We start from the raw sequence: 512,404 nt of genomic DNA, 5'->3' as shown, positions 1-512,404 counted from the left end.
AATGTACACCCAGGCGTTAAACTGCCTTTGTATGTTTCTAGAATTCCTCTACTGTATGTGACATGTCAGCTTTCATCATGTGCTTTATTCAGATTTTAAATTCAAAGTTGAGCACTAATGCGAGGATGTTTGTTATCTGCCTTTGTTGCATGCTAATATAACCCCCATAACACTTAAACTAACCCAGTTACTGCTGAATCATGAATTGATATACCTCATTTTATGTTTTTGTTCAAATCTCCTTTTGAAAATGGGCTCGGCAATTTCTTTTTTACACTGGAGATTCCCTTTGGTCGACAATAGGTTTTGTGCTTTGGTTTATTTGAGCACATTTTGAGAGGTTATAATAAAGGCTCCAAAATCATATGCTTTTATCCTTACTTTTTGTAATAGTTAAATGTATTGCCAATTTGTGCATAAATAGCTTGATTTTTACCTTGTCACATCAAAGCAGTAGTACTGTTGTACATCTTGTTGTGAGCAGGGTTGCAGTCGCAGGACAGACTTCCTGTGTCGATGAATTCACACCAACTGCAAACACAGGTTTTTACCCAGGTTGCCTCTTGGTGTGCCAGGACAGCTTCACAGGTTCCAGCTATACAGCTTTATTAATAATGTCCCTGGTTACAGGATACAGACAGGAAGTAGACTAATTCCTCATAACATTAATTATTTACAACTGTTATGCAGTGCCAACATGTACTCGGAGGCATTCAGATGCAGATGGAGTTTGTTTGTGCCACATAATGTACCACTGCTCAGTGCAAAATCCAAATGCCTTGGGACATTTCTTCACAACACTCTGTATTTAAAATGTCAAATTAAAGCATACTGTCCAATTCAACTCTGACCGTTTTCAGAAATGTTCTAGACTATGCTTTGGCGGGTGCAATTACTGTGTTCTAAAGTGATAATTGACTGCTGCTGTCAGCAGATGAAGATAAACTCGAGCATAATGACTTCCCCAACTCACTCTACTCATGTGTTTGAGCCCAGAGCTCCCCATCCAGCACCTCAAAGGTCCCGCTCCCTGAACTTCCATTCTTAACTGGACACAGTGCATCTCCCCATATCAGACATTTACACTACATTGATGATTGTTCACTGCTTCACCACGTCAGAGATTCCCTTTTTCAATGCTCTCATTTTCAGTTCGGACCCGATGGATAGGATAATGCCGTCCGTGTGAATCTGGCTGCTAGCGTGACATGTTAATCAGCTCGAGTGTTTTGTCTTTTATAGATGCCTTGATTCCATCTGCTCAAAATTATCTACTTGTTCGTGACTAGCATAACTTTGGGGTCTGATACCATTTTGAATAGCCCTACAACTGCTTCAGTTGTATGTGGGATTTATTTCAAATATGTGTCAACGCCTCCTGAGAATGAACTTGACATAACTCAGATTTCACTTAAACGAAGTGCTAATTTAAGCAAATGTGGTGTTTATCATGTTAAATAGCACATCAGAAAGATTTCCTTTACACCACACAAGTGGAATTAACAATCATGTCTGAATGCTGGATAAGAAACCAGATTCATCATCGTATGCAATTTGCAATACTTACACTTCAATAAACCTTAATTTGTGTTCATGAGCGTTCCTATCTGCAGTCCATCTCCTGGTTCCAGTTATTCACAGTCATGAGCACAGTTGCATGCAAGTCATTCTGCTTGTGTAGTTGAGTTTTGGCAGGAAACTGGAATGTTCTCTAAATGAGTAGCTCTCCTTTCAAAAAGAACATAAGGCTGGGACAGATGACCTGGTGAAGAGTAGTTTCCACTGCAGATCTAACCAAACAATTTACTTCCACCATTTTTAATTCTGAAATGTTGGTTTTGCAATGAAAAGATTTTGGGCTGAGGGAAAGTTTGGGTTTTTGTGTAAGCGGTGAAACGTTCAGGAATGGCAGTAACTGAGACTATCTTTTTCCAGTAGCCCTTGCCAATCTAGTTTTTTCCCTCCTTGTTTCGTTTGCTTGTAGTAATTGAGTCTGATTAAACAGAGTGCAGAGGGGAATACAGCAGATGGAGCACAGTGCACTAATGTTATACCAAACAAGTGCACACTATATTATCAGAAATGGTTGCAAGCAACAGCTACCTCGAGTCAGCATAAGAAAGATGGCATTACACTTCATTTGACCTTGAATATACTATAACAATTCATTCTTAACGCTGTTTAAACAAGGAGGAAATAATAACACCAAACAAAGGAGAATATACGCACACCCTTTCTGAGTCAGACACATTACAGCGAGAAGTGCCTTGGCCCCTGGGCAGAGTAAAATATTTCTGGAAAAAGAGGCTTTTGAATTCCAAAAGCCAAGGTGAATTACTCAGTCCTACCCTGAGGATATGAGTTGGATGTGCATGGCAAAGTCCTCACTTTACCCAATACATAGCTGCTCTGCAGAGATGGGGTCGTTACTAAAAAAAAGTAATATATTACATATTACTTTAAAAAGAAAAAAAAAAGTCATATTACACTAATTCGTTACTCTCTACATAAAGTAACTTGTTACTTTACTCGTTACTTTACTCGCAGGGCCGGCCCGGCCCGGCCCGCCCTACAGGCAGATCACGCAGACTGCGGCGCACCTACAGTGTAAGCGCGCCACAGTTTTGCCTCTGCGAGACTCCACTTGCACCCCAATTACTATTGCATTAAGGAAGACATAACACAAGTCTTTCTTTTGATATGCTCTAAAATAGGCTACCAGCCTACCACAAGCTAACAGTCTGTGAAACGTCAAGACACTAATGAATGAAACCAGTTCAAGACGCATTATTCTTATCATTCTTTATGAGCGCAGTAACGGTAAGGTATCTAATTATTTAGTATTCCATAACAGAGATGGTCAAACTAAAGCGGTAGAGACATGGCAGAATTCCTACAATGAAGCGGGACATTGAACTGTTCACCCGTGAGAGGGCGATCAACAAAAGAGAGCGAGCGGCCGTTGAGGGAGTTTACAGATGAAAAGACTCAGCCATGTTAATGCAGCACTGCACGTGGAGATGTGCTCTCGCAAGTCGCGCAGATTACACAGGCCTACGTGACGTGTATATAAACCTGCGGCGGAAACCCCTCCTGTCTGTCAGTGAGTGTGATTATTTTATAAAAGTAACGAAGTAACGCGTGTCGGGGCAATGTTAGTAACTGTAGTGTGATTACTGAATTATAACGCGTTACACTACTCCGTTACCGACGCGTTGCACCCAACTCTGCTGCTCTGTGCAGGGACGATCACTACCGGAGAGTGCCTCATTCAAAGCAGTCCCAAGTTTTTAAGGGCACCAATCCATCACTTTTGTCGTATCTCTGAATTAAAAAGAGGCTCGACGGCATTTGAGAGCATTTTGTTTATCCTCCGCTCCCTCATTGACATTCAGTGTCCATGTCTCCTTCGTTGGGGTTCTACAGATAGAGACACTGAGGCACTTTCAGACCAGTGTGCTCATCCGCAAAGCTCTTTCATCTCCAAATGCCCGTCCGAGTGAGCATGCGTCCCCATGTTTCAAAGCTAAATTGGTCTTCATAGAGCTTTTGAACCCTGAAAGAGATGCGAGTCTCAGGTGTTTCTTTTGTATGGCTCCCATGCCGCGGGGAAGTCTTTCAAACGCACCTCTGTGTTTTAGACACATGGAGCGCGCAGACAAAGTGAGGCTGAAAGTTTTTATTGCAGGTTGATTCGACCCAGCTGGCCTTGAGATTTGACATTCAAGGCTACTTGTCCTGACACAAATATTATACAGATAATAGAAGCAAGCATCCTTCTGATATGGTTGTCCTTATGATCACCTTTTACCTCAAGTCCTCCTGTTTTCGTCACTAGATGATGACATCGTTACATATTGAATTGTGTGATTTAAGGGTGACAAAAAACACATTTTATTTTTGCAACTCTACGTGTAAATAAAATATGTCTGAAATGCATATTTTACTTTACTTGTGATGATGATGCAAAAACATATGGTGCAACTCTGAGGGTTTCATTGCATATTCTGCACTGAAAGACCACTGTGCCGCGGGCACAGATGGAGTGAAGAAACCAAAGTGCGAAGTGCTCAGTTGGTGAGCATGTTGGTTTCTTATGCTTCAGAGACCAACGTTATTTATGGATTTACTTTTTTGCACCATCTGAGCAGGTTTCCATAAGCTCCAATGGTATGATCGCAGCAGAGTGGAGCTCTAACTGATAGAGGCTCGCTGAAGGTGTGAGAGGTGACACCTCTCTCTGCTTCCTCTCAGTTCAAGTCCTATGCCCTGTCTTCCAGCCGACTGGATTTCACCTACAGAATGCTTCTTTATGCTGGTGGAAATAGAACAAATAACCACATTTCCGTTCCTCGTTTCCTTTCATTATGATAGATTCATTGATGTGTTTTCTTTAGTCACAAACTAATAACTTTAATTTAATCCTCACTCAGTGCCACTCAGAGATCTTAAGTAGAAACAAGGGGTTTTAAAAGGTTCAGCAGAGATGGCTGTTGCTTGCCAAGTATTCCTATGCATTGTGCACAACGACAGGGATGAAAAAGCTGTCAATGAATGGGGAAGCGTACATGTTTTCTTATCTGGAATAAAGATTGTTTGGGGAGCTGTAGGAGCCTGTTCAAGCCTGCTGGAACACAGCCTTTGTGTTGATGTGCAAGGGCATGATATGTGTGAGCAAGAGCGAAGTGTGAAGAAAGGAGAGTGTGATAAACAAGGGGGATGGAAAGCAGGAAAGGGAGGTTTCAATGAGCGATGCAGGAAACTTATAGAACCTCTGAAGGTGTTCATGAGTGTGAATGAGCATCCTGAACCTTCTGTATGTTCCCTGGTGAGGGTGTTTAGACCTCATCTCCACACCATCGGCACCGTCACACTCATTGGTTGCATGCTGTGGAGGTGTCGCTCAGGGTGGTGTGTGGGTGCATACATGATTTCACAGAGGCGTTTCTCTCACTGCGCTGAGTCCGATGAAGCTCGATTAATGATTACATACCTATAAAGACTTGCAGTATTCATGGGGGCTCCCCACTGTTAGTGTTGATGTGCGGGTTTGTGGAATTTCCTTTTGTATACCTGACTGCAGCCTCTCTCATAGAGCGGAGTACAACTTTAATGTCCCTGTGGTGCAATTTGGCTTGCGTGCAACAGTCGATAAAGCTAACTATGGAAATAATACAACAATGAATAAAACCAGCAATCGATGTAATTGGATGAAACATACAGGGAGATGGGAGCCAGCTTTGAACACGTCTGTTAAGCGTGTAAGGAAATAAACAAAAAATGAATGAAAGGGTTGTCTTGATACAATAAATATAAAACACTTATTACATTAAAACTAAGACATCCTTCAATATTTGGTTTACCTTTTTATAAATAAAATACAATGTTCATTGTCATCCTGGTAGGTTTTAATGTGTACTGCGGGACTGCTTTAATAATTGTCAGAGCAAGAATATTTTGTTAATGAGCTTTAAGTCTTAGACGCATTTAGTTGAGAACAATCTACCATGACTGTGATCCCAAGACAAGACGAATAAAGCGGGGAAAAAGGATGCTGCTGGGAGGTGAGGACAACCTGTGGAAGACGAAAGAGCAACAGACCGAGAACACTCTCGTGTGTGTGTGTGTGTGTGTGTGTGTGTGTGTGTGTGTGTGTGTGTGTGTGTGTGTGTGTGTGTGTGTGTGTGTGTGTGTGTGTGTGTGTGTGTGTGTGTGTGTGTGTGTGTGTGTGTGTGTGTGTGTGTGTGTGTGTGTGTGTGTGTGTGTGTGTGTGTGGTGTGTGTGTGTGTGTGTGTGTGTGTGTGTGTGTGTGTGTGTGTGTGTGTGTGTGTGTGTGTGTGTGTGTGTGTGTGTGTGTGTGTGTGTGTGTGTGTGTGTGTGTGTGTGTGTGTGTGTGTGTGTGTGTGTGTGTGTGTGTGTGTGTGTGTGGTTTCTCCAAGCTGTAGAGTTAGTTGGGCTCCAAGGTCAGTGATGAGTATCTCCCTTATTGTGTATTCACACACGCACACACACCCCCTCATACACACGGACAGTCAAGTCAAAGTAGCACTCCAACAGCATGTTTTTTTATTCTACACACTGTCAACAATTCTCCCTCTACCTCACCTTTCAGCTTCCCTGCACCTCAGCGCTGCGTTTTGACACTCAGGTCTCAGTTCATGGAACCCGGGAACACAAAGCAAGATCGGATTCAGCTATTGCATCGAAGCACATGTCTTTGATGTTGGCGATATACTGTATGTGTTAAATCTTTCCTGAGGCAAAGGGGATTGTGCTTCCAATTTGTGTCGGCTGAAATATGAATTACACAGGCACCACCGCACATCTCATCTTTGGGCGTTTGATGTTTAATTTCCATTTTGGAAACACAATATTTAGGCAAACAAATGCTAACATATACACAATTAAGACTCAACAGAGGTTGATTTTGTTCCGAGGCATTTGGCATAGCATCTGCTGCGTTTGAAGGCAATGCACTGCAGATGGACTTGAGTAATTGCTGATGCCACTCTGTCAGACAGTCCAGGTGTTCTACATATCTGTTGCATCCTTTTCATTAGGGTTGAGTGATTGCTTAGATTGCCTTCATCGTTGTTTGTCTTCCTCGCTATATTTGATATGATCATTTCAATACCTCTGCTTTGTATTCCTCTGCGATATTCGGAGAAAAGACACGATTTCCCTCAGTGAAAATACCCACTTCATAATTGCACATTTAATTAAATAAACAGTCTACCTGTTACTGTTGTGTGTAAATATTAGGCCGAAAGTACAAATGCTGCTGTATGATCCTAAATCCAATGCAAACACTGCCCCCTTGCAGTCTTTTTAATATGTACATGTCAGAGTATTTGATGTCTTTGTTTGATGCCATCATTGAATCTGTGTTATACATGCCATCTTTCCAGACGTGGCTAATGAACTTTGAAACTGTGTTGTGTTGAAAGAGTGTTCCTTCATCATGTCAGATCTCTTGTTGAAATGTATGAGCGGCTCGGCTTGTCCTGTTATCGAGGCTCACTGGAGCATCTCTGAAAGATGTTTACATGCATTTGGAAAAGAGGGAGAAAAAAACAACAGATTTCTGATCTTTTAGCTCTTGACAGGTACAGGGAAATGGAGGATTCAAATCAACTTGTTATCGTCCACAGCACAGCACACACAGGGAAATGTATACTTTGCATTTAACCCGATCCTATTATTAGGAGCAGTGAGCCAAATCCCTACAGACTGAGCTCGTGTATCTTCTACAGCCCCACACGTTATAAATGTACATTTTTACAGGAAGCCGTTTAATTATTCCAAATGATAACATGATACCAGGGTTGGGTTGTAACGGAATACATGTAGCGGCGTTACGTAATCAGAATACAACAATCAAGTAACTGTATTCAGCTCGCGTTACATTTGAAAAATGAGTAATCTGATTACAGTTACTTTCGTAAACCTGAAGTGAATACATTTTGGATTACTTATTGGAATTATTGGTGGAAAGATTTCCTCTCAACATTTAATATTCATTACTAAAGGTACAGCCGAATCATCACAGCGCACAAAACCTATTACCGCCGCAGATGGACCAAAAAAGCGTTTGAAAAATAATTGCGGGTCCGCTCGCTCAGTGAAACAATAACAACGAAATATGGAGGAACAAAAGTCTGCGTTTAAATCGCGTGTGTGTATATATAGGTGTGTGTGGTTAAAACACATCAGCCTGCGGTCGCTCTTTAGCCTTACTAATGATTATTTCTGAAGGTATACACAGTGAGGGCGGTGCGTGAAAGGCACTGCGCGGCGCGCTGGTCTTCTCAGAGGCGGAGTTAACCCTCCCGCTGCCTCCTGGTGCTGCAGAGATGTCATGAAGTGAAGGAGGTGTTCCTTCTATAAAACAGCTGTGGGCAGCAGATACTGTGAGAGTCACAGTCATGAATTCATAGATCAAGGCAGACTGGTGCACACTCTCCTGTTTTGCCAATCCGGTGCTTAAACAAAAATACACCCCTGGCCGAAATGTCCTTAAAATGAAGTCCGAGTTCGACATTTTAATTCATGTCCTGCCAACACTGGCAGGACAGAAGGCGACACGTCCGTTCTAAGCCCTGTCCCTCACTCCTCACATCCCAAGCTGCATCCCCAAAACGTGTATTATGTTGTTACATCGTTTCAGATGTGATGTTTCAGTTGTGCTCTTGATACGCCATTAAAACAGTAAAAACACGTTCAGTTTCCTTTTGCTTTTTGTGTCTCCTGTTCACCAAAACATACCCAGGAAAAAGAAAGTAATCCAAAAGTAATCTAAAAGTAATCTGATTATGTTTTTTAAGACACGTAACTGTAACTGTATTCGGATTACTTTCAGAGCCATGTAATCAGTAATCAGTAACTGATTACATTTACAAAGTAACCCTCCCAACCCTGCATGATACTGCATTTAATTAGATTTTTTGACTTTTTATTCGTCTTCAATTTCAGTTCCTCAGACTTGATGAAACTCCTCAATCCGTCACCAAGTTGTCAAAGTCTATTTTCTATTATCCTCATTAAACTTGAATCTGTCACCCTGATGTTGATACCACATTTAAACTGTCATCATTTGCACACAAAAAAAACAAGTAGTGCTTTCTTATTAGTATATTATAGGGGGATGCTATCGACATTCATTAGCCTCACCTCTACACCTCCCAACGAGGTAAATGATGGTGAATGCCCCCTGGCGCTGTGGAGTGACATCATCCCCCTGCATTAAATCTATGTCTTCAGAAACATCTGCTGCTCCCAAACTGCCAGTCCCACACTCATACACATGTATACATCCCCACACAAATACAGGCATAGTTCCTATTTGCTCTTCGAGTAAGATACACCCATCCATCTCAGGATAGACTGTCAGCAGCCCGCCTCTACGCTTTGACAGACAATTCCCTTCAAGTTCAGGAGTCAAGCTGCTGCTTTGTGTCGCTTGGTTGACTGCCTGTGCTCGCCTCATTGTGTCTGGAGCGTATTTCATTATCAACGACATCACAAAACCCACGCTGATATTTTCCAAATAGCAGCTGCAGATACTTCACAATGATATGCGTTACAAACCGTCTTCCCTAACGTGACTGTTTGTGCTAATGTGTGTGCACCAATCCTCTTTAACATGGCACACTTTTAATCTCACTGATGCAGGACAAAATGTGTTTTGTTCTACCTTAGCTTCGTCAGGGTATAATTTGAAGTACACACCCACACACTGTTTTTAAAGATAAGTACTAAATGATGGTGAACAATGCGTCTGCTCAGTGCTTCTATGTAGGGTTTGACACATTTAGCTCTCATACATCAATGCAAAAGTTCTGTGAAAAACAGGGTGCTGTTTCATTGTGCAATGATGAAATACCATTTATTGATATCCTTTTGAGGGTACAAGAATTCAAACTGAATGCCGGGGTCCTACATTCTCTCTGGACATTACATAGTCTTGGCCTTACTTGTCTTCATTGCCTTTCAAGAATCTCCCCTCCCTGCCCCTTCCTTCATCATTCCTTCCAAGAAAGATGCTCCATTTTCTTCTGGCTCCATCCATCCATCTCCCCAATCTCAGCCCTTGCAAGGCTTGAGGATAAACAGAGCAACAGGGCCGCCGATAGCATCTACAGATGTGCCGCCAATAGCCCCCAGATAAGAACCAGCAGCAGCATGCCCCTCTCTAGCGAACAATAGAGCTCCCCACTGAAGTGTGTGGTGGGGAGATGGTGATGGGAATGCAAACCGAATGAATGCGACTTGGAGAAACGAGGAAGAGAGAGCGGCTGATAAAAGGCTGAAGAAATGGGAAGGACTGGTGGATGGTGCTGTAGGGAGGGAGAGAAGGAGAGGGGGATATGGAGAGGTTATTCCTTCAGCTCGTATCCATGTGTCCATCGACAGCAGGACAGGGGTGTGTTCGGCTCCTTTATCTGGATGGCCTGTTGAGCTGGTCGAGGGTGGAGGGGCCCTTCATTCCAGAGGAGGGGGTCGTTTCTGGGGTCTTAAGGAAACGAGCACTTGATGAAAGATACGAGGACGACCCAGCTGCTCTTTGATTGACATCGCCCTCATAATTCCCCACGTGACTCCTCTGACATTAGAGGCGGCTCTGTTGAGCTTCTCTCTGCATCCTCTCTTACCTCTCACCTCCTCCCCTCGTTCTCTGATAAGGGAGCGAGGGGGAAAGAGGAAGGTGAGACAGAAAGAGCAAAGGGATGTACGGTCTGAGTTCCAATACATTTATCTGCGCTCGGGTAATGGGAGCAGCCTCAGTCTCCCGTGGCAACGACCTCTGCAGAAGGTTAGCTTCAAAATGGGCCAAGAATGAGCTAAATTCCCAGTGATAAAATAAGACACCTTAACATGATTAAAGGCCCTAATGCAATCAGTATTGTTTCAGCTACAACTCAATTACCTGTAATGAAAAAGGGCTCGTTTTCTCCCGGGTTCTGTGGGGAGTTAGCTTGGCTGGAGGTCTGAGTGTGAACAGGTGAAACACACAGGGGAAGCATGAGAGACATGTGATACCCTGAGAGGGGAGGTCAAACACTCACATCCTGACTCACAACATAAGGGTCAAGTAAAATACGGCCAACATGTACACAAACACTAACAGAAAATGAAGCAGCAATTACTTTGATAATTGATTTAATTTTCAAACAAACCACGAAACAAATAAACATCACCTGTTTCCATCTTCTCAAACGGGATGATATGTTGTTTTTCTTTGTCCTACTTTATAGTAAAGGACATCACCTTGAGCTTGAAACACAATTTTTAAAAATTGGACCCAAAAATAAATTGGTTCCTATAGCACCCTTATAACACAGTCACCTATTATTTGAAAACAATTTTTTTTGAAAGCACAGAAAAAATATATTATCTGCAGGGCCGTGCACAGCAATGTCTCAGAAGCTGACAAATGACCCCTGTTGCGGGGGGGGGGTATTGAGTTTTTTTCTGTGGAGAACAGAGGGAAAAAAATATCCTCCATTTTGCATTTCACGTTTTTATTTTTGTTTAGCTGTAGCATTATACATATACGTGATAGATGTAGCTCCATTAAGGTTTTTTTGTAAATACTAAGCAGTGTCTGCGATATGGACCTGTGGCACAGCTTTTATCAAGAAGATATTTCTTAACCGAATTAAAAAAAAAGATTTACCTGTAAGAATATATGAACAGTATATGTGTAACAGTATATGTGTGAGAGCTATAGAGCTGCAACATCACTCATCTGCTGTGAGATTTAAAAAGCAAAAAGCTGAGGAGAATTGAGCTTTTGACTCGTAAATGATGAAAATGCTATACTGAGTGTAGTTTTAACTTTCAGTTGTAGCTGCTGACACCAGAAATGACTGGAGAAAACTCTTTAGACAAGAGAAATTATTATGAAATCAGTCTATATATGGCTGCCTGCAGTCATGAAATGACCCTCATATACCTTATCAATGTGTTGTTTCCATTTTCAGTAATAAATTACAATTTATCTTTCAAGGTTTTGTATTTACTATCGTTTTTTGTCCATTATGGCCCAAACCTGTGTCCCCATCAATCTCAAGTATTCCTTGAATAAAAATCTAAAGTTTAATGTTTTCTGCCATAAAACAAATCGTCTTTAAACATTTATGATCTAACCGTGTGTATATAATTTGAAAATGTTGTGGATTTAGCAGCGCTATCATTAAAGACAGCTATCCACATTATACTGTAAAAATACTGTTTAATTGTGAAAAAAAAATAGAGTTTATCACACAAATTAAATAGTTTTCTATTGGAATCAACTACAGTGGAAATGCTTCAATACACGTTACTTGAACACATGATATAAGTGGTTGACATGATATAAATATGTCATATCATTTGTCCAAAGTCTCAGTTGTGAAATTATACGTTTTTGCAAGGGGAAATTCGATTTCCTTTCATTGATGTTTCCATGGTAACCACTGACCTAGCCCTGTCACATGTCCTTCTCCATTAATCAGCATCTATCCATCCGTCCTGTATCTCCTGTCTGTTCCCACAACAGGCAATCAGGAGCTGTCAGAATGCCAACTGTGCTTCATCCTGACGTGTCATTTCCCATCCAGACAATTGATTGTGTGTGATTTCATTGTTGGAGTTTTACTAACATATGCAGTAGACAAGAATTTTAAGAAACTTGTAACACTTGTTATGCAGGTTAGCTTTCTTTGATTGACTGTTCTCTAAGGTGCATGTTGCGTTGCCTGTCTTTCTGAGCGTTGCGATTAAAATAAAGCTTCTGTGGTGAGTGAGAAATGTAGTCATCAGGCGAAGGTGACGTCCCCTCGCCTCAGTTGTACTCTAAACGGCAGCTGCGCCCTGGGGCCCATCCTCTGATAGTCATAAATGTTTATAAGGGCGTTCTTTGTGCAACATCTGGCACCCAGAGTGGTTTAGCAGTTAAAAATATCCCAACCCAACTAAAAGCTATCAGAGATGTTAAGCCAGGCAGAGTTAGCACAACATACTTAAAGGTGTCTGTTGGGATCATTGAAGTAAATACACTGCTACTACTCCTACAGGATTCTCTTGGCATCTCTGTTGTCAACAAAGAAAGTACTTTGTATTTCCGACTGCCTCCTGCCACCTTCGTCTTGAGGTTGTCATGTGGGGAAGTTAACAATAGGCTGTTGTCATTCTGGGACAGCAGTGGTGTTCTAAGGGTTTTACTGTAGGCACTGACTGGTTACAAGGTCAGGAAATGCTCTTCCTGTCATTTCTTGCACCCGAGAGAAATTTGTACAGCCCAGTAGATAAAATAAGATCCCTGTTTGAGGCCGACTCCTGCGGAACGCCACCCATCCATCTTCTGTCTGTCCTTCTGATGTGTGCACAACAGCAGCAGTTTGTCAGTAGAAGTGTGTATGCTTTTGTGGTTGCCAATTGCCATTGTTCTGCACATGTATCATAGAGTTCAAAAGAACTGATGCCTTCTCACGTCATGTCTTCCCTCTGATGTTCATCACACGTTTCAGTGTGCCAAAGGATCATACAGTAGGAGTTATTTTTAGCTCAGTTGTAAACTACACCAATTGTTATAAATGTATGTTCACAGACAGCTGTTTGGATTACATGAAGACTGAACATATTTGATTAGTTAAGATTTAGAACCGTTTTATGGTCCAACATCATTTCTGTTATGGCACTCACTGCCTGTCTCCCCTCCCTGTTCAGGGTGTCCGCGGGGTCTTAAAAAGTATTAAAAGTTGATAAATCAATTTAGCGAAAATTAAGGCTATTAAAAAGTATTAAACAGCATTTTCCAAGGTATTAAGAAGGTCCACAGCAACGACAACATGAAACGCCGTTTAATTGACTGAAACAACATGTCGGGAAACCCCCTCAAGGTGTCCCCATGCATAGCGTGCCATAAAATGCTGCTTCTTATTTTAAGTTTCGTTGCCTTGCTCCGCTCTGTGGGGGGGGGGGGGGGGGAATCGAATGTGTGTGAACGGAAGACTTTTTTGCGTTTGCGTATGCTTTTTACTGTATGCGTCCTCGTGGGGCCTAAGCCAGTGAAGCCAAACTATATCCGGTCACAGAGATCTGCTATTTTAAAGTAAGGTCAACACATATCGACCCTAAATATAGTCTATATTAAGAACGAGAAAAGTCTTAACATATATATCGTTTTTTGTAAACATATGACAAATGTGAGGGTGATGACGTCAGAGCATCGTCCTCTGTGCCGGGCTGAGCCCCGGACAGCCCCAGCCCAATTTAACCCCTGGGTATTTGTGAGGGAGCTCCTATATGGCATTACCGCTGAAGCTCACCAAAGTTTAATATATTTTTTGTTTATTGGTCAAATAGTGGTTTCTAATGGTTTCTGAGGAGTTTTACTGGAATGAAAGAGCACAGAGTACAGAAGCAACAAAGCAGCATGCTGCATTAAACCTGACCTTCACAGAGAGGTTGAAGTTCATGTGGAGAGGAGGCTTCAGGAGTCTGTCTGCACTCTGTTTAGTTGTGCTATCTTACAATCAATATAGTAAATGTGAGGTAAAGTGTGTCGCCAAGGTAACCGGTTAGAACTCGAAGTTGCGATGAGGTCTTAAAATGTATGGAAAGGGTCTTGAAAAAGGTCTTAAATTTGACTTCAGGGTTCCTGCATATTGTTATGTTGTGATGACACTGCCAGACTCCGCATTTCATCATTTCCTCAGTATGTCAGGCTTGTCAGGCTTCATGCATGATGAAGTGCCTCAGTGACTTCTATATTAGATTCCAACACAGAGTCATTAATTCATCTTGTTTCCATTCTTGTCAATCCTGGAAGACCTCCCACCTGTCAGCCCCTGACAGGATGAAGGTTGCCGTTACCTTTTACCGTGGAGCGAGCAAACATGTGTTCACAAACTGAAAGGACCTTCAACGTTTACGTTTCCCTCACTTGTCTTGACTTTGTCGATTAAAAAAAGCCATCAAATGTTTTTCATATTCTCCTATTAGATTGCACAATTCAAACCTTTAAGCGTGTATATATATTTTTTTCTAGATCAACACCCACAGTCGCTCATAAACTTGCTATGTATCTTTGATATCTTCCATATAATGCCATGCAAATCCTGTTTTGAGGTGTTCATTGTGAGACACATCAATCAGTCTCGTTTATGATCACATTCCCCATTTTAACCCAATAAAAAAGCAAGCAAAAGATTTAAAGAATTCATGCTGTGGTTTTCATGCAACATGCACAGCCACTTAAAAACAAAACTGAAGCGGCAACCCTTATAGCTGCATTTCACAATGCTCTAGGCTGCATTAGAGAGATAGAATAATCTCCAATAACTCCTGAAGTGCCTTTTTATTAAGAGTGATATCGGGGGCTGAACAATGTTGTTTGGAGGGAATGTGATAAAGTGGGTCTTGCAATGCAATTCAATTGAAGTTTGATAACGGAGAGTGCAGATGAGCGGTATTTCATCTGTCTCTTATGTAACTAATTGTTGTTTACTGCCTGTGAGTTTCCATGGTGTTGCCTCCGCACATGAACTTGCCCGCACATAACCAATGCTATACCAGTGGGAGATGTTTTTCTTGTGCTAAATCCTCTGAACATTTTGGCCCAGCAGTGCTCCCCAGTACACCAGAAGGAAGCGCTCCACTGATTTTCTTTTTAATCCAATCTTAAAGTAAAAAATAAACCCTGAAATTGGATGCATAACACTCAAATAAATGAATGTCTAGTTTGTTAAAGCTTTAATCTAGCAAAAGAACATTTCTGAAGAAACATATCACATGCAATCCTTATAACTGGGTCTAACTAAGTCTTTATCTAAAAAATTCTATTTAAAATGATTTAGCTATTTAAAACATACACCTGTTAATACAATCAGTACAATAACCCCACGATGAATCATACAGTTTCAAACATGCAGTGTTTCTACATTTGAAATCATCTGAGAGGGGAAATATTTAAGTTCCGTGAATACTTTACGGTTTTAAATGTTAGAATATAACCTACTGTATAGTGTGTAGGCTGAACAGCAGTATTTATTTTAATGGAGGAAGCCCTTAGAAAATATCCTCCCTCGAAGCCCTGAAACCTTTAATTATGGAATTAAATACTACTTGCAGTGCAGCACGAACATAAAGAGGCTCTGAACTGAATAAAGCATCTATTGAAAATACTGTACAGGAGGATTTTACAGCAGGGAAATACATTTTAGACCTCGACCTAGCTCACACTTCTGAAGACAATATCTCTAATACACATTGTTGCCTTTTCTGGACTGCTTGATTACCCCAACACCTCTCCATTCACACGGAGTCTGAGATTATCATTGACATTGATTGGATGTCTTCACACTTTGTATAATGTACTCTTCTTCCCGGGCTGGATCTAACACCTCATTGCCTGATATTGGTCTTTTTTGACTCAGCAAATTAGATTTTTCTCTGTCTGATATTGAAATTCATAACAACACCAACAATATGGCTATGATTGTTCTGTCAATGGGTTCATGAGGGAAGACGATGTTGAAAGGGAAGGTGATTGGTATATACATGGTCATAAACTAGTGAATATACATGTGTAACTGTCAGTGCATTGATAGGAATTATTTGGACATGAAGTGGTTTGATTGACTTTTTTGTGTACCCAATTTATCTTGATTTGTGTACTTCAATTTCAAGTATTGATATCCGGCATTACCACGAATGACTTTCACCAATCCCCAGAGAATGTGTGTGAACTGTTTGAGTTCAGAGAGGCAGAAAGAAAGAGAAGTAGTGGAAATAATTGCTTGGTGAAATGAGAGTCCCAGTAGTGTCTGTGTTGCATTCTGGTCAACTGGTTCTGCCATCAGTGATCACTTCCTTCTTATTGTTCATGATTTGAAAATGAATGTCCAATCTGTAGAGAATACCCTCACCAAACATGTACTGCTAATCTCCCATTGTTCTGCTACCACGCTCTATTGGAGATGTGCCAGATACATCTCCAATAACTCCTGTTTATTGGTCTTTATGTTTTTCACTGTGGCTTTTCAAATGATTGTTTGATGTGCCAGCAGGGGGCATTATGCACAGCAGTCCAGAATAGTACAAGGAAAATAATTGGCTCTGTGTTGAGTAAGTTGCATCATACATGGTTTAGCCAGTTTCCCATAAATCCTGTATGCAGTACTCGTACAGTCGTTAGTCCTTAATGTTGTTAATGTCTTTTCAGGAGGGTTTGAAATTGTAGCTATTCTCTTTTTTTTGTCAAGGCAAAGATATGCATTTGAAGAATTTCCATATATACTGTCTTTACCATCAGGCCTTCAGCATTTAATTTGTTATCTTCTCTTTGTGATTACAGTCATCATTTCGGAGATAAACTGGTTTGGACCGTTGTGTTATGCATGGCTATTATTGTCATGCCTCTGAATCATAATCTACTGTTACAATACATATTTACATAAATAGTATTTATACTATTTATACATTAAACTATGACGATAACATTTTTTTTTGTAAAATAAATCAGTTTTATCAGTCCTGATTAGTCAATTAGGCTAATTCATATTATCTGTTGGTACAAACATATAAGATGTTATGGGGCAGAGGTGAACTAAATGTGGGGGGAAGCGGCTGTTGGATCAAATTGGGTGATGAAAGTGAAAATGTTATTTGTCCCTTTTCTCGTAACACCGTGGAGGATGGTTTAGTTTATGTTGCCAATCTAAACACATCACTTTTTCTGGCTAGAACCATATAAGGAGGTATAGCCCTCAGGGCAGCTCAAACATGTGTGCCAGTTTCAATGTTTTCTTTAATTACTAAAACTGACTGCTTGAAAATGTGTAACATAGAGCGCTGTTGTATTTCTGATCCAAGGTGAAGACAGCCATTCTGCAGTCAGTTACTAATTAAGAAGAATCTAGAGGGAGATCCTTAAAGCCCTCTGCATATTACATTAAGCTGCTCATTGTTATTCTATTCCTGATTTGAATTAAGAATAGTAGAAACCCAACTGTTTGATTTAAGGGCATGTGCATGTGAAGTCTGAGGCGTAGCAGACAGTCGTAACGCCTGTACCTAGCTCTCTGCGGCACAATTCCTTTCTGCTAATCTCCATCCAGTGATGGACACATTTATTCATTAGCATTCATACGATTATAAGCTCTGCTGGCAAAGCCATGCAGATGATGTAGGGTTTGGTGAATCTAATAAACCACTACTCACAAAGGAGGCATGGTGCCACAAATGTTAACCTCTTTATTTTTTAAGCAAAATGTTCTTTGTAGAGATGTCCCGATCCGATCACGTGATTTTCAAAAGATCGGAATCGGGAGAAAAAAATCGGGGATTTTTATTTTTATTATAAAATATTTGTATTTTATTTAATGTTACAAAACAAAAATGACCATGTTTTCACGTCTTAAAGTCATCCTGAGGCCTTAGTTTTGGTTTAAAATTACACAACATCATGTATGTGTTGCTTCTTTTGGGCTTGTTTTCATAGACCTGGTTGCTTACTTCTCTCAAATCTGGCAACAGAGTGGGCGCAGTGTCTAATAGTAGCAGTAAGCTAACGAGAGGCTACGTTCAGCTGGTGACTCGGGAAAATGTCAGGAGTTTGGAAGTATTATAAAATTGAAAGCGAAGGCAGTGTAACAGCCAGATGCAATGTTTGCAAAGCAGAGGATCCGCGAGGTGGAAAGAACAGAGCTACGTTCAACATCTAATACGCCACCTGAGAAACAAACACCAACAACAACAACATGACGAGTACACAGCGGCCACTCGGGTAACGGCTTTTAAAAGGAAAGAGAAACTGCCCCAGAACAGTGAAAAGGCCAACACAATAACAGCCAAGATAGCTGAATTCATCGCGTTGGATGACCAGCCGTTATCTGTTACCTTTTTTTCTCTTAATGCATTGCATAAAGATCGGATCGCGAAAAATCGGTATCGGCAGATTGTCAAAATCAAATGATCGGAATCGGATCGGGAGCAAAAAAAGGTGATCGGGACATCCCTAGTTCTTTGCATGCACAATACAATGAGTCACCCTTTCCTCATTTATGCCTTTTGAAATGAACAAAAAAACTGCTGCCGTTAGCCATTCTTGTGCGCTGACCACTGAGACATTATTGCTCTCCTGCAATCATTTGGCCTCTTCACACTCTGGTAATAAGTGTTGAGATTGGCAGAACAGCACTCCTGTTCAATACGTGGTGCTGAGCAAGGGTGTGGAAAATGAAGCTCCCATCAGGTCGATTTAAATGGAGAATTGTGATTAATTGGAATCGATAGTGTTTGCTTGGACACCCACCATTTCCCAATCTACAATGCACTTCCTTAACCCACGCTCAATGTGTATGTACACTTAACAAACACCCACACATATTCAAACATCATAACACGCATTCAATTAGGATCCACACACACACCTTCACACAAAACACACGCACACACATCCTTAAGACACCGCAAACTGATGAACTCAGCCTGATGGGATGTGAGGCGCCTGCAGGAACAAAGGAGTAGTCGATTGAGAGCGGGAGTCACTGCAAACTTAGACAGAAAGTGCTCGCAACACCTGAAGTTGTGAGGGCGAAGATGTTTCTCTCCTCTCTGCAAAGGATCACTTCATGTGGAACTAAATTGGCTTTTCATGTCTGCTGATTACTCCCAGTTTTTCCATTGTCCTCTTTGGGCAGAATGTGAAGTCACAAGATGTTACACAAACTCAGTTTTATCTCGCTATTGGATCAGGCGCATTAATTCATGGTCCTCAACCTTATCCTTTGCAATGTTATTGTTCCATGAGACGGAGCACCTCCTGAAGTTTTACGTTTCAGTTAAAGCTAGGTTAAATGTCAGTTTGTTTAGAGCTTACTCCTACAAAGTGTTCATTGTGTTTTGTGGACGCAGTGTAAGATAATCTATGTCTTTGTCTGTCAATGTTTGTTGGGTAGGACTGGACAAACATATCAGCTAGCACGCACAAATACCTCACAAAAGATCACAACAGTACAAACCTTAAAGACTTCAGCTAACCATCGTATACTCTGTCCTTTATTTAATATGAGCTACCAGCCACCCTGTAATGTCCACCTATTAATAAATGAAGTACATCAATACGTCCCTCCTTAACAACTGAGCACCCTTACTATCAAAGTTGAGGGAGACGTATACACAAAACTATATATGGTTTTGCACTCACAGAAGTTGTGAATATCATCAAGAAAATATAATTAATTTCTGTGAAAGATAAGGAATCTCCTTCTCGCACATAAAGACGATAAAGCATAAACTACAAAACGTGCATTTCATTTTTCTTTTTAACAGTGTTTTTCTTAATGAATTTCTATTGAAAGCCTGATATATATATATCCCAGAATTCCTCTTTAAATTGGCGAGACTGATTACTCACCCTGCACTGCAGCTGCTAATCATAATCATTTGATTCGCTGGGGAGCTCAGTAATCTAAATGATTCAGCTCAGGCTTTTTCATCCACCCTTGTATGATTTTACAGTCGGGGATTGGCAGCTCTGATACAAACATATCAGTACTGGAATCAGCTAAACCCATATAAGCCAAACTATTGTGTGGAGATATTCTCAGAAAAGATGTGTGCATTGGCCCGGGCCAGACGAGAGTCTATAGCTGTTGGGGCCTTATCTTAAAGTGTGATTTACCCTGGAGCCATTCTTGACAGGGGATTTAAAATGGCTGTCTGTAGGTGAGTGAGGGCAGAGATGACAAATAATCACTCATCACTTCCTGAGTAACAACACAGTTACAGCAGAAACACTTGCACTCATGAATAGATAAACAAACATTAAAAACCCTATTTTCCCCATCCTCCATAGTCTCACATTGGTACCCACTCATTTCTCTTTTATACACACCCATTACCAAGGAGACAACTTCAGTCTGCCCAAAAGCTCCAGAGGCCCTATATGGTAATAACACAACATGATACTCTTTTCATTGTGGACAGAGTGGCCTTCTTACTTTTTTTTAAACACAACTCTTCCTTCTTCACTATTAAAGCCACGAATACCATTTGCAGTTCACACATTGTAATTTGTTTTTAATTGAACCCATTGTTTGCGATTGTTTTGAACGTGGCCCGCGAGTGTTGGTTTCAGATCAATGGTTTCAAACGCAGGAAATAATTATTTTGCGTTGAGATGAAAGTCTGGGTACAGCAGCACAAACAGCCTGTGGATCCAGCCTTTTTTAATTAGTGCTCTGTGTCTCCTGCTCTGCGTGGCACATTAACATCGCGGATACTGTAAGTGTTTGTGCTGTGCAACTGTGTGTGTGTGTGTGTGTGTGTGTGTGTGTGTGTGTGTGTGTGTGTGTGTGTGTGTGTGTGTGTGTGTGTGTGTGTGTGTGTGTGTGTGTGTGTGTGTGTGTGTGTGTGTGTGTGTGTGTGTGTGTGTGTGTGTGTGTGTGTGTGTGTGTGTGTGTGTGTGTGTGTGTGTGTGTGTGTGTGTGTGTGTGTGTGTGTGTGTGTGTGTGTGTGTGTGTGTGTGTGTGTGTGTGTGTGTGTGTGTGTGTGTGTGTGTGTGTGTGTGTGTGTGTGTGTGTGTGTGTGTGTGTGTGTGTGTGTGTGTGTGTGTGTGTGTGTGTGTGTGTGTGTGTGAAGATACCAGAGGTCGGGGTTGGGTGTGGGTTGCATATTCTGGCCCCTGAGATCTATCCTGGAAATGGATTGCAACATGCTACTTCCAGTCCTCTGTTATGTTTCGCAGATCTGAAGATTAGATCTTGTCATAGTTTAAAACAGACACTCCAAGTTTGTCTAATTTCCCTCGCTGCTGTGTCAAAGGTCCCAGATCAGTCGGCTTAGTAAGGCTTTCTTTAAATGCCAAAATTCCTTTGCTCTTTAAGATGCTTATGCTGAGATACTGAAATCACCTTTTCAGGGCCTTTAAACACCTAAAACACCTCTGACATGTTTCAAAAAGATTTGCTATTCTCCCGACATTGGAAGTAAGTGCTGGTTTTACATCTGTGTCTCTTCGCTGTCTTGCAGGGATGCCGCGGTTCGCCAGCCAGCCAACCCCGACCACTGTGCATCTAGGGAACAACCAGGTGATGGCGTGTGAGGTCAACTCAGAACTGATACCCTTCACCAGGTGGGAGAAGGACCGCCTGCCACTGGAGATGAGCTCAAGGCTGGTCCAGCTGCCCAGCGGAGCCCTGGTGATCAGCAACGCCTCGGAGGCAGACGCCGGCCTGTACCGCTGCATGGTGGAAAATGTGGGGTCGTCGAAGTCCAGCGACGAGGCCCAGCTCCAAGTAGTGCCAGGTAATTTGACCTGCTACAGTTTAGAAATGTTGTCCTGTGACACTGGAGAGAAGTGAGTTTGTATTGCTAGGTGTAGAATAGCTTTAACACATCTACAGTAAATACCATTTTACATTCTGTTTTTAGCTCATCTTATTCTATTTTACATGTATATATTTACTTTTTACGCATTTACCTTGCTATGTCATTTTCATTTCCCTAACTACACCGTAGCTACTGTGCATCACCCCAGCAACAAACTGTTCAGTCTGCTGCCATCTGGCAGGCGGTACCTCAGCATCCGTACTAAAACCACCAGACTCAGGGACAGTTTCATCCCACAGGCCATAAGACTGTTCAACACCGGAACCGTTTAAAGAACATCCATAAACATTCATCTGTTTGCGTCTTGCAAATTATTTAGCTATCTATCGTATTCCATCTACTTTTCTTGCACTATTTCTATTTTCTTTGTATTTACTTGCACATCTCAAAACATTCTCTTGCACTATTTTATCTGTTTTATTTGTTTTATGTCCTATATATATTCATGTTGCACTATTGGAGGAGCGTGGGACTTAAGTTTTTCATTGACATATCTACACCGTAGCTAATGTGCACATGACAATAAAGCCTTTAATTTAATTGAAACATGACAATAAATCCATTGAAACCTTCAAACCTTGAATTGAAGTTGTAGAGCACTCGTTATTATTAAAATACAATTAGGCGCATCATTTACTCGTCAGCTTTGGGTTTCTCCCTACCTATAGCATGAATACATCTGCCCAGCTGTAATGAAAGAGGGGTACGGCTCCCAGTGGGGTTATCAGTAATGCCGCAGTAACTCAGTTGCAGCTCAAAAGGGGGCTGAATTCCATTGTGGCAGTGTCTCGTCTCTCGCCTCTACAAGTTTTATTTACTGAGTTGTTAAGCACCAGGCTCCTGGCAGCACACAGAAGATATTAGCGGTCATAAATCAGACTACAACAAGACCCCAGTGGGGGTCTTTATCTCTGGATGACTCCTGCATGGATGTGTTGTTGAGTGGCAAAAGGCTGGATACATTTCGACGGAAAACTCGTAAAGCTGTGTGAGGAAATTGAAAGATATTTTTGTTTGGATGCATGCTGGCAGATGTTAGAGCGACATAAATACATTTATGGTTATTTGGTTTTCTTTCAAGTCGCAACAAATCAGCTTGAGAATAAAGTAACTGGGGCGTTTGCGGGGGAGACGTTTAGAGTAGGAGATGGGCTTGGAGAAGAATATTTTATACATTTCTGTTTCTGAACTTAAATCTTGGTTTAGAGAATTATGATTTAAGATAATTTGATAGTGCTGAACTCATCTGTATGTGCTGTGGTCAAACATATACCACACATACCCTGTGGTTATTGCTGGATGCAGTTAGTTGCAGCTGCAATTATATGGGATCACTTTGAAGTCCTAAAGAGCTGCGAGCTCGGCTGTCTCACACGTCAACATGGACATTATTCATCTGACCGGTCCTGGTCTGGGTGTCAGGACTGACTGGAGATCCTCTGAAGTTTATAAGACAAATGACACCCGTCACGTAGAAGGTTTCTGCTCTGCTTCATTGACTCACCCCAACCTGATCCTCAGCCTTAACCCTGACATCTTTTTTCACCATTTTAGAAACTGGAGAAGAGAGGAAGCTGGAATTCCTGGTGCAGCCTGCAGCGGTCTCTAAGGTGGTGGGGGCCAGCGTGCTGCTGCCCTGCGTCGTCATGGGTTACCCTGCGCCACACATTCGCTGGATGTTTGGAGACAAGTTGCTGGAAGAAAGGTACGAGCATGAAATCCGTATTCAGGAATTAAAGAAGCCTTAAAGCTCCCATATTATACTGTTTTTCATCAATATATTATAGGTCTCAGATATATACAAAACATGTCTGAAGTTTTTGGCTCGAAATACCAAACAGATCATGCATTGCTGCATCCCATAAACCCCTCTGTTTCAGCCCTGTAGGAGGAGATTCAGGTGATAAGGTGGCCACAATCTGATCAGCTCATTTTCAGACAGGTTTTTATACAAATGAATCGGAACAAAAAGAGAGAATATTTTTTCCTGAAACTCTCAGAATGTCTTCACGCAGAGGGGACACATATTTATGTATAAAAGATACAAGAAAGTGGATTTTGCATAATAGGTGACGTTTAAAAATGCTACAGGTTTTTTGGGGGCATAACTCTTCAAACCAACCTTCAAAATCACATGTAGCTTTCACATTTAAATAGTTACTTAAAAAGATAGCCACAGCTGTGTTCCCTGGCTCTCACACATTCCTACCTTTTTTAAAAAGCAACACGGACCATAATGTGCTGCTCCTTTGTACCCGGGGCCCCTGGTCTCCACAAGCTAACCTGTTAGTGCTGGCGCCTGTCCCCAAGGTGTTAATGCTTTTCTGCCACTGCTACTCAGAAGCCTCAGAGGAGCCCGGATGTGCCAACAGAGCCCCTTCAGCTGGGAGAGCAGGCTGCAGGGTAGCCAGCTGGGGGGGAAGTTCACAAATTAAAAGCCAAGAGAGAGTGTCACAGCGCCTGTGCACTCACTTGTCTGGCTCTCATTAGCACGAGCAGAGCAGCTTAAATCCCCCAGAGAGAGTTGCAATGTGCTTGGGAAGTTTGATTCTCACCAATTAAGAAAGCACTTTGTTGACCTCAACTCTGTGTACCGGTCACGGAGAGTAATAACTTTGCAGCATGTGGGGTCGACGGAAAAGAGCTGAAATAAGGCTCGTTCATCTAAATCCAGCCACACTGTGGGATGTCTACCTTCAGTGAAATTAAATGTAAGGTCACCACATTGGCAACCACAATGGTCCTGTGGGGTGTGAGCTAGCATAACTTCTCCCAACCTTTAGTTACAAGCCCAGCACTACATCTCAAGTGAAATGTCTAGGCTAAAAGGTACTTACTAATCTTCCTTGTATTAATTGCAAAACGCTATTCACCGTGCATACACGCCCCTTCAGAGTACCTCTGCTGGCAATTAGCAAGCGTACTCTGAAAAGCTACGGAATTCTTTGAGATATTGAAGTGGACCTCCATGCTCCTGCCTCCAGAGCAGAAATGGATTGTGTGGCCAATACATTACCGCCGCTGTTCTTTTGATTTGAATACGACATTGACAATTAAAAAGAATAGCCGTGGAACTTTCTCTTTTCTCCTTGAGAGTCTCCTGTCCCTCTCAGGCATTACATGAGAGATGTAAGAGCTTCTGTCAATTAAAAATGTGTGTGGCATACAGTCTAGGGGAGAGAGAAAGGCAAATCTGCAAAGAGTGCCTAATTGGTCTTTGGTGCAGAGCACAAACGAGGCCTTGAAAGTGGCGACGCAAAGCTGTAGACGTAAGATGAAAGTTTATAAAGATGTGTCAAAGCTACCAATTGAAGGCAGGGTGTCTCACTGACAGCGGGGATTATCACATTGAGCTGCTGGTGCTTCAACTTGGTCATGTCTCTGCTTTTCTGCTGTCTCTCTCTCTCTGTGTTCATGATCGCAGGAAGCCTGTTTTATTTTTAGCTGCAGAAGAAGGGCAACATTTAACTGAGTACCATGGCTTTAGACCATGATGATTCCTCCTCTCTAATACCTTTACAGTCCTTCCTCTTTCTGACTGACTCATCAGAAGTACTTTAGGACACTTTTAAAGACACAGAGGAATCCTTCAAAAGCCCTTTCAAAATGTGCCTTATAAGATATTTCCTTTATGAGTCTTATAAGTCTTTGAAGAGTCTCATTAGTACATTTTTCATAACCTTCCAGAAGACAGGCATAGGTTCTTTTTTTGTATCACATGTCTATATTGCCATGTAAGACTTCAAACTCTTTGATGTCTGTGATGACAGATGGGGACAGAGCAATAACCTGAAATGGAAATTTAGAACAGGAGGTTGTCTAACAATCAATTGCGGAATAGTTGATTTATTTCTTATAAAGTGCTGTATATGTCTCTTTAAAGCCCGTCATGATGGGATTATACTACACACTGTTTTTGTCTTTTGCAATGGTAAGACTAGGCATCATCAGCTAGCAGTCCTTCTCATACATGTAGGTGATGGAGAAGGAGATGTAGGGATGACTTCCCTTTTCCATTTTACACCACTACAAACAATTGTTCATGTATGTAAACATATATGATTGAAAGTAAATCCAGAACCATCCATCGTCCCTAGAAAGGAGGGTGCATACATATGGTGATGGTTACAGGTTCAAAAACTAATTTCTTATTTTTCTTTGCACAAACAATTATTTGTGTGGATCTTCCTAAAAGAGGACATAACAACGCTGACATCCCAGTCTTTTCTGGGGGGAATCAAGATGCAGCCTATGCAATGTTTTCCTAGATTAAACGTCAATTACCTTACGTTTACACACAACAATTAAACTGGCAATAAGGATGCCCTGTGTTTGTCCAGTCAGACCATTAGCTGGTTGATATTGTGTAGTCTGATAACAGCAATGTTTTTGTCTCATTGTCAGTGCGACCAATTAGATGTTGCTTGTCTAATGACTGTTTACTGTAGGTAAGTATAGTTTTTAGTAGAGATGTAGGGGATGCTGCTCACACGATCCATTATGCTCTCTCGTGTGAAATTATTCAGCGGAGGTATCTCTCCACCGTATCTCGAATGAAAGATTGATATTGCGATATCAATTTACACTTTGGCTTATTCTGCTGTGACATGCTGTTTATGTATTCACCCGATCCTAGCCTCCTATTCATTTGGCCTCCGAGCAAGTCTACTGCCAAGGGCACCAAGCTCTCCATTCATTTTGATTAAGCTCAGCAGCACCGTGACAGTATATGCAACACTTGAAGCTCTTCAGTCAACATGTTGAAAACGCATTCTTAGCCAAATGCCCTGTGTGTCATCGATAGCAGGAGCCAGCGTGCACAGAGAAGCATTCCTTTGGACTCCTCACACATGGTCCTGATGACACTCATGAAAAGGGCAGTCATCTTTTGTTCTTGGGAGTATCGCTCCTAAGAACCGTCCCCTAATAGAATTCCCCAGCAGTCAATAAAATGGATGAATTATGCATGTCCGCCAGCAACAGCGAATTGACAGAGCATGTAAATCAACTTCCTTCCGAAGCCTCCAAGCCATCCGTCTCCTTGTCTTGGAGCCTTCATTTAAATATGATTGTGTATATTGCATTTACTTGTGTGTAGAGAGAGAGATGCACGGGGTAGAGAATTTGTTTGCAATTGGACTATTATTGAACTGCAGTGTAACCTTCTCTCACATATGTCTTCCATACAAACACACACACACACCAATCACCTTATGCAAAAGGAATACATATACACAGACACACACAATGGTAGATACACACACATAGACACACTTCTGGCCATGGGAAGTGTTTTTCTCAGTGGGCTACCATGGGAACCACATGAAGGTATGAAAATGGCTTTAACCCTATTGTACATGCTACTCTATATATGTTTCACAGTTAGAGCGCAAAATGTAGCAGGGTTTCAATTCTAAGCTCTTATAGTTTTACCTATTAGGAAAACTGTATATCAGCGAACTAGATTTACTGTTAAAAATATGTTGCTTATCCTTTGAGAAACTATTTATTTTCCATAACTCTACTTACAATTGGTCTTGGGCATATGTGTTAAGTTCCTACTTTAGTTTATATGAAGTTCATTTGTATTTTAGAGTACACAAGGTATGTTTTGTTACTGCTAATACAGTCTCAGAGTTGTTTTAAAATGTCTCGTGTATCACTGGTAGAGGCAAACACTGCCTTTCTGTACAAAACAAGGCAATACGTTATAGGCTTAAGGATTATAACTGTATTGTGCAATGATATTACCAATTTACAAACAACATTTTGCAGTAGAATTTCTTAATAGATCACAATACATTTAAAACCAATGGCACTTTAAAAGCGGTTTGAGGATTGTGTTAGCTGGCAATGCTGCATGGACACACAGAAAAAAGTGGTCTTCTAATCTTTAAAAGGCAGCATAGCCGACCAAATGCCTCAGTCATTTAAACATTTCTTCCAAAATAAGAGTCCTTCAGATGCAATCATCCATAATTGTCTGTACTTTTGAGTGAAGTCAGAAAGTGACACTTGAACTTTTAACCTGCATTGTTCTCCTCATCCTTTTGAGTGCAGTTCAGCATCAGCTGCTGGCTTTTAGTTTTTTAACTCTGTTTAGTTTTCAAATGAAGTTGAGGACATTTTGCACCCTTCTGCTCTTTACATGTGGATTTCAAATGGCCAGTGACATAAAAAGACATGGAGAGAGCATCTGAACCTTTCAGCCTGTCAGAGATACAACCTATCAACGTTAATGGCCTATGATTTCACTAGATCCTTTCTTCAGAGTGACTATTAGTGAGGTTGATGGCAAATGTCCGACACATGCTGAGCTGTAACTCATCTTTCAATAGCGAAATGATACAAAGTCCATAGTCGCTGTTGGGATGTCAGTAAAAAACACATACCATACCACAGAATACATCATTTTCTTCCAATCCTAATAATGTAGAGGGAAAAATGACAATAATATTTTCTTTTTAAGAATGTGAAAACAAAAGTAAGACTGCCTGCAATGCCTGGCCCTTCTATTAATTGAATCCTGTACAACATCTTGGCATATATATATATATATATATATATATATTTGTTTCTTCAATTGTGTTTATTTTTGGGGTTTTTCCCTTAGGGGTCTACTGGATCACATGATAATGAAATGTGTCTCTAATTTGTTATCCCCCCTGCATGCTAATGTTGTGGGTATACAATTAGAAACTCCTACTTATATAATACAATGCAGTACAAAATCTAGCTCCATCAATACTAGACTGTGTCAAACCGAACATTTTAATATTTTGTAAAGGTATAATTCGCGGCTGAGCTGTTGTATTGAATTGCATCCGATTTTACTTCTAAAGTCGATATGAAAAGAACCGTCCAAGGAAGGGTTAGGATCCATGTGAGTTTGATAGAAACTGGTCTGCTCCACATGTTTGCCACATTGAGTGAGGTGGGCATGCATGTGAGCACACTCAGGAGGCTGAATCTGCTTAGGAATGGACTTTTGTTCAACACTGCTTATGTAACAGATGGCAGCTGCAAAGTGGGTTAAGGAAATGGACATATTTCTCCTGGTGAGTAGGGCTGAGAAAACAAGACAAGCAACAAGTATTCTGGCAGAGGAGCTCTTCTTTACAGTGTCTCCCCGTCTCCGAAACATCACAAACACACACTGGCTCTCTTCAAAGCCTGTTTCCTGTCATACCATCTATTGTTGTTTGTTGGGTTCTTGTGAGAATTGAGGGTAAGAGGATTACACTGGATGTTGGCCATTGGGTAAATCTACTGTTTGCTGATTTATTTTTGATAATTCCAAAACACCACAATAGGTACCAAGACAAATCTTCTTTAGTCATACTGTAATTACTTGTAAAAGTTAAAACGGTGTGGCATCCTTTTTTGAAATAGACAATGAGTCTTTAATCACTGAAGCCTGCACCTGCACATTGTCTTTCACATAATAAAACAACTCTCCTGCCGCTGAGCCCTTCAGCAGACATTGAATCTGCTGAAGTTGTATAAACGTGAGCCAGCACGGGACACAGGGTTTACATGTGTGCAGGCGCCCCAAGGGCCCACCAGAGCCATCTCAAAGTATATTACGCAAGTTATGGGCGGCAGGCTTCATCCTGCTAATCAAGCGATTCTGATTACTTTTGGGAATTTGGTTAGGTAAAAGAAAAACAAACAATAAAGTCAGGTATGCAAGAGCTGATATTGTCTCAAGGGCCCTGCGGCTTTCCATTACAAGCCAGAGGAATACAAACATGTTTTCATGGTCAAGTTACTTGTGTCTGTGCTGTTTGCACCAGGTTGTTGATCACATCGATTTGCGCTTTTTTCTTCAGTCATTTATTTCCTTAGCTAGTCTAATTTATTCCTTCTATCCTTAGTCGCTCAAGTGTGTTCCCCATAGATCTTTTGAAATAGTACTAGTTTTTTGGAGTCCTCCTCGGTTGTAAAAACATCATTCAAGTTCATGGAGCTGTTATTAATATGTTGTTGTCAACAGGGAGAAGTTACATTTTAAACTCCACAACAGTGGAGGGGTTTATAGACAAAGAGAGAAGGGAGGAAAGGAATGAGCAACAAAACAGAGGAGGAAAGAGATGCCTTGCTATCCATTAAAAGTCGATCCCCTTTTTGTTGTGACAATTGTGCCTCCACCTGCCTTGCCCATGCGCTGCGCTGCAGATGGCATGACCCTTCAACCACTGTCACAGTACCACTGAATCTCAGTGATCACAGCATACTGCACTGCTTTCATCCACACACCCACACACCCACACACACACACACACACACACACACACACACACACACACACACACACACACACACACACACACACACACACACACACACACACACACACACACACACATCTCCATACTTCTTTAGTGATCTGATGCCACCACTCTTCTCTTGGTCCCAAAAGCCCTTCTCTGAAGTCTCTGTGGCTGCCGCTGCTTTCAGTGGCAGAACGGGGACACGATTGTGTCGGAGGCCTCGGCCTGCATGTTGACAGCAAACTCTCAACATCTATTCCTCACCAGCTAGGAAGGAGGATGCTGTCCTTTCCGACTATTTGAAACTGAGAGAATAGTTTTATGTAATAAGGAAAGTCGCTGTCTACATATTTAACCACATTTGACTGCATAAGTGTAACTGAACATTATATGTCAAGTTTGCACACCACGACAATGTGGAAAGTTGTAGCTGATAGAAATGGAATTAGTAACAACATTGGCACAAAACCTGAAAGAGCAAGGCCAATTGGGAACAATGCGCCTCTTGGCTTCACACATTCACACTGTCATTTTCACATTGCGTGTACGATTTGAGTGTACGTGTGTGCATCTGCCATTTTGTAACGAGATAAAAAGTGGCATTGGCATTGGTGAGCTAATTTAACAGGCTGTTGTAGGTGAATACGGATGTAATTAGAGCCTCACATCTCTCACCGAGGACCTGGAGCTAATGCAGGAGATATCCTTCATAGCCTTACAGCAGACACCTTGTCTTTGTTTAAATTACCACAAGTGCTCCTCAACAATAGCACAAGTTGTCTAGAGCCCGTTCAGCTCAAACCAATTTACTTTGCCTCCCTCCCTCATGGTCTATAAAGAGAGAATGCGTTCTTTGTTCAACCGAGCACTTTAGCTGCTGCTGTTAGATTGACTTTCTCTAAAGCAGAATGAGAAATTGCCTGGTGGTTTGATATTAACTGTGTGTGTTCCTCTTTCAAGTATAAGAGAAGCTGTCAATGTCCTTTATGGCGCATGCGGCACTATAGGCCAAGCGTCTGACTCTGAATAGTTGTCCTGGTAAAGCAAACTGCTCGAATGCTTGGCACTAGGAACTCAGAAATGTCTTTTATAAGAACATTCTCATTCAGCAAGGATTTGACATGCGGAGCCTTTCAGCCGAATCCGCTAGCTCTCTAACGTGCACAGGGAAATAGTCAATGTACAATGTTCTGTTATGTACCGCTGTAAAAGCTCAAGTAAAGGCAGCTGCTGACCTATGTACATCTTTTTCCCTCACCTTGAAGACCCAGGGCGTTTTCTGTCAGACTTCCTGCTGAGTGCAATATATTTTATGTGGGTTTTTCTTTATTATTCTATCTACTGCTGTCAGAATTGGCCCAGTGTGCTGTGTAATAGCTTTTTGAGACTCACTAAACTGAGTTTGACTTGTGTTTCCTGTCAGTCTTACTGGGTCAACGTGTCATTGTTGACCTGCTCATGGCCTGAATTAAACATACGGTCGTCCTCGACTCAGATTTCCAATAAATGGGTAAACTCTACTGTAATTACATGTTTGCCATGAATGATATAGAATCCATACAGTATTAATCTTACTTGACTGGAGTAGAAAGAGGTGACAACTTCCACAGCATTTGTGAAATATGACAACCAGGCATTAACCTTTCATAACCGCCTTCAGGGTCAAAAGCAGATTAAACCTTATGTTCTTGTAAGCTGCTGCAAACACAGGATTTTATGAAATAGTTGTGCTCGACACTACTGCTGCCTGTCAGTGAGAAAATGTACAAACGCTGTACAAAGCAGGGATCAGTAATTGCATGTAAATCTCCAACACATATCGTTTTTCAGAGCGTTTCTCCTTTTAAACCAAAAGTGTCACTTGTGTAAGACACTAAGTCTCTCTAACGGTGAACTGAAGTGCTATCCAACTATACTTTTATGTGATTACGGTTCATGCGGAGGTTAATAGTCTATTTTATCTCCACAATATGAGTGAAACAGAGATGCCATTTTTGTGACAGTAGGTCGAGGGCCACTACAACGCTCCACTCAGCACAGACAGACAGACAGACAGACAGATGGTCTCAAAGGCCAATGCTGCCAAACACAGCACCCGTCAGAGAGAGATGCAGGAGTTTATGTGAAATACATGGATAGCCAGCAGGTTGAGCAGCACTTACTCAACCTGCTGCTGAGTGGTGTTTTCCTCAATGCACTCGAGTCCAGAAAACACTGAACTTCCCTCCACGTTGCTACATCTTACCTTCCCTTTTTGAATTAGTGTCTTTCTCCACCTTTCTATTTGTCTCTTTCTGAATGCAGAGCTTTCTGTTGGCTATGTATTTGTTTTTTCTTTCCTCTCAGCCCCCTCCTACTCCCCTGCTTCAGTGGTTGTTGAGTCAAGCCTCAGTTCGGCCACAGACTGCTCCCCCTGGGCCTATTGGGGAAAATGAAAGTTGGGACTGTTTATGATGGAGGAGGGTCACTGGTTCAAAAAGAGGCTAAACAAACAAATATGCGGTTATATATTTGGTTTAGGCGTAAATAGTTTAGAATAAATATTTAGGAATTGAAATGCCTGATAGAAACATGGATTTGTTGTTACAGTGAAACACTTGATATTCAGTTTTCAGTGGGCTTTCACTTTGAGTTGCAAGATGTCAACACATCTTCTATAGACGAAAAGATGAATTTACATAATGATTTCACTGAGGGACAACACAGAGTGAAGATTTCCAGCCTGTATGAAGGAAAGGAAAACACAACATTTAGAGGTTGTGAACTTTTAATAAACGTATGATAATATTGCTGTGGATACGCATCAGTTTGAAAAGTCGAATCCCCTCGATATTAGATCTCTGTATTGTTATTTTATAGATGAGTGTCACCCCGGTTAATCAACAGCTGATGAAAGAGAAGGAAAACATTTGTTAAGGCGTTGTAAGAACTCTGTAGTGTGGCTGCAAAGCTGTATGATTGTGTGCTTGTATTCTTTAAAAGTAGTAATTTATGCAAGATTAAAGAATTCTTGAGCTGTCCATGAATCATACTGTAATTGTTAAGAAAGGTTGTAAATTGCCTTGGGCTGTTGACTCAACTTTTAGGATCTTTTATTCATAACCGGAGTTGGTAAAGTGTGACAGATGTGGAGTCAACCTCAGGCCTGTAGGTTAACAAGGAGCTCCAGAGAATGCAACCTTTCTCTCTCAGTGATCTAAATGAGCAGGGAGGGAATATGCTTCATGGAAATGTAATGGCTTTTTACATAATTCACAAGTCTGGTTAAGAAAAACAAATGTTGAGGCCTGAGGTCTCCTGCATGTGATGCTGACAGTGGCACAGCCCCAAAGGTCCTTCGTGCTATTTATATAAAGGAATCAGGAGGAACATTTTGTTCACAGTCACATTTGGCTGATTTTCTTTCTCACATCTTTGTTTTTGTGTCTGTCCGCAGTGAGGGTCGTGTGGAGCTGCTGGGAGGAGGCAGTATTCAGATCTTCAATCTCACAGAGGAGGATGCCGGCATTTACACCTGCATGGCGGACAATGCCAACGCAACCATTGAAGCCCAGGCCCAACTCACCATACAAGGTACCGTCAGCATTGTCTGCCTTCTGGCTTCAAATTGTAACAGAAAAAAAACAAATGCTCTATTTATCTGAAAAAGCTCAGCCAATCTTCCTGTGGCTCTATTAGTTTAAGAAAATGTGAAACAAGGAGACCGTACTGACTCTTATTAAGATGGAGATTGGACTTTATACGCCTGCCAAGAGAGGATGTATTAACTTATAAGAAGAGTGCCGTGCTTGAGAGATGAAAACAAACTCATTCCATCTGATTAAGTTTGCAAATCAACTTATTAGACGACTAAAGGACACTTCCCAGACCTGAAACAAAACCACTTAGTTTTAAATGAAATGGACAAGGTGTGTTTCTTGCTCGCAAACTATGTAAATGTGAACAAGCAGGTGACTGTTGGGATATGCTGCACACTAAAAATATCAAGGCGTTGACTGTGAGTGAAATATTCAGCATACGTTTGCATATGTAGCATGTGTGGTGTGTTATTACCTATACCGTTGCCCATAACTTCACTACACAAAGCAACAACAAAAAGATTTGAGCTGCACATATTGCTGGCAGGAGAAAGACAAGTATAAGATTTTAGAAGAGACAAAAAAGAACGTGAGAAGCTTGAGATACCAGACAACATGGTGAACAGAAATAGTTCACCTCTGCAAAATAGGTTATATTGTGTTTTAGTAAATGTGTGTCTGACGCTTAGTATTAAATATAAAGTAAATAGTACACATAAGTAGCATTACAATATGAGCTGGGTTTTCTCCCTGTTACATTACTACACATCTGTTGTTGATGTAAGATGTTTCCTCTTTGTAATTGGAAAACATGAATAACTTGCCGTTTATGGTCTTCAGGTCAAACATATCTCAGTTCTGCATTTCAATTTCGGCCAATCCTTTGAAGATACTAGACTGCTGAAGCTGTAGTATGTATCACTCGAAATTCAGTGTAGATGAGCAAATAAAAATTCGAGACATATTCGTTTTGAGACATATTTTTTTATGAGCATTAATTATCACACTTACACAAGCAGCAGCTGCCATTTCCCAAGTGAACGCTGACTAATCTTTCTCTTTAAAGTCCAACTTCGATAGCAAAGACTTCATTTTTCCATGACTGGTCTAAAATTCCCATATAAGCTCGGTACTTGTGTCATGGTGTGAAATACAAAATGAATAAATAATACATGTAAAATCTCAAGAAAAGCAACTAGAATCAATGTTTGGTCCAGTGATACCATGCGATATCCTGCTCTGTAAATGGCAATGCAACTGACCAGCACTGGAAATAATCATAATGTAAATCTAAAGAACTCATTTTCACTCCGCAACCAATCTCCTCTGAAAAAAATAGTTCTCCCCTTCCCAAGTGTTGAAATCCATCCATGCCTCATATGGTAACAATGAGTGAACAATGTTAAAATTCAGCTTTGACAACACAATGACTCGAGCGCGCCACATTCTCAATCTGTATGAGAGTGACAGAAAGGAGAACCATCTGTGGAGAAATCCGTGGATGAATGTAAAACCACTCTCTCACATACAGTAGGAGACACACCCACAGTAATTGCCTTATAATTACTGTTGTCAGACTTTGCGTTGTTGAGAGAAATAGACATGAACACAAACATGTCATGTGTGCTTTTCCCAGGTGAGGCAAGACAACAGGATTTGCTGTGAAATAACTTGAGACTGGGGGAAACACCCGGAGGCTCATTCCTGGGTTCATTGCATTTCACACGCAGCCACATCGTGCTATGACTCCATCTCTTTTCCCCCCCCAAATCCCTTCATCCCACCATCACCCCTCCACTACCCTTTCATCATTTCCCGTTGCTCCCTGTGATTACAGGAGACAGTAATGGGAAATGGGATTAGGTCACAGGAGGACATCGGACTTCACTCGTTTTCAGATTTCAAGTCTGTCCATCGAATTCTCGCTGAAATCCCTCATGTCTCTGACCCGACCCTGCCAGCCTCCACCTCCAATGTGACAAGACTGTAGAGGATTGATCAGCACTCTTTGAATATTGTTGAAAGACATCAGTCATTGTAATGCAATACACCGGTTTGATTAAATCCTATGCTGTAGACTCTACGGCCTAATTACATTTGCTCCATCCAGATTCATGAAGAAACCAGATTGTGGCATTGATTTGCTCCCTTGACAACAGAAATGACACTTGAAAGGTCAATTGATTCCTTGAGGAAACAGTTCCGCTCATAAAATTCCCTCATACAAATCATCGTGGTATGAATCTATAGTAACATCAACACTATTTCCCCATCATTGACGGCTATAAAAACACTGCAGGGGCCTCTTCTGCAGCAGGAACAAGGAGCAAGTGTGTGTTTGGCCACTTGTCATAGACACTGGACAGTTTGTGCTTGGGGAAAGATGCAGAGAGGTGGCCGGGGATTTGATATGGTAAAACATTGTTAGGCTTCGCCTGGAGATAGCTTGGGGGTTTGTGATGCAGCTGGTGCTCATCTGTGGAGAGAGCTCTGAACAGGGCTGCAGCAGGTGTGTGTGTGTGCACACACACTATCGCACAACTAGCATACATAATGAAGCCACACAAGGTCAATCACTCTATACACCTGTACAGTATGCATTCACTACACGTGCATGGTTTCCAGATTCAACCATTCTTCAACCAATGCCTTAGTGGCTTTTCAGTTAAGTGTCCTTGGTTGCTATTTCCCCTCGAGAATATGTTGGTTCTTTTTATTTTCAATCAATAAGCTTTGGAATCTTGTACAATGTGTACTATCTGTGAGAAAGAGACAATACATTCCATGGTGTTAAAGTTACAGGGACACAAAGCCCAACCAAAGACACACAGTTACAGTAGTACATTTCTGAACTAATAGTAAAATACTAGTAAAAAATATATAATTAGTATTTTTTTATGAAAGTCTCTACCTGCACAAGGTGGAAACTTTTTAAATGACCAAGGCATTAACGCTTCAGGAGAATCAGTTTGATGGTCCTTTAATGGTGAACCCTACTTATAAGAATCTCATACACCTAATTAATGCAGTTTGTTTTACTTCACATGAGCAGAGCTTGCCGGCAGAAAATTGTAGATGTGTTGAATAGCTGTCCGTCTTTATGCTACAAAAACAGTAAATGTTCAGCTGCAAATCTTTTATTAAAAAAACAACTGAACAAACATGAATATGTTGCAATGTGAAAGGATGTATAAACAGCTCTCGGAGAGATAGTCAGCGTCTGTCAAGACGTCTGTCAAGACGTCTGTCAAGAGGTATGCCAGAGCAGCGTGTTCCATATCAGTTTTATTAAATGTAATCACAGTGCCAGTGAGATAAAGAGGATTAGAGGCTGTACACAAGCACAATCTGGCATTACCATTGAAGCTAAACCTTTTCTCAGACTGCAGGAAAATTCCCGGCAGGTAGATTTGAAGACTGTCAGACTTTAATCTAAAGTGTTGACAGTTACAGTTAACTCCATCAACATCGTATCCAGCATTGTGTGATTACTGTATGTTTGTGAGAGTGTTTTCTGTTCAGTGTGACTTCGCTGTGACTTCGCACCCTCTGGAAAAGGATACATGAGGGAAAAGAGGTGTGTGTGTGTGTGTGTGTGTGTGTGTGTGTGTGTGTGTGTGTGTGTGTGTGTGTGTGTGTGTGTGTGTGTGTGTGTGTGTGTGTGTGTGTGTGTGTGTGTGTGTGTGTGTGTGTGTGTGTGTGTGTGTGTGTGTGTGTGTGTGTGTGTGTGTGTGTGTGTGTGTGTGTGTGTGTGTGTGTGTGTGTGTGTGTGTGTGTGTGTGTGTGTGTGTGTGTGTGTGTGTGTGTGTGTGTGTGTGTGTGTGTGTGTGTGTGTGTGTGTGTGTGTGTGTGTGTGTGTGTGTGTGTGTGTGTCAGAAATAGCATAACAAAATGTGTGTTTTTATAGGGCGCCAAGCCAGTGGCCCTCATCAATCACAGCCTCATGCTATCGTGTCATCAACTTAATTGTTCTTTCCATATGCGGCGCTCAGGAAGTCCCTGCCCCCTGTTAAAGTTAGGATTTATAACCACACACAGGAGGAGTCGTTTTGCCTTGTTATAGCAATGAGTAAAAATAGACGGTACCAAAAAGAAATTTCAACTCCAAGTTCTACTTTCTTCTTCACTGTTCTGTAGCAAGAGACGTAAGACATTGCACATCTATACAGATAAGGCAGCTCACATTGATCCACGGAGACTAGTGACAGAAATAGTTGTTGAGAAAATAATGCCTGGAAGGATTAGAAATCTGATAAGATGTGTTGGATATTTTCGTCTGTTTTTAGTTGGGAACACCATGTTGCTGCACCCCACTGTGCCGTCACAGAGCCGATATATTCTGGCGGAAACAAAAAGGAAATGTTCCATTTAGCTATTATAAGAAAACTAATCTGATAAGGATCAACACCCACAGGCGCACACACACACACATTTTCCCTCTTTCATAGAGGGTGTTAGCTCAACCACTGGGCTGAGAAGTGTGTGGAGGGGTCGCTGTCAGATCCTGTGTACGCTCCTGTATCCTGTGTATCCTGTGACACATGGTACATTTGGCATGTACTGTTATGAGAACGATATCACAAACAGTACATGCGAAATGTACCGTGTGTGTTCGACTTCAGCTATGTGATTGTCTGTCCCATGTGTCTGTATCTGTTGAAGCAGCTCCTGACAGGCATTGCTCTGCTGGTCAAATTGTTAGATGTATTCGTTAACTGATAGTCTAGTGTTACTTCTCAGGAAAGTGAGAGCAATTGGTTTGGGACTTCCTGTTAGGTTGAAACCCCTTTGTGGGTCACTAAGATAACTTTTCCATTGACCTATTTCTAAATCCTTAACTGTTGTATCAACATACTTGCTTCTTCTTATGCAATACTGAAGTTAGTCCTCCAAAAACTTCTCATATTTAATTAAAAACGTTTTTACGGCATGAGTATGATGTTATTTTTATCCGATTGCAATAAATAAGTTTACACAAAACAACACATCCAGTATTTAATCCTCCAAATTGCTAGGTAGACTCTTATAATAAATTACATTAATACCACATTTTAAAGTAAAATATTCAGTATGCAATACAAGTGAATGGACATTTGTGTTGTGTTTTTTGGTTTGCCAGGTTTTCAATATACTTCCAAAAGCATGTTGAGTAGTAAACGTCTGTTTTATAGCTCAACTCTACTGAGATTGATCTGAAAAGAAAGCACTGCACAAAGGAAGTGCCATGAACTCCTCTTAGCTGTAACCAAACCATCAACAAGCTGTTTCAGCATTTCAGGGAGAATGTAGGGCGTCTGCTTTCCCTCAGTTCCAGTCATTTCAAAACCATCCGACTGAGTTGACAAAATTGTCCAAAGATTGAACTCCCTCTCTATGACTCCGACTCTAACAGGACATTATGCTCTGAACAATAACTAGAGAAGCCAACACAAAGCATATTTCTTGCCTTTCTGCTGAAGCTGTTTGTTTTGGCCAGGATTAAGAGTAAGGCTGTTATCTTTGGAGGAACAGGACGGGTAATTAGCACAGTCCGAGATCTGCTTGCCCTCAGAGTAAACCCGGGCTGCCTCAGAGCTTTTATTTGACTTTATAAAGCTCACTGGACAACAGCCAAGCTAACACAGTTGGAACATGTATTTTGTATTGTTGATTGTTCAGCTTCAACAGTCTTACATTAGGCCTTATTAGATCACTGCTGTAGCATAAGTGTGGGACCATTTATGTCTAACATTTTAACGGCTGCTTTATTCTGCTCTCTGAATTTGACATTTCACATTGTATCTGGATGTAGTATGAGATGAAGGCTGGGCTTTGTTCCCCTCAGCGTATCTCTATTCAATGTGTTCCTGGCTACCAGTGCAGATCTGAGTAAAGTATCTCGCCAGAATCCCTTCAGGAATCCTATGGGGTTTTGTTTTAACAAGCTCACAGTGAGACACCCATGTGACCTTTATGTGGCCGTCTTTTAACAGTTCACTGGGGTCGGTGTAAGTCTGTATTAAAGCTTCTCTTATTAAGCTACAGGCTAAAGAGATAATACCATCCCCAAAGAGCTGGGATTGTAGTTCTTTCAGCCGTTCTCCCTTCTCTCACAATGTTCTTGATGTTTTATCCCATGTTTTAGACATTTCGTTGTTTTGTTTTCTGTGTCTGTACAATTTATTTCATTAGAGATCAATAGTTATTGGACACGTTCCAACTTTTGAGAATGTGTGTCTGTGTGTCTTTGAACTGGAAGACGTGCACTTCGAATTCCAGATGTTAAAAAATAAACAATAACTTCTTAATTAGAAGAGATTCATTTCCTGTGCAGGTACACATAGAACAATCGTCAAACTCTAAAAAGATGAATATATATGAAAACCTTTGCATGGTTTCATGCACACTAAGAATTATTGAGAGACATTTACAAGAACACATTCATTTAGTGTTGTAACAATTCTTTATAATTATAAACATGATGACCATCATCAACTCTCTGCCTTTTAAAAGCTCAGCTGGAAGTGTTTTCCAATGCTCTGTCTTTAAATTGAAATTATCTTTAAATACTATCTGCCAAAAACCCTCTTTACCCCCTTTCAGAGGCAACAAGTATTATTATGCAAACACAATTTCCTTACATTTTAAGTCAAGCCTTTTCTGTTGAAACCTGAATTTGTGTTCAACATTTTGTTGAGCATAACTTTACTTCGCCTTTGTTGTCATGTTTATGTCAACTCCCATGCTGATGGTAGTCATGCACGTCGTAGTTCTTTATCTCCAATTAATACAGGAGCCTGTTAATCAAAAACACCACCGCTGTTCTGATTAACCAACTGCTGGCCTTGGTAGCACTCTTCTTCATCTTGTTGTGACTGTGACTAACTCCACATTTACATATGCATGTTTTATGCTTTAAAACGCCAATTAAGGAAGGTCATTGGGCGGGTTGCAATGAGCGTCTCCCCTCTAAACACACACCACACACACACACATACTTTCACACACGTCATGGTCCGCTGAGTCCTGAAAGATCCCCCACCCCCACTGTTTAAGCCTTATTGGTATATTTAGGCATTCCTACTCATTGCTCAGTCCAATAGGTTCCAAATGTCTGAACACCATTTAGAGAAAATGGTGCCCGTCTGCTCAAATGGAGAGAAGGGGGAGGCTAAAGATGGAGAGATAAACGGGGAGTTAAAGGAAGATTACCAGTAGGGGCTGTGGTGAAACGGAAAGAGAGAGGAGGAGAGATAAAGAGAACCGCGGGGTACAAGCCACCATCAGAACCCGTCACCAGCAAAACCCACTAGAGGTCTCTCCCCACACACACACACTTACAAAAACACACTGACATGCACACACACTATAATATACCTATATCCTTGAACAGATTGTAACAGCATGGAGGTAAGGAAACATATGCTCTCATACATAAGCAGGCATTTACTCACTTGTAATACAAACTGCCATACATAACTAAATCCATCCATGTACACATTGCCGGCAGGGAAGGAAGCAAAGACATGTACAGCATATAGCTCCAGTAATAATGTTACGATCCAGACAATACTCAAATTATTCATACTCACACATGGCTCAACAAACACACACACACACACACACACACACACACACACACACACACACACACACACACACACAGACGCTGACTTACTGATACCTTAAAGCCGTGTTCCTGACACAAAAGTTAACCAAGGAATCCACCGGCACAGCAACTAGAGGCGAATATCCAGGGGACACCACACTGTGAAACACATTATTAACAGCTCCACTTCCCGCTGCAGGGAACTTTGGTAAATACACACACACAATGACCCAGGGGGGTGGCTATCCTGACAGTCATACAGGGATCCAGTCCGCAAGCATCACCATCCTCATTTCCATCCCTGTCTCAGTTGTCAATATTTGCCACAGTGGCTCAGAGAAAAGTCTAGACGCTCATTAAATAAGGAGATGGGCCGTTTGGATATTCTGTGGACTAGCCAGTGTCTTTGAAACATGTTGTGGTTCGAAAACTGGCATCTGGAAAATGTGCAGATAAGAGAATGATACCATACGGCACTTTCGTTTTAATACTGTAACTTTGTATTGTTTTTTGAAGCACCAAACCTGAAGATAAGCTTAGCCCTTTGATACCCCTACACGGTTTTATGTGATTCCTAGTGAAGTAAAGTGAATTGCATTTCCTATTGAAATTCTTTTGTTGAACTTGTATTTCAATAATGCATTGTGAAATCTAAGTGACATGCAAGCTCTACTTAAAAAAGCATATGGAAATCTAGTATAATATCACAAAGTCACTTGTTGCAAATAGTTAATACTATATCCATGAAGTTAAAGTATGCAATACCACCGATTTCAATTTGTCGTAATTTATTTCTAAATACGAAGACACAGAAAATAGAAAATTGAATACAAAAAACACCAAAAGTGAGGACACTGGCAGATGCTGCCCCCACTTTTCATATGAGGATACAAAAAAAACATGTCGTGACATTGTGCCGACTTCTGCGAGTTGTGCCTCTCCTCCCGCTGTTGCTCTCTGTTGGGCAAGAAAACAGAAAACAGAAAACAGATGGGCAAAGTGCATTTTGAGATCAGGAAAACACACACATTCTCTCTGTCCTGTCGCTACACTGTTTATGGATGTATTGAAAATGTAAGCATATCTATTATTTGAGTCTTCATTTTCTTTTTGTTGGCAACAGTGTGTCCCAACAGAATACACGTTCATCTTTTAACGAGCAATTTCATGTCAGTGTAAATTAGCCACAGCGACATCAAGCATATGAGGGCAACTTGACCTCAATACCTGCTTCTCCGCTAAATAGAGCCAGAAAAGGACCCTATCCACCTGACACTACTAATATCCAATAAGCCCATACACATGGCCACAAAATAGATGCTAATAACTAGCTATCACAGGGCCCAGGAGGCTGTTGGCAACGCTCGACACACCAACATTGCAGTCACTTAACTGTGGTCAGCGAGGTTGCTGCTTATCTGAGAATGCACAGAGGCAGCAAAGGCAAAACATTCTCACTCTCACACACACACACACACACACACACACACACACACACACACACACACACACACACACACACACACACACACACACACACACACACATACAGCACAGTCTGTCTTACTCTGTCTCTCCTCACATACACATGCAGTCCAATTATAGAGAGAGGAAGAGGCCTGGGCCCTGCGCTCCCAGTGACCTTGTTCCAGGACAGATTGATGAGGCGCTGTATCACCCCAGCAGATCAAATAACTCCTTTGTGGCCCTCATTACCAGGACTAGGGGAGATCTGCAAGTGCCCGGCTTAGTCAGTGTAGCATGCTATCACACAGTGCTGTTCCCCAAGTAGCTGTTTTTATTGAATATATAAAATCAGAGGTTTTTGATCCTTTTCAAACAAATATTCCAAGTGCTGCCATCTGGCGAACAAGGTTGCAGTTCAGTTGTGAAGGGTACAGAATATAATTTGATACGTTGTTTTTTAGATGATACTATGATTCTTGAATGGCAATTTGGCAGTTGAAGGGGGAGGCATGGCGTCACTTGGTTTTTCTTCATTTACTGGCAGAGACCAGAGTGACGGAGTTGCATGTGTCTGGTTGCTTTTAACCACATACAGTCTATGGTTTTAACAAATTGGTTTCTGATTTTCATAAAAAAAGAGGACTGTTACAAATGTTCTGCGGTCCCTCTTAATCTCTCCGTTCCTTATACTGCTAATTCCATCCAAATGAATGCAATGTTATTTAATGTTTGCAACTTCCCTGACTTCCCTCTCTCATCTGGATTCCACAGTTCCTCCCCAGTTTCTCAAGCGGCCAGACAACGTTTACGCCTACGAGTCCATGGACATCGTCTTTGACTGTGAGGTTTCAGGCTCCCCCGCTCCCACCGTCAAATGGGTCAAGAATGGAGATGCTGTCATCCCCAGCGACTACTTCAAAATAATTGTAAGTACATTTGGCACTAGAGATGCAGCTTTCTCCCTTTCCTGCAGGGTGTGCACGATGTAGCATCATCACAGTGTTATGACGAAGATTTAAAAATGCTAGTTGTAACTAACCAACTTTAATCTTCTTATCTTTTTCTCTATTTCTTCTCTTCATGTTCTGCAGAAGGAGCACAACCTGCAGGTCCTGGGTCTGGTGAAGTCAGACGAGGGTTTCTATCAGTGCCTTGCAGAAAACGATGCAGGAAACATCCAGTCCAGCGCTCAGCTCATCATCTTGGATCACGGTACGCCACACACTCACTAGTTAGCATATCATTTAATCAGTCGACAAAAGAAAATTCATTTCTAATTGAAAAAAATTACAAAACACACAATTAACAAGCTCATACATGCCACAATGATGTCTCATTATTTCTTAGCTTTTGATAACCTCACCTCCTATGAGTCATTGTTATGGGAGCTGCTGTTGTTTAATGCTAACAAAGTGAGCATTGTGTTAGTCTTGTTAAATTGCCAAGATTCTAGATGCGTCTATCTATGTCAGCAATAATACTCTTTCAACTCAGACTTGTAGAGTTGCTCTTCTGTACAGTTTGCCTTATTTATAAACACCTAGCTGGAGGCTAGAGGCAGTGCACATCTGCGAAGGTGTGAGAGTGTGTAGTGAACAGTGAAATGAACCACTGGGACCTTGTTAAGCCAGAGGTGACTTACAGGGAACCACATTATATCTCGGGCAAACGTTCTAGTCCATTCCACGTCTAGTGCTACAGAACGGTTGTGAGTAAGGCTTTAGGAAGCCTCACACAACGTGCATGCTTTGATGCAACATTGGTCGAGCTGTGTCCAAACATGAACTAGTGCGAAGTGAGAGTGCCTGGATAGCTGCAGCCTTTTCTCTCTTGCTGTACTTTTCCCGTCAAAGCCAAAATAACAGGTTGAACGCTAATTCCCAGAGTGGAGCTGCTGAGTGCAGACTGAGAACAACGCAAGCCGACACCAAGGACAGTGGCTAGAGGTGCCGACATAATAGCAAGTGTTGAAAATAAATATAACATCCTCATTTATGAGGTCATTTTCTCTCATTGCGGCGGATCATTGGGGGAAATGAACTTAAATTAGAGATCATTTGCACAGTCATAATGATCACAGGGAAAACCTCTCTCCACATACAAGGAAAGCAACAAGAAATGTAAGATGATGACTTAGACACATTTTCACTAAAAAGCATAATCTCATAAAACAAGTGGGAACATAATAACACGGCGGGGAATACAGGAAAAACATCCCGACGCAGCACATCTTTCTTCATAAACACAATTTAACTGTTGACTCAGACTCTCCCATTTTGTTGAGGAAGACAAAATGGGATCAAGCGTGAACTCCGCCTCACTTGAAGCAGGTGGCTAATGGATTAGCATAGCAGTGTCCAACCGGTGGCCCCCCAGCTGTGTCACCCCCTCTGATTGGAGGACAGTAAGTCAGTAATAATGATGACCTGCAGCTCATTGTGTGTTTGCGTTTGACACCATTGATCAGGTTCTGCCACTTTACATGGCCCTGAGTCTTTTCCTTTTTTTTCCTTTTTCTTTGACCTGAAGATGAACGGGAGGAATTGCTGCGGCAGCTGGCCTTGCACACGGGTTCTGCCCAGAGTGGGGCTTTGCAATAATGAATCCCTGTTTAATACTTAAATATCACAGGGAACCATTTCAGAGTGTGCACCTCTTTCTGTGGCACAGTAGCACTAATAGAAACACATTTAGCAGCAGAAGGTTTTCCAGTCTCCTGTTTATTCATCAGTTTATTATCTAGTCATCATCTGCGTCTCGGATGATAGATCCACAAAGTAACAGGAGTCGCAGAGCTGCTGTTTATTCTTCCTGTAAATTATTGACGTTTTGAGCTTGTACAGACACATCCACTGCTGCACTCTCCACCAATGCACGCGCCACTGTGTCAAAGTAATTTCCTCTCTCAGAGGTGCAACGGTGAATCAATGAGAACACGTTTGAAGTCTTCTTGTTTTCTACAGCTCTTAGTGTTTTGTGGATATGTCTTTGTGATGTGAGGTTGAAAGGAATCTCTTTAAGATCTAGCAGAGTTGTGTCTCTCTGCTTAGAGTCGCTCCTCTGTATTCTTCTCTATTTCTTCTTTGTACACATCCAATTCTACAGCCATCTGCCACCTTTCTCCACACTTCCTCTCACTTTATCTCTCCTTGTCTCTCACAGCCACCTGCTCTCTGTGATAGTCTGGGCTTTGTTGGGCTTTGTGTTTATTGGGCCATCTTGAATATTCCCCCTATATGGTTCCCCTCCTCACAGCTGGACATCTTTGTCCACTTCTTAACCCACGGACATACTGCTCCTGCCCCTTGCTGCCCCTGTGTGTTACACCTCAGGTATCCCGCTCACACCTGCCAGACTCAAATCCTCCTGAAGCATGGCCAGAAATCACCCCGTGAAATCACCCCGTGCAAGGCAGCCGGCAGACAGAGTCCATAAGTCCATAAGCCAGGGACTTGCCACAGGGATAAAGTTGTCTTCACCCAACAGGGACATCAATGGGGGTGAACTGCATCGAAACACCCAGCGGCTGCATGTTGGCTAATATTCATTAGTGGGCCTAATCTTTGCATCTTGACACCGCCAGCTGCAGTTACATGTGGCTCCGCTGATGATTCCCACTTGTGGATGTTTGGAATGGGAAAAGGTCAGCTGTCGGCATGTGTACACTTTCTTCAGTTATTTATAGTGATACAGTATTTGCTTTGTATCAATAACTGTGGCTTTGGACTCCAGTACTGTAGAAGCCAATTTCATATTCCATTGTCAGAAAAGAAAAGAAAGCTTTATTTGAATTTTGCTTCAGCAATCTTAAAATCTTAAATAAACGGATTGTTGGAGCGAGTGGAGGTCAGGAGTAGGAATACAGATTGCAGCCGAGAACCATTTTCCTGGACATTCCACAGCCATGTGCTCTAAGGGTCAACTAGTTGCAACCAGATGTGGGTAAATAGGAGCACAATTCCACAAGTGGACATAATTATGCAGGACAAGAAAGCGCCTCCTAAGGGGAAACTGCCACATGCAGACGCCATATTTTAGATGTGCTGGAAGTTTGCGTAGTTATTCTAGTTTCTGTTCAGGCTTTGCCCAAGACAAAGAACACCATGCAGCAATGTGGTATGACTTCCCACACTGACAAACGCTTAATCATTTCTCAAATCTGATTTTATATATAAATATATATATATATAGACATTTTGATTTTATCTTAGTTTATTGTATCACATCAAACCCATATAAGCAGGAGTTGGAATCAATAAAGACGATCAGGAAATGATCTCACTAACAACTTTTATTGTAAAATACATTGTCTACACAAATGTGTATACAATGATTGTATCCCAGCACATTGGCCCTTGATTTCTTAACTAAACTATTAATACATCCACTAATGGCTATCATGATGATTCCTAGCTGGCAGTTTAATTTGCTGTCAACATGTAGACCTTATTGTCTCAAAGATCATGAGGAAGGTTAGTCGGCTGCGGAGGATATGCTATTTAAGGGATTATCGGCATGTGTCATCTGCAGGATAGACAGCGTGCATCAACAATTTGCAGCCTTTTCCAGGCACATGATTATGTGAAGCGTTTATGCGTGATACGGTAGTAGGCGGCAATTACAGCTTGGAGAGGAAATGGGTCACGCTTTAAAACGTTGAAGTTGAGCACGCCTAGACAAAGCACTTGTTTATATGATTGTCATCGTTTCACATGCAGTACAAAGAGTAAGGCTGTGTTTGAAGTTTGATAAGACGGCAAACTCAAATGTATGCCAAATATTTGCAGTGAGGTTTCTTTCTCTGTGTAGTTCTTTAAGATCCAGAGCTAAGGCACATATTTACTTTTAGGATAGTTGGCGTTATTGATTGTGGAGATCTGCATTTAGCATTTACATTTGAGGCTTTTCATTCAGAAGCAGAAAGCAAAGCTTGTGTTTCAGCATTATGTTTTTTTCATTTTGAACAATAACAAACCCAAGGCTACACATGAACCTGGGAACTCCATCCCCTACATACCCACTCTACAACATCGGCCTTTTTAACATGCAAGCACCTACAGTGAAAGCTTAATATGACAAATGTAGATCTGCATTTAACATTGGCAAACAAAAGAGAAGTGGATGCACTCACTTTTCACGTTGCCCTTAAGTGCATGTGTTTTGCTTTTTTATGTTTGCATAAATGCAGGAGATGCACTTCCATTTACATCTGAATGCTTACTTCTTCTCCTTTCATACACTGTGCTGGCTTTAATATGGAAACCCTCCTTTGTCTGAGTTTGTCCCACCATCTCTTCTCCTCATCGTTCCCACAGCAGACATGAATAATGTTTTGACATTTGCCTCCTCGAGCCCAAGCCAAATACTTCACTGGAGAGCTTGAAAGCTTGTTTGGATGTACAAGCTCTGCACCCTCATGCTGCTTTAGCCACCACTGTGGAGAGTCAATGTCATTGAGATGGATGAGAGGGAGGCATTATACTCAGTACTTCGAGGTAAAACATAACACAATTCAAATAAACATCATTGGATGCTTAATGCTGTGCAATGCTACGACATCATGTCAGCTGCTTTATTCCATAGGCTTGTATCTCCAGCTTTAATTCAGGTGGAGATGACAGTATTTCAGATGCCAATGCATTTATCTAAGTTTTTTGCTGAATCCACAGCTTGAACAGGAAAACTATGCTCCTCAATCTCTCCTTGTCTTTCATCTCTTTTGTTCCCTTCGGTTTCCCACTGCTTTTGAATGTCTACCTTTCTCCTCTCCCTTTATGCAGCTATGGTACCATTAGTCCCACCCCTCTCAGACCTGTGGCAGCTAACAGAAGAGCCCTGTCCTCCCCTCCCATTAGAGCTACTAGACCCCCACTGAGAGATGGAGATGCCTCATCACTGCCCGAGTCTCCCTCCATCACTCTGTGTATTTATGAGTTCAGGCATCAGGAGGGCTGGCATGATAAACCACTGACATGTGTGCTGTCCCCAACGCTGCAGCTTGACAAAGTGACAGGCACAGGCAGATACTGGAAGGGTTATTTAGAGCATCGAACATACCGTAACTTCATTAGTGAATCAATGAATTACAGCAGGCACTAGACCTCCCAGTGAAATGGCACGAAGACCAAGAGACTCTGACAGCATGTTCAGATAACTTGGCGCTGCCATTAGCAACCAAAAAGGGAGACACGCTGTGACTCGCATTCCCTTTGATCTGGGCTGAGAAAGTGAACACCTTTTTAAAAAGATTATACTTCCAGAAAGGATCCAAGAGTCAAGAAAACCCACTCAAGCTTAATTTAGATTTACAAAGTATAAAAAAAACAAATGAAGTGGAAGTTTACCTTGCCTGTAAAGAGAAACTAATTAAATAAACATTAAGTCATCTTTGTCAGTCTAATAACTATATTACGAAAATCTACATAAACGATGCTTCTCAACTCGGTTTTGAAAAACATTAAATAGACCACAGACACTGAACACACCCCAGCCAACGATGTTGTAGGCCTGGTTGCGAGAAGCATTTCTGCTGACACCAAACCCCTCCAAAATGTTTTTTTAAACCTTAAGAGAGATGCGTTTCTTAACAGAACTGAGATCTGGAGCAAATTAGCAAAACAAACAGGCGCTGAAATATTGGAACTGTTTCAACACAAGCAGTAATTATTTCCTCATGGACCACTGGTACACATGAAAGACAAGAACACAGCCACATGAATCTATTGTTGTCGCTGCGTGCAGACTCGCAAGAAGAAGGGTTTTATGTAGAAATACATGTTGATGTTTTTCCCATCTAATATCAAAAGTAAAAATAGAGAAAGTTACTTTAAAGGAGGCCTCTTCTGCCCCCGTACTGCTGTCAGAGGGCTTTACTGTGGCAGCGCCCCTTGCTGGTTTCGGGAAAAGGATTCCATTTTATTATTATTCCATATAATATAATATGTAACTAGATCAGGATTGAAAGACAAAGAAACAGTTTGGGATGGCAGAGCAGCAAAAAAACAAACATCCCCTGAACACATTTTGAGACAGACACGCCACCGAAAGGGAATGGTCCCGCTAAATCTGAGCGCCACTGCTATTCCCGGTTCAAATCAAGAAGTGAGAATAGGCTGCTGAAAGACCCCTTCCCTCCAGCCAGACTCTACCCACACTGAATAAAAGCTCAGGCCCACTTCGGGGAATATGGTGTGCTCCATCATCTGCTCGCAGGGTTATGGCGGGGCCAGCAGGAGTGAATGTGTAATGTTGAGAGCATGGGAATGTGTCAGCGCAGGGCGACGCTCCATCTCTGCTGCGTCATAAGGTTACAGACAGCAGGCACCAGTACCACAAAGGGACATGTGCTACTGGGATACACATCATTGCACACACGTATGTTTACTTTTCTTTTACGGTATTGTGATTCCCTTGGTGATGACGTCACAGCGGCACAAATTAATCATATTCAATTAATGATTTTATTAAATAGTTTTCCATTGTTTGTTCAAACCGTCAATCATTATGTCAAGGCTGCTCTCACCAGCCTGACTGGCTTGGTTCCGTACTGCATCTAGGTCATATACCAGGGACCGCATACACACAGTTTGGGGGTGGATACTATGACTGACAGGAATACGTGGCTGCATCCTGCGGTGTTAATTTAGCTTTATGGGCATTTTTTCGAGCTGCAGTTTGGATTTATTTTCAAAATTGCAATTTCCAACAGTCAACATTTATATTATAATGAACATCCCTTTAAGCGTGATGCAGCAGAAACAGAGATAAGGAGTCTAAAAGCGAAAGGCTTTTGTAAACTAATAAAGTGCGACTGGGGGATAAAATTGCATCTAATAAAAACTCGCTCCACTAATCCTTTTCCATAAAAAAAAAACCCTCAATTAACGCAAAAATTTCATTTTCTTTAACAGCAACATTTTAGCTGCGGGTGCTCTAAGCATCTTAGTGACATGTCTTAACTGACAGTCTTGAGTATTATTTACTATTGGTGCGATAAGGTTGATTTGGAACAAATATGATAATGTTGTTTTATTTAGAAGATTGTAGTTATATTTACAAAAACTTGTGGTAATCAAAGAGGAATACAACAAACTAATCAGTAGCAGTTGGTGGAGAATATTAATTATATGTAAATGTGAATAAATTCCACTAAATGGAATTTGCCTCATAGCAAAATATATTGAAATTCAAATTAGGGGATAAAGTCCTGAAATGTGCATGCAGTGTCTTAACTGAAATACAAACACAGAATCTCTTTAGTGTGCATGGATAGTGATTAGTGAGTGTGTTCCCCACTGGGGGCTGGAGGGCGCTGATCAGAGGGATTGTAGCCTTAATTGATTGGGAAGAGCTGAATTGCAAACCAAATTGCTGTGTGTGTGTGTGTGTGTGTGTGTGTGTGTGTGTGTGTGTGTGTGTGTGTGTGTGTGTGTGTGTGTGTGTGTGTGTGTGTGTGTGTGTGTGTGTGTGTGTGTGTGTGTGTGTGTGTGTGTGTGTGTGTGTGTGTGTGTGTGTGTGTGTGTGTGTGTGTGTGTGTGTGTGTGTGTGTGTGTGTGTGTGTGTGTGTGTGTGTGTGTGTGTGTGTGTGTGTGTGTGTGTGTGTGTGTGTGTGTGTGTGTGTGTGTGTGTGTGTGTGTGTGTGTGTGTGTGTGTGTGTGTGTGTGTGTGTGTGTGTGTGTGTGTGTCCAGACTCACAGCTCTGGCTGAACTTTTCTATGGGTTGTATTTACTCGACCGTGGTGAAAGGCTTAGCCTTATTTAGTAATGGTCTGTCGCCTAAGTGCTAACTGCAAATGTTATGGGTGCCTATGTTGCTGTTGTTTTGCAAAGGAAAGTAAAAAAAGGTTCAAACGTACCTTTAGTGCCTGCGTCAGTGCTGTTTTTGTGAAGGTCACACTTGTTATCAACACCAGTTTTATACTGCGTACTGCGTACGTATGTGAGAGGGATCTGCCTTTCCCTGACAGTCTGTTTTACACACCCCACTAATAACACATGCCCTTTCTACAATATAACAGCAACCACCTCCAACACACACTCATCCAGGATGCCGTTGTGATGTTTTTGGACGTGGACACTCCTCTGGGTGCAGTCATTGGAAGTACCGCATGGCACACAAACATCACTTTCCCTTCACACCCTTCCCTTAGCTGCAGGCAGCTGACCCCTGTGAGTGGCACCACCAAAGCTGGAGCTTTTATCTTTCATGTTAGCAGCCGCCCCCCCCTTGTCTCCATGAGCCTCCTAGTTTCCATAAGCTAAAAGTAGACTAGTGAGTAACATCACTGCGGGACGTGGGCATCCCACTGCTTGCTCGCGCCGTGTGATAGCCGCTCCTCAGTGGGTCGAACCCAGGGAGGCTGCTTTATTGGTCGGAGTCTGATTAGCTGGCCTGTTTGTTATCAAGTCTCCCATGGGTGGTGCCGCTGCCCCCACTTCTGCAAACATACTATTTGACCTTTTCAGCCCTTTTGCTGCTTGTTCAGCTCCACTCACTTTATACACAAAATGTGGCAAGTGCATGTATACACACAATCACAGGGCTTTCACTGAAATCAATTACTTCATTCCAAGCTTGCTGTGTTCCCCTGGCAAAGGTTGAAGTGTGTGTGTGTTCCTCCAAGGTAATAAGACACAAAGGCAGGAGGTGCAGAAGAAAAACATCTTGTTTCCAGTCCTGGGCATTGGTGGCCCAGTCCTCAGGAGACGTGCAGCATCACTGGCTGTTTTGATCTGCTTGAAAGGAGAGCCCAAGACGCCAGCATTTGGAGCATGTGATGCAGAATCGTCAAAGTGGAAAGGAAAGGGGGGGGGGGGTTACATTGTATACCATAGTCGCACATCCTCATTTGCATACAGAGTCCTGGCAAGCAGCTGTTGTCCTCATGATGGTGCATGTTTCTGCGAGTGTGTGTGCGTGTTAAAGCAAGGCCTTCAGGGAAACAGAGCAATCACACCCAAATTAACTCACCAGTGGCCCACGGATCAAGTGTGTACATGTGTTTGATCGCGAAGGGACGCTGGATGTAAACACAGCGGATGATTAATTATTCATCTTCCGACCCCATTCAATTACTGCCGTCATTTCCAAATAGGGACGCTCGTTGTCCCCTACGAGATCTGTGGATCCTCTAAGGTGTTTTTCGTTGATTTGACACATTCCCACACATTTAAAACCCCTCTGCTCTGTGTTCATTTTGAGAACCCAGAGCAGGAATTGTCTCTTTTTTTTATTAAAACGAAGTTACCAGAAAGTAAATTGCTAGAGGGCCAAGAGTGAATGCAAACACAGCCATACCATCATCCCGTCCAAAAATATAGCCCATACAAATGCCTTTTTCTTGTTTCTGTCGGCCCACAGGGAATTAGAGAATGTTGATTTTGGATATGAAGAGCAAGATATATGTAACATTGAACAGACTCTGGCATTTAAGAGGAAATCACTTCAGGGTTTCAAAGAAGCAGCTTTCCGAGTCGATAAAGGAGAACACACACAGGCTTTCAGAGGTTGTAGCCGCCTGATAGATGGATGGACCATCCTTGGAAGTACAAACAACCCCCTCCATCCTACTAAAGCATTTGCTGCGTCACCACATGGCATCCAGGAGGCCCAGATCTATCAGATGGGTCCTCTCTCTCTCCACACTTTGTCTCTGCCACCACAGGAGTGTTTAGGGAGTGTGGAGACGTAAACACATCTGTGACCCACTCCAAACCTTTTCTAACCGCGCTCATGGCGTGTGCTCATTCAGGCAGAGAAGCTGAGATAGTCTTTTTTTATAATCAGAATGTTGATTTCCACACTTTTGCAGCAGCATTAACTGGCGGTAACATCAAAAGCTTAATGTCCCATTTTTCAATATTCTGTACATGACCTCACCAGCGCCGATCCATCAAAGTAATTTCTCCTAATTTGTCTGACTTTGATGTGTCCCCTCTGGCCCCGCCACCAGCATCTTCATCACAGATAAGGTGTTCCAGAAAAATATTTCAACCACTCAAGACCTAATGAGGAGAACATTCATTTTTGGGATTGCCATGTAATTCTTTTAATTTATAAAAGCTTATTTCTCGCCTGGGGAACATTACAGATTTCAAACGTTTTTTTCGATGATGGTGAATGTGCCCTAGAAAGTGATACGGAGGAATGTGGAGGGATCCTGTTTCACTTCTTTGGAGACTGACTCAAAGATTTTCGTTTTCTTTCATTGTCAGTTTTAGCCTTTGTGAGGTTTGTGTTGGACTTTAATCCCGACTGCCTCTGATTATCTCAGCGAGAGAGCGTGTGCAGTAACTGATACGCTCCCCCTATCTGATACTCGATCTCAGCCCCCTCCAGCGATAAGGTGATGGAACGGTCCAACAGTCAAATCTCTCACCTGCTATGGTGAAATTAGCAGGGTGTTATCTCCCCTTGTGGATTCATGTATTGCTTTTTATTGTTTATATAAAGGTTTTTTTTATTGATTGTAGTATTGCTTGTTAAGTACTTTGTAAGTGTTGAAAATGGTGGCCAAAATGTAGCTTATTATTGTTTTCCGACAAGAAACTCAAGAGTAACAAAAACAACCTCCACCGTCTCTCTGTCTCCACTTGAAACATTTGTCTTCTTTTTCTGAATCAGTTTGTTTTGTCGGCGCGTTAAGGAGCCGCTCAAATGTCATGAGCTGTCAGGCTTGCTCATCTTTCCATTCTTATCTAGGAAGAGAGCGAGAATAACAAGATTGTAGAGGGAGTGCATCTATGGTTGTCAGCAGTCGTTCTGAGAAGGCAGCCGATTTCCACCACATTTACGTGAGCAGTGGCAATGCGTACATTACCTCTACATTTAAACAAAGAATGTCTCTGTTTCGTGTTTCTTCAGAAGAAATCACCTTTGATGTATTTCAACCGCAAGCCCAGAGATATGCTCCCCACATGTTCTCCTCGTGCGACCGTGGCACGTTCGGATGAAGCAGAAAGAGACTTAAGCGACAGCCAGCTTTTTTGTTGGTTTTCCGAGGGCTCTGTCCAGGCTTTTGGAGTACATTGTTCATTCTTCCTTTATTATTTTCTAAGGCAGATAAAAGTGGTGACTCAGTAATGGACCATTAGCATTGTGCAGGATCTGTCTCCTATGCAGTCATCATTACTGAACCACATTAGGCATGGAAACTAGTTCTGAGGAAATCCATTTAGCAAGAGCCTGGCATGGCCTGCTGAAAAAGGATATCTGTAGTTTCAGCGCTGTGGGTGCTTCTGGCAGATATCTGCATTCAATAGATGTCTGCTCTCTTAGTGGAGGTGTATAGTCTCAGCCACTGAGGTAGGCTCTCTTATCTTTACACTCAGACCAGATGTTAGAGCCATTTTTCCTTTTGTTATTGTCTGAATGTTAGGCTTAATAATAATAATATAAATTAGATTATACTGTAAATTATCGGCTATTTTTGTGAGTCACATTATGGTTTAAATTAATTTAAGGCTCACTTATTACTTGTTATATGTGCGTCAGTATCACGTGCATGGCTATGCCTATATATGGTAGATTGATAGGACACAGCTGGGGGTGATAGACGGGGAAACGGAAAAGTCTTTTGACCGTGTTCTTTTTGTTACTTTGGAATAGTGTTAATTTCGTCAGCTATTTTTTTATTTAGTTTTAGTCTTAGTCCTGTGTTAAATTTCCTTTTTAGTTTTAGTCATATTTAGTCACCTTCATCCTGTTTTTATTTAGTCAAGTTTTAGTCGACTAAAAGTCTGAGCATTTTAGTCAAAGAAAACTAATTATTTTAGTCTACTTTTTGTCAATGAAAACTGTTGAGTCTTTTTTAGTCATCAGATTATATAGAACATTTCAGTCAAACTAGTCTAGCCAAAACCAATAATTTGTCATTTTAGTATATAAATAAATAAGATTATCTTGTCCTTATCTGATGAAAAACACAGGTTGAATGATTAAGAAGCTTTGCAGAGAGTATCTGCTCAGGTTTGTGGTGTTTGTACCAGCTGTGTTATGGCCACATTGCTTCCCTTCTGATGAAACAATGCATTCGCTTTTTTTCTCCGCCTCATTGTAGCGAAAATGGGCCCAAATATCACATCGTTTCTTTCTCCCAAGCAGTGGGTGGCTTTAGACTTTTTCGTTGTCAGTCATTTTGACGGACAGGATTGTATCAATGAATAAAGCTCATCTGATTCAACTACGATCTCCGCTGAATTGTTTGGAAACAAAGAGAGGCGCGTCAAAACCCACAACCCCGATAGAGGTGGCTATTAACTTGTAGACAAGGATCAAGACGCCACCACACCAGATGATCAAAAAACTGCTTGGCGTAACTTTACAGCTAAACTCTGGGGAGCACAACAAAGGATTGCTGGAGTTAGCAGCACAAGATAAAAGTTATGAAGCTTTAATCAGAACTTTAGTGCTACTCCAATTATTTTAATTTCAGAAAGGGCTCTTGCTTCCGGTGAATATTAAGATGAATGCTTTGCTATGCATGTCTTTGTCTTGACTGTTTTGCGTATTGGTTTCCCAGATTTATTATGCAGATCTAGAGTAACCTTCCTCGTTAAGCCTTAATGCCAGCCATTCATTACCTCTGGCACAGAGACTAATGGCACTATTAATCAGCCATGAAAAGAGCTTGGCAGAGGCAGTGGGAGGCTGACGCCTTCTTACAGTAACAGTTTTAGGCATGCAAGTACAAGACAGATTGTCAGAAGGACACCGAAAACTGCCCCGCATGTCAATTACCTACAGCTGACAAGGTGTATAAAGATAGAAACTACATCTAATGACCCTTTGCCTATCCCACAATGCATTTCTCATCAGGCTATACTATATTTCTACATCTTCACTGATTTCAGGACCATTTTTAACTGAACTGCTGTATTCCTTATTGCTTTACCCAACTGTGAAAACTTTTTCTTCCACAGCCCCACTTTCTATTTGTGTTTCTCTAAAATGCCTCGTGTATTACAGTTTTGTACGCCTTTCGGAACAAAGCCAAAGTGGAGGTTTTCTTTCTAAATGTGTCTGCACATACATGTCTGAAAGCTTGGCTCCACTTCTGTCATGCCTTCATTCCTTTGTCTCAGTCAACAAGCGGTGGCTCTACTCCACGCTAAACTAAAATAAACTCTATTTGCACACATGGGATCCCGTCCTTCTTGTATAGTATTGTATTGTAGCAATTTCAAGGAACCTTAACTTTAGAGTTGCCAAGCTGATTTCCTGTGTGTTTTATCTCGTCTTTTTACGGACCACCAAGAAAATAAATGTTTTACATGGAGGTCTAAATGCATTATTCTGCAGCTGCAACTACAAACTATAATATCACATGCCTTTATTGTGTTATTAAGTCGGTAAGAAAGTCGGTCATTTCAACGTCTGTGTTTTGGTCTGCTATTCCTCAGTTTAGCAGCAAATGCAGTCAAATATTTTGACTGCATTTTTGAAACTGTATTTATTTTCTTGATCTTTCACCCTTATTTCCTTTCTGTGTAGACCATTCCCAACATTACATTTAGCGTTTGACTTTGTTTGTTTTGATAGTGTTTTAACGTGTTTTATGTGTTTATTTTGTCTGGAAATTAGTCTCCAATAGTAATTTGTGACAGTATCTGCTGTGTATTCTCGCCACCTATAATAGTGTGTGTGTGTGTGTGTGTGTGTGTGTGTGTGTGTGGGTGTGTGTGTGTGTGTGTGTGTGTGTGTGTGTGTGTGTGTGTGTGTGTGTGTGTGTGTGTGTGTGTGTGTGTGTGTGTGTGTGTGTGTGTGTGTGTGTGTGTGTGTGTGTGTGTGTGTGTGTGTTGTGTGTGTGTGTGTGTGTGTGTGTGTGTGTGTGTGTGTGTGTGTGTGTGTGTGTGTGTGTGTGTGTGTGTGTGTGTGTGTGTGTGTGTGTGTGTGTGTGGCTTTAAGGTTGTTTTAGGTTGTTGGGTGACTAGTCCTATCCCTTTATGAACATTAATCGCCCGACCTTTTCCTACAAAAAATACAGACAAGTGTTTGCCAACCTGTGGAATAATCTCGACTGGCCATCAGTCACCTGAATCCATCTGATTCCTGCTTGCCAAAAACCTGACTGAAGGCGGCCTGGAGATATTGAGTGTCTGCTCATATCTGCTGTAGCCTCTGCCAGACATCGACTTTGCAACCAAACCTCATAAAAGAGGAATTGATTTTGTTTTAGGTTTGTGTCAAATAATCTGAAATGAAATATTATAGTCAGCACCTTTACCTCATAAATCATTGTTTGATTTCAAATGCAAGGTGCTGAAGTACAGAGCCAACACAACTCAAAAGGTGTCATTTGCCAAAGACTGCACTTGAAAACAAACACACACACACACACACACACACACACACACACACACACACACACACACACACACACGTAAACTTATATAGAAAGGAACACTGTGACATTAATATAAAATTAACACTCCTTCAGAGGTTTGCGTTATTGATCACAGTGTGTGCGCAATGGCAAGGGAAAAGTGTACGTGGACCAAAATAGCAGCAATTGCTTCATATCATCCAATCACAGAAGTCAGTGAACTGGGAATTTGAAATGTAAACAAATATTGAGAGCTGGGTTAGTGGTTAGCTCACTTGCAACAACAGACAAATAGGCCAGCGGTCACTTTGTTTTCAAAACAATTTCACCAATAATAATACACCGTTTGCACACTGCACTTTTCCTGCTCCTTCTCTGTATTTTAGCCTTGCCCTCCTGTCAATTTCCTTGACCCGCAACAAATGGAAATGTCATCCAGACTGACATTCTTTCCGTATGCTTTCGTTTCGCCCACTTGCCAGGCAAATGGAAAGCAGATCTGGCTCAGTCTGACCGCAGATTGTTCCTCCAAAATAAAACAACCACCAAATGAAATCACAAACATTTCTGTGGCTAGCCTGTGGAATGTGGCGGAAAAAGTGTATAAAAAGTATCATCTGGGGTGTTAGTTGAGAGAATTTAGACTTCAGAATAAACTTTATTGTTAGACTTGAGTTGTTTTACTGTGTCTGAACAAATATGTTTAATTCCCTGAACATATGGTTTTCTTGTGTGCATTTGGAAGGTGTCTTTGTCCCATTCATACAAACTCTACCTGTGTATGCCAGTTTTTAGTTATAAACTTGCTAACCAATCATTTTTAATCACAAATGATTGGCGGAAAAGCCGTCTTTTTAGATGTTAAATGTTTAACGCTATGTTCTGCTCGCACTACCCTTACATTAGAGAGCTGTGTGTAGATCCGCATGTGTAGTCCCCCTTGTATTGTGCTTTATTTGTCAGCTGTGTGAGTGTAGTAGAAGTGTTTTATTTCTGTGGTTCCTTGTCACGCCAAAAGGCAGTTTTTGTTACGTTGTTGTTATTTTGTTTTTTCTTCTTTTTTTGTTTCCTTCCTTTCTTTCGTTTCACTGTCATTTCCATTTCAACCCCTTTCCTCTCCTCGACCCGATCCTTTTCGGGCGCCTCTGCGTGACTTTTCTCTCTCCCACACTGCCACTCCCTCCTGCCCCTCCCTGTCTCGCTGCACCCAAACCTCCCTCCACCCTCCTCCTCCAAACCCAAAGATGTAGCCCTGCCCTCTTTCCCCCCCCCCTCACTGACTCCTAACACTACTGACCATGTAACGCCAGGCTCCAGAGGTGTAGCCGGTCCAGCGGGGCCCTCCCCCTCCGCCCCTCGAGACGTCGTGGCTTCGCTGGTCTCCACTCGCTTCATCAAGCTGACCTGGCGCCCGCCAGCCGAACCTCACGGAGACGAGTTAACCTACTCTGTGTTCTACAGCCAGGAGGGCACCAGCAGGTAGTACACACACTAAACTGTAGTACTGCCAGGAGGGTACTAATACACACATTACTGCTGCAGACGGCAGGGCATCATGCATACCAGACCACTCTGGAAATGCCTAATTAAAGCACTTATCATAGCAGTAAATGTTAATTAATTAAAAACAAACTTCCTTCCTCAAAGGATTACCTTTTTTTACATTCAAGTATAAACAAAACAATTCAGTCCAAACACTCTTTTTAAGCGGCTCTGTGATTATTTCCCCCAGCGTGTTGTGGAGAGGATTTACTGGGTATGATTCAGGAGGAAATTAAAGAAGCTGAGAGGATTTTCCACAATTACTCTTCAGCATTTTGGCTACGTTTTATGTTGTCCCTATGCATGGCTGCAAGTCATTCTCAGAAGTGGCCTAATACATAAGAAGTGTTTACTCTGAGCTACAGTTACAGATGTAAATACATATATAAGTATCTATCCGGATACATGGATGGTACAAATAATGTTTACACTAACCACATGTGCCATTTGCCTCAAACAAACAAATGGTTTCTGCTGTAGAGACAGATGAGTGCTAATATGCTCATCATTATTCAATTACTTGATTGATTGATTAGTTAATAGACAGAATAATGAGTCATTTATCAAACATTAGCTGTTTTCTGCTTTCCAAGTCTAAGGATTTTCTTTTAAATACAATCAAAGATTATATCATTCATGTAGTACCCAACACTATTCATCTGTAAACTTAAAATGTGTTTTTACACTCTTAAATGTATGAATTCACAAGAGTTAAAATGTTCTGTGTGTGTGTGTGTGTGTGTGTGTGTGTGTGTGTGTGTGTGTGTGTGTGTGTGTGTGTGTGTGTGTGTGTGTGTGTGTGTGTGTGTGTGTGTGTGTGTGTGTGTGTGTGTGTGTGTGTGTGTGTGTGTGTGTGTGTGTGTGTGTGTGTGTGTGTGTGTGTGTGTGTGTGTGTGTGTGTGTGTGTGTGTGTGTGTGTGTGTGTGTGTGTGTGTGTGTGTGTGTGTGTGTGTGTGTGTGTGTGTGTGTGTGTGTCCATCAGGGAGCGGGTAGTGAATACCAGCCGCCCCGGGGAGATGCAGGTCACCATCCAGAACCTCATGCCAGACTCCAAATATCGCTTCAGGGTTGTGGCCCATAACAGCAACGGGCAGGGAGAGAGCTCTGCAGCGCTCAAAGTGGCCACCCAGGCTGAAGGTAAAGACACACACGGTCATTTATATGTGTTCAGTAAACAGGAAACATAAACATAAAGGCAGTTGGTTGGGAGCATGCTCACACTGGCACACTGATGCAAACAGGATGCACTCAAACGAAGCTCACAAATGTGCAAATAAACATTCACACAAACAAATATTCACTCACATACAGCAACAACACACACACACACACACGGGCAGTCTGGTGTTGTGTGTTAAGGCAGACCATCCACACCAGAGGAATACAGCGTTTTATAAGCCTCTTCATATTCATGCCCCAACATTTCCTATAATCCCTGTGTGTGTTGCTTTGAACCTGGCCTACCTGAGCAGGGAATGTTTGAAATTAGTATTCCAGTCTTTTATCTGAAACACTTTCCTCTGCCGGTCTGCACAGAGATGCTGTACAGAAGCTCATTAGGATGTTTAAAGTGGAGGACACACACAAGTTCTTGAGGAGAGAGGGGTTCTTCTTTTCTCTTTGTGTCTGGGCGTGTAATCCTTCCCATGGCTGCTGCCGTTTCACCCACATTTAAAAGTGCCGTAAAGGGGGTTTCCCAGCACACTGTCAGGGTGGACATCCCCCACCTCTGGGCTCAGCCGCAGCTCAGTCACTGTCACTTTGTAGGTCAGCTGCCGTTACTCTACCTGTGTCCTTGGTTGGAGGGCGGACGGATCGACACACAGATACACACACACACACTGCACGTTAATGCCTAGACACCCGTGGGGATAGCAGTGAGGGCGGGCTGTACCTGGGCAGTATATCTCTGTCGTGTGCGTTCACTTTTAGTGTGAGAACATGCTACGAATGGGAGCTTAAACTCTTGACCTGCACCTAAGTGCCAGGTGTGTGCACACATCTCTGCAGCTGCACCGTGTCACCTCTCCACAGAAACTTGACACACACACACACACACACACACACACACACACACACACACACACACACACAGACACACTCAAAGGGGAGCTTCTGTCTTCAATATCAGATATTTAAGGTACAGACACATATCTCTTTCTGTGTGACTTTAACCTTATAGTCAATGTTTAATTTAAAATCTAATTTGGGACAGTACAAAGACAACAGGAAATGACACCACTGTCCATATACTCTCCGAGTTTCTCTGCAGTACTGGAACCAGCTGCTTACGAGGTTGATTCCCATCCTCCTTACATTATTATTGAGTTTTTAAACTACCAAAAAACAAAGATGACTTTTTACCTTTTAAACTAGCCAAATTAACTCTTACATGTTTTATATCTTGTTTGATCATATCTGTATGTTTCTCACATTTGAGGTACTTCTTGGTGGTAGCAGCATGTCACAACCTTTTAGGGACGTGATGGATATTTGTTTTATGTTAGCTCTATCTGCCAGCAAACTGGAAATGAAATAAGATATTTGCTTGGATGTTAAAGTGCTAATTGTCTGCTATAATTTAAAAGTGTTTAGATTTGCCCCAGTGTAGGAATAATAGCCGAGTAGTTTAATTCACACTCCCCTAATCTAAGTGGAAGTAAAGAAATCTGAGACGTTAATGTTTGTGTTCTCATTAGTTTTTTTAAGATGTCAGATCCTTTCAAAAGTTTAAAAGATATAATCTTCGCTGCAAAATTAACACAGTGCCAAGTTTAAAGCCTCTACTTTAAGATGTTGAACCACATTCCTCAACAAGATTTACATATCTGCCCTTTTCTATTTATTTCACAAGACATATAACTGATACACAGACACTAATCCTTCCCCTTATTTTGAATAACTACACGTAGTTAGATAAACAGTCAAGCGTACTGAATATTAGCCTGAGGCAAATGTTGGTGTAATGCTTGATGCACATTGATGTTTTTGTTGAGGTGCACCTTCAGTTTGTTTGTCATGGCAATAACAAGAAAATCTACATGGCTGTCAGCCCAGTCCGGGGGGAATCGCTCTCCTCGGAGCCGTCTCAGCTCTAGCGCACACAGGGAATTGAGGCTTTAGAGGAGCCAACAATGTGTTTCTGGCAGCATAAAATGGACATGCTAAAGTGAGCTCCTGTTTTCCAGATGCATACAAATGCATAAGACAAATGGAGAGGGCTCAAGATAAAACAAAACACAATTGTCATGTTTGATTGTTTTCTAATCTCTGCTCTCCTGCTTCAGTTCAAGTGCCCGGTCCTGCTCCGAACCTGCAGGCAGTGTCCAACACGCCCACCTCCGTCTCTCTGAGCTGGGACAAACCCATCACTGGCAACGGAGAGATGCTCACCTACAAGGTGTTCTACACAGACAAAAGCTTTGACAACGAACAGGTAGGAAACTGTCTTCACTCACTCAGATATAATGTGTGATAGCAGAAAGGGATCTGAGACAAGTTTGTTTTACACTTTTCAAAGAGTAGTTACAAAGTGCTGCACACAGAACAACAGATGTAGAAACAAGACAATAAAAGGCTTGATGGAAAAAATATATAAATAAAAATAATCCAGAAATCAGATAAAACATGTAAAATCTAGATATCATTTCAGATATAATGTACTACTTTTTTAAAGGACTTTAAACGGGTGTAGTATTTCCTGCATTACATTTTTTCCTTGTGTTTTTCCTTCTTTTTATTGATTTCATATTGTTAAAAGTTGGATAGTTTCAGTGAACATCATTGTCTCATGTCTTGTACCTTGTAAGAGGAGAGGTACTTCCTGTAGCTGCTGCTTGCTTTTGCGGGGTTCAGTAGATAAAAGAATTTCACTTCCTTGCCTAATGTAAATTGTGATGAGGTAAGGCGTTCCTAATCATTAGCTTAAAGACTCTTTGTGCTGCTTTTTGGCTATATTCTTGATTATGCATCTCACACAAAATGCTTATTGTGCAAAAAAAAAGGAAATATGATTCACCGAGTTGTTCTCTGCAGGTCTAACTCCGTCACAGGAGTGGAATCCAGATGCTTAGATATTAAGTCAGCCCCAGCAGTAGCGGTGTGCAAGCCAGCGAGGCATTAAAAAGCCTTTAATATGATAATGGATGAAACGTCATCCAGCGTACTGAGTAATGACGCTTCAGTTCCCTCGAGAAGAGAGCCAGAGATGAGGTGAAAAAGGCAAGAGATTAAGAGAGGGGTGGAAAGAAAGAGGTGAAGGAATGAGATGGAGCACAGATGAAGATAGAAAGACACAGTGCTGAAAGGAGATGAAATATTAAAGGACAGGGGGTAGTCGGGGACAACCTGTGATGCCTCTTCCAAGGTGAAGTGCTCACAAGCGATCATATGCCTCGAGGTCAGAGGTTGGGATTGAAGCGATTCGGAAGCAAGATTTGATTTCCACCAAGTCTCCGCCTTTCTACTCCAAATGTCATAAGCGGAGAGACGAATGTAAATTGGCCTGAAGTAGAGTTTTGATCACACAGAGCATAAGTTGTTTCTCTGCCTTGGATGTTATTTATACACACAGAATCACAAACTGAGATATTGGTGTCATGAAAGGATGAACACAGGAGGCAACACATGTGTAGCTTTGCCACATCCTAGGCTGTTAGCCCTATTGGAACTGGTATTATTTACTCATGTGTGTGCCAATATCAAACTTGAAAGCTAAAATTACACAATTCTGAAAATGTTGTTGGTATAGAACTAGTCAAATTAATGTGTGGTTTTGTCTTTATTTCATATGTTCTATTTAGCACAGTCACCTAAGAAGATATATTTGTATTAATTCATATTTATAAATTGTTATATTTTTAGTATATTCAAACAAACTTTCTTCTCTTTCCTCCCTCCTTTTCTTTCAGGACGTTGACGTTGACATTCAGTCCTACACCATGACAGGCCTGAAGAAGAACACAGAGTACAGTTTCCGTGTGGTGGCCAACAACAAGCACGGGCCGGGGGTCTCCACCGACGATGTGGCCGTTCGCACGCTGTCTGATGGTCAGTATCTTAATGGAGAGAGCCTCTAACAAGACTGCCTTTGGTTTGCGACATGTCCTGATTGACGTTAACATCCTGGTCTGTGTGTCAAATGTCATGGATGGCTATAAATTAGAGTAATCTGCAGTATGCTAGATACATCTTTACAGTGAACTGTTCATTTTCAGTAGATTAGAGCTGTGATTAACCAATTAGTTTATAAGCAATTAACCTGAATAATGTTCTACATGAATCAATTAATCCGTTAGTCTGTCCATTTTGGAAAACATGATGAATCCAAGTTGATGCTTTCAAATGGAATCAGAGCAACACTCAACCTATCTGTTTTACTGTCACATAAGGCAAAGACAAGCAGCTTATTTAAAAATAGAATTTGTGTTAATCACCCGCTAATTAAAATACTCACCCTCAGTGTTTTCTTTTGTTTCACAGTACCCAGTGCTCCTCCTCAAAACCTCACCCTGGAGGTTCAGAACTCAAAAGTAAGACACAGTTTGCATGAAGTGTAACCAGTCTAGATTGTTCCCTTCTCTTATTGACGTCTTAAAAGCTTTCACGCATGTTGTACAGACTCCCTCAGATGCCAACATAAAAATGCACCTAAACTGCCTGCAGCTTGACTGAGCTTCGGTCCACGGTGTATGCAGCCGCATCACAAAATCCACACTCACGCGCACACACACACACACACACACACACACACACACACACACAGTTGAACAAATACAGAACGTAGCCTGAAGGCTAGCACACCGTTGTTCCTCTGTGTGATCAGCCGTGTCACTGGCCTGTTGCCCCAGCTGGTTAAGATGGAGTGTGAACCCTCATCGATCCTCTCATCGGCAGGAGAGCCGTCTGTCAGAAGGTTGTATCCTCTGGATCACTCTCCCTCTGTACAGTATCTGGCCTGCAGTCATTTCCCAGTTAAAATATATGTTTTGGTGGCTTTTGACCGACAAATCTATGCTAAATGTGATGCTATGTGCAAAGCTAACGTAGTGACAGCCATTTCAACCTGTTGGTTAGCATGTTTTTAGGTTAAATTCAATACATTCACAATAGATTCCTTGGGAGAGTAGTGTTCAGGCTTCACAGCTCTGGATTCAGACCGGAAACTGACCTCAGCTGGAGGTCTCTTCAACCATTTGATCTTCAGACAGAGAGCTGCAGGCATGTTGTGTATTTCCACTTGAATAATGGATTACATTTGATTTTTAAAGAGTTTCTCACTCATGACATGAGACAGCAAGTACAAACAGAAGTGAAGGAGATGCTGAAAACGGTGAGCTGCATGCATTGGCTACAAAAGCAGCAGCCAGCGCTTTTAGCCCTTCAATGCAGAACCAGAATTACAGAAAACTGTCGTTGAAACTAGAAAAGGAAACTGGTAGAGAATCCTATCGCACACTTCCAGCTTGAGCAAGAACCGGCCACCCATGCTGAGGGATACTCAGCTGAGATTAATTGGAGAGAAAACCCTCATGCTAATGTTAAGAGTAAAAATGAGAAAGAGCCGCTCTGTGGGAACGATAGGGATTGTATTTCTGAATGGCTAGTGTACGTCCAGCTGTCCCCTCCCAATTACACACAGACAAACCCCTTCAAAGCTGCAAAACAAACATCTGGCATCATTTATTCCCAAGCATTATTGAAATTAGTTCATCTAATATTTTCTCTTTGTTGTCATTGTGTTTAATTCTGAATGTAAACAGTCATTAAGTCAACAATCCTGGTGCGAGTGTATAGATGCAAATCATTTATGCAATTAGCTTTTTCGATACGCCCAGCCAAATGGAACCAATGAATTAACATGTATTATTTATTGAGCCTCCTCGTTGGCCCTTGTCAAGCTGAACGGCACATCTTCACCCCGCAAGGCAACCCGAGAACATTGTCTTGATGATCTTCTTCTGCACCTTTTCCCTGTGAATTTTCCACAAGTCAATTAAAAAGGTGTCCATGACTATGGAGAACAAGGGGGAGATGAGGAGTTGGGACTGAAAGTGTAAGAACAAAAGTGGAATAATTGAACACACTTAACACAAATGTAATTTGCTCAACTCCCTTGACTTGGCTGCGGAGGAACTCCTGTGTGTGTGCCCTCCACATGTATTCAGGCGTTTGTGCATCAGTGTGACAGTGAGAAAGCGTTAATTAACTCTTCTCCCACAGAGGGCTACCCCCCACCCATCTCTTTAAATACACACACAAAAGCTCAGATTCATGAATCCCTCGACAGCGTTTGCTCGCCAGCCTGCGTTCCTCTCTCTGCCTTCTCTGCAGGGTTAACCTGACGAATGTTACACATGCACACCCCACTCATCAGGACACCTCCCTCTATTATTCATGTGTGTATTCCTTCCTAATGCGTCAATCTGCGCTGCGTCACCCTTGCTCAGAGGGATGTTTGTTTTAACACGGCCCTCCCATTTCCACAGTCAGGGGGAGAGGCGGGAGGGACCTTGTGTTTCTGGCCAACAGAACAGTAAACCTGCAGAGTTACGTTTACACAAATGTCTGTGCCAAAGTGTGTGTGGGAAGGTGTGATGCTAAACAATGAGGTCACCTTCACAGCTGCAGGCTCAAAACCAGACATGTCCACATACGCAGGTTTAAGTTTAATCCACCTTTTTGTCCTCCTTCAGAGCATCATGCTTCGGTGGAACCCCCCACCCCTTAGTGACCAGAATGGGGAGATCACCGGCTACAAGATCAGATACCGGAAAGGTTCCCGTCGGAGTGAAGCAGCCGAGACCACCGGAGGCACCCAGCTGAACAAGATCATTGATGGTAATAGACACTGGCTTGGCTCAACTATAGTTGCTGACGTCAACATTACACTACCTGCTGTAGCATCGCCCTCACATGTTCACAACATTTTGGATTTGTTGTTTTAACTTTTTTTGATTGACTCAATTCTCGTTTAACAGCTTTGCAAGTTGCTGTGAATGTGTTGCATTTATAACTGTATTTTGTATTGAAGCTAGTTAGCTCCCGTTACAACGAGCACTTTACATGTTTGTTTAGAGATGGAGAGCAGTTCACACATATCATATAAATGCATTTTAAATGCATCCTAGTTAACAATGTTTCCTTTGCTGCTCATATCTGGGGTTATCTGGGTCCACACTTGGATTTAGAGCTGTCCACTGAGTGTGTGTTTGATGCTGGGTGTGATCAGGGCTGAGAGGGCGTCCACCCCGAGAGCGAGGGGGGGGTTATTTTGACTTGAGCCGTCCCTTATAGATACTGTCTTTTTACGTTAGTGAGCCGGATCATTTGGCTCGGCTCTCTTAAAGCGCCGGCTGTTTCGGCTCCCGAACGGCTCTTCGTGTTACCGCAGTTTACCAGGGAGCCTCAGTTTCGCCGCTGCGAGGCTCTGGTGCTCGCAGGCGCACAGTTCATGCGCGTGCTCCACTAAAACCCCCCCCGCTCATCGCGTCCAAATCGTGCACGTTCCGTGTTGTCCTGTAGCAGCCGGTGCCTTCGATGTCGGGGAAACGATCTTCAATACTCCGAAAATAATCCCACCAGACTCCTTTGCCCCTCCAACAGAGGGATGTCCTTTTCGTCATTTCAAGCAATAAAAACTCTCGATCTTCTCTCGAATTATTAATATTTTTTGGACGCCCTCGGCTCGCGTTCAGGGCGTCCCGAGCTGAATAACGGCGTCAAATGACGGCAAGACGGCCCCCTGGCGGAAACGCTGGTGTGTGCTCTTTACTAAGAACACAGCACATCCACCATTTCCCATTTGATCCTACATAAAAACCCTTATGCTATCACACTCCATTTGACCTCTGCTGCATGTGTCTGTCAATTAGTTCTGACATGCTACAATATTTAAACTCTTGATCTTCAGATTCAAGACATGTCTGAGTTGATGTTTGGAGTCGGTCTGTCTGTAATTGTGTTTGTTTATCTGCATTTCATCTGAACACTTTGAGAGGGTCTCATGTCTTACTGTACCGTAACGTTACCCGCTGCTACCACAAAAACATCACCAGAGACACGCTGCACTGGTGATTAATATTAGATGTTGTCTCAGCAACTTTCAAGTGGCCTGACGTCAAGCTGTGTGCTGCATCAAAGAGAATATACACTTAAAAGTAGATTTTGGGGAAGATTCTCGGGGGGGAACAGTGGGGTGTTTGTTGGTTCAAAAGCGTTTAGAAGAAGATGTGGTAGCCCCAAGGCATGGATAGTTAGGCAGTCTTCAGAAGCAACCCCCCGAGGGCGGCCCAGAATCGTGGGTACAAAAGAGAAAAGGCGGCAGGATTAGCATGTAGCGATGATGACAATTTTTCCAGCAAATTAAAAAAGCAACACCTCATTTGTCAGCTGGCTCTCCTCTCTTTTGTGCATTTTAAAGCTGGCACCCAGCAGTGAATCAACTCTGAAGGAGACATAGCTTTAAAATATTAACTAAACTCCAAACTCCAAAAGATTTCTGTGTTACTTTTCTGTGCTGGCTTCTTTTACACACTTTTTTCTTTTACTTTTCTTAATGGTAAATAAATCGTTATCCACCAAAGCATATAATCAAAGGTAAAACAAATAAATCTCAATCACTCCTGTGATATCGAGTTGAAAAGAAAATGAACTGCACAGAAACCCCTCACTTAATCCTTCCCCAGGCTAGCTTATAGATTCCTCCTTAAATTGTGCAGAGGAATAGGAAATCTGTTTAAAATATGTGTTTCTTTCTATGTATTGTGTCTGCAACTTGAAACCCCAAATTACCAGCCAAGTTGACAGCAGCTGTAAATGATGAAATAAAATCAGGTTTTAGAGGGAGAGAGAAGATTTAAAGAAAGAGTTTTGTTGCTGCTTGAAATTCAGATCAGCCACAGCTCAGTCTAAACATTCTGAATCTGACCGGCTTGTGTTTCCTGTCCAGGTTTGGAGCGTGGGACTGAGTACTCCTTTCGGGTGTCGGCCATTACTGTGAACGGCACAGGGCCGGCCACCGAGTGGACCACAACGGAGACGTTTGAGAGCGACCTGGATGGTAAAAATCATCTGCTTTACTCATTATGTACAGACTAAACTAGGTTTGGAATGTATGTTTCCAATCAGCATTTAATTACCCATTTTGTTATTATTTAATGTATTTCCTTTGCTAGAATCCTGTGTACCCGACCAGCCCAGCTCTCTCCACGTCCGGCCGCTGGTCAACAGCATCGTGGTGAGCTGGACGCCTCCAGAGAACCAGGACATTGTGGTGAGGGGCTACACCATCGGCTATGGCATCGGTAGTCCCCATTCCCAGACCATCAAAGTGGACTACAAGCAGCGCTACTACACTATCGAGAGCCTCTGTAAGAACATGTTGTGCATCTTCATTCAAACATTGCCGTAATGCTTGTGTTCTGTTTTTACTGAAATATTAATTTGTCACACAACATCATGACATTAAAGAATCTCAGCTGATTTGTCAAATAGCTCTGTTTCAGATAGTAATGAGAGCGTGGGGACAAATGCGTCATAAACTAAAATGTCAACATTTAGAAACATTACTGTGATTGTCCTACTTAGAAATAGAACTAACTAGTTACAGTATGTGACATTTTAATAACAAATGAGAAAACCCTCACAAGACACACAAACAATATGAAGCAGCTCATCTGTGCCTCATAGAGAGCATTTACAGAATTAATGAGATCTTCTCCACCACACGCCTCAGCCGTTAATTATACAGATTGGCCTAATGGGGACACCATAATTAAGGGTCAAAATTATTTAAATCAAACCAAATTGTTTTGGTGGTATTAATTATTGCTGTCATCAAAAGAAAAGGAAACATAAAATGAAAGGTCTACCTTAGTAAAAGATTCTGCTGGTTCCTACTGTTGCATAAGAGACATGTATCTGCATCTACATGTTACCAGTATGGAACTTTGGAGGAGTTGGAATACATTATCTACTAATAGAACTCAAGAGATCAATGTTTTGACATTTCTTATATCAGCTATAGGTAGTGATTTTGCTTCGTTGGACAGCAAAACACACATTGTGCTCCATAGTTATTTCTTTGTTTCTAGCATACCCATTATGTAGGTCAAACTCAATAATATACCATTAATACTCCAGTAATCTAAGCTTCAGAAAGGGTCAGAGTTCGATAATAATCATATTAAATGGATTTAGGAGGAAAAGTCTTGCAGAATATCTATGTATGCATAATTGAAGCCCTTATTACAATAAGAGGAGGATTGTGTCCAAACACTCATTCTGGCCAATATCGCAATTATCAGTGGAGGGTCTTGAGAGGTTGGGCTTGATTAGATGGCCGGACACATCATTTATCTCGCTCTTCCTGTGTCTCTCACCATGCTCTCTCTTAACCGCTCTCTATCACTCTCTCAGTCCCCAGCTCCCACTATGTCATCACCCTGAAGGCTTACAATAACGTGGGTGAGGGGATCCCGGTGTACGAGAGCGCCATCACCAGACCGCAGTCAGGTAGGACCACACACATCCACACGTCTCCATGCCGACCTTAAATCTCTTATCATTCGGTGCACTGCAAATGGTAGCATCCTAAATCCTGTGAAGTGTCCTCTTTTGCTCATACACAACAGATGTTACATTAAGTATTATGGGATATACTCGCACTGTATGGCTTGAGACTTGGTCTGACGGTTATCTCCGCTCTCTCTAATCTGAGATCATTATCAGGCTGAATTTGTCTCGACTCCAAGTTACCAAGGAGATAACGGGTCATCTGGCTGTCCCTGCTCTAATTAATTCTCTCCTTAATGACTCCCCGTTTACTTGAGTCTCTTTTTAATCAAAATGTCAAGGCCCTGAAATGTTGCCCTTACATTACCAGATGTCCTCGGTTGTCAGGGAATAATGTTCCAATATATTGAAGGAGCACATATCCAACATCAAAGAATGGAATAAAGAAATATTATTGGAGAACCTCTTCAGGTTTTACACAACTTTATTTTTCCCAAAAAGGATAATTCATTAGTAGCTTTAGCAAATGTATATACTCAACCTCAAAACTCCCAGGTAAGGTATATATGAGAGGCAACAGATCAACATACATTCACAAATATATAAGGAGTTATAATAAATAACCCACACTGGATTACAGCTCACCAACTGAATCAGTCTAAACAGGCATTTTACATAGAGCCAAAGAGATGTAGTGGTGTAAGTAACAAGCAATGGCAGAACTACTATTATGTTTAGAGTCACTATTAATGTCTACAAAAGAGCCTTTACAAGTTTATGTTTCAATCAGAAACAGTGTGGCTAAACACATCTTAATTACAAAATAGCTACAAAACTATTTGTCACTGTTTTAGATTTGCATGACAAATTAATATCAACCTAAATAAGGTAATTGGATTTATTGTTATAATGAAACAGCTTTGTCGCATCGTGCAAATAATATGGGGGATCGAGTTGCCTGCCAGCCCGAGAATCTGTAATTCTTTAAGCCTCAGCTCACAATTAGAAGAGGAAGTTAAGTCTCTCTGCAGAGTGCCTGACAAATGATCTTACAGCGAGAAAACACTGCCAGTTAGACTGCATGTTAGTGGAGTTCACAGAGTTTATGTGACACTGTCAGAAGACAACCAGCCCATGCTCCCTGGGGTGTCCCCCGAATGTGGGCTGCACCTGCCTCCTCTCCCATCCTGCCCACCCCCGCCCCCCCCATGAAGCCTTGATCACTGCAGTTCGTCTCTGCAGCAGCACCATTGCACCGCCGTGCGGGGAGGGGTGGGATGCTGGATGACATGAATCCCGTCAACGTGCTTCGAGGGGGGGTGCCAGTCTTAAGTGCGCGCACACCCACACACTGTCACACTGTACCCTTCTCTGTATGAAGCCCTCTCTTCCTCACACACACTCGCAGACCCCCTGTGGTGTTCTTGGCAACCCTTCGTCAGATCCAAACGTTTCCTCTCAAAGCAGAACCAAAGCCCACAACCATCGTCTGCTGAATCTTCTGGGGCGCGTTCACTTCCTGCCAGTTTGTTCAAGTCGGTATTCAAAAGACGAGCTGACCTACATAGCACTTTAACTTTTGAAAAAAAAAGGAGAAACCTGGTGAACTGAGGTTGAGAGTGCTGGGTTGAATATGTTATAATAACATGGCGCCTTAACTTAGGAGCAGGAAATTAGGAATTGCATCCGGACCTGTAACATAATGTTACCAGGGCAACTCTTTCCTGCACCCCGCTCTACTGGTTAACACTGGAGACTGTGGGAACACAAAGCTGGGTAAAGAAATGCAGCTTGCATGCCACTCCAAACACCGCAGTGTCTCTCCATAACCACACGAATGCTGGGTGTTCATCATGCACACACACTCTGACTCTGACTGGGGAATGTAATGAGGGCAGCTCTGTACAAAGAGGTGTCAAATGGAGCAAGGCAGAGAGGAGAGGGCCAACAGCTGGTCAAGGAGGAGAGTCATCATGGTTGACTGAGAAAGTATTGACATTTACCAGTTTCGATACAACTGGAATCAATACATGAGGATGATTATAAAACTATTCTGTGTCCTTGAATCCCCCGTAATATAATACAAAAAGCCTGTGGTATTCATTGAATTGATTGGCTTATTCAACATCAAACCGCACATTAATACATGTGTTGTAGTTGTGCCAGAGTTTGCCACAAGGCTCAGATCTGAAGCACAGACACACACTTGACCGTGACCCTCCTCTCTGCCTGCAGGCTTCCTCGCTTAAAGCCTCTGCATTCTTTCTACAGTTGTCAAGGACATAATGCAGCCTTTTAGATGTTACTCTGCAAAGAGGAACACTTCCCAGTAAATCCCGAGTCCGTTTGTTTATCCACTTTGCATTCAAATGTTGGGAACAGGTCCATGATGTAAACACGTCAAAACACATGCCAGTAGCTCCTTTCTCTGAAAAGAGTGCGTTAACACTTAAGTATGTGAGCTTGAAAATGTTGGCTGTAGGATTGTGGTTTCTGCCTAGTTTTCCATTTACTGCAATCTTTTCTTATGAATAGAGTTTTCCATTCTCTCTCTGTAGTATATAGTAGCTCTTGATAGAAAAATACTGTATAGTAGTTTCTTTAAAGCACCAGCTCTGTAGATGTGTCCTATTGTAGAGGTCTGTGTCTGTTTTTCTAATAGAATCTTCTCTCTCTTTCTCTTCATCCTTCCCAATCCCATCCTTGTTCCACTTATCTGTTTTCTCCCTCCCTCTTTATTTAAACTCATTAACCATATTTTCTTCTGTTTGTTCCTCCCTGCATCCTTTTTTGACTCCACTGTCCGATCCGCCACGCCTTTCCCTTTATGTTTTAATGTTGGTCATTTTAATTTGTGTGCATGCATGCGGATTTCCTGCCATAACATGCAGACCCCATAGACCCCGATGTTGACATGTCTATCAACTATCATGCTCCATACACCCCAGTACCAGACCCCTCTCCCATGATGCCGCCTGTGGGTGTTCAGTCCTCTGTGCTGAGCCACGACACCATCAAGGTGACCTGGGCCGACAACTCGCTGCCCAAGAACCAAAAGATCACAGATAACCGCTTCTACACCGTCCGCTGGAAGACCAACATCCCTGCCAACACTAAAGTGAAGGTAAGAGCTTCGTGTTCCTGGTGTAATGTGTTTAGATTACCTAAAATCATTGCACTAAAACAAACTTTTCTTCAAATTCTTATTGTCAATCTAATTGAGAAAGATTTTCTCAGAAATTGAAGCCCCAGTTTAATTTTCTCATTTGTTCTGGTTTAGCTCAGCACTTTAAAGCTCAAGTAACTTATTTACGACAGAGTCAAATTCATGGAAGTAAAACTTGAACCATCTCAGTCTGATCAAACTCTAAAAATGCGCCTTCATTTAATACAGTACGATTTCTGTGTATTTTAGTGCTGTGGGACTTTGTGCCTCCCGCTGCGCCTACACTTACCAGAGAGATGTATTGATGTGCTGAAAATGAAAAGCAATGTCATACAATGATGTATAATAAAGTATTCCCACAGCAGCTCCCAAGCACAGCGGCAGGATAATGCCGATGTTTCTAACAAAGCAATAATCTACTTTCATCCGGCTTTGGAAGCACCATAAAGAGAAGTCTGTTTCAACTGAGAAAATCTCCCTCAGAATTAAGTGTAAAGGCGTTTGTCTTCATAAAGTTGTAGGTTGAATAAAATTATCATTGCTCTCCATTCGCGTTAAATGTGGCTGACAACTCGGTTAACTCAATAGCTTATTATTATAGTTTATTATGTTTAAGTCTCTTTTTTGTGACTCTAGAGTTGTAGGGCTGCAATTGATAATGGATTGATTGTCAGTAATATCCTGTAAGATCACTGTCCTGGTTGATCTGGCATCATCCATATGAACCGTGGTTACAGCAAGTGCAGTAATATCGTTTATCACTGCAAAGGCTAAGCAGCTTCTTTGTTAGATATTCAACAGAAAATGTTGTGCATGTTGTTTTCTATACACCTCTTCCCTCCCAACTTTACAATAATGGCAAAAGTGTTTTTTATGGCTGCATGTATGTGCAAACATGTGGCCTTGCAGAGCTCTGATACAGGCCTACGTTGACTGATACATTATTCAACAAGGACAAGAGAATCTAAGAACTAGGAAAAGACTCTGTAGTTCTGAAAGTGCATTCTCCATCTAGCCAACTCAGAAACACATGCACATATACACCAGACGCACGCACACACACACACACACACACACACACACACACACACACACACACACACACACACACACACACACACACAGACAGACTCAGCAGTCAGGTTTTGCTGCCTTCTTGCTCAAATTGGTTTGATTCTCCGCCTGTGACAGTAATTAAAGAGTTTCACAGGCTCATTATGTTTCTGTCCCAATAACCAAATTCCATCTTCTAACGAGTCTATTCTGGTGTATTAAATTAATCAGAGGATTCCTATCTCCGAAATCTACATTGTATTTGTGCACGTAAACCTTGAGACCAGTCTAACCAACAGTGAAGCCGTAATGTTCATCATGTCCTCTACTCTGATGTGAGTCTAGCCAGACAAGCTTGTACATTATTGAAAAGACAACTGCTCTCAAATTAGCAGCATGTTTCTTAAGAACATTTCTCTTTTCCTATCCCACTGCCCTCTGTGTGACATCCCCCGCTGGAGAACTGCACTTTTGTGATAGCACGCAACGTTACAGATAGGGCTGGTAGCGAGCGACACACCACATGGCAAGCCTGCCAGCTCAGGACAACACACATCAAGATGACATAACCCACGTTTATTTTTTTTCCGACTTGCTGACTAATTTAAAGTCTGTGATGCCGTAGACATTTTAAATAGACCCCTTGTGTTTTGTAACTTGACGTTATGCTAATCTGCAGTGTAAAGCTTTTTCACAATGGCTACACTTGTCTTTCTGTGCCATCATGTTTCACACCAAACATGACTGAGCATTTCAGAATGTAAAAGCTTCTGGTTCCCCTCAGTGGTCAGTGAGTGTAATAAACTATGCACAACATCCAGAGTTATAGTAACAATGAATTCCTTAGTTAATTGAGAGAAGAATATATGTCAGCTGTTTTTATAGTGAAATATTAATTTAAAAAAAAATTTCAAGTAAAAGTGTTCTACTATTATTTTTCCTGTGCTGACAAAAATACTTCTGAATCCCTCATCTGTGTTTAGTGAATGTAATCTACAATCAAACAAACTGAATTATTGTTTATTGTGTGTGTTTGCCTGTGTGTTTCCAGATGGCCAACACCACCAGCCTGAGCCACATGGTGACGGGTCTGAAGCCAAACACACTGTACGAGTTCTCCGTCATGGTGACCAAAGGGCGCCGCACCAGCACGTGGAGCATGACTGCTCAGGGCACCACCTTTGAAACCAGTAGGAGCAAACAAAGACTCATGAATAATTGTGCACAAACACACCAAATGTACACATCCACAAAGACATGCTCCAATGTAACGAGCCCCTGGCTGGCTGGAAGTAATGTTTCACTTTTTACAGACCGAAGGGAAGGAGAGGACAGACCTGCGGAAAACCAAACGGTCACTGTACAGTATAGTTTAATCGCGTTAATATTGAAGGTATTTATCAATAGATTTCTTCTTTGACGCTTCTCTGTCAAAGCGTCTTTGAATTTCATGAAAAGCGCTATAAAAATCTCATGTATTATTATTATTATTTCACACTAACCACAAGTGAAATTGAGGAAACCTGCAGCAAATTGCTGGTTGACGAATATAATTTAAGTATTGCTCTTCTGTTCACTAAGAGCCCTTTGGACTAACCCTGCTTTCTCGCACAATACGCCAATGGACGAATCAGAAATTAATGATAATTATAACCATAAGAATACATATAAAATGTTGTGTTAACAAAACAAATTTATTTTTCATGTTTCTCTTGATTTGCAGCATCATGGTATATCAGTATATCAGCCTGAGGAGCCAACCAAGACCTGAGCTTGTAGCGCAAAAAGCATTTTGTTTTGGTTCATTATACTTTTCCTGATTCAATTAGCTTGAAACAACATCGGAGGGATGACAGTGAATGATCTCCCTTTAGTTCCTATATTACTGTTAAATTGGCTATTCTGTATTTACAATATACACACAGCAAATACTAAAGTGTCAGAGTCCATGCTTCATTGTGTAAATTGTTACTGCTGAGCTAATGGTGGCCTGAAAATAAACAGCACATTAAAAACAAAGGCTAATTTTCTTGGACTTTAAAAAACGAAGTGAAACATTATGTGTTGTTTTTCCGAAGAAGTGAGGAGAACAGCCAGGTCTTATTTCTGTCCAGCCAGGGGTTTGATTCACAATCGTGCAAATAAATATTATCTTCAAGGTCATTGTGCACTGACATGTGAAAACAACGTCATAACAATTAGGTTGTCACTTCAGCAGAGCCTCTTACACGATACGCACACAAACACAGAAATCACATAAACTCATAAAATGCACACACAGTATCCAAAAGATATTTGCCAAGCTAAACATTAGACATCCAATATACATACATATCATATATATGAGTTAATTTATGACGTATAGAAACATAATTAATGAGAGAAATATGTTGTTAAAGATGGAGCATTACAATATGTACTGTATGTCATGTTTTTTATCAGCAATAAATGTCTCAATCACTCCACCACTAAACAGTTCCCAGCTCCTCCCCGAAAGACGTTACCGTGGTGAGCAAGGAGAACAAACCTCGCACCATAATCGTCAACTGGCAGCCTCCCTCCGAGGCCAACGGGAAGATCACTGGTCAGTATCCAAGTCTCGTGCGTTACGTATTTTATGGTCTCAGATTGATATAGGCTCAAGTTTTATCATTAACGTGTACAAAGTCCCAAGGAATATTTGTTTTACTTGTTGTCATGCAAGAGAGGTCAGATCTCGTCAGTCTTAAACATATGTTATCAAAAAGAGATTCAGTGAGATAAATGAACCCAATACAGAGTGATAATATGACACAATACTTGGAGGAAATAGCACATAAGCATTGTAGTTGATCTTGCTTTGCTCAGCGTTAAAGCCTCGGTATCTTAATGGAATTGTCTTTCTTCCTGACTCTCCCTGTTGTAGGCTACATCATCTACTACAGTACAGATGTCAACGCTGAGGTCCATGACTGGGTTATCGAACCAGTGGTTGGCAACCGCCTGACCCACCAGATCCAGGAGCTGACGCTGGACACCACTTACTACTTCAAGATCCAGGCCCGAAACTCAAAGGGCATGGGCCCCATGTCAGAGGCTGTACAATTCCGAACTCCAAAGAGTAAGTTAGGAAAATATAGGAACACGTTAAGGACAAGTGAATGAAGTCCTGGAAGTTCAGTTTGAGAAACAGATACATGAGTTTGAAGGCTTATCAGACACCTAATCACTGCAGTTTTTAACACTCAAAGACAGAATCATACATTTTTGGTGGTATTTACTATTCTGTTCGTAGTTCATGATGTGAAGCGACATGATACAGGTTTCACATTACAAAGTATTCCACCGGGAATGTGTTTTGTTGGTATGTTAATGACCGGCAGTGCATTGTCAGATCAGGTCCTGGTTTAAAATGAGTTTCTAGTTAACACTTCTCCTCCTGATTAAGTTGTTTGTGAGAAAGTGTCTTGAGAGCGGGCACAGGGATGTTTCCCATGCCTTGTTGATTGCTTGGGGATGACTACATTACTGCCACTATCAGCAAATGCACACTAACCTCTGAGTACATTTCAGGTTTCATTTGGTGTTGCCGCATACACCTATTTTTTGGATGTTTGGTATTTTCTTTTTACTGAAAATCAGTATGTGTTATTGTACTGTGTGTGTAGGACAGTTTTTATAATCTTCTTCACTTAGATGCTTTGCTTTTAATATCTTCTTGGCTGTGTCATTAGTACACTCTTGCTGTTGGTTTAAATTATTCTATATTTGCCTCTTTCCTCCTCCTCACAACTCTAATCTCTTGCTCTATTCCTGTCTCCAAATCTGCTCTTTTTCACTAACCTATTTTTTGCTTTTTATTGTCTCTCCCTCCCTGCTCTCCTTTGGCCTGTTAAGCTGAGTCCTCTGACAAAATGGCTAATGACCAAGGTACATTCCCCCTTCACACTTTATCTTCCACTGCTGACTCTGCACCTTGTGTATCTCTCTTTCTGGAGATTACCTTCTTCTTGGCTGATGAAAATGTTGGCTGCATGACCAGCAACATCTATTTGTGCTTGTAAAACATTTCAGAATATAATGCATCTCAGGTATAAATATGACAGTATAAGAGGCCATGAAAACACTTGAGTGAGTTTCACTAAAACATATCTTTTCCATTTTGAATCAGCCTTAAATCTGCCACCCAAGCAGGGCCAACCAGGAAACCATCCAGATAGCGGTGGAAATCCAGTTGGTAAGGTTTTCTTCTCAGCTGCCTTCTTTAACAATCCTGTTCAGCTATGATGCTATTAGTCAGACACTAGTGGATGTACATTATTATTTTGGCATCCAATAGCTAGTCTAATCCGGTCTTTCTCCTCTTGAGGTAAATCAGGGGTTGGAGGCAACAGTGAAGGTCACATCCTGGTCATCGTCATCATCATCTCAGTGGGAGCCTTCACCATCATCGTGGTGGTGGTCGGGGCCTTCCTGTGCACACGGCGCACCACGTCCCACCAGAAAAAGTAAGAAACTCAGTAACACTTTTACTTTTTCTTGTCCTTTTTCATGTTCCACAGTTCTGAAATACATCTTCCAACTCTGGTTACTAATCTTCAGCTCCCCACATGTCCCTTTTTGCTTGTACTTCTCTCTATAACTGAGAGGAGTCTCTCACTGATACGTCTGTGTTTTCTTTCTGCAGAAAGCGGGCTGCCTCAAAATCCTCAAACGGCTCACACAAATACAAGGGAAACTCCAAAGACCTGAAGCCCCCTGATCTTTGGATTCACCACGAGAGGCTGGAACTCAAACCCATGGACAAGTCGCCGGATCCCAACCCAGTCATGACGGAAACGCCCATCCCCCGCACCTCGCAGGACATCACGCCGGCTGACAGCAGCCTAGAGAACAACCCCCACCTCCAGCAGCGGCGAAACTCTTACCGCGGTCAGTCTCGCCGAGGGGGGGAAGAATTTCACTTAAATGTTATGGGAAAGGATCGAATTGAAATGTCACCGTTGCTGCTTGAATTACATGCATAATAATCCTGAGCAAACGTCTTGAGTTTGGCGGGCAGACAGGAAAGTAGATTCTGGGGACTAAGAAAACAGTTTGGTTTTAAGGCAGGAAATGTGCTAACACCTCCAGGTTTTCTTGCAGGGGGATGACTGCAGGAGGATGGAGAAAGGGGGATGGTGTTTTTGTTTCACAAGTCAACACTTGTGCTTGCTGGTGTTTTTTTCTGTGGTTATCATGCAACACATTTCATGCTTTTCATACATAATGTCCATTGTTATGATCACAACTTCCACAGTACAGTGAATCCACTCAATGTAACTAGTTCATGTGCTGTGTGTGAGATTTAGAGATCAAAAACCCAATTATATAAAATGGATCCTAAGATCACAGATGGATCATTCACAAAAGAAAAATTGTTCTGAATGGCTGGTTTCCACCGTACCTTTTAGGCCACGAATCAGAGGACAGCATGTCTACACTAGCAGGCCGACGAGGGATGAGGCCTAAAATGATGATGCCTTTTGACTCACAGCCGCCTCAGCGTAAGTGTGTGTGAGTGTGTGAGAGAGTGATAAGTCATTCATAATGAACAGATAACAGTCGATCTGGAAAGTGTTAGCATAAAACGTGTTGATTAGAGCACAACGTAATACAGATCTCCAAATCTATCTATCTTTCCATGTCATGCTACCTAGAAAATAATCATTGTTATCATTTATTTTTCTGCTCGTCTTCCATCCTGAATTTTTTTGACAGAGAGAATATTCAAGTGTGTTTATTACAGCTGCATGTGTGTGTATCTCACCAGCATTATTTCCATGCCATTCATCAGCTTGTTAAACATCTTGTCTTGTTTGTGTTTGTATCCATGTCCATTTCCATTCACAGCTGTGATTAGTGCTCATCCCATCCATTCCCTTGATAACCATCACCACCATTATCACATGGGCAGCCTGGCGTCGCCGACACGCAGCTACATGTACCACCAGGGCGGCGGGCACCCTCGCCCGCACGCCTGTGCCACCCCCATCTCCCATCTAGAGAGGGTGGACTCCACAGGTGAGACACTGCCACCTGCTGGACAGTAGGAGACATACAGAGGGGGACACTGGTCATATTCATTCATTTAATAATCATTCATTCACATGCTGCTGCCATATGGCTGCGTTCATGTTGTAGTTTGCAAAGGTTTTGTTACTAACCTCTCTTTTCTGAACTTCCTGCCTGCTGAAAAAGTTTCTATATGCTCTCTTTTACTAACTTCTACTTTTTCTGAATTGACGCACGTCAGACTTTTTTGTCTGTTTTTCATTTACAGTGACAGCTGAGAGCGTTCGACTGTCTTGGCTGTTCCATTTACAAAACATATGGATTATTGTTGACTGTTTGCATTGCAGGGCTTCAACTGTCAACTATATAGTCTGTATAATGTCCAGAATAACTGAATAATAATCACAATTTCCCTAGTAAATAGTTAATATTCACATTGGAGAAGCTGAGATCAAGTTATTTTGGAATGTTTTGCTATAAAAAGACTTAATTGAGTAGCAGATTTATTAAGAATATTCTCATGAATGATTTGTTCAATTATGTAGAAAATAACAAAATAGAAAATACATTCAGTACAATGTTGATTTAAGACTTTTCCAAATACCAGGAAGATTATTATAATTGTCTCTAATGCAGTGCATTAGTTCTCTAGCTAGCTGGAAAGTGACAGTATGAAGTTGGTTATCGTTCCCTGTGAATGTAAAAAGTTGTGAGCCTGTGAACATCTGCTCATGATTTCTCTCCAAACCCCTCGGCCCCCCTCCAGAGTCGGTGAGGAACACCCCCAGTGCAGAGCCCCTCCCCCCAGCCACCGCCTCCTCCCAGGTCTCCTGCCCCTCGGAGATCATGGTGGACCCTGAGGGCAGTTACCACGGTTCCTCCACCACCGAGGAAGAGCCCAGCTACTCCAGCAACCTGCCCCCGCTCCGCTCGGCACACCCCCACGCCCACGCCCACCCCCTCAAGAGCTTCGCCGTGCCTGCCATCCCAGCCGGCAGCCATCCGTCGTACGAGTCGTCCGCCCTGCCCAGCCCACAGCTGCACGCTCAGGCCGGTGAGCAAACACACTCATATTTAACACACATACACACACCAGGGATCTAAAATAAATCCAAAAGTTGCAGCATGTGATTATTATTCATTAGATACAGATTATTGAATTAAATTAACAGATAATCAACAGTTCTTTATTTATATTTTCACCTGCATTACAACAATCGAGAACTTGCTTGACATGACATTTCTATTCTTAACTGTTATGTTTTGTCACATAAATGTTTCTCTTCAATTAAAGGTTATGTTAAAGGAGACCTATCATGCTATATTTGAATAATATATTGTAGGGCCATACCTATATAAGGTATATTTATACGTTTTCTTTTTCAAAATACCAAACAGATCATGCATTTTAGCCATGCCTCATTTCGCTCTATTTTGCTCTCCTCCACCCTGTCTTTGCATGCGCTGCAGCTGACCACGCCCCCCTGCAAAGGAGGGGGCCGAGTTACGAGCGTCATGTTACCATGCTGTTACCATGCCACGGCAACCTGTCATTCCCCTGATAGGTGGAGAGTTGGCCATATAGGCGGAGCTCCTCGTCACTGACGTCACACTATTTTCAAATCTGTATCAGTCTGTATCAGATCCGTTAAAGCCCCGTTTTTAGAGATTTGGGTATGGAGGAAAAGAGAGGGTTGTGTTTTCTGACACTTGGTGAGGTCCCTGACAGACCGGGGACACATATTCATGTATAAAAGACGTACAAAGGTGCATTTTGCATGATAGGTCCCCTTTAACTTATATTGTACTTTTAAAAAAAAAGTAAATAGTTGATATTTGGGAATCGCTACTTGCCTCAGTAACCGACTTCAGCCTTTTGAATATTTCCTGCATCAGGATTGTGTATGTGGTTCAACATTCAGTGTGTGTGTTCACCATAATGAAGAAATCCTCACCTATTGCAACATTTTTGTGTTATGGCATTTTTCACAACATTTTTTTCACAAAATTAATCTGCTCTATAAGACCTTGAAGACACATTCAAAACGTATTCACATAGCATGTTATTTTCACAGATACATGAAGAAAGTGACTCAAGGCTATCAGTTTTTTTACACTTCCAAGAGCACTTTTTTAGATGTTCTGTCATTTGTTGCCTTCACTGACTGTTGTGCACGTGTTTGTCACATTCAGGGATTCCTACTCACCCCCATGTTGTTAAAACAGCCTCTATTGGAACACTAGGAAGGACACGAACTCCGTTGATCGTCACCGTACCCAACGCCCCTGACGTACCAGAGACCAGCAAGATGCTGGAAGATGTCGACAGCGTGAGTATAGCGCCCCACTCTGGCAGCTTTTAGAAATGCAGACTGTCTTATTGCCAGGCCTAATAACTATTTAGTCTTGTCTTTTAAAAGTATACCTATCACACATTCCTTCCAAATCCATGTTTTTTCTTTGGGCACTGGATTATAAGGTTACTTCCACTGGACATTGGTTTTAACCACATTTTCTGTTTGTTCTTTCTCTCTTTTTTTTCTTTCCAACTTCAATCTCACCATTTTGTTATGCTGTTGTCGCCTGCCTTTTGATCAATTTATTTAAATTCTAACAACTAATCTTAACATGCCCCATAACTGGAATGACTTTATTTATTACCATTTATTTATTCCTCCGCCTCCTAATCCATGATTGGCTGTTGAACATCTACTGGCGTCTCTTTTGAATGTTTTGCTTTTGTCTGCTCCCTCTTTTTGTTTCTGCCATTTACGACGCTTCAGTCCCATTGACCCATCCCCCAGCTCGCCTCATCCCACCCATACAACCCCCCCATCCTCTGAAAGATCCCTGACTGACCCTCTCCTCCTCTCCTTTCCTCTCTTCTCCTCCCTTCCTCCCTTCCTGCCTCCAGGTGCTTGCCTCCCTCGCACCCTGCCCCTCCCCCGCCCCCCGCAGTAACCCTGTTCCTCTCCCTCAGAGCTACGAGCCTGACGAGCTAACCGAGGAGATGGCCCACCTCGAGGGTCTCATGAAGGACCTCAACGCCATCACCACAGCGCCATGAGCACGCACACACACCTACACACACACTTTCTCTGTCATCCACACGTACACACGGAAAGACACACACTCTAAAGTCAAACAAACACACCCAAACAGGAACCTTGGGAGCCAGATGCTGGTGGACACAAAATTGCTTATTGTGCCCAAAACAAACTCACGTCCCCTTGCAGAAAGAAACAAACTCCAGACTGAAACTTTTTTCGGCTTACCTTGCTCAGTCTCAGGAAGGAGATTGCCATGAGAGGGAAGACAAAGTGACGCGCTTCATCTTTTATGAAGAACCATTCTCAGAGACAATGAACTTTAAAACATTGGTCGCTTTCAACCGGAAGATTGTGAATTTTTTCCTCCGCAAAAATATGTACGTAAGGTTTTTTGTGGCCAACGTTTGCTCAAGATGAGACAATGGTTTCAATGTCAAGTCAAAAGGACAAAGTCCAAAAATATGCTGGTTTTGATGTTGGTGCTCATGCAGCACAGTCTACACAGTGTTTGTTTGATTAGTGTTTTCTTTGTGCATTTTGTATATCTATTGGGCCGTTTCAGTGAAGTGAACATTGGATATCAGCCCCCCCTCCCCCTTTACAAGCCTACATTCATAAACCTTGTCATTTTATTTCTGTTTTTATCCCCTTGTGTCATATATTGTGCCATGACTTTTTATTATTTTCTATGTTATTGTATTGTTTTTTTACACACATATCCTTATAAACATGTACATATGTTGTGTTTTTTTTAAACTGCCTCATTCTTCTGATGTTTCCCATTGTTTCATTATTATTATTATTTTGGATGAAAGGTGGGATTAAGAGTGAGTCCTGAAGCTCAGTTTTCATATCAAAAGGGGAGAGAAGCCGGATGTGTTTTACAGTACATTCTTCTCTGGCATAGTGTTGTCCCCTATGTACATTAAAAACCTTTTATTTCTCAGTCTTTTGTTTGATGTGGGAGCTCCGTTTTAAAAGCCTTACCAACCTGTTTGTATGTTGGAGACATCTTGGCTTTTGCAGATGTCGCTCGGAGGTGTGCTGCGTTTCTATGTAGTTCTGTGGGACAGTATCCCCTCTCAGGTCAGGGGTACCTACAGTAGGACTCAGGGCGCTGACCCCCACCCCTGCAAAAAGAACAAATCACCCATTAATCAATCAATCAATCACCTGCAACAGACCAGTTATCTTTTGTATGAGAAGTGATCAAAAGCGTGTGTCGTTCCCAAAAACCAATATTTGGTTTTAGGTGTCCGTACTGCTCAACCATGTGTGCGTTTTCCCACAGCAACGTGTGTTTGCTGTTTCTTTTCCTGCTGTTCTTCATCAAATGCCCTGGTTCTTTAACAAATCTTACAAGATGCAAAGATGTTGGCCTTTTAAATAGGACTCCCGGATTTTTTTTTTACATGGTAGTTTTTTGTATGAAAATAAAAAGAAGCTTGTTCTATACACAAATCTGATGTAAAAAGAAAAAAAAGTTCATCTAAGAAACTAGTTTTTCATTACCCTCTACCCAAAGAATTTGTCATTTGCAATCATAGTCATTTGCTCTACTTTTGTGAATACCATGTTTCTCATAAATGTACATCGTCATGAATGTCAATATATCTGTAAGAGATTTTAACTATGGATACAAACGAGGAACACGTTTTAGGAAAAAAATGATTGAAAACAAACGGGGAAGAAAAAGGACCGGACTCCATTTGGGAAATAATCTATTGAGTTGTAAACAGTTGAACCTGTATTGCACTTTTTCACAATTTTTGAAAAGTACATTTCTTATACATATCTTGTGTTTTAAATATCAAAAAGCTGTTTGTGTAACGTCGTGTCCTAGGTAAGCAGCAGGCAGCTGGTCTTGTTTTTTTTTAATGTTTTTTTTATTATTTTTGCTTCAGAGATGAAAATGAATTTGAGCAGCCGAGTTGTTTACTTTCCAGCTCATGATGAGGAATTATGTTGTTGCTTGTTCATGTACAGAGCTTTCTTTGCTTTCTGTAGAAAAAAAATCTGTGGCTTTTTAAAAAAACGTTGAAAAAAAGATTTGGAAAAAAATATGTTTTTTTATTGGTGCTCCTATACATTGTGTATACAAACTATTATGAATACTAACAAAGTAAATGTTTCTACTCGTCTTCTTTTCATCAAACATCATGGTAAATGCACTTATAATGTGCTTTTCTATTCTTAGCAACCACACAAAATGCTTTACCAAAAAAGCCAGCATTCACACACACATTATGTCTGGTTACCATTCAAGGTGCCATCTGGATAAATTCCCAGATTCTTCATAGGGTTATACTGTATGTACAGCCGCATTAAGGTCAAGTTTTGAGTATTTGTTTCATAAGTTTTCCAGCTTTGGTTTTCTCATCATGTGAGACTGGATAAAAAGTGGCTTTGTGCTGAGGGGCCGGTGTAACTGACTTATTTATCATTTGGCAAATAATTTGTAATGACAAGTTTGAAGTTGTTGCAGCTTTTTAATGAAGTGTTGCTTCATATGAAATGAAACTGCCATGGACAACTAAGTTTAAGTAAACAGTTTGCTGAAAGTGTTCCTGTAAGGGTGAAAATTAGTCTGTTCTGCTATTCATAGACTTGGCATATTGGTGTGTCATGTGAGAGTGTTTGAGGTTACAGAAGGACACTTTAGTGTTTTTATTGTTTATCAAGGATGGCTGAAAATAACCCTCAATTTGAGAAGAGTCCTTATTTATCTACCCTGATTGTAAGATTGATATAAAATCTGACATGACAGCAGTTTGCTGCTGTACAGAAATCATAGCAGACTACTGTCGTGAGAAGAAAAAGTTTAAGACTGTTATGACTTCACCTCACTACACTGTGACATCTATATCAATAAGGAAAATATGAAGGTTTTATCCACAGCTCATGCAGTTTCACCACCATCATGAACTCACAGTTGCAGATTAATCAACAACTGGCACCGCTGCATTTAATGGACCAACCTTTTAATTCTGCAGTGAGCCAGTCTGTGTAGCTACAGATAAATTCTCCCAACTGTCCCTGTCACTTAAAGGGGACCTATCATGCAAAATGCACCTTTGTACGTCTTTTATACATGAATATGTGTCCCCGGTGTTCCAGGGAACTCACCAAGTGTCAGAAAACACAACCCTCTCTATTTTCCTCCTTCGCCAAATCTCTAAAAAAGGGGCTGCAACGGATCTGAAAAAAAACGGATCCACATTCCAATACTTTTCTACGTCACAAAGAAGTGCTCCGCTTATTGGTCAACTCTCCACCTATCAGGGGAATGAGCCACGGCCACGTGCATTGCCAAACCTCTCATTCGCATCGGCAGGCTAAATAATCAACACCCCAGTCACATCTGTGTTTTTGCCTGCTCTTGCCAGGATGTCTAAGCCAGTTAAACGTTGTGCTGTTGTTGGCTGCAAGACTCGGGACAGGGGACTGCATGCAATGCCATCAGTGGAAAAAGAAATGAATCTGTGGCTAGACTTCATTTACAAGGGACATGTGCCAGAAGACCACGGAAGATTTCTGTTTGTGTGTTCCAAACATTTTACCACGGACATGTTTATTAACTTCTCTCAAGTCCAACACGGATATGCCTCCAAACTAATGCTAAACCCGGGATCAATACCAACCATCCGGGACCAGGCCAGTGAGGACACATCCAATTTTGAAGCTGTACGTTTTTATTTAGCGGTGTTTTTCCTGATAAAGCTATCTCTAGCTTGTAGCATGTAGCTTCGCCGCATCAATGTCGCCTCAAACCCAAATAGTAATCGGTTAGGTGTTTTATATATTTTTGTAGCATTTTATTTTGTACGCTCCGCAGTCTTTGCTTTGTCATTTGAATTATCAGGCATTTGCTAACATGTTCAGACATACTGCCGTAATGGCGATCTGTGTGAAGGCTGTACAGCCACGCCCTAGGCGATAACACAAGTATGTATTCTCCTATTTATTAGTATTTTGTATTCTCTACAATCATGTTGAGTAAGTTATAATAACAAACGTAATCTTCTGTAGGCAAGTGCCGTTTTTTCCAGCGTTATATGTAAACGCTTTTGTGATTGTAGTCTGTAAGAACGATCAGATATCATCGATCTGTAAGCTAAGCTACGCTAATGAGACATGCCGTGTTTTGCAGCGTTATATGTAAAAGCTTTTGTGTGTTTACTTGTTTGCGCACATGAATATAAATGGGGGTGTGTTAGGATACAACACTGTGTATGTATGCGAGGGGGGGGACACACCACGAGTAAAACTGAGCTAAAGCCCCGTCGGTCTGTTGTTGTTGACAAGGCCTTACCTCTAGCAACAGGCTAATTAGTGGCTAGCACTCATTACAGTGAGTCTACTGAGCTCAGCCCCTCTCCAACACATGACCTGCATTGAGTCAGAAACACAGCATGCACGTTACGGTTCAAAACTAACTCAGATTGGAAAAGGCTAAGCAAAGAGCTTTGCTAAATAGAGAGCTTTGCTAAGAAGTTTCAGTTTTTTACATGCATATACTAATCTAAACCACATTTTTTGTTGTGCTTTTTTTACCATTGCACAGCCCTACGTGGCCAACTTGATGGACCTCATCTTCGACCAAGTCTTTGTGGACCCTGCACCATTATGAGCGACCTGACAGGGAGGAGGTCATCGCCGGGTATGCTACACGGTTCAATTTGGCTGCTGTCTGAACCCAACATCGACATTTCACGGATCAGGAAACTCCCTGCGTATCCTGAGGACAACGCAGGCCGGAATCACCACTCTGATCCTGCGTCCAAGGAAGCCCCAGCACCAGCTCACAAAGCTTCTGTAAAAATATTTAGTGTCATTTATACAAAATACAAGTAGGCTACATTTAGTTTTTTTGTATGGGTTTTTTTAACCGTTGATTTTAACAATAAAGTTCCAAGTTGATATCAAAATGTGTCGTGATTATTCATGTTTGGATGGGTAAAGAATATTCTGATTTCAAAAGCATAAGGTTGTGTGTGTGGACCTTTTTGTCGTACACATGGGTGTGTTATGCCATTGCTGTGTAGTATATAATAGTACAATGACGTCGTGGCGCAATTTGCACAAAGAAGTCAATAACTGAGCTTTTAAAAACACATGAAACTACACACATTGCTGACAACTGAGGTGTTTTTCGAGTTATACTTTTTATCATCCCAAGTTATTCAACTTTCCAACGGTTGTTGCAGGATGTTGGAAGAAAAGGACTGTAAACTATTAAACGCAATGAGGCCATTGTATATATGCTGAAAATATGAATGTCTCCGTTTATAAATATATATATATATATATATCGCTGTTTTTGCGTTACAAACTGTACACATTGCATTCTTGCTAATTAGCCAAAATATGAACGGAATAAGGAGCAAGCATCGTAACAGAATAAAATAAATAGGGACAACAGCTTGTCAGCTAACCATTCAGAAACGTCCTGCTGCAACCGAGATTTTTGCACCTCCACCAAAACCTCCGCTGCTTCAGGGTCAGTTTCTGGATCAAATTGATAGTATGCTTGAACACATGAATTGCTCTGAGGTGACATGTTTATTCGACACTCGTAATCACAGCAAGCATGGTAACGTGACTCTCGCCGGCTCATGCCTGCTCTTCTGCAGGGGGGCGTGGTCAGCTGCTGCTCAGAATTTTCAAAGACGGGCTTGGAATAAAGCGAAAATGAGCGAAACGAGGCATGTCTAAAAAATGATCTGTTTGGTATTTTGAAAAATAAAATGTATAAATATACCTTATATAGTTATGGTCATACACTATATCATTTAAATATAGCATGATAGGTCTCCTTTAAGGTAAGTTGCAGATAAACTGACTGAAGTCTGTGAATGAAGGTCATGTCAATTAATGGAATAACTCACATAATATGCTGTATTCTCTTTGGTTTAAACATTTGGATTTTCCTCATTCTTACATTTACATTTGACTGTTTTGTATTTTATATAAATGCTGTGTTACAGTAAAACAGCAATCCTCTGGGCCCAACACTTTAAGAGGTAAACAAAGCAGCTTCCCTTTATTCATTTGAATCTCTGAACAAATCTGAGGTGTACAGGGTGAGTCAGAGGTATTTTCCTGGTCAGTTGTTATAAAATAAGGAAAAAGTGCACAATATATGAATCATAATTACATTTCTATAAATAGAGCCTGGAAGTTTGATTTCATATTATATGCCATGAAGTCAACAATAATTTTAATAATGGCAAACTTTTTGGCGTTTCTTTTAGGACAGTTTCTAAGGGATGTCATGTGCATGGTTGAGCAGGGTTAAAATGATTATATGATTGAAATTATGCAAACATTATCAGTCACATAATTATAAAATACATAATTATTGGGGGGGGGAAAACCTGCTTAGAAATGTGGGATGTTAAACTGCTAACTAACTAAAATAGTCCGCTGTTACTGTTTGAACTACGTAGCAACGGCAGGAACTGCTTCGATAGCGTTTTTGCGGACCTTTTTGATTACAGATTTGAAAACATCGTTGCTTGCTTTAAAAGTAGCACAATTCATTATGTCAAACCTTGGAAAATATCTAGATATCCCTGCCCTAATGCCAAAGTAACTGGCAACTGAATATGTTTTGCCGTTTGATGTCTATGTCTGGACCGTTGCGTAAAAAGGAGGGTTTCTGCCCCGTTACTTCTCCGCTGTTTTCTTGTCCCAGTTTGTTTAAGCCCAACTGTATACAGTTGAATTGGTGGTTTAAAATAAAATGTTTCTAGTCATCCCCATACAACCGTAGACAACAGCACTACAAAGTGCTGGAATTAACCCGGAACAGCGTCTTTGAGCTGCCGTGTTGCCTGGTAACCAACCGCCAGGTGTCGCCGCAGGAGTTTCATCTGCTTTCACTTCCGGTCACTCTCACAACACGGAATATGGCGGCCAGCTCAGATCGGATTCCTCCTCCTCTCCTCCCTGCCAAGGAGGAGCCGGGAGCCGCAACGCCCGACATGGCAGATGGGGACAGCGACGAGGGAGAAGACATATTTGTTAATAACGTGAGTTTACATCTCATTAGCTTTAAAGTGAACGAGGCAGGGACCCTGCCGCTTCACCTGATCTGACCTGCATTCACGGCAGACAACATAACTGAGAGCTAACTGTCAGAGGCGGGGAATTAGGTCAGACTCTGTTCACAAAACAGCTATTGGTTCATAAAGTTAACCGAAGTTAGTTTTAGCACACATTTAACACTTTTGATTCGTCATTCTCAATACTAAGTTAATGGTTGATTCTGGCCTTCTTTAAGCCTTTCCCACACAAGTGTTGATTTAAAAGATGCTCGTGTTTTGATGTGTTATTCATCGGCTCGTGTTCAAGTTTCCTTATCTGTCATGTGTATTATAATGATCCTCAGACAACTGACTGTTAACCCAGCTAGCGCTCTCATTATGCCACTTTTGTTTGTGTACTATTTACCAGGGCTGGTGTAAATACTCAGATCCGTTCGGTACTCCAATGAAAACAAAAGTTATGAATTTAAAATCTTACTCAGTAGCTTACTTAGTCAAAAGTATTACCACTTAAATGTACAGCTAATGTAGCTAGTACAATTAGGCCTCCTTAATAATGGCAATTGTAATAGTACGTGATATTATTTATTATATAATTGGATTATAAGCATTTATGTGTAGGATTTTAACTTTGTGGTTTAGGTGGACTTCATTTTAAACATGTTGTATTGGGCTGCAAGTAATAATCATTGTACTCAATTAATTTATGTATTGTTTGGTTTGTAAAAATAAAAATAGTGGGAATTGCATACAAATTCTCTTTGTATATTTTGTAAGCTAATTTATAAATTAACTATGTAATATAGCTATTGTAGTAGAGTTAAACCTAAAATATTTCCTTTGAAATGTAGTGGAGTTGAGGAATAAATTGACATAACAAAAAGACTAAAGTAAATTGCAACAACCTCTGCTTGAGTAGAGGTACTTAGTTTATTTCTGCCCACTGGTGTTTCTGATGCTCGTGGTGTCCTTCCTCCCTGCAGAGTGTCCCTGTAGCTGTGAGTCGAGGAGTTTCTCAGCCTGATAATGTCAATGAACAGACCCCAGATTTGTTCGGCGAGGAGGAGGCCGGTAGCACGACTGCCATATCCAATGGAGTTCACTCAGATGATGACAACGACCTGTTTGCTGGTTAGGAGACATTTTTTTAATGTACTCTGCTTTCAAGTTACGTTAACGTGTCACAAATCAAACTAATCTGATTTAATTATCTCAGTTTATGCTACAACTAAAGTCTAATGAAAGATGTTTTTGAGTTGAGAACATTTAGAATCTAGTGTTTTTTTAGCTTGACCCTTAACTTGGTTCTAATTTTCAGGTTTGTATTGCTTCTGCTGCATCTGTGTTACTATACTACAGGTCTAACTGTGTAGTACAAACACTCCCAAAACTCTTCTTAGACAACATTGAGAATTGATTTGGTCAAACTTAGCTATAATAATAGGCTCCAGTGAAAATAACTTTTCGATTCCCCTGACTGATCCATTCCCACACTCAAGACCCAGTTAGGAATAATACAAGCAGCTGCACGAAACACATTTCCAAAGCAAAACACAGTAAGTTTAAAGCTAAATAATCAGCTAAATTGAGATTTAAACAGAACTATCTGATGAAAGAATAGACGAGGCTAGTCAATTTAATTTGTTTACTAATTTTGCTCTACATCAAACTTGTACAGCAACAAAGGAAAACACAATACACAAAAAAATACACGCAAGATTAACACGAAGTAAAATGCACAAGAACTCACTCCCCAAAACACAGTGATACACCACCAACCCAGACACCAGAGTCACAAGAGAAAACCTATTAAGTATAAGTAAAGTTTAATATTAGACAGGATGTGGTCCCTTTGTTATCTGTCTTCTTTACTTGCTTGTAAAGCGCTTTTAGCACAATATAAATGACATGTATTATTATTATTATTATTATTATTATTATTAAAGTCAGAGTAAGGCAACCACTTGGTAAATGTTGGTAAAATATTTGAGTGAATATTGAATTTGCATCACTCACCAGCCGAAAAATCACTCTATTTATTGGCTTAAAAAATGTGTACATTCACTAGCCTTTTGTCCGATGTAGTGCTATTGTGTGACATAATGTTGTACTCTATCTGAAATGCACCTTAGTTATCTCTGTTCATTACTTTTTTGATTAAGAAAAGCATACATTGATTATTTACTTTCCTCAGAGGCGCATGTGGAGCTGAACACGCCCGGAGGCTCTGCCCCAAAGGAGCCCTCCTCTTCCTCTGGCCTTCGTCCAGCCTCCTCGTTCACTACGAGCCCTGCGGCCCTGCAGCCCACCTCCTTGGAGCAGGTAGGGGTCACGGGTGCAGGCATGCAATGGTGTGTAATAACTACTGTTACATCACCAAGTCACCTGTATGTTACAGCCAGTTGTGTTTTTCTAAATGCAGATGGAGGAGGACGAGGCAGAGGACAGTTTTGATGTGGATGTTGCGGTCACAAACCCTGAGAAAGTTGGTCAGTGTCTTTTTTGCCCCTACTACTACTTTCAACTATGATACAGCTATCTGCAACTTGTAGTTTATTCAGATGTTGATAATCCTGACACTTAATAGTTACATTTTTATGGTTAAAGCTCAGTTGAGCAACTTTAAAAAGCATATTAATTTCAGCCTGTATCAAAATTCTTTCTCATCTCCAATGTTTTCTTTCCCTCTAGGAGATGGAATGGGCGCTTATGTGGCCTACAAAGTATCCACCAGGGTCTGTAGTACAGCTTTTATTTGAACATGCTAATGTGAAAAAATCTACACTTGCGTTTCTACGTATTTCCTTTTGTGTCCCTATCTCTTTGTTCAGACGTCCTTGGCCATGTTCAGGAATAAAACCTTCTCCGTGAGAAGGCGCTTTAGTGACTTCCTGGGTCTTTACGAGAAGCTGTCCGTCAAACAGTCGCTCCATGGCTTCATTATTCCACCACCACCCGAGAAAAGTGTCGTAGGTGGGTCCCGTTTTTCTTTATTTTTTGTCTTTGTTTTGCGCACTTTGTTGTGCCTTTTGGTGACTGTGGTTTGACCAACAGGAATGACCAAAGTGAAGGTGGGAATGGACGACCCGTCATCTGTAGAGTTTGTGGAGAGAAGAAGAGGCGCTCTGGAGAGGCAAGGATCCACACGTTTCATACAGTGACGTTACAGTGATGCACCCATACTCACAGAGCTGGATCTGTTATCAGTGAAAATGATGCTGATGTATTCAATTACATTCTGTGTACATATACTACATATGTTAACTACTGGAGTTTTTTTAGGGTAATTCTCAAGAGCTTTCTCTTCAAATGTACGCTTTTCAGTGAATTTATGTTGATGTATTTTTTTGTTTAAAGCAAAAGTCAAGCATGATTGATGTTGCTTAATCAATCATAATCATATTAGGCATTTTTTTAAACATGTGTGTTTTATGTGTGAGTTTTAGGTCACCACTACTTCTTACTCACTTTATCTTCTACTGTCCTTTGTAGATATCTTCAGAGAGTAGTGTCTCACCCATCGTTACTACAGGACCCTGATGTCCGTGAGTTCTTGGAGAGAGAGGAGGTAGGTGCTTTAAGTTCTAAACAGATTTGATATTGAAATCATAGACTGTAGGGTTGCAATTAGCTGGATAATGACTTTGGAGTCCTGTCTGTGTTTGTTTTCAGTTACCCAGAGCAGTGAGCACCCAGGCTCTGAGTGGAGCTGGCTTCCTCAAAATGATCAATAAGGCATCGGATGCTGTCAACAAGATGACCATCAAGATGAATGAGTCTGACACTGTAAGGGGACCCTGGGCCGAGTGTTTTCAGGAGACTGTTGTCCAATGCATTTTATTGTTCTACCATTGGAATTGTACTCAATATTCACAAACTATTGTGCTGTTGCAATGGCTTAACTTGAAATTATAGCAGGGCAGACAAACCTGCCATTCTAGACATGATGAGGTTGTTTGATTGGGATATTTTGGCTGTGTTTCTCAGTGGTTTGAGGACAAGTTCCAGGAGATGGAAAACGAGGAGCAGCAGTTGAGGAAGCTGCAGGCCGTGGTCGACTCCCTGGTCAACCACAGGAAGGGTGAGCTACATCCGTCTTTCTTCATTTGTCTATTTTATCAAACAGTTTCAATTCAGGAAACAGAGTACAGTTCAGCTGTCAGGTCTTTAATGGTGAAACAGGCGGACTGAATATGTTTATTTTTCAAACCCAGAGCTGTGTGGGAGCACGGCAGTATTTGCCAAAAGTATGGCCATGCTGGGAAACTCTGAGGACAACACGGCCCTGTCCCGGGCCCTGTCCCAGCTGGCAGAGGTGGAGGACAAGATGGAGCAGCTGCATCAGGAGCAGGCAGCCAGCGACTTCTTCATCTTTGCTGAACTGCTGGCCGACTACATCCGCCTGATGGGTGCTATGCGCGTAAGCTCACAGCCGCAGAATAATAATTTTACAGGACTTGGAATATAAGATGGAGATTCTTCAGTAGCAGGAAAGCCTGAGTAGTATAGCTTGAGTAGTTCCTAATCCCAGGATTAAAATAGGAAAAAGTGTCAGTTTGTAATGCCTGATATGAAAATCATCTCTGAGTTTGAAGTATTTTCAACTTGGGTACTTGTGGGTTATCTGTCGCCACTTTTTTATAGCAGGTAGCTGGCTCCTCCACATTAACTTTTTCATTTCTCAAAATAACAAACATTAATCCTAGGGGTTAGGGTTTTAGAGAGTCTGAAAAAAACCCAAAAAGTGCGTATTTAGAGTCTAAAAAAAAAAAAAAAAACTTGCAACAGATAACGTAAAGTACCGCTACTTGTTGTCTGTTTGGTGAGTGTCATGATAAAGTGTTGGGTGTCCACAGGGGTGTTTTGACCAGCGTGTGCGGGCGTGGCAGCGATGGCAGGAGTCTCAGAGCACACTCCAGAAGAAGAGAGAGTCTGAGGCCAAGCTGCTGTGGGCCAACAAGCCAGACAAACTGCAGCAGGCCAAAGAAGAGATCACTGAGGTAACAGACAGTGCTGCTGGGGCACTGAACCCCACCTCAGGCTTTACACCAACACAGGCCCTCTGCATTGAGTCCTTTCACAATGATTTAAATGCTAAATCATAAGGCTAAAGATTAGGGATGTCCCGATCACCTTTTTTTGCTCCCGATCCGATTCCGATCATTTGATTTTGACAATCTGCCGATACCGATTTTTCCCGATCCGATCTTTATGCAATGCATTAAGAGAGAAAAAGGTAACAGATAACGGCTGGTCATCCAACGCGATGAATTCAGCTATCTTGGCTGTTATTGTGTTGGCCTTTTCACTGTTCTGGGGCAGTTTCTCTTTCCTTTTGAAAGTCTCTGAAAGTGTCGGTTGTTTCAGTGTCGTTACCTGAGTGGCCGATGTGTACTCGTCGTGTTGTTGTTGGTGTTTGTTTCTCAGGTGGCGTATTAGATTGGTCGTGTTGAACGTAGCTCTGTTCTTTCCACCACGCGGAACCTCTGCCTTGCAAACATTGCATCTGGCTGTTACACTGCCTTCGCTTTCAATTTTATAATACTTACAAACTCCTGACATTTTCTCTGTCCCGACTCCCGAGTCACCAGCTGAACGTAGCCTCTCGTTAGCTTACTGCTACTATTAGACACTGCGCCCACTCTGTTGCCAGATTTGAGAGAAATAAGCAACCAGGTCTGAAAACAAGCCCAAAAGAAGCAACACATACATGATGTTGTGTAACTAATTTTAAACCAAAACTAAGGCCTCAGGATGACTTTAAGACGTGAACATGGTCATTTTTGTTTTGTAACATGAAATAAAATAATAAAAATATTTTATAAAAAAAAAATCCCGATCCCCGATTTTTTTCTCCCGATTCCGATCTTTTGAAAATCACGTGATTGGCTCCGATCCCCGATCACGTGATCGGATCGGGACAACTCTACTAAAGATCATAGTATTTGACCTGAAAGGAATATGAGACCCTATCATAACTGTTAAGCTGATGTAATCATTATTTCTTGAGATTTTAAAGGCAGAAAATAATGATTAATTAATTGGTCAACCAAGAAAATGAATAGGAAAAATGTGTAAATTGTACGTATTTTAGTTTTTAAATAAAGACACCCTGTCTTATCGGCGTCTGTAGGCATTATAATTGTATGTATTTGTTTACTGTTTCAAAAGTGAATCATGTGTTATAATATCAGCGTTGTTGTAAATATTGCATACTTGAAAATATTAATATATTAATACTTGTTTTCTCCTTATGTTTGTTCTCAGTGGGAGTCGAGGGTTACTCAGTACGAGAGAGATTTTGACAGGATTGGCATGACTGTACGCAAGGAGGTTCTCAGGTTTGAGGTATGTTTGTTTTTATAATAGTTACAAAAAGTAAGTATTGGCCCTTAACGAACAGCTCTATCAGGAGACATGTTTCAGCTAGAGGCTTTTATCAGGGCTATCATTAAGCACATTATTAAAACTAGTGCCTCAACAATATAGTATAGTTGTAATAGTAATAGTAGTATAGTTCTGCCAGAAACTGGGTTTTCAATTGTCAAGGAGCTTAAGATATGAAACTTTTCTTTTCAGAAAGAAAAAGCCAAGGACTTCAAGAGCCAGATAATGAAATATCTGGATGCAATGCTGCAGTCTCAACAACGGGTAAACATTTCACTATATCATGTATTTTATTTATCACGTAAACATTACTCAGTGCTCTTTATTTTATTCATGTCTATTTAAGTTTTCCTTTAACTTAAACACATCAAAGTTGTCATCATTACAATTATCATTGTTATTACTACTTCTTTAAAATACTTGTTATAATTAGTATTATTGAAAGCTATTGAGTGTTCAATACACATTTTAACTGGCTTTTCATTCTTCTTTTCTATATTGTATTCCAGATTGTAATGTTTTGGGAGGCGTTCCTGCCTGAGGCGAAAGCAATAGCTTAACGAAGAGGGAGACCATTTAAAAGACCCCAACTGCCTTTTTTGAACACTTTACCTCTTGACCACAAACTGAGAGGACAATTTCGAACACAAGAATCTTCCATCCATTTCTTTTCTTTTCAACCATAGTGTATTCTCTTATCTTGTACAGGTCTTTTATATAATAAGCTGCCGCATTTACACAACTTTTGTCTGGCATAATTCCTTGTTTATGTTCTTGACTGAAAGATGGTATAAAGCAGGAGATTAACCTGGCCGTAGTATATATTTATGTTTCTTGCTTAATCCGGTGTTGACACTGAGGTACTGCCCTATAGTAACATTGTCTATAGTTTACATTAGAAGATAGACGTATTTAAGTCATTCCAGTCTATAACAGCTTATGTTTATGAATGCATGTTGGATAATGTTTTGATGCACTACAATGCATTGTACAGTTGGAAAAACAGTTTTTTAAATGAAATACCACTATTGATGACCGAGGTCATTTACCAAGAATATTGGCACATTGTTAGTGTATCACATAATATATATTAGAGCATAGAATTAAAAAAAATCTGAGTTGCTACAAAATGACAAAGAAGTAACAGTGGGTGAAGGTTGAGATAATGCAAAAATGCTTTGTTGGTATTTTCTACTATGATGTACAACTAGAATCATGTTGATTAATCAATGTCTTCCACACCAGTTTAAAGCACTCCAAAGTAACTCTTCTGGACCTGCTGCAGAGATTGTCTACTGCCTGTAAATGACTATTGACATCTATGTATACATGTACAGTACTTTAATTGAATCGTACACTTACTGTCAGATATTATTATTATTATCCATACATCTTTTTGATAAATTTGGTTTAACAATGACAGAAAAGCACAGAAATTCAAGTGATATTGTCCTTATTTTTCTTATTCAGCATTTGTAAGCGTAGTTTCTTTTTCATGTCATCTTTACGTAAGAATGTGCTTTATTTTTGTAACCACTTTGCATTAGAACACACATTTTCCTGGAAATATTAAACAGGTAGATGTACAAAATAAATCTGATTGGTTAAGCTTTGGGCAGTTGTTTCATGTTTTCGTGTTGTTGGTGGGATTTCCCTTTTCATAAGTAGCATGGAGGAATTATGAAACAGAAAAGACCCTCTTGCAAAAAAATAACATTTACAATTCCATTGACACCCATGTAGAAACTTTTTGGAGTGTACATTTCTTGATGGTGACAAAATACAGTAATTGCCAAAACGTATTGTGATTGTGCTAAAACAGGAAATATGTAATGTATTGGTATGCATGAATATATACATTTAACAAAAGGCCATTCATCATAAACACATATGTTAATTAATTTGTTCTACATTGTGTGTTGTTAAACATGAACTCCCATTTCCACAATTGAAATGGGAGAAATATCTGGTAAAACAATATAACAAGTAAAAGTGAATTTCTTCAGACTTTCATTCTTATAATTCCATCTTTATCTCTAAGTGGTCCATGTTATCAAGTATGAAGGAAAATTAAATTAAACTATTCCCCTGTTTTCTTTTTTTCCTTTTAAGCACTTGATCTTGTTGTCATGTGGCCTACTATTGCCAAAACAGACAGGTATGCAGTTAGCTAATATGAATCCTCTGGCTTCCAAAAGGAAAACAAAAACGGAAAAACAAAAGAAAATTAGTTTGACCTTTGAAGGAATATTAATTCAGAATGTGCTTTATAGACAAAGTTTCCCTATCAGGAACTTGTAGGTGAAATCCTGTAGGCAGGCTAATATCATAACTAAGCAGACTTGTATCAGTCCACTCCTGACCCGGACATGTGCGTGCTGAAGCGGGCGGTGCCGTTTTTGTACATCCGGTGTACTCGAACATTTCACGAGCAGCGAAGAATGGAGAGAGCCGCTAACGACAGTCCGCTGTTAGCCTGAAACATCAGTCACAACACCGAGAAACCTTTACATAAAGCTCCGGACAGCTGTGCACACTTCAGGCGTGACATATACAGAAGCCGTGTCCTCGTCTGGATTTATAACAGCGAAGGTGAGCCCGCTGTTTTTGTTTGGGGGGAGCTTCATTTGATATTAAGCTTTTGGTTGTTAGCTACTATTTTCGTTGCTAACTGAGCTAATTTCCTTGTTGCGTTCGGTCCAGCTGTCACCTAGCCGTCAGTACGTGGTAGCTAAGGCGTTCACAACAAGCATTTATTTGGTTTCCAATAACCCAATATTATTATTATAATGAGGATATTTCTTTAAAAATATGAAAATATTGTTTAACCAAAGCAGGCTATGTGATGTTTGGTTAACGCTAGCTTTGTGCAGGTTTTCTTTAGGCAAGCAGCTGGAGAGCTAACTGGGCAACGGTTAGTTAATCGATGTGACCATCACTAATGTCAGGCTTTGTCCATGAGACGTTAGCGTACAACTGCCAACTCGCATCCTTGTTTTGATTTGAGGGCCCACTTACAGGGGATCGATCATCTTTGTATTAGCCTCAGCTGCCTCTGCAAAACACTTCCTCACATACAAAGTGTTACCATTGCTTCTCAGTGCAAGGTAACAGATGTAAAGACAGGCTGGCACAGATTATACAGTTAATTAACCAAGGCCCCTCCTCAGCTTTGTAACCTATCAGTAAACTGTCTGGTGGATGGTATTTTGATGTGGTGCAGATGTTAAATTGTACCTCCCAATATTTTCGTGGTCAAACATGAGTGTATGTCTTATGGTCCTATGTTTCCCATCTAAAAGTCCTCCTAATTTGATATATTAAGGAAACCTTTCGAAGGGTTTTATATTCACAGCAATGTTTTTCATAGGAAAAATGTTCAGTGTGTTTTTCACTGGGTCAATATGTTGAAATGAACCACAGCTTATAGCATACTGATGTTTTACTTCTTAGCATCTACTACACCCTCAAACTAAAAACCCTAAAAACAATGTGTATTAAATGTCTTCTCTGTGGTTGAAGGTATTTCTAACGATTGTAATGCCTTTAAAATATCCATCTCTTTTTGCTCATTTGCAATTTGAACTGAGGGTATCCCTCATCAATCTCTTAAAACAAGGACCTGGGGATCATAGATACACTAACATGAATAGATACACTACCCTTCAATGTAAATGTTCCTTGCTTACCTGCATACGTGGCTAATTACTGAATCATTGGAGTATTCAGTTACCTTTCATGTGGTAAAATAAATGGTTTGAGTCGTATTCAGCTAAATAACACAGTGCAAACCCCTGTGTAAACCCCTTTGAAGTCATTATATTGAGATATATGTTACTAGCTGGGCGTTAGTCCAAAGTAGAGCTTTGTGGATCCATGATAAATGATTGTTGGCACACTTTAAAAGAGTCTGACTGAATAAAGGGCTGGTATAATAAAGACGTTTCTGTGTTGCATTTATTTAAAATGCCATGATGAAATATAACTTTTAAAATGAAAAAACATACTCTTCACAGGGTATAACTTAGGTATATCCGTATTGAAATAATAATAGTAGCAGTCAGTGAGTTAGTTTAAAAACATTTGTCTATTTTGAAGATGTTTAAATTATTTCAGATTTTGCGGGTAGATATTATTGCAGGTATTGATTTGACAAAGATGTAGACAATGGCTCGTCCTTCACAATGTGTGGAGTATATTAATACTAGTAAACTACCTCAGTGAAGCAAGCTATGAGTTGTCCTTACAAAATCGAAGATATAATCTGATAATATTTCATTTGTAAGATTCATAGACAAAATCTAAGGTAGTAAAATGCAATCATGTCACGGAGGTTACAACAGCGGAAATTGTATTTGTTTTCTATGAATTTATGGACAAGGAAAACCTTGGATAATCTAAATAACCACCAGCTATGGGTGATAAGAGCTGGCTGAAAGGGGAGAGAGGCATCTGTAAGCTGGCACTGCCACAGTAGGGGTCTTCAGTATTGGCAGCCCCCCTCTCAGGCTGATCTTTCCACTGAAGGTTAATCACTCTACTCGGTGCCTTTTTATATTATTGAAAAAAGAATGTCAACAGATTAGTCATTTCAATGGATGGTATTCAGCTAGAAGCATTGAGCTTTTCCAGATATTTTGGTAGGCTCATTCGTGTTCTATAATCAAGGTCTTTATAACACTTTCAATGCCACCATATTGTGTTACTGAATAAAATATACAAGTAAATATTGCTGAATTTGATAACAAGCTATTAACCAATTACACCAACTTCCCTGAACTCTAAATGTTTGGTTTCTGATTATCTGCATCATTAGAGAAACTATTTTGACACGTTTGGTCAGTCAGCCTTGCTGCTTCGGCTTCATGCCAGTGATCAGAAACTTAACATTTTGGTTTATGTGTATGCTTTGATACAGTATTTCGAAAAAAAAGAATAGCTAACACCTTCGTTACAGAATTTAATTTAAACATAAACAATTTGTTTAGAGTGCATGCAGGCCAAGCCAGAGTCAACTAAAATATCTTTATGAAAATGAGCACTATATCAAACACCAGGCTGTGCCATTGGAACTGTACAGTATACCACTAAACAGACCTATTTAACACTTATCTCTATTAAAGCAAAAACACAACTGAAGTTTCCAATTTGAAAATTGAATATGACGTTTAAAATACTGAGCAAAAAACAATGATCACTCCAACATGCTCTATTTTTTTCTGGATGAGTAGGGATGTGTTTATTGATAGGGATGTTATTAATGCCTGCACATTGCTAACAATGCTCTAATGAGAGACTTTAAACAGTTATAGGCATGTAGGTACCGGTACACATTTGTACTGTAACTGTATAATAGCAACATGCAGTATTTGCAGAACACATTTCAAGCAAGTCTGATAAAACCAATATATAATTGGATATGTGTCTGCTGCGCATGCTGTCTAAAAATAATTGTTGAACAAGAAGGGCAAACAAAGGGTTAATATTAGGATCACTCTGTTATAGGATTTGAATTTGTAAAATCGTTTCATGTGTTCCCCTTGTGAAGAACTAAATTCCCTTTTTTAAAGCATGCCAAAAGGTGTGTATTCTCAAACATATCCTCATGTATCATGAGACCCTGCTCCTCCGCGCGGATAAAGGCTGGGGGTTCCCCATGTTGCAAAACTGAAGAAGCCATTTGTAGAAAACACAGGACATTTAGTGGGTTGCCTGCATTTGTTAAATGTACAGACTTGCTCCATAGCAATGTCTTTTTTACTTACAAAGAGAAGAACATACAGGGACACTTTATTACAACAAATCTGATATATGTTAATAACAGAGGAAAGAATACACAAGTAAAACAAGAAATAACACCTAGAGCCTCGTAACAGCATAATGTGATATGCCTTTTATTGTTGTTTGTAATTAAAGGTTGGAATTGTTTTGCCTTATATCGTTTGAATGAAGTTCTTGTCCTCATGTTATCCCATCCTAATCCTCAGGTTAGGCATGTCTGAACATGTCTGAGAATACAATGTGGATGTGGTCCTACTCGTATTTCAAATGCATAAAACAGGCAGAAAAACTGTACCACCCGTTTAGTAATGTTGTTATAATGTCATAATTCTCATACTTTTTCCAATTTGACAAGGAAACACTTTTTAAAGGTAAGCTTGCTTTTAATTTGCCCCAAACGAACCAGAGTAAATCTGGCCTGATGTCAGCCTTGTGTGTTACATTAGCTGCTTCAAAACTACCCTCGTGTCCCAAAACAAGATTTAAGTAGATGGTAGATGTTAGTATGATTATAATGGAAATGAGGAAATCTCTCTTTATTTATACACAAAAGCACAGGAAATAACTAATGAGCAACAATGTGACTCTACAATGTCTGCTGAGCAGTTTGAATCAATCATGCCTCTCTTCTGAAAAACAAATACCCACACCCAAATAGAATGACACATTACACTCGTATTATTGTAATAACAACTTGGTATACATTGGAAGTTAAAAGCTGTGTTTAGCATCTCTACAAGGTGTGGGCTCCAAGCTGAACAGCAGTGTCAGTAAATGTGTGTTTATAATCCTGCTCCAACAGGGTTTGTGTGTAAAGTTGGTCTTCAATCAGGAGCTGAGCTAATCCAGACCAGCGTGGCCCACAAATGATTATTTGCACGATGGAAACTGTTACAGCTCACTTTTTGTCATAGCTGCAGACCTGTTTTATAGCCGTGTTGTTCTGTTCCTGGTTTTATGTAATAGCAACAGTGCTCGGTTGCCCTTGAGAGCAAACGGGCTGTCTTTGATGCTGAGATGTGTGCAGGCAATACTGAGCATGACTCATCCGGAAGCCCACACACAAATACTTCAGCAGCAGCCTTTCCATGCTCGGGAATTACAGCATTGTCATGAAATCATTAGTGGCTTTTTTTATTGAAAGAAGAAACAGGTTTTGTTTTTAATGGTAAACATTAGACTTTTAAATGCATTTCTTTGGGTAAATAATCAGTGAAACCGGAATTCCTCCTGATTTACGGACAGCATTGAGACCCCAAAGGCCTGCAGTTGATAAACATCATACATCTTTTTTCTTAGTGATTCCTAAATCATAAACGGCCTAATGTTTTATTGTCACATCATTTAATATCTGCAGGGTTCTTGTCAGCGGTAGAAAGGGGGTTGTTTTAACTCCAAATGATTTGAGCGCTTGGCGAAAGCCGACCAGTGTCCATCAAGTTAAGCTATGGTGTCCCTGCGAGCAGTCGTGGCTTTATATAATTGTTTACATAATAATCCCAGCTGACAGTGTCTGCCAGGCTCCAGCTGTGGGTGGTGAAGATGCCTTCACGATCCTCACAAACTATGACTTAAGGTTTGTGTTGATGTTCAGACTGTTTACTGGTGTTTTCTGTGACCACTGGGCCTTGATGACTATCTCTTTAGCTCAGCAGCAGTGTTACAGTAAGCCAGTGCTGTCCTCATTTAGACCTGTGTACTTGCAGTAAGAGATTATATGACTCATGACTAGGGATGCATACCGGTATCCGGTATTACCGAAATACCGGTTACTGGTGACTACGGTATACCGTACCGAAATCAGATCCGGTTTCGATACTTTTATAAAAACAATAATTATTTTTAAAATTAATTTTAAAAGTGAGTCCGTGGCCCGTGATGGCGGGTGTTATAAATTAGATTGCATAATCGTTTTTCTTCATATTTTATGTATTTTTCATTGTTTGTTCAATACTAGAAAGGTAAAAGTCCCACAAATGAACTGTGATGAGATTTGTTGTCTCTCACCAGTGAAGGTAAATGTTGATTTTAAAGATGTGATTTGTTGTGATCTCATGACCATTATTCTATTATGTATTTGTTCTCTAGTCGAATCTCAGGTTTAACATTAATTATAACGGTGCTATAACGGTCTGTTTGCATTGACAAGATGTGCTATTCACGCGACACACCTGATGGCGGGTGTTATAAAAGATATTCCATAATCGGTTTTCTTCATATTTTTAATGTATTTTTCATTGTTTGTTCAGCACTAAAAGGTCCAAGAAGTCCCACAATTGAATTTAATATTCATTTGACATGTTAACTATATCGTAAAGCGCTTCATGTGAGTAATTGTGGGATGATACATTTTCAAAGTATCACGATATGTATCGGTTGAGTATCGGTATCGTAAAAAAGTCAACGATATGCATCCCTAGACCTTCAAATATAAATTAAACTTGCAATGTTAGGGATAAGTTAAATAAAGGAAAACATTTCTAAATATGTCTTAGGAAAGCTTTAGTATTACTTGTCACTCCATTGTTGTTCCTTACCAATATAAACATTTTACACTGAAACCTTGTGTAAGAGTTCAGAAGAGCAACTGGAGCTTTTTCCCAATTTTTTAAATCTAACATCGTCTAGCCAGTGTTACATCCCTCCATGCCTCACTCGTCTGCACTGCACGATGTGCCCCCTGACTGAACTCTGCTGAGATGAGCACAGCTCTTTATTTCACTATCATTGAACATTGAAGCCGATTCAATTCCAGGTTTATTTAACTGTATTGTGTTTTCTCGCTGTGAGGCAGGGGTGATGCAGGTTTTCTGTTGACTCAAATTGGATCAAATGTGTCTGTGTGAAACTACTTTAAATTGATGTTTGCAATGCCAGTGTTTTCAATGTGCTGCTAGTTTTAGGAATGTCATTGTATGGTTACTATTGTTATGCTTATGATAGTTGTTCTGCTCACTAAAAGATCTGCCTAAATGATGTGTTCTTCAATCCAATTTTCTTTTTCAGGATTTTTTCAGATTAACATGGGAGACAACACTTAGATCCGCACTACCATGTTCCATGTGCGGTGTGTGGAGAGTTAATATCTTCTCTCTGTCCCATGTTGTGTCTTCCAGGTCTTTCACCTTCTCCTTCCTGTGACAGATGTTGAGGCCAGAGATCAGCCTGTCCTAACAACTGTGAGGTGACGGGGTGAGGACAGGAGGAGTGTCGGTCAGCTGTGCCAGGTTTTGTCTCATGAGAGTCACTGTGCCACCCAGGCACTGCCAGTGACCGGGCTGTGGAGGGCCCGGCCCAGGAGGCCTTTTTCTACATCACTCCGGGCTCCTGCTGACCTGTGCTGCTCACACCATGGATCAACAGAGAGATAAATATGGCGAGCGGCCCGCCAGGAGCACTAAAGTTTCCCAGGGAAGCCGCAGCGGACACTCGTCCCGACCATCTGGCTCCTCCAGCTCGTCCGGGGTTCTCATGGTGGGGCCAAACTTTCGTGTGGGCAAGAAGATCGGCTGTGGAAACTTTGGGGAATTGAAGCTTGGTAAGTTGAATCTATTTGTATTCAACAAACTCCATTTATATGAATCAGGGTAGACTAAATACATCTCTCACTACAATGCAAGACATTCCTAAAATGACCATATATTTAACCAAAACCGCTTAAAACAGTTGGATAAAAATGGAACTTTCAGATTTGTAAGTATAATTGCATGGAAAGTGAGTATATTCACACTTTTTTTTTTTTTTTTAAAAGGAACACAATTAGACAATTTTCTGTAATATAGACCTCACAAAAATCTTCAGTCACCCAGACACAATCACCTGCAGAGTTGCTTATTCCCTGCTGACGCAGTTGTAAAGTTGTAAGTGGTGTACTTTATTTTTTAAAGCCTTCTAAGCCATCCCTCCTTTTTATTTCAGGTAAGAATCTCTACACCAACGAGTATGTAGCTATTAAACTGGTAAGTGCACACTTTATTTCACTGCTTGATTCCCCACGTCTTCTGATTTCCTTTGCAAAATGATAGAGTAAATTCAGTTTCATAGATGCATAATGAAGCACTTGGTTAACCTATTGTTACTTTGGGTTGATTATCAGAAAATCTGAGGCTTTGCTCTGGTAGGTCAGTGGGCTTTTACTGGACTGTTTTGGTCTTTGATAGAAATGTGAATGAGATGTCGGTCTTCCTCATGGCTGCTGGACTAAAAACCATGACTCATGCATTTATTGTTCACCAGAGGGGGGTGAAAACAGTATCTCCACTAGTATTTAGTTTACTACGTCAAACAGTTTCCAGTTGCTCAAATAGCAGACACATATGCAGTGCTTTTATATATTGAAGAATGTTTTTTACAACATAAGTGAACTGGAGATACATTTTAGAATTGGATGGGGCAAGTTATTTTTCTAGGTGACTTTGAATGGTATATTTCAATAGATTATTATTAAAAAATATTGTATGTATTTAATATTATATTTACCAGACTAAATGGGATGTTTTGGTGGTGTTTAACTTTGGAGAAAGACTTGAGTTTGAGTTTAGAAGAAGCTTGGCCAAAACATGAGACTGACGGTAGTTTTTTAGGGTGATTCGCATAGTGGAGGAGTCCGCCATCTCCTTTTACACATTACTAGGGATGTAACGATATATCGAATATCGCGGTAAATAAATGTCTCAATACCTATTTTTTTTAACCTTTATTTAACCAGATGGTCGATCATCGATCTCTTTTTCAAGGGAGACCTGTCCAACATGGCAGCAAGTAGGTTACAACATGAACATAAAACAACACATAACACAAAAGGACATTGTATTTACAGGGCTACATGTACACACCTAGAGACATTGACAAGTACCCACAGTATATTTATATCTCGCCCTGTCAATAAACCTCACCTTCTTGGCAAAAACTGTATTGTTTTTGACGTGGTGGAGAGACAATGCACAGTTTTACCCACTGCTGTCACCCATGGCCAAAGCATATCTCTCTGTCCCAGCAACATCAGTACCAAGCAACAGAGTCCACAGCAGGGGATATTGTAAACGCCCGAACATCCCAGCTTCTACCTGGAAATGTGGACATCCTAAAAGATAACCTTGATGATGCTGAGTGAGTGAGTTAGAGTTGAGTTTCTTGAAAAACTAAAGTGAAACTTGATTTATTCTATTGCAGGGTCTGATTATTATATTGTTGACACTTTAAAATACTACTATCCTACTAAAATTCTGTACAAATCAGATTTAATCAGATTTCTTTATTTTTCAATATCGCGATATATATCGTACCGTGGACTTTTTATCGCGATATTATCGTACCGTGAGTTTTTGGTATCGTTACATCCCTACACATTACTGATTTGACGGTTTTAATCCCAGGTAACATCAGATTATTTACATATTTGAAGTTTTATTAGAAGAAAGAGTGGCTGGTGACCCTTGTGAAAAACTGACACCCAAATCAGCATTCATGACGATGTTTGTGCTGCTAGTGCCAGTTAGTTTGGCTGACCTGCTAGTGTTACATGGCGAGAGAGTTGTCCTGGTACATCCTAAATTCATGAGCCAGCATCAAGTGAAAGATGAGTCATCAAAACAATTTCACACCCTTCTTAAAGGAATTCTATGTTGTTTTCTGTTTCAGTTTTGTCATTGTTTTAATCCAGTTTAAAGGTTATTTTCATTAACCTGGTACTGGTTTGAATGTGTCACTGTGCAGGAACCAGTGAAGTCGAGGGCACCACAGTTGCATCTAGAGTACCGGTTCTACAAAACACTGGGAACTACAGGTAAGGTCACAGATATTCTTTCCAACCCCTCCTGGTGTTTTGGTGTGGCTGTATGGCAATGATTTGACTGTTTTGGAAGATCAGCCAAGAAGATTACATCTTTTCCAAAACATGTGCTTACTCCGCTCAGGTTACGTATTGATATTAAGCTGCGTCAGCAATTTATTTTAATCTCCAGGACTTTGTGTACATGAGTGCATCGATGCCAATGTGCCATGTGTCATTATGAAAGATGGTGACATAAAGAGTCTTATTCATAGACCAAACAGATGCAGCAGCTGATGATTCACTGAAACACTTCCTTATTGTTATAGAGGAAAGAATTGCACACTATTTGAGAAGGTAAATTATGTTCAGGGCTGTATGTCTGTATATTAGTGGTGTGCTGTCGACAGCAGACACATGTGTGCTGAAGATAACGTAAACATCTTTTGAATTATTTGCGGACTCAGCTTGGGTCTGCATGGGTTCAGTCTTCATGTGTTGGAATATGTTTATATGTACATAATGAACAACTACATTTAAAATATAGGCAAAACAATGTTTTTACACTGACATATTAATACTGTGTTAGGTTGACGATTGGCAAACTTGTGAGTAAACAGTTGCTTATTTACACATTCAGCAGTTACACAGCACTCTCCATGCGTCACTCTCCATGTAGCTCTTAATTTTTTCATCCCCAACTCTCGATGGATTTATCTAGCTAGGTGGTAACTTTGTCCATTTTGACAAAAGGTTCCATGAACTATGGAACCAGAGCGACTAATCTAAGACCTAGACGTCTCTATTGCACATTCCTATTTGCATTTCCATCATGTGCAGTTAGGTGCTGACATTGTTTGTCTACCAGCCAAATGGCAAGTGGATTTTTTTTATTATACCAGCTACTAGATCACAATGTTTTTTTAGCCTGGTAAGTGGTGGAAATCTAGAGCAACATGAATATTTAACCAGCATTTAATGATTCTCTGAAGTTTCATCACTAAGAATGAGCCCTTTCACATTACACACAGTCATTTGACCCATCTCAGTTTATTGATTTTAGTCTGAAGCAGGCCTATACAGTATGGTGTCACTTTGCTGCGTGTAGCAAAGGAATTCACTTAAAACATCCGGGAACTGATGACTTCAAACTGCTGTCATTGCATGAGGCTAAATGATGTGGTCAAAGGTTGACACTAATACACATCACCGTATTATATTTAATATGCATGCCATAAAACGTTGCAGATATCAGTTGCCTAATATCTTCATGGTCACTTAATATCAATGCCTGTTATTTCCATTTTAGTGCAATACCAGTCTGTATTCGGTGCTCTTTATTCCTTTTGGTTCGATTAGTCATGCCAAAACAACTTCAACCTGAATGTCTAAAATGTAAACATTTAGATCTTGAGGCTTTATCTGGAACGATAAATCCTGAAATCCATTACATATTTATTTTAATCATTGTTCTAAGGTTTTATGTTTTTATCAAACATAACGGTCATTGCAATAGTTGTTCCCCTGCACTGTCTGATGTTGAAATGGGGTCGAGTAGTGATGTCCACAATTACAGTACAAACACTGACATAACTGCTTGTCTTTTTTCAGATCCTCATATTGTTATTTAGTTGGAGCCGTGCCCTAAACGGTTTGTTATTCTGTGTTCAGAATGAAAAACAATACAATACAAGCTGCTCCATAGACTTTTCTTCCCATTGCTCCCCTGAGAGTTTATCAGTTTGTCATAAAAGATTAGTCAAGGTCTGATGATGCATCACTGTTACTGACAGGAATCTTGTGAGGATGAAATGAATACAACGGAGAAATAAATGAGGGGAAACTTTTTTCACATGGTACAAGAGGAAATGGGTGGGAACGCTTTTGCGTTGCTCTTCTGGTGAAGTGGTTAAACAATAATGTAAGCATTGCCCTCATTGTCACTTGGATACACCTAGAGTGGCGCTAGTGATTGATCATCATGGTGCTTGTGAATTTCCAAAGAAAATGGTTTAATCACAGTGATACAGTTTAGGGTGGTCAGTCACATTGTGGCATGGAAGATAAAAGGCACATTTTTGTGATTTATGGTCCTTGATGTTCTTTTTGTATCGCTACACACGCATATATGATAACCAGACTGGGAATATAATGGCTATTGTTCTGCAAAGGCAAGGGCTGGAAAAGGCCAACTGTGCGGAAACTCATTAAATATTTAGAGAGTGGGTCTGCCTCTCTGCGTACTAACCTGCCTCTGTCCTCGCCTCAAGATGGGATGATGTGACCTCATTTCTTCTTGGCTGTGTGTTGTGCCACATTCCTCCCAGCCAATGTGGTTGTCCCAGTGTCTGTGCGACAGGGGCTTTATGAATAAATGTGGTTCGAATCAGGTGTCGTATCCAGTGCATAGCCAACTGTCACTGGTTTTAATGAGGACGAGTCAATTAGGAATTAGGATTTTCCTTCCAGATATGATGGGAATATTTATCATTGCAGTCAATAACAGCTTCAAGCTGCTTTGGTTTTACAAGCCTGCTGACTGAGGCCTTATTTAGCTGAGGACACAAGATGGTTTTGAAGATCAAGAGGGTTTTGTTCAAGGGTGGGCGGCCACTATTGAGCTGTGAAAAGAATTGGCAGTCAGAGCTGGCCATGAAACACTACACCAGCTCTGTGACCATTGCAAACCCAAAGAGTCAACATTTCCCACAGTGACAAGGCGTACTACATGTATATTTTGCAGACATGTAAAGAAAAGGCCAGCAGCACATTAATAATTGTTAAGAATAGAACTTCTGTCATGGCACTGTTTTTCAGAAAATAAGCTAGAGCATTGTTTTTGTTGGCTTTTTAGATTCTTATCAGTTGTTAAGAAATGTATCTTAAAGGAATGGTCCACTCATTAGATAATTAATCAAAACTTCAGTATTTAGTGAAACATTATGTTTAAACCATACCCTGAAGAAATCAGCGATATTCCCCGGTAAATAATGATTTTATAGCTCTTTTTTATCAAGACCTGTATATTCCGTCTGGCCGCCGCCATTTTTGCCATTTTCAGTAGTCACGTGATGGTCGTGACGTCATCCATGCGTTCACTTTGTCAACACACGGAAACATGGCGGAGTATTTGAGTTCGGACTCGTCAGCAGAGGAAGAAGTTTTGACCAATGTGAAGAGATTGGATGGGGGAATTCAGCCATACATATCAGTATGACAATACGACACCCTCTGTCCTTAGACCCTCACATCGTACAAGGAAAAACTTCCGAAGAAAACCCACAGTTTAAAGGGAACATGGGAGAAACCTCAGGGAGAGCAACAGAGGAGGGATCCCTCTCCCAGGACGGACAGACGTGCAATAGATGCCGTGTGTAAATTGAAAAGATAATACATTTGCAACATAGGTAGTCCAAATGTTTGGAAATGCATGTGTGTATAATGGGAAGATGATATAAGATACTATATGTATGCATGTAGTACCACCCTTGCTAGCGATTCCCTCTCTAGTTTAGCATACTCAGCTTCGTTGTCCCTGGCCATAGAATCACGATTTTATGGGGCCGGAAAAACTGGGGGGAAATACACACTAGTCGGTACTACGCTATATGGAAAGGCCACCAAAAACTGTCCTGGCCTGGACGTTAAAACGGGGCTAGCCGCTGCAATGGAAATGCGCTATAACATACCTTATTCTTACTCCGAGCACTACTTCTGCTCCTCCGTCGCTTCACACTTGCAGAGGGCGATTTCTCTACTGGCCGAACTGGTGTCCTGGTCGGTGATGACACCAGAAAGACCGATGGTACTGCATCTCCATTAAGTAATGGTTGTTCCATGTTATGTTTTATCATACTCTCAGAGTAGTCGTCCGGGAAATTTGAAATGTTCGCTGCATACATGAGCCTGTGAATCTTTCGGTTCGGGCCGGCAACATTTCGCTAGCCACTGCCTCCGAATGTACTTCTTACGCTTACCTTTTGGCAACAGATGGAACCGAGCATTCCGTGGATTGTTCCTATCCGAATTGAGGCAATATTTCGCGATACAGTGAGGCATATTTGAAGAGAGAAACTACAGTAAATAACATGGAGATCAACGTGTCTTCGAAAACCAAACGCATGGTTTACGTCACGTCCGGAAAATGGCGGCGCCCACAGTGTTGATGTTATTTCGGTATATAATCAGTTTAAAATCACTGATAATGTCATCGGATTAAAAAAAAAAAAAAAGACTGGCAGAGACTGGTCTGTTTTATCGGATGATAATTATTTAAAAATGAGTGTCATGAGCATACCATTCCTTTAAAGATTATAACAACTGCAGCAACAAAGATGTAAATAAATACAGTATGAATTTGTTTTTAGCAATGTGACATTTAATAATTCAACTTTATCTAGGTGAATACTGTATAAGGTAATGTAATAATTCACCTTTGCAACACGGCCAGTGATTTATGAGCACTCAAGAAATGTATTCTGTATATCTTTAAAAAATCCGAGTGAGCATTTGAAAATCAAAGACAAACCAGCCCTTTAGTAGTCTTTCTACATGTTATAAAGGATTGCACATTAAAAATGTTGATTTATTTTTGTTTAAAGGCCTGACAGTTACTTGTGGTCGCAGTTAAGCAGCCACAAAATGTAAGCGTGCCAGCAAATACGCATGTCAGAAAGCCGGCTCAAATCCTCAAAAGTTGAAGCTTTCTGAAGAGCCAACTCAGAACCATGAAGATCTCGTCTGTCTCCTTATACTACTTCTTTAATACACACATGTATTCACATATCTGTCATAAATCTACATTGTGAAAATCCATCTATTCAGCTATCTCTAAACTATCGCTAGACTGACACACATACTAGTATGCACATTATTTATATATATATATATATATATATATATATATAGTAAGAACAACTAATTCACACCTACAGTTTTAATTTAGAGTCACGAATTCACCTAACCTGCATTTCTTTGGACTGTGGGAGGAAACCCACACAGGCACGAGGAGAACATGCAAACTCCACAAAGACAGGCTCTACAACGTAATCCCAGTATCATTTGTGTTGTTGTTTTAAAGGCATTTTGTGGTGCCTACTTGCATGAAGGAATCAAATATAAATACGTTTCTGCTTAAACTTAACTTTTCCTGCATCCCACAATGTCACATTGTTGGTAAATATTGATAACAGAACAACTACCACCAGACATTCACAATAAAACATTGAAGGTCAGGTCTGTTTTCGTGGAGTCTAGATGAAGTTATAGTCGTTGACAACAGCTGGGTGAAAAAAAGCACACCGTCATGGGAGGTTTGAGCTAGTAATAGTCACATTCATTCATCGCACATTCAACTTGTTCCCCTTTGTGTTGGAAAGGACTAAAGCCAGTGCCTCGGTCGGATTACAGTAATGCATTACAAATCTTTCTTCTATCCTACGAGATAGACTTTTTTTATTCAACAGCTGACAGAACTGATACATTTGTGAAAGCCCATGTACAACCTTTGTTGCAGGGATTTTCTGATGTTTTATTCTTTTCTGATCAGAGACCTGCTGCTGTGACTTATGAAATACTTTTATATTACACTGTAGAAATGTCTTAAAGACAAAGTCAGAACTACACTATACTAAATAGGAATTCCTCCCATTATTTATATTACTGTATATATGGTAAATAGATGAAAGACAAAAGTGGTAGCTCCAAGTCTTGTACATGTAGAGATGAGATGTATTTTCAGAACAGTTGTTGGGTGATCCCTGGATACCCTTTGCTAGTTAAAAGCTTGACCAACCTTGTTTTCAATTGAACCACCGTGTATCCACTTACTTACAGCACATCTCCAATCTGCCACATTTTCAGGCTTCCCACAGTCATCCGGGGTTTCAAGGCACTCATTCCTGTGGTACAATTAGCAACCCACAGAACTGCATAATGGTGTCCAGAAACACAAGATGGAGCACAGCATGCCTCCTACATGCCCATATGCTAGCTGACAGCATTCACGCCACTGTTTATACTGCAGTGTATTAACTATTACCCAGCTTGTGGGTGGAATGCCCTCAGGATATCTTAACGCATTCAAACGGGTTAAGAATTCGCTTTCTGAGTTTTATTCTTTGCTTCAACTACTCAACAAGATAACAAGGAAATTAAATGTCCCATTCATTGTGGCACACAATTTTTCCTTCATTGGGCACACAAAAGATGAATGAACTGATTATAAAACCAATATATCGTGAGATGGCAGGCTGTCCAAAAGTTGCAAAGGTATATCTGCAGAAGAAAAGTTTGAAGAAATAGAGACTGAGATAAAGTAAATGTGTTAGTTGGAAAACAAAATGTATTAAAAGCAGCGATCTCAGGGTTCAAGCCACCACAGACTGTTAGAAGTTGAAAGCTGCGAGGGGTCAAGACTTTTGGCCGGTTTCTGATGGTCATTTATTTTCGACCAAATGTGTTCAAGGACAGGCTCATCGACAATCGAGCAATTAAGGTCATGTTTCTTGAGCACTTCCTTTACACAATTTCCAACCGAAGGTGAATATTCAATTTGTGAAATGTGACATTTCTTAAGGGTAATATCAATGATACAAATCAGCACAAGAACAAACCCTAACTAAATGGCACCCAGATAGTGCAGATCTCAAGGTAGCACTAGCTTTATCTCTCAATTAGTTATTTTCATTTTGAAATCTGCTGATACTCAATATTAAAAGAATGGCTTGAGGAACAGGGACATGAAAAGCAATCAGGAAGTCCCTTCTTCTTCTAACTTTCATGCAATTATAATATGTTCAAGGACTGAGCTGAGTTTAAGCAGTTTGATAAAACAAGGTCTGTATGATTGAAGCGCCCACTTTAATGGGACTCGGCAATAAGCAGGGGCAAACTTTAAATCCTGCTTTGGAAACAAAGTTCAGGATGTGGTCATGAAAACGACAAAGAATACAGATATCACTAATTACAAATTATTATTATTAACGTTAAGGAATTGGATATGCATAATACATATAATCATTAGATTATAATACAAATAATTTCACACTGTGTGCTAGATGGCGAGCCTCTAAAAAGCAGAAAGATATAAAAACTGTAGGAATAAGAGAAAAGGTAAAACATCACCCTTTATATTATACTTGTAGGCTTAAAGCTCACTCACTTTATCTGGAAGTGTAACTGTACAGGGAGATTTAATTTCCAGATCACCAGTATTATAAACAACCAATACAAAGGAGTATAATAGGTCAGAGCCCAGGACCTATTATTATTATTATTATTATTATTATTATTATTTTAGCATTAGACTGACCACACAACCCCAAACTGCATTATAAAGATCTAAAATGAGAGCCAAGGTGACAGATGGAAGGGATTTAGAGCAATTGCAGTGAGAAGAACGGAGAGGATATAATTCAGTTGGGAGAATGTTCTATGAGGGAGTGAAAAGATGAGTTTTCAGCCTGCAGTAGAGGAGTGACACCGTTTTATTTGCAGTGCTGCATTTCACTTCTAAGGTTAATCTTTACCTAGCAGCTTTCTCTGCTCCCTATCCTCAGTAACCTTGTGGCGCCCCCCCCTCCTCTCTGACCCGTCTGAGGCCCCTTATGGTTCACCCTGGACTGAACTTAGAAATATCATTAGTTAAGAGAGACTGGAATAATAAACTCCCAACTAGTTTATACAACTGACATACAAAATGATTTGTTGTTATCATCTACTTAATGGTTTTGCTTTTCCTTCAACAGTGCATCACTTGCAAACTCATGATTGAACTATAAAAGCTTGTGAAGACAAATGTACAAGTACAGCTCTGTCCACTCTCTTTGAAGTCTAATGGCTTTCTCCTTGTGTTTCAGCTGAAGGCGTGCCCCAGGTGTTCTACTTTGGGCCCTGTGGGAAATACAACGCCATGGTTCTGGAGCTGCTGGGCCCCAGTCTAGAGGACCTGTTTGACCTTTGTGACCGGACCTTTTCACTGAAGACTGTTTTAATGATAGCTATTCAGCTGGTGAGTTCAAAGATGTTACACAGTAAGATGTTTTTAAATAGCTTACACTAACTTATTAAGACTATGAGACTCAACTCTTACACTTACTCGACTATCTTCTGAAAATGAACGCCCAAGATGGAGAACAAATTGTGTTTAATTTTAAAAGCAATTAGCAGTAGTGGGAAATAAAGAAAGGGCAGAAGAAAGCTACTAAATAAGATACATTTCTTTAAGGAAAATAAGACAATGTCTGTCTGACATAATGGCCGGATTCTGCCTTTTTGCGGGTTGAATCAAGGCCCCAAATACAATTTTCTTATAGCTGTTACATTGTTTTGGTGCCTACAGCTCAACAAATTATTCTTTATTTATACACAAAGTCCTTCCCCCAGAGACCCATTGAACAGGTGGGTTACCACTGCAAATTAGCAATCTGACAGTGTACACGTGGTCAGACTCACGATCACTGACTATCATTAGGTCTGATAGAGGCTGGCTTTCCTCAGTGTTTTAGGCGCCTTAGACATCTGAGATTTTCCAGCATTTCATTTTGTCAGCATAAAATCTGCAGTGCTCTTGTAATGAAGATATCCCCTGCAAATTCGTAAGGAAATCTACAAAACTGCACACAAAGCCTGCATCTCAGCCAATCTCTCCTCTGTATTTATCACGTTGGTCTTCCTCTTTATTTTTTGGCTGAAGTGAGTAATCCCTCAATAATGCCACGTTTACACGGAGACGAAACGGGTGTTATCCGCTACAGTTCTCTATCGTAAGGACGGTTCGTCCACACGAGGCCGTAACGGAACCGCGGAAACGAAGCCCTCAAACGATAACGGCTCCCATGGTGGGTAGATCTGCGGACGAAACGCTCTGGGGGGCCGTGTGTACGTCCTGTACGATAATTTCCTGATAACGATGAAGCCATAGCCCCGCCTCTCCCCACCTCTGCTGTTCACCCTTGCGTCACCCGCGTCATTGCTGATGTGTTTCTCCAACAACAACAACAACAACAACAACAACAATGGCGGATCACAGGGTTGCTTTCGTGCTCCAGACGCTACTGACCATTATACAGATGTTAGTGCAAAATCTACAGCTCCTCTACCACAACGATCAGCAACAAGTGGACATGGCGAACTACATGAACTACATGTTGCTAAATCCACCGCGGAGAATAAACAGAAGGGTAACCAGGCAACCAAGCTCGGGAAGTCTTATTCGCTGCTTTTGGTGTGTTTTGTGGCGGAAGTACAGCGCCACTTACAAGCCCGGCATATGTACTACAGCGTCTCCAGCGGGTAGAGTGGTCTCGTGTGGACGGACACGTTTCTTGAGCCGATTCCATGTGGATGGAAGACTTTTTTGATATCGACTAAGGTTTGTTTTTCGTCTCTGTGTAAACGTGGCCTAAGTGCTGTGTGCCCGTTCTCCTACACAATTTCCTTTTTTTATGGATGGTAACTGCTCTGAGCGCTTTGTTAAGATTTCATCTACAAACACGTTGTTTTGATCTTGATGCCCTGTGCTTTTGAAGTCCTAGCAGGAAGGTTTCACATCTCAGCTAGTGGCTTGAAATTCTGGCTCCACATCAAGAGAGGCTTTTGTTGTGGGATAGTAATTACCAGCCACGGCAGTGAGGCTGGTATTGTTTTCACCTTGGGAGTCTATGTGTGTATCACCAGGGCAAAATGTGCTCCTGGAGACACCTTCTGTCGTGGGAACTACCACATAAGCTTTTAGTACTTCGTAATGTGTATATATCTGTCTGTAGGAAGATGTTGTCATGGCGTCTCAACCCTGCAAGATGCAGTCATGAAACTTTACAGAACTATAGTTGAGATCAAAATGTATGCCGAGTATGAAGATGACCTTGATCTGAAGAAGGGTGGTGAAGTATGTACCGCCCTGGCCCGGCTCATGAGATCCTATTGCATAATGGTCTTTAATGGCTCACTGCTGGAGCTGTGCAGCAAAGTGCTCAAGCAGTGAGTAAATTAATCATTGGTGAATCAGCATAAATTAATTGACTACTTTGTAGATGATTTGTCACCTTTGAGACATTTAATGGACTAAAGCGTTCATTGATTAATTGTAAAACATTCATGATAAATTATCATTATTCGACCCAGCTCACAATTTAACGTCAGGGAATTCCTAAATATAATTTGTTCTGTGGTCGTTTTGTTTTTGGTAATAAGGTTTGTGTCTTTCAGCATGTCTTTCAAGGGCTGCTCTGGCATTACCATATACTGGCCATATTTATGGGTATGGGTAAAACACTGAATTCTGGATTTCCCATAATGCAACTCAATTGCATTTTTCATTAAACATTGCCTAATGAGAATACCCTCATGCCTTTTTAAAAGTTGATGTTTCTGTCATACATTGTTGGTCTCCCTGACAAAACCACAGAGGCATTTACTACAGGCTGCGTATAAAACAATGACTAATAAACTGATCTTCATGAGTGAATTGGTGGTATGCACCATTAATGTGTAATAATGCGGACATGGATTCGATAAGGAATACTATGTTCTTGATAGGACTGACAGTGGACTTTCATTGAAATGTCAGTTTTGAGTGATTGTGACCTGTTGACTCCCGCTCTGCTGACTTTGTGTTCTGGATTGTGATTATATCTGATTTTTGTCAATGTTGATTTTGCTGTATTCTCTCCCATCAGATTTCTCGAATGGAGTATGTGCACTCTAAAAACCTCATCTATAGAGATGTAAAACCTGAAAACTTTCTCATCGGACGGCAAGGGAATAAAAAGGAAAACATCATCCACATCATTGACTTTGGTCTGGCCAAGGAGTACATCGACCCCGAGACCAAAAAACACATTCCATACAGGGAGCATAAGAGCCTGACTGGCACTGCCCGTTATATGTCTATCAATACACATTTAGGCAAAGGTAAGACTAGCTTTGTTTTAATTCTGTAGTTGTCTAACATGTTTATTATGCAATGTGGTTTGTGGTTATTTCTTGAAGTTTCTCAGTGAAATGTTATCAAATCTATTGATATAGAGCAAAGCCGGCGAGATGACCTGGAGGCCTTAGGCCACATGTTCATGTATTTCCTTCGTGGGAGCCTACCATGGCAAGGACTGAAGGTATGCCAAGTACATGGAAGTGTTTCAAAATCAGTATTATCCTTTTTAGAAAAGCATGCCATGTACACATCTGAGAGCTGAAGTGATCTGGTCTGCAACCTTCAGAGCACCAATGTTGTTTTAATTGAAGTTGGTTATGAACAATTTTAGAATCAGATTTCAGGCAGTTTGTGTTAGTCCAAATCGAGTTTACAAGTGAGACAATGTAAATATAAAAATAAAATTAGTGTTTTTGCTGCAACTAAAGAGAAATAAGAAGTGATAGTATGAATTGGAAATAAAATCCACTAATCTGTACAGTAATGATTTAAGATGTATTTTAAGCAGTCTATATTAGGAATTGTCATATAATTCTGATTAATGCTCGTCAGACATCAGAATTTGTTCAAATTTCTTCTTGTTTTGATTGCGCTGCAGGCAGACACATTGAAAGAGCGATACCAGAAGATTGGAGACACCAAACGAAACACTCCCATCGAGGTCCTCTGTGAGAACTTCCCAGGTACACTGACGATGGATGTGATTTACTTATGGATCATGCTGAAAAGCTTGAAAATGATCGCATTGCCTCTGATTTAACCTTTTACTACTGGACATTTCCAGATCAAATGTTTTTAAATATCATCTCACTATTAGGATTTTAATATCCATATAAAAGGTGAAACCATTCTTCTATTTTTTAATTCAGAGGAGATGGCCACCTACCTGCGATATGTGAGACGGTTGGACTTCTTTGAAAAGCCAGACTATGATTATCTGCGGACTCTGTTCACCGAACTGTTTGAGAGGAAGGGATACACCTTTGACTACACCTACGACTGGGTTGGCAGGCACATAGTAAGTAACGCACATAAACAACAGACACGTTTTAATTTACCAAGCTAAAATGAACAGGATTTAACTGGTGATATTTCCCCTCAGCCCACACCAGTGGGGTCTACCCACATAGACTCGGCAGCCTCTGCTGTGACGAGAGAGACCCATCCTCACAGAGACCGGCCCACACAGCACCCACCCATTAGAAACCAGGTACACTCGCCTTTTGGTCTTTTTTTGGAGTGAAATCAAGGGTTCAATCACATCTTGTATCCATGTATGAATGACAACCATACATATCCCCCTATTGAAAAGATGTCAGGTTTTAGGGTGACCTTTAATCTAACCTGCGATTAAGGGAACTGTAACGCATAAGCTTATATACTCAGGATTCCGCCGTTATCAGGAAGTTATCGTTATCACTAAATAAAATTCAAGTATATGAGTTGTAAAGCACGTAAAGAATGTTATACTGTATGAGTGTAAAGCATTTCTTTTTTTAAATATATTTCATTGCAATAATTACAGCATTTCTAAGGGACTGCAGTTCCCCTTTGCACATGTGTAAACACCAATGTGTGTATTTGATTCCTACTGTTAATTGCTTGTACAAAGACAACTCGTCAAACAACTTTTCTCATAAAATAAATGATATTAATATAGGTTTATTTTATATTCAAAATAAAAGGACATAGGCTTAAGTTTAAGAACTTACCCTCGTTTGGCTTTGAGCTCATTAGTTTCTGGTTCAATTCTTTGGCTGAAGCGTTGCTTTGAGTTTTATTCACTTTTATTTTTGTTAAATTTTTTGTTCTCCATTTCTCATGCTGCTTTGCATGGTACCTGACCTCGCACACCCAAATATCCATCTTTCCTAACGCAATTATTCCATCACCACCCCCACCCTCTACCATCGCACCCCCAATGCCACTCCCCCTCACATCACCGACGCCCCTGAGCAGACAGCAGCCTCAGACCGACGTGGAGCATGGGAGGTGCAGCCCACACGCCAAGCAAACTCCTCCTACCTGACCTCCCACCTGGCAGCGGACAGGCACGGGGGCTCAGTGCAGGTATACACCCCTCACCTGATCAACCACACCCCCCACCCGATCTCTGTGGAGTCAGATCTGTCTCATAGAATCTAATCTAAAATAAATAAGTCAAAGTCCTAGCAACACTTGGCTGCATCACTTATATATGTGTTTAACCTTTTCAACGCTGAAGATGGATGGTGACTTGTTTAAAAAAAAAATGAATCCGTTACTATATCCTGAAACTGTTACTTTATCCTGATTGTAGTATATGAGAAGAATTATCTGGTAAATTAACCAATCGGAGCCGAGGAGTCGGTTACGCTGTGTCAATCATATTGAACCTCATTTGATTAAACAAAGCTCCAGTGGACGGTGATTAGTTTCGGCTCATTTGTTTATATCATGGCAGCCAGCTCAAAAAGTTCATTAAAAAAGTTATGAAAGCACTTCAGACAAGAAATGTAGTATCTTGTTCTGTATTTGATCAGCGCTGTTTAGGTTCATAGTGGTGTGCTACTTTGTCAGAGACTTTGGAGCTGTGGAATGGCAAATACCGTTCACATTAATGGGGGGAAAGAGAGAAATATAAAACATTTGCACACATTATCTCTCTAGCGCCATACTGTCAGGATATGAAACCCGCCGCTGCTGCGTCTGTAAAGCCGGTGGGTCCTTGGGCAAGACCCTTCACCTGAACTTGCTCCTGTGGGTATTGTCCACAGTTTCTGACCATTGCATGTATGATGTGCAATGTGTGTATATGTAAAGCGCTTTGAGTCATTGATAATGCGCTATAATAAATGTAACGAATTATTATTATTATTATATAGTGACAGTTTGAGAAAATATGAAAAAGTTATTTTTAAGTTTACCGAAACATTTACAAAAAGTGATTCTGCATTATTATAAATAGACTTGCCCTGTCGACTCGATTCCATAAGAGCGATTGAAATTAGGTATTTCTAATTACTTTGACCATATCTGATTAATAAGCAGATGTACAACAGTTAATAACGGGACACAATATTTATTTTGTATTTTAGCCTGGCATGTGAGACAGATCTACAACCATAAACTCCCCCCCTCCCCCCCCCCCTTTAGACCTGGCTGGGAAATGTTATTTTTTTCTGCTCCACCATATGCATGTCATCTGGTGCCACGCACCCCAGATGGTGAAAATGTGATGAAGCATTTTGAACAGCAGACCGGTAGTGGCATTTTGATCTCAGGTCATCGCGCTTGGACATTCCTTGCAGATCAAGAAGCCTTCTTTTGCATGGCAGGGCGACCCGGCTCAGCCCGCTTAGTGCATGCTCTTTAGTGGAAGAGGGTCATTGAACATTAAGGAACATTCTGGTGTTATTTTGCCTTATAGCCATTACCAAAGACTGTCTTCCATATGTTCTGTCTGCATAGGTGTGTACAGTGCAGGCTACAGTAGATGTCTGGCTTTTCTGCTAAATGAAATTCACTCTAATTTCATGTCCTTCCTTCAGCAGAAGATTTTTGTACATTTGTTGCATCATGAATGGAATTGAATGGTTTCAAATAGATGAGAATCACAAAGGCGTACACTGAGCACACCTATGCACAAAAGACACACATTTTTGAAATAATTATTATGCATTTCTTCTACAGGTGAAACCACCAATAGCTTTGCATACTGTAGTTTGTCCGCTGGTGGCAGTTTGGTGTCATATCTTTCATCCATGTATTTTTGATTTTGCAAAGGGTTTATACTTTTACAGTTTTCCTCTATACTGGCATACAAACTGGAAAGTGAATTTCAAAAACAGAATAATAAACAATAAAAGTAAAGTCATTTGGTAAAGTAACATTAAATGTAGTGTTTATCCAGAGGAAGTCTCCATCACAGCTGGACGAGTTCTTCGTTGGTTCTGGCCTGAACATCTCCTTTAGAGCTTTGAAGTAACACACGTCTGTGCCACAGGTAGTCAGCTCGACCAACGGGGAGCTGAATGCAGACGATCCCCTGACGGTTCATTCCAACGCTCCCATCACAGCTCAGGCAGAGGTGGAAGTGGTCGACGAGGCCAAGTATGTGTCATACGCTCGCCACATCTCTCCAATATGTCCATCTGCCTCTTCCTTTCTCTCCCGCTCTTCCTCTCTGTCTCTCACCACTCTCTGCTAAGCTGTTGAATTGTGACAGCCCCCTCCCCTCAGCTGTTATCCTTCTCCTCTCATCTTCTGTCTGCTTGTGCGAGTTTCTGATCTTGACTGCTGCCCGTTTCTTCGCTGTTTCCTTAATTAGATATTAAGACAGACAATGTTGATTATGTTTAACCTCTCATACCCGTCGCCTGAGCAGCCCAACACAGACTACACTGGCAGCCAGTCCCTTTTTAGCAGCATGACCTTCTCAAAGAAACACTCCACCCTTGATCATCATGTCTAACCGTGTCGGTGATGATCCATGCAAGCTGATTCTGTGAGCGTATTGTGGAAGCAGCCAGTTGATGTCACACCAGATCGTCCGTGTGGCAACTTAGTCACATGTACAAAGATGATGCTAATGATGTAATCGTGTCAGTCACTTTTGAGGCAAACATGGAGGGAAAGAAACTCAGAGTTGGAAGCTAAACGGCTATGGTTGCTAGTCTTCAGCATGGCTGGCTGCCAACTGTGCATGGGGTACAACTGTGAAGAGCTGATCCAAGAAAGTCATCTCTGAGACAAAAGTATATTTATAATAAAGGTGAAAAGCCACCGTTTGTATTAGAGGCTGCTTGATGATACAGTAAGGCAGATTTGTGTTTGTTAAAAGTACAAACAAACCGTGCAAGAGAGAAAATTCTACCATACAGAGATTTGACTATTAAAACTACGGAAATAGTCACAATTACACATGCTGAAAATGGTACTTTATCATATATTATCAGTGAGCCAGTTAACCATTTAAAATGAGAGAAATGTATTTCAAATGAAAAGGAAAATGTCAAGCTTTGTTGGAGTTATTATAATACATATTGTAAAGATCTTTGCCATCTGAGTCCATCAAAGCCACTGTTAAAAAGAAAAGAAAGAAAGTGTTGTCATGAATTTCCCTCGGGTTCATTCATTTAAATCTGCACTGGTTCTGTTTCTGCCCAGATGACGGGCCTTCCTCCTGTTGTCTCCATTCATGCGGTTGTTTGATATTATTAACAGCGCGTTTGTTGACGTCCGATACGAAAACATGAAGTCATTAATGCAAATCATGCAGGTTTTACAGCTTGTGGTGCTACAGTGACTTCCTGTTTACATAGTTGATTGCTGTTGATTAGACAGCAGATTGACAATACAGTGACTAAAGTCATGTACTAAAGACCAGCTAAGACTTTTAATTAACTTCATCAATAGTTATCAAACTATATTACTGATGGATTGATTATGAATGGTTGAAAGCACTTACTTTCATTGATGTGCACCAACCATTTGATATCTGACATTGAGAAACACTGGAAATAAATAGATAATTAAATCATAAGTGCAATTGATTTGTTTGTATTCAGGATGCAGACCAAGTAGTTTTAAAAGGTTGGTAAATACACATTATTTAGCAAATGTAGCATACACACTACACCACTTATCTTTATCTTCTAACATCCTCATAGGCAGGAGATCTGGGATAAGAAATCTGCAGAGCAGACGTTCTGTAACTTTCTCTGAGATCTTTTCTCCTTTAACCTCTCCAACGTCCCCTCTCTGTGTCCACTGGAGTCCCGTTGGTCTGTGTGTTTGTGTGGCATGTGCCCAGTCCATCATCTTGGTCTTGCTGTATTAATCTATCTTTCTTTTCTCTTTACACTCTTTCTTCTTCTGTAGCTGCGTGAAAATGCTCAACCTGTGGTGAGTCCCTCTGCTCGTCCACATCAGATTCATGGGACAGGGAGTGGACATCGTAGGCTGGGGTCCAGTGGAGTTGTTATTTTAACTATTGTAACCAGACTCTCTGGTACAATAATAATGCCACTCTCTACTCTATTACCAAGTCTGTGCTCTTTTCTGCCCAGTGACAGATAAGTGAAGAATACTGTAAACAGTGCTGTCATGTGAGCAAGATTATTCAAACTTGACCTCCCCTCAGTGCAGAAGGAATCAACAAGTGACTTTGATATAGGTTTACTAAATCACCTTTTTCATGAGCCCCTGCTATATTTGTAGGGGATCAGATATCGCTCTTTCACAGAACATTTGGCTCCAGATTTAAGGTCTTTAAACTCTTGTTGCATGGTGCATCATTATTTATTGTTAATGAATTAATCGAAGAGTTCCCAGTCACTGTATGTCTTGATCAACAGCTGGTTTGTCTTTGTATGTTCTAATTGGCCGTTGAGGCTCACCTTGTATTGTGCTCTTTGTGTGCACTGCTCCATTTTATTTTACATAGAAATGTTTTCTTCACTGCTGCAGCCTTTGATTTGTTCTAATCAAACTTTTTGCCAGCTGCAGTTCTCACTATTATGATCCCAAAAACACATCTGTCCAGATTTGAAAGACTCTATTTCAGTTCTTGTGATATTCAACACTGTAATTGAAGCAGCCCGCTCGTGTTTGTTCTTTCTTTGTGCTTCATCTGAAGCCCCCCTCATCTCCATATGGGTTTAATGTGTGTCTCTGTCCGCAGGTGCTGCTGCTTCTTCAAGCGAAAACGGAAGAAGAACACGCCGAGGCAGAAATGATCCTCCACCACCGACCTGAAACGCTCTGTGTCCCGCTCCGTTGATTATGATCTCAGAAATCAATAAGGTCCCATTCAGAATAATAAGGGGAGACAACCGAAAGGTCTTGATTGAATTGTCCTCTGGAGGGGCCCGGTAAAAATGGTTTGTTGAGATGGACAAGGCGCTTGTGTCTTCTTTTATTTTTTTTCCTCCTACATTTGTTGGAATGTTTTGCCGGCCACTCGTCCAAACGGGAAACCTTTTTTTTTTTTTCAGAAGAAATTATTATTATTTTCTCCCAAGAACCCAGCTTTTTTACTTTTTATTTTATTTTTGGATGATTTTTGCTCCCGTTTCTCTTCCATGGTATTGCAAAGGAAGAGACGGATCTTCCCGTGGAGTGTTGCCACCTTCAGCCTATCATTTCTTTGCTTGTCCCACACAATCATGTCTTAATTTTCCATCTGTCAAGTCCCAGTTCAAAGTGGTTTGCTCCTCATTAGTTTGCCAACTCATTTTGACTCGATGCCCTTTTCGGTCATTCCTGACGTGGGACTGAATGTAAACCTGAACACACAAGGAGCCAAGAGTGTAACTGCCTATCTTCAGGCAGAAAGAGCATCAGTCAGCCATTTGGCCCCTGCACTTTTTTCCTCCAAAGGGGTCAACCTTGGCACTGGGACCCGGGGCCTGAGAGGACAGAAGCCCAGAGACGCCTCCTGCACTGTGGTCTCTGAGAAGGACTTCTGCTCACCTTGCTTGGTTAAAGCACTTTCCTTAACCACGCCGCTAAAAACACACTACAGTCTCTTTCGACTCACATGCAGTCTTGCTCCTGTCGGCTTTGTGATAACGAGCAGCGACCTGACACTTGTTCACAGGCTTAAAAACAATGTGCTATTTACGCTATTTATCTCTTGGTTGCCACCTGTTTTCTTACTAAATCTAAAAACATACACACTGAATGTATGGACAGAAATGCAAATGGAGCATTTATACAATCTGTCATGCGCATGGGAAGGAAATTGCAATTTAGAAGTTAAGACCAATGTTTAAAAAAAAAAAGGAAAAAAGTTTGACCAAAACTAAGTGGATTAGAGGGGGAGGGTCTTAAATGTTGTTAATCTTAATAATGTGATGGTAAAAATTGACTCTTCACCGGAAGACACTGGGGGATGTTGCTTTGGAGTGACAAGAGAAACTGGCGTGATGTGCTTTGGAGATCGATTCACAGCCGCTCCACGCTACTGTCCAATGCCTTAACCCCTCCCACCTGTCGCATCGCCAGAGTACAGCATGATGGTTGTGTGACCTGGAGTGCATCTTTTTGGGGTCTCTTGTATAGTGAAGTTTGCCAACTAGTATTGGAGTGGTTCATTAATTCCCTTGCAACACGTAGGATGTATTCCCAAGAGAGAGCAATGCCAAATGGAAGGTTTGGTGTAATAATCTGTATTAAGTCGTCCCTGACCCCAGTCTGAAGACCCCTGTGCTGCAAAGCCATGTTTTAAGTTTGGGCGACTCTGCTGAACCCCCGGTCCCTCTCCACTGTCAGCGGGGGCTGTCCATACCATTTTTATTTTTTATTTAGTGTCATGGAGGACTGCCTTGAAACAATATCCTCGATATGTCACCTTGCCTATCCTCCTAACAGAGAGTGAATTACCGTACATAGGTGTTTTATTTTTTTTATTTGATATCTTGCTAATGTGAATTTGTTGAATGCAAATTTTTTTTTTTTATTCCAAATAGCCATGGTTTTATGGGGAAAAGAGGGTTAAAAAAAAAGTTTGAGACCATGACTGCACTACATTTGTTGACTCGGCTTTCCCTGACGAGACCCTGCCTTCTTAATACTGAACTTTAACGTGCTTATTACTTTAATTGTAGCCGCCTATGCGTGCTAGGCTTTCCTTATAGGGTGCAGGGAATACACTTTAAATTGACTTTTATCCCCACCCACTCCTTTGTTGTGCCATGACACCTTCCTACTTCCTCTCTGCACACACGCACACACACACACACACACACACACACACACACACACACACACACACACACACACACACAAACGTCCTATATGAATCTGTTCCTAGCAGAGTGCTAGATTTGGTGTTTTGTGGACCTGCTCCATCATCTTTGGAAATACAATGTTGTAGATGTTGCAGACTCAATGAATCAGTATGTAAACCTGCTTGTTGCGTGTATTTACACTGTATAGCTTTTGGTTTATTCTCAGCCCTGATATGTCAGTTACTCCGGGGTCTAAGTTATTGTGTTATTGAAAGTACTTGAATATGAAAATCTACGGGACCTTTTATGTTTGTTTTTTGCATTTTCTTGGTCATTTTCATAGTAAATCCATATTTTTTGGGGGATTTGATGGGAAAATGTGCTATTTGAATGACAGGTATTCATCTCCTTGAGATGTCTTGAGTGCCTCGTGAGTGTGTTGGACAGATGTCAGACTGTGGAGTCCTGTGCCAGTGTTGGGTTCATGGTTTACCCAGAGGAGTTGGATGGAGGTTAAAATCACACTTTTGTTTCTGTGAAATATTAACCATAATGTATTCCAATCCATTAAAATCCTTTATTTGTTCCTACACATGTAACATCTGCTGCCTGTGACTCTCCGCACACCCGGACTGTTTCACTCCAGCTACCTGTGAAAAGTTGGAAGTATTTCTGTGGAGTGAGATGGATATCAAGACTATAATAGCCTTCGACGTTCCCCCTGAATTCCCGAGTGCCATTCCTGAGACTACTACTGGCCCATGCCTTTTGCCCGTGCCAGGAACATTTGAAGTTGAATGTTTTTTTGACCATCGCAATCCACCTTGTGTCCTTGACATGTTCACAAATCCCAGAGCAACGTGGCTCAATTCAGTACCAGGAAGTGTTTTAAGGGTGTTTTATGATTAGCTTCGGTTGGTTTCTCTCTTAATGTTGAAACCAACACCATTTTGTCGACCAAGTTTATTATTTCAGAGTTGGATTTGTGACCGGTCGTCTTCGCAGCGTCTGATTCTTCCTTAAACTGTGGGTCCTGGCTGAAATGGTAGATATAGAAATATTACTCTGATGTATTTACTTTTTTCTCTCTGGGCCTCGTACAGAGCGATATAGGAGTACTCTGTGTGTTTTGTATCTGCATGGCTTACCTGGAGACGACAGTGAGCGTACTGTCTTGAGTTTCTCACCTGTCGGGCTCGTATACTGTTGGGTCAGTGAGACGTTATGGCTTCCAGTCCTCATGTAATATAAATAACATTCATGTCTTCTCACAGCACATTCCATTTCATTTCTCATTATTTCTGGTATTCACTTCAATCGGACTTGTGTTGATGGCTCTGGTTGTGGGTAAGTCGCATTACTGTGTCGAAGCTGTGTAAATCAACGCAATGGACAGACAACGTGTGAATGAATGGCTTCGGTCTTTATGGGTTCTCTGGCACTTTTTCCCTGTTGCTGTACTTTAGGATTGTCTTGGATTTACTGTATTCTTTTTTCTTTGAGGGAGAGGTTTAGGTTAACATTATTGCAATATTGTGATGATTATTTGTAAATTGTACAGAGTTCACAATTATACTCTTTGTTCTTTTTGTTGGGATTCCATATAAAATATGTATTCTTTGATTATGTTTTTCTCTCAGACTGTGGAAAATCAAATTGTACAGCTTCAAGAGTTTATCCTCCCCTCAGCATTTTGTTTGCAGAGCTATGATTAAGAGAAATCTTAAAACTGTAAATAAATATTATTGTGTTGAAATATGAATGTCACTTCAAAATGTATTTGAATGAGTTTGTTAAGGGCTTCAAGAATGAAGGACCCACATTTCTTCTTTTTATTGTTTCATACTTTTAATTTGCATAAAGGTAAAGGTCCTTTTTTTAAGATGCCTTTTGTTTTTTTGTTCTCTCCTTGGATTCATATAAAAGAATGTGTGTCACACATGAATTATATAAAATCACTTTTTATTCCCTCCACACCTAAAGGGAAACTCCAGTTTGCACCCTTTTTTTATGTAAAAATAAAAGATCTCTCCACCTTGTGGGAACGTTTTTTGTCAAATTATTTTGTATTAAATTGCTCCAAATATGGTAATCTGACTTTAATGAAATTGCAAATATACACATAATGAATTCAGTGGGTGGGTGCAGAAATATACATTTGGGAGGGGAGGTGACTTGCAGGGTTATTTTTAAATATGTTGAATTGATAACCTGATTATTGCCAGATTGTTTTCTCTTCCATATTTTCAGGAATTTTACAACATCACATATGACAGTTAACTTGAAGTGTACAACTGATGCTTATGTTTAGACTGTAAATGAAGCCAATTGCTTAATAGTTAGGTGTACAAGAAACAGGACAGGTTAGCAAAATAAGTTGTCAGTGTCAATGGTAAGATGTTGTACGGCTCTAAATTAAAAGTCACTATGACAAGATGATCTTAAGAGGAATGCTGGGATCGCAGCAGCAAAATAACATACATAATTAGATAAAATATGCAAACTAAAATGTCACTTTTTTTTTCTTCTCAAAAGCAATCAAACTCAAAATGACAAGGCTGTGCACATCCAGTAACCATGACCAGGATGTACTGAAACTGATAGCAGCACTTTCTCAAGTGATGTGACATAGAGGTGGGGTTAATAGAGGCAAAGTTGAGTTTATGAAAAGTCATAGGATACACACTATAACAGCATCCACCACCATAAATATGATATGATTATTGCATTGCATGTGTTTTTTATTTAAGTAAAATAAGAATTATGGCATTTTGACAAGAGATTTTCTTTTAATTCTGACATTTCTTCATATCTATTATCGACAAAGTAAGAAGGAAAAGTGTTAATATGTATTTGTTGTATGTTCGATGCTGACCCCCGCCGCTAGTGTTCGCTATTGGCCGCGCGGTGGTGCTGAGCGGCGGGCTGAAACTATAAACTTCCTGTATGAACATCCAGAGCCTCTCTTCCACCGGTCCGTCAACATGGTGGGTAACACAGAGAGCATTTCACCTCAGCAGCCCTCACAATCCTCTTCAATCCTCGCCGATGGTCCGCTCTTAGAGCTGTTACAAGCATTACTTTGCACACATACTGCACTATTATTTCTAAAAGCTTGATTTGGATGCACTTCTTAGGCATTAAATATGAAAACACGGGCTAAATGTTCTGAAGTTACTAGCTGACAGGCAGACAAGTGGTCGTAAACATGACCAGAATATTAGCGATGCTCAACTATTTATATGATGGTTACTATCACTGGTGCTGAAGTATTTAGAGTTAGTCAAAGTTCCGCTTTTGTTCAGATTATGTTATTCTCTGGGCTTTAAAAGCCACTTGACGTTGTTGCCACTAGTAACGGAGGAAAGCCGTTTCCTTCTAAGGAGAGTTTTACTGTCGTTAGAGAAATATATGTAATTATTGCTATAAAAACGGGTGTATTCAAAATGCAGGACAATTATTACAATAATTGAATATGTATGATGGAGATGATCCTGCTCTTATCTCTCTTTCAATATACCATTTATCTTGAAAATTGCGTTAGTTGGAGTCATGGTTTTCTGGTCAGAAAGCAGTGATGTAGATTTCTTTTTATATTGTCAACGTCAGCAAAGCGTTCTCAATTTCTTCATATTCACTGCTAATAATATGCTTTTAACGGATTTAAACTTACATTGTGAGTTTATTAAAAAGTGCACTGACACTCAGTCAGTAACTCTGAAGGGATGTAATGTGAGTAAACGATATGCCTATTGCCTATATGAGTCAATATATCCCTGCCAAAGGTGTTTTGGGAATAGTTTTGCTTTGTTGGGACATGACTTGAGTTGAGCTTTTTGATTTCTAAAATAGCTGAATAATATTCCCAGTGTGATCACTACACTGTATATATCCATCTGCTATGTTTTATTACTATATTTTTCAAATGTATGAACTCTAAACGTCTGTTTTCTCTTCAGGGGCGAGTCAGGACAAAGACAGTCAAGAAGGCTTCCAGGGTCATTATCGAGAAATACTACACACGCCTGGGCAATGACTTCCACACAAACAAGAGGGTGTGTGAGGAGATCGCCATCATCCCCAGCAAGCCTCTGCGCAACAAGATAGCAGGGTGAGTTAAATGTGCTGCTATTTATGAGTTTATGCTACAAACACATGCACTCCTGCTAGCTGCTGGTCCCTTTTTAGATTGTCTACAAGAGGGGTTTTCAAAGTGTGAGGCGTGCCTCCCGGGGGGGGGGGGGCACCAGAGAGCTTCAGGGGAGGCGCAGCGTGAGAACAAAATAACGAGAAACAGTGAAACCTAACTAGCTAACTTTATGCGCCATGAATGCCCGTCTCTTCTCCATCCTCTGCAATGAGATGGGCACTCACTTCCACCAGCTGCTGCTGCACTCCGAGGTCCGGTGGCTGTCCCGGGGCAAGGTCCTCACTAGCTTGTGTGATTTGCACGAGGAAGTTCTCCTCTTCCTCGCCGAAATCAACTCCCCACTGGTCAAGCACATGGAGGACATGAACTGGGTTGCAATGTTGGCCTATCTGTCCGATATCTTTGACCGGATAAATGTGTTTGTTCCTGTCTACATTGCATCATCCGCCTGTGCACATCAAAGACGCAGACTCATTGTTCCCACTAAAGTAGGGGTGAGTGTAATAAGGAGGCAAAGTTGACGTTCAGTGTGTTGCCGGGAGCATATAAGGATTTATCAACGATGTTGAAAATGTTTAAAACATAAAGATAAAAAGGTTTTAAAAAGTTGTTGTTTGTTTTAAGGAGGTGATGCTACTCAGCCAATCAAATCGGTGCAGTCAGTGAGTCAGCATGATAGATTCAAACAGAGACAAGAGAAGAAGAGAGAAACCGTCGGAGTAATTTAAAATGGCGTGCTCAAAAAAGAGAAAGGTAGACCGCGAAAACAGAGCATTTAATGACATTTGCTCTTACTGGACCTCTTTGAAATGCCATTGAATACCCGTGCATTGGGACCCCCTTGAAAACGAGATGGTGCATCTCAAGGGGTTTATCCCAATAAATAAAATTTCTATATATAGCAACAACAACAATAATAATAGAAATAATAATTGGGAGGGGGGGCGCGGCTGTTATGTTCTCTGAGGGGAGGCTCACCTTCACACACTTTGAAAACCCCTTGGTATCATGACGTTAAGTTGCATTAATTGTAGAAGTGAACACTGTAAAGTTTACGTCCATCACGTACCCATGCTGTTTCGTCCTGTGTCCACACCAGTGTGTTCGGACAAAAGGTCCTCGGGGGAAACAAACACTGGCCAAAGAAGGTTCCGGGACGAACCAAGTGGCGAGATGGGCGTAGGGGTTTCTGTTTTAGTTGGGAATGTATTTTTATTTATTATGGTCGGTTATAATGTGGGTTTTGGGTGAAATTAACAGATGGCTATAAACCACTAATCATGCCTGCACATAATATTATGTGTATTTATTATAAATTACCTTTGAATGGTTTCTCCCAATAAGATCCTCTATAAAAGAGCCAGGCTGCAGTCGAATAGTCCAAAGATCAGCTCCTAAGTTCTAACCCTATCGTCTATTCCTTGACCTCTGAGTGAAACGTTAAGGGATAGTGGACAGGAGAATTCAAAAGGACTTAGGAGAAGAGACTGCGGTACTTTAGAGAATCCGAATGCACTATCCGACGTGTTTATGATGCGCCAGTGGACGTCATGAATGTGCGTCTGCTGCTGTGGGGGAACTATGGAAACTACAGTTTTCTATACAGCGGACTACAACATGGATGTTTAATAAGAACAACGGACTCATCTAGAGACTCTGCACCATGCTCTGATGCTGTTGCTTTATGAACGTGGACAACAGAGAAACATATTCTTCATGACCAAAGTTGGAATTGAAATAAAAAAGGAAAGTGAAACTTATGCTCGCCACCCTCTCCCTCCGGTCCACATTAATACCAATGATCCCAATACGTATGATTGTATGAACTAAAGATCTTAAAATCAATACAAATGTATTTATTATAAACGTTAGTCCTTAACATCTATCACTGTGTATATCACCATTCAAACATCTTTTTAAAAGTTGAACAAACCCCACACAGCTCAGTAAAGACTGTGAAATGTTGACTTTATTTGATCATTTCAGTAAAAACTAACGTTCATATTTCTCTTTTTGAGTATAATACTGATGAACGTTCAAAACAAAGCACTTTGGCAACTTACCACCTATGTTTTAAAATGCTTAATAAGCACCGTAACTTTCATGATGTCATTTCTCCGTCATAATCGGTTGTTTCTGTGAACGGCCGGCTGCAAGGCATTGTGGGGCAGCATTTTCGCTTCTCCTGTCGGTTAGGGAGGTCCAGTGGTTCCTAAGCTAAAGGAGGTTATAAAGGAAGTTTGAAACCTCCTTTCCTATCATTCTCATCATTCTAGAGAATTCGAACGGCACTTATCATGGCTGCCACTGAGGAACTTCCGGGTCATTTCACTCCTTTAGGAAGGTTCCTAAGCTAAATGGACTATTCGACTTCAGCCCCAGTCTTCAGTCGGAGGGTAGGGGTGAACACAGCTGGCTGGCTGTTCTCTTGTGGTGTTTGCTAAATAAAGTCACGATGGTTTGCAACTATACCTTCTCACATTCTCGATTCTTTCCCTGGAAATCCAGCCGCTAAAGGGTCGCTGTCTCACATGCCCTATCGGATTATTGTATTGCAGTTGTTTATGTTTTGATTAAAAGTGTTTTTGTAGCTATACCATCTACAAACTGATGCTGACAGCCCCGCTCCTGTCGCCCGCTTGTGGCAGACCACACTTCCACGCTCACCGGCAGGCACCGACTGGCTATTGGGAGGACCGGGAGGGTGTGTGTATGTGTGGCCCGAGCGAGCGAGAGAGAGACCTTACGTGCATTGTTGTTGTTAGCATCTGGTGCTAGCTAGCTGCGCTAACGGATATAAGGAGCTGTTTAAATGAAAACAGAAGAGCGACATTTCGCCACAACTGCGCCGAGCAGTTGACTTTATGCAGGAAGCCAGACAGTGGAACATTGTACGAAAAGTCAGCACACTCAGCTCGGATAGTGCAACATGATTGCAGCGTCCAGGCAGCTCCGGTTCAAGCATATGCCTTGAGTTGCACATAGCTCCAACACGCGCGTGTGCGCACACACACACACACACACACTTTGTATTGTATTATTGTCTTCGTACGCTTTTAACACACCATCGTAGCGATGGCGATGTTTCAGGTGACTGATCAGGTTCGAAGTATTAGCGAGCGCTGGATTTGTGAAGAACTCCCCTCTTCCTAAACCACTAATACCACAGTACTGGCAAAACGGGAGGAGCCGAGTGAAAAACAAGCGCCCCTCATCCCAATCCACCCACACCGCAGTATTTTTTTATTTATTTTTACCCAAAAAATATATTTTATATTATCGGGGGCTATTAATACTGGACCGAAAGAACGAGATCGCGGATACAAGCGGCCGAGATGGGTTTCCTCCGCCGGGTGGCTGGTGTCTCCCTTAGGGATAAGGTGAGAAGTTCGGTCATCAGGGAGGGACTCGGAGTTGAGCCGCTCCTCCTTCGCGTCGAAAGGAGCCAGTTGAGGTGGTTCGGGCACCTAGTTAGGATGCCACCTGGGCGCCTCCCTAGGGAGGTGTTCCAGGCACGTCCAGCTGGGAAGAGACCAAGGGGTAGACCTAGGACCAGGTGGAGGGATTATATCGCTTCGCTGGCCTGGGAGCGCCTTGGGATCCCCCAGTCAGAGCTGGTTGATGTCGCCAGGGAAAAGAAAGTTTGGGGCTCTCTGCTGGAACTGCTACCCCCGCGACCCGACCACGGATAAGCGGAAGAAGATGGATGGATGGATTAATACTGGTATCGGGTTTATCGGGATGACGTCATAATTCCTAATATCGTGCATCCCTAGTTTTAACTAAGCAATTAATCAAGTAAAACTTACATGAAACAGTGGAAAGAATGGCATATTGTAATCTATAGCCAACTTATATTTAATATTTTAACTTGATAGGGTGAATTTTATGACATTAAGGCGAGACACCCCAGGTGAATAAGGTACTTTTTTTTACTTAAAGGTATCAGCTAGAAATTTCTCCAGTTAATTACTTACTATAAGGCAATTGTTTTTTGTATTACACGTTTTCTGAAATAGCTTTTTTTGCAAATTATCCATTATCTCATTAAATATGCACATATTTTTAACACATTTCAGGAATCGAAATCTGAACTTTGGATAAAGCCAGATTCAAAATTCTTGTTTCATTTTGTATTCATATTAGCATCTAAGGCTTTTACAGAAAGGATATTGGATATCTCTTTTTATCACCACATAAATCAGAAAATACTGTCAACAGCCCTAAAATATCCATTTCCGCCATGTTTTTAGGTGTATAATGTTGTATAATTCAGACTATGAATGATATATGAACAAACCCTTCTGTAAAAGCCTTCATAATATTGATAGGAATATAACTGGAAGGTTTGGTGTATCTAGGTGCTACTGAAGTTGAAATTTAGAACTCAGAGTAGGAGAAAAAACTAATTTTGAGAAAACGACCTTTAAAGATTGCAGTGAGGCGCTAGCTAAACCCTCCTGTTCTTTGGATGACAGTTTGCCCCTCGACGCACTCCGTGAAGGTATTTCATGTTCGGGGTCATTTGTTTTTTGTATAACCTTGCTTCGTGCAAGTGACAATTGTTGTCGTCTTCTCTGTGAACGTTTTTTTTCGCCGTTCTTTTGCCATTTTGAGATTTCAATTTCTAGCGGAAAGCTAACCAGGAAGTGTTTTAGCACACCACGTGACCCATCTGAACGAATCACGTTGTCAGAAATTGACACCAGCGAATGAGATTTCGTTTCTTGGTTTAAGACCCCTTTGTGCTTTCACGATTGGTTGCTGATACAAAGGAAATGACCATATTTGGATCCGATGAGATTGTGCAGGAGAGACGGAGCTTTCCAACGATATCTCTGTTGACATGGTGCACACAGCGGTCGCGGTACTTTATGTTACGTTAGAATGCTAACTTTTGGTGAATTTAGGAGAAATCTACAGACGCAAATAGACAAACTATAGTAAAATAAACACTTAAATGTGTATTTTGTACGTTTTCCTTCCAAAAGCCTGAAAGAAAACATGTTATAGAATCAAAATAGCACAAAATCTCAAAATTGACCAGTACTAGAAAAACGATGTTTTTGCCTGTCTTGCCTTAAATATGAATGTCTTCCGTTGTTTCTCCCATCAGTATAATAATAACCCCCTGTATATCTCTCAGGTATGTGACTCACCTGATGAAACGCATCCAGCGCGGTCCAGTCAGAGGAATCTCCATCAAGCTGCAGGAGGAGGAGAGAGAGAGGAGAGACAACTACGTCCCAGAGGTCTGTGACCCCGTCTCTTTTGGTTTCTGAGTGTTTCCTGCAGGGGTGGGAGATCCCCTGTAAACAAGCGAGTACATTCCAGTTAACGCCCACCCCTAGGCTCATAGGACATACAAATGTTTTTGGTTTGAAAACTCGCAAAAATCGTACAGGTTTTGTAAGTGGTTCGATTGATAATGATTGGTATTACTGACAGTCTAAACACTTTTTTTAACTTCATGTAAGTTGCAAAAACTTGACTTGAACCTGTTAAACAAGACACAATTTGGTGGCTAATTTGTTTTTTAATTCGGCCCTTTAGATTTCTGCTCTGGACCACGAGCTCATCGAGGTGGATCCTGACACAAAGGACATGCTCAAGATGCTGGTAAGTGTGAAACATATCGTTATGCTTTCTTCGTGACGGGTAGAACTTTTTGTTCTGCAGATTCTCGGTTAAAATTCCAGAGAAATTTTGACTTTTATAACCAAATCAAGTTATGTGTTGAGCTTGTAAATAAAGAAAGATGACTACATTCAGATAAAAACACATACACATTTGTAGAAATAAAAAAAGGGGCAAAACCCTCATGAAAGAATAGGCGACTAGAACAGGTGTAACTTATTACGTTACTGATAGGTGTTTAAGGTTGGGCATTAAGCCGCCATAAATACTACACATAAACAAAGAAATGAATCGCTAAAAGCTGCACCTGTGTTTAAAGAATTGAAGCTTTCCCTGCCAACTGAGAACATCACTGTGCTAAGAATCTTTTTAACAATATTGCAAAATTAAATCTGCACACGTGTCTTATGAAGGTCTTCACTCTGTGGATGCTGCAGACAGTTTTTAGATCAACTGTCTCAAGGTTTCTTTATCAACAGGATTTTTAATGTAAAATATGATATAAATAGCAGTTACTGAAGAAGTAACTGCACACTAATATAACCTTTTTAAAGGCAATTTATTAAGTGTCAGCCATTCAAATAGTCCGCATGAGTCATGCATTAATTAAGTATATGTTGTGTTCCCTTATTATAAAGTGTTTGTCATATAAATAACCCTGTGGTGATGTATATATATTTCCAAATCATAAATTTCTTTTTCTTCCTCTTGCAGGATTTCGGTGGCCTCTCCAACCTTCAAGTCACTCAGCCAACTATTGGAATGAACTTCAAAACTCCACGAGGAATGTAATCATGTTGAATAAACCTTGTGATAAATAGACTTAATTGTTAAAATGTGTCTTTTTATTTTCTTTGTTTTAAAGCAATGAGTGATTAATATCTCCTAAACGATGCATGAACTGCAAAATGAGAATGTGTTTCATGAGCCAGATAGTAGCTTACTGCAAAGCAGTGTCAAAATGATTAAAGTAATTGGATCGACACAGGGATATTATATTTGGGAAGAGACGGTGTGGATGAACTGTCTTGCTGGAATACCTTTGAGGGAAGTCAAATGTAATGTTGAGATACAATTGGTTATTTCCCTTTTAGCTTAACCAAGGTTTTAGTACTTAAGTTAGCATGTATAGAGTGTGTAAACATTAATCAAAGTAATTTGATTCGCCATAAAAGTAACATTTTATGTTTACAAGTTTCATAAACTGTTGTAGTTTGCTGAAAAAGTAAGTATAGTAGAGTCCTAGGATAGTGTCCAAATATATGAAAGAAAATATGGTACCGTATAGTATGTTGAAAATATAAAGAAAGTAATGGCATAGTAAGTTGGCAAAAATCAGTATAGTATGTCTAAAATGGCATGAAAAGTCGTATTACAGGATGTCGAAGAAGTCATACTAGTTGAAAAATATAAGATAATTCATACTATACGATATTGGAAAAAAACTGACATTGCGATTTCCCCCCCCCCCCCTGAGATATATATTGCGATATGAAAGCATACAGGAATTGAAGAAAAGACCGTTTTTTTCCCCGCAAACCATCCTTTCTTGAATTTTAATGCTATACAATTGGTGGATGAAGGATTTTAGTCACGGACGTCTGGAGCTTAAGTTATAATAATAATACATTTTATTTCGAGGCGCCTTTCACGACACCCAAGGTCGCCTTACAGTGCATTTAAAAGTTAAAAAACAGTTAAAACGGAACACAATTTAATCGAACCGACAAGGCAATACAGGAGCATAAAACAGGCAAGACAAGAGTGTGGTGTGACGGAGTGAGAGGGGGATCTGTAATAGCAGGTTGAATGTGTTTTAGAGTGAGAAGGCCAGTTTAAACAGGTGGGTTTTGAATGTCGTGATGGAGTCAGACTGTTTGATGTGTGGAGGCAGAGAGTTCCAGAGCCTGGGTGCGGTGCAACTAAAAGCCCTGGCTCCCATGGTGCTAAGGCGGGAGGTGGGGACAGTCAGGAGTCCGGCCGAGGATGAGCGCAGGGAGCGGGATGGGGTGTATTCCTGGAGGAGGTTTGAGAGATAGGTGGGGGTGAGGTTGTTGAGGGCTTTGTATGTAAGCAGAAGGTTTTTGTAGTCAATCCGGTGCTGAACAGGGAGCCAGTGAAGTTGGATGAGGATGGGGGTGATGTGGTCAGACGATTTGGTACAGGTAATGATCCGGGCAGCCGAGTTTTGAATGATTTGGAGTCTGTTGAGTAGTTTTGTGGGTAGGCCAGAGAGGATAGCATTACAGTGGTCAATCCGGGATGTGACAAATGCATTAACCAGGATTTCGGTGCTGGATTGTGAAAGGGATGGGCGGAGTCTGGAAATGTTGCGGATATGGAAGAAGGCAGTCCGGGTGATGTTTTTTATGTGGGGTGCAAACGAAAGGGTGCCGTCCAGGATGACGCCAAGGCTTTTGACTTGGCTGGTGAAGGATACAGGGAAGCCGTCGATCATGATGCTTGGGAGTGGGGTGGTTCGGATTTTGGAGAGGGTGTTTTTTGAGCCGATAAGCAGGGCCTCAGTTTTACTACCATTTAGCTTCTGGAAGTTCCTGCTCATCCAGCTCCTGATATCCTGGAGGCAGGTGGCGAGGGAGGTGGGCGGGAGGGCGGTGTTGGGTTTGGTTGAGATATAGACTTGCGTGTCGTCAGCATAGCAGTGAAAGTGGATGCCATGGTGACGGAGGATTGTGCCTAGTGGGAGGAGGTAAATGATGAATAGGAGTGGACCCAATACTGACCCCTGGGGACACCCAGTGAAACAGGAGAACACCCTGACCTGTGGTTCCCCAGCTGGACAAACTGTTGTCTGTTGGTAAGGTAGGAGGAGAACCAGGAGAGTGCAACACCAGTGATCCCAATGTCAGCCAAGCGTTCCAGGAGTAGTGGGTGGGAGATTGTGTCGAAGGCAGTGGTGAGGTCGAGGAGGATGAGGATGGTGAGCAGTCCAGAAACAGCTGCACGGAGGAGGTCGTTGGTGATTTTAACCAGAGCTGTTTCGGTACTGTGCATTGAGCGGAAACCAGATTGGAAGGGTTCATGGAGGTTGTTTGAGTCGAGGTGGGACTGGAGTTGAGCGGCAACCACCCTTTCAAGGGTGACCGATCGATCAGAGCATCCCTACCCATAACAATATGAGACCGTGTGAAAGCAAATTTCTGAGGAAACTCTGTCTGCCCGCCCTTTCTTGTATATAAGCTTTGCTATTTTGTGAATATTGCGCACACTCCTGCAGACTATCCTATACTCTGTGAGACCTGTGTCTTTGAAGCTTCAAATAAATAACCAGAAAGACAACTCTGCTCGTTTCACCATTTATTGTTTGATCACTCTGACTTGTGTATCTCCACAGTATTGACTGGTTCTAAGATTTCCATAACAGGAGACATGATGGAAATATTCACTACACTTTAAGCAGTGGGTGTTTTGGAGTTAGGAGTACAGAGTAGAACAGATTCTTCAATCTTTTCATCATGTGGACAAATTATTGTTATAGAATTTTTATTCATGTGGGAATTTGGTAGAGATTTAATTTGTTACAGTATTAATCTACAGTGTAAAGGGAGAGTTTTAGTAACCACTCTATAAAATCAGACAAATATTTATTGTTGAAGGGAAGAGACCAAGGGGTAGACCTAGGACCAGGTGGAGGGATTATATCTCTTCGCTGGCCTGGGAGCGCCTTGGGATCCCCCAGTCAGAGCTGGTTGATGTCGCCAGGGAAAAGAAAGTTTGGGGCTCTCTACTGGAACTGCTACCCCCGCGACCCGACCACGGATAAGCGGGAGAAGATGGATGGATGGATGTTGAAGGGAAAGCTAGTTCTAAGCACAAATAATAGTATTTCAATTTGAGGTATTGGTTTCACCATTGTGGCATATATTACATATATACTACAGGAGAACTTTTTATGGGAAATAACTGTTGTTTGTCGTCCAAAATGTAGAGTTTAAAATTAAAATTAAAATAAAAACAGCACATTTAATTTTGAAAAAGCAATTTCATTGTAAATAATGTGGGGCCTTCAATCACCCATTGTAATGGTGCATATTATTGACGGCCAATAGGGAGAAGGGGTCACTTGACCCACCCTGCAGTGGTTTTTAAAATCTTACTTGCAGCTTCACAGGGAGGGCACGGCACCAGATTATGAATTTAAAAGACAAGCGTCACCACCTCCTAATCGACATCCATTTAATTAGTAATGACCTGATATTTAGAGATGTTAAAAAGTAAACACATACCATAAGCGATAATTCCTAAATTCAACTACAAACCATTGATGAAATGACTTCTGTTTTTAAATCCTTGATAAAGGAAGGATGGTTACATATTCGGACACCCAAGGTTCCACGCACTGTTAAAGAGGTTAACATTGTTCTTTAAGTGGACCAGAATTGAAGATAAATGAATATGAGTTATGAAATACATGGCAGAGCTTTACAGATCCTAATAATGTTTTGACTCAAGAAAATAATTATATGCACAAGTTTCTGAAATAGATCTATTAAACATTTTAATATAGATTAGGTGTTAATAAACTGCAGTAGTGGTACTATAAGGAAGTGACATTTTTGGCTAACACATTTCAGGGAATGTGGGAAACAGCTGTCCCAATGAAAAGTTAGAGATGTCTGGAAAATTATAGTTGTAATCGTGAATTAATAAATGATGACGCTCCATATATGACAGATTTTTTTAGGTAAAGGATACTGGCCTATGCTGAAATATCAAAGTCTCTGCAGAGCACGACACATGGCCAAAAACACTGAGACCAAATGACCTTTTGACCCTGACTGACAGTGTTACTTGAGAAAAGTACTGTCAAAGACTGACTCTGGGGGGAATCTGACCAAACTTGACATTACAACCTGACAGTGAGTGAAGAGAGGCTTCTCAATACTCAAATTTCCCCTCCTCGACTCCTCGACTCCTCGGTCCTCCGGTAGTGACCCGGAAATGAATTTCAGCGCGCCATTTTGAAGGACGTCTCATTTCTCTAAATGCACACCGAGGACCGAGGATCGAGCGTCGAGGAGGCTCTCTGGAGGAGCTATAACCGAGGATACACTGATGGTTCCTCCACGGCTCCTCCGCGGATGCATTTCCGGGAACGGTGGAGGCGTGACACACGGCCGGACTTATCTCAGCCAATGACAGCTCTGCATGCATCCCCTGGATATTATTTTAGAAACTGCTCTCATCGCAACGCGATGTTTACAGTGAGAACAGCTGTGAGGTCCTGCAGAAAGCAGAGCAGTGTGTAAAATAAATATCACTCAGTATAACAGACCTACTCTCTTTATTTGCTTTAGTTTAGTAGATATATACAAACAAAGAGTCGATATTTTTCTAAGAACATTTAGTGCTTCACATACTAAAATACACAACGGCTGTAGCCTGATTATGCTTTAGGAGCTTAGGTGTGTATGGTACAGTGTGTGTGTGTGTGTGTGTGTGTGTGTGTGTGTGTGTGTGTGTGTGTGTGTGTGTGTGTGTGTGTGTGTGTGTGTGTGTGTGTGTGTGTGTGTGTGTGTGTGTGTGTGTGTGTGTGTGTGTGTGTGTGTGTGTGTGTGTGTGTGTGTGTGTGTGTGGTACAGTGTGTAGGTATGTCCTGTACAGTGTGTAGGTGTGTGTGTGGTACAGTGTGTGCACAGATGCGGCGGACAGACAGGTCTCAGTTGGTTTGGTGTCCTCTGCTTACTTTTAATACTTGCAAATACAACTTTTGGCCCGTAATTTCAATTCCCCATTTCAGCGACCAGAGAGAGAGGGGGGGGGGGGGGGGGGGATATATCCAGTCTCTGATTGTGTTACGTTATTATGAGAGTGCTCTCATACTTTAAATTGCATATATTTATATAAATATATTTGTGTGTGTGTGTCCGCATCTGTAGCCTGTTATTGTCTCATTATACCGCACTCTCAATGAATTCAAGGTAAATATGTGGGGGAACAATGTTCAGCTGATCTAACAGAGATTATAAAATATGACAAAACACTCGACAGCTGATGCAGCTGTTGCCACGTAATAATGAACGGACGTCGCTTTAATATGACCGCTCAGAGGAGAGGAGTTCTCATTTCTTTAAACGTCTGCTGCTTCCCCTCCTCTTTCCCCGGTTCCCCTCCTCGGTCCTCCGCTCGCATCTCCTGTGGGCGGGACTAAGTCTCGAGGAGGGGAGTCGAGGAGGGGAGTCGAGGAGGGGAAATTTGAGTATTGAGAAGCCTCTAAGGTCTGCATGTGATGAGTGCAACTGCATGATTTAAAACAATGACTAATCAAGCATGTTTTTGGACTAACACATTATTCTGGGGCTCTGTGGGAAATGAGAGGTTTCCTAAAATTCCACAAAATTGGAAAACCGCACATGTGACCCGTTTCTAATCTACTTGATGATATTTCACTCCCACAGGCAGCGGCGGTTTGCAAAATGTGAAGCTCAAACTAAAAAATGAAGATTCTGTTTATTTTAGGACTGACAGATGGAGATAAACACTTCATTTCACTGGAGTGTTTACTGTGGAAAATGATGGATGTACATTTGTGAATAGTGTTTGGTATTTTCTTATACTCAATTATTACCTGAAGGTTTTCTTCCCTTACAGGATTTTGTTACACATGAGTTCATGTGTAAAAAGGTGGAGTGTGTGTATAATGTATTATATCAACATGGCTGTCAAATTCACAATCTACATTTTTCATTTAGGGACCGAAAGAAACCTGCCGCCCCAACTTGGATGTTCAATCTGACCATTGATTGACAGTTTTAGAATTAACCTGCTCCATGTCTATAAGATACTGTTTGATGAATGTTGACGTGTTTCTAAATATTGATTGAATTATAACAGGGATATAACGAAGACGCAGACTCAGTGATCAAGTTCTTAGTCACGCATTACATTCCACTACATGGGTTTCCTAGGAAAGTGAGGTCAGACAATGGCAGCCATTTCAAGAACCATGACAGTAGAGTAGAACAGTCTTTAGGACTAAGACTATCACCCCCAATTACAGGGAAAGGTAGAAAGGATGAACCAGAAGATCAAACAGAAACTCAGCAAAGCATGTGAGGAGACAGGCATGAAATGGTTAGACGTCTTGCCTCTGGCCCTTATGTCAATCAGGAGCTCTATTAACCGAGGGACAGGTTTCTCCCCATTTGAAGCTGACCCATGACCATCAGTTCCCGGGCCCAGGAGCCCTGAGTGTAGGAAAGGAAGTAGAGGTAATGAGTTCGAAACCTTATTTGCAACTTGAGGGGTGGGTATTAGACTTCTCCACACAGGTTGCTGACGCCAAAGGGGGACCCGGGAAGCATGAGGCCAACACAGCAGAGTTCGTCTGGCTGAAGGTCATCAAGCCCAAGTGGCTCAACCCTAGGTTCTCCGGCGCCAACCGAGTGACCCAGAGGACCTCTCATGCCGTCCGCCTAGGAGGAAAGGGGGACAACTGGTACCACAGTGTGCGGTCGGGAAACCTCCGGCTAGGACCTTGGACGACATCAGGACGGACCTGGCTCTCGTCTAGGACTCGACCCGGAAGCGGCCATCAGCGGGTCGGAGGAGGAGGATCGGGAGGACATCTCTCCAGCAGTCGACCCGGAAGGCGCCATCAGCGGGCCGGAGGAGGAGGATCCAGAAGACATCTCTCTAGCAGGCAGCCCAGAAGCCGCCGTCAGCGGGCTGGGGGGACAAAGACACGGCAAGCCAAGACTGCACAGGGGACTCCACTTTCCGCTGAAACAGGTTGATATAGCCGGTGTGGAACTTTGTTTTAATAACCCATTTTTTGAGGAACTTTGTTTAATATCCCATTTTTTGAGGAACTTTGTTTTAATAACCCATTTTTGAGGAACTTTGTTTTAATAACCCATTTTTTGAGGGACTTTGTTTAATATCCCATTTTTTAAGGAACTTTGTTTTAATAACCCATTTTTTGAGGGGCTTTGTTTATCAACCCATTATTTGAGGGACTTGATTTATCCCATAATTTAAGGGATTGGTATATTTCAAAAAAGTCCTAAAAACGCATCTTTTTAGAATAGCCTTTCACTAGATTTTTAAATCCCCCACATTATGCCATGCGGGCATGAATGTCACAGCTTTTATTATGTTGTTTTAATTGTTTTTTATTGTTTTTATTGTTTTTGTTGTTTTGTTTCACCCTTTTTAATTTTTTAATTTTGTTGCACTTTGAGTTTTGGTTACGCAAATGAAAAGTGCGCTTATAAATAAAATATATTATTATTATTATTATTATTTTATTATTATTATTTTTGCCCATTATTTTGGGGACTTGATTTATCCCATAATTTAAGGGATTTGTATATTTTTAGCCCATTGTTTAAGGGATTTGTTTATTTTTATTCTACAGAACTATATGTTAAAGGTTTAATAATGTCTCTTCTAATTTTTGTGGCTACTTTTATTGCCATTTTAGTGACATGTGGTTGTTGTTGTGTGCCTTGTATCCGCTCATTGTGTGTTAGACTCATCAGTTCCACCATTGAGGGAAAAGCTGCCCCTTCCCCTTCGTACCAAATGCCCTTGTTGGCTTACGCGTCGGAGGGGGAAGTGCACGATGACTCAGCAGACGGACGGATTTTTTTAACATATTTTGGTCTCCCTCCACTGTCATATGAAGTTGTTATGGTGGACCGTTCCTAAAGGTTTAAAGTGCTCTAAATCCCAGCTTCTGATGGATTTATATAAATGTTGGGGGACAGACACAGTAGAAAATAATGACAGTGGTTATGTTTCAAATGCTGTGTATAAGTTGATCTCTTGAGTTGAGATCAAAAGGGGGATTAAAGTGAACAGATATTGTTCTAAACTGTATTAAAGTAAACATGTATTATTTTAATCTGTATTGAAGTGAACATGTATTATTTGGGACTGTTTTCAAGTAATCCTATATATATAACCTTCTCACTTACACTCACTGACCCAGATACCAGCACACACATATTCTTTTCAAGGTTCTTTCTAAGGCCAATATAATCTCAGGCACCAATATATCTGTGTAAAATGTTTGATTGTCTGGGAAAGAATAGTTTGTGTGAAATATTCCTTGGGAAAGTAAAGGAGTGAATTCAGGTGCAAGATAAAGATTGACTCTGTCCTTGTTTACTTCCGAAGCTGTCACGCTCTGTTCAGAAGTAAAATACTTTTCCCCAGAACTCTGATTCGCTGTATTGGGCCCGACCAGAAAAGTGAATCCAACCAGTAAGAACACTTAGGGGAGTGAGCAACCGACACAACTCCTCCCCACGGTCTCTCTGATTCGCTTAGGAGTGAAATCGACCAATTAGAGATTTGGGGGGGGGGGGGGGACCAATTAGAATCTCTAATTGGTCATTGATATCACGATTATTAAATACGATTATTCATTGAATTTAAAAACATCCATTTATTGAACTTTAAAACAAACAATAATTTGAACAGTATCTTTTTAACTATTGATTACCCGAACGTATAATTCAACTGAAAAACCAATACACAAATAAATTAAATAAATGACACATTTAAATAAATAATATCAAAATAATAAATACCAATAAACAAGATCAACAAATATTTTGGAGCGCACTTCCACAAGCTACTAAACATATATAAATATGATAAATAAAAATAAATTAGACTAAAATAAATTAGTTAGGCTCTTGGATGCCCTATAGTTCTGTATTGCTTTTTTGTAAATAGTATTGCTTTTCTATAAATAGTTGCTTTTTGGAAATAGTTGTTTGTAAATATTTGTAAAATGCCACTGTTCAGCCACTGTATTGGTAAGCAACAATTTTGTTTTGGCCAAAATGTGTTATTCACACTCTTGACTCCAGTTCTATTTCGTATAAGGCTTCGCCCTCTAAGGCTATCGCTATTGGGTAAACCCCACTGCACGTGTGCAGCACTAACAGACTTATTCCACGCCCACCTACGACGTGGGCCCCACCTCCGGGCTCACTTCCGTATAAATAGGAATTAGGCCCTACAATCCGCTCCTACTTTTCTTCAGCACTCCGTTGCAGAAGCATTGACAGGCAAAAACGGTTCTTTTGAGAGCTACCTCTGAAAAACAAAGATTCCTCCTAAAAAGCTTTGTTTTTCTAACACGGAGACTGGACAGGGAAGTCAAGGCTGTGTCAGGGATTGCCTCGTGTGCGGGTCGGGCTACATCATGAGCTTTGACAGGCACTCACAGTGTGAGTCCTGCCTGGGATTAGAGCATGCGAACGCTGCTCTCATTCCCGGGGTAGCATGCTCACATTGTGCCCGTCTCCCGCTGGCCCTCAGACAGCAGAGAGCGGACGCTCTCGCTGCTGCAGCTGCCGAGGACGATTGGCACGTCCGGGAGGAGTACTCCGGGGACAAAGCCATTGACTTTCTGGATCAGAGTGGAGGGCACGAGTCGGACGACTACGTCCCCTCCATACAGGGATCAACGGGTGATTCCCCCATTATCTCTCCCCTCCGGACGGAGGAGACAGATAGGGAAACCGGTGTAGGTCCGGTGTGTGATCCCGTGATCCCTATCTCCGCCAACACGGCATTGCCGTCGATTGGCGGGATTCTCCTGGAACTGCCAGAGATTATATCCAAGGCGGCCGCCTGGAGAAATCTCCCGTTCCCCTAGCTCAGGAGAGCTCGCCGCTGGATGATATGTCCGGGGTGTTCTCCTGGGTACACAGGGTCAGGAGGGACCCGGTCTGGCCACGCTTCCCGGCCATAAGGAAGTACCAGGAGGGGGCGGCAGCGGACCCTGGAGCCATGAGGTCTCCGATAGGGACATACGTGCCTCTCACGAGAGTGGAGGGACTCACGGACGTGGGTTTCCCGACAGTGCCTCCGCTAGAGCCGAACCTCACGGCATTCTTTGGGGCTAGACAGGCCAGCTCGGTTTCCGGACGGCAACCCATGCTGGCTGCCACCAAAGACAGGTTTGTCGCCAAACAGACGGACCGGATGCACCAGTGTGCTTTCCAGGCGTCAGCGGCGGCAAATAACATAGCGTTGCTGACAAACTCCATGGTGGAAATGTCGGAGCAGTCTAAGACTATGTCCTCAGGGGAGGCTGAGGAGATAGGCAAGGCGGCCAGTACTGCACTCACCCTGTGCGCAGCAGTCGCAGTCTCGCAGGCGCGGATTGCGGCATGGGCGAAACAGGTCCACCGGTATCTCTGCTACATCAGGGGAATATACCGGAGGGTGCAGGAAAAGATCTTCTGGAGGCTCCAATTAGTCCGGACGGACTATTTGGACCACAGTTCCATACCATGGTGGAAAGTATGAAGGCTGCTTCAGAGCAAGCAGACGACATAAGGCGTCATGCTAGCTGGCTACAGGACAAACGTCCGCAGCGACAGCAGCGTCAGCAACGACAGCATCCGCAGCCCCTGCTACAGTCTCAACGGGGGCAGAGCGGACAGCGGCGAGAGCAGCAACGGCGTCAGCACCGCCCTTCGGCAGCGGCAGGGGCTCCGTCCCAGGTCTCCGCTCCTCCGCCGCAGAGACAGGATCTGCAGGCGGCGAGAGAACCTCAGAGGAAGCAGAACAGAAGATGACTCTTTGGGGGGGTTATGTGGGAAGAGAGATTGGTCAATAAAAATGATTCAAATCTCAACAGTGTGTCTGTAGCATCTGTGTCTCACGTATCCCCCACACTAGTCAGGCCGGTTGCTATTAATCTATTGATTAAAAAGCAGCGGGACTTGTTGCATAATCCATCTGCTGTTAACCGGTCGGTTAATAGACAGAGGGACTCGCTGGTGGAGCCAGCTGTTTCTGATCGAACGGTTAGCAAACAGCTAGGCTCGCTGTATAAGCCTGCGGTATTTAACCAGTCGGTTATAAGACAGCAGTGCTTGACATTTAAATCGGCCGCTTCTATCCTTACGGGTAACAAGCAGCGCGATTTTTCCTCTGTCTCAGTTGTGCCTACACACAGTCGTATTAAGCCTAGCACGGCTGTTACGCAGGAGGTGAAAAGCACTGCACACACCTCCACAAGTTGGAGCATAAACCCGCCTCAGGGTCCTGTTTATGAGCCTTCTCATAAACAGAGACAGGATGAGAGTCGGGGTGTGATGCAGCGTGTGGAGACCCCTTCACAGCCCTTTAGGGTGGGGCCCCCCTTGGGTTGCGTCACGAGCAACGGCGGCAAGGGCTCTGGCATGGTTCGTTTCGGCCCCAAGACCTCTAATCATTCGCTTTACCAGATAAAACTGCGAGACTCTGAGCGCCAGCTATCCTGAGGGAAACTTCGGAGGGAACCAGCTACTAGATGGTTCGATTAGTCTTTCGCCCCTATAGTCTTTCACCATGACTACCACAGCACAACACAAACAGGTACGCCCGCTCTCAGAGCGATGCTCAGAGTGGAGTGGACGGATGGATGAGCAGGCTGATCAGCAGAGGGTACTCTCTGTAATTTGCCTCCCCCCCCCCCGCAGTTCAATGGGATTCAGGAAACACTTCTGTCATCCCAAGAACAGTGCCTGGCGCTCCAGACGGAGCTGCAGGAACTCCTGGTAAAAAGTGCGATTTCCAGGGTTCCTCAGGGGGAAGAAAATCGGGGGTTTTACTCCCGTTATTTTCTTATCCCGAAAAAGGCCGGGGGAATGAGACCCATCCTAGATCTGTCAGCATTCAACAGAGTGATACGGAAAAGACCGTTTCACATGCTGACAATCAAACAGGTAATGGAGTGTGTTCACCAGGTAGATTGGTGCACCTCTACAGACCTGAAGGATGCTTACTTCCATATAACCATCATCCCAAAACACAGGAAATTCCTGCGTTTTTCATTCCAGGGAATATCGTACCAGTTCAATCGACTGCCGTTCGGATATTCCCTGGCTCCACGCACTTTTTCAAAGTGTGTGGAGATGGCGCTGGAGCCGCTACACAGAGGAGGGATGAGAGTGTTATTTTATCTGGACGACCTGCTGTTGCTGGCTCGCTCCAGAGAGGAAGCTGCTTTACAGACGGTACAACTCGTATCTCACCTGTCAAGCCTGGGTTTCATAATCAATTGGGAGAAGAGCTGTCCTCTTCCATCCCAGATCATCATGTATCTGGGAATGGAATTCAACTCAGCCCGCATGAGAGCACGACTCTCACAGCGGAGAGTGGAGAATCTGACAGCTCTCCTCAGGCGCATCACACCCGGCTGGTCTCCGTGATGCAGCTGTTGGGCATGATGTCAGCTGGTCACGTGGTGATCCCCCTGGGTCTCCTTTACATGAGGAGACTTCAGAGGTGGTTCATTCGCCTGCGCATCGACCCTGTGCGTCAGAGGAGACGCATGGTGTGCGTTCCTCCATCCGTAGGGTTAGATCTGACCTACTGGAAAAATCCCCACATCCTGTCGGTGGGGGTTCCCCTCGGCAGAGTGACGTCACACACCTCGGTGTTTACAGACGCATCGCTCTCAGGGTGGGGAGGAACATGCATGTCGCAGGCAGTGGGGGGACAGTGGCCGCCGCACATGTCCCTTCATATAAACGCGCTGGAATTACTCGCCGTATGGAGAGTAATTCAGCACTTTTCCCCGTTGCTGTGGAATCATCATGTGATGATTCGGAGAGACAACAAAACGGCGGCAGCCTACATAAATCGTCAGGGAGGTGTACGATCAGCGCAGCTGCTGGACACAGCCAGACGGCTGTTGTGCTGGGCGCGCACACACATGCTCTCGATCAGAGCAGTGTATATTCCCGGCGAGCTGAACAGAGGGGCAGATCTCATGTCCAGAGGAGGTCCTCGACAAGGGGACTGGAGCCTCCACCCCGAGCTGGTCTCCCAAGTGTGGAGCAGGTTCGGGACAGCAGAGGTGGATCTGTTCGCTGCTCGCGGGAACGCGCAGTTTGCTCTCTGGTTCTCCCTGAGAAGGAAGGATCACCCCCCTCTGGGGGTGGACGCGTTCGCACACAGACCTTGGCCCAGGGTGTTACTGTACGCTTTCCCACCAGTCCCTCTGATCCCTCGGTTCCTGGACCGAGTGCAGGAGGAGCGACTGGTAGCGGTCTTAATAGCCCCGGAACGCACGGGAGCGTCCTGGTTTCCCTGCATGCAGCGGATGCTGTCAGGGAGACCGTGGGAAATTCTGTGGCGGAGGGATGCTCTCTCCCAGGTGGAGGGAGCAATCAGTGGTCACCCAGTGTTAGGCCAACGTTTGTGGGCATGGCCCCTGAACGGGAACACTTAGAGGGGCCTCGGCCTCGGCCTCTCTCAAGATGTTGTGAGGACTATTCAGGGATCCAGAGCCGCGTCCATCAGGGCGTTGTACACAACCAAATGGACGGCGTTCCAACGGTGGTGTGTAGGAAAAGGCGTGGACCCCGTGGCGTGTCCCCTGCCTCTCGTGCTGTCATTCCTCCAGCTGTTGCTGGACAGGAAATTGGCCCATAGCACGATAAAAACGTATGCAGCTGCCATCTCGTCATGCCATGTAGGGTTTGGGGTCAGCACGGTGTTTAGTCACCCGCTGACAAAACGTTTCCTACGAGGAGTACAGAGACTCAGACCGGTATCACGCGCTTTAGCGCCTCAATGGGATTTGGCTGTGCGCACTAGGTAAAGCCCCTTTTGAACCGCTGGATCAAGTTCCCCTGAAGTTTCTGTCAGCCAAGGTAGCGCTGCTCCTGGCTCTGACGTCAGCTAAAAGGGTGAGTGATTTGTCTGCTCTCTCTGTGGCTCCTTCATGTCTCCAGATCCAAGGAGACGGCAGCTCAACTGTGTTACGCCCGAACCCGGCGTTTATGCCGAAGGTGATCACAAGCTCGTTCAGATCGAGAGTGATAACTTTGGAGGGCTTCTTTCCTCCGCCTCACACATCAGAGGAAGAAGCCACATCTCATCTCCTCTGTCCCGTGTGCGCGCTGGCATGCTATGTTACACGCACGGCTGCGTTACGCAAATCCCAGCGTCTGTTTGTGCATTTCAGAGAGCGCTCAGTGGGGCAGCCTCTATCTGCACAGCGCCTGTCACACTGGCTGGGTGAGGCAGTGTCACAGGCGTATGTTTCCTCTGTGTTGGATCCCCCGGAAAACATTAAAGCGCACAGCACCAGGAGAATATCTACTTCTACGGCATTGTTCGGAGGAATGACAGTGGAAGACATTTGCACTGCTGCATCTTGGTCTTCCCCCTGTTCTTTTATTCGTTTTTATTTGAGGGATGTCTCCCATTCCTCTCTGACACACTCAGTACTGAATAGTCTGCCAGATTGAGGAATATCGGGGTTTCCAAATTGCAGGCCTCTCTCCTGCCTGTCGGCATGTAGAAAGCGGCCGTTGCTCCCCTCTCTTGATCGTTTTTAACAAGTAAGACTTAAAAACTCTACTTTTTAAACGACAGGTAGCCCGAGTAAGCCTACTTTCGTTCCTTGATGGGAAAATATTCATTTTGGAAATGCTATATTCCCTGGGAACGTGATGCTCCATTTACGCACAGCGAAATGGGCATGGGTTATTAACTGAGTAGGTGTGTTTTGTGCTTCTGGACGGAACCAGTGGGGCGTGGACTACATCCTGCTTCGCCCTTAACCCAATAGCGATAGCCTTAGAGGGCGAAGCCTTATACGAAATAGGACTAGGGTTACGTATGGTAACCCAGCTTCTATTAGTATAGGCGCAGCCCTCTAAGGTTCGGGCCCCACTGGTGCCGCGAATAGCTGAAGAAAAGCTGTGGGAGCGGATTGTAGGGCCTACTTCCTATTTATACGGAAGTGAGCCCGGAGGTGGGGCCCACGTCGTAGGTGGGCGTGGAATAAGTCTGTCAGTGCTGCACACGTGCAGTGGGGTTTACCCAATAGCGATAGCCTTAGAGGGCTGCGCCTATACTCATAGAAGCTGGGTTACCATACATAACCCTAGTTTGATGTGCTGCATTCTCCTCTGATTGGTCCTGGTTTCAGGCAGAAGTCATGGCTTGGAAGGTTTTATATCCTGTAGTGCCACAACAGAACATAATATGAATTGCTTTTTTCAGTTTCTCTTTTTTTTTATTGTCTCGTCGCTGGATCACCTCCCCCTGGCAAAGTGGCCTCGTCATTTTTATTTTTATTGTTGACAAACCTGTTCTTGTTGCTCTGTTGAACCATGGTTCAACAGGAGCTTCTGTAAATAGTTTTGTAAATAGTTTGAATATTTATCATAGTAATCATTTTCAGTCTCCCACTCTGTCTCAATTTATTTTATCGTTTATTTGCCCCACCATATGTTTTGTTGTCCATGGGCACTAATTTGGTCTGTGTTGAAGATTGTTTTACACTTTAGATTAATCAAATTGTGTTTTTTGGCTGAATTAATCTTTTTCTGTTTAACCCTAACGGCCCGTCTACACTACAGCGTCGACAGCGTCGAAAGCTCCAAGCTGCTCCAAGCTGCCCATTCACTTTCAATGGGGTGACGTCACGTAGCCGCGCTTTTTCGCCGAACTGAATTGTGGGTAGCAGAGCGAGGCGTCTCAGGCGACCCAGGCGACCAGAAGTTGAACATTGTTCAACTTCTGGTCGCCTGGACGCCGGAGTAGCCAGCGCCAGCCAATCAAATCCCGTTTCCCAAAATCTGACAGCTGAAGCGCTAGCCAATCAAACCGCGTCTAAGCTGGGAGAGATATCCCGCCGTTCATTTCTATATTTCAAAAAAAGTCGGAGGAGAAACTAAGTATCGCCGTAGCGAATCACCCGGTTTTGTATGACCAGACCCTCTTCACCTCCCGGGATACAAACCGGAGGAACCAGGCATGGAGGGAGGTGGCAGAGACAGTGGGGGAAACTGGTAGGTTTTCGCCTGTTTGGGGAGTTTATATATTTATTGCTCGCATAAAATCCCCGGGGGTTTTTGCTTTGTATGTCGGGGGCGGGAGATTCATGTGATTGGTTGTTGGCCGTGTTGCTTGAATAAAATCCCCAAGCTCCAGACACGCCCAGCTCCAAGCTATTTTTGGAACTGTAGTGTGGACGCTCCGTAACCCTCTTTGTTCTCCTTCTCATTCATTTTACTTTGTTTTGTTCTAACACACATCACTTTTTCCATACACTGTTCTTAATACTTGTTCACACATTTGTTCGTCCCTTTTACTTTGTTCTTCACAAGCGTTTCCCTCCAAAAATGTAAAACGTATTTAAGTAATAGGCTACCAAGCTTTCCGTTGTTACCCTGGCTCTCCAAATGCAAAACTGTCAATAAAAAGTATGCAATAATGCAATTATAGCTGAAAAAGTACTTGGGTGTGTGTGTTTTTTTAAATATATATTTACCATTCAATAACGCAATCGCTGCTGTCTGTCTGTCCCATAGAAGAACATGACAGCGCAGCGCAACTATACTACGGACGTGATTGCCCTGGCAGTGACATCAACATAGCCTGCTTGTGCTACCACACTTTCCCCTAAAAATATCGTTAAATAACGAAACTTGGAAATAGTGCCAATCCATACAAAGTGTAACCACATCATGTAAATATGAAAGCAATCTTTAAAAAATAAAAGCGTTGGTTTAATCTATGACTATTTTGACCATGTTCGTGCTGTTTTTGCCATAGAGAAGCATTGCCACGGAAGTGCGTTTGGAACTATCCCGGCATACATAAACCACGTGACCGGCTGGCGGCGACATCAAAGAGTGTCGTAACTCTTAGTATCTCTAGGGCTCTGGCCCCGACATGAGAGCCGCGCAAGTTTTCCTTTTGTAGCAAGCAGCAAAAATAATTGTAACATGACGTGTTTGAGTTAATTTGCCTTCTTAATATCGCAAGTCGTTAAAAAAAAAAAAGATTACATTTTTTTTTTATTAAAGGTCCCATGTCATGGCCATTTCCACTGATCATAATTCCATTGTTGAGGTCTACTAGAATAGATTTATACTGTGCAATTTTCCAAACTCACATTGGTTTCGCATACAGCATCTCTGTAAAGTATGTGTATTCAGCAGTATTCACTCTCTCCACTAAACGACTCGTTGCAGCTCTTGCCCCCCCCCCCTCCCTGTGAGCCCAGTGTGCTCCGATTGGTCGGGACCAGTCGGGACGTTGTGAATCGCGCTGAGCTCCGTGGAGGTGTGATTTCCTTGTTTAGCAATACACAGCGAAACACAGCCAAACTCACCCTGAGCACACACAAAGTCACAGCCGAAGTAAAAACAATAAGTGTGGCTTGATATAGAGTAAGAACAAGGTTGATAAATGCTGTGAGAATGGGTCTGCAGAGAGAATTTTGCCGTGATCTCAACTGTCTGTTATCAGCCTGCAGCCAGGGAGGAGAAATCAGCAGAGCTGCCTGCACTGAGTGTGTGAGGAAGTCCGTGGATTGGTCAATTTGGACCAATCAGCGGGGGCTTAATGTAACGGCTCCGCGGACGTAACGTAACGGCTCCACGGATTGGTCCATTTCGTTCCGGGGACGACATGACATCATGATGTACCCGGAAGAATCAAATGGACAGTGACGTATCTCCAACGAGGCGTTTTGGGGAGGTATGTTCTGTGTTAGAGTTTTACTCGCTACATGGTGTACTTTGAGGGTTTTGACTCTGCACACCATTTACATGCATAAAAACCTTCATAACACACAAGGGGACGGGTAATAACCGGAAAAGCATGACATGTCACCTTTAAAAAAAATTATCTTTTTTTGAATCGCACGTCCTGCGATGTGAATATCGTGCATGTGCATATCGCGATTATCGTCCAGTCATCATCTATACGATGTCAAAAACATGACAAAATTCATAGCATCCTATGCCAAATATATCACATAGTATTCTATTTTTAAAATATTAAAGGTCACCTCTCATGCTATTTTTAGGCAATAGCATAGGTCTCAGATATATAAAAAAACATGTCTATAAAGTGTTTTGGTCAAAAAAACAAACGGATCACCCACGCCTCATATCCCTCTATTTCTCTTCCTGTTCCAAAAGTGCTGATTCTGGTTATAAACAGGTGTCTTGAGAATGAGACCCTTGGTGTTTCACTATGTCGATCTTCCGAGTCAGGTCCTTCAGAGGCTAGGCAAGAATCCTTCCTGGCATTCGGAGAACGAATAATGGAACAGGCTAGCGGGTGTGCGTCATATGAGAGGCCCACCTTAAATTGAGCGCGATTTGTTTGAAGACTCATAACTGATTTGCGCAGATCGAAGATGTATTTGAGTAACTGTATGTTGTAAAATGATCATCTCTCCAGGACAGAACCACTAAACTAACGTAAAAAGTTCTCCTGTTTTCAGCCTTGAAAAAGTCCTGGAAGATAAGCAGCCATAAGAAAATCATAAAATTACCATCAATAATCCAATTTCTATTCAGATATCATACTTGATGTCTGCAAACTTTTACACATATTGGTGCACATTGTAGCATAAACCACAAATATCAACAAAAGAGGCAAAGTCAAAACAAGGCTCATTTAAATTATTTATTTAGGTGCAAAACGTTCTAAGGTCTCATTCAAACCTAATAGTTCGCTTCTCTGGTGCGCACCAGACGACAGTTTGTTACATTGTTTCATTGTTCAGAAGGTTCGGTTTGCGTTCACACGGGCAACACTCAAACGGACTATAAACTTTAAACACAAGTCATGTGCACATGTACTATGCCACTGAACATACTTACATTTAAATGTGTACTGCCTGGATTCAGCCATTTTCCGCCAAAGATTTGGGAAATTGGTCCGTGCGCAAAGCATTGTGGGGCATTTAAGACCGCCGAGGATACACATGTGCATCCTCGAAATTTCCCACAATGAAGGACTCAGTCCTTGGTAGAATTCCAAGGATCCTGTACATTGGAACAGTCCTTCGGCGGGATTCGATGACGTAGCATCCTTGAAATAGTGGCTCTGAAGGATCCTTCCTCGACATTGAGAAACGATATGGACAGTGGCGGCGCCAGAGTATTTTTGTTGGGTAATCTATGGTAGGGCTAACCCATACAGTGGTGGGGCTCAAGTCAGTATTTGTAATGTAATTACATACACGCTATATCGCACCCCTTGACAGTGAAACGCACGCGTGAGGCTTTTATTAGCTTTTAATAGTCTCCTTTTATCAACTAAATTACATCGAGAGCAACAGGTGTGAGTTAAACAATACAATAGCCTATTCTGCTAATTCCACGTTGTTACAACATGCTACGGAGAGAGAGAGAGAGAGAGAGAGAGAGAGAGAGAGAGAGAGAGAGAGAGAGAGAGAGAGAGAGAGAGCACACAACACACAACAGGTGGCCTGTATCTCTATTGTCATACAAAACACTTTTTTAAATGACCCATTATTACAAAATATATTCAAAACTCACTATTCACTCTTCAGGTGGGTCGTGTGACTCTGGCACCTGTTCGACTTGTACCTCAATGCGAGGGCGTTTAAGAACACATCTATCTATCCGAAATATACAATTAATCCTAGAAGTTCTGCTGTCTGTCTGCAATTTACTCGGCGCGAGTTTGGGGACTGTGAACGTGACGTATCGACATATCAGTAATGCATGACGCAGCAGACCCAACGTTTCGTTGCTCTGATTGGCTGTAGGTCTATTCAAATTGCATTCGGAGGCATTTTGATCTGACCGCGGCCGCGCTGATATTATAACGCCAGGGCATGTTCACACCTTTAGTGTATAAAACTACCCCACTACTTAGACTATTCCTGGCACCCCTCTAGCATAAGCCAGAATGGTCTCAACCATATTGCGTCAGTAACGTGCACTTGTTGTTACAGCAGGATCAGTTTGTGTGTTGTGGACACGACCGGTAGATTTTCGCAATCCGTGTTCTCAACATGCTTACTTTAACATAATTTTTCATGGTCGGGCTAAGGTAGGGCTAAGCCATTTCTTGGTATGGCTGTAGCCTACCCCAGCCATACCCTGGCGCCGCCACTGGATATGGATATGGATGTGGTGCTTTAGCACTGGATATGTCCATTGCGCGCATGCACAGCTCAAGTACCAATAACAACAAAGTAGGGCTGTGCAATTAATCGTATTTTAATCGCGATTACGATTATGGCTTGCGACGATTATGAAAACAGCATAATTGACCAAATACGATTATTTTGCTTGGTGCGCTTTCGCCCCTCCCTAAAGTGACATGTGTTGTGAGTGTTCAGCGCGAGCGAAGATGTCAGAACAAGAGCAACTCGTTAAAAAGAAGGGTAAAACTATTTCCACTATTTGCAAGTACTTTGCCATTACATTTCACATCGCTAAAGATATGTGCCCAGTTAGCACTGTTAGCAACCAGGGCTTTAAGCAACTTGTCAACACGTTGGACAAGCGTTACGCGATGCCGTCTCGGTATTATTTCAGCAGGTATGCGCTGCCTGCACTATATGACAAATGCCGTGGGGAAGTTGAGAGAGATGTGGCTTCAGCTGACTACTTTGCTACCACAACGGACCTATGGTGTAGCCCAGGGGTGCCCAACCAGTCGATCGCGAGATGTGTCTAAAAATAGAACAACAATATTCTGTTTTATCGTTAATGTCCTGTAACATAATCTTCCTGTGCCAGAATAATGCACTTGAACGCATCAAAGCTTTGTGATTGGCCGGCGTCACCCCATGTGTCGGCTGAGGGTGAGGGTCTTCAGTACAGGTGGCAATATTGTCACCTGTCTGCGCTCATCTCTGAAACCAGACCATGTAAACAGGCTGTTGTGTCTTGCAAAAAATCTTTAAGAGATGAGATGAGCAGCCCTACCAGCATTTGCCATGGTGGCCAAAACATTTTTATTTGGTCTTAAATTGTAGTTCAACATTTATTTCCTGTTACTTCTGGACCATGACGGTTGGCCAGCCTTCAACGTTTAACTGAGTGGAATATGTTGAATATGTTTTACCAAAATGTTGGCTATATGTTAAGGAGTTTTCAGTAGGTTGTGACAGTGCACTGCAACATATTTGATTTAATTTATTTTGGTCTAATTTATTTTTATTTATCATATTAATAATATATGTTTAGTATGGTTTTGGAAGTGCGCTCCAGCATATTTGTTGATCTTGTTTATTGGTAAAATATTATTTGTTTTAAAGTTCAATAAATGGTCAATGAATAATCGTCAAAATAATCGTGATATCAATTATTGACCCAAATAATCGTGATTATGATTTTTGCCATAATCGCACAGCCCTGCAACAAAGTCACCTGTGACCCAAGTGACACCGGCTATTTTCATTTCAAACCTTTATTTAGACAGATAGGTCCCTTGAGATCATGGATCTCTTTTACAAGGGAGACCTGCATCAATTTAGTTCCACATGAAACATAAAAACAACATAAAAACAAACAATAGAGGACATCATATTTACATATTCACCAACACTTACAAACACCCATAGTGTCAGAAAGCATCTCATGCAGACGTGCCTTAAAAACATTCAGAGAACTAAATTTCAATTTGGACTGTAGGCTGTTCCAAGCTGCGCACATAAAAGCCGTCTTACCTAAGACAGTCCTCACTCTTGGGGACATCTAACAAGACCACATTCTGCGATCTCAGACAATAGCTGCCCGCAACTTTCTGCTTTACCAGAGAACAGATGTAATACAGGAGTTTTCCCAACATAGCGTTGTAAATAAAAGTGTACCAGTGACTGAGCCTCCGTACAGAGAGTGATGGTAAACCTGCCTTGGTATACAGTGTACAGTGATGTGTAAGCGCTTTACAATTTGTGACAAATCTCAGAGCACTGTGATACGCAGCATCCAATTTGCTCAGGTAATTGGCAGGTGCATTCATACAGTATACAACAAATCACCATAGTCCAGCACAGGTAAAAAGGTCACAGTGACTTGCCTTTTCCTGGCCTCAAGCGAGAAACAGGACTTGTTTCTGAAAAAGAACCCTAGCCTAACCCTCAGTTTTTTAAGCAGGTTATTGACATGAAGTTTAAAAGAGAGACAATCATCAAGCCAGATACCAAGGTATTTGTAACAGGCAACAACTTCAAGTTTTGTTCCTTGCGTAGTTACAATATCAAAAACAGGCTCTGGTGTCTTTTTTGCTTTTGAAAAGAGCATTACCTTGGTTTTATCCACATTTAAAAGAAGCTTTAGTTCAGAGAGCTGAGTCTGAATAGTGTTAAAAACAGCCTGTAATTTAACAACAGCCTCCTTAATGGTGGGACCTGCACAATACATCACAGTATCATGCGCATAAAAATGTAAAGTAGCTTCATCCACATTATCACCTACGCTGTTAATATATATGGAGAATAAAAGTGGTCCTAAAACAGAACCTTGTGGTACACCATTAGCAATGTTTAACCACTCAGAAGACAGTCCATCAAAATGAACACATTGGGACCTTTCAGAGCGGTAGTTCACAAACCACCCCACTGCATGGCTGGATATGCCAATACTGAGTAGCCTCTGCTTTAAAATGCGATGATAAACGGTGTCAAACGCTTTGGAAAGGTCAATAAACAGAGCTGCATAACTCTGCTTATTATCTAAAATACTAGTAATGTCATTTACCACTTTCTTTGTTTCAGTGATGGTGCTGTGTTTCTTTCTGAATCCTGACTGATGCTTAGACAGGATATCATTTATACATAAAAACTCCTTTACTTGTTCACTCACAAGTCGTTCGAGCACCTTAGACAATTTAGAGATTGGCCTATAGTTATTTAAAATAGTTGCCTCCCCTCCTTTCAGTAAAGGCAAGACATAAGCAGACTTCCATACTTTTGGAATTGTATTTGTGCTGAGGGAGAGGTTAAAAAGAGAAGTAAGAGGTGGAGCAATAAAATCTGCAGCTATCTTTAAAAAGAAAGGTTCTAAGTTGTCCGGGCCAGCCGGTTTCCTAGGATCTAACTTGGATAATGCTTCATGAACAATACCAATAGTTAAAGGAGTAAAACTGAAATGGTTTTCCAGACGACATTGTTCAGAGTCAAGGATTGGAGCGTTCACAGAAGCAGAAGTACAGTCAGTGACAGAATCAAACATAGAGCCACAAGACACAAAATGCTTATTAAAGCAATTTAGCATAGTAGCCCTGTCTGATATAATGCCAGATGCTGTGGTGAGGCACGGAGGTAGCTCATTTTGGATATCACCAGTGGAAATCGATTTTATGGCTTTCCAAAATTTCCTAGGATTATTCAGGTTTTCTGTGGTAACTGACAAATAGTACTTTGATTTAGCACTTTTTAATTGAGATGTGAAGTTATTTCTTAGCTGCCTAAAACGTAGCCATTCTACCTCTGAGCCTGATTTCCTAGCCTTAGCCCACGCATTATTTCTCTCATGAAGTAGACTGAACAGCTTAGCAGAAACCAGGGATTGTTTCGTCCCTTCACTCTAAATGTACGCAGAGGTGCATGTCTATCTATAATTTTCATAAAACCAAGATAAAAATAAGACCATGCAGTTTCTACATCAGCACACAGATTGATTTTACCCCAATCAAAATCAAACAGATCATGTAAAAAACCCTGCTCCACAAAGTGTTTTTTGTCTCTCTTTGTGATGACACGTGGTTTAACCTTTTGGACCTTAGTGTCCCTAATTGTGGCTACAACACAGTGGTGACTCACATCATTAGCAAATACTCCCACAGATGAGTATTTATGTGGCACATTTGTTAAAATTAGATCAATTAAGGAGGATTTATTTGGGGACTTAATATTTGGGCGAGTAGGACTGTCTATAATCTGGGTAAAATTCAAAGAGGTACACAGGTTTTTAAAATCCTCTGACACAGAAGTTAACCATTCCCAATTAAAATCACCAAGCAGCACTATTTCCTTGTAGGAAAGTTGTGATAACAGTTTTGCCAATGACGATAAAGAGTCCTTGACAGCCGAGGGGGCCCTGTAGCAGCCCACCACCATGACCTGTTGACCCTTTGTTACCTCAATATTCACGGCTAAAAATTCTAGCTGTTTACTAACAGATTTGGAAACCATATTAGTTACACAAAACTTATTTTTCACATAAATGGCAACGCCACCACCTTTTTTAGGCCAGTCAGTACGATATACACTGTCATTTCATTTAATTTCAAACCTTTATTTATACAGATAAAATTCCATTGAGATCATTGATCTCTTTTCCAAGGGAGACCTGCTCAAGTAGTTCCACATGAAACATAAAAACATAAATAGAACAACAAAAGGACATCATCCAGCATCATTTACATAATTATCCACATAAACAGGTACCAATAGCTTCTGATTGACTAGCATCCAACCGAGCTTTAAAAACATTTAGTGGCACCAGATTGTTCAGTTTCCATTTAATTTGCAGACTATTCCAAGACAGAGGAGCTGCGCATCTAAAAGCTGTCTTCCCTAAGACAGTCCTAGCAGTTGTACTGTAACCATTTATGTAAATGTCAGAGGCCAAAATGGATTTATCTAGCCACGTTTCTGATAAGACAATGACATCAGCATCAGTCGAACTCGCCCAAATACGGACAAAATCTAATTTAGGTAACAGACTACGCACATTTAAATGAATTAAACCTAGCCCAGATCTAGATATAAAATCAGCAGGAGTAGCTATTTGACTAATACTGCTAGGTGGACCTGGATTTGGCTGTACATTTCCTGATAGTAACAACAATAAAAATACCAAGCACCTTTTCCTCTTAATCAACACATATACATTGTCAGCTGTTCTAGCAAACTTCGCGAAAGTGAGATTAGAGTTTAAAAAACAATTCTGAAGGACCATCGTGGCAGGCATGTGAGAAAGACAAACATTTTCCGAAATGAATGCAGTGCAACCAGCAATTATTTGTGCAACACCTCCGAAACTGTACAGGGGATGTCCACTGCGGGCGGCAACATCCAGTAGATTTTTCAGGATGACTAGCGATCTTCTTGTTGCCAAGAAAAGGCACAGCAGAAACACGACACCCGCCATTCTCCCAGCCCAGCACAACAGTATCCACGCTGTTCCCGGATCAAGAACCACGCCAGATGCCACATGTGCATCCTCGAAATTTCCCGCAATGAAGGACTCAGTCCTTGGTAGAATTCCAAGGATCCTGTACGGAACAGTCCTTCGGCGGGATTCGATGACGTAGCATCCTTGAAATAGTGGCTCTGAAGGATCCTTCCTCGACATTGAGAAACGATATGGATATGGATGTGGTGCTTTAGCACTGTATATGTCCATTGCGCGCATGCGCAGCTCAAGTACCAATAACAACAAAGTCACCTGTGACCCAAGTGACACCGGCTATATCTGCCGGTGTCGTCATAGGATCTGGCGGCCATCCGGGGACCGGGACTCAACCTTGGCGTTATATTTGACCCCACCCTCTCCCTCGAGCCCCACATCCGTCAAGTTGTAAAAACCTCATTTTTCCAACTCCGCAATATTGCCAAACTCCGTCCCTCTCTCACCCGCCCTGCAGCTGAGCGACTCATTCACGCCTTCATCTCCTCCCGCCTTGACTATTGCAACTCACTCCTCTACGGCATCAGCACTACATCCCTCAATAGACTCCAGCGTGTCCAGAACGCAGCCGCCAGACTCCTCACCCACACCAAATCATGGCATCACCCCGGTCCTCAAAGAACTCCACTGGCTCCCCGTTTCACACCGCATCCACTACAAACTCCTGGTCCTCACTTTCAAAGCCCTCCACCATCTGGCCCCCCCCCAACCTCACTGACCTCCTCATCCTCAACCAACCACCCCGGTCCCTCAGATCCACCTCAGCCGGTTTGCTTTCCATCCCCAAGGCCAAACTCCGGAGCTTCGGGGACAGAGCCTTCTCTGTGGCAGCCCCGAAGCTCTGGAACTCCCTCCCCCAATACCTCCGTGAGTCTGAGTCCCTCACCCTGTTCCAGTCCCGCCTCAAAACCCACCTCTTCAACTCTGTATCCATAAGCCCCCCCCCCTCTCAACCAACTTCCTCCTGACTGCTTTTCTGTTTTGTTTTGTTTCTTTGTTTCTTTTTGGCTTTGTTTTTGTTTTTGTTTTGTTTGTCTACCCTCCCTTCCAAATGTAAAGCGTCTTTGGGTTCAAGAAAAGCGCTATAGAAATAAAATGTATTATTATAGAACCATAGGTACAGACGTAGCTATCGTTCTATTTCGTCCCTACTGACCGCCAGAGGCGGTGCTTTAGCACTGGATGACTTATATCAACAATGTCATGAAGAATCCAAGCACTTATTTACCTAGCTGGAAGCAGCGGAGCTCGGCAACAGGACCACGCCCAAAGGGTGGGGAGTGACGACATTGACCCGGTAGAACATGGAGAATGTGCCAGAAGACACCCACGACGCCGCGGCGCAGATGGTCTCCAGGGGCACCCCTCTCAGGGTAGCCCAGGATGTTGAGATGCTCCTCGTAGAGTGGCATCTCATTGGAGTGGGCTAGTGGAAGCACCTTGGGCAGGAACTCCACATTCGGCCAGAGGGCAACACCTGAGCCATTGGAGTTCCACCTCAGGCATGTATCGCTCACGGAGAGGGCATGTAGCTCTCCAACTCGCTTCCCTGAGGTTATGGCAAGCAGAAATGCTGCCTTCAAGGACAGCCACTTAAGCCCCACCTGGGCCAGGGGCTCGAATGATAAGGCATCCAGCACTAGGGGCAGGTCCCAAGCCGGAGCCCTCGGGGTGCTGGGGACGCTGCCGTAAAGCCCCTCTAAGGAAGAGGGACGCCAACCTGTGGCACCCCACCGTGGCGCCGTCAACTCCAACATGTCGGGCAGAGATAGCAGCCATATAAACCTTCAAAGTGGAGTGAGAACATCCACTATCCAGAAGGGACTGCAGGAACTCTAGAATGGTGGGCACAGAGCAATGCCCCGGATTCTCAGCCTTACCCAAACACCAGTGGGAGAAGAGCTTCCATTTGCACTCATACTGCGCTCGAGTGGATGGTGCTCTGGCATTCAGGATAGTTTCCCTGACAGATGCCGTGAAAACGCTCAACAGCGGGATGGGCCCCGCAGAGGCCAAGCCCAGAGCTGAAGGCGCTGAGGGTCGGGATGCCAGATCTGACCCCTGAGCTGTGACAGAAGGTCCTTCCTGTCGGGGAGACGCCATGGTGGGCTGCAGCAGAGACTGTGCAGCAGTGGGAACCAAACTCTCCCCGGCCAGCGAGGGGCGACCAGAAGGAGCCTGTGCCCCTGAGTAAGGACCCTCAGAAGCATCTGTAGTATCAGGGGCAGTGGCGGGAAGGCATACAGGAGACTGTCTGGCCAGTCGTGCGCCAGAGCGTCCTGACCCGTCGGGCTGGTCCCCTCTGTCCAGGAGAACCAGATGGGGCAGTGCCTCGACTCTTCCGAGGCAAAGAGGTCCACCTCGGCCCTGCCGAAAATGCTCCAAATTGTCTCCGCCACCTCCGGATGAAGCCTCCACTCCCCCGGTGGAGGTTTGTGCCGAGAGAGGAAATCTGCGACTTGATTCTGGTCATCTTGTAGAAAGACTGCCCGTAGACTGGGCAGGCGGGGGAACGCCCAAGACATGAGGCTCTGTGAAACCCGGGGCAGCTGTGCGGACCTGGTGCACCCCTGGTGGTTGATTTGGGCAACAGCGGACATGTTGTCCGAATAAATGAGCACATGTTTGCCCACCAGTTAGGGTAAAAAGGGCATGAGTGCAAGTAGCACAGCCCGATGCTCTAGCACGTTGATATGGCATGCACCTTCCTGGGCAGACCACTGACCCCGAGCAGTCCTGCCCTGCCACACCGCACCCCACCCTGAGAGACATGCATCCACAGTGACAGTCTCTCGGCGGGATGGGATGGTGCCCATGGGCACGCCCATCAGAAGATAGGCCCTGTCCCTCCAGCGGGACAGAGAGTGGAGGCACCGCTGAGACACCCTAACTCTCCTGTGCCTGTGCCACTTGAAGGCGACAGGCTACTCAGCCACATCTGCATGGGGCGCAGCGACAGCAGGCCTAAGGGCAAAACGGCTGAGGCAGCCGTCAGTCTGCCCATGAGCCGGAGGAACTGAATGTGAGGCACCCTCTTGCCCAGCCTGAAGATGGGAAGAAGGTGGAAAATGTCGTCTGCACGACGAGGTGTCAGGTAGGCCCTCATGGCGACTGAATCTAGGACCATCCCCAGGTAAGTGACCTGTTGGGAGGGGTCCAGGCAACTCTTCCTGGTGTTTACTGTTAGGCCCAACCGGGCTACGTGAGATAAGAGGTGCGCCATATCCTCGTCTAGATACCTTCACGCCATCATTCTGTACATTTCCATTGTTACTTATTAAGTATCAACTGATATTTTTTAGTAACTATTTATATTTAAACATTGTAGCTTTATATATTTTAACATTCTGGTAAAGTGCATATGATGACCCTGATTATTATTGCTACTATCTCTGCTTTATCACTGTTTTTATGGATGTGTTCTTATTTATGTTATGTATTGCATAGAGAGATGCCAACTGCATTTCGTTGCACTGATGTGTGATGACAATAAAAATATATTCTATTCTATTCTATTCTATGTTCCACAATCATTTAAAGTAGCAGTGATAAAACCTCTTCTTAAAAAGCACAACCTCGATCCAGAGTTTTTAGCCAACCTTCTAATCTTCCGTTCCGCTCAAAGATTCTTGAAAAAGTCGTCGCAAAACAGTTGTGTGATTACTTAAAAAACAATGATTTATTTGAAGATTTTCAGGTTTTCTTTGGAAACAAAGTAGGCTACTTTGCAAATATAATTCCTGCTTATTATTATTATTATTATCAACACAGTTACTTTTTTATACAGTGAGGTAAATGGTAAATGTGCATGTATGTCGTTCAATATGCGTTTACAGGTGAATACGTCATTTCCTGCCAAATACTAGCCTCAAAAAGATTAAAATATAATTAATGCAAATAAACTACTTCTACTAATAATAATAATCATAATCAATAATATAAATACTATATTATAATATAGTTGTAATATAGTCAAGACAAAACATGCTTATGACATGCTCAAAAACTGATATTTCTTAAATCTGTATTCAAACGTAGTTCCCTCTGTCAGCAATGTATCAACAACTACACACACATTTCTATCAGTATTTCTCTGTGTTGTGGTTGACGTGATGATGACTGTTAGGAGTTAAGGGGAGAGGCTGAGCATCACCATGAAATGTGCAAATTGACATAAAAATGAATAAAAGGGGGAAAAATGCTCCATGTTTTTTAGGCTGTAAACTTGAACTGTTATGTAAGCCAACTAGACAGACAGTTTATCACTATTCCTCCTGTACATTAGCAGATACAAGGCATAACATACTTGAATGAATGGTAAATAAAGAATGCTGGAAATAACTGCATCTCCATTAGCCTATATGCTATGCAGAGACTGCCTTCTTCATGTCGTGAATTGCAGCTTATGTTTTAATATGGCAATTGGCAATTTGACTTATACAACAATCGCAAGTTGTACATTTGACTCATACAATAACCCACCTTCGAGTGATGCTGTAGTTTCTTCATGTTTTGTTTTTTTTCCCTCTTGCTTGCGCCGGACTGAAACTGTCTTTTCACCGACATCTCTTCACCTACACTAGTGGCCGTATCAAAACCGTGATTGGTCAGATGTTGATTCATTGCAACGGTGTCGGGTTACAGACTCTCACTCTCACTCTCGAGGGGGGTGCGCGGAGAACTGATGCCCCTTTCACACCAGTGCCTTTTCAGCTCCGGCTCGGAGCTAGAGCCTGAAAAGCGCTGGGTTTTCCAGTTCACACCGGAGCTGCGCCGGCTCTTAGCTCCGGAATCCGCTTCATTTCCAGCTCCAAAAAATTGTCGGTCCAGAGGCAAGAGCTTTGGAGCTAAGAGGTGACGTCGCTTACGTCTCTCTTACGTCGAGGCGTGCAGGAAACTAAACCCACCTCCCATGGGTCGACTGTTATGCCTGCCTACAAGCAGTAGTGCCTATAAACACACTTTATAAAGTCAGGCAACACTGACCAGGCTTCGTGTGATTCTGTTTATTTGTGCCTTACTTTGACCATCCGTTCGCTGTTATCCATCATTGTGGAGAGAGGCAGACCAGGGTTTCCGTTAGCCGGTAATTACCGGTTTTTAGCTGGTAAAATTTATAAAAAAACGGTAAATTCAAAACCTGACGGTCAAAATGTCTGGTAATAATTAGGGAGGCTCTGATCGATCGGCCGCCGGTCATTATCGGCCGATATTCACTCTTAATAGTTTGATCGGTGCTCTCTATAAAGGCCGATCAGGAGAGCTGGATCTGATCGATATGGACATAAACGCGAGTGAAGTATAACCGGACGCGAGAGAGAGATCAGATCAGCTGCTGAGTCTGACCGAGACACGCAGCTCTGCAGGATCACCTGAAGCCCCGCCCTCTGTTTAGCGGGCTGCAGGAGCTGCATGAGAAACTGACGGGCTGACAGGAGAGAGAGGGAGAGAGAGGGGAAAAGAGAGGATCCGTTTCTCCCGTGTTATTATTCAAAGTTGATGTAAACTTCTGAATAATGTACGTTATCTACTACAAGTAGTTTGTTTGAATGTAATAATTATGTTGTTTGTTGTTTGTGGAATCATTTATTGAAAAATTAATCTGAATTGTTTCGATCTGTTACGATTATAAACTGAAGCAATATAAAAATGAGCCCGTGAACTGAGTTTTAAACATCAGCAATGCATATCTGCTCATATTCCGGTAAATTACCTGCTTACGGAAACTCTGCTACACAACTCTTATTATTATTATTGAAATATGACCGGTAAGTTTCAAATTTGTCCGGTAAAATAAATTCTGCCCGGACATTTGACCGGCGAGAAAAAATCCTAGCGGAAACCCTGAGGCAGACGTGTTGTTTTGTATTATTGCAGCTATCGGATGCAAGTAGTCAGTTTAGCTTCGGTTGCTATGCTAACATCACCCGTGTTATACCAGAGAAACTTTCATAACAGCGTTGTGATACCAAACAGTGTCAATTCAGACTGACACACATTCACTTAGGCTAAGGGGAACTGGGGATATGCATCAGCTGCTTGTGTGAGTCGGAGAGTGAATACTTTAGAGCGGCCGCTGCAGTGTGAGCTAACCGGGAGCTAACGGGAGAATAAACTCCTGTGGAAGAGCAGCCAGCACTGCAGCGGTCGGTAAATGCTGCAGAAACACATTAATAAACAATGAACCACGGCACTCTGGAGCAAAGTATAAGGTTGGAGAAGTCGTTATTCAATTTATTCTGGCTTCGTGTGATTAAAAGAAACACGATCATCGACCCGACGCAGTTGTTGTTGTTGTTGTGAGCTGCCGTTGGGGGGCAAATCAGCGATGTAAACGGTGACGTCATGACGCAGCAAGGGCAGCTCTGGGGCGCCAGTGGGCGGTGTGCACAGAGCGGGAGCTGAAAAGGGAAACTGGAGCTGAACCAGAAAAGCTCCCGCTCGGAGCTAGAAACTGAAAAGCGCTGGTGTGAAAGCCGCATGAGTGGAGAACTGCGCACAGCAGCTGAGGAGGGGCCCCATGCAGCCTGCGTGATTGGCCTGTAGGGAGGGGCGGCCCTGCAAAGACTAGAGCACTAGTTGGCATAAATGGAACTGCTTTAGGCTGGTTTAGATCCTATCTATCTGAACGGTCTCAGTTTGTGTGTGTCAACGATGAATCTTCCATGCAAACCAAAGTGAGCCATGGAGTGCCACAGGGCTCAGTGCTTGGACCTATTTTGTTCACATTATATATGCTTCCGTTAGGCAATATTATAAGGAATCATTCTGTACATTTCCATTGTTATGCGGATGGTACTCAACTATATTTATCCATCAAGCCTGATGAATCCAATCATTTAAATACAATTCAAGACTGCCTCAAGGACTTAAAAACGTGGATGACCTTAAATTTGTTGATGTTAAACACGGCACAAAATGAAGTTATTGTACTCGGCCCAAAGAATCTACGAAACAAACTATCTAAATATATTAACTATGGATGGCATTAATTTGGCCTCCAGTGAGACTGTAAGGAATCTTGGTGTTATATTTGATCAGGATTTATCTTTCAACGCCCACATAAAATCAATCTCAAGGACCGCCTTCTTTCATCTACGTAACATTGAAAAATCAGGCATATCTTGCCTCAAAACGATGCAGAGAAACTAGTCCATGTGTGGGAATCTGACGTCATTGTCACCTGATGCGGTCACATGACCGGTGACCAGGTAAACAGGAAGCCATAAAAAGTTTGCCGTCAGTTCAAAAAAGTCTCTCTTGGCTGCCTGTCACTGGTCTTCTCACAAAGGTAGGAATAACAGTTTTAAGGTGGTTTTATGGTCTTTTAAATTAACTTATGCAAGTGGCTCATTTAGTTTGGTTTTATTAGGGCGAGTGCAAGACGAGAGTTTACCATTTACGGAGGGAAACTCTCCCGACAGGCACAAGACCGGGTCTGTTATGAGTAATTTGCTTTTAAATGGCGTTTTTAAACCGACGTTTTTAATTGTGTTTTAAGCAACTTATTTATGTGTTTTACAGAGCTTAATGTACACAACCGGCCCAGCTACCCGGGATATTAAGCGACCATTTCCCCGGCAGGATTAAGCTGAGTTGGAAATATACTCTCTTGGAAGTATGCCTTGTTTTTAACTCTTTCATTTTAAATTGAGTTGGTGAATGAGGCTGGCAACTAACATATTATGTTTCCTTTTCAAAAGGACCAGGCCAGCCACTGTCCTATAGTGTTTCTTGTGTATTTTCTTGTGTATTTTCTTTCATGTGCAGTGTATGGCAGTATAATCATTTTATTATTTGTGTCCCAGGTTGCGCTCCTCTGCGGCGTAGGCCTGGGCCCGGGTGGAACGCTGTCTGCCTTCAGTGTAGGGACTGCACGGTGTAACACTTTCTTTTCTGTATGCTAAATATCTCACTGTTATTATTTCATAGAGATTGTGGTTTAAATATTGCATGCTTATGTTGTTTTGGTGTGTGGCTTTTCTTGTTTTTGTCCCTCACGATTAGCAGGCACTGCAACCCAGCGGACCGGGCCTGCCCAACTGAGGAGGGTAACTTATATATGTATTGAATTATATTTGCCATTTTTATACTTTACATGAATTGATATTTTAAACGGTTTCCAAACACTTGTTAAATAAAGCTGTATTATGTTTTTGGAATTCATGCCTCTGTCATAATTGAACCGATTAAGGGAAGCTTTAAAATCAATCCACGACTTAGGGTCTACGGGTTCCTCCTGCCCCTTAGCAGGAGGTGGCGTTGTCAGTGACTAGCTTTACATGTGGCAACCTCAGTCACGGTTACCACATGTTGGCGTTGTCGGCAGGATGTACTTAAAAGAGGCATGAATTCCTGTATTTTTGGTTTCTTCGGTTTGTTTTGTTTATTGAAATAGCGACAGTGGCTGGCGCTGGACAACGGGACGAAGGCCCTTGGACGTGGATGAGTCTGTAATGGAAACCAAAGGCCATTGACAACAAATGTGACCCCATTGCTGTTTAACTGTATTGCATATATCTCAAACACTTGTTTCTCATTTTTTTACAAAGTTATTAACCAACCTACAAAAATGAGTGTTGATCAAGAGGTGGGGGAACTGTTTGCTCTGCGTGAAGAGGTACAGAGACTGCGTGTGGCCAATGAGCATCTACTCCAAGAAAGAGGTGCCAGTTCAGATGCATCTACTACCAGTGCAAATACAGGTGGCTTACCTCCGAGCAGTAATGTAGCATCACCCAACTTGTCTACACCCCAAGTTGAGCGTTTTGTGTACATACAAAGAGAGAGAAAATGTCCCTACTTTTCAGGCTCCAGCTCTAAGCTTGACATGTCCATATATGATTGGATAGAACAGTTGCAGTCATGTTTGAGAGACAGGCACATGACTGCTAGAGAGAAGGCCCTCTTTCTTTATGATCATTTGGAGGGGGAAGCAAAAACTGAAATCAGATTTCATACTTTGGTGGAGAGGGAAAATCCTGATACAATTTTAGTCATTCTGAAAGAGCTGTATGGTTCCTCCTCCTCCTTTGTAAGCCTGCAAAAACAGTTTTTTGATCGAAAACAAAGAGAGGGAGAGTCTTTAAAGGAATTCTCCCATTCTTTGTGGGAAATGATTGAGACTATCAAACGTGCATATCCAAATAGGTTGATGGATCCAGATATTCTGGCTAGGGACCAGTTTGTGGAGTATGTGCGGGATATGGCCTTGCGCCGTGAGTTAAAGAGTCTCATAAGGCAACGTCCGGAAATTTCTTTTTTATCACTGCGTCAGGAGGGAATCAGGTGGGCTGAAGAGGGTGAGAGGCCTGCAGGACATGCTCGAGCGGGGCTACATCAATGTGTGGCAGATGTAAATTTAGGCAGAGCTTGCCATGCTGTTGGGGCTGGGCCAGATCTGGTTTCTTTGCAAGAACTATTTAAGAAACTAGGGATGTCCCGATCACCTTTTTTTGCTCCCGATCCGATTCCGATCATTTGATTTTGACAATCTGCCGATACCGATTTTTCCCGATCCGATCTTTATGCAATGCATTAAGAGAAAACAAGGTAACCGATAACGGCTGGTCATTCAACGCGATGATCCCCGATTTTTTGAAAATCACGTGATCGGCTCCGATCCCCGATCACGTGATCGGATCGGGACATCTCTATAAGAAACAGCAGTTGCCAATTGAAAGCATTATAAAAGGTCTGTCTAAGATGGAAACTGTACTTGACCAATCTGTTTCTCGTGTCAATAAGCCCAACTACCAGTTTACTGCAGATGGCCAACCCATTTGCCTCCGCTGTCGGAAGCCTGGGCATGTCCTCCGCCAGTGTCGCCAGGGTCAGAGGCCACAAGCATCCAGCGTACCCAGTGACCGGCCAGAATGCAGCCCGGCTCCAGCTGCTGTAATATCGTCAGGTATGGGTTTTGCAGAAGAATCAATTGCTAATGATCACATTGTTTATGATGGTCATCCTAAGCAGGCCCCTCCCCTCGCAAACAACCTGAGACCCCTCATAGGTAAATGTCCTGTGGTAGAGGTACAGATGGGTGGTGTAAAGGTAAAGTGTTTGCTGGACACAGGTTCCATGGTCACAACCATAACAGAGTCACTCTTTAAAAAGGTGTTTCAACACTGGGATGCCCCTAAACTTAAAACATGCGGGTGGTTAGCTTTGAAGGCTGCCAACGGCCTAGAGATTCCCTATGTTGGATATCTTGAGTTGGATATCCAGGTGTTGGGTAAAAAGATTCCAAGTCGTGGGGTCTTGGTGTTAAAAGACACTGCTTCTGCCTTACAGCAGCACAATGTGCCAGGGCTTTTGGGGATGAATGTAATCACAGAATGCTACAGAGAGCTATTTGCCCAACAAGGGGACGCATTGTTTTCCTCTTTGTCTGCCTCTTTGTCTGCCATCCAGGCAGAGACAGGCTGGGGGCCAGCTCTCCGCTACTGTCACAGACTCGAGGCCTGCCCACTAGTTCCGGGGGGTAGTGTTCGTGTCCTCAGCAGGACTGGGGAGTTTATACCAGCTGGATCAGTAAAGTTTGTGCAGGTAACCTGCCCAAAAATTCCATACGCTCCGCCCACCACCATGCTTTTAGAGCCTGGGGGCTCAGATCTTGCTCCAGGCCTGCTTTTGTCCCCTTCCCTAGTGACAGTCGAAAACGGTGTTGCTTTTGTGCCGGTGGTTAATGTGGGAGCCACCGGCGCTGCAGTCCACTTTAAACAGGTGTTGGGTACATTGCATTTTGTTGAGGGGATTGAGGGGTCAGAACTGAGTTTTGAGGAGGAACATGTGGAGGGTGAAGTGGAGGAAGTTGTGACGGTAGTCAGCGCACAGGTTGTTGCAGAGGCCCCAGTTACCATTTCTGAAATTATTTCAGCCTTGCGTTGGCCAGGGCTTTCACCCGCAGAAGAAATACAGGCAAGGGAGCTGATAGGGAAGTATAGTCAAGTCTTCGCTAAACATGAGGGAGACCTAGGGTGTACTGATGAGATTGTACATGAAATTCCACTTCTTGATGAGGTCCCTGTCCGTCAAAGATATAGACGAATTCCCCCTACGCAGTGGCAGGCAGTTAAGGATCACATTAAGCAGCTGCTTGATAGTAAAGTCATCCGGGAGAGCAGCAGTCCTTATGTTTCCCCCATTGTGTTGGTGCGCAAGAAGACTGGAGAGATTAGGATGTGTGTGGATTACCGGCAACTCAATGCTAAAACTCGGAAAGATGCCTACCCACTACCCCGCATCGAGGAAACTCTGGATGCTCTTGCTGGCGCTCAATGGTTCTCCACAATAGATCTGGCAAGCGGCTACAATCAGGTCCCTGTCGCTGAGAAGGATAGAGCCAAGACGGCCTTTTGTACGCCTTTTGGACTGTTTGAGAGAATGCCTTTTGGCTTGTGTAATGCTCCTGGGACTTTTCAGAGACTTATGGAAAGAATATTTGGTGACCAGAGCCTTCAGTCAGTCCTTCTCTATCTGGATGATGTCATTGTTTTCTCTACCTCCATAGAACAGCATCTGCAGCGGTTGGAGATGGTCCTCAGCAGATTCCAAATGAAAGGCCTGAAGGCCAAAATGAGCAAATGCCACTTCTTTCAGAAAGAGGTGCAGTACCTTGGACACCGGGTGTCCAGTGAAGGAGTGGCAACTGATCCAGATAAGATTTCTGCCGTGGAGAACTGGAGGGTACCCCGAGATGTGACTGAAGTAAGATCTTTCCTTGGGTTCTGCAGCTATTACCGTCGCTTTGTAAAGGGGTTTGCACAATTGGCTGCGCCCCTACATCAACTGGTGGCAAATGTCATCAAAGTAGCCAAAGAAAGCAGAAAAAGGCCAGCAGCTGTACTGCCTACCATGTGGACGGAGGAATGCAATCACAGTTTCAGTGAATTGAAGAGGATGTTTACTAGTACACCCATCTTAGCCTTTGCCGACTTCACAAAACCTTTTGTCCTTGAGGTGGATGCTAGTCACCAGGGACTAGGAGCTGTACTGTCACAAGACCACCAGGGCAAATTAAGACCAGTGGCCTATGCAAGTCGTTCACTGAGGGGTTCAGAGCGCAACATGGAGAACTATAGCTCTATGAAACTAGAGTTCCTGGCACTGAAGGGGGCAATATCAGAGAAATTCGGGGAATATTTGTTGGGCAGTAAGTGCACAGTGTACACTGATAACAATCCCCGAAGCCATTTTCAGAACATTAAGCTGGGGGCCACTGAGCAAAGATGGGCAGCTCAATTAGCAGCTTTTGACTTCACTGTGCATTACAAACCTGGAAGAAACAATGGAAATGCTGACTCTCTCTCTCGCCAGTACAGTGACCAGGATGTGCCTCAAGAGCAGCCGAACCAACATGCCAACACCTCCTCAAATATTTCGCCTGACGTCGAGAAACCGGTGGTAGTGGCACAGCAGCAAATCGGAGTCTTCCCAAGCAGATCACCAGACGATCTGGCTACACTGCACGGTGCTGACCTCACCATTGAAGTCTTTCTTTCATTCTGGAAAAGAGGAAATCCCCCAAATAAGGAAGAGAGGTTACTACTCTCAAAGGATGTCAAGCGTCTTGTCCAGCAATGGGATCGCATCCTGGAAAAAGAGGGTGTACTGTATAGGCAGGTCACAGCCCCTCATGGGGAAGTCTATGCACAACTGCTTCTGCCCATGTGCCTGCACGAAGAACTTTTAAATAACCTCCACGACAAACATGGACACCAGGGGGTGCGACGGACCACTGACCTGGCCAGGCAGCGATGTTACTGGCCTGGTATGGGGGCTGATATAGAGAACCACTGTCGGAGTTGCCAACGCTGTGTATTGTCGAAAGCTGTCCAGCCTGGGGTGAAGACCTACCAGGGTACTCTGTTGGCCACCCAACCAATGGAGATACTGGCCATAGATTTCACCTTGCTGGAGCCTGCAACTGACGGTAAAGAGAATGTGCTGGTCATGACCGACGTGTTCTCGAAATACACGCAGGCGGTGCCAACTAAGGACCAGACTGCTCTCACGGTAGCGAAAGTCCTAGACGACAGCTGGTTCAACCGGTTCGGGGTACCAAAGAGAATACACTCTGATCAGGGGAGAAACTTTGAGAGTGCCCTCATCCGGCAGGTTTGCCAGTTATATGGGATTGAGAAGTCCAGGACTACGCCATACCATCCACAGGGAAATGGCCAATGTGAGAGATTCAACCGGACACTTCACTACCTGCTCCAATCTCTTCCCCCGGAGAAGAAGCGTGTATGGCCAAAGTACATCTCCCAGCTAGTGTGGGCATACAACACCTCGGCACATCGCTCGACTGGGAATACCCCTTATAGCTTAATGTTTGGTGTGCCACCACGGGTCCCTGCAGATTTTCTCTTGGGAGAAGGTACCACAGAAGACACAACCAGCTCCTGGGATGAGTGGGTACAGCAGCATCGGGAACGGCTACAAGTAGCAAGAGACTTGGCACGAAAGAACCTACAACAGGCAGCAGACTACCGACAGCAACATCACAACCAGCAGGCACGCGATGCAGGTTTTACAGAAGGACAGCTGGTCTACTTGAAGGATCATCAATGTAAAGGTCGTCGCAAGATCCAGGATGTCTGGTCACCAGTTCTTTATCTGGTGGTTAGAGTACCCACTGAGTCTGGTGGGCCGTACGCCATTACCAGAGCTGATGGCACTGCTGATGTTCGGCGGGTGCATAGGGCCGAGATGAGGGCAGTGCATCTTGAAATTCTACCATCTGCACCAATGACCCCTAACCCATGTCTGTCGTCCAGCAACCAAGACATCCCTGCCAGTGACTCCGGCAGTAGTGAAGATGAAGAGATCCTGGGTTGGAGAAGTAAAAGAAGACTCCCTCAAAACCCTGATTCAACTCCACAGGATGTCCCACAGCCCTTCCCCAACAGAACATCCAGCACCCCAGGTGCAGTCAATGGCGATTCAATCATGCTCCTTGGTAGGCAGGAGGCACTACCATCCCAAAGAGAGGCGTCAGCTCCCAGAAGAACAACCCGGTCTACTGCTGGAAGAAACCTAAACCCACATAACCTTCCAAGGTCCACAGTGACTAGCAACAACGCAATGGGTGTGGTGAGGGCGGCTGCTCCCTGGGTGCCTGAAATGGTTAATGCCCACTTGTTTAGACCCTGGTTGTGAGTAACTTGTCGTCGGGGCGACGACACTTTTTGATGGGGTGAATGTGGGAATCTGACGTCATTGTCACCTGATGCGGTCACATGACCGGTGACCAGGTAAACAGGAAGCCATAAAAAGTTTGCCGTCAGTTCAAAAAAGTCTCTCTTGGCTGCCTGTCACTGGTCTTCTCACAAAGGTAGGAATAACAGTTTTAAGGTGGTTTTATGGTCTTTTAAATTAACTTATGCAAGTGGCTCATTTAGTTTGGTTTTATTAGGGCGAGTGCAAGACGAGAGTTTACCATTGACGGAGGGAAACTCTCCCGACAGGCACAAGACCGGGTCTGTTATGAGTAATTTGCTTTTAAATGGCGTTTTTAAACCGACGTTTTTAATTGTGTTTTAAGCAACTTATTTATGTGTTTTACAGAGCTTAATGTACACAACCGGCCCAGCTACCCGGGATATTAAGCGACCATTTCCCCGGCAGGATTAAGCTGAGTTGGAAATATACTCTCTTGGAAGTATGCCTTGTTTTTAACTCTTTCATTTTAAATTGAGTTGGTGAATGAGGCTGGCAACTAACATGTTATGTTTCCTTTTCAAAAGGACCAGGCCAGCCACTGTCCTATAGTGTTTCTTGTGTATTTTCTTGTGTATTTTCTTTCATGTGCAGTGTATGGCAGTATAATCATTTTATTATTTGTGTCGTAGGTTGCGCTCCTCTGCGGCGTAGGCCTGGGCCCGGGTGGAACGCTGCCTGCCTTCAGTGTAGGGACTGCACGGTGTAACACTTTCTTTTCTGTATGCTAAATATCTCACTGTTATTATTTCATAGAGATTGTGGTTTAAATATTGCATGCTTATGTTGTTTTGGTGTGTGGCATTTCTTGTTTTTGTCCCTCACGATTAGCAGGCACTGCAACCCAGCGGACCGGGCCTGCCCAACTGAGGAGGGTAACTTATATATGTATTGAATTATATTTGCCATTTTTATACTTTACATGAATTGATATTTTAAACGGTTTCCAAACACTTGTTAAATAAAGCTGTATTATGTTTTTGGAATTCATGCCTCTGTCATAATTGAACCGATTAAGGGAAGCTTTAAAATCGATCCACGACTTAGGGTCTACGGGTTCCTCCTGCCCCTTAGCAGGAGGTGGCGTTGTCAGTGACTAGCTTTACATGTGGCAACCTCAGTCACGGTTACCACACATGCATTTGTTACTTCAAGGCTGGATTATTGTAACCCTGTTGTAACCTGTTCATTTCTAAAGCCATGTTGGGTAAACTACCTTTTTATATCTGCTCTCTGATCTCTCTACGAATTGAAAGTACGTATTGCCTGAGATCTCATGATGTTTTATTAAATGTGCCAAGTGCTAGGACTGTCTTAGGGAAGAAAGCTTTTAGATGTGCAGCTCCACTAAATTGGAACAGTCTGCAAACCTGTTTAAAACTGAGCACTTTGGTTCCCCTGCATCATTTTAAAACTCGGCTGGGTGACATGCTGTTTGATACTCATGGTACCTGTCACTGTAAATAGAGTTTTGTAAACTGAACCCTGTACATTATGTTGTATGTCTTCAATTCTGTTGTTTTTATGTTACATGTGTAACTAATGTCCTGCAGGTCACCCTTGAAAAAGAGATCTTTTGATCTCAAGGGGCTTCACCTGGTTAAATAAAGGCTACAAACAAACAAACCCTTTATATCAGGGTGTACCAAAAAGTCAGTTAAGTCGCTTCAGCTAATTCAAAATGCTGCAACACGTGTACTAACCAGGGTTCGGAAAAGGGAACACATTACTCCAGTTTTGTCTGCCTTACACTGGCTCCCTATAGAACACAGGATAGAATTTAAAAGTATTCTTCTCTCCTACAAAGCCCTTAATGGGCAGGTGCCATCTTACTTTAAAGAACTCATTATACCCTGCTGTCCAACTAGGGCATTGCGTTCCAAGAATGCACATTGTTGGTTGTTCCTAGAGTCTCTAAAAGTACAATGGGAGCCAGAGCCTCTTTTGTGGAATCAGCTTCCAGTTTGTGTTCGGGCGGCTGACAGCCTATCCGTTTTTAAGAGTGCGCTTAAGACCTTCCTTTTTGATAAAGTATATAGTTGATAAGGCAAGGGGCAAGGCAAGGCAATTTTATTTAGCACTTTTCAGCACGTGGCGATTCAAAGTGCTTTACAGATTAAAAGCAAAAGACATTTAAGAACAAATACAGCATAAATACATTATTAAAAAGGCATGTAAAAACAGGCATAAGTAAAGGTAATGAAATAAAATAAATAAATAAACACAGCAGGTACGTATGGGACGTATGTGAGTATGGGCAGCTCAATTAAAAGCAGCTGCAAATGGGTGCGTTTTTAGTTGGGATTTAAAAATAGGAAGTGTTTCGGCGGACGTGCATGATTTAGGCAGTTTGTAAATTGTTGGAGCATAATAACTAAAAGCTGCTTTTCCATGTTTAGTGGTTATTCTCGGAGCAGAGAGCAGACAGATAAAATAATCTAATAAGAGTGCATTGATGTAGACACGTTGTGCCTCTTCACCTATACATCTTAGTTCTTACTCTTTTTCCTTACTGATGGTATGTCATTTGGTTGTGTGTGTTGACGTTGGAAGCAGGGAGAGGCATATACGTGCCTTGATCCCTGCCGAGTCAACGCACAACTGTTGATTAGTGTCAGTGCCCAGAAACACTTTTTAGGAGCAGTGTGTGTGTGTGTGTGTGTGTGTGTGTGTGTGTGTGTGTGTGTGTGTGTGTGTGTGTGTGTGTGTGTGTGTGTGTGTGTGTGTGTGTGTGTGTGTGTGTGTGTGTGTGTGTGTGCAGGGAGAGGCATACAGTACGTGCCTTGATCCCTGCCGAGTCGACGCACAACTGTTGATTGGTGTCAGTAAAAAAACTTTTAGGAGAAATGCGCTCATGGTATAGATGTGGCGCATACATCTTAGTTCCTACTTTTTCCCCTCACCCTGTCCTAAGGGAGTGCATGTACGTAGACACGTTGTGCCTCTCCACCTCTGTTCCTTACTTGCTACCCCTTTCCCTCACCCTATCCTAAGGCAGGGTGCGAACTGGAGGGGAGCAGGGGGAGCTATAGCTCCCCTAGTGGTGACATGAGCTCCCCTGGGAACATGGTTTGTGAAATTTGGGGGGAGCTCTCTAAAATACTGATATGATGACCAAATAAATTTGGGCATGGTTTTTTTTTCAAAGGTGTAAAATAAGTGAAATAAAATTATATTTAGAGTTTATGATTCATGAAAAAAGTGTCGCCTGCTTGCACGCTGCCCGCAGCTCCACCCACTACCCACTCACTCACAAGCTCGTTTAGTTAGCACTGCATGTTTACCAGGCATTGTTGCTGCTGCTGACATGTCGAAAAGAAAAAAACAACTTACCTTGGGCAATTTCTTTAAAAAGACGGCCAAACAACCTGATCAAGAAGACCAACCGAATGTAGCTGGTGGTAGCACATCATACGTTGTGACTGCTGCTACAACAGAACCGAGAGAGGAGGGAGCTAACGTCAGTGCTAGTGCTAACTTCACAGCTAACGTTAACTTGGGGGCTGAAGAGACACAGGAAGACGAGCCGTTGTGTTGTGTGTGTGTGGCGTCGCGTCTCTCCAGGCAGTGAGAGGGTTGTGTTGTGCTATAGCTGTATTATTAATATTAATATTGTTCATGGTTGGTGCCGCTGGCTGCTCTTATCGCGTGTGTTCGGCTCTATGTAGGCTACAGCCATAATAGGCTATAGCCCATGTGAAACAATGTAGCCTGTTTTTGAGTCATTTTAAGTTGATTTAATTAAACAGTCAAACGTTACATTGGTGGTCCGTGGATTATTTATTATCAAGTTGATTGAAGTTTGCGTAGCCCATACATGCTCGGGAAATCTGTTGACATGAACATGATCCATCGGGACGTTTCATGTAAATGTAGACCTGTGGCACCACCCCGTGTGCAACAGATTTTCTCTTTATAATAGGCCTATGTCTGTGCTGTTGCTATTAACGCATGGATCAGCATTCCCCCCCCCCCCCGCAACAACAAAAAAAATCCCGGCTCCCCCGGAGACCGTGGTATAATTCGCACACTGTCCTAAGGGAGTGCATGTACGTAGACACGTTGTGCCTCTCTACCTGTTCCTTACTTCTTACCCCTTTCCTTCAATCTATCCTAAGGAAGTCCATGTACGTAGACACGTTAGTTTTGCTGCTATAGGCTTAGACCAGGGATGGGCAAATGGAGGCCCGGGGGCTGCATGCGGCCCCCACCTCCTCTTTTGCGGCCCTCCGATTAATTTATAAACAACGTAATTAATAAAAAAAATAAAAAAGACCTTACTGATACCGTCCACTAGACTTACGTCGCGAGCTGCGTACATGATTTTAAATACTGGCGCTGAGGAACAGCAGAGTGCGGGCAGGTGTCTGTGTTGACATTCCCCTTATTGTGGAATAAGGGGAATGCAGAGACAGGCTACAAGTGTTTTAGGTTCAAGTTAGACAGAGGGTGTCATATTGTCATACTGATATTCTGTACAAACTGTGAAGTCCACTGAGACAAATGTAACATTTGTGATATTGGGCTATATAAATAAACATTGATTGATTGATTCAGCATCGACCCCATCTGTAAATTCCACTATATCCAGAAAACAATTATCTACATCCCCCTTACCACTGACATCACATCTTACGTAAATTATTAGATAGGGACTGCCGCAGGCCCGGTTCTACGGGGGTGCATAAGGGTGCATTGCACCCTCAGTTGAGTCGTTACGTACCCTCATTTGAAAAATTTTAAGTAAAAAAAAAAAAATTAAAAGTGAAAAAAATTACATTTTGCCTACTATTACTAACAATAGTAGTAAGAAGAAGAAGAAGAATATAGTTGAAATAAAATAAATGGTAATTGTGGTTAAATAACATTGTCTGCTGCATTTATTTGATCAATTTAAACGGTAAGTAACGTTATTATGTCAGGTGCGCGTGACCTGTGCCGCTGCACATTCATCATCTGCAAGGTGCTTACACAGCAGTCAGTGATGGATCAGAAAATGGTTAAAACAACCAGCCCTTATCGCCACTGCATCTACTGCAGGTAATAACAGTTCAGATCATGGGGACATTACGTTACTGTCGTGGACACTAACGTCCTCCTGCCCGACTCGCTGGCTTTGCCCGCCTCGCCCACAGAGGCGGAGCAGCCACAGCCGTCTTCGTTGCCCCAAACACCACCACCCCTCGGCGGCCTGCAAGTGCCAGAGGACCTCTGCAAAACAGAGCCTGCCCAGGTATATTTAAAAAAAGTACCCAACTCGCCTGTACAGTGGGGTGAGGCGCTCATTTTGCAGCTCATGGTTTCAAAACAGAGATTGGCTGGAATATTCATGTAAAAAAGATGCCATCTTCTGCTATGCATGCAGATATTTCGGTTCAAGTAAGTCAGATGCCTTCACCACAACTGGCTGCAACAAATGGCGCCATGCTGTTATAGGCTATGTGATGAGGGACTGGGAAGGCATAATCAAGCAAAGAGCACATAGATCCATAGATCTCTTAATGTTGCTCTCAAAGTGCACCAGATTGATGGTTTTAACTTCAATATTTAAAAAAAATCTTCCCGGGGGGGGGGGGGCATGCCCCGGACCCCCCCAGAGGAGGTGAGGACCCCCCTAGAGGGTGTTAGGTACACTCCCCACTTATAAAAATAGCACTTTACCACTGCACCCTCTCTAATCTCAGATGCACCCTTAGTCATTTTGTTCTGGAACCGGGCCTGGACTGCCGTGAACGGTACTTTCATCAATTGTGATTGATAACTTTGAATCCATTTCTTTCTCATTAGAGACGAACTTGCGGCGCATTTCCTTTGCAATGCGACTGATTATTTCTGCGCATGCATGGTCAGATGTGTGGATATTCCCAACTTCGGCTCGATTAAGCTCCTGCATTGTCATGAGGGGGTTGAGCTTTTTATACTTTCTTTTGCTACGGTGTAAGCTGTTCTAAATGAGAATGTCGTTTTCTTAAGTAAATCGGACTGTACATCAATGAAACAGTTTGGGAGGGTTTATTTCTCTTTCATCTGGACCATTTTTCACTGACCTCGCGCGGGCCTGGCTGTCCCTGTGTTTTTAGATCTTCTTTCGTAGCTGTTTTTGCATCAGGGCTAGTAACATCACCATTGATCCATTCTTCTGCGAGGTGTAAACTCGCTCCCTTTTCTGAGAGTAGCAACGTTTTTGCTTTCCTACACACTAAACATCCTACATTTCCAGCCTTAATGTCAAGCCAAGGGTTGCGGTCTTTCCATTCGCCCACTTGCTTCGTTGTCCAACCAGCGTCTTCTGAGCTCTCGGCCTCAACTTCACCTCGTTCTGGGGAGTGACTGGGCGGGACAGGAGCCCCCGACTCGCTAACGGTTTTGGTAGCGAGTGCTGTGCTAGCTGCATCATCAGCATCATCTCTGGGTGTCTCTTGGTCATCTCGTGGTGTCACTTTTTTGGATGTGAACCCAAAGTGCGCGAGTGAAAAACGTTGGTTTAGCTAGTGTTCTCCAATGTAACGTCTTTCTCCTCTTTGCTGCGCGTGGCTAATTTGCATAATTTGTGTTCGCGTCACGCAGCGTGCGTAGGGCTGGCTCTGCTTTTGCCAGCCAAAATAGTAGATATTTGTGAGTAAATGTTTTGAATTATGAATACTGGACATAGTAAGCTTAAAATCATTTTAGTGACCATTGCAGGTGACGAATACTTACATATTATAATTTGAGACCCCCCTCAAATTTAGCTGTAGAGGCTTTCAGGGGGGCTCAGGTGTTAATCGGGAGGGTCGAGCTCCCCCGGACCCCCCTGTATTTGGCACACTGCTCACCGGCTATTTTATTAGGGACCCCCTTTGCCTTCAGAGCTGCCTTCATTCTTCGTGGCATAGACTCAACAAGATGCTGAAACATTCATCAGATATGGTCCAGATTGACATGAGAGCATCACGCAGTTGCTGCAGATTGGTCGGCTTCACATCCATGATGAGAATCTCCCGTTCCTCCACATCCCAAAGGTGATCTATAGGATTTAGATCTGGTTACTGTGGCCCTGTGAGTTCAGTGAAATCATCGTTATGTTCAAGAAACCAGTTGAAGATCATCTGAGCTCTGCGACATGGCACGTTGTCCTGCTGGAAGTAACCATCACTGTACCCATTTGTAAAGGGATGGACATGGTCAGCAACAATACTCAACCATGCCACGTTCAAAGTCACTTAAATCTCCTTTCTTCCCCATTCTGATGCTCTGTTTGAACTTCAACAGGTCGTCTTGACCATGTCGACATGCCTAAATGCATTGAGTTGCTGTCATGTGATTGGCTCATTAGATATTTGCCTTAACGAGCAGTTAAACAGGTGTTTCTAATAAAATGGACAGAGTGTAACTGGAAAAATATGAAAAAATACATGATATATAGTATCGCTGAAATCTCATGAAAAAATACATATATAGTAAGTCGAAAATATCGTGAAAAGTAATAGTTTACTATGTTAAAAAATATGAAAAAAAGTCAGTTTGTCAACTTTCATGAATTCATATTAAGGAGCTCAAAAATATCGTGAAAAAGTCATTGTATAGTAAATTGAAAAATATTATTTTGAAAAATATAAAATAATTCAAAGTATACTATGTCAAGAACATGACAAAAGTCAGTCTATGCGAAATATCAACAAAAACTCATAGTGTACTATGTTAAAAAGATTAGTCATAGTATAGTCTTTTGAAAAATATTAACGGAAACATTGTATAGTATGTGGAAATAGTCATTACAAATATTGTAAAGTATCTTGACAATATGAGATAATTTATTGTATACTTATATGAATAAACCTCATAGTATAGTAGTATGTCGAAAATATTGTGAAAAGGTCATAGCATAGCGAGTTGAAAAATATGAATAAAGAGCATGTAATGTCGAGTTATCTTGAGAATTAAGTAATTGTTGAAAATGTCATGAAAAAAAGTCATAGTATGTCCAAAATATCTCAAGTCGTATGTTGGAAATATGACAAAAGTCATAGTATTTCAGAAGTAATTTGTTGTATAGTATGTTCAAAATATAAATTCAGATATCGTCACCTTCTTAAACTAATGGCCTAAGTCATATTTTGGAGAAAATGCTTGCCTAAATCATCTCTTGTTGATGCTGCCACCTCTGGTAAAATTGCCTACATCCTTATTGAAAGGATAGTGCTGTTCCTACCCTGATAGTATAATGGCCTATGTCAAGAGTGTGACTTAGGCAATATATTTTTAAAAGATAATTGCTTAAGTCACATTGTCTTGTGACTTAGGCAATTTGACAAGCTTTACAAAATGGCTGCTTCAAGAAGAAAGAAAAACTAACAGATACATTAAGTTATTTTCATGGTTCAGGGCTTGTCCCCTGTTGGTAAGTGATGTTTATTAAACTATAGGCTAGGCTATAAATGTTGTGTAGTTATTTAGCCTTTTAATTTCACAAGACACACACGCACGATTCAGGGGAGAAACTGATTTGAATGGAAAAGGGTTAGCTACAATTAAAAGAAAAGCTGGAGGGGGTAGTGAGGAGAGGCACATGCCTCCTCAGTGTTTGATTTACTTGCCTTTTGTTTTATTTAGCCAAGAGTGATTTAAGTTATACCATTTGAGTTTTCTATATTGAATTAATGGCCAATCACAGCCAAACTGCCCTCTGTTTTCTGAGTCTCTGTATGCTCTTCTAGCATCCACTGTTTGTGGCTGACCCAGCCCAATGGTCTGTCACAGTAGTGCACTGTTTTGCCTAAGTCACTTACTCCAGAAGTAATAAGGCCTAAGTCAGGTTTCAAATTGCCTAAGTCACAACATGTTCGTAAATTGGCCTAAGTAATCTAATGCTCTTATTTTACACAATTGACCGTGTTATTTGTACGTCAATGGTCATATATTGTCATGACCTTTTTGTGTGAAATTAATATATATCATATATTCTATATTTGGTTCAGTTTTTTGAAAAACTTTCAAATATGACTTGGGCCATTAGTTTAAGAAAGTGACGATATATTAAAATAGATCGTAAAATCAAAGTATACTATGTTAAAAAATATAAGTCAAAGCATGTCAAAAATATGAATAGTATTTGCACAGTATGGAGAATCATTGTTTTGCTCAAGAGTGACAGTATGTTAAAAAGTAGTCAGTTTTATGTTGAAAATATCATTAAAAAAAAGCAATATATAATATATATTATGAGAATACCATGTTGAACATTTAATCTCATCTTGAAGACAAACAAATAAGAAAGCCTGGAGTTTGTAGAGACAGCCGGGGAAAGTCTAAAGGTCCAGACAAGTTGCATTGTGAGAAAAGTTGAATGCAGTGATTTCGCAGCCAGACTTAGTCAGGCTGAGTTATCTATGTGTTTAGTCCATTTCAGCCCAGCATGTAAAATGAGATGAATGGTTTTGTTTATCAAAATGTTAAAGCTACAGAGACGATAAAATGCAATTTATTTAAAACCCAATGCTTAGTAACACGCCATGGACTGAAAGAAAAATAACTGTAGTATTCGTAATGAGTGGCAAGCATAAGTGTCAAATGTTTCCTATAAAATGAGTTTGCACAACTCGTCTGACTGTTGACTTTAATGTGTTGCTGATGTGACAGCGTCACAAGCTGAAATGAGCATTTAGAAATAATCTAGCATACAGTCTTGTCTTTTTGAGATGCATGGAACTTGTTTTCTTTAAGATTTCACAGAACCGACAGTGATGACTTGACCAGATAGATGACCCAGAAGAGAAGCGTCGGACACAGCAGGTAATGCTTAAACACCTTTATTGTGCCCAATCTGAACATACTCCACAACTTAGTAGCAGCAAACTTGGCAGACCACAATGAGGTAGACTTTCAAAACTCTAAAAAGCAGCTGGGCTAAGGGACAACAAGCTCAGCATCACAAACTTAATGGATAAAGAAAAGACACTTTGTCTTTGGCACACAGCTTATTATGCATTTATGTCCAACTGGAACAGGAAGGCAAAATGGGATAAGAAAGCGTGGAATCATTTACTTGGTCTACTCAAGCTCTGGATAGATGTAATGTATTATCAACTAAGTGGAAGTTCTTACATTCAACAGGAAACAAGCAGCTGTTTTAAAATAGGCGAGTCCCCCTGCTGATGTACAAAAGTGATTTAAAAACCACTGCCACCTCTCCACACGTGCAAATTAAAAAGTGCAAAAATTAAACTACATACAGTCAAATGTTCATTCACTCTGCTCTCAACAGGATCCATCAGGTGCTTGAGAAATGATAGATTGCCCAGTTGAAGCATATCAGGTACTATCGGTAAATACATTAAATATAACGGGACCAACAAAGCAAGTTAAAGTTCTACTTCCAACATTGTGCCCATTCAGTTGAAGTTTAGGAGGGCAAATTAAAAAGAAAAATGTATGAGAAAAAAAAAAAAGGGGGATTTTCCCAAAACGGCCGCCTGGTAGAATTCTATTCAAAATGTTCATGTCATGACTTAAAACCGTGTGTACAAATTAGTAAAAAACTGCGTAAAAATGTCTGAAATGCGACTGGTTAAATGAAGCCCAACGTTTAACTCCCAAAAGTAAGAAACACCAGTTGGCTTGCACAGGAAAAACAGATGCCAACTGGGGGTAGGGGAGAGTGGGAGCGAGCATGGAAGAAAAATAAAAATTTAAAGGCACTGTATGGCATTTGCCAATGAACGGCATGAGACTTGCGTGATGCTCTTCACTATGCAACACAAGTAAACAAAAAAGAACACAAAAAAGAGCATTTTCATCCACTTCTTAACCATAGGCTGACTCCCAACTTTCTGTCCAGCCACCGGTCTGAGAAAATGCATAAGTGTGAAGGGCCCCTTGTCATCCCAACACTGTGCATAGTGCCACTGTGAACAGCAAAAAAGTAGCAAGTGCAAAAGTGAACATTTTCTACAGTGATATCCCCAGTGCCTGGTGGAGTGCCGCGATGCCCTCGTGCAGAGGGACACCTGGCACACGTGCTCTCCTTGGCGGGCAGCCGCCCCCCTCCAGAGGGGCCCCTTCAGAGTGTGCTCCTCTGCTCTAGCTGGAGTCCCGGTTCTTCTGGTTGCGCATCAGGGGCCGGTGGTTGCTCAGGATGTCCATGGAGTGCTGCCAGTGCCAGCAAGAGCGGCAGTAGTATTTGAAGCAGGCCTGTGGGAAGAAATCACATTTCACAGGTTAACCCGTGGCGCTCGTCTAACAGCAATATGGCTGTACTGAAGTCAGACAGTATGCACAATCAATACAAATGCTGTCCATTCTACTCGGAGGTAAAACCCATAAGGAGAGCACTATTGCAATAACAATCCCTCTTTGCAGATATTGTAAACTAAAAAATATTTTTAAATTGCCATGACAATAAAAACTAGCCTATAATGAACAGTCCTTTAATTTATCAATACGTTTATCAGAATTGTGTTAAATGTTTTACTTTTCATAACCAGCACCAAACTAGCAGGACAAAGTTCCACTGACCTGGTCTCTGCAGAAGAAAGGCCCGGGTTGGCGAAGGCAAACTTGACACATGGAGTCCTCCAGGTACGGGTCAATCTGGACCTGATGGGGGGGGGGGGGGGGGGGTATTTGATAAGGTATTTGTACTTATTTATTTACCAGCGAGTCAAAGGCTGTCACTCTCCCCAACAGCCGCAGGGACATTAAGGATTATAACCAGCGGGGAACGAATCATAGTTTACATCTCTTACTACAGTAAGACAATGCCTTAATATGAGCTCAGTAAAAGTGTTGCCAATTTAAAAACGTCTTTATATGCTGACAGGTAGTTTTATACATCACATAAATTAGTTATAAACCATGCTGGAAAGTGTCTTACCTTCTTTGTAAACTTGGGGGTTTTGATTTCTACAAATGCTGCGCACACAGCCTTCAGGTAACTGCGCTGATTGTTAAAAGTGACGCGTCCAGAGCCTGAAAGAGACCATATTTATAAAAACAATCATTTCATGGCCTTCTCTGATTTCTCAATAGTCAGAACTGTAAATGATCCAAAAATGTAAAATCATAATCTCGAGGACCCGACCCATTAAAACATTACCTTTAATTAATTAATTCCTTACATTTATTATAGCGCTTTTCCAGTGCTCAAAGCGCTTTACATATACACATTACACATATGTTTTATACATGCAATGGTCACTGTGGACGCCACCCACAGGAGCAAGTTCAGGTGAAGTGTCTTGCTTCCTGTCTATGTAGGGTTATGAATGTGACTCAGTAAGTGCTCCCAATTGTTTCTGAAGTTATTTCCTTCATTATAATCAGTGCAAAGGACTGAAGTTATACCAGTTAGTACGTCATTAAAAGCTAACCAGAGGTCTTCAGACTGCAGGAACACAGGGGTCTCACCTATGGGGTACTTGTGCTTGTCCGTGTCGATGCCAGCGTACATGACCCCTCCGAACAGGTCGTTCATGATGCTGGCCAGCGCCTCAGCATTCAGCATGCCGTGCAGTGCCCCAACAAACACCGTCTTACTGGGGTCCAGACGCTGGGCGGGGCAGCGCACGTAGTTACTGTCAGAGATCACCCAGGGGATCACCTGCACCTGAAACCAGAACACGAGTCCCACGAGTCACTCCAACTAATTCTCTTGATGAGTTTTTTTAAAAATTATTTACCTTTTGGACTTTTTATTAAAATGTTCTTGCACAAACATTGCAACTTTGTTCATGGAAAATTCAATCCTATATAAAAATAACGTGAAAATACTCATTACCGTGTAGCTGGACGACCAGTCAATTATTTAAAGTATAATTGTTGTCAAAATTCATAGCCAAGTCTAAAATCAGAAAAGCAGCAAATGCTCCCTCGTCAGCTGCTGGAATGTTTTGCTTTTTATTTTCTATTTGTTTATTATGAACAATTAATGGATTATAAATTATGCCATTAAGTTTTCTGTTGGATCGTTTAATTTGATTAGCTTTATTGTGCTTTGGCAATAAAAAGGGGAATTGTATTTGTAATATTTTGGAGTGGGTTAGTATTTAATTGCAGGTCTGGCAGCAGTTTGCAGAAGAGATCGGGGTGTGGATATCGTAAGAACATTGGCAACTCCATGTTGCAGTCATTGGAGGAAGAAGGATCCGCATTTACTTCATTGACTAAAGGAAAGGTACCATCTTCAAAAACTCTCGTACAGGTTTAAGTCCTGCATATTGCTTAACTTAAAGAATGTAACTTTAATCAAGAAAATGTACTTTTAGTGTAGGAACATGCACCCTGTAACTACATTACATTTATTTTGTAATCATGCATTCATGTAGTAGGTGGTCATATTTAATTGTTTGACTGGAACAAATTTTCCTCCTTGATTAATGTGCCAAGTAAAAAATACTGATGCAAACCTCATCATTTTGTCATTATTGATAAGGTGGAACAATTAAATGTTTGTCTTTTTGTTTAAAAACATATATATTTTCAGATACTCTTATATACTGTTGAAGTGGAAGTAAAAAGTACCATGAAAAGACTCAAGTATATACTTTAGAGGGGAAGAACATTTCCTGAGAACTGTACTACTCACATCCTTGCACCTCATCCTGCGGCTGGACATCTTGAAGTAGTACTCCCTGGTGTCCTCGGGGTGGAAGGGGTCCTGGGAGCAGGCGTGGAGCAGCGCCCGCACAGACTTCTCATTCTCAAACACCAAGTAAACATACCCTAAATAACAAACAACACTTTAGGATATACAGTATGTTTAAATATACATCTATCCATTTTCAGTTCAGTTGAACCTTTATTAAGCAAAAAGTATTCAACAAATGATCCATAGTTAAAATAATCATTGCAGTTAATTTCTTCTTAAATTGTCTGTAAATAAGCCATACAAAAAGAAAATGATGTAGCAGGTAGACATCTCAAATTATGAAGACATTTGTTTTGAACACTGCATCAGAACATAAATAGATCAGTCCTAAAAAAGACCCACTGATAGGTAGGGTTGGGTACCGAGAACCGGTTCCGGTTCCAACATTTCGATTCCAACGGCATCATTTAGAAATGTGAATTTCGGTTCCGCTTTTCGATGCCTGAGGAAATGTTTCTCGCCGCTTTCCGTAGCCTATTGTATGACTACGGCGGGGTGGGGACCAGGGCCGGCCCATGGGGTCGTCGCACTGGTGTTATAGATGTTCGCCTAGGGCGCCAGATCTGTGGAGGCACTGCGCTGACAGCTCTGGGAGGGAAATAAAAACGTTTTGACCGTTTTTCAGCCTTGATGTAACAACATTCATAATTAAGTAAATGTAACACCCTTTTCATCCCGGTTACACTTTTCATTTACCCTGTACGATGGTCGCTGTAAGTGATGAAAATGGTGGATGTTGGCTTATCTGACAGCCAAAGTGCGCGTGAGCGAGGGAGAAAGGGACGGTACACCGGTACCAGCGCTGTTGTTATTAGCATCTGGTGCTAGCTCCTCTAACTGAAGAAGAAGATGTTTCTACAATGATGTGGAGGGAGAGTCCTCTCCAGTCAGACTGAGGCTGATAACTTCAGCTCAGTGAGGTAAAGGACACTCGAGTGTTTAGATAGTTCACTTTAGTCTAAGTTATCTCAGTGGGTCTCAAACGTTTTGATCACAATTTATGTAAACACATATTTCCAAGGCACTCCTTAATAATTATTGGGATAAAACAGGTTTGAAATCATTCCAATGTATACTATAGGACAGTAAACCAGACATATCGTTTTAAACTAGAGATACAAAAATATGCATAAATAAAATAGTAAAATAAGATATGAATGAACAACAAAAATAAAATAAGTGACATGTGTTTGTTATTGGCTATGGTAGGTTACTGGTTATGTTCACATAATTATTTAATTATTCAAATGTAAACCGATCTTTTTCATATGGGTGTTTAGAGTTGTACCCCCTAGATCTAGTCTCTAGTAATTCTGCTTAAAGTGCACTAGATAGAAGCATTTTACTTTAAAATGTTCAAACCTTTCTTCCCGGTATGCCTGAGAAGGCAGATATGCTTGTTTTTCTCAACAAGAACTGTTTTTAAATGGGGGGGGGGGGGGGGTTTCCTTAAAAGTTGGACTGTTTCACTGATGTAGCTTCAGTGGTTCTCAGGTTACAGTTACATAGCAGTGAATATAAACAGACTGATTAATGTGAACATATTATATTACTGTAAACTAACCTGTGTGAAAGTTTCTCGATTAAATGTAATTTTTTGGTGGAAGTAGCATTTATCATTTTTTTATCCTGCCCCTCAAAGAATCGAGAACCGTTAAGAACCGGAATCGAAAAGTAGAATCTGAATCAGAATCGTGGAAATTCAAACGATAACCAACCATACTGACAGGTGATCAGTTAAAAATCACAGGATCTAATAAAAGCTTTCACAAGCTGTCAGTTACTACAGGTCTAATTTATTATGAAGCATACTCATGTTTAGTCACCTTCATCCATCTATGCTACATTTAAATTCCCATGATCACTATTCTGTGTAGCTATAGAGACCTCCAGCCAACGTCACCAACATGCTGTGTGCTCACCGCTGTGCCACCCTGACACCATGAAGGAATAGAAATAGCCTACCAGCCTGTCGTTACCTTTAGCAACATTACCTTTGGGAGGACAGCGAGGGTGCTTTCCATCCTTACCAGGCCACTCCACACTCAGAGGGCCGTAACCGCTGAAGGTGTTGATCAGGCCGGCTGTAAGAAGAGAGTTCATTCATATTGGAGGGTGTGCACCAAAAACTGTATATTGGCATCATTCTTCGCTTTTTTGATTCCAACTTTTCAATGGTTGAATGACTAGATAATTTTTTTTGTGTCACCAAAATACTGGTGAACAAAGCTAAAAGGATGTTTAGTTAACAGAAGAGTCATGTGGTCCAGCCTCAATTTTTACAACATGCATCTTTTTCTTATTAGAAATTCCTTATTCCCTTGATAGTTTTACCAACCAAAATATTTATCATACTACCCGTCAACTTTTGGAATGTAAAAGTTAAACTTTTTAGGTTTTTTATTGACCATCATGTGCTCAGAAGTACAGCTAAAAGAAAGAAGAAAAAAAAACTCGGACTCAAGACTCCAGGAGCCACAAAGTTAGATGTGCCTTTACAGTCATCTTCATTACGATGTTGGAGATTTGGCCAGTCTACACCTTGTTGAATTTGGTATGATACACAGATTGCCCGTGGTTTGTGACAAATATTGAAAAGCAATCCTGATTCTTTTTTTTACTCTACTTTTTATGTTGTATCTAGCATATTTAGCCTACCCTACCAGGATTATGCAAGTATATACATTAGGGCTGAAACAAACGACTAATTTGATAATGGATTAATGAAACGATTAATCGACTATTATGCCTTGCACAATTTCTTAAACGCTCTTATTTAGCCATCAACTTTTAGATTTAGCTTGAGGTTGTTTTAGGCATGTGGAAACTAACAATGAAGACTTGATTCAAAAATACATATATTATAAATTAACTAAACAAATTGTGAACAAAATTAACATAGCTTTTTATTTAAATTAAATAAATAATATTTCACATCAAAAGAAACAATGTTTTAATAAATGGTATTAAATAATCTGATGACAGAATTCTAAACAGAATAGCTGAAACCTTTACTAAATAAATAACTCCGATACCTCTAATCATTAACTCATGTTTGTATAATGTAGTTAACTCCGTGTGTTGCTGCTAGCATACATAACACCTGACGTGGAAACTTTACTCGTGGACGGGGCTACAGAGCTTCTAGAAAGACAGTCGAACCCGGTGCATTCCTCCGTCTGAATGTGGAGCACTTTTGAAAGATGTTTAGACAAATTGCTGGTGTTACCACCCTTACATGCTAAACTCTTATTGCACTATTGGCAACGAGCATTGTCCACATCGAGACGGGTAAAGTTTAACCACACCTCGGAGCGCTTCTCTCCGCCATCACCGCAGTGTGTTGCTGCATGTAGCAGCCGCGTGTGTGTAAACTGCCCCGCCCCCTCGCACACAGACGGGGAGAGAGATCTCTCGTCTCGATTGGAAAGATCGAAAATACATCATAGACGCATTTGTTTGTCTTTTTGCATATTAGAAACTAGTTGGCGACACTAAGACTGCGATATAAAGTTTTTGTAGCAATAATACATGACATATCTTTTTTAAATTTCTCCAGTACCGATAAAAAGACCAATAACGTTGGAGCTTAACGGCGCGTAAAACACACGTGATGACGTCACCAACGAATCGATGACTGAATTAGTTGGCAACTAATTTGATCATCGATTTAGTTGTTGCACCCCTAATATACATACATAACCCCTTTAGAATCGCACTGTAAGACTTAAAAATCATCAATATTATTAGTCAAATTACAATAAAGCAGCAGTTACCTTCTGTGATGTCCCACGGCACACCACCAAGGAAGACCTTGCAGGAGTACAGAGGATCCTTGTTGTTCCTGGGAGGCAGCTGGCCGCTCCAGGTGAACGTGGCCTCATTCACAGCTGAAACGTCCAGAAGAAAAGAAGGTAAGCAACAATTCTGGGGTACATTTTTTTTTTCACAAAGCCACGACTTATTCATTATGCATTACGAGTGAGCTTTAGAGACCACAACATTTGACTGAAGTCAGATTCACCTGCAGCTTGTCTGTGCAGGCGGGCCTCCCTCTCAATGCTGAACGTATCGTCAGGCTGGTGGTCCAGCATGTCTGTACCAGGCCAGGGAGAGCTGCTACGCCAGCGGCGGGAAATGCCGGAGGCGGGGCTGACGCTTGGCGGTGGAGTCAGAGGGGAGCCGGAGTCCTGGGGGTCCAGACGCCCGCCCAGCCGCAGCAGGTCCTTCTGCATGCTTGATGCCATATAAGGCAGAGGAGGGGAAATCCGCAGAGTCGACTGGAGAAAAGACATTTCCAGATTATACCCTACTGAAGACAAAATACTTAAAATATGATCAGCGTATAGAGTTTGAATGATTACTATATGTTCTCAGAAAATGTTAGCACAAAAAGTTAAAGACTGGCTAATGACAACGGCCATATATGCCACTGTATGAGGCGCCCTTAGAGCCAGTGGATTTCAATATGGAACATCATTGTAGAAAGTGTTGACATTAATTGAGTGTAGCTCAACGGAAAAAAAAAAGTTATCTGAGGAAGTATATAAAATAGTTCTGTAAATGAAACTCTTGTAAAAACGATTTAGTGCTTTGGAGATGTACATTTTAATGAATCATAGATAAACCAAGTGCAGCAATTGAATAAACAACAAAAAGCTAATACAAATCAGAAAGGGCCGAGATGCCTTACTAAAAATATGCATTTTACAGGGAGGTAGGAAAGGAGCGCATTTTAAGTAAAGGCCCACCATCATTTATGGCTTAAGGTCAAACCAGCGGGTTAATCCATGTTTAAAACAAAATGTCCCTATGACTGAGCTCCTCTGACAATCCAATAATAAACAGGAATCACAGAACCAGTATCATTACCAGCATTTCAGAGAGGTGGTCTGAGCCAGAGCTGAAGCCGCTGGTCTCAGAGTCTTCAGGACTGTTGGAGCGAGAGTCTAAAAAGGAGCTGGAGTCCAGACGGTTTGCTATGCGAGCCATGGTTGGAAACTTCTCCAGGAAGTCAGCACTCATGCTCATGGACTCCTGGGGCAGGTAGCCTGGGGGCTTCCCAAGGAGGCTGCTGAAGGGGCTGTTCAGTATACCCAGCACTGGAGGAAAAGGACAACACCATTAATAGTCTTATTAAGATGATTCAGCCATGGCGGCATTACTGCTTAGCTTGTTTGATGTCGTTTGTTTGTTTTGCAAGAGGATGAGCAAACTGAAGTGTGTGCTGAATCTACAGAGCAATATCGATTCGTGAGGAGGCATGCAGAAATTGCAAATTCAAGTTTCTAACATTTGCATCTTTGTTCATCAAGTTGCAAAACAGGTTTCTAATCAGGGGCAAAGTCACATAATGTAGGTTTCTAATTACCCAAAATGTGCAGGTGCACAAGCTGGCTGCCAACAGCAACACACAGTTGAGGCGAAGCTTAAAGCAGTTTTACTTTTGATATTTGGCGACTTGGCTGACTAAAACCTGGAACACAACCTTGTCACAGAAGTTAGACATTTTACAAACTGGTGGCCAACTAATCCATCACCTTTCAAAAACAAAGGCTAGCTCCTGAACTATAACCAGCAGCTTTATTCCTCCGATAACAGAGAGAGTCAGGTGTATTGCCTTTAACAGTAAACATGTGGCACTGAGGGGTATTATTCCGCTTTAGGCCGCAGTCAAAGCTCTGTCAGACTTTATACCGGGGCCCAGTTCAGAAAGCTCTAAATTAAGTGATGCTGGGTGGGTATGGACATGCAGCGATCAAACTATAGCACTACAAATGGATCAGGGCAGGTGAGGCACCTTTACAGTCTGCAATATGACCACATCAGCCCAATCCTGGCCTCACCATTGGCTTCCGAATTGATTTTAAAATCCTTTTATTTGTTTTTAAAGCAGTAAATGGGCTGGCTCCGACCTATATAGCAGAACTCTTCCATCGCTACACCCCAGCCAGAGCTATAAGCTCTGCGGACCAGCTGCTGCTGATGGTGCCCAAGACCAGGCTCAAAACCTGAGGGCACCGAGCCTTCGCAGCAGCTGGCCATAGGCTCTGGAACATTCTGCCCCTCCATGTGAGGTCGGCCCAGAGCCTAGGGGTTTTAAATCTTCACTAAAAACACACTTCTTCTCCCTGGCCTTCTAGTCAGAGCGGAGCATGACTCCTGACTATTCCCTGTGTTTTTTATATTTCTGTTGTAAATTGTCTTTTATTGTGAATGTAGTAATGTGTTGGCTCAACCAAAAATCACTTTTAAAATGTGCTATATGAATAAGATTTGATTATCTCCACAAAGAAGACTCATTTAAGAACTGTGAACATCCGATATAAGTATTTACATCACCCATGTACAAATGATAAGCAGCTAACTTGGGGGGGGGTTGGTATATCGTGTATGAAAAACAACATCCTGGCATCATCAGTGTCATCAACAGGTACTTCGTATTTTAGAAATTAGTCAACCTTGTTGTTACAATACACATCTCTTCCAATACGTTTAAGGAAAAGAAAAAGTAACTCGACTGGAGTATTTGTTTGCCTGCTGGATAGCTAGAGATGCAGCAAAGCAAAACTGCCACATCATCCTCCCTATTGACGCTACAGTCTGTTCCCACACACAGACTGCTGTAATGATGATGCACGACATATTTCTAAACATGAGGGCTACACAAGTCAAGACACACTACCTCACAGATGTTACAATATCTACTGTAATGCTAAGATAAATTGGGTTAGGGACAGAGCTTATAAACTATTTGGAAAACCACCAACCTCCCTCTGACATGGATTGTTTAAAAACATATTTGCTGGTTTTGCCATCATTCCTTTTATCCATCGAGGTAAACAAGAACAGTGGTACTTACTGGAGGGTGAGCTGGTCTGAACCTGGGAGGGGGAACTGTGTGCGTCCGTATCCTGGCTGCTCCAGGGTCTGTCCCAGCCAGACAACCGGAGGGACTGGAGGCCCAGGCCCAGGTCTGCGACACCCGGAGGGCCCCTGGATGTCGGCGTGTCCTGGGAGCCAGCAATTCCACCACAGTTTGGGAAGAGCATCCTCCTGCTGCCCACCGCAGCCAGCTCCGACTCTTTTCGATTGAAGATCCAGGTCAGAGATTTAGAGAAGAGAGGAGAGAATTTGTTAGGCAGCTGAAAGAACTGTTTCAGTCTATGCATAGAAATGGGCAGGGAGTAACTAGTCACACAAAACAGTTTCTGTGAAAAATAAATCTTGTTTAAAAATAAACTTCCCTGAACACGACCACATCTCCCCCTACCCTGGCTGACGGGGGAGCTAACCTGCTGCCTCTGTGCCCGGTGCAACTGCCATGCATCTCTGTCCGCATCACTGACCCACCTAGCAGCATGTGACATGGCTGCTGATGCACTCACACACACACACCCCTGCTAATGACATCAGCTTTCCCCCCCACCTCACTGCTTCCTTGCCTAACAACTGTGTAATGAAAAATTCCTGCTGGAGCTATTGGTTTGTTGATGGAAGTAGTCCCCTCTCTGGTAGGCACAGCACATCTCTGAGTGAGTGGGAAGAGAGCCTTCACTGCTACCAGTTACAGCTAACTCCGTCTAGCCTCGCTTCCTGAGCGAGCGGACAGACAGAGGCAGGAGGAGGGAGGGCGAGGCGAGGGGCAGAGCTACAGCAGCATGGTGGAAGGCAGCAGGGGAGCAAATGACTCAGCAGACTTTGTTTAAAATAAAAATAAAAACACCACACTTAAAGCTGCTCAATTGGTTATTAGAAAATAGATAGCTTGTTAAAAATCACACACTAGTTTATTTTCCTGATTTTAAAAAGGAACTGTGCATGTAGAGCCTTGCTGTGGGAAAAATCAGCTGACTGATCAGATGATGAGGACGGAGCAATTTGCACTGCCAGCTCCTCCCTCCAGGCCTGGATAGCATCCAGCTGCAGCCCTGATTCAGCAACACTGAGCAAGGGTGGAGGGGGAGAGAGGCTACAACATCATTTTAACTCCATTTGCAGCAACAAACAATTCCCTTCTGCATCAATTGTAAATTATCACACACTAGTGTCATACTGTATCTTATGTCGAGCCGTGTATACATCTTTACATTATCTGGACCAAGACTACAGAAATGCCCAGAGCAAATGACCACTACAAGAAAAAGTACGCAGACACTGTGCCGAGCAAAAATCTTGGCCAATCTCGCTTCTGGGGTTAAAATACTTCAATGTGCTGCAATGCTGCAGATCTGCGATGCAGCAGGAATCAGCTGCTGGCATCTGAATGATAATGACAAGGTGAACGAGGTCTAACAGATGGCCTTCTGGATAAGATGGATGCCTGTGAGGATGAAACTTTTAACATGAAAAAAATATCCATCTTGTTAAAAACAAACCAGTCATGATAACATGTGGGGTTATTTTATAGTTTCTAGCCCAAATGTGGCTCCACAACAAAAATACATATCACATAACACAGCAGGGGAATTCAGTAGCCATCACAGAGGTTGTGTATCTTTAATTTAAGTATGCATACATATATACACATAGGGTGCTGGTTACTAGAGCAAACACATTTTGCCAATAAGTCTCAACAGAAAATATAATTCCGGCAAGATCTTTGTCAATGAGAAATGTCAAAGACATTTTAATTTTCAGCTGGTCAAATGCTTGCGTTTATTGTTTGAGAATTTAAATACAGACATCTGGTTTATGGACTGTTTGGTATAGACAGAACCAGAAACGTCAAGATGTCACATGGGGGCATTCTGGGAAATTGTGATATTTTAACAACAAAAAAAGCAGTTGGTTGATTATCTTTGGACCTACAATAAACAAATGAACACAAAATGTTCTACTCAAAATAGTATTGATAGCAATGTGTTAAAAATACATTTGGTCCTTAAAGTGTAACATTAACCAAAAACACTCACTTTAAAGCCATGAAAACACTTTAATAAAACTACATCTTCCCATTTGAGCTCGAATTAAAATGGGTAATGTTCAGTGGAGGGACTTAACTTGGATTTAGTTGTTTCTGAAACCTTGTGTTTATACACCAGAGTAACCATTTATAGTTCTCTTGCTTCTTGCAGCCAAGACGACCTGCTGCAGAGTGGAAAAATACTAAACAGACTTTACCACACAGCAGGTCTGGCTTTCCCCTGGTGTTGTTAGGTGTGGTGCACACACCGCTGAAATCCAGAGCGTTACCCAGCAAGGTGTTCATCCTACGAAAGATGTCCGCGTTGCTGCAGGTCGAAAGGGCCGCAGACTCCGAGTCCGGGCTGTCTGGCCTGCGGGGATCGTTTCTCTGCAGGGAAAGAAACCAAAAGACAGGGGGAATGATTTCTTAATTAAAGCTAGAAGTCTAGCTCAAGGTTAGCATATATTAGGCTGGTTTTTCAACTATTATTTTGGGTAGGAATTAAGAGTTTAGAAGAGAGATACGTCGCTGGTAGTTTCATGTCACACTAAAGGTCCAATGTCAACGTTAGACTAATCCAATACACCAATATATGTAGTGTTTTACTCACCAGGGAAAAAGCCATGATGTGGACAAACAGCCTGTGAGAAATGTCCAAATTATAACCGCTAGCATCAATAAAAGGTCATATTTAAGAAGTCAGCTAGCCAGCTAATTAGTCTCAATTTGTTGAACGTGTGCTTAGCGAATGAATGTCTCGTGGCCTGCTCACGTGACCCACATCAAACAGAACACCGCACAACATAATAATCACGTGTCAAACACGATTCAAATTTGACAATATTTAAACAATTTAACATTAAAGATACTTATACATATTCTTGATATTGTATTAATGGACTAACAAATACTACAAGTAGTAGTTGTAGTGTTCAGGGATTTACCCAACATAATTTAAAATAAACACAATGATTCAAATACTAATCGGACCATTAAGCACAAGTAGCCTACACCTCTTTTAATTTGCATCAAATTGTATTTAATTTGGATGAATAAAAGAAAAAGTACACTCATGAACGGATGCTTTTTCACTTAAGCAATCAGAACGAATTTCCATTTTAATGAATATATTTGAATCATATATAAAAAACATACAACATATGTTGACAAAAACATAATCATAGTGTACAAGTGAATACAATATTTAAAGCATACAAGTGGCAAAATAAGCACATTTAAAGTTAAATGACAGTATGTGTACTGTTCATTATTGGTTAGGGGAGTGGGGTGACAAGCTTCCTCTCCAAGGTTGAGGTTCAAAGATGCCCCAGAGTGAAGATGGTTTAAATTAACAAAATGGTGGCCTTTATTAAGGTTAAAGTACTGCCCAGCGGGTTGAAGAAACATGGGGTTGTTTCCATTTTAAGGGTTATACTCACATATGATACTCTTTGCTCATAAAAGCAGTGTAGATAAACTGTAAAGGGATTTGAAATGTTCACTTAATTGACTGTGTTGTTATTTCTAAGTATAACTTAATAAGAAAGGCTTTGTGAGAATGCAATCAGTTAGCTTCTCTAATTTAAGACCGGAGAGATGGAAAGTTATTGATCCACATGGGAAATAAAGTCTATGCAGCAGCAGTATCAGTTCAGTGAGGACAAAGAATAAAAGAACATGGGCACACAAATAAAGAAATATCAATACTACATAAAGGATAGAGGGTTATGCGATATCAGAATCAGAAATTCTGTATTAGTCCCTCAGCAGGGAAATGTACATTGTTACAGCAAAAGTGGCATAGATGCAAAAGTGGCATAGCAGGTAAAAAAAAGGCAAGCAATACAATTCATGATACAACTCAAAAATAATAAAGCCATCAGTGTTTGTCGTAAAAAATGTCCTATGTTACAATTGTTAGGTTACTGTGGCTTTCTATGTCACCCGCTTACATTTGAGTTGATTTGAATAATGTTATAAAACCACAGTATTTGTTTCTGTATGACCCATCTTAGAATATTTTCTTACTATATAATATTATTTTATATTTGTACTGCCAACAAATACATGTCATATCTTTATAATGTTGTAGTTTCTCAGTGTGGAGTTATTTTAGAGACTTCAGAAAATACTGGGAACATTTACAGTACTGGATCATCATGTCATGTCGTTGCCTCACAACTTAAAGCCCATCTCAGCTCCAATGATCTCTTTGAGCCATTTCAATCCGTTTTCCGATCAAAACACAGCACAGAAACAGCTCTTCTGAAAATCACAAACGACCTCCTCCTCTCCTCTGACTCCGGCAACCTGAACATCCTCATCCTCCTCGACCTCACCACAGCATTCAACACCATCAACCACACCATCCTGCTGTCCCTCCTCGAATCATCACTCAACATCACTGACACTGCACTCTCCTGGCTGAAATCCTACCTCACCGACAGACATCAGTTTATCAACATCAACAACTGCACCTCCTCCACTGCTCCTCTGTCCCAAGGCGTCCCACAGGGTTCGGTGCTTGGCCCCCTCCTCTTCATCCTCTACATGCTCCCCCTTGGCAAAATAATTTGTCGCCACAACCTTCAATTTCACTGCTACGCCGATGACATACAACTTTATATCTCAACAAAAACCATCACCCCCACAACACACTCCACTCTCACCAACTGTCTCTCAGAAATAAAAGCATGGATGCAAACAAACTATCTTCAACTGAACAGTGCCAAATCAGACAACCCATCAGAGACTGCACTGACCTCACCACCTTCAAAAAACATACAAAAACTCACCTCTTCAATCTGGCTTATTTGTATTATTTGACTTTAACTTTAACTATATATGTATTTGTTGTTCCTCTATTTTATTTTCTCTTCACTATATATGTAAAGCGTCTTTGAGCACCTGTAAAAGCGCTAACAAATTAAATCTATTATTATTATTATTATGTCATTTTTACATGTAAAAAAGTGAATAGTAACTGTCGGCGTTATATAAATGTAGAGTAAAAAGTACCATATTTTCCTCAGAAATGTAGTCGCGTTTTTGAGTTAATGTACCCAGTGACTTTCCACCACTGGAAGATGGTTAGTGATATTGCTAACGAAAAAAAGCTAGGTGATGATAAATATGTTGGCCAGATAACTCTAAAGGGCAAAGTAGTTTTATTTTTTGGTTTATTGACGTGTTAACTTGTTATTATATTGTTTTCACTCATTTAGGCTTACTGTAATAACATGTTCTGTTTTGGAATGTTCCCATCAGTATTCCAATCCATGTCTTACCATACCAGTTATCAGAGGTGGGACCAAGTCATTGTTTTGCAAGTCAGAGTCAAGTCTCAAGTCTTTGCGCTCAAGTCCGAGTCAAGTCTCAAGTCAGGATGGGCAAGTTCAAGTCAAGTCCAAGTCCTAAACTTTGACAAAACGAGTCTTAAACAAGTCATTAAGTGCTTTTCACCAAATGTAATGTAACCACTCCGCTCCTCCACTCCCTTCACTGGCTTCCAGTAACTGCTAGAATCCACTTCAAGACACTGGTACTTGCGTACCATGCTGCGAATGGATCTGGCCCTTCCTACATCCAGGACATGGTTAAACTGTACACCCCAGCACGTGCACTCCGCTCCGCATCAGCCAAACGGCTCGCTGCACCCTCACTGCGAGGGGGACCCAAGTTCCCATCAGCAGAAACACGTGGGTTTGCTATCCTGGCTCCAAGATGGTGGAATGAGCTCCCCATTGACATCAGGACAGCAGATAGCTTACACACCTTCCAGACTGAAAACTCATCTCTTTCGACTCCACTTCGAGCCATAGAACTATTAACAAAGCACTTATATACTACTAACAGAGGACTGGCTTATCTAAAGCCAGTTGAGTAGCACTTGAAATGTTTGGCTCTATGAAACCTGATGTACTTTATGATTCTGTTTTCTTCAAGGTTATTATCTTCTTGGTCGAATGCACTTACTGTGAGTCGCTTTGGATAAAAGCGTCAGCTAAATGCAATGTAATGTAATGTAATGTAATGACATTGATCAACAGAATAATACTTAATAATCAAACCGCTCTTTATTAGTCATATTCATAATTTAATAATCCATTTTCTCTCTGCTGGTAAAGTAACACGTTTTATTTTATTTTATTTTAAGAGAGATCAGTAAGGTAAGGCTACCGTGACGGTTTGATTCAGAAGGAGTTTAATGTATAAGATCCCTGATGTTGAGGTGACCAGAATGTTTATTTCCACTGTGTACAACATGTTATAAGGGACCCACAATAATCTATCTTTATGCAAGGGATAATGTGCAGCGAGGCGGTCTCTATGGGGAAGAGAACACCTGAATCTAGATCCCTCTGCAGGTGGTACTTTAACTATATTTTGATGATAATACTTTTCTACTTTTACTTTTTATTGTAACCGAGTATTCCTACACTCTGGTACTTTTACTCAAGTACAAGATCTGAACTTCTCCCACCTCTGACAATAAATCCTGGTTACCAACAAAAAAAAACCCTGCTCTGAAGGTTATTTTCATTTTACAAATCCTGCACTCAGCTTTGCTTTCTCCAATATCATTGAAATGCAGCCAGATGCTGCTTCTTTTTTCGGTTTTCGCTCATTTCTTGACTTTTTCCGACGCTCTAGCATTTAAATCCGGCTCCCCGTCGCTCTGTGCAGCTGGCCTGTACCACTACACATGCTGTGCCCCCCACCCTTCTTTCACATAATGGTATGATCCTAGTGTGTCCTCGCATATGATTGGCCGCATAGTGGCCCAGCTAAATAAAGACCCGCCCCTGCCTGCAAGGAATCTCAGCAAGAGTAGGAGCGGCTGGAGATTCTGCTCTCCCCGACGGGAGGCTGCTCTTCTGGCAGCTCGCGATCGGCGTGTTGGAGACCTCTGAATTAAAGTATAAAGTCACCTCAAGTCAGAAGACTCAAGTCCAAATTAAGTCCCAAGTCATTGGTGTTCAAGTCCAAGTCGAGTCGCAAGTCTTTTGTGATTTTGTCAAGTCGAGTCTCAAGTCATCAAATTGGTGACTCGAGTCTGACTCGAGTCCACACCTCTGCCAGTTATAGAATCAAAGTGTCAGTTGTTCAGTAGGAGACCCAACTGAATTTACAGTCATTCAATCTGAGTTTTCACACCAGAGAGACATAGTGAGAGACAGGAGAACCATTCAAAACCGTTATTCATCTGTATGATCAGATTCTTTGACAAACATGAATCACAGTAACCACAACCTTTCAAGTGGCAATCCAGTAAGTTGAAATAAAGATGCAAAGTCTCTTTTTTCTAGTTTGTAGACATTTTTATTCAAATGTATTCTTATTTATTTAATGTACTGAGAAAACAAAATGTACAATATCAATTGAACAGGAGGTTAGCATGTCGATTTTAATGTTAGTTTAGTTTTCTAAGTTTACAAAGTGGATTTGTGAGTTTCTGTTTAATATTTAATTATGTTAGTTTTACTTACCTATACAAGTGATTATAATATGACAGTGATCATTTTGGTGTTTATTCATTTCAAATACTTGATGACTTTTCACTTTGTGCTTAGTTCTTTAAGGTTAAATGACCTTATATATAAACATTTTGTAGTATTGTCCCCTGGTTGCTATTGACACGTTGGACAAATTATCAGCTGACATGGCTGGATTGTCCATGAATGCAAAGCAGCCTCCACCTATAGGTGAAGCCTGCAGCAAGGATGATAGAAAACCCACAGGAGTCACTCTGTCCATGCTCTCTGGGACATCTGATGCTCATGTAATGCAGGAGAAAAGATAAGTCTGATAAGTTTGTCGAGTAAGTGTTTCATTAATCCCCCTTTGTGCCAATTATAGATTAGGTTTTCTAAAACTCAAGAAATGTAATCGAAATGTTTGGTTTTAGAGCAGAACGGCCTATTGAACAGGAAGAGCGAGCTCAGCAGGAGAGGAAAGACTGTGAGCTATACAGTATGTGGTGAAGGCTAGTAAGCCAAAGCCCAGACGAGGTATAGTCTTGGTGCCCAGGTATGTTCTTTGACAGCAACACTTTATTAATTATGTCTTTATTGAGTGCAGCTTAAGTTTATCGCACAGACAATAAGGCTGTAAAACTCCTGAGCTCTGTGAAGTGTTTTCACTTATCTTTTTATGTCTTGAGTATATTGTATGTTGCATTATTGGAGAAGCCTAGGACCCAGGGTTAGGTTTAGGGTTAGGATTTTCATTGCCTAAACAACGCTGTTGTGCATATGTCAATACAACTTGGTATGTTGAATTGAAACTTGTGTATATGTTGTCCAACAGTATAATCAACCAGTGCTGCTATAAGCTGCTGTCACGTCTCCCCCTGCCACGGAGCGTGAGGGCATTGGAGATGATGGACAACCTGAATGCCTCTAAATCCATCTGCCCAAAATGCTATGCGAGATGAGGCTCAAGCCACACCTGCAGGAAAAAGTGCATAATAAATAAATGACTAAAAGTCAATATCACTCTGTTATTGCCACATCTGTTAACAAGGTTACCATTGAATGTCTTAACTTTTAAAAAAAAAATGGTTTAAAGGACTATGTATGAGGAATTATCAGAATACCTTTATTCATCCCACAGAGAGGAAATGCATATTTGTTACAGCAAGTGAAGAGTCAAATATAGTGGAGGAAATAAGTATTTGATCCCTTGCAGATTTTGTAAGTGTACCCACTTACAAATAAATTACTGGTTTATTTGAACAATGAGAGTAAGAATATCAAAAAGAAAATCCAGAAATTGACATTATATAAAAGATAAAAATTGATTTGCATTTAACTGTGGGAAATAAGTATTTGATCCCCTTGCAAAACATGTCTTAGTACTTGGTGGAGAAACCCTTGTTGGACAGCACAGAGGTCAGATGCTTCTTGTATTTGGTCACCAGGTTTGTGCACATCTCAGGAAGGAATTTGGTCCACTCCTCTCCAAATCCTGAAGGATTTGAGTCTGATGCTTGGGATCTCGAAGCTTCAGCTCCCTCCACAGATTTTCTATGGGATTACGGTCCGGAGACTGGCTAGGCCACTCCATCACCTAAATGTGCTTCTTCTTTAGCCACTCCTGTGTTGCCTTGGCCGTATGTTAAGGTTTATTGTCGTGCTGGAAGACCCATCCACGCATTATGTTTCCACCCCCATTTTCTTTTCACCAAGCTGCTTTCTGATGGTCTTGTAAACAATTTGTGCAGATCTCCAATCTTGTCCCTGAGGTCCTGAGACACCTCTTTAGTCTTGCCCATGGTGGAGAGGTTGGAAGTAGACATTACACAATTTACAAAATACACATCTAGTACCAGTAACAGTTTTGAAAATATAGCAGTGTCTGTCAAATTCCAACACAGAGAAATGTAGTACATGGTTTATAGAATAAAATAAAAATAAATATCATCTTATTCAAACACAAACCTATAAATAGTAAAGCAATATAGCGACACACAATGGACACAGGAAGTGGTGCAAGATTAGCAACATGTCATTTCCAGCGAACAACTTGCTAGAACTAATGTTCCCACAAGCGGCCGGTTCCCAACGGTCACCTCAGTGTCTCCTGGTATCCTACCAACTCCCCCTATGCGCACAAATGTACGAGGAACTGTTCGATTATTGTAGCTTTAGTTACTTGACATTTTTTAGCTGCAATTTACTACATACCTTCACTCGAGTACAACTCCATCAATGCCATGACTTAAAGTTGTACCAGAGTGTTTAACAGTGCAGTATTCATATTGAACTAAGATGAAGGGTCTTAATTATTCCTCAACTCACTAACCCAGTCCATGTTGGGCCAGCTTGCTCTCTGCAGCTGCTTCATGTTGGTCATGTGGACTCTGGGCCAGTAGAGGGCGATAAAGACCCGCGTTTAAATATCTAGGCCTCTTTGACAGAGCTTGTTGCCGTTTTATTGCTGGTCCAAAAGTTTGTTCCTTTCAACCGTTTTCAAACACAATTTGCAATAACCTAAATACACTTGTGGCACATAGTGTTTTTTTTATTTCAACAATGACACAAAGCACTATTGTGAGTGTCTCCAATGTATGGTTTACAAAAGAGGTTATGAACATTGATGTGTAAAGAATATGCTCTCCCATACATTTTCTATTAAACCTACAGTAAAGGCACCAAATGTTTACTGTATTTTCGGTCTACAAAATATGAATGCATACATATTACATATGTACATAGGACCCTCTTTGATATTTGTCTCCTATTTTTAATAGACTGGGGGATTTAGCCATTTGAATAATTTCTTACATAAATGACAGAATAAAATGTATTGCAAAAGTCTCTACATAGAACATTAACACTTATGTTGTCCCTTAAATTGTTCGTTTATTGGTAACACCTTTATGTAAGGAAGATACATTTATATTACGTCAAATACATTTATATTGTGCTTTGAATACCATGCAACATTCTTGTAGATCATTAGCATTTTCCAGAGTGTGACTTCACAAGGAATTGTAAATATATTAATATCCGATACAACACACAGCTTGTGTCTGCAAAGGAAGCCGCAGAGGAAAGGGAAAGGTTTCCTCGCATCACCATCTTTGCACTCTGTATTGATTTAATGTCAATCCAAATATTCTGTGTGAAAGTTAACTGACCTGTTTCTTCTACAAAAGGGCAAATGGCTGATTCTTGAGAGAATTGTTTGCTTCTCCTGAATAATCTGTTAGTTTGGGATTTAACAGCCTACAATTTATGTATCAATTCATCTCCATTAATGCATCAAAGATCCCGTTTATTTGCATTTCTTTTAGAGATTTGATTTATTTGAGGAAATGTTCTAAAATAGACCAAAAGACCAGTTTCTAGGAGTTTAGAAAGAGATCTTTAAACTTTTGTCTGTTACTCAATTCAAAAGGCAAATATATACATTCCAGTTATATAAATCAAAACTAGCAAATAATCACATTTAAGTTGACGGCAAATGTTTAACAGTTTAGGTTCTTGTCAAAATTCTTAAATTGATATGAGGAAATGTTTTTTTTTTTTTTTTTTAATCTCGATTAAATGGTCAGTAAATCTAAAAACAGAAATAAAGTGCCTCCAAAATCTAAGTTATATTAAAGATTGTACAATGCCAAAGTTGCAGTCTATACTCACAGTATGTCTTTCAACTCAGTGCAGCCGTCATCATGTATTATGTCCTGTGTATACCGTTACTTAATTGGCACAATATGGACACATGTTTACAGTTAACCACCAGCACTGTCACCACTATGATTAGGCAGCTGGTCGTACCGGGGACAGTCACTTAGGAGTCCCAGAGGAGCCATCATGGTTGGTTGAGCAGAGCGCCTTATGAGGCAGAGTGTGGAGGTCAGTATGATGCAAAGTGACACTAATGCAATGGTGCATTACAAATGAAAAGTTGGCATGAATTATTGATGTCAACATCGCACAGAATTCACTTCTTGGAGATAGCGTCCAGTGTCAGAGCGTTAGTTAACTTCAATTGGCCGCTGACTCGCCACAGGGATGAATGACAGATGTCCAGAGAGAAATGCATTCACTTATTTTATTATTCATAAGATGGGAATATTTGTTACATCTTATGCACAGCAGATACAAAGACAAACATGTTTTTTTTTTAAACCACAAACTAAATTCCTTCATCACTATTCCTGCTCTCCATTTCAAAATGGCCCCCCAAGAAAAATCAACCTTTTACGTTTGTAGTCCAGTTTCACATTCTGAAAGATCGTTTTGCAGCAATCTCTTTAGCAGAATGGCACAAGCCACGTTCAGAATACTTCCATTTTTGACAGATTCCCATTTAAACAAATTGCACTTTTTTTTCTCTTTAAAACTACGTCAACAGGATTATAGGATCAAAAAGTAACACCAAAAACACAAGAGACGACTAAACATCCAACTTATACAGGTTCATTATTTTAGTTGCACAAAAATGCATAAATATACATTACGCAAAAAAGTACAGAAACATTTGTACTTTTGTTTGCTCAAATAATGACAGACATTGATATGATCATAAGGACTGGGGTTGTCAGAACGTAGGGAAGCATTCACAAGGTCCATGCGATGCAAGCCATTTACACAACAGCCTAGCTTTCACAGAGGTAAGACCAAGGTTCTACAGGAAAACAAAACATTTAGCTGTCTAGGCCAAAAGGTAAAGTGGCAACACAAACACTAAGAAAATTAGGCTACACAGAACTCTGCGTTCTAAATTCATGCCAAAAGGACTAACATGCAATGACTCTTAATGCTTTAAGCCTCCCAGGACCAGCGGTAACCCGTGGAAGGACTAGCTTAACAACAATTACTTCAATTAGTTCATTTTCCTCAGCAATTATGATCCATCGAGTTTGACTAGGCTTTGCATGAGTCTTTTTTTTTTGAAGTGCTAAGATGGTACCGCCCTAGTTGCCAAGGATAAGCTCAGATTGTCGACAGCAAGATGGTTTCAACTCAACCCCCCCCAGAGATAATCGGGAGGAGATATAAATACTGTTTGTTTATAGTAATGCACACTTGTCCATTAAATAAACCTGATTAAATTAATGAAGAGCTCGGCAAACCTCACTTCAGCTGGACAAAGGTGTGGTTTCCAGAGGCCTGAAGGAAACAGAAAACAAGATTTAGTCTAACCACATCAATAAATCCATCATAAATAAAAACACTTAAAGACCAACAATGCTAGTTTGTTTGATACTCTACTTAAAGCCAATTTGTTTCCATTGAATTAACCAAGATTACTCAGGAGTATCGTCTTTTTTGGGGGGAATCCATTTAAGAAGCAGATTGATACTATACTAATGCTATTAAAAAGTTTAGTGTGCTGTTAAGTGTTTCATGGCTACAAGATGGTAAATGTGTAATTAATTAAAAATCTAAGCTGACTAAAGCTTTATGGTAATGCGGGGCTCCAAAAGACGGGGTTGGATTTGTTGACAAGAGAATACCCTCTAACACCAAAGTTGTTAGTCATTTTAATTTATGTTTACTCATTCTGTAGTTTTCAGTCAAACATTGTGTTAGTCTCATTATGCAGGTTTCAGTTTGAACGACATCGGGTTAGCAGTTAGTAGATGGCGGGTGGGGGTTGGGAAATCTAAAAAAACACTGTTGTTTCAAAGGTTACTCACTAAATATCTAACAAAACTGCCGGGACTTCCATCCAGGCTGGGAAGTCTCAGAGGGAGTAGGGTACCAGCGCATCTGAAAAAAAAAAACGCAAACGTATGTATGTACAGCAGACCAAACCAAGCTTCAGTGTTACAATTCAGCAGATTAAAAACACACTTTGACTTTTGAACAGCAGGTTTAGAAAGATTGTCCCTTTAAGCCCTGGTCAGAGAAGCCATGGGAATGTGGGTCATGTCGACGCTCATTGAGGACAATAGTCCTTGAGTAATTAACAGGCACGGAAATGTGGAGCGTCAAACCTCTGTGTTAAACATTTGCACGGGGTAAGAGCTGGTACCTTTCCATACCTATGAATAAACCTATGGCAGAATAAGGCCTCACATTTATACAAACTGAATAAAAAAAAGACGCAGGCCACAATAAATTTCCTAAACTAAGATTTACTAAACACTTTCTGCTGTGTCTTACAGTCAAACTAATAAAGCCAAGAGTCAGTGGAAAGAGAACAGGGCATTTCAGGGATCCTTCACCAGATTGCAATTAAAAAGGCTTTTCCGCCTTTGTGTGGCTACAGTCAGCTTGCGTTCCAAAAGAAACGTGGACAGTAAGTTGGCACCTCCAGAGAAGGCCATCAGGTCCGACAATTTCTCCAAGCAAATACCTCGCATTCCTCCGCCTCTTATGCCCGACAAAATGGTCCATGTAATAGCTGCCTACTTTGCAGTGTTGCACTCCCCTGTGCTCTTACATTAAGGCAGGAAGTTAGATCACAATGAACTTTAAATGACCCAACAAGGGAAATATTTTCCATTGCTATTGTTACCAAAAGCCCTGCCCACTGCTTTGTAGTTTGCTGCATTTAGACTGCGATTATCTTGGAAAGTAAACACTTTGTACACCATGTTGTATGTTCTAACTTTCAGCAGCAGGACCCTTTAAAACAATGTTTAACATTTATTTTGAAAACCAGATCCAAATCATGAATTTAAAATGTTTTGAATTGATTTTCTAAATGCAAATCAGGCATTAAACTCCATCTCCATTAAGGTAAAATGTGTACCTCTCTTAAACAATCCACACTGTAGTGCAGACCAAAACATTGGTATTTTACAAGTGAGCATCAGTTTTATCCTGATGCACACAGATGGGACAGTGATGAACAGAGCTCCATTAAAGGCTACATTTATCCCGCCAAGTCTGAGGTTTGGGCCAAACACAACCAGATGACTAAACACAAAGAGGGGTTTAAAGCAAATGTGTGGTATGCTAAGGTTATCCTACATCAAAGAATATACACAACACATCACTTCACTGATAGCAGGACAGCAGTCAAGACGTTTTCCTTTTCTAAATGACAAATCTTTGTATTACTATATAATTGTAACAGCTCCCCATTTTGTGATATTTAGACTGTGCACATGTTTTGCAGAAAGCAGTGATCTGAAGACTTGCTATCTGGCTTGTATTCAGCAGGACCATCCTTGGTGCTGTAATACTTGAGGATAACTGTATGGTTTCAAGAATCTGAAGATCTGCTTTTAACAGTGCACCATGCTGTCAAGTTTTAACTTGCAGGGGTGCATCTATAAACATCTCATTTTAAGTTGAAGGATTTGGGTTGTACCCAGTTCTACACAAGATGTATTGTGAGCCCTGAATGTCTACTAGAGGAAGAAGGAAGAAGAGAAACACACTGGTTGGTCCCTCACCTGGGCGTGGAGGGCTGCAGCAGCGGCAGCGGCCGCTGGGTAACTAAAGGCTGCATGAGGGAGACCTGGGGCCAGCTCCGTGGTGTACAGGGGGTAAGGAGTCCAGGCATCTGGAGAAGCTGGGATCAGTGCTGCTCCTGTCATATCATCTGAGGAAGTACAGGGCGGGAGCAAACAAAAGCTGACTGACCTACTCTTCAACATACAGGCTTGCATCTTGTGAGCAATAAAAACAGAAGCTACAAATGTAAACAATGAAAATGTGTCATCATTGCTGCAAAAGGGGAGTTTGGTTACTTTGTCAAAATAGGGCTTTAAGCTTTATTACCGACAAATCTAGTAGTAATAACTTGACCTGTCACTAGGATAAAAATGTACTTGCAACCCTGAAGAGGCGCACTCTTTAGATTGTTTCTATGTGGAGCACGCCAAGATCAATTTGATAATAGTTAATAGACCTGCCGATCTCCCTTTGCACAGTGTAATAAAGCGTTCTGCCACAATTAAATCTGGTCTGAATGTAGCTTGAGACTTTAATGAACCATCACCTGTCCAATACTAAAAAATGAACCGTTGTTTTAGGTAAGGGTCCCTGTGAGAGTTTTTCAAAAGTTACAGAAGCAAAGCGGGCGTCTTAAGAGTCGAGATGACACATGCATGTGGTGGTGAGTTAGTCTTTAATTAGTAAGATACCGTTTTAATTTCTGCCCATTTGTCTTTAATACCACAATATTCTGAGAAAAATTAAAAAAAGGGTAATTGAGTATACTGGCATTGCCAAGGTGAGAGTGGATGAGAGAGCCTAGAGTGGTGCAGCCGTACAACTTACATGGGTCCCGTGCAATGAAGTGTGCTCCTAGAGCAGGGTGGATATTTGTGGGGTTCGGTGTGGCCATCAGCTTACTCTTTGCCATCTTCGTGTTGGCTTTAGCAAACTCTAAGCGCAGGGTCTGGGGACTTTCGGGGTCAAAACGGATACCCTGGGGGAGAGACGGAGGAGGGGGACATAGTATCGTAAGGGAGGTGGGCTGAGTTTGAGGGGCTGAAACTCTGTAGTCTCATATGGCCTCCTTTCCTAAAGCCGTGTTTCAATACTCGGGATGTATCCTTCAAGCTTCCCTTGAGCTAAACATTGTTCTATCCTCCGGTGGCATAGTCAAAATAACTGACTGCTTTCTCTGAACTTAAACTGTTCATTAAAAGGTTTTGTCATAAAAGAGGAGAAAAAAAGGGCAGGCTGAAGGATACTCTCCTGAAGTATTTCAACATGAGTGCATCTCTTTTTCCTCCTGACGAAATCAAGAGCCCATGCGTCTGAAGAGGCGCCAGGAGGAGAGGGAGAGGAGGAAACGGGCTGAGACTTTTGAGAGTAAATCCTTTTAGGGGGTTGAACCCTGCTTGTGTTCTTGTGCCCTAAGCGTTGTGCACACATGCAGGTGAGTAGTTTTTTCGGTGTGTGTGTGTGTGAGACTGCTGGTGTGTCTAAGATGCTGGTGATGCTCATAAGAAAGGCTAGGCTATGAGAGAGAAGTGTTAGATATTGCCAGATACGTGGGCTACTGAGTGACAAAATAAGAGGTTACACTACTGAATATGTGTCCAAATAACACTACACATGTGTCTATGGAACAAGTATTACAGTAAAGCAGTGATGTGCAAAATGAGGAAAGCTATACCAGACTAAGAAGTGATGTGTATCAAGGTCAAAGTAAACTACCGTAAGTCTACGGGATTCTGGCCTCTTTCCAAAAATGGCCCTGCCATTGAATTATAAAAGACAAAATGGGTTGACTTTTGAAAATCTTTTGTAGGAAAGAGTTGTTAAAGTTCCCAATGTTTTTGTCTAGAATCAAGCAAAGGTTAGAAAACAACTCGAAGACAAAAGCAACAAATGTAAAAACAGGGGTGAAATACAACAGAACAAGAGAGGAATTGGATAAAAACAGGGCGATGCTTACATTCAGAGCATTTTTCGCAGCTTCAGCTCCAGAACGACTGTCAAAGGTAACAAACCCGACAGGCTGGAAGGCAAAAAGGGAAGAAACACACTGAGAGCTGACATAATTAGAAGAGCACCTTAACATGCAAGAACCTGCATTTTTCAAATGTCACATTAGATATTAATATACATAATAGAAAATAAATCATGCATCAAACAAATCAGCTAAACAGTCCTGAGGTAATGTTAAAGTTAAAGAGCATGACTGGACATTTGTGTAGTATTTTAGTACAGCATTAAAGCAATTCCTTCTACTGATTGAAGGCCTCTCACCTGTTTTGATGTTAACTTAATCAGTGACCCTTCATAACCCTGCAGGGAAGAAAGATAGCCAATTATCCACCCTGGAGTCACATGCAGGAAGTCAGGCATGAACACTTCTCGCTACATCAAGAGGAACCTGCTTGTGTTCACCGTCAGTTTGAGCTCAACAGAAGGCCATCACGGGTCCTTTTGTGATAGTGTTGTACTTACATTTGATGTGATCAAATCAAGTACATTCCATACAAAACTAATTTTACTGCAAATACCATTTTAATATCCTGAAAACTAAAAAAGAAATGAAGAACATTTTTTTTCTTTTTTAAATGGGAGACTTGTAAAAGAAATCCACTGGTTTTAAACCAGGTTAAAAACTGCACAAGTGTTGGTCAAAACAGGAACAAATTCCTGAGATATGAAGGGGAATGTTGCGTAAGCAGAGTATTGATAAATGGGATCTCTCCTGATCCACAGCCATGGAAAATAAACAACTTTCACTGGCTGTCATAAATCTTTAGAAACAATCCAAACCAGATTTAGCTTCAGTTAACCAGACACAAACAAGAGGTAGAATACAAGCAATATTGAAAGATTTCTCTCTAAAATAAACTAAAGCGTTTTAATTTGTATAATCTGTATCCCTATTTGCACACAATGTTAGCCATCTACAGAAGCAAAGGACACAAAGTAAATGAGCGTTACAACAACTTGTGTAAACAAAACATTTCAGTGGTTTCACAATGTCTGAATGTTACGTGAGGAAATAAATAAAGTTTCCCGACACGGTGGGCAAGCTGGGTCACGGAGAGGGTTTGTTGGCCAATCGCAAGGGCTACTCATTTACACATTCCACAAGATCATCCATGTGTGAGGGATACCACTTCCAATTTGGTTAGTTAGGACACGGGTGGGAGGGGAGTTTATGGAACTGGAGTCCAGTCAAAAACAGAGCAATGGACAAACAATGATGTGGCCTCATTTCCATATATGCAAATATCTGGACGTCCATAAACAGAGGGGTTTGTTTGATTTCAAAAGGAGCTCTGATTAACTTTTTACAGTGTGCGCAACAGGCAGTAATATAACTGCATCATTAGAAGTGGTCTTAAAATAATATCCTGCACAACGGAAAACAGTTTGTCAATAATAACAAATGTGTAAACTCTTCCATCTCTGTGTGCAGATAATCCTTTTAAAAAAAACGTTCCTAAATCTTCTCCAGCCCTTCAAAAACATCAGCCTTGCTTTACTTGTAAGGGTAAGGTACTTGAGATGTCCCTTAAATAACCTGTATAACACCCAGAAACTCATGTTGTTACTTACCTTAAAGGGTCTGAAGAGAAGGTAAAGCTCCCGTGGTTTAATGTCCACTGGAAGGCCACTAACAAACAGTGTTCGCACCTGCAAAAAGAAAAGCAAAATGTACTTTTGTCAGCTGGAAGCAAAACATCTTAATATTCTGTGTATCTTTTATTGGTGTCTTTATTCTCTAAAGACCAGCATGTTGGACTTTAAACGGTGAGCTGCAATTTATATATTAAAAAGCTCCATTAATAACCAACACTTATGGGTTTAGAACAATGGGTTTATTTTGCTTTGCAACACCAGTTTGAGTATAAAACCGTTTTAAACGCCTGAACATGAAAAAAGAAAAGTAAAACAATGCAACATTTCTTTAATGTTTTGTAATCCCGTATACATTTGCCTTGCTCTATACTCCCACTAAGACTTCCTGCTTAGCCTGGCCAACTATGCTTGCATGATGTGCATGTCACCTTGTGTGCCCAACTGTCTAGCCAATGGCCGCGGCTCTTCACTGTACATAAAACAAGCGGAGTTGTGGCATAAACTTGAACACCTCCTGTTCCCTCCCAGGTCGACACCGTTAGCCTTGTCAGAGACTTTGTTTGTGCCGTTAGCTGCTAGCCACCAGTTCAGCCTTCTTCAAGCTGAGAGCGGTGTGGAGGCAATCCCAGCCGAGAATCTCAATCATAGATATGCTTTAAGTTTGAGCCTCACAAAAGATGGAAAATTCCCTCTAAGATGTGCGACGAGCAGCTCCATAGCCTGTCCTTTTAACCATCACTCGACCCTTAGATTTATCAAGTGACCCCTTGGCTGGATTCTGACCCTCAGATTGGGAACCACTCCTCTAAGAGGATTTTAAGTATGTCTCAGATCTTATCAATTGTCTTTAAAGCCAACTTGTGATCCTCAAGCATGTTACGAGCAAAAAGGATAAACCTAAGAGGGTCTTCATCCTGATAGGAAACCCTGGAATGGCACTGAACAGACATTGAGAACTGATGTAGTGTATAGTGCAGAGTGGCTGGGGAAATAAACTGTGTAGTGCGGGGCCCATTAGTTCCCAGCCGGTGGGGAGGCCCTCACTACAATGGGGCTGCCAGACGAACAGCACTGGACAACAGTGCACAGCGTGACACCATTTCCTTCCTCTGACCTGCGGCCCCCGCCCTCCGGCATTTTTCAGGTGCCGCACAGCAGCAATTCTCAGTCCTCTACAGCTCAGCACACACAGCGACTGAAGGCCGGCTCAGCAGGACACAAACTCAATGGAGATGTTTTAATTCATCCATCAGCTTCTCATTGACTGAGTGTATGAACCTGAAACATACTGTATTGTTCACAACATCTGAAATGCATCAGTTACAAGGGGGTTTATTTAGGAATAAAAAAGGGCGACTATTGATGACTGACAATATTCTTTATCTTGATTTACCACGTCTCTAAACAAACATTTATAGGGTCCCAAATACATTTATAGCCTGTTTGTTTAATATTTGTTCTTAATTACAAGGAGACAAAATACAAAAGGACATTAGGCTAATAACAGTCAAGAGGCCACATGTGGCTTTGTTGGAAGATAATGGGAACAAAGGAGGACCAACAAAAGGCCCTCCACTCCCCTCAGTGTGTCTCCATAAGGAGTCATTAAAGAGGAAATATAGATGGCCACACAGACTTCGAGTGGCAGCAGTTAAACACATATTTTAGTTCAATTAATTAGATCAATCTCAACAATTATTATTCAGGGCATTTGTATTAATTTAGACCTACCAAAAAGATGTAATGTAACAGTTGTGACATTTATTTAAGGTTACAGTTTCATGATGACCTCTTCTCAAATATATTGAAACCTGCAGCATTGGTGTGACCAAAATCTATTTGCAAACAAAAATGTCCCTTCTAAAAACCTGATGCTCATGAAAAGTAAAGGAAAAAAAAGTGCCATCATTGGGAAATTAGGAGAGTCCATAGGTATATGTTTTTTTAAATGCAGACGGACTGATGTCAACCATTTAAAGCGCGGTTTTAAAAATACAATATAGGCGTTTTAAGGCAACATAAACATAAATCTTCTACCTTTTTTGACACAAAGAAACACTTTTAAGTGAAATTGGGTATTGAATAAAACATTACAACAAAGGAAAACAAATAAAGGGTTAAGAGCCCAATTGATTCATTTTAGTTATTTGCTGTAGGCGAATCGTAATCGCCTACAGCAAATCTCACCTGGTGAGATAAATCAGGAAAAAAAGAAAATGCGTCACAAAAAGTTACAGGAATTGGCAAGTTGAAATAACGTGTGTATTATTTATAAACAGATATTATTAAACAATGCGGTAACTTCCACTGGAAGTGGTTTCGCCCCTTTAAAATCGCGCCTGCCTTACTTCCTTCCAAAATGACACAGAAGAGCGAAAAGCCACGATAAACTCAAGTAATTTCAGCCAACACACAACCAAGAAAAGTTACAGCTGTGGCTTAAAAGGGTCAAAGTCCGGAGCTGCGGAGATATTCAACTTTGTGTAAACTCACCTCCTCTTCGATGGAAACATTGTTGTTGGGCTCTGCGTCAGCCTTGATACTCATGTCGGCGGAGGCTTCAACTGCTGCTGCACTCAGTATCAAGTCTTTCCTCGTCGAGTGATATTTCCCCCAAGTGCGGCTGAAGCTGCAGTGAAAGTCCTGGTGGCTTTTGAACTTAGGGAGAGAAGATGTGCCGAGGTGAAGTCGTGCAGACGAGGACGGAGAAGTATCCGAGGATATCTTAGAAGTATTGCGAGAGAGAATCATTCATAAAAGGTTGGAAAAGGAAAGAAAAGAAATACAAACACGCGCTAAACTAAAGGTGAGAAGGTGGTTTTGTGCTCCGTGTGTGAGGGTGAAAGATAGTGGGAAAGAAGTGCGCGTAAAAAACAGAAAGCCTATGCGGTCACATCAATGCCCTCAACAGTGGGATTGTGCGGAGGAAGAACAAGTAGGCTAAACTTTTCTCATTGGAGCGCGTCTCTCTCTCTCTATATCATCCACCTCCTCCTCCTGCTTTTCAATTAGGTCATCAATTATGTTGGAGTCGGCTGTGAGCCGTAATCAGGCTGCAGATCCGCCTCAGCTGCTGCAGGAGACCCAACCCCTCCGCGCCGCATCACCGTTACTATGGGACCCGGGCAGCCAATGGTAGTTTATCACACATATTTAAATTGCCCTAAAGTAATACAATATTATCATTATTATTAATTAATGGAATAAATGTTCGGTTTAAATCTGTTGCCTTCAATTTACTTAACACCCCCCAACAAATAAAAAATAAAAACTGATAAAAGGTGTCTACCCCAGAATTAAATATATAGAAACAATGTTTCATATTACTGGATCTTCTATTGTTTATGTGACAGTATGGCACCACACTGACACAAACTTTAATTTATTTCAATGTATTTTATTGTTTACATCTGTGGTAAAACCCACTTAATTAACACAAATGTAAGGGCTATTTTAAGGGTATTTTAAGTCAACTCAAATCTATTTTTTTATGTGACACATTTCACTACAGGTTAAAGGCCTTTGGCCTTCATAAATAAACAGATGCATTTACATATAGGATTATGATTTATTGTTGTTGTGTTATGTCTAACATCATTACACTAGTACTTCACTTTTCCAGTTTATCAGAGATAAAACATTTTTTATTTACATTTCGTTTTTTGCTTTATAATGTAAAAAAGCTATCTTAGGAGAGTCTTCTGTCATTTAACCCTTTTTTATGCTGAAGAAAATATTTAATTACAAACACACACTGTGTTTTAATGTATTTTTTTGCCAATTAATATACACTGATGAGCCTTGTTTACATATTACCTCTTTATTAGTGCAACATCCTAAATTAAATAATAATGATAACAATGATAATAATAAATCATGCCTTTGTGTTTTAATGATGTGGCTGATAAGAGTGGCGTGGGTGGACAAGTGTCCGTGTTGTGTATTGAGGCTCGGCCCTGGACGTGAGCCCAGCATGCATTGCGTTTCCTCACAACAAAACAGCTACAGAGGCCACAGAGTTTCCTGACTTTGTATAGGAACACAATCAGGCCTGCAGGGCGAGGAGGGGGGGCCCTGTGGGCCGACGTTTTCTCACTGTATTTCTTCAGTTGTGTGATCTAAAAATAGCGGAACCGTGCTGTGTTTCCAGTGTGTTTCTGTATTGAATTCAGGTGGTGAATGTGCTGTCTATAGATATTTCATCACTTCATGAAAGGAGATACAAACAGATGTAAAGAAAAAGGCTATGCGGACATAGAAGACAATAAACAGTGTTAAGCTCTGTCATAGTATTTCAATGAACCAGCATAAGATGTACATTATGACAATGCATTGGTGTATAAACAGTTGATCTAAAACAAATTGAATTAATCCATTAACTACAGGGAATTAATCTTACTTGTTCATTTGATAATTTATTAATAATTTAAGTATTTCTTTTAAAAGCTAACTACATAACTAAAAAGCCAAATATCTACTGGCTTCTACAAATAATATATTTACTGCTTCTCTGTTTCTTTTAAAAAAGTAATATCTTTCCAGACAAAAAAGCACATTTTTACAAACGATTTCATAGATTAGTGAGTTCATTAATTTGAGAAATAATCAGCATGTTTATCAATATTAGTTGCATCCCAACGTAAAATAATGGGCAAATGGCTCTCCATTATTGATTTGTTCACCATTTTAAAATAACACACAACTCCAAATGATTTAAGGAGACAGATGCTCATTCAATGTAGGAAATCATCAATAGATTTAAATAAAGAATGAGCTCTGTATGACTGATTTGTGTGTATGTTGAAGGATAAGGGGACACTACAGGCCTCTGTAAGGGCCGGTATGTGTGTGACCGTGACGATGATGTTGTTTTAACCGTTGACTGGATGCACTCCAGGCTTCATGTCATCATTAACATTGTTTTATGTGAATATTTTTCTTGTATGATTCTGGTATTTTGTTGTGTTTTATGTTAAAGTGTTTGTGTGTTATGTATTTCACCTGACTGCAAGACACATTTCTCCTTAACAATATCAAATTAAAAGTACAGATCGACATCTCGTAATCCAGAACAAAGGTCTGTAGAGATCTGGCTTCTGCTTCAGTCAGCAGCTGCAGAACACTTGACTTAGAGAATTTGTTCTATGGAACAATATTACGCTCTGTTTGTCATTGGAGCAACACTTGCTGCCTATGAAATATTGACTGTGCTGCTGAGTGTTCATTAATGTATTCATCACTAGTCTGTACAGTCTGTACTCTGAGGTTTTAATGCATAGGAGGCTCACGATTCAGGTCTTATTACAGTAAAATTCATTCACTTGCCTTTCATTCACTTAAAGAAGACACAGATTGTCCGGGCTGATTGCTACATGTTTTTTTATATCATGAGATCCTAAGGAAAGACTTCATTGAAACATCAGCAGATTATTTATGCCAAAACAAAATATGAATGTTAGAAAGTAACATTTATATTTTGAAAAATGATATCTCTTATGTTCCAACTAAGGCCCCAGTTGTGCAATGACCTGCAGAGTTTTTTTAAAGTCACTATTTCATTATTTCAGTGCTGTTTGCTTATCCTTGTTGCATTTTTCATACTATTATATTAACCATGTGCTTATTGTTTTTTAATTGAATGTAAAGCAGATTGTAGGTTTTCTTTCAAGCATTTAATAAACATGGCAATTATTATTTATAAAATCAATACATTTATAATTTAAAGCACTTTTTCCATCCTTGGCAGCCTTAGAAAAAGTGTTTTTGATGTCGGTTGTGCTTTGTGTTTACTCTCCCTTCCTCTTTCTTTACTTTTTCCCACAAATCTTTAATTCAGATGCTGTGGTTGGAAAACTTTGACCACACAAAGGGTTAAAAAGCAAAAAATAAGTCAATGTTGCTCTGAGCCTTTTAAGCCCAAAGATGTCACTGCCACCTCACAGCCAAAGATAGCTTTGTGAAGATGTAGTGCGCACACAATATCGTATTCATACGTCTCGTCGGTTGGATTTAAAGGAATGCTTGACGTAGTTGGGAGCTAAATTCACAGACCTATTCCGTCTAAGTGTTGGCTTAGAGCCTTTACATAATTGAATGCTGAGACTTTTATAGTTGAAATTATCAAGAGATGTTTACTTTTTAAACTGAATGGATTTCTTCAGGACCTCACTGGACTTATATGATTCAAATGGCTGCTGCTTCTTATTAATTGAAGAAACATACTTCTGCTTTTACATCACAACTAGTCCAACGTCTCAAAAGGTTACTTTGCCAGTATGAAAATACTGAAGATGTTGGTAGGACTGAACATTGTCATTCCAGGAAGATGTCTTTTCTTTTGTAGGCACTTTTTAAACCAAATCAGATAACATACAGTCTTTATCAGTGGCTCCCAGCATCTTTGGATGCTTAACCCCTTAACGCAAACAAAATGTCCCTTGTGACACCATTTCAAAGGTTGAATCGTTCCATGGGCAAATAATGATTTTCCCCTCTGAGATTGCTTGATTTTAAATTGTTTAGAGGCAGGATGAAGTTAAACTTTCTAGTGTTTAAAAAAAATATATATAGTAGAAGCCAAAGATCAGAGGAAATGTTTTAAATTAACTTTGTTTATGTTTTAAGCTTTCCTAACTACAAATCTGCTTATGTTGTTTTGCATTTACATTTTGAGAATAATACATATTACTGTGCAAAAGCAATGTCCAATCCATTGATTTGTTCTTTTTAATCCTTCATTCATATCTCACTGTCACCTGCTAGAAAGTGGCTCTGGTCTTGACCTTGAAAAAAAGTATTTAGCTTCAATCAGAAGCTTAAGCATAATATAATAAGATTTTAACAGCATTAAAGCTACTTAAGAGAAAAATAAAACCGGATGTTAAGGAGTTAATAGGATTGTGAGCATTACCAAAAAACCGATATTTTTAAATGAATTAGCCTTCTTTGTATAGATAATCCAAACAGTTCAGAAGCATTAAATCAGATTTCCCCCCTCTCTTTCCTCCCGCAAACACCTGACAGAAACCGCGACTGTGGCGCTCAGAGGCTCTGGATAAGACCTCATGTTTTATTTGCGAAAAGCGGCCCCATTGTCCCATAAGTCACCTCGCACAGCACTCTTCTGCTTCACGCCTCACTGAGCCTGTCCTACTGCGTTAGCATCACCCGCTGCTAAAGCACTTAGCTTGTGTTCTGCGTGTCCTCTGTGGTACAGCCAAACATCCATTTGGAGGTCCTAGGAAACTTTGTAGCTTTTCCACCCACACACTGAGCGAGGGAGGCGCGGGGCATTTGTGACGTTTCGTGAATACTTTGTCCAATAAATAGCCCTCTTCACAAATACATTATAATCACAGACATGTAGCAGCCCAAACAGCATGATGGGAATGACATTTGGTTCTGTCAACTGAAGGGTTTTATTGAGATAGTCTTAACCAATAATATCTGTAATAGCCTATTAGCAAGCGATAGCACCAGTTATCCATTTGGTTGTGACATTTTATCTGTTGCCCTTTTTTTCTAACACTTGTCAGACATTGTCACACCTGCTGTGAGAGCCAACAAGGACAGAAGGAGGCTGGAGAAACGTCTGCTGGAAATCAATCGAACACTGCACTGATGATACATGCATCAAACACATCCCTCTTTGTTTTGTTGGTAAACAAAATATATTTAAATCTTAATGCCATCTGTGTCACAGATGTAAGAGAAAGAGTTTAGAGGAATTTCAGATTGGAGACAGTTGTTCCAGCAGATGACATTAATAGCAATTGAATGCTTGGCTTCTATTTGATGTTGCAGCTGCACCCAAAAGGAGTTCACGTCTGCCATTTTCCATCAGCTCCTTGTAGTAGACAAAGTTATTAAGGAGGAACTTTCACATATTTAATGGTTGATTGTGAACAAAAAGGAGACATTTGAAAATAACTTGTTTCATAAACAGACGGTTGTTCGATTCACAACAAAAGCCTTTGAGCCTTATTTAAGCTATTGTTTCAACGCGTACATTACCAATAGCCAAACTAGCCTTAACCATGAGCAATAGCTTTCTACCTGTTTATTGGCTAATTGCATTTAAGTAGTATTTTGGCGACTGGGAAAAAACAGACATAATCCATCTAGTATACATTAGAAAAGAATATACTCCTGTAGGCAATCCAGCTAGGGGCAACATTAGCATTCACCTGGAGGTTTCTAGCCTCCTGTCGAATGTAAGTCCAATATTCACTCACCTTTTAGCTTGGTCTCTGGCTCCTCGGCTCCTCGGCTGTAAAATGTTTGGTTTTCCTCACCAACAGCTAACTTTGTGGGTCAGGTGCTTTGTCTGCTGTTCAATGCTAAACATGGAGGCTACTTAGAGTTTATCTGAGCTGGTTTACTGAAACACAACAAATGTTATTAATGTGAGCAATAAGACATTCAGAACCAACCAATTAGCTAAAAACATTGAAGGGATATTTTTTTTTTATATGTTGACCAAATGTTAAGGTTGTTGTTTATAGGCATTTTGGGAACTATGTTTGTTTACTTTCTTGCCTAAAGTTAGGTAAGAAAAGTGACACACCACTCATGTTTGTTAGCTTAAGCTAGCAGGTGATTAGCTTAGGTTAGCTTAGCTTAAAGACTGCAAACGGTGGCAAAAACTGCTTTGTATCTTAATGACAGCTGGTTCCATTTGGGTTTTGATTTGTGATGGAAGAAGCAAACTTCACAAAACGTTCATGAACTGCTTTGTTTTGAGCTTTGGATACCAAAGAAACCCAACTATCCCATCCTTTATCAGCTGGAGGAGGAGTCATAACCTCTGAAGAGCAGCAGGAACAAACCATTTTCTTTCTGTATCACCTCCTTGTCCAGATGTTCACCACTGATCACATCTATCAGGCCACACTTTGAAAATAAAAGACAAAATAGTTCACAGCTTTACTGCAAAGGCCTCTGGCTGAAAGCTTCTCACTGACACTTGTAATGTAAACCGTATAAGCAAGCTGTGTTTGTGTTTTGGACATCAGCATTAATCATATAATAGAATAAAAATATAAAAAGATCTTGGCTGTATCAGAACTTAAAGGATTACAACAATCATATATTCATGCTGTAGTTGGCCTTTATTTGTTGAGCACAGTAACCCCAGTTCATTGCCTCCACCTCTCCTGGATCTCAGGGCTGTTATGTTTTCTGCAATGACAACAAAGTCAGTGCCAGCAGTGACTGTGTTTATTGTTTCATACAAAGCAGAAAACAAAACTCAGCTCAAAAATGTTCCAAAAGGATTTGCCAGATCTACTACTGTGATATTGTGTTTAACATATTGTTTGCAACTCAGATAAGAAAACAAACATTTTTTTCTGACAGTCTGTGTGTCTCTACTTCTTTCTCACACATTTTGAGTCTTGGAGAAACGACACACAGCAGATCATCTTGTTGCTGATCTTAGAACTGGTTGAAACAAACGTAATATCAAAGTGTTTCCTATTACACTCCCACTCTGAGCATTCCTAAATAGAGGAAGTGCTGAAGAAACGACCCACTGGGACCATTTAAGTCATTTTCTCATGAAGTAAAACTGGCAGATAAAAAAGAAACTCCACTGAGATTTTCCTCAACATGGGAAAAACATGCAAAAAAAACCTTACTCAACAACATTCCTTAAGCCCTATTCATGAGAAATAGAAATACAAAAGTAATTACTTAGAGACATTTTAAGTGGCTAGGAACTAAACGAACACACCAAACCAGCTGATCTCTTCATATGTTAGAGGTGGTGTTGAATGAAACGCAAAGCAACTGTGAACTTGATGAAAATAAACACTTTCGCAACATCCTCCCTCAGCAATAAGGTCTTCACTTCCTGTTTGTGTATGGAATAAGGGACACAGAGGGTTATGCTATTTAAACCAAAGGGCAGCAGATTCCCAGCTAGCAGAGGCTGGTGGAATCTTGAGGACTGCTGCCAGCTTCTCAGGGTGACATGAAGTGAAGTGGGTGGGAAAACGCAGAAATCTGGAAAAGAAGGGAAACAAGATAATGATGCAAATGAGAATCGAAAAGAGGATAATTAAACGGGGGGGATGGTGGATAGTCGTGCAACTGCGAAGCCTTGTTTATACTCGTGCACGATCAGGCCCTTCATAGATGGCGCAACATCAACAAACAAGAAAAAATACTTTTGTGATAAACAAGCTGTTTGCTGCAGTATTCTTCGAAAACAACAAGAGGCAAAACTATTGGTAAAGCGGCAAGAAGTCAAAGAGTGTTACTGGAAAAAAATGCAGACCAACAAACTATTTTATGCGTTGGAATCTAATATTAATGGATATATTATATTGCTTTTATACCAACCTAGTGAAGAACAGAGTTGTTGTAACATCAAATCGATCCTAATGAAACAAAAGTTGAAAGGTTGAATATCATGTAAACAATTTGATTTAGCTGGCAAATTATTGACTCAAATTAAAATATATTTAATACCTCTTTTTCAAATTCTGAGACATGTTACCAAATAAAAAATGGGGACACTATAAAAACATAAAACAGACTCAGGAGTCATAAGAATCTGAACGAAATTAGATCTTTGCAGCTTAGCATAAAGACTGAACACAGGTGATAAAATGTGAGGTTTCCTGGTTTGAAGTGTACCGGTGACCAATATTCTAATTTTTGGTTGCTATAACAGATTAAACGATTGATAAACAACATTTATGTTTTAAAAGACACAAACATGTGATTGGTCATAACAAATGGATAAACAAATGGAACCAAACCCAATCCTCCTCAGTGAGACATTAAAGGATGTGTAAAGTAGACCTGCAGTCAGAGGAAATACATGTATAACTAAACCACTTTGTTGCTTCCTCAATCAGAGATCCCTGATCCTGTAAATAAAGCAGATGAACTTGATAAAACTGAAATCTTAAAAAGTTGAAAGAAAAGGGGAAACACTCTCTGATTTCTCTCCAGACTCTTTAATGTGACCGCTCGATGTTATTATGTTTGCATTTAACTGTAATATTCAAGCCCATTATAAGAGTACTTTGTAGCAGTATATTCAACCAGCGCAGAGATTTCAAAGACAGGAAGGGCTTTTGATAACTATCAGATCCACCAGGGCCTGTGACGCCCTCCGCCTGCAGGCACGTTCTGCAGCACTCAAACACAGCAGGCGATACGCCACAAATTCAAATGTTGTTTGGACACTTTTAGCTCAGCTGCGATACGCGCTCGTGTTCTGGTTTTGGGTAGCGTCTCAGGAATGTAAACTCACTACGACCCACTCATATACACAGACTTCATAACAACTAATGACATACAGTGAAATGTTCACATGTTCAACATCATCACATGACTAATACATTTAATTGAATTTTACATGATTTGAAATCAACGATAACAATCACTGTTGCCGCTGGTTATTATTTTTAAGGTGATTTTTTTGTAATGAACCACTGTCATTTTACAGTTATTAGATTAGCAGTGTGTATTTGTGCTAGTTGTGTTCAGCTCACACAGATGTGTGTTTATTATGTTTGGATGAAGATGATGGGTGTCTTACCGCAGACTGCAGCCACTGGACTCGATTCATCTTTTTTTCTCAGTAGGTTTTTTTCCTTTCTGTTCTTTTTTCTTTTCGAAAAATTCACAACTTTGCAAACTTTTGATGACACCTCATAGTGATTTGAACAAAAACAGACACACTTTCTTCAGAGAGTAAAAATAACTAATTTGAAGATTAGTTGTAAAATGAGCTATTACATCTTATTAAGCCCCTACATTTTGGAAACAGATTAATAAAATGCAAAAATGGCTTAACAACTACAATACCAATGTCCACCACGAATACATTCATTCTTGTGATTGTATCTTTTTTATATCGATTTGTATGTGGACTGATCAGTCAGAGCACTGCAATGACAGCTCAACATGCTTCTGCTTCTCAAATCCTGCTGAAAAAAAGAAAAGAAAATCAATTATCTTATCATCATCCAAACCTTAACCTCCTCCAGACACAATGGAGCAAGGTGATGCTAGCAGTGCCGATCTATGTCAGTCACTCAGTGTCTTATAGTTCAGACTGAAATATCTCAACAAAGATTGAATGGATTCACATTCATTAAAATAATTTACAAATGTAATGGTTCCTATGTGATAATTCTATCCTTTGCCGGTCCCCTGACATTTTCTTTGATACTATTAGTTGACATTTATGGATGTCACCATTACAGTCAATTCTGGTGATTCTTTAACTTTCTCTCGTATTTCTAACATCAGGTATACATTTAAATGTGTCCAATAATTAGTTTTTTTACCAAATATAGCATATCTATCAGACCGAGCTGTGTTCAGTGCTAATTGTAAAAATTATTATAATGCTAATGCGCCAAAATAATATGGCGAGCATGTTACATTTACCTGCAAAAAATCAGCATGTTAGCCTTGATGTATTTAGCTATCATTTGCATTTATGGCCAAACATGGGCGGTGGTGGTGAAGTCGATAGGGACTTGGCTTGGCAACTGGAAGGTCACCAGTTCAAGTCCCGGCAAGACCAAGTGCTACCGAGGTGTCCCTGATCAAGGCACCGTTCCCTACACTGCTCCCCGGGCGCCGTTTCAAATGGCAGCACACTGCTGGGTCAACACAGGATGGGTCACATGCAGAGAAACAATTTCCCCACGGGGATTAATAAAGTATATCAAATCACATAACACAGCTGGTCCGGTTTAAACACACAGAATAGTGTGGTTGTAAATGTGAGTCCGATGTTAAAAATATTAGCACTAATAGCTTTTATTATAATGATATATGAATATATATTTAAAAAATCTGAATGCTTTGGGGTTTTTTTGGTCAAATATATATTGGTCGAATTTTATCAGGGAAGTTGTAGCAAGGCCTTGCAACAACCCAACGTCTCTTTAAACATGGCTTATTGCACAATCAATTCCTTTCTCTCCCTCTCTCTTACAAGTAACATTGACCATGTCCTTTGTAAGTGTTGGTAGGTAAATCTCACAGAGCATCCATCACCGGAGTCCAATCCAAACACACGTTATACAATGTTCCTTCTGCGCTCCACAAATCAGAGGCATGGCTCTCATCTAATGGACAATAACAAGCCAGTTAAAAGCGGCAGGTCTTAGTCGAGTCTTTCTCAGAGACACTAAATCAATCTGTTTCTAATACACATCTGGCTTTTAGGCCACTTGCTCATCCTGAAACCTGAGTTCGGAGTGTGGCATTTCTAATTTATTACAATCTGCTGAGAAACAGACGAGGAAGGTAAAACAGCGTCATTCCTTCTCAAATGTCTGCTGCTCATTGCTTGACGCCTGTCCAAGCTGTGAAATCTAAATATTCCTTCCTGCTTTTAAGAGGAGCTATTTCCAGGTGATCGCTTTTAGATTCAAACATAGAAACAACTAAGGCAGATGTCAAGAACTTGTTTTTGGTTATTGTGCTTCTTAAAGGTGGGGTAGGTAAGTTTGAGAAACCGGCTCGAGATACACTTTTTGTTATATTCCATGGAATGCTCTTAACATCCTGATAGCAATGAATATCTGAAGTGTTTTGACAAAAAATGCATAATAAAACGTCATCTGTGGAAGCCGTAGTACTGTAAAAACCACGACCAATCATTTTAGCTGGCCCGGCTAAAATAACTGGATGGCCAACCTGCCTGTCAGCTTTCCATCTGTGCACAAACTTATCTCGTGCCCTCATTGGTCATGTGCGCGTTCGTGTGTGTTGGAGGAGGGGCTCTGTAAGGAAGTGGCAGATTTTTTCCGGCTGTGTACTTTCAAATTCTAGCGCACTTGAGCTGGTTTCTCCAAAATGACCTACCCCACCTTTAAAAGATTATAACATAATAAAATAATAATAAGGTAATACAACAAATTCTTGAATGTTGGACATTTCTGAGCCAACCAACACAAAACACAACCTCCAATCACCAGGCAGGCCTGATTTATACTATTAAACAAGTCTTCTCAAACACATTTATATATAACCAGTGGTGGACAAGTTTCTCAAAATGTTAAAATTATAAATGTCTTAGCATCAAAATGTATGTAAAGTACAAAATGTGCAATTATAAAATATGCTAACTGGTACATTTCAGAATAATAAATATGATATTGTTTAATAATAATTATTGAAGCATTAATGTGTTCATTACATATTAAATGTTGTAGCTGTGAATCTCTTAGACTATAATAACATGTGATACGTTTTGTTTGTTTGTTTTATTAAACTGAACCTTCTGAGAGACGTATGTTATCAGATACATGTGGATTATCAATAGCGAATATAAATTATAGGGATATGGCATAAAAAGTCTAATGTTGGGAGTGTTTTCTATTTTCATGTTCACCAGTTCAGCACTAAATGTAACCATTTGCTTTATTTGAAAGTAAAATCCCACAAAACATTTCAAGATTAAGTATCTTTTGTTCCCTAAAGATGTTTTATTTTGTTGTAAAGGTTCATTTTTAGTTCTGTATTGTTGTGTTGTTTTGTGAACCGGCCCCATGTGTTGTTTATCTTATCCAACTATATCTGAACTACCCTTTAAAATGGTTGGCCAATCATACCCTACTTCTTCCAATTTGCATGTGAGTCGACACATGCATAATCAGAAAAAAACACACATTTACTACATCATAAACATACTTTGTCTCTGTCAGAATATTTTTACAGGTTTAAAGAAGTTATATGAAATGTGTTTCACAATATCTATGAGTAATCAACACAAAAATAAGGCTGTTGCTAAAATGAACATTTTTCTTTTCAAATATCTTCCAATTGTCCCTCATTACAAGTGAAACACACCAACCGTTAACCAAAAAGGGAAATTCAGGTTGCAATTTAGGGCTGGAAGGCATTCAGCAGAAGTAAAGAGTGCAAAGCAGCGAGCAGAACTAATGTCATCAAATATTAAACTAAGGAGACTCAGCTGAGCAGCGCAGGATTTCCCTGCAGACCTACATGAGGAGAACTGGAGGATCATGGGGTTTTGCTCAGGAACTGGACGTGGGTGGAAGCCATTTTGAAAAATAATTAATGCAAGGTATATTTAAAAAACATTAGATTTGTCAATTGAATTACCATACTGGTAGAGAAGGCAATTGACCACCTAAATAAAAACATCTTCAGTTAAGAATTAAGTTAAGCATTTTGATCCCATGGCCTTCTATAGGGATATATCTTTTTTTGGACTAGAAAGACTAGAAAGTACACAACAAAAACACACACTTTCTAGTCTAGTTTTATCAAGAACAACACCAAAAATGAGCATTTTAATCAAACTTGAGTAAGCACTCTGTGTTTAAATGTCATAAATGTCTTTAATGTCAACGGTTGATTGATCTTTTTCTTATGTGCTTAAAATACAAATCTACACAGTTACACAGCAAGTCAAAAACGTAACTTGCCTGGTAACCAAGATGTATGATCTATATAAGGTACTTTTGAAGAACATGTTTTATTTAGGATGAGGGTCACATGCACATACGTTCTGAAAAATATAGAACATGACTGCAACTGTATAAAGAGCACATAACACATCTGACAACTGTCTTTGAATTAACAGATGATTTAAACAAAGCTTTAAACTTTAAACTAAACACAGAGCTGCATGTTGACGACACAAGGGAAGAGTCCTACAGTGGCTTCTTCCTCTGAATTGAAATATTTTAAAAGGTCCACATCCTGTACTGACATGATTTCTCTAGCACATGTCATTAATCTAGTAAATCTATTATTAGAAGAGGAAGTGATGCATCTTATTTGCTACAGACAAATGTTAAGGCTTTAGATTAATGTAAAAAAAGTGATTCATGTGCGGATACATGCACTTGTACAAACCTCATAAGTTAATTATTTAAAATATGAAATGTCGACCTGCTATGATGCTCAAAAATAATCTTGCTGGAGAATATATGTAAAATAAATTCATTACAGACAAAGATTAAATTGCATTCATTAAGACAGCCAGTGACTGATATACAAGCATTGTCATCAAAGCTAAGATAAGGGAAGGTGAGATATTTGGACATTTTAAACGTATTGAAACAACGTTTGAAAGGGGCCATCGGCCACCTCATTTTACGCCCCTCGTCAGTTTTGTGTCACAAAACTTTTGTGTAGGTGTGTAGTGGGTATGGACTGGGCAGGTGTGCCCGTAAGGGGGGTATTTATTAATATACCATCGCGGCTGGTGTGATCCTGATAATCCTATCGCAAGATGGACTCTCTTAATCTTGTTGTGTCACAGGAATAAAAGGTTACATTTAATAAAGGGAATAATTGTTTAGAAATGACATTTCCTGCAGAAGACAGAATGCTGAGATACTTCTGAGAGTTTTCATTATTAGTACTTTCAGCTGTAAAAATCTTTTTAAAGACATTCTCGATGACTTTCAAGAATGACCAAATGCCTAAACTAAAAATAAGTTTTAGGCATTTAAAAAAAAAAAAACAGCTTCATGGTTGTAAAGAGCATCTTAAGTGAAAGTTATCTATAGAGCCATCTGAATCATTTTAAAAAAAACCTCCTCACTCCCCATCCACAACAGTCTATTAGTCATCATCGGCACTCTTCCAACTGTGAGGCAACAGCATGAACTCAATCTGGAGATTCTGGGGGACATTTTTGGGCTGTGGCAGGTGCCGTATAAAGGCTGGGGCAGTAATGCGGGAATTGAAGGAGAGATCCCATCGCCCTCCATCGCCTCCACTCAGCTCCTCCAGCTGAAGCGCACTTAGCACCATTCATAATGCATGGTCACCACCCCTCCATACACAGGCCTGTCATGGCTTGTTCCCTTCGACAACTCAACCCAACTCCACTTTTTCCCCTTAGAGTATGCGGACGGTTGCATAATTTAGATGCTGCCCGCTGTTTTCAGGCCTCATCCCTTATCAAAAATGTAAGAGACTGAGTTTCTGGGGGAGTTTTATCTAAATGTGACGGTGGAAGATGTGCCAGTTGAGACAATGGACGTAAGCTTGGACCAAAACTTCTCCAACTCCGAAATAAACTTTTCTGAAACATGATGTCAGCATTATGTATGGCTCACCGCCCACATGAATACAAGACATAAAGCTCGACACATGAGAAAATAAAGTACATGTACTTAAATACCAAAAATGTTGTGATTCATTACAGAACACTAACGAGAGAATCTCATTTAATTCAAGCATAGGGGGATTCCCTGTTTTCGGATGAAATGCAAGCTTCTTTGTTGCTCTTTTGAGTTGATTTCTACTATTGAACTAGAATGTAAAGTTCCTTTGGCAGATTAAATAATATCCTTAAATGTGTGTGAGTGTCTAAACATGAAAGGATGTATCTGATCATATGCATGTACGTATATCATGGAGGATCAAAGTATAACATATTGAATACGTTGCGGAATTGTTTCATTGGAGTTGATCAAAAGGGAAACAAAAAGCCCATTGAAGGAGACTCATGCAGCCGGTGGCCAGCTGCAGCCAGGCAGGTCAAGGTGACTGAGGTCACGAGAGGAAGATATTTAAAAGAGACGACGAACACCTGCTGAAAATGTCTGACTTCACTCAGGAAAGACACGAGTCACATTGAATCTGCTTGTGTTTAGTCAGTGCGCATTAGCCAGACATGTATTTGGGATTACAACATGACACAAAGTTTTGACAAGAATCTGAAAAACTGTTTATTCTGGACTATACTCAAAATGATATGAGTGCTAGAACTTGAGGGAATCTATTCAGTGGCAATATGAACAATGTGGCCTACAGGCACATAGAAGCCAACACAATGATTACAATTGAAATATATATATTGTCAACCATATTGTAATTTTTCAAAATGTAAGGGGAAAATATTGACAGTACAGTACATAACCTGTTTCACTAAAATGCAGGTGTATGCAATATATGGAGATACAATTGCAATACTTACGAAAACTTGAAAAAAGTTGATATAGTCTACATTAAAATAAATGTCCTAAATATTCCCAATGTATGTTACCATCTATGGTTACCATACAAGTCATGTTATGGAAAATTAATTATGATATTTCTGTTGCATTAAGGATGTATGTATGGAAGAACATACCTCACACAGGCGCAGCTTTAATGCTCGGTTTGTTTCCTGTAACCACAAATAAATGGATGTAATGCTCATCAAGGTGCTGTTGTAGTTCTGATTCACTCTCAGCACACAGACTCTCTGCGGCTCCCGCTGAGCAGCCACAGTCTAGTGTATAGCATGTGAGCTATGTTTGTTTCATGGTGAGCGCTTTCACAGCAGCAAACCAATCACAGCAGCAAACCAATCACAGCAGCAGAACATTTGCTTATATCTAGATTTCCCCTGAAATATAAAACAAAACAAGAATACCCCAAAGGCATAAGAAAACTACAACTAAATTATGATTACACTTATTTTTAAATGAAAATGAAAATTGCAACTTGGCGCTCCAGTGTTCTCCATGCTCCTCAAACAAATTAATGAAATCAAATGTAAAGTGAGCATTTACAACTAAACAAGTATTTTCACTTCAGATTAAAATAACCAATCATAAAAAACCCACTGTGCTCTGATTGGTCAGTTCGCCCACTCTGTTCTGATGAGTCCACCACCGTTACAGCTGAACATCAGTGATTATGTGTTACAATGGCGTTTGTTAGGATCCAGAAAATGACACCAGTAATGACAAACAGATGAGAATGCTGCGTGGGGTCTGGGTGCCGTGTTGGTGGGATGTTGCGGGGCTCGCTGCTCCGCCCTTTGAGGCTCGAGGAGCGGACAGGGTGAGCTGGATTACTGGTGTAGTTTCCTGGTTGCTGCGTGGGGACAGCGAGACACCACGGAACTCAGCCTGAACTCAGCCTGAACACACACACACACACACACACACACACACACACACACACACACACACACACACACACACACACACACACACACACACACACACACACACACACACACACACACACACACACACACACACACACACACACACACACACACACACACACACACACACACACACACACACACACACACACACACACACACACACACACACACACACACACACACACACACACACACAGGGCCGTATCCACCATTGAGGTCACCGAGGTCTGGACCTCGGTCATTTTGTAAGAGCTGTGTATAACAAAACTTGTGAAATAACTGCACTAAACGGGGTTCTTTGTAGTACTTCCATTTACTGACGATGGGGGCGCTGCATAACTACATAGCCTCGATTAAACAAACAGAAGAAGACGACATGTATCAACAAACCTCCGCAGCCCGGACTTGAGTGGCGAAGTCAAGTCACGCCCATCTACTTCCGGTCCATGGGACCTTATTTCGGAAAAATAATGTATTGAAGTCAATGGAGAGAGAAAACTTATCTTTCGATCCCGTTTGAATTGTGCCACGAATTACACATATGATGTTTGTCAAGTAAATCAAATCAAATCAAGTTTTATTTATATAGCACATTTATAAACGATTTTTGGTCGAGCCAAAGTGCTGTACATAAAATAAAAATAGCCTACAGTAGAGACACTTTACAGCAAATACAACAGCACAGATTGTTCAGAATATCAGTATGAGAAAAAAGACACCCTCTGTCCTTAGACCCTCACATCGTACAAGGAAAAACTTCCAGAGAAAACCCACAGTTTAAAGGGAAAAAATGGGAGAAACCTCAGGGAGAGCAACAGAGGAGGGATCCCTCTCCCAGGACAGACAGACGTGCAATAGATGCCGTGTGTAAATCGAAGAGATAATACATTTTACAGCATATAGACCGAATGTTAGGAAATGCATGTGTCTGTAATAAGAAGATGAATCCACGAGGATGTCAGCTACAATCCCGTGGAAGCCATCAGGGAAGCAGCATGACGAGACCCAAGGCAGGACCGCAGAGACAGGTTCAGCCACAACCCGAAGTCCACGACTTAATCCAGAACTCAGGATAGAGGATCCAAGACACAGGACTACAGCAAGAGGATCAGCCTCGACTCCGGTTCCCGGCGTAGATATAGATACAAAACAAGAAAAAAGATTTGTCTGGGTTAATCGGAACAAGAGAATACACAGACACAGACAGAGAGGGAAAAGGTCATTGGATAAAAGTTATTCTTGATAACCCTCTAGAAAGATCTCATGAAATTCCCCACTCAATCTATCAAGACCCGAGCAGTTCTATTAGATATAGGATAAGAAACAGAGAGAGGGAGCACAACAACCTATCTCTTCGTCAGATGCACTCCCCCGCTTATCTAAGCGACTCTGTACCCCGTTACCCTCTACAAGGCCATAGACCAGCAGAGGGAAAATGGGGGGTGGGTAAGGGTAAGGATTTTTAAGAATAAACCGCAAGGGTCTAAAGGGAAAAAAGATTAAATATAAGGTACTATATTTTAAGTAATCCTATCTACTATTCCTATATTTGAATAATGTATAAACTATTTTAAAAATACTTTATGAAATCTTATGTTATGTTATAAATATTAAAATAAAGAACTAAATGAATAAATAAATAACTAAATAAATGAATAAATAGTAAAGGTTTGGATGTGTTATACAAACAATTACTGGTTGCCTTGTCACAGACATTCAGTTTGACAAATGTTTGTCTTTCTCACTTGCCTGCTATGATGGTTCTTCAGGACTGCTTCTTGAACTCTAATCTCACTTTCGCGGAGTTTACTGGTGACTTTAAAGCAGATGACAATGTATGTGTGTCGGTTAAGAGGAAAATGTGCTTGTTTTTTTTGCTATTTTTACTATCAGGGAATGTACAGCTAAACCCTGGACCGCCCAGTAGCAGTAGTAGTCAGATAGCTACTCCTGCTGATTTTAATTCTAGATCTGGGTTGGGATTCATTCCCTTAAATGTGCCCAGTCTGTTACCTAAGTTAGATTTTGTCTGCATTTGGGCGAGCTCGACTGATGCTGATGTCATTGTCTTATCAGAAACGTGGCTAGATAAATCTATTTTGGCCTCTGACATCTACTTAAATGGTTATAGTGTGTATCGTACCGACCGTCCTAAAAAAGGTGGTGGCGTTGTCATTTATGTGAAAAATAAGTTTTGTGTAACCAAGATGGTTTCATCTTGGTTTTATGGAAATTATAGATAGACATGCACCCCTGCGTACATTTAGAGTGAAGGGACGGGACAATCCTTGGTTTTCTGCTGAACTGTCTAGTCTCCTACATGAGAGAAACAAGGCCTGGGCAAAGGCTAGGAAATCAGGCTCAGAGGTAGAATGGCTACGCTTTAGGCAGCTAAGAAATAGCTTCACATCACAAATAAAAAGTGCTAAGTCTAAGTATTATCTGTCAGTTTCCACAAAGAACCTGAATAATCCTGGACAATTTTGGAAAGCCATAAAATCGATATCCACCGGTGAAATCCGTAATGAGCTACCTCCGTGCATTACCACAGCATCTATGTTAAATTGTTTTAATGAGCATTTTGTGTCCGGTGGCTCTCTGTTTGATTCTGTCACTAACTCTGCTTCTGTGAACACCACAGTCTGTGACTCTGAAAAACGTGTTTTGGAAAACCCTTTTAGTTTTACTCCTTTTAATGTTGATGTTGTTCGTGAAGCTTTAACCAAGTTAGATCCTAAGAAACCGGCCGGCCCGGACAACGTAGAACCTTTCTTTTTAAAGATAGCTGCAGATTGTATTGCTCCACCTCTCACTACTCTTTTTAACCTCTCCCTCAGCTCAAACACAATTCCAAAATTGTGGAAGTCAGCATATGTCCTGCCTCTACTAAAAGGTGGGGAAGGCCACTTTATTAAATAATTATAGGCCCATCTCTAAATTGTCAGTTCTGGCTGTTTTTTTATGTACAAATGACCTCCTGTCTAAACATCAGTAAGGCTTCAGAAAGCAACACAGCACCATCACTGCCACAATGAAAGTGGTGAATGTTGTGCAGCTCTATTTATTGACCTGTCCAAAGCGTTTGATACCGTTGATCATCACATCTTAAAGCAGAGGCTACTCAGTATTGGCATATCCAGCCATGCAGTGGGGTGGTTTGTGAACTACCTCTCTGAAAGGTCCCAATGTGTTCATTTTGATGGACTGTCTTCTGAGTGGTTAAACATTTCTAATGGTGTACCACAAGGTTCTGTTTTAGGACCACTTTTATTCTCCATCTACATCAACAGTTTAGGTGATAATGTCGATGGAGCAACCTTACATTTTTATGCGGACGATACCGTGATGCACTGTGCAGGTCCCTCCATTAAGGAGGCTGTTGTTGAATTGCAAGCTGTTTTTAACATTATTCAGACTCAGCTCTCTGAACTAAAGCTTCTTTTAAATGTTGATAAAAACCAAGGTAATGCTCTTTTCAAAAGCTAAAAAGACACCAGAGCCTGTTTTAGATATTGTAACTACGCAAGGAATAAAAATTGAAGTAGTTACCTGTTACAAATACCTTGGTATCTGGCTTGATGATTGTCTCACTTTTAAACTTCATGTCAATAACTTGCTTAAAAAACTGAGGGTTAGGCTAGGTTTCTTTTTCAGAAACAAGTCCTGTTTCTCGCTTGAGGCCAGGAAAAGGCTAGTCACTGTGACCTTTTTACCTGTGCTGGACTATGGTGATTTGATTTATATGAATGCACCTGCCAATTATCTGATCAAGTTAGATGCTGCGTATCACAGTGCACTGAGATTTGTGACAAACTGTAAAGCATTAACCCATCACTGTACCCTGTATGCAAGGGCTGGTTTGCCTTTGCTAACTGTACGGAGGCTCAGTCACTGGTACATTTTTATATACAAAGCCATGTTAGGGAAACTTCCATCCTACATCTGCTCCCTGATCTCATGGCGAATTGTAAGTGGCTACTGCCTGAGATCGCATGCTGTAGTTTTATTAAATGTGCCAACTGCTAGGACTGCCTTAGTCACACACACACACACACACACACACACACACACACACACACACACACACACACACACACACACACACACACACACACACACACACACACACACACACACACACACACACACACACACACACACACACACACACACACACACACACACACACACACACACACACACACACACACACACACACACACACACCATGTATACATCACTTCAGGGGACATTACATTAACTTACATGCATTTCCTGGAGACTTATCCTAACCTTAACCATAACCAACACATGCCTAACCCTAACTCTTAACCTTACCCTTACCCTAACCCTAACCAAATCCATCCATCCATCTTCTTCCGCTTATCCGTGGTCGGGTCGCGGGGGTAGCAGTTCCAGCAGAGAGCCCCAAACTTTCTTTTCCCTGGCGACATCAACCAGCTGGGGGATCCCAAGGCGCTCCCAGGCCAGCGAAGAGATATAATCCCTCCACCTGGTCCTAGGTCTACCCCTTGGTCTCTTCCCAGCTGGACGTGCCTGGAACACCTCCCTAGGGAGGCGCCCAGGTGGCATCCTAACTAGGTGCCCGAACCACCTCAACTGGCTCCTTTCGACGCGAAGGGGGAGCGGCTCAACTCCGAGTCCCTCCCGGATGACCGAACTTCTCACAGCCAACCTGCGGAGAAAACCCATCTCGGCCGCTTTTATCCGCGATCTCGTTCTTTCGGTCATGACCCATCCTTCATGACCATAGGTGAGGGTAGGAACGAAAATGGCCCGGTAGACAGAGAGCTTTGCCTTCTGGCTCAGCTCCCTTTTCGTCACAACGGTGCGGTAAAGCGACTGCAGTACCGTTCCCGCTGCTCCGATTCTCCGGCCCATCTCAGGCTCCATTGTTCCCTCACTCGAGAACAAGACCCCGAGATACTTGAACTCCTTCACTTGGGGTAAGGACTCATTCCCTACTTGGAGTGGACAGTCCATCGGTTTCCTGCTGAGAACCATGGCCTCAGATTTGGAGGTGTTGATCCTCATCCCAGCCGCTTCACACTCGGTTGCGAACCGATCCAGTGAGTGCTGAAGGTCGCAGACCGATGAAGCCATCAGAACCACATCATCTGCAAAAAGCAGTGGTGCAATCCTTAGTCCACCGAACTGCAGACCCCCTCCCCCACGACTACGCCTCGAAATCCGATCCATGTATATTACAAACAGGATTGGTGACAAAGCGCAGCCCTGGCGGAGGTCAACCCTCACCGGAAATGGGTCCGACTTACTGCCGAGGACCCGGACACAGCTCTCGCTTTGGGAGTACAGAGATTGGATGGCCCTGAGTAGAGACCCCCTCACCCCATACTCCCGCAGCACCTCCCACAGTAACTCCCTGGGAACTCGGTCATACGCCTTCTTCAAGTCTACAAAACACATGTAGACCGGATAAGCGTACTCCCAAGCCCCCTCCAGGATCCTTGCGAGAGTAAAAAGCTGATCCGTCGTTCCACGACCAGGACGGAATCCGCATTGTTCCTCCTCAATCTGAGGTTCGACAATCGGCCTGACCCTCCTTTCGAGTACCTTAGAGTAAACTTTCCCGGGGAGACTGAGTAGTGTGATGCCTCTGTAATTGGCACACACCCTCTGATCACCCTTTATAAAAAGGGGAACCACCACTCCGGTCTGCCACTCCTTCGGTACTGTTTCCGAATTCCACGCAATGTTGATGAGACGTCAACCATGACAATCCCTCAACACTCAGAGCCTTCAGCATTTCCGGGCGGATCTCATCCACCCCCGGGGCTTTGCCACTGTGGAGTTGTTTGACGACCTCAGTGACCTCCCCCCGGGAGATTGGTGTTGATCCCCCGTCATACTCCAGCTCTGCCTCTAACATAGAGGGCGGAGTTGTCGGGTTCAGGAGTTCCTCAAAGTGTTCCTTCCAACGCCCTAACACTCCATCAGTTGAGGTCAACAACGTCCCATCCTTACTGTACACAGCTTGGATGGTCCCCTGCTTCCCCCTCCTGAGGTGTCGGACAGTTTTCCAGAACAACTTTGGTGCCGCCCGAAAGTCCTTCTCCATGTCTTCTCCGAACTTCTCCCACACCCGCTGCTTTGCCTGGGCCACGGCTGAGGCTGCTGCACTTCGGGCCTGTCGGTACCTTGCAACTGCCTCGGGAGTCCCCCGGGATAACAAATCCCTGAAGAACTCCTTCTTCAGTCAGACGGCTTCCCTGACCACCGGTGTCCACCAGGAGGTTCGAGGGTTACCGCCCCTTGAGGCACCTAGGACCTTGAGACCACAGCTCCCCGCCGTGGCTTTGGCAATAGAGGCTTTGAACACCGACCACTCTGGTTCAATGTCCCCAACCTCCACAGGAATGCCCAAAAAGCTCCGCCGGAGGTGTGAGTTGAAGGCCTCCTGAACTTGGGCCTCCTCCAGACGTTCCCAGTTCACCCGAACTACACGTTTGGGCTTACCAGGTCTATCCAGAGGCTTCCCCTGCCACTTGACCCAACTCACCACCAGATGGTGATCAGTTGACAACTCCGCCCCTAACCAAGTCTTCACCCTAAAATGAATGATTCCCATGGGGACCTCCAATTTGTCCCCATAAGGGAGGCGAGTCCCCACACGTGACTGTGTAAACAGATTTAGGTCCCCACAAGTATAATAATGCTAGGCCACACAAACACACACACACACACACACACACACACACACACACACACACACACACACACACACACACACACACACACACACACACACACACACACACACACACACACACACACACACACACACACACACACACACACACACACACACACACACACACACACACACACACACACACACACACACACACACACAGCCAGGCTGAGATCCGCGGAGCCGCGGCTGAGAAAAGATAAGGCAGAGTGAGCGAGATCTCCAACGAGGCGTTCTGGGGCAGCATAGACAGGTCTTTTCTGTGTTAGAGTTGTACTCGCTACAGGGTGTACTTTGAGGGTTTGTGACTTTGCAGACCGTTTACATGCAGGAAAAGCTACATAACACACAAGGGGACAGGTAATAACCAGAAAAGCATGTAATCACATAATCTATTTATTTTTTTCAACCACATCTTCAAATATTAGTGTTTATATTTAATATAAAATTGTTCTTTCTTCTCCTGTGTTGTGGTTCTGTTTACAATTGTCATGGCTCTTCTTCTTTTTTCAAAAGTAACAATTCTTAATTTTCTTATGAACTGCCACCAAGTTTAGGCCGGGTATGTTTACATGCACATTAGTAACCCTCTTGTGAGTCACTGTTTATCTGTCTTTTTTTTTTTAACTTAGTCATTGCGTTTCATTTCTGCACTGACTGGTCAGCAGTTAAAAATGAAGCACATATTTAAATGTTGTTATTGTAATTTCCAGTGGTGGAAGAAAAACTCAATTTTTTTATTTTCGTAATAGTGTTTTCATAATTAGCATCAAAATGTAATGGAAGTGTCCCTTTCAGATTGTGATGCTTTAACACCTTAAGGTTGAGCACATGTATCTACTTTATATAGGGTAAAATTGTTTAATCTGGCACAGTATCATATTTTATTAATTGATAACATGTTTTGTTTTTAAAATATGAATCTGTAAAGTAACTACATCTATAAAATTAAATGCAATTTCTTCTGAAATGGAGCGTGTAAGAAGAAAAGTTAGGTATCATGACGTTTTTTAACCTGATCTGTATTGTTCTTGTATTTGTTTTATGATATATTATATAGTATGTGTTGTTGAAACACACTCTGCATGTTTTAGGATTGTAAAGTTTTATTTCCGGTAAGTAATGAGCATGTTTCGTCAGAGGTTGAAAAGAAACATGGATTAAGAGCCGGTCTGTGAATTTTCCATGCCTGTTTTTACTACTTTATTGCCGTCTCAAAGAGTTCATCCTCGCTACCTTATTAGGTCAGTAGTGGCAAGAGGCCATTGTTCCAAGCAGAAACAGACCAGCACGTCTGCAAGAACAATTTAACTGGTGAAAACAACAAGCAAGAACAGCACAGACTTCAATTTTGAATAAATAACCACTGACAATCATAACAAACTGCCTCTATGGTGTTTGCTAGACTTATTCTTGCCGTGGGATAAAAACATTGTGTCACTAAAACATATTTTCTAAGAGGCTTTAGATTTTCTATTGATATTAGCTTGCTCTTTTATTTAGATTTTCTTTAATAAAATGAAAGGCTTTTTAGGAGCAAATCAAAACAGGAAACTTTTTGTTACAACAATCAGCTAATATTGTTTCAAGGTCATGCAAATATTTGTCTCCTTAAACTGTGTAGCAATCCAATAGAATGTGCTGCACTACGAAACCTGCTATTGTGTGTGAGCAGCACCAATAGCTTCATATATGTCTCCATAATAGGCAGTATCAGCAGCACGGCTTCTAAGTATTGTTTACGGCAGCTCGGCTCCTTTTATGGTGAACTGTCGTGATCTGTGTGAGCAGCGAGTCTGTAATCTCAAGGATTTGCAGGCTGCTCATAAAATTACTGTCATGGATGAGAGGATTATTTAATTCCTAGTAAGGTCAGGATTTCACACACCACCGAGTGGCATTGGCTTTAAATTGCAGCATAAGTGGTATAGTCAGTAACAGAAGTAATTTTGAAGAATTTTCTTTCCCATAATTTGATCTTTTGGTTTGCACTCTTTTATTAATTTGGAGATACAGATAAGAACCCAGCAACAACAACAAGTGTGTGCAATGACACAGATTAACCAGGATTGATCCTTGACTTATGACCGTCCATTGGACAGATACTAGGAAACAAACATATGACTTTATTAGATATTCAGAGCCAACAGTGATACAATATAGACACAAAGAGCCTCTGCTGTAACAAATAAGTCCTTTAGATCATCCTGTTCTCACTGCCTGTGATACGTGACTCTCAAGATCAGTTACGGGAGATCAAGGGCTCTGAAATAGTAACAACTCTCATGTCATGTTTAGCCTCAAATGCTAACTGCTGTTTTTACCTCTGGGACTGAGGGGAGATGGGAAGATGATTGCATTGAACGGACACTCCTCCTGGATCCTGTCTCCTTCGGCCCCTCTTACTCCCCCCTTTTCACCCTTCCTTCCTCCTCTATCTCCTCCTCCTGCTCCTCCTCTGGTTCTAGCAGGATAACATACCGCCTGCCGCTTGTTTGGATAAGTTAATGCTGAGATGTCAGCCTCGATTCTGATGTATACCACCTGCCTTGGCCTCCGGCTGACCTCGTCCTCCAGCTCCCACTGCAGAGACATTCCTGTGCTTTTCTGGGTCTGTGTTTACACTGCAACAGATTGCCCTGCCCTCCCTATCTGCCTCATCACACTGGACAGTGGTGAGCCTCTACGCACATCCCAATATGCTTGTGTGGCTCAGAAGGAGCATGAAAATTGAGCTGGAAGGAAGTGTTGTGTTGAAGAGAGTCAGTATGATGTTTTTGACACAGGAATTGAATTCTTACACAATCCTTATTCTCGGTGGAATGGACATCTCTTTCAGGCTGAGCCTCAGGAGGGGAGGCCTGCGAGTGGCTCCAGTCATTCAGATGCCAGTAGCCTCCCCCTCAACACTGAGAGAAGCTTATGTGAACAAAATGACATCATTGCGCTGCCCTTTAAATGAATCAGTGCTGTTGATTTACAGTTTTAAATCCATGTTAGATCCTAACCAAAAGATTCACATCAAATGAACATAAGTTTTCATTTGAGGAGGTGGACTTGCTGCCAAGTCTTTATCTTGGATGTGAGTCAAATATCCTGAATGTTTATCGGCAATGTCACTAACAGAGTCTACAAATAGAAACTTGCTAGGAAAATGTGCTTTTTTTGGATTCATTTTTATTGATGGTTAAAGGCATACATGTTATTCTGCCACCAGCAGTTGAGAGCAGAAGATTGCCTCATGAATAATTATTTTCAGATAAGAGGACAATGTTACCACTTTAATGTGTTGGTTAATGATCATTGCTATCTATGAAAGCAAAGAACGTCCATGCTTGCAAGCTTAATTTAAAGGCTTCTATCTCGAAATCACAAGTTAATGTGAAATAGATAAGATAACAAAGATAGTTTTCTTGTTTTTATGGATTAATTTAGGTTGATTATGCCAAAAAGAAATAGCAGATTTCTTGTAATAACAACACAAGTTATCTCCAGTTCAATCTGGTTTCAGGCCTAATCACTCCACAACAACAGCCCTACTTAAAGGAATGGTCCACTCATTAGATAATTAATCAAAACTTCAGTATTTAGTGAAACGTTATGTTTAAACCATACCCTGAAGAAATCAGCGATATTCCCCGGTAAATAATGATTTTATAGCTCTTTTTTATCAAGACCTGTATATTCCGTCTGGCCGCCGCCATGTTTGCCATTTTCAGTAGTCACGTGATGGTCGTGACGTCATCCATGCGTTCACTTTGTCAACACACGGAAACATGGTGGAGTATTTCAGTTCGGACTCGTCAGCAGAGGAACAAGTTTTGACCAATGTGAAGAGATTGGATGGGGGAATTCAGCCATACATATCAGTATGACAATACGACACCCTCTGTCCGTAGACCCTCACATCGTACAAGGAAAAACTTCCGAAGAAAACCCACAGTTTAAAGGGAACATGGGAGAAACCTCAGGGAGAGCAACAGAGGAGGGATCCCTCTCCCAGGACGGACAGACGTGCAATAGATGCCGTGTATAAATTGAAAAGATAATACATTTGCAACATAGGTAGTCCAAATGTTTGAAAATGCATGTGTGTATAATGGGAAGATGATATAAGATACTATATGTATGCATGTAGTACCACCCTTGCTAGCGATTCCCTCTCTATAGTTTAGCATACTCAGCTTCGTTGTCCCTGGCCATAGAATCACGATTTTATGGGGCCGGAAAAACTGGGGGGAAATACACACTAGTCGGTACTACGCTATATGGAAAGGCCACCAAAAACTGTCCTGGCCTGGACGTTAAAACGGGGCTAGCCGCTGCAATGGAAATGCGCTATAACATACCTTATTCTTACTCCGAGCACTACTTCTGCTCCTCCGTCGCTTCACACTTGCAGAGGGCGATTTCTCTACTGGCCGAACTGGTGTCCTGGTCGGTGATGACACCAGAAAGACCGATGATACTGCATCTCAATTGAGTAATGGTTGTTCTTTAAATCCCATGTTATGTTTGATCATACTCTCAGAGTAGTCGTCCGGAAATGTGAAATGTTCGCTGCATACATGAGCCTGTAAATCTCTCGGTTCGGGCCGGCCACATTTCGCTAGCCACTGCCTCCGAATGTACTTCTTATGCTTAGCTTTTGGCAACAGATGCAACCGAGCATTCCGTGGATTGTTCCTATCCGAATTATGGCAATATTTCGCGATACAGTGAGGCATATTTGAAGAGAGAAACTACAGTAAATAACATGGAGATCAACGTGTCTTCGAAAACCAAACGCATGGATTACGTCACGTCCGGGAAATGGCGGCGCCCACAGTGTTGATGTTATTTCGGTATATAATCAGTTTAAAATCACTGATAATGTCATCGGATTAAAAAAAAAAAAAGAGAGACTGGCAGAGACTGGTCTGTTTTATCGGATGATAATTTTTTTAAAATGAGTGTCATGAGCATACCATTCCTTTAAATTTACGAATGACTTGTACTCTGCTCCAGATGATGGTGAACTCACAGGTAAGGCAAGGCAAGTTTATTTATAGAGCACTTTTCAACGCAAGGCAATTCAAAGTGCTTTACAAAAAAAGACATTAAGCATTAAAAAAGAAAAGCTAATCAAATAAACATTAAGAAAAAAATACATGGATAAAAGTTACAGTGCAGTCTAAAATATAAATAGTTCAATTAAACATTACAAGAAAAAGTACATGGATAAAAGTTACAGTGCAGTTTAAGATATGAATAGTTCAAATAAAAGCAGCGACAAAAAGAAAAGTCTTCAGCCTGGATTTAAAAGTAGTCAGAGTTGCAGCGGACCTGCAGGTTTCTGGGAGTTTGTTCCAGATATTTGGAGCATAATAACTGAACGCTGCTTTACCATGTTTAGTTCTGACTCTGGGGACAGAAAGCTGACCAGTCCCTGAAGACCTGAGAGATCTGGATGGTTCATAGTTTAGCAGGAGGTCAGTAATGTATTTTGGGCCTAAACCATTCAGTGCTTTATAAACCAGCAGCAGTATTTTGAAATCTATTCTTTGACACACAGGAAGCCAGTGTAAAGACTTCAGAACAGGAGTGATGTGATCCACTTTCTTAGTGTTAGTGAGGACTCGAGCAGCGGCGTTCTGAATCAGCTGCAGCTTTCTAATAGATTTTTTAGTGAGACCTGTGAAGACACCATTGCAGTAGTCGAGTCTACTGAAGATAAAGGCATGGACAAGTTTTTCTAAATCCTGCTGTGACATTAGTCTTTTAATCCTAGATATGTTCTTTAGGTGATAGTAGGCTGATTTAGTAACTGTTTTAATGTGACTGTTGAAACTCAGGTCAGAGTCCATGACTACACCTAGATTTCTGGCTTTATCTGTTGGTTTGAACATTGCAGACTGAAGCTCAGCGCTAACTTTTAAACGTTCTGCCTTGGCTCCAAAAACCATTACCTCAGTTTTATCTTTGTTTAATTGGAGAAAGTTCTGACACATCCAGTCATTGATTTGTTCAATGCACTTACTCAGTGTTTGAATTGGAGCATAGTCTCCTGGTAAAATTGTTACGTAGATTTGTGTGTCATCTGCATAGCTATGGTAACTTATTTTGTTGTTCTTCATTATCTGAGCCAGTGGTAGCATGTAGATGTTAAAGAGAAGAGGCCCCAAGATGGAGCCTTGAGGAACCCCACGTGTCAGGTGCCATTTTTATTGACTTGACAAAAGCCTTTGATTTCGTTGATCGATATCTGCTCTTGGATAAACTTCACGGAATTGACCGTTCTAATAATACAGTGTTATGGTTTAACTCGTACCTTCACAGTAGAAAGCAATGTGTGGTTGTTAATATAAAACAGTCTGACCTGTTGATCCAACAAAAGGGTGTACCCCAAGGATCAACTCTGGGCCCACTTCTGTTCTCTATTTACATAAATGATTTATATTCTTGTCTCATTAATTGTTGTACTCACCTTTATGCTGATGACACTGTCATATATACATCCAAATCAGAGTTTTCACAAATTCAGATCTCTCTTCAATCGGATTTTATTATCTTATAGGACTGGCTATAACACAATAAACTACTGCTTAACAAAACAAAATCTTATACCATGGTCTTTGGTACCAGGAAGAAGCTCAAATCCAAACCTAATGTAGTAATAACATGTAAGGATGGCACTTCTCTGCTTAAAGTTGATAGCTTTAAATATCTTGGTGTATGGCTAGACTCTGAACTTTCATTTAAACTACATATAAAGCATGTAATACAAAAAGTCAATTACGGAATCGGTGTTTTACACCGCTCTCGCAATTGTTTTACGCTCAGTGTCCGAAAGAGAATTGCTTCTCAACTTATTCTTCCTATTATGGACTATTGTGATGTTGTCTACCAAAATGCACATAAATCAGATCTTGCTCCACTCAACATAGCCTACAACAGACTATGCAGATTTGTTCTTGGTTGTCCTTTTCGTACACATCACTGCATAATGTATAACCAACTTAAATGGCCTTCTTTAAATGTAAGAAGACACACACATTGGCTTCAGCTGATATTTAAATGCATTTATCTTAACTATCCCCCTTATTTAAAGCAGTATTTTGTACCCTACTCACCAAATCATCAAGTTAGACATTCTGTTCAGATTTATTTCTCTGTCCCCTCTGCAGAAAAATTGATTGGCAGAAGAGCGTTCATTTTCAAAGCCCCAACAGACTGGAATACTTTACCTGCTGCTATTAGATCTCTTGCATCATTGGGTATATTTAAACATGCATTGTTATCTCACTTTCAACTGGTCTGTACTTGTTATAACTGATATTGATGAAACTGATTTGCTCGACTGTCTCAAATTGTAATGATTGTGTGCATTGCTTGAATTTTACTTAACAGACTGTATGTGGTTTGTCTTGTGTGTCATGTTTTGCATTTTGTCTTTTTGTTTATGTATGTCTGTAAGTTGTTGCTATTGTCGGGACCCCCTTGAAAACAAGATGGTGCATCTCAAGGGGTTTATCCCAATGAATAAAAATGTCTATATATATATATATATAGACATTTTTATTCATTGGGAATAAATGTATATATATATATATATATATATACAAGTTATAACAGGAAAACTACTTCAACCACTTATTGAAATGGGATTATGTAGAAATTGAAAAAGAGTGCATTGTTCCATTAATCATAGCGGATTTCAGCCTTAAAGTTAAATCAAATGACAAGTCAAGACAACAAACAACAGTACTGATGAAGATGATTTTTTCCCCCCCTGGCGGCTAGTCTCCTCTGTAAATGAAAACTGATGTAAATTGTATTTTTATCTTTACCTGAGCTCTTTCTATCTTTTGTTTTCTTGTGATAACATGTTGATTATCTCGAGATCACAGCTTGTTTTTTCGAGATAACAAAATAATTAACTTGTGATTATGACATAACAGCAAACACGACCAATGTATGCTTCCATAGATATTAAAGTGCACCAATAACAGATTAATGTATCACTTTAAAAACTAAAGAGGAGATGTTCCCTTATGTTTTCATCATTTTAATTATACTCCTTGCCATTATGAAAATTATAAAATATCAAACGTGCTGGTGGCAAAAAAAGAAAGATTAAATGTGAGAAAATACATTTGCTTTTCACATACAAATATTGTTATACTTGAGATGCCGAGAAGGAAACCGTGAAAAGATAAGCGTAAGCCATTTTTATCATAAAGAAAATATTACTGAACAGTGAGCTGAATAAATAAAATAAAATCAGAAATGTTCATTTATCGATGGGTTATGCCGGAAGGGATTTGATTATTTATAAAATGCTGGCAACTGCCCTGCCTTCATGTAGCTGTGGTGTCATATTGATCAATCAACATTCTCTGTTGCTGTTAAGTAATTATCTTCAAACTCCTTTCTTTAAATCAATGGTTCCTAAAGTTAACCGCATGGACATCTTTTATCAGACATTTGTCCAATACATTAAATAATTTCAGTTGGGGACATATATAAAATAAAGGGTGTGGAGATTAGGAATGTGTCACTGCAATAGCATTGTATCAAAAGAGGCACAACATTTGACATGTTTAACCCTGTGGTTTAACCTAATAGTGGCCATGTCATTATAGCATGTGTCCTGCAGCATCAGCAACAGCTGTTTTCAATCCAGTAATGACCACCTAGTGTGTAACTGAGTGCCCAATACCAATTGCACAACGTTACAACAGTCACTCAGTTGCTGTCACATTTACCATCCGACTCAACTAAACACCCCAAAATTACATTTAACAAAAAATCACCAGCAGCACTGACTGTTTGAGTATACAAACCCCATGACATAATAACCACAACAGCTCTAAGGTAATATACCAACTATAGCATGTTAATAAAAAAAGACACAACATTTAATGTCAGTGACAGGACATTGTTGTGTTTTTGTTGCGTGTCGGTTAATCTTCATTGACCATCTGCTCAGTATTTCTTGCTCATTGATTGGATCCAATGTATATACAGGCTTTAAACAAATAATTCATGGTGCTAGCTGTGCACTATTTGGATATAAAACATGATTTTCTTTTTAAAACAGAAGGAATACATGTAACCAATGAACACTATCGCCATCAAGTGGTAAATAAGTAGAATACATAACATTTAAATAAAGTCAAACAGACGGGAGACTGACGTGATGCTGAAACCAACACGAATGTTTATTCACAGCCAGACTCCATTGGGATCAATGTGACAGAAAACTGGTTCTATTTCGTCCCTACTGACCGCCAGAGGCGGTGCTTTAGCACTGGATATGTCCATCGCGCGCATGCGCAGCTCGAGTACCAATAACAACAAAGTCACCTGTGACCCACGTGACACCGGCTACATCAGCCGGTGTCGACAGAGGATCTGTTCCTGTTCCTTTTCATCTTCTCGCTGCGCGAGAGTACCTTGGCTACATTTTTTGTAGCCTACAGCGTTCGTTCGTTCGGAACATTTGTTAAGGATTCTCTGCAAACAGCTGGCTGCGTGTAGCTTCGCAACTCATCCAGTCGGGGCCGCGGGATTACCCGTCCTCCAGGAGCTGCGGCTGGCTGCGCAGAGACTTCGTTCGGACAGGTTGGTGTCGGCTTGGTTGGCGACGGCAGTGTTTCTACTCCCTCTCCCAGCCTAGTTGTCCTGATTTCTGTCTGTTTGCTGAGTCTTTTGGTGACGGAGGTGTTTTCACTCCCTCTCCCAGGAGTATTGCTGTGCTTTTGTACTGTTTTGGCCGCGGCGCTGGGCCAAACTTCATTAGCATTGAGCTAAACCTCATTAGCATTGAGCTAAACTTCATTAGCATTGAGCTAAACTTCATTAGCATTGAGCTAAACTTCATTAGCATTGAGCTAAACTTCATTGGCATTGAGCTGTACTGGCTAGTTAGCAGTAGCGGCTGCAGCCACTCGGCTGACACCGGGTTGAGCACCGGAGTTTCCCGTGCCGTTCTTTTTCTTTAGCTACAGCTGGCATTCGCCTCTGATTTAACGCTAAAGTTGCCGTGTTTATCCTGTTAAACAGGTAGCTGGTGAAGTCTGTGTTCCCACACCCGCTCCCGGTTACGCTGTATCTGGCGTTCGTCTTCAGTTTAACCAGTGAAGGCAGTGTTTGCGCCCCCGCTCCTGGTAGGCGCTAAACGGCCTGGTTTTTTCCGTTAAGCAGGTAGCTGGTGAAGGCTGTGTTCCCGCACCCGCTCCCGGTTACGCTGCGTCTGGCATTCGTCTGTAAATTAACCAGTGAAGGCAGTGTTCTCGCCCCCGCTCCTGGTAGACGCTAAACTGCCTTGTGTTTTCTGTTTAGCAGGTAGCTGGTGAAGGCTGTGTTCCCGCACCCGCTCCCGGTTACGCTGCGTCTGGCATTCGTCTGTAAATTAACCAGTGAAGGCAGTGTTCCCGCACCCGCTCCCGGTTACGCTGCATCTGGCACTCGCCTCGAGCTCAGCCAGTGAAGGGCAGGTAGCTGGTGAAGGCTGTGTTCCCGCACCCACTCCCGGCTTCTCTGCATCTGGCTACCTACAGAATGGCTCATTCATGTAGCGCCTGTATGGCTTCTCTCGAGCCCGAGGACGGCCACGACCGTTGCCCCTCTTGCCTCGGCCTCGAGCATCTAAGGGAAGCTCTCACGGTAGGGGCCTGCATGAACTGTAGCTGCATGCCCCGGGCACTCAGAGTGGCTAGAATCACTGAGGTGGAACGTCTGGCGGCAGCCAACGGACACCTCTCTTGGTCACATCCTCCCCCAGATCAGTTCGACCGTCCCTGGCGACTTGAGGGAGCGATGGCCATGGGTGCACCCCCCAATAAGAGGACTAGGAACAGGCTGTCCTCTAAAGTGGATCAGCTAGCTACCGACATGGACACGATGAAGTCGCTCCTCGTGGCCCTTCAGCCGGGGCCCGGTATAGGGGCTGCTAGCGGGCCGCCTGCCCCTCCTTCGGTTGCTGCCCCTCCTTCGGTTGCCGCCCCTCCTTTGGTTGCCGCCCCTCCTTCGGTTGCCGCACCTCTGTATGAGGATGCCTTGTCGCTAGCGGCTTCGGCTAACCTCTTCAATGAAGAGACGGAGGACGAGGTCCCGCTCGAGGAGTTTTCCCTCTCCTCTGCTCCGGGGTCTCTGCAGGACGGGGAGGACGGCTCCATGGCGGCCATCATTCGTACGGCCTTGGCGCACCTGCAGATTCCGGTTCCGCAGGCCAACTTGGCTCCGGCTAGTGCCTTCTTCAGGCGTAACCCAGCCCGTGTCCCCCTCACCGTTCCTCCTTCAGAGGAGTACCTGAGGGAGCTCCAGGCATGCTGGAGGGACACCAGGGCCTTTAGCCGCACTGGTTCCGATGCCCGGACCTTGGCTGCCATGCAGGACCCGGCGAGGGTGGGGCTGGGTGGCATGCCACCCATTGAGCCTGCCATCGCCTCCCTGATTCTGGCTCCTGACGAGGCTTTAAGGCCTGAGGTCAGGTGCCCTCAGCCTCAGTGCAGGGTCACGGATGGGCTGCTCTGTAGGGCCTACGACGCAGCGGCACGCATGGGTCGTATCGGGAACTCCCTCTCCCATCTAATGCTGGCCGTCTCCGCCTCGCTGCAGCAGGCTCCGGCCGAGCCTCCTTTGCTGGGCCTCAGCGATGCATCACTGCAGGCCTTTGCCCTAATGACTAGGGAATTGGGACGAGTTATGTCTTTTCTGGTACAGACTCGTCGCCAGGTTTGGCTGGCCCAGTCACCACTAACGGAGACATGTAGGAGAGTCCTACGTAGCGTGCCAGTCGAGCCAGGGGAGCTGTTTGGGTCAGCTGCCCTGGAGACACTGGAGCGCGCTGCCCAAGCGAGGCAGACCAGGTAGCAGCTCTCGGGTCTTCGCAGTCCCGCGGCCGCTCCCGGCAGGCCCAGGGGCCGCTCTAGCAGCCGCGCTCAGCCACCGGCTTACTGGGGTGGTCGGCAGAGTTCGCAGCGGCCCACTCAACCGGCCAATGACTTTCGTGCCCCAGGTCGCCTGGCTTCCAGGCGGCCTCGCGCTTCAGAGCCTTACCGGCGCCCCCCGAGGGGCTCCAGGGGCCGGGGGGCTAGGCCCTGAAGTCCCGGGGCCGGTCGTCGGCTGTTTTTCCCAGCAGCAGCTGAGCTACTGGGCTGCCTGTATTTCCGACCCCTGGGTGGTTTCCACACTAACCCAGGGCTACGAGTTGCAGTTCCGACGCCGGCCCCTAGCCTTCGGCCGGGTCAGAATGACAGTTGTCAAGGACCCGGCGAAGGCCTTAGCGCTAGCCCAAGAGTTGTCCGTCCTCTTGGCCAAAGGCGCAATCGAGCCAGTGGACCCCCTGCGTCAGGGCGGGGGGTTCTACTCGGCGTACTTTCTTGTGAGCAAGAAAGTTGGCGGATTCCGTCCAGTTCTGGACCTCAGAGGAATCAACAGATTCCTGAGGGTAATACCCTTCCATATGCTAACCACAGCAGACACCCTTCGTGTTGTCACACAGGGGGAGTGGTTCACAACCGTGGACTTGAGGGACGCCTACTTCCACGTGCCAATTGCATCCCATCACCGGAAGTTCTCGAGATTCGCCTTTCAGGGCCGACATTATCAGTTTCGGGTGCTTCCCTTTGGTCTCTCCCTCTCCCCAAGGGTGTTCACCAGGGTTGTTGCGGCAGCGCTCGCTCCCCTGCAGGCACAGGGCATGAAGGTCCTGCCATACCTGGACGACTGGCTGGTTTGCGCGCCGTCCCCGCCCAAGGGGCCCAGGATACGGCGCGCCTCTCATCCCACGTTGCCCGGTTGGGCCTGACAGTGAACACCGGGAAGAGTTGCCTGGACCCTTCCCAGCAGGTCACTTATCTGAGGATGGTCCTAGATTCGGTCACCACGAGGGCCTACTTGACACCTCGTCGTGTGGACGACATTTCCCACCATCTTCGCATCTTCAGACTAGGCAAGAAAGTGCCTTACATACAGTTCCTCCGGCTCTTAGGCAGACTGACAGCTGCCTCAGCCGTCGTGCCCTTGGGCCTGTTGTCACTGCGCCCCATGCAGATGTGGCTGAACAGCCGTCACTTGGACGCCAAGCGGCACAGGCACAAGAGAGTCAGGGTGTCTCAGCGGTGCCGCCACTCTATGTCCCGCTGGAGGGACAGGGCCTATCTCCTGAGGGGTGTGCCCATGGGCACCATCCCATCCCGCCGGGAGACTGTCACTGTGGATGCGTGTCTCTCGGGGTGGGGTGCAGTGTGGCAGGGCAGGACCGTGCAGGGTCAGTGGTCTGCCCAGGAAGGTGCACGCCATATCAATGTGCTGGAGCTTCGGGCGGTGTTGCTCGCACTCATGCACTTTTTACCCCAACTGGCGGGCAGGCATGTGCTCGTTCGTTCGGACAACATGTCCGCAGTTGCCCAAATCAACCACCAGGGGGGCGCCAGGTCCGCACAGCTGCTCCGCGTTTCGCAGAGCCTCTTGCCTTAGGCGCTCCCCCGCCTCACCAGTCTGCGGGCAGTTTTTCTGCCAGGGGACCTGAATCAGGTCGCAGATTTCCTCTCACGGCGCAAGCCTCCACCGGGGGAGTGGAGGCTTCACCCGGAGGTGGTGGAGATAATTTGGAGCCTCTTCGGCAGGGCCGAGGTGGACCTCTTTGCCTCGGAAGAGTCGAGGCACTGCCCCCTCTGGTTCTCCTGGTCGGAGGTGACCAGCCCATTGGGTCAGGATGCCCTGGCGCACGACTGGCCGGACACTCTCCTGTATGCCTTCCCGCCGTTGCCTCTGATACTTCAGACGCTTCAGAGGGTCCTTACTCAGGGGCACAGGCTCCTTCTAGTCGCCCCCCGCTGGCCGGGGAGAGTCTGGTTCCCACTGCTACGCAGTCTCTGCGGCAGCCCACCGTGGCGTCTCCCCGACAGGAAGGACCTTCTGTCACAGCTCAAGGGTCAGATCTGGCATCCCGACCCTCAGCGCCTTCAGCTCTGGGTTTGGCCTCTGCAGGGCCCAACCCACTGTTGAGCGGTGTCACGGCATCTGTCAGGGAAACTATCCTGAATGCCAGAGCTCCATCCACTCGGGCACAGTATGAGTGCAAATGGAGGCTCTTCTCCCACTGGTGTGTGAGTAAGGCTGAGAATCCGGGACATTGCTCCGTGGCCACCATTTTAGAGTTTCTGCAGTCCCTTCTGGATAGTGGACTTTCTCACTCCACTTTGAAGGTGTATATGGCTGCTATCTCTGCCCGACATGTCGGAGTCGATGGCGCCACAGTGGGGCGCCACAGGTTGGTGTCCCTCTTTCTAAGAGGGGCTCTACGGCAGCGCCCCCCTAGCACCCCGGCTTGGGACCTGCCCCTAGTGTTGGATGCCCTATCATCTCCTCCCTTCGAACCCCTGGCCCAGGTCGGGCTTAAATGGCTGTCCCTGAAGGCAGCATTTCTGCTTGCCATAACCTCAGGGAAGCGAGTCGGAGAGCTTCATGCCCTCTCCGTAAGCAGTACATGCCTGAGGTGGAACTCCGATGGCTCGGGTGTCACCCTCTGGCCGAATGTGGCGTTCTTGCCCAAGGTGCTTCCACTAGCCCACTCCAATCGGCCTATCCAGCTGGCACGCTTTAACATTCCACAGGAGAACGGCACACCTGAGTTGCTGTGCCCTGTGCGTGCCCTGAGGGCGTATATTGATGCTACGGCCTGTATACGACAGTCAGAGCAGCTCTTCGTTTGCCATGGCGGCACTAGGAAGGGTCGTGCTCTCTCGAAGCAGCGGCTGTCCCACTGGGTGGTGGATACCATCACATGTGCCTATGGGGCCAGTGGCCGCCCCCCGCCATCAGGGGCCAGATGCCACTCTACAAGAGGCGTCTCAACATCGTGGGCTGCCCTAAGAGGGGTGCCCCTGGAGACCATCTGCGCCGCGGCGTCATGGGCGTCTTCTGGCACATTCTCCAGGTTCTACCGGGTCAATGTCGCCACTCCTCACCCCCTGGGGGTGGTCTTGTGACCAAGCTCCGCTGCTTCCAACTAGGTGAGTAAGTGCTTGGATTCTTCATGACATGGTTGGTATAGGTCATCCAGTGCTAAAGCACCGCCTCTGGCGGTCAGTAGGGACGAAATAGAACGATAGTTACGGCTGTAACTACGGTTCTATGAGTCCCGGATGACCGCCAGAGTTTCCTGTCACTCAGAATTCTTGTGTGCTCGCGAGAAGATTCTGGGAACAGATCCTCTGTCGACACCGGCTGATGTAGCCGGTGTCACGTGGGTCACAGGTGACTTTGTTGTTATTGGTACTCGAGCTGCGCATGCGCGCGATGGACATATCCAGTGCTAAAGCACCGCCTCTGGCGGTCATCCGGGACTCATAGAACCGTAGTTACAGCCGTAACTATCGTTTCATCTAGTCGCACCTACATTTGTCAGAAAAATAGTAATCTATTTATCTTTTTCTCTCTGGTATATACTAATATTGCCTTAGGTGGATATATTTTCATATATATATATTGACATTCATATCAAAGCTAAAAGTAAAACATATTTTGTAGTAATACTTTTAATTCAAGTTTTTACTATATTTTTCCCATTCCATCAGAAATATGGCCAATATATAAATTATATATTAAACAACTTCTCAAACATAAAACGACAATACAGCATCTGTTTTTTGTTTTTATAATATAGCACCTTTCAACACAACGCAATTCAAAGTGATTTACAAAAATGAAGGACATTAAGAAAATGGCATTTAAAAACAATCATTAAAAAGCAAAGATAATAAAAATAAACATTAAAAGAAAAAATATATGAATAAAAGTTTAGAGTGCAGTTTAAGATATGAATAGTTCAATTAAAAGCAGCGGCAAAAATAAAGTCTTTAGTCTGGATTTAAAAGTAGTCAGAGTTGCAGCGGACCTGCAGGTTTCTGGGAGTTTGTTCCAGATATTTGGAGCATAATAACTGAACGCTGCTTCTCCATGTTTAGTTCTGACTCTGGGGACAGAAAGCTGACCAGTCCCTGACGACCTGAGAGATCTGGATGGTTCATAATTTAGCAAAAGGTCAGAAATGTATTTTGGGCCTAAACCATTCAGTGCTTTATAAACCAGCAGCAGTATTTTGAAATCTATTCTTTGACACACAGGAAGCCAGTGTAAAGACTTCAGAACTGGAGTGATGTGATCCACTTTCTTAGTGTTAGTGAGGACTCGAGCAGCGGCGTTCTGAATCAGCTGCAGCTTTCTAATAGATTTTTTAGTGAGACCTGTGAAGACACCATTACAGTCCAGTCTACTGAAGATAAAAGCATGGACAAGTTTTTCCAAATCCTGCTGTGTCAATCCTCGATATATTCTTAAGGTGATAGTCGGCTGATTTAGTAATTGTTTTAATGTGACTGTTGAAATAAATGTATTAATTTGAACTTGCTTCGTTGTTATAGTGTGAAAGCACTGCATCACAATTACAATATTCTAATAAAGCTGTAGGCTCAATGTGATGTATGATAAAATTACAAATTAAGAATCCAAGATTTTTTATTATTTCATAAATGGGTTAGTAAAATTACAAAATCAAAAAAGGTGTACATTACTGTAAAGGTGCATCCACTGGATGGACAGCTCCATCATGTGGCAAATAAAAAAGTTGCACTGCACAATAGGTGCTCGAAGACATGGCAAAATAAATGTGGTTAAGTAATATATATCTTGTAGTAACTTAGCTACTGTTGAATCGTTTGTTACGTCTCACTTATTGGAAGAGATACGAGTTTTTTTAATTACTTAAGAAAAAAATTGTTTTGATAGGGTGAGAATAAAAACATGTACCTTAATTTTGTGACACCAGTACAGACAACAACACGTTCATCATTTCCAAACTTTTAATGTAAAAGACAAAACAATACAGGATTTGGTGACAGGAGAAAAAAAAGAATGTTTGCCTATTTGTCCTTCTCCCTCTGCTCCTTGTCTTTTTTGACCTTCTCAGCCTTGGCCTCCTCAGCCTCGTGCTGCTTGATGAGTTCCTCGACTTCTTTATGTTTCAGCACCTTGATTTTTGTTTTCCCGTCTTCCCGTGTCAGGGTGGCAATCTCCACTGAAGCAGTAAATGTGAAACAGCATTACGTTAGTGTATACATCAAGCTGTTGCAACTAAACACTCTCTGGCAACAAGGCAATAAACACATTCTGGTGATTAAATAGTGAGTACCTGTTTCAGTACATCTCGACAGAAGTACAGCGCATACAGCATAACATTTAAAGCTAGTAAAGGTCGTTAGCTGCGCCAATTTAGGAGTTTTGAATCTCACCTTTCTCCGCTGAGAGCTTGCTTACATCCATTGTTTTATTCAGCACTTTGACAGCCAAAGCCAGGGCGGAGGACAGACTCATCTCACCCTCTTTGAAGTCCTGCTTCAACATGGACACTGCAGCCTGAGGCCAAGAAGACAACACATCAAACACCATACAGAGGAAGAACACAATAAACATTCACAATGTTATATGGATACATGTATGGCCCATTATGTGTGAAGATTGCACTGGCATCTAAGAATTACTGGTTTAAGTGTTGCAGAGTAATGTGTCACATTAAGTTCTTCTTAGATTAGATCAAAAACATCCAATAAATTAATACAATGTTATGTATGCTGTTCAAATTCAGGAAAACTTCCATATGACACTGCCTTGATCCTTTCATTGATTTCCATTATCTGTGTCATTTCAGACTTACAGCGCTGTTGTTGCCAATACAGGTTGCCTTCCAGCCTCCATAGTTGCCGCTGGGGTCGCTCTGGTACAGCTGGAAGCCGTAATGTTTATCCCAGCCCATGTAGAGAAGAGAGACACCAAACGGCCTCTTACCTGTCAAGATGAACCACAAACAGCTGTTACAGAAAGCCAAAACCCAACTGTACTTTTACACAAAAATTAGAAAGTGGTCTAAATATTCTTGTAGCTAACATGCACAATGGAAATGTTACAATTGACAATATGTTGCAGGAGATGTTTGATTCAGGTTCAAATACATAAAAGGATACTAGCTTTAAACTAGTAAAGCAGACTACAGTGTAGCTCACCTCCAAACTGTGTGTATGCTTGCTTGATATCACAAAGGGCTGTCACCAACTGCTCGCACGGTATTGGCTCCTGGTACTGCAAAAGATACCTGAGAACCAAATAAACAGATCAGAGGTTAATGGCCAATGCGAGTACAAATCTAAAGTTTGTCCTTGCAGAACTGTATATTTACGCCTTTTCAATTAAATATGAATGTTCCTGTGTTTATTGAAAGATTATGCAATGTTGTTTTCACTTGTTTAACCAGATACAATTAAAATAGTTTTGCTTAACAAATGTCTTCATTCACCATGATCTCACAATACATGTACTGCTTCTGGCTGCGTAAGAAACAATTTAAAATAAATCGTTTTTTGGGACAAAACTAAAACATGGGTGTCAGGATTTCCTCTGAAACTCACCTCTGTGCAATAAGCCGCAGCTCATTTGTCAGTACATTGGCATCTGATGTGATCCCAGCAACACTGCAGGCCAAGTCGCTGAAAAAACAAGACCATAACAAGATTATAGTACGTCAGACTGAAAAAATGATGACGAAGGTTTTTAATGGTATGAATAGGCCAAGCCGTGGGTGCTGAAAAGTATTTCTGCTGTTCAGATCACTCACTCATTGAGCTTGTAGATCTTCTCAGAGAAGAAAACCTCGTCCAGCAGTTTGTGGATGTTGCGTCGCTCAGCTGCTAACAGCACGCCATCATTTGCTAGAATCCCCAGACATGTGCCAGCGTGACCGATCGCCTCCATCGCATACTCCACCTGATACAGGCGCCCTGTGAAATTCAGTCACAGAACTTTATTATAACACCCCAAACCTCAAAGAAACGTGTATCTAAAAACACAATGGCTAGTTAAATAAGCTAGACAACGTTTTTTGTAAAAGCAGTTAAACCCAACAGTCTAAACATCATAGAAAAGCATACCTCAACCAACATCACATTCAACTAGATTTAGAATAAATATCTTTAATAAGAAAACTTTACATTTACCAAGATATCTAGCATACCAAAAGCCACATGTATAGAGAAAACTGCATAACAATAACGAACAATACGTATACAAGTGATCCAATTAAAGTGATGGTGTAGATTCAAGACTTGCCTTCAGGGGAAAAGATGGTTGTTCGGGAATCATATCTACGAGACTAAACAACAAAAGAAAAACCTGGAATTAGCTGAGGAAAAGGGTAGCGTAATATTTTTAACATGCATTAAGATATTTATGACAGCTACTCACCATCTTTTCCCGTCACTGAAACTGTCGTGCAAAGTAAAATATAAGATGATAAGCACGACCAGCAGAAACCAAACAGTGAGCGTATAAACGTTTCAGTTTGTATTGATAATAGTTTTCATTTCATGTATACTTGAGTAAATGTATCATTCCCTACAGTTTTAAAAGTATAAATTGTCAAGAAAGTCTCTGATGCTTTATTGGCACACAACTTTAACTCACAACAGTAAAAGTCTATTCACTTGTATCTGTGCCTAAGTATCTGACAGCTAAGCTAGCTTAGCTAGTTGCTGCTGTACAGAATGAATCTGCAATATCTGAGCATGCTAGGTCGTTAGCATGCTAACCAGCTAGCTAGTTCATAATAAAGGAAGTCCTCTGAATGGTCAGAGTCAAAATATACCTATAGGCCTACTCTGAAATGGTGGTGGACTAAAAGCATACTGCAGTACATATTAAAATATGAATATATTACCTTAGGTGGAATGGTCTAAGTTGGCGTAGTTTTCCTACAGAATAAGAGGTCCACTACTTTCAGTTTAATGTTTCCTCACACGACGGGGTGCTGTCGAGATGAAGAAGCCGCTCAGCAGCGCTACCCTCCGGCAGGAGGATCGACCAGAAGGTAATGTCATAACCTTATATATACAGTCTATGGTCATAACCTTACAGTCTATGGTCATAATAACCATGGTCATAACCGATCAGAAGGTAATGTCATAACCGATCAAAGTTAATGTCATAACATTTAATAAAACAAAGTTTAAACATGGGTGGTTAATAAAATATAAAACCGTAATTTATTGAACTATCTTGGATTTGTTGTAACATCAACAAAAATGTCCAATGATTTCCTTTGATGAAGATGAGACCCAACATCAACTTTTGTAGTAAGTAGAGCACATACTGGTGCTGGGTCTGATGGTTCTATTGTATACTATTAAGCAGACTGGCGACACAGCGGGGTTTCCTTGGGCACTAGCCCATGTTGGTATGAATGTGAATTAGGCAGCTAAAAAATGTGTTCTCTTATTTTCAGGCTGCCAACCTCACACCTGTCCGGGGACTATGTATAAGACAGCCAGGTATACGACGCCATGACCACACAAGGGCAAGGCAGGGTATAGCTAGTGTACCTATAATATATCATGTAACAAATTCAATTGATTGAATGAACTGAGAGAAGGAAATGTGCAGGAAGCATCCAGTCTGCCCGAAATCCAGAGGAAGAAGAAGAAGAAGCAGCTCTGCAGTGTCATTGGTTGTTCTCTTTATATGTCTATGGTTTCATCAGCATGCTGTTTGAATGGGAAGCGGAAGTTGACTGAGTAGTTAAAAGGAAGCTAACTACGTCGAACGTCCTTAGTATAACTGTAAGACGTTACTCAGAATTGCATTTTTTTTTAAATCGGCCGATAACATAATGTTTTAAGTCAGACCAACTTTGTCCTGACTGTGTAATAAACATTTGTACGAAAAGGTAAGTGCTTGCTAATCATAACAATGCTAACGCTACCCAGTGCTAGCTCCTTGTTAGCTAAACACAAGTTTAAACCACTGGCACATTTTATTATACGACTCGTGCGGTCTTTGTTCGACTTACTTTGTTGGCTTTCATACGTGTTATTGGTTAACCCACGGCTGCTCAGGGAGCTGTCATTTCGCTTCACACCGGGTGGGAACACGGTGTCCTCTGACCGGTGTTGCTGAGCCTGGGGTCATGCACAGAATGCTGCATTTAAACTTAACTGGTGATTAGCTACTGGGTGACCAAGAAGAGCGATATTTGTATGAACACGATCATATTGTCGACATGCCTTAATGTTGTTGTATCTAAGCTAATTGGTTTATCACATCTTCGTGGTTAGCTTTTAGCTTGGTGTCTTGCAGCACGACCTTTGAACTCTCACTCAGTCATAATTGTATATCAACATTATTGCTCAAGGAGAAGTAGTTAACTATTTTAACATGATTGTTTTCACTGCAAAGTCAGTTCAGGTAAATAAGTAGTGCTGCTGTGGTACATGGTTGTACTCCTAGAGAAAACTAGGCTGTTGTTGGCAGTATTAGAAATCTATGATCAATGACAATATTAGACCATTTATTGCATTAATGCAATTAAGCCACCAGCCAATATCTGAGTCATTCTAATATCTAACCCCAGGATGGCAATGATGTTTTTATGTTTAATCTCATGGTAACTAGATTTGACCAAGATGCTTTAGTGCCCTCTTGTTCTAGAGAAGAAACCAAAAAACGTTACAATTTTCACACCTGATGTTTTCATTGGTTGGTGTCCAACTAAAGCATATCCCTGAACTTCCACTCTTAGTAAAACTTGTTTACTCACCACCCTGTTTTTGCTGTTAGGAATCAGTCTGATGAGGGGGCACCTACAGCTGACAGGATGCATGAGAAAAGGAACATCCAGATCATCGAGTGGGAGGACCTCGATAAAAGGAAGTTCTACTCTTTCGGGGTGTTCATGACGATGAGCATCCGGGCCACCGTCTACCCAGCGACTCTGATCCGCACCCTGCTGCAGGTGCAGAGAGGCACGTCACTGTATACCGGCACCTTTGACGCGTTCTTCAAGATTCTGCGGGCTGAGGGTGTTCGAGGCCTTTATCGTGGCTTCATGGTCAACACCCTCACACTGATCTCAGGCCAGGCTTACATCACCACCTATGAGCTGGTGAGGAAGTATGTCTCCCAGTATTCTGATGACAATACGTTCAAGTCCCTGGTGGCGGGCGGCTCAGCCTCTCTGGTGGCTCAGAGCATTACTGTTCCTATAGATGTGGTCTCTCAGCAGCTGATGATGCAGGGCCAAGGGGAGCACCTCACCCGCTTTCGTCTCAATGCTGACAGTAAGAACTCAAAACAAATGTTCGGCCAAACCAGGACCATCATGTCTCAGATTTTTGCTGCTGATGGTTTCCGGGGCTTCTACAGGGGATATGTGGCATCTCTGCTCACCTATATCCCAAACAGTGCTGTCTGGTGGCCTTTTTATCATTTTTATGCTGGTAAGTGGCTGACATTTTTTTCTCAACTATCATGCACAAAAAAAGTTCTGTGCTAAGTGCACTTTCTCTAAATACTTGGTATGTCGTTTATGAGTATCAGTATGTCCTCAGTGAATGTGTACGACTGCAGTTATAATGAATACAACAGTTATTGCTTTGTTGTCAATCAAATATCTGTTTGTGTAATGTTTAACAGAGCAGCTCTCTAAACTGGCTCCCAGTGACTGCCCTCATCTGATTCTACAAGCCATGGCCGGACCTCTGGCTGCCGCTACTGCCTCAACTGTCACCAACCCAATGGACGTGGTCAGAGCCAGAGTGCAGGTACATTTCCTTTACTGTGGATCCATCAGACAGTTTGACCCTGCTATGTTGAATAACCGATTCACGGAACACAAAATCCAGATTCTAATGTTTGAGATATGCCAATAGTTAAGCCATAAATGGCATGTTTGGCTACACAAATCTGAATGAATCGATGTAATTGAATGTACAACACCCAGTCATAGGCAATAACGGTTTGTGGTTACAAATAACATGTTTTTTTAGGTTGAAGGGAGATCTTCTGTCATCGAGACGTTCAATCAGCTGATCAAAGAGGAGGGCTGTTGGGGGCTGACCAAAGGACTCTCAGCACGCATCATCTCGTCCACGCCCACTGCCATCGTCATGGTGGTCGGCTACGAGACGCTGAAAAAAATGAGTTTGCGACCGGAGCTGGTGGACTCGAGACACTGGTAGAAGAAATCTGCACTGATGACATATGGACCACGTGCCATGTTAGCCCTAATGAGACCTCATATAAAAACTCTGCGTTTTTTTTAAAGAACAACCTGGGGAACAAAATGAAATCAGGCCACTTTTGAATCACAGTACCGGTGTGTCGGACATTAATTATGTGATAATTCAAACATATTACTTGTAGATTAAAAACCTTTCGGCCATTAATATTCACACCAGATCCAGGTTCAGTTTGTATTGCTGCTTAACATGGCTGGTGCTATTTAATGTACTTTAAAGGGGTGACTAACATGTTGCTTTTACACTGGAAGATGCAGACACATTTATCCAACTTTTAGACAATGGATTTTACACGCTTTACAATCATGTTCAAGCTTCTTTGCGGTGGAGGAAAGTGAAAGTGATTCCTGATAACATGTTTTTATCTTTGATAGTTTGTGAGACAGATTGCTGTTGGGCATGCATACAAAAAAGAGACTGGTTTTGATCAGGCTTCAGAGAAAGGTCATTTAATGTATGATGACGCATTCACGTCAGAAGTAAACAGGTTTTCAAAGTGCTTGTTTTCCTCCACTTTGTCACTGGCATCTATGTATATTTAATTTAGCCTTTTAAAAAAAATATTTGCCTTCATAGTATATGCAAGATGCAAAATCTGCTTTTTGTTTTTGCTGAATGTGCGAGAAGAAGAGTAGAGTTACAATCGGTGTGTCATGGCAGCCTGTGTTGTCGGGGTATTTAATTTACTGTTGTTTTGTACGCTGCACAAACTGAGTCCAAGCAAGTGATTTGACAAATTCCACGCAAAACAGAAAAAATACATGAGTACAATATTTGATCAGCCTTTTTGTAACATACTAATATGCTGGCTGTTTGATATTGTAAAACATATTGCAATGATCGCGCTGGTCAATAAATTATTTTGTGTACTGGTAGCTTCCAGGAATTGGAGAATGATTGAAGTTGTTTTGTGCAATATTCAAAATGTGATAGTGTATTACTTGTACATTGTGTGAATAATGTGATAAAGGAATGCATTATACCTTATTTATTTTCATTATGTATTTGGCGTTTATAACCACAGAAGTGTTCAACTTTCAAATGACCCATTATGTTTAAGAGCTTACATTATGTCACTGTTATTTTCATCACGGACAAAGCTGAAGGGGGCGGTGTTAGATTGAAGGCAAATTCCTTTACCTGCGTTTGTTTAAAATGAAGCCCTGAACATCCTGTAATGTTTTCTGAAGTTATATATAAATCTGCTCCTAGCCCATGCCAAGATGCAACACCCAATGAACTCTAACTCTAAAGTCGACAAACCTTGTTTGGAAAAGAGAATCCTCTTTAATAATTTTGACTAAAGTCTGGAATTTATTTGTGTAATTCAAAGTGTGATTGCAGAGATTAACCTCCTGTTAACTGTCTTGTAAAGATTTCACATTGCTTGTCATCCCACCATGTCGTGGTTCATCTATTTGGTTGATTAAAGTCACTGATTATTTACACATGTTCAAACATAAAGCTAATGAACGTTTGCTGCTTTTTCAAATTGGTATTTTTGACTATTGTTCGTTTTGTTGCCCTCAGGGAGTTCTTTTTTGCATTTCAGAAGCTCTGGGAGAAAAGATGGGAGCAGGTGAGTGATGCGTTTCCTTGATGTTCTCATAACTGTAGGGCGTCCATACGTCTTATTGAAGGTGACACTGACACCAAAGGTCATCTGTCATGTTATGTAATGAGGTGAAAGAATCGACTGAGGCTGATTTTGCTGTAAGGATGGCCCTGCAACATTTAGTATTAGTCAATAATAATTAGTCAATTATTCAAGCAATTTAAACATTTGATGATCAATACAATTTAAGGATGCTGGTGCTTGTTGTAATATTATATACTTTTTCTTAAACATTTACAAAATCGACTTTTAAAATATAACTTTAAAAAGTTATATTTTTTGTTTGTCATTACAAAGATTTTCTTAATTTTTCAAAAATGGTGGGGAATAAAACATACAACATATACATCTATTCATTAAGTGGAGAAATTACTGCAGAATAAACACATAACCTATGACATATGGTGATACATTTAAAGGAAGATTTCATAACCAACATTAATATTTAACATCCTAATTTCTGGATGGCAGCAGAAAAGAAACATGCCCCTACATTTATAGATGCTTGCCCCAAATCTCCTAATGAATGAACCAAACGGGCTGACGGATCATGGTGGGATGACGGAGTGCTCCCTGCTCTGCATTAATTATCAGCCAGTGTCTGGAAGGCACTTTGTCAGAAAGATGGATGAGGGGCTGTCAGAGAGGAAACAAATCTGAGCTGGTCGGGGTTAGAGGAAGGGCCTCTCATCCTCAAGGGATATATGTGTGTGTGTGTGTGTGTGTGTGTGTGTGTGTGTGTGTGTGTGTGTGTGTGTGTGTGTGTGTGTGTGTGTGTGTGTGTGTGTGTGTGTGTGTGTGTGTGTGTGTGTGTGTGTGTGTGTGTGTGTGTGTGTGTGTGTGTGTGTGTGTGTGTGTGTGTGTGTGTGTGTGTGTGTGTGTGTGTGTGTGTGTGTGTGGAGAATAATAGGTGGGATAGAGTGTAGGAAATATAGAGTGTTTTGAAAAGCAGCAAAGGACAAAGACGTTTTAGAAAGGTGATTGAATTATCTATGTTGATGCCTTTCAATATCAACTATTAAACATTAATCCAGCCTCCTCATTTCAAAAGTATTATAAAAGATGTCTTCACTTTTTGGAAGATAAAATCCATTTGCTTCATGCTAAATGTATTTTCCAGTAACAAAAGGCTTCTGCAGTCAATCTGAGTTCCACAAATCAACTATCTTCTCTTCAACTTTGTAAACAACTTTAGAAAATGCCCAAATGAATCTAACTCAGACTGTTTAACTTCGGCAGAACTATAAACACATTTTAATCATGATTACATTGAAATCACGTTAGCAATGGATCTCTTCAAGTGAAGTGACCAACAACTGTGTTAATGTACAAAAGACAAACAAGTATTTTTTAAGATGTACTTTAAGAACAATATGAACTTATCCTTTCAGTATCAGTGTTTCTACAACAGCTGCATGCATGACTGCACAACAAAACCTTTTTTGAAATCGTTGATGATCTTTTATTGCTTTACATTAAGGGTAGATCCACCAACATTACAGTAATACATATATTTGAACAACAAACAAACTAAAACTGTACTGCATTTTTTGTGTGTGATTTCCTCCTCCCAGTGGGGGTGAATGGAATTGGTATCAAATTTAAACTACTTTGAAATTAAATTAACCCAATGTAGGTGCAATATATTTTTTTCACCACACTACACATTTTGTATTAAAGGAAGAGAGAATATAATCCTTTTGGTGGATAAATACCTACATAAAAGGCAAAGTAGGAACATTTGTATAAAAACAAATCTTAGTTAAATAAATATTTGTGTAAATACTCTCTTAAGTTCCACTAAATAAATCTCAGTCCGATCAGATGAAGAGACATCAAGAACATTCAACTGAACCATAATTTGTGCACAATTATTCTATTCTATAATGAGAATAAACCATTTACTGTGTGTGTGTGTGTGTGTGTGTGTGTGTGTGTGTGTGTGTGTGTGTGTGTGTGTGTGTGTGTGTGTGTGTGTGTGTGTGTGTGTGTGTGTGTGTGTGTGTGTGTGTGTGTGTGTGTGTGTGTGTGTGTGTGTGTGTGTGTGTGTGTGTGTGTGTGTGTGTGTGTGTGTGTGTGTGTGTGTGTGTGTGTGTGTGTAATGGGTGTGTGGGAGAGGAGACTAAGGTGGAGGGGGAATGGGGTCTGCTGTGTGAGATCATTGCACACAGGGAGGAGAGGGAGGGAGAGAAAGAAAGAGCCTGAAGAGAAAGGGAGCAGAGGAGACAGACGACAGGAGACGAAAGGCTGAGACACATCTAGAACCCCACAAGAAAAAATGCCCAATTTTGCAGGCACCTGGAAAATGAAAAGTAGCGAGAATTTCGAAGATTTGCTCAAAGCTCTGGGTGAGGATAATTTTCTCTTTTTCTATGAATGTTTGATTGCATTTTAGTTTTAGGTTTCTGAAATGATGTATTGACTGAACAGGAAGGAGGTCTGTGCGATAGATGTAGATATCGTACTTGGAATACAGACTGCAATCAAGGTTCATTTTGAAATGCATGCAGAGATGAAGTTAAATGAATAGATTTTTGATTTTCTATTGTTAAAAAACAGAAGAAGAAAAAAATTGAAACTTGAGGTACAGATTGGAGATTATACTTTTTGTAAGCATCTTAACAAAATAACTGATTGATCAAAAAAAGGTACAATTAAAGATGATCTTTTTCCCACCACGATCCAACAATCCAATGTCTAAATACCTCATTTCAGCTCGACCATAGGCAGGTTAGGCTGCTGTTTAAATTGCTTTTAGATGTATGGTTGCAAAAGACCACATTTACCACCGGCACTGCTTGTTCCAAAGTGGAGGACAACTGGTTTTAATTACAGGAGGAGAGAACATGAACTCCAAGGAGGATGGATGGGAAACAGACTGAAGCGTTCTCTCATCTGATTGTTTTCACTGTAATGTGTGACAGGAAGGGTTAATAGCTTTCCCGCTGTTTGGAGGACAGAATCTATCATGAGGTACAGGAGAGCCAAACAAAGCAGCATTCCTCCCCCTCATCACCTTGTCACTGCAGCCTCCATATTTGCAACATCTGCTGATAACAATCTCAAGACCCTTTTTTTAAATATGAAAACCCACTGCCTTATACTGTGAAATCTTCTCCTGACAACTAATAAAGGGTTAGTTTGAACTCAGATTGATGACTATCTGTATGCATTCCTTTGGTAAATAGGCCAAGTTTCACATCTGTAACATTAACTCAGATCTTTTTCTCCCCATGTCTTTGGTGCCAGAGGCAGACAGAAAATGTGACGTGACACAACTCAATATCAAGTGATAAAATACAGACAAAGTATTTCTTAGTGGTTAAAGGTGGGATCAAAGTGGTTTTGTAAGTCAGGGTCTTATCCTCCACAGACTGATCAGCGCTGTGTAGTATTCACACTGTAGCTCTGTGTGTGTTCTCAGGAGTGAACGCAATGCTGAGGAAGGTGGCAGTGGCGGCTGCGTCCAAGCCCCATGTGGAGATAAGGCAGAACGATGAGCACTTCTACATCAAGACCTCCACCACCGTCCGCACCACGGAGATCAACTTCCTCATGGGAGAGGAGTTTAATGAGGAGACGTTGGACGGCAGAAAGTGTAAGGTAATCTGATTAATCAGTACATGATTAATTTTCTATCAATGTACATGTCTCCTCCTCTTAAATGACTGTGTAGCTTTTTGTTTTAAGTATTGGGGTTTCCCACTGGATCACAAAACCTCACTCTGGAATGTTCTAAAATAAAAATCTTAATATTTAACTTCACTATCATTGAAGGATAATTTAACTTTAACCAAAAAAAAGAATTAACCAACGACACGCAAGTCGGTGAAAGTTAAAAAGGACATCTTATGAAATGTGGAGACTTGTAGGAGACAGATTTTTAAAAGAATGGTGGAAATAAAACAGAAGAGGATGAGAGAGCCTGACTTGTATCCTTAATATGAGCACCAAAAAAAAGCAAACGTGGTGTTTTATTCCTTGTGATAAGTAACCAGAACTTTATGAGTGCAATTGGTTTTACCCTTAAGCATTATATTATGCTAAAATGTAGGGCTGCAAGGAACAAGCTAACAACGAACCAGATACATCTGAAAAGTATTATTATTCAGGGTAAAACATGCAAAAAGAATCCCTGAAGACTGACTAGTGATTAACACAGTCTGTAAATCGGCTAAGATCGAGGAAATAAATATAGGAAACCTCATGAAAGTGCGGCTTTTTCTACAGAGCTTGGCCACTTGGGAAACAGAAAACAAGATGTACTGCAAACAGACTCTACTGAGCGGGAACGGCCCGAAGACCTTCTGGACCCGAGAACTCAATGGGGATGAACTCATACTGGTGAGCAGTTCTATTTATTTTAATTTACTATAAGTGAAATATGGGTGAGAAGTAAGAGTGCTACATGCAGATGTTGACTCAAATTAATCAAGAGTATAAAGCATTTATGGGTCCACATGTGTCTTCATGATCAGCCCCTTTTCTCTAAAAAGCAAATAGTTCTCTGTGTTTTCTTTTATAAAGTTGCGGCTCCCAAATGCTCTCCTCCCATCAGCCTGGAGACGGATGTGGATTCAATGACTCCAATTTTCATAAAAGATCTCTCATCAGATAGATGAACAGATGTTTTGAAAGTTGGATGAGGTGTCAGGTTTGGTCGCTGTCTTTAAATACATGGGCCATTTCCTGTTTCTACATCTCTGTCTGCCAATAAGAAATCAGGGGATTGCTTAAACACAGTCCTCAATTCGTTTTAAAAAAAAAAAAAACACTGTTGCTTTGTAGCATATCCTTTTTGAATAGTTTCACATTTTGGCTTATTCAAAGTTTTTTGGGCCAAAGTTAAAGGAAAGGTTGATAACCTACCTCTCATATCTATACATTAAAAGGACAGTCAGAAGCTGGTTAGCCTAGCTTAGCATAAATACTTGGAACGTGGAACAAACATGGCCTCACAAATGAGATTTATTTTTGAATAAAGCAACTTGTAATAAACTTCAGGCGGATATAACACACAATCACAGCACAAGCAGAAACCAAAACTAGACAGATGGTCAAGACAGGCCATAACTGGGTGGTGACACCAGATGTGAAATGTGATCTGGTCAATAATTTACCCAAAAAACTACGTAGTTCCTGGGAAATGTTCTGAACTCCCATGGCCATTTTGAAACACCGTTGGTATTTCCTTCTTCTGCCAAATGAGGGTGTGAATAAACATGCCTGCACCTGTGAGGCAGTACATTATCATGATGCATTGTTTCTTACATTTCATTATTTGTTCACATCAAGGAAATATGAACTAAATATATCTATTTAAATTCATATTAAAAGAGGTTTTCTAACATGTAGACCATGTAGGCTGAGAGCAGGTGAAGTATTTGTTACAGCAAGGCAGATTCAGGGGATCCACGGAGAAACTTAGTCTAGATTTCAAAGGAACACACTAACATTTAACTGCCTCACGAATGATGTTGGACTGCACTCAGTGATATTGCACACATCAGAAACACGTCAGCCTGTAAACTCAAGATCACTAAGACAAAGAGGTTTAGTTCCTGTAAACATCTGGGTCTGCTTGGATTTATTGGCCAGCTGGTCAACAAAGTCCAGTTTGTCTGTGATGGACTCACCTCTGCAGAGAGGCACTCAGGAAAACACTTGAGGGGCTTTAATTTAGGCAGAAGGCAGGTTTCCAAACTGGGAACAAACGTTTTGAACCGCACCAAATCTGTTTTTATTTAAGATAAGGGTGTGGACGTCTGTCTGTGCATGTTGGAGTGATGGGATGTAATCTGATCGGCATGTGGGGTTGAATCATTGGGAAAAAAAGTTATAATACAATGTGGGAGAGGTCCGATATATATTCCCTGCTGGTTTGTAATTAAACGAAAATCCCTCATATTACACCCCAACTAATGCATTGTTTGGATTTTTAGATTTGAACGATGTTGAAGCAAAGATGTTTGGCTCTGAGGCAATCCAGACTGTGAAATATTTTATATTGACGTCAGTAGATGTACACATAACTAATTTATTAATAAAACTAAATAATGAGTATTAGTTTAACAGGCTCTGTAATATTCTGCAAATAAAGTTCTGGTTTTACTACACAAGTTAAATATACTGCTGAATGCTGAGGGGGGGTGATGACAGATGGGTTACTTTGCACGCAGATACTTGTGTTTAAGTCAGTATATTGTTGCTGGGATCAGATCATAAATTACACAACACAAAATGATATTACATACTGCACCAAATTCAAGGTAATTTATGCTAACAGTAATTTAAATGTAGTCTTAGAAAGCCTACATGGTTTAGTCCTTTTGTATTCAGCCATATGTCAAAGAAGAAGACATGTACTGTAGGGAGATTAGGATGATTGTTTACCCAGTTAAATTAGACTTCATTGGTCATGGTGTCAGTATGAACATAGACAACACAGAATTACTAAATAGTAAAACAGTGGCACATTGGTAACGGCAAAGTTTAAACTGCACTGGTTGGTTGGAGTAGTCCAAAACTTCAGTCAGAACATGAACTACAAATGTAACACTTGTTTCATTTCTCAACTATAATGATTGTAGACCCGTTTACATTATTATGAGATTTATTTTAGAGATAAAATCTATTGGCAACTGTTGCTGTGTGGTAGTTATGCTCGTTCATCAGGGAAATAAAACATCCGTCTTCTTCCAACAAGATGTCCATCTCCTCTCAGTGTACAGAGGCATGTGGCTCAGTATAGACAGATAAAAAGCACATTCAGTCTAATAAAAGCACTGTCCAGCAGATGAGAGCATGAGGGTCCCAGGGGGAGATGGATGGATGAGGGGCCTAATGAAGACAGCATGGCGCTGCTCACTGCACTCACAGTGATCGAAGAGGGGCACAAAGATCATTCGGCGAGTCTACATAAAAAGTAGAATAAATACTTGTCCATGCGAGGAACCTCATATACTTTTTTTTATATGCATTTCAATCCAATAAATATCGATTTTTTAAAAGATTAATACAGCCGTGCACTGGCGACTTTATGATGGGACTGGAGCCAGATGAGATTGTGTGGCTGTGATTTAGTCGGGGGTCCAGATCTGTGTGTGTGTGTGTGTGTGTGTCCTCGAATGGGCTTTAATTGGTCTCATTGATCTTGCTCTTGAGAAATGCCAATGGACCGTGGTGTTACCTCCAGTTAATGTCTCCCTCGGCATCTCGCCACGTGCCAGATGGAGTCGCCTGGGCTTCATTTTTCACATCCTGCCCTGTTTCCCCGTGCCGCCACACAGCATGAGATAATGATAATGTGCGCAGTGCAGTTGGCCATAGTGCTTTGCCCCTGGGACTTCCATACATCTTTATCCTTGGACACATAAACCCCATGAACCGCAGCATGCAATGTTTTTCTCCCCATTCTCATATCAGCTTTTCTCCACCTGTTTCTTTAAGCAGACAGCTGATCCAAATTAAGACCACAATATGAGCAGGCATTTAGGTCATTATTGGCGAAAGAGCATCATATGAGTGATACATTTAGGGACTACAACACAATGAAAATTAAGCTTTTTATAATGCGGTGAAGAGGGACAATTACTTCAACTGCCATTTGGACAACTGAAAGACTTCAGGAAACCAGAAAACTGTTTTCACAAGATGATGGTTATGTTGTTTTATATGCTTAGTGTCAATGCCTGAATGCTACAAACTATTGTACTGAAGAACAATTTTGACAGTTATATTTTCCAAATCAATAAATGATAAATGCAGTACTAATTTACCCAGTAGTAAACAAAGTATTAAAGAAAAAATACAATATTAAAAGGCTCTTACATTATTGGTAAATGTAAATTATAAATGTAAGATACTGTGTTGACATATACAGTAAGAATTTAATTACTTGATATTTAAGTAATTTTTGCAATTACCTTTGACTTTAAGTAGTATAACAATAAGGCCTTTCAAATTTTACTTAAAGGTCCCCTATTATACTCCTTTTCAACAATATATTATAGTTCTCAGGTATATACGAAACATGTCTCTGAAGTGTTTGGCTCGAAATACCAAACAGATCGTGCATTGTAGCATCCCATAAACCCCTGTTTCAGAAATGCTGATTCTGTGTCTGTATCTTTAAATGCTAATGAGCTGCTGCTGGCCACGCCCCTCTGAGAGATGATTGGTTAAAAGAACACAATGGTGCTCTAGGAGGAGATTCAGGTGATAAAGTGGACGGGTGTTACCAGCTGATTATATATATGGTTCCGGACAAAAAGAGAGAATCTTTTTTCCTGAGACTTTCTGAGTCTTGTAACATGCTGGCGACACATATTTATGTATAAAAAAGACATGAAAAAGTGTATTTTGGATAATAGGTGACCTTTCTGTTGTCTTGAAAAGCACTTTGAATTGCCTCTGTTTGAAAATGTGCTATATAAATAAACGTACCGTACCTTACCTTTAAGTATAAAAAGACGGAATTGCCTGTTAATAAAGAAACCTCAGCCACCCCCCAGGTGAAGGCACTAGGCAATAATATCAGAGCGGTCTAAACTTGGCTGTGTAAGTGGTCTCAAAGTAAGAAAAAGGTCTGATGATTAAAGATAAACTTTACTGAAGCAACAAGAGACTGCTGATGATGACGATGTTAATCAGATTTCCTTTTTTCTGTCTTCAATCTCGTTTCAGACTTTCGGAGCCGATGATGTGGTGTGCACGCGCATCTACGTACGAGCATAGCAGAAGTCCACAAGTTCAAATATCCTCAAACAATTGGTGTTTTAATGTCTGAGCTGTCAGTGTGAGACATTTCACAGAAAAACATTTTCTAATTATCTGTTTAGACATTCAATGTTTACCATCTTCACAAAAGTCACAATTTCAGATGTTACCGTTTTTATCCATTTTTGTATGTAATTATCTAGCATTGGAAATCGAACAAATTATCTTTTGTTTGTTGAGTTAAAGAGTGTATGCTTTTGTGACAGTAGAAAAGTCAAAAAGGCAGATAGATCACCTGATGAAGAATTTACGGGTTGACCATTTTCTTTAAAAAAAAGAAACAAGTGGCCCATATCATAAAAACGCTGTCAAAAATAAAAAAGAAGGTGGTCAACTAGATTTCTTACTATTTAACGTATAGTTTAATGCCCAACACCATACTAACACTCATGTACAACATCATAAAAGTCCAGACACATTAAAACAAAGTACAAACAATGTCTTTATGTGGTATTCCTTATTAAACATAGTAAATATAAAAATAAAAACCCAAGTAATAAACTGTTCCAAGATTGTCTGTAGCTGTTTATGTTACTGACCATTGCCTTTAATGGAGGAATATTTTTAGTCGGGCTGCTTCATTTTAAGTATTGGAGCAAATCTGTGCCGACATAATGAGCTTTTGGTGCTTCCAACTTGCTTATGTTATGATGATGTGAAGATAACAAGGATAGCGTTAATGTTAAGAACAGCGTGTTGCTTATATGTTAATTTGTGAAACACGTTATTTAGCATGATGGATATCTTCCTGTCTCCATCTAACATATCGACAGGGCCAATTCCAGTTTTATTGAATAACCTGCGGGAATAAAAATCATTAGTTTACATCCCTCTTTCAAAGGGAATACAACATTCACGTTTGTATTTCAGCAAGAAATACAAAACTGATGAACTGCGTCTGAAGGAAATATTATTGCTTGCTTGTTATCTTGATCCATAAAGTGTTCACACGTCTGACATTCACATAGAGCTACTATACATCAGTCAGTGTTCGTCACCAACAAAGGGCATACAAAATAAACACTGCTCATGTACAGTTTTATAGGCGACATATCGATCCTGTCATACTGATTATAACCATTTCATAAAGTTTAAATACCAGGAAAGGTTGATAGCATCGAGTAGACCTCAGTACTTTCAAAAAGGACATATACTGTACTTTCAGAAATGAGAAATGCTGCTCCGCTACATTCAATCATCTTCAAACCACGAGTGACACGGATACCAGAGACTGAAGGTAGAAATGCAAATAATGGGGTAGAAACACGTATAAAATGGGAAATTCTTCTACTCAAAGACTTTAGGAATTACACGTTCAACAGACCACAAACGAAAAGGTCTCTAATTAACATCCTTTGGTAAAAAACAGTTCAGCAAGCTTTAGCTAAAGACCGATACCAAATGTGTGTTAAAGTACGCTACACGTTAAAACAAATCTAGATATAAACAACATATTTACAAAGTGTTGGGCGGTCATAAATTACTTTACGCAATATACACTGCTGGCATTGTAAAGATGTCTAGCATCTACCCAGCAGTCACCAGAGATGTTGAATGTAGTTTATACTGTATATATATATATATATATATATATATATATATATATATATATTACCACTAAAGAAGGAAAACATTCACAGGCTATACAAGTTAACAGCTGGAAGCCAGATTACTGCCCGAGTATCAGGCACTTGTTAAGTAAATTATCTTTAACATTGTTTAGTCTAGTTTTGCTTAACCAGGTTTTCTGTTGTTTAAAGTGTGAATTGCTCTAAATAAATGATGCAGTAAGGAGTGTTTCCCCAGTCTATTCATCTCATGTAATTAATATTTCTTTTCAAATATAGCGACAGTAGCACCTGAAGAAAACTATTTACATACATTGCAGGATTTTGCAATGTAAGCGCAACGTTTGTAGACATTTCCTGACTCAGGTCAGACACCAAAAAAAAGTTGGCAACTGAATCCAGTAACAGCAGGTTGTAGAAATCTGCACGGAGTTACTGTGTACATGGAGTCATCACTGGCAGTGTGTGTGAAGACAGCCACCATCACAGTTTCTTTCAATAGAGAGACTACAGTGTTCTGTACTTCACACGGAACTTGTTAATGTTGATATAATGGAGGACCTTAAGGTGGCAAGTGGTGGTGCAGGGCAACAGGCCTTCTCTTCTTTCTCCCATCAGCCACTTGCAGTTGTCGGCAGCCATTTCACTGGTCACATGCTCTTTGGCCCAGGAGTCCAGCCAGGTATGAAAGCGTCTGTGCAGGCGAGTGTTGACCCGCTGTTGGGACTGAGGAGAGAAGACCACAGGAGCTCAGCTGACAGCTTGAAATATAAAGAGTCGTCACATTAACTTGCATAGTATAACATCAAGACGCAATGTATCTTGGCACTGGATTGTAGAGAATCGAGACTATCCTGTTTCTATGCTTGGAAGACATTTAAGCGATTGGTACTAGAAAACATCACTGAAAGCACCAACGGTAATGTAAGTATTGAATGGGATGGCCCCTTATTAAGTGTCATCTGGAGGCTACTGAAGTGACCTCACATCTATCCACATCTCGTTTCATCCTTTTCAAATTAAAAGTTGAAAGAAAAACCCCAAAAATCATGAAAGAGCCTTTTAAGAAGACAACAGACAAACCAAAAAGATAAGTTATGAAAGGGACAAAGATCATTTACAACATATCTTGAGAAGGATAAAACGTTGGGTCAAAGTCAAACCCCACTGACAACAACCACTCACAGCAATTATTAGAAGGTTAAAATATGACATTGCATTTAAATGAGCAACACGGTTGGGCTTAGTAATAGTTTTATCCCATTGCTCATAAAATCCACTAACATAATCAGTTTGTAGGAAATCCCGATAGTATATGTCTGGTGAAGGACAAAGAAAAATAAATGCAAAATATTAGCTCGCTGAGAAAAACTGAGTTCATTGTTGACAATTCTGGAAAGGTTAGTTTTTCTGACGTTGCCTCTAATGTTGAAACAGCTTTGCAATGAGCTGCATTGTGCTAGCACCATCACTGCTTACACCTTCAATGTTTCCACAATTTCGGTTGAAAGGAAAGCCATTTTGGTTGCTGCTAGAACCAAATATATATATATATATATATATATTTAGCTTGTTGCAACACAAGACTACCAATATAATATGTATTTGTTGTGTGTGTGTGTTTTAAGTACCGCAGGTACGCGTAACAGTAATTTCATTGTATTTTATACATAATGACAATGCTTCTATTCTATCAAAGAAAAAGAAAAGATAACAATTGACATAACTTATTAAATGAAAGAGAAGACAACATTTATTGTAAGAACACAACTATGTTCTGCTTACCTGATGAGCGCGTGTGAGTGCGGTGTGCCTGTACATATAGTCTTCTGACTTGCATACATAGACCATTTTGTAGGAGTTGAGCTTGAACATGCACTCCATCTTTATGTCGCTGCTGCCGTCCTGAGGCTTGTCCGAGGGGACTGTGTTCATTCTCTCCTGCTGCAGCTGCTCCCATCCTCTCTGGCATTTCCTTATGCGTCTCAAATTCCTGAAGGCCAAGAGATATTGACAGCCATGAATACCACACGGATCAAAGAGTAAATTCTTCTCATTACTCCAGACATCAAAAGGGTGCAGCACGTTTACAGGGAAAGTTCGCACAAATGTCAGTTTTAAACAGTTTTATTAACTTAAGCATGTTATACATGGAACAATCTTGTATCTGACAGCATACACTGCGCGGTTTAGAAGACTAGGAGATGTGGTCAGGCACAATACACATGACATTAAGCAAATTTGAGAACAATAAAGTCAAATTTGAGAGGACTGTCCCTTTAAACAATAATTGTTTTAAACCCATGCATTGCAACTCACCGAGTAACCGAATTAGATAGGGAGTCAAATCATTCGAGGGGAATGTGGATCTATAAGAGCAGCAGAGGCAGCAGTCGTAATATTTCTGTGCAGTGCACTTCCGATGCACAGCCACGTAGTTCAAATCTAAATATGCTTGGCAAAGAAATATTTATTTTAATTGGAAAATGTATTCTGATTTTGTGCAGGTAATAAAAAAAATACAATTATTCACCCCACCTGAATGAAAGTTGAATGTGTACTTACCACTGAGGGTACAGGTGAGCGGGGACTGAAACCATGAAGCATATTTTTGCATTCAGGGCTCCACTTAAAAGACAGTGAGGCCAATTTCAAAAAAGTGTTAGAAACAAACACTAGAAAATTGATGCCGGATAAGATCCAAAATATGAGCTGAGAATACTTTGATGTGCACATACTTTCACCAACAATGTACACAGTGTTATGATCATGAGATGAAGACCCAACACAACTTTTACTGCCATCAAAGACTTTTGTGAAGGAGGAAGTCTTTGGACCTCTTATGCTGCTGATCTCTCATAGATTGGATGAAAAAAGAAAAAAAAGGGACAAGATGTTGGTGAGCCCACTGATAAATCATAGTCAGGCACCAGATTTATGCAATGGGTTAAATAAGATAAATATATATTATTTTTTGTTGGCTTTTGAAATGTTATGGTAATGGACAGCCATCTCAAAGAAAACTGAAAACAGAAGAATCACCAAACAGCAATGACAGACAGCTCCATGTGCAACACTCATCTGGAGCTTCAAGAAACAGCGGACACAACAACGCCTCAATGCACAGCTCAGGAAATAAATACACCAACATGAAAATACAATTTAGACAATCATTTTATTTACATAACCTACTCCTCTGTACAAGTGTTGCAGATAATGTGCTTGACCAGAGTTTTTAAAAACTTATGAGCACTAATTTCTGTCAAACCAGTGGAAGAAAACCTCACCAACAACAAAAAGTTGCAACGGGAGTGCACTGTTTCCACGGGAAGTTATTACAAATATTACACTGAGTATAACAGACTTAAACAAATGGACATTTGAACATTTACATTTCCAAACAGCAAATTAAGTCAAAAATAGGACCTTTGATCTAAATACAATCACAAACAAAGGGCATGAAAAGGTAGAAAAGGAAATCATGACTGCACCTTCCTCTCTTAACAAAGTCTCTCAGGTCCAACACAACAGCTTCTGTCTCACAAACTCAGGCCAAAGACATCGTAGAAAAATTATTTTAAAATGAAAAAGGTTGGAACCCATTTGTTTTGCTTTCAGTTTGTGCATTCAATGACTTTTGTTCTTATGTTACACAATGAAAAACATCATTTCAATTTCAATACAATGTGAATAATCAAACCAAATGATTTTGAGGTGGAAATTCAAAACCCATGATCAAGCCAAAACCATTTTAAAAAACCTTACTACTAATAAATAAAATTCCCATTAAAAAGGAACTGAATCAGTGAATAAATAAATTCCATATTTCTTTAAAAGATGGCCATGTAAAGTGCAATCTTCAATGTGAGGCAGAGATCAAAAACTGAAAAAGTCATGTTCACGGCCAATGAGATTCTTTACAAACAGCAGGGCATCAGGCACTGCGAGCACTTCACTGTATCTGTGGAGTGACTCTCTTCAATGAACCTTCTCAAACCTTGTAGTTTGTCCGTTAATAAAAACGCAGAGGTCCTATGCCTAAAACTTTTGTAATTACAAGAGCTTCCTTGGGTCAGAGTTGTGCACAAGTGCCAAAGGTTCTACTTCTGAAAATGAGTGGTGTTTGGCAGCTGGTTTGGCTTGTCAACAGTGGAGTGGCTGCTCGGCTGTCTAGAGCCTCAGGACAGAAAGTATGCAGACAAGAGGGACACATGGCTGGGGCCTCACCTGGGGAGGAACACCGGCGTCTGGGACAGATGCTCACGCAGCTCAGGGGACGCAGAGTCTGAGTTCAGGTATCTGCCCACGTAGTCTGACCACCTCTGTGGAGGACAGAGCAGAAGAAAAAAACATTAAAGAAAGCATGCAGACACACATTTGAACCTCCTACTTAACCAGAATAGTAATTATGGCCTCTAAAATCAGGAATATAAAGGTTAAAAGGTATTAAACAATATTGTTTAGCTGGAAGAATAAATCAAATCAGCCAATTTAAGCTCGTCGCATTTATATTAGTCTACGAAATGTCGGAATATATAAACAAAAGCTCATCTCTTGTAGTCGAGGAGACCAACTGAAAGCCAAAAACACAATTATAATATATTACAAATAATACAAAACACAGTAAAGCTGCACATTCTCACATTTCAGAGTCTGGAACCATTAATCACTCAAGCTGATCAAGAATATTCTAATTGATACAAATATTTGTAATCAAAAGAGTTGGTAATTATTTTCTGCTCGTCCAGTTGGACAAATAGTTTCTGCAACAAAGCCCATTGGTGTTAAATGTGGACCAAAAATATACATAGCAGTCATACTTGTTGCAGGGCTGTACGACAGGACACTTAATACTTGAACTGTACTTCAATGCTCAATCGTCATACCTCTGCCTCCGCTGGCTCATCAGAGTTGTCCTCTTCCGTGTCCAGCAGCTCCATGGCCAGACTGACAGATCCTCGGCTCTTTACAAACATCAACTAAACAGAAACACAATCAGAGGATATCATGTTTAAACAAAGTGCTCAGAATAGTTTATACCGATCTCTCGGGACAAATGGTACCTTGAAGCAGTTTTCATCCGTCATTAGCTGCTCTGCTTTGCGCTGGTAGGAGCCCTCTGCTGTGGCCCTGGACGTCTGCGTGGACAGTGGCCCCCCCGAGGATTTGTTGGCACTTTCGCTCAGGTACAGGTCCGTTACACGTGCACATACATCATCAGTGACGAGGTGCTGGAGCTGTGAAAGCAGGGGGTTCAGTACTATGCAAGTATCTTCAAATGAAAAACTAGAGCCAGCTCAGTGCAGAAGTTAACACTTAGGTTGTTATAGTCACAGTTCATTAATGTTTTAATATGAACTAACAACATTTGAGTTATAAGTCTGAGTCCGGTTAATACAGAAACAGAAATAGAATCATCATCATTGAATGTGCTGACCTGCCGGACGATGCTCTGGATGAGTTTGTCCATGGTGAAGGCAATGTAGGCATGGATAGTAAACATTTCCCTCAGGGAGTCCTCGTACTGAATCGGCTCCATGTTCCCATCCAGAAGGTTACGCACCATTTCCAGGAACACCGAGTAATAGTCCTCAACATCAACATCCACTGCAGGTAGAAAGTAGTACATGTGTTTACGGTTATATAGCGTGAGATTACAAAGTATAATGCAACCTGTTTCACCTATCAATCAAACTGAGTATGTTTAAACAAAACCTTAAGCACTTCTTCTCTTTCTCACTTACGTGGCTCCTTCATCTTCAGTTGGATTGCTGGGTTTTCATTTTTTTCCCTTTTGAAGCCCAACACTTCTCTTTCCCACTCTCGCTCCCGGGCGTCCTCCTCTATCTGTTTCTCAGCCTGCCCGTAGATGCGTAGCAAACGCGTACACAGGATGTGATGAAGACGAAGGAAGATGTACCAGTAGTTGTTCACGAACAACAGGCTGTAGGCTTCGTCTGTGCCCCGCAGCTTCTGAGCTGCCGTGTTGCTGAAGAGGAGTTTGGACTTTGACGGGCTGCTGCCTGGCAGGCCATTGTGCTTCTTGGGGCCCTCTGAATCCATCTCCATGTCTTCTTCTTCCTCCTCCTCTTCTTCCTCCTCCTCCTCGACATCAGAGAGCTCCCCTCTCCGTGCGAACAGCAGGTCCGGGATGAAGTGGTGGATGATCTGCTTGATCTTGTACTTGTCTTCTTTCTGGATGCCCACCTGTCTTTTGACGTGGTGGATGATGAGGGCAGCAGCGTCCTCCAGGATCTGGCTGTCTTCATAGGTCTGGGTCAGGTGAGGGCCAGTTACTGGCAGCGTGGCAGTTTCCTCTGACGCTCGCTCCTGGCGCTACAGTAGGCAAGACAGAAGATAGAGTCTTATAAAGGCAGTAGCATTGTACCTGCAGCCACTGTATTAAAAGCACAACTCAAACCAAATATCATAATAAGTTATTATGTCTTCATGTTTACTTACGTCATCATATAGCATTTCAATTTCATTCAGTAAGGTCTTTGAACGCAACACTTTGGTGTCATTCTGCTTGAAGTTGATGCCCTGGTGGTCGAGTGACTTTAGGTAATACTTTTCATTCTGATCCCGCCAGATTTTGTTGAAGCCTCTCTGGGCGTCTCTCCACTCGTCCTCCTTCATTTTTAATCTGAGACAGGGAGAGGAAAAAGGGCGTAAAAATCTAATTCTATAAAACAGGAACAGTATTTTCACGTATACAGCACTTTGGTCTTTAAGCTGTTTGATTGTGCTCTAGAAATAAACTTCACTGACTTGCTTACTAACTAACTATTAAGCTCTGACCTGAAGCAGAAAATAATAAGTAGATCAAATCAGATTATTAACCTTTTCAGCACTATGGGAACAGACACAGCTGGGTTCTTCTTGAGCCCGTCGATGATGTCGTTGGCCTTGTCTCCATATATCCTCTGAATAGCCTTGCGATGGATGACCTCTGAGGATCCACCCATTGTGTTGTCCATCTTAAAGCGCAGTTGCTCCTCAGCGGACATGCGAGAAATCTTCCGCTGCACCGCCTCCAGGGCTCGTATCGTGGAGAGGTTGGCTTCCAACACCACATCCAGCTATGGGGTGCAGTCACAGTGAAATTATTTACAAATGCATTTATCCATATGTGATTATAACTGGGACCGGGAGGCTGTGGCGCAGTGGACTCGTGCGTTGGTGTTGGGTTCAGGGGGGCACAGGTTCAAACCCCACTGCAGTCAGCATGTCGTTGTGTCCCTGGGCAAGACACTTCACCCCAAATTGCTCCTGTGGGGATTGCCCACAGTATTGAGTATGTAAGTTGCTTTGGAGAAAAGCGTCTAACAAGTAACATGTAATAACTGGTAGTGTCATACCTCATTCACACCAACGGTGTTTCAGGGCCGGTTTGGAGCTGGAGCTTGAAAAGCACCGGGTTTTCCTGTTCACACCGCAGCGGAGCAGCCTCTTAACTCCGGAATCCGGTTCGTTTCAAGCACCAACATTTTTTCCGGCTAGAGCAAAAGCACCGCATACGTCACGCTTACGTCGAGGCGGGGGCAGGGGCGGGATCAACTCCTGAACAACAACAAAAAGCCCGCGTTTTATCCAGCTTGTACACAACGATGGAGAAACTTAACAAGCAGCAGTGGTCCACTGAAGAGACCAGCTACCTACTGGAATCTGGTCTTCTGAAGAGGTACAGAGGAAGCTGGAGCACAATCGGCCATTGTTGTTGTTGTCGGTGTCAGCTGTGAGGGGTTTCCGCGCGGTTTGGCTTTATGAAGCAGGCACACAAACGGTTACGTCATGACGCAAACGATGACTCAATGATACAGCACCAGTCGGACTCTGGGCGGTGTGAAAAGAGCCAGAGCTAAACCGAAGAACCGGTTCTGAACCTGAAAAGCTCTAGCACGGAGCTTGAACCGGAGTTGCATTGGTGTGAATGAGGTGTCAGCAGCAAGTTTGTTCTGTGGTCTTTTGACTACTGCGCAAAGGGCATCATGGAGAAAAGGTGCTGAACACATTTTAATAACTCCAAGAACTAAAAGTATTTATTTCAAAGTATGCATGGTCTGGGTTCTGCTCACCTCAAAGCGCTCATCCTCACATCTGTAAATGTGCTCCTCATATTGAGTCTTCTTGGAGCTCACAAATGTAGAATCTTCAGACCACGATGGAAACGACACCCAAGTGTCATTAAGGACCTGAAAGAGAAAATTCCACGCTCAATTAAATTCTCCGTTTAAGGAAGGCCTTTTATTTCCAAAGATGTGGAATTTAGCAACAAGTATGACTAAAGGCAGGAAAATAAGTGTTTTCAATCCAAGCTGTTAATATATATATCCATGCCTTCTTGATGGCACGGTGCTTAAGGAAGCAATTTACAAACCAAATGAACAAATCTAACTGCTGCAACTGTGGCATTTTCCTAAAAAGGATACTTCTAATAACTATGTCAATTAATCTTCTTAAAAAGCTAATTGTAATGCTACTTGATGCCTGGTAAATATAAATCTCAAACACAAATATATGTGTATCACGGTATCTGGAGACCATGTGGGCAAGAAAAAGGTTATCATGACAGAAACACCGGAGCAGACTTCCCTCTGGGACTCACTTCTCTACACAGCGGCGTCCTTCCTGTGCACTTGGGCTGCTGGTAGCTCTTGGGCAGGGCTCTGTAGCTGGACCCCAGCCTCTTGCAGGACGCGTAGTCAATCTCCATGGCGATGCCCTCTGTGGCACGCTCCTTAGGTAAACTCTCTGTGTGGCTGGACTCCCCGTGAAACGACTCCCGGTAGCCCAGGAAGTTTTTGAACCATGTAAAAAGCTCCGGGAATTTTCTGTCAATCGAGCAACAATGTTTGTGAAATAAACAATTAGTAGTGAGACTGCGGCCAGGGGGTTGACTGGTTATTGGTAGAAGACATTTTTCAGTGATATCGGTATTAAATGAGTTGCTGCTGATCATTTTCATTGCATTTTACACTAAATTGAAAATAATATCCATCAGGATAAATAAAGTTGTATCCTCTATTAAATCAACACAATATTTTATTAAAAACCAAATGTAAGGACTGTACCATTATGATATAACAGAAGATAAATTACAATATATTTCTAAATAAATACTGACACCAATTTGGGAGTAACAATTACTGCAATAGTTGTACTTCATATCTCTAGTAGTACTCAAAGTCTATTTACAACTCAGGTGTTTTAGTTTGGTTTCATTATTTAACCACAAGGCACAACAGTACGGTTATAGAGGCAGTAAAGCACGGGAGACTGGAGACAGGTATAACATAGAGCAGTGTTTCTCAAACGTTTTCATACCAAGGACCACTTAACCAATAAAAAAACACTTGCGGACCACCTAACTCCACAAATATCAAAAAACACATCGTTTTTCTAGAACAGATTACAAATCGCCTGAAAATGGTACAAATAAGTGGCAACATGTGTGATGAAGGCGCTGGGCTATATGGGCTATATCATGCAATTAAAAGTGAAACTTAACCTCGCTCCATTGTGGAGATATTCCCGCGAGAGTGTGGAAAACTGAAATGTATTTATTTATTTCAAATGTGAAATGTTACCATATACTCATGGACCACTAGGGGGCGCTCACGGACCACCAGTGGTCCGCGGACCACACTTTGAGAAGCACTGACAGAGCATGTAGGTTTAAACTCACCCAAGAAATGGGATGACCAACTGGACAAGCTCAGCCCGAGAGATCACTTCCTGATTGAAAATGTGAAGACACCGCAGGAAGTTGTCGTACGCCTCAGAGCTCCGCAGAGCTTTCTTAACCTGTTTTGTCAACAAAAAGCAAGCCTTCCATTGAGACGATGTCAACAATCAATATATAGCAATTCAGTCGTAAGCTTGTAATTGCAGTAGGATGGTTCTGAATATAACAATACGGACCTTCTCAAAGAACATGGTTTCAGTGCTGGTGCTGTGTTTGCCGGCTTCAGTCAAGCCATGGTCCTTCCCCAAAATCTTGGGCTTTTTCTGCAAGGCAATTTAAACACCGAGTTGAGAGCAAAACAAATACATCACAATAAATCTTACCTTTTTGAAGCTGTTCAATTTTTTTAAAAACAGGGTTTATTTAACTTTTTTATGGTCATTATGTTCTTTTGTGTAGATGCTGCTGAACTGAGTTTTTTCTAGTATTTAGTCTAGACTTATTAACATCAATTGCCTTTGCAGTGGTGTGTGTACCTTAACAGGGGGCGTGGGTCCCCCTCCAGGCGGTCTCCTGATGGGCAGGCCGTTTTGGCTCAGTCTCTGTTTGCTGCTCAGTAACGGTCTTTTCACTGTGCCGCCATGATCATTGCGCACCGACTCCGCTCTGTCTGGTGCAGCCTTACACAGCAGCTGAGAAAAACATTGTACATTATAATGTCACCAAAGAGAAGTCAGTCAAAAAGCACAAGTCTCATTTACTCTGGGGTTATAACAATTGATTCAAAATGGGTTTCAATTCTGTTAACTCAGAAACATGGTAAGCTTTATTAAAATGTGCTTACCACCCCTGACAAAAAAAACTAAACTTAAATGTCAAGCGGGATGAAAACACACTCCAGCTAAAATAACTTTTTTAATTTTTATAATTACCGTACTTTTTGGACTATAAGCCGCGACTTTTTCCCCCCCCAACCTCCTAAATCTATGGATTTTACAGGTAAAATTAACCACCTTTAACACTATGGGCTCTATGACCGGTCCGCGCCCGCCACCTTTAAGCGGCGGGCTCCAGCAGGAAAAGCTGGAGGCCGGAAAAGAGTGAGACAGGTAGCGCGCCAAAGTGAAAGTGGAACCGAGAGACAGAACGAGAGCAAGACAGACGGACAATTTAGCTGCTGCGGTTCATATGCAGGTGCGCTTTATAGTCCGAAAAGTACGGTAGATCAACATATTAATAATTCACATGCAAAATAAAGTTAACTCGGTCTTCTCTGCTTAGTTTGACCACTGATAAATACATTTGACAACCCATAACATATTGTCTATGAGAGGAGCAGAATAGTTTATTTTGTACGATGCTCCCTAAACGTATCATGTGTGGTTTCAGGGATATTTTATTATAATGAAATACTACTATGAATATGACTTGTTTTGTATGTATGTTTTTTTAATAGTCCAGTTAGAATGGCCCACAGTGTAGTAGTATATCCACAGGCACTCACCAGCGAGCTGTTTGCATCGGGCAGGAACTGTCCAAACTCTGAGAGCAGGTCCTCCTGGTTCTTGAAGAGTCTCGCCACCTGAGTGTAGACCTCCTGCTCAGTCAGTGCTGGGGTATAGTTACCGGCTGCCTCTTTAGCGTTTCGTTGTTCCTTCTGGGAGTTAAAAAGAAAAAGGAGGTGGTGCGATTACTTCTGGGTACATACCATAGTAATTTCTCCATAAGAAAATCTGACTTGATCAATCTGGCTGAATGTTTATTTTATTGATGTGAATTTTCTTACCTGGTATGTGTGAAGTATTTCCAGGAAGGATTTGTAGATGTCCGGCTGGCCCTGGAAGCGGTTCTTGATCTTGTTGACATAATTTATAGCGTGGTTGAACTCCACAGGCTGGTTGTTTTGGAGAGGTGGCCCCGCGGACGGTGTGCTGCTCACAGGAGTGTGGGACTGAACTGATGGTGAGCGCGGTGAGGCGTAGGAAGGGATGGATGGGTTGGGCTGGCTGGTGGGAGTGTGGGCTGGAGACTGAATTGGCTTATGGAATTGAAAGAGAAGAGAAGAGCATATCATCACACTCGTCGAGTAAAGACTCAGTTTGGTGGGTATAAAAACATGTTAACAAAATCTCAGAAAATCTCTTTTCAAAACAATGTTGAATAACTTAAAAAGTGGTTTGTTATCGTAATACTTTATTTAAAAGCTCACTCTGGTGTCAGTTTAGAAAAAAAGAAACATTTTAGTGCATTAAACTCAGATCAGTTAACTAATATAGAAACCTACCTTGCTGGTTTTACTCGGGGCCGGTTGGGTGGGGACAGGTGGGGCAGTGGTGGTTGTGGTGGGGGTTTGGGGGGCAGCCTGTGGCAGACTCTGGTGCTGGTTGTGGCTTGCAGGTTGGCTGGACGCTCCACTTATAGGGATGTTATGAACAGAAATACCATGAGGCGTGATGTAGTGGATCTGACCTGGCGTGGTTACGTTGACTAGATCGTTGGTTTGAACCTCAATTTTATATCCGGGTGGCAAGAAGGTGTTAAAACCCATGATGAGGTCTGGGTGGCCCTTGAAGAGCTGGGACACGCGGTTAATGACTCCAGGAGTGTCTATGCTGTAGTGACAGGAAGAATGATAGTATTTAATATCTGTTTATTTATTGACTAAGTCCATAGGATTCGTTCTGCATGTAACTTTTTCATCGCAAAGAGTAGAGGTACTGAAATTATTAAATGCAGTCTAGCATCTAACAAAAAGGGCAAAAAGCATTTAAGTGCAAAGTAACATATAAAGTATATACAACATTTACCAAAAGATATAGAATGTAAAATAAACGCTATGAGTATGTGTCAATAGTAGTCTACAGAATTGATAGTAATATAAATATTAAATACTATTTTCTTTAAATGTTGATGAAAATGAATAAACAAGAACTCACCTCTGTGACTTGAACTCTTTCATAATATCAAGAAAATCATTGTAAACTTGTGGCTGATTCCCAAACTGCAGCTTCACTTGATCCAGATAGGACAAGGCATCTTCCACCTACGAAGTGAAGAGGGAAAACGTTTGACAGATACCTTTAAATATTACAACCACTGAATGCAGAATAAAAAACGAAATTACAACCAGAAAAAAGGGCGTTGCCTAAGAGACATGTTTAATTGCTGATTTCATTATCACTTATCAAAACACATTGCAAAGATGGGTGCTTATTAGTTTTCTTTGGAGGTTAAGTTTAAAAAAATAAATAATAGTTTGTCCATGTAGCCGTACCTTTAATCGCTGAAACTGCTGTCCTTGGGTAGAAGTCATGGGTGCAGGTGGATGGACGTGACCCTGGACCACTGTGGGTCCCTGGGACTGAGCTGCCAGGCTGTGTGCATGGGGACCAACATGAGGGGCAGTGTTGTTATGTCCATGTCCGTGTCCATGTCCACCTGTGCTCTGAGGCAATGTTGGCACCTTTTTAAGGGAGGAAATTACCAGAATATTAGGATCAATAAGCTTTAAAATATATATCTCAGTGTTTCCCACAGATCTGAAATATACTTGTGGTGGTAGCCGAGAACAGTACAGGAGGGGTAGAGCGAGGGATCATTGTCCACTAGTTAATCGATCGCCGATGGCGTCGTGCTCGCGGACGGATACAAAGTAGGGCTGAACGATACATCGTGTCATGGCGATAACCGCATGCGCGATATTCATACCTCAGGGACGTGCGGTTTTATTCTTTTTTTTTTATTTAATGCTAACGCACTTTAGCACAGAATTCAAAATAAAGATACCCTTATTACTTATCGAAACTTCACATACAATATATCCGATTAAAGCTGAGACTCCACAGATTATTTAAGTATAGTATCATCACTAAGCGATCCGATATCGTGACAGGGGAAGCAAACAGACATCACAACACGTACCTTTACGGAGCTTTTACGGGAGATCGTCTCACCGTAGCTGTCAATCTGATCAAAAGACGTGTTCAATGGCATTAAAACGAGAAAAAACGCGACTGAATCGGTTGATCCATAGGTTAATAATGTATCTGTGGCTTTGAAGCAATTGTTTATAATCCATAATTCCATTTTTATGTAAAAATCGGAGTACAAAAGTTAGCTGCTAATGGTAGCCACCAGAGTGTATGCAGCTTCCGGTGTTGGCTACGCATCACTCTCACTCCTTATTTGTTCATGTGTTGGTGTGTGTAGAGCTTCCCCTCGATTCCATTGGTTCTAGCGGTTATAAAGAGATTTCATTCATCAAAATCGAGCAAAGGGGGCCAGAGATATGGAAAATCCACCCAAATGACCCCAGAAGTTTGTTTTTTGCTAAATCTCTCTAAAAAGGTCAAATGTCACTTGTTTTGCATCAATCTTGATACAGGGTACTTATTATATGTTGTACTTTGGATTCCTAAAGCTTTTAGTCTACTAACCCATCATCCAAGGTTAGTTTTCACTATAAGTAAAAAATAATTTTTGGACGGACACTATAATTTAGTTTTTTTACTATGTTCAATCTGAATTTTCTTTAAAATAAAAAACATCTATATTGATTCTGACTTTTTTACATCCAACTCACAGGTTTATCATTACTTTGAGAAAAAAGATTATTAATTTAACCCTTTTAGAAGGGAAGATATGGTCATTTGTTCTGGGAATGTCATTTTCGATCCTGAGACCTGAAAACAGGCTCAGGGCTTAAGTAGGTGAATTAACTCAAACACGTCATGTTACAATTATTTTGCTGCTTGCTACAAAAGGAAAACTTACGCGGCTCTCATGTCAGGGGTACTTGAGTGAGTGACATGCAGGCTCTGCATGCACAGGAAACCACCAATCACAATCATTCTTGATCAGATCACAGCAGGCCCCGCCCCGCTAGTTTGCTGACCATCAAAACACCGGTAAAAAATGAGCGAGGCACAGGAGGACAATACCTTCATCCGGTTAAATATAGTTAAAAAAAAACGCAATATATATCGCAGGGGGGGGAAATCGCAGTGTCAGTTTTTTTCAATATCGTGCAGCCCTAATACAAAGAAATTAAACCTAAATAGGTCGCAAATATACTTTGGCGGACGTTAATATACCTGGGCGGCCCGTCCAAGTAAAGTCTATGTGTGGGAAACCCTGTATCTATGTATTCATTAGTTTCCTCAAATTGTTCTGAATGTTACACTGAACAAAGGACTGTTTTTACAACGTTCCTACATTTTTATAAATCATTCAATTCTGTTGTGGAGGCTGTTATCTATGACAAATTGTTTGATGCAGTTATACCTGGTAGCCTTGGGGGAGAGAGTACTGGATGCCGGTGGATGGCTGCATGTTGTCTGCAGATGCCTCTATCACAGTAGGAGCCGGGGCGAGGGCCCGGTGCTGGAAGCTGTCTGCAATGCCTTGAACTTGGGGACGACGTACTTGCTGTTGCTGGGGCGCAAATATCGGTTCCTGGTCCTCCACACGCCTCTTCATTGTATACGCATACTCAAAGGGGCTACATTGGACAAAGATATATTGACAGTTAACAGGTTGTTGAGTTTAAATTATTCTGAACAACCACATTTCAAAGCATTCTTCAAGAATGTGCTGTCAACTCAGTCATTCTTTTACAAATCAATATGAATGCAAAGAAGTGAGCTATTTATATTTGAAGAGTACGGTTCATCAATTCCAAATGATGTCTATTATCATAATTATAACAATTCTTGTTAAAGTTGTGTGTTGAAAAATTGTGAAATGTCTAGTCTGTGTACACAGTGAGGTTTGACAAATTCAGCTTATCAAGTAAATGCGGCAGCCACCACAGTCCCATTTAAAATCTGAAGAATAATGTTTATTTCAAACCTTTATTGAAGTTTACACTTTAAAAAGGTTGGATGGAGAACAATTATATTTGACCTAGTTCTCAATTTGATGACAAATCCTGAAACAAATATCACAAACAAAACAAAAAGTCTGGGGGAAACAGAATGGAGTGTGTCCTGTCCATCATTGCTCACTAGAATGGCTGAGACAACCAGTTAGGGACTGTCTTTCAAGTAATTGCTTTAGGTGTGCAGGGTTTCTTTGTCCTGCTAACAAATTCAATTTAGCCTTTTTTGTCAAATGTGACACAAAGGGTCAGTTAAACAAAATGATGTCACAGTTAAAATTGATCATAGTGATACTGTGTTCATTATAAACACATGCTCTATAAGTCTAATTTGTGAATGACTTTTGGCAGTCTATTACATGTAAAGTACAAATGTCAATTTATTTCCATGATCAATTAGAACACCGTCAGACTTTTGAACTCTTCAGATCATGATGATTGCATAGTTACACAAATATGTTTAGCTCTGGTCCATCAGAATGTCCAAGTATGTTTCCAGATACAGGGAAATAGGTTTAGTGTAGTGTTACAATAAGCAAAATAAAACGTTAAAATGTAAGGAGCTCTGTATTTTTAAAGAAGTGATCGCTGACATTTACAAAATGATCCCTTGGGCAAAGGTTCAGAGTACGAAGTATTAAAATAAAATGAAATCTTTCTATGTGGCTCATAGCAGGCTACATGCACCGTGAGAAAATTAATTTATTGACGTTCCCTAAGTAAACGTCATTGCAGTCGGTCAGCGGAGAGCCGACATTGTGCCTCACTGCTCTGCACCACCAGTTTCGGAAAACACGGTGTCTGAGAGTTCGGTCTTCAGTCGCCGAGATCGAGTCTGTGGCATATCCAGCTTCACATTTTCTTTGCCGAAACGCGAAGCAAATACGACAGACAGTCAAATATGGCGAAATGTGTGGACTGGCGCGACAAAAAAAGCTAACATTTAGCTGTCAGCCAACACTTTACAGGCATGTAGGCGCTGTCTCTCTCGCTCGCTGTAGCCCTGCCTCATCCCCTCCCCCTCTCTGACAAACACCGAGCTTAACGCCATCCGTTTTCGGTGCAGCTGACCGCTTTCGCTTGTCTGACGTTGGCTTCAGAGCGATCTCAAAGTTATGTGGCAAGCGAGCTAACCTAAACTATCTGCAAATTAAAGGCTATTTCGCGGAAACAAACAGCGAGTGGTGGTGTGTCACTCGGGTCATCGCTGACCGTCCTCAGTAAAATGGGACTTACTATAAAAAATCCAAATGAGCTGAGCGTGTTGGCTAACAAGATATAACGAAAAGAAAGCAGCCACGCTTCATTGCAGCTGACAGCGCGACAACACAGCTGGTTGATAAGTGTATAACATATGGGCTACCGTTTAACCAGGGTAGTAAAATAAATGCACTTAGTGAGTAATTAATTATGGCAATGCTAGATGTGGGGAAGACCGCTAGCTAGCTAGCACTAGCATCTACATAGCGTTAACGTCGCATTAACGACAAGTTATGCGAGAAGTTTGACAGAAAAACACTTAGTTGTCATACACGCGGCTTGTCCGCCAGTAACGATTCTTTATTTTAAACCTCCAACCAGGCAGTACAAAATATATAGCAAGGAGGAACTAACAACAAAATGCATGTTGTCAGGTCAGTCTACTCGGCGCTAGCATGTCAGCTAATTCATGGTCGCCGCTCTTAGCCTGGACTAGCTTGACTAACTTATCGGTACTGCACGCTAATGTTGCTGCTACTCAAACTCCACATTTTATTTGGTTGGAAGACGAAAATAAAACAAAATACTAAATCATCACAGAACAGTGGGGAGTGTTAGATCGCTATCTTGTCTGTTCGGCAAGGTTATATATAAGCTAACAAAATGCTACGTTAGCACAACAACCAACCCCCCATCAGTAAAAGGTATGCTCGGCTAACGAGCTAACACTAGTTCAACTTACCTCGCAGGACTGCCACCAGCAACACTTTGACCCAGTGAACCACTACTCGTGCATTCAGCTGGCCGTAACAAAAAGTGAAGTTATTAGAAGTGGTCGCAAATGGAAATGTCAAAAAAGAAATTGGCCGGAGAGGCTACGTCGCTAACAACAGTGTATGTATGAAGCGGTGTTCCCAGAACATAGAGGCGTGTCCAACATGAAGGCGGACTAGTCTCCTCCCAGTCTAAACTGTGATTGGTCACATCCCCAGAATGAAAACAAATACAGTAAGGGAAGTGAGCCAGTATCTTCGGTTAAAGGCGTCTGGTTTAGTTGATGGTCATGCCTAATGCAGGATTATCTGCACCACAGCCTCCATATTGCCCGTCTTGTACATAGGTCGATGTTTACTTATTTTCACAAATGTGGATTTGCAATGGTCAACATCACTAAAGATGCATTATGAACTAAAGCAGAGGTTTTCTTTTCTTTTCCTTTTTTTACAGCCAAGGACCCCTTAACACAATAGCATAGGCCTACCAGGTACCCAGTAATGTAGGCTACTTTCCTTTGTGTTTGGTGAGGTTTGTGTTAATGTACGATACGATATTACTTTATTCAAGTCTGAAATTTGACTTGCGTCACAGCAGCTCCATGTCCAACATCAACAGACACATATCCAGACAAAAATACATGAAACACAAAACAACAAACATTTAACATAACAGCATAATCAGTGAGAGAAAAGCTGCTCAAAAAGCCTTCAGTGTGCATTTGATCTGGGATGTAGCTCTGTGTTTACTGTGAGTTGGTTGGGCTGTCTTTACTTTTTGGCTTTTGACTGTACCACCATCATTTGCATTAACACATGCAGCAGGTCTATCAATTGAAGCACATCCCACAATTTTTCTCTGAATTGCATACAGTTATTTCGAACATGCGGTTCTGAGAGTGCAGTTTACTAACGCTCAATGGTCAAATTTCCAATAAATAGCGTTTCTAAACTTTCAACATCTTATCGTCGACTTAGTCAATGACAATTTGCTTTAAAATATTGTGAGATGTGGTTAAAAGCTAAGAAAAAGAGCTAGCAAATTGATCTTTAAGCTTAGATTGTTTCATTGCACATAACTTGATCCCAAAGGCCAAGAATGAATTTAGGTGCTCAAATTAGAATTTACTTCTTGCTACCTGGATATCCCAACTGCCCTGTTTAGATGTGTCTGTAATGCCTCATCATGAAAGCCAGTGGTGTTGCTGTGAAAACTCCTCACTGTGGCTCACAGCATGAAGCCTATAATCTGATTTTGATGAAGCAACACTGCACCTCTGCTCCTCTTTGATTAAGTTGATATGTATTGCATTAAAATAATTAGCTACTACGTAAAAAGATAAATTATTTTTAATTGAGTAATATAACAAGAAAACCATATTTAAATTTTCCTTCTATTAATTGTTCTCTCTACTTTAGAGAGAACAATTAACATACTATATTATATCATACATATATAGGCATTGATATCAGATTCACAATAGACGATTGTCCTGGCCCTGATATTATCTCAACATCAATAAAACATTTGAAAATAATAATACTATCAGTGAAATTCATCTGTATATTCGTTTATTGTGCATTTTGTCAAATGTATAACACTCATTTGTGCGTGGGCCGTTGTGGTAGGGGGAACAAAAACGGTACTGTTAGGAACAAAAACAGAAAAGATTTAAGAGGCGCTGGTTTAATTACACAATCTAGTTATATGTATCATTAACATGATATCATTTTAAAAATAAACATCACAGTTATATTAATCCTGAAACCTGTGATAATTGTAACACTTACAGTAGAATAAGCACAGTTCTCTGTTGAATAAGTACAGTTTGTCATAGAGTTTCAGCACCAATCTCATAATCAGTGTTTTCCACTAAAACTGAGATTTAGTGTCTGTAACCCTTTCTCCATACCAAATGTCAGCCTCCTATGGTACCATGGGGATGTTATTGTCAGCCAACAAAAACACAGAGCGAGATAGCTGCTTATTGCAGCTAATATAATAAAGTATAAAGTATGGTTACATACTATGTGCTCCAAAAATACTATTGTTTTGTTCTAACTAGTTCCTTTTACTGTGTGCTGCAACATTCCTGGATGTCTAACTGACCACAAGACTGGACAGCTTTTCCACAAAAGAAAAACATAAAATATGAATCTCAGTTTAATACAGAACCAACAATTAATTATAGAAAAAAAGATATTCTTCTTTTTTAAGTTAAATAGGGGTGCACATCACACAATAGTAAGCACACATTTGGAGTCTCAAATATTTGTTAGGACTATGACAAAATGCACCATTTTGGATCTTAATCTCAGGTCCAAGTGTCTGATTTTATTAGAGTTTTAGTAAATGTTTTTCTAAAATGTTTGTGATTAGTGAGCAACAGTGGCCAAAAAAACTCAGAAAATTAGGATTAGGAAGTCTGGTGTACAGTATAGACAACACGTGTTGTTCTATATACTTCATATTATGACAGCTATCACCCAGCAGCATGTTCAGTAAAGGAAGATATTTTGAAGGAATATGCTCATAGTTGTTAAAATTACTCCTGCTGCCAAAGCTGAGGCCTGTTCTGGAGCTGCAAGACAAGAGAGGAGAGGTTACACATTTACAATTTGTGTGTGTGTGTGTGTGTGTGTGTGTGTGTGTGTGTGTGTGTGTGTGTGTGTGTGTGTGTGTGTGTGTGTGTGTGTGTGTGTGTGTGTGCCTGCGTGCGTGCGTGCGTGCGTGCGTGCGTGCGTGCGTGCGTGCGGACGTGTGTGCATTTTTATCATAAAAAAGTTATACCTCCCCAATGCTTTTAACATTTTTTATTCTCGATTCGAGAAAAATGATTTATCCATAAACACCTCAACCCTTAGAGAGTCTCTCTCCCCTATCTCCGACATAGTCATTGTACAGGATGATGTTAGGAATCTCTTAAAAATAGTTAATATTAGGAAGGCCCCAGGTCCAGACCATATTTGTGGGCGTACACTCCAGTATTGTGCTAGCGAACTCTGTGGTGTTTTCCAGCATATCTTCCAATTGTCACTTGAGAATAGCCAAATTCCTGATATGTGGAAATCCTCAACTGTAATTCCCATCCCTAAGAAACCTCATCCTCAGTCCTAAATGACTTCAGACCGGTGGCTTTAACATCATGAAAATATTGAGAAAATTGTTAAAGGCCTTGTCATGTCAGTAATAGGTGGTGAACTTGATCCACTATAATTTGTGTATCAGGCAGGGAGACGCGTAGAGGATGCAAAGCTTTTTATACTGCACACCCTCCACAAACACCTTGAAAAGCCACAAGCCCATGCTAGGCTTTTGTTTGCTGACTTTTCTTCAGCATTTAACACAATGCACCCTATTATGTCATTTTAAACTGCCCGATCAACTTGTTTTATGGATTTTAAACTTTCTAACTAATAGAGAGCAGAAGGTGTCTGTCAATGGACGCCTCTCTGACTCTGTCATCACTTCCACGGGCTTGCCTCAAGGATGCGTTCTTTCGCCCCTACTTTTTATAATGTACACTGATAAATGCAGGAGCATGCAAGACAACAGCTAGATGGTTAAATTCTCTGACGATACCGCCCTCTTGTCCCTCCTTAGCGGCTCAGAATCAGGCCACGAGTGTGCTCTTACTGATTTTATTTCCTGGTGCGATGACAGTTTTCTGGATTTAAATGTCTCTAAAACCCAGGAATTGATCTTTGATTTTAGACGTCACAAGGATGTTCCTAAGGAGTGCAGCATACACAATGACAAGGTAGAAATTGTCACATCATATAAATATTTGGGCACCATTTTCGATGACCACCTCAAATTTAATGTGAATACTGAGTGTATTGTGAAGCGGGGTCAACAGAGAATGCACCTTCTTCGCAAACTGAACTCTTTCTCTGTCAGGCCTTTCATTCTTTTTCGTTTTTACCAAGCATTCATTGAGAGCCTTATTTGTTTTTCTTTTATCTGCTGGTTCCATAGCCTTACACTGAAAGACAGGGACAGCCTGAACAGCATTGTTAAAACCTGCTCGAAGGTCATCGGCGTGAAACAGAGAGACTTAAACTCCTTTTGTAACCAACAGATTCGGCGGAAAGCAGAGAGCATTCTGAACTCTCCAGGTCATGTACTTTCACATGAATTTCGTCTGTTGCCATCAGGGCGTAGATATGCTCTACCTGCTCAAAGGACTAATCGCTTTGCAAAATCATTCATCCCTTCTGCACTCAAACTTTTAAATTCTTGAAAGGCTTTTAACTTGACTATTTATTTATTTATTATTGTGATGCTATGAACTATTTATCGTGTGAATTGGAATGATCCACATCTGTGCTCCCGGGTGTATCTGTGTGTTTTCTTCCTGTATGTTCCTGCCTGTGTACATGACATAAGCTGCTGCTCATAACCAATTGCCCCTTGCGGGATTAATAAAGTTGTTGATTGATTAATTGATATATATGTACATATACGTGCACTACGCTCTGCATCAGCCAAACGACTCGCTGCACCCTCGCTGCGAGGGGGACCCAAGTTCCCATCAGCAAAAACACGTGGGTTTGCTATCCTGGCTCCAAGATGGTGGAATGAGCTCCCCATTGACATCAGGACAGCAGAAAGCTTACACACCTTCCGGCGCAGACTGAAAACTTATCTCTTTCGACTCCACTTCGAGCGATAGAATTACTAACAAAGAACTGCTAACAGAGCACTTATATACTAATAAAGGACTGGCTTATCTATAGTCAGTTGAGTAGCACTTGAAATGTTTGGCTCTATGAAACCTGATATACTTATATGATTCTGTTTTCTTCAAGGTTGGGTCTTCCTGGTCGAATGTACTTATTGTAAGTCGCTTTGGATAAAAGCGTCAGCTAAATTCAATGTAATGTAATATATGTATGTACAGAGGTTGGAGAAGTACCAGAGTGTGAATACTCTGTTACAAGTAAAAGTCCTGCATTCAAAATATAACAAAAGTATTAGGATCAATACAAAAGTATTAGGATCAAAATATACTTAAAATATATATTATATGTTTTGATTATAATTATAGATGCATTAAAGTGTTTATCAAAGCTGGTAAAGGTGCAGCTAGTTTTAATTACTTTGTATGCTGCAGGGTAGCTGGTGAATTTACTCCAGGTGGAACTAAAGTCTGATTTAATAGTTGATTATATTTCACATCATTAATCAAAATCAACTAAAGGTACTAATAAATATAATGGAGTAAAAGTACACTATTTACTTCTGAATTGTAGTGGAATAGAATTAAAAAAGTTGCATGAAATGGAAATACTCAAGTAAAGTACTAGCACCTCAAAATTGTATAGGTACAGTACTTGAGTAAATGTACTTTATTACTTCACACCTCTGTGTATGTATACATTATTTAATTAATGTATAAATAATTGCTCTGAAGAATGCTTATTGTGAATCACTGAAATAATAACATGCTTATCATTTTTTTTTATTTACCCATCTTAGGGCCCTTGGTGGCTTTATGGCCCAAAGCAGTTTTTTTTTAATGTCTTAAGCCAGCTATGCAGTTGCCCTTAATATGTATTCATAATTACTTTTCTCGAAAATAAAACAACCTTTAGAGAAAACTTTAAAGATGAAGGGAGATGTTTTGCTATACTTTACAAACTTGAATAAGTGTTTCATTTAATGAATTATCACAACTAAATAGAAATAAAGACATGGTGGCTTGTTTAAGAGGATGACGTCTTACCATGTGAGCTTGTGAGCATTGTTGTTACAGTTGCAGTAGTGGTCGTAGTTGTGGTCTTTTTAGTGGTGGTAGGACCCTTGGCGGCTGTTGTGGTTGGTGCAGGAGTCGTGACCACAAGGCTAATGGGGGATGATTGAATGGTGTAGCTTCTGGTTAACAAACTGCTAACTACCGATTTGCTATTCAAGGAGCGAGAACACAGATCAGGACATTCCTCAGAGGGCATGATGGCAATGCACAGATTGACTGTGCACTGGATGTACACCTGCAACGCAAAAAATAAATTGATGCAAGTTAGCGGTGTAGAGATACAGACATATACAGATAACTTTAAAATGTAACTTCAACTATTAATAAGAAATGAATCACTGGTTGTCAGGAGCCTGTTGTAACAATACATTTGGTCCCTTTTTGGAAAACAATGGAAACTTAAGAAGTGTAAGTATAAACAAAATAGAGCTAACAACTTTGTGGCTGTAGCAGTGGTGCTCTCAGTTAGCTTGCTAACATGCTCACAAAAACATAGATAACATGCTGATCATTTTAACCATGGTCTCTAATATTAGCATATTAAGGATAAACAAATAATTTAGCTGATGATGAAAATGTCATTTGTTTTCAGTTTAGCTTGTTAGTTTTTCTGTTTGTCAGCAGGATTACAGAAAAGCCACTGGCACAATGTTCATACATTTTCCCCAGAGGGTGTAGCAGTTGGAGAGGAAGAACCAGTTTTATTTTGGAGGTGATTTAAATCACTGGCGGGATACACGCATTCTTTTTAACTTATGGAATTGCCTTGTCTGCTGTCTCCAAGTGCCCTTCTTGTTTTTGTATGTCATAGGTCCATAAAAAGTTATTGAACAAACTGCTTTCTGTCCTGCTGATGGCCCAACAAGAATGGATATTGAATTAATTGTACATGTTTTACACTACTACTCACACTAAACCACAGATGTCAACTTTGTGGGGGCGAAAAGGAAAAGACAAAGAGCCCAAACTCACTAAAGTTCATCCTTGGGGGAGTATATACGTCGGTTAAAAATGTCATGGCAACTTATGTTGTTATTTTATTCTGACCCAAAGCAGTGGACCAACTGACAGTTGAGTAACATCACTAGCGTGGCAAACATCTAAAATGAGAAGTGTAATCACGTAATTTAATTTCAGCTGTTTTTCAGATGGCTCAATAGGAGCTCAACCTTTACAACATCCTTATGAAGGTCTATATAATATGATCACCACAAATCTGTAAGTTACATAACAAATATGCTGTTTCTACCTAAACTCATCTTTGAAGATTTAAAACAATTCCCAGGCTAGGAATAATGCAAAACTGTATTTTATGTTTGTGTGTGTTGGATGAGAGCACAGACCAATGATCCTTGGGCTTCCAATGTGCTCAAATCAAGGCGGTAAACCCTGGAATTGGTTTGAGATGTAACAATCTCTAATGTGCTGCTGGAAGATGAACACCTGGGTGAGAAAAAATGAAATAACTATTAAAATAATATGCTTCAAATTCAGAAGTGATTTTTGCAGCAAAAACAGAGTTAATATTTCTTCCATTAATTTCATTAAGAATCTGTCTGCTTAAATATGTTAACCTTAAACCTTAACAGGAAATAAGCTGGTTGTCACTGACCCTTGCTCCATAATGGGGTTGGATGTTGCAAAGTCCTCTGTCTCAGACTCATAACAATTGCTCACTAACATCTTGGCTTGACTAAGGCTGCAATTGGACATCACATGGAGGTCCAGCATGGAGATCCTGGAACCCATGGTTCCGGTAGAAGTGTTGGTGGATGAGCTGTCATCATTGGAGGTGCTGTTATTAGTAGAGTTGGTGGTGGTGCTGTTATCAATGGAGCTGGTGGAGGTCCTGATGCTGTTTCTCTCTGATGGGTATTCTGCTTCTCGACTCAGACGTCCCGGCGACATACGTAGAATGCGAAACCTCGGGAGTTTTGTGAATTTTGACAGGGGTCCCTCTCCTGGAAAATGCAGTTCTATCCAAACCCGGATCTTACCGAAAACCTCCTCATCTGTGGGTGTGCTCATAACGTAGTTTGGCCCCGTAACATTCACTTTTTTAGGAATCCGGCAGGCCAACGGGAGGATGAGGGTGGGTAAACGGCTGACCATAGTGTAAGGACGCACACTTTGCAAGGTGTTTGTGTAAACCAGCTCTGAACCAGCATGCTGGAAAAAAGGAGAGGATGAGGAAAAGTCAGAACTGACACATTCATATATTTTTCAATTTAATGTGTAACTTTCATTCTCACTCAGCTCTCTTTCATATTTAACCAGACACAACAAGGTCCTTTCAGCAGGACAAAATAGACCAGGTCAATCGCTCTCATAGCTTTTCATACCACAGCTGTGATGATACACAACTGCTTTTGTCTTTTCGCCGGTCTGACACCCAGGTCTGGCTTACACTTCTCAATAGATGTCTGCACACCATTTGAAGCTCAACGTAAACTCGTTAAACGGCCAACGGTCCTTCACCGCTAACATCGCTGCCTCAACCTGTTCCATCAGAAGTATACATTCTCTACTGACCCAGAAGGCAACACATGTTTTTGTTCAGGCTCTTGTCATCTCACACTTGATAACTAGAACTCCCTCCTGGTTGGTCTACCTGCAGATCATCCAGAAAGCAGCAGTCCGACAGGTCTTGAACCTCCCTAAGTTTGTCCACACTACACAACTCCTCCGCTCCCTTCCCTGCCTGTCAATGGCTTCCCAAATCCGCTACAAGACACTGGTACTGGCCTATCGTTCTGTGAAGGGTTCTGGTCCTTCTTGGACATGGTCAACCCATAGACTACGGCACATCGCGCTCTGCATCAGCCAATCGGCTTGCTGCTCCTTTCGCGAGTGAGTCTCAGGCAGAGTCCTGCATCGGGTCGGGTACCCGCGGGTACCCGACGGGTGACCCGCAAAAAAGGTGATTCGCGGGTGGTATTTTTCCAAACGCTTTTTTCCGGGTTCGGTTCTGGGTAAAACAAAGATGATGCGGGTCGGGTCGCGGGTGTTGCATAGTAAATATATTGAAATAATGATAATCCTCAGACCTCTCCCCCGCGGGACCGTGCATAATCATAACCTCTGCAGCGCATCAATCTGCTGCTGAGCGCGCCACATTCGAAATGGCTGAGGTGAAGCTCTCTAGCGGAGAATACAGCATTTTCAATAACACTTCCTCAAGAGCGAAACCCAGCGTCTGGGAGGCTTTTGGTTCCTAGATGGAGAAAATAACCAACATTCCACGCTTTTTGAGACAAATATGCAACTGCGTGTGTTAATAATTTCACGTTTTCACTGCTCATATATAGGCTATGCGGGTTCGGGTCGGGTCGCGGATCTTGTGCCGACGGGTCGGGTCGGGTTGCGGAACTAATTGGCAATATGTGCGGGTAGCGGGGCGGGTTCGGTATTGCACGTCGCGGGTGCGGGGCGGGAGCGGGTCTTGAAAATCAGACCCGTGCAGGACTCTGGTCTCAGGTAGCCCTCCACAAAAACACGCCTGTTCGATATCCTGGCAGGGCCGCCCCTGGCCAACTCGTGGCCCCACGCAAAGTTCTGTGATGAGGCTCTCTGTGTCGCGAGCGTCGACGGAGGTGGGAGCCTCGCAGGCGAAACTGTGGCACGCTTACACTAATTAAAGGTGCGCCGCATTTTTGTGCTTCAGATGAGGCTCCCTCCGCAAAATGAGGCCCCCTCCGCAAGGTGAGGCCCCACGCAGTCTGCGTGATGTGCGTGTAGGGAGGGGCGGGCCTGTATCCTGGTAAAAGATTGTGGAATGAGCTCCCAATTGATATAAAAACTGCAGGAAATCTCGCAAACTTTAAATCCATATGCCTTGGCAATTAACCCAACATACGCAACCAAAACAAAAGTTGTATGGTTTAGCCCATTTGAAACTAATGCACCATCACTTAGACCCCATTTACATGGAGACGGTTCATGTTGTATCTGCTACTTCTCTCTTTAGTATAGCCTTTCGTATATATAACAATTTTCCCTGACACTTGGCAGATTTGTGTGTAATTCTCTCACAAAGGAACTGTAAGATACACTTTTTATGTATGCAAAACCTTAAACTTTTTTTTTTTTTTTGAAAATAAAATACTTTGTCTGAATACATTTTCTTTAAAGGCCCTTTTTCTTTTATTTTAACGCTATTTCAGTGGAAAAATACAGTTTTGTTGACATCAAGGCTTCGTTTACAACCGTTTCCCAATGACCCTGAATAATACTGCTAGAACGAACGATATCCAAAATGTCTTCCAGTTTACAAACTTCGGCCATTCTTTTTACACAGGGGTCACTACTCGTTCTGTTTTCAATCGTCCCCATCACCACATTTATTAAACGGGGTAAGGACTACATTATGATCAATATATACAGAGTGTTTTGCAAAGTAGTTTCCCATTTTTATTTTACTTAAAGAAAAAAGTCACTGCATCGAACAAGTCCCTGGCTTCTTCTCCATCCGACTGCTGTTTGTTAGTCTTCTTCTTCTCCATCCAACTCTGTATGGATATTTCAAGTCTCTCCTTGAGGCATCTACATTTTACAAGCTTGTGCAGAAAGGCTTCCGAAGCGCGTCCTATCTTCAGTTTATCCTCGCAAATGCCTTTTTCAATAAGACTCTGGTCAATCACTGCAACGAAGTTGGCGAGCCAAAGTCTTTTCATTAACGCTTTGTAATTGTTTCTGAAGAAGAAATCGGGCATGTCATTACGACAATCGTGTTGCCTCTGGTCGGGGTTACTGCGTCGGCATTCTTTGCAGATTTCTTTTCTGTACCGATACATCACCATCTCCAGAATATGAAACAACTCCGATTTCACTGTGTCCCTAAACTGAGACTTCTTGACCCGAGGAGTAGCATCAGCAGCAGTAGTACTGCAAGATTCGGGTTTCCCACATGGTGGTGTTGCTGGTGGACTCTGTTCCTGACTGCAACTCGCGGGGGTAGTCTTGGCTTTTCTCTGCTCCATGGCTAGTTTACAACGATCGTCTTAGCGAGGTCCTTCATTTTAGATGATTTGTTGAGTGGAGGGTGGGGCTCATTGCGTTGAATGGGGGAGTCAATTATAGAATTGAGAGTTTTTAGAAAAAAAGTTCTTTAAGCGTTGTAGCTTTTTCATCTCATCTCCAGCAATAGGTGACATTTAAGAATAAGTAATAGTTTGTCATGATTTTACGGAAAAAAGTCAAAAGTATAGTTTATCAGAAATATGGAAAAGTCATTGTGTACAAATAGTATGTTGAAAATCAAAAAAGAAAACTCAATTCAATACAAATTAATGAATATTTTACCCTGTTCTAAAGTTTTGCACCCTTAAAGAAAAACCCCTTCCTTACCAACTACTTCATATTATACCCTTTGTTAAGTGTTGCGTACATCAGGGTGTATCTCAAAGTATCTTGGTAACATAAAATAACTAAAATATGTAAGTTTATCAGAAAAGAAAAAACCTTGTTTATCTGAACAAGTGTTGCATACACCAAAGTGTGTTTAAAAGTATCTTAGTAACACAAGAAAAAGAGAAAAAAGCCTTGATGTCAACAAAACTGTATTTTTCCACTGAAATAGCGTTAAAATAAAAAAAAAAGTGCCTTTAAAGAAAATGTATTCAGACAAAGTATTTTATTTTCAAAAAAAAAAAAAAAGTTTAAGGTTTTGCATACATAAAAAGTGTATCTTACAGTTCCTTTGTGAGAGAATTACACACAAATCTGCCAAGTGTCAGGGAAAATTGTTAAAATCACAAACTTACCTTTTAGAGAAACAGTCTTTAAGAAAAAATCTAATCAGACTGTACTTCATTTTCTAGTTTTAAGGTTTTGCATCCCTCAAAGTGTGTCTAAAAGTATCTTGGCAAGAGAAAAAAGCCCAAATCTGCCTTTAAAAGAATCCGAATTCCTTATAAAGTACTTCATATTCAACCAGTTTCAGTTTTCAGACACCAAACTGTATCTAAAAGTATCTTGGTAACACAAGAAAAAGAGTAAGTGTAATTTATTCGGTAATGTTACAGAATGTTTCTGAAAAATGAAGATTCCAGGACCACTTTAAATGTTTCGTTTACAATACTATTACATATAGAGGAGAGCTCTTCTTCGGGAACATCCTCTCCCCTACTTTGTACCATCCAGTCATTAAGCCCATATCCATTATCCTGGTGATAATAAGGGTAGGCTACATCAGACTTGGTTTTTCTCAGATCCATGGCTAGTTTTCAACGGTCGTCTTGGTGGGGTCCTTCGTTTTAGATGATTTGCTGAGTGGGTTGGGACTTATTGCGTTGAGTGGGGGGAGTCAGTGTAGAATTGAGAGTTTTTAGAAAAAAGTTCTTTAAGCGTTGTAGCTTTTTCATCTCATCTCCAGCAATAGGTCATCATTTAAGAACAAGTAATAGTTTTGTCAAGATTCTACAGAAAAAAGTCAAAAAAGTATAGTACGTCAGAAATATGTAAAAGTCATATAGTATGTTGAAAATCAAAAAAAAAGAAAACTCAATTCAATACAAATTAATGAATATTTTACCCTGTTCTAAAGTTTTGCACCCTTAAAGAAAAACCCCTTCCTTACCAACTACTTCATATTATACCCTTTGTTAAGTGTTGCGTACATCAGGGTGTATCTCAAAGTATCTTGGTAACATAAAATAACTAAAATATGTAAGTTTATCAGAAAAGAAAAAACCTTGTTTATCTGAACAAGTGTTGCATACACCAAAGTGTGTTTAAAAGTATCTTAGTAACACAAGAAAAAGAGAAGAAAGCGTTAATGTTAACAAACACTGGATTGTTCCATTGAAATAATAAATAAATAATTTCAAAAAGTGCTCTTAAAAAGAACAAATGTATTCAGATAAAAGTATTTTGTTAGACTATTAAGTCCACGATGGTTATATTTAACCCCTAACCCATTTGTATTATATGTTTGTTGTCCTAATAAAGCCAGAGTCACCTGAATTAATTTTGTCTCCAGACCTTTTTTATTTTTTACATTTTGTAACAATCTTAAAACATTTGTGGTTTGACTCTTTTTAAAAAAGTTCTTTTTCATCTATCATTTTCAACCAAGCAGCAAGAGGTCAAATGTAAGAACAAGTAATAGTTTGTCACGATTTTACGGGAAATAGTCAGAGCGCTATGTCACATCTTAAAGACAGCTTGAACTGGATAAATGGTTAGTCTTTTTCAAACATACCGTACGTTCTGCATGTTAGTATATCTGGCCCATCGATTTAGACCCTACTGCCCTACTGCCCTACTGCCCCTACTGCATGCCCTCAATAGGGTAGTCACGCTTTGGGAAGAGGTGTTTCATTTCACAGATCCACCTTGATTGTTATTGTGAAGAGGGACGGGGGAGGAACATTCAGAGGATGAAGAAGCATAAACATAACTTGTTTGTAAAACGGACAGCACGTCAGTTTCAAGAAAGATGACACCGTGTTTATGCATGACATGCAACATATCTTGAAGTCCTACAAAAAAAAAAAAAGGGTACAAGTATATTGTGTTGAAATATCGCCAAAAGTCGTAATATTGTATAATGTATTAGTTGCATGTTGTATTTTTGCTAGCAATCACTATGTAGTTTTTTCAAAAATATAATGGAAAAAAAAAGCGAGAAAGACAAAAACAAAATACGTTGAAAAGGGGATGAGTATGTCTGGCTCTCGGGGGGTTGGTGTGTTAAGAGTCACAGTCTTAAAGAAAATCTGCTCAGAAAAAGTACTTAACTTTCTACCAGTTGTAGAGTTGTCATACATAAAAAACGCTATCTATGAGTGTTTTTAGCTGTAAAATACCTCCACATTTTAGTTTTCAGCGTACGGTTAAATCTTTCTACCATACATGCCTTTATGTCACTGGCGGTTATATAATGTTGTATACCGCTTTTCTTCAACAAGTTTTGAAAAACTTTATTAAAGAATTCTTTCCCCGCTTCTGTTTGTGACTTTTTAGGGATCTCGCTGTGTGTGTTAAAACTGTATCAAAAGCTTTTGGTAACCTTACCCTTCTTTTTCTTTTTAATGTTAGAGCACAGGTTTTTCTAAATACATTTATGACTGTTAACAAATAATTAAAGCCATCATTATATTCGGACAGCGACTGCATATCGCAGAGATCTGCTTGAAATTGTTGCAGCGGTCTGAGTACGAAAACTCTGTTTTCTTACCAAAATGCACCCGTGTCGACTTGTACAAAATGTATATGCGTTATCCTCTGATAAATATTCTCTGACTTTCTATATATATTTAAGTATATTACCTACCTCCCCTCTGTTTACAACATGCTTGTCTCCATAGGGGGTTTATGACTTCTCCATAGGGGGTTTGGGGTTTTCCCCCTCCCTTATCCTTTAGCAAAAAAGGCTGACTTTTTAAAATATCTGTTTTTTATATGCTTTACTTTGATTTGGAGCACCCAACGGATGGCTGTAAGTTGTCACCGGTGTCTCGCTGATTAAATTCATATCAAGACGTCTCTTGGCCATTTTCTCTCGACTTGAAAAATATTTAAGAGTGACGCTGGCTTTTTATTTAGACAAAGCGAGAGGGGTGAGGGGCGGGGAAAGTGTGTGTGTGTGTGTGTGTGTGTGTGTGTGTGTTCCCCCTCCTTCACCATATGTTTTCTCCCCTCATGTCCTGTCATGTCCGGTTTGCAAAAACAGAGAGGTTTAAATATGTGTTTTTTAGATGCTTTTACTTTTGATTAATTTCATGTTATTTGTAATAGCCATATAGTTGAATATATAACCCCAAACATCGCCATTTTTTAGAATCCATTCTTCGTGAAGTTCTTCGGCTGTAGGCGTCTGAACCCGGCATACAAACTGCATTCGTTTCTTGATTGGAGCACCCAACGGATGGCTGTAAGTTGTCACCGGTGTCTCGCTGATTAAATTCATATCAAGACGTCTCTTGGCCATTTTCTCTCGACTTGAAAAATATTTAAGAGTGACCAAAGACGCTGGCTTTTTATTTAGACAGAGGGAGAGGGTGAGGGGCGGGGAAAGTGTGTGTGTGTGTGTGTGTGTGTGTGTGTGTGTGTGTTCCCCCTCCTTCACCATATGTTTTCTCCCCTCATGTCCTGTCATGTCCTGTTTGCAAAAACAGAGAGGTTTAAATATATGTTTTTTTTAGATGCTTTACTTTTGATTAATTTCATGTTATTTGCAAGTATTTGTAAGTTACATTCGATACTGTATACAGGATTAACCACACAGGAAGTGGTTAGGAGGCGGGACATATATCCTAGACATATTAATTGATTGAAAACAACGGCATTTTATTTTTCTCATTTTTTAAATTTTAATTTATTTTTTATTTTTATTTTGTAAACCGGAAGCGGGGGCGGGACATCCGCCGGAAGCGGGGGCGGGACATCCGGTCGAACGAGGCGGGACTTCCGGTTTTCAAAATAAAAATAAAAAGGCGGGACTTCCGGTCAAATAAGGCGGGACTTCCGGTCGAAAAGGGGCGGGGCGACCTGTCACTTTTTCTGCATACTAATGAGATTGATATGGCATTTGTATTACTACTTACATGGCACTCAGTGTCCTGGAGTACAGAGCCCAAACGATAAAAGAGAAAAAATCTCCCACCTTTAATGCATAGTACCATGTATATAAAAGAAATAGGTGGGTCATGTTACCAAAGTCTCGGTGCCACAGCCAGACAGAGAGATGCGTGCGGTCAGGTGTGTGCTGTTGTAGCTGATGGGACAGGTGGGGCTGTTGAGCTGCAGCTCTTCTAGGTTGATTTCACTCAGGGAGTCGAGAGGGAGAACCAAAGTCATCTCTGTATCTTCACACGTCAACTCTGCAGGAAGACAGTGCCAGATTATTTGCTTATTTAACAAGATCACAAAATCTGTTTTAAAAGCTTAATTTTAATCACAGAGTTAACTGCTAAATACAACAAAGTGTCAATGTTCTTTACCTGTTCCAGCAGGTAGTGTCCTCATCTCTCCTGAAAAGGTAAGGAAAGGAACATTTCAATAGCTGAGGGGTTAGGAGTGGTGTATTTTGAGCAACAGTAGGGCATTACTGGCATTCTTATGACATTGCTAAGAAGTTGAATGTCTTACTTTGGTACAGCCACACGCATCTGGGCTCTGACTGAAAACTGGAAAGACAAGAAGGGCAAAGAAGGGATTTAAACTATTTTTCTATAATTAAAAGACTCATACTGAGGACATGTCTTAACCTTATATATACAGTATATGGTCTTAACCTGTAAAGCCAGCAGGACACCTCATAGTTACATGCTTTCAACCAAAAATACCTGCGTTTTGTGCACTTTTTTTCATTAATTTAATCTTACTTGAAAGCACTATGTGTAGACATGATATATATTATGATAATAACATTTTCCAAATTCTTCAGAAGGCCTAGGTTCTTGTTAGTCAAAACTTAAGCCAATCCCAGTCAAATGTGTTTCCAATTACACACACACACACGCACACACACACACACACACACACACACACACACACACACACACACACACACACACACACACACACACACACACACACACACACACACACACACACACACACACACACACACACACACACACACACACACACACACACACACACACACACACACACACACTCTTTACTTGTTGTTATCTGTTTATTATGCTGTCAGCTTTTTAAATTATTGCGAGAACTTTCTAGTCAGTATGTGTGTTTATTAAATACTTATTAAAAATAAGTAGGACACCAGTAGTCCATTATAATACACATAACACAGTACTAATTGCCAGTGCTATATATACTAACAAAAAACTGCTAACAGAGCACTTATATACTAATAAAGGACTGGCTTATCTAGAGCCAGTTGAGTAGCACTTGAAATGTTTGGCTCTATGAAACCTGATGTACTTATATGATTCTGTTTTCTTCAAGGTTGTGTCTTCCTGGTCGAATGTACTTATTGTAAGTCGCTTTGGATAAAAGCGTCAGCTAAATGCAATGTAATGTAATGTAATAGTGCATCCAGAATAAAAATATAATTCAGTTTTTCCTCTGCTGATTTTGTGCAGCAGAACAATTTACCTCTTGGTATTCGCAGCAAAGCAAATGGGCAAGAGTCGGGCCAGTTTATTTTCGGAGCGGACCCAGCGCATGTTCATGGTTGCCACAGAGCCGACCGATTTGAAACCTACCCTGAAGAGTTCAGGTGGGCCAACAACAGCTATCTCTGAAACACTGGAAATATAGAGAGTAAGCGCATATTATAAGGCTAGCTTATCATCTGAATGTGTAAACTAACTAAATAAATGTAGTGGAGTAAAAAGTAAAATAATGGCAAGCAACAATAAAAGATGTATAAAATGGTAATTCAAGAACATGTTCCTCAAAATCGTACAGAACTTGAGTAAATGCACTTCAACATTAACTGTCACCAGGTTAGGGATGCATATCGTTGACTTTTTTACGATACCGATACCGATACCACTGAACGATACCGATACTCAACCGATACATATCGTGATATTTTGAAAATGTATCATCCCACAATTACTCCCATGAAGCGCTTTACGATATAGTTAACATGTCAAATGAATATTAAATTCAATTGTGGGACTTCTTGGACCTTTTAGTGCTGAACAAACAATGAAAAATACATTAAATATATGAAGAAAACCGATTATGGAATATCTTTTATAACACCCGCCATCAGGTGTGCCGCGTGAATAGCACATCTTGTCAATGCAAACAGACCGTTATAGCACCGTTATAATTAATGTTAAACCTGAGATTCGACTAGAGAACAAATACATAATAGAATAATGGTCATGAGATCACAACAAATCTCATCTTTAAAATCAACATTTACCTTCACTGGTGAGAGAAAACAAATCTCATCACAGTTCATTTGTGGGACTTTTACCTTTCTAGTATTGAACAAACAATGAAAAATACATAAAATATGAAGAAAAACGATTATGCAATCTAATTTTAAAATTAATTAAAAAAAATAAATATATATATATATATTTTTTTTAAAGTATCGAAACCGGATCTGATTTCGGTACGGTATACCGTAGCCACCAGTAACCGGTATTTCGGTAATACCGGATACCGGTATGCATCCCTACACCAGGTTATAGGTTAGTGTTGAAAATATCAGGAATTCTGTTAGCTTCGACGTCTCCCACTTGGCCAAAAGAGCCAACAACAAGCTGGTGACAAAATGGCTTCAAAGCCTCCATCCCTGACAAATACGTGGGTGACAAATGGTTTACAGCAGACAATTTGTTAATCATTATGAGTTATTTTTTGATTTTATTATTGATAATCTATCAAACCTAAATATTAAGTAATAACTTTACTCTTTAATTAATTTCTGTTTGAAACAAGCAAATACACATTTAGCAGAGTCTAAGTATTTCATAATATACATAGAATACATATTTTTTTAAAGGACGCACCTCTCAAGCTGCGAGGTGAAATCTGTGGTGAAATTCACTTGCTGGTACGGCAGGACAAACAGCATGGAGTCTTTATTTGGGGTGTCTCCTGTTGCTATGGGTACATCACTGCAGCTGGAAGCCCACTCCTCCACTGGAAGAAAGGACAATGAGAGTTACACCTGATCCATGCAGTTTTATGTTTAAACATTGTGGTTATAATCCTTTTTTGTTTTGTCCATATGTTCGCTCCATGACATTTATAGGCATCATTGTTCGACTGACAGACTCACCAGTGAGAGAGAGGTGCACAGGGACCGCGCTGAGGGGTTTGTTCTCTATGACTTCGCTTATTTTAGGGTTAGCGATCCGGTCCTCTGCCATCAGGAAGATGAAATACTGGCCTGCTGCTGCTTTTCCAGTGAACTTCAACTTACATTTCCTCTGTTAAATAAATGACATCATGAAATGTAATATTTCCAGATGGAAGTTGTTGAATATGAAACATTCAAGTAGCAATCAAATACTATGAAAAAGTACATTTGTGAAAGACTTGTCATATGATATCTCAGTTATTCAGTGGTGAAAAGTGACGTAATTTACTTAAGTATAGTTTTGAGATAATTAAATTGAGTATTTCTATATTATACCACCTCATACTTATACTACTTATACTTATACTATTTTTAAGGGAACCATTGTACTTCATTTGTTAGACAGCTGTAGTTACCTAACTACTAGTATAGCCTAATTGAGAAACCATTTCAGATGTAGTGTAATGGATTAGGCAGCCCGGCAGAAAATTCATTATTTTAAATTAGCCCCACTTTATAAGAAGACACATTAAAGGGGTTATTACACTTAAATATGTAATAACTGTAGTGCTTCAATTTGCATTTTTACTTTAAATGCAAAACTTTTTCTTGTAACTCAGGGGTTTTGCTATTTCTACTTGAATAATTGATCTGAGCACTTCTATTACTGCAGGTAAAGATGATTGTTAAACATTGCATTGTGTCAGAATGTGCACTTTTCAGAGACATGTACACAGTAAGACTCACATTATCCAGCTCTATGAAGGAATGCTCAGTGCAGCTGACACACTCTCCCAGGTCGGCGCGGGCAAAGCGACAGCTCACCCTGTCCGTGTCCAGGTCTTTCACCGACAGAGAGAAGTGTTGGGAGCAGTTCACACGGACCCTGAAACCAAGAGAAAATCAGCCCTTTATCACACAAACGGTAACATTTACAGCAGTTGGTCTGGTCTACTTAACGTTAACTCTAAGAAATGTCAGACAATGTAGGCAGGCACTCTCCGTGACATTGAATTAAAGATGAATACATTATATTGCTTTTTACCTTTAATAAAAGCCTACAAATAACCTCTTAAAGCTTTACAAATCTAATTAAAAGTAAGAGCTTTCCAGCATCCTTGACTTTGTTCAATCATGCGTAACTTTCTTTTTCATATTTCTTAACTTTCATCAGTGGTAAATCAATCAATTCACTAAGGTATTTACATCACAGGGAAGGATAATGTCAGGTTTTCTTACAGCAAAGGCAGTTTTGAGTGTGTGTGTGTGTGTGTGTGTGTGTGTGTGTGTGTGTGTGTGTGTGTGTGTGTGTGTGTGTGTGTGTGTGTGTGTGTGTGTGTGTGTGTGTGTGTGTGTGTGTGTGTGTGTGTGTGTGTGTGTGTGTGTGTGTGTGTGTGTGTGTGTTACCTTAGCGGAGGAGGGAGAGCGACAAAAGCCGGTTGGTTGAGTTTTCCGTTGTTTGCTCTGATTACTGGGCTTGCTTTTATCGAAACATAAAATTGTGTGTTGGATCTAAGGAATTATGAAAAATGATGGAGAATTACCAGAACATATCATCACATTAAATCAAATCTATGACATACAAAGAACATAGTACCACTGAGAACATGGAGGAGTAGTAGCAGATAGACTGAATATACCTCGAGGCAGGACTCAAACAGGAATGTAAGATAAAAGCAATGGAAACCATGGTGGGGGAAACAATGAGACACACGTCACAGTGAGTGACAGTGATTCTAAAATTAATATTACAAATGTAAAAAATAAATCACCTTTTCACTTGGATTGTATAATTAGCAACATAATGATGCAGCATGAAGACTATAAGAACATTTGTTTATTTTTATAAATGTATTTATATATTATTCTTATTCTTAATATTATTCTTGAGACAACGATAAATTGGCCTACTTCTGTTAACCCAAACAGTCTATTTCATTGAAAATATTATATATATTAAATATTATAACGTATACATATACATGCAAAACAGAAGGCCCAAAACATGAGAGAACAAAAACGTCCTCCGTGTAATAACTGTTAACTTGAATTCATGAGCACATTTAACCCCAAAACATTGCACAACAGCAAGAAGAAACATTATAAATTAATAATGGAGCAGCTAATTATGTGTTTTGGTAACAATTAAGAAAATGTATGAATATAAAACAATGATGCTTTGCTTTAGGTGAAAGGTCCAGACAGTGAATGAAGGTATCATACCCTAAATCTATGGTGGCGTTGTAATCACTGGGGACGGTCTTCTGCCACTGGCGGACGCACCAGCCAGAGTTTGGTTTAGTGCCAGTGAAAGGTTGCGAGGTGGGGTAGACCAGACAGTCCTCCTCCCCATCAGAGCACAGTCCAGACAGCGCTGGGCAGGGATTGGGAGCGATTGCGGTGAAATGAGCCCGCACCTGCAGGGGGAAAAGAGACACAATGACAAGGCTTTTAGGGGAAGAGACAGATTTTTACGACTGAGTGAAGAACTAAGAACCTGCAAGCCGCTTCACACTCGGTTGCGAACCGATCCAGTGAGAGCTGAAGGTCGCAGACCGATGAAGCCATTAGAACCACATCATCTGCAAAAAGCAGTGGTGCAATCCTTAGTCCACCGAACTGCAGACCCCCTCCCCCACGACTACGACTCGACTTCTTCAGTCGGACGGCTTCCCTGACCACCGGTGTCCACCAGGAGGTTCGAGGGTTACCGCCCCCGCCGCGGCTTCGGCAATAGAGGCTTTGAACACCGCCCACTCTGGTTCAATGCCCCCAACCTCCACAGGAATGCCCGAAAAGCTCCGCCGGAGGTGTGAGTTGAAGGCCTCCTGAACTTGGGCCTCCTCCAGACGTTCCCAGTTCACCTGAACTACACGTTTTACCCACAGGCGTAGGCGACTCTCTCGTCCACTGGGGTAAACTCCAACAAAGAAGCACCCAACCAGGGGCTTGTGAGTATCCCCACACCCGCCCGGCACCTCACACCTTGGGGAACTCCGGAAAAGAATAGAGTCCAACCCCTATCCAGAAGTAAGGTTCCAGAGCCGACGCTGTGCGTAGAGGTGAGCCGAACCAGATCCAACTGGTACCGCTCCACCTCCCGCACAAGCTCCGGCTCCTTCCCCCCCAGAGAGGTGACGTTCCACGTCCCCAAAGACAGCTTCTGCCGCTTGGGTCTGGTCCGTCGAGACCCTCTGCTTTCACTGCCACCCTTCTTGCAGCGCAGGGGACCCCGGGTTTCCTCCGGGCCGGGTATCCTCACTTCCTGTGTCGTCTTTCATGAGGTCTTTTGAACCAATCTTAGTCTGGCTCCTTGCCTGAAACCAATTTGCCATGGGAGACCCTACCAGGAACACAAGGTTCCAGACAACACAGCCCCCAGGTTCATCAGGGCACACAAACCTCTCTACCACGGTAAGGTGCTGGTTCTTCAGAGTAAAAGTAGGGGGTCAGTAAGAAAGATTGAGGGATTCTTTTTTTAAACATTTGTAAAGTGAATACTTTCCTCCTCTGTAAATGTATCTCTTAAGCGTTTGAACAGGATTCAGCTAAGAACATGTTTATTCTAAGCAATATTAGAATTGTGGAGAAATAAAATCACAAGAGAAATTGTGAGCAATACCTATAAAGTTTTTTGTTTGGATAGTTTTAAAACACTGTTAATGTATGTTTTTTAGGGACAAATAACAGAATGATGTGGAGAGGAAATGATTACTTCAATAATAAGTCAATAAATAATAATATTTTCAAAAATATAGAAATGTGGGACAAGGGCCAAATCATTTTGGACTTCAAGACATCGTAACATAAAAATGTTCATGGGGAGAGAAAACATTGCCCACCGTATTCCCTCCATCGCTTTCCAGGGGCTCAACATGGACCGTCAGGCCCAGAGAAGAGGCTTCGCAGGCCGGGCCGAGCAGGACCAGAGTCAGGACCTGCAGCAGGACGCTCTCTTTGAATCTGTCCAACATGTCAGCTCCTCAGTCACACAGGAAGTCTAAGTCTCTGGGAAACACAGACGGAAAGGTTAGGATGTCTCTGTCTCAGTATAGGTCATAAAGTTGCTATTTCGAATCATCATGTTGTCTGTAAAGGACAACACGTCTTTTTGTGCACATACCTAGCATAATGAGTCCTGAAACCTTCCTACAGCGTCTGAGAGGGACTGTGGTGTGACGTAATGGAGTCACTGAGTAATTGTCGTGGAATAAACGTGTGAGAGAGGTGGTTGACTAATGTGGATGTAGCTCAGCATTCATGGTATGGTGTGTCAACCCAGTCTCACGGCATTTCGTGTTCACCAACACGATTTTTAATCTATTGATTCGTGTTCACCATCACGATTTGCCCCTTTTTTTCGTGTTGCACAGCACGATTTTAAAAGCAATGTATTTCTACTGGTAACGTGTTTCGTGCCTGCAGGCTGCAGCACGTCTTTTTCTCCGGTCGGGTCGTGGAAGACCGGAAGCTGTGTGGTTCAAATGCCGTGAGACTGGGTTGGGTGTGTGCACTGAATGATACGCACTGAGGCCTGATTATGCAATATTCTCACAAACATAGGCACAATATTATATAAGACATTTTAGACATCATTGCGGAATGAATCCGTCAGGGAGTTATTTAATTGGAACACAAATTTGAAAAAGTAACCTTTAAAAAAAATATTAATAGTTTGTCATATTATTTTTAAATACCCTTGTAAAATGTTTTTTTTATATTTCGAGAAATGTTCATAGGCTTGGCAGTACATTCTTTTTTATAAAACCTACTTTCTCTCTCTCTTTTTTAAAAATATACATATACAAATAGTGAAGGATCATGTAAAAAAAAAACTCTTAGATTTTTGTTGTTTTGAAGTGTCAACATTTCCTTCCTTTACAGCTTTCTTAATCTCTTTATTATCCTTCTCCAGGATGTTGGAAATAAAACCAATTGAGGGTTGTGCAACTCGACATAGTAAGATCTGCAGTTATTTGCATAATGAAACAATGCATGGGCCGCCTTGTTAAATGACGTAAACATGGACATTTATGATTGGAGGACACAAAAAACACGTGACTGTAAAATAACTTCTGTGCAAGTCTGAACTACTGTATTGTTTAAAATGATATCTTACAATGTTATGTTTTGAAGTGTTTTGTGAAGTCTCATGTCAATTATAATTACTTATCAGAAGTAGATTTAGGAAAGAAACACAGAAACATACAGAAACTCAAAAACAGACAGTGTCACCACTATGAAAGGATTTGTGACCTCTTTTTTGGCCTTTTCAAGCATTTATTTCTATTGTCATATCTTTTGGTTGTTCAAAGAGGTATTTGAAGGTTTAAATCCTAGATGCTAAATACAACCACTATCAATCTCTATTACAATTGTCTCCTTTTGTTTGATTGTCCTTGTCAGTTTCAAATGTCTGCATCTCCATCGGTGAGCAAACTCAGTTCTCTGATTGAGTTTCCTTTTCTTAAACTATTTACTGATCATTTTCCCTGACCGAAGCTAACTATCAATATTTGTTTAACTGTCTCTTGTTGTGTCTTCTTCTATTGCTATGCTATGTTTGTACAATTATTGTCCTTGCTTAATGTTTATGATTTACTCATATATATATTAACGAATAACAATGTCTTTTTTTTTTACCCATCTTGAGTAATAATAGGGATTTGATCCATACAAAAAATTAACATTTTCATAAAAATGTCCATTTCTAGAATACAAGCCTAGAACAATTTTAGAACTGAAATTTTACATTTCAATATTTTATCTTTGTTGACTTTAGAAGGCTGATGATGGTACACTAGGGGCCCATTGTATGTCCTTGTTGATCTGTCCCTGATCGTATATAACAATCACTACTTTTTATTTAGGTTGTTTAGATGGTTTTGGATCTAGGATCTGTTTTAAGAAATTGATGTCATTATACTCCACGTTTACCCTTTAAAATCATTTCAATATTCAATCAAATCTTGATACAATCTTTCTTTTATGTTGCTCTTTCTTCTTGTTCTGAGCAGAACACTTTTAAAGACAGCCTCTCTTTATAAACTTTAAAATAATCCAATGTTTTGATAACAAATTGTTTGAATATCTTTGTTACTACGGCCTTTTTTTGACTTTCGATTCCTTAAACAATGTATTTATAAAACGGGTTCAAATCGGGAGTCTACACATTTAAGGAACATGGCAAACGGTCAGGTATGCCGAGCTCTCAACAAAATGTTCCATTGTGGAATTTGTTTACTTTGAGTCACAAAACACTTGTGCAACACTTTTAATGAATATATTTAAGTATTGTGTATATTTCTTATCTCTAAAGATACATTTATAACCAAGTGTATAGCATAGACTTCTGTATAACACCAGTGCCGAATCAGTTTCTTATTCAGTTTGCTCCCAAAAAAAACACAACTTGTTTCTCTTTTTTAAAGTTTGTTGCCTATCCTCAAAATGTTCGCCTCATTGTTTACTACACAGAACTAATAATCCATAAATTATAAGCCATTCTAACTTCTTTGTTGCTAAAACTGGAAATGTGAAATCTTCACAACCTTCATGTTATTAACACAAAAACAAAAGGAAATCAAAAATATACAATACAAAGTTAATCAATCATTACCTCAAGCCTCTTCACACAAATGCGTTGAAGTCCCACCTTAATAGTGAAGTTGTGTCTCCGTTCAACAGAGCATACAGGACATATGTTCTTGTTATTAAAGTCGGGAGGAGCTCAGCTAAATTGGTGCATGGACGGAATGGAGTTCAACTGGCTCGACCAGAGACGGTAAAAGACGCATAACTCAAGTGTCAGGAGGAGGGATTAACAAAAATGCCAATAACATCCACAGGTTGCCTCAGCTGATGTGGCATCCAGTACAAATCCCATGCAGTGATTCTTTTGTGTGTGTGCCAACTGCTGGAACTCAGATTTGTTACCAAAGACAGCACTAAACTAAAAAAAGCACAGAACTGCACAAAGGCTGTTTCCATTAGTAAATATTAAGGTGCATCAGCCCATTCAGATCTGCGGCAACATTTAATGTGTTATTCATTGGCCTACACTATCCACTTCTTCTGGAAGTTTTATCGCAATCCTGCAGGCAAACAAACAACAAGCCAAACACATAACCTCCTTGGCGGAGACAGCAACCAAAAAACAAAACAGTATTGAGGGAGACTTTTTTTTTATTTATTGAAAGAGCAAAATATCATTTTGTGAGGAATGATTGTACATTGGTCTTTATCTTCTGCCCTCAACTTGGTCCAAATGGTCATGATAGCAAAACTGTGGTCCATTCCTGGCAAAAAAAAAGTGCTCAGGGTCCTTTCTAGTAGTCACAAGACTTTACTAAAAGACTCATTAAGACATTTGTTCAACAAAGTGTTTCCCTTTCTGCTAACATTTTGAGTAAATTCTAGACTATTTTACAGTAACTCCACACCCACATTAGCATTGATAATGTTCGGTCAGTTAATCCCAGACTGGAGTTGGTCAGATGAGGAGAGTGAAGGCCTTCTGGTGCTCTGGACCTTCCCTCAGGTAGTTGGAAATAAAGAAGCCACTCTGCTCACTCCTTATACTTCCTGTCAATGCAACGTCACATCTCTCCATCACTTCCCGTTTTTGACATTGAGCATTTTCTCCTGTGATAAAAAAAAAGAATGGAAACAAAGCTCGTCAAACACCTTTAAAACGACTAAATCATTTCTATACAGTTTCTATGTCGATCATAGTTAAAGAGCCTGTGACAGCCTCCCAACAACTGTTGCGCAATGAAATATTGGGCTACTAGTAATCTCGAACCGTCAGTTTAATAAAGAAGGTGCGATACCGTTCCGATAAATATCAATAATTTCGAACATCGCGGGGAAATTCCTTCGACTCACTTTGAAGTTTTGGGGGAAGCCGGAAGTGACGTCAATGCGGGAACGCTTCACTGTGCGGCGAGAGCCAAACACGGACAAAGTGTGTTGTCATGCGTAGAAATGGTGAATTACTGAGTTTAGGCACGTTAATAACGTTTTAATGAAGTTGACTACAGTATATTCATATTTGTCAGTGATTTCATGTCAATTCGGCGAACATAAACATAAATGATCGTGGTGAAGATGATGATTACATTCGGATTACAAATCGGTAGTGAGAGCTGCTGAATTTCCTCCCGTCGGATGTGATATAAAAACAAATCGATTATTTTGTAGTTGTAAACTCAAGTGGATGAAACTACATTTATCAGTGCTTTCATGTCAATTCGGCGAACATATGATACATTAAATGATCGTGAGGATGATGACAAATTGTTTGTCTGCATTTCCTGATGAGAAAACAAACCGATTTGTAGTACACCAACATGGATTAAACGTGTGTTTTTTTTACCACAATGTTGGGGAAATTAATGGATAAAATGCACGGATTATTATTATTATTCCCACTCCGATCGGGACACTAGGTCCACCGTTTCCCCGCAGCGAGGCTCCCCCCCGTTGACAGTTTACGTGGGCTGGGTGCAGTGGCGGACTGGCCATCGGGACGAATCCCGATGGGCCGGTACCGAAGTGGGCCGGTCGGATAAGTCACTAGCACATCCCCCACTCCCCCCGTTGACAACTTACTAGCGGTACCGAAGTGGGCCAGTCGAGAGTCCCGGGCTGATTTTTAGTCCCAGTCCACCACTGGCTACATGACCGTATGATCGCCCATATTGACGCACCTAATTCCTAAACTTCTAACAGATACAACATAAACCGATCCTTCAGCCTCTATGAGCTCTCAGACACGTTCAAAATTAAACCGTCATCGCTGTCTGAGCTTGCTGCTGTGTGCGCCATCGTGCGTTTACATCAGGTTTGCATGCAGATGCTGGTATCCTGAACGGTGCAGCTGGAGCGCTGTGCCCGCAATGACGTCACACATCATTTGGCGGGACTTGAAGAATCCCCGAGAAGATCCAGAAAATGGTCAACATTGAAGGCAGATTAATGGTTATCAAAGTACAAATATCCAAAATCAGTTCAGTAACGATTTCATGGGGACAATATTTACTAAAGATGATGGGTTTGGATGCTGGGGGAAACCCGTGTCACAGGCTCTTTAAGACCTACTGTTAGCTTGTACACATTTGGCAAAAAAACCTTCAAAACCGTACTTTGATCATGGTCTCCAGCTTGATGGCGTCAGCAGCAAACTTGCGAATGCCATCGGACAGTTTCTCCGTGGCCATCTGGTCCTCGTTGTGCTGCCAGCGGTAATCCTTCTCATCCAGGTGGATCTTCTCCAGATCAGAGGCCTTTGCTGTAAACAAACCATCAGAGTCAAACATTTCTGTATCTAAGATTAAGCCGTTGACGTGTCATGTGAAACATTTTGAATTCCATCTCGTCTCAGTTTTCGGAGATGACTCTTTAAGAATAACACCATTAACCTGCTAGACAAAAGGTTGACATACAGGGAAGACTTTTTAAATAGGCACCATTATTTTTATGAACACAGGGTGCAGACAGTACAAAGAACATCATGCAAATATGTATTTCATAATAACAAAAGTAAAGCTGCACATTTTGAAGCAGAAGTCGACTTTGATACTTCCATTTTATTATTTGTTTTTAAAGAAATAGGTATAACAGCTGCAGTGGCCAGAACCCCAAATTAGACTGCAATAGTTTCCTGAATATCCATGCACAATGAAAATAAAGCTGGGTAACGATAATAGCAGCATCTAGCAGAGGCAGCCTTTGGACCCCAGACAGTACCTTTTTCCACTTTGAGCATCTCAGTGACAGTGCTGTGGTCCTGGCTGAGCTCTGCCAGCAGGCTGGGGGAGATGGTGAGCAGATCGCAGCCTGCCAGGGCCTTAACCTGCCCCGTGTTCCTGAAGGAGGCGCCCATCACCACAGTGCTGTAGTCAAACTTCTTGTAATAGTTAAAAATCTGGGTCACACTCAGTACACCTAGGGAAGAAAAAGAGAGAACATTTTAAAGCTCAAATTCATCAGATTGTACACATGCCAGCACCTGTGGTGTCAGACTTAATGAGCAGTTCCTCAAAGTAAAGTCCAGGCTATTCGAAGTTTAAAACAGAAGGATGTTACCTCAGGAATACTATTTTTAATTCTGCTGTTCCTCCTTTTGTTTTGTTTTTTGATAAGATCCTACATGGCGGTGAAGCGATATACTTCTGTGCACCATCAGGATTCCCATAACAGTCAAAAATCTGATGACTTGATTAAACTCTAACAACTGATTGGCTCAAATAAATGGAAAAAGGGAAAATAACTCTGAATTAGCACATTTGTAATGATTAAAAAAAGAGCATTTATAGAGTTTAGACTGTGAAGTTGATTTCCCTCAAAAATACTATACACTGATTTACAGATGCCTCTTTCTCGGAACCAAAGCGTCACATGACACAAAAGTTGTAATTCCACAGCTTAAACAAACGGCTTCAATACTCTGTGCACCTTTGACATATTTTCACTTGAATGCAACGTTCATACACTGACAGCCTTTGTTACCTGGGTCTTCCTGTGGCTCGTAGCTCTTGCGGCCTGTACTCTCCTTGTACCAGTCGAGGATGCGCCCCACGAAGGGTGATATGAGCGTGACCTTTGCTTCTGCACAGGCCACAGCCTGAGCAAAGGAGAACAGCAGGGTCATGTTGCAGTGAACACCGTGCTTCTCCTCCAGTTCCCTGCACGGAAAATAAAAAATACACTCAGGAAACAAGCCGTCATGCATTCTTTCTTTGCCTGACATTTCAACCAGAATATGAAAACATGAGACTATAGGCGCATTCACACTGCGGTACTTTTCCCACAAAAGGTTCATGCGAACTTAGTTCATGATCGCATTCACACCAAAAAGAGCCGGTACTAAAAGTAGTTCATGCGAACCTTTTTACCCCCTCGAAAGTCCCTGCTAGAGAGCAGGGACTTTCGAGCGGCTCTTTTGTGAGAAAAGAGCTATATTTCTGATTGGCTGGGCGAATTGCAAACCACGCCCCGTAAAACTCCCAAAGAGTTTTGTATTAGCATTATTAGCATTAGCATTAGCCCAGCGCAGAAACGCAGAGAGACTAACTTATGGCAACACAAAATAAAACATGGGAGCGGTGGAGATGAGGAGGTGTCGGCGTTCTGGCGATTTACTCGGAAGGCTTCAGTAGAAGCTGCTGGGACTCCCAGCAGCTTCTGCTGGGAGTCCCAGCAGCTTCTACTGAAGCCAGTCCCCAACTCCGGGGACTTCCGGCCGGGGACTTCGGGTGGCAGTATACGCCGTGAAGTGGTTTGCGGCCTGCCAGTAAACACAAAGCAGAAGAAGAAGTACCGTCAGCGGCTTCATTTGCCTAATCCACCCCCAGGAACTTTTTCCGGTGTGAACGCGATCTGAACTAAGTTCGCATGAACCTTTGTGGGAAAAGTACCGCAGTGTGAATGCGCCTTATGGTTTGATTATACTGCAGTCTTTTTGTTAAGAGAAATTAAAGGGTTAAACATGTGCAATCAAATTGAGAAAGTGCAGTTAATAGAGATACAGGTTTTGATTTAGGTAGAAGTGTAGATTTTTGTAGTAACACTCAGGAATTACAGTGATGTGTAGAAGTCCTTAAGAAATGCCTCATGAAGTTGCCCTATTGCGCATGTAAAAATGAAATGTTCTTTCATAGGGATTTCCTGATCAGATCTAAAAGATCGTAAGTGTCACCAAGCAAAGCTTTTTTTTTAATCTTGCAGAAACTTGTGCAAAAGATGTATTTTAATTAACGCAATTATTCAAATGTAAAAGATGTCAAGCACTGAGCAATAAGCCTAATTTCTTTGGTACGTCAACAGCTTTCATAATGCATAACAGCAAAGGTATGCATTTTCCACTCAGCAGTGTCATAAATGTCTGTTCATAAAGCCGACACCCTGCAACAATCTGCCTGGAATCACTCTGCACGTCATGTGGTTTCTTTTATTTCTGAAACCTACTGAGAACCCAGTAATTATTTTTAAAGAAAACATGAGTATGGCATTGAAAGAGTACATAAAAGAACAAGTTCTACCACTATGCAAACAAATAAAAGATGCCTCGCAGTTTAGTGCTGTATTTGGGGGCTTGCTTGATATGTTTGTATAAGCACTTATTATAATTTTGTATGTGTTGTTTGGGTTTCTTTTTCTTTATTTTAATAAACTTTTTGTTAGAGGAGAATTAAATTGGTTAGCGTACCTAAACACAGGGTATATGCAGGAATCCTGAAGTCAAATTTAATACCTTTTTTAAGACCCTTTCCATACATTTTAAGACCTCATCGCAACTTCGCTCTGACGTCATCACCCTCACACATTTGTAATATGTTTACAAAAAACGATATGTTAAGACTTTTCTCGTTCTTAATATAGACTATATTTAGGGTCGATATGTGTTGACCTTACTTTAAAATAGAAGATCTCTGTGACCGGATATAGTTTGGCTTAGACCCCGACCCCACGAGGACGCATACAGTAAAACGCAAACGCAAAAAAGTCTTCCTTTCAAGCGCATTCGATTCATTAATGTGTCCGTTCACACCAGACCGCTGGAAATGCTGGAAACGCTGTAGTACATATGCCAGGCCTGTAAGTGGCGCTGCTGCTGCCACAAAATACACCAAAAGCAGCTTAGAAGACCCCGGAGCATGGTTGTCATAGTTGCCCTTCTGTTTATTCTCCGTGGTGGACGGCGTGTTCTCCTGCTGTATATCTCTCAGGTAGTCCACCAGCAGATAAACCCCCCCCCCCCCCCCCCCCCCCACAGAGCGGAGCAAGGCAACGAAACTTAAAATAAGAAGCAGCATTTTATGGCACGCTATGCATGGGGACACCTTGAGGGGGTTTCCCGACATGTTGTTTCAGTAAATTAAAGGGTGTTTCATGTTGTCGTTGCTGTGGACCTTCTTAATACCTTGGAACATGCCGTTTAATACTTTTTAATAGCCTTAATTTTCGCTAAATTGATTCATCAACTTTTAATACTTTTTAAGACCCCGCGGACACCCTGTAAACATTATAAAAAAAACTTTTAACATCATACATTAGTAAAACACAGTAAACTGAGACGGACAATACAAGTGGTAGGCGAACATAGTTAACATTTCACGCTCACCTGCCGGCCTGGATCCCTTCCCATGTGGACGACAGCTTGATGAGCACACGCTCCTTGCCGATGCCTGCTTCTTCATAGAGAGCGATGATCCTCAGGGCTTTGGCAACCATTTCCTCTTTATCGAAAGATAATCTGTTAGATAAAGAGAAAGATACAGCCATTCATAATTGAAAAGTAATAATATATTGAACATACAGCAGTGGCTCGGAGGGGAGGTTTGATCCCTGGCTCCAAACGGTTAGCCCATTGTCTAACATGGCATTGAGTGTGAATGTGCTTTATAAATGCCATCTAAATTTGACTGCATTTACTCAAATCAGCATTAAGGAATGTATTATAGGTTGTGCTGCAAAATGTACCACACAAGTTCTCCAAGCAATTGTTTTTCCTCAAGGAAAAAATGACTTTAAGATTTTACCAATTATTGATCAGTAATGCGGATGCAGACTGATTTTAATTTAAAGACATGAAATATAATGTTATGAGGGACAATGTAAGTATTCTGCTCCTAGTACTAGACTCCTGGCACTAGGATGGGTTAAAAGCAGAGAACAAATTCACTGTGTGTGCGCGCTGTGTGCTCTACATGTGTGACCATTAAAGAGGGTTTCATCCCTCCCAATTCTATACTATATTGTGTAACGATATACCAGTGGACAGCTTTTTATTGTAAAGGGATTACCTATAATCCTCCAAGAAAGTCAACATGAAATAAAAGTAAACACGTTTTTCACATTAGAGTGATGACGTAATAAACAACATTGTCACGAATTACCTGATGTATGCACGCACTTTAGGCCTCCCTCAAAGTGTTACTTTCAAAGTACAATTGACATTTGGGAACCCTCTTGTGACATGTTTGCACTAACCTGGCATCCACCTCAGTGGAGACTCTGCCTGGGACCTTCTTCAGGATCTCTAGCCCGAAACTCACAAACAGCTTGTCCATGGTGTTGGCTACCTGCTCATCTTCAGTTCTGGACAGAAAAGGAGACAATACCAAGTTGGTTAACTTAAAGTCAGAGGGACACAACAAAAAAGGGAATTGTAGAAATTATCTTAAAACCTGCAATCTTCAACTTTTGAAAATGTAAAATATTAATTTTGACACATCAGTTCAAAGAGGTCTGACTGACTTTAAAAAGTAGTGTAGGAACCCCATAAAACACATTTAAAACAAATGGAAAAACTGAAACGTTTTTAAATGTGTTAAATTTCACTTGTTACATGAGTCAAAGAATTACATTTATCAATCTCTGAGCAGTTGCAAATTAAGGAAGTTTGTCAACACCTTGCACAAAGAAAGTATGTACTTTGCATAATCTGCAAAACCACATCAAAAGTTCCCTTTTTTAAGTAAATGACGCATATGTTACAGGCTTCTAAAATACAGGTTAACCAGATGTTAACTAGACTACCTCTGAAGTAATCCATAAACCTTTCAAGTAGAGGTTGGTTCGATTCTAAGGTGTTTGGTTCAGTTCTTAGTTTTTCCTGACATCTTACCCGCCGATGGCGATGCCATATTTAATGGCCTGATCCACCAGGTGCTGGTAGGCTGGCATCTTGGCAGCAGCCAGGATCAGAGACGGGTTGGTAGTGGCATCTTGAGGCTTGTACTCTTCAATGGCTGCAAGACAAGTAGAGAGAAAATGGCTGAAGTGACACACAGATCCACAATGAGGCAGAGAAACTCCAAGGATAGACTCACTGTAGATGTCCTAATAATTCAAAACAGATATATTAAAGTTAAAACACGGCAAAGCTGTCCAAAGGTCCCTTACAAAATCCCAAAACACTATTTACAATTACAAACCTAAGAGTTAAAAGGACTGTCTTCAAGACACTAAATAAACAAAAATCTTAAAAAAGAGTAAGGGATTAAAAATTGTGGATTAAATACAACTCACAGATTCCCTTGAAACCCTGAAACAACATAGTGCTGCTGTCAGATAAAAAAAGAATGGCGCCATCTATTGCATAGAAATATTTGTGTTACCATCCTCCAAAACCAACCTATTCAGAGTCTGAAGCACATTCAGTGGGAGTGGGAGTATTCATTAATGTCTGTTAGTCTTTTTTTATTTCCAAAGGCAGCGTATATGCTGCTGCTCATGCTCAGTAAGAATACATAGTTCAAACTGCTAACATAATATTGGAAAAACAAGCTAAAGGAATCCTTGGTGCTGAAAAATCTTAGCACCAAAAATAGTTAAATAATGTTAAGGGTAATTAAGGGTCTAATAAGCAAGTAAGTGTAATGTATTCCATAATCTCCACTTTAGAAACATCCAGTTGTAGTTTACAGGACTGACCAGCAGATTTAAATTTGATATGTGTGAGAAGCTTTTTCATGATGCACGCAGGTTTTATGTCAGTACTCCCTGTTGCCAGCTTTTCAGGCCAAGAACAAAGCCTGTCTCTGTTATAGGGCCAGCTATCTTTCAACCCCCACTTCAAAAAAAAGAAGATTAGATGCATCCGCAGGTCAGCAGGTTTGGACTGAATACTTGTGACCATCAGTTCAAGAAACAAAGAAAGTTTGCTGATTACAAAAGTTTTTCTAAACATAGTCGGGTGCCTCTAACACCTGTGTCATTATTTATTTTCTAATAGCCACCCCGAATATATTTCCACTGACAATACAGGTCATCATTTGGGCAAATAAAGTATTAAGTTATGCTAGAAAGCTTAAAAAAAAAAAAAAAAAAAAAAAAAACTGTAAATATGATGTCACTAGTGATGACTTTTTTGTGCAAGTTGACAAAATGTGTAGTTTAGAATGAGGAGTTCATCGTTACAAGCCCTAATTTATTTGTCTATCAACAATGTGCACAACTATATTCAGATGACACAACTGCTAATGAATTGGACTATCGAACTTTATTCTCAAAATAACTTGGAAAGACTTCAAAAACATTCACGTTCGTGTGTCACCAGCACAAAGCAGTTTTAAACGGTTCTTCAAGGAGCCTAATCCCTTACTCTCTTTAAACCATCAATAACTGTGCAGTAGGGGTGCAACAACTAATCGACTTAATCGATTACCAAATTAGTTGCCAACTAATTCAGTCGTCGATTCGTTGGTGACGTCATCACGTGCGTTTTACGCGCCGTTAAGCTACAACGTTATTGGTACTGGAGACATTTAAAAAATATATGTCATGTATTATTGATACAAAAACATTATATCGCAGTCTTCGTGTGGCCAGCTCGTTTATAATATGTAAAAAGACAAACAAATGCGTCTATGATGTATTTTCGATCAGACGAGATCTCTCCCTGGTCTGTGTGCGAGGGGGCGGGGCAGTTTACACACATGCGGCTGCTACATGTAGCAACACACTGCGGAGGTGGCGGAGAGAACGCCGCTCCGAGGTGTGGTTAAACTTTACCCATCTCGTTGCTCGTTGCCAAAAGTGCAATAAGAGTTTAGCATGTAAGGGCGGTAACACGAGCAATTTGTCTAAACATTTAGCAAAAGTGCTCCACATCCAGACGGAGGAATGCACCAGGTTCCACTGTCTTTCTAGTAGCTCTGTAGCCCCATCCACGAGTAACGTTTCCACGTCAGGTGTTCTGTATGCTAGCAGCAACACACGGAGTTAACTACATTATATAAACATGGGGTAATGATTTGAGGTAACTGAATTAGTTAGTTTGTTAAAGTTTCAGCTATTCTGTTTACAATTCTGTTATCACATTATTTATTATTTGCCAAAACACTGTTGTTTCTTTTGATGTGAAATATTATTTATTTAATTTAAATGAAAAGCAATGTTCATTTTGTAAACAATTTGTTTAGTTAATTTAATAATATGTATTTTTTAATCAAGTATTCATCTTTATTGTCTTCATTGTTAGTTCCCACGTGCCTAAAACAACCTCAAGCTAAATCTAAAAGTTGATGGCTAAATAAGAGCGTTTGAGAAATTGTGCAAGGCATAATAGTCCGAATAGTCGATTAATCGTTTCATTAATCGATAGATTAATCGACTATCAAATTAGTCGTTTGTTGCAGCCCTACTGTGCAGGCTAATCAGTTACCATGTAGTCCTGTGCTAGATTTCACAAGTGCCCCCCCTCCATTTACTTTCAAGCTTCTCTCAAGAACATTCTTCCCAACCAGTTGCATATAAGTGAAGCAAGGTTGTTTCAACAAGTTCTTGGAATTCTTATGTGATGCTTCTTGTTAAATATGACTGAACTTGCCAGTGAAACCTGAGAAATCCTACAATATTCATGTGGATTTTTAAGCAAAGCCAATGGTTTCAGTGATAACTCGATTAGTTTTGAGAGATGCATTTGATTAGACAAATTGCAACTAATTATTATTTACTATGGCTAGTTTTCTTATTTGCTTTCAGTTCATCAAAAATGACAGACGTTGTAAAAAATAGATAACCAGGTTCTGTTCCATTATATATATATATATATCACATCATTATTTGACTGCGTCTATTTCGTGTATGCATGCCTCAATACAGAATCACTCTTTTGTCTAAATTTAAAAGAGTAATTGAATGGTGACACATTTAAAAATGTCTACGCAAACAGCCAGCACTCCTGCAGTGTAACCAGAGCAGCTTTATCAGCCTGCTCAGTCACGCCTGGCGGACAGACCAGTTCTGTCATGTCATCCTGAGTCTGCAAACTCTGGATGAGGAACTGAGGAAATCTGGTTTGCAAAACAATGCATTTGTATTACGGCAAACAGTTCCTCATTGTGGTCCATTGAGCAAGGTGAACTTTTGCTCTGCCGCATGAAAGAGACTAACGAGGAAGGGCAACACATACCCTTTACACCCTGTTGCTGAGTTACTATGCTTACTCCGGGAACACACTGTCATCATAACCTAGTTGTATTGTGTACACAATACACAAAAGTTGAATAAGTGCAAATTGTTGAAAAGTGTTTCTTTTGGGAAGTTGCTAATGCAAACAAAATACATGCATATTTGATTGAATTAGAAAACACGTCACGTCAGTAACTAGAGTTTCTGCTAGTGTTGCTAAAGTAGCCAACAGCTACTGCCTAATAGGTAACAGTAATAAGTAATCGGCTTATAAGATTGTGAACTATAGCAGTGACAGTTGTAAAACCTACTGGGAGTTAGTTAGCTGGACAGTTAGCTGGCTAACATTAACCCTTCGGTGTAAATGAATTACTACTGATGCTAACATTTGCCGCTCCCACTTGACATGGCCGTCATTCACATTATAGCTGCATCTTTCCTGCTCAGATAGTTAGCATGCTAACCAAGCTAACAATAGCATGTCACTAATAACAGGGGTTATCTCACCGTTAAAGTCTCCAGTGTCTGCCACCACTACAGTGTGTTTCTTCAGCTGGTTCAGTGCGGACTCCATCTTTCTTCGTTTGTCTGGTGACACAGAGGACATCATGAACAGAGAATGGGACCCTTTTATACACAGAAAGCACGTGAGAGCAGGCGGAATATCAGCCAGGCGGGAGCGCGCAACACAAGAGAGGGGAACGCGCTCAGGACACGGGAACGCGCTCAGGACAGATAACACTAGTAAAGGAACTCGCGCAGAAACAAGGAATAAATCCCCATCTCTCTAAGAAAGAAACATTCAGAAATATGAGTCTTGACAAATGTGACTTATCACGGATGAAAGATGTAGCTATGTTGCCTTAGTCTTGTATTATACAAGTTCCATATGGAAGATGCAGAAATACTACTCTCTTTACGTCTACAAAAGTATCAGTATCAGTTGTTGTTGTTGTTGTTGTTGTTGTTGTTGTTGTTGTTGCAGCTGATAAAGCAGATGAATAGAGAAAGTAAAATACAGAAATAATAAGACTTTAGCATGAGATAGTGCCTAGTATTAGGTGAAACTTAGTAATCAATTATAACATTATGCATGGTAAAGTATAGCAATAAAACATAATATTGAATAGAATAGAATACCATGTAGGCTACGAACAGTATTGTATAGGTATAATAGGGTAATATAGTCAAATGTATTTAATGGTGCTTTAATATCTAAGCACTGCTTTGTCGCAGCTGTTACTACAAGGTTGTTTAATTCATTATAATAAATCATGATTTATTAGTTGATATTGTTTTGTATTAATAATCTGAATCTGCAAATTAACTTATATTATTAAATATGATTTAATGTAGTACAACAAATACTAACCGACCAAATGTATGGAGAACAAGTGTAAAGTTACCCAAGTAAAGTACAAGTATGATGAAGTATCTCAAAATTGTTTTTAAGTGTAGGTACTTTCCACTATACCTAATTTAACTACAATATGAGCCGAGGTAACGCATGGTGACTGATGTATTTAGCAAAACTAGTGTGAAAATACTTCTTTACAAGTAAAAGTCTTGATTTTGAAATTGTATATATTTATATAAATATATGTGTGTGTGTATATGTCCGCATCGGTAGCCTGTTATTGTCTCATTATACCGCACTGTGAATGAATTAAATATATAAGTCATCATGAACACATCTGTCCATCAGACAGAGGGCTGCTGTGCCTGCTGTCATCATTAATGGACGTCTCTTTAAAATGACCGCTCAGAGGAGAGGAGTTCTCATTTCTCTAACCACCTGCTGCTCTCCATAGATATATATAAACACTAGATGGCTCACACGCGCTGCTGGCCAATGGAGACCGACGTTGCCACTTGGCCGCCATCTTGCTACAGGCAGTGCTCTCATTCATAACATTATGGTTTACTATTTAAATAACCATAGCTTGCTCAATTTTCAACCGATTTTCAAACGGTTTGGTTTTTTATAAACATCAAAGATGTAGTTATGATACTGCATACTTATAATCATGGACTTTCATATGAAAATAACATTAATCAGATAAAGCAATAGCTATACACACACACACAAGGTATTTATATTAAATATTTGCCGGTGTATATATTTCCATTTATTTTATTATATTGTCAATATTTAAAATAAATTATAAATAAAATTAAAATACATTTATATTTTATATATAAAAATCGGTCTCATGTTACCACTCTGTAAACCAAGAGTTGTTAATTGAGCAATGCCTTAGCTTGAAGAACAGGGACACAACTAATGACAATAGCATATGTTGGTATATTATTTAGATATTCACACCTTTATCAGAAGAACCAAACCAACATAAAATGTGCTCACATACAGGCCAGTTCTGTCTAATTTATCACAATTATTTTTGACATGAGATCTTATCATCCTAGTTTTGTATTTAGTTTCTAGATTTGTAAACAAATCCAGAACCTTTGAAATATGTTATTGAAAAAAGACCAAGAATAATATAAACTGTACCATGTGTCCTTCTGTAGTCCATTTGTGGTTTGTCTTGACTCACCCCGGCTGATATATCACAAAATCCACTGTTTAAATTGTTCCCTATATTGCCCCTATGCCCCTGTAAGGTGTCCTTGGGTGTTATGAAAGGCGGCCCCCCCAACATAAATGTATTATTATTATTAAGAAGAACAACTTGGTGTGGTGTGGAGGGGATGTAGGAAGCAGGAGCAGGTGGGGAGAGATGGGGCTTCAAGGTTCAAGGTTATTTGTTTTAAATGTGTCTTGCACACAATAAAATAAAATACAGTATACCACAAAACCAATAAGACACACAGTGACACATGGCACACTAACAATCAATCATCGTCCAGCCTCAGCTTTGGTATTCTTTCACAACCATGTTATTGGTTTATTAGACTGAGCAAACATAAACATATGTGGTGATCCCACGGGTTCTTGTTTGCAGACAGCGGCGATTGGAGCATCCGTAGGCTGCACAAAAGTCCGGCATAGTCAGGTACTTCTGTAAACACAAAGCCAGCAAATTCCTGTATCATAATGCAAGATGTTTTTAACAAGCCAAACCACTTGGAAGAAATCATGTGTAACTTAAGTTATGTTGAAAAGAAAGAGCAGTTCTGCCTCTCCCACTGGTGTAAAGTTGCTGGGTGAACTTTGTAATACTAGGTCTCACTGACAGCCTCTTGTTATTAGCCAGCTAATAAATACAACCACATACACAAAGAAAAGCTTCAATTTCAACATGTCCAAGCATCCTGTATCATAGCCATGCTAATAATGTTTATAATAAACCAAACCGTTTGTAAATCAGTCAAGATTTCAGCGAGTTAAGAGTATTTTTGTGCAGATCACTCACCTTACAACAGCTACCATAACGCGAATCAGAGTAACTGTTGACTGTAGCAAGATGGCGGCCAGTCAGCTACGCTGGAAAATCTCCCATGAGCCATCTAGTGTTTATATATATCTATGCTGCTCTCCACTCCTCTCTCCTCGGTTCCCCTCCTCAGTCCTCCGCTCGCATCTCCTGTGGGCGGCACCAGGGGCCCTTCTCACTTCTCTTATTTTTAATTTCCTCGCTCCTCGGTCTCACCGGAAGTTGATTTGTCTGCGCCATCTTGAGTAGCGTCCCAATGGCCTTGTTTTTGCCGGAGGACCGAGTAGCGAGGAGCTATAACCGAGGAACCACCAGACCAGAGCCCTTATCTCTCTATGGCTCTGCACCAGACCATCCTTCGATGAAATCCTCAGACACTCGCCCCGCCCCCTTACTGTGTATCGCTCACTGATTGGACGATGCAGTGCATGCACTGATCTGATGCTTCTTGACATGAGAGCAGTTTCCCAGCGGAGTGAAGAAAATACATGAACCTCACGAGAGTCACTCCTCAGTTTATACCGTGTTTTGTTTCAATTAATGTATCATTTAGTTACAAATATGTGATATATCTGAACAACAAAGTGGTCAAAAATCATTTTATTCATTTTTTGGAAACATTTTCATGATCGCTTTTTTCGTTTTACATTTTCATTTATTGTCATTTCCATTCAGTCAGTCATTAAGTGCTATTTAAAATGTTAATTTGCTACATATCCAAACAAACAAAGTGTGCAATCCAATGAATGTTAATCTAACTTTGATAGATAACATATCTCTTTTTCTTCTCTGAATTATTTTATTTATTTTGTGCACTCTAATCAATATTAATCCAACTAATGTTCGTTTATACATTTTAAGAATGGCGTTTATCTTTTTTGAGAATTAGTTCTTATTTCATTTTATTTATTTGGGTCTACAACAGATGATACAAATGTTTGTGTCAGTAAATGTGTACTAATAGAGGCGGGGGTGTGTGTGGAAGGCCCAATCCCAAACCACTCCCTCGACCCTACCCCTCCGTGACGGAGTGAACTCCTTCTGTAGCCACACTCGCAGCTCAACGAGGCTCCCTCCTGTCAGATGGAGGGAGTAAATACAGCAGCAAGCTTTGGGACAAACTCCCCTCTCTACGGCAGAAACAGGAAATGCCGTAACTGTATCTAACAACGGTTTCAAATCAGCATGTCTTTGACAAAAAATGTAGATTAGTAACTCAAATAAAATGTCAAACATCTTTCATTGTGTTACTTTTTTGTAAAGCTCTTTTAGTTTTACACCTGATGTTTACAAGCTTCTTAGTTTTTGCAACAGTCTGTAAATATACACACATTTATAATAAAATGCACACATGTACCTTTTTCTAGACTAAACACAGGTATGATCCTAAGTTAAAACATATGAGGTTATCATGAGGTTGCTAACATCACAGTTTATCAGTGGATGTTTGCTGGAACTACTTGTAAACAGCTTGTTTCCTGACGGACACACACAACGTTGAGACGGGTCAGGTAGAGACCGGTCTCAAGTCAGCACCGATGCAGACTCGCTGTTTGAGGGCTTAAGCCCACTCCAACTCCACACCGCTCCACACTCGTTGCTTTGGAACAGCCCTTAATATGGCGGACCCTCCGCGTGAACGCGCAAACGGAGGGGTAGGGTGTAGGGGTAGGGTGTAGGGGGCGGTTTGGGAATGGGCCGAAATAACGGGGACAGAGCTGGCTGCTGTCAGACGATCAGCTGTGCAGCGTCATCACAAACGGACGTCGCTTCACGTGACGCTCCGGAGGAAAGGATGTCCCATTGCTCTCATTTCCCTGCTTCTCGTGGTTTCCTTAGAGGCTTCTCAATACTCAAATTTCCCCTCCTCAACTCCTCGACTCCTCGGTCCTCCGGTAGTGACCCGGAAATGAATTTCAGCACGCCATTTTGAAGGACGTCTCATTTCTCTAAATGCACACCGAGGACCGAGGATCGAGCGTCGAGGAGGCTCTCTGGAGGAGCTCTAACCGAGGATACACTGATGGTTCCTCCACGGCTCCTCCGCGGATGCATTTCCGGGAACGGTGGACGCGTGACGCACGGCCGGATTTATCTCAGCCAATGACAGCTCTGCATGCATCACCTGGATATTATTTTAGAAACTGCTCTCATCGCAACGCGATGTTTACAGTGAGAACAGCTGTGAGGCCCGTGCAGAAAGCAAAGCAGTGTGTAAAATATATATCACTCAGTATAACAGACCTACTCTCTTTATTTGCTTTAGTTTAGTAGATACAAAGAGTCGATATTTTTCTAAGACCATTTAGTGCTTCACATAATAAAATACACAACGGCTGTAGCCTGATTATGCTTTAGGAGCTGTAGGTGTGTGTGGTACAGTGTGTAGGTGTGTGTGTGGTACAGTGTGTAGGTGTGTGTGTGGTACAGTGTGCAGGTGCGTGTTGTACAGTGTGCAGGTGCGTGTTGTACAGTGTGCAGATGCGGCGGACAGACAGGTCTCAGTTGGTTTGGTGTCCTCTGCTTACTTTTAATACTTGCAAATACAACTTTTGGCCCGTAATTTCAATTCCCCATTTCAGCGACCAGAGAGAGGGGGGGATAGCCTATATCTGATTGTGTTATGTTATTATGAGAGCGCTCTCATACTTTAAATTACATATATTTATATAAATATATTTGTGTGTGTGTGTCCGCATCTGTAGCCTGTTATTGTCTCATTATACCGCACTCTCAATGAATTCAAAGTAAATATGTGGGGGAACAATGTTCAGATGATCTAACAGAGATGATAAAATATGAGAAAACACTCGACAGCTGATGCAGCTGTTGCCACGTAATAATGAACGGACGTCGCTTTAATATGACCGCTCAGAGGAGAGGAGTTCTCATTTCTTTAAACGTCTGCTGCTTCCCCTCCTCTCTCCTCGTTTCCCCTCCTCGGTCCTCCGCTCGCATCTCCTGTGGGCGGGACTAAGTCTCGAGGAGGGGAGTCGAGGATGGGACATTTAAGAATTGAGAAGCCTCTCTTGCGTCTCTCCATGCTTCCCTGGTGGGAGGGACTAGTAGCAGGGAAACGACGCAAATGAGGGACGCAAGTAATCCATTTAACCGAAGTGAGAAGGGCCCCAAGTCTCGAGGAGGGGAGTCGAGGATAGGAGTCGAGGAGGGGAAATTTGAGTATTGAGAAACCTCTCTTGTGTTTCTCCTCCCCTGCCCGGCTGTTTCTCGTCTCGTGATTACCCCTCCCTGTATTTAGTCTTGTCTCTTCCTGTGTTCGGTGTTGGTTCATTATTTGTCGTTCATGTCTCCCTTCATGTTGGTCACAGTCACCTTTGGTTTGGATGCTACCTCGTGCCTCATGGATTCTTGTTTTGTTCAGCTTTTGTAAATAAAGCTCGCCTTTTTGTTTCCTTTTGAAACCTGCTTCCTCCTCAATCTGCATTTGGGTCCTATTTTTCCCCAACCCTGACACTTTGAAAAGCATTTGTACAAAGCTTATTGAAGACATTAAGTACCCTTCTTAAACCTACATAACTGCCATGCAATAAGAGTTAAACTACTCTGTTGATAACCGAATATTACATAAAAAGTTTAATATGTGATATATTTAATAACACAAGGGAACAGAGTCTGCTAATCGTGTGCCATTGTATTATGTGATGTAGCTTGCTTGATTATCTCAATAACTGTTCCTTGCCACCTGTTCTTAAAATATCTTCTTGCCCTCCAGTTATAGCCACTTGAACATGACTTAATTTTGCAATAAGTTATGGGAACAATTTCATTTAAGGAACCATTTGCTGTAATTGCCTTGCTCGCCTTTCAGCGTATGTGCCATTATTAAAACACCATACTTCAACCCTCAGGCTTTAGCAGTAGAATAATACTGTCATTTACTCCATTACCAACCTTAGGTCTTCTTTACCTCACAGTTATCATTTGTTATAGAATCCATAACCTAATTGCAAAGAGCTTCATATGTTTCCTTGTGAGAACACCTTCCTTTGACAAACTCTCCGCCCTGAGGTTAAAATAAACAAAAACCTACATCACTGAGGTTAAGACACATTAACTATGTGTGCTCTCTTCTTTGTTTTCTGTTTACTTATTAATTGATTTGGTAGAAATTCAGATTTGTTTTACGATAACATATTTCTACACTATTTACTGAATATCTGACTACCTCCTCCACTGTTGCTCGATATGCACAATATGACGGCCCCGGGGCCTCCGTCTGTGTGTGTGTTGTATCGGTGTCGGTGTGTGTGTTGTGTCGGTGTGTTGTATTGGTGTGTTCTATCGGTGTGTTGTATCGGTGTGTGTGTTGTGTCGGTGTGTGTGTGTGTTGCAGGTTCCTGGTGGGGGAAGGCAGTTGGGTCCTGTCTCCAGGTTGCAGAAGCCCTGAATGCTCCATCTATTGTAGTTCAGGTGCTCTGATGCAGCGGCATGTTTTCCAGTCCCAGGTGTAGCTTTTGATCTTGGCCATAATAATAGAATAACCCAATTCTGTAAATAAAGTTATTATCCATGATGTATTTAGTCCAGCATTCTTTGCATCTCGAGTACCACAACCTTGTACACACAGTAACAATATCATACATCTCAACAATTAATGAATGGATTGTCATTCAATTTGGAGCAAACATCTCCAGCATCAGCTTGAATTGCATTTATTTCAATCATTTGCAACTGTTTAGTTTAGCGCCATCATAATTTATCTAACTCTTTTGTTTATGACTTAGTAATGGCAAAATGAATGACATTCCCATCAGCTTCAGCTGTAGTTAGTGTTTAACGGGAATGTCATTAATGAATTAAGAGTTAGATAAATATGTCCATATGACAACATACTTAGACGAAGCCATCAGCATGTTATCACTGGGGTGGTAATGCGACATTTACTCTTTGTAATGGGTTGTAACATTTTCCTCTGTATTCTCAAATATAACAAACACAATGAAAAAGTAAAGAACACAAGTATTTGACAGCAAACACAGAACTGTGTGAAAACATTGACAAAAGTGTAGTAAATACATGTTTACAAACCAGTAACGAGGAGATGGCTGTCTTCCAATCCAAACTCACGGATATGTTTAACACCATAAGCTAATAGTCAATCACAAGCCACAGGAAACGTCACAGGTCCTGTTTGATCTATTAAACTTCAATTACAGTTGAATATTACTGACAAACGCAGGTTCCAAAAAAACTCTTTAAAATGGTAAGCTGTGAAAATAAGCTGTCATGGTGAAAATATTACATTTGGTCACTTTAAGGAAAATAATTTGCTTACAAATGACCGGCCATTTTAGTATAAGAAGCCATTTGTATTCATCAGCTGCTGCTTTTATATCGCCTACTGTATCAGAGCAAATTAGCCTATAAATTACTTTCTATTCTCAGTGGGCCGTCAACTCTACAGAGAATGATTTAATTATATTAAAAGCAATAGCTTTACCACTAGATGTCAGCCTTTTGCTGTTTTGGCAGGCCTGTCAGAACGTCACAGAGAGAGAGAGAGAGAGAGAGAGAGAGAGAGAGAGAGAGAGAGAGAGTCTGTTGAGAGGAACAACTTGGGAAGTTTTGTCATACACTGAGGGAAGAAGAGGGACAGCCAGCAGAGAGTGTTTGGTAAGTCATTTTCACCTTTCTCTTAATACAGTATTTAAATGAGATGTGTAAACTAACTCTTATCCCCAACTTCTTCTACTTTGCATCTTTAATTCTGTATTCCACACATATAGTGATCCTGTATATGAGATTAGACTTAGTTATTAAGGGAGCTTTTGCCCTCTGAATTGTTCTAATTATTAGGGCTAAACTACATCCCATTTATCTTGTGTGAAATGGTAATGAATGTTGTTTACTTAAAGGTGGGATAATATTAATCTTATGCGCTCACTTGGTATGATTTTCTCTCTTACACTGGCCAGGATATGTGTTTTTTCTGCTCGTAAGTTGTTGTCTATACTATTGGTTGTTTTAGCAGTATGTTATGATGGGGGAAATGTGGTGATGTGTGAGAGTGAAGCTTTCTGATTGGCTGAGGAATGTTTCCCTGGATCTCGATGAAAGACAGAAATAAACTTGTGGCGAAGAACAACATTTCAGAATACCAATCATTCCACAAGCTTTTCCCTCCCATCACTTTTTTTTCTGGACGTGTTACAGGAACTTAAGGCCTCACTGACTTCTCAAAACCATGGCTGGCTGGCATAGTGCAGAGGAATTCACTGCCATACAATGTGCCCTTATGTTAGGTTAGCAGAGGGCTTACATTCTCCTATATTAAGCTGCTTCATATTACATGTGGCACATAAAACATTTATCCCAACTTCAATGAGAGCAGAAATGCTCCATTAAACGGTTAAAACGTGAGGTGTTTCTATACGCCCATGTTGTTATTAGCATCAGTGAGTTTAACAAACTGAAAAATCTCTCAGCTGTTCAAGAATATCAATGCTAAACGGCAGCTTTAAGCATCAGTCTCACTGTGTACATGGAGGGATGTTTAATCAGAGAGTGCGAGAATCCCTTTGAAGTGCACTGACAGAGACCACAATAACAAGACATTTTAATCACAAGCACTAGAAAAACTCTCACTGACTTTCCTCTAAAAACATATGCATATTCACATTTAACTGTTTCTTTAAGTGTTACATATATCAAACCTGCTGCCCACACGTCTCCTTTTTCCGAAATGCAAACATACACCAAGTTGTCCGTTTAAAAGGTATAGCAATATCTATTTGATAGGTACGGGAACTTAAATATGAGAACTTGCTGCTTTAAATTTTTTGTAATTGTTAATTGAATTTGACATTCATGATTTTAAACAAAAGTATATTTGACAGAATTATTTTTGGTAGAGTAAATTGTAATTAGGGATACCCTAATCCAACTTTTTCATTTGACTTAAACTGTATCTTCCGACACTAATTACCAAGCTATTACCATACAATGGGGTTAACAAATGAGATAGACAGGGGACAGGGAAACTTAAGGGAAGAAGTGAATGACATTAGTGATTTACTGGTTAACCCCTGAACATCACAGATTGATGAATCAAACAGTATAAAACGATTGAAGGACCTTTTTCTCTTTTTAGGTAAACCATGCAAATGTGTTCTACATAGTGTACGTATATGAATCCTGCTCATTACATCTCAGACACTTCCCAGCTCGCGATGACAGACGGCCTTGACACATTGATGCGTAGACGGAGACAGTAACGAGAAGGACGCAGCTTCCTCTCGCCATGTCCTCCCACATGTCACCGGCTCCAGTATGGCTGAACTGATGACTGGCATCTGCACGCTGTTTACATTCTGCCGGCAATTTCTGGCCGAGAGCAAAGCCACTTCCTAGAGACAGTTTTCAATCTGTGTGCTGTGTTTGGTGCATATGGCATCTAGCTATTTTGATGGGAGTTGTGAGGAAATGTTTGGGAGAGGAGGTGTCGAGTGTTTTCTTTAATCGTCACAGCTGTTGTTAGTCCAACTGGAGCTCTGTGGCCCACTTGTGGGCTTGTCTAGGTGTGGCAACTCTCTGGATAATTGCCTTGAACACTGACTGCACTGAGAGTGGATATAACAAGGCGTCATTGTACTGCCGCCTGCAGGTGTGTGTGTGTGTGTGTGTGTGTGTGTGTGTGTGTGTGTGTGTGTGTGTGTGTGTGTGTGTGTGTGTGTGTGTGTGTGTGTGTGTGTGTGTGTGTGTATGGCTCTGCTCTAAATTCACTCACTCAATTTTCCCCTCGTTCGTGTTCCTTCAGTGCATTTTGTTTTTGCCAGATCTCAGATGGTCCTCTTTCCCTTTGTTCCCTTAGTGTTTTGTGCCTGCAGTTTTCAGCCTCATGTTCTTGCAGCCCACTTTTCAGCCCTGTCAGAAGATGAAAGAGTTGAGAAACATACACAATCAGATTGTACAGATAAGATATTGGATATTGTACAGAGCACATTCAGAGGTGGTCTAAAAACATGTAAAGCAAGGGAAAAATACTAAGTTATTCAGTCATAAAGCTCAGAGGGTTGCAACAATGCAAACCATCAGTTATATACACAATACAGGAGATATCAGAAACTACAATGTATTGATACGTCCAATCTAAATGACTTATTGGTCCAACCAATGATGGGAGATTAAACTTTTTTGGTTAAAATGAGGAAGCAGGAAACAATAAAAGTATACCAATATACACATAATTTTGTCAGCAAGTATCTCCAAATTACATTTTGACCATTCCTATAAGGCATTTCGATTGAATAGTGCCTCCCAATGTCTGATCTGCAGGCATTTTTTGAAAACATTACCAACAGTATCAAATCATTGAAGACCCATTTTTTTTTTAATTCTAGGTAAACTAAACTCATTTTCTACATAGTGTTATTATATGACTTGTTGAATATCGCTCATTAAATCTCAGACAAAATCCAGCTTGCAATGACAATTTAAATGTCACAGAAATGCCAGCATGGATGCAAAGAAAGAGCGACCCTTAAGACAAAATCTATGATGATGTATTCATATCCATTTGATGTTATCAATCAAATATGGCCTCCCTTATAGTGTATGTTTTTCATGTTGGTCCTTGACTGTGATGTTTGAGCGTCACTGTGTTTGACACCTGAAGGCTGTTTTAACGTTCATATTCTGAAGGGGTAAAGTCTCTTTGCTCACCTCCAATCTATGATTAAGACATGTATACAAGCAGGATTTGTAGTACAATATAAAACTACAGTGCACAATTACTGAGTGTGAATTCAAAGAGACATCTTGGTTCCAGCAGTCCAACTTTTGTAATGTACAATGTTGCATATTCAAAGCTTTTGGATGTTTTAATGAGGAAGAAGGGGTAAAGGCAATTTAAGTTCGATGAAACAAATTGTATTATAAACCAATTAGTATTAAAGCAGATTATTCGTATGTCTTAAAAAAATTCTGGAAAATATAGGTTGATCTAATCAATGTCTCTATTATTGCCTCACCCACATATTTGACCAAAAGTCACGTGCAATAACAATCTCGAAAACCCAAACAATGGAACTCAGGGTCTTTAAAGATTCAACCTTTTAACAATGGTTTATTTTAAAGCACTATAGTTTGAACATTCTGGGAAACTTTTTAGAGGTTGTTCCTTTAATGACAAAGAGCACTCTCAACTTATGACTAATGTTATCCAATTGTATTTTCTTTTTAAATCTATGCATGTATACATATTGTGTGTATGTGTAAAATGTACTCAGGTCATGTAGGGATAGATTTGTTTTAGCTGCTCTCGAAAATGACAGAGGGAATAAAAACAGAGAGCATTTGACAGTCAAAGTCACAGCCACCTTTATTCTCTCTTAACTATGCACTGTACTTGATGTCGCACACACAGGGTTGTTTTATTTTTCTGTCTGTTCTCTCACGATGTTAGGCACCAGCATGGCCTCTTACATTTTTGAAAGGTCTATTTTGTCCCCTCCGTCGTTGCTCCTTGTTGAGAGCTCTGCTAAGATGTGAGCGCTGAGTGAAAACCACAAGTCATAACCACACTCTTTCACTGTTGCTGACTCCCAGTCTCACGCCCAGTTTAACACAGAGAAAACACAAGGCGAGGTTTTTTCCCCCACACTGCATTGCTTGATGTTTCCTCTCGTCCCAACACCATATATCTCATTCTGTCCACCATGATTTACTTCTTCTGGCAGTCATACCCAGCTCTATTCATTGTTTGGTTAGGACACCACAGTTTTCTGTGATGGTGATTAAAAATAGAAGCAGGCATTTACATTTTTTTTTTTTAGCCTTTTTGGCGGTGCAACTGCAGACTTATCTTTACATGGTATGTAATTTTGCATAGCATGGGTAATTCTTTAAACATGCAGGCATCCCGCAAAGTCTAAAATGGTTTCCTGTACATTTCTGATTGTATGATTTTCTTTTATCGACTTTTGAACGCTTTTATCTGCACACTCTCTGGAAATGGAGGATTCAGATTGTATCAAATGTCACAGAAAGTAAAGCACCCTGAAGTCTATTTTCTGCATTTAACCCATGTTAGTTTTTGGAGGAGTTGGCAGCATTTATACACAGTGCCGTAAAAGCCCCCTTGCCCAAAAGTCCAAAATCTATACGTGGTCTGTTCGGGGACTTAAAGCACCATTAGCGACCCTCGGTTGCTAAGCCTAGTGCCTACATACTGCGCTACTTCTGCTTTATTTCTTGATTAGATTACATTTTCACTGTTCTGCCTCAGCAGTCAGAGTAAGGGTTTGACTGTTATTCAGATTCCTGTCTGACAACCACTCGTAGCCCGTTTTTGCTGATCTTAATAGAGTTAGTCTAACTCCTTGGACATGGATTTTGCCATTGCCTGGGAGTGAAAATCTATTTTCATGACATCAAAATGAAGAGCATCTGTCTCTAGATTTGAAGAACAATGCTGTCACAAATGTCCCAAAGCTCATGACGTCCTGAAGTGTGACACACTAAATTCAAAGAACGTTTTGATTTGTTGTTGACATGAAATATGTAACACAGATTTGGTTATGTAGTTTTCCCAGCTATTTTATTTTAATTACCCCATTGAAACAGAGATAATTTGTGTCTGAAATTATAGGTTGAGCTCTTCTTAGATGTGTATTTGTTTCTCCATCACATCTGCGTTTTTTAATCTGTTCAAAAAGTGTGCTGTGTATCTCCAGCTCAATGGGGAGTCTCTGTGAACAGCTATGTTCAATTCTCCTCAGAGACTTTGAATGGGATTCATTCAAGCCTTTTATTTTGCTGAGCCACTCTGAGCACTTATCCATTCTGGTACTGAAGCTACTCTATTTTGTATCAAGTCTGGTCCTGGAAAATCAGTTGTAGCAACATAAAAGCTTGCTGTCTTTTGATCTGATAGTTGTCTCAAAATGAATAAGCTACTGATTAGAATATTTGTCCCGAATGAGAGATACTTGCTAAATTTGACAGATGAAGGAAATTCTCTTTTTGTTTGCTTCAAATTGTCACTCTTGTCTCACAATGTATATGAGGATTATTTTAAATCATCATCAAGATACACATTATAAGTCAGAAGCAACCTGATCTCACCAGAATGCGTGACTCCACCACGACTTCTTAACACCACAATGCGTGGTGGAGTCACGAACTTTGTTACATTTACGTGTCGGCACCACCCAAACAACCCCAATGTAAAGTGAATGAGGCTCCTTTGTCAACACGTTCTCACTCCCATCCCGTCACATATTGACGGACGGTCAGGGCCCCTCCCCGTCGCTATATTACGTACAGGGTACCCCTTGCCCGTCAGGCTTCTACGGGCAGGGCGTCCCATAGACCTTCATAGACCACGTTATCAACAACGATGGCCGACCTTCGTGTTATTCTCGGTGGAAAATGCCTATTTTAAGGTTCATTTGGCCATTAAAATGCGTTTTGATGTCATTTTATGCGAGTAATGAGTTTTTTTTTCTAATTATTTGTTCAGTACATGTACATGATGTTTAGTTTGCTAGTTATGACGAAGATTACTTCATGAATGCTAAAGTTTTTTTGGTGGAAATGTGTTTTTTCACAGCAAAGTCACCCTCTGTACTTGGACTTATTGGGAGAATCTAAAGGCAAAAACATCTCAAATATTCATTTAGGTCTTTATTTTAGACCTTTAGTGTTGCCGTCTGTGAGGAAAATAAATGGGGCTCAGAGCCTCGTATTTTTAAAATCTTTTTTTCCTTCTAATTTGTTATTCTTTTCAAAATAACACACTGTTATTTACTCACCAATAACACACAATTATCCTTGCTTTTATTTATTGGTGTAATTCCATAATCTCGGTCTTTTTTGGTGTTCGTCAGGAACTGAATTTCAAAATAAAAATAACCGGAAACAGACGTAGGCATTTCGAGCGATTACCCAAGATCCTCAGCTACGCTGATTGGATGTTTTAGCCGCAATGCATGCTGGAATTTGGTGTTTATATTATATGAAATCCGGAAAACATTTTAAAAGAATAAAATAATACTTAATTCCGAGTGCTCTTGCTTTTCTCTTTGAAAGTCATCACATAACGGCATTGTAATACACGGTTCGGCGGCATTAAATATGACAGATCTGCCGTTCTTTATGTATAGAGCCCTGATGAGAAGACCTTTGGAAAAACTGAAGAAATGCCGCCGAAACTGAATACTTGACGTGGATCATAAATATATCAACAATTAAAAAACATCTTCAATTTCTCTTCACACAAAATGAAGAGCATCTGTCTCTAGATTTGAAGAACAATGCTGTCACAAATGTCCCAAAGCTCATGACGTCCTGAAGTGTGACACACTAAATTCAAAGAACGTTTTGATTTGTTGTTGACATGAAATATGTAACACAGATTTGGTTATGTAGTTTTCCCAGCTATTTTATTTTAATTACCCCATTGAAACAGAGATAATTTGTGTCTGAAATTATAGGTTGAGCTCTTCTTAGATGTGTATTTGTTTCTCCATCACATCTGCGTTTTTTAATCTGTTCAAAAAGTGTGCTGTGTATCTCCAGCTCAATGGGGAGTCTCTGTGAACAGCTATGTTCAATTCTCCTCAGAGACTTTGAATGGGATTCATTCAAGCCTTTTATTTTGCTGAGCCACTCTGAGCACTTATCCATTCTGGTACTGAAGCTACTCTATTTTGTATCAAGTCTGGTCCTGGAAAATCAGTTGTAGCAACATAAAAGCTTGCTGTCTTTTGATCTGATAGTTGTCTCAAAATGAATAAGCTACTGATTAGAATATTTGTCCCGAATGAGAGATACTTGCTAAATTTGACAGATGAAGGAAATTCTCTTTTTGTTTGCTTCAAATTGTCACTCTTGTCTCACAATGTATATGAGGATTATTTTAAATCATCATCAAGATACACATTATAAGTCAGAAGCAACCTGATCTCACCAGAATGCGTGACTCCACCACGACTTCTTAACACCACAATGCGTGGTGGAGTCACGAACTTTGTTACATTTACGTGTCGGCACCACCCAAACAACCCCAATGTAAAGTGAATGAGGCTCCTTTGTCAACACGTTCTCACTCCCATCCCGTCACATATTGACGGACGGTCAGGGCCCCTCCCCGTCGCTATATTACGTACAGGGTACCCCTTGCCCGTCAGGCTTCTACGGGCAGGGCGTCCCATAGACCTTCATAGACCACGTTATCAACAACGATGGCCGACCTTCGTGTTATTCTCGGTGGAAAATGCCTATTTTAAGGTTCATTTGGCCATTAAAATGCGTTTTGATGTCATTTTATGCGAGTAATGAGTTTTTTTTTCTAATTATTTGTTCAGTACATGTACATGATGTTTAGTTTGCTAGTTATGACGAAGATTACTTCATGAATGCTAAAGTTTTTTTGGTGGAAATGTGTTTTTTCACAGCAAAGTCACCCTCTGTACTTGGACTTATTGGGAGAATCTAAAGGCAAAAACATCTCAAATATTCATTTAGGTCTTTATTTTAGACCTTTAGTGTTGCCGTCTGTGAGGAAAATAAATGGGGCTCAGAGCCTCGTATTTTTAAAATCTTTTTTTCCTTCTAATTTGTTATTCTTTTCAAAATAACACACTGTTATTTACTCACCAATAACACACAATTATCCTTGCTTTTATTTATTGGTGTAATTCCATAATCTCGGTCTTTTTTGGTGTTCGTCAGGAACTGAATTTCAAAATAAAAATAACCGGAAACAGACGTAGGCATTTCGAGCGATTACCCAAGATCCTCAGCTACGCTGATTGGATGTTTTAGCCGCAATGCATGCTGGAATTTGGTGTTTATATTATATGAAATCCGGAAAACATTTTAAAAGAATAAAATAATACTTAATTCCGAGTGCTCTTGCTTTTCTCTTTGAAAGTCATCACATAACGGCATTGTAATACACGGTTCGGCGGCATTAAATATTACAGATCTGCCGTTCTTTATGTATAGAGCCCTGATGAGAAGACCTTTGGAAAAACTGAAGAAATGCCGCCGAAACTGAATACTTGACGTGGATCATAAATATATCAACAATTAAAAAACATCTTCAATTTCTCTTCACACAAAATGAAGAGCATCTGTCTCTAGATTTGAAGAACAATGCTGTCACAAATGTCCCAAAGCTCATGACGTCCTGAAGTGTGACACACTAAATTCAAAGAACGTTTTGATTTGTTGTTGACATGAAATATGTAACACAGATTTGGTTATGTAGTTTTCCCAGCTATTTTATTTTAATTACCCCATTGAAACAGAGATAATTTGTGTCTGAAATTATAGGTTGAGCTCTTCTTAGATGTGTATTTGTTTCTCCATCACATCTGCGTTTTTTAATCTGTTCAAAAAGTGTGCTGTGTATCTCCAGCTCAATGGGGAGTCTCTGTGAACAGCTATGTTCAATTCTCCTCAGAGACTTTGAATGGGATTCATTCAAGCCTTTTATTTTGCTGAGCCACTCTGAGCACTTATCCATTCTGGTACTGAAGCTACTCTATTTTGTATCAAGTCTGGTCCTGGAAAATCAGTTGTAGCAACATAAAAGCTTGCTGTCTTTTGATCTGATAGTTGTCTCAAAATGAATAAGCTACTGATTAGAATATTTGTCCCGAATGAGAGATACTTGCTAAATTTGACAGATGAAGGAAATTCTCTTTTTGTTTGCTTCAAATTGTCACTCTTGTCTCACAATGTATATGAGGATTATTTTAAATCATCATCAAGATACACATTATAAGTCAGAAGCAACCTGATCTCACCAGAATGCGTGACTCCACCACGACTTCTTAACACCACAATGCGTGGTGGAGTCACGAACTTTGTTACATTTACGTGTCGGCACCACCCAAACAACCCCAATGTAAAGTGAATGAGGCTCCTTTGTCAACACGTTCTCACTCCCATCCCGTCACATATTGACGGACGGTCAGGGCCCCTCCCCGTCGCTATATTACGTACAGGGTACCCCTTGCCCGTCAGGCTTCTACGGGCAGGGCGTCCCATAGACCTTCATAGACCACGTTATCAACAACGATGGCCGACCTTCGTGTTATTCTCGGTGGAAAATGCCTATTTTAAGGTTCATTTGGCCATTAAAATGCGTTTTGATGTCATTTTATGCGAGTAATGAGTTTTTTTTTCTAATTATTTGTTCAGTACATGTACATGATGTTTAGTTTGCTAGTTATGACGAAGATTACTTCATGAATGCTAAAGTTTTTTTGGTGGAAATGTGTTTTTTCACAGCAAAGTCACCCTCTGTACTTGGACTTATTGGGAGAATCTAAAGGCAAAAACATCTCAAATATTCATTTAGGTCTTTATTTTAGACCTTTAGTGTTGCCGTCTGTGAGGAAAATAAATGGGGCTCAGAGCCTCGTATTTTTAAAATCTTTTTTTCCTTCTAATTTGTTATTCTTTTCAAAATAACACACTGTTATTTACTCACCAATAACACACAATTATCCTTGCTTTTATTTATTGGTGTAATTCCATAATCTCGGTCTTTTTTGGTGTTCGTCAGGAACTGAATTTCAAAATAAAAATAACCGGAAACAGACGTAGGCATTTCGAGCGATTACCCAAGATCCTCAGCTACGCTGATTGGATGTTTTAGCCGCAATGCATGCTGGAATTTGGTGTTTATATTATATGAAATCCGGAAAACATTTTAAAAGAATAAAATAATACTTAATTCCGAGTGCTCTTGCTTTTCTCTTTGAAAGTCATCACATAACGGCATTGTAATACACGGTTCGGCTGCATTAAATATTACAGATCTGCCGTTCTTTATGTATAGAGCCCTGATGAGAAGACCTTTGGAAAAACTGAAGAAATGCCGCCGAAACTGAATACTTGACGTGGATCATAAATATATCAACAATTAAAAAACATCTTCAATTTCTCTTCACACAATACGTCTCCTTGCAGTATCAACACTAATTCGGCTGACTTTTACATTTGATATAATTCATAGATAGGTTATATTTACACCATAACGGTGCACAGCCGTAAAAGGACTTGTAGTTTTTGAAAGATATTACTGATTTGAATTCGATTGAATTTTGAATGTAAGAATGTAAATACTGAGTCTGAAATAGTATAGCAATATGCTGTAAAATTATGTGAAAGCATGAATAAAACTACACATCTTCAGATGTTGTACATACAAGTGTCTGTGTGTACCTTGTGTGCACCGCCTAGTGGTTAAAGCACGTTATTGAATTATTGTTTTTATGTGTTATATTTGATTACAAAAATATTAAGAGTACATATACTTTCATAGGGGGAAAGTAGAAGGTCTGTGATAGAAATATAGAATATAAAAAATCAAGAAGATACTATAAGTGATCTCTACAATAAAACAGTTTAGTGCAGGATGTACAAAGATATTAATAGGAGGAGGTGCAAAACAGAAAAACGAATTAACCTTTATTTAAACATTAAATAACAGATTAATATCTTCTTTTAAATAAGAAAAAAACTTTGGGGGTATCTATCTACAGATAAATAGTAAGCCTGACAAAGTACTTAACGTCTAATATATTGCTTTCCTGCAATGTTAACTATGTTGTAGCACTTATTTTAACTGATATTATACATATGGATTATACTCTTATGTATGTAGATAGAATAAGAAATGTGCCGAATATGACAGTTTAATGGTGGAGGTACACACATATTGATAGATGTCTTGTAATGCACTGTTGAGGGAACTGTGACCCAAGTTTTTCATTCATTGCATAACTACACCGTAGTTGTGTATATGATATGTCAATAAACCTTTAAAATCTTGAAATCTTGAAAGGGATGTGCAAAATAGCCATAATATACAGTCTTTAATGAACTATTAGTAGAGAATAACGAGTAATTAATATACTTTATTACTCGTTTCCATTAATGTCAATTGCAGATACATGTTTAGTCTTCTCAAGCACCAACTATCAAATATCTCTCCTGATTGTTGGCACTTGACAATCACCTTACCTGAATTTTACTCAGGTGTAACTAAAGTCTGATTTAAGGGTTGTTTATATTTCACATCATTAATCCAAATCTGTAAAGTAACTCAAATAAGTGTAGTGGAGTAAAAATACCAGGTTAACCTCTGAATTGTAGTGGAGTAGAATTACAAAGTATCAATGAGCTGTCATGTGGGTATATTAATGCTATATATTGATGCTGCGCATTATGGACAGCGATTTTCACCCATTTATTAATTATATGTTTTACATTTGATAACAACAATGTGTTTAATACTGGCAACTTCTAATTGTGGGAAAAACGAAAACGTTCAGTAGAGACGTCCCATAGAACATTTTGCGAAACACAATAGTGTAGTGTGTAGTTCTGGGGGGGCGTTCGATTCCAGTTTTGGATAGTCTGGCACACTGCCACTCCAACATCCAATCCCAGACCTTGAAGAGTAATCACGGAGACTGTAGTCCTAAACGATAGCTGGGGATTATGGGTAGTGTAGTGTCTTCGGCCATCCTAAACTCAAAAATGTTGACAATCGCAATGATGCTCGAAATGTCCCTTATAGGCCTACGTCTGTTTCCGGTTATTTTTATTTTGAAATTCAGTTCCTGACGAACGCCAAAAAAGACCGAGATTATGGAATTAAACCAATAAATAAAAGCAAGGATAATTGTGTGTTATTGGTGAGTAAATAACAGTGTGTTATTTTGAAAAGAATAACAGATTAGAAGGAAAAAAAGATTTAAAAAATACGAGGCTCTGAGCCCCATGTATTTTCCTCACAGACGGCAACACTAAAGGTCTAAAATAAAGACCTAAATGAATATTTGGGATGTTTTTGCCTTTAGATTCTCCCAATAAGTCCAAGTACAGAGGGTGACTTTGCTGTGAAAAAACACATTTCCACCAAAAAAACGTTAGCATTCATGAAGTAATCTTCGTCATAACTAGCAAACTAAACATCATGTACATGTACTGCACAAATAATCAGAAATAAAAACTCATTACTCCCATAAAATGACATCAAAATGCATTTTAATGGCCAAATGAACCTTAAAATAGGCATTTTCCACCGAGAATAACACGAAGGTCGGCCATTGTTGTTGATCACGTGATCTGGGAGCTGTTGCAGCGTCCATAGCAACCACCTTAGCAACCATGAATGTGTACACATTCATGAAGTAATCTTCGTCATAACTAGCAAACTAAACATCATGTACATGTACTGCACAAATAATCAGTAATAAAAACTCATTACTCGCATAAAATGACATCAAAACGCATTTTAATGGCCAAATGAACCTTAAAATAGGCATTATGAAGGTCTATGGGACGCCCTGCCCGTAGAAGCCTGGCGGTCAAGGGGTCCGCTGTCCGCAATGAAGGTCTACGGGACGCCCTGCCCGTAGAAGCCTGACAGGCAAGGGGTACCCTGTACGTAATATAGCGACGGGGATGGGCCCTGACCGCCCGTCAATATATAACGGGATGGGAGTGAGAACGTGTTGCCTTTGTCGTGGTGCACACACGCATTTCTACAACATCCCGCAGTGAGCTTTTATTCTATAAAACGTTTTTTTAAATCTACTTTATAGCTTGTAGTAACTTCTTTTTCTTTTATTTTATTTGTATTCATAATAATTTTTATTTTTCGTCAGAATGTAAAAATTACATTAGTTACGAATTTGTGTTCTCAAAAAACAGTGCATTGTGTGTAATGCAACTGTGATTTTTATTAAATTAGTTCGTTTTTAAGGAAGGCCAGAGCTTCAGCTGTGTCAAATAGATTGTTCCCTTTAGTTAACGTTATTTAAAAGGTAATGATCATGTCCCCTGTATTGTATTACGAGCGTCCATTCCCATTGGATAACGGAGAATTGTACACCCGGAATTGTATTCTCCTTACTGTCGATTGATTTTACAGTGATATCTGCACTACTCATCGACTAAAAAACACCAGATTATCCTTGTTAATTACACAACATTGATTGGTTTGAATTGTGTGCAATGCTTTTGTATTTTCCCCCTTCGATTCGGAGAAACAAATGTTTTTTCGGAGTTTTAGGATGGCCGAAGACACTACACTACCCAGAATCCTCAGCTATCGTTTGGGACTACACCATGTGCTTAGCTTGACAAACCCGTGATCAGTCCTCAACCTCTGTGATTGGATGTTGGAGTGGCAGTGTGTGAAGTTTACACAGAGCGTCAAAAAGGACTTTGAAATGGAATGAAACCCATCGACGGCACACTATTCAAAACAGGAATCGAACGTGTCCTACCCCCCCCCCCCCCTCTTAGGTCACAGGCTCCTCCAACAGTGCTACGCAATAAAACAGATAGGCCTACACAGAAACAATTGTGAAATAGTGCAATAAGAGTCTACAAGTGATTGGAATATGATATATTAGATACATAATTTCTAAGTAGCAGCCAGATGAATGTTAGGGATGTTGTTTCTAAATTCAGGTGTTTAATAATCGTATAGCCTGTGGGATGAAGCTGTCCCTGTGTCTGGTGGTTTTAGTCCGGATGCTGCGGTACCGCCTGCCAGACTGCAGCAGACAGAACAGTTTGTGGCTGGGGTGATGGGGGTCTTTTATAATCCTGAGGGCTTTCTTTAAGGTTAACCTGGTATTTTTACTCCACTACATTTATTTTAGTTACTTTACAGATTCTGATTAATGATGTGAAATATAAACAACCCTTAAATCAGACTTTAGTTACACCTGAGTGAAATTCAGTGAAGGTGATTGTCAAGTGCCAACAATCAGGCGAGATATTTGATAGTTGGTGCTTGAGAAGACTAAATATTTATCTGCAGATCCGTTTAAAGCATATTCATTACTCGTTATTCTCTAATAGTTAATTAAAGACTGTATATAATTGCTATTTTGCACATCCCTTTCAAGATTTCAAGATTTTCTAAGGTTTATTGACATATCATATACACAACAGTGTAGTTATGTAATGAATGAAAAACTTGGGTCACAGGTTCCTCAACAGTGCATTACAAGACATCTATCAATATGTGTGTATACTTCCACCATTACACTGTCGTATTCTGCACATTTCTTATACTATCTACATACATAAGATTATAATTAATGTGTCTAATATCAGTTAAAATAAGTGCTTCAACATAGTTAACATTGCAGGAAAGTTGATTGTCAAGTTCCAAAACAAACCATGCAATTTAGACTTTGTCAGGCTTAATATTTAGATACCCCCAACGTTTTTTTGCTATTTAAAAGAAGACCTTAACCTAAAGTATTCTTTAATGTTTAAATAAAGCCTTATTAGTTAGCACATCCTCCTATCAGGCACTAAACTGTTTTATTCTAGATATAATTTGAGTATCTTCTTGATATTTTCTATTCTATATTTATATCATTGACCTTCTACTTTCCCACTATTTTGTATGTACTCTTAATATTTAAATGTTTTCATAAAATATAACACATTCAAAAGTGCTTTACAAAAATGAAAGACATTAAGAAAAAGGCATTTTAAACAGTCGTTAAAAGCAACACAATCTTCCTGCATTGCAATTACTCTAAACGTGTAATAACGTGCTTTAACCAGTAGGTGGTTTGGGTTAAAAAGCTGTAAAGTTTACAGTGTTAACAAAATAAAATATACTGCTGTTTCTGGTTTAGTTTACGACGAATATTATTTTGTTATTGTTTTGATATTTGTAACACAAAAGCGATGTAAAAACCCCACAGCAACACAGAAAAGATGGTCTTAACATGACCCAGTGGTCTAGTAGTTAATAAAAAACAATAATATCAAAACAGATTATTACTACTAACTTTATTGTGAAATTAAAACAGAACGGTAAAATAATAGTTTCCGGTCTATTCTGAGCCTGATCTCTGTAGATAAATAAAGAACTACGACAGATGTGTAATATTTAATGCAGCCAAACCATTTATTACAATGCATTCATGTGATGACTTTCAAAGAGTAAAGCAAGCACTGCTGAATAAAGTATGATTTTCTCTTTTACGAAACCTTTTTTATATAGAATGCAGTTGGAGGTCAACCAATCAAAGAGCTTGAGGACTGATCACGGGTTTGTCAAGCTAAGCACATGGTGTAGTCCAAAACGATAGCTGAGGATTCTGGGTAGTGTAGTGTCTTCTGCCATCCAAAAACTCCGAAAAAATCTTTGTTTCTCCGAATCGAAGGGGGAAAATACAAAAGCATTGTACACAATTCAAACCAATCAATGTTGTGTAATTAACAAGGATAATCTGGTGTCTTTTAGTCGATGAGTAGTGCAGATATCACTGTAAAATCAATCGACAGTAAGGAGAATACTTACTTCCGTGTGTAAAATTCTCCGTTATCCAATGGGAATGGACGCTCGTAATACAATAGGGGACATGATCATTATCTTTTAAATAACGTTAACTAAAGGGAACAATCTATTTGACACAGCTGAAGCTCTGGCCTTCCTTAAAAACTAACTAATTTAATAAAAATCACAGTTGCATTACACACAATGCACTGTTTTTTGAGAACACAAATTCGTAACTAATGTAATTTTTACATTCTGACGAAAAATAAAAATTATTATGAATACAAATAAAATAAAAGAAGCCTCCCGTGAGTTACTACAAGCTATAAAGTAGATTTAAAAAAACGTTTTATAGAATAAAAGCTCACTGCAGGATGTGGTAGAAATGCGTGTGTGCACCACGACAAAGGAGCCTCATTCACTTTACATAGGGGTTGTTTGGGTGGTGCCGACACGTAAATGTAACACAGTTCGTGACTCCACCACGCATTGTGGTGTTAAGAAGTCGTGGTGGAGTCACGCATTCTGGTGAGATCAGGTTGGTCAGAAGACACATCAGTTTTATAAAGCCGAAAAACACAAATAAACCACAGTAACAGCAACAGGGGAAGGACCCAGACATAAAATAGATTTCTGTTCACTGGGTCACCATGGAAAACATTACGGTAGTCAATCAGATCTCAAAAACTCTAATCTCTAAAAACTCACAGACACAATTGGAAACTAGCTTGGAAACACTGGAGCATCTAGCTGTTTAGGAGTAAGTAGACAAGTTGACAAGTTAATTCATGTTGCTTCTAAAAGGCATTTAAGGCAAATGGGGCGTAAATATGATTTCAAGTCTAATGAATCATAGCCTCAAAAACATTTCAGATTTTCATTTTTTACTAATTTGCCATAAACTTTGAACTAAGAAGAACACACTTGAACATTTATGGGTTAGTGTGTGTAGTTCACAAGCCAAAATTCAAACAATTTCAGATGAAGTTAAAGGGGGGTGTTTTCTTGTCATTGGAGAACTGAACAAGCTGAACTTATAACGTAAAAAAAAGGCTTTATATTGTCCTGATTAGTACGCAGATCCTGACTCTGGAAACCTCCTGAGTATTGAGTTTGGCATCTTATTACCTTTTTAGTTGTTATCACAACTGCTTTGAGCAATACCGCCTCTTTTCACTCTTCAGTAGTGCTCAGTGTATTTCGATTCTCTAAATTTGCCGTTTTCTCTTCCATAAGCAGAGTCACACAGAGCAGGGTGACTAAAAGAACATTTTGTTTTCATGCAATTTAGAAATGATTCATCTAATTATGTCCCTAATCAACTCACAGTGGCCAATGTCACGTGTCATCACCCACTGTGAGCAACAATCCTTCCAGCACTGTAATCAACTCACAAAGAAAGGGTTTTGTAGCCCTGATTAGTGAGGTCAGGGTAACTTCTGCAACAGCCTTGCCAAATTTGCACATGCAGGCTCGTAGACAAGCACACACACTGCTTAAAGCCCCTGTCACACTGTCCCAAAATTGACACCCGATGGACACACGAATATGGAATTGTGAATTTCGCACGAAGATGGCCCCGAACCACACACGAAGGCAACATTTACATTACATTTAAGACATACAACTGCAATGAAAGTACCAAAAACAATTATGTTACAGTACTATGATACTGTACTGATATCTTCAGACTTTGTTCTTTACTTTATTCGTCTTTATATGTAGAAAATATTACGTTTTCTCCGGAATGTTGTTTCCATAACAACAACAATTTCCTGTCAACTGTCCTTCAAAATAATATATTATATCCTTTTTAGTTTCACAGAACACAAATTGGGTTATTTACATAATATATTTACATGATTTTGTTGTGCAATAAAACAACCCGATGGACACACGATAAAGGAAATGTTCAAATTCGGCTGTGATCGTAGCAACATCGGGCCATTCCTGAGGGCATCTTAAGCCATCGTATGACCGCTGGTGGAGTTTCTCAGGCTCCGGCAGCAACTTCGTGAGCGGAGGCAAAATCTTTGGCATGCCAAAAAATTGCCGAAGGACCCTGCAAAGGTTCATTTTCGTGTTGAATTCGTGTGTCAATTTTGCCCTTCGTAAGGCCATCGTGAGGGCATCTTGTTATCCTCGGTGCCATCGGGCATTTGCCCCGATCAGAGTGAGGGTGAATGCACCGATGATAACACGAAGATGACACGATTTGACAAGATGCCCTCACGAGTGCCTTACGAAGTTGCCGCTCACGAAGTTGCTGCCGGAGCCTGAGAAACTCCACCGGCGGTCATACGATGGCTTAAGATGCCCTCACGAATGGCCCGATGTTGCTACGATCACAGCCGAATTTGAACATTTCCTTTATCGTGTGTCCATCGGGTGTCAATTTCGGGACAGTGTGACAGGGCCTTAAAGGATTCCCATTGGAAAAAGAAGACTTTATTTATCCCTTCGAGGGAAATCCTATTTTCATTGTTGTTTCTCTACACAATACACCAGAAATACACACACAGGACCTTTAGAAATGCATTAATGGAGAGGTGTCAGATTAAGGTGGATTCCATGATTTGGCACGCTGAGCAGTTTGGGGTTCGGTTCAGTTTGGGGTTCGGTAGCCTACCAGACAAATACTGCTTCGTCAGTGAGGGGAATTAAACCATTGACCATCTGGTTTCCAAGCCTACCTCTAGTTTTTCTGATGTCCTACGTTGTCTTTTTAATTACTTTGGGATCAAGCACACACACACACAAAACACACACACACACACACACACACACACACACACACACACACACACACACACACACACACACACACACACACACACACACACACACACACACACACACACACACACACACAAATGCCATGTTGCTCTATTATTTGTTGTGCTCCTATCTAGGTCTGTGATATAATTAACATTCAGTGTGCCACCCCATAGTCCACAGCGACTTGTTCTCATTGAGTAGTTCACAAGGTACTTCTTTACTGCCACAGCCTGCGGATTAGTTGCTATGGAGACAAAGATGTCGGAAGAAGGGAGGAATACGTTACCCGATACTTGTGTTTGCTTTCTCCGCAGGAGGATATGTTACCGAAAAGTTTGAAGATTAATATTGACAGAGGCTCGGTAACTCTCAGGGACTGAGTGTGTTAAAAACCTCAACATGTACTTCTCCTCTTTCTGCCCATCCCATCCCATCCATTTAATGGCAATATTAAATACCAACAGTAATGTTTAAGCACAGAAGAAAAATCACATTCTTCCATTAATTACCTACTTAATACTTTATGAATTATTCAGCAAGAAGAGCTTCAGTATGTTTGCTTTATCCTAATTTCCGCACCCTAACCTTGAAATGTTTGCATATTATTAACTCTCTGTTAGAGAGACTGTGATATTCAGCTTTAATTCATTAGTACTTCAAAAGTATAGACAGTAAAGCTGCAAATCGTGTATGATATTCAAAACAAAAGGCAGCACATTCTGTTTTAGTGCATAAAACTAAACTAATGTCACTTTCTCTGAGTGCCTTTTATGAAGTCATAACAGGGATGTTTATTAATAGAGGACACTTCACATTTGTGAAGTGTAATGACTCGTTTTGACTCCTGTGAGCCTCTTTACTCCCCGTTAATAATGGTGAAACTGGAGTGACTGGAGTGCCAGCTCACAGTGTTGAAGTTGGCCACCGGGAGCTAAATGAGCCATTTAGGGAGTCTGTGGTGAAAGAACGAGCTGGATGACTGCCCTGTGTACATGTTCAGGGAGGGCTGGTAATCAAAACTGGCTGAATGTTTAATTGAATTTTAAAAGGTCAGGTCTGTAGTTATTGTGGGGGACAATAAACCAGCAGACTCTCTGTTTTCAAAGGTGTCCTCAGAGGTGAAGTTGTGTATGTTTTTCTTGTTGCAAACTAATTCTGTAAAAGGACCACAATAGGAATTAATAGATGCAAATTAAAGTATTGCCTGTGTAGCCTGACATTAGATCCCACACAATAAAGACCAGTGTTTTACAGCCTGGAGGTTTATACCTCAACAAAGAGTCTTAGAAAAACATTTGAGATAATTCACTTGACAGGAATGAATTTAATACTTTTCCCTACAAAAGATGTTTTTTCTTCATCATTCAAAAAAGAAATACAGGATCACTTTGAAACAAGGTCAGTCTCTCTTTGCTTGTTATAACAGCATGGCTAGCTGACCCTGAAAACCCCTGGGAGACTCAGGCATGAAAAACATCCAAGCACCCAACACAAATGATCCGATTTGTGATGTGTGGAGCCAACACCAGCTTCAGAAATATCTGTTTTTGTTATCATTTTCCACTAACCTATTCAGTTTTTTCCTTTAATCTGTCATTTAGCGGAACATGAGTCTGACTGTGCAGGGTGTCCCATTGTTGTCAATTGGTCGTAACAAAGCAGTTGTTTGTTTGTTGTTTTTATTCATTCTTAGGCGCTAATAATGCCACCCACTTCCTCTGAGCTCACATTCACAATAAGACATTCCTGTCTCACCACATCGCAAATGCTTAGCTAACAGTGGTGTTGATAACAAGCTATGGAGTCGTCCTGTGCAGTTGAAAAAAGCCTAAGAATATCAACTGTGTCCACTTTTTAAAGACATGCCAACATAGCAACAGCTGTTAAAGATTTGAAAAGTAGTAATCAAAACAAAACAACAAATGTAAGTGGGTATCAAAGCCAATTTCATGAGCACTTTTTTAATAATAATGTTAAACAAGCACCTACACAGGAGAGCACACCGCCAATGAATTGCAAGCTCCTTTAAAGAAAAATGATTCTGTTCAGTGAAACATGTAATTGTGTTCGAAAAACATTTCCACACATTTGATGATCAAACACTTTTCTCTCTGTTGCAAGTCACTTACACTGTACTACGCAACACTGACTGCTGTTTACCAGCTGACCCATGATACATATGGGCAGATCAGCGGGCTCTCGAAGGGTGTAAAAAAAAAAGGACATACATTTAACGAGATTCCAGCTTCCCGTTTATATCCTTTATAGCAACCATACAGGCAACCATATTAATGTAAAGTAAAGCAAGAAAGTAATGATTGTGTTGAAACGCATTAATGATCTTAGTCACAGAATGTCATAGTGAGACTCCAGCCACAAACAGTTTTTGGGGGCAAATATATTATCATTCCCCTGTAAATGTGTTTACATAATCCATTCTGATATTAGATTATGCTAACCTAACCTGGGACATGAGACACGTTATTTCTCAGGATTTTTACTAGCAAGCTTGATAGCTGCGCCATTTGGTTCAGTTAGTTATGTACACCAGGAGGTGACCGAATATTTAACAACTTATCTTCAAGTAAGAACTAGTGTATGTGGTTCAACCTATTTTAATAAGGAGATGCCAAAATCTTCACTTAATAAATACTTCAGTCATAGTCAGGTTTAAACTTACACACAGCTTGTGTACTCCTGGTCTGCTCTGAGGAAACCTTACTCCAGCATTCCTGGAAGTGAAAGCAAAGAGACATCATGTTAATTATATGGTCTTTGTTGTCCTTTTTCAAAATAACCTTGTAAGTTGATTCGTACAACATTGCGGATGGTTTCTTTAGAAAGTTATCTTCTAGAGTTCAACTGCTTAAACACAGAAACGAGACAATCTATATCAAGCAAAAAAATATGTAGGTTATCCTGACAGATGTGTTGCGCTTAAAACCCAACATTTTATTTTCAGACCCCAGCCAAATATCCGACCACAACTGCAAAATAATTACTCAAGATGCCCTTACTAGATATTGACGAATATGTTAATCATCATCAGCAGAGGACATTTGTTTACTTGTCATAGAGATGTTTTGGTTGAAAGCTCTGATCAAATTAGATGTCCAAATGTTTTACCAAAGACGGACATTGTGCTAAATTAGATTTCTGGTTGCTTGGGAACACATGGTCTCGTTCATTTTCGATAAACTCAACAAGATACACAGTACGACTGCTCTTTTATGTTTTCTAAATTTAAAAATAAACCTCCTCAGTTTCGCAGTTCATATAAAGCCCACGTCCCTTATTACTTGGAATCCGTGTAAATAATAAGCAACACAACACAACATTTATCACTTTGTATCCTTTACTTTGCTGTTTTTGTTGTCTTCACAACACTATGAAACCTCATCATTTGGCTGGTTGTGTAACGTCACCATAGAAACACATTTGAAAAAGCACCAATAGGATTGTCCAATCATGGATAGCCCTGAAAAACATGTTACAGTTACTGTGAGCAAATAAAAAGGTGTTAGCTTGGCAGTTGTTTATTCCAGCACTACCATAAAACATTAAGGATTTAATAAAACATGCTTTGTTGCCGCTCTTCTTTTTGAGCCAATTTAATATTTGAGCCTTGTCAGTTACTGTAAGCACCAGAAGTGGCAGTAGGTGTTCTGCACCACAGATCAGGATGTTAGTGGAAAATCCTTCGATGCTTGCAAACACAAATGCATGCATGACAAATGATACGACATTAACAGACATTAGCAGCTCCGCTCCACAGACTGCGGCAAGCTATACTCTAACAGTGTTTTAAACACTATTCACAGCATCAGGAGAACAAGATGGACCAAGGTCCTTGAGGAAAGAAGAAGCTCACACACACAAAGAGACACACAAAGACACATTTGAGCATTCATTGTTTCATGTCTGCTCCGGGGACTTGATCATCTGTTATCCCTATGGTGCTCTCTGTTTCCTGGATCAAGCATGTTTGCCCACACGCAGCCACCTTTCTGAACACTCCTCTGATGAGATTACTCACACTGGGATTCCGGCTGTATTGTTTTGCCCATATGTTCTGATGTGATGCTCTTTAAATGGTGCCAATGAGAGAGGACAGAAGTCTCTGTGTGTTTCCGTGCAGATGAGGGTCTGACTGAGTAAATGAAATAGTGGATTTATTTGAAATGAAATGCTGGGTCATAGGGGCTTGGACTGTGAGCCGTAGGGTTGCCGGTTCAAGTCCCCGACCAGACCTAAATATGGAGTGTGGACTGCTACTTGGAGAGGTCCCAGTTCACCTCCTGGAGCCTGCCTTGGTGCCCCTGAGCAAGGCACTAGACATCCCCCTTCCCCCCCACTCCCCATTGCTCCCCGGGCGCTGTGCAATAGCTGCCCACTGCTCCTGGTACTAGGATGGGATAAATGCAGAGGCCACATTTCACTGTGTGCTGTGTGCTCTGCATGTGTGACCAGTGACCATTAAAGAGGGTTTCATCCCTTTGATAAAAAAAATATGTATATTTATATATATATATATATATATATATATATATATATATACTACATAGGAAGTTACACAACATTGACTGGAGCAAATGCAAAGTATTTATTGAGTGCATTAAGCGCACATTCAGGCAATTAAATATTCTCTATCTCTACATAAATAAAACTCACTGCATCCTACTACGCTTCCAAACCATTTGTTTAACAGACATAAAAAGTTAAAGCATGTCTGCTAATCAAAGATTCTCATTAGTAAAACACTTTCCAATTTTCCTGTGACTGGATAATCACACATGCACTGTGGTCTGAAGCACTTCAATTCTGTATAATGAGCAATGCCAACAAAGAAAGACTGAGAAGCCCGAGTTACATTTTAAACTTTTCTTGCTTTTCAGTCCTACCATTTGTTTTTTACAATCAGACATAAAACATTCATTCAATATTTAAATAAGATTTGTTGATCAGGCTTTGTTTTGTGTTAGAGTTACAAGTACAGCTTTCAAATGTGACACGCTTTACTCAAAACCATTACAGCATCTGTAGAAACACTTCAGTGAAGTAAACCTATAAAACATTGCAGCTTCTTCAAATGTACCGGTAAATAAGAAGTAGTGGGATACTTTCATTAGGACTTGAGTATTCTGTTAAATGTGAATATGCTGCTTTCATAGAGTATAATCTGGGAGTGGGAGTCATGTACTGTATGTACTGTATGATACTATGTATAGTGTCAACGTTACCATGTTAACACAGTGGGGGTGGGCGTTCATGTATGTGTGCCATAGTATGTTTTTACATATGAGTATTTATGTCAGTAAAATGGATGAATGTACAGCAACCACCCACTGCTTCTTTCCACCTGGGGGGATTTTTCCTCCCTTCATGTCCACACAGAGCATATTTGTCTCTTCTTGGGCAGCGTTTGACTGACAAGCAGGGTAATCACCTTTTAGCTTGGGGGGATTAGCGGCAGAATGCAAATGGTAGATGTGACACATATGCATACATCATGTTTGCAGGTGCGGACATTTTCATGCTAGCTGTTCAGATGTGTGGAGAAGAAATCAGAATCACACATAAGGCTTTTGACACCCAATAAGGCTGAAATGTTTGACAAATTGATGGTGATATTGATGAATAGATGGGGTTTTTATATTTGTAAATTAGCGTTCTGCGACAGGTTTCAAAGATTTCCTCAGACACGTTGGCAGTGTTTGTAATAGGCTGACTAATGCTGCATCTGGATGCCATTTCTATGTAAATTGTAAATTGAAAGAAAGTATGACATGATTAAGTCATGGTTACCGGTTGTTTGCTTTTGTGTGATCATTGGCCATCAGTAATTATATCATACAAAGTGGAATAATGAGAGCGCAAAGAGGTGAGTAATGGAAGTCAGTCTTCATCAGTTTTATCTTGATAACAGCTGGGGTATGTTAATCAGTCTGCAACCATTATTTAAAGACATAGTTATATATTGATGACTTAACCATTAACCTTTTTTTGTTTTCCAGAATTTAATTTACCATTAATTGACCCAGCTTCTACATACTGACTTCAGCCACAGACTTTATAAAATAAAAAACAAAAATAAGCAAAGAGGGGGCTCTGTAACAGAGCTAGCAGCTAGCGACCTATAATAACACCCCTCTGTCACTCAAAGTAGTCGTGGGGCCCCCCCAATTTCGCATAACTTAAGCCTACATATAATTCAAACAGGTGATTAATATCACACTTCATCCCATTTACAGTTGACATGAATAGGAAAGTTAGTTAAAGAGACCAAACAATTGGCTGTAAACTTTATTTTCTGCTGTAAAGTTGAGGGACTTAGCATTTAGGTTCGTGGTGATTAAGCTCTGCGGCAGTGAAGCCAATGCGGAAATTAACATAACCAGTTAAGCTACTGCTACACTTTGCAGCCTCCTAGCTTAGCTTAGCATACAAACTGGAAATTGGATGGAAACAGCTAACCTGGCTCTGTACACAAGTCACACAAATTAATTCAGATTTGACCCTTTTGTGGTTTTAACAAACAGGATACAGTATGCAATAGTGATTACTTAGTAGGTTATTAACATGCTAGTTTTTTTTTTTACCAAGGAGCCTAGCTAGCTGTTTCCCCCTTTACTCCGCTACAGCCTACCGCTAAGCGTGGTATCAATCCTCTCATATAAATGTAGGCAAATGATACACGATTAAAGAGGAGAAAACGAAAAGAACAAAGAGCATGTGTGAGCATCCATTTAAGTATGTTTCTCTACTCAGGGGAAATGCTATGTGTGCAGAGCAGTGTACATGGGGTAATAATCAGAAGCGCTTATTGAGAAAGGGGTTCTTATTTGAAGTAATTAAAGCCCCAGAGCACCCACAGTTAGAGAGGGGTTATATACCAATCCATCACATCCCTTTTCTCCTTTTTGATGCAGTTTGCATTCCACACATTTTTTGTGACTTTCCAGACTGCTCTCTCCTTGACATACTACATCTTGCAGTTTGCTTGAGGCAGCAGTAGTTTGGTTATAGATTATTTTTGCCATTTTGGAGCTCCTTACAAAAAATCAACATGCTGATTACCAGACCTCTTGTAGCTCATAAATGCTGCTACTTAGCACTAATCAGCACTAATACCTGTTGAGCTACCTTTTAAATCATGATTACATTTCTCCAAAGGTCAAAGCCCTTGCCTCCTGTGGACTTGTTTTGCTGTATGACTGTCACAAATAATGCACATACAGTAGAGCTTGGTCTGTAAAACAAGGGGACAACTCTGCATGCAGCAAGTAAAATGTATGAATATTTCAAGCCTTCTCGCTCTGTTTATTCCACCGCAGACACTGTTCAGTATGTGGTTGTAGTGTAACAACAAGTTGACAGGCCTACTTTAATTATACATGAAAATAATTATGCTCATGTAAGGTACTTTATTAAGGTTAGATTTGTGCATTGTTTCTCGACTCATTTAATGACATGAGGTGACACATACCTGCTGATAACAACCTTAAGCCCAATTTGTTTTCTTTCTGTGGAGGCCGTTTGTGCTTTAAAAATGGTGTGAATAATTAAAGCTCAATTTCCTCAGTTCACCTTCCCTGATGATACTGTAGGTGATTTACATTTAGGCTGTCTAAACCAGCACCAAATCAAAAAGTAAAAGATACATTGTCTTTTCTTATCCAGACTGGGAACACACTGAAAACTCTTCAACAGTCAGTGACATAAAAAAAGAACAGATGATCATTTCGGTTTAACAATAAGGAATCATTCTCTTATGTGTTACTATAATTAACGATATAGGAGGTGCTGATTACTTTGACATCATTATTCTCATTTTCTGAAAACACATTATCATATGATAATGTCGTAACTGTGTGTGACGGTATGTAACCAATCAAAGAGTTCCTCTTAAGTCGGAAGAATTCTATTTGTAGGCCATGGCATACTTGCAGCACTACAATACCAAATTCAGAATGATATTTTGACAAATAATTTTGCAAGGTATGTAATGTTGGTCGCTCTGAAACTTGCAACTGGAGAGTGACGGAAATGTCAATCTCAGTCTGTGGAAAAGGTCTAGTTATGTTCTTTACACATTGAGGAGGCATTAAGCAAACTTACCATTTATTCCTTTTCACTTTCACATTTCTTTGTGAAAGCATTTTTCTGTGCAAATGGAGCATTCACTCCACAAAACCTCTCTTGGGATTTTCTGAGATATTTTCATCTTGTTTCGGTCATACCTCCTTATGTATACCAGTTAAATGTAAACCTGAAAGACGCCAGGGGGACTAAAGGTAGTGATACAAATATTTTTCTAATAAACATGTAGAATAAATATCATAAACGTTTTTTATTATATTTCTCTGCTCCCTTAAGCACCATCTCTTCTAGTGTGCCAGCTCTGTAAAGACCCCACAAACGCCAGACACCATGCTGTAGTGCAAAATACAGAGAGCCTCCCTGAGGGCAATAGGTTTAGAGTAGACAATATTGTGTGTCCTCATTTTACAAAGCTTGAATGTAACAGATTTTCATTTATATGTAAAAGTCTGGCTTTTGACAACCATATAGAATACCAAAAGCATTGTCCTATTTTCTACTTAAAACCAGCTTCAACACCAACAGCAGTTATATTTCTTGCCTTTAGACAGAGATTGACAAAACACTAATTTCTGTTTTCTTTTGTACCCAGTGAGGGCAGGTAGGCGTAGAGACGTTCCTTTCTGCCGCCTACATCCAAACTGTTGCATATGCATTATATCTGGGTAGCTCTGAGCATGTCGCACGGCATAATTACATTTTACCGTGTTGTGTTGCCCAACTACAGTCATCAATTGACTCATTCACAAACTTGTGTGGTGCACGATAGGTTGGCTCATAAGCTTTGCACTGACTTGATTGTTTTGTGTCACCTCGTGTACAATCCCCTTGTTGAACTGACTTCTTAATTACATATGTTAGTTAAAAGCTTTAATTAATACTAAAGCCTATTGTACAAAGGTATTAAGTCATCACATTCCACTAATGCTGACCCAGGTGTGACTCAGTCATTTTTCACTCTTGAGCTTTGTGGATTCATATTATTCATTCATGATGATTAATGTGTGAGTCTATTTTTAATTATGTTTTTTATTCATGTTTAATTTACAATGCAAGCTGTTACAGGATGTGTTTTGTACGCATGACAGCTCTCCATACATTGAAACTCTGTGATCAATAACAGTGCAGTCTCACTCTGGTGTGGCTCCTGAGAGAAATGTCAAGTATGTTGATCAGGCAATGGATAATATCTCCTCCTCTTTGACATTTATTATCCTCAGTGGATAAAATAAGGATTCATTAGGTTTACTCTAGTATACAAATACTCTTATTTTATAAAGTAAAAGTAATACAATTGTTAATTAAAAGCTCTCATTATGCTGAAGGGTTCTTCTTATATTGCTTTATGTGTTATTTTCCGCATGATTAAAGCGTTGTTTTTGATGCAAGTAAACATGTTTAAATGAAACATCTTATCTTAGATTTTGTATAACCTCTTAATTAGAAAAACAACTTTACCTGTTGTGAAGTGCAGTACAACTTTATTTTGGAAATGTTGTTGAGTAGAGGTAAAAAGTAGCTTAAAATAGGCATTGGCATAACATTCTTAAGTGATTGTTTTTTGTTACTTTCCTCGAATGATTGTGCGTAGTGAATACAATAAATGTTGAATCCACTTTCAATCACCACATTTGACCAGGTAGGCTCCCAGAGCACCCCATTTATTGCATTTGTGTGGAATTCACCATTATAACCCAGGATTTCACTAGCCTATTGCTTGCCTTTGATAGATTGTTGATTTCGTGTTTTGATGTCAATGAGACACATCTAATAATAAAATTAAATCTTATGTTTCACAATCACAACCGCATGTTAAATGCATTGCATGCTTGTGCAGCAATTCCATTGCTATACCAACAGTACTCAGCACCACCGTTACTACCTTCAATATAGATTTGACTGAAGTCAAGAACGTGAGGCCATGCTTTCCCTCATATCCTTTCACACCAAGGCTTTTCCCGTTCTAGCTCCGTGCTAGAGCTTTTCTGGTTCAGAACCGGTTCTTCGGTTCAGCTCCCGCTCTGTTCACACCGCTCAGAACCCGACTGGTGCTGCGTCTGTCAGGGTTGGGGAAAAATAGGACCCAAATGCAGATTGAGGAGGGAAGCAGGTTTCAAAATGAAACAAAAGGCGAGCTTTATTTACAAAAGTTGAAAAAACAAGAATCCATGAACAGGTACTGTAGCACGAGGTAGCATCCAAACAAAAGGTGACTGTGACCAACATGAAGGGAGACATGAACGACAAATAATGAACCAACACCGAACACAGGAAGAGACAAGACTAAATACAGGGAGGGGTAATCACGAGACGAGAAACAGCCGGGCAGGGAAGGAGAAACACAAGGGCAAGAGGTGAACACAATCAGACACACCAGGGAAACTAACGACAGGAAGGAAGACAAGACACGGGGAGAACAGAATTGCAAAATAAAACCATGACAAGACAGACCAAACTAAAACCGTGACATAAAACTAAGATCGTGACAGCGTCATTGCGTCATCGTTTGCGTCATGACATAACCGTTTGCGTGCCTGCTTCATAAAGCCAAACCGCGCGGAAACCCCTCACATCGACAACAATGGCAGATTGTATTGAAGCGCTACTCATTTTGTTTTGCTCTGTCTAAACGAAATGGAACAAATGGGACGACTTTACTACTAACTTTACAGTCGTTACATGCTACATTCAAAAGTTCTTTACAATCATCATCAACTTCATTCCATAGGAGAAAGAAGGTAAATATACGTCCTATTGGATGGCGTTAGAGCTAGCTGTTGTTAGCCTCTGCATGCGCCAAGCTCAAAAATACCCAGCTTTGCAGCATTAATTACTATGGTATAACATTAAAACTGATTCTCAATGTTATCATGTTGAAGCTGGCGGAAAGGCGGATGTCGCGTGTTATTTGGACACAGCCCAGATCCGACGTGGCGTATGCGGTGCTTGCTTTCTAGACCGACAACCTTTTGGTGCTTGAAACGAACCGGATTCTGGAGCTTAGAGGCAGCTCCGCTGCGGTGTGAACAGGAAAAAACGGTGCTTTTCCAGCTCCAGCTCCGAACCGGCCCTGGAACCGCGTTGGTGTGAAAGGGGTAGGGAAACTCAGGCAGTCACACCTTTTGCCTGAATCCAAACACATTATAGACCAATTCCCTTGTTATCACTTATAATACATTATGTAATTCCCAAATAAAAGCTATATTGTATGATATATCTTATTATATAACCACTACCAATATTTTTGTTCTTATTGTGCCACTCTGTTAACACAGTCAATATCTTGATTCATCTAGTTTTATTGTCCATACATGTTGTCATTGAATCAAGCTTAAATCCCTCAAGAGTTCAGCTTGGTTGGGTAACACATGTTTATTTCCCATCAGAGCTGTTGTTATTTATTTTATGGCTGATTCCTCATGATCATTGGTGTCGAGCTGTTGAGAGAATGTGCTATCAGTTGGCTCATGAGCCTCGCACACAGCTTTTAGAAAGTGACATCTTGACGACAACCGAGCCAGGCAAATTAGAAAAATTATAATCAAGATGTGATGCAGAGATAAAAGCTGGAAAATATTTAAGCAACAAAAACTGTTCCGTCCTTCTTCTTCAGTTTGAACATAATAGATGTTTTGTTGAATTGTGTGGACATAACCATTATTAATAGCCTTATTAATAATGAAAGGAGTAAACAGGTTGCCTTGAAAGTATGACAGTATTGACAGTATACAAATGTTAAAATGGGGACATATTATGAAATGATACTGCTTATGCACATACATTTGGGTACCAGGGTTTCCGTTAGCCGGTAATTACCGGTTTTTAGCTGGTAAAATTTATAAAAAACCGGTAAATTCAAAACCTGACGGTCAAAATGTCTGGTAATAATTAGGGATGCTCCGATCGATCGGCCGCCGGTCATTATCGGCCGATATTCACTCTTAATAGTTTGATCGGTGCTCTCTATAAAGGCCGATCAGGAGAGCTGGATCTGATCGATATGGACATAAACGCGAGTGAAGTGTAACCGGAGCGAGAGAGATCAGATCAGCTGCTGAGTCTGACCGAGACACGCAGCTCTGCAGGATCACCTGAAGCCCCGCCCTCTGTTTAGCGAGCTGCATGAGAAATTGACGTGCTGTCAGGAGAGAGAGAGGGAGGGAGAGGATCCGTTTCTCCCGTGTTATTATTCAAAGTTGATGTAAACTTCTGAATAATGTACGTTATCTACTACAAGTAGTTTGTTTGAATGTAATAATTATGTTGTTTGTTGTTTGTGGAATCATTTATTGAAAAATGAATCTGAATTTTTCGATCTGTTACGATTATAAACTGAAGCAATATAAAAATGAGCCCGTGAACTGAGTTTTAAACTGAAGCATATCTGCTCATAGTCCGGTAATTACCTGCTAACGGAAACTCTGCTACACAACTATTATTATTATTGAAATATGACCGGTAAGTTTCAAATTAGTCCGGTAAAATAAATTCTGCCCGGACATTTGACCGGCGAGAAAAAATCCTAGCGGAAACCCTGTTGGGTACATAGAGTGCTTACAAACTCCAACCAAGTTAGTCTATGTATTAGACTCATAGCAACTTTTTAAAAAGCCAATCAGAGCAGAATGAGGTTTTTATCAGAAGGGGGTTTTGAAGACAGGCATTCAATTGTAAAAAAGTGTTTCAGACAGAGGATGAACACAGGCATATTCAGACAGTGTTGAACAAATGATGACTTTTTTATACATAAAAGCATGGTAACGTGTGCTAAAAGAAAGCCAAAATACAAGTATGACATGAACATTTGCATATGTACTGTAACTTTCCGAAAATAGCCTCATGTTATCAGTATGAAATGATTGTGGTTGCATAAGCAAAAATCCTACCAGGCAAACAGCTCTAAATAATTTGCCAGTCCTGTGGAGAGCCATTCCCATTTCATATGTTCATATTGCTGCTCTGTGCGCACTGCAGTTATCCTTGTAGCCTGTTTTGTCATTTAGTGGAGACATTCATGGGAGACTCATATTGCAGCTTTAAACAAGGGAAAGCGAGCCAGACTCATAGCCCTATATGACTGCGCGGAGACCAGAGTGCAGCACAGCACCCTTTGTGTATCTGACTGTGCACGTCAAGCCATTTACATCCTTTTGTCACATCACAGGGATTTATAAAGTACTATAATATGCACCCCTACTTCTAAAACCTCCAGTCTTAGAGTAAGATTTCATCACGTTGCGTATCACGATTCCCTGCTGCAGCCAAAACCTTTTTTTTCGCCTTTGTGAATTTTAACACGCTGAAGACATCAAAGCTGCCGCGACCCGTGGGGTCCTCTGCATGTGTATGTTGTGTTCTGGTTTGTGTGTTTCTTAACTGAATAGCACACATATTTTTTAATTCATGGTGTCACAGTATGTCAAAGGCGAACCATTTACAAAAAGATTTGTTCCCTACTTCACGAATCAGGCCAGTCTGTATATTTTGTGAAAGTGGCGGAAAGAATTCTGCCAATTACACACAAAATGTATATAAATGGGATGAACACCATGCTCTATACATATAATATATTTCAAGGGATTCAGCAAAATGGATTATGTGTGAATAAGCACGCTCAGTATAAGGGACACATATCTTATAGCTGTTTCTTGTAAAACCTTCCTTGGTTAAAAACTCAGCTCTTTAGAATTTAGAAAAGCACTAATAGGTCTAAAGTGCATCTACCTTGTTATGTAAACTTTATTTCTGCCTATGTAAACAACAGATGAAAATGATGGATGAAAACAGTTTTTACGCTTGGCTTAGCTACAATAGTTGGTGTATTGATTAAAGCATAGTTTGCCGATGAAAAGAGGATGAATCATGAACATAAAATGGCATCAATTTAAAAGATTAGATTGGCATGCAGTGATTAGCGGACTAACCTTCATCTAATTAATACTTGAAACACAAATGCCATGTTCGTGTTTCATGTTTTCCATATTATTTTTTACAGTTTTCATTGCCGCATTTATAATTATTTCAATTTCATTTCCAAATTCTACATTTGACTGAAAACCCAGTTCACCATGCTGAGATGATGGTGGTTAGTGCTCCTTGCTGTTGACCTGCATGTAACCTATGCCATCGTTGTAAAAGACGTGGATACTCTTAAGGTAACCTTTCTAATCATATCACTGCCTCATGTCCATTCACCTTTTTAGGGGTGACAACCATAAGCCGAACATGTGTGCATGCTCTTTTAAATGACATGCAGGAGAAATGACAGAAATTATTTAAATACGCGATGAAAGTCAGTACCTTGGCAGCTCTGAAAGTCCCTGTGGACTCATAAAGCCACTGACCCACATGGCCACCAGGTTGTGGAGAGCATGCGGTAATTTTGTGTGAATGTCAGCAGCAGTGTGAGATTCCCATACTTTCAAAGAGTCACACACTTGAGGTGACTTGTTTCTAGAGTGGAAATATGTGCCAAGTGTGGCAACATGTATGCAGTATGACCCAAGCCCAGGTCCTGGGGGAGAGAGGAACACGACTGAAGCCAAGCGTGCACTGAAAGCAGCCTGGGCTGTGCTCGAAAACAGCCTCTGCATGTGGAATGAGTTTCAGGCAGAGAGCAGATGAAGCACTAGAGCAAGTGCAGCAGGTTTCTGAGCACTGGTATGTTAACAACACACCAGATTGTGAGAGTGCTATCTGGGGCATGATTGGCGTGTGCATGAGGGAGGATGAGGCTGCTAGACACTGATTGGATGCGCTCCCTCGTTGGGTGTGGCCAGAATATTAATGACCGCCCCTGCCTTTCGCACTACCAGATTTTGGGAACAGATTCAGAGGAGGGATGGGGTGTTTGAGATTGTGCGTGTGGAGAGGAGAGTATCGCAGCTTGTGAGGGAAGTGAGCAGAGAAAAAGGGGAGGGGGGGGACAGAGAGAGAAAGAGAACAAGAGCCTGTGAAGAGAAAGAGGGAGGGAGCTTCAGGCAGAGAGTCCGGACTACCGCTCAAACACTGCAGTCTTTTGCTTCTCTGTGGAAACAGTGTCTTTCTCTTCTGCCTGTCTGTCTCTTCTTATTGCTTTATTCTTCTCTCGCGGCTTTGCCATGACCCCAGCGGACACCTTGATCTCCTTGCCCACCTAGAGAAGAAGGGAGAAATGCTGTAGCGGAGGAAGGAGAGACGAGAAGAGGGGACACGGCACACTTTGCCTCACTGATGAGAGTCTGGAAATTAATTAACCGCCGGAAGCACAGAGGGGGAGCGCAGAGAGGGGCTCAGTGTGAGGTGCAGGAGGAGAATAAGAGGGAGTTGAAGAGGGTGAATTATTAAATGTGTGCGGAACAGGCTGTGGAGATGAGTTACCCCTAGACACTTTTCAGAGACAAAAAGGACAAGTTTGGGCAAGACAGGAATTTTAACAAAAGGATATATTGAAAAAGCCAAAGAATGTACTGCTCACAAGCGTTATTCATCCTTTCATGCTGCTTTTCATCCTTCCCCTCACATGCATAACACCATATTTCCCTCTCATCTTCTTATCCTTTTTCACTGCATGTCAGCAAAAGCATATCGACAGCCACCACCACAAGCCTTAGACCTGTGCGTAGCATTTCATTCTCAGTGGATGTGTTACTGAATACATGAAGTTGATTGGCAGAATCAGGAGTGCTGTTATCTCCCAGCCGAGAGTACCTGCTCAGGAATTTCCAATGAGTCCAGGTAGGACGTCTTGGATCGTTTCGCCAGCCCAAAGCAGCTGGAGAGGTCGACTCGAAGCCCAGTCATTTACCTGATTGGATCGTTATTAGATGAAACTGCAAACCAGCTTATCTCTCAGAGCATGACACTTGTGTTTGGGGCGATTACAGAGAGGGAAACAAGGATGTACAGATGTGAGAGTGTATGTGGGGATTATGTCCTAAATACACAGAATTACACCGTTGTTGCGGCAGGATTATGCAAAATCTCCTGCTGGATGTAGTGGCACTATTGGATTAAAGAGCGGAACTAAAATCAAGTGAATGGCAGGACATTATCTTTAACAGATTAAGTGAGATCAAGTTTGTCACACCTGGGGTAGAATTGAATAAACCGTTGCAGAGTTTGATGAGGGGTCGGAACTATTCTGAGGAATAGGTCAAAACATCACAAAAATAATCTCTCAGCGTCCAACGGAATAACTTTTGGTCCCTCGGTGTGGACTAAATACTGAAGTACACAGAGTGACTATAAAGAGACTCTTAAAGTTCCTTCAGTCTCCATAATGAGACGCTCGAGCACAGACGAGACTCCGTACCGGCGCAGTCCGTCTCTGGACAGCAAACCCGACACGCCGCCGTTCACTTCTGGCTTTCACCGCTTCAGTGGGGAGTTTGAGTACAAGCGGCCACCGTTTGCGTTCGGCTTCCACACGACAAAAGGGCCGGAGACGTCAAAGGGGCGCTATGCCCAGGGGAAGAAGTATGTGGTGTTTTACCTGGACCTCTCCTTCATATTCCTCCTAGAACTGCGGCGCTGTAGGATGGCCGAGGGTTGCATGATGGCCCTGCGATACGGAATGGTCTTCTTCAACCTCCTCTTCTGGGTGAGTCCTTAATATTTTGTGTTTGTTTGTTTAGCCAAAAGGGGTTTTCTGCTTTCTTGCCTTTCGCATGTTTTCATTCTATGTTACTCACACTTTTGTTATCTTGGATATGTATGCCTGTGCAACGTGAGAGGAGTGAATAAGGGGGGGGGGGGGGGGGGGGGTGTTCAGAAAGAGATAGATCAAGCATTTAGATCATGTGTACAAAGCCCACTGTGTGGGTGAGTGACGCCTTGTTTGTTCCCTATACAGTTCTTCAGTGTGGGTTTACGCTGCATTGTTAAGCTTCGGCATATTTTGAGCTTGCATTGGGTATACACTGGTTAACCACAGCTTTACTATGTGCTTTTATTCTTCACCTGCTGGACCTCGGTTAAACTCTCCTCCCCACAGAACAACGCATTGCAAAGTATCTGCTGTCAATCTGCTGTATTGTATCTGTTTGCCATGGGGACCTTTGTGCCCTGCTGTCAGTCGGTCTCTGTCAATCACACTCCGATAACCAGATAACTTTCCCTCGCACTGTGAAGTCATGCTCCACAACTGAGCTTCACATCTTCAAGATCTCATCAGAGCTTCAGCTGGGCTTTTTTTGTGTGTGCAAAAGACCCATTTGTGTGCAAGCCATTGCTACTAGTCAGAGATTTAAGTGAGGCTGGCCCCTGTGGTTATGTTGCTGGGATTACTTTGATTTGTCATACTTCTGTTCTTATTGGTAATGCTATGAGATGAAGCCTTGAGCGATGAAATGCAATCTATCTGCCGAGATGCAATCTCCCACGGGGAACAAGTGACCTCTTCACCTCTACATCTTCTCTCCGCTATAAAGTGTTGTCAAAGAGGGGTTGCAGTGTTTGTTATTAGCACACTCTGTGCTAGTGTGTGTGGCCACCTGGTATAAATACCGACCATTACAAGCCTCTCCTAAGAAGCCAATCGGTAGGATCCAGCAGGTAAGAACAGAGGAGCTCTTTCAATATGAAGCACGACTGTAATAATATCAGTCTTTGTAGCTGATGGCTAAAGTCAGAGCTCATTGTCATCACAATTTCAACAGCAATTTATATCGTTATATTCAGTATATTGATCAAGTCCAAGCTTTGTATGGAAAAAGGGGGCTTGAAACTGGAATACATTTTCAAAATTGTTACAAAAGGAGGAGACTGAATTTGACCTGAATGTTGTAAAAGCAGTACCTATCAAAAGGTCTTAATTTCAACGTGACTTATACTTTGAGTGATGCAGCAAAGGAGTTTACATTCTGCATGAAAAAGAGGAACAGTATCATCAACAATTCTCGCTTATATCCATTATTTGTATGATTGACTCTATGGATTTCAACAAAATAATTGACCAACATAGAATTGAAAGTGTGTGCTCAGTAAAAGAAAACACTATCAATCATTTTGATTTTCAAGTATGATGCTCTGAATGAGATACAAGTGCTAGAACATTTTCTTAAGTTAATATTACATTTGTTTTTTCAATGAGTTATTCAAGGACAACATTAATCAAAAACAATTTCAATATTTCTTCATTCCTGACCTTAACATTTGAAGAAAAAGGTCTGCCTTTCACTTTTTTTTTTACTTTACAGTATATTAAAGCGAATGTGGAGAATAAGAGTTTGGGTCTGTTGAAATTAGGACATTAGAATACATCATCATGGGCTCCATCTTCCAAACTCCCCTCCTCAGTGCTCCTTCAGAACGTTTGCCAGGTTTGCTGTCCCTATCGCTCCCACTGCCTTTCTCTTCATACATTCATAGCCTTTCCATGTCCGGACAGGAATACGATTGTGTGGCTCAGCTCAAGCCAGTTTGTTTGTTTCCCATTTACAAGGCCAGTTAATCACGAGAATAAACAGGAGCAGAATCCGTCCGTCTGCCAAATGCAGTAAATGTAAATAAACATGCCATGATGCAGAAAGACTATCAGATTAAAAAGTGGTGACCTGCGCACACTAGGGATGTGTCAAAGGATCTGTGAACAGTATGCATCTATGTTATCACAAACAGAGCTGACACTCACTGAGTCTGAAAACCATGACGATTCCGAAACCGTTTGCTGTTTGGCGCTGTGTGGAGCAATCCAGTCATTCAGTCTGCTCTCCGAATCTGAGTCTGCTGTTGACTCGTGCACGATGATTCTGGATCTGCTACGGGTACGGCACAGCACAATTCTGCTATGTTTTGCACAGTGAAGGAAGTTCCCTTGATTCAGTCAGTCAGGATTTGCGAATCTGAGTCTGCTGTTGACTCGTGCATGATGAGTCCGGATCTCTGGATCTGCTATACGGTTACGGCTCTGAGTCCCCACGAGTCTGCAGGAAGTTTCACTGATCCGCGTCCCCTGAGCCAAACGATAACTTCTGGCAGCTATCCTACTTGCTAAAGGCTAGGCAGATGGACTGGGGTATGTTGTAATGTGATTTTAAAATGTACATGTTATAAGGAGAGTAGTGAGTGAAGCAAGTTATAGTTTTAATTTGTACGTCACCAGGTGTAAGACTCAAAGGACTCGGGTTAATGGATAGGGGAGACTCGTCACTCACAGGCAGGGGCGCCGTAAGGGGGTGAAAAGTTAGGACGATTCTAAGGGCCCGTGACTGACAGGGGCCCCAACATGTTTAGAACATTAAGAAAAAAAATGTAAGTAACCTTTCATCAATCCTCAATAATTAATATTAATAGAACGTTATATTGATAAATTACTCACTAAACTTATGATTCATTTAACTTATTTTCTTCCAAAAGTTAATTTCATTTCACTGCTCTTTTAGCTGACATTTAAAGGTGGGGTAGGTAATTCACTTCAGAAACACTTATTGTTATATTCCATGGAATGCTCTTAACATCCCGATAGCAATGAATATATTAAATGCTTTGACAATAAATACATACAAAAATGTCATCTGTGGAAGCCGTGGCGCTGTAAAAAGCACGACCAATCATCTGAGCCGGCCCGGCTAAAATAACTGGATGACCTCCCTGCCTGTCAGCCTTCCATCTGTGCACAAACTGATCTCGTGCCCTCATTGGTCATGTGCGCGTTCGTGTGTGTTGGAGGAGGGGCTCTGTGAGGAACTCTGAAGGAAGGGACAGATTTTTTTCGGTTGTGTACTTTCAGATTCTAGCGCACTCGAGCTGGTTTCTCCATTCTTACCTACCTACCTTTAATAAATGCAGGCACATTTTTAGCGCCTATTCATACTAAATCAGTTGTCCCTCCCCCTGGTGCCAGGACCAACAGATCCATCTTTAGGCTCAGCAGCCCTGTCCCCCCATAATGCTGAACCTGAACCAGCTTTTCTCCAAACTGAAGGAGGTGAGCAGCATTGTGTTGAATGACATGCCGCTTAACATATCTGAAGGGAGACTGGAATACAAAATATATATAACAAAAAGCTAACATCTAATTTAAATGATACATTTCAAACAGTATTTTCCCACATAGCCAATGATCTATATAAAACAAAAAAACTGCTTTTAGTCTATTTAGGATGATGGACAGTTTGAAGCATTGAGTGATCAGTCTGTATTAGGTAAACAAAATGTTAATCACCGACATTTTGGTTATGATATTAATACTAATGATATTATATTAAAGCAGGGGTGGGGAACCTCCGGCCCCTGGGCCGTATACGGACCGGTAGACCATTTGGTACGGCCCTCGAGGTAATTTATAAACAAAGTGGCCTGTGCCTGGTGGTGGGGCCCAATGTGATATATTTTCATGGGGCCCAAAATCCCTGGCGGCGCCCCTGCTCCCAGCTCATTACTAGGATCGGGGTTAATGATCCGGATGAATCAGGACTCACCCATCTCTAGTTCAGATAACACACAGGAGCTACAGTAGAAGACCCACCTGCTTCTTTTAAATCAGCTGTGTGGGAACATTTCGGGTTCCCTGTGGACTACAACAACGATGGAGTGCGAGTGGTGGATCGGACGAGGACGGTGTGCTGGTGTTGTTCGACAGCGGTGCGGTATGCTAATGGTAACACACGCCAAACATGCTAAATCATATCAGAAGGCATCAGCCAGATTTGCCAATCACTGGAGCCCGGCAAAAGACAACAGCAGTTCAACAGCTAATCCCCGCTGTTTTTAAGAAGCCAATAGACATGAAAGCAGAGAGAAAAAAATAAATAACGGAAGCTTTTGGCATATGCTTTTATGCTTTTGGCCTATGCTGCGCCCTTATGCAATAGTAGAGGACCCCAGCTTTTATTGATTGTGATTGAAACAATATCTTATTATTTATTTTGTAATATTTTATAAGACATTTTGTTTTGTTTTACAGCTTATTGAACCCTTTTGTTTGACATCAGCCATTATAGATAATACGGCCATCTGAGTGTGTGTGTGGTACTGTTTGTGGTTTGTTTTTAACTGTAATAAAGTTAATTATTCAAAATGTTAAAGTTCCTTATTTTTAAACTGAAACTTGCACTACTGTTCAAAAATAAATAAAAAACAAACCTGGAATTAGGTATTTGGGACTTTTTTTTGCTTTTTCTTGTTGTACCGAACCCGTACCGAACCGTGACCCCCAAACCGAGGTATGTACCAAACCGTGAATTCTGTGAACCGTTGCACCCCTAGCGCAGACACAAAAACACACAGAAAACTTTAAGTGTCGATGTCAATTTACATAAACCTAAAAAGTGTCAACACTGTTAACTTAACACACTTTCTTTTGGCAACATGACTCCTCAAGCTGTGTGAGAAGACGGTGTGACATGTGACAGACAGACTAAACATATCAGTCTGCAAATAAACAGTGAAGCTTGGTCGGAATATAAATGCTGAACTGTAGGCTTTAAAATGTCGCTCCGAAAATGTTGTATCCGAGCTGTGGTCAGTTAAAATTCTCAGAACTAATTATGCATTGCTGTGATAACCTTGGGTCACGGTGAATGAAAAAATATATAAAAACATAAATTCACACATCTCCTACAGCCATATTTCTTTGCTGTGTGTTTGTATTCTCAGTACGTACAGAGAGCCACATTTTAACCAATATTCACAGCTTTCCTTGGCCTTCAGCCTGTTTGTCAGACCACAACTATGTTTGCTTATGAATTTCATGAAATTGGATGAAGTTACTCCAAACTGGATGAAATTAAAAGCATCAGTAAGAACTATTTCCTATGGATTGCTTTCTAGGTTGGGAAGTGTCAATTATGTGTACCTTCCAAAACCCTCTGGGTTAAATAGTAGAAGACCAGTAGATGCAAAGTAGTGCAATGTTTAGGTGAACAATTGATTAGTCTTGCTACTTGCCTTGACATACATACTACATACATGTGGTGTATATTCTGTAAAGTGAAGTGAACGAGAACGTTCTGGTTGATTGAAGGAGTTGAAAAGGTGGATGTAATGTAGTGGTGCTTTCAGTCAGTAAAGGGGCTCATGACAGCAGCCAGAAGTGTCAGTTTGTTCTGAGACAAACTGCATGCTCATGTTGGTGTCAGCCACTAATTTCCTCTCAAGGCAATCACAAGAGGTCAAGGGGTCAAACTGTGACCAGTAAGAGAACTGTCATTATGATTGAGGTCAGAGCGGCAGCCACTGAAGAGCCGGGACGATGGGAACAAGTGGCAGAGGACAAAACCTCCTTGGTATTTATTTTATGAAGCAGGACAACAAGTTCACTTAAACTTAAAAGAGGAACAGATCAACTGCAGTGGTGATGTGCTGCTAATTGAATTGTGGAAATCAGTTCATAATCTGGAAATTCCTATTTTTATTTAATTTCCGCACATTTTAAACCATCAAAAACAACCCAACAGTAAGAACAGGTTATCTTATAAGTATATTAATAAAAGAACAGCCATACAGTTAATAGTATACATTTTTTTGTTGGAGTATCGTTTTAAGTCGTGGCTGTGGTCCTGGATGGATATCCTCGTGGATTCATCTTCCTATTATACACACATGCATTTCCAAACATTTGGACTACCTATGTTGCAAATGTATTATCTTTTCAATTTACACACGGCATCTATTGCACGTCTGTCCGTCCTGGGAGAGGGATCCCTCCTCTGTTGCTCTCCCTGAGGTTTCTCCCATTTTTCCCTTTAAACTGGGTTTTCTCTGGAAGTTATTCCTTGTACGATGTGAGGGTCTAAGGACAGAGGGTGTCGTATTGTCATACTGATATTCTGTACAAACTGTGAAGTCCACTGCACTGAGACAAATGTAACATTTGTGATATTGGGCTATATAAATAAACATTGATTGATTGATTGATTGATTGATTGATTGATTGATTGATAAGTTAAACGATACTCCAACACTAATTAATTATTTCATGTTCATTAAAAGGTTCATCAATCTGCAGATTGTCATGGAAATAAGTATTTTTCAAAGAAACCGCATGAAAAGAAATGTGAAGGTTGCATTTGTTTGTTTGCATGTGTTTTTGTGTGATAGTCTTCACACGTTATATGTCACACACTTTGGGTGCTAATAGACTCAAAGTGGACTCCAATGACCCCTCACTCAGTCTGGGCTACAGTCAGTTACTCGTGTTAATTCCCAGTACTGTAAGTGTGTCTAATAAGCTCACCAGTCTGACCTCGTACATTATCATCTGTGGGGGTGAGAGCAGTCTGCAAATCACACCAAAGTGTCAAAAAATGAAATAGGAAAGTAACAAATGGAGAGACGGATATTTGCGCTGCAGGATAAATGCTGATTATCCCCCTTAATGTAGCAGCAATGGCTCCTCCGTAAAATTGCAACAGTGGGCAACTGGAAAATATGCGGCGAAGCACAACACTAATCGTGTTCAGCAAAAACAACTGCAAAAAAGCACCCCACAGCTACAAAATAGAAAAAGAAGTCCCTCATTTAAAGCTACAATTTTAATTAATCTTGTTGGCATTTATGTAACTTTTCAACACCGTGAGGTTGTGAAATCCATGCAGCAGTGAGTGAGACTTGGACAGACAAGCAGAAGGACTGAATATGTTTCTTCTGAAGTTGTGGTTGCTTGTCATCCTAAAGTAGGTCAGAGCCCAACGGAGGAACCATGGATTGCCAGAGTTGTGAACGGGTTGCATCTGTCTCCCCTGATTTATCCAGATCAATAGAAATTGTCTTCCTACTGATTTGAGATGAGTCAGCCCCGCCCTGCCCGGCCCCTTCCTTCACACAGCCCATCGATTCGCAGCTGGTCCGTCGGGACGTGCACAGCATGAGTGGTCCACATAATGGGCCTGCAGTTTGCTTTTGCTGAGTTTGGCATAGTTGTGCACACAAAAGCTCACAGGCAACAATGTCACACCCACATTCGGTTTTGTGAGGACGTCTGGAAATGGGAGGGAAGAGAAGAAAAGGGGACATCGGGGATGTCTTCATTTTCTAAACATAATGTTGTGTGCAGGGATGATGACGTGTTTATTTGTCTTAAAACCATTGGCAGTTGTATCAGGTCTGGCAGATCTGTCATGTGACTGGAGTGGATGCTGGGATATGTAACTAGTGGTGAATCATTTGTAATATTCGCAATTGACATGATCTAGATACACTATTTCTCTTAAAAGTGTTGTTGACATCTTTTTGATAAGGCTCTCCAGAGTTTTCATTGGCTCATGAAGAGGCTTACGGCCCGTCCACACAGCGGCGTGCGTTGACGCTTCCACATTCACTTTGAATGGGGTGACGTCACTTTTAGCCGAAATGCATCGTGGGAAGCGACGTGGAGCGTAGCTGGCGTGGCTCGCTGCAAAAGTTGAGCAATGTTCAACTTTTGACGCCTCAGCAGAGGCGTCAGCCAATCGAATCATATGCCAGTACAAGCTCTAGCCAATCAAACCGCTGCTTGTGTGTCAGGGGCGGGAGATTCATGTGATTGGTTGTTGGTCGAGTTTCAGACACGCCCGCCGGCAAGCGTCAGCGCACGCCGCTGTGTGGACGGGCCGTTAGGGTGTTGTTTTTAGGTGAGGCGGCCTTGGCTTTATCGCTGGCAGTTAAATTCTCAAGCCCCATAAAAGTTTCCTGTTTCCTTTTGTTCCCAACAGAGATATTTGTAATTGATCTGTGAACAGTTTTATATTTTTTATATTATGAAGCACAATTACCTTAATGACATAGACGACTGAATCAGCCATTATAATGATGTGATAAATCAGATGTATGTGCTTTTGTTTTGACCTCGGTAGGTTAAAATTGTATGAGCATTTTTTTCCAGTTTAAGTACCTTAATGTTTATAGCCACAATGAAGGCTGATGTTTTTATTTTACTCCCTACCCTATTAAACAAATACATTTAATAATAGCAAGGACATAAATTCACAAGATTTTAGATACAATTGGATTAGTTTTCTCCCTTTAATTAAGTCAGGCTATACTACGCTTTGCCATTTTTCTTTCTGTGATGTAGTTTACATCAGAGAAATTGATGTCAACTTTCTGTGATGTAAATGGCAAGGCATCCAGGAAAGCCCTTGACAGTAGAAAGTATGTCAGTAATTGGATTACATACAGTTAATATACATGAGACAAAGCTGATCTCAGGTCTGTTTTGGCAGGCCTGCCTTCTGTTTTTCTGCTGCCTGGTTCCCCTGGCGCTCCTGCATTACAACAACGCTGCAGATAGTACTGTGTAGCTGCCACTGATAAAATGACTTGTGCCCTTTGTGTGCTGCCAGTTTCTTTCTCGTCTCAGAACATTAGTAATTGTGGTCTAATTAGCTTATTTAAAAGCATCTACATTCCCACAGGTATGACAATGTACTGTTGTCCTCAGGCCAGTGTATAAAGATAAATGTGCATCTGTCGTCATTGCCTATTCAAACAGGCAAACATACTAATGTCTATGCTTCAGAGACCTATACAACCAAAGTAACAGTATATTATGTATAGTAATGTGTTAGAGAATGATTGGGACCACAGCAATGTAGTTTTCTACATATGTGCCTCGCTCTTTAACATCACACACACACACACACACACACACACACACACACACACACACACACACACACACACACACACACACACACACACACACACACACACACACACACACACACACACACACACACACACACACACACACACACACACACACACACACACACACACACAGAGAGAGAGAGTATTGTGCTGGAGTGAGTGATATGCTGTGGATTTCCTGTCTTATCAGCAGGGCCCTGATTGTGTATGTGTGGCCCGAGCGAGCGAGAGAGAGAGACCTTACGTGCATTGTTGTTGTTAGCATCTGGTGCTAGCTAGCTGCGCTAACGGATATAAGGAGCTGTTTAAATGAAAACAAAGGAGCGACATTTCGCCACAACTGCGTCGAGCACTTGACTTTATGCAGGAAGCCAGACAGTGGGACATTGTACGAGAAGTCAGCACACTCAGCACGGATAGTGCAACATGATTGCAGCGTCCAGGCAGCTCCCGTTCGAGCATATGTCTTGAGTTGCACATAGCTCCAACGATCCATCACACACACGCACGCACGCACGCACGCACGCACGCACGCACGCACGCACGCACGCACGCACGCACGCACGCACGCACGCACGCACGCACGCACGCACGCACACACACACACACACACACACACACACACACACACACACACACACACACACACACACACACACACACACACACACACGCTTTGTATTGTATGAGAGGTTCCAGGTTGAATTGAGGCGGATATTTGTAATGTTCAGGGGTTGTTGTGTTTAATATTCATGAGAATATTTGTCATTGTTCAAATGATAATAAACATTAGCATAAAGCATATTTGTCCACTCATATGTTGATAAGAGTATTACAAACTTGAAAAATATTCCTCTAAGGTACATTTAGAACAGATAAAAAATGTGCGATTAATTTGCGATTAATCGCGATTAACTATGGACAATCATGCGATTAATCGCGATTAATATTTTAATCGACTGACAGCCCTAATATATATATTAATGCTGTCAAAATTATCGCGTTAACGGCGGTAATTAATTTTTTGAATTAATTGCATTAAAATATTTAACGCATTTAACGCATGTGCAGAATGGCCCGCCCCATACATCCCACCAGTGGCAGCGCCAGGGTATGGCTGGGGTAGGCTACACCCATACCAAGAAATGGCTTAGCCCCACCATGAAAAATTATGTTAAAGTAAGCAAAATAAAGTCTGCCAACTCGCGCGGAGTAAAGTGCACAGACAGCAGTTAGTAAGATTGATTTCAGTAGCCACTTGTCTGGAAATACCGAAGACCAGAAACGGTTTTGAAATCTTTTGTCACGTAGTGATCGTCTTCTCAATAGAACATCTTTGATAATGTCTTCTGGGCAATCAGAATCAAGATAACGGCGTGGTGTTGTTTCAGGAAGTCCCGACGGAGAATACTATTGCTGTAGTACAGGGGTGCACATAACTGGTACGCAGGTTATGTGCGTAATCTGAAATGCGTACCGTCACTTGTGTCACAAAGCGCATTTGCGTACCGACGTACTTGTGAAGCTTTTCCAGAAGGCGGTTAGATCACCGGACGAAAGAGTCGGTCTCCGTGTGCACAGACAGGGCTGCTGTTAACGTCGGTCTGTACAACGGAATTGTGCCAAAACTACGGCAACCGGCTGCGGAGGGAGACTCCCCCCTTCACTGGAGAACTGCGCTAAAACAGCTGATCACAACGTTCACACTCTGTGGTCACAAAGTACTCCACTAGCCCCCCCCCCCCCCTGTCGACTTTCCTGAAGTACTCCCACGTTGATAGAAATCAACACGTAATGAATTAAGACCCCACGGTTTGATGATTGATAGGTGTGTGGGCTGTCTTTCATTTTGACAGGCAGACATTTTTTATAATAAACATAGATACTGTATGTTAAATGGATATATCCACCTTCTTTCATTTATCTTTCCATTCCCACAACAATATACATAAAGAAATGGCATATTTTGGACATAGTTCGAATGGTGATTAATCATGATTAATTAATTTTTAAGCTGTGATTAATCTGATTAAAAATTGTAATCGTTTGACAGCCCTAATATATATATATATATATATATACGAAAACTAGATATAGGGTCATTTTCTGCACATGTCAATAGCAGTTTCAACTATCTTTTTTTGGAAATTAAAATACTATATATAAATATATACATAGGTACACATGCACTTGGCAAATGAATAATAATAATATATGCATAATTGCATATAAACATTGTGAACACTTATTTTCAAGTGACTTTTTTTACATTCATATGTTCACGCTGTGGTTTGGAACTGCTTTTGAATGTTATTAGGCATTTTGTTATGGAAAATGTTGTGCATAATCAGTACTGTTTTAAGCTGTACTATCTCAACATATTTTAATAGATTGAGTTTTTTTAGATATGGGAGTTGTGTGTTCATATTTACCAACACCACAGACTATTCGTCATTTTTTTGGGATGTTATTATTTTTTGTAGATTTGTTGAGTACGTGTTTCCCCATATTTCGGAGCAGTAGTAAAGGTAAGGGAGAAATAGACTGTTATAAAGAGTATCTTTTCTTTAAGAATGTTCTTAGTATGATACAAAATACCTATTGTTTTTGACAGTTTAGTCTGTACATAATTTATATAGTGCTTCCAATTGAGTATTTCGTCAACAAGCAGTCCTAAAAATGTACATGCACCAACTTTTTCTATCTCTGTATTGCAAATCCGTATAATGCAGTCATTTCTACTCTCAGACAACATGTAATTTGTTTTGGCCACATTAAGGGATCATTTATTAACTGCAAACCAGTTACATAGTATTTTTAATTCTGCATTCACAATTTTAACAAGATCGCCAAGATTATGATGGGAGCAGAGAATTCAAAGTTCAGGTTCAGCCTCAATATATTTGGGGAGAATTAAAATGAGCCATCTTTATTTGTAGACAGCCAAGCCCCCTCCTGTGAGTGTTCGGTGAAGCATTATATGCTTACAAATCCAATGTAGGATAAAAACACGACTAAACTGCAATGATAGCAAAACTGTGGCTTGGGTTTTTGGGGTAATAAAGTCCATATCATCGTTGGGCTGACAGCTGAGAAAATGCTGCATCTCTTGCATTTATTGACATAGAGGAGCCTTATTGTTTACCTTTTTAATATCATTTTTTGTAATTTTCAATTGCTTGGTTTTCGTGAAATTAGCCTGTTCTCCTATTAAAGTGTAACAGATTGATGCATCTCCACAGATCATCTTAAAGGCTTCGGAATCCCCCCCATTGTAGTTAAAAAACAGTCAAAACTAGGCCCCCCAAACAGCATCTTGCATAGGGCCCCCAAAAAGCTAGAAACGGCCCTGCTTATTATATACAGTGCAATCATTTTTTCATGCTAAATGAAGCTCTGTTGCTTGGATATCACTAGATCCTGTTACAGCGTAATATAAGTACATAACGATTGATGTGAACATTAGCATAATTACTAGCTAGCCGCTAGCTGCTAACTGCCGCCTCGTTAATATCAAATCCATCATAATAACAAATCATTACCATGCTGTCATGAACGTGCGGTGCTGTTACGTGTACGCAAATTGACGTGCTTGATGTGAACGAGCATTTTGGTTAAAGTTGCGCACGCGCTATGAGCGCACATACGGGTACTTCTCAGGCATGCCGGGTAATCTGTGACGTTTCGCTCTCTCAAAAGATGCAATATGGTCTAGCTGCGGCCGCGGCCAGTACACGGCGGTACACGATGGTACACGACACGCCCACCTGACACGACACTACGGCGGCTGAGAGGCACCACCGTTAAAAGCGAATTGACGAGATTTACATCATACAGCCCATGTAGTATAAACATTGATTTTAATTTCTTACAGTAGGAGAGGTTTTGAGGTTTAGGAGGGAGGAAGGAAGATTAGGATTAGGTAAAAATGTAGGGAGTGGTTAGGGTTAGGATGGGGGGAGGGAAGAGAACTGCTACCCGGGAACGTTCATACTGGGTAGTTTATTTAGTTTAAAAAAAAATATCCAACGAGTTAGAGACCACAAAGGAAGTGTAGTACCGCCGTTTGGCCACAAGACTCCGGCGCACTCCTGGGGGCTTGGTTCAACCTCCACTGTCCGCGGCCGCAGCTAGACCCTTCTCAGCCACCGTAGTGTCGTGTCAGGTGGGCGTGTCGTGTACCATCGTGTACCGCCGTGTACTGGCCGCGGCCGCAGCTAGACCCTTCTCAAAAGTTGGGCCATTTTATCATCATGCGCTAATGAGCTACTCTCATACCCTCATGAATGAGGCCCAGCCTCCCACGCTGTATCCAGTTCTTATTATACATCCATGGCAGATATGGTACCGACACCGGCTCAAACGGCGAGCCCCGCTGTCTGTTAACCGACAGGTAACAAACAGCTGGCTTATGCACCTCCACACGCTGTATTGCACAGCGGCTCTCATCATGTCGCCGTTTAGGAGAAAACTCGTAAACCGGACATTGAGGTTCACGCTCAAACCTGCTTGAGGAATGAGCGGAGGTGTGTGTAGGAGGATCTTAAAAATGGCATCAAATATATTCATTATTGTATGAACATATTTGAATTGGGGGGTGGACATCACATCCTCTAGGGGGGTCCGGGGGTATGTCCCCCCGGGAAGATTTGTTTTGAACATTTTAAAGTAAAATGCTTCAATCTGGTCAACTTTGAGCACACAATTACTAGAGACCTGATCTAGGGGGTACAACTCTAAAACACCCATATGAAAAAGATCGGTTTACATTTTTAATAATCAAATAAGTATATGAACATAACCAATAACCTACCATAGCCAATAACAAATAAATGTAGCTTATTTTATTTTTGTTGTTCATTCATATCTTATTTGATCTAATTAACATTTATTTATGCATATTTTTGTATCTCTCCAACTTTAAACAATATTTTTGGATTACTGTCCTATAGTATATACATTGGAATGATTTCAAACCTGTTTTTATTTATCCTAATAATTATAAAGGAGTGCCTTGGAAATATGTGTTTACATAATTTGTGGTCAAAACGTTTGAGACCCACTGAGATAACTTAGACTAAAATGAACTCATCTAAACACTCGGACAGTCCTTTACCTCACTGAGCCTCTCAGTCTGACATGAAAGCTCTCCTCCACCCTGGTTGTAGAAACATCTACTTCTTATATCCGTTAGCGCTGCTAGCACCAGATTCTAATAATAACAGCGCCGGTACCGGTGCGCCCTCTTCCTCGCTCGCTCTCTCGCTCCCACGCTCGCACTTTGGCTGTGAGCTGCGGGCGCCAGATAAGCCAACATCCCCCACTTTCATCACTTACAGCACCCATCGTACAGGGCAAATGAAAAGTGTAACCGGGGTTACATTTACTTAATTATGAATGTTGTTACATCAAGGCTGAACATTTGGATCAGCGCCATCGGTCAAAAATGTTTTTTCCCTCCCAGAGCTACCAGCGCAGCGCCCCCCAGATCTGGCGCCCTAGTACAAAAATCAGCCTTGCCTAGTACATACAGTGGCAATGTCTCAACATTTTGCAAAAATACACCTTTATTGAACATACAGTAACACAAATACTACAAATCCACATAACAAACAATTAAAAATGAAAAAGGGTCGCCACTTATTATTATTTTAATTAAAAATAAAAAAAAGTTGGGTACCTGGCTGGCGCCCCCTAGCAGCGGCGCGGATATTTCAGCAGCGGCGCTGTACCCGCCACTATTTGTATATAGGGGAAACACTGTAGTATTTTACTATGAAATAATACAAACATGTTGTGAAATCCTGGTAATCATTGATCCTGTACATTCACAGTAATTAAATGTATTGATGTCACTGTGAAATTCTAAATTACAGTATTATATTGTGAACATTACAGGTAAAGACTGTAAAGTGGTAAAACAGTAATTTATTATAAAATATTACAGCTAAATATTGTGAAATCATGGTAATATTTTACAGTGTACAGCGCTTTGAGGAGTTGTAAAGACGGGATGAAGCACTATAAGTACAGTCCATTTACCATTTACACTTAAATACACATGCAGCCTCCCAGGCTACTAGATAAAGCACAGAGAAACTGAGAAACAACACACACAGAAGGACAATGAATTAATTGAGGAAGATAATACTCCATAATTCATTAACATATTAAATAGCAGTTTTAGTCTATTATATTGATATGAATATTGTATTGATAACCTTTGAATCAACATTAATGTGTGAAAGTCTAGCAACCACTCCTGCATGTCATTATCTAATGATAGCTTGGGCAAAATAAAGGAATAAGCTAACTTTAACACGTCAGGCTTTGAAGAGGAACACAATCGAAATTCAGTCTGAATATTAGTCTAGCATTGCAGATGAGGCAAACAACATTACGTGTTAAGTTCTTTAAAGGTGCTGAAGGTAGTTGTTGTTACCTTTGGACATAGCCAGCTAGCCGTTTCTTTCATGGCAGTCCCTCATCTAAATCCCTGCAGAGAGGAAATACGCATATTTCATTTCACATTAAACTCTTCCTGTGGTTGTTTACAGCGTCACACTAATGTTTACATATTTTCTGTCGAACCATAATGCTGCCACCGTTTACATAATGCGTCCCATGACAGTAAACATTTTTGTGTTTGTTCACTGAATCTTAAGGACTCATTGTCAGCCACACTTTGCTTCACCCACTTCTCCACAACTCTTCTCCAGATTAGCCCAGGGACTGAGTGGAAGTACTTAGTGAGAGATGTGCTCACTATTTTGTCAGTATGTCGACAGTGAATTATTTCCTCCACTGCATCACTCTGGCATTGTGAGCCTGCTCTATGTACACAGAGGACTTCTATATTTATAAATTATCCTGCATTTAGTAAGAAGAAAGCAACAAGAAAAAAGCCAATGCATTAGACATTAGGAAAACAGTTGCTGCCTGTGTGTTTAAACTAGTATTTATTAGTCGAAGATGACAGTCATGAATCTTTTTAATATTCATAAAAGGCCCATGAGGTCTTGATGTGTCAAATTGATGTACAGCACAGTGTAAAAACAGTATGCAGCTGCACTGTTGCGATAGCTTCATCTACTCATAGTGAAAAGGTCTGTCATTGATCATTTTTAGGTCACCATGAAAGGACTAAGATGTCACATAGCAGAAGTGGTAGATGAGCGTCAGCCCATGAAATTATTTGAATAATCATCCATTTAAGTGAGATTTACTCCGTAAAGTGGCTGCCCATCATTATAATCCCACCACTTTGTTTTCCTCAGCCGACCATGTGTAGCCGCTTCAGGCCTCAATGAAAAGGAAAAGGGAAGCCAGCCTGGAAATTAAGACTGTGCATATGACGTTGTGTAAAACAAGGACGAATCTGAGATGTGCATATGCAGAGGTTGTTGGGGTTGAATACAGCAGTGGGCTCTGAGGAGACCTCTGAGGGTCTATCTCATCACAGATGGAAACCAGATGGAGGCAGCGAGCTCTAACACCCCACCAACTCAGCTGACGCAGCCAGGAAAAAAGCAACTCGATACACCTAATTGACAGCGTGGTGTCATGAAGGGAGCTTTAGTTTAGGGTGCAGTGGAGTCCCAAGTGGAATGCATAAACAGCAGAGTGACACTGATCAGAGCCGAGCGCATCCTGCTGCGGCGGCACAGGAGATGCTTAAAGGAACAAGCAGGAACAAAACTTCTTGTTCTCCGATGCAAACAAAAACAAAGTCAGCGTTAATTATCGATAGCTCTCGGGGCATGGCGGGAAAAAGCAAATCATACCTTAGGATCCTCTCTTGTTTGAAGAATCAAAAAGCCTTTCACTGTTTGCCTGTGTGAGATAATTTTCTGAGGACACTGTAATCCTCCAAGACATTTTTTAAGAACAATTTTTATTCTCAGTAATGTGAATTTAAAGGGGACATATCATGCTATATTTGAACAATATATTGTAGGGCCATACCTATATAAAGTATATACAATTTAAATATAGTTTCTTTTTCAAAATACCAAACAGATCCTGCATTTTAGCCATGCCTCATTTCGCTCTATTTGCTCTTTCCAGCGCTATTTTTGCAGGGGGCTGATTCTGTGAGCTGCAGCTGACCCCGCCCCCCTGCAGGAGAGGAGAGCGTGCTCTTAGATCAGCTGCTGGGCTGTCAGAAGAGGGGGAGAAAAATAGATCTCCGTCCTCCGTGTTTTATTCTTATAGAAGTAAGAAGAGAAGTAATGGGGCAGAAACCCTCCTTTTTACGCAGCGGTCCAGACATAGACATCAAACGGCGACACATATTCAGTTGCCAGTTACTTTGGCATTAGGGCAGGGATATCTAGATACTTTCCAAGGTTTGACATAATGAATTGTGCTACTTTTAAAGCAAGCAATGATGTTTTCAAATCTGTAATCAAAAAGCTCCTCAAAAAGCTGCCGTTGCTACGTTAGTTCAAACAGTAACAACGGATTCTTTTTCTTAGCGGATGCATGTCAATTTAAATCAATACATACATACAACTATTTTTTAAATCAATAAAATCATTTCTAAATCTATAAAAGCATTTCAATTAATATTGGGAGTCATATCGTTACTTTGTTGAGAATGTGGCCATGTAATAAGCGGGATAATGTGCAGCGACTTGGTCATTATGGGGAAATACCTTCATGTCGGTGTTTCCCCATAATGACAGCGTCGCTGCACATTATCCCTTACATATGATTATATAGAGTCATTAGTCATTTGTTTTAAAGCAGGAGGCGCAAACGCTTGCCTCGGAGAGGGAGAAAAAGAGCCACAGCGGAGAATAAACAGAAGGGCAACCATGGCAACCATGCCCGGGAAGTCTTCTTCGCTGCTTTTGTGGCAGACTACAGCGCCACATACAGACCTGACATATGTACTACCCAGGGTTTCCGTTACCCGGTAATTACCGGTTTTTAGCTGGTAAAATGTATTAAAAACCGGTAAATTCAAAACCTGCCGGTCAACATGTCTGGTAATAATTAGGGAGGCTCCGATCGATCGGCCGCGGGTCATTATCGGCCGATATTCACTCTTAATAGTTTGATCGGTGCTCTCTATAAAGGCCGATCAGGAGAGCTGGGTCTGAGCGATATGGACATAAACGCGAGTGAAGTGTAACCGGACGCGAGAGAGAGAGATCAGATCAGCTGCTGAGTCAGACGGAGACACGCAGCTCTGCATAATCACCTGAAGCCCCGCCCTCTGTTTAGCGAGCTGCTTGAGAAACTGACGTGCTGTCAGGAGAGAGAGGGAGGGAGAGGCTCCGTTTCTCCCGTGTTATTATTCAAATGTAATGTAAACTTTTGAATAATGTACGTTATCTACTACAAGTAGTTTGTTTGAATGTAATAATTATGTTGTTTGTTGTTTGTGGAATCATTTATTGAAAAATGAATCTGAATTTTTCGATCTGTTACGATTATAAACTGAAGCAATATAAAAATGAGCCCCGTGAACTGAGTTTTAAACTGAAGCATATCTGCTCATAGTCCGGTAATTACCAGCTAACGGAAACTCTGCTACACAACTCTTATTATTATTGAAATATGACCGGTAAGTTTCAAATTAGTCCGGTAAAATAAATTCTGCCCGGACATTTGACCGGTGAGAAAAAATCCTAGCGGAAACCCTGGTACTACCGCGTCTCCAGCGCTTTCGAGCGGCAATGGCCGGCCGTGGCCCAACCTCTCATTCCCCTGATAGGTGGAGAATTGACCACTAAGCGGAACACCCCTTTTGTGACGTAGAAAATAATTCAAATCTGGATCAGTCTGTATCAGATCCGTTGCAGCCCCTTTTTTAGAGATTTGGGTATGGAGGAAAAGAGAGAGGGTTGTATTTTCTGACACTTGGTGAGTTCCCTGACACACCGGAGACACATATTCATGTATAAAAGACGTACAAGAGTGCATTTTGCATGATAGGTCCCCTTTAAGAGGAGACAGCATTTATTTGTGATATGGTTGCGATGTTCCCACGCACTAAGTGGTATCTCTCTCTTTCTATTGAAATTCTCCTTCCTCTCTCTATTAGCACTGTTCTGTCCCTGCTGTCATACAATATTTCTGGTTGTACAGCTTATTCATTGTTAGATTAGGAAAGGCGAGTCAAACTTTTCTTATATTATATTTCACGCATTAGTGAAACACAACGTGCTTCACATAAAACATTTAAAATTGGCAGAGATAGGTTCAAGAAGAAAAAAGGGAAATAAGGCTTAAAAATATTTTTCCTTTCAATTTCCCTCATCACTTGAAAACCCACACCGTTATGCGGGTGCCACTTTCCTATTCTGTGTTCGCCTCATCTGGTACGTCATTCAAGTTGTACGAAACAAACATTAAGTGAAATATTGAACTGCAGGAGGACATTTATTTTACAGCTGCACCAATCCATCCAATGGAATAGAAAATGTCTGTCATATTCTTTTCCCCATTTCCCAATAAATCAGCCTGGTATTTGATAGATTTGAAAGGACGGTTCTTCGAGTTTGACAATGCAAAAGGACATCATTGCCAATTACCTGAGCAAATTGGATGCCGCCTATCACAGTGCTCTGAGATTTGTCACAAATTGTAAAGCGCTTACACATCACTGTACACTGTATACCAAGGCAGGTTTACCATCACTCTCTGTACGGAGGCTCAGTCATTGGTACACGTTTATCTATAAAGCTTTGTTGGGTAAACTCCCGTATTATATCTGCTCTCTGATAACACAGAGAGTTGCAAGCAGCTATTGTCTGAGGTCATATGATGTATATATCTTGTTAGATGTGCCAAGAGCAAGGACTGTCTTAGGTAAGACAGCTTTTATGTGCGCAGCTCCACTTGCTTGGAACAATCTTCAGCAAGAATTGAAACTGAGCAATCTCATTCCTCTGCATGTTTTTAAAGCTAGGCTAAATGAAATGCTTGCTGATACAATGGGCACTTGTAAATGTCTATAACTATGTATCCTGTAAATATAATGTATAATGTCCTTTATTGTTTTATGTTTCATGTGGAACCTATATGCTGCAGGTCTCCCTTGAAAAAGAGATCTATGATCTCAATGGGACCGATTTGGTTAAATAAAGGTTTGAAATGAAATGAAATGAATTGATTTATTTAATTTATTTTCCCAGATATTGGGGGTAGTATAAGAACTTGGGGGTAGTATAAGAACAAAAAATGCTAAATAGTCCATACATTACAGACACCCACAATGAACAGTACACAGTGCTATACAGAACCTTCGTGCAGGGCATGTAAGTCAGTAAGAAAAAAATCAATATCAGTAGCTGATGTTAGGAGTAAAACAAAACACACAATATACACTATATTTAAAACAAACCACTCTCTGCTTTGAGCACTTAAACTCTCTGGATCCAAAGACCTTAACTTTACTCAGACTTTCAGACTGTCAAAAAACGTACAGTGCGCCTCCATCAAAAAATTGCCATTATAGAATATCTATTTTGGCAAAACAAAATAGCTGTACAAAAAACAAGTGATTTCCAGGATATAGGTTTAAACAAAAAAGGCTAAGATATCGTGACTTTAACTCCCCATGTGGTCAATGCTGGATCCAGCTAGAAAATGTTTAAACCGGTTTTGACTGGTTAAGCGGGCCCTCATCTTTAAAGCTCCGCAGCCCCACAAGCTTTCTGTCACATTATTGTTGGTCTCCAATCCCAAAATAACTCCTGATAACATTGGCAGTTATTTTCCCAGACTTGACAAACCACCTCCGGGAGCCACAAAAAATGTTGTTAAAAAAGAGTTGCATTTGCAGTGTCGAGTAAACTGACCTGGATGAGTAACATCTCCATTTAAATACACAACGCTAGCACAATGATCAATAGTTCAACACTAATCTCTGAATCCATTTAAAGACACCAAACAAATGCTATTTTGTAACACAGAACAATCACCTTTTATAGTAGAAAATAGAGCAGGACAACAAAGTGTCATATATATGTAGAGGTGGTGTGATTTCTAGCAATGAGTCAGTGTTAGCTCCTTCCTCATACAGAGTGGGTTAGGCACTGAAACAGCACAGACACCCCCACATCTGAAAACCTTTATCAAATCAGAAAAATGCTTCTACTCGTTCATACAACATTGCCATCACTCACTTAATGGAAACCAATGCATTTGTAATCTGGTATTTCCTGGTTAATCACACACGTTTATCCTGTCACGACAGCAGTGAAAGCAACGTTCAATATGTCCGTCAAGACAAGAGCATCACTTAAATTAGATTAGGCCAACAACGTTTCCTTTGTAATTACACCCAACCCTTGCTTGCCTTCATCAAGCTCCTGACTTCATAGAAAGAGAGATACATTTACACTTTCACGCTTTTATTACTGTTTGGTCCTAGTAAATCAGCTGCATGGAGTACCGACCCAACACGGCTGGTTGTTGTCGAGTGTAGAAATAGCCTTTTACAATACAATTATTTCAACAGGAGAAATATTATACCCTTGAGGAAATGGATTTTCACAGTGCCTTCACGTCTGCTTTAAAGTAACCAATACTCATTTCAATGCCATTTTGTTCCCTATGTTTCTGGCCAAAATGATGGCTTTGCTATAAAACAATACTTTGACAAATTACTTTCACCTTCCTTTGCAAGTCACTGTGAGTGTTTGTGCTAGCATTGCAAGTGTAAGAGTCATCCAAGCTTTAAGTATTCATGTTGTTGGTTATCATCCCAGCTTTATGTCAGCAAGCTTTTAAACTATTTCAAAAATTCCAGTCTGTAAAACTCGTAAAATTGTGGCGATAACTCCTCTGACTCTCTGACACCTGTTGTCCTTCGCTTGCCCTTTCAGACCTCCATTCACACACAACACATATATTTGCATTCCATCTCGTGACTCCTCTGTACAACATGCACGTACACAAACATTATGCACACTCACACATTAACAACAGTGAGAGGATGCAAAGATGAGGCCCTGCTCTTTCAGCGGGCTGTAAAAATAGAGGCTTTTTATTAACACCGATAAAAATTCCATCTTCTTATCGACAGGGGAAACGGAGAAGGGCGGGGGGTTTTACTGCAGAGCTGCTTAGAATAAAGATGCTGCTGGGCAGAGGGAGAGCAAGGGACCCCAAGGGAGAGAGAAAGGGAGATGATTTGTGTGCAGAGAGGGGGTAAGGCGCGAGAGAGAGAGTGACTGTTATCAAATTAAGCCAAAACGGGAGCAAAATGACTGGACAATGAGAGGTCCAGATGGTGGTTGGGGAAAAAGAACAGGGCATTTGGAAACGGGGAGAAGTGGAAGACCACTAACTACCAGAGAGAGTTAGAGAAAGACAGATGGAGAGAATGGCAGTTAGTGGGGTGGGGGGTGTTCGTGCCCTTGTTCGTGTAATCAAGGTTTTTATGTCAGCATGGGACCTGTGCTGAATGCAGGTGGAGTGGTGCAGAGCCAAGAGCTGAATGATGGGGGAGGGGTGTCGGTGAGGATGAGGGAGGGAGCAGGGGAAAGATGTAGAGGTTGCAGGAACAGGTGGGGAAACAGCAGGTGTTGAGGGGGTAAGGATAAAAAATGTCCTGGTTAAAGTCCAGGCTGCAACATAAAGCACCTTGATGATGCTTTAATGACCCAAATGTGCTTATTTTTGGGAAATGAGCTAAGAATTAGATGATTTTAAACACATCCATAATTTATTTAGTGTGACATTATGTTGATTCTCTAATGACTGTGAGCTTGACCATGACTGTATGAAAATATCTACTGCCTTATTTACATTTTCTATGAACCCTCAGCCCGATATCTTAAAATACAGCACTGATATAATAAACCTTGTTTCACTATTAAAGGGGGTCTTGTGAAACCTTCTGTGGCTCCAGTGGGAGCTGTACAAAATCTAATGTCCTCAAATGATGACACTTGAGTCAGAGATAGGCTTAAAGTCTAATAAGATTCAAAATGAAAGAAAAATCTGGAAGTGAGCTGATCAGACGCAGAGGTAATGTTAACCGAATCTTTCCAGTAACACATCTGGAGGCTGTTCCCCCTCAGTGTTCTAGTCTGTCACAATGAACATAACCCGAAACATAATGTAATTTAAAGAGGACTGCAGCAGTGCTGCTGGTGCAGAAGGCGCTCATGCTACAGGATTTGCTATACTGTTGAATCCAGTGCTTCAAGGATCGGGAAATCCCATAAGAGTCTTTCTGGCTTCTGATCGACTGCCTTTTATTGACAAATAGTAATAGAAAAAACAACTAAAGAACCAGCACTATTTTTAGTCAACAATAATGATAGGTTGTGCCCAATCAACCTAGAAAGGGTTATCATATCTCGTGGTTGGTACTGTATGCCTTTCACAAAGGAAGAATTAAAAACTTGAATCACTGCTTTCGTTTGGCTGTAAACCTTTCTTTTAAAACTTTTCACTGTGAATCTATTAATGTAGTTATCACCTTTTCTTCTAAACCTTAGTTTTATTTCCCCCTAAAACAAAAACTCTTGGTAAAATTTCAATTGCCACTTCGATGTTCTCCATAGTTTATTCAACTGTACATTCATAAGTACCAGTAGTAACCAGCAAGTCTTTAATATATTTGTATACATGACATGTTGGTCCTGTTCGCTTGGTTTTTTGGGGGAAAGCCCCCTCCTTTCTCTCTAATAGTTACAATAGGCTTAAGTCCCTCAAAGGTTTGATTAAATCAAAAGCTGCTCAATATTGTTGTCTTACATGTACATCTGTCTCTCCACACCATGACAGAAACAAGCCAAAGGATTCAGCCATACCTCGCTGCACCTGACACATACTGATGACTTGGTATTGGTATATGACAAGTGTCTTCCCAAGGTATCCGAGTTATCAACCTTATCATTCCCACACACTCTTGTCTGGCTAGGCAAACAGGCAGAGCGACTCAGCCTTAGACACAATAATATGCTCAGGCGAGATAGAGAAATTGCTCCTCTAAGGAGACAAACGCTCGTCCAATCAATCTCCCAACAAAGCGGAGTTCCGCCTGAATATTTCCAAGAGGCACCCCTACGCTATCCTCCTTTCAGATGCCACAATGACATCCTCAGCGGAGTCTTGTACTGATCAAAGGCCATTCCCACCATCTTTTAACGTAAGATGAAGGACATCCATTCTTATTAAACCCTCTGTTGCCTTTTATTGAGACAAGTCTGAGTCTTCAGGGCAGGCGTGACGTGGGCATAAAATGGGATGTGAAGTGATACTGCAGGGCAGAGCGGCCTTAAGACAGCTTTGTTAACTGTTGACAAGATAAACATGGAGCCCAAGCCCAAATGTCCTCATGCAATATGCATATTTCCGAGGGGATATGAGGCATGTTTATCTAAAGATCTCTGTTCTGCCAGTACTTAAACATGAGAATCCACCGGTGACTTTATTTTCTGTTTCTATAGCCCAAGCAGAGGCTCTAATGACAAAGCTTAATGTTCTTTGGACCTGGTTTTGTACTTCAGTTTTATCTGATATTGCTCCCTTTGTTTAGCATTCCCTATTATTTGGTTCTTTCTGTACATTTGTTTCAGATACTTTGAAGTAACAGACCAGAGGACATTCAATAACACTGGCAGGAAAAAGTGTTATTAAATGTCCTCTGGTCTGAGGGTCAAAAACCTTTATCTTCACTTTGTTTGGTTTGGTAATAATTCACGGTGAAATGGAATGTTGTGTTTATCATTTTAAAAGTAATGTTGATGTTTTGTTGAACCAATAGTCCACCGGCAGAAATGAGGCAACAAATAAGTTTGTTTCGTCCTCTTACCAGGACAGGGGCGATGTCTCCAGGTATTGGCAGTGATTGTTTGTATTTGGTTAGCGAGAACCCCATCACTGGGAGTCACAGTGGGCGTGTTGAGTGGTAGGTTTAACCCCGGCAGCAACAGAACATTTTCTCATGTGAACGGGGGGGTGAGGCGGTCCTCCAGCATTTGGGTGCCTGTATTTGAGCTAATTTCTAACAGAAGGTCAATTTCCCCCCAAAGATACCTCATACTCTCCACTCGACGAAGTAGTTTCCCCGCAGGGAGGGAGGACAACGCAAGGGTGCGAGTCATTTTATATGCCACTATATGCCATAAACATACTACCAAACTGAAGGCAGGCCATGAAGTTGAACTAATGACTGCGATAAAATATGTCACATGATTTCTGTCCCAAAGGCTGCGTCTGTAAAACAAGATTAAATGCAATTGATTTCATATGCTCTTTATTTTTTATTTACTTTTTAGGCATCAGTACCCCTCTCAAATCCCTAATTAGTTTATATGGATTTCCAGTAATGCTGTTTCATATCAATTTGTTCATAGGAGATCCAAGGAAGTTACGCCTTTCTGTGGTTCATTTCATGGAATGTTCAGTTTTTGTGTTTTTATTACATCCAAAACATGGGCATGTAAAGCATTTGCTTTTTACAAATGACTACTTTTACATAAAAACAGAAAAGGAGAAGTCCTGATTAGCAATCAACTTGAAATAGTTGATTGGATAGGATTTATCTTCTGTCAATCAGCTAATCAATTCATGCATTAACGTTTATCTTTAGATTAAACAAGATAAAAGCATTCTGTATTAATATAGTGGCTCCAACAATTTGAAGGACAGAAAAAATGTGGTAGAAGAATAATTCATATCCCTTAATTAAGTAATAAGTGACAATACCACAGTGTTACAACTCTAAATGTAGTCCTGCATTAAAAATGATTCTGAATCAAAAGCATAACCAGCAACCTTTATTAAAAAAATAAACATTTCTCTAAGATTATGTTTTAAAATGCAAGATGAAAAGTTGTCCACACAAGTTATTAAAAGTATTCAAACTAAAATATTGGGACTGTTAGAGCTCTCCTTCTAGATATATTGCTGGGCAATACACTCATTTGTAGGGAACTTGTCGATGTTGTATAAATGAATTGGGGTGAAAAGTACAGTATTACCTTCTGAAGTTAGTGGAGTAAAAATGACAAAGTAGCATAAATTAGATAAACTTGTGTAAACACTCAAATATACTGTTCAAAGAGGGAGCTTCAGAGGTGTTGCTTTAAGTGGATTGTGTGCCTTCGCACAGCGCCAGGCTAGCTGTTTTTTCTCAGTCTTTATTCTAAGCCAACCTCACAGGTTTCTGTCTGAGCTTCATATTTTAAGCACATGACAGAAGTGTCAATCTTCTCATCTTCAACACTTAACCATCGCAGGGTCAGAAAGTAATTTTCCCAGAGCTTTGAAACGATTTTGAAAAGGCATTGACAAATGATGTGTCCCTGCTGATGTCGGGGTCAGAACCAAAACCGCCAATGGGTCATTTTGGATTGTTCAATCACAAGCCATTATTTATCATTTAATCTGAAGGACTCGTTAGGCAATTAAGTTGTATTTTTTTCAGTGCCCCTTTTTCTCCTATGAATATATCAGACATACAAACATTCAATCAATATGTGAGCATGTCTGCAGTGTTAATCTCAAAGCAGTCTCACTGAGAGAGCCTTTGCATAATCACACATCTTGAAGTGAAACAAAGTGGTATTTGACACTCTTCTTGGGGGACAAAAGGATAGGGACCAAAATTGGCATTGGCTAAATGTGGCATGTAAATGAAAGAAGTATGCAAAAACAAAACATAATAAAGAATTTTCGATTTGCAGCAGCCGTTACCCAGAAGTGCAGGACCTGTAAAACTGCTTCTTTTTGAAATCACTGATTCTCTCATCTCTTTTCACTCCGGTTTTATTCTCTGACATATCTATCATCTTCCATTCTACCTGCCATGCTCGTTTCTCTCTGCTCTCTTTACAAAAGTGAAAATACAGAAGCTTTCAAACTGAGGTATTGGAAGCAGCAAAAAGTCAAACGAGTGTTGATCGGTGAAATTACGACCCCCCCCCCCCGCAGAGGTATCATCTGTGTTACAAAGCGGGGGAAACCTCACGTTTTGCACCTTTTCATAACAGCCACACACATTTAAAATGGTCTGACACTTGAGACATCACACACAACATGCAGAGAGTTAAGCGAGGTATTTGCAGCTGTAAAATGAACTTGAGACTAAAGCATCATTTGGATAATTACTCAAGTGGACTGTGATTGGGAAGTGGGGGGGCTCTCTAATTGGGCACCAATGCTCACCATTTCATTAGAGATTGATTGGCCCCTTGGCATTCGTGTAACTGCACTGATGACACTTAGGACAGTTCAGCTAAATGTGTTATCGCACCTATGTCTGGATTTTTAATTAATCAGAGCTGATATTATTAATTTTCTCTTTTCATATCGACTGTTATCAGCCGTTATTGGCTCAAATAACTCCAGCTTCACTCTAGATCCTTATCCGCCTCCGGAGGTTTAAAGGGGAACTTTTGCTCCAGAGTCAATTAGAGTTTGATAATTATGCTCCTGGGCAAAGAGGGAGTTATACAGAAATATTTTTTCTAAAACTGGTTTAGGTTTAAATGGCCGGGATCAATGCATTAAACAAACATTGTATGCACCCAAACTGAAAGGACTGATTGGTTTAATAACGCATCGCTATTTAAAGTGTACCCTGCATCAGTGCTCCCTCTTGACTGATCAGGAACTGGGTTGCGTTTGATCGCCCCTCTCCTCTCTGCTGTGCACCAGTTTTATTTCCCTGGCACATTCAAAGCTGTTTGATTCTGCAAAGTACAACACAAACCCCCGTTTCTTCTTTTGTACCCCAGTGTTTTTTGGTCCGCCCCATTCTATTTGATGCACATGCCTTTTGAAATATTCAGTGCCAACCTTTCCATCGTATTACCTGCGTATCCAACTGGATATACAGTAGCAGAAGGCTCCCTACTATGCAGCCGCTGTGTGGGTGCAAGCAGAAAAAGCTTAGAAACCTTTTATTTGATTAATCCTCTTAACACTGCCTTCTATGTGCGCTCTCTGGGGCAGCATTGGGTTGCTTGAGCCTGCTCAAATCTAAGTCCCTCTCACCCCGGAGGATTTGCCAGACTGAGGAGACTGCTGGACATGGTTATGATTTGAACTGGTGACTGGTGGAGGAAGAGGATGAAGGTGAGGATGAGATGAAATGCCTGTAGATTGCAGGAGGGCAGAGAGGGTAAAGGATGACAAGGTAAGGATGCAAAGGGAAGCAAAGAAAATTGGAAAGACAGGGCGAAGGAGGAAGACTGATGTGCGAGTCTGTGGGGAAAAGAAAGTTAATGATCAAGAGAGGAAGAGGGAGAAGGCGGAGAGGCTGAGGTGTAACAGAACAAGGGGGGACTTTAGGGAATGAAGTTAATGATGGGAATGGGGGAGAAGGAGAGAGAGAAAAGGTGAGAATGAAAACAATCTGTACTATTGAGAAAGAAGGAATTAGAATGTCAAAGAAGTCATCTGGGAGAATGAGATGCCAAGGAGTGACAGTGAAGGAGTGTTAGGGCTTAATATGGCCTAGGTCGGGTGAAGCATGAAAAAAACACACACACTGGTTGAGGCTGAGCAACACAATAGAAAACACTTGTGTGATCACTTGCTGTCGGAGAGACGTGGATGTTGATAGCCAGCTGTTAAATCTTAATCACTGAAACTAAAGATTATCGTCATTAATTATTTTATTTTTCTGTTTCTTGAACTGATTATTTGTTTATTCAACAAAACGTCATTATTTCATATTGGCAAAATGTTGAGTTAGGTTTCATTTTCTCTAATGAATGAGTTCAGTTAACGCAGGAGTGTATGTCAATCTGTCAACTTGTGACTGCTTAAGGTTTTCGCCCTGTAGCAGAGCACCTTTCCTAGATTTAATATTGGTGTGTTAGGTGATTGTATTAACAAACGAAAATGGCCAAAACTATGAAAATAAAACCTAGGTTATCAAAAACGTATTATTGTCCCATCAAAATGTTATTTAAAACCTAAACTAATAATAAGTCTACAACCTTGAAAAGAAAGCAAATTGGATTATTCTTTAAAACCTTGGATTGTGTTTCATGGAGTTTAAAAAAAACATTTATTTTAAAACACTTCTGCATGACAACTATGGTATAAGCTAAGGAGACATTCTGGGATGGATAAAAACCTGCAGGTCTGTGAAATGACTTGGACTACGGTCTCATGAAGGGAACATGCTCCACACACCCATCCACCTCCCAGACCTCCACACTTTATTTTCCAAATGCAAATCATCACTTGCCAACTCATCTGATTTGAAGGCCCTTTTCTCTGATTTTGACCGTGAGTTTCAACACCGAGATGAGAAGCATTTGTAACTGCAGATGAAGTGAAACGCAGCCTCATGAGGGGCACCGATGCTTAACAACTCTCTGATTGAAGGAGCCCGTTGGTCTATTTATCAGCGTTCTCTGCCTTGTTGACCAACTCTGCTTATTTCCATCTCGCTACCCCCCCCCTCCCTCTCTGTCCCTCTCCATCCTACATCTCATGCCTCCTTGTTGGTAACACTGCCTGCCACTGCATTTTGTCATGCAGTTCTCATGGGACTGTTCCTTACTCTTTCTAGTCGGTGCCCCTTCCTCCATCTCATTCTGCTCTCCATCCACCCCACCTCTCTTATTTTCCATTAATAATTTGTTATGCTGCTCTAGGGCAGCTCTCATTGGTCTCCATTTCTCTTCCTCCAGTGCTGATTTGTTATGCCACTGCCATTCCCTCGTACACGTCTCATTGGTCACTGTCCGCTGAGCTTTCTATTAGCCTCTCTCTCGCCTTCCTCCCCCTCTGCTCCCTCTTCCACTCCGCATGTTGTTTGATCTCATACTTTTGCTGTCAGAGATTTGTTTCTCCCTACAGCATGTTACCGAGGTGTTTTTCATCTGTGACACCTTTATCAGGCGAGAACACAAATGGTGCGCGGTATCGTGAGGCCAGCAGTTTTCTCCATATTCTCGTTCAGGGGGAATTATTTAGTCAGTGCTGCACACAAAGTGCGGGTATTGCTATTTCAATCTGTCATTAGTATCACCTGAATGCACCAGAAGGCATATTAGAAGGCAAGATGGGAATATGGGGCCATTATTGGCAACAGAGAAGGCATATGCTTTGTGAAATAGTGCACTCCAGTTTCCTATTAGTATTACATTAAAGTGTAAGAACAATTTGATGGAAATACCAAATCATGACAAAAATAATTGTAACTTCTAAGTCATTCAATTGAAGTAACACAGCCAGCTACATAGGCGAATGAGTTACCACTTAAAGTGAACTAATGGTGTCGACTTTAAAAGATGTGCAACAATCTACTCTTTAATATTCAAGTAAAACATTTTATTTTCTTCGTCTCATGTGCTCAAAGATATTTAACACGATAGATGGTAACACTGTTTTGGAAAGGAAATTACACTGACCTCCTCGATATGCTCAAAGTGAGGCTGGCTTCACAAAAAAAAACATGACAACACCATTTGTTTAAACACTTCAAATGACTCATGTTCAAGTTTTACTGACAAATGATCTCTCGCAGTTGTGAGAGCAATGACTGCCTTCGGAAGCAAAGGCAGAAACAGTGAGAATTAGTTTTGTCGAAGTGAAAACATTTCTGGTTAAAAGTCTGATCACAAGAAAAAGTGACACGGCAAAATGTATTTGGGCGTCTTGTTAGATGGTTTTGGGAGTGACTTCTTGTATTCACAGTACTGTGGCTGGTCAGCTTTTGCTGCAAAGACAGAATGGGAAAAACTATATAAAAAATATCTCAAAACTTTCTCACAGTATCATAAGCTCTGGTTTACACTCTTTATCCAAATGCTCTTTTTATTCTGTTCTCATTTTGAATTGATATAGGCCTACCTCTTTTTTCTTCTTTCTTAAGCTGCTGCAACAATCAACATTTCCAAAATGTTGACCAATTATGGTTTCTCTTATTTTATACACTACACCACACTACACTGAAGCCACACCATATAAATACTGTCCCTGTTAAATAAATACCTATTTAGTTTTGGGTTTATATGATATGTAGCGGTCTGTAGAGCAAAAATGGTTTCTAAAAGTGTCATTGTTGAATTATATTTAAATGTAACTGCCAGCAATGTTGGCTTTGCAGCCATGTTGCTACCAGTTTGACACTTAATATACAGTATATAATAATAAGTAGTCGGTTCTGGCACTAAATGTTATGACATGAATGCAGAATAGCTGGTCACATGCTAGCTAACAAAACATATAGCATGTGAGCTCAACACGCTTTACAAATGTTTTCAGGGCTCCCATTCAGAAACAAATTGTCTCCATGGCCAACAGACCAGTTGTTTTCTTACAGCGCCTACAGCTCTTTGCTTTAACACTTTCTGTCAACGTCTGCTGCCACTGTTAGACACAGGGGTGGACCATGGATGTATAATAAGAACTGGATACAGCATGGGAGGCGGGGCCTCATTCATTCCTATGAGAGTTGCTCATTAGCGCATGATGATAAAATGGCCCAACTTTTGAGAGAGTGAAACGTCACAGATTACCCAGCATGCCTGAGAAGTACCCGTATGTGCACTCATAGAGCATGCGCAACTTTAACCAACATGCTCGTTCACATCAAGCACGTCAATTTGCGTACACGTAACAGCACCGGCGCACTTCCTGGGGGCTCGGGGGTGGACCAAGCCCCCAGGAAGTGCGCCGGATGATGAGAATATTCGTGGTGGCCAAACGGCGTTACTACACTTCCTTTAGGTTGCTGGGCCCGGAAACACTTTTTCCCATTGACTTACATTGGGAAAGAGTGGTCTGTAACTCGTTGGATAATTTTTTTTAAACTAAATAAACAACCAAGTATGAACACTTGTAGCCTATAGCCCTTATTAAAAACATTCGTTCCTCAAGTTGTAAAAATGTGCTAATAACGTTATTCTGAGAGTTATTTCCCTCTGCATTATGAACGCGCATCTAACCCACGGGATCGCACTGCCCGGCACGTTCATGTTACATGTTCAGTACTACATGCGTTTATCTTTACCCATGGATGCACAATAACAACGGACCCATATCGCCTTACTGCCAGCCCACGGAGCTGTAATAATGGATATATTGCACATGTTTGCTGTAATTCATCATTTGTAAAATATTATACTACATGGGCTGTATGATGTAAATCTTGTACCGTAAATGTTGTATTAAATAAAGTTAATATTACCGACGTTTAGGGGTGTAACAGTTCACAGAAGTCACGGTTCGGTTCGTACCTCGGTTTGGGGGTCACGGTTCGGTACAACAAGAAAAAGCAAAAAAAGTCCCAAATGCATAATTCCAGGTTTGTTCTAATTTATTTTTGAACAGTAGTGCAAGTTTCAGTTTTAAAAATAAGGAACTCTGACATTTTGAATAATTAACTGTATTAAACAATTAAAAACAAACCACAAACAGTACCACAAACACTCAGATGGCCATATTATCTTAATAACATAATGGCTGATGTCAAACAAAAAGGTTTCATCAAGCTGTAAAACTAAAAAGAATGTCTTGAAAATATTACATCATAAATAATAAGCCAAAAGCTTCCGTTATTTATTTTTGGTCTCTCGGCTCTCATGTCCATTGGCTTCTTAAAAACAGCGGGGATCAGCTGTTGAACTGCTGTTGTCTTTCGCCGGGCTCCGGTGATTGGCAAATCTGGGTGATGCCTTCTGATATGATTTAGCATGTTTGGCGTGTGTTCCCATCAGGGGCGCCGCCAGGGATTTTGGGCCCCATGAAAATATATCACATTGGGCCCCACCACCAGGCACAGGCCACTTTGTTTATAAATTACCTCGAGGGCCGTATCAAATGGTCTAGCGGTCCGTATATGGCCCGGGGGCCGGAGGTTCCCCACCCCTGCTTTAATATAATAACATTAGTATTAATATCATAGCCAAAATGTCTGTGATTAACATTTTGTTTACAGACTGATCACTCAATGCTTCAAACTGTCCATCATCCTAAATAGACTAAAATCAGTTTTTTGTTTTATATAGATCATTGGCTATGTGGGAAAATACTGTGTTTGAAATGTATCATTTAAATTAGATGTTAGCTTTTTGTTTTATATATATATATATATATTGTATTCCAGTCTCCCTTCAGATATGTTAAGTGGCATGTCATTCAACACAATGCTGCTCACCTCCTTCAGTTTGGAGAAAAGCTGGTTCAGGTTCAGCCTTATGGGGGGACAGGGCTGCTGAGCCTAAAGATGGATCTGTTGGTCCTGGCACCAGGGGGAGGGACAACTGATTTAGTATGAATAGGCGCTAAAATTAGCTAACAGAATCATTTCCACCACTCATGGACCACACCCACCTTTTCTTGTGAAAACTGGGTGACATACTGTCGCCCTTTAGTCCCTCTCTCTTGTCTTTCTCTTCTTTTCTTAGAGCCTGACTTTGTTGGTCGTTGAAACATGGTACAACACACGTATGTAGGCTAAGTACTAGCATCCCTCCTCACATGCTTTCACTCTCTGCAAGTGCCGGTGCCGCACCGCATTTGGAGGCAGGACCAAACCATTACATGTAAATAGAAGGGGGTGTACAGAGGCTTTGGGTAATTAATTTTTGGAAGAAAATAAGTTAAATGAATCGTAAGTTTAGTGAGTAATTTATCAATATAACGTTCTATTAATGTTAATTATTGAGGATTGATGAAAGGTTACTTACATTTTTTTCTTAATGTTCTGAACATTTTGGGGCCCCTGTCAGTCATGGGCCCTTAGAATCGTCCTAACTTTTCACCCCCTTACGGCGCCCCTGGTTACCATTAGCATACCGCACCGCTGTCGAACAACGCCGACACACCGTCCTCGTCCGATCCACCACTCGCACACTTCATCGTTGTTGTAGTCCACAGGGAACCCGAAATGTTCCCACACAGCTGATTTAAAAGAAACAGGTGGGTTCTAGCTCCTGTGTGTTATCTGAAATCGCCATACTAACTTTTCTTCTTCTTGTATTTTGTTCGTTTTGTTGTGTTTTGTTCTTGTTCTTCATTTGTTGTTTAAGGGCGGCTGGCAAACAGCTTTTAGGCGCAATATCGCCCCCTGGATTATATATAGTGTAGTGGATACTGCCCTGAATGACAGACCTTTTTCCCACTCGTAAAAAAAAAGGCGTATTCGCCGTGTGACTGCATGTGCCGAACCGTGACGTCCGAACCGTGACGGTACGGGACGAATACGGATACCGTTACACCCCTGGGTCACGTCAGATTAATTTATTATACATCCATGGGGTGGACCCGTGTTGAGCGTCCATCTTGTGGGAGTCATTAGAGGCTTCTCAATTCTTAAATTTCCCCTCCTCGACTCCCCTTCCTCGAGACTTAGGTTGCGTTCCGATTATCCAAAAATCAGCTCCTTGAGACCGGTCTCTACCTGACCGGGGTCACGCTGTGTGTGTCCGTCAGGAAACACGCTGTTTACAAGTAGTTCCAGCAAACACCCACTGATAAATTGCGATGTTAACAACCTCATGATAACCTCATATGTTTTTAACTTAGGATGTTTAGTCTAGAAAAAGGTAAATGTGTGCATTTTATTATAAAGTTGTGTATATTTACAGACCGTTGCAAAAACTAAGAAGCTTATAAACATCAGGTTTAAAACTAAAAGAGCTTTGAAACACAATGAAAGATGTTTGGAGTTTTATTTGGGTTATTCATTTAAACTTTTTATCTAAGAGATGCTGATTTGAAACCGTTGTTACATACAGTTACGGCATTTCCTGTTTCTGCCGGACAGTGGGGACGCCGTCCCAAAGCTTGCTGCTGTATTTACCTCGTTGAGCTGCGAGTGTGGCTACAGACGGAGTTCACTCCATCACGGAGGGGTAGGGTCGAGGGAGTGGTTTGGGATTGGGCCCTCCTTTCCTTTCATTTGGAGAATTGGAACGGCACTTATCATGGCTGCCAGTGACGTACTTCTGGGTCATTTCACTCCGTTAGGAAGGTTCCTAAGCTAAATGGACTATTGGGCTGCAGTCGGATAGTTTAAAAATCAGCTCCGAAGTTCTAACCCTATCGTCTATTCCTTGACCTCTGAGTGAAACGTCACGGGGTTAAGGGATAGTGGATAGGAGAATTCAAAAGGACTTAGGAGAAGAGACTGCGGTACTTTAGAGAATCCGAATGCACTTTCACTATCCGACGTGTTTATGATGCGCCAGCGGACGTCATTGTGTGCGTCTGCTGCTGTGGGGAAACTATGGAAACCACAGTTTTCTATACAGCGGACGACAACATGGATGTTTAATAAGAACGAGGGACTACTGTGAACTCATCTAGAGACTCTGCACCGTGCTCTGATGCTGCTGCTTTGCTTTATGAACGAGGACAACAGAGAAACATATTCTTCATGACCAAAGTTGGAATTGAAATAAAAAAGGAAAGTGAAACTTGCTCGTCACCCTCTCCCTCCGGTCCACATTAATACAAATGATCCCAATACGTATGATTGTATGAACTAAAGATCTTAAAATCAATACAGATGTATTTATTATAAACGTTAGTCCTTACCATCTATCACTGTGTATATCACCATTCAAACATCTTTTAAAAGTTGAACAAACCCCACACAGCTCAGTAAAGACTGTGAAATGTTGACTTTATTTGATAATTTCAGTGCAAACTAACGTTCATATTTCTCTTTTTGAGTATAATACTGATGAACGTTCAAAACAAAGCACTTTGGCAACTTACCACCTATGTTTTAAAAAGCTTAATAAGCACCGTAACTTTCATGATATAATTTCTCGGTCATAATCGATTGTTTCCGTGAACGGCCGACTGTTGAGTGACGGCAAATGCTGCGGCTGCAAGGCATTGTGGGGCGGCATTTTCACTTCTCCTGTCGGTTAGGGAGGTCCAGTGGTTCCTAAGCTAAAGGAGGTTATAAAGGAAGTTTGAAACCTCCTTTCCTATCATTCTCATCATTCTAGAGAGTTCGAACGGCACTTATCATGGCTGCCACTGAGGGACTTCCGGGTCATTTCACTCCTTTAGGAAGGTTCCTAAGCTAAATGGACTATTCGACTTCAGCCTTGGAACGCAACCTTAGTCCCGCCCACAGAAGATGCGAGCGGAGGACCTAGGAGGGGAAGCAGCAGACGTTTAAAGAAATGAGAACTCCTCTCCTCTGAGCAGTCATATTAAAGCGATGTCCGTTCATTATTACGTGACAACAGCTGCATCAGCTGTCGAGTGCTTTGTCATAGCGCTGTATTTTATAATCTCTGTTACATCAGCTGAACATTGTTCCCCCACATATTTACTTTGAATTAATTGAGAGTGCGGTATAATGAGACAATAACAGGTTACAGATGCGGACACACACACACACACAAATATATTTATATAAATATATACAATTTAAAGTATGAGAGCACTCTCATAATAACGTAACACAATCAGAGACTGGCTATATCCCCACCTCTCTCTGGTCGCTGAAATGGGGAATTAAAATTACGGGCCAAATTAAAGTTGTATTTACAAGTATTAAAAGTAAGCAGAGAACACCAAACCAACTGAGACCCGTTTGTCCGCCGCATCTACGCACTGTACTCACACACACACACACACACACACACACACACACACACACACACACACACACACACACATACACACTGTCTACCACACACACTTATAGCTCCTAAAGCATAATCAGGCTACAGCCGTTGTGTATTTTATTATGTGAAGCACTAAATGGTCTTAGAAAAATATCGACTCTTTGTTTGTAGATATCTACTAAACTACAGCAAATAAAGAGAGTAATGCCTGTTATATTGAGTGATATATATTGTACACTGCTCTGCTTTCTGCATGGACCTCACAGCTGTTCTCACTGTAAACATCGCGACGCGATGAAAGCAGTTTCTAAAATAATATCCAGAGGATGCATGCAGAGCTGTCATTGGCTGAGATAAGTCCGGCCGTGCGTCACGCCTCCACCGTTCCCGGAAATGCATCCGCGGAGGAGCCGTGGAGGAACCATCAGTGTATCCTTATAGCTCCTCCAGAGAGACTCCTCGACGCTCGATGCTCGGTCCTCGGTGTGCATTTAGAGAAATTAGGGCTGCAGTCGGATAGTTTAAAAATCAGCTCCTAAGTTCTAACCCTATCGTCTATTACTTGACCTCTGAGTGAAACGTCACGGGGTTAAGGGATAGTGGATAGGAGAATTCAAAAGGACTTAGGAGAAGAGACTGCGGTACTTTAGAGAATCCGAATGCACTTTCACTATCCGACGTGTTTATGATGCGCCAGCGGACGTCATTGTGTGCGTCTGCTGCTGTGGGGAAACTATGGAAACTACAGTTTTCTATACAGCGGACGACAACATGGATGTTTAATAAGAACGAGGGACTACTGTAAACTCATCTAGAGACTCTGCACCGTGCTCTGATGCTGCTGCTTTGCTTTATGAACGAGGACAACAGAGAAATATATTCTTCATGACCAAAGTTGGAATTGAAATAAAAAAGGAAAGTGAAACTTATGCTCGTCACCCTCTCCCTCCGGTCCACATTAATACAAATGATCCCAATACGTATGATTGTATGAACTAAAGATCTTAAAATCAATACAGATGTATTTATTATAAACGTTAGTCCTTAACATCTATCACTGTGTATATCACCATTCAAACATCTTTTAAAAGTTGAACAAACTCCACACAGTTCAGTAAAGACTGAAATGTTGACTTTATTTAATAATTTCAGTGAAAACTAACGTTCATATTTCTCTCTTTGATTATAATACTGATGAACGTTCAAAACAAAGCACTTTGGCAACTTACCACCTATGTTTTAAAATGCTTAATAAGCACCGTAACTTTCATGATATCATTTCTCGGTCATAATCGGTTGTTTCCGTGAACGGCCGACTGTTGAGTGACGGCAAATGCTGCGGCCGCAATGCATTGTGGGGCAGCATTTTCTCCTCTCCTGTCGGTTAGCGAGGTCCAGTGGTTCCTAAGCTTAAGGAGGTTATAAAGGAAGTTTGAAACCTCCTTTCCTATCATTCTCATCATTCTAGAGAATTCGAACGGCACTTATCATGGCTGCCACTGAGGGACTTCCGGGTCATTTCACTCCTTTAGGAAGGTTCCTAAGCTAAATGGACTATTCGACTTCAGCCTAGATGTCCTTCAAAATGGCGCGCTAAAAATTAATTTCCGGGTCACTACCGGAGGACCGAGGAGTCGAGGAGTCGAGGAGGGGAAATTTGAGTATTGAGAAGCCTCTCTCATGTCTGCAGATTGGTCTGCAGTCTGCACAGTTGTGTAAAGACTGATGTCTATGAGGGCCTTGTATTACAGTAGGTGCACCTTAAAGTGCAAACACCGCTACCTCCTGATGGGCTTAGAGTTAATCAAATTAAAATCCATCTATTTAATTGTTAATTAAATTCAAGGAAGGCTTCATGGTCATGCTCAATCAAAACTTGTGAATGATGTGAATGATTCTTTTAAATATCTGTATTAATTCAGAAGGAAATATTGTTGCATTTGTGGCAAACGTAAATAAAGCATATCAAAAGGAGCCTCTTCTCCCAATACTTTGACATTGACATCCATTTTCTACACACTTCAGCTGAGAAATGTGAAATGTCCCCCTTAGAGTCAGATAAAACATGTTTCCCACATGTCACATTTTCATTTTGTTTTTACGAGCATGCTGCAGTGAAGCTACTATCCATAATGTTTATAGAAAGGAGAATATATGTGTATTGATTTATTTATAGTAAACCAGCATGAAATATCTGGTATCCTGGGACATCAATATAATTCTAAATAAAGCTTTCTGGATTTGAACAATGATTGACTGCACAATACACATTTATAATGAGGGATATGCTCAAGAGTTCCCTGTGGTGTCTCTTTTTACAATTTAGCCGTTCATTAAATGTGGCGATTGTTTAATCTTTTCTCATGTGTATTGCTCACAGATATGAGGCGCTTCACAGCCTCTGGGTTGAATGCTATAATGTAATATATAATATAATGCTATAGATTGAGTGTATTGATATGTTTGAGTGGTTTAGGCACGGCACTATAATGGTGTTCCTGATGACTGTGTAGTATATATCCTTCGCTTCCAATTATTCTATGTGTTTATCTTATTGAGGTCTTGATTGCCTGATTGGTATTTACTTATGTTTTCTGTCTTCTGTTTCTGTGCATTTAGATCGCGGGAACTATAAATGTGTTGAACTGCTTTTCCCATTTGTACTTAAATCATGCCAGTGTGTTCTGCTTGTTTCTATCATACAAGTTGTCGGATTTGTTTTTTGTAAAAACCGAATGAATGCGCACAGACAACATGGCTGTATTATCAAATGTTCGCCTTACGGGTGTTATTTTCCTCTTCACTTTTTTGCCCTTCTAGAAATGTTTCATTACATACAATTATATCAATTAACACATGAAACTATTCATAATCTATACCTTTGGTTTTCATCAGTCAATTTAGTGAGACTTGTTTGGGGAAATTATATAATAAGAAGTGAAAATGGATTGTTCACGCTGGTGAAGTGCTACCTCGTAAAAGGAAACGGTTTATTTTTATGAAATCTTCACGTTGCTATATGTTTGTGCAGCTGTTTGCTTTGTTACCATCGTTATCAGACATACAGCTCTCCTGGGGGAGCTTTGTGTTCATATTGCAAAGAGGCATGGCGCACAGAGAACCTGTTCTCAAATGAGGGCACACACATCAGAGAAGACTTGAGGGGACTGGAGATCGAGGGTAATTTACTTTAATATGATTCCTCTATAATGAATTCGAAAATGGCTGCTCAGATAATAAGGAAAGTTCAAAAGTGAAAGCCTTGATGATTTCCATGGCTTTCAAACCAATGAGTCACCAATTGGACAAGAGAAACGTGTCAAATGAAACAACTTCTCTCCCCATACAGAGGAGAGACTTACTCAACACAAACATACATTAAATAAGAAAACTGTTATTTGCTAACACGATAGTTACTCAATTGTTGTCGTTGGCTTAAGCCCCTGTCACACTGTCCCGAAATTGACACCCGATGGACACACGATAAAGGAAATGTTCAAATTCGGCTGTGATCGTAGCAACATCGGGCCATTCGTGAGGGCATCTAAGCCATCGTATGACCGCCGGTGGAGTTTCTCAGGCTCCGGCAGCAACTTCGTGAGCGGCAACTTCGTAAGGCACTCGTGAGGGCATCTTGTCAAGTCGTGTCATCTTCGTGTTATCATCGGTGCATTCGCCCTCACTCTGATCGGGCGAATGCCCGATGGCACAGATGATAACAAGATGCCCTCACGATGGCCTTACGAAGGGCAAAATGGACACACGAATTCAACACGAAAATTAACCTTTGCAAGGTCCTTCGGCTATTTTTTGGCATGTCAAAGATTTTGCCACCGCTCACGAAGTTGCTGCCGGAGCCTGAGAAACTCCACCAGCGATCATACGAAGGCTTAAGATGCCCTCATGAATGGCCCGATGTTGCTACGATCACAGCCGAATTTGAACATTTCCTTTATCGTGTGTCCATCTGGTTGTTTTATTGCACAACAAAATGTAATTATTTTTTTATTATTATGTAAATAACCCAATTTGTGTTCTGTGAAACTAAAAAGGATATAATATATTATTTTGAAGGAAAGTTGACAGGAAGTTGTTGTTGCTATGGAAACAACATTACGGAGAAAACGTAATATTTTCTACATATAAAGACAGATAAAGTAAAGAACAAAGTCTGAAGATATCAGTACAGTATCATAGTACTGTAGCATAATTGTTTTTGGTACTTTCATTGCAGTTGTATGTCTTAAATGTAATGTAAATGTTGCCTTCGTGTGTGGTTCGGGGCCATCTTCGTGCGAAATTCACAATTCCATATTCGTGTGTCCATCGGGTGTACATTTCGGGACAGTGTGACAGGGGCTTTAGGGTGTGCTCATACAACGCGTGATTTATGGGGTATTTTTAGCACCTGGCGTTAGGGAAATAAGCAGAAGCGTATTAGCTGTGTGCGATGGTCCTAACACTCTGACTTTGCCCTGGGACTTGATGGCTGCTGTCACACCGTCTGACAAACCGGGAGCTGCTGCAACAAATCAGTCTCCTCCCAATCCCAGTCGATATAATGAGCGCAGACCTGCAGGCAGCTGGAGGTCCGTGTGTGCGAGCGTCAGTGTTTATGCATGTGTGTGGCTTCATGATTGCACAGAGGGAAGGGGGAGGAGAGAATGCTCAAGGGGTTAGAGATTTATTGATTACCCTTTGCAGTGTCTCTCCCCCTCTCCCTCCCCTCCTTCTCCCTTACTCCATCTTCCCGGGTCTTCTCCATTTTCCATTCTCTACCAGTTTATTTATAGAGGGTTGTAGAGGGCATGTGTTTTCAGCTCTGCAATGTTTAACAGACTTCGAGTGACCTGCCTTCTATAAAAACATCATTCCAGAGCATCAGTGTGAAGGAAGGAGAACATGAAGCAATAAGCTCTTTTATAAAGATATCCTCGCTCTTCTTATTCTTTGTAAATGAGCCTTGATGTCTGAACAGCAGCACTTTGGAAAATGTTAAAATGAAAATTCAGGATGCACACTGCTATTGCATGTAGATGATTGTGCTGCGCTTGTACTTGTAGTGTTTGATAATGACTGTTTAGAATATGAATGCATGTGAAGGCAGGGGGGCTGCGGGGGCGGACAAGGATGCAGGGGCAGGTATTGGTTGAATCTTGGCAGAGTGTGTTTTACTGGAGGCTAAAGGCTTTTTGGCTCGAATTGTCTGCCATAGAGGCAGACCCCACAATATGAAATGGGCTGTCTCTCGAAATATTGCGAGCAGGAATAAGAGACTGTCCTCCAAAGAAAAAGAACAACAGCATCAATCGTTTCAGCAAAGGCCAAAATAATATCATGTTAGTGTGGTAAAGACGACATGCAAGAGGAAGTCAGGTGAGTGTGTATAGGAAGCAGGGCTCAGCAATATGGACCAAATCATATGAATCTGTAATTTGAGGCCAGTCAGTATTTTCTATATATGTTTAGATGTAAGACGAAGCCACACCTCACATTTCACAAGGACAATAACTAATTGCTCCTCCATTTTGTTAGGAATATAGAAAATGAACTGCGGTATGTCACTCCCAGTTTACACGCGGTTTGATTGGCTAGCGCTTGTACTGTCAGATTTGCATAAACGGGATTTGATTGGCTGATGCTTCCACCTCAGCTTCAAAAGTTGAACATTGCTCAACTTTTGAAGCCTGACGGCCCGTCCACACAGCGGCGTGCGTTGAAGCTTCCAACGCTTCTGCCCATTCACTTTGAATGGGGTGACGTCACTTTTAGCCGAACTGCATTTTGGGAAGCGACGTGGAGCGTTGCTGGCTTCAAAAGTTGAGCAATGTTCAACTTTTGACGCCTCGATGGAGGCGTCAGCCAATCGAATCATATGCCAGTACAAACTCTAGCCAATCAAACCACGTGCTTGTGTGTATGGGGCGGGAGATTCATGTGATTGGTTGTTGCTCGAGTTTCAGACACGCCCGCCGGCAAGCGTCAACGCACGCCGCTGTGTGGACGGGCCTTGAGATGCCTGGAAATCTATAGGTTACTTACGTAAGCCCAGTACTCAGAGTAACATGAAGTGAGATGTCTCACTATGGGATGCGCCTCATCGCGGAGCAAACAGAAGCATCAATCTCATTACGCCAATCCTGATTGGCTGGTGATCTTGACGTCAGCGTCAGGGAATTCACCCCCTATAAGTAGCTTGCGCCACGACTAGTGCTGCGTACCGGTACGCCGAACCGGTACTGGACTTGTAAAAAGTTTCGGTTCAAGTCCGGTTAAAACCGGAACGTCAGGAACCGGTACTTGGACTCGCAAAAAAACTAGCACTTACGTATTATCTGGTGTCTGTGGTTATTTAAACATTCCCTGATAAACGTTATTCAGTGTCAATAAATGAGTGCTAATCCCAGTGTGCTCAGTGTACAACATCACATGTCATTTCACCTTCGATTCACGGTTTGAAGACGTAGCATTTCGCCCCATGCTAATGCTAACCGGAAGTGAAGAATTTTCATAATAAAAGTATTAAGTAAATAGTGTGAACTTCCGGATTTTCAGAATAAAACTGATTTAAATTAAATAGTGTATTTAATTCAAAATTACGCCATATCAACATTGATTTTAATTTCTAACAGTATGTATGTACATCACTATGTATGTAGTATGTACTGTATAATGTAAACATGTAGAGTTGTAGAAAAGACATGGTGTACAGACAGTACAGTACACTCTGACTGTACAGTCACTACAGTGTAGCCTATACTGTATAGTAGGTGTGTAACAGTGTAATGTGTATAGTCTACTCTACACTCTACCTTTCAGCAACGTTTTAGGGATTTAGGCTCAGTCAGCTCAGGGACTGTTTGGTTACTTTAGTTTGGTAAATGAAATAAATGTTTGAACGTTGTAGTAGTTCACTGTAGTTGCTGTCATAAGTCATTTGTAGACTAAGTGGAAAAAAGTGTTTTTTTTTACATTTGTACTTTTTAGAGAAATGTAGACACAAGTTGGAAGGGAGCACAATAAACCTGACGAGTTTGAATTTGAGTTGTTTATGAGTTAATTTCAATTGATAATTAGCTCACAATAAGTTCACTTTAGTTACTCGCACAACTTGACACAAGCCATGGGTTCAGGTCCGGACTTATAAGTCCGGACCTGAACCTGAACCTCTGGACTTGAGTCCGGACCTGAACCTGAATGTGAGTCCAGGTACGCAGCACTAGCCACGACGCATGCGTCATTCAAAATAAGCACCTCTTCTCGCTTCACCATAGCAAGGAGGGCCGTCTGGTGAGACATCTCACTTCATGTTACTCTTAGGGCTGGGGTTACGTAAGTAACCTATAGTTCTCATTCATAACACTCCGTTCGATGTCTCACTATGGGAAATTGTAGCTCCTGTATTGCCAGACGAGCTTATCTCGAAAATCACCAAACCGACCAGAACTTTAACAGGTAGGGCTCAGACTCAACCAGGTGCCCAGCACTGCTTGAGTCAAAACTGGGAGTAGAACGTCCAGACTGTTAAAAGGCGGACAAAAGTGAGCGGCGAGGACCAGCTCGCCGCTTGCACCAATGTCTTGGATGTCTTGATGATATTCGCTCTTCTTTTTCTGACTCACCTTTACTCACCGCTGGGTCACCAGACCCTCCTTCCACCCGCACACTAACTCCTTTTCCCCTCTTTCGCCAAGTGAGGTTCTTACCCTCATTACCTCTGCCCGCCCTACCACCTGTCCTCTGGACCCTATCCCTTCAAACCTCCTTCAGACTATCGCTCCTGATATTCTACCGTTTCTCACCCATTTCATACCTCAAAGACCGTACCTACAGGGTAACTTGGAGAGGGTCCGAGTCCGACCCCTGTCAATTAACTACAGGGGTCCCTCAGGGCTCTGTTCTTGGTCCCCTCCTCTTCTCCTTGTACACAAACTCGCTCGGATCTGTCATTAGCCCGCATGGTTTTTCATACCACTGTTACGCTGACGACACCCAATTAATTCTGTCCTTTCCCCGCTCAGAGACCCAGGTCGTCGCACGCATCTCTGCTTGTCTAGCTGACATCTCTCAGTGGATGTCCGCTCATCACCTCAAGCTCAACCTTGACAAGACTGAACTGCTTTTCCTTCTGGGAAAAGATTGTCCCTCTCTTGACCTGACTATCAACATCGGCAGCTCTGTTGTTTCCCCGACCCAGACTGCAAGGAATCTGGGTGTGATCCTAGATAACAAACTGTCCTTCACTGCAAACATCGCTGCTACAACCCGTTGCTGCAGATACACGCTTTACAACATCAGGAAGATACGTCCCCAGCTGACCCAGAAAGCGACGCAACTTCTGGTCCAGACTTTCGTCACCTCACGCCTAGACTACTGCAACTCCCTCCTGGCTGGTCTACCTGCATGAGCCATCCGACCTCTGCAGCTCATCCAGAATGCAGCGGCTCGTCTGGTCTTCAACCTTCCAAAATGTTCCCACACCACGCCGCTCCTCCGCTCCCTTCATTGGCTTCCAGTAACTGCTAGAATTTACTTCAAGACACTGGTACTTGCGTACCATGCTGCGAATGGATCTGGCCCTTCCTACATCCAGGACATGGTTAAACTGTACACCCCAGCGTGTGCACTACGCTCTGCATCAGCCAAACGACTCGCTGCGCCCTCGCTGCGAGGGGGACCCAAGTTCCTATCAGCAAAAACACGTGGGTTTGCTATCCTGGCTCCAAAATGGTGGAATGAGCTCCCCACTGACATCAGGACAGCAGAAAGATTACACACCTTCCGGCGCAGACTGAACACTCATCTCTTTCGACTCCACCTCGAGCGATAGAATTACTAACAAAGAACTGCTAACAGAGCACTTATATACTAATAAAGGACTGGCTTATCTAAAGCCAGATGAGTAGCACTTGAAATGCTTGGCTCTATGAAACCTGAAGTACTTATATGATTCTGTTTTCTTCAAGGTTGTGTCTTCCTGGTCGAATGTACTTATTGTAAGTCGCTTTGGATAAAAGCGTCAGCTAAATGCAATGTAATGTAATGTAATGTAATATAATGGGAGACATCCTGGACAGAGCCCAGGATGCAGCCAGACCCTGAGTCAAGAGAACTCGCGAACCCAAGGGTGCCTGCCAGCTCTGACTCAGCCGTTGCTTAGTAACAGGCTTGCCCTTGTAAGGGATAGCCCAGGACACAGGGGGCTTGGTCATTATGACAAAGCACCCCCGATTATGGTACCACTCACAGGCCAGGCCCATAGAGCCAAGCGCTCTGGGAGTGGGTGAAAGATCGCCCCCCCCCGCTTGGGACAGTATGTCCCTGCGTAGTGGAAGCTGCCATGGCTGCCCGCACAGCAGCTGATATATCTCCGCTAACCAGTACATAGCTGGCCAGTGTGGAGCTATCAGAATAAGTGTGTGGCGTTGCTCTCTCACTCTGGCCAGAGTTGGAGGTATCAGAGCCAGGGGTGGAAACGCGTACAGAAGGCCCGGGGGCCAATCGTGTGCGAGTGCATCCACGCCTAACGGTGCATTCAGATCCCGCATCGAAAAGAACAGCTGACACTGAACGTTGTCTTTCGATGCGAACAGATCCACCGCGGCTCTGCCGTAACGCACCCACAGCTGGCTCACAATCCTTGGATGTAGAGTCCAGTCTGCGTAAAGTGGTGCACCTCTGGACAGTAGATCTGCCCCGAGGTTCATCACTCCCGGTACGTGCGTCGCTCTCAGAGAGAGGAGACGTCTACCGCTCCATAGGATAAGTTTGCGCGCCAGTGTGTGTAACTGGAGAGAACGCAAACCCCCTTGGCGGTTAATATACGATATTGTGGTCGTATTGTCTGTCCTCACGAGGACGTGATGTCCCCTGAGGAAAGGCAGAAAGCGTCTTAGGGTGAGAAACACCGCTAAAAGCTCCAGGTAATTTATGTGTGCCCGCTGGAGGTCTCTGCTCCAGAGACCCCTCACCGGGCGACCTTCATAAATACCTCCCCAACCTGTCAGACATGCGTCCGTGGTGACAACTTTCCGTGAAAGGACAGCACCCATGGGCACACCTCGTACTAGAAAAGTCGGGTGCAGCCAGTGGCGCAGTGCCATTACGCATTTCACAGTAACCATCACTTAGTTTTGTTTTAGGGCGGCCACCCAGCGTTGAAACTCCCTCATGTGTAAGTGTCCCAGTCGTACGACCAGGATGGCTGACGCCATGAGCCCCAGCAATCGCAGGCATGTTCTGAAGAGAACATGTTTGCGCAGCTGGAAATGAGCGAGACAAGCTCTGAAAGCTTTCACTCTTTCCGCTGACAAGCGAGCTGAAAAGGGCACCGAGTTCAGGCGTAAACCCAGGAAGAGTATAGTCTGCGCGGGGCACAACATGCTCTTCTCTGTATTTATTATGAAACCCAGGTTGAGCAGGTGCTTAACGAGGACATTTGTCTGCGTAACAGCCTCCTGTTCCGACTGTGCGAGAAGCAGCCAGTCGTCCAGGTAGGTCGCCAGGCGAATGCCCTGTTGTCTCAACGGGGCTATCGCGGCTTCCGTACACCGTACAAACACCCTTGGACTGAGAGACAGACCAAAGGGGAGTACTCTGTATTCATAACAGATCCCCTGAAATGCGAATCTCAGATATTTCCTGTGTGGGTAATATACTGGGATGTGGAAATACGCATCTTTCAGGTCGACTGATGTAAACCAGTCATTTTGTCGCACGAGCCGCAGCAGAGATGTGTGAGTGAGCATTCTGAACTTATATCTTTTTAGATATTTGTTCAGAGCCCTTAAATCAAGTATTGGCCGAATTCCGTTCCCTCCCCGTTTGGGAACGAGGAAGTACTTGGAATAGAAGCCGCCCTGACTCTGCTCGGCGGGTACAATAGATATAGCCCTCTTTTCTAGGAGTGAGAGAATCTCTTTCTCCAGAATGAGGGCTGACTCTCCTCGGGCCTGCGAGTGCAGAATGCCCGAGAAGCGAGGAGGGGTGACAGCGAATTGGAGTCTGTAGCCCCGTGTTACTGTCATGAAAACCCAAGCAGATGTTGTGTGCATCTTCCACTGTATGCTCCTTAGAGCCAGTGGAGATGTCACATCTCCTCCTCTCTGAGTCTCTATTTGTTGTGTTATGGGGCCCTCTAGTGTCTGAACACAGTGGTGCCCCTTATCGACAATACCCACCGACACTGCGCATGCGCGTGGCGGTGGTGCCTTCACAGACCCGTCAGTAATCCGCCTTTTGAGAGATGCCATAGCTGCTCTCAGAAGGGGAACAATTGACGGGCTGTTTATTGGCTTCATTGATTTTCTTTTCATTTTTTTGAGCTGCGCCCTCGGCCTGAAGCCTGGATGCGTCAGCGGTAAATGTTTTATGACAGAATAATCAACCAATGTGTGATATGTGTTTGTGCGGACTTGAGGATGGTGTTTAGGCATCTCTCAAGGCGGCGGGAACACATTCAGAGCTGGGGAATGAACTTCCAGCTCTGTCACAGTACTCTTCAAAGGGTTCACGAAATATGACTACTACTCTTACGGCCCCTACACACGGCGGCGTGCGTTGCTGCTTGGCGGTGGGCGTGTCTTGAGCTTGGGGAGTCAACGCGAGCAACACCACCAACAACCAATCACATGAATGTCCCGCCCCGGACATACAAAGCAAAGCATTCATGCTACATCCATGCTGGCTAAATATACTGTCTATGCTTGCTAGCTGTCCATTCAAACGAAGTACACTGGATATAAACTCCCCAAACAAGCGAAAACCTACCAGTTTCACCCACTGTCTCTGCCACCTCCCCCCATGCCTGGCTCCTCCGGTTTGTATCCCTGTATGTAAAGAGGGACTGGTCATAGAGTACCGGGTGATTCCCTACCGCCACGATAATTTTCTCCTCCATTTGTTGACATATGGGAAATAACTGCGGTCTGGCTCTCCCAACATACACGCGGTTTGATTGGCTAGTGCTTGTACTGTCAGATTTTCATACGAGGGATTTGATTGGCTGACGCCTCCGTCGAGGCGGCAAAAGTAGAACATTGCTCTACTTTTGCAGTGAGCACCGCGAGAGAAGCTACGCTTTGCTCCCACAATGCAGTTCGGCGAATCGTGACGTCACCCCATTCAAAGTGAATGGGCAGAAGCGTTGAAGCGACAACGCACGCCGCCGTGTGTAGGGGCAGAACAGCATTGTGGGAGCAAAGCGTAGCTTTTCTCGCGGTGCTCGCTGCAAAAGTAGAGCAATGTTCTACTTTTGACGCCTCAATGGAGGCGTCAGCCAATCAAATCCCGCATGGGAGAGCCAGACCGCAGTTAATTTCCTCATATGCCAAAAAAAGGGAGGAGAAAATAATCGTAGCGGTAGGGAATCACCCGGTGCTTTATGATCAGTCCCTGTTCACCTACCGGGATACAAACCGGAGGAGCCAGGCATGGAGGGAGGTGGCAGAGACAGTGGGTGAAACTGGTAGGTTTTCGCCTGTTTGGGGAGTTTATATCCAGTGTACTTCGTTTGAATGGACAGCTAGCAGGCATAGACAGTATATTTAGCCAGCATGGAATGTTGCGTAAAATAGCACCATAGACATTAAAGGTGGGGTAGGTAAGTTTCAGAAACCGGCTCGAGATACACGTTTTGTTATATTCCATGGAATGCTCTTGACATCCCGATAGCAATGAATATCTTAAGTGCTTTGAAAAAAAATCCATTAAAAAATGTCATCTGTGGAAGCCGTAATACTGTAAAAAGTACAACCCTGTTGCCGCCCTGTCTGTCAGCCTTCCATCTCGTGCACGCACAAATGTATCTCATGCCCTCATTGGGCGTGCATTGCAGCAGTACTTCAATGACTCGCCAGCAACAGGCGGCCACTTTCACGTGTGTTGGAGGAGGTGCTCTGTAAGGAAGTCTGAAGGAAGGGGCGGATTCTTTTCGGCTGCGTACTTTCAAATTTTAGTGCACTCGAGCCGGTTTCTGAAACTTACCTACCCCACCTTTAATGTCATAAATGTTTATCATATAAAGTGTGACATGTAAAACCTTTTATGCAATTGACAGGAGAGATTCATGTGATTGGTTGTTGGTCACGTTGCTCACGTAAACTCCCCAAGCTCAAGACACGCCCACCGCCAAGCGGCAACGCACGCCGCCGTGTGTAGGGGCCGTTACTGTTTAACATTTTGGGCTACTAAATGTTACTTCATATTAAGGCTAATAAAAATTACAAGCCTGTAATGCTAACTAATGTGCTAGCTACTAGCTAGGTAGCTAACTTGATCCAGCCACTCCTGGTCCTTTCATCAGACGGGAAGCGAAATAACGAGCAAGACCATTGCTGGTATGATAACAACCTGGTACTAAGCACACAGGCATCTTGTTAAAGTTATCTTATCTTAGCTGATCTTAGCTATCTCTTAGTGGAGGAAAACGATTGTGACATCACTCTGGGATTTGTAGTTTTTCTAGTTGCGTATTTTTCATAGTCTTATATTTCAACAGTTTTACGACAAACTGTGACTTTTTTGACATCGAAATGATTTTTTAAGATTGACAAACATCATATGTGTAATTCAAGGCACAATTCAAACGGGATCGAAAGATACGTTTTCTCTCTCCATTGACTTCAATACATTATTTTTCCCAAATAAGGTCCCATGGACCGGAAGTAGATGGGCGTGACTTCGCCACTCTATGGGCAGAAGCGTTGGAATATTTTTTTAACGCTGCTGTGTGGACGGGCCGTAAGAGTCCCTTCTTACAACAGGTCATAGTAAATGATGCAATAAAGTAGGGTGACCATCTTATTCGGGGAATGAATGTTTGTGGAGCATTGTACTTGTCAAGGGAGAAACAAAGTCTCCAGCAAAACACCCCTGCAGGTCTAGAGATTCTCCATTTTAACAAATGCCAGATTTAGACAATCCCTCCAGTCAAAGCGAGTATTTGAATGTGTCCCAGACTTGCAGAGTGGGCATATGACAGCAGGAAGCTTTAAAAACAGCGGAGGCTTCACTGCAACATTTCTCAGCTTCACTGAGAGCTGTTACAGTACGATTTTATAACAGAACATCTAAACATCACGCTACACCCTTCTAATGGATTCAAATATATTTAGTATCCCAGTACAGATGTCTTCTGCAATCTTCGGAAGAGCACTGATGGATAATTTAGTGAACATGTTTTGTTTCCCAGCAGAGCAGCCAAGTTTATAAATCTATGTACTTAGAAACTAGAAAATGGCGGCTTAACTTCAATTAGATGCAGATAGATTCCCCTCTTTCCATGTCTTATGTCCCTGCATGGATTTTGGATGGGCAACAGACATCTGCTGTATTCTCAAATGTACTGCCTTTGTGTTCAGTGTTGGGCATCTTTTTTTTATTTGTTGAAATACTATTTGAGTCCCAAAATCAATCAATAAAGCAAATGTTCAGAAAGAATAAAAAAGAAAGAATCAGGCTGTTTAGGGCAGTATAAGGCCGACTAACTGTTCGTTACCGTAGACATTCACAAGTTGCTAGATTAACAGCAGTGATGAATAGTCATGTTCGCTGTCATCATTTTGGGGGAGTGGCTTTGGAGAGAGGCACTGAAAGGGCTGGCTGTGAGTGTTGTTTTCTTGCTAGTTTTACAGTATCAACTTTTGTAGCAAGTTTTCTTTATTTAAAGAAAAGAGACTGCTACACTGTGCTAGGTTTTTTCAGTTGTATCATTTTAAAATCTAGTGTATTCCTGCTGGATCCCCTTCCTAAGCTTTAATGTAGTTTGACCGTTGAGAATTAATTGATAATAGACACATTGTAATCCTTTAATACGTACACGGCAGCACCTTGGGAGTTAGCTACCAGCAGCTCAGTTTGCCCTGAAAGGTTAAATACTTTTGTTTACATACATACTGGGAGAAATTGTTGTGAAACAAGACCAGCTGGATATGTTTTACTTCCAGGAGGCTGATATAAGTCAAAAGCCCAGTAATAGTCCTTGTAAATTCTGATGCAATTCAAGTTTCAATTTGTCCCACTCTTTCTAGGTTTATATGGGAGCCATAACCGAGGGACAGAAATGGAAGTGTGAAATGTGCTTAGTGAGAATAAAGATATTGGCGCTGTGATGGAGGCATGAGGGATTAGAGTTACTTTAAATATGATTGCTACGACTCAAGATTACAAGATCACTCAGATGCATAAGTTACCAATATTACTCTTGTCCAATATCTTTTAACTACCTTATTCTGCTGACCAGATTGTCAGACTTTTAGGACTCCTTCCTCCTCTGAGTGGAAAAACAACTGAATCCCAGGCAGAGCAGATGCCATCAGGCTTTATGGAGAAAAGTAGGTCAGGTCTGTCAAGCATGCCCTTTTCTCCAGGTACTGGCTAATAGGAGCAGTGAGTCCCAACACTGAGGAAACAATATTTGCAAACTCGCCAGGCTGCATTAAATGCAGAACTCTCAGTCAGGTGTATACTGAGCTGCCAAGAGGCAGGTTTAAGCATGTACAAACTCTGATGTGTGTATAGACTACACATGTACATGCGTGTATGGGATGTGAAGGCCAAATTCAGAAGAGAATGATGGCCCAAAATATCCAGTAGCTGCTATTGAGTTTGGCAGTACTTTTATTTCACAGGCATTTTCGTTTTATGCTTCTTTATACTTACTGCTGTCAGAGATTGTACTTTTAACTCAATAACATTTATCATAGAATTGCTGCAAGCTCTCTGTTTGTTACCCCTCACAAAATGGAGTGTTCAGTTGGGGCTTCTTCTCATGTTTTAGATATCTAGAGCAGCTACACTAAATACATTAAACATTTCTGAAATGGTTTAATTTAAATGTTTTTTATAAGTATAAAAAGTCCCCAAAATGATCCTATACTTTTACTTGAGTAGGAAGTCGAGAATAGGACGTTAACTTATTAATGAGTACATTGTTTATGTGAATAGAGGATTTAGTCAACTCCAGTTGGCACAGCTACCACTATTCAGGTTTTGTTTTATATTAATCTATGGTATAACAAATGTATTCACTCAGTCTGTGTCTTACTATAAATCAGTTGATTACACCAAACAAAAACAGGAAAGCCTAAAAGGTTCTCTTCTATTTATCAGACAAATCAGACTAAAGAGTTTCTGTTGACGGCAATGAGGAACTGCACCGACAAAGACTTCCTGATGTATTCATGATGGTAGGTTATTATGGTTCTGTGGTTGACCTTGGGTAGAAAAGCCAATGCTAATGGAGGTCCAAAAAAAGAAGGGAAGATGGACTTGCGTTATCTTTTTCCAACTTTTCTTTTGTGTAAAAGAGAATAGACCAGCAAGCTTTTTTAATGTGTGGTTATTGTTCAGGTGTCAGAATAAGTATTGGTATTCAGAGCCCGGAGACTGTAGGCATGTCAATAGACCCCCCAACCCCCGCCCCGACTTCCCATCAGTACTTGTTGATGCGTACGCTGCATCTAATTGTTTCCCTCTCAGTATCAAGGCCTTAAAAAACATTTGTAATTCCATTTAGTGAAAAATGTAAATCAAATACTGCTGAATGAATTCATCAGCAAATTATAATTTTTTAAAGAAAGGTATTCAACAATATAAAAAATGCCCGTAAAATCTTCCTTTCTGGTATTCATCTTAAATATGAATTACTAAATAAGTGGCAATCAAGGTTAACCTTTGGATTTAAATATGTTCTAAGCCTTAGAATATATTTAAATTAATATATTACTGAGTAATGCCTTAGAATCTATAAGGCATTACTCACTAATATATTAATAATCAAAGCTCAGCTAATCTGCTGTCAAGACAATTACATATAAGCTGCAGTGACATTCAAGCTTCAGCTGTTATCATGGCTACCGTTTTCTTCAGTAAGGAACTTTCAAAACAAAACATATTCATAATTACAGCACTGGTTTCCAGGGAGAAAAGCAACAATGACAAAAAATCATGCAGGTGATATGACCAAAATAGCCCCTAGTTCGGCAAAACAAATCTCTATGGAAGGTCTTATCTCTAAAAGAAATGTGATAACTGAAAGAAAAGGGCTTCAATGCATTTCATATTCAAATGACATCACAACTAGTAAACTAGTCAAATGTAAATCATTTAAAAAAGTCGACAAAGTTAAACACAGAGTTTTGTTTATCTTTTGAAAAATCAAGACTTCTATGAACATAATACAATTGTTTGACATTAATACAAAAAGAACTGGGCAAGTATTTCCCCTACAACCTTGTTTGATCAATTATTAAAGCAAAGAAAGAACAGCCTAACTCAACGCCTTATTATTTCACTAATAGAAAATGAACAGGCTTTTGTTCTTGTTCTGAACTCTGTAGGACTTTTGGTCCCATCAGCTCCTTTTTTATCTTTGATGAAATTCCATTACACGCACAACATGAAGTAGCCTGCTAAGCTCTTCAAATGCACATCATAAACCAGCAGGGACTAGTCCCTCTGAAAAGGAGTACGATATTCATTTGTACAGAGACTTCAGTGTGACTAACAGCTTAAAGCTATTATTTAAGGTTTTTTTTTTTTTTTTATTGTTTTGACGTATTTTCTACATTATTGTTATTCCTGTTGTTTATTTGTAATGCAATTACTAATTTATAGTGTCTTTACTGAACCTTTCTACAATAATTTGTTTTACTACTTAATACTTTGTTTTAAACCCATTTAACTCTGACTTTATCGTATCAGTAATAATACTTCAGAGGCTGTTTTATTGTATATCACAACCTCCTAGATGTTATGCATCATATTGCACCAACTCAGCAAATCAGGACAGGGGGGGGGATAGATTAGTCCGTCCTGCCTATTGTCAGGTGAACATTCACGTATTCTGCACACACCCACATCAGGTAAACCCACAGTGACAGCACTCAGGAGTCCTAACATTAACAGGACAGTGACAGCGCTCCTTCACATAATGTCAAAGTTAGGAGGTGGTGTGTGCGGACGTTGCTCAGACTTGGCATGAACTGAAGGGTCGGCAGGGCCCAAAACAGACTAAGTATCAAGGGTGGGCTGGTACTATGAGACCTGCCAGTTCACCTCCTGGACACTGCCGAGGTGCCCTTGAGCAAGGCGCTGGACCTCATTCTGCTACCCAAGCACAGTATAGCAGCTGCCCAGTGGGCTGCCAATTGGGTTTAATGTAGAGACTAGACTTCAGTGTGTCCAGTGCCTAAGGATTAGATTCAAATGCACCATTTCCATATTGGCAACAGATGTAAGCTCCCAAATGCAACCAGACTGTGTATCTGATGTTTGGGAGCCGCTCTTTGAGAAGCTGTGACGATTACTAGAGGAGTGACAAGCTGAGAAACAGTGTATAGCCGCATGGCTGTGATTAATGTGCTGTGTTGCACACATACAGTGTTGTCAGAGAACAGACCTCTCTTCTACATCACTGCAGCGGGTTGACAAACAGAAGGCCAACAACAGCAGTTACATCTCACTCATTAAGAAATTACAATGAAGAATGACGCTGATGGTTAAACAAAGAAGAGCAGGTGGGGAATATCAGATGAATGAGGTGGAAAAAGTGAACAAGTGAGGTATTGCAGAGTCCCAAAGGAGCTAAAGCCACATACCGCCCTACCCTCATTACAGCATATTTTCAGTGGGCTCACATCTCTGCCGTTATTAATTTGCAGTATTACGGCAAAGCTATTTTATGTTAAAAAAGGAAAGCGAAAATAAGAGATTTGTGCCATGATGACAAATGTTTAATAAAAAGGAGTAAACAATTTAGTTTTTTAAAGATAACTTTGACACATTAATACATCTATGTTGCAAGAGTGACAAGTTGCAGAAATAGTTCAATTGTGTTACTTAGTGTTTCTTTAAAGAGTTTGAGTTGTATTCAATCACAGTTTCTGTCGCCTTCTCACAGAGAACATTCACATATTTATTAGCACTTCAAGACTTTCGCATTACAAAATGTTTGTAGAGTGACAGGATTATGGATGAGCGTTCACAGGTTTATGTTAATCTCAATAAAGAGTTTTTTAAATGCATACATATAGTTGTATAGTGTCCATGGGTGTGTCTGTGTTTTACAAAAGGAACTTCAACCTCAGCCTTGATGTTTGTCAAGTGTTTGAAGAAAGTCAAACTTGTATGTAAAGTCATCTCATATTCAGTAGATTTAGAACAGCAGTTTATGCTATTCACATCGACGATGGGAACATTATAGTCTACCTCCTGCCGCAATCCCGATCAATGAGACATACAATGCATTTCACTGCTCCATTATTGACTCTGAGCTGGAGACCATGTCTCTCAAATGCTGTAGCAGTTTACTCCTCACTTTTCAATGCAGAGAAAAACTAATTAATCAAATAAACAGATGTTGGAGAAATGAGCATAGCATTAGCTGCAAATTATTCAAATGAAAAATGGATGGGGGGATGGTTTTGCATTAGTTAAAAATGAATTAATCTGTCTTTACTAACGGGATGCTGGTGTGAAACTTCATTGGTGCTAATAGGCTCCCACAGATTTCGGAAGCAATTTGTTTTCTCTGACAAAATATACAATGTTATAAATTACCAAATGTTTTTTGATAACAAATGTTCAGCCATATTTTCTCAAAGATGTTAGTTTTTCCTAATTTAATTTTCAGTCATATGTGGCAGTATATTCTGCTAGTGACATGCACCTTGTGTGCTTCTGGCTGCAGGGCTCTGAGTTTGAGTTGAAGCGTCTCGCTGCTCTTTAGCTCTGAAGAGAACCAGAAAGACAGAGCTGGAGGGAAGTTCTGTGTTTCCGCTCTTCTTAGCAACAAGAGGCAGGTAGTTTAGCATCTTTAAATTCCCCATTTGATGGCAGCAAACAGCCTAAGGTTTCCTGTTTACACAATGGCACAACTAACAAAACACAGAAATATGCAATATTAGGGTGTATTAACTTGATCTATTCTTTTGTTTGTAGGTTTAAAAAGTGTTTTACAGTCCTAAGGCTCAAAGATTATTTAAACAGAAAATACTCCATGTCAGGTGTAATAAAAAGGACTATAGAGCTGCTTAACAGATTTAAAAACAAAAGCACTATATAAATAAAAAGGAGCATGACTAACATAGCAATATATACTGTAGGTCTATTCATCTTTGTTTTGTAGAATAGTGTGTTGTTAATGTGCAACAAATGACAGACTGAACCCGTTACATTTGATTGTTTAGGGAAGGTAATATTAAAGATAATATTGTATGTTCACACCTGCATCCAAGGGCTCTGAATAGGCTGTCAGAGGGAGACATTTGATTTGAAAGACCTTTATAGAGGCGACTATGGCTATCAAGCATGGCACTTGCCTTGCTGAGGAAAAGCCTTTCACAGATTTCAGCAAACTGAGCCAGCTTTGGAAATCTTGCCTTCAAAAGTACCTTCAGAAATATTTCCAATCTGTTTTTATTGAACATAGGAGGTCAGGGCTTCGGCTTCGGCTTTGTCGATCACGGTACTGAATGTGTAAAGGCTTGTGGCGATAATAATAATAATAATTCATTTATTTTATATAGGCGCCTTTCAAGCCTTTCAAGGTCGCCGTACAAACACATAAAAAACAAGATACACAATAGATAAAATAATCCGGTCAAATAGAACGTGTCCATCCTCTGCTTACTCAGAATATGTAACAGTTATACTCATATTGCACTTGAGATGATTCCATACCTTTTCAGCCAACAAATGGGGCTGGTTGTGTTAAAAAAAAGAAGTAATTAAAATAATACAATAAGCAAAGCTGTGCCTGCAACTTTAGAATCTGCACATTACTGGTGTCATTAATATGTTGCCCTGAACCTCCCTGCTATAAGTAAACTCTACATTGTTGTCCCAGAAATAGTTGTTAATTATTTTTTTCCAAATGCCTTCATTACTTCAAATGTAAAGGCTTATATCTTCTTCCTGCTGCAGCAGACAACATAACAAAGGCTCATATTACTATCTCCTTAATGTTACATGACAATGAGATTTAAAGATATATATTTTAAGCTGCCCTTGTTGTGTAACAATTTGTTTTCATGGTGCCGTTGAGTTTCTTCAAATGTATGTGAGAATCAAATAAAGTCCAGTCGCCTCCACTGAATTTGGTTGACAGCTAACAAAGGTTCAAAGGCAGAAATACAATCAGTATCATCTGCATGGCGAGATAACACTAGCAAGTGTAAAAAAAAAAGGGTTTTTATATGATAGGATTCTTATAGACAATGGCATCAACTGATGAGCCTTTTGTTTTGTACAGAACCAAGCCAAACTTGCCAAAGCCATCAGGGCCAGAGACAGAATAGTTAGTCAATAATTCTTAGTCCACGTTTCCTGAATGCACCGATTTATACATGTTTTTAAAAAAAATGTAATACTGCTTTGCTTTTCCTGTGTGATACAGTATGCGGCACCTATTGTGGAGTTTTTTCTTTATGTACAACAAAAGGATTATCTAGCAGTTTCCTGCAGCCACATAACTCAGAGTTGTATGTTGAAAGCTTTGTCTTATTCACAAAAGTTGCCTACTGAGCTCCACTTGCAAAGCCTGTGGGCTGCCTGTAGATATAAATAAAATGTCAGATCTAAGCATTAACCAAATGAACCAGATCGACCATCAAAAAGTGACACCGGAGAGACTTGGACCAACACAGACCGACAGAAGTTATCATCTCCTGGTTTTATTCAAATCAAACCCTGATAGTGTCTTTTTGGCCTCATCAGGCAAATCAAATCCCAGCTCTTCACAGATTCAAGCCAAGCAGTTTAGACAAGCCGAGTGTCCCCAACTATACCTGCCCAGCAATAAAGGCATTCGTCGGAGAAAAAAGCAAAAACATCCAGGAATTCGAGAGCCAGATTTTCTCTCAGAAGCTGGTGTGGACCAAGCCAGAGTTAAAACTGCACTGTGCTCGCTTCAAAAAACAACAGCTTCAAAAACGTTGCTCCAGTGAGAAGCCCTATAGAGGTATGAAAGGAAAAGCACAGTTTTGCTTCGGTATGAAAGGATTAATTAGTGTGACATTGTACATTATAGCCAGAAGGAGGACGTCAGCATGGTTGAATGTGATGAATTAAAAACAAATATACAGTTTAGCATACGACTTCAACACCATCCTTCATTGGGATTTCCTTTTTTTTTTTACTTTAAAGTTATTATGAGAAGATAATTATTTAGTACCAGTATTTTACTTTTGTTCGTTACACAACATTGTAACTATATGTCCTGAGCAGACCCCTTGGTATGGGGGCTGGATCCAGGCATTACTTCGTTTTTAAATGGAATCCGATTCTGTCCTTTCATTACTGAATTTGACATTCTTTTGTCTGCCTTCAGTGTTTGTGTTGCAGCACAAAGGGAACTGATTCAATAGAATAGGTCCCTTTGCTTATAAGAAAGCGAGTGAACAAAATAACAAAACAAGTAGCAGCTTCCCAGAAGTCCCATTAGAGTGATACATCTTCTCTCTAGCACGTCACATTATATACATAATAGGCAAAACATTCACATTTTCAGATCATATTAACTATGTAAGCCCATCAACTTAATACCTTTGAACCTTCAGTATATATATTAAGATGCTATTCAATAATAAGGTGCTACATGCAGTTGCTGCAGCTCTCTGCAGAGTACATGTTCAATTATCAATGATTACATTTTCCTGCTCTGTAAATAATAACAGCATAGGCAAGCTCTGATCGGGGCCATAAAACATGTTCTTATAATTACAAAATACCCGAAAAGGCGAGATCAGATTTAGAACTGTGGCCCCAATCAAGAGTAAACCCTCGCTCCCTGCTGGTTTTTTACACCACTCTCATAAATCAAATATATTGCAACTCTAATGCAGATCTAAAAGTATAAAAATGTTTTTAAATCAACTTCCTTTAAACCTCATCACCAGGATATAACCATGGGAACAGATATAAGCACCAGAATTCACTCCTTCATAAAAATACTGAATACATTCATGATTAACACATCAAAGTGTGACAAAAGAAATAATATATGAAGCACGGGAATTCAAACTAAAATGTCAAGCTGTGGTACCAGAGAAACCCATTTTTCGACCAATCCTTGGCCCTTAGAGCTTCACATTTATATTCAAGCATGAATACAAATTCAGATTATTCAGGTACTGTGCACGTATTCATTAAAACATTCACTTGTATTATACATTGTGCGCCCAGGAGTCAAGTATACATCTACTGCACATGTTTATTTGATCAGGGAAATAATTCAGCCTTCTTTTCATCCTTATATCAGTGTGAGTATTTCTGTTTTGTGAAGTTACAGATTTCTACCTATACCTATTAACTACACTGTCTTTTATGTATGTTCCCTTAATGGGCCCCAATCAGCCAGAATCAGAGGCTCTGCTTCAAATGCACAAACCCACTGTGAAAGGAGGAGGCAGACCAGATGGTTGTATCAATTTAAAGCACTGTAAATCCGTGTGACTGTAAAGATGAAAGCTGGCCATTTCAGATCACAGTGAAAGTAAAACACTCCGTAAAAAGGTAACATGGAAGGATTTTTGATCAACTTCATAACCAGCCACAGTACTGGGATAATTAAAGGCTGCAAGTAGTCGGTCATATATTATAAAACTCAATATTTTCAATTCAATACTATTCAAAAGGTGAGGATTTCTTGTTTTTCTCAATAATGCGTTGCTATTTTGGACTGTTGATCAGGAAGAGTATGCAAGTCCCGATTATTTTTTGTTGAAGAAAATAAGAATACTTACAATTTGTAGCCACTAGCATTCAGGAACATTGTTGGGTAAATATGATTTTCAATGTTACATTTCACATTAGTGACTTACCTGATATCAACAGCAATCTTACCATGTAGACCTACAGTAGCAACATTTCTGTAACATGGCACAAGTCTGAATAGAATGAGTCACACTCATGTAAAGGCTGCAGCAGTAGAAAATCAAATATGCTCAGAGAGAAATTAAACTGTTAAATATTTACCAGAATAGGATCTGCAATGAGAAAACTTGTTGTGGAAGGATGAACGATAGAGGGTGTTGTGTGCTGTACAGATGCTAAAAGACCCTTGAGGCACATTCTGCATTTGTAATTGGTGGACCTGACCAAAGGATGCAACATTTAATGTTCCCCCATGTTCCCTAAAACAAATGGGGGAACATGGGGCAACTTAAAATGGACGGATTTTAAGTTGCTGAGGAGATTCTACTCATGACAGAGAGGTCAATAAAGAACATTTTAGCCTATCAGTGTAAGAGAGGTTGACAAAATACAGCTAGTTATCATATCATAATCGCATATCAAACTTGAATACAACTTGTATTTTCATTCTTGCAGTTGGTATCTTTCTGGCATAAAGCTGACATATTATATTATATTTTATCCTTGTTTCAAAGACGATTTAAAATCGCAGGGGAGAAAGGTGAAGGATCGAGACAAGGGATCTTGATCACTCACCCTTCTCCCCTGCGGCCACTCTTCATTAAAAAATACACTCTGCAAATGAAGGGTCTTTGGGTCACTGTCGCTCACAAGGGTCCCTTACACTGCAAGCTGCTGAAATCTACAATCTGTGTTCGAAAGTGAACAGAAACCTCATTTTATGGGGCCCCACATGACTGCTTTTTATTTTAGCCTTTCTCTACTTCCAGCTCAAGAGCTCATTAAATAGGATCTTGTTTTTAAGATGGAAATAAAAAAAGTGGGGATAACAATAAATGTGTATTTAACCATGTAAATCTTATTGCAAGTGACGAACAGTGAGTGTGTGAACATTCTTTTCCTATTGATTAAATATCCTTTCATTAATGTGTACTCTTTATCATTATGTGCTCCTAAAGGCAAACATACTATGAAATTAATCTATAGAAGAAAAAACAGGATCCACACTGGCTTTGGAAAGCAGCTGAATTCTTCAAAGAATAACTTTGGCTGGTTGCATATAATAAACAGCTGTCCTTTAGGACCATGTGTCACTTGTTTTAAGCCAGAATATCTGATCTCACAATACAAAATCCACCAGAAGTGACTACAGCATTGTATTTCCAAGTATTTCATTGCTATAGGCAGCACTAGGTTAAAGTTGACTTGAATTAGGAAACACATCCTAATAATTATAACTTGACCAAAACTAGGGATTTTCCCCAATCTTAATACACTTCACAAAATGTAGGGAACGTGATACAAGCTACGGGTTGAGTGTGCCAACAGTTTAATATTAATGTACCAATCATAATCCGAGTTTGATTCCAGATGGGAAGTTCTTTCAATGTTTCAGTCACTCTCCTTGCAGTTTAAATTGAGACACATTTTAAGAAAGCTATGAAAACTATCACTGAGCTAAAATAATTGACCAAAACCCAAACTAAATTACAGCCCAAAACGTTACCATATAGGTGTTTTGGCACTGGTAATTGTTGCATATACTAATTTGTAACAATGTCAACAATCGATCCGTTGTTTGTGAGGTGAATGAGAGGGGTTTAATCGTTTTAAATGCCATCAGATCTTTGGTTTCATTATGGTTACATTTGTCATACTGTAGTAATTCATACTTCACCTTTTTTCGGTGGTGTTAAGCAAAGCAGACTGCTGGATCGTGTGAGGGTAGATATGTGATTTCACATTCATTTTATATTATTAAATTGATAGGGCCTCAACACTTCCTTCAAACCCCTTTAACATTACTCTCGGTTATGCCACTGCGGCCAAATGTGGTCCTAGAATCTCTTTCCATTACTTTCCACGTCTGAATAAAGTGTAAAGGCTGATGGGTCAATATTATCTCCTATAAACTACGCAAGTATACAAACAAATCTGCAATACCAAATAAAAGACACATATTCAGTTAACTATTAACATAATGAGGAAATGATGATAAAATGTGCTTATTTTGTGTCTTCTAAAGAAAGCAATGTTCAAAGAGATCCGTTTCAGCAACCCATATAACCCTCTATAATTATTCAGGATCATTTAGTGAACATACTAACATGTCAGCACATGAGCAGAGATTTTCCCCTCACATATCAGAAAGATAAAAAGGGAAACTCCTCATTAAAAAGAGTGAAAAGCTACCACACAGTAACATCTATAATATACTTCTATAATAGTACAGTGAAATACACCATTTTTTTCATCCTACTTTCTACCCACTCGTCATTATTCATCATGTATTCGGTCCAGTTAGAGTTGGGACTAACAATGCTCATGAACAAGAGCAGTCAAATAAATATATATTGTGCAACAATGTTCCACATTGAAGTGTGAGTCACCAGTAGTTGGTTATTTCATGTGGGTTGATTTACCAATGATGCATAAATACAATCACGAGTAATCCGACAGTCCACATGACTTCTCTGGCTTTATTTGTAATGAATCTGTTTGAAGATAAAACTATTTAAAATGTATAAAAAAAGGGATGAAGTTCATTGGTTGTATATCGTTTTTCCTAGTCATGACCATGTTAACCAACTGCATGGGTAAAAGAGACAATTTAAGGAATGGTTTGACATATATTTGTCAAACTGGGGTATAGTGCTAGACCTGCTCCACTCCAATGGACCTAATACTCCAACCAGCACCTCTAAACCAGCTTAAATCTTGTTACATCTCGTTAATGTAGAAAATCAAAACCAGTCGCAAGAAGTTGTTTCGGCACGCAGGTCCTTTTTAGCTTACTTGTGGAAGCCTTATACTCAGCGGACACATGTGTGAGTGGTGTCATTCTCCTCACTAACTGTTTGCAGTAAAATAATTGAACATATGTTCAGAAAATGTTGAACTATATCTTTAAACGAGTGGTTGCTGCTGTGTTTTCATTTCTTACATTTGGTTTTCTTTGTTCAATGTTTGTTCCTGCTTACTATCATGAAGTTGAAAAGCAAACCAACAGCCAGATACAATTCTGCAAAGGTTTCTATGCACCCCCATCTTTGACTGCGTTTCAGGGTGATTCTGATTATGCTGTTGGCACACTGACCCATTTATGCCTCTTTGTGTGTCCCCTGCAGTTGGGAGGATGTGGCATACTGGGGGTGGGAGTTTGGCTCTCAGTTACCCAGGGAAACTTTGCCACCCTATCATCATCACTTCCCTCCCTGTCAGCTGCCAACCTGCTGATCGCGGTGGGAACCATAATCATGGTGATCGGCTGTTTGGGCTGCGTAGGAGCCGTCAAAGAGAGCCGCCCTGTGCTGCTGACGGTAAGTTATTTCATAGGATGGTTCTTTATGATATTGCTGAAGATGTGATGATGCCACGTCTTCATATTACATGTTGTTGTTGTTGTTGTTGTTGTTGTTGTTGTTGTTGTTGTTGTTGTTGTGTGCATGACAAAAAGCATTACTGACTCTTCATACAGTAATATGCTTTGACATTGTGGTACAGAAGTTTGAGTTTCTCTCTATAAATGATTGATATGTCACCCTGGTGATTCAACCTGAGAACAGCTGCTGCCTGGGTGAGCTAAACTGAGGAATATATCTCGTGCACAAGTTATGCATTTGACATTTGCATCAACAGAAAACAAAAAATGTAATCAACATGAAATTGAAGCAAGAAGCCCCCTGAGGCAACCATGTTGTGCAGTTTTTACAATGTATTTTCAGCTGTTAGATGTGTTGCTGCAAGGTTGCAATGGAAATAATTGTATATCCACAGTCAAAACAATGTTTATCTTCCATACTTAAATAAACATGTGACCATGTTGAGTAGATACATTAGACAACAGTAATCATAAAAAGCACTCATGCTGTGTTATGGCAATAACAGTAACTTCTGGTGACTATTGTTTGTTTATTTTTCTTGTATACTTGCCTTTTAAGTCTTTCCTCTATTTTGTTACAAATTGTATTTCAATACAGAAAAACATTTTGGCATTTAAATCATAGACTGTATATATAAATGGACGTAGTGTCCGTGACGTCACCCAGAGTTGCCGTGAAGCCCTTAGTAGGCGGAGTCGGCCACTAACGGCTCGACTGTGACGTCAGAGTCTAATCCCTGCTGCCTCCGAACTGGAAGTAAACAGAGCTAGCTCAGGCTAAGAAGCTAAACTAACATGAAATACATGCATACCACGTTACTGCTAACAGTGTAGTTCCCCTATATAAACGTTACATTCATAATCAAATGAGACAATCTGCAACAGAATTAGCTATATTTTGTTATTCTTAATGCTTGTCATTCACACGTTGAGAAACGACGGACTCCACCGCCATGACCTAACGGAGCCGCAGTGGGCTAGCTCCGGGACGCCGGCTGGAGCTAGCCCCCTGCGGCTCCGTTAGCTCCGGCGGCCACCACTGGGATAATTGGGTCCCCTATTAACATTTGCTCCCGTTTAGCATTATGGGCGTCATAGCCATAGACTATAAAAGTCTTACCCAAGGCTGAATCATAAACTAAAATGTATATGTATGCATAAAGGGTTACGTCCTTAGCTGGCTAATAAGTAACAAGCTAAGCTACCAAGCACACAAACACCTGCGAACGGGGTTAACATGTATAATATTATCATTTTAGACTTCTTGGAAGTTCTGTTAGTACATTCAAGCGCACAGCACGACATTTTAATTGTCTGGTATTTGTAACAATATTCCCTAAAAGGCACAATCACCACGAACACGGCTAAAGCTAAAGGGTCAAGTACAGTACTATGACTAACTAACGTTGTAGCCTCTATGGTTGTAGCCTAGCAGAGTGGACAAGTTGCTGTTAGCTGACAGTGAGGCATGTACGTGTCCATCAACGTGACCACGCCCTAATTTATGCAAAAACTTTAAGACTTTACAAGATTAAAATGTATCTTGGTAAACATTAGCAAACATACTCACGTAATCAAGCACCAACACAGCAGCATTTATCAAGAAGAAAGAAATCTGTGTTGAAAAATATAATGAATCTTTAGAAAAATGGCACAGCAGGAGCGAGCAATTATGAGCTCAGTGAAAATGGGTCTCAGTGTCGATCATTAGCATGATCCATGACATTTTGCCCACAGTGACCAGACCGATTCCTCTGCTGTGTCAATATAATGAGACCGGGAATTATAAGTCTTCTTTAATGAGTGACAGGGCAGCCCGTTCTTCATGAAGATTAGAAAAGACTTGTCTCCCTTCAAATTTCAGAGCCAATTAGCATGTTGATTGCCGATGAGAGACACAGAGCACTGTCGCTGTGACATACTTGAGGAATTACTGTTGAGCTTTGTGCTGGCATAAGTATTACTGCTGTTTGTGTGTCTTGTCATTTGTAGCTCCAAACATCAGAGGTAGGGCTTTGTAGTTTTGAAAATAGGCTCTGGAAAATCCTGTTATCTGGAAGACTTAAAAATACATTTAAGCTTTTATATGATTTTAAAACTTCAGCCTTTACACAAAGTGACTAAATAAAGAATGAGGGTTGACATTTGTGAAGGGAAAAAAAGGGAAATATTTAACAATAACAACAATAGAATTGCAAAAGGATGTTCTGGAGTAAAATGTTACCTTCATTGAAATACTCAGTGGCTTTCCAAGGCTTAATGGACAGACATTAAAACTTTCCAGCTTGAATCATCAGAACAGCAAACCAACAACTGCATTCCAAAATATATTGTTCTTTGATATAAAAATGATAACGTTTAAATGCCTTTTCATTTAGGGAAAAAAACGCCACTGATTAGAAATTAAGGAATCACATCTAATGAGAGTTGTTAGCTTTAAAAAAGAAAGGAGACACCACAGTCAACCAAATCAGCTCTAACCCTAAAGGTATTTTAGGCGCAATTATACTGATTATAAAGCACGTAACTTTCAATCCAAGCCAAATATACTGCATCATTACTCTGCATGCAGAGAATGTGTTACAGAGAATTACAGTTCTATTTATATAAATAAGAGACTTTCAGGTGTTTTAAGGAAAAAATATGTTTCATCACTTTAGAACAATGCACCTGGCATATACATAAAATATACACTGTCCTTTTAAATTGAAAATAAGAGTCATTTGAGAATTGAGTTCACCCAGAAATTCAATTTTCACCAGGGTTATGGGTGATTAAAGTCATGTTTCACATCAGTAAGTTCAGACGTTCAGTACAAGAGCAAGTCAAAGGGCACATACAGTAGGTGGTGTGGTGGGTCTGACCTAATCTGTCCACAAATAAGTCTGAGGTGAGATCATTGTGCTGGAAATAAAAACAGGTTGTTTACACTGAGAACCAATTACATGGGACATAGAGCCTGTAAAAATGATTAGACCCATCACATGAAAAAATATGGTATACTCCCTCAAAAGGCTTCTCAATACACTCAAGTCAGGAAGGAGCCCAAAAGGTATTGATCTGCAGCCCTGGACGTAATGTGTGTCTGACATTACTGCCTCACACACAAAGAGCCTCTGTAGCTTCACACTGCATGGACATCACAGCATGAATGAACACGAAGGAATCAATCCCTGTTCCTGCACTTTGATTATAGTTCTCATCCCGGGGCCTAGCCGAGACATCAATCTCTTCTTAACAGGGATATCAGCACTGCTGGCCAAACAAGTCATAACATAAATAACAGCTACATGTAAGGTGGGTGTCTGAAGTGATATAATGCGTGCAATGTGCATTTAGTCTACAGTGGCCAGTAACGGCTGCTATTCTTCAGATGCATTAAAGTCAACTTAAATGTAAAGTAAATGGCAAAGCGTAAATCCCAACACTCAAGTGACTAATTGCAACACTGAACGACCCCACCGCAAAAAAAACTGCAAACATGGAAATATATCAAAAAAAGGCTTAACCCTGAGGAGCTCTTTTCTGGTCCTTGTGAGTCGGTGTCCTGCAGGGGTTTTTTCTCCTTCCAAGGCGTCTGTTAGATACAGACCAGCTGTGGCTCATTACCTCTCACAGTACAACAACTGTAATGGAAACAGAAACCTACAGGACACCGGCCCAACACAATTGGAACTGGAAGTCTTATAGGACCACTTTAGTGAGTTTTATCGCTTTTGATAGACCAACATGATAGTACTGTATACACCATTACACGTGTCAGTGCTACAGTATTTGCATCACATTTGCTTGCACAGTGAGAGCTCTAGCAAGAGAAATGCTTTCCTGGTTTCACATTCTTAGTGTTATCCGGTGTTTAGTAAGAAAAGGTCTCAAGGCTAAAAATGAATCTTTTTTTCCTTTTGCTCCGTCTGTAACTCATTTCAGGGATGAAAGCAGCTTTCTTACAAGATACAGAGCGTCATGGGTTATAAAGAGTGGGCATCAGTGGAGGAAAGTACATTTACACAAGTATTTTTACTTAAGTACAACTCTGGAGGTCCTTTTTATACTTCCACTTTTACATCAGAATATTTCAGAAAGAAAGACATACTGTAATTTGTACTCCCCTTTTTATTTGACTGCTTGAATTGATCAAATACAGTTTACAGTTAAAGATGAATCTAGTGGTTTCTATCACTTTTAGCTTGTTACATTTTATATGAAAGCAATGTCTTTCAGATATTTTCATTCAATTAAGCTTTTGAGTCCCAAAAGGGTGTTGTCCAACATTTCAGGAATGAATACAGGACAGAGGAAAAGTCTAAACAATTTAAAATCTATTTTAGTTGACAAAGTTTGCATATAGTTGTGTTTCATACATTTCATAAAGCTTCAGATGCCCTTGTTAAACTTGAGGGGGCCTGACCTTTAGGTTGGGTCTGGACTAAAAAACTGTATATAAGTGTCACAAACGAGCTGAGGACCAAAATACAGTACACGGGAAACCAGGGATAGTCGGTAACCAGCTTTATTGAAGGCAATAGGCTGTAGGAGACAAAACGGCAGATAGTAGGCAAAGGGCTGGTCGGGGACAGGCGAGGGTTCCAGGAGAAAGCAGGACCGGAGTCGCCGGTACAGAACGGGTCAGGGAGCAGGCGAGGCAGGCGAGGCAGGCTGGTCAGGGACAGGCAGGGTCGAAACCGGGAGAGCAATCTGAAGGGTAATGCGGGAAAGACTGGCATGCTGCAAAGTACGATTTGGCACTGAGGTGAAAGTGAAGTGGGCCTAAATACTAATGGAGCTGATGGGTGTAACAGAGTGAGAGAGAGACAGGGTGTGACTACCAGGTGACTAAGGAAAGTTAATGCAGAAAATAGGTGAGTGAGAAAGCAGACTGTGACAATAAGAAACTAGCTCCACCTGCTTTTTGTCTACAAGTACTTACTTCTTGGTACACGTTTCAGATAGTATGTGTACTGCTAGTTTAGTATACTGTGGTATGGATTTAATAACTTGGGTCACAACCACTAACTAAAGAAGGCATACTGTTCATCTTAATGACATTTTGTATTTTAGTTTGAACTCTTTCCTGCAGCACTCTATTGATACTTTAAAGTCATTGAGTAAATGATGCGAGCACTTTTTCCATCACTGACACTAATAGCAATGCATTAGAAAAACATAAGAATGTCTGAACCCAAGAGTGCCGTTTGACAACTGTAGAAAGCTATAAAGCTTTTAGCTCAACTAAAAACCTGTATATAACCCCATTTTGTTTCCCTTTACTCTGGTCTACTATCAATCTTTCCTATAGTTATGCTGCTGGAAGTCACTGCTGCGAACATAATAACATATTTCAGTTTGAATGACGATAATTGAGGAAAACATATTGAGACAGTTTTGTTTCTTTCGTAATGGGATCCAAGTCTTAGTTTATAATAATTTATCCCAGTAACACCAGCTCAAAACAAATTCACCTCTTTAAGAGTCGAGCTGAGATTTACTGTATCTTCCCAATTTACAATGAACTTACACAATAAAACAGATGTAAATGTATGTTATTGCCTGCTGCATCTGTCACAACACACAGTGTTATTCAAATATTATTTGGCAACCACCTTTAGAAGTAATTCAGAACAAATTATACTGTTTTTATTTTATGTCTCAATTCAATCTTTATTTTGACACAGAGAAACATTGTTTTATTAACCAGCTGTTCAGATATGTTTGTATCTTTACATGACAGTAATGTTACATCTATCCTTTTAAATGAATCAGAACAAACGACTCCTTTGCACTTGACTCGTTTGGCACACCATTAGTGCTTTTATATTAATCAGCCTTTCCAGACAGTTCGCAAATGGGTTTTCATCGTTTACAGTTCATTTCTGCAAACCACTTGACAATAGTAACCCATTCAATGCAGCAGTTTGAGATTCCTCACGGTAATTCAATTGCTTTCTTGGAGTATATTATAAAAGCGTAGAGGCCATCTTCTGCCATCAAATGATCCCATCGAGTCTGCCTATTGCCAGTTACCAAATCAGCCTACTATCACCTAAAGAATATATCTAGGATTAAAAGACTAATGTCACAGCAGGATTTGGAAAAACTTGTCCATGCCTTTATCTTCAGTAGACTCGACTACTGCACTGGTGTCTTCACAGGTCTCACTAAAAAATCTATTAGAAAGCTGCAGCTGATTCAGAACGCCGCTGCTCGAGTCCTCACTAACACTAAGAAAGTGGATCACATCACTCCAGTTCTGAAGTCTTTACACTGGCTTCCTGTGTGTCAAAGAATAGATTTCTAAATACTGCTGCTGGTTTATAAAGCACTGAATGGTTTAGGCCCAAAATACATTTCTGACCTCCTGCTAAATGATGAACCATCCAGATCTCTCAGGTCTTCAGGGACTGGTCAGCTTTCTGTCCCCAGAGTCAGAACTAAACATGGAGAAGCAGCGTTCAGTTGTTATGTTCCAAATATCTGGAACAAACTCCCAGAAACCTGCAGGTCCGCTGCAACTCTTACTACTTTTAAATCCAGGCTGAAGACTTTTCTTTTTGTCGCTGCTTTTAATTGAACTATTCATATTTTAGACTGCACTGTAACTTTTATCCATGTATTTTTTCTTTTAATGTTTATTTTATTAGCTTTTCCTTTTAATGACTGATTTTAAATGCCATTGTCTTTCATTTGTTGTAAAGCACTTAGAATTGCCTTGTGTTGAAAAGTGCTATATAAATAAATGTGCCTTGCCTTGCCTTGTGGTCTCAAGAAGGGGAGTTACATTTCTTATTAAGAACAGATTAATGGGGAAATATTCAGAGAGCCACAGGGGACGGGTCTGCTTGTTTTCCAAGTGCTGGTTATCATCAATGTTCTCCTTCTTAACGATGTCCCTTTGCTCTGTGGTGTAATTTCATGGTCTTGAACAAACACCTAGAAGTGCAATAGAGCAAACAACCTTAGAGACACAGCGAGTGAGATGGTAAGAAAATATGAAACTTTCCTGGAACATCAATGTTCACTTTGGATTGTTTTTCTTTTGTCAAAAAAGTGCCTGTTAAAATTAAAGCTTAAACTCGCAAACAATGTCTTCATATACCATCAAATATTGAGGATTATGTGGAGAACAATAAGCAAAGAGTGGTATTGATTATTTTATGAGTGAAATGGCAAAAAAATAGCTAAATAATCCCCCCTACATTAAGCAGCAATCATCAATATGTGTCAGATTGAAAGATGGGCTGAAAATGAAATGACAGTTTGATTATCAGGCTACTGAGTTGGATTGTTAAATTATTAGCATTTGTTTGCAATTAGTGATTGTTTTGGACCGACTGCCTTGGTGGGCAATAATCAATTATTTCAGAGTCAGACAAAAACATGCCCATGGCTTTGTGAAACTGCTCCAGAATTCATGACCAGATACTGACCAGATCGACATTTCTTACCACGACCCTTCACTTTCTTAAAACTGAATAGCATATTTTCTTTCAAGGATCGATAGCAGGTCAAGAAATAACACAAAACGGCAAAAATACTTTTTTGTAGATCTGCCTCTGTATCTCTGTTGGTCTTTCCCTTTGGGTTGCAGAAAGTTGTAAATGTCATAAATGTCAAATATTCAAAAGTTAGGAAAGACTTCCTTTCTTGACTGAATAGTATTTTGGCATTCTGCAATGGCTTGTTGAATGATTTCATCAGCCAGGTTGAATTTTTTGCAAGTCCACACTGAAGCATATTTCTTAATATACTAGAAATTACACACAACAACAAGCCTAACATTCAGGCAACAAAGCATGACAGAACAATATGAATTGATTTCAGACGGTGATTTGGGAGCACCTCTTGAAAAGAGTGCGAGTGAGTCAAACACACTGTGGGCTATATTTTGTTACTTATACGTCTCACACCTTCCAGTGCTGCCACATTTAGTGATTCAGTCATGCAGGTTCTGCCAAAAGAGACCTCGTGGGGCAACTGACAGCCTGCTCGATGCCCATCTTGTGAAGTAGCAACACTCACACCCTGTCAAGCTGAAATACTCAGAGGACATGTAGCCATGATGTTTTCGAAAAACAACATTTCTACTTTAAAATTGGTTTTGAGCCCTCTGAGAAGGGCTCATGCTTTATATGCCTCAACCTAACAAAAGACTAAGAGTCTTCAACCATGGTTGCCATGAATTATACATACATTTCCAAATTCAATGTGATTTACCCCCACCACTCCCCATCACACTAACAAGCTTTCTGGGGATATTATTATCTCCAATAGTCCGCCCATTAAAAAGAAACACTCTAGGTAAAACGCCTGAGAATCTTCAAGTTTTCTTCAGTAATCCAGTGAAATAAATACATGAATACTTACTTGCACTGCTAATATGAAGTTCATATATTTTAAATGTGTCAACATTTAAACAAATAAATGCTAAAGAAAATCAAGATGTCATAGTAGGCGTTATAAAAAATGTAACAATTGAACTTTCTATGTAAATGTACAGTACACAATAGAGAATAGACGAGTCATAATATGTTATGTGATATAAAATTGTGAAATAATTGGGACATGATTCATTTCTGTGACCTCAGCTATGGTGAAAGCATTTGTACTTTTCATTAAGAGGTCATTACATGTTATAAGGGCAGATTGACCCCAGGGAATACAGTACAGAGGTCGTTTTTATGAAATGGGGGATGGATTTACTTGAAGGTGAAATAAATGCTGCCATTATCTCAGTTAGCCATACAGTTCAGTACAGTTAGCTAGAAATTGACTCTGTCTAAGATGTGTCCAGCCGTCTTCACTGACTGCTCACTTCCCCAATAAACGGCTTACAGAGTGCTTTTGAACCCAAATGTTTAACTACGCCCATTAAAAGTTTTGTTTTTTTAGGAAACTAGGGAGATATTGATATGCATTTACCATAGCAAACTGTGCTGAATGTGTGTTGTCCCCTGGCATGCAATTAGCGGCTCTTTCATTGAAGCACCAAGTTTACAAAGCAGGACCAAAACCAAAAACAGCGTCGGAAATGGACCGGTCAGTCTGACGACAGGAAATGCAGTAGGCTACAGAAGTGGTTGTCTTTTATGAGTTTGTCTTCTGGCAACCTGGGTCTGAGTCAGCAAGTGGGAGCGCCAGCTGGATAGTTAAATTGGCTAACTAGCTAACGGTTGCTGTAGTTAGCAGTTTGTTGAGCATTTTAAGTAGCTTTTTGTCTACCACACCATTAGTTACTTGATGGTATATGCTGTGTTCAAAGTGGACATATAACATTTAATGACATTTTAATAAAAGGCTTGAATGGTGTCACTGTAGTTGAGATCGCAGAAATTATAAATGACACATTTATAATGCTCTCATGACCAAGGCCGGATTAACCATATGGGCAAACTGGGCAAGTGCCCAGGGGCCCTTGAGCAAAGAGGGCCCTCAGTGACAAGATTTTTTTTTTTTTTTTATTATTTTTTTTTTTTCGGGCACAACCTCACTCATCATAGATTGTTTTAAATTACACTCACTCTTCGCTATAAATAACACAGCTTTTCTATAGGGTCAAATTAATATATTTTCTAAACCGTCTCTGTACTATAGGTCTCACTATGTATGCGCTCAACTTTATTACTACGCGGTGTATAGCCGACTCACAGCCCCACCCTCACTCATGTCACATTTTGTCACGTGAGCAGAAATCATGGATGGTGCCAGTAGCCAAACGCCCAGCGGGGCTGCGAAAAGAAAGAAAAAGAAGAGAGAGTGGCGGCTGCATTAAAACATTTGCCAACAATAAATTGCTTTTTCAAAAAAGCAAAAAGTGACGAAATAGGCCAGCAGCAACCACAAGGAACAGTGGCGGCGGTCATGGAGGATGTTGTTGAGCTAGCGAGCAATGTTAGCCTTGAACCTAGCATGCTAACGCAGCAGCGGGTAGAAGAGGAGGAAAAAGATGAAGACGAGCCTGACGAGGACGTCACAGAGCAGGGTGAAGGTTCGAGTTCATCGGAAGTTCCCTGTGTCTCTCAGGACCCTGCTTTTGACAAATAGGTGTGCGATTTGACATGCCAGATTGACTGAAAATTCTAAATATTGGTCATGTTGGTAGGATTGGGTAGGCGTGGTGTTACTTGTTGGTACGTGGGTTGGGGGGGGGCCCATGAGCGCTCATTGCCCAGGGGCCCCTGGAGGTACTAATCCGGCCTTGCTCATGACAGCCAGATTCATACCAACCAGAGCTTAAATTAGCATTCAATGTTAACACATACAGCTACATAGTTGATGATAAGGTCTGCAATGACATGTTTATGCGTGAGCATAATGTCAGTCTTATGCACACCCATTCAAGTGTTAGTTTATTTATTACCAAGTTCCTGAGATATTTGAGTGGTGGACCGATAGATAAATAGACAATACCAAGGCTGTGCTGCTGCCGCACAGCATTCGTGTTTCAGTGGAATCTCATCAACATCCTTCTTAAGAGCAACATAATATTATTGCTCCTCAAATAATTTCACCCCTCCCTGGTTCAGACAGTCATGTGTGAGAGACATGTCCCCTCACAAGAGTGGTTGATGATTGAGCTTGTAACTGTTTTAAGCACTCACACAGGTCCACAAGAAGAAGATGTATCACCTATCAAGCAGCTCATTCCAGAGAGGATGGGTTGGGTGGGTGACTGGTGAGGAATAAAATGTGGCTCCATTAACAAATTCCAACACTGACAGAGGAAAACTATACATCACCTCTCCCAGTGTGTCCTACTTGCTATGATTACCCCACCACCTCCTCTCTCTGCTCTCTTGACCTGTCACTTAGAACTATTGAGGCTGAACGATCTATAGCTCTTTGATCGTCCTTACTTCTCCTTTCCTTCTCCTTGACACTCTAGGCCCATTTTGTTCCTGCTTTTAATACTTTTTTCCTTTCCTTCCCCTAACACTCTTCAATCTGCTGCTTTTTCCTTTCTTTTCAATTTTATATTTTTCACAGACAGATGCTATGTATCTCCCTTGTTGTCGCGTACTCTTCACTGATAAATTGTGTGTTAAATAACTGCTTTCTCTTCCCTCTTTGTCTCCCCAGTTCTTCATCCTCCTCCTGCTCATCTTCTTCCTGGAGATTCTGTCCATCATGCTTTTCTTCATCTACCAATATGAGGTAAGAAACCTAAATTGCTTACAGAATGATATTTTCTGTGATTTTCTTACGCTTGGACAAGTTAATAAGTGACTGTGGCAAAGCCGTCCATATGTCATGGCGGTTGTTGATGCTTCAGATAAACTGGCATGTAAAATGATGCGTTTCAGGTTGTTTTGATATTCATTCAAGCAGTATTATTGTTTGTCCTGAAAAGAGCATGTCTGCTGGACATTCAGCATAAACAATGGTTTAATAAAACTGGCAGAGATTTTCTTTTCCACACACACACACACACACACACACACACACACGCACGCACGCACGCACGCACACACACACACACACACACACACACACACACACATACAAATACAATGTGCACAATTTCTCTTCCTTGTCAATACATTTCAATTTACCCAAGTCAACCATTTTGCATGTATTCCCCCTGAAAATAAACAAGTTAGGCAATAGTCTAGAACAGTGGTTCTCAAACTTTTTCTGTCAGGCACAAGTCAGGCTCAGTGGCGGCGCCAGATATTTATTTTGGGGTGCTGTGGGGTAGCTTGACGTTTCATAGAGGGTGCTCAAACATTTAGGGTTTCCCATTGATGTACCGGTCGCTACAGAGGAATGTTCTACTGCAACACTCCCCACACATATACACAGTGTGACAGTTACAATGAAGGCTCGAGGCATAGGTGTAAGCAGGGGTAAAGTGCTATTTTTATAGGTGGTGTGTGGACCTCACATAGGGGGGTCCGGGGGGCATGCTCCCTGGGAAGATTTATTTTTAAATATTGAAGTTGAAAGCATCAATCTGGTGCACTTTGAGAGCAACATGAGAGATCTATGGATACCTCTCTCAACACCCATTTGAAACAGAACTGTAAACAGATTTACTTTTTCTTTATGGATATTTTACAAATCACCCTTTTAAACTTTATTCATATAGTATTTCATACCTGTTTTTCATTTATTCTCTTATTTTTTTATAACTATAATGATCATTATAAACGTGTGCCTCGGAAATAATTGTTTACATTAATGGTGACCAAGACGTTTGAGATCCACTGAGATAACACTGAGAGAGTCCTTTAGCTCACTGAGCCTCTCAGTCTGACAGGAGAGGACTCTCCTCCACTTTGTTGTTGAAAAAACTCCTTATATCCGTTAGCGTAGCTTGCTAGCACCAGAAGCTAACAACAATGATCTCTGGTACCGGTGCGCTCTCTCTCTCGCTCGTTCCACACACACACAGAGCCGAGCTTTAATGAAACACAGAGACCCAGACGTAATAGTACTGTATTACTGTGTCATATTATTTTCGAATCAATAATCTTTCAATTTATGATTTTTATATTTTTTTTGTATCTTTTTTTTTTTTGTATAGCCATTTTTCCTCCTGGTCTCTCGCGCCCCCCCCCCCCCCCCCTGGCACGCCACCCCCCACTTTGAGAACCACTGGTCTAGAAGCAGATGCGCTATCCCTCTGCTAATATTAATTCATAATCCCTTCAAATGTTCATCTAAGGTTTTAATAATTAATCGAAAGGATAGGTAATTCCCTATCCTAATCTTAATTATGGGTTTGAGGGCCGGATTTCTGACTTGTTGTGAAATGAAATGTTAACATATTAGCGTAACATTTCAAGTATTAATCCCTAAATACTCAAGTTGTGTAAACTGTTACAGTGTGTCCATCCATAAACCAACACAGAATAGAGATTGGGTATAAATTGGACACTTACAGTAGTTGTGCATTGGAGACAAATTCTTTATCAGAAAAACTCTTTGTTGATGCTGCAAATAACTCCAAAGATTACAATTATGGTTCTTGTGCCTTCTAAAATTACTGTGTCAAGGCCCTTGAAGTTTATGCAAATGTTATCCCACTCATGACCAGGACCACTCTGACTACTCCCATAATCATTAAATGAGAAATAATTCTTAAAATCTGAGCTAATTGCAATAACAGAATCCCAAATATATATTGTTGTGTTTTAATCTAATTATAAATTAAATTAAATTACCGGCAAGATTATTTGATATTTACAAAAAACAGCAACAGTGAAATAAATAACTGCTTTTGTATAAATTAATTGTTTATCAAATAGCAATTAAACAAATGTTTACAATTCTGTAGAGTACTACTTTCTAAAAATGACAAATGTTTTCATTGTAACTCAAGCAGTAGATTTCTTTGACTAACTTCTTTTTTTTGTAATATCAGAAGAATGCTCTTATAATGTTTTATATAGGTAACATATATGAATTGCTTATTTATTCAAACCCGATTCCCAAAATAAAGATATAAATAATATATAAAATAATTGAACAGTTCATTTGGGCAGCTTGATTTTAGACAATATTTTTTCCCAATCCTGCAATTATGATATGATAAAGTCAACAAAAAAAAGAAAACAGCAGTTCCTGTATTTAAATGTTGTGTACGTTTTATACATTGGACTCCCTCTAAAAGGCAATTGATACGATAGTGGATTTGCAAACATATATAGCCGAATCATAAATCATTGGACATTTCAAACCAGTGGTGTTATATTATTCATGTGTTGGGACAGAATGTGATCCCTGAAGACTTAGGCCAAGGCCAACGCCAACTCTAATGCCTTTGTACATTGTTTGTAAATAACAACCTACTTTGATATTTCCCCCACTTTCTGTATGATTTACATTTGCAACCACAGACCTTGGACCTGATTTCTTTGTACTGGCTTTTTCTCTTTGTTATTCTAATACTGGTATGATTATACTCGCTAATGTGTTGTATTTCTATCTCAGTATGGCTTTGGCGGTGTAATGCAAGAGTATTTATGGACTGGCACGTTCTACTGGGCGTTCAGCCAATCAGCACGGCTCTGTTTGGATTTTGAATGAATGTTGTCTTTTTGTCATGCCTCACCTCTCTTTTAACATCTGTGTCCCCGGATGTTCAGCGCAACCCATTATTCAGCCTCTAAATAATTCAGTTGTGTCTACCCAGGAGGTGATAAGTGGCAGAACGCTGTAAAAAGTTACTAATGGTGGAGATTTTCTGCAGGGCTGGGGCACAGAGGGATATCACTCACAGTAAATAATGGCTAGCTGTGTGCCAGTACTGCCACAATTTTTTTTTTTGTTAAGCAGCAGGAGAGTTGTTCTATGTGTAGATTTGTGAAAGTGATCACTGCTGGATATTTTTTATTACATGTAATACCTATATTTAACAACAAAAGTCCTTTTTGCAAAGAAAGTACTTTCCTGAACTTTTGTACATATAATAAACTTGCAAACTTGCTGTGATACTTGGTCTCGGCTCCAATGGCTAAAGATTACAAGTAACAATAATTATTCTACGGTTACAGATTGTATAAAACAGTCCAAACTTAGTGCAACGGTATTTTTAGCTAACTTTAACCATTTAGTTGGGGTTTGGAAAATATCACTTTCATGGGTGATACATTGGGAGACAGTTAGTGTTGTCTTAGTCATGTTATAGTACTTGAAACATCATTTGCTACAGTGTGTTAAAAAATAATTTAATATAAATTATGAATATAAATACATGGGGTTATAAATTCATATTATTTTCAGAACAGTGAAATATACATTTAATACTTAGTTATCACACATACAAATCTTTGTGTACCCATAGTTTAGGATATTTCTCCGTGAATTTGTTTTCATCTTCCTGTGTCCTATGGTTTTAGAGACCTAGTTTATCTCTGATCATGAGGATCCTCTGTCACCATGGTAACGTCTTGGAAGCCGCTCCAGTGTGCAAAAGCCTTCCGGATGTCATAACGTAGCAGAGTGCAGCATCTTGGTGCATGTAGATAAACTATATCCCAGGCTCAAGGGATGGTCATGCTCAGTGGTGCAGTTTATTAAACCTGCTTTAGACCTGACAGAGAGCTCTGACGCAGCGGGAAGCTTCTTCAAACGGCTCACCGATCTTATACACCTGAAACTGTGACCGTTTGTTTCACTTTGTTGGTTCTTATAAGGCTGATGAAAAGGTCAGCAGAGGTTAACTTCGGTGGATCCATTTTATTTTCAGAGTGTCAGAGGGAATAAAAATGAGTCTGACTCAGCGTTGTGATTTTGAAATATGATGTATGGGTGTTTCACACCACATCTGTGTGGGTTTACGACCTTATCTTTATTATTGCCTCAAGGGCCTTTGCCAGACAAATATAACAGAGCAATAACAAAAGCAGACCACCAGCAAGATTTAGTTTTAAGGATTGAGGGATTATAATTTAAATGATCATTTCAGTAAATCAGAGTAGTTAAAAAGTAGTGAAGAAAATCTGATCTCATGACTAAAAGTTGATTTAAGAGGTTTTTCTAAAGGTTTGTCTCAACCTCTTGAGTGTAATGCTTGTTAGCACAATGTGTAGGCTTGCCCTTTTTTATATTTCCATATGCTGTTTATCTCTATATCTAAATAGAGTTAAGTTGCCTTTATGGCAAAAAGCAGTAACCCAGCTAGCTTAGTCAAACAGTAGCCTACTCTCAACATCTTAAAAGCCAATACAACACATTTTGTTATAAGACCAAAATAACTGCAGCTACTTCCAGTTAACACCAATAAAGATGCTTTATAGCTACTTTGCAGAAATAGGTAGCCAGCTATTTCAAAGACAAGCCTGCAAGCAGATACTCAGAACAGCGTAATAAACAGCATTAATCACACAAATACTCAACAGAGCAGGAAATCACTTCACAATATGCATGCAAACTAGTGATGTGCTCAAAGAGCCGGCTCTTTTAAGTGAACGACGGGAGCCGGCTCGCACCCGTGAACGAGCCGGTTTTGTTTTTTTGTTAAGTAATACGAGACAGAATGATATGACGATCTCCGCGCTACAGCTGCTTCGTGCATGCATGCAGTGACATGGATTAGAGACTGTTGGATGCTGCTGTTTTGAGCATTGCAATACATTTATTTGTATTATGTTTTTTTATGATTAGAGACGGTTGGATGCTGCTGTTCTCATTCATAACACTCCGTTCGATGTCTCACTATGGGATGCGCCTCATCGCGGAGCAAACAGAAGCATCAATCTCATTACGCCAATCCTGATTGGCTGGTGATCTTGACGTCAGCGTCAGGGAATCCACCCCCTATAAGTAGCTTGCGCTACGTCGCATGCGTCATTCAAACACCTCTACTCGCTTCAGAGCACATCTCGATGGTAGCCGAGCTAGCTTAACAGTCCACAGACTGAACCCAAAGCTGACTTTCGCTCGCCGGCTACTCTTCTGCTTCGCAAGAAGACTGTTTATGCTAACACACCAGTTAGTATTATAATCGACCTCGCCGTTTCTTTCCTCGGAAATTAAGGTAAGGTTTTGATTTTTTCAAGCTAACAACACACCTGTTGCTAGCTTGCTTTCCCTCACTACCGACACCACGGTAGCGAGGACGTTTTTTCTTTTTCTCTCACAGAGGAGGAAAAGATTAAAAAATATTAACACACCAGTTAATATTCTTTGAGAAAAAAGATCTACACCGTTCTTTTTTCTCCGGACACCTGTTACGAGCGGGTCCTCTCCACGCCACGCGGCGAACAAGATGGACGCCTCTCTCCCTCACACCAGAGGAGTCAGGGACTCGGAGGCTCGGCTCTGCGGCTGCGGGTTGAAAATATCAGGCACAGACTAACACCAGGTCTGCTCGTCCTGCCTCGGGCTGGAACACGCCCAGGAGGCTATTGACAACCCCGGCTCGTGCAGGCATTGTGCCCGCTTCACCATAAAGAGCCTCCGCCGACAGTTAGCACGCCAAGCTAGCTTGTCGGGACAGGACCCCCTCATATCCGTTGATTTGCCGGCTGGCAATCAAGACGCGGGGGCGTCCGCCGCAGAGATTGAGCCCCGCACTGTGTCGGTCTGGGGCTCATCAACAGCGGCAGCTGCGGAACCGGAGTCCCGCGCCGTGTCAGGCTGGGACCCGGTGGCGGCAAGAGACGTGAGAACGGAGCCCCACGCTTTACCAAGCTGGGGCTCCCGGCTGGACCTCACCATGGTTTCGCCCGCGGAGGATGTCCTGGAATTGGATTATATGGAGGACGAAGAGGACACCTCTGAGTTCCTCCTGTCTGATTCGGATGAGCAAGAAGACGATATCTTCGTGTCATCGGTTCAGGCTCTCCCGGGCGATAGCACACCAGCTTCGCCCTGTCTGAGCATGGACCTGCAGGCCGTGTGTCAGCATGCCGCGTCCAGACTAGACATCCCGTGGCCCGAAATGGCCAAGGAGACCTCCAGGTCCCGTTACGAGGGGAAACATTTTCCCCAAGCAACGAGGACAAAGAGGCAACTCCTTCCGGTCTTCCCGGAGATGTTGGATGAGGTGTCGGTCTCGTGGAGAGACCGGCCCTTTAGCAACAAGGCCCCAATCCAGGGTGCCTCCACCCTAGACTGTGACGGTATGGAGAGGCTCGGCCTGCTCCGCATACCGCCTATGGAACCGCTGGTGGCAGCCCACCTCCTACCAAGGCTGGTCCCGTCACCAAGCAGGAACCCCACGCTGCCAGCGAAGGCGGACCGATTCCAGTCGACCATGACTGAACGGTCCTACAGAGCCGCAGCGTTGTCCGCCAGGGCTTTGAACGTTTCCTCGCTGCTAACCGCATACCAAGCGGAGCTCTGCGAGGATCTGTCAAGCAATCCTGGACCGGCCGCTCTGGACGAAATGGCCGCGATCACAGACATTTGTCTCTGTGTTCAACGCTGCGCCGTCCAGGCCACGGGCAAGGCAATGGGGATCATGGTGGTGCAGGAAAGATTTAAACGATTTAAACGCTCCGTTAGGCGTGGACGCGCTCGCGCACGTTTGTCCTCCGGGCCTTCTGTACGCGTTCCCACCCCTGGCTCTGATACCCCCAACTCTGGCCAGAGTGAGGGAACAACGCCACACACTTATCCTGATTGCTCCGCACTGGCCCGCAATGTACTGGCTGGCGGAGATATATCAGCTGCTGTGCGGGCAGCCATGGCAGCTCCCACTATGCAGGGACATACTGTCTCAGGCGGGGGGGGGGGGCGATCTTTCACCCACACCCAGAGCGCTTGGCACTATGGCCCTGGCCCGTGAGTGGTACAATCTGAATACAGTGGGACTCCCTCAGAAGGTGATAAACACTATTCAGAGTGCGAGAGCTTCCTCCACCAGAGCCGCGTTCACACTGCGGTACTTTTCCCACAAAGGTTCATGCGAACTTAGTTCATGCAAACTCTTTAGTTCGCATGAACTAAGTACAGATCGCGTTCACACCAGAAAAAGTCCCTGGGGGTGGATTAGGCAAATGAAGCCGCTGACGTCACTTCTTCTTCTTCTGCTTTGGGTTTACTGGCAGGCCGCAAACCACTTCACGGCGTATACTGCCGCCCAAAGTCCCCGGCCGGAAGTCCCCGGAGTTGGGGACTGGCTTCAGTAGAAGCTGCTGGGAGTCCCAGCAGCTTCTACTGAAGCCTTCCGAGTAAATCGCCAGAACGGCGACACCTCCTCATCTCCACCGCTCCCACGTTTTATTTTGTGTTGCCATAAGTTAGTCTCTCTGCGTTTCTGCGCTGGGCTAATGCTAATGCTAATAATGCTAATGCGAGGATAATAACATGGCGGCTTCACAAAACTTTTTGGGAGTTTTACGGGGCGTGGTTTGCAATTCGCCCAGCCAATCAGGAATATAGCTCTTTTCTCAAAAAAGAGCCGCTCGAAAGTCCCTGCTCTCTAGCAGGGACTTTCGAGTCCCTGCTAGAGAGCAGGGACTTTCGAGGGGGTAAAAAGGTTCGCATGGACTACCTTTAGTACCGGCTCTTTTTGGTGTGAACGCGATCATGAACTAAGTTCGCATGAACCTTTGTGGGAAAAGTACCGCAGTGTGAACGCGGCTCAGGTCTCTCTATGACTGTAAGTGGAGGGTGTTTGAGGAGTGATGCATCTCTTTTCAATGTCCTGTCGGGGTGATTTTATCATTTCTACAGGACTTGATTGATAAACACAGAGCTTTCTCTACGATCAAAGTGTACCTGGCTGCTATTGCTGCATGCCATGTGGGCTTTGAGGGAAAGACGGCTAGCCAACATCCTTTGGTTTGCCGTTTTATGAAAGGGGCTCGCAGGCTCCTCCCTGTCTCCAGGTCACTGGTGCCCTTATGGGACCTGGCAGTGGTTTTAGATGGGCTCACTCTAACCCCATTTGAACCCCTTGAAGAAGCTGACATGAAGCACTTGTCACTCAAGACAGTGCTGTTACTGGCCCTGGCATCTGCCAAGCGAGTCAGTGACATTCATGCGCTATCTGTACATCCTTCATGCACTCAGTTCGCCCCAGGGCAAACGAGAGTGTTGTTGAAGCCCAACCCTGCCTTTATACCTAAGGTGGTTGGCTCGTGTACCCCAATTGACATTGAGGCATTTCCTCCGCCGCTGTGTCCCTCCGGGGAGCAGCAGCAGGATTTGCTGTGTCCAGTCCGTGCTTTACACACATATATGGACAGATCAAAAGAGTTTCGTCATAATGACCAACTCTTTGTGTCCTGGGCTAACCCTCAGAAGGGCAAGCCTGTTACTAAGCAACGGCTCTCCCACTGGATTGTGGAGGCAATTGCTTTGGCCTATACGAGTCAGGGTTTGCAGGCACCTTCGGGTCTGCGTGCTCATTCGACTCGTGGTCTGGCTACATCCTGGGCTTTGTTCAAGGGTGTTTCCATCCAAGACATTTGTGCAGCAGCGAGCTGGTCCTCGCCGCTCACTTTTGTCCGCTTTTACAGGCTAGACGTCTCTGCTCCTAGTGTGGCCCGAGCAGTGCTGGGCACCTTGTTGAGTCAGAGCTCTACCTGAATTTCGAGATAAGCTCGTCTGGCAATACGGGAGCTACAATATCCCATAGTGAGACATCGAACGGAGTGTTATGAATGAGAACTATAGGTTACTTACGTAACCCCAGGCTCAGAGTAACATGTAGTGAGATGTCTCACCAGACGGCCCTCCTTGCTATGGTGAAGGGAGAAAAGGTGCTTATTTTGAATGACGCTGCGTCGTAGCGCAAGCTACTTATAGGGGGTGGATTCCCTGACGCTGACGTCAAGATCACCAGCCAATCAGATTGATGCTTCTGTTTGCTCCGCGATGAGGCGCATCCCATAGTGAGACATCTCACTACATGTTACTCTGAGGCCTGGGGTTACGTAAGTAACCTATAGTTTTGAGCATTGCAATATATTTATTTTCACTACGTTATTTATTTATAATTATCCTTAGGCTCAGCAAAGATTTGATGTAAGCTGCTGCTGTCTTTTTTTCTATAGTTAATAGTTACTGAAATAGAACCCTGCTGTTTTGTCAGGGCCTTTTCTTTAAATATAATTGTAAAATGTCCATACAGTAGCCCCTTTTTTTAAACGTCTATGCTTAAGTTTTTATAGGTGTTGCTATCTGCTTTGTGTAGCATGGTTCTACAAGCAAGTCAGTGCATTCTTTGCGTGGTATCAGAGAGTTACAAGGGTCTGTAAATGCAATGAAAACATTTGGCCACAGCAAATCATTTATATTAAACATGTAATTTTTACTTTTGAATACTTCAGTACAAAGGATGTATTGAATAATTTAAGTGATATATGTGTACACATATAAATCATTAGTCAAAACAGGGCTACATTTGATTTAATTATAAAAGGTATAATATGTGGTAAACTGAAGAGCCGTTTGGGAGCCGAAAGAGCCGGCTCTTGTTGAAGCAATGACCTCTGGTACAATAATCCCCAGTGAGGGAGAGAGTTGCCGCTAACAGAACCAACAGGAAACCTAGATGAGGGAAACGGAGTCATAAAAAGTTTATATTAGCCATGTCAGACCATGCATATGTATAGCATAGCTAATCAGATGCTAGCAAACCAAAATCTATGTATACATTAATAAGGATTATGAAAGTGCAAGATGCACAATAGGCAGTGGTGCAAAGTAACTTAGTACATTTAGTCAAGTTCCGTACTTACTGTAAGAATGGTTTTTGAGAGACTGGGTACACTTCACAAGTTATCGTGCAGCATACAACGTATCAACGTTGGAAAGGTGCAGCTAGATTTAATTACACAATAATGCATCAATAATTATAATCAAAATAGGCTATATATTATTCTGACAATTTGCATAATGAGTACTTTTTCTTTTGGTACTTTAAGGGTGCGTTCACACCTAATAGTCCGCTCTCTGGTGCGCACCAGACCACAGTTTGTTACATTGTTTCATTTTTCAGAAGGTTTGGTTTGCGTTCACACGGGCAAAACTCAAACGGACTATAAACTTTAAACACAAGTCATGTGCTCGGAAATGCTGTTCAACCATTGGTCAGACATTAAGGGGGTACAAACGCAAATCCCGGCAATTTCTAGCGGAGCCTCCGCCATGGAGCATCGGCACTTTCGGCAGGTTATTCTCATGCTGCTGTTAGTCTGGAGATCAACAGACATATGATTATATAATCAGACAACGTCCGTTAAAAAACATTATTACATGGCTTTGTTGACTGTATACAGTGTGGCTGAAACTAACTGACAAGACAAGAGCGACAAGAAAACAGCGTTGCAGTAACGGGCAGAAACCCTCGTTTTTACGCAGCGGTCCAGACATAGACATCAGACGGCGAGATTCAGTTGCCAGTTACTTTGGCATTAGGGCAGGGATATCTAGATACTTCCCAAGGTTTGACATAATGAATTGTGCTACTTTTAAAGCAAGCAACGATTTTTTCAAATCTGTAATCATGAAGCTCCTCAAAAACGCTATCGAAGCAGTTCCTGCCGGACTATTTTTCTTAGCGGATGCATGTAAATGTAAATACATACAACTATTTTTTAAATCAATAAAATCATTTTCTAAATCCACAAAAGCATTTCAATTAATATTGGGAGTCATGTCGTTACTTTGTTGAGAATGTGGCCATGTAATAAGCGGGATAATGTGCAGCAGCGCGGTCATTATGGGGAAAAGAACACCTTCATGCCGATCTAGATCCCTCCGCTTCGCGTCGGGCTCCTGATCAGCCTGTTGGTGTTCTTTTCATGCTTATCCATGAGAGACGTTCTGCAGAGGAGGGGTGTTTCACCGACGACAGGTGTTCTTACTTTTATGTAGCTGACGGAGAATGTTTACTTTACACGTCACTGTTCAACACTTCATTCTGCTTTACTCTTTAACTAAACAACCGCGGATGTCTTGAAAGACTCTTTCGCTAAAGATTTTTGAAGATATCCGCGTTCTTGTGACACGTAAATACTGCGCTTCCTATGTTTTGGTGCGGACTGCGTTCACACCAGCAATGAACCGCTCCAGAGTTCGCAAGCAAGCGCTCCGAGACCACCTATTTTAGCGGACCAGAGTCCGGTTGTTTAGTTCACTTCAGAGGTCTCGGACTGCGTTCACACCGACCCAAATGAACCGCACCAAGCGGCTAAACGCACCAGGGTTCGATTCAACCGGACTATACAAGGCAGGTGTGAACGCACCCTAAGTATATGTAGATGCTAATATCTATGTACTTTAACTTGAGTAACTTTTTGAATGCACGACTTGTAACAGAGTTTTCCTACACTCTGGTACTTTTTACTGAAGTTCAAGATCTGAGTAACTACCACCTCTGACAACAGGCTGCAGTTTAGTGTGTGCATCCTCGAAGCCACAGTTGGATATGTGCAGTCTACATGAAAGGACATTATTTGGGGAACTATTATGCAAAATCCTCTTTTTCATGTCTTTTATACATCAACATGTGTCCCCTCTGTTTAAAGAGATTCTGAAAGTTTCAGGAAAAAAGATTATCTCTCTTTTTGTCCTGATCCATTTATATAAAAACCTGTCTGAAAATGAGCTGATCAGATTTTGGCCACTTTATGATGTCATAACGATTCTTTGGCTTGTGTAACCTTTAGCCAATCACCAACCAAGGTACCCCCCCCCTTATCACCTGCATCTCCTCCTAGAGCACCATTGTGTTCTTTTTAACCAAATATCTCTCAGAGGGGGGTGGCTCCTTATTTTCATCTAAAGTAACAGACAGAGAATCAGCACTTTTGAAACAGGGCTGAAACTGAGGGCTGAGGGGATTATGGGTAATGCTGCAATGCATGATCTGTTTGGTATTTCAAGCCAAACACTTCAGAGACATGTTTTGTATATATCTGAGAACTATAACATATTGATGAAAAACAGTATAATATTGTAGTTTTATCCCGCTACAAAAAGTAGGCTAAACCTTTTAGTGCCCTATGTTTATCTTAAGGCGACACTATCTGTGGTTGTTTAACATAGTATGGTCTTATGTAATCAGTGGTGGAAAAAGCACTTTGGCCCTTACTTGAGTAAAAGCAAAACTACTATGGTCTTAAAATACTCCATTACAAGTAAACATCATGAATTTAAATAGTTTATTAAGTAGAAGTACCACTGTAATGCATATGCTGCTTACACCTACATATATATATATATATATATATATATATATTAAATGAATATTTGTGGTAACAGTACTGTATGCCATCTGTATGGAGTAGTGGTGGTATTTGTGGAAGTAATAGTATAGTAGACTATTAGATTTGTTTACTCATCAAACAGCCTTTAGGGATGCTAAGTAGTGAACAGCCAATCGAAAAAGCTGACACCCGTCGGGCACAATACAAGTGATAAATGATTGGCCTTTCTTGCTATAGCTCCTTAATGAGTTACCCCTGAGGTGCATAAAGCTGTTATGCAGCTATATTGAAAGGACTTGGAGTCAGTTATATAAAGATTCAACCCGAGATCAATAACTAAAAGGTTGTGTTTGTGTGCAGTAATTTAGAAGGTGTATTACACTGGAACCCTTCACATTGCAAACAGTGTACTCTTTACTTGGTATAGTTGTAATCGTTTTCACATCCAAAATGTGCTCAGACATAGTTCATACTATGCTGTGTGAGCATAGGCATCCATCAAAGAAATATAGCTTCAAATGCAATATGTGTTTGACACTAACGGGGACACTTTGTCATCTGTTGGGATCTCTGAGTTCAAACACTGATTGCAACAAAGGCTCTGTCGCAAAAATGATTTCATTTTGACATCGATGGGTTCAAATCAGAGGAAATGTTCTGCTCTCAGCTACTCTTAAACTGCTTTGTGATGTTTACTGCAGATATATTCTGCTTTTAAAGTCATGACCTAAATGTGTAAACTGTGAAGTAATGAAAATTGGCAACAAATCTTTGCACATATTTATATTCTGTTTACTAACTTGAGACATTTGTTAATTTAAATGTTAATTCTGCAAAAAAGATAGATACACAGGGTCTTTAAATTGCTTTAAAACAAATCTTGCTTTTAGATTTTGTTGAATATATATAAGATGTGTTTGTTATTATTCTATTTCAATGTCAGCACTCAGGTTTCTTACTGGGAACAATAATCAAATGTTTTCTTACCTTATGGATGCATTCTGGTATGTACTATTCACTTATCTTACATAAAACACTGCTCACAGTTAATGTGTTTTCAAATTTGATTCAGGATTGCTCGAAAAATAGTAATGGTGTAAGTCAGAGCAGCATGAGGTATTTGCTCTGCAGCTCGGTGGCTGACAGATGAACGAGCTGCCTGTCATGGGGCAGCTGTGGATTTGATTTCCTATCTGCTTGTGTGCTTTGGGACACGTCAAGGTGAGGTAATGCTGCTGTAAAGATGAAGTCACTAGAGCTATGGTCAGGGTTGATCCTCAAAAGACCTCATTTACCGACCTAAAAGCTACCTCAGCAGTAAAAATGAATTATGCTGCATCTCCAACAGCAGACTTTGTGACCATGTATTTCGCTCTGATTGTTAAACTGCCAAGATGCCAGCTATTAAAAATCTGTAACACTTTATTTTAAGCACCTCTTTAAACCTTTGCAACCAGAATACAAATAATTGAATACATAGGCACACTTTTACATTGTTGTAAGCAGAAATAAGGACATTTTTAACATAGTGTCTTTTTTCTTTTCTTTTTTACTTCAACAAAACAAATACAATTTGATCATCAATTTAATTCCCTATCATTGTCTCTATGTCCATCTGCTTGACATTCATATATGTACATATATTTGTATATATATATATATATATATTCGTACTCTTCATACTGAGCCTGTGGGAGAACACTTTGGCCAATACTGAAATATCAAAACAATTTGGATGAGATTTCATTTTGAACATCATCATGTTCATCGTCATAGTTAGCATGTTAGGTCAATGACTGATACAAAAATGACTTGAGTACCTTTTGTTCCTTAATACAATACAATGATTTATTCCTTTTTGCTCTGTTTTATAATTAATCAATTTATATTTGTATACACCAGTTACAGATTATGTTCATACACATTTTCTTAAATACTTAAACATGTCTTTATAACTGCTTAACTACAGTATCATTTGTTAAACTATTTATGAAGTGTAACTTCATCAAAAGTGATCTTTCTCATCTGAACAAAGACTTGCCTTCCTGTATTTTTCTGCTGCCTGAATCCCGTTGATTTATTCTGTTGGATGTGTTTGAAAATATGATCTAGTTTTTCCAGAGAGAAGTCTCATGGTAAATTCTGTTGACATGCATAATTTCTTGGGAGTACCATCGTTTGTTTCTACTGTCAGTCTCACTCACATTACTGCATTCTCTTCTATGCCCTGCTCTGCTGCTGTTTGACTACACCCGGATAATTATGAATGATATAAGAAGTAGAATAAAATGGAAAAAGTATCCACTTGTAAACAGACTACTTAACATGTAGGTAGGCTGAAGTGCAACCACTCATGCAGGAAAGAAAACTGCAAGCATCGTATATATGAAACTGCAGACGTACGACACGTGAGACGCACTGAAATCCCATTACAAGGCTGATAGCTCCACTTTTTCCACATCATTACTGTTCCAGGATTAGACGTCAAAACATTTTGGGTTGTCAAGATAGCAAAATGCAGCACTCCTATCTGAAGAAATTTCAAGCACGAGAAATTTTTATTTCATGTTGACTGGAGAAATGCAATTAAATAACCCCCCCTGGCTAATCACATTGCTAAAATACACCCACGGCAGGGCAATGCTAATATGAAAGACAGATTGAGATGATCGGCAAACAGACAAGACATTTCTTTTTTCGTCTTGGGAAAAGTGTGACAAGGGAGTGTGTTTGACTGCTGCAGATAAAGTTGAGGAACTGTAAAGACAGGGATAATACATAATTTAAACTGCACTTTGACTAGGATGCTGATATAAAGAAACACATACATTTCATTATATCACCACTCCCTCAAATAATGCTGCAGATTGCAACCTGCAAATGTAATGTAATGATTTTTTTTCAATGTGTAGGCCTATTTGATGTTTAAGTGGTAGGTTACTCTTGTTCGTTCTTTCACCACAGTAATTTGAAGTTGGTCTTTAACTGCCTGTACAGTAGGTACAGAATATTTACACTGTAATTTGCAGGCAATGATCACTGGTCCCTTAGGAAATGAGACAGAACATTACAATTTCACCACACACTAAAACATCACATTTTAAAGTTTACAACTACTTGGATATCAGCATTAAAACAAGATTAGATGTTCTGTATTAAGGGCCTATCTTCTGTTCAGGGTTCAGAACTGAGAACAGCAAGATCATATCCTCACTTGTGTCTTTTGTCCGAGTAAAACTCTGGGACAAATTTGAAGAGATTTTGTCCATATTTTGTGAGATATCAACATTTCTTGGTGTTAGAAAAAGATCACTCGTCACCGGCTTGAGCTTCAATAACAGGATACATGTATTTATTATCCTTGAAAGGATGGAAGTAGTCATCACATACTGAGCATATGATACAACTAGTTCCCCGAACAGTGTCCTTCACATGCTTACATACAAGAGAGGGTGTTACACAGTCACAAGATGCAGGAATGCCGGTTCAAAGCAGTATACAATGTTTTGTTTAGATTAGCTAAGGCCTGCGTCAGAAATGATCATGCTTGTCATATGTCTATCTCCATAGAGGCTGAATCATCATGTTAATCGTTGTCACATAGCTATCATATGCCTAAAACAGTCCTGATGCTCTTCTACAGTAGGTCATCATACATCCTGTTATGTACACAGCTGCAGTTGGGCCTTTGTTATCATGTGCTACTCTGATATTGGAAGAGTACATTCAGTATTTTCCCAACACTTGGCATAAAATATAATCAAATATAATACTTTGGGTGTTAAAGGTCCCATGTCATGGCCATTTCTACTGATCATAATTCCATTGTTGAGGTCTACTAGAATAGATTTACATTGTGCAATTTTCCAAACTCACATTGGTTTCTCATACAGCATCTCTGTATAGGATGTGTATTCACTCTCTGTCTTAAACGGATTGTTGGAGCTCCTGCCCCCCCCCCTCCCTGTGAGCCCAGTGGCCGTCTGCGAGACAGCGAGACACAGCAAAACCCAGCCGGAAACACACACACACCCGCAGCCTGGCTGGGAGTTTGTGTGTGTGCCCAGGCTGAGTTCCGCGGTTTCTCGCTGACCCCACACCAGTGAGCCAGCTCACGGTGTCCCACTCCAAGCAGCAAGCCTCGCAACGTCCCGCCGAGTGTGTGTATAAGGAAGTCCGCGGATTGGTCCAAACGTAACGGCTCCGCGGACGTAACTATACCCAAAATACGTCACTATACCCAAGAAGTACACAATGGAAAAAGAGAAATCTCCAACGAGGCGTTCTGTGGCAGCATAGACAGGTATTTTCTGTGTTAGAGTTTTACTCGCTACAGGGTGTACTTTGAGGGTTTGTGACTCTGCAGACCGTTTACATGCAGGAAAAGCTACATAACACACAAGGGGACGGGTAATAACCAGAAAAGCATGACATGGGACCTTTAACACAATCTTGTTGGAAAATAGAAATAACCTGAAAGGTTTGGTGTGTTTTGCTGCTTCTGCTACTCTTTATACAGCATTTCAAAAGTTGTGCCACCATCCCAATATCTATAATCCCCATAAAGTGAAGTTATTATCATTTTACCATACGTTTCCACCACCCGCATTATGCTTCCTTGTGTGGAGCTAAGAAGTCTTGATGCTAAATATCTATGCTGTGCATGCTCAATATTAACATAATAGTCCATTTGAAGTGAGTTGGATGGCTTAACCACAGGGATGTAGAAGCAACAAAGAGAAAGTATTAAAACTTCAGATAAAGGCATAGAAATACTGTGACGTAAAATAGTTCAGGACTGACTGAAGGCATCAGATAGGTGCTTCAAGAAAACGCACATGTTGTTGTCAATTGCTGCAGGCGAAAGCTTTAAAGAGTGTTTCAGTTGCGCAACAAAATAGATCATCGCTTATAGCATCAACATGGAGAACAGAGAGAATGAATCAGTGGATGTAGTCATCACGAGGTAACCAAAACGTTACGGAAGTGAGACGAGAAGATGTAGCATACTACAACGGACCAAAGCTGACAAAAATGTTTCAACTCACTTTCACTGACTGAAATCTCACTGTGAAACTTTCAAGACAAAGACGAAGAAGCGACCTCTCAATCATAAGTAGTCCTGCCCTAAAGCATGAATGCTACATCGTCTCTTTTACTATAAATGGGACCATAATTTACAGACTGAACATCATGTTTTTTCGAAGAAGACTTCGAACTACAGAATTAAAACATAACGTATCAAATTACCGTTTTCTGAGATAATACTGTACATCATTTTACAAGTAGACTCATGTTCTCATAGGCTTCTACCCATTTAAGATGTATTTTACTCCCTGCCGGCTGATAGAAAGAATGACATTTTCAGGCACTTCTGCTTTGGCTTCACTTTTAATTACCGGAGGTTGCCCCTTAAGAATCAATCAATCAATCAATGTTTATTTATATAGCCCAATATCACAAATGTTACATTTGTCTCAGTGGTCTTCACAGTGTGTACAGAATATCAGTATGACAATACGACACCCTCTGTCCTTAGACCCTCACATCGTACAAGGAAAAACTTCCAGAGAAAACCCACAGTTTAAAGGGGAAAATGGGAGAAACCTCAGGGAGAGCAACAGAGGAGGGATCCCTCTCCCAGGACGGACAGACATGCAATAGATGCCGTGTGTAAATTGAAAGATAATACATTTGCAACATAGGTAGTCCAAATGTTTGGAAATGCATGTGTGTATAATAGGAAGATGAATCCACGAGGATATCCATCCAGGACCGATGATCCAGGACCACAGCCACGACTCAAGATCCAGCGCTCGCGATCCAGGACACAGGACCACAGGATCATCCATGACTCCGGATCCCGGCGTATATAGACACCAAAAAGAAAGACATTTGGGGAAGCTGGGTTAATCGGAACATGAGAGTACACAGGTATAGACAGAGAGAAGGAAGAAGTAAGATGTCCCCCGACAAACTAAGCCTATATCAGCAAAACTAGGGGCTGAATCTAATCAGCCCTAACTATAAGCTTTATCAAAAAGGAAGGTCTTAAGCGCACTCTTAAAAACGGATAGGGTGTCTGCCACCCGAACACAAACTGGAAGCTGATTCCACAAATGTGGAGCTTGATAAGAAAAGGCTCTGGCTCCCATTGTACTTTTAGAGACTCTAGGAACAACCAACAACCCTGCATTCTTGGAACGTAATGCCCTAATAGGACAGTAGGGTATAATGAGTTCTTTAAGGTAAGATGGCGCCTGCCCATTAAGGGCTTTGTAGGCGAGAAGAAGAATTTTAAATTATATCCTGTGTTCTATAGGGAGCCAGTGTAAGGCAGCCAGAACAGGAGTAATGTGGTCCCTTTTCCTAACTCTGGTTAGTACACGAGCCGCAGCATTTTGAATCAGCTGAAGCGACTTGACTGACTTCTTGGTACTCCCTGATAATAAAGAGTTACAATAATCCAGCCTTGAAGTAACAAATGCATGGACTAGTTTCTCTGCATCGTTTTGAGGCAAGATATCCCTGATTTTTGCAATGTTGCGTAGATGGAAGTAGGCGGTCCTTGAAATTGATTTTATGTGGGCGTTAAAGGATAAATCCTGATCAAATATAACACCAAGATTCCTTACAGTCTCACTGGAGGCCAAATTAATGCCATCCATAGTTAGTATGTCTTTAGATAATTTGTTTCGTAGATTCTTCGGGCCAAGTACAATAACTTCAGTTTTGGTCGTGTTTAACAAAACCATGGACAAAACAGTCCATGGCAACACATGCATTTCAGGTTCCCATAAATTAGAAAAACAAAACGGAAGTTTCAGTTGGATCTCCGATAATGAGCTCTGACCTTGAGTCGTTGTCCAACATCTACTACCTTGATGAGGCCTATTCAAGTATCATCCTTTACTGCCAGTTCACTGCTTCTCCCGTTAGCGCCATTGATTGTCTACTTGCATGGTTTGCCAAGTGTGTGTGTGTTAATCAGGAACTGATTAGAAGCAGAGAATGGAAATTGTAATTGATTTGCCCCAGCTAAGGACTGAGATTAGTCACTTAAAGGGGAATGCCACACTCTTTAACTTATTCACGTATGTTATTGATGTGCCCCGGGACAGAATTACAATTCAGAGACAGAAGCCCCGAATTTGTGACTTGGTTGCCCCATTCATTATCTGAAAAGCACTGCCAGATTTCACATCCCACTTTACAAATTTAAGGGGTTACTTCTTAAGTTTCTAGCTTTAGAGAAGAGTTGTCTGCACAGTTATTGATCAATCTTTCCTTAGGCACAGGAATAACAAATGTGGATTCTTCAGAAGGATGGCATTCCCCTATAACTCCTTTTTCAAAATGCAGTGCAACCCTTCCAAAGATTTAAGCTCAAGCCGGGGGAAATAAAATGCATGCAAGTCACACTCAAGTTCAGTCTGCAGTAAAAACGCCCTTGAAAAACCTTGACTTTGGGCCAAATTGGGTCTGAGTCCAGGGAATGGAATCTGCGCTCCCTCAGAGGAAGGATAAAATGAAAGCATTTGCAGGAAACCAACCCTTGCCAATAAGCAAAGGCACCCAATATATGTATAAGGCAGAAGCCCAGAGGGACATTCAGAATATACAGAGGCGACTGGGTGACCAAATTACATTTAAAATGCCTGAAACATAACTTTTTAAATAAACATTTAATACAAACTTGATATTGGGTGATCCTGTGATATAAGCTGACAGTGCAGTGATGTATTCCAAAGTTGAAGGCAGTATTTTAAGTTATGAATCAGTAATGTAAAAAAAAAAAACGCTTTTAGCATCTACAGTACAACGTCATTTTAGCACATGTTTTATGCAGTTTGGCGTCGGAAAGTGAAATTGTATGTCTGCAGGGAATATGAGCACGGATCTTTCCTTTTTTTCAATGCCTTTTTCTACTTTACTGTATCACTGATTTTTCCTTCCTCTAACATTTATGGCACAGGGATTGGGCATCCACTGTTTGGAGAGAGCAAGTAAATTGAGCCATTTTTCTCTCATTATTTCCTCTCCTCTGAAATCTCTTTCTTGTGTTTCTTTCAAACATAATGTCTTTTATCCTGTTCTGTCACAGATGGAAAAGCTCTCTTTCTCAGCTTCTTACTGTCTCACAGAGTCCAGGAGTCATAAAACCACTTCATCTGCCCCACAGTGGATTTGCATTTATATATCCCTGCTCTGCTTCATCTTCTGGTTCATCCTCTCTCTCTTTTCCCATGTTTAAATGTGTTCTAACAACACCCTCTCTGCCGTGTTTCCCATCTACTTTTAAATAAACATCTCCTTCCTTCCTCTCCTCTCCTTTCCCTTCCTCTCCTCTCCTCTCCTCTCCTCTTCTCTCCTCTCCATACACATCTCTTATCTCTCCTTGTATACCCGCCATATAAATAATTGATCGCCCATCTTTGACTTGCCTGATGTAGTTAAATGGTGACTGAAGTCCTGAGGACAACATCAATACTGAGCTAAAAGAACAGCCGTGTCCTAGGCACATTCTGCTCTACGCACTTTCACAGGACTCAGTCTTTACTAATGACCTACTTAGATTAAATAAAAGTATTTTTCTTTTCTTTTCTTTTTGATTAGCACAACTTCAGAAGACTTTATCCAGCCCAGTCAAATAGGAAATAAGTGCTCCCTATGCCAGATTCTTGCATCAGCTTGTATGTTGCCTTTTGCCAGAGCTGTGATGCACGCAGTAGTTTATAGCATCAGTGGAAATCATCTGTGTCATGTTTTCTTTCATTTAGACTTCTCTTTCATCTCTGTCTCTTTGAGGCATCCAAATTATGATAAATATTTTTAAACCAAAAGCATTTATTTTCACTGTGAATGGGATTCCACCTATAAGTGGATGTGAAGTACATGCAAGAAACATGCACTGAAAATGGCTTTGCACAATATTTAAAGATCAATTATTAAAATAAAACTGTGTATTGCTTTCTGTGAAAAGGAATAACTCAAATTGACAAACTCACAGGGAATTATCAGTAGACTCTGCAGAACTCTGTAGCTTTGTAGCCTCTTGTAGTATGGGATTCGTTTTGTATCATAAAGATAAAGCAACACTTTCTCAGAATAAAGCAAAACTATGAGTTTAAAAGAAAAAAAACCGAAGTCAAGCAAAATAAAATACATTTCAAAAATAAAACTATAAGTTGCAAACAAATCATTTGTGTAATCATGTGAACTATAAGTATTTTTTCTTTGTTTTAACATAGGTTTTGGTTTGCAGTTCTTGTTTCTTCTTTCTCAATGATCAGACTTTTGCTCTCGCTGCAGCTTTCTCTTTTGCGCTCCCTCATTTTTTGTTTGAGATTTTGACACAAACATCTCAGGTGGGCGGGACTTTCAGGGGTGTGTTCCCATTGGCTACTCAGCTTTTGAGTGACAGCCCACTACACCACAGATCATACAGTGCAACTCATGCAGCAAACTCCGGAGTCCACTCGGCCATGTTAGTGTCGGTGTCTCCTGGGGAGTTTTCATGAACATATCGGATTTATCTTATGGATTGCAGTGCATTATACTTGTGATGTGTAGTTCATACTTTATTCCAACTTTAAATATTGTAATACCTGAACACACTGCTGCTGTTAAATAATTTCCCAATTTGTGATTGATAAAGTGTGTCTATTTATTTTATAGATTAAAAAAACACATCTATGTATTTTTAAACTAAAGGTGATACACAATATAAACTGTATACTATTATTTTTCAAAGACATGTTACATTTCAAAAGCATATATTGCTATGTTTAGGACAAACAATTAAAGACTGCTTTAATTGAACACATTCTGCAATATAAAAGTGGCAGATTTGCTTTATTAAACAGACCAGACCTAGGCTGCATACCAACACAATTAGGAACATGCTCACATCTTACTATGTTGGTCTGAAGAGCTGAAGCATTCATACACAATGGATAAAACCGGTGTTGTTTCATTCTATATCCTGTGATAAAATGATATACATTTAGCATTAACAACTCTACATACTATTTCTAGCCTGAGGAAGATATGAATAATCAACAGATTTGAATGGAATCTCTAACATTTTCATGTAGAATAAAGACAAAAGAGTGATTATACAAATTACATTTATTGAAATGTGAACCAGAAGATGAAGTCTCAAAGAATGTTTTAAATAAAAGGACATAAAACAAAAAGTTGGATAATAATAAAATCTATTAAATGTATATGTAAAGACATTTGGTCAAATGAAATGACACTGAGCAAGTGATAACAGTAACGCCAGCGTGGATGAAGCTGGTGCAGTTCTTTCTTCATGCCCCCCCTCCGTGCTGTCCCCTCAGAGGAAGTGGGGAAACGGGATAAGACTCTGGATGCCACACTGTCTCAATGATCCACACTGTTAATATGAGAGGAAAATAAATGTTTTAGGAAATGAAAAATATGAAGTTAACAAATAAAACAGCTCAGGGGCAGTCATGGACGGTAGGTTTTCCTACAAAGTTAACTCAGCCTCCATTGATTTTCATATCAAATTAGCATGTTAATAAAATAAGCTATCATGGCTTATACTTGCATATCTAAACAGAATCATGAAAACCTGTTGGTAGAGTCAGGCACACGAGTGCGTTTGAGTGTGTGCGCCGGTGTCTGAACGCTCACTCACTGCTAGCTATGTAGCTAACTGTTAGGCTACTTAGCTTGCATTGTTATGGATCTAATGGTAGCACAAGCTAACTTTCATAGCACAGCTTTACTTCTCACTTAACACAATAAAGAAACAGACCGTATAGCACAAACAACACAAATGATCAACATTTACATATATTTTCACTTGTAGTATTATAATAATTGAAATGCTGGTTCTTCTGGGGGTCTTCTGTCCACGCTCAGCTAGCTACCGCACCGCAGCTGCCTGCACTGTACAATCGCTGGAGGACTGGGCTGTCACTCAAAAACTGAGTAGCCCCTGAAAGTCCCGCCCACCTGGGAGGTTTGTGTCAGAATCTCAAACAAAAAATGAGGGAGCGCAAAAGAGAAAGCTGCAGCGAGAGCAAAAGTCTGATCATTGAGAAAGAAGAAACAAGAACTGGAAACAAAAACCTATGTTAAAACAAAGAAAAAATACTTATAGTTTACATGATTACACAAATGATTTGTTTGCAACTTATAGTTTTATTTTTGAAATGTATTTTATTTTGCTTGACTCAGTTTATTTTCTTTTTTTAAACTCATAGTTTTGCTTTATTCTGAGAAAGTGTTGCTTTATCTTTATGATACAAAACTAATCCCATATTGTAGCTACTTGTTTCCGTTAATCAGCTAGTTTGTATTCCTGTCTCAAAGCTATTTACAGCTCAATCCTGAGTTGCTAAGAAAGCCCTGATATTTTACGAGTTACAGACTAAACCCGAGCTAGAATGAGAGGCAGTGGCGGCGCTAGGGGTGGCTACTTGGGCTCAAGCCCCGGATGTTTTCTGAAAAGCCCCGGATGTTTCACTTAAACATTTTTTTTTTTTTTAAATACATTTATTTATTTATTTTTAAAACGTCTCGGGAGTAATGTGCAGTACCGGAGTCCACCAGAGAGGCAGCCACTGTGGGACATTAGCCTGCGTACTGCGTAGCCTTCCCTGAAGAAGAAGTGATCCTTCCTAGTGCCTGACGAGTTTTAAGCTAATAGCCTCTACAGTTATGGATATTAGAAAGTTATTTTCATCGAAGCAGGCGCCACAAGCTGCAGCAGCAGCAGTATCAGCAGCTGACAACAATGTCATCACCAACAGTCAATAAATGGATGATGTTTCAGGTTTGTGAATCTAATGGTGATATCTGCACTCTGGCTGACTGAGTAAGAAGTGAAAAAGAGTGATGTAACGTTAATGTTATAGCTAGTAAACATGGAGTAACCACACTAAGTATACCCTTATATGTTAGTATGTATACAGAACATGACTAAAAGTGATCCTAAGATGTAACGTTAACCCTTCATACCTCAGTCTACTTTTAAGACACTAAAATAACGTATTCCAATTTGTATTTTGTATTCGCGCGTGGAATTATACCGGCTCTCGTTTCAGTACACATGACAACAGAACTGACAGGCAACCCTCTGAATCCGATTGGCTGTGACTGCATCCACTCAGAGTGTCCGATTCAGAAACGTGACTCTTACACTCTTTACGTCACAAACATAGATGGTGGATGAGAATAGATCTATAAAACGATAAGCAATGCGCCAGAATCAAGGTGAGACTATCCGCATCCTTTAAAACTCTACGCACATTCGTTTCACCTTAATAAGTAATTGACTATTTGAGTGAGTTAAGGCATTAGTTTGCTTCATTAAAGGGTGTTAATGAGTGTTCTCCAGTGCCTTTTGTCTGCTTTAAGGTGTTATTAAGGTAGGGTTAATGTTGCTCTCAAAGTGCACCAGATTGATGCTTTCAACTTCAATATTTTAAAAAAAATCTCCCCTTACTTTTGCTCCTTTATGAGGGTTTCACTTGCATAAAAGAGACACTAAAGGGCACTTGGTTGATAGGGAATTACTGAATGTAAGGTTAATCAAAAACAATGAATGGAGAATTAAATGCCAAATTTCAACCACTGTTAGTGTTTGAAGTAAAACCCCATCAGCTGTTAATGCAAATTACAACATTATCTGATCAAAGACAGGTTTTTAACCATGACAAAAAAGAACCACTTAATTTGTGTTGGCTGGAAATGTGTTGCTTTGATAGTTCACAGTTTGCTGTTTCCCCGGGCAACAAGAGCGCAACATTTCATGATAGTTTTATTGTTTTCTAAATGGCACAGCATGAAATTGAAAAGTGGGCCTGTAACATTTATTTGTCCACCTCAGAGTGTCAGATTGCTTTGGAATTCATTTTATTTGTATACAGTCAACACACCCACGCAATGTTGTGAGAGGCAGATTTATAGAGCAAACTGTTCTGTGATTAACATGGACTGTTGTTAAATCACATTTTGAAAAAACCAACCAAAAAGAAACAGGCAGACAAGATGAAACATGATACATAAAGAGTGTCACATCTTTGTGTGTCCGTTTATGTTAATTCAGTGTTTCTCTTGATTTCCTCAATATGTCCTTTCCGATTAACTGTGTCTTTTGTCTGATTGTTATGAGTCCCTTTCTATATAACACAATGCTGGGAGAATTAGCTTCATGATTTGCCTTGTTAAATGATGTAAGGACAGAGGGTGTTGAATTTGTTCAGATGTAAAGCACCCTGAGACAAATGTGTATTTTTGGAGTATTGGGCTTTATTTATAACATTTAATTGATTGATTAAACTCATAATATTTTTTGGATCATTTAAGGATAATAAAGTTCATTTTCATATTTGTCGAGAGCACAACACTTTGTATTCATGATGGCTACTGCCCCCGTGTTGGGATCCATGATCATGGTAATCTTTTTCCACCGCCTCCTTTATGTATTACAGTGAGTGTTAAATGTTGGAAAGCTTTTCCACATACAGTACAGTGGTTGACAGTTACTAAATACATTTACTCAGGTAAAATCAAGTACACATTTGTTTTTCACCTGAGTATTTCCATTTTATGCTACTTTGGACTTCTGGATTCAGTCAGATATTCCACTTATATTTATTTGACAGCTTTGGTATCTCTGAATATTCAGATTAACAATGCAAAACATAGTCAAATGGGTAAAACCTTAATTAAAAGATCTTAGTACTTCATCCACCACAGGCTAAAAAGACCTCTGGTCAAAAAACATATCCTCTATATCCCTTTAAATTACTTATTATACTGCCAAGGTTCACCACAAAATGAATTCAACAACCCATATTCAACATTGACATGCTGTTTGCCAAAATGAAGGTCATGTTGTTTTTTGGGTGTTTGAAAGTCAACAAGGAGTTCGATGTAGACTGCGGTGCAGTAAAGAGCAAGGTCAGTGGAGATCAATGCATCAATGTCTAATGGGATCGACCATCTAAATATGTAAACAAGGTTGAGCAGCTTCTGTGTGTGTGTGTGTGTGTGTGTGTGTGTGTGTGTGTGTGTGTGTGTGTGTGTGTGTGTGTGTGTGTGTGTGTGTGTGTGTGTGTGTGTGTGTGTGTGTGTGTGTGTGTGTGTGTGTGTGTGTGTGTGTGTGTGTGTGTGTGTGTGTGTGTGTGTGTGTGTGTGTGTGTGTGTGTGTGTGTGTGTGTGTGTGTGCGTGCGTGCGTGTGTGCGTGTGTGTGTGTGTGTGTGTGTGTGTGTGTGTGTGTGTGTGTGTGTGTGTGTGTGTGTGTGTGTGTGTGTGTGTGTGTGTGTGTGTGTGTGTGTGTGTGTGTGTGTGCACGTTCTCACTCCCATCCCGTCACATATTGACGGACGGTCAGGGCCCCTCCCCGTCGCTATATTACGTACAGGGTACCCCTTTCCCGTCATTTTCTATGGGCAGGGCGTCCCATAGACCTTCATTGCGGACACAGCGGACCCCTTGCCCGTCAGGTTTCTACGGGCAGGGCGTCCCATAGACCTTCATAATGCCTATTTTAAGGTTCATTTGGCCATTAAAATGCGTTTTGATCTCATGTTATGCGAGTAATGAGTTTTTATTTCTGATTATTTGTGCAGTACATGTACATGATGTTTAGTTTGCTAGTTATGACGAAGATTACTTCATGAATGTGTACACATTCATGGTTGCTAAGGTGGTTGCTATGGACGCTGCAACAGCTCCCAGACCACGTGATCAACAACAATGGCTGTCCTTCGTGTTATTCTCGGTGAAAATGCCTATTTTAAGGTTCATTTGGCCATTAAAATGCGTTTTGATGTCATTGTATGCGAGTAATGAGTTTTTATTTCTGATTATTTGTGCAGTACATGTACATGATGTTTAGTTTAGTTATGACGAAGATTACCTTACATCTGTGAGGAAAATACACGGGGCTCAGAGCCTCGTATTTTTAAAATCTTTTTTTCCTTCTAATTTATTATTCTTTTCAAAATAACACACTGTTATTTACTCACCAATAACACACAATTATCCTTGCTTTTATTTATTGGTTTAATTCCATAATCTCGGTCTTTTTTGGCGTTCGTCAGGAACTGAATTTAACAATAAAAATAACCGGAAACTGACGTGGGCATTTCGAGCGATTACCCAAGATTCTCAGCTACGCTGATTGGATGTTTTACCCGCAATGCATGCTGGGGTTTGGTGTTTATATTAGATGAAATCCGGAAAACATTTGAAAAGACTAAAATAATACTTAATTCCGAGTGTTCTTGCTTTTCTCTTTGAAAGTCATCACATAACGGCATTGTAATACACGGTTCGGCTGCATTACATATTACAGATATGCCGTAGTTCTTTATTTAGAGCGCCCTGATGAGAAGACCTTTGGAAAAACTGAAGAAATGCCGCCGAAACTGAATAGGCCTACTTGACGTGGATCATAAATATATCAACAATTAAAAAACTTCTCAATTTCTCTTCACACAATACGTCTCCTTGCAGTATCAACACTAATTCGGCTGACTTTTACATTTGATATAATTCATAGATAGGTTATATTTACACCATAACGGTGCACAGCTGATATAATAGGACTTGTAGTTTTTAAAGATATTACTGATTTGAATTGGATTGAATTTTGAATGTAAGAATGTAAATACTGAGTCTGAAATAGTATAGCAATATGCTGTAAAATTATGTGAAAGCATGAATAAAACTACACATCTTCAGATGTTGTACATACAAGTGTCTGTGTGTACCTTGTGTGCCTAGTGGTTAAAGCACGTTATTGAATTATTGTTTTTACGTGTTATATTTGATTAAAAAAATATTAAGAGTACATATACTTTCATAGGGGGAAAGTAGAAGGTCTGTGATAGAAATATAGAATATAAAAAATCAAGAAGATACTATAAGTGATCTCTTCAATAAAACAGTTTAGTGCAGGATGTATAAAGATATTAATAGGAGGAGGTGCAAAACAGAAAAACGAATTAACCTTTATTTAAACATTAAATAACAGATTACGGTCTTCTTTTAAATAAGAAAAAAACGTTGGGGGTATCTATCTACAGATAAATACAAAGTACTTAACGTCTAAAATATTGCTTTCCTGCAATGTTAACTATGTTGAAGCACTTATTTTAACTGATATTATACATATGGATTATACTCTTATGTATGTAGATAGAATAAGAAATGTGCAGAATATGACAGTTTAATGGTGGAGGTACACACATATTGATAGATGTCTTGTAATGCACTGTTGAGGGACCTGTGACCCAAGTTTTTCATTCATTTCATAACTACACCGTAAGTTGTGTATGATATGTCAATACACCTTTAAAATCTTGAAATCTTGAAAGGGATGTGCAAAATAGCCATAATATACAGTCTTTAATTAACTATTAGTAGAGAATAACGAGTAATTAATATACTTTATTACTCGTTTCCATTCATGTCAATTGCAGATACATGTTTAATCTTCTCAAGCACCAACTATCAAATATCTCTCCTGATTGTTGGCACTTGACAATCACCTTACCTGAATTTTACTCAGGTGTAACTAAAGTCTGATTTAAGGGTTGTTTATATTTCACATCATTAATCCAAATCTGCAAAGTAACTCAAATAAGTGTAGTGGAGTAAAAATACCAGGTTACCCTCTGAATTGTAGTGGAGTAGAATTGCAAAGTATCAATGAGTGGTCATGTGGGTATATTAATGCTATATATTGATGCTGCGCATTATGGACAGCGATTTTCACCCATTTATTAATTATATGTTTTACATTTGATAACACCAATGTGTTTAATACTGGCAACTTCTAATTGTGGGAAAAACGAAAACGTTCAGTAGAGACGTCCCATAGAACATTTTGCAAAACACAATAGTGTAGTGTGTAGTTCTGGGGGGGCGTTCGATTCCAGTTTTGGATAGTCTGGCGTGGTTTCGTTCCATTTCAAACAGCTGTTTGACGCTGTAACCTTGGCGCACTGCCACTCCAACATCCAATCCCAGACCTTGAAGAGTAATCACGGGGACTGTAGTCCTAAACGATAGCTGGGGATTCTGGGTAGTGTAGTGTAGTGCCATCCTAAACTCAAACATTTTGACAATCGCAATGATGCTTGAAATGTCCCTTATAGGCCTACGTCTGTTTCCGGTTATTTTTATTTTGAAATTCAGTTCCTGACGAACACCAAAAAAGACCGAGATTATTGAATTAAACCAATAAATAAAAGCAAGGATAATTGTGTGTTATTGGTGAGTAAATAACAGTGTGTTATTTTGAAAAGAATAATAAATTAGAAGGAAAAAAAGATTTTAAAAATACGAGGCTCTGAGCCCCGTGTATTTTCCTCACAGACGTAAGGTAATCTTCGTCATAACTAGCAAACTAAACATCATGTACATGTACTGCACAAATAATCAGAAATAAAAACTCATTACTCGCATACAATGACATCAAAACGCATTTTAATGGCCAAATGAACCTTAAAATAGGCATTTTCACCGAGAATAACACGAAGGACAGCCATTGTTGTTGATCACGTGGTCTGGGAGCTGTTGCAGCGTCCATAGCAACCACCTTAGCAACCATGAATGTGCACACATTCATGAAGTAATCTTCGTCATAACTAGCAAACTAAACATCATGTACATGTACTGCACAAATAATCAGAAATAAAAACTCATTACTCGCATAAAATGAGATCAAAACGCATTTTAATGGCCAAATGAACCTTAAAATAGGCATTATGAAGGTCTATGGGACGCCCTGCCCGTAGAAGCCTGACGGGCAAGGGGTCCGCTGTGTCCGCAATGAAGGTCTATGGGACGCCCTGCCCGTAGAAGCCTGACGGGCAAGGGGTACCCTGTACGTAATATAGCAACGGGGAGGGGCCCTGACCGTCCGTCAATATGTGACGGGATGAGAGTGAGAACGTGTTGGTGTGTGTGTGTATGCCTGTGTGTGTATGCCTGTGTGTGTATGCCTGTGTGTGTGTGTGTGTGTGTGTGTGTGTGTGTGTGTGTGTGTGTGTGTGTGTGTGTGTGTGTGTGTGTGTGTGTGTGTGTGTGTGTGTGTGTGTGTGTGTGTGTGTGTGTGTGTGTGTGTGTGTGTGTGTGTGTGTGTGTGTGTGTTTCTCTCTGATTGTATTGTTGATTTGTAAACTATGTATGTATTTTAGGTTCAGTACCCGTGCATTGCCTCGCGTTGAGCATGTTTATCTCTGTGACTGTGTTCTCACCTACAGTTTGTTTTCTGTGATAGAAAAGCTGATTTCGTTAAATGTTTTTATCTTGTTTGTTTAGGTCTTGACTGCTGATCCAAAGCTTCTAAATGAAGCCTGCATGGATCTGCGTGTAGCTTGTTTATTGAACAACTTGACACTGTATGTTGGCCCAGACAAAGCCGATTTCAGCAGTGGATTTCAAGTGGATTTGTTTCCACTGCTGGCCAAACTTTGTTAGTCTTAATACCTTGTGAAAACACTGTAGGAATTATTAGCAGAGTATGAGCATCGGTTCATTTAGTTGTGCTTAGTGTTGGTGGAATGCAACCAATTACTTTTGCTTAAGTACTGTTTTGAGGTACTTTATGTCACTTTATACTTCTACTAATATTTTACTTTTCTAAATCCATAAAACATTTAAATAACCTAATAGCTACCTTGCAGTTTGTAATTTTTATTCAAATTAACCCCACCTTTACCAGCTACAACAATCAAGAGATGAACACATTAATGCATGACTAAGTCCAATGATATTCATCTTTGGATGTTTATTTATATAATTTAGTAGGATTAGCTTCAAGGGTTTTTGTATCAGAATTGTAATACACTATGATATTTGTGTTATAAGTAAAAGATCTGAGTACTTCCTCCACCTCTGGTGCTTGGCAGGAGAAACTGCAGGCAGTCAGGAATCAACGTGTCTGTTTTTAATGTCACTAAATGCCCAATGCAAGACAAGAAAGTGGGCAAACACAAATACAGATAAAGGGAGCCTTTGTGTGTGCAATCAATACAATAAACCAACAGCACCAAAGTATTCCCATGCCGAGATATTTCAATATGTTTTATTAACCCATGGTATGCTGTATTTGTAATGTGTGTTTTATATTGAGTTTAGTTTTTTCCTTGTATTGTGTTATTGTTTGTGAGACCAAGACAAATGGCCTGCCCTGTTAGAGAAAAAATAAGATGTTATTTATTTCTATTATATTCATGTTTATAATGTGAAGCCTTGGTCTACCATAAATAAATGATTAACAATGAATACTGCTTTTGTAATAATAATTGGATAAGAATTATATTATATTATATTATATATATTATTGTATCAGATTGCACTGCTGTTTTCGAGGAGAACTGGGAATATTTTGGGTTATTTGTTAGCTTTTGAGTTCATTTGTTCCCTGAAAACTCGAACTCACACAGGTAGAAATGAAATATGTTAAATTACAGTGATTGACACAGCCATTTTTCCTTCCCTGTCTTATCAGATTGATCACTACGCCCAAAGGGATCTGAAGAAGGGCCTGCAGCTCTTCGGCACGGAGGGAAACGTGGGTCTGACCAACGCCTGGATGATAGTACAAACTGATGTAAGTTGTGGGGCCACTGGAGGGGACGGGCAGGGCTGATATAAAGCACAAGTTCTGAGTTATTTATCACACAAAGCCCAGACGTTTTAATACATTTTTTTTCCTCTCAGTCACTGTCTGCTGAGGTGATGAAGCTCTTAAAAAAACATCTATTGGGAACAAAACAGTCTATTCAAAATGAACTTCAATGCCATTTAAAAAGTCTTGCAAATTGCCTTGTCAAAAGCTCAGATACATGACTAAATTATTAATTGTTGCAGTGCTTACTTATTGGCAAGGCTTGACCATTTGTTCCACTGTGATCACATTTTATTAAAACAGAGTTGTCAAATGTTGAAGGGCCAATTGATTTCAATCAAATCTAATTGTAATAAAACACTGCAATCCTTCCTGTAGCCAACGGGATCTGGACATTAACAAGGCTGGTATAAAATACTGGCTATCTAAAACCAAATGGCATCATTAAAAGTGTATGAAATGTCTCAACCAACAACAACAACAAGCACTTTTAGCTTTGCAGGTTTAAATGCTGTGGTGAAATGCCGCCAGAGAGATTCATGCAAACACTGTAGACTCTCTGAGGTAATCTTTGTTTCCAGCTCTCACTTTGATGTGCTTTTCCCTTTGTATTATTTATTTATATTTTCTTCACAATGTAATGTGTGGAATAGAGATTTGGAATTAAGGATTGCGGAGGACGGATGCCGCTGCTGGTGAAGTGATAGATTGTACTTGTAGATTTCTCTTTAGACCTTTTTCATATCAGACTGTGTGCTTTAGTTTGGTTCCATTAGCACATGCTCAGTTATCACCGAGTGTTTGGCTCGAGTTTGTGTGCATGCGTGTTTAGTGTCTGCAAGTCATATTGTGCATGTGGGTGCGCGTATAGGGACTGCAGAGGCATTATGACTAGAGAGAAATGTATTGCTATGCAAATAATATATGCTAATGTATGCATGTGTGGGTGTTAATATGCCTTTCTTTTTTTTTAGATAGAAGGTTTTTTTTTCTGCATACAGGATAGTAACACAGTAACACAAATGTAGCTGGAATGAGCCACAATGAATGTGCACTTTCTTCCTGTATGAATGTATGGGGCTCTATACAGTCTGGCTGAGAGGAAGTCCATTAAAGGCAGCTCTCCTTCTATCACCCTTCTCCCTCCCTGGCTTCCCTTGTTCATGCTGAGTCACTGAATAGATTATACAGCAGATGTCCCTGGAGCAAAGTTCACCCTGGATATTATTAATGGCTGCTTATGGAATGGAAGAGAATCTTCACACATGAGGAGAAGTAGTAAAAACATGTACAAAGCGCATAATGCCGGCATAATAAATCATAAAGGGTAACATTGCCTCAATTGTTGTAAACTTTTCAAGGTGAAACACGCTTGAATATTCCGGCTGTGTTGTTTCAAGCCTTTGTTATATACTCAAACTTAAAACTATGCTTCAGATGCTTTCTGGATATCCAAATTGAGCTGTACTTCATGATAAATTGCAGAATTGATCCGTTCTTAAATGAGCGAGTTTTAAATTAACACACAATCTCTGATTCTGTGCACAGAGCAGCGTGTGGAGCAGCTCGAGCAACGTTATTCCTGTGTGGAAATAATGTCCAGTCAATGCACAAAACATCAGGGGCACTTTATCAGTTCACCGAGTACACTGATGAATTGAATTGTGGTGGAAGCCATGATCCCTTATCAAAAATCCATAGCAATCACAAAGGGGGAAGATGTAGATAACAAGAAACAGGCGAGTTAGAAAATGATTTTAGGACTCTGAGACAAATGAGATGTGGATTGTACCAAAAGGGGTTGCAGCTCAATATCAGAAAGATTAAATGTTTTCTACGCCCAGCACATATGATTGTGTTGCCCACTAAATCATATTCTATTCAGGTCAATAATTTAGTTTCCATTAGTGGAGATATCATGCATTAGTATTTTAGTGTCACAGTGATAAAAGGCCAGACTCTCCTGACTCATTGTGTTTCTCTGATGCAGTTTCGCTGCTGTGGAGTCACCAACCACACAGACTGGTTTGAGGTTTACAACGCCAGCCGCGTGCCGGACTCCTGCTGCCTGGAGTACAGCGACAACTGTGGCCTGGACAACCCAGGAACATGGTGGACAGCGGTAAGCTCTGCCATCAAAACCAACATGTGCTTCCAAAAGACACTACCCATAACTAACTTTAATCATTTTATACAGGATTGTATATATCTTTGTTTGCTAAACACATTTCCCAGCAGTATCAGATCACACTAAGCAACCGTTATTAGGCAAAGTTTGATTAGAGTTTGACAACCTACTTAACAAAATGTTTAGTTGATCCTTGCTGGTTAGTTTCTACCTGTGTCAGGGAACCAAGTCTTCATTTATTTCAGGTACAGAACAAAAAATGAAGAAAAGAAAAACTAAGAGAAAAACTAAGTGAGTGGGGTCGTCCCAGTGTTAGTCTAATTTAATTTAAATGCAAATTTGTAATATCCAAAGGCAGGCTAATTCCTCATTTAATCCCAAATCATTCAGGGAACATAATTAATATGACTTAAAATGTCTGCTTTTCTTTTGGTACCAAGGAGATTTAAAAAATTGTAAGTAAGTAAACAGTATTCTATTGAAAAACAACTTGGCCCCAAAATTGTCCAATTAAGCAAAGCCAATAGTGAGGGATTCATAGCTGAATTAATCACTTTTGTCCAGAAGAACTTGACTGCTGGTGCGACTAAAGTTCATCTGACATATAATCAGTTTTTCAGCTCACTGTGAAGAACGTGACATAAACTTAAGAAAGCAACCACACTACTTATGGCACATTTCCACTGCAGCGGGGTAGCCCTGTTTAAGCGTCCCTAAGCGTCCTCGCTCGGGCTGCCTCGCTGGCCGTCCGAGGCCGTGGCGCATTTCCATTACAGTTTAGGACCTGGGGTAGCAACGCAGTGTAGGCGGGGCATCTGTGCAGAGACATCCTGGAACACTTTCACATTTCGAGTTGTTCCGTCAAGCTCCCGCTGGATTTTATCATCCCCAATGAGATGTAGGAACGTCAAAAAATGCTGTGTATAAAAATGCTGCAAGCTTGCTTCTAGATATATATGCGACGCTAGGGATGATCTCGCGCGCGATCTTGTGAAGATTCTCTCTGACCAATCAGCAGTCGAGAGTGTTGACGTCACTAGTTCAGCCCTGGCCTGATAGAACCACGATTTTATGGGGCCGTAAAAAAGAGGGAAAAAGTACCCGCTAGCCGGTGCTACGCTATATGGAAAGGCCACCAAAAACTGGCCTGGCCGCTTGAGGACGATTAAGGACGCTTAAACGGGACTACCCGCTGCAGTGGAAATGCGCCATAAATGGCAACATGTTAGATGTTGTTAAATACTTCACAAATACAAAGAAAAACTGAGCTTTAAAGGTCTTATACCTGAGATGCATATCTTTAAGGTCTCTTTTCCACATAACTCAGTGTATGTTGCGTTATAGTCAACCAAAAGTCCACCGCTGTGATCTCTGACATGTTTGCGATACTCCTCCCTTTATATCATTTTTACGTTTTAAATGCACAGGAAACCTCAAACTGGCTATTTATTCAATTCAATACTTGACTATGTTGATTGTCAGGTTGTGTACTTGTACAACTAAAGAAAGTATTTCAGCAAGTTTAATATAGTGTGAATTTGGGTAATATTCTTTGGCTTATATAAATTATAAGGTGATATATACAATACCATAGCTTAATAAAGTGGTAGAGTTAGATTTTACATTCATAAACATCTATTGGGAATGCTGCAGGTGCATATTCCGTAACACTTGATGGTGGAAACGAGGTCTCTTTTCACATCTTTTAAACCATTAAAATGCCACACAGACTATGTCTCCTGACCATTTTAAAAACGATAACTGATGGCAAACCAGATGAGAAAAAAAGTGTCGGCAATGTAGTTTAACCTCATTAGTGTCATGTGAAAAACATTGCCAAGAGCGGTGAGCATGACTATTCATGCTGGTGAAAACAGGATGTGCAGCAGAGAATTGCGTCAGTCAACAGGGAAGAAATACAAGCTACATAATTTTTTGCAAGTTTGTCTTAATGAATATGTAACAAATGATGTACTATGCTGTGTAATATTGCTACAGAAAGTATGCAAATACATTCATCTGAATATGTAACACGATTTAGAAAGACTAGGATTTGTTACGGGAGAGTTAATTGAGTGTGTCGAGATAATATGTAGTGGGGACAGCTGGTATTAATAACACACTCATTCAGACCATTAATTACTCCGCCTTATTTTGACCTGAGATACTCTGCTGCACTGAAATCTTTTATTGCAGTTGCTTTCCTGAACTGAAGCATATTGTGTCTCACGTGAAAGCAACCACCTGCTCTCTCAACACTCTTCCCATAAAGTTGTCATTAACACAATTAGACCCAACGGGTGTTCAGTCATTAAATTAAGCTAGAGCTAGAAAATATCCTTCCAAATGCTCCTTTTTTCTCACTGTAGCAAATGCCAGTCTGGTTTCATACTGTAAGTCTGGCTCTATCGGACAGAAACAGGCCTCTTGACTAATGGTCCTTTTTGGCAGCTGATGCATCAAATTGTGAACTCCTTCTACTGTAGATGTATACACAATACACATCCTTTGACACAGCAGACCAACCTATTCTTAGCAGGTGTTTCTGACGTTGACTGCAGGCTTCAACAGATGTATCCAAAGGCTCTCTGTCTGTTTTAATTCCCATCTTTAGTCCACTGTTTCCTGTGAGATCCCTCAGGGTTTGATTTTAGGTCCTCTTGATTTATTGGTCCCACCTGACCATACGGCTCAGAAAATGTAATCTTAGATGCAAATGTAGTTAAGCTTTTCTTAATTGGGATATGTTATCCACCTTTTAATTAGAGAAGTAGAAAGCATATGTATAGGCTTACTTGATGGCTCCATTATCAGTCAATACAAAAATGTTTCAACGTGTATTAAAAAGAAGGCAGCCCAACAAGCTGTAAACACAACATTGACATTTAATCATTTTGTAAAGTTAATATCAACGTTTTAGTGAACATTTGCTTATTTACATATCCAGAAAATACGGAGAAACATTTGCATTTGTTTGAAGTGTTTCAGGCCACCTGGCAAATGCTAGCTAATATTCAGCCTGCTTTTATCCTTTGGCTGATCACGGCCAACTTCTGAGATAAAATATCTGGCTCTTTAGCGACTGAATGCTCCAGCTTTTTGACTGAACACAGCTGCCTGATGCAGATGGAAACAAGGTTAACAGAAGTGCTTAATGAGCCCAAACTGTAAAGTTGTAGGCTGTAAAATATGAAAGCAATTAGCTTAAAGACAGTACCATCACTTTATGTAAAGGAACACAAGAGGTGAGGAGAACTGTAGAGTATTTTGGTTGAACAAGATTAGTCTCTAAAGTTATTGGTTAGAGTATCTCTGATAAAGTAATTTATTTCTACATGGACATACATGTGTCAGTTTGTAAACAACACAGAAGAACCAGGTTAATGCTTCAATAGCACATACTGCATTACACATTTTCGGAAAAAAACATTTCCTAAACTAAATAAAACAAAAGGTAGTTTATCTTTAAACCCGCGTTACCTGAGAAGTCTCATAGCTATAAAAGGAAGAAACACTATCTTTGCTTGTTTACATCTAAATGCTCATAACTTATTCAGTTCACTTAAGAAAGACAAAATGAAAAGATCAGAAAAGCAGCAAACCTACACAACAGCTGCTGTTCAGCTCTGCTAACTGCAAAAGCTGATTATTGCACTATTATTTGGAGGATCAGTATGAAAGATAATGTGTCAAAATCAGCAGTGATGTCAGGGAAGTTCAAAATAAGTTTGAAGTCAACGCAATGTCGTCATTAACAAACGGAGGCCAATTAACAGTCAGAGTAGTCAGCCTCTGTCATCCATACAACAGGCCCTGTTAATCATAATGAGTGAAGATGATGAACATGGCAATGATTTCAGCGTAGCTTCAGATGTTATTGAGTCGATGCAACAAAATGGAAAACGGGTTATTTCAAAAATCATATCAAGTGGGCCAGATGTCGTCTGAAGAAAGAGTCACGGTTGGTTGAGCTCCACATTAGATCTGTCTGTCACACATCTCTTTAAAAATGAAATACATTTCAAGTAAAAACAAATTTCATTCAAAGAGTATACAATATCCCATATCACGCAATTTGAGGTACATGGTCTCTTAAGTAGCTGTTTTCACCATATCACACGACCTTCATCTGCAAAGGGAGGCCTCTAGTTGTCATGGGAAACTATTCAGTGCTTAAAAAAAATTGTTATTGAGAGGAGAAAGTAGCTAAGTTGGTATGACGACAAAGCAAATTCTGCTGATGAAAGTTCCAGGCACTACTTAATGAACCTTGTGTGGAGCTTTTATCATCATGCAGTGGAATATAATGTTATCAAACTCCGAAAGACTGCCTTGTGTATGTTCTGCAGTCAGCCAGAAAACCTCTTTCAAACCATCTCATTCTTTAGTTTAGTTACTGAAATAAATCTTTAGTAAACCTTGTCACCCTTGCAAATGGCAGATGACACGAAAAGCCACCATAGTCACAGGTGGGAGTAGACAGCCTTTCATCCTTAAATGCAAACCCTTTGCAGCTTTATTTAATGTGTCCACTCAGCAGAGGAAAGGCCAAACTTCAGCTATTTTCGATTTTAGAAAGGAAAGCCATAACCTTTGAAAATGCATTTCTTATACCTTCCCTGATACCCCATTCTGCATAACCCAGTTGCAAATCTTTCTAATTGATGCACATTTACATCCTTCAGGTGACAGCTTGTTGGCCTTCACGTACAGACCTCTGAATCCCACCAGCCCTTCTGAAAGAAAAATTCATCTGGTGGTTTTATTAATGCTGGCCCCGCCGATATAGAACTCATTCAGTTTACATTGAACCATTACAGTTCTCTCAATACAACTGATTTCTTTTTATATCCATATCTTTCCTTTTCCATTTTCAAGTACTTATTGTAACCCTTAAGTGTGTTAAACATGAATGGAGCAAGGCCACTTACACAACCATGTGTAATGGCAGTTACACACTGGAGTGGAATAAAGCTGGATCCTTGGTGTAAGGTCTATGTCAGCCAGGTATTTGTGAAAACAAGAAAGTATCTCCTTATGCTCTGATTGATAGCAAATACAAATATACACACATGTTGGTTTGATGCACACACAGATACATTCATAGTTTAAAAGCAGCAAAGTGTCCTCTGTAGGTAGATAACGTGGGGGTTTTGAACATTGAGAGTTCAATTGCCATACAAATAACAGCATTGGTTGTTCAAATGCAGACAAGCAGCAGTCACCATACTTATACAATCAATCAGTTCTTTTGCTTGAGTGTTCAGCTTCTCACAAAATGTCTCCGTCCTGGACTGCTGTGGTCTCTCTTATTGCTGCTTGCACTTCTTGGTTGGTTCTCTCCCACTCTCCCACTCTGTCCTCTGTCCTCGGTCCTCGGTCTCTCCCAGTATGTCTTCCTGCTGCTCTTCTTCTTGTATCGGCAGGGCTGTTACCTGCAAATTGACTCCAGGTGCTTTTAATTGTGGCATGTCAGTGTCAATAGGCACTGCGGAAGTACAGGGATTTAAATCAAAGTCTAAACATTTCCAAATTAAAGCATGCAACAGGAAGTACAACCAGTTAAAAAACCCACAATGCATCGCTCACAATAAAATCAGCCTTAAAAGTATAAAACTGTCCAATTAAACTATTCAAAATACTTCGGCATGTATTTTACTCTCTCAAAAATGTGGATTTTTGATTAACGATATGTTCAGCTTTTCTTTTGAGTCTTTTAGCTTGATATCATTGCTCCTCATGCTGAATTCCTGCAAGAAAGAGTGAGACCTTATTCTGTGCAAAATTACATATTTGAACTAAACTCAAACTGAAGCTTGTGTGAGGCTTTGTGAGTCTGAGTTATATATAATTATCTGCCTCCACTGCAGCTCTATACTGAAACATCATCGTGCTTCTCTCTGTTAATACAATTGTAATGACAGCACGGTACTAGTCCTATCAAAGTGATACTGATACAGAGAGAGTACTTGAACTGATACTTTTTTTCCTACAGACCAGGGGTTGCCGCTGCTGCAAAAGTGAAGCAACCAAGCTGCAATCAAATAACACTTGCAGTGATTGGCTTTGTGCAAAACTCTAAATAGAAATAGGGGTGTTTTTTCTAGACTTTAGTTTGAAAACTTTCTAATGTTGACTGGACAAACGTCATTGATAATAGGTACTGGGTTGTTTCACTAACTTAGATACCAAGCCACACTCAGGAAACAAAGGGGCAACTTGAAGAGTTGTGACTGGAAGACATCTCACATTTGTTTGAGAAAGTGAACCTACCTTTTGTTACTCTGTAACCATGACCTTGAACTGTCATTAACTATAACCAGTTTGTTTTCTGAGCCTAAATAAACCTTATTTTCCATATAACAGCGATTAGGGATGTTTTGAGAGGCATGGTTTATATTATTAATGATAATTTGTTACGGCCTGTGTCACAAAATAATGTAAGCCCAATTATACACCTACTGAGTTTTCCGAGCTTTAAAGTGAGCCTCCTACGCAGAACAGAACATCTTCTTATCAGAGAGGAGGAGGACAGAGAGGGAGGTGCAGCAAGTCCAGGCAAGGGAGTGCTGATGAGAAATCACATAAAGACCGGGACAGAGACTGCTGTGTCAGCACGGACCACCGAGAGCCCCCCACTGGAGCTGTATCCAGAGTTTTAAAGTTGCATACTTTTCAACACTCCCTGTGCTGGGATTGGTCCAGCAGGTTCAGGTTCACTTGTTTGTTTTTATGGTTTCATAGGAGTCTGCAGTGGACGGCGTACAATACAAATATGAATTTATTTATTCTCAGGTGCAGCGCTGTGGTCCAGGTTGCCGTTTAGCTGCGGTTTAATAAATAACACTGAAGCTCAATACATTTTTGGCTGACTGCAAGACTTTCCATATTGATCCAGCAGAGAATTATTTCCCCTTGTGTTATGGAAAACATATATTTTGTTCTTCCCTGATGTCTCAGCAGTGAAATGTAGAGTAGTGTTCGGTTTCACCTGCTCTGACTCAGCTTCTTGATGTAAGGAGGTTTTTAAACAAGCACAACCGGGAAGGCATGTCTGCAGAAATGAATAATTAATTTAGAGCAGCGGTGTAGACTGTTATGATAGCACCTTTTTCCTTTTTTACAGTATGTCAGACAGTCTTTGCTCTAAAGTTACATAATCAAACACACAGTGTGGCACACACATCTTTTAAATGTCTTCTGAAGAGGTGAAGGAACCACCTGGCAATTGTCCCTCCCATCTGCTTTAATGTCACCTTCAACTGTTCTTAGAAAGCTTTCTTTTCTTTCAGCATTCATTCCCTTCTCATTACTTGCTCACATCCCTGACCCAGAAGGGCCTTTCGCTATTTTCTCTATTAATGATAGTTCAAACCGGAGAGACGCGATGTAAGGAATACATATTTATTGTTTACACGTCATATGAATGAAATGATTGCCATGATAATACAAAAGGAGAATGGAATGGTGTTTGGCGATTAGGCCCCGGTTTGCAGGATAATCATTCAGGAGGGAAAGAACCGCTCCGATGAAATCCCCGGGGTCTTGACACTGGTGGTGGTGATAAGTAGGTGGGACCGGTCTGAAGAAGGAAGTTTAGCTTTGTCCTGGAGGAGACGGGAGGCGAGAGGGGTGACAACTGACAGGGAGGAAGAGCAGGTATTTAAGGAATTTAGCCTGTGCAGCAATTGGCTGCTGAGGGGTGACGCCCTCGTATTTAATGAGGGGGGAGGGAGCGAGTGACGTGTAAGTGACTCGTGTTAGGTCTTCCTTATTGAACTTGCGCTAAAGCTTTCATTTATCTTTCCTTTCTTCTTTTTTGGGACCCTATACTGCTCGAGGACATTTTCCCAGAGCTTGAAAAGTGATTTTGAAATATATTCTAGGTTATGACAAAAGAAAAGGTGAAGCAATGAAAGGGTTTTTTGTCAAGCTGCCTTCAAGATACATTCAAGCAATGCCAGACATGAACAATTCAGCCTATTCCCATGTCTAAATGACATCTATGGTGGATGGCTGCTCCTCTATCCACATTACTCCTGTGTGCAGTGCACAGCTCAGGGGAAACAAGGACAGTGGAGAGTTGCTTGAGAATTAGAAAGTTTACCCAAAGAATATTAGGTCAGAGGAGGAGAAGGAAGATAAAGGTGTTGCTACTGGGAATATGTTAGCCAAAGAACATTTAATAACACAGCTAAAGTAGGAGAATAACTGCTGTAATGTATCATATAGCTCTGAATATCTAAATGCTTACATTTTGTGGTTGTTGTTTTTTTGTGCTAATGCTGTTTGTGTTTGTCTTCACAGCCGTGCTACGAGAGGGTAAAGGACTGGCTTAATGAGAACCTGGTGGCTCTTTGGATCTTTGCTCTATGCACAGCACTTACTCAGGTAATTACAGTTTTAAGTTGTGCTAGTTATTTTTTCAGCAGTCATTAACTGGGTGCTTGCTATCTGCAGCCTGAGACAGAGGCTTTTTCTTTGTGATGAATAAACCTAATAGTCGCAACGTCCTCTGCATTAAAAGCTGAACAGAGGATTTATCTGGACTTGTAAGCCTCTTGTGTTTCCGCTGTGGACCACATAGGAGGATTTGACTTTCCGTAAGAAAAATGTATTTCTCCTTTCAGCCAAGTGGTACGTGATGCGTTTACACAAGCTGTGAGGAGAAATACTCTGTTCTTCAAAGCATCCATCACAAGAGGATCCTGTGAGGCTGCAGGCTCCTTTTCAGTCAACGGTTAGATCCTCTGTGCCCTTCTTCAAAATCTGTACAGCAAAAGGAAAATGAGAAAAAGACACAATCTTTTCCACTTCACCCCAATATCCGAGATGTTTGCTGGCTGACTCAAGTATGCTTTAAGTACAGGAAAGAAAAGCAAACGTGTTAATGTAACTCTACGAAATCATCTTCAGCTGCTGCAGACCTGCTACCTCATCAGATCTGACTAGTAGTTCATGATGTTCAATGTTAGCCAACTTTAGAGGAACTGATAACAGTCATTACTCAATGACAGTCATGTCTTTCTGTTTTTACCATTGTTACGTTACACTTTAGCATCATTCATTAGCTTTGATTATTATTAATTGTGTGTTTTGCATTAAGGAGTTTGGTTGAGCACAGCTTTTTCAAAGTCGTCCAATACAGATTTAAAATAAATGTCACAATATGTTTATATAGAAATGGGAAAAAAGGATGGGGTTTTTTTTAGATGGTTTACAGCCATTAAATCCATAATTTGTAACACATGGAAATGGTTAATATGAATGCGAGAGCACCTTATTTCATCCATCAACGGAAACACATACTCAGACTACTTCTACATTAAGCCATCTGAATTTTAAAACAGTATTTATGCATGAAAATTATTTGTGTCTACAAATACAGTAAATGTGTTTCCATACTGTTTTTCTCAATGAACAGTTACACACATAAACAACACAAAAAGAGTAAATCTGTTCTTGTTTTTCTCTAACATTTTGTTCTACTGCACAACAGGCGGCCCAGATTAACAATGATTTGGTCGTGTTACTTTAATACCACAGCTGTGTATTTGGCTCTATTGACATTTCAAATGAATGATGGCAGATAAAGTTGGAGGGGACTTAAAGTTGTCCTCTAAACCCTTCCGACACACAAAGCAGTTTTTTTTCTCTCAGTTTTGCTAAAGCTCTTCAGTTTACCCCATCGAAACATAAGCTGGAATGTTAGGATGTACACTCTGGAGGCCATTTTGGTTATGCTTATTTTTGGGGTGAGAAAAATTCAGTTTTAGTTTCATTGGAAGACTGACACAGAGAGATACAAGATGCTCAAATGTCACCAGCTTAATGTGGATGCATTCTCACACTCCCATACATACTGCATAGTTATGTGCAGAACATTTTATTTTCAATATATTATTGCTCTTACAGCTAATGTTATGTTTGGATGTTTGTGTATTTTTTATCTTTTGTGGTGCCTATTCTTTTTTGCGCACATTTAGTTAATGATGAACTAAAAAAACGTAGGAAATGGGCCATCTGATGTCAACAGTGAAAATGACTGTAAAACTTTAAAATCTATATTTTGTTCAACACAAATGTTGACTTACTTGGCATTTAGATAGTCATCTGGTAAAAAATAAGAAAAAGTTGTAACAACAGAGTGGCATTCAAATTGAAGAAGCGATTATGTGTATTTCACTGAGATAGAGGAAAACAGTTTTTGTTTTATTAGAAAAACAGAAGTGTGTCCCCCAACTCCAATCTGTGCGATAAACCGAAATGAATATTGCGCAGATTGGATGCTGTTGCGGATGCTTTTCTTTTTATCATTCAAGAAATAAATGTAATGAGATTTTAGATATGGGTAAAATGTTTTTGAAGTTTATTGTAAAAACATGTATTATGCCTAACATTTCACTGACTACACATCTGAAGCCATTAACACCAGGTTTTAATGGGTGATTTGTGTTTGTGCAGATCCTGGGCCTGGTCTTCTCCATGACAATGTTCTGCCAGGCAGTGAAAGTAGAGACCTTCTACGCCTAGCGATCGACCCATCCCTCGCTCTTCAGCACACTTGGATTGTTTCTCATCAGAGAGGGACAAATATAGACCCCCTCCACCTCCTCCTCTTCCTCCTCCTCTTCCTCCTCCCTCGAAAGACTTTTCTTCCCTTGTCCTCTCTGTGACATTCCCTCTCGGGTGTCACCACTTCACAGTTTTTCTGCTAACTATCAAGACGCACAGTGTCAGTGTTTTATCTGAGTCGGTTCCTATGGTTTGCTCTATGTCAAAAAGCTAATTTGTGTGATACATTTTATGAAGCAGTAATATGAACTTGTATAAAAAAGTGTAACCCTCCTTTTTTTTAATAAGTGTTTTGTTCTAAATTATTTCATGGTTTGTATGTGTTTTCAAAATGAGAGCTACAGTTGGGGACTGAGTGAAGTGCTGCAAGTGCATGTCTCCTGCGATGGTGTATTAAATGTTCTGGCTCCACTAAACAGCATGCGTCATCTTGTCATTCCTCAACAGGAAGGGTTTCACGTGTAATCCTGCTGTATTCATGCCCTAAACCCTCGATGACGAACACAGGAAATTCTACGGTAGCTACGGTTTATATATTGCCTCAGCCTAGACATTCTGGAGTCATTAAAAAGATGAGGAAGCACTTAACTAAACAGGAATTAATTAATTAGATAAATCAAATAAAGGGAAAGGGAACTACTTTGTGACTCTCTGCCCTATGTGGCTTTTTCACTGAGTGGATTTATATAGGACACAAGAATAACACAGTCTACAATGAAAAAATACTCTTCCGGAGAAATTTAAAATGAACAACTAACGGGATCCTGCAGACTGGCCCGGGGCGATTTCCCTCCCAGCACCCATCACAGCTCCAATGACAAAGATTCATCTGCAGGCTTTGAACCCCCCTCTGGCTCTTTGGTGACTCCTTCAATTCCTTTTTTCCTTCCTTCCTTACCTTGGGCGTAAAGTATAACCCATCCTATAAGTACACCAGAGACACACTTTGATTTAACAGCTCAACGGGGGAAATGCCTTAAGAGGTGTCTTTAGCTGCAGATTGAGGTCTACTGCTGGTGCTGGAACTCTTTCAGCATTTATTACGATGTTCTTCTCCCTGTGCTACCTTTTTTTTCAAACCAGTTGGACCTATGAGACCAACATGCCTGGAACCTTCAAATATGTGGCAACGTTTTATAACCCCCCTATTTAATTTCAAAGATCAGCCTGCAGGTGGGGCTATGCCAGGATCTATTTTGACTCATGGAAAATAAAAACATCTTCTTCTTCTTTCGTGTAACGTCAGAGGTCCAACTCGGTGTTGTGTAGCCATGCCCGCATCTCTGGTCCTACGTCGAAGAGGCTGGCTTCCGAGGGTGGTCTATATATAAAAAGATCTAATTTACTAAGCTACAATGTTGTGTGGTGAGAAGAGTGTTGTTCCAAAAGAGGCACAGTGTACTGGCTCAGAAATGCAACAAGTTTGACCTTCAAAGTATGACACAGTAATCGGTCAAAACTGGAACACATAACCAGAAGAATGGGATAATGGTGAGGAATCATCAATCAATTTCAGACAAAGGGTCAAGCAGGCAGAAACTAAGGCTGTAAAGCAAGAATGAATGCAACCTATAGCAATGTGGCTGAGAATAAGAGGAGATGGCCTGGTAAAAATACTGCTATGCTGAGCAGGAAATGGGAAGCAGGTGAGTAAGTGGAAGGTCAATTGATAGAAATGGAGCTCAGAGGCTAGATGTGAAATGACAGAAAGAGTCTGCATGGGGGGAGAAAGAGGCAACAGAATAAATATTGTCTGGACAGGCCTTTGACACTCAGTTTGGTAAAGACTTTGTCCGTACACTAAAAAACTGTCAAACTGCATTTCCTGTCCAGGCAGCCAGAAATGACTCTGCCCAAGCAAAAATAATAAGTATCTTTCCTGCTATCTGGTTTCTGCTGTTAGTTGACACGCTTTCACACCAAGTACTTTTCCCAGGAATAGTTCCCGGAACTTTTATTTCCTGGAACTATCTAGTAAATCGCGGAATAAGTCCTAGAGGGTTCTGGTTCTTCTGGTTCTTCTGGTTCTTCTGGTTCTTCTGGTTCTTCTTCTTCTTCTTCTTCTTCTTCTTCTTCTTCTTCTTCTTCTTCTTCTTCTTCTTCTTGGTGACGTGTGTTGTCTCGCACAACAACACACGTCACCAAGATGGCCATCACTACTGTCTTGCCAAAAAAGGGATTGACTACCCTCACTATCACCACAATGAAACACGTCCAGAAGAATGTCATGCAAAGCTGCCTGCCTTCGATTCTCTCTGAACTGCCTGGTCTTTTTAATGTTTAATGTCAACCATTTGTGCAGATAGCATGAAGTAGAGAAGATCGGCGATCGCCGATGCTAGCGTTAGCATTTCTCCCCCGGGCTTCAATTGTGTATTATAGAATGATCACACCGGTGACAGTACTCTTCAAAGGGTTCACGAAATATGACTACTACTCTTACTGTTCAACATTTTGGGTTACTTAATGTTACTTCATGTTAAGGCCAATAAAAATGACAAGGCTAAGCTGGCTGTAATGCTAACTAACGTGCTTGCTACTAGCTAGTTAGCTAACTTTATCCAGCACTCCTGGTCCTTTCATCAGACGGGAAGCGAAAGAACGAGCAAGACCCATTGCTGGTATGATTACAACCTGGTACTAAGCACACAGGCATTTTGTTAAAGATATCTTATCTTAGCTATCACTTATATTTAGCGGAGAAAAACAATTATGACATCAGGACATTACTTACGCGACTCTGGGATTTGTAGACTTTCTAGTTGCGTATTTTTCATAGTCTTATATTTCAACAGTTTTACGACTTTTTTTTACATGGAAATTATTTTTTAAGCTAACAACCATCTGTGTAATTCATGGCACAATTCAAACGGGATCGAAAGATAAGTTTTCTCTCGCCATTGACTTCATTACATAATTTTTCCGAAATAAGGTCCCATGAGGTCCACCGGAAAGGGAGGGACTTTGCCGGCCACCCGAAGTCCCCGGCCGGAAGTCCCCCGGAGTTGGAGGACTTGGTAGACTCCCAGCAGCTTCTACTGAAACCTTCCGAGTAAATCGCCAGAAGCGCCGACACCTCCTCATCACTCCACCGCTCCCATGTTTTCTTTTGTGTTGCCATAAGTTAGTCTCTCTCCGTTGGTGCGCTGGGCTAATGCTAATAATGCTGACATAATTCTTTTTTGGGATGCCATTTTCGTTGTTGGGAACGTAACTGGTTTGCAAAGAGGAGAAGGACTTTCTGTTTTTTACACAATAGAACTGATAACCATGGATGTGCTTACAAAGGAAGTTATTTTGTTCACCTGCATGTAGAGCATATCCCATGGCTACCCAGACAAATACAATCTGAAGTGTTTTTGTGTTCTACCTTACCATCAACTAATGGTGCTGCTGGATACACAGGGATCAACAGATTTTACAGCAGTAGATCTCCACTTTCGGTTAGAAGGAGTGATGAAAAACAACTTCTGTACATGGTGTAGTGACATTAAATATAGCTGAATATAATCCCAGCATGCACAGGGCAAAAGGCAGTGTAAGGCAACTCAATAGACATACACTGTAAAATGTTTGGCTGTAAAATTACAGTAAATGACTGGCTACTAGTTGCATGGATTTCACAGTAATTGACTGTAAATATTTCACAGTAATTGACTGTAAATATTTCACAGTAATTTACTGTATATATTTTACAGTAAATTAGAATAAAAGCACAACTAAATACTGTGACTTTACAGTTGCCATGCCCATGGAATTACTGTGATATAGCAGTACAGAGCTGTGGTATTATGGTACCTTGCTGTACATACATTACAGTAATTACTTGTATTTTCACACTTTTACTGTAGAAGTAATGCAACACATTAGCCAGTAATTTACTGTAAATATAAAAATGTAAATAATATGATAATATATTGTAAATTTGACTAGTTAACTTAGATTTTACCATAACTATATTCAATCAGCTCAATCAACAAAGAAAAACAAAGAAAATGCCCATTTTAACTTTGTATTACTCCATTGAAGTGCAAAGTACATTTCACAGTGTCTTGGACATGTTATTACGGCCCCAACCTCTACTCTGCGGTAGTGGCTAGTGCTGAGACCCGCAACATGAAAGAATACACGCAATAACCGGTACTTGGTAACGAGCATTTATTGATAATCAGCCGTTTGCTCACACAAGCGAAACAGGAAACAAAAAGAGGTCTGGAGGACTGGCCAAAAGGAACAAACAGAAGGAGGGAACCCGAGCCAGCCACACCACGGGCCGTAGGACCCAGAGCTTCCCCCCCCTAACCAGAAATCAATTATAAACCCTACGGGAAACAAAATAAAGCCGCCAAAACTGGACTACCAGGTCCTCCAGAAACACATCTGCAAAAATATGGCCTACAGCTCAAAATGGCAAAGAGGTATTCTAAGGAGAGTGTCTCCCGGCGTTAGGATAGGCGAGACATCCTTCTCCTCCAGCTTCTCTTTATATATACACGGCTGAGTGGAATTTGGAACACCTGGGCAGAGGCGGAGCCAGGGGCAGACCAGGTGCACCCGCGCAGCAGGGAGACAGAAAAGAAAACAAGGAGGGGAGCAGATTTATATGTTGCATAGTTTATTTTAAGGCACATGCAGCGCCTGCCCCTTTCAATTTAAGTAAAACCTGCACCAAAGAAATAAATTAGTATTTAAAGCCAAGCAAGAGCGGTAAAAGCAAGAAAATCACTTAATTTGTTATCACAGAGGATGGTCTGAATACAGTTTTGTACTGTGAAATAATACAGTAACATGTTGTGAAATCCTGGAAATGAAATCATTGATCCTGTACATTCACAGTAATTAACTGTGCCTGTATTGATTTCACTGTGAAATTCAAAATTACAGTATTATATTGTGAACATCACAGGTAAAGACTGTAAAGTGGTAAAACAGTAATTTATTGTAAAATATTACAGCTAAATATTGTGAAATCATGGTAATATTTTACAGTGTACAGACAGACACAACAACTGACATTAACATCGTTTATATATAAGACATTTTCCAGTTAACTGAGTGATTCTCCACCAGATTTTGCATCATGATGTTAAACTTAACAACCAATGACAGTGTGATGTAAAATCTTGACACTGACCTGTAGTAAACAACACTATATGAAGGGGCTCCAGGTTGTGTCCAAAGTTAATTTTATTCTGTATTGTGAGCATACATTTTTTTATATCTACGACAGTCTGACTGATGGTCTGGACCTTTTGACCTACAACAGTAATATCCCCCCATCTGTATTGTTGATGCCTACATTAAATTCCACATTATGAGATAAAGTTTGAAAACTCCAAGATGGATGTAGTCTATTTTCTGAGTTTCCTCACAAAAACAAATATCATCGTTTTTCACACATTGATTTGAGGTGTTATAGGTCATGGATTTGAACACCTCTGTGTTCATGCGGCTCTGTAGTATTCTTATTAAGAAATAAGTCAAGTTCATGTGTACAGCCCTTGAATGCAGCTAGAGTCTCAAAAGGCTTCACTGAGCCGGCATTATGAGACAATAAAACGATAAATGAAAATGACAAATCACGCCGCCAGCCTTTCATTGACAGCAAGGAAAGACTCAAAAATCTCATAACACAAAATGAACCCACTGTAAGGTTTTTTTCTAGTCAACTAAAGCAGCAAAAACAAATGTGCACAAGCCTTACACAGCACAGTAGCATAGACCATGTGCATGTGCCAGTTGATGTGACCTTTAAAACATGTTGGATTTTACAGAGCACATAAAGAACTCAAAAAGACACTGGTCTAGATTAAAGGGGCCCTACTTGTATTATGGTTTTGGGGGTTCTTCCTTTCCTGTTGTGTGTTATACAGGTTTTGTGTGCATGTAAATGGTCTTTAAAATCCACAATTTCCATTCAGACGGAGTTTTTAATTCCCACAAAACCCCCCCATGCCTGAAACGCCTCCATTAAACTCCTTTTTTTATTTCTGTAATAGAGTGACATGACTATGTAACACTCTCCTATTGGCTAGTGCTCCGACAAATTGTACATGATAGGCTAAGGATTGGGACATCTCTATGCAGTTGATCACAACAGAGCCGGCCAGCTTACCAATCAGAGCAGACTGGGCTCTGGTTTCAGACAGAGGGTGAAAAGAGGTCCTGCAGCAAAGGCAGTATGACAAAATAAATACCTTTTTGACACACACAAAGAAACCACAATGTGAGGCGAAATGACCCCAGGGGCCCACAAAATTAAGACAAAGTGACACGAATGACCACAAAGAAATGCAAAGTGCCACAAAATGACCACTAAATGGAACAAAATATCCACACAGAAACACAAAATGACCACCAGTAAATGCAAAACTACAAGGACGCAAATATGCCTGAAAGAGGCACAGAACAACTCAAAACTGACACAAAACAACTATAAAGTGGATCAAAACTACATTAAACTGACTCCAAATTACATTTGGTATTGGACATGTTGTGGTTGGGAGTATTTTTTCACAGCTTCCAGTCTGGGTGTATTGCTATTAAACAGTTGTGACAGGGGGCCTTTATGTCTGCACCCAGGGGCCCATTATCTCATAATCAGTCCAGTCAAAGTGAAGTACCCTGGGGGGGGCTAGAAATGCAATTTATCAAGAGTGACACAACCATTAACCTGAAATCAGACATGCAAAAGGCTGCACACCTCTCACAGGTGTGTGTACCAAATCAAACACAAGTATAAGATGCCTTGTTGACTCCAATAGTCTGGAAATGTGGTTGACTAACAACTCAGCCAGCGAACACTTTCCAAACCCGAACATTGCCTCTCGCCTCACGTTGCCTCTCGAATTCACCTTACCTCTTCAGCACATCTCTGTTTCCTTTCCCCCCACCTGATGCATTATTCATTCTCATGTTCACCGGCTTTCTCCCGTCTTGTGCTTGATCAATAAAACATACCTGTGTTTGCTCCCTAACCTCCCCATCCTCTTGTCTTTTTCCTGCAGCCAAACAGTGAGCCCATGCTGAGCTGATAAAACAGCATGGATAGATGACCTTTTCAAACAGGCAGAACATGACTAAATGTCAGGCCATCTCTCGACTTTGTGAGTTGTGTCTCTAATCAGGTAGTGGAAGGAGATCAGTGTAGTTCTCACTCTCATGGAGTTTTTCAACAAAAGCCAGAAATGGGGCTTAACATGGATTTTGTATTTGTTGTGAGTGTCATGATGCAAAAGGGAAGCACAAACAAGAATGTTTCATCACCACAGAATAATTGTAAGGGTTTGAGATGGATCAGTGTCCTGCAGGTTAACTGATGAACCCAGTTTCTACCTCCAGAGTGAAATAATCTGTGAACCTTGATTGGATTTTAATTCACAGAGAACCAAATATTCTGCACCACATACAATCGAGCCCACAATGATTATACTCCACTTGAGTGTCTGAATCATAATATGGACTTTATTAGAAAGGAAAGGTCAATAATCACTGACTGTGCCTCTCATTTTTGAACTTTACAATGGTTTACACTGATTAAAAACTCTTGAAAATAACACAATGAAAGTTAACACTCATCACCCGGAATGCTGGCATACAAAATTCTTCATTACTGTGACACATAAGTAGAGACTTCAAACTGAAAACTCCACTAACGGCTGCTTACAATTTGATCTGAGCCCTCTTCAACACAAAATGATTTGGTTAACCAAACACTAATTCAATCAGGAGAGACATGATGTATGGAATACATATTTATTATCGGTCACATTATATCAATGAAACATAATGATGACAGTTCATCACAAATGAATGAATGTTGTTTTGGCGATTAGGCCCAGGTTTTAGTAGGATATCAATCGGGAAGGGAAGAACCGTTTCCGATGAACCCCCAAAAGAATGAAGTATGAAGTACTGAATGTGAATAATCTTACCTTGTGGGATGCAGCGGAAATCTATGGATGGAAAGGAGAGGTTAATACATGTGAGGATTTAAGCGACTGATGCCTCCCGGGCATCCTTCCTGGACGTACAGGGCTTCCCGGCCGTACGGGGCATCCCGGACAGACGGGGCATCCCGGATGGGGCTTCCTGGACATACAGGGCGTCCCGGACGTACGGGGCATCCCGGAGGGGGCATCCTGGCCGTACAGGGCGTCCCGGACGTACGGGGCATCCCGGGTGAGCGGGGACTACCCGGACGCACCGAGCGACCCGACCAGTGCCCCGGGTGCCCGGAACGTGCGAGGCTTCCCGAATGTGCGGGGTAACCTGACTTTAGCAGGGAAACATTATACGGACCGGAGGTTTCACGACCCGGACATACGGGGCATCCTGGACGTACAGGGCAACCCGGACATACGGGGCATCCTGGCCGTACAGGGCATCCTGGATCGTACAGGGCATCCACACAGGGCTTCCCGGACGTACGGGGCATCCCGGAGGGGGCATCCTGGCCGTACAGGGCGTCCCGGACGTACGGGGCATCCCGGGTGAGCGGGGACTACCCGGACGCACCGAGCGACCCGACCAGTGCCCCGGGTGCCCGGAACGTGCGAGGCTTCCCGAACCTTTTCTCTTGCGGGGCAACCTGCTTTAGCAGGGACACGTTATACAGACCCGAAGGTTTTACAACCTGGACATACAGGTTTAAATATGCAGAAATAAACATGAGCCGTGGGGCGACATGCGTGCTGACATACTAAGAACCACCACCAGTTATATGCATACGTACCAATTTGTTTAAGGTTGGAGAGACCTTTGGATAGCCAGCACGGCTTGAGGATGAGTTTGACTGACTGGTTTGCGAACAGGCTGGGAAAGCCGGGATCGGAACAGCGAACGTTAAACTGAATTCCCGCTAAGAGGCCCCGGATGTATTGAGGTGGCGATCAGTGGCGATCAGTGGCGCAGTAGCACATGAAGGCACACACGGTGGAGATGAGAACAGTTTTAAGTGTGAAGCCTACGGAAAGCAAAACGTCGCAAACGTTCTCCAAGCGAATCATATGTTTTGAGGGTGGACGCGCTAAGCCCTTCCTCATAAACCTGCTGATTCGAGGTGCCTTCCTAGGGGGCTTCTATTTAAGAGAGAGAGAGGAGATGCAGGGGAGGAATCCTGACGGATTGAGCGCTGGCTCCTGGCAGAGGTTCCGGAACGTCTTGTGGGCTGACTGCGGTGATCTATGGATGAAATGAGAGATTAACATGTGGATTAAACAATCTGCCGGAATCACTGCCGGGCTTACTGTACATCATAAGATGCTGACCCGAAGGTCGACGGCCAGAATCAGCGCCGGACTTACGAGAACATTACCACTAAACGACGGCCGGAGTCGCTGCCGGGCTTACTGTTCTCTGCTGGGCTTACTGTACATCATAAGATGCTTGACCCGAGAGCCACCGGCCGGAATCAGGCCGGGCTTACGTACTACCACTAAACAACGGCCGGAATCACTGCCGGGCTTACTGTACATCATAGGATGCTGACTCGGGAGTCGACGGCCGGAATCAGCGCCGGGCTTACGTGAACACTACCACTAAACCTTGCCGACACGATGGTCGATGACCTGCGATGCAGGGTTAAACATGCACAGATGAACACTACCACTAAAATGCATAAATACCAGGAAAGAGAGATCTTGGATGGCCGTCTGGTTGTTGTAGGGATGAGGAATAATTACCTTGATTGCGGCAGGGTTGCTGCACCTATCCTGACGAAGCCCTGAAATGCTATTAAGACACCACCACCAGTTATATGCATGTTTACCATAGGTAAACTGAGAGATCTAGGATTGCCAGCACGAGTCGATGTCCGGGCGAAGAGGGAGATGTAGACAATGTAATGCAGCTGTTAGCTTGAGTACAATGAGACATGAATGTTATATCCTGGCTTATCGTAAGCCATGTGAGCATGAACCAATATAAATGAGACAATATCCGCGGCATAAAATGATGTATGCTTAGGTAAATACTGAAACATGACCCATGATATGGGCCTAGCTTAATTAGCAGTTTAATTACGCCACGGTGAGACATGGATGCACTTGATTGGGTGATTAGACTGTCTTCTATCATATTACGTGAACTTCTCTTTCTCCCTGAAGAAACTCCCCAAAACCCCACGGATGGGCAGCATCCGTGAATAAAACGAAGACTCATTGAGTGTCTGAGTGAGTAGATACGGCCGCTGCTAATGTGTAGCGTTAATGCGGGTGGGGGGGGGGGGTTGAAAGATTATTTTCCATGTGATTCCTGGCGCGAGGTACTGGCAAAGCTGCGGTTGCGCCTGGGGCATACAGACCTCGGATGAGCGTCCTTGCAGGACTGCAGATGTGGAGGAATGTACGATATGGGTGGTAGCAGACGTTTTCGTTAAAGTTATGACAAATCTTGTCGTCTTGCCTATGCTGCACCTGACGGCTTTGACTATTATTCCCGGAAAACAGCATGGGAAAGACTCTAGCCCAACAAAATAAAATACTCAGTTACCTCTAATCATTAACCCATGTTTGTATAATTTAGTGAACTCTGTGTATTGCTGCCAGCATGACACCTGACCAAGCGGCAAACTCTGGGGAAGAGCCGGGAAGCCAATACGGAAGTGCCACACACTGCAGTTCATATATTGGCCGATAGGCGATGGCTGCAGAAAGGAGCAATTTCCATAGACCCCCATGTTAAAATGCCCAACTTTACAGCGGAAAAAAACATGTTTCTCTCCCTGGCTCCATACATTTTATTATCGATATAGTTAGATTTCACCTTCATGATTATGGATCTGTGAGTGAATTGTTTTCTAACGCGACCCTTTTATTTATATTAGGTCTTAAAGTTTGTGCATACATTAGGGCGTGGTCACTTTGATTGACAGATACGTGCCTCACTGTCAGCTAACAGCAACTTGTCCACTCTGCTAGGCTACAACCATAGAGGCTACAACGTTAGTTAGTCATAGTACTTGACCCTTTAGCTTTAGCCGTGTTCGTGGTGATATACCAGACAATTAAGATGTCGTGCTGTGCGCTTGAATGTACTAACAGAACTTCCAAGAAGTCTACTCACAGCTTTTTTCGGTAAGTAAAATGATAATATTATACATGTTAACCCCGTTAGCAGGTGTTTGTGTGCTTGTTAGCTTAGCTTGTTATGTAGCTAGCTAAGGACGTAACCCTTTATGCATGTGTATATATATATACAGTTTAGTTTATGATTCAGCCTTGGGTAAGACTTTTATAGTCTATGGCTATGACGCCCATAATGCTAAATGGGAGTAAATGTTAAAAGGCGACCCAATTATCCCAGTGGTGGCCGCCGGAGTCCGCCGCCGAAGCTAACCGGAGCCGAAGCTAACCGGAGCCGTAGCTAGCCCTTTGCGGCTCCGTTAGCTTCGGCCAGCGGCGGAGCCCGGCGTTATAACTGGAGATCAAGGAATGCAGCGAAATGCGGACTTGGTTCGCCTGCAGCCCGCTATAGTATTAGCTAAAGAAATGATGTTGAACAAGGCTTATTAAGCTGAACATCGCCACAATTGTTCTGCTATGTATCGGTACTTATTTTATTTTATTAACGTGTGAATGACAAGCATTAAGAATAACAACAAATAGCTATTTATCTTGCATATTATCTCGTTTGATTATGAATGTAACGTTTATATAGTGGAACTACACTGTTTTATCAAAACCAAAGTGCCACGCAGTAACTTGGTAGGCCCATGCATGTATTTCAGCAGGAAATGTGCAACCTAGATTACATTTACCAACACAGACTATATAGAAATATTTGTAAAAGTTGTTCATGCGTTACTAAGTGAATATGGCATTAACCCTCCTGTTGTCTTTGGGTCGGTTTTCATGTATTTTTGAATAAAGGTTTCCTTTCGGTGATCCAGACAGGCTGGACCAGTGGGTGCTGAACATCCGGAGGAATACATGGACCCCCAACGTTTCTTCTCGCCTGTGCAGTGCACACTTTGAGAGTCATCCCTTCAGCACGGACTCATGGGTACAGATCCTTTTTTAAAAACAAAATAACTTGGTTCCATTTGTGAGTGTAAATTGTTGTTACTAATTAAATACATGTTATACATTATACAATGCTAAATAATTGTTATGGCACAGCTTGCACATCAGTGATGAGTAATGTTCTTTTTATTAAAGGCCAAATTAAGATTTTGCCAGTTAAGTAAAGAAAAATAGAAATCGATTTGTTTGCAAACCATCACATTTCTCTTCAATTTATGCAAAGACTCTTTATCATAGATAGAGAATTGCCATTTCCCCCCACATACTCTATGTTAAAAACAGATGAATTATATTACCTTTTTTTTACATTATTTTAATAGCAACATTCATTCATCTGTTGTCATCTTATAACTTATTTATCTTAACAGCTATCACTGTAAAAAAAAAAATGATTTAATTTTACTATACAATATTTATCTTTACATTCTGTTCTTGCATATGTCTTATTATATTTACGTGTATATAGATTTCTGCCTGCACTAATTTATTATTCTTAATTTAATTTTGAATTTCTTTTATTGTTTTATGTCTTATATAACTGTTGCATTGTTGGAGGAGCTCGGGACAGATGATTTTCATTGCCATTCCCACACTGTAGCCTATGTGCTATGACATAAATCCTTTGAATCTGAATCTTGGAAACACGTAATTGTTGAATGGATTAACTGCATAGTTAACATGTTGGCCCTCTATTGTCTTTTATAATGCACTCTTACATTTAAAACAACATTATTCAAAAGAAAGTTGAATATCTACAGACCTCAAAAAGTTATTTTATGTGTTTTTGTTTATTATTTTTATTAGGGAAGGAGATGCCTGAAAAACACTGCAGTGCCCACCATTTTCTATTTCACCAAAGAACAACAGCCTGGAAGGAAAAGCAGGGTGAGTAACAATGACGAGGTAAGTGACACTCCTAGTTCGACTGTTAATAGCAATGAGGAGGTTGCAGATGTAGACCATGGTAGTGGTGAAAACAGTCTTGCTGCTGATCAGAGCAATATCATTATGATACAAGGCATGCCTGAAGAAGCCTTTGTTGTTCCACATGTGGAGCATAATGACATTCCAACAGTCAATGCTTGTGAGGAGGATGTTGGTTTGGGCAGCAGCAGCCAACAAACAAAACAAATTGGAAAACAGGCAGACTCCGCCTCTGTTCACTCTTACACTTGGGCTTTAAACTAAGACGGGTCATACTGAATAGTTTGTGCACACATTTCTAACATGTGATCTTTCTTTCATGTAGGACGCTTGAGGGAAGTTGCAACGCCTCGGCCAATGGGATGTCTTCTCCACGTGAAAGAGATTGAAGGCATAATTTATAACTTGAGACAATTTTCCAAAAGTGATGACTTGTATTGGCTTGGATAGTAATGGATTACATCGAACACGAATCAAGATCGTATAGAAAAAAATGAAAGTGTAATCCTTAGTTACATAGGAAGAGATGTAATCGGATTAGTTTTACTTTTTTTAATAATAGGGAAACTCAGGATTACAATCTTATTCAAAACCTAAAAAGAGCAGATAGTGGTTGTTGTAAAATGATCAAATGGTATCTCTTCTCTGGAAGCCGTACTGTTCTGAATCTCTACACCTACTGCCTGAATCTGCTTTATGGTATTATATTATACATTTAAGTAAACAAATCATATTCATATTTCTTCTCTCCTGTGTTTATTTGCATTACATTTGATATTGAAGTAATCCAAAACAAAAAGAAAGTTATCAGGTTACATTACTTTTATATCTTGATACTCACATGAAGTTACTGGTTGTGTTTTTGGCAAGTAGCCCTCCCAAGCCTGTGCATAAGTTATATCATTTTAATTACTGATACAGTTGTTGCACATCTTTAATTTATTTTGTAGTGTACTTAAAGGGATAGTGGAAATTGAACCCGAAATAGTTTCGTTTTAACTTATATACAAGCATAATTACATACCAAAACAATCACACCTGATTAAAAAAATATAATAATTGCCTTACGCATGTTAGAAGCACTTTATTGCAGCTTCCCCGAACTTTTTTAGAAACGAAATGATCGAGTCAGCCAAACCGGAAGTGAGGAAAACTCAGGAAGACGAAACAATAACAAACCATGGCGTCTATGCAGAATGAACGTGGAAGGGCAAATATAACAGACAAAGAAGAAGGATTGTACGAGGTATCCAGTGATGATAGCGAGTCAGAAACATCCTCTCGGCTTTCCTGCGAAAATGTAGTTTTAGGAACTGAATCTGAATCCGGTTCAGTAAGCGACGATGGTGAGAATAATGAGCCAGACGATGGACCATTACGTCCTTATTTGTTCGAGCCCGAGGTGATGGAGTTAGTTCACGGCATGGGCAATGGCGAGGATGACCAGGACCAGGCGCCAGATGATGCACCCCTACGCACAAATAATCTTGACTGGTAGGTCCCTAAGCATAGCTCACGCTAGGTGCTATATTATATATTGCAAAAGTTGGCATGCATGCACTGTAGGCCTATGGCTATGCGCGAGGATGACTGCATGTAGGGTACATTTCATAACATACCAGGGTCAGGTTCACATAAATTATCTTGTCACATTTATTATTGTATATGTAACAGCCTTATGGGCATTAATTACATGAATACATTTAAATGAATTGTATACTAGCATGATATACAGCTAGAGCCAATCGGTCTTTTGACGTAGTATGGTCCTAATCCTAGGCTAGCCAGGCTGCCTGTCAAGTGTAGGCTGTACTCACAGTACTGTTAGTCTATCATGTCTATATGATGACTGTAGTGTACACATTCGACACTGTGTACCGGATTATCGGATGACGAGGCCTCCGGTCGCCTAATCGACAGGCAAGAAATGGCGTTGTACACAATGGTACAGGCTAATGATGCATTAAATCAGCCAGAAAACATAATAAAATACTCGTGCCTCGTCCAATGTTTGTGCCCGTCTTCCTTTGTTTTCGTCATCACCCGAAGATTCCCGAAGTATTTCGTTTCATTGAGAGGGCGTGGTCGGGAGCAGTAAAATTGAAAATAAAATGAAACTAGGCGCATGAAATTAAAAAAAATGGTTTATGCTTATTTTTAATAAAAATACATAAGTTAAACCCAAAATTCGCGGATTTCCACTATCCCTTTAAGTCATACAATGATTCGAAACCTTTACTTTTCATAAAATGCAAGATGTAACTTTCAATGTGGCTTGTGTATTTATCACATTTTCAATGTAAATAGATCTGATTAAATAAAGAGTAAAAGCACAATCTTAAATGTTGACAGTTATCATTTTCCTATGCTTATTGTTAATGTAGTGGTGTTATGAACAAAATGTGGTCCTAAAGGAAATTAAGATGTTTTTTATTTGTTGACAAAAGATTTAAAGTAGATGCTCACAACATGTGGGAACATTTATAGAGAAAAAATGTTCTATTGTAAAACAAATATTTATCTGCATACTGAACAATTTAGAAACTCTCTAAAAGGTATTATCTTCTGTGACGGTACGACCCTGTAGGGATTGTGGGTATTGCACTTCATAATTACATTCTATGGTATGCTTATGACATTGATGCCAACATGCATGGGACTAGGGGAGACCTTCCTGTTGTTTGCATTGTCACTGACAAATGACAGTGTAGTATTCATTGTCAAGATTTTGTGTTTTTAAACTTGGGACTCTTTTCAGACTGCTCCGGCTTGGGAAAAGAGTTGAGCCTTAATGTGTAATGTTTTCTGTATTGTATGGTAAGCTTATCCTTTCATTTGATAGCTAACATTTTCAGTAAGCAGTAGACAAAAGAAGTGAAAATATTAATGTAATTATT

General features: G+C 41.0%; 13 protein-coding genes and 2 long non-coding RNA genes across 33 annotated transcripts in view; 9 read left to right on the top strand and 6 right to left on the bottom strand.

Moving 5' to 3' along the window:
- neo1a (neogenin 1a) overlaps nt 1–86,515 on the top strand; it is a 170,367-nt gene extending 83,852 nt beyond the window's left edge. The window contains exons 3-29 of one of the 5 annotated variants that reach the window (XM_034106942.2): nt 21,520–21,795; nt 23,434–23,584; nt 33,589–33,725; nt 43,557–43,711; nt 43,877–43,997; nt 59,419–59,587; nt 60,633–60,787; nt 62,938–63,086; nt 64,561–64,699; nt 65,132–65,181; nt 67,345–67,489; nt 69,600–69,710; nt 69,826–70,020; nt 71,069–71,164; nt 74,056–74,288; nt 76,435–76,573; nt 77,860–77,967; nt 78,289–78,483; nt 79,260–79,292; nt 79,534–79,599; nt 79,732–79,870; nt 80,050–80,294; nt 80,816–80,908; nt 81,255–81,425; nt 82,183–82,470; nt 83,610–83,746; nt 84,331–86,515. In XM_034106942.2, the coding sequence (XP_033962833.1) occupies nt 21,520–21,795; nt 23,434–23,584; nt 33,589–33,725; nt 43,557–43,711; nt 43,877–43,997; nt 59,419–59,587; nt 60,633–60,787; nt 62,938–63,086; nt 64,561–64,699; nt 65,132–65,181; nt 67,345–67,489; nt 69,600–69,710; nt 69,826–70,020; nt 71,069–71,164; nt 74,056–74,288; nt 76,435–76,573; nt 77,860–77,967; nt 78,289–78,483; nt 79,260–79,292; nt 79,534–79,599; nt 79,732–79,870; nt 80,050–80,294; nt 80,816–80,908; nt 81,255–81,425; nt 82,183–82,470; nt 83,610–83,746; nt 84,331–84,483 (4,049 nt within the window). In that variant the 3' untranslated portion in view covers nt 84,484–86,515. Of the gene's footprint in view, nt 1–21,519; nt 21,796–23,433; nt 23,585–33,588; nt 33,726–43,556; nt 43,712–43,876; nt 43,998–59,352; nt 59,588–60,632; nt 60,788–62,937; nt 63,087–64,560; nt 64,700–65,131; nt 65,182–67,344; nt 67,490–69,599; nt 69,711–69,825; nt 70,021–71,068; nt 71,165–74,055; nt 74,289–76,434; nt 76,574–77,859; nt 77,968–78,288; nt 78,484–79,259; nt 79,293–79,533; nt 79,600–79,731; nt 79,871–80,049; nt 80,295–80,815; nt 80,909–81,254; nt 81,426–82,182; nt 82,471–83,609; nt 83,747–84,330 lie in introns of all 5 variants that reach the window. The other 4 variants (XM_034106937.2, XM_034106957.2, XM_034106949.2 and 1 more) reach the window with 4 other exon arrangements.
- Nucleotides 86,516–91,326: 4,811 nt separating this feature from the next.
- On the top strand, nt 91,327–99,516 carry LOC117464510 (sorting nexin-1-like). Its single transcript, XM_034106976.2, has 15 exons — nt 91,327–91,500; nt 92,499–92,646; nt 93,710–93,837; nt 93,938–94,004; nt 94,207–94,250; nt 94,347–94,488; nt 94,570–94,648; nt 95,008–95,083; nt 95,188–95,301; nt 95,503–95,596; nt 95,730–95,935; nt 96,372–96,515; nt 97,783–97,863; nt 98,095–98,166; nt 98,412–99,516. Exons 1-15 carry the CDS (start codon nt 91,378–91,380, stop codon nt 98,460–98,462), a joined length of 1,569 nt encoding a protein of 522 aa, XP_033962867.1. The 5' UTR covers nt 91,327–91,377; the 3' UTR covers nt 98,463–99,516.
- A 782-nt stretch (nt 99,517–100,298) lies between these two features.
- csnk1g1 (casein kinase 1, gamma 1) lies at nt 100,299–131,139 on the top strand. Of its 4 annotated transcripts, XM_034106989.2 has the most exons (14): nt 100,299–100,494; nt 106,800–107,221; nt 107,602–107,642; nt 109,399–109,468; nt 117,313–117,464; nt 120,133–120,367; nt 120,482–120,567; nt 120,985–121,069; nt 121,256–121,404; nt 121,489–121,596; nt 122,346–122,456; nt 124,372–124,478; nt 126,249–126,272; nt 127,051–131,139. In XM_034106989.2, exons 2-14 carry the CDS (start codon nt 107,035–107,037, stop codon nt 127,103–127,105), a joined length of 1,410 nt encoding a protein of 469 aa, XP_033962880.1. In that variant the 5' UTR covers nt 100,299–100,494; nt 106,800–107,034; the 3' UTR covers nt 127,106–131,139. The 4 variants fall into 4 exon arrangements, with proteins under 4 accessions (XP_033962880.1, XP_033962897.1, XP_033962890.1 ...); XM_034107006.1 differs by lacking the exon at nt 122,346–122,456 and having other exon boundaries at nt 100,300–100,494; XM_034106999.1 differs by lacking the exon at nt 126,249–126,272 and having other exon boundaries at nt 100,300–100,494.
- An 867-nt stretch (nt 131,140–132,006) lies between these two features.
- On the top strand, nt 132,007–139,709 carry LOC117461584 (small ribosomal subunit protein eS17). Of its 3 annotated transcripts, none has more exons than XM_034103530.1 (5): nt 132,007–132,087; nt 133,060–133,211; nt 138,397–138,502; nt 138,804–138,869; nt 139,602–139,709. In XM_034103530.1, the coding sequence occupies exons 1-5, from the start codon at nt 132,085–132,087 to the stop codon at nt 139,677–139,679; spliced, it is 405 nt and encodes a 134-aa protein (XP_033959421.1). In that variant the 5' UTR covers nt 132,007–132,084; the 3' UTR covers nt 139,680–139,709. The 3 variants fall into 3 exon arrangements, with proteins under 3 accessions (XP_033959421.1, XP_071062499.1, XP_033959414.1); XM_071206398.1 differs by having other exon boundaries at nt 132,084–132,151; XM_034103523.1 differs by lacking the exon at nt 132,007–132,087 and adding an exon at nt 132,734–132,832.
- A 32,342-nt stretch (nt 139,710–172,051) lies between these two features.
- On the top strand, nt 172,052–172,656 carry LOC117462044 (uncharacterized). The gene is made up of 3 exons (XR_004553790.1): nt 172,052–172,094; nt 172,328–172,421; nt 172,612–172,656. It is a non-coding gene; the product is annotated as an uncharacterized lncRNA (long non-coding RNA).
- Nucleotides 172,657–179,098: 6,442 nt separating this feature from the next.
- On the top strand, nt 179,099–180,147 carry LOC117444133 (uncharacterized). 2 transcript variants are annotated; one of them, XR_004551748.2, is made up of 4 exons: nt 179,099–179,141; nt 179,375–179,468; nt 179,659–179,729; nt 179,861–180,147. It is a non-coding gene; the product is annotated as an uncharacterized lncRNA (long non-coding RNA). The 2 variants fall into 2 exon arrangements; XR_011642731.1 differs by having other exon boundaries at nt 179,858–180,147.
- An 8,651-nt stretch (nt 180,148–188,798) lies between these two features.
- Nucleotides 188,799–202,204, bottom strand: cpeb1b (cytoplasmic polyadenylation element binding protein 1b). Of its 5 annotated transcripts, none has more exons than XM_034079299.2 (12): nt 202,169–202,204; nt 201,774–201,945; nt 199,513–199,734; nt 197,523–197,752; nt 196,675–196,930; nt 196,427–196,540; nt 194,630–194,734; nt 192,588–192,724; nt 191,411–191,609; nt 190,878–190,972; nt 190,520–190,600; nt 188,799–190,195 (listed from the first exon to the last, which is right to left on the bottom strand). In XM_034079299.2, exons 1-12 carry the CDS (start codon nt 202,181–202,183, stop codon nt 190,085–190,087), a joined length of 1,737 nt encoding a protein of 578 aa, XP_033935190.1. In that variant the 5' UTR covers nt 202,184–202,204; the 3' UTR covers nt 188,799–190,084. The 5 variants fall into 5 exon arrangements, with proteins under 5 accessions (XP_033935190.1, XP_033935176.2, XP_033935181.2 ...); XM_034079285.2 differs by having other exon boundaries at nt 201,825–201,945; XM_034079290.2 differs by having other exon boundaries at nt 201,846–201,945.
- An 8,901-nt stretch (nt 202,205–211,105) lies between these two features.
- On the bottom strand, nt 211,106–221,078 carry LOC117464449 (RNA-binding protein, mRNA-processing factor 2a). 2 transcript variants are annotated; one of them, XM_034106887.2, is made up of 8 exons: nt 220,521–221,078; nt 218,004–218,081; nt 216,693–216,731; nt 216,379–216,468; nt 215,250–215,400; nt 214,421–214,569; nt 212,711–212,783; nt 211,106–212,180 (listed from the first exon to the last, which is right to left on the bottom strand). In XM_034106887.2, exons 1-7 carry the CDS (start codon nt 220,776–220,778, stop codon nt 212,718–212,720), a joined length of 831 nt encoding a protein of 276 aa, XP_033962778.1. In that variant the 5' UTR covers nt 220,779–221,078; the 3' UTR covers nt 211,106–212,180; nt 212,711–212,717. The 2 variants fall into 2 exon arrangements, with proteins under 2 accessions (XP_033962778.1, XP_033962788.1); XM_034106897.2 differs by having other exon boundaries at nt 216,379–216,441; nt 220,521–221,075.
- A 39,428-nt stretch (nt 221,079–260,506) lies between these two features.
- LOC117464399 (proteasome subunit alpha type-4-like) lies at nt 260,507–263,532 on the bottom strand. Its single transcript, XM_034106813.2, has 9 exons — nt 263,424–263,532; nt 262,952–262,972; nt 262,817–262,859; nt 262,326–262,488; nt 262,120–262,197; nt 261,718–261,806; nt 261,372–261,502; nt 260,950–261,073; nt 260,507–260,735 (listed from the first exon to the last, which is right to left on the bottom strand). Exons 2-9 carry the CDS (start codon nt 262,952–262,954, stop codon nt 260,581–260,583), a joined length of 786 nt encoding a protein of 261 aa, XP_033962704.1. The 5' UTR covers nt 262,955–262,972; nt 263,424–263,532; the 3' UTR covers nt 260,507–260,580.
- A 141-nt stretch (nt 263,533–263,673) lies between these two features.
- slc25a44b (solute carrier family 25 member 44b) lies at nt 263,674–268,256 on the top strand. 2 transcript variants are annotated; one of them, XM_034106803.2, is made up of 4 exons: nt 263,674–264,209; nt 265,319–265,977; nt 266,174–266,301; nt 266,527–268,256. In XM_034106803.2, the coding sequence occupies exons 2-4, from the start codon at nt 265,356–265,358 to the stop codon at nt 266,716–266,718; spliced, it is 942 nt and encodes a 313-aa protein (XP_033962694.1). In that variant the 5' UTR covers nt 263,674–264,209; nt 265,319–265,355; the 3' UTR covers nt 266,719–268,256. The 2 variants fall into 2 exon arrangements, with proteins under 2 accessions (XP_033962694.1, XP_033962687.1); XM_034106796.2 differs by lacking the exon at nt 263,674–264,209 and adding an exon at nt 264,227–264,428.
- Nucleotides 268,257–270,556: 2,300 nt separating this feature from the next.
- On the top strand, nt 270,557–277,505 carry LOC117464376 (cellular retinoic acid-binding protein 1). Its single transcript, XM_034106774.2, has 4 exons — nt 270,557–270,741; nt 271,818–271,996; nt 272,624–272,737; nt 277,079–277,505. The coding sequence occupies exons 1-4, from the start codon at nt 270,672–270,674 to the stop codon at nt 277,127–277,129; spliced, it is 414 nt and encodes a 137-aa protein (XP_033962665.1). The 5' UTR covers nt 270,557–270,671; the 3' UTR covers nt 277,130–277,505.
- Nucleotides 277,506–277,595: 90 nt separating this feature from the next.
- LOC117464368 (paired amphipathic helix protein Sin3a-like) lies at nt 277,596–296,443 on the bottom strand. Its single transcript, XM_034106761.2, has 21 exons — nt 296,248–296,443; nt 293,711–293,927; nt 291,702–291,890; nt 291,364–291,470; nt 290,712–291,039; nt 290,214–290,465; nt 289,932–290,084; nt 288,964–289,119; nt 288,664–288,750; nt 288,428–288,546; nt 287,348–287,573; nt 286,818–286,934; nt 285,583–285,821; nt 285,202–285,385; nt 284,484–285,075; nt 284,177–284,346; nt 283,803–283,976; nt 283,626–283,718; nt 282,967–283,061; nt 280,525–280,732; nt 277,596–279,465 (listed from the first exon to the last, which is right to left on the bottom strand). Exons 2-21 carry the CDS (start codon nt 293,903–293,905, stop codon nt 279,247–279,249), a joined length of 3,903 nt encoding a protein of 1,300 aa, XP_033962652.1. The 5' UTR covers nt 293,906–293,927; nt 296,248–296,443; the 3' UTR covers nt 277,596–279,246.
- A 1,385-nt stretch (nt 296,444–297,828) lies between these two features.
- Nucleotides 297,829–321,570, bottom strand: LOC117461888 (mucin-17-like). Of its 2 annotated transcripts, XM_034103887.2 has the most exons (15): nt 321,399–321,570; nt 318,622–318,787; nt 317,003–317,196; nt 316,187–316,291; nt 315,527–315,665; nt 314,759–314,909; nt 314,487–314,619; nt 313,108–313,260; nt 312,130–312,167; nt 311,982–312,011; nt 311,695–311,861; nt 303,650–304,206; nt 303,381–303,480; nt 302,008–302,272; nt 297,829–298,860 (listed from the first exon to the last, which is right to left on the bottom strand). In XM_034103887.2, the coding sequence occupies exons 2-15, from the start codon at nt 318,751–318,753 to the stop codon at nt 298,778–298,780; spliced, it is 2,247 nt and encodes a 748-aa protein (XP_033959778.1). In that variant the 5' UTR covers nt 318,754–318,787; nt 321,399–321,570; the 3' UTR covers nt 297,829–298,777. The 2 variants fall into 2 exon arrangements, with proteins under 2 accessions (XP_033959778.1, XP_033959784.1); XM_034103893.2 differs by lacking the exon at nt 313,108–313,260.
- Nucleotides 321,571–321,946: 376 nt separating this feature from the next.
- On the bottom strand, nt 321,947–333,390 carry taldo1 (transaldolase 1). Its single transcript, XM_034109411.2, has 8 exons — nt 333,209–333,390; nt 329,412–329,535; nt 328,775–328,882; nt 327,906–328,037; nt 325,292–325,467; nt 324,530–324,727; nt 323,926–324,071; nt 321,947–322,423 (listed from the first exon to the last, which is right to left on the bottom strand). The coding sequence occupies exons 1-8, from the start codon at nt 333,309–333,311 to the stop codon at nt 322,391–322,393; spliced, it is 1,020 nt and encodes a 339-aa protein (XP_033965302.1). The 5' UTR covers nt 333,312–333,390; the 3' UTR covers nt 321,947–322,390.
- An 8,287-nt stretch (nt 333,391–341,677) lies between these two features.
- On the top strand, nt 341,678–496,963 carry tspan4a (tetraspanin 4a). 2 transcript variants are annotated; one of them, XM_034103199.1, is made up of 8 exons: nt 341,678–341,733; nt 376,783–376,862; nt 440,367–440,558; nt 451,694–451,768; nt 483,738–483,839; nt 485,848–485,979; nt 494,293–494,376; nt 496,450–496,963. In XM_034103199.1, exons 2-8 carry the CDS (start codon nt 376,800–376,802, stop codon nt 496,516–496,518), a joined length of 717 nt encoding a protein of 238 aa, XP_033959090.1. In that variant the 5' UTR covers nt 341,678–341,733; nt 376,783–376,799; the 3' UTR covers nt 496,519–496,963. The 2 variants fall into 2 exon arrangements, with proteins under 2 accessions (XP_033959090.1, XP_033959082.1); XM_034103191.2 differs by lacking the exon at nt 341,678–341,733 and having other exon boundaries at nt 375,229–376,862.
- The last annotated feature ends 15,441 nt before the right edge of the window (nt 496,964–512,404 follow it).

The sequence above is a fragment of the Pseudochaenichthys georgianus genome, chromosome 3, assembly GCF_902827115.2.
Source record: "Pseudochaenichthys georgianus chromosome 3, fPseGeo1.2, whole genome shotgun sequence".
Classification (NCBI taxonomy): domain Eukaryota; kingdom Metazoa; phylum Chordata; class Actinopteri; order Perciformes; family Channichthyidae; genus Pseudochaenichthys; species Pseudochaenichthys georgianus.
The sequence above is the reverse complement of the archived record's forward strand: the minus strand, read 5'-3'. Positions and strand labels throughout refer to the sequence as shown.

Coding starts and splice junctions, on each gene's coding strand:
- LOC117464376 (XM_034106774.2), top strand. CDS start 270,672: ATGCCCAATTTTGCAGGCACCTGGAAAATGAAAAGTAGCGAGAATTTC. Junction 270,742..271,817: donor AGATTTGCTCAAAGCTCTGG/GTGAGGATAATT, acceptor GTGTGTTCTCAG/GAGTGAACGCAATGCTGAGG. Junction 272,738..277,078: donor ATGGGGATGAACTCATACTG/GTGAGCAGTTCT, acceptor ATCTCGTTTCAG/ACTTTCGGAGCCGATGATGT.
- tspan4a (XM_034103191.2), top strand. CDS start 376,542: ATGAGACGCTCGAGCACAGACGAGACTCCGTACCGGCGCAGTCCGTCT. Junction 376,863..440,366: donor TCTTCAACCTCCTCTTCTGG/GTGAGTCCTTAA, acceptor TGTCCCCTGCAG/TTGGGAGGATGTGGCATACT. Junction 485,980..494,292: donor CAGGAACATGGTGGACAGCG/GTAAGCTCTGCC, acceptor TTGTCTTCACAG/CCGTGCTACGAGAGGGTAAA.
- LOC117464368 (XM_034106761.2), bottom strand. CDS start 293,905: ATGAAGAGGCGTGTGGAGGACCAGGAACCGATATTTGCGCCCCAGCAA. Junction 284,347..284,483: donor ACTGAAGATGAAGGAGCCAC/GTAAGTGAGAAA, acceptor TTCTACCTGCAG/TGGATGTTGATGTTGAGGAC. Junction 280,733..282,966: donor ACGCCGGTGTTCCTCCCCAG/GTGAGGCCCCAG, acceptor CTTGGCCTTCAG/GAATTTGAGACGCATAAGGA.
- csnk1g1 (XM_034106989.2), top strand. CDS start 107,035: ATGGATCAACAGAGAGATAAATATGGCGAGCGGCCCGCCAGGAGCACT. Junction 107,222..107,601: donor CTTTGGGGAATTGAAGCTTG/GTAAGTTGAATC, acceptor TTTTTATTTCAG/GTAAGAATCTCTACACCAAC. Junction 121,597..122,345: donor ACCCACCCATTAGAAACCAG/GTACACTCGCCT, acceptor GCCCCTGAGCAG/ACAGCAGCCTCAGACCGACG.
- LOC117464510 (XM_034106976.2), top strand. CDS start 91,378: ATGGCGGCCAGCTCAGATCGGATTCCTCCTCCTCTCCTCCCTGCCAAG. Junction 94,005..94,206: donor CACAAACCCTGAGAAAGTTG/GTCAGTGTCTTT, acceptor CTTTCCCTCTAG/GAGATGGAATGGGCGCTTAT. Junction 96,516..97,782: donor CCAAAGAAGAGATCACTGAG/GTAACAGACAGT, acceptor GTTTGTTCTCAG/TGGGAGTCGAGGGTTACTCA.
- cpeb1b (XM_034079272.2), bottom strand. CDS start 200,020: ATGTCACATGCTGCTAGGTGGGTCAGTGATGCGGACAGAGATGCATGG. Junction 197,753..199,512: donor TCAGACCAGCTCACCCTCCA/GTAAGTACCACT, acceptor CTTTTCCTCCAG/TGCTGGGTATACTGAACAGC. Junction 194,735..196,426: donor GCCGTGGGACATCACAGAAG/GTAACTGCTGCT, acceptor CTCTTCTTACAG/CCGGCCTGATCAACACCTTC.
- taldo1 (XM_034109411.2), bottom strand. CDS start 333,311: ATGATGTCCTCTGTGTCACCAGACAAACGAAGAAAGATGGAGTCCGCA. Junction 324,728..325,291: donor CGAGCCACAGGAAGACCCAG/GTAACAAAGGCT, acceptor TTTCTTCCCTAG/GTGTACTGAGTGTGACCCAG. Junction 324,072..324,529: donor GATGCTCAAAGTGGAAAAAG/GTACTGTCTGGG, acceptor GTTTGTTTACAG/CAAAGGCCTCTGATCTGGAG.
- LOC117461584 (XM_034103523.1), top strand. CDS start 132,749: ATGCTTTTAACGGATTTAAACTTACATTGTGAGTTTATTAAAAAGTGC. Junction 132,833..133,059: donor TAACTCTGAAGGGATGTAAT/GTGAGTAAACGA, acceptor TTTTCTCTTCAG/GGGCGAGTCAGGACAAAGAC. Junction 138,870..139,601: donor AGGACATGCTCAAGATGCTG/GTAAGTGTGAAA, acceptor TTCCTCTTGCAG/GATTTCGGTGGCCTCTCCAA.
- LOC117464449 (XM_034106887.2), bottom strand. CDS start 220,778: ATGATTCTCTCTCGCAATACTTCTAAGATATCCTCGGATACTTCTCCG. Junction 218,082..220,520: donor ATGTTTCCATCGAAGAGGAG/GTGAGTTTACAC, acceptor TTCTTTTTGCAG/GTGCGAACACTGTTTGTTAG. Junction 216,732..218,003: donor TTCTCTTCAGACCCTTTAAG/GTAAGTAACAAC, acceptor TCTTCCCTGCAG/GGTTATGAAGGGTCACTGAT.
- LOC117461888 (XM_034103887.2), bottom strand. CDS start 318,753: ATGTTGGACAGATTCAAAGAGAGCGTCCTGCTGCAGGTCCTGACTCTG. Junction 316,292..317,002: donor AACGCCACCATAGATTTAGG/GTATGATACCTT, acceptor ATAATTCCTTAG/ATCCAACACACAATTTTATG. Junction 298,861..302,007: donor AATGCTCACAAGCTCACATG/GTAAGACGTCAT, acceptor CTTGTCTTGCAG/CTCCAGAACAGGCCTCAGCT.
- slc25a44b (XM_034106803.2), top strand. CDS start 265,356: ATGCATGAGAAAAGGAACATCCAGATCATCGAGTGGGAGGACCTCGAT. Junction 265,978..266,173: donor TTTTTATCATTTTTATGCTG/GTAAGTGGCTGA, acceptor AATGTTTAACAG/AGCAGCTCTCTAAACTGGCT. Junction 266,302..266,526: donor TGGTCAGAGCCAGAGTGCAG/GTACATTTCCTT, acceptor ATGTTTTTTTAG/GTTGAAGGGAGATCTTCTGT.
- LOC117464399 (XM_034106813.2), bottom strand. Junction 262,198..262,325: donor AAGATCTACAAGCTCAATGA/GTGAGTGATCTG, acceptor TTGTTTTTTCAG/CGACTTGGCCTGCAGTGTTG. Junction 261,503..261,717: donor AGCATACACACAGTTTGGAG/GTGAGCTACACT, acceptor TCATCTTGACAG/GTAAGAGGCCGTTTGGTGTC.